General features: G+C 39.4%; 3 protein-coding genes, 2 long non-coding RNA genes and 1 pseudogene across 5 annotated transcripts; 4 read left to right on the top strand and 2 right to left on the bottom strand.

Annotated features, from left to right (window-relative positions):
* Positions 1-52,234: 52,234 nt before the first annotated feature.
* On the top strand, positions 52,235-175,531 carry PIGK (phosphatidylinositol glycan anchor biosynthesis class K). Its single transcript, XM_032301603.1, has 11 exons — positions 52,235-52,367; positions 55,658-55,711; positions 59,873-59,964; positions 90,096-90,231; positions 91,782-91,893; positions 94,754-94,850; positions 97,247-97,364; positions 98,261-98,371; positions 102,483-102,655; positions 129,144-129,228; positions 175,135-175,531. The coding sequence occupies exons 1-11, from the start codon at positions 52,275-52,277 to the stop codon at positions 175,249-175,251; spliced, it is 1,188 nt and encodes a 395-aa protein (XP_032157494.1). The 5' UTR covers positions 52,235-52,274; the 3' UTR covers positions 175,252-175,531.
* Positions 75,507-75,860, top strand: LOC116566931. Its single transcript, XR_004276051.1, has 2 exons — positions 75,507-75,552; positions 75,761-75,860. It is a non-coding gene; the product is annotated as an uncharacterized LOC116566931 (long non-coding RNA).
* A 26,175-nt stretch (positions 175,532-201,706) lies between the features above and the next one.
* ST6GALNAC5 (ST6 N-acetylgalactosaminide alpha-2,6-sialyltransferase 5) lies at positions 201,707-369,676 on the bottom strand. Its single transcript, XM_032302099.1, has 5 exons — positions 369,390-369,676; positions 368,337-368,570; positions 221,393-221,802; positions 215,191-215,298; positions 201,707-203,543 (listed from the first exon to the last, which is right to left on the bottom strand). The coding sequence occupies exons 1-5, from the start codon at positions 369,402-369,404 to the stop codon at positions 203,312-203,314; spliced, it is 999 nt and encodes a 332-aa protein (XP_032157990.1). The 5' UTR covers positions 369,405-369,676; the 3' UTR covers positions 201,707-203,311.
* On the top strand, positions 247,506-335,963 carry LOC116567296 (aspartate aminotransferase, cytoplasmic-like). Its single transcript, XM_032302289.1, is given in 6 exon segments — positions 247,506-247,573; positions 258,723-258,932; positions 259,102-259,179; positions 334,271-334,294; positions 334,296-334,606; positions 334,609-335,963. Coding segments are annotated over 6 exon segments (1,599 nt in total). The 3' UTR covers positions 335,517-335,963.
* Positions 368,438-439,816, top strand: LOC116567183. The gene is made up of 3 exons (XR_004276144.1): positions 368,438-368,538; positions 372,827-372,926; positions 439,000-439,816. It is a non-coding gene; the product is annotated as an uncharacterized LOC116567183 (long non-coding RNA).
* Positions 439,817-518,493: 78,677 nt separating this feature from the next.
* LOC116568358 lies at positions 518,494-518,618 on the bottom strand (annotated as a pseudogene).
* Between the last annotated feature and the right edge of the window lie 16,059 nt (positions 518,619-534,677).

Here is a 534,677-nt window from a genome sequence, read left to right on the forward strand (position 1 = left end):
AATTTTTTAGATCTTGGATATGTCTATCCTTCAGGAAAGTTTTGCTAGCTGCTTTCTAATTTTTTCCCTGTCAGTCACAAATCCTCACAGATTTCAGTGTAAGGCCTTGGAGGGAGGCTGAAATCTTGTTAATAGAAGGATTAGTAAGTAGGCAAGTAGTTAACTAACCCCCACAGGAATGGGAAGGGGGAGGAGAGAAGTGGGTGGTGGTGGTGGTGGAGAGCTGGAGACCGCTTAAATTGGATATGTGCTTGGTAGGAGGCGTGGGCGCCATCATTAATTGGATCGGAAGGGTGTGCAGTCAGTGGGCCGTGGGCTGTCAGGGAACCCAGGGACTGGATGGTGCACTAAGGCAGCCATGAATGTAAAGAATCTTCCTGTTAAACACGCCATTATCAAGGTATACCCATCCTCCGCCTAGCTCCCAAGATGACTCATTTCCCCCATTAAGATGTCTTTTCAATGTTTGAAAGATGGTCCCGGCCACCCTAAGAATATGACCTCTAACTGTATGCCAGGCCTGACATTGTGGGAGGGTGTGTGAGAGAGAAGGTGGCCCTGATGGCTACTGACACCTGCCCTGGAGAGAAGCAACACTGCAACTGTGTTCCAAAACCCATGTCTGAATGTCCCTTTCATGTTCATCTTTGCAGATCTTTCCTTGATTCTATTTCTTGTCACACAAGCAACTGCTATGGCAGCCTTAACTATAGCTACCATTTTGTTTTACCCAAGGGAGGGAACTCAAGAATTCATTGAGTCTTGTAAAGTAAATGAAGTTTTCTGAACACTTGTGAAACCATGCGTCATATGGTAGCCTTAAATGAGGCAGGTGTTCCATTCCAGTTCCCCAGAAATTGATTTCTGCCCTCGGAATATGCCACATAACTTATAATCCCAGCTTTTGACATTCTTTACCTTATTTGAAAGCAAGTTATGGCCGTAGTTAAGCATTGTTCCTTCTCTCTGCAACAGTACTTGAAAAGTACCAGGATCCATGGCATGGAGCCTAATTTGTGAGCAAGCACAGCTGAGGTTAAATGCCCAGGATTCAAGAGGCCACTTTCTGCAAGACCTTTCAAGGTCACCCTTTATAGAGAGAAATCTGACAGAGCGCAGCTCCATCTGTCTTGGAGAGGAATGTAACCTAAATGGATATGTAATTCTAAATGCACGTTAGTGTAGCCAGGCAAGAATGGCAACTTCCTTATACGAAGAACAGTGGATAAGAAAGCCTGCATTGCACAAAATAATCTAGAGAGTCTGAAAAAATATAGTGCAGGCATACCTCAGAGATATTGCAGGTTTGGTTCTAGGCCAACACAATAAAGTGAGTATTGCAATAAAGCAAGTCAAATGACTTTTTTCGTTTCCTGGTGTGCCTAAAAGTTTATGTTTATGCATATTGAAGTGTGCAACAGCATTATGTCTAAAAACTACCCTATATATTTTAATAAAGAAATACCTTGTTGCTAAAAATACTAACCATCTTCTGAGCTTTCAGTTAGTTGTAATCACAGGTCACAGATCACCATAACAAATATAATAGTGGCAAAATTTGAAATATTGCAAGAATTGCCCAAAAATGACAGAGACATGAAGTGAGCAAATGCTGTGGGAAAATGGCTCCAATAGACTTGCTCGACAACCAGGTTGTCACAAATATTCAATTTTTAAAGAGCACGATATATGCAAAGCACTAGAAAACAAGGTATGCCTGTAAAGCAGTAAAATGAGGTATGCCTGTAACTGGAGGCATGGCAAATTTTCAGGTAGCCTTATGCATGACAATCAGTGCTTTTGGGCATATTCAAGATGTATGAAAGGCAAGATATTCATAATTACTTTTGCAAAGGAAGTTGTGGCTAGGTAGAGAAAGGCTGTATGAGGGAAGGGCAATGCTTAAAATCCAGGCTGATGGTTTGGAAGAGGGGAAAGAGAAAGGACAAGGAACAGCAAACACACGCTGGCCATGGGAAAGCTTTCACATCATTGCCCGATGTGAAATTCTAAGGATAGCATATAAAAGGTCCTCACTGACTTGGGGATACAGCCTTGCAAGCGCTAACCAATCAAGATGATTAGTGCATGTCTGGTGTCACCAGATAGAATATCTTCTGCTCCCACAGTGGAAGAGTGTGCTAGATTTTGAGATATAGCAGGGAATAAGACAGACATGATTGCTGCTGTCAAGGAACTTCCATTCAACTGAAGAGTGTCTGTATGATGTACAGATGGAAAATAAGAAACTTTTGTATATCTCATATACAATATGTATATCTTGGGCCATTTGTAAATATTTCATTTACCCGGTTGGGGGGAGCCCTGAATGTGTAAGACCTACCATATCCCTGTATATTGTCCTAGTAAATGTGCCTCTTGTTTACATGTATTCGTGTTAGGTCTTTCTGAGGCTTTTACCTTTTTGTAAATGTGGAATATACACACTGGTCTGTGAAATCTGGGGTAAATGCAGGCTGAAATAATGGTATGTAACACAATTCTTTTGCGAAAGCAGAATTTCCCTATGCTCCATTTCTTTTCCCCACCTTGGCTGGTAACTGAGCCAGACGTTTGGATTCTGGATTTTAAAGATGGCTAAGAACTCCTAAATTACAGGAACTTAGAGGTAAGAGATTACAAACTTTTCCATAATGTCTGAAAGCATTAGGGAAATTTCCAAGTATGTAATGTATAGAAAGAAAGAATAGCTAAGATTTGGAAAAATCCTATTTATTTATCTATTCATCAAGCAATGCATTCATTCATTAAATAATTACAAAATAATCTTTTATATTCCAGACTTGTCACTGGAGCTGGGAATATAAAGAGCAAGACTCAAGAGGTTCATTGTCTGGTAGAGATAGATGAACTTGTGATAATTAAGTATAGATCAATATAAACATTTGTTTTAGCAATATGATAGAAGTAGATATGTGGAGGAAGATTGTTATGATGGGTACATGAAGGCACATGACTCATAGAAATATGTATATGGTAAAAAGCACTCAGAAGGTTTTAAAAATAGACTTTCTTTCGATATTTCTTCACTACCTTTTAAAAATGTTTTTCAGCTGTTTTTTCTTCCATTTTTTCCAGATACATAGATTTTCAGAAACATTGTCATAACTGTAATTACATACATTTTCAGACTTTGTATAGTGATCTTTTAAAATGGTTTTATAAGTGTTCATTGAGGAGCTTTGAAACAGCAACTTATGTTAATTATGTTGATAATTTATGATATTAAAAGAATGAATTACAAATCATACTACATTAAGAGTAAGAATGTTTATTCCTCAAAGAATAAACCATTAAGAAAACAAAAGGCACTTTATTGAATAGGAAGATATATTTATAATACATACATCCAATAAAGAACTCACATATATAAAGAACTTTTACAACTCAGTAAGAAAAAGACAATCCAGTAGAGAAATGGACAAAAGATTTGGGCAGACACTTCAAAAAGAGGCTCTCCAAATCCAACTTCAAATGATCAATAATATTTGAAAAGTAATGATTTCATTAGTCATCAAAAATCTGCAAATTAAACAATGTGATATCGTTATATACCGACAAGAATGGTTAAATTGAAAACAAACAAACAAACAAACAATAAATACCAATGGTAATGAGGCTGTGAGGTATTGAGAACTCACACTCCTGGGGAGATACAAACTGGTGCAACCACTTTGGAAAATTGTTTGGAAATAACTATTAGACCTGAATATACATATTTTTGTGTTCACCAAAAGTTATGTATTAGAATCTTCATAGGAACATTTTTCTTAATAGCCCCAAATTGGAAACTGCTCCAGTGTTCACCAACAGTAGAACACAAATTATGTTACATTCACAAAATGGAATACAATGAGCAATGAGAATCAACAGTCTACAGCAACATGTAACAGTATGGACAGGTCTCACAAACATAATATTGAGTAAGCACCAGACACAAAATGTACAAAGTATTTGGTTTCATTTCTATAAAGTAAAAAAAACAGACAAAACGTATCTAGGCATTGAAAGTCAGGACTGTGGTTCCCCATGCAGGAGTGAGTGATAGGGAGAACGCTCAAGGACGGCCTGGGGGATAGTGCTCATGTTCTGCTCCTTGATTTGGGAGCAGGTTATATGGGTATGCTCGTCTGTCCTGTATAAATAGACATGCACTTGTGTGTATGTATATTATCCTTCAGAAAAGAGATATATTAAAAAGTATGAGAAGGTGAAGTATGTGATTCAGATCCCAGATCATCTCATTCTTCAGTTCCATGCCTTACTAAATGTTCCCTGCTATTTTTTTACATGACAAGCAGATCAAAAGTAAATTTGCAATCCATGGCCCTTTGCTTGTGCTTTTAAGATTGCGTCCGGGTCCAGTTGCTGCTATAAACTCTCTGTTGTTTATAAGTGATCATTTGTAGCCTAGTCTCACTCATTGTGCAGTTCTGGGCTTCTCATAAGCAGGGGCAGTGGCCTAGAAATCTTTACTTTCACAGTGCCTTGGACAATGCCTGGCCTAAAATAGATACATATGAAAGCAGGAATGAACCATCTATATCCGTATCAATAGAATGCATAAGACTCAGCTGAAGAAATTTCAGAAGAATTCCTAGGAGGAAAAAGTAAACTTTCATATATATATGTATATATACATATATATATATGTACACACACACACGCATATATATACACATATACATATGTGTGTGTGTGTGTGTGTGTGTTTTTAAAACAAACATGTTGAAGCCTTTTAAAGTTCCATCATGATGACCTGAAGGAGTTAAAGCCACTCATAGGGATTCCTCATTTATCGTGTGGGAGTATCTTTAAGTGCAGAGAAAATCTAGCCTAAGTAATGTCTTTGTAATATCTAGAAATATAATGGTTTATAAATATACAATTAGGCTGCACACATTACAATGAAAATATTCTTTTATGACAATTAATTTGGTCAGTTATTTCTTGCATACCTACTATATGCCAGGCATTGCTGACCCTGCTGGGCTGCCAGGCACTTAGATGAATAAAACAAATGCGTGGAACATACATCTGCAAAGGGGAAACAATAAGCAACATAGGTTATAAATAAAATAGAAGGTGATAAATGCTATGGGAAAAGAAAAAATAGAAGGGAATAAGGAGAGCCAGGGGCTCGTTATAACTTTAAATAAAGAGTGACAAAGGTGTCATGGAGAAAGTGACATTCCAGCGAAGATTTGAGAAAGTGAGGGCATTAACCCAGCCAATTTCTGGGGGAGCAGCCAGTTCAAATGTCCTCGGGAGGGAGGATGCCTGACATGTTTGCAACAGCAAGAAGGCTGGTGTGGCTGGAGCAGAATGATGGAGGAGAAGAATGAGGCCAAATCCCATGGGACCTTGTAAACTGTGTTAAGTTCTTACACATTTACTCTGAATGAAACTGGAAATTTGTGGAAGGTTTTGAGCTCAGACTACTGTGATCTGACTTATATTTTATTTTATTTTTTTGAAGATTTTATTTATTTATTTGAGAGAGAGAGTGTGTGTGTACGTGTGCGTGGGGAGGGGCAGAGGGAGAGAGACAAGCAGGGGAGGGGCAGAGGGAGAGAGACTCCTCAAGCAGACTCTCCCCTACGAGTGGCTCAGTCTCATGACCCTGAGATCATGACCTGAGCCAAAAATCAAGAGTTGGACGCTTAGCTGACTGAGCCACCCAGGCACCCCCGACTTAGATTTTAAAAGGAGTATCTGTGTGGTGTTTAAGGAGGCGGTAAGAATAAAATGTGAGAACAGGTCATACAGTGGGAGGCTATGTGATTCAGATGAGAGCTGAAGTCAGTAAAGGCGATGAGGACTGGTTGGTTTCTAGATCTATTTTGAAGACAGAACAAGCAGGATTTCTTGACAGATTGGCTGTGGTGTGTGAGAGGAAAAAAAATATCAAGGATGACTGCATGATATCTGGCCTGATGATAGTAAGAGACTATTAACTAATTGGCCATAAGTAGTTTACTAATGTACAAAAGCAGATACATAGAAGGGAAGTCAGACCTGCTCTGAAGGGAGTGTGGCATGTGGTGAGTTCTCCCTGCTACTTACTGTCCACATGTCTGTTTTCATCCATTACCTTTGGTGTATGGCAGCCATCTTAGCTCCAAAGAAAACCTACACCTTAGGTTAACTTAAATGTTGCGCAAAGTTAACCTCTTGTGCAAGTAGAAGAGAGGAATTTCCAGTCACTTCAAGGACGTACTTGGAACTTAATGTTTTAGAATTTCAATGTTTATTCATCTGCATAAATATTTTACCTACCAATGGGAAATCTGTAATTCCATTAGATCTTGTCTTTATCAGTCAACATAATCTGACTACAATAAATATAAATAGGAGCGCCTGGGTAGCTCAGAGGGTTAAGCCTCTGCCTTCAGCTCAGGTCATGATCCCAGGGTCCTGGGGTCCTGGGATCAAGCCCCGCATCAGGCTCTCTGCTAGGGAGGGAGCCTGCTTCCCCCTCTCTCTGCCTGCCTGCTTGTGATCTCTCTCTCTCTCTGTCAAATAAATAAATAAAATCTCATATATATATGATATATATATATATCATATATATATTCCTTGAACTCCAAGGAACCTCTAAAAAAAGAAATCTTTTTTTTTTTTTTTTTTTTTTTTTTTTAGTATAGTTGACATGTGTTACATTTGATTCAGGTGTAGAACTTAGTGACTTAACAGGTTTATACATTATGTTATTTTCACCACAAGTGTAGCTACCCTGATTATATTCCTTAAGCTCTGCTTTTTATTCTCGTGATTTATTTATTTCATGACTGAAAGTTTGTATCTCCTAGTCCCTTTCACTCATTTTGCCCTTCCCTCTTCCCTCTGGCAACCATCAGTTTGTTTTCTGTATTTATACTTCTGATTCTGCTTTATTGTTTGATTATTCAATTTTTGGTTTTATTTTTAAAGATTCTACTTATGAATGAAATAATATGGTATCTGTCTCAGTCAGACTTATTTTTCTAAATTTAATTTCTAAATTTTTTAAAGTTTAATTTCTAAATTTAATTCCTAAATTTTCTAAATTTAATTTCTAAATTTAAAAAGCTATAGCTAGGGGCACCTGGGTAGCTCAGTGGGGTAAAGCCTCTGCCTTCAGCTCATGTCATGATCCCAGGGTCCTAGGATCGAGCCCCTCATCAGGCTCTCTGCTCAACAGGGAGCCTGCTTCCTCCTCTGTCTCTGCCTACTTGTGATCTCTCTCTCTCTCTGTCAAATAAATAAATAAATAAATAAATAAAATCTTTATTTTTAAAAAGCTATGGCTAAAATATATAAAGAAGCATTTTCATTTTGATTTAATATAAGTATTCTGGCATAGGCTTTGAAGAAAAAACTTTTTTAAGTTTCACAGAATCCCCAGAGAAAAAGAAACATATGACATCAGTTATTTTTTTGTTTGTTTTCACAGAATGCAAGTAACACATTTGAATTTTTATTATTCTTTTTTCATTATTGACAAATGGCAATTCTGTGAGCCTAGAGGCCTAAAATTTCTTAATCACACATATTCAGAACCAGTATGCCCTAGGAGTGTCTATATTGCTTATTTTTGTGTTTCTACTGTATGGCTCATGAGCAAACTATTAGTAATACATACATTAATCAGCTTAGGATGAGTAAGATCTAATCTTTCCATCCAAGGAATGAAATGTGTTGTTTCTCCACAGTCACAAGGCATTCATGTTGGTGTGCTAGAAATTTTTAAAACTTACCAGAATTTACCATCTGCTGTTTTTAAAAATCTGTTCCATTTACCCATCTTTCCTTTATTAACTGTTCTTCTGCAATAGAATTAATGAACACTCACATTGTTTTTTTAATTAGATGAAATCGTAAAACTAAACATTACCTGGGCAGTATGAGTTTAAAGAGGTCCTTTCCCCAAGTAAATCAACATTTTACATTGTGCAAAGGAAAACTAACACTACAGCACTTCTCCAATCATGCCCCTCTCTTGCACAAAACTTTTAGTGGCTACTATAGTCTGCACTGTCTGGCATAGTATACTAGCCATGCGTGGCTATTTACATTTGATACATTAATTATTTAGTAATAGCCTTAATACAATAAAATTAAAACTGTGGTTTCTCAGTTGGACTAGTCACATTTTAAGTACTAAATAGCCATGTGTGCAGATAGAGAAGATTGCTATCATTACAGGAAATACTATGGGAAAGTGCTGGTATAGAGAATAAACTGCTGGGGTTTTTAAGCATAGAATTCCATGTCCTTGCTAATTTCATTGTAGTTTACCTAACTAGTTATATCTTCCGCTCTAGTGATCATATTCAACCCATGCATCCTATACTTTTTTTATTTCTAAGCCTTTACTTATCTGATTCCTTCAGTTTATAATTAGCTTTCTCTGTTTTTCACTTAGTGAAGAATTCCCATATCTATAAGGATTCGCTTAATGCACCTTCTCCACAAAAGCCATCTGTATTCAGCCCTAATGGATTTAAGTAATTTCTTCTTTTGTGCTTTCTAAAGTGTTCTTGTATCTCCAACATACTTTGTAACCTATTTATGTTCATTTGTTTCTATCATCTGTTTCAGACTCCAAAATGTATCTTCATAGTACGCCTGTGTAGTTTACACTGTGCCATGTATATAATGAATATTCTAAAATGATGATTTAAGTAATTCATAGTAAATTTAAATGTTACTTCTGTTGTGTGAGCACTTGCAGGCCCCTTGTTTGATGCACTTTGAATTTGCAAATTTATTTGCTCTATTATTTTTTAGGATTATCATTTTCAAAACCCTTTGACACTGACTAGCCTAAATGGTGGGAGGGGGCAGGGGACTAATTAAAACAAGTTACAGAGTTCTCTTTCATGACTGTAATTTGGTACTTGAGCATTTCAATTGCCTTTGCTATTATCTCCCATGCCTGTAGCTAGAAAACAGGATGCAATTTAAATCAATCAAACAAATAAAAGAGAGTCTTCTAATCCCTGGTAATTGGTGCTAGGTGCTAGGTGTCTTTTTATTCAGCTGTCTCTGGTCATTTGTTTAGCAGAATCACAATCAACAGGACAGAAAGAGGTTGTTATGACCTTGTTCATACCTTTCTAAAAACCTGTTGGTCATTGCTACACTTCCGTATTTAAAACAAAACAAAGTGTCACATCAGTTAATCTGTTTTCAAATTATAAACTCTAAATGGATTCCCAGAGGTCATTGCTTCTCTTATCTCCAGAAAATACAGCAAAAGACCACAACATATTCTTTTTAAGGAAATTCTGAATTAGGTTTCTCTTGTCTTCCACAACATTCTCATTTGTAAGTTTCAGAAATTGGCAGGTGTTATTTGTGAAAATTTCATGCTAATGAAGTTTTGGAAACTCCAACATTGAAACTGCCTTTGTGAAGGGAGAAGAGGAAGTTTTTGTACATCTCTGTTATCCTGACTATCCCCTTTCAAAAAAGGATGTTTCCTAACATGGCGTGGTCGGTTCCATAGGGACAGTCATCCTGATATCTTTGGACTTGGTAGCTACTATTTAGTAAGAGTGGAAAGAGAAAGTCTTCTTATGTTCACTGTAAAGTTGATGTATTCATTAAAGGCTTTTTGAATTTATTGTAAATACCTTTCCACTCATCTATTTTACGGCTACACCAGTAATCCCTCAGCAGGGTCCCTTTCTACATCTAGGTACCTCCAGCCTTGGGCTTTCTCCTGTGCTCCACTTCTGCCATTAAAATGGGTTGCTAGATGTTCATTCCTTCATTCAGCTAACATTTATTGATCACGTACCATATGTCAAGCACTGTGCTAGGTGTTTAGGAAACAAAGACTCAGCTGGTGTGGCAAAATGCTCGTGGTCTCCACAGAAGAAAAGACGATGAAACCAAAGATGACAGTGTAGCAAGGGACAAGATAGCAGAGAGGAAAGAGTCCTGCTTTCTAGTCTTGTGTCCTTCCTACTCAGGTGTGTGAAATTCACAAGTTATTAACCAGTTTGAGCCTCAGTTTTCTCTTTTATAAAAATGGGAATATTGACCTTCACCTCATTGAGTTATTGTGAGGGTTAATTGAGCTGGTAAATGTAGAATTGAAACAACCTAATTCTCCGCCTCCAAATTCTAATCTGTTGCTTACTGAATTCCTCATTCTATTATTTAAGACCCTGATCCTAATTATCCACTGTTTTCTCTCCCACAATGTAAGTGCAAATTAAACTGATTTGCTTCCTGTTTCTTGGATACATTTAATGCCTGATGCCTCCTTGTCTTCACTCGGGCTCTTCTTTCTGCTTGGAATATCTCCAATCCTGCATGTCTAAATCCTTCTTGCTTCGAGGTGTCTCAAGGAAATACAATCTCTTTCATGAAGCTTTCCTAGGTTCCCGTAGCATGAAATCACTGCTTCCCATTAAATCAGGTAGCATTTTGTTCAAACTTTTTAAAATGATGTTTTTATAAGGCAAGACACATCAAGTACTAGGGTGAGAATGATAATTAATATCTGTGCACTTTAATGTTGTAACTGTGACAATAGTTTGTCATTCCAGTTTGTGGAAGAGCGGGTCGAACAATCTTATCTCTGAAATGAAAAGTAACTAATAGACTTTAGAACAGGAATGCCCAGGGGCGCCTGGATGGCTCAGTCAGTTAAGTGTGAGATTTCAGTTCAGGTCATGATCTCAGGGGCTCCTGGGATCCAGCTCGCATCAGGTTCCCTACCCAAGGTAGAGTCTCCCTGTCCCTCTTCCACTGCCCTCCCCCACGTCATATGTGGGCAGCTCTTTCTCTCAAATAAAATCCAAAAAAAAAAAAAAAAAGGGAGGAATGCCCACCTTTCCCCATATCCAACCCTCAGTTAGCCCTTACTCTGCCCATTTCACTGCTTTCACTTTCTTCTTACTGTCTTTAGGAAGCTGTTTCTGTATCTCAAAGTAAATTCGAGATAGTGATAATGAACCGAATATAAAAACCAGTTGATATAAATCCTTATGAATAACTGAGTTGTGATCATTTTTTAGGTTTAGTTGTTATCCTGGTTCTTGGCAAATATGGGTTTGTTGGCTAATTTTGCCTTGAACCAGCTCTCAAAAGTCTTGAATGCCTGCAAAGATGGGAATCTCTGAAGCTTCAAACTGTTTTAATTATTGAAGAAAGAATGGACTTCACTGGTAATTTAATTTGCTTCATATGCCATTAGACCACTCAACCAAGAAATATGTTGAATCTTCATAAGTAAGAAATATTTTCCATAGCAGCGGTTTGGTACACATTGTTCTAAAGTTTAGGAATACCTAATGAATTAGTCATTGACAAAGTAACTTCATTTTCTGTTTGTGCAAATATTAATAAAGTTCATAGATCTCTATCAAATCGCTAGACCCTCTGACAAGTGAATGTGAATTGATGGTGAACTAATCACTTTCATAGCAGTTGTCAGCAAGGCAAGGACCAGAAGACGCTGGAATCAAACCAGTGAACAGCCCTGGGCGGTTTTAGATGCTGCCAATTCTACCTTCTTTCCCATTACTATGAATATGTATGAATTATGAAGTACAAGGCGAATGTAGGTATATGTAAAAATGACTTCAAAGAACTCTGTGAGCAACTCTACGTTATTAATCCTAATTCATAGATATACTTTTGCACTCCACAAAAAGAAACCAATGAGCTTGTTCTGTTTGCTTCATTATACTGTTTCTGTCTTGGTTGTTGCTAGAAACTTTCAAGCATCTCTATACATTAAATTTCAAAATCTTGATCACTTTCTCTGACTCTGTCAGTTGCACAGCAGACTGCATACCATAAATATTCCCTCTTTTTGTTTTCCTGAGACTGCCACAGACTTACTTTCCAAGTCCTCTAGAATTTTTTTCTTTCTGTTAAAAGTAAATATTTTTGTGTGGAATATCTCTGCTACATCTCTTCCACATTCGTTAGGATTTGACTTACTATTTGTTGTTGTTGTTATTGTTATTGTTGTTTATCTGATCTCTTTATTTAACCAGAATTCTGAATTTAATCTCTGTGGAAGGCTTATATTATTCAACTGACCCGTGGATAATGCATAGTCTGCTGATGGCCACTGTCCACTGCTATCTATGAGGCATTTCATCTTGAAATAATTGAGCCATGAGAGTGTCAGTGACTAGTGATATAATTATATAACTTTGTTTTATATTTCAGTTATATTTACATCTAGCAGCTGAATCCTTACTTCCACCTCAGCCACATGGTATAGTTTCTAGCCTGGGTTCCCTCTCAAAAGACAGAAGGTAGATCTCCTGGATGGGTACAACTAATGCCACTGACAGAAGTGTTTATCCTTCTTTAGTGGCACTTACCACTTTTTCACTAGTGGTTAGGAGAACAGATGCTGTAAGTAATTTGTTGAGTGGTTTATGTAAACTAAGTGCATTTTCTTTTTTATGGCCTCTGACTTCCCATGATTGAAAATTTAAACTTGAGGACAGGGAGAAGGACTCTCATCTTTCTCCCATGATACTTTCCTTGTTGGAAAAGAAGAATTTAATCTGACAATTACATAACCTCTCTACTATTACAACAGTACATGGCAACATCAAGGGATCCTAAAGAGCCTGGGAAATCATTTCTACATGTGATTGTGAACCACATATGGAAAAGATTCTGCCAGTGTCTTCATTGAACTAGGCAATCTACTGCCCTGAATTATTCTGGAACCAATAAGTTCATAGCTGACTTGTAGTCATTTCCTTTTGTGTGATTTGAACTGTGAGTCACCTGTTCCTCTGAAATTATGGACACACTGGTGTATTTTTAACGTATGATGAGCCACTCATCTAGAATGAAACAGAACAAAAATGCAATATGCGATTGTCTGGAGAGTAATGGTGGGTAAATTCTTGAGTACAGATCTATGTCCTAGATCTTATAGGAGCTGATGAAGGGCTCAAGGGCTGAGGTTCTCAGCCCATCCTCCCCAGGGCTCCCTTCCCAATCCAAGAGAAGAAGAGACATGATTTCCTACAGTGAATCATTCTTTAGAGGCTCCCAAAGTCCTTGGTTTCTGTCTGCTTCTTTTCTGGATCTTGTTTTATTCATCTTTGTAGTTTCCAAATCAAGCGTAGTAGAATCTGTACACTTATCTTTGAATCCATGCATCCATTCATTCCTTTACTTAACAGATATTTGTCAAGTACTTATTATGTGCATTAGCCTATGCTAAGCATAGGAATGCAAGAGAATAAAGCAGACAGTTGCTTCCCGGAACTAGCTTAATTTAGTATGATGAGGGTGAGGGAAGTTAGGCTATACATGAAAAATTACACAGATAATTCCAACTTCAATAATTTTAAGTGCTCTGAAGGATTAGCGAGCCCTGACCAAACTCTGCTAATGAGCTAGCAATATGACGCTGGCCAAATTATTTAAAAACACACAAGGGGTGTTAGAGAGGAGAAGGGAGTTGGGGGAAATTGGAAGGGGAGGGGAACCATGAGAGACTATGGACTCTGAAAAACAATCTGAGGGGTTTGAAGTGGTGGGGGGTGGGTGGGAGGTTGGGGTACCAGGTGGTGGGTATTAGAGAGGGCACGGATTACATGAAGCACTGGGTGTGGTGAAAAAATAATGAATACTGTTTTTCTGAAAATAAATAAATTAATTTAATTTAAAAAAAACCTCTCAGTTCCAGTTTTCTCATTTGTAAGAGATTCATATGAGTTAATGTCTAAAATCCCTTTTAGGTCTGAACTTTATGATTCTGTGCTTGCTTAATGAAGAAGAAATATATTATGTACAAAAAGCAGCTGATCAAAATTACCCATTATATAATAATAAATGATTATTGGGAGTTTGATAAGTGTTCAAATTCTCTATTACTATAACGGGAACCGTACCACACAGAGAGAACCAAAATGGGGATTCTGCTAAACACAACAACAACAACACACAAAACAAAACACGGATTTAGAATTAGAGTAAAATAAATGAAATGTCTTGAATCCTGAATATTTGGCATCATTTTGAATGAGTAACAAGGCGGTGTAGTCAGAACAGAAATCTTTTCTGGCTCCAGAAGATTATAAATAGTGCATGCGTTTACAAAAGAGATAACATATTTTTGAGAATTAAGTTACCCAGTTGTCTAATGCTGCGTTTAAAAAGGCCTGTTTCTTGGCAGGAGACTTCTGGTTTGTTTTCCTGTGAAAGGGAAAAAGTTTACCAGTGAGACAGATAAGAGGAGATGGAACAGTCATCTCCTCCTCTCCCTGCAGAAGAAGGAAGGTAGGTGTTCAGTTCTTTCCTCAAAGCTGAGGGAAGGAAGCTCAAGGGAATCCCCGCTAAAGTTTGTGGCATAGCTAGTAGACAGACTGACATCTCAAAGTCTGACGGTTGTCTGCTGACTCATGGCTTGCTGACCTGCCCTGAGACTATTGAAAGAAGGAGAAAGGGGGAAGAGGTGGTGTAACTACAGTGAGCCAGGTGGCCTTGTAGCAGGAACTTATAGCAGTAATTAGTTCACTACTCCCAAAAGCTAGAGCAGGCCCATGAGTAGGTGGCCTCACCTGTGCCACAGAGCATCTGTGGAGTGGGCAGAGCTAGTTGGGGACTGCCTCGGCAGCAGGCAGAGGGGCACACACCCAGAAGGGATGTGGCTTGATGCTAAATAGGAATCCTCCAGAGAACAAGGTGCCACAAGGGTCCTGGGGAGCTTTAGGGATCTGAGTCCTTCATCAGAGGGGTCTACTGGGTCCCCAGTCATTCCAGACTGAGACAATAGATTGGAAGTCAGATCAGTGGTGATAACCACAGAAAGGGGACTACGACAACTCTGCCCCACCGAGGTGGAAGTCTTCCTGAAAGGAAGTAAGGGTTACATCTGAGAAAAAGGAAAACAAGCAAGTAGATTTGGGTCATCAAAGAAGGACACATTTGTTGTCATTTTCTTGCCTGAGATGAGGAGGCTTAGGGAGAAGGACTGACATCTGACCAAGCCAATAGGCTCCAGGTCATGAATTATACTGTCAACAGCTCTCTAGCAGCTCAAAGTCAAGCAGCAGCTGAACATAGCTTATCAGCCAGGGACCAGAGGAAGCAGAGGACCTGGTAGTGAAGACTCCAACCCTTCCTTGGCTCCTCCCTACTGAGACCACACCTCTCCTCAACACAGGAAGACCATTTTAGGAGAGAAGCAGGGGAGGATTCTGAAATGCTATGTATGTTCATCTGAGAGATACCGAAGGTGCCCCAGATTGGCTTAGTCAGTAGAACATGGGACTCTTGATCTCTGGGCTCTAAGTTCAAACCCCACATACAGCATAGAGATTTCTTAAAAAATAAAATCTTGAAGGAAAAAAAAAGATATGGAATACTTCCTGAATGGGTTTTTTGTTGTTTTAACTAATTTATTTATTTTTATTTCCTTTTCAGTGTTCTAGAATTCATTGTTTATGCACCACACCTAGTGCCCCATGCAGTACGTGCCCTCCTTAATACCCACCACCAGGCTCACCCATCCCCCCCTTCCAAAATCCTCAGTTTGTTTCTCAGAGTCCACAGTATCTCATGCTTCATCTCTCCCTCCAATTTCTCCCAATTCACTTTTCCTTTCCTTCTCCTAATGTCCTTCATGTTATTCCTTATGCTCCACCAATAAGCAGATACTTGACTCTCTCTGCTTGACTTATTTCACTCAGCATAATCTCTTCCAGTCCTGTCCATGTTGATACAAAGTTGGGTATTCATCCTTTCTGATGGAGTTGTATTCTCCATAGTATATATGGATCCTATCTTTTTCATCCATTCATCCATTGAAGAACATCTTGGTTCTTTCCACAGTTTGGCGACTGTGGCCATTGCTGCTAGGAACATTGGGGTATAGATGGCCCTTCTTTTCACTCCATCTGTATCTTTGGGGTAAATACCCAATAGTGTAATTGCAGGGTCATAGGGTAGCTCTATTTTTAATTTCTTAGGGAATCTCCACACTGTTTTCCAAAGTAGCTGCACCAACTTAAATTCCCACCAACAGTGTAAGAGTGTTCCTCTTTCTCCTCATCCTCTCCAACACATATTGTTTACTGTCTTGTTAATTTTGGCCATTCTAATTAGTATAAGGTTGTTCTCAATGTGGTTTTGATTTGAATCTCTCTGACAGCTAGTGATGATGAGCATTTTTTCATGTGTCTGATAGCCATTTGTATGTCTTCTTTAGAGAAGTGTCTGTTCATGTCTTCTGCCCATTTTTTGACGCGATTATCTTTTTTGTGTGTGTTGAGTTTGAGGAGTTCTTTATAGATCTTGGATATCAGCCCTTTGTCGGTACTGTCCTTTGCAAATATCTTCTCCTATTCCGTGGGTTGCCTCTTTGTTCTGCTGACTGTTTCCTTTGCTGTGCAGAAGCTTTTGATCTTGATGAAGTCCCAAAAGTTCATTTTTGCTTTTGTTTCCTTTGCCTTTGGAGACATATCTTGAAAGAGGTTGTTGTGGCTGATGTCAAAGAGGTTGCTGCCTATGTTCTCCTCTAGGATTCTGATGGATTCTTGCCTCACATTGAGGTCTTTTCTCCATTTCCAGTTTATCTTTGTGTATGGTGTAAGAGAATGGCCGAGCTTCATTCTTCTACACATAGCTGTTCAATTTTTCCAGCACTATTTATTGAATAATCTTTGACAAAGCAGGAAAAAATATACAGTGGAAAAAACACAGTCCCAAATGGGTTTTTAAAATGTTTGTGTGATACTAAGCTTTAAAATATGTTGGACTTTTATTCCTACTTATTGGTGGAGGAGGGGGCCAAGGGAAAACTAGAATAACTATAACAAAAATAAAGAATTCATTCTCACTTTGTATACTTGACTTTCAAGTCTGGATTCCTGACCCTCCTATACACTATTATTGAGTTAAATATGTAATTGGATCACCAGAAGTCTAAAAAATTAGGTTCTCTTATAAAAGTAATGTATTGTAGAAGTAATGTAATACAGAAAAACCCACTATGACCAAACCTTTTTTTTAAAACCTATTTTGATATGAAAATAGAGCAGCTTCATTTCCCAGCTCTGCCATTTATTAGGTGTGTGGTCTTGGGCACATTGCTTAAGCTCCCTGCCTCAGTTTCTCCATCTTTAGAAAGCATAAAATAATAACTATCTTGTTGAATTATTATAAGGTTTAGGAATAACACATGTAGAGTTCAAATACAGTCCTTGGCATAAAAGTGATGATAAACATTGAAGATTACCATTAGTATGATTACAGTATGTTAAGACCTTCTTATTATTTTTTTAGAACAGGGAAGTCAGAATCACTGGCCTTTGCTTAGTATTTACTTCAGATGAATAAAGCTTAGTAAATCTCTTAACCATAGCTAGTTCCTCAACTGCCTATTGTAGTCAGACTATGTTTACCAAAAACCACACTGGAAGTAAAAATCTATTTGTTGTTGACATTATTTTGTAGAGTCTTTAAAATAAGCTTCCTTAATGAATCAGGAAAAAAATGAGACCAAAATGTGGAAAGTAGCTTTAGAAGTCAATGAAACCTTTTAGACTTGTTTGTTAGACAATGGAATGGAGGGCTGAGACATTTTAATTTGGTCTTTAAAGGTAATCAAGTAGGTTGTTTTCGGCGCTGAGTTCTTCTTCTTCCAAACTGGTAGGAACCATTTTGTCCTGAAACATCAAAAAATTACTTTAATTGCTTCTAAAGAGCTAAATAGTCTCCTGTCATGAAGGAAGGGGCATGGAGAAAAACTCTTTATGAGAATAATAATAGATAAGAAGAAAACAGCATGTTTTACTTGTTCTATAAATACTTGAATAGCAAAAGATACTGAGCTTTTCTGTCTGTGGTAGTGTTTTTCTTTTTTATCCATAATATTTCTGTATGCTGAAAAGATGTTTAATAATGTACATTGAAAACAAATCAGGAACAAAAACATCTCTCAAGCTTCCTAATTCAAAATGACACAAAGTGTAATAACATGACTGTAACTGCTGAGATGAAAACAGAAAAGAGGTAGTGCATCCAGATATTTTCATGATCTAGGTACCTTTCATCATTTCAGATGTTTTTGCTTTTTGCAGAATTCCTTCCTTCTTATCTTTGACTAATCATAATTGATTCATGATTTATTATATTTGAACTCTGCATGTGTTATTTCTAAGCCTTCTAATAATCCAATAACCACAATTTCAATATTGCTCCAGTGTTTCAGGTACCTGTGATTAAAATTCCCTTCTACTCCACTTTAACATGATGCAACTACAGCAGTTGTACTATTCCTGGATGGTCCAAGACACTTGCAAAGTCAAATATTCTGTATCATTAGTCCCTCACCCTCACTGATCTATGAGCACGAACTACCTTCTACCAGTGGGCTCTGTCTCACTTCATCTTGGGAAGAGGATTTTATGAACCCTTTAAAGTAGATTGAAAAACAATCAGATGGAGTCCAGAATTAGTTGTTGATTCATATTATCCACATATTAATCATACGGATGTCTAATAGTAAAATTAGCCTGAGCTCAGAGGTGGCAGAACAACACATCCCAGTTTAACTCCTACTGCATTAATTACTCCTTTTTTGTCATTTCCATTGGTTCCTCTTTCTCTTTCTAACTCTTGATTGTAGAGGGTACAATCCTCAGAGGACTGTAGAAAGGACTCAGCCTTGGAAAATTTTTCTTTCTATGGACCCCTTATAATCTCAACCAGTCTTGTGGTTTTACATGCCATCTGTAAGATTGGTCTTCCCAAATTGATATCCCCAGCCTAAATCTTTCCTCAAACTATAAAAACTTGTGAAATTGCCTATTTGATGGTTCCACTCTACACTCTAACTGGCATCTCAAATTTAATATTCTAAAACCAACTTTCTGGTCATCTCCACTCTGCCAGCCCTCTCAAAGTCTTCTCAACCTCAGTTAATGGCCATTTAATCCTTCCAGTTGCTCAGGCCAGAAAGCTTGGGTCCTCCTTGACTCTTTCTTTCATCTCCCACATCCTGTTACTATAGTTTTACAACATATCAAGAACCCAACCACATCTCTCTACTTTCATGACAACCACCCTGGTCCAAGAACATCATTTCTCACCTTCATTATTGGCAGTAGGCTGCTGATGGTCTTCCTATTTCCATGCCATGGAGCCCACTTCTATTCTCAACACAGTAGCTAAAGTGATCCTGTTACAAACTAAATCCAGTCATGTCATTCTTTGTTCTAGTGGCTTCATCACACTCAGAGAAAAATCCCCAAATTTTATAGTGGCTACAACTGTTCTACTCAATCTGCCTTTACACACACACACACACACACACACACACACACACACCCCACCTCCAACCCTTCCCTCTGACTTCATGATCTCCTCCTACATTACCCAACCCCCTCTACTTGTTCATTTTGCCTCCTTAGGATTCCCAGATCCTGCCACACGCATTCTTTTCTCACAGGCTTTGATTTATGTTTCTTCTGATAGCTCTTCCTTCAAATATCCATCTGGATTGTTCCCTTATTTCCCTTATACTTTTGCTCCAGCATCCTAAACCTCTTCTTAGTCATGCCTTTCCTGACAGTCATTTTTTTAAAAAAATTATTCATTTGTCAGAGAGGGAGAGAGAGTGAGCACAAGCAGGGGGAGTAGCAGGCAGAGGGAGAAGCAGGCTCCCTGCTGAGCAGAGAGCATGATGTGGAACTCCATCCTGGGACCCTGGGATCATGACCTGAGCCGAAAACAGATGCTTAACTGACTAAGCCACCCAGGCACCCCTCTCAAATAAGTAAATAAATCTTTGGGGGAAAACAAAGAAAGAGAAATTAAGAAAACAATCCCATTTACAGTAGCATCAAAAACAATAAAATACTTAATAAGAAATTTAACCAAGGAGGTTAAAAACATACAAGTGGCCAACAGGTACATAAAAAGATGTTCAACATCACTCATCATCAAGGAAATCCAAATCAAAAGCACAATGAGATGGTACATCACACATGTCAGAACGGTTGTCATTACAAAGATAAGAGGTAACAAGTGTTGGCAAGGATGTGGAGAATGCTTGTGCATTGTTTGTAGGAATGTAAATTGGTACTGTCGCTATGGAAAAAATTATGGAGGTTCCCCAAAATATTAAAAATAGAGCTACTAGATGATACAGAAATCTCCCTTCCGAGTATAAATTGAAAGGAAATGAAATCAGGATCTTACAGAAATATCTGCATGTTCATTGTGGGATTACTCACAATATTCAACCTAAGTGTCCATCGACAGATGAATGGATAAAGCAAATATGGTGATTATTATTCAGCCATAAAACAAAGAAGGAAATCCTGCCACGTGTGACAACATGGATGAAGCTTAAGGGCATTATGCTAAGTGACGTAAGTCAGACAGAGAGAAGCAAATACCATACGATCTCACTTGCACATGGAATCTGAAAAAGCCAGATTGTGGAAACAGAGTAGATTGGTGGTTTCCAGGTGCTGGAAGACAAGATAAATGGGTAAAAGTGGTCAAAGTGTACAAACGTACAGTTCTAAGATGGGTAAGCTCTGGGATTTAATGTTCAGTGCAGTGACTAAATTAATAATAATACTGTGTTGTATATTTACAAGTTGCTTGAAAAGTTGCTAAGAGTAGATCTTAAATCCTCTTATCACACATATGAGAAGTAATACTGTAAGAGGATGGATGCACTAAAGCCTTATTGTGGTAATTACTTTCAAATACATGCATGTATCAAATCATCACAACCTACATGCTAAATACACATTGTATGTCAATTATACAATTACATCTCAATAAAGCTGAGTGAAAAGTTAAAGCCTCAACTAAAACTGTTGGCATTTTATTTCATTATAAACGGTTGAATTTTTTCTTAATATAGTAAACTCTAATTATTTTGAAAGTAAAAAATGTTATCTGTTAATATCTTTGCATTTTGATTTAGAAATTTCCTTAGAATAGATTTTTTTTCTCTACATTTTGCTACACAACTCAGTATTTTTAGATATAGCTAATGATGACGTATTTTCTTTCATTTAGGTAATGTGTTTTTTTTCCTTAGCATTTTCAACATTAAAAAAGAAGTATTTGAGTCATTTAAATGATTAACCACATATGTTCTATTTATCCTTAAGATATTTTAAGTCACGGTAGGAAAAAGCTCAAGTATTTCTAACCTTGATATCCCATTTTATCACTGAATTCTCTTGCCCTTTCATCCTACCCTTGCCTTTCTGCTTTAACCCCCACCCCAACCCCACACTCAGCCTCCTAAAATTGGATTGTACTTTATGTCTTAAGATCACTTCCCAGTGATATTTCTTTCTGGGGGGAGTAGGAGCAGAGGGAGAGGGAGAGAAAGAATATTAAGCAGTCTTCCCATCCAGCGCCTGAACCCAAAGTGGGTCTCCATCTCACAACCCTGAGATCACCACCTAAGCCAAAATCAGGACTGAATGCTTAACCGACTGAGCTACCCAGGTGCCCCTCCCCGTGGTATTTCTAAATGGAAAAGCAGTCTATGTGCACACAGTTTTTCATCCCCTCAGCTGCATGAGAATGGCCCTTATCACAGCTTCTTATCAAATGATAAAAAGCACTCAAAGCTCTTCCAGGATTTATCACCTTGTGCAGGAAATCTCTTTGCCTGTTTCAGACCCAAGGCCTACTCCTTCATTCTTCTTAAGCACGTGTGTCTTTGGCACCTGACCAGTCCCACTACCGTGTCTGTCCCCTGTGGGAAAGAAAAGAAGTCCTTCTGTTGTAGCACATGAGGGGTGCAGTAGGCCAATTGCTATGTGCTGGCTATGGCCTTGGGGGACCCCTACTCACTTCAAGAGATAATCTTGGCTGTCTCTTCCCCATGCGAGTAAAGCATTCTATCCAGTGCTTGACTATGTTGTGTTTTCCTTGGTGACTTTGATAGCAAGATGCATTGGGCAGAAGTGTTTGGACTTCCACTCCTCGTGATAGGCAACAGATGCCCCTTGCTCGACACCAAATCTTTAGAAAAATTACTGCTTGTTTGTGTGGCTTTATTTTGTTTTCATGGAAAGTATTGGTAAGCTTGAACTCTGTGTCCCAGGGCAGGAATCTGAGTGGAGACACAGGAAGGATATAGAGAGGGCCTGTACTCACATAAACCTTAAAATTGGGACATCAAGCCAAGTTTCCATAAATCCCCAAGGGAAAGAGAAAACCTCAAGTGATATTGGGTTACAACAATCTTACCGTAATCTCAAAAGATCAGTGAGAATATCCACTTACGGAGGGACTGCTGTAATATCTTCATAGTATGAGAGCTAGTTTTTGAAATCCAAAAAACAGGGAACTATTTTCTCAGCCAGCAGTCCCCGTTCCTAGCAGACTGTAATTTGTATACACACTTCCCAAAACTAAAAATACCCCCTAAGCATAATATAAAGCAAAAAAAGGGGAAAGCAATTCATAACGAACACGTGGAATAGAAACTAGCTAGCCACAATTTTACTTTTGAAAACCTACAATGAATGAGGTAAAAGCCATCAATTCGTTTCTTTATTTTTAATTCACAGAAACATATTATAAATTTTTGCATGAGAAGAGGGAGCATAGCTTATTGGTTAAGAGTGTGGTTCTAGAGTCTGAATGCCAGGGTTTGAATTCTGATTCTGATTTTTCCAGCAAGTTACTTAAAGTCTTTGGCAGGTTACTCAAGTTCTCAGGGTCTTAATTTCCATGTATAAACAATAGGGATTGAATTAATACTGCCTTAAAGGGTTTTTGTTGGTATTCAATGAGTTAATACATGTAAAGCATTTGGATCAGGCTCAGTAAATGCCAGCCAGCATTATTATTAGGAAGCGGCTTGAATGAGACTATTAGACATGCCAACACAGTAACAAAGTACACTTGTAGAATGTCTACAAAGATTTATACTGTTTTGCCCTTAATTAAGCTATTTTCAAAATATATAAAATAACGGACCCTTCTCCCCAAATTGAAGAGCGATTTGGGCAAGGGTTCTGGAGAAAGAGAAGAGCTCAGATAGCAAAGACATACAGGCCAGGAAGCAGACGACCACTAAGCCTGGTTAGGAGGGGCGATGTAGAGCTCATAAACTCATAGAGTCAATGATAAAATACCTCAAAAGGTGTAAAAATGAAAAGAAAATTCTGCTTTTCTGCCCTCTAGGCCAACATGTTATGCCATTGCCAAAGATTACTACTATTAATAGTGTCTTGTTTTTCCTTCCAGAAAGTATCCATAAATACCAAAGCATATATATTTTTTATTTTATGTAAACAACATGAAGTTTCTGTCTCTTTGTAACTCTAGTATGCAAGAACACCTGGATGGGATTCCAACGTGTTGGAGAGGAATTCATTCAGGATGGCTTGACTTAAAATACAGACTTCATGGGGTGGGAGGTTGGGGTACCAGGTGGTGGGTATTAGAGAGGGCACGGATTGCATGGAGCACTGGGTGTGGTGCAAAAATAATGAATACTGTTATTCTGAAAATAAATAAAAAATAAATTAAATAAATAAATATATATATAGACTTCATGACAGGGATGAAAATCACTTTGGAGAGTCTTGGGGTCATTCCAAGAAGCCAGGAAGTATCCTCTAAAGCAACAGGCACTGAAGTCCAGGAAGCTTGTGTGCTACCAACTGGGAAAGAAGTGCCATATAGGTTAAAAATTCAAGGACAAAAAAACCAAACTGGGGTTTCAGACATGGATCCCAAATGGAAATTCACAGAAGTAGGCACTCCAATTGCAGGTGTTGATTTCTGAAGAAGCACTTTATCATGTGATAGTTTTCTGCCGTATCCTTTAGGATAAGTAGCAGTAGGGATTTGTTTATTTAATGTCAGTTAATACATTTCTCAAGCCACCTGGGCAGGTTTGCGAATTCTACATGGATCCTTTCCTCCCGCACATATGGTATTTTGTGTTATACACAACAAATACGAATGTGTACTCTGTCCCAGGCATCATATTAAGTGATAAGGTTATCAAAATAACCAACACTTTGTTCTTGACCTCATAGAGTTCAAGTCAAATTAAGAAAAAAGTTTCCATCAGCGGTCTGCAGAGTATGTCAGGTATATTCCCCTTTGAGCCCAAAGCTCTTAACTTTGTAAGGAAGAGGGCATAGAGAGGGCATCTTTGGATACTATGGATATATTTTTATTTTTATTTTTATTTTTTTATTTTTTAAAGATTTTATTTATTTATTTGACAGACAGAGATCACAAGTAGGCAGAGAAGCAGGCAAAGAGAGAGAGGAGAAAGCACGCTCTCCAAGGAGTGGAGAGCCCGATGTGGGGCTCGATCCCAAGACCCTGGGATCATGACCCGAGTCGAAGGCAGAGGCTTTAACCCACTGAGCCACCCAGGCCCCCTATGGATATATTTTTAGAATAGATTTTTATTCATAAATATTCATTTATTCATTTCTGCAACAAATAATTACTTAGTACGAATATTTAGTTGATAGGCCCTAGTAGGTCATTGTAGGACTTTGGCTTTTACTCTGGTAAGAGATTAGAATTTTGTGAGCAGATGTATGACATCATTTGACCTACTTGATAACAGTATGGATCATAGAGTCTGGGGAGCAAGGGCAGAGAAACTAGGCAGGAGGCTATTACACTAATCTAGAGAGAGGTGGTGATGGCTTGGATCAGGGTGATGATGGCTTGGACCAGGGAATTGATGGTACAAGGGATACACATCGTTTGTATTCAGGATATATTCTGAAGACTGTTTTGGTGATAGATTAGAGGTGGGGTTTGAGCATATTGTCGATGGAGAGTTGGATTTAACAGGGGTTAGGCTTCAGGCAGGCATATATGCTGTACACTGGAATATGATGATGTGAACCTGAACACAGGATAATTGATTGTAATGACTGAATATGGAAGTTAAGTTGGATAAAGGGGGCTGTGAGCACCTGAGATGAGGTGAAGGAAAGGGGATAGAATCAACAAATCCTTGGTTTTGATATGGTCAGAGATCTTTGGAGACAGGGTGTTAAGAGACTGACCTAGAAATTAGGTGGAGGTAGAATATTGGATGCTGGAAATGTCAATGAAGGAAGGATTACATTTTTGGTAATAATGAGAGCTAAGATATGGCCCAGGAATGAGTCACTGATGGATGTAAGGTGATGGGCAAGGAGGAGAGCAAGTGAAGGAATTTAGATGCCGGAATATTGGAAAGGTTATCTACCTGGATTTTGAAGTGCCTAAGTATTAAGACAGTAGTAGCATTGAAAAGAGTGACAGTGAGCCAGGAATTAGAATCTGGTGGATGACTGCAACACAAAGACGTATTGGGGGGTACGGTCAAGTGATACGAGATTCAAAGGCAGAGACTTTCAGGGAGGAGGAAAAGAGACGGTCTGGAGGGGAAGCATGGAGAACACCTACCACATATCCCATTTTAGCTGCAGCCCCGTTATTTCCAGGAGTATGGAAGAAAGACAGCATATGAGAGGATCTCAGGAGAGAACCAGGTTTACAAGAACGTGAAGGAAATGTTGAGAGAAGTGATTGGGAAAATAAGAGAGTTTGCTGCTGCTGATCTGTGAGTTCCAGCAGGCCCAGGGCCCTCCTCCTTAGACCCTGAAAAAGCAGAGGCTGGGAGCATGCTGGTGTTGTTCCAGGAGCCCCTTCAGTGGGCATAAACTAGGCTTTGGCAGATCTTGAATTTGTATTAGCAGAATAGATAATATTGTGGATTTTTGAAGTGGAAATGCCTTTTGCATTTTAGAATGAATACTCTGTATTCTACTCCCGGGAAGTCCTAGATGTTGAAGCGGTCCACATACCCACTGCAGATTTTCTGTAATGGGCATCTGAAGGGATTCATCAGGTATAGAGAAGGGACCCATTTGGATTGATTAGCCCCCTAGGACTAAGACTATTAAGCAATTATCAGGGAACAGAGATTTCCAGAACACCTCAGTAAGTGCCCTGTTTGATAAGGAAATTAACACTAAGGTAAAAAAGAGTTGAGGTTCCTGAATATTTTGTGGTGCAACACGGACAGATTTCAGCAATTCTGCTGGGTAAAAAGGGCAGAGCCAAAGACCCCATTCATTGCCTAGTCTTTGTATGCTAACCCCCTTGATTTCTGCAGTCTGGCTGGGGTGCTTGAGAATGACAAGACTGCATACCTCTTAAATTTATCAAATCCAACGATGCTTGAACCTAAAGCAACACAGTGTTCTTTTCTTTTCTTTTTTTTTTAAGATTTTATTTATTTATTTGACAGACAGAGATCACAAGTAGGCAGAGAGGCAGGCAGAGAGAGAGAGAGGAGGAAGCAGGCTCTCCACGGAGCAGAGAGCCCGATGTGGGGCTCGATCCCAGGACCCCAGGATCACGACCTGAGCTGAAGGCAGAGGCTTTAACCCACTGAGCCACCCAGGCGCCCCTGTTCTTTTCTTTTTAATGGAGTTAGATTTTCTTTATAAACCTTTTTTTTTTTTTTTTTTTTGTACTGAAATAAATCATCACTACACTTCACTCACAATCCTCAGTTGGAATGATGTAATGGATTTTTAAAAGCACTTTCTTCCCTGATACAAAATTTGGGGGTAAAAATTGATCTTTATTGTCCAAGTAATTTCAAAAGCATTTAATTGACTTGTTTCTGGAAGATTCTATTGCTGCATTCTTAGAATAAAAATTAAGTGGTATTTGACATACTTAAACCGCACAGGGTAGGTACATTTGGCATCATTTATAGCTGTCATTAGGAAAGCCATAATGAAAATTGAATGGATGTGTCACTTATATACAACAGAATAAAAAACTTTATTTTTTCTGATACCCATATTTTCTTATATAATTCTCATGGCACTATTACATTATTGCTTATGTACAACTTTATTTTTAATTTTTAGCATTTTTGTAACCTTTTTGGTCTGTATCAAAAGTAGGATATTATATCTATTCAAGGAACAAAATAGTTGTTAGGACTGTATGTGCAGCAGGTGCAAATTTCAGAAACAAACTAATGTGTAAGAGATGACGACTCACTTTATTTTCCTATAACTAAATTTAATTTCCACTTCTAGCTCTTGATTCTATCTGATGGCAGAAAGCTTTCTCTCGTAATTTGAGGTTAACTCAGGCAAATGCAGTAATTTCTCAGTCATTTAGATTTTTAAAAATTTATTTATTTATTTATTTATTTGAGAGCCCGAGAGAGAGAGCATACAAGTGAGATTGAGGGAAGGAGCAGAGGGAAAGGAACAAGAAGACCCCATGCTGAGCACTGAGCCTGACCGTGGGCTTGAGCTCACAGCCCTGAGATCATGACCTGAGCCAAAATCAAGAGCTGGATGCTTAACCGACTGAGCCACCCAGGCACTCCCGTTTAGGTTTAAACATAGTTCAGTTTAGACCACTGTCCCTTCCATTTCCCGAGGATGGGATCTCATCTGAGCCTGGAGAGAGAGGAAGCAGGTGCTGGAAGGTCACATATGGTATTATGGCATTGAATAAGCAGAGAATACTGCTCTGGATTTCTGGAAGGTAGCTGCTAATTGCTCCTGCTGACATTCACGAGGCCCACGTCTGGTTCCCTGTGTGCGCTGTCCACACTGATGTCTGCAGGTGGGATCTCTTTAAGGACTGAAAGACCCTTTGGGCCTCTCACCGTTTGCTTTGTATACTTTATACTCTGAAGCCAGGAAAAGTTTGGCCATTGCCCCTCACTTATCCAGCGCTGATGAATGACCCGGAGCTGTGACTGGGTTTTTCAGTGCCTCTGCCTTCACCCTGTTTCGGCCCAAGACACTTCTTTGGGATCCTTTGTGTTTCACTTCCAGAGCTTTGCTGTGAAGCAGACACGAGTATCCTCTATGGAAACCCCTCCAACTTTACCTGGCCGGTCTGTTTCTGCCACCTTTCCCCAAGCCCAGCTGCAAGTATGAAGGAATTTAGGGAGGCAAAGGAATCCTTAAGTCCTTGCAAGAGGACCCACCAGTCTCCTTTCACTCTTGAAACTCTTCTCCCCAGTGGATCATGGCAGCTGGTTACCTCAGTACCTGTGCTAGGACTTAAGGATTCCTTTGCCTCCCTTCTTCCTGCCATGTCCATCCCCTTTGGATGACTCGGTTGCTCTTACTCTGTTTTGACTCTGTACTTTGGCTCTTACGATTGATCTTGCTTCCTAGGTGGGTGATTAGATTTGGGGTGTTCTAGCGGGCTCTGATTCTGAGTGTCTTTCAAGTACTTGTTCTTCAGTGTTTGGCGCCATCCCCGCATGCTGTCTGCCTGATGAAGATGTCTGACAGATGCAGATGCTGTCAGACCGATGAGCCTTGTCCTCACCTGACCCCTTCCTAACTGGAACAGGGTTTCAAAATAACACACCTTGTTGCCCGCAGTCTATCAAACATCATCCTTAGATTAATGGTTGTCTTAGCCTGGCCCTTCCTTCCTTCCTTGCTTCCTTCCTTCCTTCCTTCCTTCCTTCCTAGTACTTAGAGGTTCTTATAACCTATAGGAAAAGACTCAAACACGCTGAACCTTGGATTTAAGCTCCTCCATATTCGGTCCCAACCAACTTTCTAGCTTTCTTAATAATGACTACCATAGAAGAATCCTTAGTCAGCACCACAAAATCGGCCCAATTGTCATTTCTCCAACATTTTGCTTTTAGACATCTGCAATTTTGTTTGTCTTTTCGGATATCTCACGAGCATCCCCCCTCCATTCCACCTATATAAAACAGTCTTGTTTCCAATTTTAGCTTACATTCCTTCCCAAGACTTTCCTACCAGCTTCCTGCATCTCTCCCAGTGGAAACAAAAACAGTAACAGAAACTGAAACAATGAATCATTAAAATCCTAAAAGCAGAAATGTGAAATAGAAAGATATCCATAGATAACAACTGCTTGCAAGTAATTTCACCTGTTGTTGCAGCAATTGGATTAGCCAGGCCCTGGATGGGTTTCCGTGGAAAATGAGAGATGATTTTTCAATTGCTCTAGCAAAGGTTATAATGACTTCTGAATCCCCAAATCTAGCCATTCCTCCCAGACCTCTTCCTTCTTGATGGTTGTTGCATTGTTCTTCCCAATCTCCTACCCCGACCCTCATTTCCTCCCTATTGATCCTTCTTCTTCCTCACTGATTGCCCCTTTCAGGCTGGTTTTCCATCTTTCTCTGCCTAAACCCTGATTTGAAGGTGCTCCCTGGGTGATAGCACTATTCATTTCAAGGACCAGCTTATGACTCGTACATAATGAAGTCTATCCTTTCTCTTCTACTAGTAAGCACAGTTTAGATCTTTCTAGCTTGGCAGTTCTGTCAGTAATTCACTCTAAGTATCCTATGTTGAACTTACCCTTAGCCCCCAAAGCCCCAGGTTGACCCTCCTTTTGTATTTGCCATCTGTGATGGAAACAGCATCATCTTCTCAGTCACCCATTCTGAAAGAATCCTTAACATCCCTCTGCTCCTCTGCCATCAACACCAGTTCACTCCTTTCCTTGAAACCCTGTGGAGCATCTAATCCTTCTCTTATTACATCTCATTACCCTTGGCCAAATTTCACCGTGGCCTTAAAGGTCCTACACAAACTGGTCTCTCCCTAATTCCCAGCCTCATCTCGTGCCAATCTTCTCCTTTTGCCAAACTCTAATCACTTAGATTGTTTGCCTTGGCTGGCTTGGATTCTTCACATCTTCGTTTAAAGGCTATCTTCTTGGAGTCAAAATTGACCCGACTGAAGAAGTTTTCCTTCTATTTATTTTCTACTACCCATTATTCTATTTCGTTCGTTCCTTGTTTTTACTATGAACCACATATTGTGTGCTCTTCCACTGGCAAAAGAGCTTCATGAGAACAGTGTGCCGTGTCTGTTTTTTTCACTATTGTAGCTGCAGGTGCGTCATGTGGTAGGAACTCCATCCGTCTTTATTAAATTAAAATTGGTCATCAAGCTCTGTTGATGCTACTTTCAAAATGCCTCTTGAATACAACTTCCCTTCCCATTCTTACTGCTTTTTCTCTAGCTTGATTTTATTATTTGAAAAGCAGAGAAGGGTAGTGGTTAAAGATGCAGATTCAAGAGTAAGACTCTATGGGTTTGAGTCCTAGTCTCGACATTTAAGCAAATTATTGAACAACTATATACCTAAGTGTATACATCTGTATAATTAAGTTACTAATAGCATCTGCCTTATAAGACTGTTATAAGCATTAATACATATAAATAGGTTAGCAATTAGCATATGTGCATAATAAGCATTATGTGTTAGTATTACTACTTTTCTCATAAACTGTTACTGTAGCCTCCTGTGTCTAGTATCTTTACTGCTGTCTTTCTAAAACATAAATTTGATCATATGATTTTGCTACTTGGAAAATTTTAATGGCTGTAAACTGATCACAGGATGAAGTTAGCACTCAGCACGGAGTGCAAGTTTCTTCACGATACAGCACCATTTCCCACCACTCAGAAGCACACTCCTATGTTTCAGTTGCTTGGGCTACTCATCTTTCCTCAAAAGTTAAGACCATGCCTTTCTCTATTCTGCACCTTGGCTCATGTCCTTACTCAGCCTGGACTGCCCCTTGCCCCTTCCAGACAGCCCAATTCTTATCCTTCCTCCCATCTCTGAACACCCAGTTCTAATGCTGCCAGCTATAACCATAACCTTCTCTGGCTCTTCCTAATAATAATTGTAGCAATACCAGAAATGATGACAGCAGTCAAACTTGAATACCTACCACATGCCAGACACAGTGCTAACCACTTCACATTTATTATCTCATTCAATTTTTTTTTTTTAATGACTCTAGAAGACAGGGCTAATGTAGTCTCCATATACACATAGAAAAACTAGGGTTAACAAAGGTAGCAGAATTAACAGTTTCTCTGTACTCCAGTGGGACTTTAAAGATTTTTATTTATTTATTTATATGAGAGAAAGAAAGAGCACAAGTTGGGGGAAGGAGAGGGATAAGCTGACTCCATGCCTAGTATGGGGCCCAATGCAGGGCCTGATCGCAGGATCCTGAGATCACAACCTGAGCTGACACCTTGAGTCAGACTCTCAACAGACTGAACTACCTGGGCGCTCCCAGTAGGACATGAGATACTCCTCCATTATAGCTCCAGAATCCTGTCACACAATTATATATTCAAGTGGCTGCTCTCTGCCTCCTTTCCTGCAGAATGAGCCCCTTACAACTAAGAACTGTGTTATTCTACTTTTTATTCTCAGGGCTTACTCTTGTGCCTGGCCCATAGTAGTTAATCAGAAAGCACTTTCTTTCGGTAGAATTTTGTTCTTCTCGAAGGTGTCTAAAAGCAGTTTTAGACAATTTTCTCTATTTCTAAGGTTTTCTTTGAATCCTTGGGTCTGACTTAAACTGATCTCATTTGCTTTTTCTGAGATAAATAATTATAAATCTTTTTAAAAAAGGGGTGGAGAAAAAAAGGGAGTGCCACATAGGGACATTAAAATTTGTTTTATTTATTTGAAAATCAACTTAGATTTCAAATGATAAAAAACTCTAACTATAAAAAGAAATAAATGTAAACAGAGCATTCATATTCATTTTGTGGTACTAGCACAAAGGAATAAAAATGACTTTTATTTTGATTAAATTTGTTTAGAGACCTCTTTACCTAATGATGCCCTTAAGAACTAAAGTAATTTTTGTCTTTAAAGAGTAGGATTCAACTATAGAAATTTACTGACATAATAACCCTACATATCTTTCACTAATGGTTCTCTCTTCAAAAACAATTTATGTCTTGTTTACAAAGAAGCTTCTGAAGTCACATATGAAAAGATTAGGATTTTTCATCAGAACTAACATAAAATTAGAAATGCTGTGAAAGATCTCTTTACTTGAAAATTTTAGTTGTTTTCTTTTTTTTTTTTTTCTCCAGAATATGCCACTAAATAGAGAGAGATGTCTGGCCCCGTGGATTATAACTTAACTCTGTTTATTTTACTTTCCCCATGGATAGAAGCATTCGAAATACTTGTTTTAATTCTTCAAAGATTTTCTTGATGTTATGGAAAAAACAAGAGCACTGAAAATAAATTATCTTACTAATTAAGTGAAACTCAGGAAAGCACCAGAAGTTTGCAGTTACCAGCCAGACTACTGAAATAATTCTCCCCTGCCACTCCTCTACCCCCCACCAGCCCTGCAATTTGATTTTTTACTGGGGCTGACAGAGAAGAAACTTGAGAACTTGCTGGATCCCAGGAATAGGGCTGCCCATAGGGGAGCAGAAGAAGGACACGTTGATAACTAACATTAGCTGAGTACTCATTAGGTATCAGGTACTAAGCTTTACCATGTGCATATACGCAATATCTCATAAAGTAGGCATTATTATTACCTCCACTTTACAAATGAGATAACCAAAGCTTATAAGAATTATATAACTCATCCAAGGAGATACAGCTAGTGATGTCTAGCTGAGACCAAACCCCAAGCAGCTCCGACTACCATAATAGACTCAAGAGCCAAAAGGTAGGCTCTCGAGATTCTATGTCCAGCGTTAGCCTCTGCATTTAATGCTGTTAGGTTCAACCTAAGAATTTCAACGAATAGAAAGTTGATAAAGGCATTTCTAGGCAACACTGATCCCTGTTGGTCTTGGGGACCTTACAAGGGTTCCGTATGAAGTATGCTCCTTTCTTACACAATAAGCAAATGAAATGTATGGTTAGAAAGAGTAAGGTGTACATATAGAATCACATAATATTTTTATGACAACTGAAGAGGTCTTACTGCCAAAACCATTATAAAGATTCAGTCTTTATAATATTCTCAAAAATCCTTGGGGGAGGTAGTTCACAGCCTCCTTAAAAAACATTATAGTCAAGCTGGCTAATTGAACATAATAAGAAACAAAGCAAAAAAAGCATTATAGCCATGAATTTCTTTCTTATGTCTTATCTAAATCTATCAAATTGACATGTAAACCCTACTTTCTCTAAGTGTAAATGATGAACATTTTTTTCATCCACATACATTCAAGGAAACTATACAAAATGCTGATTATAACTCTGCAGGGCCATGAGAACACTTGGGCCAATTCAGGGTCATTACTGGGAAGAATTTTTAGGCTGGTGAAATATTGGTTGGGTCTGAAAGAATTTATCCGTTGTTGATGAATCTGTCCAGTGTTCATATATTAAAGGTCTAGGTAATGATTTTGCATTTACAGATCACCTATGTTCCTTAACTTTTCTCATTCTCTCTTTGGCTGACTGCCCCATATAATTGCTCTCCTTATTTGTAAATAAAATCTATCATCTTGCTATTTGTTACCTGCTATGGTTAAAAATATTTGCTAGTAGTTAAAACAACACTTAACGAAAGAAAAGTGTATATCATACATAGAATAATTTTTTAAAAATAGCCACTCTTTTTCACGAATAATGGACTAAGTTTGCTTTCTTTGACATACCATGTCACTTTCTTCTAGATTAATTCACTGAATTTGGCTTTCACCACTTGTCTTTTCTCATTTTGTAACAATAATGTGGTCTGTGCTTTTTATTGATGTCTTCTACTTTTTAAAAATAGACTATATTTCAGAGCAAAATTGAGTGGGAAGTACAGAGTTCCCATATAGCCTCTGTCCCTCATCCCCTTATGTACAGCCTTCCTCTCTACTGGCATTCCACACCACAGTGGTACATTTGTTACAATTGATGAACCTATATTAGCACATCCTTCTCACCCCAAGACCATAGTTTACATTAGGGGTTACTCTTGGTGTTGGGCAATGTACAGGTTTTGACATGTGTAATGATATGTAGCTACCACCAGAATCATATAGAATAGTTTTACTCTCCTAAAAATTCTGTGTTCTGTCCATTCATCCCTCTCTCTCCTTAATCCCTGGCAACTACTGATATTTTTATAGCCTCTGTAGTTCTTTTTCAGAATGTTTTATACTAGGAATCATACAGCGATTGTACATAGCCTTCTCAGATTGACTTCTTTTTTCACTTAGTAATACATATGTAAGGTTCCTCTATGTCTTTTCACATTTTGACAGCTCATTTATTTTTAGCACTGAATAATAATTTTATTGTCTGGCATTTATCCATTCACCTACTGAAGGACATCTTAGTTGTTTCCAAGTTTTGGCAGTAATGAATAAAACTGCTATAAATGTTCATGTACATACTTTTGTGTGAATATAATCCCTTAACCCATTTGGTAAATAAAAGGAGATCAATTGTTATGTTGTATGGTAGGAGTGTATTTAATTTTGTAAGAAATTGACAAACCGTCTTCCAATGTAACTGTAACATTTTGCATTCCCACCAGCAATGAATGAGAGTTCCTGTTGCTCCACATCCTTGTCAGCATTAGGTGTTGTCAGTGTTTGGATTTTGACCATCCTAATACACATGTAATGGTATCTCGTGACTTTTTTTTTTTAAAGATTTTTTATTTATTTGGGAGAGAGAGAGAGCATGAGCAGAGGGAAGAGGGGCAAAAGGAAAGGGAGAAGCAGACTCCCTGCTGAGCAGGGATTTCCCCCCCCCCTCCATTGTGGGGCTTAATCCCAGGACCCTGAGATCATGATGTGAGCCAAAGGCAGACACATAATCGAATGAGCCACTCAGGTGTCCCAGTATTCTTCATTATTTAAATGTCTTTGAAATCTTTTTTATTTTTTTAAGCACACATTTTAAAAAATTTTATTTATTTATTTTTTATAAACATATAATGTATTTTTATCCCCAGGGGTACAGGTCTGTGAATCGCCAGGTTTCCACACTTCACAGCACTTACCATAGCACATACCCTCCCTAATGTTCATAATCCCACCCCCCTCTCCTGACCCACCTCCCCCCAGTAACCCTCAGTTTGTTTTGTGAGATTAAGAGTCACTTATGGTTTGTCTCCCTCCCAATCCCATCTTGTTTCATTTATTCTTCTTCTACCCACCTAACCCCCCATGTTGCATCTCCACTTCGTCATATCAGGGAGATCATATGATGGTTATCTTTCTCCGACTGACTTATTTCACTAAGCATGATACCCACTAGTTCCATCCACATTGTCGCAAATGGTTAAGATTTCATTTCTTTTTGATGGCTGCATATTATTCCATTGTGTATATATACCACATCTTCTTTATCCACTCTTCTGTTAATGGACATCTAGGTTCTTTCCATACTTTGGCTATTGTAGACATTGCTGCTATAAACATTCGGGTGCACGTGCCCCTTCGGATCACTACGCTTGTATCTTTAGGGTAAATACCCAGTAGTGAAATTGCTGGGTTATAGGGTAGTTCTATTTTCAACTTTTTTGTTTTCCAGAGTGGTTGCACCAGCTTGCATTCCCACCAACAGTGTAGGAGGGTTCCCCTTTCTCCACATCCTCGCCAGCATCTGTCATTTCCTGACTTGTTACTTTAAGCCATTCTGACTGGTGTGAGGTGATATCTCATTGTGGTTTTGATTTGTATTTCCCTGATGCCAAGTGATGTGAAGCACTTTTTCATGTGTCTGTTGGCCATCTGGATGTCTTCTTTGCAGAAATGTCTGTTCATGTCTTCTGCCCATTTCTTGATTGGATTATTTGTTCTTTGGGTGTTGAGTTTGATAAGTTCTTTATAGATTTTGGACACTAGTCCTTTATCTGATATGTCGTTTGCAAATATCTTCTCCCATTCTGTCAGTTGTCTTTTGGTTTTGTTAACTGTTTTCTTTGCTGTGCAAAATCTTTTCATCTTGATGAAATCCCAATAGTTCATTTTTGCCCTTGCTTCCCTTGCCTTTGGCAATGTTCCTTGGAAGATGTTGCTGTGGCTGAGGTCGAAGAGGTTGCTGCCTGTGTTCTCCTCAAGGATTTTGATGGATTCTTTCTCACACTGAGGTCCTTCATCCATTTTGAGTCTATTTTCGTGTGTGGTGTAAGAAAGTGGTCCAATTTCATTTTTCTGCATGTGGCCGTCCAATTTTCCCAACACTATTTATTGAAGAGGCTGTCTTTTTTCCATTGGACATTCTTTCCTGCTTTGTCGAAGATTAGTTGACCATAGAGTTGAGGGTCTATTCTGGGCTATTCTGTTCCATTGATCTATGTGTCTGTTTTTGTGCCAGTACCATGCTGTCTTGATGATGACAGCTTTGTAATAGAGCTTGAGGTCTGGGATTGTGATGTCACCAACTTTGGCTTTCTTTTTCAATATTCCTTTGGCTATTCGAGGTCTTTTCTGGTTCCATATAAATTTTAGGATTATTTATTGCATTTCTTTGAAAAAAATGGGTGGGATTTTGATAGGGGTTGCATTAAATGTGTAGATTGCTTTAGATAGCATAGACATTTTCACAATATTTGTTCTTCCAATCCAGGAACATGGAACATTTTTCCATTTCTTTGTGTCTTCCCCAATTTCTTTCATGAGTACTTTATAGTTTTCTGAGTATAGATTCTTAGCCTATTTGATTAGGTTTATTCCTAGGTATCTAATAGTTTTGGGTGCAGTTGTAAATGGGATTGACTCCTTAATTTCTCTTTCTTCTGTCTTGTTGTTGGTGTAGAGAAATGCAACTGATTTCTGTGCATTGATTTTATATCCTGATACTTTACTGAATTCCTGTACAAGTTCTAGTGGTTTGGGAGTGGAGTCTTTTGGGTTTTTCACATATGGTATCATATCATCTGTGAAGAGTGATAGTATGACTTCTTCTTTGCTGATTTGGATGCCTTTAATTTCTTTTTGTTGTCTGATTGCTGAGGCTAGGACTTCTAGTACTATGTTGAATAGCAGTGATGATAATGGACATCCCTGCCGTGTTCCTGACCTTAGCGGAAAAGCTTTCAGTTTTTCTCCATTGAGAATGATATTTGCGGTGGGTTTTTCATAGATGGCTTTGATAACATTGAGGTATGTGCCCTCTGTCCCTACACTTTGAAGAGTTTGGATCAGGAGGGGATGCTGTACTTTGTCAAATGCTTTTTCAGTCTCTATTGAGAGTATCATATGGTTCTTGTTCTTTCTTTTATTAATGTGTTGTATCGCACTGATTGATTTGCGGATGTTGAACCAACCTTGCAGCCCTGGAATAAATCCCACTTGGTCGTGGTGAATAATCCTTTTAATGTACTGTTGAATCCTATTGGCTAGTATTTTGGTGAGAATTTTTGCATCCGTGTTCAAAAGGATATTGGTTTGTAATTCTCTTTTTTGATGGGATCTTTGTCTGGTTTTGGGATCAATGTGATGCTGGCCTCATAAAATGAGTTTGGAAGTTTTCCTTCCATTTCTATTTTTTGGAACAGTTTTAGGAGAATAGGAATTATTTCTTCTTTAAATGTTTGGTAGAATTCCCCTGGGAAGCCATCTGGACCTGGGCTTTTGTTTGTTTGGAGGTTTTTGATGACTGTTTCAATCTCCTTACTGTTATGGGTCTGTTCAGGTTTTCTATTTCTTCCTGGTTCAGTTGTCATAGTTTACATGTCTCTAGGAATGCATCCACTTCTTTCAGATTGTCAAATTTGTTGGCGTAGAGTTGCTCATAGTATGTTCTTATAATTGTTTGTATTTCTTTGGTGTTAGTTGTTATCTCTCCTCTTTCATTCATGATTTTATTTATTTGGGTCCTTTCTCTTTTCTTTTTGATAAGTCTGGCCAGGGGTTTATCAATTGTATTAATTCTTTCAAAGAACCAGCTCCTAGTTTCATTAATTTGTTCTATTGATTTTTTGGTTTCTATTTCATTGATTTCTGCTCTGATCATTATGATTTATCTTCTCCTGCTGGGTTTAGGCTTTCTTTCTTGTTCTTTCTCCAGCTCCTTTGGTGTAAGGTTAGGTTGTGTATTTGAGACCTTTTTTGTTTCTTGAGAAAGGCTTGTACCACTATATATTTTCCTCTCAGGCTGCCTTTGCTGTGTCCCACAGATTTTGAACCATTGTGTTTTCATTATCATTTGCTTCCATGAATTTTGAAAATTCTTCTTTAATTTACTGGTTGACCCATTCATTCCTTAGAAGGATGCTCTTTAGTGTCCATGTATTTGTTTTCTTTCCAAAGTTCCTCTTGTGATTGAGTTCTAGCTTCAGAGCGTTGTGGTCTGAAAATATGCAGGGAATGATCCCAATCTTTTGATACCAGTTAAGACCTGATTTAGGACCCAGGATGTGATCTATTCTGGAGAATGTTCCATGTGCACTAGAGAAGAATGTGTATCCTGTTGCTTTGGGATGAAATGTTCTGAATATATCTGTGATGTCCATCTGGTTCAGTGTGTCATTTGAGGCTTTTATTTCCTTGTTGATCTTTTGCTTGGATGATCTGTCCATTTCAGTGAGGGGAGTGTTAAAGTCCCCTACTATTATTGTATTGTATTGTATTGTATTGTATTGTATTGTCAATGTGTTTCTTTGATTTTGTTATTAATTGGTTTATATAATTGGCTGCTCCCACATTAGGGACATAGATATTTAAAATTGTTAGATCTTCTTGTTGGACAGACCCTTTGAGTATGATATAGTGTCTTCCTCATCTCTTATTATAGTCTTTGGCTTAAAATCTAATTGATCTGATATAAGGATTGCCACCCAAGCTTTCTTTTGAGGTTCATTAGCATGGTAAATTGTTTTCCACCCCCTCACTTTAAATCTGGTGGTGTATTCAGGTCTAAAATGTGTTTCTTGTAGGCAACATATTGATGGGTTTTGCTTTTTTATCCATTCTGATACCCCATGTCTTTTTATTGGGGCATTTAGCCCATTAACATTCAGGGTAACTATTAAGAGATATGAATTTAGTGCCATTGTATTGCCTGTAAGGTGACTGTTACTGTATATTGTCTCTGTTCCTTTCTGATCTACTACTTTTAGGCTCTCTCTTTGCTTAGAGGACCCCTTTCAATATTTCCTGTATAGACTGGTTTGGTGTTTGCAAATTCTTTCAGTTTTTGTTTGTCCTGGAAGATTTTTATTTCTCCTTCTATTTTCAATGAAAGCCTAGCTGGATATAGTATTCTTGGCTGCATGTTTTTCTCATTTAGTGCTCTGAATATATCGTGCCAGCTCTTTCTGGCCTGCCAGGTCTCTGTGGATAAGTCTTCTGCAAATCTAATATTTTTACCATTGTATGTTACAGACTTCTTTTCCCGGGCTGCTTTCAGGATTTTCTCTTTGTCGCCAAGATTTGTAAATTTTACTCTTAGGTGACAGGGTGTGTACCTATTCTTGTTGATTTTGAGGGGGTTCTTTGCCCCTCCTGGATTTTGATGCTTGTTCCCTTTGGTATATTAGGAAAATTCTCTCCAAGAATTCTCTCCAATATACCTTCTGCTCCCCTCTCTCTTTCTTCTTTTTCTGGAATCCCAATTATTCTAATGTTGTTTCATCATATGGTGTCACTTATCTCTCGAATTCTCCCCTCATGGTCCAGTAGTTGTATGCTCCTCTTTTGCTCAGCTTCTTTATTCTCTGTCATTTGGTCTTCTATATCACTAATTCTTTCTTCTGCATCATTTATCCTAGCAGTAAGAGCCTCTAATTTTTATTGCACCTCATTAATAGCTTTTTTTATTTCAACTTGGTTAGATTTTAGTTCTTTTATTTCTCCAGAAAGGGCTTTTATCTCTCCAGAGAGGGTTTCTCTAATATCTTCCATGCCTTTTTCAAGCCCGGCTAGAACCTTGAGGATCATCATTCTGAACTCTAGATCTGACATAATACCAATGTCTGTATTGATTAGGTCCCTAGCCTTCGGTACTGCTTCTTGTTCTTCTTTTTGTGGTGAGTTTTTCCACTTTGTCATTTTGTCCAGATAAGAGTATATGAAGGAGCAAATAAAATACTAAAAGGGGGGCAAAGACTCCAGGAAAATGCGCTTTAACCAAATCAGAAGAGACCCCAAATCGTGGAGGGGAGAACAGGGATAAAATAAGTTCAGAAAAGAGAAAAAAAAATTTTAAAAAGAAAACAAATAAAGAAAAAATATTAAAAAGTTTTTTAAAATATATATATATTAGATAAACTAGTTAAAAAACATTAAAAAAGAAAAGGGTAAAAGTTTTAAAAAATTAGCAGAAGAAAAAAAATAAAATTAAAAAAAAATTAAATTAACCGCAAGCCTAAAGAATCATGGGGAGAAAGCCATGAGTTCCGTGCTTTGCTTTCTCCTCCTCTGGAATTCCGCTGCTCTCCTTGATAGGTGAACTTGGTCTTGGCTGGATTTCTTGTTGATCTTCTGGGGGAGGGACCTGTTGTAGTGATTCCCAAGTGTCTTTGCCCGAGGCGGAATTGCACCACCCTTACCAGGGGCTGTTCAAAGTAATCTGCTCGGGTTTTCTTTCCGGAGCTTTTGTTCCCTGAATAATTTCCGTAGAGTTCTGGAGGAAGGGAATGAAAATGGCGACCTCCCAATCTCTGGCCCAGAGGAGCCGAGAGCTCGGGCCCCCCTCCTCAGTGCACCCTCAGAGAAAAGCGCCGAATCACTCCCACCTCCCTGGCCTCTGGCCGCTCTCCGAGGTCACCGAGCCTGCTGAAAGTGTCCATGGATAAAAGGACGAGACTGATGCAAAGCAAATGTCAAGCAAAGCTTTATTTCACGCCAAGCATCGAGAATCAAGCTGACCGGCCAGGGCCGTCTCTTGGAAAGAGGCGACCACTCCTAGTCTCACAGACTAACTTTTATAGAGTAAAGACCATGTGGTGGAGCCTGGCCAAACATAGGTGGCCAATTGAATTACAATTCACCCCATGATAGTCATTTAATTCAGCCTATGACCTTGGCTGGAATGGGCGCCTTTGTCTGGCATCTGATAGGCGGGGCTCACACTCCTTGGCTGGTAATATGTGCACTTTCCCTTGATTGGATGTTTCCACCTGGCCTGCCTCATCCTTGGTGGGTAGGGAGGTGATATGTGCGCTTTTACTGATTGGACGTTTCCACCTGGGCGGACACATCCTTGTATGTGGGCTCCGTTATCAGGGGCTGGTCAGTCATATTTCACCAGTTCTGTTTCTAAGCGCTTTTCTCTTGGCGGGAAGGGGCAGGTTCAATCTAAGTTTACTGCATAAACAACAAAATGGCTCTCTCTGGCTAAGTAGGCCCTTACACATGCGACAGGTTCAAGGTAACCCCGAGCTGAGAGCTCACTCCTCAGCTCTGTCTCTGTAACCGGCTTCCCCATTCTAATACCTGTGAGCTCTGTGATACTCAGACAACCCCGATCCTTCTGTGACCCTGTGGGACCTGGGGCCACGCTAATCCCATGTGAGCTTCACCCTGGTTTAGCCTCTGGAGCAATGTCCCTCTGTGGAGCAGACTTTTAAAAGTCCGATCTTGTGCTCTGTTGCTCCACCAGTTGCCGAGAGCCGGCCCCTCCCCCCACAGTCTATCTTTCCGTCGCTTTGGATTCACTTCTCCGCCGGTCCTACCTTTCCAGAAAGTGGTTGATTTTCTGTTTCTATAATTGCTGTTCTTCTTCTCTTCGATCTCCCATTGGATGTGTAGGTGTTTGCAATGGTTTGATAAGCTATCTAGCTGATCTCCTGCTACCCGTGTGGTCTTAGCCTGCTACTTCTCTGCCATCTTGACTTCCAACCCTGTCTTTGAAATCTTATTTATTTATATATTTATTCAAAGTACATTTATTGAACACTTTTCAACATGTCCTAGGTCATGGGAATACATGATGAATGAAGCATGGTTTTTGGCCTCAGAGAGCACAGTTGGTCCACCATGAGAGACAATCTAGCAATTGCTACCACAGAGATACATGTAGGGTGTTAATGTAGCAAAAGATGTATTTATGAGTCTTCTGCAATATAGAGGGTCAAATAAATAACTACAACAAAAGCAATAGTAATATCTAAGATTTATTTATTAAGTTTTTACACTGTAGCCAAGAGTTGTATTTATGTTATCTTATTTATTTATTTCTGAGAGAGAGCAAGCGTGAGTGAGAGCTCCTGAGTATGTGAGTGGGAGAGGGAGAAAGAGAATCCCAAGCCGCCTCCTGCTGAGCACAGAGCCCACAGCAGGGCTGGATCTCAGGACCCAGAGATCATGACCTGAGCCAAAATCAAGAGTCTGTTGCTCACCGACTGAGCCACCAGGGTGCCCCATATACATTATCATACTTAAAGTTCACAGTGACTCTGTGAGGTATGTCTACTTTAATCTCATTAAATTAAGGCTTTCTGTTCAATGAAGGACAAATGGACAAAGTTGAAAGACCAGTAATAGGTGGGGAGAGCATATCTAAAATGTCTAAAACCAATGAAAGATTAAATACCTGTACTTTGTAAGGAGCTCCTGCAAACAAATAAAAGGCAGAAAATCCACCTTTTAAGTGGGCAAAGAACATGAATAGGCAGTTTACAAAAGAGGAAATCCAAAAGGCTAATAAGTGTGTGAGGACATGTTCAAAAGTACTAGTACTCAGAGAAATGCATATTAAGAGTAGGCTATCACTTTCCCCCCCCAAAAAATGGGAAATATCATCAAATGTGAGGGGTATAGGAATTCTCATGCACTACTGGTGGTATTTTAGATGGAACATCTGTTTTGGAGAGAAATCTGGCCCCACTTCATCAAATTCAATCTGCAGATACTTTGTTCAAGTGATTCTGCTTCTTCTTCTTTGCCCACAGAATCTTAGCTCTTTCTCTGGAAGCGATGTTACCAGCCATTAGGGACAAGTAGTAGTTGATCTTTGCTAGTCTGTCTACCAATCCTGTATCTTTTTGTTGGGTCTGCAAAGGGGATGTGTCCACATCCTGGAAATATTTACTTAAGGGAAACCCTGCCAGGAAGCTACTAAGAATGCCTTCCTGATATACAAGGATATGCTATTTGGAGCTTCAGCAACCATCCTACGACTACAAGAAACAAATAAGAGTCCTGAAGACAGAGGATCAGGGGGACACTTGGTCTTTGAAGAAATCATTGAATTTGCAAACCAACCTTGAAACTATCTTTCAGTGGACTGTTTTTCTGGCCAGCTCATGAAGTATCTTTTTTGTTGCTTTTGAATAAAATTATCCTTACTGAAGCAATTCTCAAATATTCATTGAATGAATAAATGTTGATTGTAATAATCATCTGAAAACAAATTGTTCTTTGTTGGTCTCTCTTTCTACCAAAAAAAAAACCAAAACAAAACAAAAAACAAAACAAAACAAAAAACCACCAAAAACAAACCAGTAAAGAAATAGAGGAAATAATGAATGCAGGTAGCATAACACTAAAAAATATTGGCTATGAAGATAACTACACTGGATCCTGTTTAAGACTGCCATAACAGATTACTACAAACTAGGTGGCTTAAAACAACAGAAATTGACTCTCACAGTCCTGGAAGTTGAAAATTTGAAATCAGTGTTGGCAGGGCTATGCTCTCCCTGAAGTCTCTTGGGATGAGTCTTTCCTTGTCTCTTCCAGCTTCTGGTAGCTCCTAGCAATCCTCGGTGTCATGTGGGTTTGTCGTTTCATTAATCCACCATCTTATGTGACTCTCTTCTCTGTGTGAGTCTCTGCCTCTTCTTGTAAGGATACAATTATTGGATTTTTTATACATTATGCATTATGATCAATCATTTTGATCCTTACCTTGATTACATCTGCAAAGACCCTCTTTCCAAATAAGGTCACATTCTGAGGTTCCAAGCATTCATCAATTTTGGGAGGACACTATTAAACCCACTATAGATCCTAGATGTTTTATTTATTTCATTGATAGCAGGAATATCTGAACTCTAAATCTTGAATTTATATAACATTTTCATGAATATCTTTATTTATAGTCTCTCTTGTTTGCATTTTAGCTGATATAAATCTGTTGCAAACATATAATTTCTCATTATGTCATCATTATAAGTCCATTCTACACTATGATATATTTTTTGTTGAAAATAGTTACCTTTATGCTGATTCTCGTTTAAGGACATTACCACTCAAAATGTTACAGACATCTCAGTGTACTGAGAAGCAAGCAAGCAAACAAATAAAAATGATCACTTAAATAAAGTTGACAGCACTTTACTTATTTAGAAATTATCGTGGTATGGTATTTATTAATAGACTCTATTTTTCTTCATTTTGGTTTTTCTAGAGATGTTAATCCTTAACAACAAACATTATCACAGCACATTTATTACAGAGATGTATTCTCCCATCTCCCCTTCAAAGCTATCTCAAATTATAGTTTGGGAAATACTTATCTTGGAATTGTAACAGAAGATTCTAATTTTGAGAAATTTGAAATTCCAATTTTTAATATCAAGTTATTTCATTTATGAAACCCCTTTAAGAAAAATTCCTTTAGTGATATATTTTGTGTTGATTTCAAAATAACTTCTGTTCTTTGTTCCTTCACTTCTATTCCTTAATTTTGATCTGATAAAAATAGAACTTCAGCTAGCAAAGAAGCTGGGTCTTATTTCCCTCAAGGTCAATGTTAAGTGCATTTCATAAGCTCTCCTTGGTAGGTCGGCGACCAAAAGTAATAAATATAACAGTTTCCTAATGTAAGCTTTAGACAAGGAGGCTATTTAATCATTGTTTTATTTTACTTTTTTGTCTAGTGGCTTTAATTTATTAACTTAAATATTTTATTTGACTGAAGTATTTGAGAGAGAGAGAGAAATGTCTGATCGTTAAACTAAATTTGGCTAAATCAATCAGTGAGCAGAGCATTTCCAGCACTGAGCAGCTGTTGTTACCAGATATAAAGAGAGGGAGATATGTTAGTTATTCCTTTAAAAACCACTAAAAGTATTCATTTTTTATGAAAATATAAGTGACATTTGCTCTTCATAGAAAATTAGGAAAAGTGTATTTCCCATTTCTTTCTGGCAAATTCCCATTTATCCTTGAGTTCTAAGCCGTAGTTCCTCAGGAAAGCATCCCTTGACCAGGTGAGGCTACCCTCCTGTGTGATGATGTCACCAGTACTTCTCCTTTGTTGAACTTACCACGATATAATTAATTAATGATTTGTGTAATTGTCTGTTTAATGTCTGCCTTCCCTGCTATGTTTAAGTTCTATGGGAGTGGAGATTGTGTGCATCTTATTCACATCAGCGTCCTCAGTTCTTAGCATATTCCCCGGCACAGAGTAGATGCTCAATAAATAACCATTGAGTAAATGAACTGATAAATAGAAATAGAACATCCACAATCTCAATACCCAGGACTAGAAAATGATAACATTTTAGTAGGCTTCCGTCTTATTTTTGTCTTTTTTTAGATGGTTAAGAAATTATTCCATATATAATTTTCTATTATATGAATATTCCTAGAATATTATTTATTCTATTATATTAATTATAATATATTATAATATTATTCTATTATATGAATATTCTAGGAATATTCATATATATAATTTTCTATTATATGAATATTCTATACATTCTTTTCACCTAATATTATCTTGTTTTTAAAATTTTTTTTTAAATTTGACAGATAGAGATCACAGGTAGACAGAGAGGCAGGCAGAGAAGGGGAAGCAGGCTCCCCGCTAAGCAGAGAGCGTGACGTGGGGCTCAATCGCAGGACCCTGAGATCATGACTTGAGCCGAAGGCAGAGACTGAACCCACTGAGCCACCCAGGTGCCCCTCTAGTTTTTTTTTAATGTTTATTTTAAGATGCTGTATAAATCCGTGATATAACAGAGAAGTTCAACTAATACTGAAGAGTGGAAAGTAAAAGCCCTCCAAGACCCCAATCTTCCTTCTCAGATCTCCAGGGGATGACTAGTGTTGACAGCTTAACGGTCATAGTCCTCTTGCACCTGTAATGAATTACCACAAACTAAACAGCTTAAAAACAAACAAATTTACCATCTTTTAGTTATGGAAGTCAGAACCCAAAATGGGTTGGTAGAGCTGAGTTTCTTTTGGAGGTGTGGGGGAGAATTGATTTTCTTGCCTTTTACAGCTCCTGGAAGCTACTCACATCCTTAGCTGGTGGCTCTTTATCACTCTGACCCAGCTTCCATCACCACATCTTTTTTTCCTTAACACTCTTGCCTGCCTCTTATAAGTACCCCTATGATTACATTGGGCCCACTCAGAAAATTCAATATAATCTCCCTTACTAAAGAACTTAATCACATTTGCAAAGTCCCTTTTGTCCTGTTAGGTAACATATTCACAGGTTCTAAAGATTAAGATATGGACATCTTTGGGGAGTTATTATTCTGCCCTACCAAAGTACCTTTTTAGCAGTTTTCTGTAAATACACACCTTCCCTCCCTTCCACACCACTCCTATGTCTTCCTAAGAGAGGCCTTCCAGGATGTCCCACACTTTATTAAACAGGGCAGAGTTAAAATGTTTATTAAATCTTCCTGGGACTTCAGAGATATTCACAAGATGCTTATTGAATAGAAGCAATATAAAATAGAACAAAAATCAATTGAACAAAAGCAATTGCACTTACAGGAAATTTTCAGCTCATGGAGGGTTGAACTCTCAATTAGCTTTGTACCAACCAAACCGGTGGCTTCTTGACTGACAAGAATTGAATACGCTACTAATGTGATCTCAAGTTCTACATCACTAAAGCATGCAACATGATTTTCTGACAAGGTCATTGTGGCATTTTAATGACATCACAAAATTTCCAAAAATGCAACTTTGAAGGGCAATTGCTCTACTCTTGTATTGAAGCAATGTTATTATGAGTTAGTTCTGAAGCTAATGAGAAGGTCATGAGATAGAAATTGATTACAGCAGGACAACAAGCTATTATTAAATGGCTCACTGGAAGGAGGGAGGAATAGTATTTGAAGCCAAACTGAAATGGAATTGAAGGTGGTCCAATATCAAAATTAGTACTAGGAAATGATACAAATACACTGGAAAGACAGACTTTTTCCTCTATTTTAGTTGATTTTTTCCTATTTGTATTTTATTAAATATCTCATTTCCTTTTTGAATTTTGTTTTGCCCAAAGAAACATTTTGACTGTTAGATATGAATGAAATGTTGTATACATCAGATCCTTGTGGTGCAAACAGTTTTGCCTGAGGCAATTAAACTATACATATTAAAAACCACATTGCAAAATCCCTCTGCCCAGCCATGTTCTGATCCTGATTAAACATATCCTTTCCACTCGTTTCATTTTGTGACAACATTTATTTAGTAGCCACAAAAGTAATGATAATAAGTTTATGGAAGTTCATCTTTCAAATTGTTTTGGGTAAATATTTAAACCAGATCTGACTTGTCTAGGAATCCTAAACCTGGTTGACTTCCTGTGATCCTTATGTAAAAAAAAGGGGTGGGGCATTATAAAACATTTGGTTGTAGAAGTTGGATATTGAAAAGTCATCCTTGAAATTGTCCTTTCTCCTGCTTTCCAAATATAATTCATCACCACGTTCTGTTGGTTGTGATCTTAAAATTCTAATTGAATTTCCATCATGTCCATTTCCATCATTTCCACCCTTACCACACTGGTCCAAGCTACCATTCCCTGGACTAGAGCCATGGCCTCCCAAATGCTCTACCTGCAGCCATCCTCATTGAAACCAGCATGATTTTTGCCATTCTGAGGCTTTCCTTGACCTGATCCCCAAAGCTTTGAAGGGATGTGACACCTGCTTAGCAATGCAGTTTCATCTTGCAGCACTCTCTCTTTCATTCTTTGAACTACATGCATAAGGTCATTCAAAAACTTCCTCTAATAATCCAAGCTTCCTTTCTCCATAGGTTCTTTGTAAGAGCTGCTTCTTGTCTTGAAAGCTCTTCTCTTCATCTTTGCCTCATTAACTCATTAATTTCAGCTCAGTCCATTTCCTCAGGGAAGCCTACTCTGGTTTTTCTTACAGGGCTGTGTTCCCTACTAGGAATTCTCTTGTTAAATTTTTACATTTGTTTAAGTGCTTATACTGTTAATATCTGTCTCCCTTATACTGTAAGTTCCAATGAAAGCAGCAAACTGCTCAGTTTTTGCTCTCTCTCCTATTATTGTCCGTGACTAGCACAGTGCCTGGTATGTAACTGGTGCTTAATAAATATTCACTCAGTGAATGGATAACACAGCAGTGGTTTTGGTGCAGACAGGAGAAGAGAGAAAAAGGTGACACAGAAGAAGAAATGGTAGGGGCATATGCAATAAAAGAGCAAGAATAAACAGTGATCTAACACTAGAGTTGACAGAATCAATCTGAGTTATCACTTCATTGGAGAACAATAATAACAGCATGGATAGACTATGGTGAACTCCCTGTGAGGGTCATGCATAAAAACTTTTATTAGAGATGCCATGAATGTGTGTGATTTTGATCTGATAATCAAATGCTTGTTTTCTCTGTTAGTTAAGTCAATTATTCACTAAATGAGTAATTGAATTGACTACTAGTCTAAATGCAGACTCTGGTTAACAATTCTTTTTTTTTAAATTGAGATATAATTGACATGACATTGTTATAGCTTTAGGTTTTTTTCTTGTGATGAAAACTTTTAAGATCTACTCTCTTAGCAACTTTCAAACACACTACACTACAGTACACTACACTACAGTGTTGTGTTTTTTTTAATACAATGCTGATTTTATTCCAGCTAATTAAAGCAATGCAGTAGGGTTGACTCAAGGGGAAAAAACCAAGAAAGAATGACTTTTCGTGTTTTCTTTAATTATCAGTCACTGTACATTGTTCTCTTCCACACTTCCTCGCAGAAAATGTGGACTAATAAATCCTTTGCAAAGAAACATAGGAAAGAGAAAAAGGGAAAATGGAATTCATCTAGCACAATGTTGAAATGTTGAAACTCCCCCATCAACACAGTCCACTCTGGATTATTTTAATATCATGACCATCTTCCCTGATTTTCATGCAGAGTACACTGGTTGGGATAAGCAGACATGTCCTTTCCACACCCAGCGCTCAAGTCTCTAGGGCATCCTGGTTATTTATACTGATCACAGTTTGATGTTCTGCATTCTGAAGGCTGGCCACACTGAAGAGTTCAGAGTCCAAAGATACTGCCAAGTCCCTGTCTGGGAGCAACAGTGCCACATGCAGCACCAAGACTGCCATGCTCCCTCCATGGCTGGCCCTCAGGTCGTCAGGTCCCAAGTGGCTGTCTGCCCCAGGGCCAGTAGGACACACAGAGTGGTCCAAGGCCGGGCAAGTTACAGGAGGTGGTGGGATGGGGCTCCGAATTATTAACTAGAGTGAGCATGCTGAACATCGCATTCCCAGAATCTATTTATCTTATATAGTAAGTGGAAGTTAATACCTTCTGACTGCCTTTGTTCCTTTTGCCCACCCCTGCTCCCTGCCTCTGGCAACCCCCAATCTGTCTCTGTATTCATGGTTAACAATTTCTAACCAAATTTTAAATAATGCTATTTCACATGTTAACAGATAAAAAAAAATTATTTCCCTTGTTGAGTGGTGTTTAAAACTGTTTCTGTGTCCCACATTTGGGTACAAAGTCTTGCCATACTTGAAAATCAGTGTTCAACCAAAAAACAAAGAGAAATAGAAATCTACTTCTTTAGGGACGCCTGGGTGGCTCAGTCGGTTAGGCCGCTGCCTTCCGCTTGGGTCTTGATCCCGGGGTCCTGGAATCAAGTCCCTCATTGGGCCCCTTGTCCAGCAGGGAGCCTCTGCCTGCCACTCTGCCTGCTTGTGCTCTCTCTTTGACAAATAAATAAATAATTTTTTTTTTAAAAAAAAGAAAGAAATCTACTTCTTTAACATGACAATTAGTACTTATTCTAATCCAAGAGCTAATGATAGATTTAATGGAAAAATGCTAAAACCATCCCTCTTAAAACAAAAATGAAACAAGAAAATCTTGCTATCAACATTATTAGTTAGTATTCAGCTGTAATATAAATTATGAAAAAGGAATACCAGAAATAATATTGGAAAGGAAGAGACAAAAAAGTAATTTGAGGATAACATTATTAAAAAACTAGAAAAGCCAAAAGAGCTTGTCAAATAAAAGTTTTAAGTAATTTTCATTATTAATATAATTAAATACTTCTTATTAAAATAATGAAAGTACTTAGAAAATATGATCTGCCTATCAGCAATAACTGAACAGCATATATAATATTATAGATATTACCTATTTATAGGTTTATATATGAAATAAAAAATATATATATATATAATGAAAAAAATCTATTAAGAATTAGAACAAATGTTAACAATACAAAAAAACCCGACAAATGTTAGCGATGCTTAGGAAGTAGCTTAATTTAGATATCTCTGGCTTAAAGTTCTACTAAGAAATTAAAAAAGGAACCACAAATAAGTAAGAGAGTTCCATATTCCAGGATGAAGGACTAAATATGATAAAGAGGTCAGGCTTTTTCAGATTTATTAATAGATTCTGTATAATCCCATTAAAAATTCAAATAGTATTATTTTCTTATAACTTGGAAAAATTATTATAAAATTCATTTGGCAAATTACTGGGCAAAATCACAAAAATCAAAGAATTTTTGTGAAAAATTAAGTATACTAAAATGGTTAGCCCTAATGGCTAATTATTAAATTAATGGCTAAATATTAAAACTTATTAAAAACAACAGTGACTAAATAACATGGTACCGGCCCCAAAATAGACATAAATTTTAACTGAGGAGAATAGAAAGTCCAGAAGTACTTTATTTCTGATGACTGTTTAGTAAGAGAATAATTATGAGTCAATGGATAAGGTAAGCATTATATAGAAAATCCTGTTGGATAATGGAATACCAATTTTGATAAAAATAGTAGGTTGTTACAGGAATGGCTCCCTAGAATCATGTTTCCATTTCTACACCCTTGTTTTCTCTAGCTATGGACACACTACAGAGTTTTGGGTGGTTCATTATGCAGCAATAGATAATTCGCATAACATCTCATGATATATACAGAAATATATTCTGTATAATTGAACAGTTAAATTTAAAATCAGAGAAAATAAGCCTTGATCTGAGACCTGCATGAACGTGTGACATTTCAGGTGTAAGACTCTCTGATGGTATGCTTCCTTGGCTTTATAAGGGAAAACCCGAAATTTGACTACCTAACATTAAATACATCACAACATACAATAGTAAAAGAAACAAAATGGAAAGAGACACAAGAGACCAGGAAAAACAATAGCATAAAAAAATGGCAAGGCTTAATGCCAACTCCTTCATAAAGGTATTCGAATTCATATGGATAACAAAGCTATGAGCAGAGTATTTACATTAGAGTACTTAAGATTATAAACACAAGGAAACACATCAGATCTTGAGAGCAGTCAAGGAACTAGAAGTATAAAAACTTTGAGGTAATATTTTGTAGCAAGGAATTTAGAGGGGAAAAAAAACCAGTATAATTTGGTGTTAGATTGTATTTTTATGGCACTGTGAGTGTATACTTTGGAAAGCAATATTATTGATAGGCACTAACATTTTTGTACATTTTGACCTAAGATTCCTGTTCTAAGAAGTTATATAAAGAATATAATTCAACAAATGTAAAAGGCCAAATGCACAAAGGTATGCTTTACAATATTATTTTTATGGTAAAACTTGGAAACTTTGTATTGTCCAGTGGAGGGGTAATTACTTTGAGGCAAAAATAAGGGGTGGAATTTGAAGTTACCATTCAAGCGAAGTAGCATGAACATGCTTTTGTCATGCTAGATAAAAATGATTCAAAATTGAATCATTTATAATGGAACAAATACACGTGATCTTATCAAACCCTCAGACTCTCTTTGAAGTAAATTTTAGTTCCATAATTACAGAAGAAACAAAAATTTGAACAATTTCTCCATGTTCAAGCTTTTCATAATAGCCCGCAAGCCTGTTAATTGTAGCAACCACCCATTTTTCCATTTAATCCAATCAATCATCTTTTTGTGCCCAAAGGCTTGCACTTCCTACACCATCTCGCTTCACACACAGCTTCACATACTCAAAGAATTGGCAGCGCTATGCAGAATAGTAAATACCTTTTTAAAGTTTACGGGATCACAGGTTTTTCTCCCTCACCTTTCAAACAACTTTTTAAACGTTGTATCTATTTTACAATACAAAAACTGGATATTCAGCTAAAGATAAAGCATGAAAGTCTTCCAACTGCCCTGCCCCGGCCACCGGGGAAACCTCAACTCTGTGCCAGGGCTGTTTACTAAAGGCTGCCGAAGGGCGGACCTCAAGGAGGTGGGGCTAGCGTCGCAAAAAAAAAAAAAAAAAGCCACGCAAAAAGCCGCCGTGCTGCTTTACGGCACTCGCTCCGCCCCCGCAGGTGCGGGAAGCTGAAGCCGGGAAACATGGTGGCCTCCTGCTTTCTCAGCAGGGGTTTGACAGCCCTGGCAGGGTTGCTGCTTTTCTCCTTCGGCAGCTTGGCCGCTAGTCAGATCGAGGTAGGAGTCAGGCCCTCCGAGCGACAGAGCCCTGGGAGGTCAGCTCTGTCGTGGCTCCGATTCCCAGCAGCGAAGGGGAGCATCAGCGTCTTACTAAGGCTGACTGGGCTGTGTGTGGGAAGGGTGTCACCGGGAATGGGATAGGACACTGTCCACCTGTTTCGCCGTTTTAAAACGACGAATTTAAAGAATCAGATCTCAGGAGACGGGGGAGGATCTGATCCATTCCTCGAACGAGTGTGCAGTCCCCAGCAGTTGATACGTGAGCACGAAAGTGAAGCACCTACTTTCCTCCTGCTAAACTACACTGCTCCCCTTTGATAGGAGTCAGACCGGTACGGTGTTTCATTTTGAAGTCAAAAGACGTTCTGGCCTTGATAAAGCTTTTTTATTCTATCCAGTACTCGGACAGTACGTCAGGCCAGTTCTCCAGTCTAGATCTGTTTTGAGGCCTTCCTAACCTCTTGGCGAGGGGCCGGGGATGGTTAACCGACATTTGCAAATCGATGTCCGAAGTTTCATCTTCTGCCTAGCCCACCTCCTATAGGATTGCTGCTAAGTCAGAAACCGGTTTGTTTTAATAAACTCTTTTTATCCCGTGTGTTGATCATCACTACTTTCTGTGTTCTGAGCTTTTTAAAAATTGCTTTCACCTTTCCAGTTCCACCGGCTTAATGTGGGCTTTGCTCATTGCTTACCTAGACTATTGCAAGAACTATCTTGTTTCCCCCAGGTTTCCAAAGTCCCTCACTTAAATGCTAGATTAGTCTTCATAAAATGCAAACCCAGTCAGGTTATTCTTGATTTAATCCTTTCAGTGTTTTCCCATTGCATAGGGAGGAAAGTTTATTTAAACAACATAATCTGGTTTCTGCCCACTCTTTGATCTTCTTTTTGGAGTCTGTTCTTTCTACCACCTAAGTACCTTGAGTTTAGACCAATGAGTTCTAAACTTTTTGAATACATATCCTCCAGTTAGAAAAGATGGTGCATGCACCCTTTCGCTGTATCCATGAATTGCTGGTAATCTATATAGTCAATATTTATAAGGTATATTCTTATATAATAAAAATATGAATAGACATTCTGCTATTTTCTCCTTTATTTTAGTGGATTATCTTGTATACTTCGTTTTTGATACCATTATTTTTTTGTAGTTACGTTGTTTCTGTGCTTTTTCACATTAACCATGATTTTTTTTATACCTTTTATTTCTTATGTCTTCTTATTAAGATGTAATAAAAACATAACCTCTGTAGAGTCTTTCCTTATCCCTTGCTTTGCTTATACTCTTGTAATTTGTACACTTAGCCAGTGTAGCATTCATCTACTATAATCCATATATGCTTTGTAGTATCTGTTATTCCTGCATCTTTCACTTAAGAGTCCAGTAGCTCCCTAACTGGTTGGCTTCAAGTCTTTTTTCTTTCCAGTCTATTTTCTAAGCTGCAGCCAGAGTAACTTTTAAAAATGCAAATCAGATCCTGTCACCCATAAACACCTTAATGTTTTCTTAAGGATAGCGAACAGAATATTCATTATGACCCATGAGTAAGGCCCTACTCTTCTCTTTCTTGGACTTTTAGTTGTGCTAATCTTTTAGTTTCTCAAAGCTCCTTTTTCCGTTAGGGAGGATGTTCCTTCTGTCTGGAATTATCTTCCCTCTTCTCTTCATCTTTTGAATACTAAGCAAAGGTCACTTCTCTAGGAAGACTTCACTGGTGCCTTCCTTCTTCCCACAGCCAGAATCAGGTCAGGTCTATCTGGGAGTCTATTGTACTTTTTCATGATACTGTGTATCTTATCTCTATAGAATTTATAGTTTGCCCTCATCTGCTTAATGTGTGTCTATCAAGTTGGATAATATCCTCTTTGGAGGCAAGTACTATGACTATTTTTGCCCTTCATTGTATTCTCTTCACTCAGGACAGTGGCTGGCACATGGCACCCAATGAATGTGATGAATGAATTGATGTTACATTGCAGTGTAACATGTTTGCATGCTTCTTTATTGAACTGTGGGGTTCTTCAGATAAAGCAGCATGATTTTTGTATCACTGTACGGTACATGTAACTGGCACATAATAGGTGCTCCATTCATTATATGTAGAATGAATAAGTAACTTTGCAGTGCCTGTATTGTCTAAATAAAAAACAAAAAAATAAAAAAATCACAGAAGAGTTTTGCCATAACAAATTTTTCATCGAAGTCTTAATGATATAAAAATTTTCAGCTAGACAGGATACTTGAGATTATTGGGTCAGATCTTACTTTCAAGTCTAAAGAGCTAAGTGACTTATCCCAGTCTCACAGCTATGTGTGGGTTAGGATTTGGGCTAAATCTTCAAATTTTTAAACTAATGCTTTATCCCCTATAGCATACTGTTTTCTTTTGCATCTAGACAGCTGTTGAGAAAGGTTAAAAAATACATAGATATGTATATGAGGGAATTTTTTGTTTTATTGTCCTTAAAATTTTCTTGCCAGCTGAAAATTAAAACACCTAACATTTGTTATGCAATTACTGTGTTCCAGTCACCTTTTGTACCTTCTGTGTATCAGGTAATATATTACTATTTTATAGATGGAGAAATAGAGGCATAGAGAAGCTTTCCTAAGCTTTTACTGCTAGTATATAGTAGGGTCCAGATTTGAATCCAGGCAGTATGACTCCTCTCATAATTAATACTGTTTGGTAGCAGATCTGGGGTCACTAAGGTTTATATTCACTGTAATTTTAATGTATAATAAATATATTCATTAGGTGTTGATATTTTTGGATGTTACAATGGCAGATATGGTTCAGACTTTAACAGAGTAGGGAAATGGTACATGGAGGCATGGTAGAGAATGTGCTCAATCACATATATTGCTGTGTTCAATAAAGTTACTGGAAACATCCAGCACAGAGTAGGAAGTAGTGAATGAGACTTCAATAAGAAGGGTATTGTTATGTGTAGAATCAGGGCATGAAAATAAGTCAGTCGTTCACAATTTGAAGACTGAATGGAAAACTAGAAGCATATGAGGAAGAGCTGGTTGTGTTTGAGATAAACTGTTTAAAAACAAGTAGCTCTCCTCCATGTCCCCCAACAAAATTAAAATTTGTCCTTTATAAGGACAAAATTCGTCCTTTATAAGATCAAATACTAGAACTTTTATAAATTTGCATAATGATAACTTACTATCATTTTAACCAAAGACTCCATAAATCTTAACTGTTCTTTATTCAGTCTTTATTCTCAGAAATGTGGCTTTTCTAAAGTTTTTAATATTATTTGACTTGTAGGATCAAGCAGAACAGTTCTTTAGAAGTGGCCATACAAACAACTGGGCTGTTTTGGTAAGTATGTTTTGTTGTTGTTGTTGTTTTAAAGATTTTATTTATTTATTTGACAAAGAGAGAGACAGTGAGAAAGAGAGAGAGCACGTAAGCAGGGGGAGTGGCAGAGGGAGAAGCAGACTTCCTGCCAAGCAAGGAGCCTGAAGTGGGGCTCAATCCCAGGACCCTGGGATCATGACCTGAGTCGAAGGCAGAGGCTTAACAACTGAGCCACCCAGGTGCCATAGTAAGTATGTTTGATAAGGTATATGTTGTTGTTTACATTAGATATGTTTCTGAGAAATTGTGTGTCAATCAAATTTTTTTAAAAAAATTATTTTCTCCTATCTTATAAGAAATTCCTAAATTTGAATTGGCTACATTTTAAATTGACTGTATCAACTAATATTCTAGGGTTTCAGTGTATTGTCAAGTGGTAATATGTAAATAAATATAAGAATATATTAGGGATACTATTGTTAAAAGAAACATAAAATGTACAATTATTTTAATGATGGAAATTAGTAATTGTATTTCTTATCTATAATATTAGTTTGTAGATAAATCTCTATTTAGGCTATTAAAAAATTTTTTTTTTCTGCCCACAAAAATAAATGATCATCATAGAAAATCAAATTATATAGAAAAGTTTAGGAGGGGACAGATTAATTTTATATTAGATGACTCTCACCTCAGTTTAAAAGAAAAAGAAAATATCTTCAAGTCCCACACATGCCAGAATTAACGTTTCGATTCTTCTGGCCTTTGTTTTCATATACAAGCCTAAAGATAAATGATTTTATGTAATGAGGGTCATCTTATACCTGTTATTTTGCATTCCCATAGCAGTATATCTTGGAGATCTTCCCCTGTCAATATGGAGATGCATAATCATTTCCAAAGTCTTTATTACTTTATATTTTATGAATGTACCGTAATCTCTTGTTCATGGGCATTTAGATTCTAACCTTTTTGTTTTAAACAAGGCTATGTTGGACAGCCGTAAAAATACACCTTTGTGAACTTGACTGATTTAATCTTTAGGATAGATTCCTAAGCTATAAGGCTGGGAAGTTATGGAGCATAATTGCTTTCTAGAAATGCTATACCTCTTTTTTCTAATTGCAGAACAACTGTGTATTATTAACCTTTGCCATTTCTTTTTAACTGCTGGGTAACAAATTAAATTTTGTTTTAATTTGAATTGTTTTGATTTTTAGTAAGTTTTGCTAATTGGCCAATTTTTTTCTTCTGCCTTTTTTTTTTCTTGGCGTAAATTACCATCTTAATTTATCTGGATTTATAAATTTGTATTTTTAATTTCCTTACTAGAATACGCATCATCAGTTTGTTTTTCTCGCACTTGGAAAGTATTTGGATAATAGTTTCACTGCTGAGAATTTATTTAATGACATTCACATGATTAGAAGATATAATAAATTTGACTTCATGAAAAAATTGTAGAAAAGGGTTGACTGGAAGAAAGAATGAGGAAATGAGGCAGGAAAGGAAGCGAATTTTTGTGAAAAAGGAAGGTAGCTCATGGGTCATTTTGTTGTTCTTCCACAAAGAACACCTGTATGTTACCCTTCAAAAGAGATTTTATGAAGGAATCGAACAAAAGCAGCTCAAGATAAGGAGATAAGTTTTTGATGACCAGTTAAAAGAGAGGGACACTTAATCAGGAGACAGGCCATGATCCAGCAATTCTGGAGAATAACTTGCTCTTCAGAAACTAAGGGCTTTTCAATGACTAGTCTCTCTGTGGGAATTCTTAAGAAAGGGAGTAAATACCCATGTTCAGACAACTAATTGCCAAAGGGCTTATCCTTTACAATAAGAGCCTTTTAGCTTACACTGCACACGCATGAAGCTTTCCTTGTTTGGGAAACCTCTAACTGAGCCCCTCTTAAGCCTTAGTAACTTGTGTCTCAGATGAGGAATGAAATGAGGATGAGAAAGAATTATTACTGAGCATTTCACAACAACTGCAGTTTTGTATTGTGTGCAATATTTTACATATTAACTCAGACTTCGTAAAGTGACTTTACGAAGTGAATTAAAGTGAATTGTGCTTTCTTAAATGGAAAATCTTGAAATTTGACCAGGGCCAAGTTGAAAGTACTAAACATGCATTTTTTTTTCAATGTTATGTAATTCAGATTTTAAAAATATATGTTTCTCTACCAGTTTGAATTACTTTGTCGTGACTAAATGATCAGAGGTAAATGGAATACCCCTTTGCCATTGTACTGTGACTGAGAAACTTTCACCACCAGAGGGAGATAGAAGGAAAATTGGATTCCCTTTTAGTTTCAAGATCTGCTTTGAGTAAATCATTTTTGCTCCTGTTTAATAAAAAAAATTTATGATGATAACCCTTACTTATGGTTAAAAAAAAGTACAGTGAATACGGTATGAACTGAAAAATCCTTGTACCCTTCTTTGATTCTCATTTTTATTCTCTATGATCACTTATTATTTTCTTGTGCATCCTTTCAGAAATTTCCAGTGCATATAATTACATTTGTGTCTATCCCTCTCTCCTTTTAAAAAGACTAATGGATCATATCACAAGCTGTCTTACCACTGGCTTTTTTTTTTAATTTCATTTTGAGAATATGAATAATTTATATTAAGTTATTTCTTGGTCCCTACTCTCTTGCCACCTTCATTTCATGTTCAGTAAATTGCTGGTTAAAAGGCAGGCAGTTTTCTTAGGTTTATGCTGAAATACTATAATAGCAAGAAAAGCCTTTTGGATGTGGTAAATTGCACTGAATATACTGGTTTTTGTTATGATTAATTCAGATAGAAATTAAACTGGTTCTACTGAAGTTATGGAATCTGTAGATTTCTAGCTTTTTGATATCAATTTTTGCTAGTATAGGCAATGCTATAATGAAAATTCTTGATTACATATTTTTGTGTACTTATATTAGCTAAATCAAAAGATTAATATACATTCAAACATGATATATCTTTAAAATTACCACTTTAGAAGATTTATATTAGTTTACATTTCCAACAGCAGGATATGAGTTATTTATTTCCACACACAATTGTCAATACTATGAATTGTCATGGGCTTTTAAATATTCATCAATTCAATTTGTGTCTTTTAAATTATGGTAGAACTTGACCATCTTTAATAGCTTATTGTCCATTTTGAATACCTTTATTATGAAATGGTTGGTCTCATCTTTTTCCCATTTTTGAAAATTGGGTGATTCCTTTTTTTTTTATTGAGTTACAATTATTTCAAGTTTTTTTTTTTAATTTCATTTAGGACTTTATGGTATTTTTGACACATGGAATTTTACACTTTAATGTAGTCAAAAATTATAGTCTTTTCCTTTTTGGATTCCAGGTTGAAAATTCATTTTAATACAAAAAATCTTGTAGTTCCTTTCCATTTGCAGGGGCAGGAACATTTATGTGATTCTCAAAGCTGTCATTATACCCATGACCAGCAGAGGCATGTGGTAGGAGTCTGAGAGGGTGCTGGGGGGTTTAGGTATGCTTTTTGGAATGGATTTCCCATAGGGCTGATTTTTTGAGGCATAGCGTTAAGTTTACCCAATACCTTTGGTATCATTTTTAGGAATCAGTTTGTTGTTGTCTTTTTAAATGTAAAACTTTTTTGGATTGTTTCTAGTTTTCTATTTGGTTCAACAGCTTCTTTATAATATATTCTCTTATGTGCATGTAAAAGTGCTTTGTATGTTAATCTATCTATCTAGCATTTTTCATAACTGGAATTAGGAAGCAGTCCAGAGTGAAAGGAATATTATATAACCCAATATCGTTAATTTTCTATTCTATGAAGAGATTATGGGCATTGCCTTTGATTCTAAAGAATTTAATCTTTTAGACTTAGGAACATTATAGAATCACATAAATTGAGAGTAACTAAGTTGGTTCAGTATTTGATTAAATTCCCCAAAGATTTGGTTTCTCTTAAGCTGAATGGTCTTTTTATTTAATAGCAGTTATGAAAGACCTCTTTCTGGAGAGCTTGGTTTTATTGACAATTCTTTATATGTTTTCCTGTTTGTAAGCCTATATTATGATGTACTCTTTTTTTAAGGCATCTCTAAATCCTACTTCAAGAGAGATAATTCTATAACTTGGTGGCTTATTTTGATTCATAACAATAATATATTTGTTTTAATACTTTAGGTATGTACATCCCGGTTCTGGTTTAATTATCGACATGTTGCAAATACTCTCTCTGTTTACAGAAGTGTCAAGAGGCTAGGTATTCCTGACAGGTAAGAATTCTTAATAAAGCTTAACTCTGAGCTTCAGTGAAAATGAACCTTAGACAATTGTTATTATTTTTGCATTTTCGTATTGCTTTGGAAGAGTTGAAGAAGCCTGATTTGAAGGGTTTTTTATTGTTGTTAACACATACCATCATGTATAAAGTAGCTGTTACTTAAGACCATGATGGCAAATTATATAAAATTATATAAAACAACAGTCAATACCTTATAAGGTAAAAAGATTTGATAAAGTATAATTGTTTAGTGTCATTTATTTAATTATTAAATGCATTAGTCTGGGTTTTTAATTGTAGGCAATTTTGACTGATTCAAGTAGAAAGGTAATTTATTGAAAGCATATTGATTAGCTCTCCAAATTGCTGGGAAGGCTATATGTAGCCGGGAACATGTTAGACTAGGTAGCAAGAAAGACATCTGGAAATCGTGGCATAAAATCACCCAGTGACAATAAAGCTGCCACATGTTGCTGGTTAGACTCTGCTCCTGCATAGCTGCTACCATTATCTTGGGAAACTTAATGTTGCTGCTGCTGCCTGCCAAAATCCAGCCTTTGCTGGCCCAGGTTCTTACTGTCTCTAGCTCTTAATTTAGAGTCCTTGGTGGAAATGTCATATTGGCAGAGCATAGATTAAAGTGCCTGTGTTCATGCTAAAAGGGTGACAGGAAGAATGACTATGGCATTTTTAGCTTCTATAAATGGGGGTGGTTTCTGCCTTCTATGAAGACTCGTAAAGTGGGATATTTCCTAATTACATGAGGGAGTTCAGGTTCTAGGCAAAAAATCCCCACGCCTCCAGCCAGATACGTGTTCTCCACATTTGGTTTGTCAGATATGATAGAGCTGTTTTTGCTACTACCAACATAGTTATAGAAGAAACTGCACTCAGTTCAGTTATTTAGTTTTGATTTATTTAGTCCTGTGCTCCTCTCCTTCTTTGAGGCAGGGTGGAAAGAGCTTTGCAACCAGATCTGAGTTTGAAACCTGGGTTAGTGGTGATTTCATCATGCTAAGCCCGTTTCCTTGGCTGTTACGTGGTCATAATAGTATCCTCGTTGCAGGATTCAGATCCTTGCAATAGAAAGCAAGTAGAGATATGTGTAATGTGCTGCAGGAGCAGAAAGGAAGCAGTGAATGACGCAGAAAACAAAGATATATTACATTCTATGTAAATAGATCATTTTAGTCTGAGAAGCTGACAGGAACTCTAATTTAATTCCTGGATTTCATCTGGAAATTAAGGCAACTTGATAATATTACCATTTAAAAAAGTATATTAAATTAAGTCTGAGAAAGAATGGTTTGCTATATCAAGTTTACAGGTATTATTCTTGTAATTAGCCAATTATTATAATTTATCATTTGGTTCTCCTCTAATAGGGCTATGTGGTTAGTCCTTTGGCGTTTAACTGCTGTTGCTTCTGTACCCTATGTGTTCCTCCAGGGACTTACTCTGCATAGTTTGGCAATAGTTTTCACTTTAGTAAGTGAACCTTTCTTGGGTCTGTAGGTTATTATGATATGTTTAAACGGTCTAAGTAAGATTTAGAGGAAATTTTAAAAAATAGAATATAACCATAGGATGTATTTTTATATATTATAATTGGTAGGTTTGCCCCTAGGTTCTGAAGAATGTTCTTTAAAAACTTATTCCTGTTTCACATGATTGCCTGTCTACCTCTCTTTTGTGACGTCTTTTTTGGGGAATGAATTGGAGATTTAAGCCTTCTGTTTTTTTATAAACAGAGATTAATATACAAGATTCAATTTGGCTTTTAGCCTGTTTATGGTGAATATTCCTTTTACTGGTGACTTGTTTTACTTTACTCCTTCCTGGAATTAAGTATAAAGATATCTCTAACTAAATTCCTAGGAAGTAACAAATTATTATAAAATAAGAGTATGGAAACTTAAAATCATTAAGAATAGCTTTTAGTTTTAAAGCCTGAATTTCAAAATACAGTTTGAATTTATGTTTATACATTATGGAACATTTCTAAGTTAAAAATATTATAACTTTTGTTCATATTCTAGGTATGTGTGCTGAGAGAAATGATTATTACATTTAATAAAAATGATGAGTAGAGCTCTGTTTTGTTTTTATTTTTTAATTTGCTTGTTTTTCAAGGGAGCATTTTACCTTTGTCTTGAGATGCAAAGATTTGCATTTAATTTTCCCGTATACTTGATAAGAAATGAGTTCATGTCACAAATCATTTGTTGAAATACATGACACAAGTGATTGCCTTTTATTTTGGAAGTTCACATCAATTCCATAGGTCCTGTTTGAAATGTCACTACTCTTGTTCTGATTTCTCTCTGATTTTCTGTCTGTATTTCACACATTCTGACCATACTGAGCCATTCTTTGTGCCTGGAATGGTTGTCTGTATTTCTGGCTCACTTCTACCAAAACCTGGCTGTGATTCCAAATCTCTTGTGGTTAAAAATGCAGATTTCTTGGCTCCACCTCTGGTGATTTAATATTTAACTCTTAAGCAATGCCTAGACATTAGCCCTAGATGTGGTTCTGATGCACAATCAAGTTTAGGAAGCACAGCTTTAATTTATACCTGATCTTCCAAATTTACTTAATACTTCTTTAAAAACGCCCTTCCAGACCCCTTTCTTTGCTTCTGTGGTATCCTGCATATACTCTGATTATAACATGATTATATGAATTATAGTATGTCTCCCTCATTAGATTATAAACTCTTTGAAAGGAGTGGATTATATTTTATTTCATTTTGTACTTAGCATCTAGCACCTACACATAGTAGTTTCTCGGTAGGCACTGGATAAATAAGTGACTTGGAAATACTTTGTCAGGTAGGCAAAGCAAACACAAGTTTGTTCTTTAAAAATAAAAACACTTGGGTTGCCTGGATGGCTCAGTTTGTTAAGCATCTGCTTTCCACTGAGGTCATGATCTCAGGGTTTTGGGATTGAGCCCCACATTGGCTCCCTGCTCGGTGGGGAGACTGCTTCTCCCTTTCCCTCTGCTTCTGTCCATAGCTTGTACTCCTTTCTCAAATAAATAAATAAAATCTTTAAAAAATAATAAAAATAAAAACACTTCTCTTTCCTAAATTGTGTTAGTTTTTAGTAAATGTTCGTATGATATAAAAGACTATTAATAAATAGTTTGTCAGGACTTTATAATAGTATTTGAAAATGTTGACTCGGGGAAGGGATTTTAGTGGTTATGGGGGAAAATAAAGAGACATATTATTATTGTTTTTATACCTAAGTTACATGGAGGACAGGTGTCTCATACTTTGCCCATGCTTTCTGTAACCTTACCCACCCTCAGGTACTTCTTAAAAATTTGCCTGGTTTTAATTCTTTAAACATTTCACTTTTTCAGGAATTTTTCTGCCCTTAAATAATTGTTTTGAACTAAATCCCTGTTTTGCTATCTCCAGTATGCTTAAGATGCTGAAGATGAGGGAAACAAAAGGCATTAAGCAGAGGTTAGGCCCCAAAATTGGTATGTGAAACAAAAATTGAGCCAAAATTACTATTATTATTTTTTTAAAGATTTTACTTATTTATTTGACACAGAGAGAGATCACAAATAGGCAGAGAGGCAGGCAGAGAGAGAGGGCAGGAAGCAGGCTCTCTGCTCAGCAGAGAAAGGGCTCAATCCCAGGACCCTGGGATTATGACCTGAGCCAAAGGCAGAGGTTTAAAAGCCCTCTGAGCCATCCAGGGGCCCTGAGCCAAAATCTTTCTTGAGAGTTTCTCAAATAGCACATAAAATACAATGTAGTATTGTTTTCCATTAAGCCTGACGTTTCCTCTAGTGCTAGAGCAGATTACTGTTTTCTTTTTCTTTGGTGGAGAGCTTGATGAAGTGGTTTGCTTGGGACTAGGGAATATGTTATGTGAAAGTACATCTCCTCCAGAGTAGAATTAGATGTTGATGCTGTAAGAGGCATACAGGGATTAGTACTGACTGAGAGGATATAGAATCATAGTTCCCACCTCATGTTTACTTTGGAGAATAAATGCATTGAATTTTGGGGTGGGTGAAATCGACCCCCTACTGAGTGCATTAAGATTAACTTTATGGAGTTAAATGTGTACATAATTTTTCTTAAAATATGATTTAGCTGTATTACAAGTTGGGTGGATGTGAGTTTTTGTTATGATCCTGTTTGATAAACTATTTCTATAGTTAAACCTAACAGCAGTGTTTCTGACTCTATTTTTCCTCCTTACTCTATATTTTAATCATTATGTAAGATTAATATTCCTATTTTAAACCTTTTTCTTCATCTCCCCTTATTCATAAACTCTTAGTTGTTTTTTAAAGTAATCTCTATACCCAGCGTGAGGCTTGAGCTCCCAACTCCAAGATCAAGGGTTGCACACTACTGACTGAGCTAGCCAGGGGCCCCTTTTATCTCCTTTAAATTGTATTTCTCAAACTTCATTGAGCTAAAAGTGCTCTGCAGTTAATTTTATAAACTATTCCCTAACTCATACTTTAGGAATCCATTGGTGGGGTGATCTCACCAAGGAACTTTAAATTCATTAATTTCTATCAGATAATCTATAAAAGTCTTGCTTAAGATAAATAAATTTCAACTTTACTTATTCCCTACCTTTCCACTATTTAAGTTCCCTTGGGCTGGGCTTTTTTTGGGGGTCCCATGTCCCTTTTTACTTCTTTTTAAAATAATAAATATTAGAATTAAGAATGTGAATTCTTGTATCTGTAACCTAAGGGGAAAAAATCATGGATTGCCTCTTGTTTTTTTTTTTTTTTTAATTTTATTTATTTATTTGACAGACAGATCACAAGTAGGCAGAGACGCAGGCAGAGAGAAAGGAGGAAGCAGGCTCCCCACCGAGCAGAGAGCCCGATGCGGGACTCGATCCCAGGATCCTGGGATCATGACCCCAGCCGAAGGCAGAGGCTTTAACCCACTGAGCCACCCAGGTGCCCCTTGTTGTTGGTTTTAAAGTCCTGTTGGCAGTGTAACTTTTGACCATTGTTTTTTAAGCTGCCGTGGCTTAGATCTTGTACATCAGAGGGCATTTTCTAAAATGGAGCATTAATAAGATATTTCAGAGAATTTTTTTACTCACTAAAATAATGTGGAGAAGGGGATGATTTTTATGGTTCTTTGAAAATAGTTGTGGTTTTCCCTCTAGTAAGGTCAGACAAAATGGGCTCCTATTTCTGGCTTCCTTCTTCACACTCCTTACAACACATTCACCGTCCACAGTAATTCAGATACTATGTAGTGATTTTCTAATGGCTTATTTCATTACTCCTTGAGGCCTTTATGAGAGATTTTTTTTGTATTACATTTTGAAAATAGTTACTCAGTAAAAAAAATTAGGAAAGGAAAAAACATTACAGGTAATTGCAAATAATAAAAATAGATAAATCACTTATAAAACATGTACAGGGGTTAAAGCACAAAAGCAATAAAATCTATTTATAAAAATCAGTCAAGGGATTCACAAAATGAAAGAATGTAAAGTATGGGCTCATATATATAAAATGAGGGGAGAGGAAGTAAAAATTTAGTGCTTTTAGGATGGGTTCAAACTTAAGCAACTATCAACTTAATATAAACTACTATAGGCATAGGACGTTATTTAGAAACCTAATGGTGATCACAAATCAAGAACCTGTAATAGACATACAAAAAATAAAGAGAAAGAAATTCAAGAATATCACTAAAGAAAGCTATCAAACCATAGGGGAAGAGAAAAAGAAAAGAAAGGAACAGAGAAGAATTACCAAAACAACCATAAAACAAGGAACAAAATGCCAATAAGGATATACTTATCAACAATTATTTTTAATGTAAATGGATTAAATGCTCCAATCAAAAGACATAGGGTGACTGGATAAAAAACAAGACCCATTTATGTACTGTCGGCAGGTAACACACTTCAGACCTAAAGACAAATGCAGATTGAAAGTGATAGGATAGAGAAACATTTATCACACAAGTGGAAGTGAACAGAAAGCTGGGGTAGCCGTACTTTTATTGGACAAAATAGAGTTTAAAACAAAGACTGTAACAAGAGACAAAGAAGGACACTACCTAATGATAAGGAGAACAATTCCACAAGATACTACAGTTTTAAGTGTTTATGGACACAACATGGAGCACCAAAATACAGAAGGCGACTATTAACAGAGATAATGGAAGATATCGATAGTAGTCCAATAATAATAGGGGACCTTAACACCCTACTTAATCAGTGGATAGAGCACCCAGATGGAAAATCAACAGGGCAACAGTGGCTTTGAGTGACAGATTGGACCACATGGATCTAACATACATTCAGGACATTTCATCCCTAAACATCAGAATACACATTTTTTTCACATGCGCATGAAACATTCTCCACAATACATCATATATTAGGGCACAATACAGTCTCAGCAAATTCAAAAAGATTGAAATCATATCATGCATCTTTTCCATCCACAGTGGTTTTATATTCTAGTTTTATAACTAGAAATGAATCACAAAAAGAAGACAAATGGATGGAGGCTAAATAACTTGCTACATAACAAGGAATGGGCCAACCAAGAAATCAAAGATGAAATTAAAAAAATATGTGGAGACAAATGAAAATGAAAACACAATGGTTCAAAATCTTGAGGATGATACACAAGCTATTCTAAGAGGGAAGTTAGCAGTAATATAGGTCTACATCAACAAACAAGAAAAATCTCAAACAACCTAACATTATAACTAAAGGACCTAAAAAAAGGAGAAACAAATCCCCAAACCAGTAGAAGGAAGAAAATAATAAAGATTAGAGCAGAAATAAATGATGGAGACTAAAAACAAAACAAAACAACAATAGAACAGAAATGAAACCAGGACCTTTTTTTTTTTTTTTTTAAGATTTTATTAGGAGCTGGTTTTTGAAAAGTTCACAAAATTAATAAGTATTTAGCCAGACTTATAAAAAAAGGATTGGGGGGGTACTCATATAAAATCAGAAGTGAAGGAGGAAAAATAACCAGCATCACAGGGGTGCCTTGCTCTCTCTGTCATGTGACTCTTGGTCTTAGGGTTATGAGTTCAAACCCCACACTGGGTGTGGAGAGTACTTAAAAAAAATAAAAAAATAAGAAACAACACCACAGAAATACAAAGGATTATAAGAGAATATTATGAAAAGTTATATGGCAACAAATTGGACAACCTAAAAGAAATGGATAAATTCCTAGATGTATGTATCTGCCAAAATTGAATCAGGAAGAAATAAAAATATTGAACAGACAGATTACTAGCAGTGAAGTTAAATCAGTAATCAAAAAACTCCCAAGAAACAAAAGTCCAGGACCAGACAGCTGCACAGGTGAATTCTGCCAAACATTTAAAGAGGCACATGACTGGCTCAGTTGGAGTGTGCAACTCTTGATATTGGGGTTATGGGTTCAAGATCAAGTTGGGTGTAGATATTACTTAAAAATGAAGACTTTAGAAAAAATAAAGAGCTAATAAGTATTCTCCTCAAGTTTTTCCAAAAATTAGAAGGGAAAGGAAAGCTGCCAAATTCATTCTATGAGATCAACATTATCCTGATACCAAAACCAGTTAAAGATACTACGAAAAAAGAAAACCATAGGCAATATCTCTGATGAACATAGATGCAAAAATTCTCAACAAAATGTCAGCAAACTGAATTCGATAATTAAAAAGTCATTAACCATGATAACATTAAAAAGTCATTCACCATGATCAGGTAGGATTTATTCCAGGGATGCAAGGGTGGTTAAATATTCACAAATCAATCAACATGATACATCATATTAACAGGAGAAAAGATAAAAACTATATAGTCATCTCAGTAGATGCAGAAAAGCATTTGACAAAGTACCACAGCCGTTTATGATAAAAACTGTCAACAAAGCATGTTTAGAGGGAACATACCTCAACATAATAAAGGCCATGTATGAAAAACCAATGTCTAACATCATACTCATTGATGAAAAATCAAGCTTTTTCTCTAAGATCAGGAACAAGAAAATTATGTCCACTTTTAGCACTTTTATTCAACCTAGAACTGGAAGGAAGACCCAGGGATAGCAATCAGATAAGAAAAAGAAGTCAACGGCATCCAGATGGGTAAGGAAGAAGTAAGCCTTTAACTCTTTGCAGATGACATGATACTATACATACAAACCTGAAAGACTCCAACAAAAAACTGCTAACACTGGTAAATAAGTTTAGTAAAATTGCAGGATACAAAATCAGTATACAGAAATTTTGCAGTTCTATATACTAATAATGAAGTAGCAGAATGAGAAATTAGGAAAACAATCCCATTTGCGATTGCACCAGAAAGGATAAAATGCCTAGGAATAAACAATCAAGGAAGTGAAAGAAAGACCTGTGTTCTGAAAACTATAAAATATTGATGAAAGAAATTGAAGGTGAGATACAAATAGATAGTTCATGCTCATAGATTGGGAGAACTAGTATTGTTAAAATGTCCATACTTCCCAAAGCAATCTGCAGATAATGCAGCCTCTATCAAAATGCTGTTGGTGCATTTTTCACAGAAATTAAAAAAAATAATCCTAACATTTAATATGGAACAATTGAAGATTCTGAATAGCTAAAGCAATATTGAAAAAGAACAAAACTGGAGGTGTCACAATTCCAGATTTTGAGATATACTGCAAAGTTTTAGTAATGAAAACAGGATGGTACTGGCACAAAAATAGTCACATAGATCAGTGAAACAGCATTGGCAGCCCAGAACCAAACCCACAGTTATATGATCAACTAATCTGCGACAAAGGTGGCAAGAATATGCAATGGGAATAAGAGAATCTATTCAACAAATTGTATTGGGAAAACTGGACAGCTGCATGAAAAGGAATTAAATTGGACCACTTATGCCATACATAAAAATAAACTCAAAATGGTTTAGAGACCTAGACCTGAAACCATAAAGTTCCTAGAAGAAAACATAGGCAGTAATCTCTTTGACATCAACCATAGGACATTTTTGTATTTATACTTCCTTTGGCAAGGAAAACAAAAGCAAAATGAAACTGTTGAGACTACACCAAAATAAAAAGTTTTTGCACAGTGAGGGAAACCATCAACAAAACTACAAGGCAGCCTACTGAATGGGAGAAGATATTTGCAAATGATAAGGGGTTAATATAAAAAATATATAAAGAAAATACAAATCAACACATAAACACACAAAAATAATCCAATTTAAAAATGGGCGGAGGACATGAATGGACTTTTTTCCAAAGAAGACATATAGACAACCAACAGACACATGAAAAGAGGCTTGAATTCACTAATCATCAAGGAAATGCAAATCAAAACAGCAATGAGATCTCACTTCACAGTTTTAACAGTGGCTAAAATAAAAAAATGGGAAATAACAAGTGTGGAGAGGGACATGGAAAAAAGCTTCATGCACCCACTGGTGGGAATGCAACCTGGTGCAGCCACTATGGAAGATGGTATGGAGGTTCCTTGAAAAACTAAAAACAGAACTACCATATTTACCCAAAGAAAGCAAAAACACTAATTTGAAAAGATATATGCACCTTGAGGTTCATTGCAGCTTTATTTACAATAGTTAAGATATAGCAGCAGCCCATGTGTCTATCTATAGATGAATGAATTAAAAAATGGTAGATATATATAGGCAGTGGAATATTACTCAGCCATCAGAAAAGAATGAAATTTTGCTGTTTGCAAGAACGTGGAAAGATCTTGAAGATATATGTTAAGTGAAATGAGTCAGAGAAAGACAAATGCCATATGATTTCACTCATATGTGGAATTTAAGAAACAAATGAACCAATAAAAAAAGAGATAAAAACCCAGACTCTGGTTACCAGAGGGGAGGCAGGTGGGGGCAATGGGTAAAATAGGTGAAGGGTATTAAACAGCACACTTACTGTGATGAGCGCTAAGTAATGTATAGAATTGTTGAATCACTATATTGTGTAACTGAAACTAATATAACACTGTATGTTAATTATACTTGAATAAAAAAGAAGAGACAAGAAATAGTGACTCAGAATGGTTAAATGACTTGCTTAAGGTCCACTAAAATTACCATTATGTATTAGAACCAGAATTTGAATTCAGATCTTTCAACTTTATGGCTGGAGCATTTCCATTATATCACAACTAACTCTTCCCTAAGAAACTGCAAAAAGAATATTTATGTAACATTTACAATTAGAGAATTCTTTTAATAATAACAATTTTATTCTTATTCCAGTCCTATAGAGATTGGTATTATTATGCACACTGATCATTTAATACCTTATTAAATTAAAAGACCTATGTCTACATGTTGAATGTAGTACTGAGGTGTTATAAAAGTTTTAATTTAATAAATATAAGGAATGCCTCTCCTATTTCCTCATTTACTCATTTTTTGCACAGTTTCTAGTTGTCTTAGTTTTTATTATGTGATGTGTCACGTACTTTGTGCTTCTGTACATCGTCGTGCTTTGTAGCTATAATTCATGCTTCTGTACTTCAACAGCTTTGTAGCTGTTTATTCCCTGTCTCTGGTCTCTTTTTCCCTCCAACTCATCCTACACACAGCTGTTAGAATTCTTTCTCAGACACTGCTTTCATGTTTTCACTCCCACGATCAAGAACCTGCAGTGACTCTCTGTTGCCTTTCTGAAAAATCCAAAATGTTCATCCAGCCTTCAGTCTTACTGCTTTGTTAATTCCAATTTACTATGTTCATTTGTAGATTCATTATGGCACCTACTACATAATATTTAGTCACTCTCATTTTTCTCTATATGTATTTACATACATATTTTTGAGCATTTATTACATTTAAAACACTTTAAATCCTCTGTGCTCTCCTTTCCTACCCGTATGTCTTTCTTTCCTTTGTGTTACTGTGTAGAACATCGTAGAGTACTCTGTACAGGGAGGTCACTGAGTGCTTTAAAAAAAAAACACATTGCAATTAATTTATACAATTTTATAAATAAGTATATGTTCAAAATTTTATTCTTACTATTTTTATCCTATGATTTTGTCTAATTTTTATGTACAAAAGGACTAGAACTATAGTAATTGTGCTTTGTAAATAATTTGCAATATATTGTAGTTATTGTCAAGGTATAATACTAACTCATGACTTTGTTCTGCTTCTTGCCTCCTGTCACTTTCCAATGTTTTTTTCTTGTATACTCTGTAAAAATATAAATAATAGTGTTTGAATATAGATACTTATGAATCCTTAACAATCTGTCATTTTATTCTTACCTTTGGCAGCTGATCTGTCTGCCACTCCACAGGATGTTTGCGTGAAGTGTATAATATCTTGAAGAGAGGAACATTTAGAATAGCTAAGTTGAAATGTGCTCTAGGGAGGAGAATAGTGACCAGGGTAAAAAACATTTAGGCCACTGGCATCGTGCTCTTATCTTTAAATAGTTATAAACCATTTGACAGACTAAGAAGACTGTGAAGGATTTTATGGAGCAAAGGGGTAATTTCTTTATTGATTTGTAGACATAGGAAGATTTTGGGATGTCAAAGAAGCAAGAGGTGCTTATTTATTTTTAAAGATTTTATTTATTTATTTGAGAGAGAGACAGTGAGAGAGCATGAGCAAGGAGATGGTCAGAGGGAGAAGCAGACTCCCCATGGAGCTGGGAGCCCGATGTGGGACTTGATCCCGGGACTCCAGGATCATGACCTGAGCCGAAAGCAGTTGCTTAACCAGCTGAACCACCCAGGCGCCCGAGGTGCTTATTTCTTAATACCATAATGTTTTTATTACTGAAACTAGCTTCTTATCTGGTAACTTGATTTCCTTGACTTTGTTATTTTTTAGAATCGTCTTGGCTATTTTGGGGTCTTGTTTCTTCCATATTAAGTTTAGAATCAGCTTGCCAAATTCTTAAAAAACTCTGTTGGGATTTTGATTTGCATTGCAGTAAATTTTAGATGAACTTAGAATAGGCTTCTTTATGGCATTAAATCTTTATTTATATATAAGGTATATCTCCATGTAATTATGTGTTTAACAGCTTTCAACTAAGTTTTATCATTTTTAATTTTTCTCCATAAACATTTTTGGTAGAATTTTTAGTTGTCTTATTTTTTTGTTGTTGCTGTTGTAAATGTACCATTTTAAAAAGCACTTTTCTTCTGTTGCACATACAGTTGGCTTTTGTATATTGTTCTAGCAACCTGCTGAACTGTATTAATTTTAATAATTTAACTATAAATTCTTTTTTTCATAGCCATAAAATCTACAGTGACAGTTTTCTTTCAAATCTTTTTAGCATAAATTTTTTAAAAAGATTATTTATTTATTTTAGAGAGAGAGAGGGAGTAGAGGAAGAGGGAGAAACAGACTCCTTGCTAAGCAGGCAGCCCCACGTGGGGCTCAATCCCAGGATCCTGGGATCATGACCTGAGCTGAAGGTAGCTGCTTAACCAACTGAGCCATCCAGTTGTCCCAGCCATAAACTTCTTTTAAATCTTCAAAATCTGGGGCACCTCGGTGGCTCAGTAGTTAAGTTCCTTCTTTCGGCTCAGGTCATGATCTCAGGGTCCTGGGATTGAGCCCCACATTGGCTTGATCCTGCTTAGTGGGAAGCCTGCTGCTCCCTCTCACACTCCTCCCGCTTGTGTTCCCTCTCTCACTGTGTGTCTCTCTGTCACATAAATAAATAAAATCTTTTAAAAAATAAACAAGTAAATAAATTTTCAAAAGCTTTCATATTTGAAAATTTGAGGATAAAAATTAGTTTAAAGACCTCAAAATTAGTAATCCAGAGAAACCTTTATTTTGTCCATGAAAAAAATGTGTTCCTGAGAGGTAATGTGATGTTTAAGGTTAACAACTATTTGGTGGCAGACGTAACACTAGAATTCTGGTTATAGTGATTATATTATACTATGTTGTCCAATTCATCATTATTAATAAGTAAAATATTAAAAAGGATAAGTGAAAGCAATTAATTAAAAATAAAGATAAATGTTGATACGCTTTATGAAGCTGATTTTTGCATGATAATATACTTAGTTTACTAATGTAAACAATAATCTAATAACCTTACCAAAATTATAATAGCTCATCTTCAGAGTTTTGTCATTACAAGCTTTCTCTAGAGCTATTCATCTATTTCAATTTGAAGATAACTTAGAAAGTTATTTTTATTTTCACTTTGGTACCTCCAATAAAGTGAACCTACTGGTGTTGTACCTAGTATTTATATCAGAACATGCGATAACTTGATTTCCTGGGTATTTGTGATTACCTTGTTACATAGTCTTAGAGCACCTGGTGGCTCAGTTGGTTAAGTGTCTGGCTCTTAATTTTGGCTGGGGTCATGACCTCAGGGTCATGGGATCAAGCCCTAAATCAGGCTCCATGTTCAGCAGGGAGTCTGCTCGAGGTTGTTTTCCCATTCCTCTCTTTCCCTTTCTGTTCCTTTTCCTGCTCACGTGTTTTCTCGCTCTCACTCTCTTTCTCTAAAATTAATAAATAAACAAATTAAAAAAAAATAGTCTTATTGTATGTTTGTTTTATAGTCAGTTATGTCAGTTGAAATTCAGGTGCTTCCAAGGATCACGTAAATGTAAGGAAATCATAATTTATCTGGGAGGCAATTAGCAGAGTATTTGAGAGTACAGGCTGTTAGTAAAACACTCTTTGTAGATGATAGTAAATACAGAAGATCCCAAAGACTCCAACAAAACCCTGTTAGAGCTAATAAACAAATTCAGTAAAGATGCAGAATATAAAATCAGTGTACAAAAGTCTGTTGTTTCTGTATACTAATAGCAAACTATCAAAAGGGGAAATTAAGAAAATCCTGTTTACAGTTTTATCGAAAAATAATAAAGTACCTAGGAATTAATCAAGGAGGTAAAAGACCTATACATTGAAAACTATAAGGCATTAATGAAAAAAATTGAGGAACACAAATAATTGGAAAGATATTCTGTGCTAATGGATTAGAAGAATTAATATTGTTAAAATGACCGTACTACCCAAAGCAATCTACAAATTCAGTGCAGTCTGTATCAAAATTCCAGTGGCATTTTTCACAGATGAAAAAGCAGTCCTAAAATTTGTATGGAACCCCAAAAGACCCCAAATAGACAAAGCAATTCTGAGAAAGAAAAAAACAGTTGAGTCATCACACATCCTGATTTCAAACTATAGTACAAAGCTATAATACTCAAAAACGCTATGGTATTGGCATGGGAATATATGCAGCCCAATGGAACAAAATTGAGAGCACTGGAATAAATCTGTACATATGTGGTCAGTTAATTTACAACAAAGAAGTGAAGAATATAAAATGGTGAAAGGAAGTTCTCTTCAATACGTGATGTTAGGGAAACTGCAACGTGCAAAAGAACAAAACCGGACCACAACTTATATTGTACACAGTCATCAACTCCAGATGGATTAAAAACTTGAAGGTAAGACCTGAAACCATAAAACATTGAGAAGAAAACATTGGCAGTAAATTCTGACATCAGTCTTGGTGATGATTTTTTAAATTTGATAAGAGAAGCAGAAATCAATAAGTGGGATTATATAAAACTAAAAAGCTTCTGTACATCAAAGGAAACCATCAACAAAATGAAAATGCAACCTACCAAATGGAAGAAAATATCTATGAATCACATATCTAATAAGGGGTTATATGTATAAATATATAAAGAACCTCTATAACTCAATAATAAAAAAAAGAAATAATTCCAGTAGAAAACGGTCAGAGGATCTGAATAGACATTTTCCAGAGAAGATATGCTGATGGCAAATAAGTATATGAAAAGGTTCTTAATATTACTAGTCATCAGGGAAATGCAAATCAAAACTGTGCTATCACCTCCCACCTATTAGAATGGCTATTACCAAAAAGATAAGAAATAACAAGTGTTGGTAAAGATATGGAAAAAGAACTCTCATGCACTGTTCGTAGGAATGTAAATTAGTACCTCCACTATGGAAAAAGATAAAGTTTCTCAGAAAGTTAAAAGTAGTACTAACATATGATCCAGCAATTACATTTCTGGGTATTTATCCAAAAGAAAGGAAAACACTAATTCAAAAAGATACCTGCACCTTTGTGTTCATTGTAGTTTTATTTACAGTAGCTGAGACGTAGAAACAACCTAAGTGTCTATGGAAGAATGGATGGATAAAGAAGATGTGGTATGTATACACAATGGAGTATTATTTAGCTACAGAAGAAGGAAATTCTGCTATTTGTGACAACATAGATGGACCTCTGGAGGCATTACCCTAAATGACATAAATGAGAGGAAAACAAATACTGTATGATCTCACTTATATGTGGAATCTTAAAAAAATTGAGCTCATAGATACAAGGAACATATCAGTGGTTGCCAGAGGCAGGGGGTAGGAGGTGGGCAAAATGGGTAAAAGTGGTCAAAAGGTGCAATTTCCAGGGGCACCTAGTTAGCTTGTCAGTTAAGCCATCTGACTCTTTATCTCAGCTCAGGTCTTGATCTCAGAGTCATTCAGGCTCTGCATTGGGTTCCACGTTGAGCATGGAGCCTACTTAAAAAAAAAAAGTATAGGGACGCCTGGTGGCTCAGTTGGTTAAGCAGCTGCCTTCGGCTCGGGTCATGATCCCAGTGTCCTGGGATCGAGTCCCACATCAGGCTCCTTGCTCGGCGGGGAGCCTGCTTCTCCCTCTGTCTCTGCCTGCCATTCTGTCTGCCTGTGCTCGCTCTCTCCCCTTTCTCTCTCTGATAAATAAAATCTTTAAAAAAAAAAAAGTATAAACCTACAGTTATAAAATTGGTAAGTACTGGAGATGTAATGCACAGCGTGGTGAGGTTAAAAAAAAAAAAAAAGTACAAACTCTAGAGTCAGGCCAGACTACAAAGTCTGATCTAAGTTCAGAAGTAGGCAGGAATGATGACTTACATTGCTTTTGCTTCAGATAGCTACCAGACCAACAAAGAAGCAATGCAAAGTATATGTGAGATAAGAATATGAGTAAGTGGCTACAGCTTTCCTCTACTTGTTTGTTACCATGGCGATCCTGAATTTGGTAGTTCGTGCAGCCTGCGAAGTGTGAGAAACCAGCCAGGTCAGAGGAATCCAGAACCGTCACCAGCGGAAGGGCCATCTTGTCTGTCATTCAGAAGTTCTGCCTACTATCCAGGCAATTTCTTGCTGTGCCTGAAATTTCTGTTTACATCTTTTATTTCCTACTGTATCATCAGGCCTTACGCAAACCTGGGAAGGGCCTGTAAAAGTCCCTGGTAGTTTGTTGATCGTGGACAAACTATTTAATCTCTCTCAACCTTAGTGCCCTTTTTTATGAGATGGAAGAAGAAGACCTATATGGGGTAAATTTTGGTGGTTCATCAGTTCAGCTGGGAGTAATTCCCAGCTCCCTTGCATCATTCCACAATTTCATGAATCAGCCTGTCATTTTTTTCTGATTATTGCATTGGCCTAGCATCAACTGACTTGGCATTAATTTAATGATTCTGAATACTAGTTTTACTGTGACAGTCTTCATTAACATAAGAAAGGTCATAAAAGGGTACAGGTTTGTAATTTGAGCCATTTTGAGTTAGGAGTTGCCTATACAAACCAGGCAGGTGTAATATGCTTCTTAGTAAGAAAAGGAGAAAGAAGCAGATGCTTGTAGAAGAGCTGAGTCACTTGAGTGGCAAAACACTGGGATCTATAACATTTCACAGGTTTTTATTATTGCAGTCTCAAACTACTATCTGGTCTATGTAAGGCTTTTTTCTTGAATTTTCATTGAATTATATGCCATGCTAATAATTCGTCTTCCTTCTTTGAACTAGTTTTAGTGATTCATTACAAATAAGAGAGCCTAACTAGAGTACATATTAGGGTGTGGATAAAGGGTTTATAACAAAGCCCTTTTCTAATATAAAAAAAATTGACTTTTGTTCACTTTATAACTCTATTCTGTTGGATATAAAAAGGTAGGCAACATTGCTTTTGGTAAAATTGATTAGATAACTGTAAGTGGACTGGGACAAATAAGTCAATCAATGAATCAATCACAAGTACTTGAGAAGGCCATACCTTTGGGCTTTTCTGAGTGGGAGGAGTTTTCTAACTGGGTTTGTTCCTTGGAGGGACCCTGAAAAGTATGTCTATGGAGGTATTGCATAAGATGTTGACTGTAGCTGGGTGTGAGGTTTCTAAGCCAAAGTGGATATTCTGCCCACCCGTATAAGTCTCACTACCTCATCCTTGAGTTACTATCTGAGGCACCAAAAAGAATAGCTTGGGAGGATCACATACACATATACACTTGTGCCATGCTGTTAGCTACAGCCTCTTAGACTTGAAAGAGAAAGTCCTGGACAGTTACGTATATTGCCATAGATTGTCGTGAGGGTACTCTCATGGAAGAGGAATGTCTAGCAGTTTTAATATTTTGCTGCTGTCACAAATAGCCACAAATTTAATGGCTTAAAATAATGCACACTAGTTTTGGACATCAGAAGTCCAAAATGTGTCATCAGATCTGTGTTCCTTCTTAAAGCTCTAGGGGAAAATTTGTTTCCTTATATTTTCCAGCTTCTAGAGGGTGCTTGTTTTCCTTGGCTCATGGCCCTGTTCTCCATTTTGAAAGCCATCAGCATAATATCTTTAATGATGGTTCTGTTGTCTGTTTCTGCTATCACATTACCTTTGCTGACTCTGATCCTCTTGCCTCTCTCTTATAAGGACCCCAGTGATTACATGGGTTTACCCAGATACTTCAGGGTAACCTCCCCATCTCAAGATCCCTAACTTAATCACATCTGCAAAGTTGCTTTTATCTTTAAAGTTAATGTATTCACAGTTTCTGGGGATTAGGACATGGGTATCTTTTAAGGCCATCTTTTAAGTCTACCTGCTTTACTGGCAAATGTTTCCTGTTCTTTCTTCTTCTAACTGAATTTGATGCCAAGTGTGGTCATCTTGAATGTCCAATGGATCCTATCAAGAAGACAAGTGGTGTGATAGATAGGAGTGTTTGGAAAACTGGAAAAGTGAGGAATCATGAAACCCAAGAAGAGCTGGCCAAGAAAATAATGCCATGTAAGAGGTGCACTCAGTTCCTAATGAGTTAGATGAGTAGAATTAGGATTTTAATAGTTTGAAGAGTTCATGGGAAGCAAGGAAGTAGGAAAAGTGACTGGAGGATGTTGACTGAGAATGAAGGAGAAAGGGAACATAGACTGAGGGGACTTAGAACTGAGACAAATTTTTGATTTTGAGACAGAAGGAACTTATATAGGTTAGGGGAAGTTGCCAAAAGAAGGGAAACGTAGAAACTGGAAGAGAGGGAATAAAATTAATTTGGGGTTTTAATGTATCTTTATTGACCCTTCCATTTATTACACTGATGTTTTCTAAAGTAGATTGAAAAATTGGGGGGAACCAATAAAATGCCTGATGCATTTGAGGTTGTATGACTGAGGATGGGTACTAGGTTGGTCTGAGAAATAGGGAGGAAGGCAACTGGTGGGGGTTGGGGTGGAATATGCACTAATTTAATCTACTTCTTTTCTCCTTCTTACCTTTTTCCCTTTTCCAACCAATAAATATATGTTCAGAGTTTGTGATGTTTAGAATACACCTGCTAGTTTGTATGATTTAAACTGAAGTGGGGATAGAGGAAGAGAAAAGTGTAGAAGAGTAAACTGTGGCCTCCAAGAAAAAACGTAAGTGTTTGGGTGGTAGCAATGGGAGTGACCACAAAATAAGTCATACTAAACTTGATATTTCACCATGGAAAGTGGTGGTAATAATAAGTATTTCTAAGAAAGTCCTGAGTATTCTAATGGAGAATTGATTAAAAAAAAGTAATTCTCTGTCACATTATATCTGATTCTTTCTGAAGTGTTAAAAAGGTAAGTGAAATTAACATTTGTGGACATAATTTGATTTCTTTGGAGAAAAGATATCTCATATATTTTTATATTAGTTTCTAAGGATTTGACCTGAGCATAAGCAGGAGGTTACTCATTTCAGTAAAAAGTATCCTGACATTAAATCCTTAACGCCCACCTGTTATCTTTCATTTAACATTATATCCATGCCCAAGGCTTCCAATCTTGAAATTCAGTTGTTATTTTAGAAAGTAAAACCCTTATTAATCAGAACTTAATTTACCTAAAATGTCAGTTTTTCTCCTCTGTATTAGATGCAAAGGACAATCAAATAATACCTTAATAGGGATTTTGTTCTAACAAATATGTTTTAGGTTTTATCCTGGGCAAATAAAATCCAACTTAATTTCCTGCATTTCATTGAATTCTGTTTATAATGTTACATTTGATAAAATAGATATTCAAATGTTAGCTTTCGTATACAAATAAGATTTTTGTTTAGTAGACTGTTCTTAGGAAAGTAGTTTAGATATTGTCTTTTTTTTTTTTTTTTTTGGCACATTTCACTATTTATTTAGATGTTTAGCTTCCACACTGGGTTTTTACAAGCTGGTGAACCCTGACAAACTATTTCTCTCATGGACCTGTAACTACACATTACAAGATAACATAAGTATATGGTTGGACTAACATCAATACACATCACTGTTTTATCAATTATATAAAAAATTATCAAGTATCTAAATACTGAGTTACACAGCTCAAAAGCATACAAAAATTAAATGCTCAATTCTACTAGCCGAAACCTACTTCTTTTTTTTGCAAGGGAGGTTAGGAAGAGAAGGAAAAAAGGCATACTTTAATAAAAATACAACTGGTAAACAGTTTCAAATAGGTATGGAAAAATAATAAGAATTTTGTGATTAGGAATTATTATAGCTACAATAATAAATCATCTCTACCTTTAAAAAATGTTTACTAAATTAAAGAACATATTCTACATATTCTGCATAAGACAAAGATAGTATCATACTAGAAATATTGAATAACCTTCTCTTATTCCTTTTTTAGGTTTTCTCTGTTAAGTTGCACCCAAGAGTGCAACCATTAAATTAACTATAAGGCTTTTTTGCCTGGAGGCATTAAAGGTGTGCTTCTGTGCAATGCAGATTTTTAAGATAGAGGTTTTCCATAACAGTACAAACAGTACATAGCAGTACAAAGTCAGATCTGTAAAAAGGCATTAAATAATCACTGTACAACTTGATAAAAAATCAGTGGTTATGTTAACCTGATATATACTAGTATGAATGTGGGCAATGTAAACATAAAGTGAGCAAACAAATAACTGTATAGTCTTTGATTCCAGTGTTTGAAATAACTGAAGGAATGAACCATATAAGAGCTAGCATGTTCCTAGTTCCTAGGTTTTAGTTCTATAGGATACTAAAAATACACAAGTGTTATTTATATTGAATATTTTGGTACCTGATCTGTCTATATGTCTTATGTATTGATAAGATTCTGGCATGGGAATAGATTTAAAGACTTAAGACTCTGTACTGCATGATTTCAGGAAAGGTCGGCTGGTACAAATGTTAAGGAAATTTTAACTGCTGAACTGTTAAGTGTCCAGAAAGGTTGGCTGTAACCCAAACATAGAGATTCTGTGCAGCATGTAACCTGATAAAACTGCTTTTTTCAGTATTCCTATAGAAGTTTCATTAGACATATTCACCAAGCCAACTTCTTGGCTAATATGCACAGCAAATTATATTCCATCTGAAGTTCCACTTCCAAGACAGTAGCGTCAGGCACCCCAGTTTTATTGGCCATTGATGTCTCTGCAGCACAGACACATTCTATAGTGATACTTCTCTAAATACAAAAATTGCTTGATGTTAAAGCTCCATAGCTGCTTTTGTCTTATGATCTGTACGGGACCTTTATGTTTCATTCCTAAGCACATAAGCATTGGAGCTTTCCCATGGCCTGCAACCAGTGAACGAACAGCAGCACAACAACCAGGTTCTTCTCAAAACTTGATTTTTGCAAGACTTATCCAGTTATCAGTAATCTGGTTAGATGGTGGTACAGCTTCATCAAAAGGCCACTCAAGAACATGGATACCGGGGCGCCTGGGTGGCTCAGTGGGTTAAAGCCTCTGCCTTCGGCTCAGGTCATGATCCCAGGGTCCTGGGATCGAGCCTCATGTCGGCCTCTCTGCTCTGCAGGGAGCCTGCTTCCTCCTCCTCTCTCTCTCTGCCTGCCTCTCTGCCTACTTGTGATCTCTGTCTGTCAAATAAATAAATAAAATCTTTAAAAAAAAAAAAAAGAACATGGATACCTTCCTTTTCCATAAGAACAGTGTCATACATTGCTTTCTATACTCTTACTATAGTGGTAATGCCATACTTCTTATGTTTGGTTGGATTGTAGATAATAAGAAATATATTGTATAGCTAGCCGCCATGGGAGTTGAACAGTTCATTTAAGTCATGTTCATTTAGTTTAAAATATTTGTTAGAGTTATGAACTAATTTTAAAAATTGCATATAGAAATTATATAAAGAAACTTGAAACCTCCACTTGAAATTCTCAGTGCTGTGAGTATAGTTGGAGTAATGGGAAATGAAATGAACCTCCTAACAAGAGGCAGGAAATCTTCAATCCACTAATATCGAACAATGGAAAGGAAGAACACTGAGGATTACCCCATCTAGGTCAGAAGTGGAAAATGCTTTGCAGATTTCAATTCAACACTTCTGTGGTCAGGCTAACTGCTCTTCTGTGGCTTCTTAGAGTGCTAATGAATTTCTATAGTTCTCTTGCCCTCATAAAAGTCACACTGTGCTTGGCAGTAATTTTTTCTGTCCTTTGGAAACTTCATAAATGTGTGATGATAGAAAAGAATATACTTACTCATTGAAGATTGTAGCTTAATCCTACAGTGGGTACCGAGGTGGCAGTGACACAGGTGGTAGTGGCTACTGCTACAGGACAGGGCGTCCGTGGTGGCCAGGTGCAGGGGAGGCTGTGCAAGTCTCCTTGGGGCACTAGGCTTGTACTGGGTTTTGAGAAAGAGTTGAAATTAGAACTTTCCAGTGCCCAGGCTTTTTAAATCATATTTATTGTAATTTTAAAAAGATTTGGGGGAGATTTTTCCCAGTTTTTAAAGGTGAAAACAGACTTAAAATCCATAGGTCTATAATTAAATGATTCATTTAAAATTTTAAAAATGTTTGTAATGAAGTTTGAACATAAATTTCATAGAGCCATGGAAAATAGAAATACTAAGTTATGATTCTTATGAGGAAAAGTGATGTCCGTTTAATATTTGTTGATGTGAGTATAGAAATTACTAAAGGTTTATTGTTGTTATTGTTTGATTTTGCTCATTACTTGGGAGTGGAGTAAAAGCCAGGGTATTCCATTGTGCCAAAGAATGCAGCAATAGATGGAAAGTGTATGGGCTTGGAAATAAAATCTCAACTCCTCTGCTTACCAGCCTTGTAACTTTGGGCAAGTGGTGTGACCTCAGTGAATTTCCTTATCTTTAGAATGAAGACAGTCATAATCTTCAGGATTGTTGTGATTTAGTGAGGATGAAGTATCTGATAGGACTGCGGCACAGTGCCTGTTACAGTCTACTTGTTTCCACCATCCTGTCCCTACCCCATTACCTATAGCATATTGTGACTACATTTTAAATACTAGTAATCATCACTTCTGTGTTAGAACTGGAAGAAATTTTAAAAGTTCCTTACTCAGAATTCTACCTTCCCTTTTTGTTTTTAATTTGCTTGTCTACTAAAAATCCATGTTCAAATTTGTTTCTGGAAGTTCTACCATGCTGTTTGACATAGCTCTTCTGAATTTAAATCCGTTTTCTTTTTTACTCTCAAGAAATGAAGTACAGTGGTTCATTCTGTAATCTTAACCTTATTTCCATTTTTCTATAACTTATACTCTTATTTTTTGATAATTTTATTAAAATGTGAATATATTTGATAATTTGGATAAAATACTGTAGTAAGTGGTTGTACAATTTAATACGGAATCAAATTCATTTCATTGAACGCTATTGCTTCGCTTCTCGGCCTTTTGGCTAAGATCAAGTGAAGAAAACACATTGTTGAACTACATTCAATTGAGATTCATTATTATCTTCCAGTTAATTACTCTTTTTATATTTTTCTTCTTTAATTTTTGTCCAAGTTGATTCTTATGATGAAATCGAAGAGCAAAGTGGTAGCAAAATATTCTTCACTGGTGTTTGGTCTATCCTTTGGCAAACAGATTTTTTTAAAAAATGATAAAACTGATACCTCAGAAGCACAAGCTTCCAAATTCTCTCTCTCTCTTTTAAAATATTTTATTTATTTGAGAAAGAGAGAGAATAAAAGAGAGCAAGCATACGAGGAGGAAGGTCAGAGGGAGAAGCAGACCCCCTGCTGAGCAGGGAGCCTGATGTGGGACTGATCCTAGGACTCCAGGATCATGACCTGAGCTGAAGGCAGTCGCTCAACCAGCTGAGCCACCCAGGCGCCCAGCCTCCAACTTCTCTTGATGAAAAGAATATCTGACTCTTACTTAATGTCCAGAGAAAGTTAAGAGGACCTTTTGATTTTTTTTTTGTTATTTGAGAATGGAAGTATACCAGAGAAGACATATTGTGGGTATTTGCTAGTCAAAATATGCAATTCAGGTGTTGTGATCAGGTATTAGGAGAGGGCTTATAGCATTCTGAAAATTTTACATATAGACTGTTAAAATCTACTGGTGTTAAGCAAGACTCCAAGGTACTTGATGTGAAGTGGTTGAATTGGGAGACATGATTATGGGAATCATGGGAGACATGATTATATCAGTGCAGATCATTACAGAAAAATAAGAAAAGTAAAATTTCTATTAGGCATGAGAATATGGGGGTGCCTGGGTGGCTCAGTGGGTTAAAGCCTCTGCCTTCGGCTCAGGTCATGATCTTAGGGTCCTGGGATCGAGCCCCGCATTGGGTTTTCTGCTCAGTGGAGAGCCTGCTTCCTCCTCTCTCTCTCTCTGCCTGCCTCTCTCTGCCTACTTGTGATCTCTGTCTGTCAAATAAATAAATAAAATCTTTAAAAACAAAACAAAACATGAGAATATGTGAAAGACTGTACATATTGATTCCCATTATGATGGAGTATATGCAAAATATCAAGATTTTTAAAAATTTTATCCTATGTATTTTGACAAAAATACATTATGCTTGATCAGTGGCATTCATTAATGCAACATTCTTTATTTGACTATTGACTATTTCTTTTTTTTTTATTAAAGATTTTATTTATTTATTTGACAGAGAGAGATCAGAAGTAGGCAGACAGGCAGGTGGGGGAGGGGGGAAGCAGGCTCCCTACTGAGCAGAGAGCCCGAGCTCGATGGCAGGATCCTGAGATCATGACCTGAGCAGAAGGCAGAGGCTTAACTCACTGAGCCACCCAGGTGCCCTGGCTGTTGACCATTTCTGTGAGGCATCCATAATGGTTGAGAAGTACAGTAACTTATAATTTGGGTAATAAAATATACAGATTTGAATTCCAAGCCTTGAGGCTGGTGTGCCTGAGTAAGTCAGTAAACCAGTTAGTGGGAAGTTGAGCAAGGGAAAATGGGAAAAGATGAAAAACAAAAACAAAAACTTGCTATGGGAAAGGAGAAGGGTGTTGGTGAGGCATCTCTGCTGTTTGCCTCCTCCCCCATATAGGAAGAGTGGTTAAGATTGGGGAGTGTTTGGAAGCAGAGATGAAGCAGTGAAAGCTTAGATATAGGCTACAGATGTAGGTGCAGATGATTGAGAGTGACAATGTGAGGTTTGGTGGTAGAAAAGACCTGGTGAGGGAAGGGCCAGCAGCAGGATGTAATCCCATTGCCTTTTTGTAGAAAAGAGTCAGGGGCTTTTGGGAATTGATTGGAGACTGTAGAACATGAACCCCTGTACCTCTCCGAAGTTCTGTTCTCCAATTTTTGAATTCAAGTGGGTACTTAAAATTTCGAGTTACACTTTACTGTACTTAAAGGAGAAATTTTATGCTCTAATGCTATTCTTTAATTGAAAATTTGCTAAGGTCTCTAGATAGTTCCATTTAGAATTTCAAGGGCCTATTTTATATCAGTTATGTGCTATAAATATTGAACAGCAATAATGAGTTCATGCATTTACCTTAATCACCTGAGTTGATTAAATTATCAATATAAAACAAAACACATGATTATATCCTTCCAAATCCTAGTTCAAGTAACTTAAGGTAATACAGGATTGTTTTTCTTTTTCTTTCTTTCTTTCTTTCCTTTTTTTTTTTTTTTAAGATTTTATTTATTTATTTGACAGAGATCACAAGTAGGCAGAGAGGCAGGCAGAAGGGGGGGGGGGAAGCAGGCTCCCCACCAAGCAGACAGCCTGCTGCGGGTCTCGATCCCAAAACCCTGGGATAATGACCTGAACTGAAGGCAGAGGCTTTAACCCACTGAGCCACCCAGGCGCCCCAATACAGGATTGTTAAAAGCAAATAAATGATCATGTCAAACCAAGTGGGTTGGAATCCTGACTACTATTTACTAGCTTTGTGACCTGAGACATGTTACTTAACTTCTGTGTGCTTAAGTTTCATAACCTGTAAAATAGGGATATAATAATACACATCTTGGAAATAATGTATGAGATAATTATACTAGCTAGATCTACCCTCATGTGACATGTCTGCTGCTGTTGATTTCCTGTCTCTGCAATGCAGTTTTTGAGCTTTATTTTTGAGTGTAGTAATGCCACTTGTTTGACATTTGGCAAATTGAAAGTAATTCAGAAAATCCTAATGGTCTAGAACCTGTGGCTAACAGATTTGTTAGGATTAGTTTCACAGCACATTGGTGATGAGATTTATTAACTTGGATATTCCTCAAGACATGGAAGAAAAGGAGGAGAAAAGCCTAAAAGTAAATTATTCTGGCATCAAGCTAATGATTTTACAACAAAATTTGTTAAATTTGCTTGGTCCTATAGTCACTGCTTTGCTACAGAAGCAATAATCTACAGAGTATCTGAATAATTTATGTCAGGGGGTAGGGGGAAGCAGCACCTATGAGCAGAAACCCAAATATTTAAGAGACCATTAAAGATCCCTGTGATTCTCAGATCTGCTGCCTTAATTTCAGCTACTGTTCTACATTGGGATGTTGATATTACTGATGATAAAGCTGGTGATACTAGTTCTAGGAAATAAAGATGCTCTCAGGTTGAATTATCTGATTGGTAGCATGGCTATAGAGTGGATAGCAGTTTTAAGTGAACATTTAAAAAACATTTTTACCAACGCAGTAATTTATTTAAATTTAATTCAGTGAAAAATTTTTATTAAGGTAATACCAGCCTATTAATAAATGAAGAGTTATGCTTTTTGAAATGTCATGCTCTAATGGTGTAGGGAAGTGAAAGATACTTATCTATTTAAAATGGGTTTTTTTTTAACCCATTGGTTGCTGGTTCCTGATTGGGTCAAGGAAGAACTTTAGGGAGGTGAGTAAAAGAATGGCCTAGCAGCCTTGATGCAGGGTTTATCTGTTCCTTTAATGTTTGGCAAACATAATGGAATATATTTATTTTAGACCATTTCCCCCCCACATGTTTCTCAAATTGTGCTTCATGCCTTCTTTTTTGAGATGGTTTAAAATTTCATTTTTATTTTAATTGTACTTAAAATCTATATAAGCACAATAAGGGTATTCTTGATCATGGTATTAAACCAGATACCAAAGAGTAGTAAGGGAAGAGAATATACTTAATCTATAAGAGGAAAGAAGTTATGCTTCACTAATACTCATTATGTATATTTAAAGTAGCAAATACATATCACACACAAATTAGTTGATATACATAGATATGTCCTCATATTTTTTTAACTAATAGGAATGCATGATTTAAAATATGTGGAGTGGGCCTGGGGCGGTTAGTTGCTTAAGTGTCTGACTCTTGCATTTGGCTCAGGTCTGATTTCAAGGGCAGTGAGATCAAACCCCACCTCCTCCCGCTCAGCACTGGGCAGGGCCTGCTTAAGATTTGACCTCTCCCTCTTCCCCTTCCCCTGGCTTGTGCTTTCTTTCTAAAAAATAAAAATAAAATAAAATATGTGGAAACTCACATAAACAACCGACATATTGTTTGGATTCAAACCCAATTTGAACTTCATACAATTTCTGTGCTCACTTTTTCTTTTGGTTTTGTGTTGAGAGAAGGCCATATTGCCATATGCTTTGTCATGTGATGTAGGTTTTGCAGGGCCTTGAATAGAGTGTGAGAGTTGAGTCACCACACATGGTAGTATAGGATTGCCAGACTGTAAGAATATCGTTTTTATATCAATTGGATATATTTTGTCTTAATTTTACTAAGATACAAAGCAAGTTGCTGTCATTATTTATAGGAATGTAGTAGTATGTCTTCATGTAGATTTATTTTCTTTGGTTTTGATTCCAGCAGTGATTGATCTGATATCCACTCGGTAAAAACTTAGTAACTGCTGGGTTGCTAACTGGATATTCTAGTGAAAAGGACACTTCAAGGAGTCGACAAGTTAGATTTCATAATAACTGATGTTCAAAGAATGTTTACTGACAGAGTTTTAAATATAAGATCTGATCCCTGAAGTCAAGTAATATAACAGGAATTTCTGAATTGCATTTTATACAACATACTTTTGTGAACATTTTCTGTATTATCGAGTTATATTGTAGTGTAGATATCAAAATACAAAAAAATGAAGTGTAGTACCAGGCCTGATGTTATCTCTTTCTCCTGTTAAATACAGTAGTGGTCAGTTAGTTTTATCAAAATAATATCCTCCTTCAAATGGAGTTAATGTGTTTAGAGTGTTATTAGTTTGGTAGTTTTGTTAAAATGTGATTTATAATTTTGTATTTATTTGTAGTTTTATAAGAACCATAAGCCTAAGGAGTTAACTTTCATTTATATATGTAAGTTTCATTACACAAATAACTTAACACCCGGACGAAGTGAGAATTTTTTTTTTCCCCTCCAGGAAAGAGTTCTGAACATTTCTTAAGTTTTAGAAACAGTGGATAAGAATATGTAGTTGGACTTCTAAACCTTTGAAATTGTTTTTTTCCAGTCCTGTTTTTCTAATCGATTATCCACAAATAAAATGATTTTTTAGAAATGTTATGTTAACTGAGGGTTATAATACTTATATGGAGGCTCAAAATTATCTGCAGGAAAGATGTTGATTGAATTTATGATTTTTTTTAGATTTATTTATTTATTTAGAAAGACAGAGAGAGAGAAAGCAGGGAGAGGAATGGGAGTGGAGGAAGAAAGAAAGAATCTTAGGCAGACTCCCCGCTGAGCACGAGCCAGGAAGGAGCCAGGATGATGTGGGACTTGATCCCACAACCCTGAGATCATGACCTGAGCCGAAATCCAAGAGTTGGATCCTTAACCGACTGAGCCACCCAGGCATCCCTGAATTTATAATTTTAAGCTGAAATTATGCTTCTTTATAACATTGACATTGTATGGATATTGAATGATCATTTAATTTCATAGATTAAAATTAACTTAAATAAATGGCCTAAAGGAATACCTTTATAATTGAGATTTAGAGATAGTTCAGTCTTATTTAATAGTGGCTTATAACAAAAAAGGTGATTGGTAATAACTTAATGTAAGTTAGTCATATTAAGTTATGAAAAAAGAGAAGATGTATTTTCCATTTTAAGAGGAGCAACTTTCACCATTCTGTGAGCATGAATCAGTAACAGCTGAAGATCTGATCTTTGAATGCGGCAGGGTTGGAACCCTCTCAAAATAGAAATCTAGCCAATTTTCAAGAAAAATCACAATGTTTCAGTTTTGAACTTTAATGTATTTGGAACATATGTAGCAGAACACTTTCTTCTTGCTATCTCCTGCCAAACTAATTATGTATACCACATTAATTTTTCCCTTATGTTTGGGAAGCTCAAGTATATATGGTAGAATTGCCTGATTCATGTTCACCATTTTTAATGGTAAGATCAAGATCAGAAGTATTTAAGATAAATTTTATAATTTTCTCTAAAAGAAAATATATGCAAAAATGAAAATGTTTCATTCACCCCCCGATATTTATTGAATACTTACTATATGCCAGGCTCCTTTACTAAACCTGAGTGTAAGTGATACGGCAGTGAACAGAATAGAGAAAGACCCAGTCCTCAGAGAGCTTATATTCCAATAGGAGTGGTGGTGGGAGATGATGGGGATTTCAAATTCATAAATGACCTGTAGAAGATAAAACATGTAATGAGAATGGAGTAGCTCAACTGAGATTGGAATGATAGGAAGATTTGGGAGAAGTCTAAATTTCTTTGGTGAGTAGCCCCTAAACTGGGAAAGGCTTAGCATATTCTGGGAACAGAAAGGCCAGTATGGAAGGAGCACGGTGAACATGGGTGGTAGGAGTTGTAGTTAGAGAGGTTAGACAGAAGCCACATTAAGTAAGCCTTTTAGACCATGAGAGGAGTTTCAGTTTTTGTCTAATTATAATGGGGAGTCTTTGGAGGATTTTAAGTGAGAAAGTTTAATGATGTGACTTATTTCAGAAAGATCACTCTGGTAGTTCTAAGGAAAATGACCTGAGAGAGGGCAGGAGTGGAAGCAGGAAGCCAGGGAGGGAGATATTTCAGGATCTAGTCTCTTAGGGAGGTGGAGTGGAGAGAGTGAAGAGCAATTGGGCTGGGGGTGTGTTCCTGTAGCACCCCCTTTGCACTTGCATGTTTTCATACCCGGGATTCTGAAAGTTAATTTCTTTGGAATAATATCATAGGTTAATGTGGACTCTAAGTCTTAAGAGTGTCAAATACTACTAAAGTTAAAAAAAAAAAAAATGGGGAAGACAGTGTAACTCCTTCAGCTTCCCTTTGCTCTATGGCATAAAATACACTATGTTGGGAAGAAATTTAAGTTAGTAACTTCAAGTTCTTTGGATAAATTTATGCCAGATTGCTCTAATTTCTTTGCTTTAAAGCTTATACTACATCAGAATATGAAAACAATTAAAAAGCTCTTTTAAAATATCTACTCATATCTACTCAAAAATTATTTTATTTTTAATGAAAAGAAAATATAATTGCCTCATGATATTAATAAAATGTGTCTGCTTTTAACTTATTGGTTGAAATAGCATATTTACTGGAATTTTTTTTTCTAGTCACATTGTTCTGATGCTTGCAGACGATATGGCATGCAACCCTAGAAATCCCAAACCAGCTACAGTGTTTAGTCACAAGAATATGGAACTAAATGTGTATGGAGATGATGTGGAAGTGGATTATAGAAGTTATGAGGTAACATTGTTTGATTTAACAACATTTTTGAAATGTAGTTATCATTACTTTTAAACTCTAAAATAATGGTAGAATATTTTCTTTAAACTTTGTGCATAATTGTCACTGAATCCTTGATGTAATTCTGTCTCTGGAGTTCATATTAAGGAAATAATACAGGAGTAAAACTAATACAGCATGAACATTTCATATATGTATCTGGGATAGGATAACTTTATCTTGGCTCTTATGTTAGAATATTTTAGTGAGGGTTCATACTTTTTTTTTTCCAGTAAATACATTATCTTTCAGATTTGACCTAAAATTGCAAATTTTGTATATTTAGTATATATATTGAGGAAAAATTAAAAGAGTTAACAAAAAACTCACCCATATCTCCACTGCTTAGCGGTAATCACTTTTAATATGCTTCCAGTGTTTTTATGCATATGATTAAAAATTAAAGTATAAATTTGAAAAATGGCATTATATATTTTTCCTTTTGAAACTTCATTTTAAATTTAATAGATAGTGAAGATGTTTAAAATTTGAAATCTTCTTTGGTGAAGTCTTCCTCAATAATCCTTCGCCTTTTACCAAGCCTGTCTGTGTACGCAGACCTGTTTCGAAGCAATTTTAAAGTCATATCTATCGCCTCCTCCTGTAAGCATCTTGAGGACATGGCCTATATCTTATATATCTTATGCCTACCAAGTACCTATTGCATTTGAAGGCACTCAGAAATGTTTGTTCAGTAATTAAATGTGGATGAATGTTGGACTACTTGTTGATTTAGTCATCATAAAATATAAACCAAAAAGAAGTCCTATTAAAATACTTAGCATTTTGCTGTTTTCTGGGAAAAAATTAAACCAAGTATTAGGTACACATGCACAGAAACACATACAAATGCGCATATATTTATATACTCATGATCTAGGGAAAAGTTGAACAAGAAAGCTAGATAAATTTTCCGCTTTTTAAATTTAGATCTGCGTAATATAATTTTAAATATGATTTCAAAGAATCCAAAAGTTCAACAAATTCCAGGGTGGGAAATTTGGTTTAAAGTGTGATCAATCTTTCACATGTTGAAGATACCCTTAACAAAATTTAAGTAATAAAATACATTGAAAAATCAAAGATACACAATTTGGGGATTATTTGTGGAACTATCCTTATGGTTTTATTTTTATGATTTATTATGGACCTATCTTTCAACTGCAGTAGTTACAATATTGCTGAATTTATTTATGAGTTCCTTTATTTTGTATCTTCCCAAAGAATTACCTATGAAGACAATAATTTTTAAATTTTAGGCAATACTTTTTCTTAGCATTTGAAGTTTTAAATTTAATTAACTGATTTTTCCCAGGGTAGTTTTATTAGCAGTTATATTTAATGGAAGCAAGTTAACTTTGAGGCATATATTTAAATAAATATATTTTAATTGAGTTATATTTCACTTTATGCTGAATAATATATAGAAAGAAGAAGGAACATTTTTGGGAAGAAAAATTATCATGTTTCCCCTGATTCTGTTTCATCCCAATTTCTTCTTTTTTTTCCAGGTAACTGTGGAGAATTTTTTACGGGTATTAACTGGCAGGATCCCGCCTAGTACTCCTCGGTCAAAACGTCTTCTTTCTGATGATAGGAGCAATATTCTTATTTATATGACAGGTAATTTGAGAATTTAGGTATTTAGAAATAGAATATGTATCCATCTTCATGGAAAGATATTTAAACACCTTAAATGAATTTTGATTAAAATTGTTTTGTAGTTCTCTTTTCTCATATGACGGCTTGAAATAATTGGAGACAGCATAACATTTTATACTGTCCCTTGATGTATTCACTCTTTTATTTTTACTATTACCCTGGTACAGCTTATCACCTTTTATTTCATAACCCTGCTATAGCCTTGTTGCCTTCAGTTTTGTCTCCTTATAATCATCCTACTAAAGTAGATAGTAAAAATTATAAATCTGTCCTTCCTCTGCATAAAGCTTTACAATGATTTCCTGTTGATGGAGTCTTAAATTTTAGTATGTATAAGGATTATTTGAATGCAGATACTCAGGTCTTTAAAATTCTGATTTAGGTTTGGTCCAGGGTGGGGCTTATGAAACTGCACTTTAAATATGTTCCCCACATATAAGCTGTTATGGTCTTTTGTCTATACTTTGAGGACTACTGGAGATAAAGTCTTAATAATATTAGTTATTTTTATTATCTATTTATTTATAGATGTAATATATAATGTATAATAATATATGTTATATTTAGTGATCTTATTTATTTCATTTTAGTTCCTGTACTTTCTTTCATTTTCTTCTAGGACTGTTTCTGTTCTCCACAAACATTTGCTTAAGCTATTGCCCTTGTTTATTGATGTCTTCTCAGTTCACTTTGCCTACCTGATTATTCCTTATCTTTTTAGTCTTAGCTCTGGAGTCATCTCCTTTGCTGATTTTCCTCTGCAAGTCTATGGTGACCTGTATCTCTAGTTGCCTGGGACAGGGATAGTTTACACCTATTATTATCCTAATGTAATAGTGCCTCCTTTTTCCTTCAGAAGTGTCTTGCTATATATATTATAATTGCCGAGAGACACTGCTTATCTCCCTGGTTGGTTTAGGCTCTCCTCTCACTCCCATGTTAATCTGTAGTTTCTATATGAGCATTTAACTTACTACTTTCTTGTTTGGCTATTTATTGCCTTCTTTACATTTTGAACTCCCAAGATGTCATTGATAATGGGGTTTTCACCTTTTTATTTCCAGTGCTGTGTTTTATGGTAGTATTCGGTAAGTATGAATGTTGACCAAACTGTATTTAAAAATGCTTTTGGAGGGCATTCCATTCAACTGATGATAAAACATGTGCAGAATGGTTTTTAGATGTCACAAAGCAGGATGGTTACTGACTTCTACTTGGTGATTTACATTTCTTTGTCTATCGTGTTGCATTTACTTACAGCTTTTCAAATTCAATGAATTTATAAACTTTATAAATTAACTTAGCAGAGCTAAGTCAGGAAAATTTTCACTTTAGTTTATCTGACAGTTATAAGAAAATGCCAAGCTTTTGTGGCAAATATTATGAAGTACAGTCTTATAGTTTAGCTTTATCTGATGTACTAAACTAAACATACAATTTTTTTTTTTTTTCTAAATCTAAGGATCTTCTTTCAGGATAAGTCCAAGTGTGTAAGAAACTCCAATAGTCAAAGACAGAATTTGATAAACTATGGCCCATGGAAGGTTGTCTGTTTTAGAAATAAAGTTGTATTAGAACCAGCTGTATCCATTTGTTTTACATATTGTCTGTGGCTGTTTTTACACTACAGTGGCAAGATTCCAGTAGTTGCAACAGGGACCATGTGGCCCATAAGTCTAAAACATTTATTACCTGGCCCTTTATAGAAAATTTGCCAACCCATGTAAGAGAGTAGGAGGGCTGACAATTACAATAAGATGATAATGGCACTAGCCATTAATGAGGCTTACTGTACCTCAGGCAATCAATAAAAATCAATGTGTGTATGAATTTATTTCATCCTTACAGCAATCCAAAGACTTAGGTGCTGTTGTATATAGTTATGTGGGTTGTGCACTGCACCTAAGTGTTTGGCTAGGGGTTGAGTGGGAGCTGCAATCTAGTATATGTTTGCATATAGTAAAATGTGTGCCCTGCCATAGAGTTGTTCTAATGGAAGAAAGAAGTATCATATTTCCCCAAAGGGACATAACTACTAATCACTTTTGAGTTCACAGAACTGGATATATTCAGAGGGGCCACTGAAAAAGATTTTTCTACTTTGATGCCCTGTGGGAAGTACCTTTTTAAAAAATTCACACAAAGGAACTTTATACGCATGTTAATGACAGTGCTGATATATTTCTTATTTCACAGCTAGGGAAACTGGGGCTTAGAAAGATGAAGTTACTTGCCTAAGTTAACACAGTCATTAAGTGACAAAGCTAGCATTTGAATCCAGACAGACTGGCTATCTCTATGCATTCTAAATGTCACAGTCTTCTGGTCAGCTCTCATGGGACAGTTGTTGATAGTAGTAAAAACTTTAATTTAAATGTGAGAACAACACTTCAGTAGTATAGCATTCCAAGTATACTCTGAATAATACTAGCATACTATTGGGACCAAGTTAGTATTTGCAACTCCATTCTCACCAAAATGTTTGCCTGGTTTTGAGAAATTATTTATCTATAGAAACTCACTTCTGACATAATAATGGAGCCAGTGCAAAAATATAAATGTGCTTTTATAGAATGGAATGATAGAAGAATTTATGAAGGTATTATATCTGCTATTTTTTGCATAGTCGATCATTATTCTATTTTTAATTGGTTGTAATAGAAAATTATTTTTTGTTTTCATAGTACTTTTCATTTTAGAGTATAAAAATAACAAGTGATACTAAAATATTGCCATGAATGAAGTAAATGTTTATATCTGGATATATGTAGTTTGCATTTTAAAAATGCATATATTTGATCTTTTTAACTCTTCCTACAAGGACATGGTGGAAATGGTTTCTTGAAATTTCAAGATTCTGAAGAAATTACCAACATAGAACTTGCAGATGCTTTTGAGCAAATGTGGCAAAAAAGACGGTAATTAGCAAATGACTGCTTTTCTTCTTCTTCTTTTTTTTGTTTTTGAGATTTTATATATTTATTTGACAGAGAGAGAGAGAGAGACAGTGAGAAAGGGAATACAAGCAGAGGGAGTGGGAGAGAGAGAGAGGCAGGCTTTTCCTGCTGATCAGGGAGCCTGATGTGGGGCTCTATCCCAGAGCCCTGGGATCATGACCTGAGCCGAAGGCAGATGCTTAATGACTGAGCCACCCAGGTGCCCCATCAAATGACTACTTTTCGTAAGATAAATTAGTACCTGGTTTTTCCATGGTTAGTAGATTTGTAGGTCCTATTTCATGAGATTTTAATTTAATTTAATGTAACTTCTACTCTACTAGATCTATGTTTGTTATTTCTACTGAACTATTTTTAGAAGAAACCTCAGTGTTATTAAAGAGCATAAAAACAAGTTAACCTCTTAAGACTATCTCCCTGAAAAAAAAAAAAAAGACTATCTCCCTGTTATTTAGCAATGTTTTTGGAGGAAATTAGAGTACTACCCATCAAGCTTCCCTTTATGTAGGGGGATTGTGAACGTGTATTTATTTTCCTGCTTCAACCTGTTGTTACTTTTTGTACATTCTCTGACTCTCCACATGATAACAATACATTATTACTTCTTTGGAAAAAATGCTGAGATAATGATTAATATAATATTTTAGCCTAACTCACATTAAGGATGACATATTGTTAGTGATCCATGGTAAGCACCTCTCCAGTTGAAAGTTGTCATATGAATGTAAGTGAATATAAAGCAGTGGAAATGCTTTTAACTTGGTTACCTTCAATATCCACTTACAGGTTACCTTCTAAATACATGGTGCAGAAAGGAATATGATACATATTCTGCCTTCGCAGTGTTTAAAATCTAGTGGAAAAGAGAAATGTGTATACAACTCTGCTGCAATTAAATGTAAATATTGAATTATATGCATAAGCAGAATAAATAGAAATGTTGAAGGGAAGCTTTTGCTGGGTACTGGTTTTACCTTATTCATAGTTTACATTTACTGGATATATACGAGGTACTAGGCACTGTTTTCTATATATTGTCTTATTTAATATCAATAACAACCCCATGAGGTAGATACTGCTATTATTCCTATTTTCACACATGAGTAAATTGAGACATAAATAGATTAACTTGCCAGATTTTGCACAACTAGTAAGTCTAGCACTAAGACTCATTCCTAAGTGCTCCAGTCATTTTACTGTACTGCCCCTCAAAACTGTAGATGTTTCTGACCCTCAGGGGCATCCACAGATTTTTTTTCTCAGAACAAATACATCATATGACTTCTTCCTTTTATCATCTGCTTAGATATTTTGGCGCCAGATTGCTCACTTTCTTTTCTAGGTGCAATGTTAGCTGTTGACCTAGATCAGGTGTCTGAGAGAAACCTTTGAGAAATGTATCTGCTCCCTACTTTCACCAGCTAGGCAACTCATTCTAAAATACATAGCTGATTATGTTATTTTCACTTGAAAAAACCCTGTTTGGCTTCCTCAGACTTAACAGGGATGAGATCTGTACTTCATATTAGGTAGTACATAGGTTGACCCTACCATACCTTTTTGAAACTAATTTCCTCCATTTCCCCAAATCTACTGAAAATTCTCATTATATAGTACTATTCCCCTTTTCTAAAACAATTACACTTTTTCAAATTTAGTTCCCTTAGTAGAACCTTATTCCTTTCTTGGAATGTGCTGTTCCTTTCTTTGTTAGTTAAAATAACTTACCCTTCATTGCCCAGGCCAGGCATCACCTTTTTCTGACCTGCCTTTCTTTACAGTCCCCCCTCTTCCTTTCTCAGTGCTCTTAGAGCACTTTGACTTTATTAGACTCTAAGCTCTGTGAGGACAGGGGCTGCTGTATCCCCAGCTTAAGGGATACATGCTATAGGCTCTAGTAACTATTTGTGATTCTTACCACATTCCATTTGGTTAATGTTTATGTGTCTCTTTTCCAGTTAGATTTTAAGCTTTTTGAGTATGGTGACTAAGTCCTGTATGTTTTTTCCTGAATCTGACTCATTTTCTAGGACAGCCTGGGTGCCAAATAAATTTTTCTTGTATTGAATATTCATTTGGATTCTGAGTCATGTGGCCAAGATAAGGGAAGGGGAAATAACTGGGGCAGCCACTATGTGGTACAACCTGTTGAGGTTGTTTCCTTGGACAAGATTATAGCTTTAATATTTCTTATGTCAAATTTGTGTTGGAAATTCTGAAAACTTGCAAATTTTTAACTAATAAAATGACTAAGATATGACTTAAACATCTTATGTTATGCAAGTAATGTAAAAATATTAGTTAATGTTTGATTAACAGCATTAATCATGTTAAAGATAGTATCACTTTTCTTTCAGCTACAATGAGTTACTGTTTATTATTGATACTTGTCAAGGAGCATCCATGTATGAACGATTCTATTCTCCTAACATAATGGCTTTAGCTAGTAGCCAAGTGGGAGAAGATTCACTCTCGGTAGGTGCATATTTCCCATTTGTAAACTGCATTGTCTTTGGAATATGTAGCTATTTTGGAAATCACTTATGTGCTTTATGAATATATATATATATATATATACACATTATTCTTAGACATTTTAATACCTCAGAAGGTAATTTTGATTGCTTTTAAAACATTTTCTTATAATGATGTTGTTTGACATATACTTTTTTTTTCTGCTTTGCTTTTAAAAAAATTATAAAATAATTACAAAAATGTATAATTGACTATAATATTGTGTTAGTTTCAGCTGTACAACATAATGATTCAATATTTGTATATATTGCAAAATAATCATATTAAGTCTAGTTAACATTTATCATCAGACCAAAGAAAAAAAAAAGGCACCATACATAGTTAAAGAATTTTTCTTTCTTGTGATGAGAACTTTTAAGGTGTACTTCCTTAGTAACTTTTAAATGTGCAGTACTGTATTATTAACTATAGCCACCATGCTATACATTATATCCCATGTCTTATTTATTTTATAACTGGAGTTTGTCCCTTTGGCTCCCTTCACCCATTTGGTCTACCCTCTGCCTCTCATCTTTGGCAACCACCATTTGTTCTCTGTTATCTATAAGGTTGGTTTTTGTTCTTGTCATTGTTTTTAGATTACACATATAATGGAGATCATATGGTATTTGTCTTTCTCTGATGTATTTCATTTAGTATAATGACCTCAAGATCCATCCATGTTGCCACAAATGGCAAGATTTCTTTCTTTCCTTTCTTTTCTTTCTCTTTCTTTCTTTCTTTCTTTCTCTTTTCTTTTCTTTTCTTTTCTTTTCTTTTCCTTTCTTTTCTTTTCTTTTCTTTCTTTTCTTTCTGGCTGAATAATATGCCATTGTATATGCTTTGTTTTTTCATAGCATCAACCTGATCCTGCAATTGGAGTCCACCTTATGGATAGATACACATTTTATGTCTTGGAATTTTTGGAAGAAATTAATCCAGCTAGCCAAACGAATATGAATGACCTTGTAAGTATTTCCTTGATTTGATTAAAGCACATAGGTATGCTTAATTGATAAGTGAAGTCCTTTATTCCCTGTACTGTCAGGATCTTGTTTCTTATTTTGAACAGTAGCCTTTTAAACTGTTTTGAATCTCCCTCTATAGTATCTCTCTCTCTTTTTACTGTAGGAGGCCTAAAGTTTAGCCTGTTTAACTTGTTACTTTCATTCATTTGCTCATGCTCTTTTCTCTACCAGAAATGTACTTTTTTAGATTCATCCACTGAAATTCTACCTATACTTCTGGTGTCAAATCAGATCCTCTCTCCTCCAGGAATATTCCCATAGTTCTTCCCTGTTGGAATTTAAGTAAGATAAATAAGTTTTTCAGAGCTTTATTTCTCTTGTCTACCATTTATTGTAGTCTGCTTTTTTTGAACTTACTAAGTGTGAGTAATAGGGCATTCTTGGGAGAATTTTTTTTTTTTTGTCCATCCTTGTACAGTGTTTTTTTTTTTTTTTTTTTTTTTTTAAAGATTTTATCTATTTACTTGAGAGAGTGAGCAAAAGAGAAAACACAAGCAAAGGGAAGGGCAGAGGCAGAGGGAGAAGTAAGCTCCCTGCAGAGCTGGGAGCCTGATTCCGGGCTTGATCCCAGATCCTGGGATCATGACCTGAGCTGAAGGAAGACGCTTTACTGACTGAGCCACCCAGGTGCCCTAGTACAGTGTTTTGATGTGGTTTCTTGAACTTTAGTTCAGTTTTTTCCCCCTGGCTTTTCTGTGCTTCTTGTATCCTTAAATAAATCTACTTTGAAGTTGCTATTGAAAGTAGACATAATAAAAAAGCTTGAAATAGTGATTCTATATTGGATAATTACTGAGCATCTATGACTTACCCTGTTTCATTAATTTATACCCTGTTCTTTTATTTATAAACATTTTTTGAGTTTGGGCTAAGTGCCAGCCACTGGCTCTGTCCTAGTGAAGGAGACAGGTACTGTCTCTGCCTTGATGGAGCTTCAGAATGAAAGGGAGTCTAAGTAGACTGGGCTTGGAACTCACATATCAGCCAAGCAGCTTTGCATTGATCTCTTTTATCATATAGAAATGTTTTAGATAATTTTTTTAATTAAAGAAGTTCTGCAAAATTCTAAAAATCACTGTTATAAGCTGTTATATTTGATAACATAGGATTACTTGCTACATTTTGGAGATTATGTATTTGATGCCTGTTAAATCTTAATGTGAACTTGTTACAGTACTACTTTGTAAGAAAACTATAGTCACCTAAATTCTAGTTACTTTAGTTTTTAGATTTATTCCCATTTTTAATTATATAATACGTGACATACTGTCTCATTTTATTTAATACATTTTATTTAATACGTGACATACTGTCTCAAAAGTTTACAATATATGCACCTCACACTTCAAATGTCTAATGGATTTTTTTAAAAAAATAACTTCTTTGAAATCATATAGGAAAGACTGAAGAAACTTATTTTTTTATGTGTTTATTTTATCCCACAATTGCTGTACAGTTTTAATAAACATTCCTCACTGATATCTTGTTCCCTACTTCTGTTTTTTTAATTGAATGATGGTTATTTTAATCTTGTTCAGTAAGAATGATCCACTACTTTGAAGTTAAATATTCTATTGATTCAATATATCTTAAGATGTTGTGGAATAATACCTATTCTGTTGGATTATGTGTGTATAGGGAATTTGTTGGGTATCAGTTATATTCAGAGTACAATATTAGGAGCTTCGTGGGCAGCAACATTAGAAAAGGTGGTCCTTGCCCACTTAAAAACTTATCGTGTTATTGGTAACAGCTGAAAAGCACATTTATAGAGTATCACCTATTAAATGAAGTCTTTGGATCCTCCAGGTAATTTTATTTCTTTTGTGTAATGGTTGCTATGTACCTTTAAGATGCTTTTAGTATTGTACTGTAATTGTTTATATTTGTGACATTCCCTTGAGGCTTTGAGGTTCTTAAGTAAGAGGTAAATGGACCATCGTCTATGCTTCTCACTACCTAAAGAATTGAATTATAGTACCTGGTATATTTATAGTTCTCAGTGAATATTTGTAATGAATGGAAGGACGTGACAACCATGCACATTTGTATGGTTCCTTTAAATATAATGGGTTTGGTTTACAATTTTTCTTGAGAGAGGTAGATTTTTGGGTTTGAAAGAAGCAAAATATAGCATATTCTACGAAAATGGAATACGTGCAGAGGCATGGAAGTCGGAATCCTTGTCTTCAGTAGTAAGCATATAATCTGTCTAGAGTGAAGATTCTGTAAATAAAGGAGATTATTAGAAATTAATGTTGCTGAGGCTAAGGAAATCATATTGATAGGATAAAATATCTTGAAGGAAGAATAACTTCATAGAAAGTGGAAGTATACTCATTTTAGCAGCAGAGAAGATAATATTTTTTATCTTATTCTCAAGCTCATTTGCCTATGCTTTTCCTATTGGTACTTAAGAAAGCCCACCAAGTTGCTGGCTCATACAGGAGTGCCTTCAGTATACATAGGACTTCAATCTTTGTGTATTTTGTTTTATCTTTTACTATGTTTCTTCAACCTTCAATCTGTATTGTCCTTCCTGTTTGGCATTTCCCTTTCTAAAGTAAGTTTGGCATTTTACTCTCTCCCCATCCTTTTTGCCTTCACTGCCTCTTTATATTCTGATCTCTTCTTTGTATTTCCTTTTATTGTTTTCCTAAATCAGGAAGGTATTGTGATATTAGGCCAGTGACTTAATCTTTTTGAGCTTTAGTTTTAAGTAGAGATAATAATCTTAATATACCTCACAGTTACTAGTAGTTTAAATCAGAGTATCTATAAATTGCTTCACACAGTACTTGGATCACTAGTTTCATAAATTCTAGCTGCTCTGCCCTTCCCCACCCATCTCCCATCATATTGGTAATTATCTGTATATATCATCTTGTCTCCATAGGTGGGCAACTACTGTGGGCTGTAGGCCCTTACTGCAGTCTTGTCATGGTTTTCTTCGTATATTCTGTGCTTTTGCCAAACTAGGTTATTTGCTTTACACATCTTTGCAGCTGCTCCTTAAGAATGTTATTTCCCATCTGTAATCTCCCTTTTCCTTCAGAATGTAGCTTAAATCCCACTCTTTCTTTTTTCTTATCCTCAGACTATGAGAAGTTTATCCTTTCTTGAAGTAGGACCTGTCACCTTTTTTCCCCTACCTCTCTATGTTTATTCATCTCTGACTTGACTTAAGGCCTTGAAGATAAGACCATGTTCTGTCAACTTTTGTATCCTTTGTGGAAGTAACAGTATGAAATATACGTAGTAGATGTTTTATCTGCTTTGCTGAGTGAATGAGTACATGTTTATCCCTGGTGATTCACTGATGTGGAATATCCGGGATACGATTAACATAGACATTTTCATGAGACCTGTGTGAGATCTCTGTGAAGTTGTGGTTTTTCAGGCTATATTCTTTGAGGACTAGAGTGTCTGGAGGTGCTTTGGATTTATTTTCATTATGGCTAAACTAAGAAATTTGCCGCCCACTGAGATGAATGTAGTTGCAGAAAAAAAGCAACTCTTTTCATAGTATTACATATAAATTCTTGGTAAATTTAAAAGTTCAAAATTTATTTTGTAGCATATGATCCAAAAAAGTGCATGTTTTTTTCCTGTCCCTGGTCTGCTTCCCTTTTTGTCACCTGCTCTAATGTCTGTATAGCTTTCTTAGAATATCAAGTACTACTCTAGCAAAGAAACTTTAATCTTTAAAATCAGAAGCTTCTTTAGATTGGGAGAGCTTTAAAAATACTCTATAGTCAGGGTGCCTGGGTGCGTTAGTCAGTTGAGCATCTGATCCTAGTTTTGGCTTAGGTCAGGATCTTGGGGTCATGGGATTGTGTACCATCTTGGGCTCCATGCTTGGCGGGGAGTCTGCTTAGGATTCTCTGCCTCTCCCTCTGCCCCTTCCCCTACTCAGTCACTCACTCTCTCTCTCTTATAGATAAATAAATCATTAAAAAAATACACTACAGTATACTATACTGTGTTATTAAATCGATAAAAGTTGTATGTATATGTGTGTATTTATTATTGTTATATGTATGCTTTTCAGTTTCAGGTATGTCCTAGAAGTCTCTGTGTGTCTACCCCTGGACATCGCACTGACCTTTTTCAGAGGGATCCTAAAAATGTCCTGATAACTGATTTTTTTGGAAGTGTACGGAAAGTGGAAATTACAACAGAGACTATAAGTTTGCAACCAGATTTAGAAATCATGGAAAACAGGTATTTATCTTGAATTATTATTTTCTTAGAATGTTCTAGTTTCATGATTTATAAATTTTTATGTAACATGATGTTACATAATATTGAGATGAATGTTGGTGTTTCTTAATAAAACTACACATTTCTACCCAATCTTCATTTTATGTAGGCCCTACGCTTTTCAGGTTTATGGGCAAAAGCTATAAATATTAGGTGGAAGCTACGATCATGATTAGGATTATGTTGTAGTTCCAAAATACAATGTTCATAGTAGTGATTTGAGGCTTGCTCAAAAGGCCTAAAACTTCCTTGGTAACTGGCTGAGAGCCATACTTTTCATTAGTGGAGGTATGTATAATAGTTCAGAAGACCTTCGTGAAAGGGCAGATATGTGAATGTTTCAAACATTAGTACTCTAATGAGTATATATGCTTTATATTGCAGTAAAATGGGTTACCTGAAGTGACATTGAATCAGGAAGTTGGCAGCTGGGCGTTTAGAGTGTAATAAGGGCCCTAGGAATCCGGCAGATGTAAGACAGATAAACATAAAAAGGGAAGCAAGTGCCAAAAGTCATATTTCAAGTACATATTTCAGACTATAAAACAGTGCTTCCATGTTCAGAATTTCTGTGGGTTCCAGCAATCTGGTTACTTCTCTGACTGCCATATATTTTGGTTCCTACAGTCTGGGTCGTTTATGAGCTTGGGTCAGTGGTATCTCTGGCTTTTCTCTAGTTTTATATTCTGTTAATCTGGAACAATTTATCTGGAGCTATTGTAAATTTGGAGTGACCCTCTCATCAATAGGTGCCACTGTTTCTGGTTTATTTGGGGGCTCTTGGTAATTCATTAGGGAAAGGATGGGAGGTATACGCCCGATACTCCTCTCTTGGGGAGTAGATGGTGTGAGTGTGCAGTGAGTGTGCGTGCATGCACACATGTGTAGATGTGTGTACAGATGTGTATGAGAGAGTGCAAAGCCGGGAGAAAGGGAGATTGAGAAAAATTAATTGATTTGGGGTATGTGAATTTTGGAAATATGTGTAATGTTTCGTTTACATTTTTCTCCTGTAAACATTTTTAAAGGCAAATACTTTGTTAGGGTTCAGTAGTGTGTCATTTTATAGCCTCTTTCTTGAAACAGATGTTGTGTTTTACTAGCATTAAACTGTGGTGTTATTTGTGATTATCTAATGCTATCTATTGGAAATTCATACTCCTATGAACTTTTCTGGACTGGTAACTGGCAATATAAATTACTCACTGTTTTGAAAATTTCAAAGACTTGTGTAATTGAGCTTATAAATGTTTTAGAGATAAAAAACTAGCACAAAATGCATCTTTTTTGAAGATTTAAAGTTGATGTTATTATTAATCATTCTATTCTGGATATTCAAAGCCTTGGACCTTTTCTTTTCCATTTCCTATTGATATTGGCTTCAGGATTTTTATTTTTATTTTTTTTTTCTTGGCTTCAGAATTTTTAAAAGACATTTTTAGAAGACATCAGATGACATTCTACAGCAGTATCAGTTTTTTTTATTTTATTATATTTTATTTCTTAAGATTTTATTTATTTATTTGAGAGAGAGAGAAACAGAGCATGAACAGGAGGTAGGAGACAGAGGGAGAGGGAGAAGCAGACTCTCCATTGAGCTCGATCCCAGGACCCTGAGATCATGACCTGAGCTGAAGGCAGATGCTTAACCAACTGAGCCACCTAGGTGCCCTTATTTGTTATTTTAAATACTGAATTTCAGATTGCCCTTGTAAAATAGCTAAATCTAATTTAATATACTTAGCAACTAAAATTGAAATAATTTTTTACCAATTTTATTTTGTAATTTTCCTTGAATTTAAGCCTATGAGATTGTAAGATGCATCTTCTCTTAACCATATAAACATTGCATTAATTTACTTTAAAAGGCTGGGACCATCTTTTTTTTTTTTTTAAGATTTTATTTATTTATTTGACAGAGAGAGATCACAAGCAGGCAGAGAGGTAGGCAGAGAGAGAGAGGAGGAAGCAGGCTCGCCGCTAAGCAGAGAGCCCGATGTGGGGCTTGATCCCAGGACCCTGGGATCATGACCTGAGCTGAAGGCAGAGGCTTTAATCCACTGAGCCACCTAGGCACCCCTGGGACCATCTTTATACTTCTTCTGACTTATTTTCTCTTCTCTCCTTTTAACACAATATTAAATATGCAGTAAGTATACATAAAAATGATTTCAGTGGAATCTGATGGGTTTCATTATATATTCTGGAAGAGTGGAATTTTGTCTCATAAATTATCTGCATGTATTAGTTCCAGAGCAGAAACTGTTGGTGCTGAAAATTATCTTAATTTATCTTTAATCGAGGAGAAAATTTTGAGCATCAGAGCCAGACACCAGGCACAGTTGAATTATAGCACCCTCTAGTGTTTATAAATAAATTTTATTTAGAATATTGTGTACAGATGGTTTCGTGATCCCTGGTATAAGTTATCCAGTTAATTTAAGAGAATTAAGTTTCCAGCATGATTCAGGAATTTTTAAGTGGATGCTAGCAGTGTTGTATGTAGGTGGTATTTATATGCAAATAAAATGGCAATCAGATATTTGTTTAGAGAAAATTACATTCATGAGAGGCCAGATACCACAAAAATATTTTATTAAGAAAATTATGGTTTTGGGGTGCCTGGGTAGCTGAGTAGGTTAAGCCTTTGCCTTCGGCTCAGGTCATGATCTCAGGGTCTTGGGATCGAGTCCCACATTGGGTTCTCTGCTCAGCAGTGAGCCTGCTTCCCCCTCTCTCTGCCTGCCTCTCTGCCTGCTTCTCTGCCTGCTTGTGATCTCTCTTTCTGTCAAATTAAAAAAAAAAAATGAAAGAAAATTATGGGTTAGAATATATATATATTTTTCAGATCTTAGGTGAAAAATGTCAATACAGTCACTATTACTAAAATTGGCAGTTATGCTTTTAAAAATACTACCATTAAAAAAAAAATACTACCATTTACATGTTAGGAAAACAATGGAGTTGGTTCATTCAGACTGTTCATATTTCATATTTTGCATACAAAAGTATACTAGACTAAACTCAGATATGATGGGGAACCTTACTTAGTACATAAAATTGACATTATAATATGATATTGTTATGTGTCTTCTGAAACAGATATTGAGTAAGGTACAGTCATGAAGTTAATGACAACACTGTTTTGTTTCTGCAGGTGTCTTTGTAGTTGTGTGATTAATTTATTTGCAAGAACAGATGGCACAAAATAAGGATTGATTGCAGGAAGTTTCGCTTTTGTAACTTGATTCTACAGTGCTTCATTTGAGTATACATATATTGGCTTTTAATAAATAGGTAGACAATAGCCTGTGCTCCTGAAGGAGTTGGGCTTTTTAGAATCTAGTGATAAGTCCATATTAGCATCACTCAGATTACCAGATTTGTGCCCTTACTGTATGAAGGAAAGAGCCCCTAACTTGTGGATGTCAAAACACATTTTAGTGTTACAAAATGTAGAAATCTAAGTTTAGTAGGCATTGCCCAAGAAAAAAGGGAATCCAGGACAGTATTAACTTACCTAGTCTGACTTTTGCTTTAGGCTCTAAATTTGGGCACTTGATTCTATTTATGAATGTTTTGTTGCTGTAATTTTACTGTTATACTAGAATTTCTTTCTCTTTTGAGGCAGTCTTTAGCAACCGAATTTTTTTTTTAGTCTAGCAGGAAATTTGAGACTGGGCTTTTTTCCTACAGATTTCTTACAGACCTCCAACAGAGGGTTAGAGTATGGCCTCTTCAAGGTCAGTTTATGTTTTGAACACCAGAAGAGGCCTCTTTCAAGGGCTTGTTAATAAACAAGTCCCCACCACAGGTAGATCAAAGATCAGACAGTTGCTGCCACAGTCATAATATTTTGAGCTCTTTCTATGTGCTTCATGCTTTATATGACACATTAGCTAGAACTGAAACACATTAGCTAGTTGTAAATAATGGGATCTAGCCTGAGCTATGTTATTTCCTTAAGGATATTTGTTATACAGATAATTCTGTGTTTTATGGATCCCAGGGACTGACCCCAAGAAGGGCCTGGAAATAGGAACCAGATGTCAGTCAGAAGCAGAGGCAGCACTTTCTCCATCTCCCTGTTGTTTTAATCTTTTCTTCTGCTGCTGCTCTGGCCATTTGTGGGGCAGAATGTGTACACATCACTGCTCTAGAGATTTATATCTCTTCTGTTGATGATAAAGCACAGATAGACAATGAACTTGCTCATTCCCGATCCCAGGCTTCCTGGAGTCATCATCATTAGCCAGCTTGGGTCAGGTATCCACTTTTGGTCCAGCTGGGCAGTAGTGGGGTCGTATGACACAAAATCAGGGCTTCTGGGGAACCCACCTTATGTGTATAAGTCCCCCAAAAGGGTCTTGAGAGCTAGGCAGATAGCCTTTATATTAATCTCATTTTAATTCACATGATAACTTTATGAGGCAGATATAATTTCCTCATTTTTTAAATGAGTAAACTGTGGCTGAGGAAGGTTAGGAAACTTGCCTAAAGTCACACATCTAACAAACGGTGAAGCGATATGTATCTAGGAATGCCTCATACTTCTAAGAACTACATATTCTTATTTTATTCTCTTATAATTTACCTTGAGCTACTTGACTTGCTTTCTTTTTAAAGCATATAAAATATAAATGATAGCTCAATGAATTTTCACAAAACTCTACTTCTCATGTAACCACCAGAAAAAGAAATAGAATAATGCTGGAAGCTCCCAAACCCCTGTGCCCTTCCCAATCTCTGTCCTCTCACTCCCTATCAAAGTTAAACACTGTCCGAACTTTTATGGAATTTACTTTCTTGCTTTTCATTTTATATCACTTAAGTGTGTATCCCTAAACATTATGTTTTGATTCTTTTCCTAATACTGTGTTTTTGGAATTCATTTATATTGTGTGCAGTTGTAGTTTGTTCAACTGTTGAAAAAAAGTGTTTTGAATTTTTAAAAATTGAGGTATAATTTATTTACAGTAAAATCACCCTTTTTAGTATATAGTTCTGAGTTTTGGCAAATGTATACAGCTAGATAATCAATCGCCTTGCTCATCCATCACCACAAGAAATTTCCTTATGCCCTTTCTGCCCTTACTCATATCCCTGGAAACCACTGATCTCTTCTCTATTCCCATGGTTTTACCTCTTCCAAACTGTCATATAGATGGAATCATATTCCGTACCCTTTTGAGTCTGGCTTCTTGTATTAGCATAATAGATTTCAGGTTCATCCCTGTTGTCACATGTATCCGTAGTTTGTGTTCCTCTTTATTGCTATATGCTCTTCAGCAATAAAGAGGAACACAGACTACAGATAGATGGGATTCAGGTTAGCCATTCACCAGTGGAAAGACGTTTGTTTTCGCCCACCAGTTTTTGGCAATTATAAATAAAGCCACTATAAACAATTACATACAAACATAAGTTTTCATTTTACTTGAATGAAATACCCATCAGGAGGTTTGCTGGGTCATACGGTAGCACATGCTTAACTTTCTAAGAAACTTTCAAACTATTTTCCATTAGTCTCTGTACCATTTTGCATTCCTACAAATAATGTTCAACATTCTTAATTATACATGGTATTGTCTTTTTAATTTTAACTCTTCTAGTAGGTAGTAGAAATATCATTATGATTTTAATTTGCATGTCCCTAATGACTGAGGATGTTGAGCATCATTCCATGTGCTTATTAGTAATTCATTTTTTCACGAAGTGTCTGTTCAAGTCTGCTGAGTTTTGAAAAATTGGGTATTTGCTTTCTTCCTAATTATAAGATTTCTTTGCACATTTTGGATACAAGTTTTTTTGTCAGATACATGAATTGCAAATGTTTTTCTTAGTCTTTGTCTTTCCTTTTCTATCCTTTATATCTTTTGAAGAACAAGAGATTTAATGTTGATGAAATTCATTTATCAATATTTTCTTTTATGCTTAATGTCCTTCATGCAAGGATTCTTAATCTAATTCAAGGTCACAAAGACTTTATTTTATTTTCTTCTAGAAGTTTTATAGTATTATTATTATTTTATATTATTATTAGTAGTAGTATTAGCTTTTATGTTTAGGCTATGCTTTACTTTTAAGTTTCGAGTGGAGTGTTAAACAGGAGTTGAGTTCATTTTTTCCATACATATATCCAGTTATTCCAGCACCATGTATTGAAAAGATTGAATTCCTTACTGGATTATAGTGGCATCTTTGTAAAAAGTCACCTAATCACCATATATGTGAGTCTATTTCTAGGCTCTATTCTGTTGTATTGAACTACATATCTTTACACTAAGTTTTGACATCAGTTTATATACACCATACAACCAGTTTTTCAAGGTTCTTTTGACTATTCTAGACCCTTTGTGTTTCCATGTAAATTTTAGAACCAGTTTGTCAGTTTCTTATTTGTAAGTGAGTGGGGGAAGGACAGAAGGAGAGGGAGAGAAAGAATCTTAAGCAGGCCTTGCCCAGAGCAGAGCCCAATGTAGGGCTCAATCTCAACCTGAGCCAAAGTCAAGAGTTGGCTTTTTAAAAAAATATTTTATTTATTTATTTGATAGAGAGAGAGAGAGACTGCAAGTAGGCAGAGAGGCAGGCAAAGACGGGGAGGGGGTGGGTAGCAGGCTCCCTGCTGAGCAGAGAGCTGGATGTGGGCCTCCATCCCAGGACCCTGAGATCATGATCTAAGCCGAAGACGGAGCCTTAACCCACTGAGCCACCCAGGCGCCCAAGAGTTGGATGTTTAACCCACTGAGCCACCCAGGTTTGTCAGTTTCTTTAAAAAAAAAAAAAAAACTGCTAAGATTTTGTTTGGGATTGGATTGACACTACATTAATTTGATGAGTGTGGATACCTTAACAATATTGAATCCTCTGATCCCTAAACATACCTCTACATTTATTTAGAATTCCTATAGTTTCTGTCTGTATTATTTAACAGTTTCTGTGTAGATGTTTTCTACCACTTTCATTAAATTTATTCCTAGCTGTCTTTGTTTCTGATGCTGTTTTAAATGATATTTTAAAAATTTACTTTTCATTTGTTGCTTAACTACAGAAGGACAATTTTTATATTTAAAAATTTATTTATTTATTTGTTTGTTTATTTATTTATTTTTGAGAGAGAGTGAAAACACGAGCAGGGGAGAGGGGCAGAGGCAAAAGCAGATTCCCAGCTGAGTAGGGAGCCTGATGTGTGATCAATCTCAACCTGATCCAAAGGTAGACGCTTAACCAACTGGGCTACCCAGGCGCCCTAATTAAATTTTGTATTGACTGTATTCTGGAATCTCATTGAATTTGGGTGTTGATCAAATCAAACCCAGTCAAAATTCTAGCAGGCTTTTTTGTAGAGATTGACAAAATGATTCCAAAATTTATATGGAAATATAAAGGACCTATTTTAGTATTTCTTATATTACATGAATTCTAGTCTCTATTATGTTTACTAGGAAATCAAATGAAAATTTAAATATACATATTTAGTAGAGTCATCTGTTTTGGAGCTGGGCAAAATAGACTGAAGAATGTGAAACTTTGTGATCAAACAATTCACTGAATATTGCTCATAGAAATTATAAGATGATTATGAAACCTTATGAACCATAGGTTTATCAAAATGGTTCAAGCAGACAGGATTTCTTTCCGCCATTCTGCATACCAGTATATTTTTTCAAAGTGATTAACTTAGTCATTAATATGATTCTATATTATCGTAAGCATCTTATTGGCCCATTTATTTTATGTTGTTATTTATAGTTGTTAGTCACTACAGTCGTTCAGGAACTCATTAAATTAGAATTTCAGAGCATAAATTAGATGCGATTATTTGATTTATAAAGACAAAACTGGTAATTTAATTATTCTTCTTGTCAGTTTGCATACATTAAAGTTTTTATTGTTATAATTTTATTTTATTTTTTTAAAAGATTTTATTTATTTACTTGACAGACAGAGATCACAAGTAGTCAGAGAGGCAGGCAGAGAGAGAGGGGGAAGCAGGGTCCCCGCTGAGCAGGGAGCCCGACATGGGGCTCGATCCCAGGACCCCGAGATCATGACCTGAGCCAAAGGCAGAGGCTTAACCCACTGAGCCACCCAGGTGCCCCATTGTTATAGTTTTAAATAATATGTTGATCATTCCATGGATAGTTTTTTTTAAGCAATTTATTTGACTACCTACAATTAAACAAAAACATCCATTGAGTTGGTTTATGACTTTTAAGAAACCGGTGTATAGGTATATAGCAGAATATAGTATTGTATCTCTTTGTGTAAATAAAACTTCTCTGAATAGAAATGAATAAATACTATGTTTCCTAGGGATACTAATTTCCAGCTAATGTTTATTAATGTTTAAAACTGATCAAAACAAAGTTAATTTTAATTTAAACACTAAACATATAGGACCTAAAAAAGGTAAATTGAAAAAATTTTTAAATGCTATAGTATCATTTATAAAATAGAACATTAGGGGCTCCTGGGTGGCTCAGTCAGTTAAGTGTCTGCCTTCGGCTCCAGACATGATCTCAGGGTCCTGGGATTGAGCCCCACAAAGGGCTCTCTGCTCAGTGGGGAGCCTGCTTCTCCCTATACGCGTGTTCTCTACTCATGCTGCTCTCTATTTCTCTCACTCTCAAATAGATAAATAAATAAATAATCTAAAAAATAAAAATGAGATAAAATAAAATAGAACATTAGAACTTAATCTGTCAGGCTGGCTAGGGAATAAGGTTATGAATTACTTTGGGAAAATAGATTGTGGGATCTTAAAGGTTTAACTCTTTGATTCTATGTTCTGCGACTCTCTTGGTCTCCTTATGAATTGTAATATTGTTGCTGTATTCCACTAAATTAAGCTTTAGAGTCTTAAATGAGTTAAATCAACTTAATGTCTGTTGTCTGAATAGAGGATATTATAGCATAATAACCAATTCCAGTCAATTCATTGGAATCAGTCAGCTCCTGAATTTAGAACATTTGTCCTGTTTGTACTGTGGACAGACCACATGAGTTCTTTGATTCTCAATTTCCTTATCTGTTAATGGGAATAATAACTCCACTTTATAAGGTTATTAAGAGAGTTAATTTTTATTTTTCTTATAAAGTTCTTAGTTCTGTGCTCAAATATAATAAAGTGAGAGAACATATCACAAATATTGATAAGAATTATTGCTGGAATTCTATTTTTAATGTATTTTTTACCATTTGCAAAAATTATCTATTCTACTTTTATTAATCTAGTACTAGAAAGTACTTATTTTATAACTATGGGTTTCTTATTTGGAGTACTACAGAGAATTCGGAATTTGTTTTTTACCAGAAGATGGCAGTAGAATTATGTATAGAACAGTTTTATTTTTTTAATGCTGAAGATTGGGGTAGTTTTTAATCTTCAAATAAATTATGATATTGTTTCTTCATACCAGTGACAGGAGAAAAAGACTTGATATTGAATTTCAGGTTTAAAAAAGGATGATAAAAATTTTCTCTATATGTAAGTTGTCTTGGTTTAATAACATTGAATTTTTAAAAAATAGGTAAATAAAAGGTCTTTTTGAATTGCTACTGTTCTGGCATATTTCTAGTATATGATTAAATACTTTATCAAGAAATTCTTTAAGGGGCACCTGGGTAGCTCAGTGGGTTAAATATTCTGCCTTCAGCTCAGGTCATGATCCCAGGATCCTGGGATCAAGCCTACATTGGGCTCTCTGCTCAGCAGGGAGCCTGTTTCCTCCTCTCTCTGCCTGCTTGTGATCTCTGTCTGTCAAATAAATAAATAAAATCTTAAAAAAAAAGAAAAGAAATTCTTTAAGAAATTGAGGGGTCATAAAAATCTTAAGATGTATTTGAAGATCAGTTATGATTAATTAGTAATAGAGATAGAGCAGTTTTCATTTATAATTGATCAGTGGGAAAAACTGGATTCAATATTTTAAAAATTGTTTTATATATAACACTTTAGGGTGTGGCTAGTAGGTAAAAGCAAGAGGCAGAAGACATTTATATTAATAATATAAATCTGTGATCCCCATTTCAGAAATTGCCATTTTTATTGAAATCATGGTAAGCCTTGTTACCTGGTCTTCAAGTATTCTACAGGTGAAGTATTGCCAATTGTACCTTTTAATGCTAGAAGGAACCTTTAAGGCAAACTGATGTAGTAGAAAGAGTATGGAGGTGAATGGACTTGCATTCAAATTCTGATTTAGTTCTCTGCTTTTGTCTTCAGGCACATTATTTAATCTCTCTGAAACTCGGGTATTTTATCTCTGAAAAGGTGATCTACTCTGTTGCTCCAGAGTTTTTGTGAAAATTGGGGATAATGTGTATAAAAATGAGCATACTTTGTCAGTGCCTTTTTTAAGAGTATAGCATGTAAAACTCAGGGCAGCCATACTGATGTCTCTCTCCCAGTGCAGAAGGTAAAGTGGGATTGTTATCATCTTTATTTGCTGTACTATAGAGCACTGTTTGTGTGGCTTGGTTTGTATTTTTATCAGGCAGGCTACATATTGCTCATTGGCAGGAATTATTGTTAGCTTGGTCTTCCCATATTTGTGTAATTGGTTTTTTCAAAATATTTTATTTATTTATTTATTTATTTGACACAGAAAGAGAGAGAGAGGGAGAGGGAGCACAAGCAGGGGGAGAGCAGGCAGAGGGAGAAGGAGAAGCAGGTTCCCCACTGAACAAGGAGCCTGATGCGGGGCTGGATCCTAGGACCTGGGATTATGACCCCAGTTAAAGGCAGATGCTTAACCGACTGAGCCACCCAGGCACACCTGTAATTGATTAAAAAACAACAACAACTCTATTTCAGTACTTTATGCTTATTTCATTGTGTTTTTATCTTAACAATAATTATCTAGTAAATATTAGCTCATTGTTGTAGCCTATCAGTCTTTTAGAACACTCATTCTGATTTGATAATGTTAGTGTTAAACTGTATAGATTTTACTGTGTGGGGAAAATGACTGGTAAGAAACCAGGGCTGTGAGTTCTTTGCCAGCAATATTCTTCATAACTGATAGCAATATGGGGGCATGGCTGTTAAATTTATTAGAATATTATTATTTTCTCAGGGATAATTAATTGGTAATTAGAGATTTCATAATTATTTTTTAAAATAAAGCCAAAAATGTACCTAAATCATTTGTTTTTATTAAACTAATATAATAAATATTATTCAAAGTATATTTTTCTTTTTTCATTTTTTAGAGGGAGTGGATAGAGGGAAAGTGAAAGAGAGAATCTTAAGCAGGCTCCATGCCCAGTGTAGAGCCTGACATGGGACTCCATCTCACAACTCTTGAGATCATGACCTGAGTAGACACTTACTTAACTGACTAAGCCACCCAGGTGCCCCTAAACTATCTGTGTGCGTGTGTATATATGTATGTATGCATTTTCTGTATATTTAGTAGATAAATTCCTGTAAGGTAGCAGGTAATAAAAAATGCTGATTTCAAAATTAATTTCTCATAAAAATAAAAAATAGGAAATGGAAAACATTTGATTTTGTCTTGGTAGTATAAATAGTAATTAAATATTTATGTGAGAAAGGGAATGTATTATGTTTCTTCATGAAACAAACATTAATAATTTTCATTTGAGCTTCAGACAACATTAATCTATCTAACAGTGACCAGTTCTGTTATTTCTCCATTTTTGTTTGAGATTCAGGTATATAAACTTCTTGTCATACTCAGTGATAGTCTGGACTTTGTCCTTTCTTTGTCTATGAAATTGTCACATATTATTCTGAAAGCACTTATGCCAGAGAAAGCACACATATTGTTATAGAATTTTTTTTCAGTGAGATTGATCAACCTCATTCTAACTTCGATATTAAGTGTCTTTCTTTGTTCTTCTTCTATTGGGATCAGCTTCTAATGTTGACTGATGTTTTCTAGTATGATTTCTCAAAAGTGAAAAACAAATGAAAATTAATGAAATAGAAGAGTTCAAAGGATATGATCTCAAAATATGTGAATTTGTCACCTGATCGTGAGTGTGGATGCTGGCTGAGAATTACTTTTCTTCACACTGAGTAGTAGTGGACCTAGTTTAATGGGTATGAATAATAGTAAGAGATTCAGATACTTGGTAAGCAGTTTAAGCTGATTTGAATTAAAATTAGTATATCTAGTTTTTTCAAATGTTTATTCTTTTTTTTTTAAGATTTTATTTATTTATTTGACAGAGATCACAAGTAGTCAGAGAAGCAGACAGAGAGAGAGGAGGAAGCAGGCTCCCTGCTGAGCAGAGAGCCCAATGCAGGGGCTTGATTCCAGGACCCTGGGATCATGACCTGAGCCGAAGGCAGAGGCTTTAACCCACTGAGCCACCCAGGCGCCTCTAAATGTTTATTCTTATACCAAATATATGAATATTAAGTGTGTGTATATTGAGATAGTATTTTACCTTTCTGTTAGGTGACTTAAGGACTGCATGCTGTAGGATAGTCTTTTGCACTTTTGCTATAAGGTACTAAGATAGGTACTAATGAGCTTTATGGTGAGACAATTAAGAATATTAGCAATATGTGGCCTAGAAATACTCCCTCAGTTTCTGTTGCTTCCAATACAAGGAGTTGTTGACTGTTTTAATTGCTTTGCATAAACATGACGAGGACATTTAAATTTAGTATCAAATAATTGGGAGAGCTCTAATTTATGCTTTAAAAAATTTTTCATAGTGATTTCTTTTTAGTATGCTAAAACACTGTAATATGTCTTCTCAGTCATAGAAAAGAATTAAAATATATCTTGTATGACTTCAGTGTTATGGGTAGTTTTTTTTTTTTCTTTCTAACTTGTTGAAAATTAGGCATAATAAAACCTTGAATATCCAGAAATTAGGTAACTTCTAGTAATAAAGAGTACATGAAAGGTGCCAGAGTTGGCTTTGAATATGAGAAATCCCATTTTGCCTTAGATGTAAAAATACAACTTGACTTTAATGGCCTTTGGCATTCAGAGTTTGAAATTTCATCAGAAGGAAACATTTCTCAATAAAAGAATATCCTGTAATATTCAGAATTAGATACATTTCACTTTCCTCAGAATAAGAAATGAATATAAATGAGTTAGAAAGGTGGTTTGAAGTTAATAATAAAGAACAATCAATTGATTTCAGTTTCAGAATTGTTGCTGACTGCATTTTTCTGAAAAAACTGATGTTATAAAATACTGAGATGCTCAGTAAATTACAAAAAAACCTACAAAACTACAAAAAACACGCTTTTAAATACATAGGAAAGCTACAAGACTACAGAAAAAGTAGTTGCATGGAAACAACACAGTTTGTGTTGGAAGGCATTTCTGGCTTTTTCCAGATTGAGCTAGAACTGGTGGTATTTCCTTATTCTGTGGAGATGCTGCACAGGTTCAGTTTTGTATATACTGTTTCTAGGTAGTAGCAATTGGTGTTCCAAAAATGCAGCTTCCCTAGGAATTTGGCAACAAGCTCAGATTCTTTTCTCCCTTTTTTTCTAGGCCTACTTAGACTTACTATAAAAAGTATCAGTGAGTTGAATCCTTCTCCTAAAGCCAACCAGTGATGTGTCCAGGTACACCCTAATCCATGCATGCCTTTAAAGGAACCATGCTTTATCTTGCTGCAGGCCCTTTTATCTCTGAGACAGAAAGTATATAAAAGCCCATTGCTGAATAGTGGCTCCCACTAGGCAGCTCCACTTTCCTCAGTGATAGGAAAATCTTTTGAGGAGTATGTATAAGAAGCTAAAATCCAAGGGGTAAGTAAATGTGGAAGGTGAGGCTCCCCGAAATGATAATTCCTGATATTAGAAATCTTGAGTTTTGAATTAGAATGGCTTTCTGTGAGAGTAAGGACAAAAAGCAGTGGGTCTATTTGTGGGTAGTTAGGCTCAAAAAAATAACACAGCTTAAAATTGATTTCCCAGCTAAACTATGGTTAAAGAATGAACAAATAAGAACATTTTCAAACATATAGAAACTGAGAGTAATTTGAATCAATACACATAAACAATATCTAAAGCAGATGTGCTTCTTGAAGAAGGCCAAGGAGCTGGAGAAGTCTGAGTGGAAGGAAGAATGCTGAGCTTATTGATTAGTAAAAATGGTAGGAGATTTAACAAAAATTGAGTATGATTTATCATTATGATGACAATAAAGATGACAATTGGGTAAATAAGATAAATCAAAGCACTAATGTATTTAACAATAATAATACGTAAGGAGAGGAGAAAGTGATGGGTTTTAAAGTATTCTGAGGTTTTTTTCAAGGGGGAGAAGAGTAGTAAGTTTTAATAGCTTTAGATAGTAAGGTAGGTATGCATTTTACTTTGAGAATGACCACTAAATTAATAGAAATAGAGGAAATAAGATAGAGTACAGAAGAAGAAATGGAATTAAAAAAATCAATTAAGCTGCAAAGGAGTGGAAGGTGAAACAAGAGAAGACCAGAAAAATAGAAATTACAAAGTAAGAAAACAAATAATTACAGTTATGCTGCTTATAAGAATACATTTAAATAAATGAGTTTTAGTTAAAAACAGATCATAATATTAGGATAAAAACAACTCTAACTACAGGCAGAAAATATAATGACATTAAATATCTGAAAATAAAAGAATTACTGGGCAACTGCTAACAAAAAAAAAACCTTACATTTATGTAAATATCAGAAAAATAGACTTAAGGAAAAGGCATTTGCAAGCATAAAGAGGGTAACTAATGGTTAAAAGTTTAACTCATTAGGGAGAACATGTTAACTGCAATACCTAATAACAGAACTATAATATTTTTTAAATTTACATACTTAAGAATTTGATAAACTCACCATTGTAAAAGATTTTCAGTATCACATTATCAGAAACCTTTTTTCAGAAATTGATAAAAAAAATTTCCCCAAATGTTTTTAAATTAGAATATGAACAACATGATTAATAAGCTTGATCTGGTAGATTCAACAGTTAGAGAGTAAACATTCTTCTCAAGCCCAAATGTAATATTTTTAAAAATTGACCCATGGGGGCGCCTGGGTGGTTCAGTTGTTAAGTGTCTGCCTTTGGCTCTGGTCTTGATCCCAGGTTTCTGGGATGGAGCCCCGCATTGGGCTCCCTGCTTTGTGGGAAGCCTGCTTCTCCCTCTTCCACTGCCCCCTGCGTGTGTTCCCTCTCTCACTGTGTCTCTTTGTCAAATAGATAAATAAAATCTTAAAAAAAAAAAAATTGACCCATAGTTGGTCAAACAAGCATTCTTAAAAACTATAAAGTGTTAGAATCTTTTGAACTTTTTTCTTTCTGATCACCACATCATTGTTACAATCAATAGCAAAAAAATAATTGTTTAAAATATATATCTGTGGAAGTTCTAAAACACATTTTGAGTAATTTTTAGAATAAATAAAATGTCAGTGGAAATTTTAAAAACTCTTAGAAATGAGTAATAATGAAAATACTAAACATCAAAAGTAGTAGGATACAGTTTCTGATTCTGGATAGGATGAAGTAATTTGCAACAGCCTTATGTGATCCCACCAAGAACAACTAGAAAAGATAGACAAAATAACATTTTTAAAAGATTTTATTTTTAATTTGACAAAGAGAGCTAGTGAGAGAGGGAATACAAGCAGCGGAAGCAGGAGAAGGAGAAGCAGGCTTCCCGCCAAGCAGGGAGCCCGATGTGGGGCTTGATCCCAGGATGCACGTTAGGATCGTACCTGAGCCAAAGGCAGATGCTTAACAACTGAGCCACCCAGGTGCCCCCCAAAATAACATTTTTAAAGACATCAGAGAAGTACAGAAGCAATGAGGACCAAGAAGCTAAAAATCCAGATTTGGGAAAACTTCTCAGAGGTGACCTCAAAATCTGTAGCTACTTTTACACTGGGTTAATTTACTGATTTTGGGAATAGGTCAAAAGTTGAGAATCTGAGTTGGTCCAAGAAGTTGGGTCATTGCTTGTAGACAGAGAAATCAGTGGAATTTTTGGTGATTGTGTGAGGCTAGAGTAACACAGTTGTCGTTCAAGCACAAAACCAGTTTCCCTTTTAAGATATTTGCCTCAGTCACATGACCAGTTTCCCTTTCAAAATATTTGCCAAATTCTGAAACTGAAGGAAAGCTGTTGCTCAGCAGGAAACCTCTGAAAACCAGGGCTGAATTTACTAGTCTTGTAATTCGGAGGAAATAAAGGTCTTCAGGGTGAGAATTCCCTAAGAACATACCAGCTGAGGATTGCCAGTTATGGGGACGGTGCCTTTACACACAATTTGTAATTATTTTTCCTTTTGGGTATACTTACTGATTCTAGATGCAGCAAGAACAGAAATTGGCAAACTATAGTCCATTTGCCTTACCTGGCCTGCTGCCTGTTTTTGTAAATAAAGTTTTATCAGAAAATAGCCATATTTGTTCCTTCATTCGTTTAGATATTGTCTATAGCTGCTTTCATGCTTTAAATGGCAAAGTTGGGTAGTTGTGACAGAGATTGTATGGCCCAAAAGCTTAAAATATTCTCTGGCCCTTTACAGGAAAAAGTTGTTCACCTCTGCACTGGAGAAATCTGGCTGGGTTTGGCCTCTGATAAGGGTCGGTAATGGGGACAGTGAACAGTACAACTTTCGGCAGTTTGGTGAGCCTAGTGTGCCTAATTCTGAAGCTACACAGGACAACAGGACAAAAATCTAAACCAGAAACCTTTGAAAAGCATAGTGGCATTTTCTGCAATCCATCTGTATTGAGGTGACAAAGACCTGCAGGCTTCAGTTTGAACATTGAAGGTCCTTATCATAAGAATGGGGGCAAATTAAAGGTAAATGAGTCTTACTAAAATTGTAAGGCAGTCGGAATTCAGTTCAGTCTCTCTGGTTGAATGGAAGTGATCAGACCCTCACTCTCTAGCTGCCCAGCAGAGGAAAGTGTGGATCTTTACAGATGGGAAATAGGATTGTCAATAGGTTTTTAAGTTTTTATTTATCAATATATAATTTCCTATGCACAATCAATGAGAAATTACTGGATACATACAAGACAGTATATTATAACCATTTACCAAGAGTAAAACAAAAATAAAACATGATAGAGAAGTGGACCAAGAAGTGATCCAGAACTTGGAGTTAGTAGATAAGAATCTTGTAAGTTCATATTAAATAAACCACGTTTTTAATATGTTCAAGAAAAAAGGGAAAAATTCTTGAAAACAGATGAAAAGTTAGGGAAATACCAGAGAATATGAATATATCTAAAACAATGCAGTGAATATTCTAGATGTGAAAAAGGTAGTATCTGAACTAAAGAATTCAGTGAATGGCTTAATGTCAAATTGGATGCATCAGAAAATAGGATTAGTGTGCCTGAAGACAATTCAACAGAAAATATCCAAACTGAAGCAGAGAAAGAAGTAAACAGAAAAGATAGTCAGAAGCAGTAGATTCAGTATAATACATTATGTATAGTGTCTTAAACTGGAGGACAGATTGAAAATAGAAAAGATTCAATAGTTAGAGATAATGAGCAAAACTAATGAAATACATCAAAACACATTCAGCTAATTCTGCTAACCCTAAGCTGGATGAACCACAACTTGACACATCGTAGAATGCTGACAAATCATAGAGAAAAATCTTTAAAGTCCACCAGAGAAGAAAAGACATGTTACCTTTGATACTGACATAAACAGTAGAAACCAAAAACAATAGAATAACATGTTTAAAGTGCTAAAAGGAAGAAAACTTCTAATCTATAATTCCATACACAGCAAAAATATCTTCCAAAAATGAAGGTGAAATAAGATGCTTTCAGACAGATAAAACAGGATTTGTTGCCAGTGCACCTGAACTAAAATAAAAATACATGGAGTTCTTCATCCAGAAATGAAATGATTTTAAAGGGAAACACAGAAACTCAGTAAGGAGTGAAGAGAAATAGAATAGGTAAGTGTATCATTTATAATAATCACATATTGATGAGACAAAATAAAAAGATTTTGTTGGGGCGCCTGGGTGGCTCAGTGGTTTAAGCCGCTGCCTTCGGCTCAGGTCATGATCTCAGGGTCCTGGGATCGGGTCCCGCATCGGGCTCTCTGCTCGGCAGAGAGCCTGCTTCCCTCTCTCTCTCTCTGCCTGTCTCTCCATCTACTTGTGATTTCTCTCTGTCAAATAAATAAATAAAATCTTTAAAAAAAAAAAAAAAGATTTTGTTGAGTTAAAAAATATTTGTAGAATTAAAATATATAACAATAATGCAAAACAGATAAGTGGAAGTGTAAAATACTATTCTTACTGGAGAAATGGTAAATGTAAACAGTTTGATTAGACTAACAAGTTGAAGTTAGGTGTTCTGATATACAAGGTAACTGCTAAAATGATAAATATATGTATCATTACCACATTAAAAGAGGAAAAAAAGGACTAATAAGATATTTGGTTAATTCAAAAGAAGAAAGGAAGGAAAAGAACATCAAATAGATGGGAAATAGAAAATAGATAGTAGTTATATATCCAGCTATATCAGTTAAGAAATTAAATACAATTAGACCAAATACCTCATTTGAAAGAATAGGTGGTCATACTAAATTAAAAACAAAACCCCCAAATGAGAAGTTTTCAATAGAAGGGCACAAAAGTCACTTGGAATGTGGCTAAAGTAATATTTAGAGGGGATTTAGGGAAAAAGTCAGTAAAAGAAATGAGTTAACCCTTCAAGTAAAAAAACAAACTTACTCTTTTTTTCCGCCCAATTGTAAAACATATATACCCTCTCCCAACACACTGCCAGCAAACAGTAGGCTTAAATGGTTTTTCCTTCTGACATCTACCAAAGACATGTTGAGTTGACATTTATGAACAGAATAAAAAAAAAATCAAGCACGCTACCTCACTCATTCAGTGGAACTAGTTACTTTTAAAACCAAAACTAGATAAGAAGAGTATGAAAAAAGTATAGAGCCAGTCTCACCTATGATCACAAATGTATAAATCTTTAATAAAATTTAATTCCAGTACATTTTAAATAAAAATACTTCCTGACCAAATAGAAGTTCTTAAAATTGCAGTGATGGTTTAGGATTATCATTACACTAAATGAGAATTATTTTGTAATTGTTTCAGTAGATACACAGAAAACATTGGACTGAAATTAATCAATCAATAATGATGAAAAGCAAAATGGCTTAGAAATAAAAGGGAGCTGCCTTGACTTTATAACGGCCATGTATCTAAAGCCAACAACAAATATTATACTTAAGATTAATCTTTATTTATTTATTATTTTTAAAAAGATTTTATTTTATTTTGAGAGAGAGAGCGAGTGAGAGGGAGAAAGAGACTCCCTGCTGAGCAGGGAGCCTAACACGGTGCTCAGTCCCCGAACTCTGGGACCATGACCTGAGCAGAAGGCAAACGCTTAACCAGCTGAGCTACCTAGGTGGCCCAAGACTGAATTTTTAGAAGCATCTCCGTGCAATTCAGACAAGATAAGGATGCATGCTATAATTTCATCAACTCATCACTGTACAAGAAGTCCCAACTAATGCAAAGAAGACAAGGGGACAAGGGAAAAGTTAGGAGATACAAGTATCAGGAAGAGACAAAATTTCCCTGTTTTTTTTAACAGAACATGTAATAGAAAATCTAAGAGAATCTACCATTTCATAATTATTAAACTTAGTAAGAGTAGAAAAATAGGAATAGGGAAAGATGTCATGCTACCCAAAGCATAGCAAATTTTAAAAGATCGATAAAGTCTATTATCATATTAATAGTATATGATATTAATATACTATTAATATATTAATAATTAATAGTGTACGTGATTAATAGTATATTATATTAATTAATATTAAGGTAATTAATAGTGCATGATATTAATAATATAATATATGAATATCATATAATATATATGATATTATCATATCATATATAATTAAAGTCTAATTATAAAATTAAAATATATACAGTAAAAGTAAACAAAGTTAAGAGGAAGTGAGTAGAATTATTTGCAACACGTATGTCAAAGAATTCTGTCCAAATTATGTATATAAATCTGCACAATGATTTAAAAAAAAAAAAGACAAGCCAATAGAAAAATGACCTAAAGAAATATATTTGGAAAACAGGAAAGACTTTTTTTCAGTGACCATTTAGATATGTTTTTAAAAAATAAGTATAAATTAAAACAATGAGATACTGTTGTAGAAAATTCAGAGGTAATGATGGAGGGAAATGGAAATGTACACATTTCTGGGGCCAGCATAAATTGATCCAGTCCCTTTGGATAGCAATCTGGTTGTTTCTAGCAAAATTTAAAATGTGTGTAGTTATGACCTAGCAAATCCATCTTATAAATTATTACTCCAGAATAGGCACTGGCAAACTTTTCCTATAAAGGACCAGATATTAAATATCTTAACCTTTGTAGGTCATACAGTCTCGGTTGCAAATGCTCTGCTGTTAAAGTGCAAAAGCAGTCACAGATAATATAGTAACAGATGAATGTCTGGTTCAAATAACTATAGATGCTAATGACCAAATTTTATATGTTTCATTTGTCCTGAAATAGTTTTCTTTTTTAATTTATTTTTCAACCATTAAAATATGTACAAACCATTCTTAGGTTATAGCACATACAGAAACAGGTGACATCCCAAATTTGGCCCATGGACTGTAGTTTTCATGTGTTGTAGAACATCTCTTGCACATGTAGACAAAGCCTAGAAGGATGTTTATTGCAACATTATTTCTAATAATAATATGTAATTAAAAGCAAATGTCCATTAATATTGGAATATCTAAGTAAAATGGAGCATTTTTATATTATGCCATATACCTATTAACAGGAAAAAACTAGGTTGATAATCACATTGATGTGCTTGGATTTCAAAAACAATATTAAATGAAAAAAGCAAGTGGCACAGTTTTACATAGAATATAATTTATTAATGAGACTATAGATATTCTACATACTTTTCATGCATCACAGGTATTTATGTAATAGCAAAATAAAATGGCTAGAATAATACACATATAACTGTACTTATGTGTACCTAATGGAGTGCCTACTGCAGGGTAAGTGCTCACTAATTTTGACAGGCTCCTTCTGACCACCTTCACGCTGCTATTTTATAATTATTTTTGACTCTACAAAGGTAATTGCTTACGTGTATACAAGTTAGCTGGTTTTGTGAACTTTTGGAAAGCCTGCCTGCAGCTTCTACCAGACAAGAGGTTACTCCTGAAGTTCCAAACTAGAGCTTGGTTTTCAGGGGTTTTGTTAAAACTGCTTGATGGAGTTGCTCAGGAAGATACTCTTTTTTAACTGGTGTGTGCATTTTTATACCATACTGCAAGCTGCAGTAAACTAAGATGCATTTCAACAGTTGGACCATAAGTTAAGGGAGCTTAGTTCTCTTGGGAGTTAACTCTCTGGTTTTTGTACCTCAAATTATGTATCTTTCCCCCGGCTCATCTTCTTCCTTGTGCTTCTTCAAAGTAAGTGATAGTCAAGGTTATGTTTTATTATCTTCTTACACAAGTTTTTAGTTTGATAATTACAAGATTGATGATGCTGCAAGTTTGGGAGGGGAATCTCATTTCAAGGAAGATGATACATTAGATTGTTATCTCATGGTATAACCAGCATTCACCAAAATAATCTTCAATGACTCTTGGGAACTTTCTGGAGTTGTAATAGCATTTTGTGTTTGTCTCTATTAACCAATACATTTGAGTTTCTTTTCTCACTTCTTTAAACTTTTAGGAATGTCGTAGGGCCAAGATTTGTCAAGTGTATTTGTACAACAATATATGTTGTCAATTGTATAAATGCTTGGGCATATTTTAAAATACAGTTTTGGAGTGGAAATTTTTCCATCTTTTTTGGAAAAACAGATTTGTATTAAGAAATTGATTTTGTTTCTTTATATACTTCTAGTTTCAAGTAATGACTTCGAGTTATCATGTTCAAGAGACTACACAAACTTTGGCTAGCTTCCTGTTTTTGATACGTTTTGAGAATTTCTTCTTAGTGATTTTGAATTACTGTAGATGATGTGTCTTGAATTATTTATTAATCTCCTAAATTTTTAGTTTGTACTTGGCACAACACAGTGTCTCTGCTTTCTTCTTTTTTGTCGGGCGTATTTCCTATGTTTGGAAAGGTGCCTTGGTGTTCTGCTCACAATAAGCTTTGTTATGTTATATACAAATAATCTAATCTCAATAGAGCAATAAAGAATAAAAATCTTGCCTGTTTCTGAATCAAAGATGTATGGACACAGTAAGTAATTTTACAGTGTATTTCAGGAGTGCTTGGATAGCACAGAAAGATTTTTGAGGGCACAGTGACAGAATTAAAAAGAACATAAGAGATGAGGGGTTGTAAAGACCAACTTAATAGGTGTCAGAATTTTGCCAGGAGTATTTTATTTAGTTATGCAGAGAACTTGGATAATATTTGGTTTGAGATGGTAGCATCACTGTATTGGATCCAAAACCCTTTTATAGTATAAACAAATTCCACTTATTGTGGTTTTCTACAAAAACAGTTTAAAAAAAAATAGTCAAGTAAAAAAGGAATGCACAGATTTTCCACATAGAAGTTATTTAGATAGATTTTAGTGAAAGATCTTGGGAAAAGATAATAGAAAAATTACATCCTATTAGGAGGTACTCAAAATATTAAATAAAAGGAATTCTAGGATGGCTTTAAGAAAGAGAACCTTACCATATTGCAAGAGAAAAATTCCCAGTTTTCTTAGGATGAAATTAACATTTATAGTTTTCTCCCTTTCTGAATTACTGTAAGCATGAACTACTTGATCAGAGGCCTGGCCTCTGGATTTGGGCGATGGGGCTTAGAAAGTGTGGCTGACCTTAGGTGACAATTTGAGAAAAGCACTCATTCTGAGAGAATGGAAGATATCTTACAAGGGATGGGAATGGGGGTTCCTTTGGAGGCTTGGTGGTAAAAGAAAGAAAGAAAGAGCTGAAGAGAAGGGTCCAAAGGAAATAAGAGGTTTTTTTTAAAGATTTATGTATTTATTTATTTATTTGACAGACAGAGACCACAAGTAGGCAGAGAGGCAGGGGAGGGGAGCAGTGGGTGGGGTGGAAGCAGGCTCCCTGCTGAGCAGAGAGCTGGATGCAGGGATGCAGAGCTCCATCCCAGGACCCTGAGATCATGACCTGAGCCAAAGGCAGAGGCTTAACCCACTGAACCACCCAGGCATCCCGGAAATAAGATAAAGTTTTTAAAAAGACAAATTATTCCCACCACCACAACCACCACAAAAAGTACCATTTTTTAAGTAATCTACACTTCACTGTAGCCACAGAGGAGGGTGCTCTTGAACTGAGAAACCGAATAAGCCACCTGATCTCTCTTCTTATCACAAGGTAACTTGCAATTGCTGATTCTGGAGAAAACCAATACAAATAATCTTCAACAGAAAAAGAAGCCAGGATCTGCACAAAATTGCTATAAGAAAACAAAATTTAAATAATACCTTCTAAACATACACACACACACACACACACACACACACACACAGGGGGTTAAGGAGAGAGAGAGTATGACAGGAAAAATAAAAACAGAAAGGAAAAGCCATAAAGTGAGAAACCTGAAACACAACACTCAAACATGCATAACCTATATTAAACAAGCAATTGCATTATGAAAGGACACTATGAATTGGAGTTCCAAAACTCACAATTGAAATGGACAAACAACAGATGTATGAAACAGGAGCTGATTGAACTCTGGAAGGAAATCGACAGAAAAAGACAAAAATCATTTCAGAAATGAAAACTAAATTACAAGGTACCCAAGGGAAGATAGATATTACCAAAAGTTCAGTAAGAGACATAAAAAGAGAAATGAAAAAGAGTCAAGAAAATGAAACTGAAATAAGAGAGCTGAAAGGATCAAAGAGAGAATGATAGAGAAAATTCAATATATTTAGTTGAAGAACTGAAACTAGAAAAACAAATGGAAAATGAACAGACATAACATTTAAAATAATAAACTTTTCTGAAATAAAAGGGGATCTTCGTCTCCAGTTTGAAAAGGGTCCTGTGTGCCTGGGAGAATTGATCTAGAACAACTGACTTAGCTATATCCTATGTCTGAGTATTAGAAGTTAAAAGGTTAAAAGGGCACGCAGGCCTCCAAGCCGAAACATGAAAATAAGTTTAAAATTTTAAATACATTAAAAATGAAAATAACTAAAATTGAAAGAAAATCAGCTTTGATACCACACTTCTAGCACATATAAAGTAAGAAAATGATAGGCATTTTTAAGAAATTCAAAATGATAAATAATTGTAATTTATTATGAAAACACTACATAAGCAAAAAAACCCTAAGTCCATAGTGATAAGTGATATAAAGATTACTTGTGAATTATACTTAGAGTGGCTTTTTAAAAATGTCCTGTAGTTATTAAGAAAATTTTCAAACCTACCCTTGGTTGATGCTTGCTAATGTGTTCAGATGTAACTGTCATGATATCTGCAACTTACTTTTATATGTTTCAGAAAACAAATAAAACAACAACAACAAAAAATATAACAGTGTGTCTGGAATTTTTCATGCTAACCATTTGGCATTTTTAAAACGTCACTCAAGGGGCACCTTGGGTGTCTTAGTTAGGAATTAAGCTCAGGTCTAGGGGCGCCTGGGTGGCTCAGTGGGTTAATCCGCTGCGTTCGGCTCAGGTCATGATCTCGGGGTCCTGGGATCGAGTCCCGCATCGAGTTCTCTGCTCAGCAGGGACCCTGCTTCCTCCTGTCTCTGCCTGCCTCTCTGCCTACTTTGATCTCTGTCTGTCAAATAATAAATAAAACCTTAAAAAAAAAAAAAAGGACAAAATTTTGCCGATGATTTAAGAGCTTAAAGAACCTCTTAACTAGGTAAAAGAAAGCAGAATGGTGGTTGCCAGAGGTAAAGGTGGGGAGAAGAGGGGGTTACTGTTTAAAGGGTAGTTTCAGTATTAAAAGATGAAAAAAGCTCTGGAATAGACAGTGATGATTGTTCATAATAATTGGACTGGATATTAAAAATGGTTAAAATGGTAAATTTTATTTTACATGTATGTTATGGGTTGAACTGTGTCCCCTCCACAAATCATATGTTGAGAGAGTACCTCAGAATATGAGTTAGAATAGGGTATGTAAAGAGGTAATTAAGGTTAAGTGAGGTCACTGGCGTAGGCCTTAATCCCATGTGATAATATCCTTATCCTCCCTGCTTGAGCAGAGAGCCCGATGTGGGGCTTGATCCCAGGACCCTGGGATCATGACCTGAGCTGAAGGCAGAGGCTTTAACCCACTGAGCCATCCAGGTGCCCCTGTCCTTGTTTGTCTGCCTTTTTTCTGGAGAGTTTCCACATTTCTCATCAACCCATTCCTTAATTGCAGCCCTAGAGACTTAGGCCAGTCTTGTTTGGTTAGTTTTCTAGACAAATTAAGGCTTCTGTTTTTAAAATTTGACTTTTAAATCAATAAGTTCCTGTGTAATTTACAGAAAAAGATGGGTAAAAGAGGCTTGAATATGTTTAGGTGTATTGTTTTAAAATCTAATGGTTATTTCCTATTTCAAAAAAGGGTCAATAATTTTTTAAAAACTTTTTTTCTAATTCTCTTCATTTGGGGAGATTTTATTCTTAGACTGTGTACTGTGTACTCTGTGTACTTACTGTGTACTGTATTTTCTGTATTATGTCATTGCTGCATCTCATTGTAAATGTAGATATTAAAGAAAATATTTATCATATAACATCTCTCAGTTATTGTTGTCTTCATTTTCATATATTCATTTAGCAAACATTTATTGAGTATTATATAGTGAACATTGGTTATACAAGAAAGAATAAGACACGATTTCTATCTTCAGGGAGGTGAAAAATTTATCTAGACAGGTTTAAATCATTATGTTTGAAAGAGGAGTAAATAAAGAAGGAATTGGTGGTTGGTCCCAACAGGAAACAGAATGGGGAGCATCAGAGAGGCAAGGTGCTGCAAGGCCCACTGGCAGGCAGCTGGTGGTTGGATGTGGCTGAAGCAATAGACTGGTACATAGAGAAGGAATTGCTAGAGATGGAGGTTGAACGTGGTTGGAGCCAGGTTTTGAAGACCTTTAAATACTGTATTAAAAAGTACAGCCTATAAACAGGGAATTCTTAAATATTTTAAGACACAGATTAAAAGACAGGATCTGAGAATATTATATGATATTAGCTAATCTTATTCCATAGTAATTAGAGGCATTCTGAATGTACTTAGAGATATGTCATGTAAAAATTATCAATAGGTGGTTTTTCATAGATTTTGATAAATACTGATTATTTCAGAAACATTAAATATAGAATTTTTAATAGTTTTCATATCGGTCATATTTAAATATTTGCCCTATTTAAAAATACTATTTACCTGAGCCGCGTGTTTTTAAATTCTTTTCTTTTTTCAGATATGAGAAAGACTGGATGAATGAGGAACTAATGGAACCACTGAAATATGCTGAACAACTTCCTGTAGCTCAGATAATACACCAGGTTTGCTTCCCCCATTTTATTCTTTTGAAAGAAACAAGAGTTTTGATCTTTGAAAAGTAATTGCCTTTGTTAGGTTTTTCAAAATCAATGTGGTATAGCTGAAAGGCATTCCAGGCCATCCATGCCTTTTTAGACTCCACCTATCACAGTTGGAAGTCTCAAAGCACAGTAATAAGGCTACTTGCTGTGCATCATGGAATTCTTACTTATATAAAACACAGGGTAAGATCAGAATTATCTTTTGTTCATTACTTAACAACAAGACTTAATTTCAGAAAACTTCCATTTGAACCACTGTAGCACTTGTTAGTGACAAGGAAAAAAAGCTGAAAAATTGTCATTTCTTGTAATTTTTTTGAGTAGCTAAAATAAGAAAACAATCTTTCCTTACTTCTTTCACCCTACCCCATTATCAACTCTTGTAAAGTGTAATTCTAAATGTCATGTGGGCAGGGTTTTTTTTTTTTTTCATTTCCAGTTATAATGACTCTATCATCTGTTCTGCATAACTGTAATTTTAGAGAAGGAAATGTGGTAGATATTTAAACTAAGTCTAAACTAAGATTTTATATATATACATATATATTCCGGCTCTGCCCTGGCCAGAATCTGAGAATTTAAATGCTCTATTGACAAGAGTCATGGCCTTCAGAACTATCAGATTTTTCAGAATCTATAGATTATAGAAAATATTAAAAGCCCTTAAATATCAGAATATGTCAGAATTTTAGGTGATTGTTAATTATTATCATGACTCTTTCCAATGTCTTTGTCAACGAAAAAGATTTTCATTTAGCGGATTTGGTTAGAAGAAGTTCTGGTTTGAGAAACAGGTTTTTACTTTAAAATGTTGGCTATATAGATCTTTTCATTGACATTGAAATTTAATATTAAATTCTATGAGAAATAACAAAAAAAATATGACCAGAAATTTGCTGCTTTGGGAAGCCTATCTCTGTTTGATAATCAGGTCCAGTTTATATGTCAGGAATTCCCTAGTGTTGTCAGAGCTTAAATGACCTAACAGCCTGCAAATGTCACATTTAAAATTCTGTCTTCATGCCTGACTCTCAGCATAAATGAATTAAACAGCAGAGCAGGCAGCAAGTCAATATGTTCTTAACAGTAAGAGTGAGCAATGAAACAGTTTGTGGTTTGTTCGGAATAGGTAAATAGAATCTGCCCAGAGCAGTTCACCTGGAATAAAATCTGAAACAGGAAACAAGAATTAACCTTTAAGATGGTTGACCAGATGAAATGTCAGTCATATTTTTATAGCACGAATGAACCAGTAAACTATGCTTTATTTAACAGCTGCATTTCGCTATTATACACTGTGTGAATTCAGAGATGAAAATTTTTGACCCTGGTAAAAATTTATGTTATGATATTTTTGGCAATATAAGAAGCCATATTAACTTTAACAGTGAATTATAACATTATAATGAAAATTATATATTATGTGAAATTATAAAATTTCTATTTTTAAGAAATTTGCAGGATAAGGATTTATTTCCTTTTATTTTGATTGAATAAAATTAATTCTCTTTTCGAGGGGTAATCAGGAAAGGGAATTGTAAACCAGGCTCTTATTTATTCTTCTTGTTATTTCCTTTTCCTGACAGTACTACAATTTGGGGAATGTTATTATCATCTGTCCAAGTGGTCTCTAAGAAATATAGGAGTTACATTTCTAGAAGGTCACTTTTTTTTTTTTAAAAGATTTATTTAATTTGTTTGACAGAGATCACAAGTAGGCAGAGAGGCAGGCAGAGAGAGAGAGGGAGGAAGCGGGCTTCCCGCTGAGTAGAGAGCCCGATGCGGGGCTCAATCCCAGGACCCTGAGATCATGACCTGAGCCGAAGGCAGAGGCTTAACCCACTGAGCCACCCAGGCGCCCCTAGAAGTTCACTTTTAAGTGAATCATTTGAAAGCAGTCTTTTCCTCTAAGAAAATAGTAGTACATGTGCTAATTAAGTTCAGCCAATCCCTCAAAAACTTTTTAATTTATACTATATCCAAATTATAGCATAATTGTCATATATATGTAATTTCTACTTGTTGCCGTTTCTATACTGTAAGTAACTATTTTCCTCTACTCTTGATTCATGCTGACTTTGGAGCATGTATCATTTCTATTTGAAATAACATTATTTATTCATATGTCTTTCATCTCTTGTTTGATTGTCTTTCTGGACATTCTTGATTTCTTGTTATTCCTTTCAGCATCTTACCTTGTGCCACATATGCATATACCTGAATGTATGGATATGTATTTTTAATGGTACACTGAGAGTCTGCAGCAACTCTTTTCCCTACTACACAGACATCAGAACCCAGACCCTCTCACTAGTAGCACAGTTGAGAAGCTGCAGGAGAAGAGAATCAGAGACTGTAACATGAGGAATAACTTGAGAAATGGAAGAGAGAAGAATAGGTCTCTAATTTCTTATATATGTTACTTAAATAGCATTTTACAGTCAGGAGCTAAGCAAGATTCTCATGTTGCCATTTTATACTGCCAAACTATTTGCCATTTTTAGGGGTCCTTGCAATACAGTTAGGTAACAGGAGAGACTTAAGTTATAAACAATAGAATTAATAAAAGAATCTGGTAAGATAGCTAGATATAAGATAAATAAAACTGAAAGCTTCTCTGTATTTTCAGTAAGCACACAGATGGAAATGGGGAATTTTTTCTTTCACAACAATGACAAGAACTATGAAATACTTAGGAGTAAATTTAACAAGTAAACCATATGACTTATGTAATAAGAATTATAGAAACATACCATGTCTCATAAATAGACATACTAAATACTTGATGGGCAGCAGGGAACTTAGTATCATAAAAGTATAATTTCTTCCAAATCAGCAATTCTAATTAGAGTAGAAGCAAAAAAATCTTGTTAATGGTAGGAAAAAATTGACCACGTAGTTCATATGGAAGAAGAAATATCCAGTAGTAGCTAAAAAGGGAGATGCACCTGCTTTACCATGCATCGGAACACAGCCACTAGAATTAGATACATATGAGCAAAGGAAAAGACATATTTGTCTATTGGCACAAAGGAATGGACAAATGGATTAATGGAATATAATGGAAGAGTGGATTTCAGATTTTATTTCTTATAATTCACAATAAGAAATACATTTTACATGCATTATGATCTTTGATCTATGTGTTTATATGTTTGTGTTAAAAAACAGAAATCAAGGGGTGCCTGGGTGGCTCAGTCAGTTGAGCATCCAACTTCTGGTTTGGCTCAGATCATGATCTCAGGGTCAAGAGATCACCCCGTGTTGGGTTCTGTACTCTGCTTGGAGTCTACTTGAAATTCTTTCCCTCACTCCCTCCCTAAGGCCGTCTCACCACATGTGAGAATAAGAAATAAATAAATAAATGAAATCTTAAAAAAAAAAAGTTTCATGAAAGACTTACCCATGTTATATATAATATGTACTGTTTTTTTCCTTTATTTTATATTTTTTTAAATGCCCAAATAAAGCCTACTGAATTGATTTTAAAAGCAACAAGTAGTACTGACTTAGGCTTGAAAAACATGAGAATAGAGAATCCAGAGAAAAAATTCATTATATTTGATCACTTAATATATGAATAAGGTGATATATCATTTCAGTAGAAAAATGGTTAAGTTTTTATTTCATTCTGTATATGATACAGATTTTCCGTAAAGACTTAAAGTAAATAAATAAAAATTTTTGAAGAAAATTTCAGTAGCTGCATTTATAATCTGGAAGTAAGATAGAACGTTTTAATAAACACAAAAACCCAGAAGATATGTTTACTTCCAAAAATTGGAATATTTTATACAAAAGATACCACAACATTAAAACACTAATGTTTAATTTAAATCAAGACAAAATATTTACGAAGAAGACAATAGTTAATTAGTTAATATCTAAAATATACACAGAACTCTTGGAAGTTTATAAGGAGCAAAAAAAGTAACTCAGAAAAAAAAAGACCAAAGAGATGAAAAGCAGCTAAAGAAAAACAAACCTAAATTACCAATGAATGAAAGAAAAGAGTCTCAAACTCAGTAAGGGAGTACACATTATAAGTAATGCACATTATAATGGTGAAACTATTTTATGCCCTTCAAACTGGCAAAAATTAAAATTACACTTTGGAAGACAGTTTGGCAGTTCCTTAAAGGGTTTAAACATAGAGTTACCATATGACCTACTGATTCCACCTAGGTTTATAAAAACACACATCCACTTAAGAACTTGTACATGAATGATCATAGCAACATTATTTATAATGGCCAATAATTGGAAACAACCCAAATGTTCAACTGATAAATGGATAAATAAAACATAGTGTACCCATACAGAGGAATATTATTTAATGATAAAAGGAAATGAAGTACTGATACGTGCTACAATGTGGATGAACCTTGAAAATGTGAAGTAAATGAAGCCAGTCCCAGAACACCACATATTGTATGGTTCCATTTGTACAAAATATCAAGAATAGGCAAATCTATACAAAGAGAAAGTAGATTAGTGGTTGCCTTGCACTGGAAGAAGGTGGAGAAATGGGGATTGACTTCTGAATGAGTACGGGGTTTCTTTTCATGAAGTTACAAAGATGTACTAAACTTACTGGTGATCATTGCATAGCTCTGTGAATATACTAACACTATTGAATTGTACACTTTAAAAGGATGAATTTTATAGTATCTGAATTATATCTCAAAGATATTTTAAAAATTAAAATCATCCATTTTTGGCAGAGATGCTAGGAAAAAGGTACATGTGTGTCTTGTTGCTAGGTATCTGAATAATTTCTTCCTTTTTAGAAAGTCATCTTTAACATTGCTTCACATTTAATATATTCCATACACCCTTCAACCTAATGGTTTCACTCATGAGAATCTAGCCTGTACTGCTAGTATATGAATTAAAGTACAAATATACAAGAATCTCAGTACAGTAATATTTATAGCAGCCTTACTTGTGGCCACAGCATATTGGAAACAATGTGAAAGTTCCTTAGCGTAGTTGATGCAGTCATATGGGATTTTTAGAAGTCACAATTTGGTAGAGCAAATACATATATTTTTATATTTTCTTATAAATGGGGATGACTTTCTTATCAACTAACCTTTTTCCGTTCTTTCCTCTTGACGAATGATAGAAAGTTTAATCTAGGCACTCAACACCCTTGATTTTCTCCCTCTTCCAATCCTTCCTGTGATGATGGAATCACAGTTTAGGTAATAAGAGGTTAGTTGATATGGCTCACAACACTGGGAGATTCAGAGTGTACCAACTGTTATATAATGTTGTTTAGGTTCGGTGTCAGTCTCTTCTGGAACTCACGGAGATGGCTGGTGCGCACAGTACATCTGTTAATAATGAATATACTACCTCTGCGCATGGTTGCAGGGCTCTAGCAATGTTAGAGGACGAAATCAAGATTGACAAAGGCAAAGACCAGCTCCTTATTTGGTGTCATTCCTCCTCTGTCTTTTTTTTTTTTTTTAAAGATTTTATTTATTTATTTGACAGACAGAGATCACAAGTAGGCAGAGAGGCAGGCAGAGAGAAAGAGAGAGGAGGAAGCGGGCTCCCTGCTGAGCAGAGAGCCCGATGTGGGGCTCGATCCCAGGACCCTGAGATCATGAGATCATGACCTGAGCCGAAGGCAGAGGCTTAATCCACTGAGCCACCCAGGTGCCCCCCTCCTCTGTCTTTTTTATCCTTCTTGCTGACTTTCTCACTTTTCTTTCTTGCCCCTTTCCCCCATATTTTTTTCTCTTTGAGTCCTGTAAGCTAAAGTTATATAAATTCTTCCCAAATGTTTGTGAATTTTTCTAGTATTTTCACTGGGAAGTGCATTTAAATGCAGCGTCTGACACATAGTAGACATTGGACAAGTATGGTAACTATTGATTGTTGAACTTTAGGATCTTTGACAAGCAAGAAGCTAAGAGAGTTAAGGGATCTCCAAAGGTCACTAAGAGCTTGTTGACAAACCTATTTATGATTTTCAGGTTCCTTTCATAGCCAACAATGGTAGTATTACTCAAGCATTTTTGAGTACATATGCAAATTGTAGGATTTGTTATATTAACAATTTAGGCAATCTAGTGCCCTATTATGAAATTTAAAAAGTACAAATCTTAGAAAAGTATAAATTTCATTTACTGATACAAGGGACATTACTATATAGGAAATTACAGCTAATCATTTTAAGGATTTATGAAGTTTGTTAGGACTTAAAATACTATGAAGAAATAGAAAAACCATACAAAGAAAGTAGTTTGGCTAACCTTGCATGCTTCTATTGATAATTTCTCTTTAAAAAATGATTATTTGGGGAGCCTGGGTGGCTCAGTCGGTTAAGCATCTGTTTTTGGCTCAGGTCATGATCTCAGGGTCCTGGGACAGAGTCTTGAATTGGGCTGCCTGCTCCCTGTTTCTCCCTCTCCCTTTTCCTCTCTGCCCTGCTCAGTCTCTCTCTCTCTCTCTCTCACTTTTTTTTTTTTACTCTGTTTTTCTCAGTCTCTTTCAAATAAATAAATAAAATCTTAAAAGAAATAAAGGTATTATTTTTTCTCTTAATCTGCTTACTAGGAAAGCTGGTATGGAACTATGTTACTAAAACAAATACAGAAGGAAGTGGATTATTTTTCCATAGAAATGATTTTATATTTATATCACAGAATTTAATTTTAAAATTAAGCCACTTTAAACATGGCTTAAATTTAAGATTAAGGTTTGAAGTATGTGACTCTACTATGGTACTTTTACGGAAAGTTGGTATTTTTTCTTTGTAAAAAGAGTCGCATCCAGACATGTCAGAACATTTTCTTTTTTTTTAAGATTTTATTTATTTATTTCACAGACAGAGATCACAAGTAGGCGGGGCGGGGGGGAGCAGGCTCCCCACTGAGCAGAGGGCCTGATGTGGGGCTCCATCCCAGGACCCTGAGATCATGACCCGAGCCAAAGGCAGATGCCTTAACCCACTGAGCCACCCAGGTGCCCCAGAACATTTTCTTTAAGAATTAAAAGTAGGTTCATTTCATATCACTTTAATTTGTAAACATAAGTTGATTAGCATCATGTGGAGTTTATTGAGTGATAAAATAATAACAAGTAGAGATTTAAAAAACAGACACAAATCTTTTTCATAGGAGAAATTTGTTTATAGTTAGGAATGTATATTAGAATAGTCTCAAATACAGATGTTACTTAAGCTTTCTTTGATGTGAAATTTTTTAGAAATGTACTGAAAAATGAAAAGGTCAGTAATGAATGAATATGTGTAGTTATAACACTTTTTTAAAAAGTCTCATCTAGTTAGGCATGTATTTTATTTTTTAAAGCTTTGTGTGAAGAATCAATTTTAATTAGCCCTGGCAGATATTAAAATATCTAGGCCTGGAGGTGCCTGGGTGGCTCTGTTGGTTAAGCGTCCGACTCTTGATTTCAGCTCAGGTCGTAAGCTCAGGGTCATGAGATCGAGCCCTGTATTGTGCTCCATGCTGGGTCTGGAGCCTCTTGAGGTTCTCTCTTTCCCTCTGACCTGCCCCTTGCACTAAATGAATGAATGAATGAATGAATGAATGAATAAAATATCTAGGTCTGTGCTGTTCAGTTTTACAAAATGACACTAATACAAAAATGTAAGTAAGTCTTATGTGCAGAATTCATAGATCCCAATGACCTCTTCCTATTTAGTTCTCAGAACACTAACATCTAGGCTTATATGCTATCAAGTAGAAGGTTGGAGAATTCCTTCCTGAATATATTAGTCTAGTAGAAAAATAATTTACATAATTTACATTTTAACATTTGCAGGACCCCAGTTTAATACCCAAGTCCCACTGCTTTATCTCACTGGTAGGCCCAGTGGTTGATAAGTGCTGCTAATGCAAGATTGATGTTTTATCTTTTCATTCTAACTTTGAATATACAACTAAGAATCCGCAGATTGTTGAAGAATGTCCTTATTTTGAAAGGCAAAGATCAAAATAAGCAAATGGGACAGAAGAAGATTTAATAACACTATCACCACCTTAGAAGGAAATGAAAAGCTGTTTTAATTATGAAATAGGATGCTTACTCAGAAAATGAGGAAGAGCTCTTGGAAATTAAAACTATGAGAGTAAAAATAATTTCACTAGAAAGTTTTGGGGGCAAAATTGAGGAAACCTCTCAAAAGGTAAGAAAAAGGCAAAAGGGAAATTGGAGAAAAAGTATAAGAAAATTGGAGGAATAGCTCTTGGTAGATAGTTCTATATGAGTCTCACATTTCTATACATGTTGTGAGCAGAGACACTGATAGGCTTTTGTTCCGTATTCTCTTGTCAAAGGTGTTTGTATAGTGAACATACTTGGGAAAAGAGTTAGTGACTCTCTCAGGAGCAAAGGACAGATTTGTTTGCTCTGCAGTATGATAAAGATAGTATTTCCCTCTAGGGTAAAAATTGTACAGATTTGTTGCATCATCTTATAAAAAAGCTTAGGATTTTCTGATCTGGGGATTTCCTATTCTGTTACATAAATTTATTACTTGCACAGATAGCATCTGCCTAGGCCTGCCCCTGCATTGTCCCCACGGGACTTGGGAAGCAAAGAGAACTGGCACAAACATGAAGAAGCTCATGCTGCCTTGACTAATAAAGTCCCTTGTCTCTGACCCAGGAGTCTCATGTCTTCTGCCTGTATCCATAAAACATTCCAGGCTAACCTCTTACCCTAGAGTAGGGTCAAATTTCACACCTTTTACAGTTCGAGACAATAACTAGTGAAGTCCAACATCTGACTAATACAAGTACTAGAAAAGGGGGACAGAAAAAATGGAGGGGAGGATATATTTAAGAAATAATCAAGAAAACTGTTCCAGAACTCAGTGGCTTACTGAGTACTATGAAACAAATAGACCTCATACCAAGGAACATCATTTTGAAATTTTAAAACAATAAAAAGTAAGAAGGATACTCTGAAAACTTCCAGAAAGGGAGAGACAAAAGAAAAAAATGGCCACAATTTAAAAACAAAACAAAACAAGAATCAGTGTCACAACACTTAAAATGAGAAAGCAGTGGAATGATGTCTTCAAATAATGTGAGAAAATATTTTCAATTTAAGATTCTATTCATTGCTCAATTATACTTCACATATGGTATAGAAAGGTATTCAAAGTTGCTAAACAATTTTTTCCTCCTTTCTTAAGAAGTTACTGGGTGGTTTATTCAATGAACAAATAAACCAAAAAACCTGAAAACATAGATACAAGACACAAGAGATTGATCCATCACCATGAGATGCCAGTGAGACTCCCAGATTGATGGTGAAGGAGGTTTCAGGTGACAGCCATATAGAATAGAAGCTGTATTCTTTACCGACTATTCAATTATATGTCAGTAAAACTTTGGTGGAGGGTGGGAAGAGTATGAACTGGAGCAGGATCATGGACTTCTCCAAGATGATTGTTCCTGGGACCAGTGGAGTGATGATGTTATCTGATGTGTTTAACCACACTAAGAGAAGGTTTAGTAATATCTTTTTTTTTTTTAAAGATTTTATTTATTTATTTGACAGAGAGAAATCACAAGTAGTTGGAGAGGCAGGCAGAGAGAGAGAGAGAGGGAAGCAGGCTCCCTGCTGAGCAGAGAGCCCGACACGGGACTCGATCCCAGGACCCTGAGATCATGACCCGAGCCGAAGGCAGCGGCTTAACCCACTGAGCCACCCAGGTGCCCAGGTTTAGTAATATCTTAAGAGTAGATTTAGTAATAGCTACATAGAAAAGCCAACAAGGAGTTGAGGTAACTATTAATTTATGGGGAAAAAAGTTGTGTAAGAAAAGATGTAAAATCAGAGTGTATTTTGTGGCTCAACTCAAACAATAGTTATATGTTACAATAATGAAACAATTGATTGTTTTACCAAAAATTTTAACATAAATAAATAGAGAAGCTAGGGAAAGGAGAACTGGTTGGGGGAAGGAAGGAATAGGGAGCATGATCATGTCGAGGAACAAATTTACCATGCATCAGAAATCAGTAGATAGTGTCTTAAGGTCACAAAATAAGTCAAATAATGGTATAAGCCTATAATCTAGAAATATTGAAGTTAAATACCAGAAGAAACAGATAACTGAGATGGTTAACTCAAGACAGGAGAATTGGAAATGAAGTAGTAATGGAACTATTATTTTTTGTTATGAAGTTCATGTTACTAGTTAGCTTCTAAAACAATGTTCAAGCAATACTTTACTAAATATAAAAATTTGCTTAAAATAAAAATTAATGAAAAATGATAAAGAAAAACCCTTTGTTGTTTCTTTGAAAAGATAAAATTGATAACACACTTAGCCAGTCTGAAAATAGAAAAAAACTACCAAAATCAAGAATTAAGAGGGAGCATCACTACAACCCTTTTAGAAACCAAAAGGATTTTAAGCAAATTTTATGAAGATCTATATCCCAACAAATTAGATGATTTAGGTAAAGTGGACAGATTCCTAGAAAAATACAAATATTAAAAGTTACTCAAAAATAAACAGAAAAGCTAAATAGACCTTTTATCAAGTCAAGCAGTAAATTTGTAAATTAAAATCTTAGCACAGAGAGAAGTCTAGACAGTTATGGCATAAGTGGTGAATTCTATCAAATATTTAAGTAAAAAATAATACACAATCTCAGGAAGTTGAGAAGGAGGGAATGCTTCCCAACTTATTTTATGAGGTCACAATACCATGATGTTAAAGACATCAGAAGAGAAGAAAACCACAGATCAATATCCCTTATGAACACAGACACAAAAAGTATTAGCATAGGAACAAGAGACAACTTGTATAAGATCACACAGCTAGTCTGTGGTAAAGCCAAGAGTTGAACATGGACATTCTAGCACCAGAGTTTGTATTCTTATACATTTGACTACATTATGCAATGAAAGCAATGAAGATATGCTGTGAATTCAGTAAATACTGACTGAATTTAAACCTCCAATAAGTCTGTCTGTTCTTGGTCCTGACGATTATTGTCCCCATTTGTGAAATTTATCTTACTATCTCAGCCTGTTTCTTTATTAGACAAGCATATTTAAACATTTTGATTAGAGACCTTTCATTAGATGCTTTCCTGGGATTTAAGAATACGGGAGAAGTTCAATTCTGGGACTCAATAGCATGAAACAGTTTTATCTTCATTAATTCCAGACCCTCCACTAAGGCAAAAACTTCAACTTACTCAAATGTTATACATGATATAACAGAAATATTTGACTTAACAGAGATATTATCCACTTCCCCCCCACCGTGTTGTTATCCATATTCCAAGCTTTCTCTGAATCCCTCTATTTCAATTATAAATCTCCTTACAGTCCTTTAATATTTTTTAAGATTAGTGGATTACAAGATCTCTATTTTTTAATGCATCTTTGCACAGAGTACATGATGATGATGCAGTTTAACCTTCCTGTTCTCTTTCATTCAGACAAGCTGCTCATAAAAATTACTGTAGAGCCCTGTATCCATTAAAGAGGTATGCTTACTAGAGAGAGGTACTGGAGAGTGGCCTGTCAGGCCCTATTTTAAAACCAGATTATCTTGCAAATTGTTTCATCTGTGCCTTCTTGATTGCTTTTTTTTTTTTTAAGATTTTATTTATTTATTTGACAGACAGAGAGATCACAAGTAGGCAGAGAGGCAGTCAGAGAGAGAAAGGAAGAAGCAGGCTCCCTGCCAAGCAGAGAGCCCTATGCGGGGCTCGATCCCAGAACCCTGAGATCATGGCTTGAGCCGAAGGCAGAGGCTTTAACCCACTGAGCCACCCAGGTGCCCCTCTTGATTCCTTTTTTTTTTTTTTTTTTAAGATTTTATTTATTTATTTGACAGAGAGAGATCACAAGTAGACAGAGAGGCAGACAGAGAGAGAGAGAGAGAGAGGGAAGCAGGCTCCCTGCTGAGCACAGAGCCCGATGCGGGCCTCGATCCCAGGTCCCTGAGATCATGACCTGAGCCGAAGGCAGCGGCTTAACCCACTGAGCCACCCAGGCACCCCTCTTGATTCCTTTTTAATCCTAGATAAGTTTTTTCCAGTATAACTAGTCTGTATAGTGCCCTGGTATATCCATTGTTTTTCTTTGGGGGTACTCTTGGTATCTGAGTGAACAGTTCTTTCACAGTGCAGGACTCATCTGGGCATTACAGAGTATTTGGTATTCCTGGTGCCATTAGCACTTCTCAGTCAATTATGATACCAAACAACGCTCTCACCTTTTCTGAACTCCTTCCCTCCAGAAGGGTGAGACCTCAGCTTGAGGACCACTCCAGGTAATGATTTGCAATATATGTCCATAGGTCATTTTATTTGTCTAATCCAGTCTCTTAATCTTATAGTTATGATATTTAAATATATGTATAATTAGAATCTCTGCTCACTTATCTAAATTCTGAGATGTTGTCTTAGACTCTGTAATTCTAACTACTATCACTATAAGAAATGGATTCAGATCATTTTTCTGTTCTGTCCTTGTTTATGATAACTCTTCATCTTGTTTTACTGTAGCTATTTCCTATTCCAGTAATACCTACCTCATTATAGCTAAACTTTACCAAAGGTTGACTGAAATGTCTATCAAGTAGAAAATCTGACACCTTTTTAGAAATGTGCCTATTGAATTATCAATACCTGGAAACTCATCAAAAGGTTGCTGAATCCATATCACTCTCCCTGCCTAGGGACTGACTAAGATTGCTTTCATAGAGCCTTCCCTAATGATTACAAATTTAAAATGTAAGTCTAATGGAAAATAATATACTGTTCATTTATTTTCATTCAAATTATAAGGCAAGTAATAAAAATTAAACTACTTGAAGGTCATGTGCTGTTCTTTTAATATCAACTGGGATATGATTTTAAATTTATATAAATTAACCTTTGCTTTCATATTATAACTTATGAGAGTCACTTCCAAAATGTCACTTTTCAAGGGAGAAATGAAATGGTAAAGCTGTTTGAAAATAGTGATCAATATTTCAATACTGATAATTCATCAACTTTATATAAGTTTGAAAAATTTGGTTCGTCTATAAATTTGTCACCATAGTTTCTGATATATTAAATTTCTGTATTAGAAATGAAAAATGTGACAGGCGCCTGGTTGACTCGGTTGGAGGAGCATGCAACTCTTGATCTCAGCGTCATGAGTTCAAGCCCTACATTGGGCATAGTGATCACTTAAATTTATTTTTTATTTTTTTATTTTTTAAAAAAGATTTTATTTATTTATTTGACAGACAGATCACAAGTAGGCAGAGAGAGAGGAGGAAGCAGGCTCCCTGCTGAGCAGAGAGCCCGATGTGGGGCTCGATCCTAGGACGCTAGGATCATGACCTGAGCTGAAGGCAGAGGCTTTAACCCACTGAGCCACCCAGGTGCCCTCTAATAAAAATTTTAAAGAAAAAGTCTTTCCTGCAACTTCCTGTTTTCACCTCACTGCTAGAAGATCTTGGGAGACAACTTGGATCTTGTCTTCCTTGGCCAGTTGCAGCACCATTGTTAAGCAGGGCTTGGTCAGGCTGCTGGTTTAAAGGAAGGAGCCAAGCTCCCATTCTGATTTCCTCTCATTTAAAGTTAATGTTGGCCATAAGTCACGTCTGACTAGAGTCTTACTGAGGAGACTTATTTGGCCTTTATCTCTTTGTTTTCTGATTCCTTATAAAATGGAGATAAAAAGGCAAAGCGTAGCTTCGACCATTGGGAACTACAGAGCGCACTGGCTTGTCTCTAACACTCTGTTAGGTGCTATGAAAATATTCTCTTCTTACGAGTTACTCTCAGCAAAACGGAAAATCAGGTTAATTATTAGAACAACACCTACTATATGTGTGTTCCTGTGTTTTCCAGGGAGAAAAACATAACAGGGGAGTCATCCTTTGTCCCTCCCTCCCACCATCTTTCTTGAAAAAGGACGTCTGCTCATAAATTGCTGATGGGACTAAGTTAAAACAGTCTTTCTGAAAACTAGTTTGTTAGTGAGTGTGTATTTGTAAATAATAATTTTTATTATTTTATTCCAGAAGAAGGAATTAGATTAGGACAGGAAGATTTAAGTTTAAAACTGTTAACAGTTTGTTATAGCATTTCTTAGGAAACAGTGTAATGTAATAAAGTTAACTGGAACTGAATCCAAGTTTCACCATTTAATAACTGTCCCATCTTGGGCAAGTCTCTTTCTCAGTGTGTGTGAGCACATGGAAGTGGGGGAGAGCGGTAAGAGGATGGGAGAGAAGCTTAAGCAGGCTCCATGCTTAGCATGGAGCCTGACAAGGGGCTGGATCTCATGACTCTGAGATCATGACCTGAGTTGAAATCAAGAGTCAGACACTTAAACAGCTGAGCCACCGAGATACCCCTTGGGCAAGTCTTTTAATCATTCTCTCTCTTGCTCTCTTTTTTCTTTTTTTTCATGCAGATAGTTTTAAAAAATTTTTTAATTAAATTTAAAATTTTTTTTAATAAACGTACAATGTATTTTTATCCCCAGAGGTACAGGTCTGTGAATCACCAGGTTTACACATTTCACAGCACTACACTCCCCAATGTCCATATCCCCACCACCCTCTCCCAACCCCCTACCCCCCAGCAACACTCAGTCCGTTTTTTGAGATTGGGTCTTTTATGGTTTGTCTCCCTCCCAATCCCATCTTCTTTCATTTTTTCTTTTCCTACCCCCCAAACCCCCCATGTTGCATCTCTACTTCCTCATATCAGGTAGATCATATGATGGTTGTCTTTCTCCGATTGACTTATTTCGCTAAGCATAATACCCTCTAGTTCCATCCCTGTCATCGCAAATGACAAGATTTCATTTCTTTTGATGGCTGTATAGTATTCCATTGTATATATATACCACATCTTCTTTATCCATTCATCTGTTGATGGACATCTAGATTCTTTCCATAGTTTGGCTATTGTGGACATTGCTGCTATAAACATTCGGGTGCAGGTGCCCCTTTGGAGCACCACATTTGTATCTTTAGGGTATATACCCAGTAGTACAATTTCTAGGTCATGGGATAGCTCTATTTTTAGTTTTATGAGGAACCTCCACACTGTTTTCCAGAGTGGTTGCACCAGCTTGCATTCCCACCAAAAGTGTAGGAGGGTTCCCCTCTCTCAGCATCCTCACCAGCATCTGTCGTTTCTTGACTTGTTAATTTTAGCCATTCTGACTGGTGTGAGGTGATATCTCATTGTGGTTTTGATTTGTATTTCCCTGATACTCAGTGATGTGGAGCATTTTTTCATGTGTCTCTTGGCCATCTGGATGTCTTCTTTGCAGAAATGTCTGTTCATGTCTTCTGCCCATTTCTTGATTGGATTATTTGTTCTTTGGGTGTTGAGTTTGCTAAGCTCTTTATAGATTTTTGATACTAGCCCTTTATCTGATATGTCATTTGAAATATTTTCTCCCATTCTATCAGTTGTCTTTTGGTTTTGTTACCTGTTTCCTTTGCTGTGCAAAAGCTTTTCATCTTGATGAAATCCCAATAGTTCATTTTCGCCCTTGCTTCCCTTGCCTTTGGCGATGTTCCTAGGAAGAAGTTGCTGCGGCTGAGGTCGAAGAGGTTGCTGCCTGTGTTCTCCTCAAGGATTTTGATGGATTCCTTTCTCACATTAAGGTCCTTCATCCATTTTGAGTCTATTTTCATGTGTGGTGTAAGGAAATGGTCCAATTTCATTTTTCTGCATGTGGCTGTCCATTTTTCCCAGCACCATTTGTTGAAGAGGCTGTCTTTTTTCCATTGAACATTCCTTCCTGCTTTGTCCAAGATTAGTTGACCATAGAGTTGAGGGTCTATTTCTGGGCTCTCAATTCTGTTCCATTGATCTATGTGTCTGTTTTTGTGCCAGTACCATACTGTCTTGATGGTGACAGCTTTGTAATAGAGCTTGAAGTCTGAAATTGTGATGCCACCAACTTTGGCTTTCTTTTTCAATATTCCTTTGGCTATGTGAGGTCTTTTCTGATTCCATATAAATTTTAGGGTTATTTGTTCGATTTCTTTGAAAAAACTGGATGGGATTTTAATAGGGATTGCATTAAATGTGTAGATTGCTTTAGGAAGTATAGACATTTTCACAATATTTGTTCTTCCAATCCATAAGCATGGAACATTTTTCCATTTCTTTGTGTCTTCCTCAATTTCTTTCATGAGTACTTTAGTTTTCTGAGTATAGATTCTTTGTCTCTTTGGTTAGGTTTATTCCTAGGTATCTTATGGTTTTGGGTGCAGTTGTAAATGGGATTAACTCCTTAATTTCCCTTTTCTGTTTTGTTGTTAGTGTAAAGAAATGCAACTGATTTCCGTGCATTGACTTTATATCCTGACACTTTACTGAATTACTGTACAAGTTCTAGCAGTTTTGGAGTGGAGTCTTTTGGGTTTTCCACATATAGTATCATATCATCTGCAAAGAGTGATAGTTTGACTTCTTTGCCGATTTGGATGCCTTTAATTTCTTTTTGTTGTCTGATTGCCGAGGCTAGGACTTCTAGTACTATGTTGAATAGCAGTGGTGATAACGGACATCCCTGCCGTGTTCCTGACCTTAGCGGAAAAGCTTTCACCTTTTCTCCATTGAGAATGATATTTGCAGTGGGTTTTTCATAGATGGCTTTGATAATATTGAGATATGTGCCCTCTATCCGTACAGTTTGAAGAGTTTTAATCAGGAAGGGATCAAATGCTTTTTCGGCATCTATTGAGAATATCATATGGTTCTTGTTCTTTCTTTTATTAATGTATTGAATCACATTGATTGATTGGCGGATGTTGAACCAACCTTGCAATCCTGGAATAAATCCCACTTGGTCGTGGTGAATAATCCTTATAACGTACTATTGGATCCTATTCGCTAGTATTTTGGTGAGAATTTTTGCATCTGTGTTCATCAAGGATATTGGTCTGTAATTCTGTTTTTTTATGGGATCCTTGTCTGGTTTGGGGATCAGGGTGATGCTAGCCTCATAAAATGAGTTTGGAAGTTTTCCTTCCATTTCTATTTTTTGGAACCATTTCAGGAGAATAGGAATTAGTTCTTCTTTAAATGTTTGGTAGAATTCCCCTGGGAAGCCGTCTGGCCCTGTGCTTTTGTTTGTTTGGAGGTTTTTGATGACTGTTTCAATATCCTTACTGGTTATGGGTCTGTTCAGGTTTTCTATTTCTTCCTGGTTCAGTTGTGGTAGTTTATATGTCTCTAGGAATGCATTCATTTCTTCTAGATTGTCGAATTTGTTGACGTAGAGTTGCTCATAGTATGTTCTTATAATTGTTTGTATTTCTTTGGTGTTGGTTATGATCTCTCCTCTTTCATTCATGATTTTATTTATTTGGGTCCTTTCTCTTCTTTTCGATAAGTCTGGCCAGGGGTTTATCAATCTTATTAATTCTTTCAAAGAACCAGCTCCTAGTTTCATTGATTTGTTCTATTGGTTTTTTTTTTTAGTTTCTATTTCATTGATTCTGCTCTGATCTTTATGATTTCTCTTCTCCTGCTGGGTTTAGGCTTTCTTTGTTGTTCTTTCTCCAGCTCCTTTAGGTGTAGGCTTAGGTTGTGTACTTGAGACCTTTCTTGTTTCTTGAGAAAGGCTTGTACTGCTGTATATTTTCCTCTCAGGACTGCCTTTGTTGTGTCCCACAGATTTTGAACCATTGTGTTTTCATTATTATTTGTTTCCATGAATTTTTTTCAATTCTTCTTTAATTTCCTGGTTGACCCACTCATTTTTCAGAAGGATGCTGTTTAGTCTCCATGTATTTGGGTTCTTTCCCAATTTCCTCTTGTGATTGAGTTCTAGCTTCAGAGCATTGTGGTCTGAAAATATGCAGGGAATGATCCCAATCTTTTGATACTGGTTGAGACCTGATTTATGACCCAGGATGTGGTCTATTCTGGAGAATGTTCCATGTGGCACTAGAGAAGAATGTGTATTCTGTTATTTTGGGGTGGAATGTTCTGAATATATCTGTGATGTCCATTTGGTCCAGTGTGTCATTTAAGGCCTTTATTTCCTTGTTGATCTTTTGCTTGGATGATCTGTCCATTTCAGTGAGGGGAGTGTTAAAGTCCCCTACTATTATTGGATTATTGTCAATGTGTTTCTTTGATTTTGTTATTAATTGGTTTATATAGTTGGCTGCTCCCACGTTGGGGGCATAGATATTTACAATTGTTAGATCTTCTTGTTGGACAGAGCCTTTGAGTATGATATAGTGTCCTTCCTCATCTCTTATTATAGTCTTTGGCTTAAAATCTAATTGATCTGATATAAGGATTGCCACCCCAGCTTTCTTTTGATGTCCATTAGCATGGTAAATTGTTTTCCACCCCCTCACTTTAAATCTGGAGGTGTCTTCGGGCTTAAAATGAGTTTCTTGTAGGCAACGTATAGATGGGTTTTGTTTTTTTATCCATTCTGATACCCTGTGTCTTTTGATTGGGGCATTTAGCCCATTAACATTCAGTGTAACTATTGAGAGATATGAATTTAGTGCCATTGTATTGCCTGTAAGGTGACTGTTACTCTATATTGTCTCTGTTCCTTTCTGATCTACTACTTTTAGGCTCTCTCTTTGCTTAGAAGACCCCTTTCAGTATTTCCTGTAGAGCTGGTTTGGTGTTTGCCAGTTCTTTCAGTTTTTGTTTGTCCTGGAAGCTTTTTATCTCTCCTTCTATTTTCAATGAAAGCCTAGCTGGGTATAGTATTCTTGGCTGCGCTCTCTCTCTTTTCTAAGGATTTTATTTATTTATTTATTTGACAGAGACATAGAGCCACAGAGCACAAGCAGGGAGAATGGCAGAGGGAGAGAGAAGCAGGCTTCCCACTGAGCAGGGAGCCCTATGTGGGATTCGATCTCAGGACCCTGGGATGATGGCCTGAGCCAGAGGCAGACGCTTAATCTACTGAGCCACCCGGGCACCCTCTTTTAATTGTTCATTTGCAGATCATCCTTTTAAAATATGATAATGAGGATGACAGTGAGAACTATAATGTCTTCACAATGTCTTGATGAGGACAAGACAGCAGACCGCTTCATCTGGATAAAATGCTGCTGAATATATCTGGTTAGGTCCCTGTCCAATTTTCCATAGCATGTGTTACAAATACTTGCTGTAGTCTGTATGCCTCGACTTCACTTTAATGCTCAGCTTATGACTTAGTCTCCAAATTCTGAAGAAAAATGAGGTCATTAGGCAAAACACTGTCAGTATACCTTTCCTGTATCTTCAGACTCTCTTTAAGAGTCTTATCTTTTCTGTCCATCTCAAAGGAAGAAGTGTGTAAATTGTATCAGGGACACCTTGCATACATAATCAGGGACCTTGTTCCATCAGTTAATGCCTCTTCCTCTTGTCTTTACACTCTCACTGTTGACTTACCTGTCTTTAGTCTTTAAAACAGTCTTCTTCTGTTCTGCTTTCCATTAAGGCATGACTTTTTTCTCTTTTCTCTCTTGTTGATGTTTTAAAAATAATCTAGCTCTTTACAACAGAAAAACAATTGATCCAGTTAAAGAATAAACAAAGGCCTTCAATAGGCATTCCTCCAAAGAAGATATACAGATGGCCAATATCCACATGAAAAGGTGCTCAGCAATAATAATCAATGGGAAAATACAAGGCAGAACCACACTGAGATACCTCTTCATACCCACTAGGATGACTGTTATGAAGTAAAATAAAATAAATTACAGAAACTAATAAGCATTGGTGAGAGGTGTGGAGAAATTGGAATGCTTGTGCACTGCTGGTGGAAAGGTAAAATGGTGCATCCACTGTGGAAAACAGTATCATGGTTCCTCAAAAAATTTAAACAGAATTACCACATGAGCCAGCATTTCTATTTCTGAGTACATAACCAAAAGAATTAAAAGCAGGAGGGGCGCCTGGGTGGCTCAGTGAGTTAAGCCTCTGCCTTTGGCCCAGGTCATGATCTCAGGGTTCTGGAATCAAGCCCCACATGGGGCTCTCTGCTCTGCAGGGAGCCTGCTTCTCCACCCCCCACCCCCGTCTGCCTCTCTGCCTACTTGTGATCTCCCTCTCTGTCAAATAAATATATAAAATTAAAAAGAAAAGAATTAAAAGCAGGAAATGAACAGATATTTGAATCCCAAGCATTATAGCAGCATTACTCATAATAGCCAAAATGTTGGAACCCCCCCCAAATGTCCATCTGTGAAAAACAGAGAAACAAAATGTGGCATATATATACACTGGAATACTATTTAACCTTAAAGAGGAAGTAAATTCTGACACATGCTTGAGCTTTGAACACGTTAATGCTAAGGAGAAAAAAACCAGACACAAAAGTAGAAATGTTGTATGATTCCATTTATGTGAAGTACCTAAAAGAGTGAAATTCAGAAAAAGAAGATAGAATGCTGGTTGCTAGGAGCTGAGGGAGGAGGGATGGGAGTTACTGTTTAACTGGTAGAGAGTTTCAGTTTGAGAAGATGAAAAGTTCTGGAGATGGATGGTCGTGATGGTTGTACAACAGTGTGAATGCATTTACTGTCACTGAACTGTTCACCTAAAAATGGATAAATTGATAAATTTTATGTGTAGTTCACCACACACACAAAAATAGCTCTCTTCATTTCTTCATTCTTATTTCTTTTTCAGTTTACTTTATTCAGGCCTGTACTTCAACAGCTGCTCTGTAACTGTTCTTCCCCAAATTTACTACAATTCCTTAATTTCCACATCATCCTAATCTTTGACTTCTTTGTGTTATTTGCTTCTGTTAATTAATCTTTCTGAAATCTTTTCTCTTTCCTCTTGAACCATTACTGTATACTGGTTTTCCTCCATGTCTGATCACATCCTTCAAAAATCTTGTGCGGATCTCTTCCTAGACCTATCTCTAGGATTCTATCCCTTTTACTAATTCCTACTGGACATGTACTTCCTACTGTTTAACCTACCGTAATGGTTTTCAAATATCATTTATATGCCAGTAATTCACCACACATCCTCACCTCCTTCTTGAGTTGCAGAACAATATTTTATTTTCTGTATTATAGCTCCACCTAGATATCGAAGACATTGTCTACCAGAATTCACCCCTTTCCTGAAGGGAGGATGTTTGGTATGTTTGGCATCTCAATGCCACTGTATTCTCAGTAATGTTGCTTTAGAGTCTTGGGCCTTTTTTTTTTTTTTTTCCTCTGTCTCTCCTCCCCTCCCTCACTTTCTTCCTCCCTCCATCTTCTCTCTCCACTAATCTCTTCTCCCTCTCACAATATTCATATATATTGGTTTTTAACTCCTATTTAGTCTGCCCCTTAAATGTCTCTTAAATTCAACTGCTTTTCATATTTGTTGTGCATCTTCAAGTAGGGGAAAAACACATTTTTTGATTAATCATAATTATCAGGAAGTAATTGGTAACCATTGAAAAAGTTATCACTTCCATTTTGTGCATGGATGAACTGAGGTACAGGATAGTTTAAGTAACTTGCCTAAGGTCTTCCATCTTGTGAGTGACAGAGCCAGAATTTGGATGTAGGTCTGTTTGACTTCAAATGCTTACTCTTAACTACTGTGCTGTAGTACTGCCTGTGAACATTGCGAAGTTCTTACAAAGGAACATTGTCCCGGGAAATGTGATGAATGAGGTGTCAACAGATGTAATGCATATTATGGTTCGTTGAAACCATATTTTGGAAGATGTAAATACCAACAGTTAGTTCTATATTCAGTACATGTATAGCCATTTTTTTTTTTTTTTAGGAAAAAAAGGATATTAAAAAAAAATGTTACCTTCTTTACAGTTCTGTTCCTGATTTCCTTCTCCACCCCAGTTGTTCTTGGCTCGCTGATGAGGGCTTGAAACAAAATGTGTGTGAAAGGATGTGGCTACAAGAAGTGATAGGAGAAGGTGCTAACAGTAGCTTAATTTAAAATTTACCTATGGTTGACTTGCTTGAATTGAGAAAAGTCTCTCCTATGTAGCCTCCTGATCTGAGGGTCCATGTTTAGTTCTGATAGATGAGCAACGTTAAGAGTTTGATAGCCTTCTGTGACCTGTCCTGATCATCTAACAACCATTTATAACAGGATTTTTAAAAACATCTTTTTAAAAAAAACGATAAGAGGGACATTTGGAATATAATTCATTTACTGTTAGCCTGTACTAATACTTTATCTGTTCCCCACCACAGAGAGAGGCCTAACAGATAGTGGCTTGTCCAAAGGTGTAAGAAAGATGAGTGTCATAGGGCCTTGATGATTTCTAACTTTTATGACTGGACCTTGAGCACTTGAGAATTTTCTATACACAACTAAGATAAACAATCAGTGATTAAAAACAAATACACATTTATTTAATAAATTGAAGTAATTTAGAGTTTGTCACATTTAGAAAATAAATATCCTTAATGAAATTTAGGCATTTGACCCTTTGTATTACTTTAAATATTAAGAATTTGATAATAATTAACTTTACTCCCTTTGCAGTGCAGCTTCCTCATCTTAGTTACTAAGACAAAAAGCTTTCAGAAAGCATTTTGGTGTCTCTCCCTAGAAAATACAAAATTTTAATTCTTCTTTTAAAATATTTTGTATACATAGTGAAGACTTGTTTAAATATATGTTATAATGAATTTTCATTTTATTAGGATACTATGATATAATTGTAATGGTGGTTCTAAATTGAATTTTTGCTTTTTAAAATTCATTTTAATTTTGTAAATATGCCAAATAGAATATTTTCATTTTCTATATTCCATTATATCAAAATGTATCACATAGCTTCTGATGTCCTCTTAGATTTTTCTGACTATTTGTCTTAAGTTTTAAGTGTAATCCATAATTAGGGGCATTAAGTTTGCTTTGGTGGAGGATTGTTGGTGAATGAGTAAATGCTGACTTTATGGGGATTAAGGCAAAAAGTAGTAGATGTGAGGAGATGTACCCTTTTCCAGCTTCAGGAAATAGAAAAGCAATGTGCTCCTTGGCTAGTTACCTAGCTATGTATTTGTACCCAATTTTAAGAGAATCTGTACAAGGGAGAAAAAATATACAATGAGGAAAGTAGGACCAGATAACTCATGCCCTGTGCATCCTGTGCTTCTAAGAGGAAGGTTTTAAATTACAGTGTAATAAGGTAAGTTAACATTTTAATCTTTTAAAAAGTGAGGGAAATACATCGTTGCTTGTATCAGTTGGCTGTCATTGTTATATGCCTATCATAATGAACTTGACAGCAGTTAAACCCAGGGATCCACAAAAAGCAGAAATAACATGGGATAAAAATAACATGGGATAAAATAACATGGGATAACATGGGATAAAAAACCCAAAAGAATCCCTTCCCATATAGATCCAGAAACTGGCTGTTTGGATAGACATGCTGAGATTCAGTACCCTTCAGCTTTATGCTACATACTTGGCAGTAGTTAGATACTGACTAGCAACGGATCAAAATAGTTTAAGTAGGAGTTATTTAATCTGTCATCCAAATTGACCTGAAATCACCTTAATGTGCTTCCCAATGGGAGTTTAGATTATTCACTTTAAAACTGGTATATGCATGTCAGAAATGTCATTTTTTATATTAAAGGAATCAATATCTTTAGTTACAAATTTTTAACATTCAGAATTAACCTTCATTTCGTTGTACCAACCAAGTTTAGTGGGTAATTCATGTAGTATATTTTAATCATAATTTCTGATAACTTTTAGATAAGCACAGATTTCTTTGAAAGATTTTTTTTACTTTGATCTACATTCAGATATATTTATTATCAGTACCTGATCAAGGTATTTAACTGTCTGATTTTGCTTGTGTCTTTTTTTTTCACCAGTTCTATTTCCAAGGTTATTAATACTTTGTGAAAATAATATCCATGTTACCTAATTTTGATTGAGAGATTTTTAGTTTAAAATGTACCAGTAGACATCTTAATCTTGTGGAATATACATGTTTTCTTTTAGGTAGTGTTATTAATTCTATAACATTGCTAGAGATATGTAATAATTATAAATGAATATGTTAGGCACCAATTAAAACTTTTATTCTAGTAAATAACTGTTTACTATATCTAAAATTGTCAGTCTGTGATAAAGAAGATGTAACTGACATGTTAACAACTCATTTTTAAGAGTTTTCAGCCTCCTATTTTACTTGTTTACTTGGCACATCTCTGTTGGCTGTGTTTCTGTCAAAAATAAAATAAATTAGTAATTGTTAATAGACTATAAGCCTTAGCCTGCCGTTTTCAACTAGTATCGAAGTAGAAGAGGGCTGTGTGAGAGTTTTGTCATTGATTAAACCATATACAAGATCATTACTTGTATATGGTTTTCCACGGGCAAGATCATTACTAGTCGAGTATGGGAAAAACAATTTTAAGATTTGTTTTTGTTGTGCAAATATGTTAAACAATTTTATAATAACTACCATGACTAAAAGTGACTACTTTTGTTAAAAATACTTTCTCAAACTTTAGATAATTAAAAAAAAATTTTAAGATTTTATTTATTTATTTGAGAGAGAGAGAGAGCCAGAGTGAGAGAGCATGAGAGGGGAGAGAGACGCAGACTCCCCATGGAGCTGGGAGCCCCGTGTGGGACTTGGTCCCAGGGCTCCGGGATCATGACCTGAGCTCAAGGCAACCACTTAACCAACTGAGCCACCCTAGATAATTTATTTTAAAAGAAATTTAGCTTATAATCTTTTTAAGACTAAGCAAATGATATTGCAGAAAAATTAACAAATTAATTTTTGTCTCTGAAGAATGACTTCACTTAAACACAAAGAGGCTTCCTCATTTGTTCTTTAGACTATATATTTCAAAAGAGAAGTTGCCAATTTAACACTTAAAAGCATTTTGATGATTCTCTTGGGAGATTCACACTGAAGAAGTTATGAAAATTATGCCTAAAAACAAAGATTTGGATTTAATTTTTTCTTAAATAGTAAAGTCACAAAGTCCATTATAGTAATTTTTTTCTTAACCATTTACCCATTTAGAAATAGTTGTACAACTGAAGGCAAGCATTATTCATTATTGGCGTATTAGTGGGATTTTTGTTATTGTATTTGGGGAGTTTTTGGTACAACAAAATATAAATAAATGTACTTTTTGGATTTTCAGATGAAGTAAGTCGTAATAATTAATCCCACTGATAATTTTCACATCAGAGAAAATTTTCCTAGTGGTTTGAAATCATAAAATAATGTAAGGATACTGATTTCCCACTGCTTTTGTAGAATCTAGACTTTTAAAATTCCATCCAATAGTTACATCTCATAGATGATAACCCTCCAAAAGATTATGCAGTAAAGGACAAAATCAGACAGCTCTAAATCACTATACAACTTTAGGGAAGGGAAATCTTTCTTTTACTCTCAAGTTCTGTGGCTGGGCCTGAGAATTAAACAAAAATAAGACAGATAAACAGGAGAAAAACATACAGATTTTATTTAGTATTTTCATGTGCATGTGAGGTATTCATAAGGAAAAGGAATACCAAAGAAGCAGTGAGGACGTATATATTTTAATAAAGAAATAGTGCTTTTGTGGAGAAGGGATGAGACAGAGAAGCTTGGAATAGGGGCAGTACATTGTAGGAAAATGACTAGGAAATATCAGATGGAAACTGATGGAAGGTAAGGGCTATTTCAGTAGGCTAGTTTGTATAGATTGATTTTGGTGTTGACTGCCAGTACCAGTGATAAAATTGTTTTCTTCCTGGAACAGAGAAAGCACCTTTTCATGGGAAATTTTTTGATTGGCTTTTAGGTAGATCATTAGGAAGATCATGCATTGCTGTTTCCCAAGTGCTTTCAGTTAGAAATAATCAATATGCCAGGCTGATCTGGGGTGGTCTGTTCCGAACTCATTAACAGCCTTCCTCTAGCGCATGGGTTGGCCAACTGTAGCCCACAGATCAAATCTAGCCTGCCACCTGTTTTTGTAAATGAAGTTTTATTGGAATACACCTAAATCCATTTGCATACTATTGTCTACAGCAGAGAGGTGGGCAGAGAGAAAGGAAGGGAAGCAGGCCCCATACTGAGCAGAGAGCCTGATGTGGGACTCAATCCCAGGACCCTGAGATCATGACCTGAGCCGAAGGCAGCAGCTTAACCCACTGAGCCACCCAGGCGCCCCTTTGTGTGTGTGTGTGTGTGTGTGTGTGTGTGTGTGTGTTCATTCATTTATTCTACTAGAAATAATATGTACTATGGGGGAGAGTTGAGTACTTGGAACAGATTATATGGCTGGAAAAGCCTAAAATATTTATTATCTGGCCCTTTGCAGAGAAAGAAAGAGCCCTGCTCCAAAACCTTTTCTTCATCTCTAAAGCAGGGTAATAATACTATTTATCTTAAAGGCTATGCTTTTAAAATTCTTAAAATAATGCATGGCATATGATAAACATTTAAAAAGTGTTAGGCTTTATTACCTGCAATTTCTACTTGATTCTCTTGGGTTCTTCCCTAGGCATTCTAAAATATCCCTTTTGTTTTGCACTTTGACTGAAAATTCCCTTCATTCTAGACGGAAGCTCTCTTCCTTTCTATATGCATTAAGAATATAGAAATCTGTGTACACTTTACAGAAATACATGTCTTTTTTACTCTCTGCCTTAAAACTAGATAAGATGGCAGTGTATATCTTCCAGGGCACACACTGTCAAATTCATTGCCATAAAGTTATTTTTGTGTCATCTATCTTTTGAATGTCTGCATAATCTATAATCTTGTCCCCTCTTTGATTCTTCTCTTTTTTTCTTTTAGTTGGTTTTGCCAGAAGTTTTATCAATATTACTAACTTTCAAAGAAGCACTTTTTAGTATTGATGTTTTTCTGTATTTCTTTGTTTCACTTTTATTGAACTCCATTTTTTTTTTCTTTTTTCTGCTTACCATGGGTTTCATTTGCTCTTCTTTTTCTAGTTTCTTTGGGTAGAATCTTAGAGTACTGAGTGAAAAAATTGCTTTTTTTTTTTTAATACAAATATTTAACGCTACACATATCTCTGTAAGCATACTTTATTTGCCTCCCACACATTTTGAAATGTATTTTCATTTTCATTCAGTCAAAATAATTTCTAATTTCCCTTATGATTTATTTTTGGATTATGTAGAAATGTATTTAATTTCCAAGTATTTGGGGGATTTTCCAAATATATCTTTTGTTAATGATTTCTAGTTTAATTCCACCATGTAGAATACTTTGTATGATTTTAGTCCTTTAAAATTTATTGAGACTTCTGTTACAGATCCCAGTTTGGTCTATAATGGAGAATGTTCTATGTGTACTTATAAAGACTTTGTATCCTACTATTATTGGGTGGAGTGAAATAATATCAACTCTATCAGATTTGTTGATAATATTCAAGTTTTCTATATATATTTTTAAAGATTTTATTTATTTATTTGATGGAGAGAGAGACACAGTGAGAGAGGAAACAGAAGCAGGGTGAGTGGGAGAGGGAGAAGCAGGCCTCCCGCAAAGCAGGGAGCCCAATGTAGGGCTTGATCCCAGGATCCTGAGCCACCCAAGTACCCCAAGTTTTCTATATTCTTTCTGATTTTTTTAAACTTATTAGTTCTGGGACACCTGGGTGGCTCCGACTCTTGGTTTCAGCTCAGGTCATGATCTCAGAGCTGTGAGATGGACCCTGGTTAGGAATCTCTGTCCCGCTCCCTCTGCCAATGAATCCCATCAATCAATAAATAAATACTTGCTAATTCTGAGTGCACGCTGAAATGTACAATTATAATTTTTTCCTTTTCTGTCAGTTTTTGCTTTATGTATTTGAAGTTCTGTTGAAGAATAAACAGATTTAGAATTCATGTGTCTTTTTGATTAATCTATTTATCAGTGTGAGGTCATTTTTAATCCCTATAATATCCCTTGTTCTAAATTCTACTCTGTTCTAATGTTAATATAGCCTGCCCAGCTTTCTTTTCCATGGTATGTCTTTTTTCATTTGTTTACTTTTAATCTATCTGTGTCTTAAATTTAAAGTAAGTTTCTTATAGACAGAATATCATTGAATTTTATATAATTAGTCAATCTGCAATATTTTCCTTTTAATTGGAGTATTAAGATCCTTCCACTTAATGTACTTATCAGTATTTAAATTGCATTTAACACCGGTTTGGTTTAAATCTGCCATATTGCTGTTTGTTTTCTATTTGCTCCATCTGTTTTTAGTTCCTTTTTCCTGCTCTTCCTGCTTTCTTTTGGATTGAGTATTTTGTATGACTCCATTTTATTTCTATTTTTGGTTTGTTAGTGAATCTACTTTGTTGCCAGTGTTGCTCTAGGATGTATAATATATACATCTTTATTACAGTTCCTTTAAATAATATTATACTATGTATGTATAATATGAGAACTTTATAATGGTATATTCTTAATCCCTCCCTCCTGTCCTTTGTGCTGCTGTTTTTGTATGTTTTGATTCTACATGTTACGATCCCTATACTACATTATTGTCATTATTGGTTTAGTCAATTACCTTCTAAAGAAACATGAAAAAGAGGAAAAATATTTTTATATTTATCTACCTCTTTACCACTTCTATCTCTCCTCATTCAGTTGTGTAAGATTGCATTTCTGATATAATTTTCCTTCTGCCTGAAGAACTTCTCTTAACATTCCTCCTAGTCTGAATCTATGATAGATATACCTTACAGAGTGTATTTGGTATATACTGTTTTACAGTATAGGTCTGTTGAATTCTCAAAGCTTTCATTTTACTAAAAAATGCCTTATTTCACCTTCATCCTTGAAAGATTTTTTTTTCACTTGGTACATTTTCCCTAGAATTCTAGGTTAACAGATCTTTTCTTTTAGTGCTTTAAGTTGTCTTTCTACTATCTGGCCTCCTTCAATAATTCTTTGTTCCTTTGTACCTTTTTCTTAAAAGGCCAGGTGGTAGATACTTTAGGGTTGAAGGTTATCTGGCCTTTGTTGCAGCTACTCAACTTTGATGTAGCATAAAAGCAGCAGTAGAGGGGTGCCTGGGTGGCTCAGTCAGTTAAGAGGCTGCCTTCGGCTCAGGTCCTGGTCCTAGGGTCCTGGGATCGAGCCCTACATTGGGCTCCCTGCTCGGCAGGAAGCCTGCTTTTCCCTTTCCCACTCCCCCTGCTTGTGTTCCCTCTCTCACTGTGTCTTCTCTGTCAAATGAATAAATAAAAAATCTTAAAAAAAAAAAAAAGCAGCAATAGATAATATGAAAAAGTGAATGAGTATGGTTGTATTCTAGTAAAACTTTATTTATCAAAATCACATGACTGGCACATGTGCTGTGGTTTGCTGAACCCTGCTGTCTAAGAACAAATCTCTTTTCATCTGATTGCTTTTAAGATGTTCTCTTTATCATTGTTTTTTTTGGCATTTTGATTGTGATTATCCTTTTGCGTGGTCCATATCTGTTATGCCTGGTGTTGAGCTTTGTGGGTTTGGTGGTTTATAGTTTTTATGAAATTTGGAAACATTTCAGTCATATTTGTTTTAGATAGTTTTCTCCCTCCCCACTTGGGACTCCAGCTGCACAGATGTGATCTGGCTTGAGATGGTGCCACAGGCCACACTCTGTTTATTCTTTTTGCTGCTTTTTTTCTTTCTGTGCTTCATTATGAATAATTTTTGTTGTTCTTAATAGTTTCTTGCTAATTCTATAGTGTCTAATCTGTTAATTCCATTCAGTATATTTTTTCATTTTCTGTATCGTATTTTCATCTCTGGAAATCCTGTGTGGGCCTTATTGATGTATTCTCTTTCTCTCCTCACATGTTCATGGTTTTCTTTATATCCAGTTTATAATAGCTATCTGAAAAGAAAGCCCTGTCTACTAAATCCATCATTCTCAGGTATGAGTCTGTTTTAATTGATAGAGTTTTCTCCTGGCTCTGGGTCATATTTTTCTCCTTTCCATGAATTTTTGTTAATTGGATGCTAGATATTTTAAGTTTTGTTGTTGCTCTTGGATTTGGGATTTTTGTTCATTCATGTAGCAGTGTTAGATTTTGTTCTGGGATCAGTTTGATCCCTTTAAGAACTGCTTTTCAGTTGTTAGAGGCAGAACCAGAGCAGATCCTTCTCTGGAAGGTGGGATGGGGAGAGAGCCCCACTATTTCTGATTTATCCTGCCTTATTCTGCGTTAGACCCAATATGAGCTGTGATAGGTGCTCTGCATATTATGAATTTTAGGAGTGTTTGGCCTGTTGGTTTTGGTGTTTTGTGTTGTTTTCCTCTGTCAGCTTCTTTTTGTGCATGCAGAAATGAGCACTGTACAGAAGACTCCAGAAGACCCTTCACAAACCTCTGGAGCTCTGTCCTGCTCCCTCCTCTTCAGTAGTCTGCCCTGCAAATTCTAGCTGTTCAAACCTCCCTGTATGTCTCCTTAACTCAGCAAGACTGCCAGGTTTTGTTTGGGTCCCCCTCCTTGTGCTGAAGCTTGGGAGCTTTCGTCAGGCAATAGGCTTGGGCACTCAAAAGACTCATTTTATTTGTTTCCATTCTACCAGGGGTCAGAAAACTACTGCAAATTGTCCAGTACCTGAAAACCATTGTTTCCTACCTTCTGTATTATTTTCTGTTTGTCCAGAATGGGCTGGTAGTTCCTGTAGCATTAAACCTAACATCGGCAGAAACAGAACTCTGATTACCTCTTAACAGACACAGATAAATAACTGTTGATAAATGTACTTTTATTATTTATTTGTGGGAACAGTGGGTTCTGTCTCAAGAACTAAGAACTAAGGGGTGCCTGGGTGGCTCAGTGGGTTAAAGCTTTTGCCCTTGGCTCAGGTCATGATCCTAGGGTCGGGATCGAGCCCTACATCGGGCTCTCTGCTCAGCAGGGAGCCTGTTTCCCTTCCTCTCTCTCTGCCTGCCTCTCTGCCTACTTGAGATCTCTGTCAAATAAATAAATAAAATCTTAAAAAAAAACAAAACAAAAAGAACTAAGAACTAAAAAAACAGATTCATGTATTTCAAACTTCAAATTGTTTTCACACTTACTAAATAATGTTTTTAATTTCTCACTGGATACTTAAAATAGATTATATTGTTAATTGATTAATGCAATTCTTAATTTTTTCCTTAAGTCATAAAACCAAGAGTATAAACTAGCAAATTAGTACTTAATATTTGAATATTTGTATTTCTTATTTTCAGGAAGAAAATAATATGTAACTAAGACAAATTGGTTGCTCTATTTTATTTGAGGACTGTGAAACCTTGATAAGGTTCAGAAATGGATAAGGTATCACTAACAGATCACAGTGTGGTAGACTAACACCCATAAACTGACTGTTGTGTAAGATAGGACCCAATTACCATTGGTGCCTAGAGAAAAAGAAATTAATTCTTACTGGGGTATGAGAACAGGCTTCAGCTGGAGGTGAGATTTGAGCAGGGTTTTAGAGAATGAATAGATATGGAAGAATAGGAGCAATTAGAGTAGAATATTTCATTCTCTTCACTTATTTTTTTAAGCATATAACGTTAGTATCTTAATCAGTTATTCACCCAAGGAACAGTTGCCAGGACTAATGAATAGTTAGTTTCATTTTAAGTCTTCATTGTTAATTAGTTTTCTCTTGCTGTGTAACAAACAAACTTAGTGATTTAAGAGCATTAATAACAGTTCTTTGATTAAGGTGTCAACCAGGATAGCAGTGTCATCTGAGGCTTAGGGTCCTCTTCCAAGTTTACTAGTTATTGGCAGAATTCAGTTTCCCCCGGTTGTAGGGCTGACTGAGGCCCTGGGCTCTAAGAGGCTGCTTGCTTTCCTTGCCTGTCCTTCATGCTACAACATGGCCGTTTGATTTTTCATGAGCAGCAGGAGAGCATCTTGGCAGTGTCTAATATATTGATCTCTTTGACTTCTGTCTCTGATATATAGACTCTTTTAAAGGGCTCACCTTGGGGCTCCTTGGTGGCTCAGTCATTAAATGTCTGCCTTCAGCTCAGGTCATGATCCCAGCGTCCTGGGACTGAGCCCCATATCGGGCTCCTTGCTCACTGGGGAGCCTGCTTCTCTGTCTCCAGCTCCCTCGTGGTTCTGTTTCCACTCTTCCTATCTCTCTCTGTCATAAAAAAATCAACTCTTTAAAAAAATAATAAAAAAAACAAAGGGCTCACCTTATTAGGTCAGTCCCTCCCCCCAGGATAATCTCGTTTTTTATTCACTGAATATCAACTGATAAGGGACCCTAATAATATCTTCAGAATCCCTTCATCTTTGATACATAATGTAACCTAATCATAGGAGAGATTAGCCCATCAAATTTACAAGTTCTGTCCACACTCAGGGGGAAGGGATTTACACAGGGAATGTACATCAGGGAGAGGGAATCTGGGGGCTGACTTAGAATTCTGCTGACCACAGTTTGATTTATACTATTAATATAATTTGAAAAGTACAAATTATATTTTATAAAGAAGATAAAGAGAGACTGGAAATACTAATAAACCACCACATATCAAACAGTTGAAAACAAACAGCTCTTTTCTAAAGTTATTAGAATTGTAGTTTCAGTATACTGTATTTTTTTCTTTAAAATGTAATTTTTTAAAAAGATTTTATTTATTTATTTGACAGACAGAGATCACAAGTAGGCAGAGAGGCAGGCAGAGAGAGAGAGAGGGAAGCAGGCTCCCTGCCCAGGAGAGAGCCCGATGCGGGGCTTGATCCTAGGACACTGGGATCATGACCTGAGCCAAAGGCAGAGGCTTTAACTCACTGAACCACCCAGGCGCCCCTTTAAAATATAATTTAACTGAACTGATGTGATCATTATATTTTAAGAAAAGAATTTCATCAAAACTTTGGAAATTTTCTGTGGGCTTCCCAGTAAACACATATAATTTTGAAAATCTTCAGTTTCTTCTCTGTACATAACTTTAGTGCTTAGATCTCTGCTCTGTTAACTATTTTGCAGTTCTGTGGTAATGTTCTCCTAGCAACATGAAAGGGGAGGCTGAATATTGTGCACAATTGGCAATGCGGTGTTGCTTAGTTACCTATCTTTTTAATTTGAAATATTAGGCATTTCAATAATGGGTGGCCCTTAAGCTCTTAAGTGTTCGCTCACGACACATTGCAGTGTTTTATGTGTGCTTTTCACCTCTGTATTATAGCTGTTATTGTGAAAGGTTAAAAAAAATAGGACTGTATTTAATAGCAGTCCGTAAAGTACTTTAACTACATAAAATCAGTCATTTTACGAGAAGTTCTAATATGGACACAAATGAAATTATAAGCTACATTTTAATATGAACTTACCTCAAATGCAGCTTTACTACCAAATGCAGTAATTATACCAATCTGTCATTTGATTGCAAGGAAAATCATTGTAGAGTGTCTAAAATATTACCTATAGTTGTTTTAAAAATAGCAATCTTGTTATACTCCAGGGGTATCATTAAATACATACTGAAAAATCACCTTATTATGTTGTCATGCTATTCATGTTACTTTTTCTTAAAGTTAGGATATCAACTACTAAACAGTATTATTGCAGTGCATCTCCTAATTTGGAAAAGATGAGTTTATGAAGATTCTTCAAAGTGGATTCTTTCTTTCTTTTTCTTTTTTTTTTTTAAGATTTTATTTATTTATTTGATAGTGAGAGAGAAGGGAGAGAGGGAGAGCGAGCACAAGCAAGGGGAGTGGCAGGCGGGAGAGGGATAATCAGACTCCCTGCTGATCAGGGAAACCTGATGGGGGGCTCCAGCTTGATCCCAGGACCCTGAGATCATGACCTGAGTCAAAAGCAGATGCTTAACTGACTGAGCCACCCAGGCACACCTAAAGTGGATTCTTTCAAGAGAAGTTTTTCCTATATATTCCCTTCCCCCTGCACACACACAGAATTATTAAAGAAATACATATCCATTGTAGAAAATGTATTTCCAAATGTAGATACAAGTTTAGAGAAGAGATTAAGACTACCTAATTCTGTTTCTTCCAGAGAAATATTATTAAGACCTTAATATATTCCTTTTCTTTGAATATTGTTATAGATCATATTTCATACATAATTTGAATCTTTTATTTTATTATTACAGCATAAGCATGTTTCTAAATCATTAAAATTGTTTGAGAACATTTTTGATTACTGTGTATGTAGGTGTACCATATTTCCTGTATTATTATTTATATGGATTGTTTTCTGTTTTTTATTATGTAAATAACACTGAGAAGAAAATCTGTGTAAAACCTTTATTAGCATTTTTTAATTTCTTAATATAGATCCTAGCTCAGAGTGTAACAGTTCCTCTGAATGGAAAGATACAAATATTTTAAAGACCTCTAAATCTGTTAATTATTTTTCTGAAAAGTTGACCATCCTCATTAACATTTACTAGTTTAATTTTTAAAAGATGAAGAAATAGTTAATATATTATTTTTTTAATATTTTATTTATTTATTTGACAGAGAGAGATCACAAGTAGGCAGAGAGAGAGAGAGAGGGAAGCAGGCTTCCTGCCGAGCAGAGAGCCTGATGCGGGACTTGATCCCAGGACGCTGAGATCATGATCTGAGCCGAAGGCAGCAATTTAACCCACTGAGCCACCCAGACGCCCAATATATTGGTTTTTTTTTAAAGATTTTACTTATTTATTTGACAGACAAAGATCACAAGTGGGCAGAGAGGCAAGCAGAGAGAGAGAGAGAGAGGAGGAAGCAGGCTCCCTGCTGAGCAGAGAGTCCGATGTGGGGCTCGATCCCAGGACCCTGGGATCATGACCTGACCTGAAGGCAAAGGCTTTAACCCACCCAGGTGCCCCAATTTTTAATTTTTTATAATCAAGATGATTGAGTTTTTTCTATGCTAATTAGCCATTTGTAATTATTTTGTGGAAATTTTCATTTCCTTATTCCATTTATTAATAAATCTTTGTGTCTTACTGTTTTCAGGGAGATCTTCATGAACTAAACTTAACCCCTTTCTGTCATATTTTCCCATTTATTCACCTTTTGATTTGTACACGTTGCAAAATACAGAGCTTTCAGAAAAGTTCTTTTAAGAATTTCTTCACCTGGGGGCGCCTGGGTGGCTCAGTGGGTTAAGCCGCTGCCTTCGGCTCAGGTCATGATCTCGGGGTCCTGGGATCGAGTCCCGCATTGGGCTCTCTGCTCAGTGGGGAGCCTGCTTCCCTCTCTCTCTCTCTGCCTGCCTCTCCGACTACTTGTGATTTCTTTCTGTCAAATAAATAAATAAAATCTTTAAAAAAAAAAAAAAAAGAATTTCTTCACCTGGGGCACCTGGGTGGCTCAGTGGGTTAAGCTGCTGGCTTCGGCTCAGGTCATGATCTCAGGGTCCTGGGATCGAGTCCCGCATCGGGCTCTCTGCTCGGCGGGGAGCCTGTTTCCTCCTCTCTCTCTCTCTGCCTGCCTCTATGCCTACTTGTGATCTCTCTCTGTCAAATAAATAAATAAATAAATAAATCTTTAAAAAAAAAAAAGAATCTCTTCACCTTTTCTTTTTGATTTTCCTTTATTGCTTTTAGATTTATAAATCCCTTTAGTGTGCAAATTCTCCTACATTTTATCTGTTTTTTGCTCCATTCACCTGTGGGTGGGCACTGACTCAAGCTAGTAGAAGCTTCTTATCTCAAATCCCAACTCACAACTGGGCATTTACAGGATGAATCTTTCTAGCCCTTGATACTTGCTATGCCCAAAGAGCATCCATTCTTTAAACAGTGTTTCCCAGTTGCTACCGTCCTGGGGGCTCAGCAGCAGACTAACAGATGAAATCTCCACCATCATGGATCTTCCATCACCTTCCTTCTGCCTTTCAGCAGTGCCTAAAAGGCACTGCTCTGCTCTCCACCAACTGAAATATTGCACGTTTTTCAAGGGCCAGTTCTCCTAAGAAGTCCTTTCTGAGTCAGCTCGCAGGGCCTTTGATTCATGTGTTCTGCTCCTCACAATGAGTTTCCATTGCCACTGCTCTCCACTGGTACTTTTTAAAAAAAGATTTTATTTATTTCTTTGTCAGAGAAAGAGAGAGAGAGAGCAAGCATGGGGAGCGGCAGGCAGAGGGAGAAGCAGGCTTCCCACTGAGCAAAGAAGCCAGATACAGGACTTGATCCCAGGACTCTGGGCTCATGACCTGAGTCAAAGGCAGACACTTAACTGACTGAGCCACCCAGGTGCCTCTCTCCACTGGTTCTTTTAACATAGCTACCGTTAGGATGTGTCCTTAGGTACCACTTCACAAAGAAGATTTTTTTAAAAGATTCTACATCTAATATTTTTATATCTAATTCTAAACCATGTAAAGTGTATTTTGTTTTATAATGTTGGGCTAGAAACAGGATTGTTTTTACCAAATTTCAATCCAGAGCACCAGTAAGAATATTTTCTTGCCCACTGATCTGTGATAGCTCTTTTATTGTGTACTAAATTCTTGGCTACTGGGCTTGATTGCCTGCTTTCTATTCTGTTGCATTGATCTTTCTATTTTGCATGAGAACAAAATTATAGATTAGCTTTATCATATTTTTTTTATATTCAGGACTGTTTACTTGTTTTTATAGGGTAATTTGGATTGTTTACCTTAAATCTCATGTTATGGCTATTTATGTTATTTTGTTTTTTATTGCTGTTGTGAATGGAATTTTTTTTCTGTTCTTTTTTTTACTCATTTTTGGTAACATATTGAAAGACTTTTTTATATTTACCTCAAATCCGAGCTCTTTATTGTTCATAATTATGGATTGATTTTGTAGAGTTTGTTGATATCTAATCATAATATTTGCAAATGAAAATTTACTTCTCCTTACTAGAAGTTATGTCTAGATTGGCTGGAAATTCCAGAGCAATATTAAGTAATAATGTTGAGAGTGGATGTTCTTGTCACAGAAAAACTAAAATCATAGATAAGGAAAAACTGTGTTCAATTCTATATTTAACAAATTATAGTAAAAAATAAAGCATCTTTAATTATCTTAGATTAGATTAATTGCTTTGCAAATTTACCATGAGTGAGGTGCATCAAAATCCTGGGAGATAATCATTTCCCCAGCAGGGGGCAACAGCTGGGTAACACTAATTACTAACTAAAAAGGAAAGGAGCTAGACTTCTGGTCTAGATTGTGGGTGGGAGGAGGAAGGCTAGAGGAAGCTAGGTGAATTGATCTCTGGGTTCCCCTACTTCATTTCCTGGAGAGCAAGCGATTCCTGGCGTGGTGCCAAGTAGAGTCAGTCTTTTTCCAGGCAGACTATAAGAGAGAGCTGGAAGAGCATCCATATAGCTCCTTTACTGGGGAAGTTGTGCAAAGAACATTCATGAACTGTACCTCTAGAAGACCAATAGCAGGTATTTTTCCAGGATGGCTTCATGAGAGTCTGGCTCTGGATAACTGTTCAGGTGTGACAGATGCTAGTTGAAGTCCTTTGTGAAAATTAGATGAGTTAAGGGGGCTGGAATTCTTATTCTAGCAGGTCAGAGGAGGTTATTTTGTCAGACCTCCCTCACCTCAGCGAAGTTCATGGTGGACAAGAGGTTGATTAGTTGCCTTTAAGCTGTTCTTAATTATACCATTCCTGCAGAAATCTGAAGCCACATATATGTAGATGGGAACTTTATTTTCTTATGATAATAAAAGATCAGGGTGTTCCTTCTACATTAATTACATCAGTGGCTGTATTCCATAGCTTTTGATGCATAATAAACCACTCTAGGAGTGTCTGGGTAGCTCAGTCAGTTAAGCGTCTGCCTGTGGCTCAGGTCATGATCTCAGGGTCCTGGGATGGAGCCCAATGTCAGGCTTCCTGATCAATGGAGAGCCTGCCTCTCTCTCTTCCTCTGCCCCTCCCACCATTTGTGCTCTCTCACTCTATCTCAAATAGATAAAATCTTTAAAAAAAAAATCTAAAACATAGTGGCCTATAGTATCAACCATTTTCTTAGCTTATAATTCTGCAGGTTGACAGGTTAGGCCAAGTTTAACTAAGTAGTTCTGTTCTTGGCTGAGTTCCCTTGTGAGTTTGTGGTCAGTCCTGGGTTGGTTAGCCGGTCTGCTTCTGGGAATTGGCTGGTTCTTTTACGTGGATCCCGAGTTCTTTTCTATATGATGTCTTTTTCTACAGAAGTCTTGCCTAAATTTTTTTTCATCGTGGTAGCAGATTTCTGATAAAGCAGAAGCAAGCAAAGCCTTGGAATTAGGACACTTGCTTGTGTTGCATTTTGTCGACCAAAAAATGTCACAAGGCCAGCTGATTCAAGGAGCAAGGATATAAATTCCATTTCTTGGTGAGAGTTGCTGTAATGGCACATATTGCAAAGGGCATGGATACAAGGGAAGTACGGAGAATTGGGCCATTTTTTTGCCACCAATCTGCCACAATTAGGTGAATGAAGGACTCAAAGATGTGCTTAGGACACTATTTTCCTTGTCAATGTGGATTTTAATTTTGCTCCCTTTTCATCTCAACCTGTTGCCCTTGTATCTTGTATAATTTTCCTCTTTGTACCATTTTTTTTTTTAATTTTCGATTTCTTGGACATCTTTATTCAAGTCAAGCCAAGTAAAATTTTTCCAAAATTATCTTTTGGTTCTGTATTACATCTTATTCTGAGATATGTTCTCTGCATCTTCAGGATATTTCTTTCTCATGTGTGGGAGTATTTTTACTCATAGACTTCTCTGTGTTTTTTCCTTTTTCTTAGAACGCTGTTGGTATGTGCCAACAGAGGGTGTGGATGCTTCTCCCTCTCTACTTCAGTTTGAATGCCTTCTCAGGCCTGCATCTGAAGAATAATCTGTTACACATTTCCTGTGATTGGCAGGCAGTCATCAAATGTAGTTTTGCTAAACTAAACCAGGATCCTCTGCTACCATGCTCCTTGTGCCTGGTTTGGGGGCACTTTAAGAAAATGAAGTGTATGGAAAAATCTGTTTCTTAACATGTGCTCCTAAAAGGATTTTTCCCGTATTTTCCCTTCTCTTCAGAGCTTCTCATGTGGATATTGAAACTTCTTAGACACAGTGAACCATTGTCCGTTGCCCTCTACCTTCTGACTCGTTCTTTACTGGGAATTGTATTCAGAGGAATAAAGAGGTTTGCCGTTGGGATAGGAATGAGTTACAGTACTCTGGCTGCCTCATAAAGCCACCCTTCTACTTTGTAAACACTATTTCTCTTGAACAGCAGGCAGAAAAAAGGAGAGAGCTAATGTCTCTCTCTCAGTTGACAGATTTACTGTGTTTCACAGAGCAAAGCAATCCTTTGCATTGTGTCCACTAATCAGGAAAACCAGGCCACTATTAATTTGTTTGTAGACCTGGTTTCTAGGACTTTGAGATAGTGAAATAATCTGAGGTTTCTCATCAGAGGTTAAATTCATTTTAGTTAGGATGTGCTCTTGTCTTTCTATGTCTTTATATGTATTTTCCGGAGAGGATGGGAAAGGCTGCACTGGAGGATTCTACTTAGATGCCATGTTAAGCTAAGAGTCCAAGTTGTATTTAATTAATAATTTGCCATTTTTTGTTAATCAAAAAATCTAATGACTACGTAATAAAAAAATAGCATCTGCAAATAGCCATTTTGAAAGCTGAAATTTGCTTCTGTTAGCCTGTACAGTGTTATACTGTAAATAGATATAAATTCCATTATAATTTTGGAGTGACCACATTTCATAGTTCTCCATTATTACATTCAAAGGTCTAGCACTTTGTTCTTCTCTCTGGTCCTCTCCTGGGCATCAGTGGTCAAAATATGGGACACATTTTGTTGAAGGACAAGGAGACAATGCCTCCAGAATTCTCTGAGCCAGTCTTTGGAATAATAGATCAAAATAGCTGCCAGGACTAGTCTTGGGAGAAGTGATAGTGATTTCCAAAGAAGCTGTAGTTGCCTTCTTCCTGGCAACTGTTTCTGACTAAGTTTCAGATCTAATGGTACAACTGTGACCTCAGGGAATCCATCTCATTGGAAAGTAACCAGAGTTTCTACAGCTGCAGAATTAAGATTGCTATTAACTACATGATTATTATTTCAGTAATCTCTAATGAATCATAGAATTTCAGTGATGTTCACCTTTTTTTTTTTTTAAGCATGGGTTAGTTTAAATACTATCTGAAAGTTACAGTATTTTTAAACTCTTAAAAGTTCATATTGCCTGAGCTGTTTTAGCACTGAAATTCATTAAATTGGTTTATGGAATAATTGATTGTATTATATATTATAGCCTATTCTTGTATAGGTAAGAGTTTAATGCCAGATTTTGATAATATTTACTTAAATTTTTTAAGCATTAACCTGTGTGCGTGTGTGTTCTCAAATACCATCTAAATCAGAGATTCCTGGATATTGGGGAAAATGTGAATCTTGTTTCCCCCCATTAGGTCAATACTTTTTTTTTTTAATTTATTTCTTTTCAGTGTATCAGAATTCATTGTTTATGCACCACACCCAGTGCTCCATTCAATATGTGCCCTCCATAATACCCACCACCAGGCTCACCCAACTTCCACCCCCCGCCCCTTCAAAACCCTCAGATTTTTTTTCAGAGTCCATAGTCTGTCATGGTTCATCTCCTCCTCCAATTTCCCTCAACTCCCTTTTCCTCTCCATTTCCCCATGTCCTCCGTGTTATTTCTTATGCTCCACAAATTAGTGAAACCATATGATAATTGACTTTCTCTGCTTGACTTATTTAATTCAGCATAATCTCTTCCAGTCCCGTCCATGTTGATACAAAAGTTGGGGATTCATCCTTTCTGATGGAGGCATAATACTCCATAGTGTATATGGACCACATCTTCCTTATCCATTCATCTGTTGAAGGCATCTTAGTTCTTTCCACAGTTTGGCAACTGTGGCCATTGCTGCCATGAACATTGGGGTACAGATGGCCCTTCTTTTCACTACATCTGTATCTTTGGCGTAAATACCCAGTAGTGCATTTGCAGGGTCACAGGGAAGCTCTATTTTTAATTTATTAAGGAATCTCCACACCGTTCTCCAAAGTGGCTGCACCAACTTGCATTCCCACCATCAGTGTAAGAGGTTCCCTTTTCTCCATATCCTCTCCAACACATGTTGTTTCCTGTCTTGTTAATTTTGGCCATTCTAAGTGGTGTAAGGTGGTATCTCAATATGGTGTTGATTTGAATCTCCCTGATGGCTATTGATGATGAACATTTTTTCATGTGTCTGATAGCCATTTGTATGTCTTCATTGGAGAAGTGTCTGTTCATGTCTTCTGCCCATTTTTTGACATGATTATCTGTTTTGTGTGTGTTGAGTTTGAGTTCTTTATAGATCCTGGATATCAGCCTTTTGTCTGTACTGTCATTTGCAAATATCTTCTCCCATTCCGTGGGTTGCCTCTTTGTTTTTTTGACTGTTTCCTTTGCTGTGCAGAAGCTTTTGATCTTGATGAAGTCCCAAAAATTCATTTTTGCTTTTGTTTCCTTTGCCTTTGGAGACATATCTTGAAAGAAGTTGCTGTGGCTGATATCAAAGAGGTTACTGCCTATGTTCTCCTCTATGATTTTGATGGATTCCTATTTCACGTTGAGGTCTTTTATCCATTTCAAGTTTATCTTTGTGTATGGTGTAAGAGAATGGTCGAGTTTCATTCTTCTGCATATAGCTGTCCAATTTTCCCAGCACCATTTATTGAAGAGACTGTCAAAGAAGACACAAAAAGATGGAAGACCATTCCATGCTCATGGATCGGAAGAATAAACATCGTTAAAATGTCTATACTACCTAGAGCAATCTATACTTTTAATGCCATTCTGATCAAAATTCCACCAGTATTTTTTTTTAAAGATTTTATTTATTTATTTATTTGACAGAGAGAGAGATCTAAATAGGCAGAGAGGCAGAGGGAGAGAGGGGGAAGCAGGCTCCCTGCTAAGCAGAGAGCCAGATGCAGGGCTCGATCTCAGGACCCTGAGATCATGACCTGAGCTGAAAGTAGAGGCTTAACCCACTGAGCCACCCAGGCACCCCTCCACCAGTATTTTTCAAAGAGCTGGAGCAAACGATCCTAAAATTTGTATGGAATCAGAAGAGACCCCCAATTGCTAAGGAGATGCTGAAAAAGAAAAACAAAACTGGCGGCATCACGTTGCCTGATTTCAAGCTTTACTACAAAGCTGTGATCACCAAGACAGCATGGTACTGGCATAAAAACAGACACATAGACCAGTGGAACAGAGTGGAGAACCAGACATGGACCCTCAACTCTATGGTCAAATAATCTTCGACAAAGCAGGAAAAAATATATAGTAGGTCCATACTCGTAAACTGAATTTCCAGGGAACATCTTCAAACTCTTGTATAAAGATGTGCTTCCATTAATAACTAATAATGACAATCTTTTCCCCATTTATGGAAAAATAATTTTTGATTTAGCTTTTTCATCCCTTTGGCATTGGTTACAATTTGTCTGAATAACAGAAAATAAACGTGACAAAAACCAGGCACAGTGGTAACTAATGTTTAGTTCACTCACTTGTTTTTCATTGTCACATGCTTGTGATATCTACCTTCCCTATCTTTAATATAACTGAGCTTTATAGTAATCTAAATATTATAATCTGTATATTAATCTATAATCTTTATATTAATCTGTATTTTCTACTGGAATTAAATTAAGATTTTTCATAGTGTGTCACTAATCTTTTCCATCTGAAATGCCACTGGACTTACCATCTTGTAAGATACTAGAAGGAAAGAACCTCTGTCATCATCGTCATTTCACATGTGATCAGAGCCGTTTCAGAGTTTTGCATAGAAAGTAATATGAGGAAGAATTGCATTACGATATTTTTGGTGTTTGGGGAGTTTTCTGGAAGGAATGAGAATAGACAGACTTAGGGTGGCACATAACCACTGTAAACAATACTGTCAGTTGTATTTAAATTATGTGGTTGATTAAAAACTGCATTATGATATGGAAATAGGTGGATTTCTCTCCTATTAGTTTGACTAGTTAATTTTGAATTAAAATTTATACAAAAATCAGAATGTTGCAGATACTGCTCCTCATAATTAACAAACACAAAAGAAAATTATCTAAAAAGTATTTTGAATTTCAAATCATCACTTTTCTAGGTAGGAACAGGTAGTTATAGACTACACTTTCAGAAAACACATCATTGATGTAATTGTGCATTCATTTATTCCCAGAAGGTCTGTGTTACTATGCCCATTTTATAGATTCAGAAATTAAGAGTGACGAAGTGGCCTGACAGGTAACATGGGCTTTGACTGTTAAAACTAAACTTTGAAACCAAAGCAGTTGATTCTAAATCCAATGCTCTTTGAACCACACCACACCGAATCCTTGTTTTTAAATTATTTATTTAATTGTTTAAATTACAAAAGTAATGTGTGCTTGAAACAAACAATTCCTATATGGATACATATGAGGCTTTTATTATTATTACAAATATGTATATATATTATACAAATATATATTTGTATTTTAGGACAGTGTGTCTAGCAGCAATATGATTGATATATGGAAAAGAGAAGGCATCTTGGAGGAAGAGAAGCTAGTTAGGACACTATTTCAGTGACCCTGACAAGAAATGATAAGAACTAGAACTAAGATAGTGGCAGTGGCAATAGAAAACTTAGAAAGGACAGACATGATAGTTAGAAAACCTGCAAGAATTGGGAACTCATGAAGTGGGAAGGTCTGAGAATTGGGGGAGCTAGGAATGATTTCCAGCTTTATCACTTTGGTAATATGCCACTGATATGGATGCAGTGATGGAAAACAGGAAAGATGTCTGTTAATTGTACATAAACCTAGGATTTTAGCATATAGTTCCATGTTAGTGATACAAATTTGGGAGTCATAAGCTTTCTGACAGAGGTCAAAACCAGGGTACAGTTGTCACCCAGGGAGATTATATAAAGGGAAAGAATAAATGGGCGAGGGCAGAGCTCTAGATACCCCTAGCATTTAAGGAGCAAAGAAGACTGAAAACAAATGGTTAGAGAAATAGAGGAAAAATCTGGAGAGTGTACCACTGAAGCCAAGAGAGGAGAATTTCAGAAGAGAAGGAAGAAGTTACAGAAAGATAAACTAATTGAAAACCAGGCATTTCCATAGATAACTTCTCCATTTATAAAATTAAAAGAAAAATAGTTTCATTGTATCAAAATATTCCTTTGAATTCTTTTAGTGGGTTTTTAATGTTGTATACTTTAGACAACTATCAGCTATTTTAAAGTATAGATTATAAATAACTATAGAATGTGGCAGGATATTACTAGTATGGCCCTTACCAATGAATTCTGGTTGATTTGACTTGATTTGTTTTATATTTAAGCTTGCCTGCCTGCCTGCCTGCCTTCTTTCCTCTTGTAATGTGATGAGTTTAGGATTGAATAAAGAATGTTAGGTTGGGAAACCAAACTATAACATGCAGATGCCTCTAAGAGATTTATGAACCTTCCTTGGCTAGTTTACATGGTGACCAAAGAAAATTTTAGATTACGGTTTCTCTTCACTCAGCTCTACTCTAAAACATGATTCTAGGGACGCTTAGGTGGTGCAGTCAGTTAAGCAACCGACTCGGGTTCAGCTTGGGTCACGATCTCAGGTTGTGGGATCGAGCCCTTTCTTAAAGGGCTCCATGCTCAGCACCATGGAGTCTGCTTAGGTTTCTCTTTCTCCCTTTACCTCCCCCCACCAATATCACACACTCTCTCTCTCAAATAAATATATCTTTAAAAATATGTATGATTCTTGGGGGGTGCCTGGGTGGCTCAGTGGGTTAAAGCCTCTGCTTTCGGCTCAGGTCATGATCTCAGGGTCCTGAGATTGAGCCCCACATCTGGCTCTCTGCTCAGCAGGGAGCCTGCTTCCCCCTCTCTCCCTCTGCCTCTCTGCCTATTTACGATCTCTCTGTCAAATAAATAAATAAAATCTTTAAAAAAAATGTATGATTCTCATAGCATAACTGTCCTTACAATCTTGGCCAGTAGTTCAGGAAGTAAACCTCATAAAAAGATGATAGTTTCAGACCTCCCAATTTCAGGGACATAATGTAGCTGTTGCAGTGACAAATGGAGAGGACTGGTCTGCCTTTCCTTGCTGGACAAAGAAGTACACAAGACACTTGGCTGGGTGTTGAGAGGTAGGGAATAGACAAGGGAATATAAAATGGACTCAGCCAAACTTTTCCCCCTGGAATTTTGCAGGGAGATAACTGATAAACATAATTATATTACTAGATAAAAGAGTAGAAGGAGCTACACATTCAAAGAAAAGAATATATCAGGTGTGAAAACCTGAAGGAGTTGGCATTTCAGTTGGTGAGTTTCAGGTAGGCAGAGTGGAGAAGGAACATTGTGTCAAGGGCTTAACATGACCAAAGGTATGGACCCCCAAACAAGTATTTGTTGAATAGCAGAACAAATGGAATTGGATAACATTTGTTTTTCCACTGACTTAATGAGTATAGTATATGTATGTCTCCTGTGTGCCAGGCACCGTGGCAGGTGGATGCTGGGAATACAAGCAAGATGGCCCTCATAGAGCTACAGTCTAGTGGGAGAGACAGACAAAAACCAACAAACTAATGAGTATATAAATTCAAAGTGCAAAGGACTAGTAGGCTATGGAAGAGAGATGTTTGGCTGGGTAGTCAAGGAAGCCTCTTTGAAGAAACAAAATGGCATCTGAAACTGACCTTCATAAGAACCACGTTGAACTATTTACCCAGTTAGAAGCTTTTGTTGTTGCTGCTGTTCTAATACATTTAATTTGGTTAAATTACTCCCCCTTCAAATATAGGCTGTGAAATTTCTGTCTTCCATCAGTATTTGTTTGACCCAATATTGTTAAGTTCACCATGTCCTCTTTGTTTTGCAGAAACCAAAGCTGAAAGATTGGCATCCTCCTGGGGGTTTTATTCTGGGATTGTGGGCACTCATTATAATGGTTTTCTTCAAAACATATGGAATCAAGCATATGAAGTTCATTTTCTAGATGTGTGAAGAAGACGGCATAGAAGACTGCAACCTTGGATAAAATTTTACGTCATTATGCTTTTTAAAAAATACATTGTTCTTGTGTGAATTGGGCAAAAAGTATAGGGGAACTAAATTTGAATGAACTATTTTATAACTTAAAGAAAAACAACTGTTAATGCAGGTGCTTAGTAGCACTACTTATACTTTTTTTTGTTGTGCATGTTATTAAAAAGATTGGACAAAGATCAGAGTATATTTAATGGCTGTTTTTGAAAATAAAAAATTTCCCTATCTTACCCCCTTTTCATTTGGAAAAGAAGAAAATGTGAAGACATTTAAATTCTCATTAGCAGAGGTAATTTCTGTCAGGATTTTTGTGTGTGTTCTCCTAGTCTCTTTTTTCTGTGTCATATTTCTTTCCTAAAAAGAGATCGTATAGAATATTTCATTCTGTAATTTTACTTTTCATTTTACAATATGTTATCAACCCTTCCCCTCTTCTTGGACATTTTTCAGAACACACTGTGAATAGTTGCACAGTATGCATTTTATGAATGTATAGTAAGTTATTTAACACTCTTCTATTGTTGGAGCTACTTACCTTGTTCTCAGAATCTTCCTTTGGTTCATTCTTCAGTGTGTTAGTATTTTACTCTGAGCCACTCATAGAATTCTGCAGCTTTAATTATATGTAAATATTTTTAAAATGAGCTCCTTAACTGAAGTCTTCAGAACCTTATTTGCTGTCAGTTTTCTGGAAAATATAAGACCTTTGAGAATTTCATATTATTGCCTACACAAGAGAAACAGATCCCATCATTTTTTTTTTAAAGATTTTATTTATTTATTTGACAGAGAGAGATCACAAGTAGGCAGAGAGGCAGGCAGAGAGAGAGAGAGAGAGAGAGAGACGAGGAAGCAGGCTCTCCACCGAGCAGAGAGCCCGATGTGGGACTCAATCCCAGAACCCTGAGATCATGACCTGAGCGGAAGGCAGAGGCTTAACCCACTGAGCCACCCAGGTGCCCCCCATCATTTTTAATTTCTAAGCATTCTTTGATCCTCAAGAGTTGATTACATCCTCTACAGTTTCCATATTGAAAGAGACACGGTTTCTTTTTGTTTAAGGAAAGCCCTGTTCACTGGCTGGGTCTATACTTTTCCTGACATAATCTCATAGAGTGGATGACTGTCTGGGAAGTTCACATATAGGGCCCTACCTTCATGTTTGATGCATCACTTAAGGCAGGAAAGACCTTTCTGCTCTCTGACATCACTTTTTTTTTTTTTTAACCCAATTAGCCATCTTCCTATCTTTCTCTCATCACTGGCAGTAGTGTTGCGATTGTGTTTCGCCATCAGCCCCAGATACTGGTTTTTTTGTTTGTTTGTTTGTTTGTTTGTTTTTTGCATATAGAGTGAAAAAAAAACCATGAAAGTTGAGTATTATGTCCTACAAGATACCTTTTTGTATTTTTTTACCTTTTTATATTTTATGTTTTTTCTAAAAATTTATATGTTAATCTTTATTCATTACAAAGTTCTGATTTGTAATTATAGGTAACATTAAGAAGACAACTCTTCCTCCACAATAAAACCTCCTAAAATTAATATTCCATAGGATTTGTTTTCCTTTTAACACTTAAAATATTACCCTTTAATTACATGCAAAATGGTCATACTTTTCATAGGCAAAGAATTAACTATTAACTGTCAGGTTAGAACAAATGATATTAAGGCTTTTTGCCAGCTCTGAATCTTCATTTGAATTGATCTTTTTATTGGTGTCTAGATAAATTCAAATATTTTATCTGAATGAATGGAGAGGGATTCTTCTGTACAGAGGGAAAAACAAGCTTACTATTGACTAGCCAGATCATAGTAGCACTAAGAGACAGAAAAGGTTGACCATAGAACCCTGCAGACGCTTACACAAGGTCATGAACATTAGGGTGAGGCGGAGCTATTTAGCATCAAAAGGAAATATGATTGATCTTGAGCTGAAGTAATTTAGTCTGAATATAATGAAATGTACCCTGATGGCAAGGAGAGGCCGTAGAAGGTGCCCTTCTTAGTTAAAACCAAACTGGGAAAAGTAATCCTGGATATAATATACAGGATTAATTTTGTCGAGGCAGAGTTTCAAAGGGCAGTTATTTCTCTTTCCGTTTCATTATTGAATTTTTAGAATACAGTTAAAGCAGAAAGCTTAAACAATGTTAAATGTTCAGCTCATAACCATAATCTTTTTACATAAAGTATACTCTGCTTTCAGTAATAAGTAAATCCTCTGCATGTGGTAAGTGGGTAATATTGTAAGTGCAATTAAATAGTCCAGACTTTAAATTATACCATAAAAGCGCATCCTTAAATATATTCTGGAGTCACAAAATGCTGAACGACGGAAAGGGGTGTTCTTTTTGCCTTTTTCACAGTGTTGTTGTGAGGATCAGATGAGATAATGTTATGACTAAACACTTCAGAAATTGTAAATATGTGGTGGTGCTGTTTTCCTTATTTTGGCTTAGGAAGATATCAACAGGGAAGTTTAATGATGCCGCTGTCCCTTGTTCTGCTGCACGCACATACCTGTGTAAGCTACTTAGCTTGCTGTTTGTTCTCTGGTGTTCCTTTTCTCCCCCCGCCATGGTGTCCTTCAGGGAGACAAGGAATATAGTTAAATGGGTCCTGGCCGACCTGGCCTGACCTTTTAGGGGAGGGACGGGATATAATGATGCCATTCGGCAAAGGCAGCCTGCGGGAGAAAAAAGAAACCAAACGATGTGGATTTTAAAATTATGAAAGGCATTCATTTGCAGTTTATGAAAGGGAAATGTAGTTTGGATGCAAAGCTGATTAAATTGGATCAAGAAAAATTGGAATTAAGTACATAAAATAATGCATGCATTTATGGTTTCAATTTTTATATATCCTCAGCTAGTTGAAAATGATGATTCCCACAACAAGCATAACTCAGCTTGTTTCTGCTTACTGAGTATTTTCTACTATGGTATATGTTGATAGCATTTCTTCCATTATGTATGTTGTATAGCAGAGTTACAGTTACTGTGGGAATCATAATTTGAAATTTTGACTCGCGTGTTTCTGGAATCTTTACAACAAATGTTGCATTAACATAGAACTTTTTCCATTGATTTTTACCAAAATTAAATCCATCTGTAGCAGTTTCCATTTTAACTTGTGAAAGAAATATTTTACAAACATACCACAAGGTATGGCTATAAAATAATGAGATCAGTATCCATTTTGGCTTATGAAATCAGCCTCATTACCTCATTGTGGCATCTTTTACCCAAGGGCATTTACCACAAAGTTAGTTCTCCAGGATCGCTGTTCTCCCCATCTGCGCATGTCCTTGCTGTGTAAATATGAAAGTCTTTCCATTCATGGACAATAAACTGTGGTAATACCCAGTCTTTTTTTGCTCAGTGCAAATATGTTTATGTTTTGGGAAGGTGCTGTAAAATGTTTGGTTTCTTCTAACTGTGAAGACCCTTGAATATGGGATTGATGTAGTTGAAGTTGTGACCAAGACACCAGTTATTAAAAATTCACTTACTTCAAACAGAGCAAGGTCATAAAAAGGGGCTTACTGTTTGGGCTGCTTGCTGCCCCAGAGTCCTCAGAGGACTTCCACATTTGCCCGTGAAATACCCAGTCACAGGGTCTCCCGGGTGAGGCTCATGTGATGGGACTCATGTTCCTATGATCTGACCTTTTCCGACTGCGGAAGTGCCAGCCGCTGACTGCACCAGAGCTTCAGCGACAGCTGTTAGGACAAATGTGGAGCACTTTCCTAGGGGTCATTAAATCAGGTCATAAATGAAAAGCACCTCATAGAGCGCCTAACACAGGAAAATTTTACCCCTCTGTTCTTTGCTGGCCAGGACTCTCTACCTAGCCCTTGTTTTTAACCTCCACTCAGGCCGAGGGGTCACTCATTCTAAAGAACACTAGCCATGGTGCTCCCAGACTCCTATTCCCTTCTCTTCTCCGAGCCTCAGTGTTTCGTGTGTTTAACTCCCTCTGTGGTCTGTCCACTTTGTTAGAAATACATCTTTAACATGATTGAATGGACATGATTGAATGGACTTGAATGGACACCCTAGGACCCGGATGTCTGGATAGTAATCCAGTCCAAAGTTTCCTGATGTTCCTCCATCCCAGTGGTTACTGCCTTTCCAGGAGACCTCCTTCTCTACCTGCCTCCTCCACCCCATGCGAATTAGGAAATTTTAAGTTTCAAAAGATAGAAACCCAACAAGAACAAATCTACACAGAGAAGGGAATTTGATGGAAGGACCTTAGAATATCACATTGAGGGGGTCTGGCCTGGGCTTCAGCAGGGACTGGAATGGCACCTGATTTTACTCTCTGCATTTCTTCCTCCCTCCCAGAGACTGGCTTTCTCACATGGCTGGAAACACCAGAGCCTTATGTCCTGTGCTTCACCACAAGAGAGAGGAATATTACTCTCTTCCTTTATTTCTACTTAAAAGGCTTGTGGCAGAACAGACTAACCCTGCCGGCATCAAGGGTTCACTTGGCCAGCAGGTCAGGGTCCTGGAAGCACATCGGGACGTGTGGTGGCATACCCCCATCTGTTAGGGCCTCTCCGAGAGAAGGGAGAGCGCTCAGGAGCCGGGTGGCCACCCCTACCGCTGCTCCCGCTAGCTTGATCTTCATGCGTGGTCCGTGGAGCTTGCTTGGAAATGCAGAGCGTCAGGCCCCACTGCAGACCCACTGAGCCAGAATCTGCATTTTAGCAAGGTCCCCAAGGAGATTCTCCTGCACCTGGAAGGAGGAGAAGCACACTGACCGACTTGATCCTCCTAGACGAAACCACCCAACTTCATCCCGAGAGGAGACTGTGAACGATAGCAAATGCTTGTAAAACAAACAGCCACGGGAGCATATTTCATGGGTTGGCTTCTCAGCATTGTCACTGACTTTTATTCGGACCTTTTAAGACAGCACCGCTCTCACTCTCTGCTTTTTTTCTTCTGAGCCTTTTCCAGAATGTTTAATGGTTGAACAGGCATCTAATGAGCACTTACCGTATGTTGTCTATACGAAGTCTTTGACACTCCTCCCCTCAAGGAGTGGAGCCAAAAGCCCCTCCCCTGAATAGGAGCTGGCCTGACTTAACTCTAATAAACAGAATGTGGCAGAACGATACCAAATGACTTACAAAGCCAAATCATAAAAGGTGATCTAGCATCTGCCTGACTCCTTTTCCTCAGGGCTTTCGCGGTTGGAACCCAGCCACCATCGCCTGCGGTAGCCCAGGCCACAAGGAGGGGCCCGTGCATGTGTATTCGGCCAATAGCCCTGGTTGGGTCCCAGCTAGTGGCCAGCAGGAGGCTCTGGGGATACAGGGGACACAATCTGTAGAGGCTTCCTGACTGCAACCGCTGGAGAGACTGACCCCAAGTGAGAACCACCTAGTGGATCACCAGAACTGTGAGATAATAATTTGGGGGGAAAAACTATTTTGTTCCACGTTTAGTATGGTTTGTTGTACAGGGACTGTCGCTGAAACACTGTGTTAATGTGTTACCCACTCTGGCAGACACTTTGAGAGATGCAAAGAAACAGGGTGCTTTTTTTAAGAGTTACAAATTAATTCTTGAAAGACTCACATGAAGAGATGAAGTAACTACATAGCAGATGGCAAGTGCCCTTAAAGAGGTATAGAGTAGACATTTAAGAAAAACTTCCATTTGTAATTGATACATACATATGTTATGAATATTGTTTACTTCCAGGGGAAGGGGCAGAGAAGACTTCAAGATAGAAGTGAAATCTGACAAAGCAATTAGATTTCTCTGTTTCTTTCCCCCTCCATTTCCCACTACTGCTCTTCCAAAACTACAGATTTTCTTCAATCCTGTCCCCCTTCCTCAGACTTTCCGGTCACTGGAATATTTTGATTTGTACTCTGAAAAGGAAATTGAGGGAAGGTGACCAGCTTAAACTCCTTCTCTACTGCCTGCAAATGGACCTCAGCTTCCCCCCCATCCATCCCATTCCGCCGGCTCTTTGGGCTTGGAGACTGAGTCGCTGAGACGGAGTCTCCTGGGATAAGTGCTTCACTAACAAACGCTCCTCTCCTTACCCTGCAGTCAGTCTTCCTTTGCATGCACGTGATTTACCTCATGTTTCATAAGATATTCAAGATTTCTCATCTTAAAAACTCAAAATCCTATGTTTCCTTTTAAATGCAAATATAGAAATGCTATGGAATATAGAGTTCTTTTCTACTTCATTTCATAGCCTATTATTTTGAGTGAATGGGTGCCATTCACCGACTTGACTGCCCTGCCCTGCATTTGTTTGTGAACCTTTCCATGAACCTAGCTTCTGCTTCCACCACTGCCCTGAAACTCTTTTCTTTGCTGTTATCAATGATCTCTCAATTTGCCAAATCGGGTGGAATTTTTCTGCCTTTATCTTTCTTTTCTCTCCTTATTATATAACAGTTGTTGATTACTTCCACTTTTAAAAACATTTCCTCCTCTGCCTCCACGGTACTGCTCCTCCTGGTGCCCCCCCGCCCCCGCCGAGTTTTCTTCACTCCGCCTCTCCTTTTCGGTCTTTGACATCCCACAGCAGCCTTTCTGCAGAGTTCTGCCCTCAGACTCTTCAGACTCAGCACTGTCCCTGCATACTTTCATCCCCATCTGTGGTTTCCGCTGTTACCTCCACGTCGCTAGCAGCCAAATTTCTCCACCTTGGCATCTCCCTTGAGTTCCAGAAATGCCCTTTTGTACTGCAAATCCCCACAGGAATCTCAAATTCAGTAGAACCCAAACAGTTTATAATCTCTCATAATCACCTCACTACACAGCTCTTCTCCGTCTCTTTTTCTCAGTTTAGATTCGGAATCCTCTCGGAATAGGGGCAGGTTATAAGGGTATCTGTGTCCCATATAAGTGCTCATGAAAGCATGTACTGTGGTGGTGGCTCTTAGTAGTCAGGTGGGCAAAATGACATTTTCTGTGGATGTCGGTTAGCCTTTTATCCCAGTGCTTGCTCAGCGGGCCCATGATGGCTGGGGGTGGGGGTGGGGCAGTGGTTATGGTGGCCAGGAGGGAGACTATGGGCTCAACCGAATTGTGTCTAGTTTACCAATAGCAGAGATGTACATTAAACCCAAACACTAATTGGTGCTTCCATTCCCCAGGTAACAGGTAACAGGTTGATCATATTGACCACCACAGAGTGGGCAGACATTCATCCACACTGAAACAGACACATCTATTGAGTATGGATTTGCATTCTCTGCTCTTTTTTTTTTTTAAGATTTTATTTATTTATTTGACAGATAGAGATCACAAGTAGGCTGAGAGGCAGGCAGAGAGAGAGAGGAGGAAGCAGGCTCTCTGCTGAGCAGACAGCCCGATGTGGGGCTCGATCCCAGGACCTTGGGATCATGACCGGAGCCGAAGGCAGAGGCTTTAACCCACTGAACCATCCCGGTGCCTCACATTCTCTGCTCTTAAAGCTTCTGCCAGCATCACCATCAATAGATTCACAGAGATCGTTATCTAGCATCATCGTATCATTCTGCACAGTTCTGGGTCTGAGCAAGGAACTCATTTCACAGCAAAGAAGTGCATCCGTGGACATACGACCATGGGATTACCTGAATTTACACATAGCCCATAACCTGAGAGTGGCTGGTTTTGTCCCCACCCAGAGACAGCACTTCCAAAAGAAGGGGCTTCTGTTTGCCGGAATGCAATACAGGCTTTGAATCAGAGACCACGACATAGCATTATTTCACCCGTGGCCAGAATACACAGTTCTAGGAACAAGGAGTGGAAAGGGGAGCCTCTCTTCTCACTCTTACACCTAATAATCCATGCACGGAATCTCTGCTTCCTGTCCTGCCAACTTTGAGCCTTGCTAGTATGGAGCTTTTATCCCTGAAGGGAGGAATGCTTTCACCCAGGGGACACCACCGTGGTTCCATTAATTTTGAAGAGAAGACTGCCACCGGGCCATTCCGGGCCCTGTTATCACTGAACATGCCAAAAATAAAGAGTTTCTACACTGGCTGGAGTGATGGAGGCCAGTTACTAAAGGGAAATGGAGTAGCCGTTACACACTGAGGACAAGGGAGTCTATGTGGCAAACGGATCTCTTTGGGGGTGCTCCTTACTAGTTCCATAACCAATAGCAGACATTAATGGAAAACTATGACAATCCTATGGAAAACTATGACAATCCAAAACTACGACCAACAACAACAAAAACAAGGCAGGAGGACTGAGGACTCAGGTGTCTGAATGAAGGTGTGGGCCCCTCCATCAGGTAAAGAACCGACTGATTCAGCTTCTGGCTGAGAACAAAGGAAATAAATAGGTAGAGGAACATAGGAAGCCATAGATAGCAGCAATAGTCCATAGCCAGCTACTGAAAGGAGAATTTTGTAATAGCTTTATGGATCTCCTCTTTGCCCTTTATATGTTCATATGTGCACGCTATTTCTCTTTCCCCATTTTTATTTTATGCAAGTTAGTGGTGCTTAACCTTATATTTATTTAGGTATTTTTATTTAGGTATTTATTTAGGTATATTTATTTAGGTAGGAAAATATTCAGTGGGACTGAGGGAATTTAGGGGGTAATTAATAAAGCCAGTAGTGCATACAGTACCATTTCTGGATGTGCATCTCCTTATTTTGGTGAAAGGTGAGAATGTCTTCCCTTGGACAAGGAACAGCATCTTGTTAGATGGAAATATAGAGTTGCATCATTGTTGTACAGGTCTCAAGTGTGTGTTGAAAAGTGAATGCAGAAATTAAGTAGCCAAAGGGGTATACTGGTCCAATTATCAATTTGTTGTCTCTTAGCTCCAAATCCACTCATTATCACCGGTGATAATGTTGCTGAATGAAGCCTTAAGAATTTCTTTTGTAGGGATGCCTGGGTAGCTCAGTGGGTTAAAGCCTCTGCCTTCGGCTCAGGTCGTGATCCCAGGGTCCTGGGATCGAGTCCTGCATCGGGCTGTCTGCTCAGCAGGAATCCTGCTTCCTCCTCTCTCTCTGCCTACCTCTCTGCCTACTTGTGATCTCTGTCTGTCAAATAAATAAATAAAAATCTTTAAAAAAAAAAAAAGAATTTCTTTTGTAGTTAACTTGATGTTAGGCTTTGTCAATAGAGGGTGCTGGGGGAGGCGGCAGGAAGAAGGAGCCTCTCCTCCCATTTCTGGTATGGTCCTTCCTTGTCCCCCTGCCCGGCGTGTCTCTGCACGAGTGTATGTACGCGTGTTTTCTGCGGCGCCTCGTGGCTGCCCCACAGAGCACCTTCCTGTGGGCAGCTTTTTAGCAAAGGGTTGCTGGCAAAGCACCCTGTCCTGAGTTCCCAAGTGGCTGAGCTACCCCAGGCAACTGGGCCCCAGCAGCCTTGCAGCAGAGTACACAGGGGGGAACCTTCCCCCGGGCACGTCTGTGGGCATCTCCGTCTCGGGGTGCTGCTGGCCGGGCTCCTCCTGGACAACTTGCCCCATACCTTTCAGGTGGCTGATTTTCAGGAGTTCCTGGGTGTGGCTTCTTCCAGAGGATAGCTTTGCCTAGCACTCCAGAGGGCAGCTTTTCAGCAAGTTCCACCGAGATGACCTCTCAGTGAACCTTTTTGTCGTCCAATGAGCCCCACTGCACCCTCTCCAACAATGTCAGGACCTCAGCCCCTGAGGGGTGGCTTTTTCCTTGGGTCCTCTATCTCAGTCGGAGGGATGGTGAGAAGGCTGCCGTCAGAGGGCTGCCTCTGATGCCTGCTGTTCTTCTATTTGTAGAGTTCCCTTTCTCTCTCAGTAGTCAAGTCCCCCTCCCTCTAATTCCTTGTCCAAATTGCTATGGAATTTTTGTCTTCTCGTTGGACTTTGACTGACACATCTCCTCACAGGAACCTGATGGCATTAAATGGTGAAATTTCTTGACCACAGTCATTTAAATTGTTCAAATTATGCCTCTGGCTGGATTCAAGGGAAAGCCCTCTTCCCTCCCAGAGAGCTGGACAAAGGATTGGAGACCCCTCTTACCACCTCTGCCTAACTGGGAAGGCTTCCCTGGGAAACTTCTACGAAGGGTTAAGAGATGGAAGAAGTACTTCCTTCCAACACAGTCTGGCGGCTGGAGCCAGCCCAAGCGAGGCGCAGACTTATCATACGTGTGGAAACCATCCAATAAGGTCTCGTCGACTCTGTTTTAGGAACTCTGATTCTTTTGGCTCTAGGCAGCTTCTTGCTTTTTGTAATGAGTACATGGAAATGAAAAGATTCAGGCAACAAGATTTCTTGTAACCTTGCCATGAATGAAGATGGATCAAAGGGGAAAAAATATGTTAGAGGCACACTGGTGGAAGAAATACTCTCATTTGGTTAGTGAGGAAAGTGCTTACAGAGTAAGAAAGCTGAAGAGTGTAGTCGTTAAGAGCCCGAGTTTTGCACTTCTGTAGCTTGTCAGTCTGACAAATGCACATTATATAAGGAAAAGAATAATTAAAATTACAAATAAGAAAATACACTTATAAGCCAATAAAACTGAAGGTGGGAGAGAGAAATTGAGGCTGAAATAAGAGAAACTAAATAAAAAGAATAAAAACAATAAAACCAGAAGCTCAGTTACAAAGTATAACTGGGGGAAATGAGACAAAAGAATTAGAATTTTAGATGTTAGAATCAGAAGCTTAGAATTTGAAGGATGTGTTTCTGAATAAAGCAGAAGTAGGAAGAGGAAACAAAAATATTTTAAAGTGGCAACAATGAAGGGGAAATTTAAATGGAATATAAAGAGTAAGCGAGGTAGCTGAAACTATTTTAAAGGAAGATAAAAATAAAACCAAAACTAGTCAAAGGAGTCTAACATTCTCTAAGTGCTAAACATTTAGAAAATGAAACAACTAAAAATAAATATGGAAAACAAAGGATGAACAATTTAAAACGTGAGAAGAGTAACATTTTTTTAAAAAAAAAAAAAAAGCAAATTGCCTGCTTTTTAAGAGACACCTGGCTTTTGTTACTTTTATTCTCCAGATACTTAAGCATCCTCTAGTTCTTTTAGATCGTCTCTGTAACTTTAATGCCCAAGGTCACGTGTTTTACAGAGTACACCCTTGGGGCTCCTTTAGGACGAAAGTCAAAGGTCACCGAAAGTTCAACATGTTCAGCCTCCTTCTCCAACAGCTCTTGGTTCCCATGTCTACATGGCTTTTTAACTCGGTACCTTGAAGGGTTGGGCATGGAAATAGGCAGGAAAGCTACCAGCACCATCTGGCCAGCCCTGTGGTCAGGCTCAGCTCTACAAGCAGGGCCATGCACGTGCCCTTCACTAACTGTCCAGCAGTCCTTCTCCAAATATACTGCCTGCCTATGCAACTCGCGGGATGGAGATGATTATGAAGCCTCTTTGCTTCTCTTTTCATTGTGGCTGCAGCTCAATCATATGGTTTCGTAATATTTCTGGTCTTAGGGAAAAAGCTGATCAGTGGTTTTCAAACATTTTGACTACCACCCACAGTAAGAAAGTTCCTAGAGGAATTCCTAGAGGAATGTCACTCTGCCTGTTTTAAGGACTTGTCAATGGGCTGTAAGTAATATGGAAATGTATTTTTTCTTTTGCCTTTTTTCCCATATCACTACATATATATCTACATATATCTATACAACTAAAAAAGAAGGTAGACAAAATAAGTACCTTCTCTAACATCCTCCACTCTGTTCTTTTCAATCCTTTTATATTCTATATTATAGAATTATCTCGGGTGGGAGCCAGATCAATGTTTTTTAAAATATTGGGCTTCCATCTGCAGTAAGAAATACATTTTACACTGTGACCTAATGCGTGTGTGTGTGTGTATATCTACATAATTAGAAGTTTTACAGATGGTACAGACATTCTTCCTAAAATGGGCCTTTTAATTTTCTATCCTATTATATTATAGTTTTATTGATGGCTTCCCAGTAATATCTAGCTATACTTGCCTCAGCAGACTTCCTACCAAGAAGACATAATGAAAGCCTGGAAAACTACAGCCAAGAATAATAGCCAACAGGGTGGTGAATTATTACAAACATCTTTGTACTGAGAAGGCACTTCACCACTCCCTGGAGCTGCTCTGTGTCCTTACCTTGTGTCCTTATTCCTCTACATTTGCTGAGTATGAACACCATCGATGTGAATGGCAAGGTCTCTGTCTCCAAGGCACTTATAGTAGGGAACCAGAACACTGGTGAAGAGAGTTCCGGGAGAGGTTCCAGAAGGTGTCACTGAATTGAGAGTAATCGTTGGACACAATTTTTTGGAAAGTGACAGAAACCCCAACACAATTATGCTTAACATTCCATGTGTTTTTTCAAGTATTGATTTACCTCACTGAATGCCTGGGAGAGGTCTGTTTTTAGACTCAGCTCATTCCAGCACTAATGACATTCTAAGCTCCATCGGTCATATCCGCTTCTCCAGGAATGGCTCCATTCACAAGGTGATTCCTCTTGTGGTAGCAAATACGGCATTAGCAGTCTCAAACCCTAAAGCACCATGAGCTGGGGGAAGAGTCTGTAACGCTACATAGGGCTATGTTCCCATCCATGAACCAATTATTGTGTCTAGAAGACCGGATATGCCAGTAAGTTTAAACCAATCAGGACCTATCCCTGGAGCTTTACCTAGAGTTAATCCCTCATTAACTACATAGTGAAGAGTAGAGGGACTGAGGTCTGAAAGGTGGGAACATGGAAGCTGGGCTGTCAATGACAGTATGCAGCCCAGGGCTGGGTTGTGTGGGGAAGGGTTGTCAGTAGAGGAGAATACAGGCGAGGGGGAGCACTCAAGGTGCAGGAGCAGCCTGAGCAAACCTGGAGCCACCTGGAATAGCCTGGTGTAGTTGGACCTTCTGGACGTACGTGAAGGAGCCGGGACAGATGAGACCAAAGTTCATAAGGGAGGCAATGGGTTCTGAATCCAGGCTATGGCATGAAACGAAATTGAGCAGCTAGTCAGAATTCAGAGAAAGGTTCCAAGTGAAATTTGTACTTTATGAGACTCATTCTGCCTTGGGGAATGAAAATGAGTTGAAGAAAGGCAATCCTGGGAGGCCACGTTCGTCTAGGCAAGAGTTAGTTAATGGAACAGGGCAGCACTACCTGTGAGTGGGGAGGGAGGGCGCGAATTGATGCAAAGCTCTGTGCTCCTTTTCTCAGAACCCCGTGATATGATCTTTCAATTCGGTTGGCTCATGCAAAGGAGGGAGAGATCCTTTAATATTTAACTGACTTCAAACGAAGATCAAATAATTCCCGAAAGCTTTACTTTTCGAAAGGGAAGAAGCTACCTGTTGAGGGTGGGGGCGGGAAACTCGTCATACAAGTACATCCCATTCAAGAGTTAAATTACCTTGCAATAAATGAGATGGGATAAAGACATTTCTAAACTCACCAGACAGGACTCATCTCCTCCCTATCCCATAGAGCCGTGGGTTCAACAGAGTTCCCACAGAGTCTTGTTATCAACATTCCATGTATGCATTTTTATCCCCCACTAAATTATGAGGGGGAGGACAGAAACCTCTTCCTGTTGACTGAAACAATTATTCTTTTTCTCTCTCCCTCCCTTTCCCGAGCACCTCTACTTGGATCAAGGCATCATGACAGGCGCTAGAGACACAGAAGTGAATCCCAGCTGGACCTGAACTCAGCCTCTTTGGTTTCGGGGAGGGTTCTAGTGTGGGAAGTGAGACATTTCATGAATACTGGGAGAGACATCTATCAGAATAGAATGGGAGGAAGGGTCAGCTCCACGTGGTGAGATCAGGAAGTGCTTCATCAGAGGCAACCAGAAACAACTCAGAACATGAGACTTAAGGCTAGTGGCCCGAGAAGGTGGACAGGAGAAAGGAAGGGCATTGAGTGGGAAGCACTTTTCAGGAAGGCAGATTTTTGTTTTGTTTTGTTTAAGATTTTATTTATGTATTTGACAGAGAGAGAAAGAGAGAGAACATAAGCAAGGGGAGCAGCAGTCAGAGGAAGAGGGAGAAGCAGGCTCCCCATCTAGCAGGGAGCCCGACACAGGCCTCAATCCCAGGACCCTGGGATCACGACCAGAGCTGAAGGCAGATGCCTAACGGACTGAGCCATCCAGGCACCCTGTGGTAGGCAGATGTTTAACATGACTTTGACCTCACAGGTGTCTACAGATCTATGTAGCCATTTCTTTTAGGCACTTCTGGAGGACCCCTCCACCCATGCTGGGACTGAGTCATCCTGGACATGAGCCCTCCATATATTCTTACTTAATTCTTACCACAACACTGTACAATGGTAACAATTGGAGGGACCCCAGTTTTACAGAAAATAGAGGTCTAGCAAAGTGGTTGAGAGTCACCCAGTTGGGAAGCGGGGGAGTCCAGGGTTCTGACACTGGCTGGCTTATAGGCCTTTGCTTTGCTGGAGCACACAGTGACCACCCTGAGCTCTGTGAGCAATGACGTCCCTTTGCATCTGAATCAGATTACACAAGGAGGGCTCACTTTTCTGACCTCATTTCTTCATTTTATTTGCCAGAAACAGACCGACAGTTTTGATACCTGCTTAAAGAAGAAGCTCATTATAAGGGCGCCTGGGTGGCTCAGTGGGTTAAGCTTCTGCCTTCGGCTCATGTCATGATCTCAGGGTCCTGGAATCAAGCCCCGCATCGGGCTCTCCACTCAGCAGGGAGCCTGCTTCCCTCTCACCCTCTGCCTACTTGTGATCTTGCTCTCTGTCAAACAGATAAAATCTTTAAAAATAAATAAATAAAAAAATTAAAAATTAAAAAAAGAAGAAGCTCATTATAGACAGAATGAACAGCACACACACACACACACACACACACACACACACACATTCAGCAATAGTGATGGTTAATCTATGGACAAAGACATCTGGTTTTAAGGATACGGGTTTATTATTACTAAAATAAGCCAAATGAGATTTTTTTTCTCTCACCATAAGAACCACCTACAATTAAATGGAGAACAAGGAATAATCTTTTAGAAATTGAAACACTGATACTTATTTTGATGTTTTTCTTTAAAAAATAATTCTTAGCAGAAGAAAAGTTTTTAGCATTCCTAGAAACCCATGAAACATTGCTTAATTCCTATAACTTCCATGCTTAACAAGGTTAGTGATACACGGCTAACATCACCAAGTCCATGTCTTCATCTTGGAATTCAAGGTCGGCAACAATAATAAACCAAATGGACACTGAGGTAGCTATTTTAATGGCAGAAAAATACAGACTTTAGGGAAAAGGCTCTGGTAGGGATAACACTGGGTAATAGCAAACAATAACAAGTAATTTAACCAGGAAGATAAAATAATTACAAACTTGCCTGCATCTCACTATAGCTAACACAAAGTGTTTGTAGATTGCTGGGAGAAAACTCAATGTCATACTAAAGGGCTTCAAAACACTTCTCTATTATTATTTGAGCAGACTAAAATTAGTAACAATAGAAAAAACTTGAGCAACCCAATTGCCAAGCTTGATTTAATGGACAAATATAGAAATCCCACCAAAATTTTAAAAATACACATTCTTCTCAAGTACTCAGGAAACACTTACACAACTTGGCAAATGTAGTATATAAAACAAATATTGACTCTTTCAAAGAATTAGCATAATGACCACATTCTCTAACTATAACAATTAAGTTAGATATCACCACACAAAAATTAGTAAGGCCTTCTGTATTTGGAACTTAAAAAATTTTTTTTAAATTTTATTCATTTTATTTTACTTTACTATTTTATTTTGTTTTAGTTTTTTTTTTTTGCTTTGAAGGTGAAGATGCATCCACCTTAAACTTTTAAAAACTGAAGTACAATCGACATACGACATTGTATTAGTTTCAGGGGTACAACATTGTGATTCAGTAGTTATATACATTACAAAATGATCACCACGGTAAGTCTAGTTACCATCTATTACCATACAAAAAAAAAGTTTTTACAGTATTGTTGACTATAGTCCCCATGTTGTATATCCCCAGGTCATATGTGTAACTGGAAGATTGTATCTCTTACTCCCCTTCACCTATGTCATCCATCCCTCCGGATCTCTCCCATCTGGCAACTATCAGTTTGTTCTCTGTGTCTGAGTCTCTGTTTTGCTTGTTCACTTGTTTCACGTTTTAGATTCCACCTAGAAGTGACATCATATGGCATCTGTTATCTCTGACTTATTTCACTTATCATGATAACCTCTAGATCTATGTTGTCACAAATGGCAAGATTTCATTCTTTGTATGGCTGAGTTATATTCCTTTGTAGATATATGCCACATCTTCTTTACCCAAGGATGCTAAACGTCTTTCCATATTTTGGCCTTTGTAAATAATGCTGCAATGCATATGTATTTCTCAGTTCTTGTTTTTGTTTTCTTTGATAAATAGAGGTGGAATTGCTAGATCATATGATAGTTCTATTTTTAATTTTTAAAGGAATCTCCTTATTGTTTTCCATAAAGGCCACACCTATTTACATCCCGACCAACAGTGCATGGCGGTTCCCCTTTCCTCCACATCGTCATCAACACTTGTCATTTCTTGTCTTTTTAATAATGGCCATTCTGACAGGTATGAGGTGATATCTCATTGTGGTTTTGATTTGCATTTCCCTGATGATTAGTGTTGTTAAGCACCTTTTCTCGCGTCTGTTGTCCATCTATATGTCTTCTTTGGAAAAATGTCTATTCAGGTCTTCTGCCTGTTTTTTTTAATGATTGTATGTTCTTTTGGTGCTGAGTTGCGAGAGGTCTTTGTATATTTTGGTGTTGACCCCTTATTGGATAGATCATTTGCAAACACGTTCTCCCATTCAGTAAGTTCCCTTTCCATTTTATTGATGATTTCCTTTGCTCTGCAGAACTTTTTTCATTTGCTGTATTCCCATTAGTTTTTTCTTGCTTTTGTTGTTATCGCTGAAACCAGTGTGAAAGAGCTTACTGCCTATGTTTTCTTCAAGAAGTTTTATGGTTTTAGTTCTGATATTTAAGTCTTTAATCCATTTTAAGACTATTTTTTGTATAGAGTGTAAGAAAGTGATCCAGTTCACTCTTTTGCATGTAGTTGTCCTGTTTTAATAGCACCATTTATTAAAGGGACTGTCTTTTTTCCATTGGATGTTCTTGTCACCTTTGTCATAGATTAATTTTATAAGTGTGGTTTCTTTCAGGCTCTATTCTGTTCTGTTGTTCTCTGTGTCTGTTTTTGTGCCGGGCCAACCTGTCTTGATTGCTATCGTTTTATAGTAGAGTTTGAAATCTGGGAATGTGATCCTTCCAGGCTTGTTAATGTTTCTCAAGATTGCTTTGGCTAATCAGAGTCTCTTCTGGTTCCTTACAAGTTTTATGATTGTTTGTTCTAGTTCTGTGAAAAATGCCTTGGCGTTTGGTAGGGATTAAATTGAATACGTGGACTGCTTTGAGTAGTATGGACATTTTAACAATATTAAATCTTCTACTCCATAATCATGGTATGTCTTTCCATTTATTTGTGTTGTCTTTAACTCCTTTCATTAATGTTTTATAGTTTTCAGAGTACAGGTCTTTTACTTCCTTCGTTAAATTTATTCTAGGTACTTTATTCTTCCTGACACAATTGTAAATGGATTGTTTTCTCGATTTAAAAAATATGGATAAATGGGAAGAATGGATGGCTTTTTCTTATTTAACAGTACAATTTCTATTCTCAGTAAAAATAAATATAGAATAAATGATGAAAATAGAAAAAACCTCCAGCATTTGTCAAGTACCACAGTAACAACTATTGCAGCAGGAATCATCTATGGATACTAAAATTAGTACCTGTGTTGAGAAACAGGAAATTTACATATTTGAAAACATCTTTGCGCAAAATTCCTAATAATTATAAAGGGGGAAATAGTAGCTTTATAGTGGAGATATCACTTGCATGAGTGAGGGTTTTCCAGAGAAACAAAGCCAATAGGATACATCTATCTCTGTATTTCTGTATCTACCTATAGAGCGGTTAATTTTAAAGACTTGGCTCATGTGATTGTGGAGCCTAGCAAGTCTGAAATCTCGGGCAAGCTGGCAGGCTAGCAATTCAGACAGGAGTTGATGTTATAGCCCAGAATCAAATCTGCAGGACAGGTTAGCAATGGGAAACTCAGGCAAGGTTTCTACATTGCAGTCTTGGGGTGGGTGGGTGGGTGGGGGGAATCTTGCTTCTTTTTTCAGGAAATGTCAGTTTTTGCTCTTAAGGCCTTCAAGTGATTGGATGAGTATCCCACACTCTCCCAGATTACCCCACTATAGAGGGTAATCTGCTTTACTCAAAGTCTGCTTTGATTGTTAGTGTTATCAAATCTAAAATATTGTCCTCATAGCAATAGCTAGACTGGTACTTTTCCAAACAACTAGCCACAGTGACACATGAAATTAACCATGACACTACCTTAATATAATGATCAAATTTAGCATCACTGTTAATGAGATATATTGACATCCTGTACCTCCTGATACTATGCACTTAAAAAAATACATCACTTTAATGGTACTACATGGTCTTCATTAAACTTGACAGTTGTTGAGTTCATTTAGCTCTAATGCTGAATATAAGATCGATATACAAAATCAATTGTATTTTTGTATATACTAACACAAACAGGTAGAAAATTAAATTAAAAAAAAAAAAACACAAACCTATCAAACTCCCAGGAATAGATATAAGAAAAGATGTGGAAGATCTCTATATGGAAAACTTTGAATTGTATTCATGAATTGAAATACTTGATATTGTTAAAATGTCAGTTCTCCTCAAACTAATCCATAGAATCAATGCAATCACAATAGAAATCCTAGCAGGTTTTATTAAATATGGAAAGTGACACTCTGATTCTAAAATTCTATGTGCATATGGAAATACCAAATGCCAAAAATAATTAAAGCAATATTGAAGATGAATAAACTAGGTACTTTCTACTTCTAGATGTTGGGATTTATGAAATTATAATAATTAAGGTAATTTGGTAATGGTGCAAGTGATAAAAATGATATAGAATTCAAAGTTAAGAGACAATCCCACATACATACAGTAGCTTATTTATCGAGAAAAGGACACTTGAATTCAATGTAGAAAGGGTGGTATTTACAATAAATGATGCTGTATCACTGGATCCTCTTAAAGAAGGGGACAAACCTTGACCCCTACATCACAACATGTCCCAAAATTAATTTGGGATGGATCAAATACAAATACAAAAGGAAAAAAAATATGAAGCTTTTCTTAGAAAAAAAGATAAGAGATGGCCACAGGCTAGGTAAGAATTCTTAATAGGACACAAATTATATACATGAAATCCAGATAAATTATAGTTAAAATTATTAAAATTAAGAACTTTCAGTCATTCAATATACCATTAAGACAGTGAAAAGACAAGCCATACACTGCAATATATATAACAAAGGAGTTGAAACTAGATTATATAAAGAATTCCTGTAAAGGGGCGCCTGGGTGGCTCAGTGGGTTAAAGCCTCTGCCTTTGGCTCAGGTCGTGGTCCCAGGGTCCTGGGATCAAGCCCTGCATCAGGCTCTCTGCTCAGTGGGGAGCCTGCGTCCCCCACCCCCCGCCTGCTTCTCTGCCTGATTGTGATCTCTGTCAAATAAATAAAATAAAATCTTTAAAAAAACAACAAAAAAAGAAGTCCTGTAAAGAAGAAAAAGCATGACAACCCAACTAAAAGGATGGTCCAAAGCTCAGACTAGGCAGGTCACAAAAGGGGATGTGTAAATAGTCAACAAGCATATGAAAAGAAGCTCAACTTCATCATCAGGGAAAGGCAAATCTAAAACCACGGTAATTTACCACTATATAGCCAGCAAAAGGGACACATTTATAAGGACTGCTAATACCAAGCACTGGTAAATGTGTGGAGTAAATGGGGCACTCAGTTACTGCTGATGGGAGTGTAAAATGATGCAACTAATTTGGAAAACTGGCAATATCTAGTAAGGCCTAGCACAGGTGTACCTTTGACTCAGCAATTCCACTCCTTGCTACATACCCAATCGAAACAAGCTCTCTGTCCATCAAAATGCATATACAAGAATGATCATGACAACTGTATTCATGGTAGTCCTAAACTGGAACCAACCCAAAGACCACCCATATTAAGTTGCCAATTCTGATGCAAAATGATTCTATATAGTTATGAAAAAGAACCACTGCTATATGCATCAACAAAGGTGAATCTTACAAACATAATTTTGACTAAAAGAAGTCAGACCAAAAAAGTACATAACAAATAATTCTATTTATATGGAATTTAAAAATAGGCAAAATAAAATCTACATTGGTGGAAGTAAGAAAGTGCTCACCCTTGACAGGGAGATTGACTGCAAGGGATTATGAATGAGCCTTCTGGGGTGCTGGAAATGTACTCTGTTGTCCTCCTAATAGTGGTGACATGGGTGTACAGTTATATAAAACGCCATCAGTCTATATACATAAAGTCTGTGTACATTATTAGAAAAAAAACTTAACAAAAATTAGTCATTAAAAAAAAAAAGAATCAGCAAGACATTCTTCAACATCCAATAAGGTGAGAGGAAAATTGCCCTAGAAGATACCCAAACTTATTATAAAGCTATAATAATTAAGACTGCGATATTAGTACAAAGATAGACAATTTGGTTAAAATGAAACAATATAGAGGACAGAAATAAATCCTCACAAACCCAGAAATAAATCCTCACAAACCCGGAAATCTGATTGCTGATCACTGGAGAAGAATCAATCTCAGTAAATGGTGCTAAGACAGTTGGTTTTTATACAAAACAGACGTGCTTTCTACTTCACTTTATGCAAAAATATAAATCCTTTATGGCCACATGAGAGAAAAAAATTTGAAATTTTTAAGAGTAACATATAATTTTTAAGAGTTACATAAGAGTAACAAGAGTAATTATTGATCAGGAGCGGTGGAAGATTTATTAAAGAGGGTATAAGAAGCTCTAATCATATAAGAAGCTAGAAAACATGACTACGCTGAAATTAAAAGCTTCTGTTCATTGATATCACCATAGAGAAAAAAGAAAGACATGCCACAAATTGGAAGAAGATATTTGCAAACACAGACATTAATAAATACCATATAGAATATATTGAGAATTCCTTAAGAGAAAAAGGGAAAGTGAACTAACCCAGGAGGAAAGTAGAAAAAAATGGATAGACATTTTACAGACAAGGTAATACTAACTGAAGAGAAAACACGCTAAACCTGATGAGAAGTTAGGGACACACAAGTCAAGATCGCAATGAGATACAATTCACATGTACCAGAAGGACAACATTTTATAGTCTGAAAATACCAAGTCAAGAGTTAGCAAAGATGTGGACAACTAGGAGTTGGAAAATTAGGAGTATAAAGTGGAGTATAAACTAGATGTGGACAATTAGGAGTATAAAGTGTCTAGCCACTTTGGAAAACAACCTGGCAGTATCATGCACGTGGGTACAATTGTACTCTATAGTTCAGCAATTTTATCCCTAGGTATATTTCCTGCATAGAACTTCTTGCACACATGTACCAAAAGAATTTCCCAGGAATGGTCACAAAAACATTGTACATATTAGCAACCAACTAATAACCCTAATGTTCACTGAAAGAATGGATAAAAATAAGTTATGGTATAGTCACACACTGGCATTACACAATCATGAAAATAAACTAGAGTTATATGCAGAGAAAATGGATACATGTTGGGAAGAAAAACCAATTTTTGGAAGACTTTACAATGTTGTAACTTTTATTTATTACTATGTAAAACTAAATAATATATTGCTTATTGATATATCTGCATGTAATAAAACTAATATTTAGAAAATAAGAGAATGGTAAATTGAAAATCCAAGACAATAGAAGGAACACTCAGTGGGCTTCACAGATAATGGTAATTTTCTTACGTTCACTTCATAATTTACATATTTGTCACTTATTTAATATGTATCAAATATTACATACATTGTGAATATGATGTAATAGAGTATTTGAATATTCTAATAGAAATTACTACATATAAATTTCTGCCAGAAAGTACAGTGGTGACTGAAGGGGGAGACTCCAGCAACAGACCTGGTGGCTTCTAATCTAACTTTCCCACTGACTAGCTCCCTTACCTTGGGAAAGTTACTCATGTGCCCTGTACCTCAGTTTTCACATCTGTAGAAGGGGGAATGCTAAAATAACCCATTTATTAGGGTTATTGTGAGCATTAATTGCAGTTATACATGTAAACCTTTTAGAGGTTGCCTGGGACCTGGCAAGCCATGTGTCAACTCTCATCTTCATCACCCTGGGGGTCAGATGCACTTCTCTTGCTCTGTTTACTTTTCTGCACAACAGGATAATAAGATTATTGTGAAATAATATATCGAGAGCTCACAACATTGTGCAGACCACCCAGTAGATCTTTAGTGATAAAATATGATTTTAAAAATTTTAATTCACTCTCATGGAAAACAAAACCTACGTTTGGTTTTAAAATTAAAAGAACCAGTCTCATGGTAAAGAGGTTAAGATGCTAACACTTGAAATGATTTATGTACATAGCTGGAAATGTGGTTTCTTTTAAGTGTAGTTAGATGTGGCATTTTTACCAGATTTCTCCCAACATCCCAGCTGGGATCCTGTTTGAAATCTTACAATAAACTCTTTCCTAATATTTTATGAAATAACGTTTTGTGATTACAATAAAAATGTTGAAAATGTGGGAAGATCTATAATCCTGTCCATTCAGAAGGAAGCATTCTCTCAGTTTCGTGTAGTGTCCTAGCCCTTTTTTTCATGCTTTTCAAAATGAAACTGAGATCCTACAAATGGGTATGTGGAAGAACAGGCACTGAAAGAAAAGGGTTCCAGAGTGCTCACACGTTCAAGAAGATAGTGATTATGGCTCCTTGTGGAGGCCCCCACCAGCCGCTGACTCACCTTTACTGACTTGATTCCATCTTGTCCTCTCTTGTAACCAGGAGGTAATCGGACACCAGATGTGGGCCAGGTGGGGACCCTAGATGGTGACTGGGAGGCTACACCTGAGGGAACCCTCTCCCAAGAGTTCTCCTTTCCCCTCATGTTCTGGTAGGGATAAAAGCACTGGGGATCTGCTTCATGGAAACAAAAGGGGGTGTATTTTTTTTGTTTGTTTCATTTTGATTTTAAGATAAATGTATACTTCATTGTTATAGACCCTCAGAAATCACCAGTTGGAATTTGCAACAGATTTGGGAAGCTGTCAAGTTTAAGGCAGGCTAGAACTCATCTCATTTTAGCCTCCCTTTTGTAATTGAACCAGAGAAGTCAGAGCCGGGCCTGCTTCTACATATGTTATAGCATTTGTCAATATTAAATTTAATTTGTGCTAAGAGCAGCTTGCTAACAGCGAGAACACAAAGCTTGCCGAACTTCACTTTGTGTGTTCAGTACAGCCAACATTAACAAACCTAATGAATTCAGCTACATTATCCTATCCAAATCTAGGTCAGTTCTGTTGATTAAAAATGTTCTAGGTTTGAGGACTGACCCTGTAAAAACCCACTTAAAATTTAACTACTTCATCACCTGCTCTGTTTGCCGCACTTCTCAAATGGAAGACTATATACTGGTTACCAATCCAATGGGCCACCATTAAGAGGTCACCACCAACAACAGACATTTATTGAGCGCCTATTGTGTGCAAGGCACTGTACTAGGCATGGGGCTACAAAGACAAAGGAGAAACAGTCCCTGCTCTCCAAGAGCTTACAATCTGATTAGACTAATAGGACACACACATAAAGAGACAGGAACAATAATACAAGGTAGCATAGAATATTAGGGCACTGAGTAAAAACAAACAGGATCGCAGACTTTTTTTGCTTTTCTATGGCGGCTCAATACCCTGAGTAGGTGGGGATGCGTGAGCTGGAGTAGAGGGCTTGCTCATATTCGTTTTCAAATCTATAGACACTCTCTCACCTCTCTCCACTCTGAAGCATCTTCTGGCATATGCTAGAACCTAGGCAGTGAATTCACATCCCCCGCCCAATGCCTTAGTATTCTAGTTTTCTCTGAAACCCAGTTTGCCCAGGTCTTGTCCTCTGGTTTAGCACTGAAGATCTGTCCTGAAGCTCCTCCCCACCCCTACCAGCCCGAAGGAAACCAAGATGGTGCTTCTGAATGACCTAGTCCTGGAGCCAGATGTCTTCTGTGCCAGATGAGCACCTACTGTGCTCATTGCCTGGCAGGGCCCACCCCATGCCTGTTCCCTAGGTATGTCTCTAGTTGAACAACCTTAACAGCCTCCAAAGACTGCTGGTTGAAGAGCCCAGTGTAGACAGACGACAATCAGGAGAGAATGATGGCGGAAGGGTGGGACTGAGGTTCCAGAGAGAAGCAGGAAGGATGGAAGGAAGGATTGGCTCAGGGACGAAATATGTAGGAGTGTTACCCTCACCTTCTAACACTACAGAGAGAAGAGGAATCTCAGAGTAAGTCTGAACTAACAGTCTGAATCATCACCCCAGTGGAAATCAGGGTGTATTTCTGAAATGCGGTCACCCCTGCATAAGGACAACTATTTGGGTGGGTATTAAACCGGTACAGATATGTTCACATAAGACTGCATGGATCCTGACAAAATTCTAGTTTGTTCCATCCACTTTTACTTAACATTCATTTAGCCTCCCAATCAATAATTCTAACGTTTGAGGTGAATTCTTACTTCAAAATGAGATGATATCCCTCAATTTTAATGTGATTAAAATAGATCAGTAATGGAGAATACTTCAGGAGACAAAGGGAGTCTGTCCAGAGAGGTGTTGTTTGGCCTCTGAGGCACATACCAGCAATGGTGTCAGGATTCCGAGAGAACACCCGCGAATTTCTCTTTCAGGGACAGTATTTTGTGTTTTGCTTTCCTTTATTTTTTTTTCAAGATGAGCTCTCGCTCTGAAATCTTAGGACCTTGGAAGTTCCTGAATCACTCTGGTTTTATGTCTAGCCCTTAGGAGCACATCCCAGGGTTAGTGAAGCACAGGGACTTAGTTACCAAACACCCATTAACCATAATGGAAATCACGCAGCAAAGTCCCCATGCAGCACACTGAATATTTACCTCCTAATGTTCTTTTAATGTACGCTTTCTTGGGTGAATATTTACTGTAGAATATTAAATGTAAGATTCCTCTTTTTATGGGCCATTTGAAGTGATTGATTTTGTTTGTGAATTCCTGTATCTTTGCCCATAATGGCTATCTATTGTAATGGCCTCTGCCAAATGTTCTTGCATTGAAATAACAGACGCCATGCATCGGCCAGCTGTGGCTTTGTATTACTGGGGTCTTAAAAGCGAGGAGGTAGCTGATGACACAGCTGGGAAAGAAGACAAAGGTGTATAACATAACGAGTAGGACTAAGGCTCCCAACACAATTGGATATTGAAATCACTGAGGTCTGTAAACATGGTTCTGTCATCATCTTTTATATCAGAGTTGATGTTTAGTGGTTTTGAATGGTGTTGAGACCGAGAGTCAGGAAATGATAGTGGCAAGATAAGAATTCAATTGCCCATAGCCAGCTCCATCGGCACAATCTATCAGAATTCCAGGCATATTCTTGAAGTGCTATAATAAAAACCATTGCCCAAGTGATCAGTCTTACACCTATTTATACCATATTTGAAAAAATATGAATTCCCATACTCCCGTATCTTAGCTACATTTAGATGTAAGCTATTTCCCATTGAAGCCAGGGGTTTTCAGAATTTGGTTGCTTTACACTCTACTGAGTATTTGGGAAGAAGGAAGAAGTTACAAAAAAGATGCAGTTATCATACGGTCTTAAAACAAAAACAAAAACAAACAAAAAAACAAACCAAATCCTGAAACCTAAAGATAACCCAGGCATTTGAGATATTACAGATTAGGTAATACAGCTACATTTTTGCAGGTCCCAAGTATGCCTTTCCAAATTTCCATAAAAATAAAACTTGTTAAAGGAGCTACTTACATCTGAACAACATATTGTCTTCAAGTGATGGTAAAGGTGGCCTATAAATCCATCACATGAAATTCATACTCTTTCTTACGTTCACAAAGGGTCGTGTGTCCGGAGTCCATGCCACAAAAGAGATCGGGGCTGGAATGATATTCTACAGTCTCTTTAAAAACTACAAGAAAGTCTGAAGAACACATATATGTTTCCATTGTACTGGCTTTTAGCAGCTCAAGCTACACCACAATAATCCCAACTTTGTTTTGTTTCTGTCCTATAAATATCCGGACTGTGTTTACACCCCAACCACAGAACCCCATATGATAAGGAGTACTAGTTAGTGCAAGGGAATCGAATCTTAGTACTAAGTAAGGAAAGCGAAAGGAAGTGGCAATGTGAAAAACCTTCTTTAGTCACAGGTCAGGTCAGGTTCTGTGAAACAATGTCGGTCTCCACACATAATACTTGCTGGTGCCTTTGAATGTGGCATTGGAAAAGCGCATGCCTTCTAAGTCATGTGGAAAAAAAAAAAACCCCACTGGTATATTTTTAAAAAGACTAATTTTGAGGAATATCACTTGCTTAAATGAAGGTCCTTCATACTAATCTCTTGGCTCTGGATAAAATAAGTCCTTCATACTCCTCCAGACCAGGGAATGGCTGTGACTATCATGTGAGACTTGCAGTGAGTGAATCTGAATAGTTCACAGGATAAATGAGTCGTCTGTTAGGGAAGCTCCTTGTCTTCTCTTCTCACAGATTCAGAGAAGGACTGTTCCTTGCTCCTATAGCCAGGGAACACCACAGAGGTTCTCTCTCTCTTAGTTTTTTGCCCTCCCCGTTTTTGGGGTTCAAGAAACACCAGAAAAGCATGGGGGTAGACTGTAGCCAATGGGGACCAGTGAGGAAGTTGTGTTTTTAACCACAGAGGGAGATAAATAGTAGGGGAAGAAAAGACCCCCAAAAGTCAGGCTTTTGCTACTGAAGAAACCCTATCAATCCAAGTGTAAGGTTCTCAAGTGGGTCAAGGAGAGGCTTACAGAATTTTAGATTTGGAAGGAAACTTACACTGTCATGTGGTACAGGGACATCATCCTCACACGAGGAAACTAGGGTTTATGCCAAGTAACCTACACCAACTATTACTAAAGACAACTATCTTTAAGTTTCTTTTGTTAGTATCTTTTTGTTGTAACAACACAGTTTTTGGTTTTCGGTTTTGTCATTTGGAACATTTCTTTACATTAGAAAATGTCATAGCTCTTCTTGAAGCCCAAGGGTTCAAAAAACGCCAACGTGACATTTCCAAGCCAATCAACTGCTAACCATGAGTGTCGTGAACCCAGTCACTCACCAGCCCCATTCTAGGTCTCTTCCAACCATCATTCAGGGTTAAAGAGTTAAGAAGGATAAATTACCACATAATCATAATCTATAAAAATACTGGCCTAGAGTACACTAAAAAACTTTTAATAAATAAATATTGGGCATTTGCTTTATGAAAGTCAGTGGAGATGTGCTCTTCAGAAATCATGTCCACACTTTCAGATCGCTTTTTACAAATCACACATACAGAGCCCAACAGATGACAAAGATTATAGATCAGGTTAGGATACAACTTAATAGAAAAAGGTCTTTCGATGTGGCATTTCTACAAAGGAACACAACTAACATCGTTGAGTTGCTCGTGCTTCGGTTTTGAAGGCGATACTTAAAGAGATCCAGAATGTTCTTTAGATCACCGCAGCATCACTGACATGGGTGTTTAGCTCCTCAAGTAACCCTTTTTGCAAGGGAGGACGCTCGTGTGGACACAGTAATTCTGGAATTTTCTCCTTACACACCAACCGCAGTGCTTGGCGGTCCTGCCTCCGAGCCATCTGCACGTGTTGGTCATGGAGGAGTTTCTTGCTCCCGGTCCCGTCCCTCTCGTGTGTCTGCCGGCTCTGGAAGTTCAGCGCCCTGGCGTCTGATGCAGTAGGTACTTGGGGTTTTGGTCTGGCACCCTCACTGCTCAGAACACAGGTTTATTCTCCGGAGGCTTTAGAGCAAGTGATTCTGGTTTCCAGTCTGGCTGAAAAAAGTGAATGTTGAATGTCCGTGCCCAGTTCTTAAAGACGCGTTTCTCTGTGATGAAGCGGTGATGGCTGCCCTTCCGTCCTCGCTCGTGGGAGAGGTACATGGTGCATTCGTCAGGTCCAAATGGTTCATAATAGTGGTAAGGTACTGATGGGTGATTGGGATCCCTGTAGGAGGAAGATGAGATGACTGAGTAAAGGGGAAAAACCTCCGTGACTGAGGAAGCTGATGAGCACAACACCTATTTCCAAGTCAAGTCAGTTCCAACAGAGGGTTTTCCTGATGTGTACACAAGAAGCAAGTGGAAGGGTTTTGAGGTTGTGAAATAAATGTTTGAGCATCACTATCAAAGAGAGAGATTAAAAGTATACTATGGGACATGCGGGGCTTTGGGACGTAGAAAGCCCACGTTGCTAAGACCCCCACTGTAGTTTCTCCACTCTTGCCCTTGCAGTCAGTTCAGCATAAGCAGCTACAAAGATGTTTCCAAAACAAAAACACACCACATTTCCCTCCCATCCCCCCGCTCCACCAAATCCTCCAGAAGCTTCTAATTATAATAAAAGCGTGGCTTACAGGGTGTTACATGAGGTGGTTCTCTCCAGAGCTTTCTTCTAACCCAGCCTTGCCAAACATGCTCCAGCCATACTGGCCTTTCTGGTCATCAGCTCTGCCAAGCTTGACCTTCAGGCCTTGGCACGTGGAGACAGTCACCTGGTTGTAACACGTTTCTAACCAGTTCACTCCTTCTTACTGCCTGGTACTGACATCAACATGTCCTCTTCAGAGAGGATTTACCTCACACCTGTCCCTTTGCATGCATGCTTTCTCTTTCTCAGGTTTATTTTTCTCACAGCATTAATCCCTCTCCAGAATTGCTGCTGTTTGCTTCTTTATAATCTGTTCATGAGGGCAGGCCTTTGTCTTATTCTTAGTAGGTGCTCAATAAATACTTTTAAAATTTCTGCTGTTGACAGAAATTTATATGGCGTTGACAACTCAACAGCAAACCTCTAAAGACAATTTCTCCTCCAACATGGAAAGCTGATGATCCTAGTTTGATCCCACAGAACAAAGATAGTAAGCATGATGCCACCATTTTCTTCTTGTTCTAGGTAGACAATGGACCCAAATCCAGAGTATCTAAATCCAGAAATTCCAAATCCTTAAATCCTTACACTGTAGCTGGATAGCCCCAACATTTTTTTTTCTGTTTCTATATCCCTATTTCACCTCAAATGAGAAACCCTGGCTCGTTTCTTGAGGTTGGTGTGCAAAGGACTGACACGTTGAGGCAGTTGGGTGACCTGTGTTACTAAAATATCTAACCCCCAAAGAGCCCTGGTCTCACACTGGTTTCCATTCTAGTCCAATCCACACCACCTCTTCCATGTTGAAGTCTATGATGGAATTAGTCAAGGTACCCCAATAGGCAAACCTTCCTGTCTTAAGCTACGCTCACCAACTGGTTCTGACGTAGAGCTTCAGTGCTTCTCTTAAAAGGCTCAGGCAAATCACCTTTCCGTGCCCGGTGCCCTGGGGCCCCCACTTGGTGCACTCGGGCTCTACTCTAAGTACAGTACCTTTGTTTCCCAGAGATGTTCATCTTGCTAGACACCTATTTGTTTTCTTCAGACGAGATCAATACACAAATAGCTCCTAGAGTAGCAACTTTACCAAGGTCAGGGATCGAAGTCTTTTATCAAGAGGGGTGTCAAGTTTGTGGCTCTGACAACAATAAACCTTTTGAGCTGCCTCTCCTCTGAGGTTAAAGTTCTTCCAGGAAGAGAGATTTATTTTTGTCATGCAGCATTTAAACATTCCTCCTCCTGGGTTGGATGCTATGCCGAATTAATACTTTGCATCTGCATCAGGCTTGTCTCAGAAGTATCTCTGTGTTCCACAGTGACACATCAGATCCAGCCCTGTCTAGCTAATACAGATTTCACGTCTTTACTTACTCCAGAAATTGGAATCCCCTTGAAGTTTTAACAAAGGGTAATTTCCATACAGAAAATGCATTCTAGGAAGAATTCAAGCTGGAACTGAATACCATGGAGAAAAGAATAAACAAAAAAAGATAAAAATTTGTGAGACAAATGTCCCCAGATTCATATGGCACAATTTGGGGAACAGTGCCGAATTCACCGTGGCATGGTACACTTGGAGTTAAGCTTTTATTCCAATATAAATCAGGTTTTAAATCTGATTTATCTGCACTTTGAACATATTACTGGAATCAATCTGATTAAAGAAACAATTAAGCTTCTAAAAATACCATGAGATTGAGTTGGCACCTAGGAATACAGAGAAATTGGAAACCAGCTAACGGATGCTAGAAGATCAGTTTCCTTATTCAGGAAGACCATCTCTTGGAATGAAAACTTATCTGGCTCCCTATTGATCCCTTAAAGGGAGAATTAAATTTACACATTTAATTGTTATGATTTCCAAGGTGTCCAAATAAGTGGGATTGTTTCCACACTTTAAAATTCTGCCCAAATGGCCGAGGAGTGTTTTGTGGGCCTTGAGGGCAGAGCCGAAGAGCCTGTGGGAACAGCCCTCCCGCTGAAAAGCTGCCACCTGCTGTAATTCACCACTGCGTCCTTCCTAGAATAAGGTCCTCATTCCTTAGGTCTTTCCTCAAACCTGACTTTAAAGACTGAAGTAGCTTTTTCTCCTTCCTCCTGACCCAGCAGCAATATACATCAGCAGAATTTCCACATCAGGAGGCTACTGTTGTAAAGGAGAGTCTGGCACCCCAGTTCCTGTCTGGGGGGGCCAGGGAAAGCGGAGGGCATGGAGGTGTGAGGGCGGCGATCATCTCAGAGCCAGTTTCCCAAGGGGCCACAGCCTGTCTTCAGCACTCTAAGGGTCACCTCGGGAATAAATCCTGCAAAAACTGTGTGGCGGAGGGTTTTTGTTTCTTTAGGGAGGAAGCAGGGTGCGGCGAGGGGAGTCGTGAGAGAACGAACATTCAGTGCACACAGGGAGCTTTAAAGAAATACCACTGCCTGTGTCTCACCTCCACAGATTCGGGCTTAACTGATTTGGAGGGGGGTTCCAGGCACAGCTATTTTAAAAGTATGTGAAGTTCGAGTATCAGAATAAATAATGGTAGTACTGGATTATAAACCCCATAAAATGAAAGAAACACCCACGAGTCCATGATGATTTCAGTAAATAGCTGAATCTATAAATAAACAGGGAAGAAGAAACGGCATTTCCATATAGAAGAATTCCAATAAATCTAGAGAGAATGAGGGAATAGAGAAATCACCACTAAAACAGCCTTGCAGCTGTTGCAAGCAAGGTGCGCCGATGAATGAAACATTAGTGGGGAAAAATGATGAAGAGAAATAGGTTATTTAGATGAAGTATCTCCCCCAAGATATTTATAATGACAAAGGGAAAAATAATAACTTCGAGGTGAGTAAACCCAGCAAACACCACCTTAGCGAGGCAATTAAGGTTAACACTGCCACACTGAGACATCTGACATCACGTGTCTGTTGACATGTGGGATGCTGGGAAGGGCTTCCTGCTCCCGTGGTACCCTCCCCAGGAATGCACAGCCTCAACCCGATCATGAGAAAACATCACGCGAATCCAAAGTGAGCGACCTCCTGTGACAATGACCAGATTTCTTCAATGTCGTGAAAGAGAAGAGAGACTGAAGGATGGCCCCGGACAGGAGGAGACCGAGAGCCAAGATATGTAAATGCAAAGGGATCCTGGAGTTTAGGTCCTGGAGGAGATCAGAGACCTCAGCCGGAAAACTGGTGAAATCTGGGTAAAGTCTGTTGTTTAGGTAAGAGTTTCGCACTGGTGTTCATTTCTTAGTTTTGATCATTGGACTGTAATGATGCAAAGTGTTAACATTAGGGGAAGGGAGGTGAAGGGTATACAGGAACTCTCTGTGCTACTTATGCAACTTTTGGTAAGTGCAAAACTTTGTTAATGTTGAAAAGCGCCTTTTTTTTTTTTAAGATTTTATTTATTTGACAGAGAGAGATCACAAGTAGGCAGAAAGGCAGGCAGAGAGAGAGAGAAGGAAGCAGGCTCCCTGCTGAGCAGAGAGCCCAATGCGGGACTCGATCCCAGGACCCTGAGATCATGACCCGAGCTGAAGGCAGTGGCTTAACCCACTGAGCCACCCAGGTGCCCCTGAAAAGCGCCTTATGAGAGTCTAAATACACAGCTAGGTTGAGGACGGCTGATTTAGTGAGGTTCTTCCTAAGCTATGGTGCTTCACTTCCGTGATCCCTTCCACGTCCCCATCAGGCAAGGGAGGGAGCCTAAGGTCAGTGTCATTGCTCCGTCTGAGGGCTGAGGAGCCGGCGGGCGGGAGGGGTCCAGGTCCTGGCTGTAAGCACACAGCCTCACTCATGGACCATCTTGGGTGCCGGACTTTAGTTACTTTTACAGCACCGAACAGAGCGCTGGGCATTTGACACGACTGAATCCTCCCAATGCCCCCATGCCAGAGGTACCGTTCTGACCCCTATTTTAGAGATGACAAAAAAGATGTCAGAGATGACAGAAAAACTGAAGAAGTTTCAGGGCTCAGATGTGGACCAAAGTCTCTGTATCTCGGAAAACCTGCTCTACCAGGTGGGTTTCTGTACCAATGGCCCCTGTTGGAACCTGGTTTGAACAACTCTGTCCTCGCTGCGTTCTCCCGAGCACCTGCGGACAGGGGCGCCCCGGGCTTGGTGGACACTCTGTAGCTCATCAGCGTGAGCAGCAGAGCCCTTGTGCTCCCTGAATGTCGTCCTCGTGAATATTAATGGTGACGGGAGTCAGTCACGTTCCATTTGTGAATCTCTGGCAGCTCAGCTGTACAACCAGCAGAAGCGTCCTGATGTCAACAAGCCTGCGAGAATCCTTCCAGTTCTAGGTGTGATCTGGGTTGACCCTTATCCGTTATTTGGGGCTGAAGTATCCACAAGGCTACAGAGGTTCCAGGAAGGGAATGGTGGCTTTGCCTCTCTCTAGAGCTCTCAGACTCTCTAAACACCCTTTGTGCGAGCATGGTACCCGGCATCCAGTAGGTAGTCAGGAAATGCTAGTAGAATAGAGCTGAATGGACAGCTGTCAAGTGTCTAGAGTGTTCTGAAATTAGCTTGAATTGCGGGCCACTAGGGATACTAGTAGCATCCCCAAGGAAATGCTCCTAGAGCAGGCCTTCCCACACATCTGCTTCGGCCCGGTGGGACCTGCTGAGTCCCCTTGACTCTTTTACACCCTCTTTCAGAAGGAAAATGTCTATACCCCTTGGAAGCCAGTGGACTAATTCTGGTGATTCTGGGGCAGACAGAGCAGCAAGAGCCTGCCGCTGTCCACCCTTTCTGGGGCAGAGAGCCGGAATGAGTCATCCGGACTCCCACTCACCCTCCACAACTCCGGCACCTCTGGTGGTGTTACAACATCTCTTCATAGATCGATGGTACCCACAGGGAGGAAGGTGATGGAAACACCCCGGGGCTGCCAAGAATGGGTCAAATCAGGCAGGGCAAAGACAGAAGAAGGAAATCATGGCAAAGAAAACTGTCTGGGAAAAAACACACCACTATATTTGAAGTCTACTTCATAAAATGTGAACCTCCTGGGTGCATTACCATTCCCTACCTGTCTCTGTAAGCATCTGATTCTACGCAGTGGACTGTCGCCAACTAGAACTTTCCCTGTTACACCGGCAGCTTTATTAATGTTCGCTAGCTAATAATTCTAGTAGAATCAACTCTCTGATATTCATGATACCTTTGAGATGTCCTTCACATTATGGATGAGATATTAATTTAGTTCCATGACAGTGATCACTCTGAGTCATTACTCTGCTAATTAATACTCAAGAAACGACGGGTGACAGAGAGTTGTAAACTTGGTAATGTGTTAAGTATGACCAGAAATAAGATTATTAGGTAGAATTTAAACGCTTGGCCCATTATTATCGCAAATAATTTACAGTGGAAAATGAGATTAAAAATACTCACCGTAACTTAGTTTGGAAGGCAATGATAACAGATTTTTTTTCATTGCAATTTATAGACCATCTGGAGAGAATGGATTTGGCTTTCTATATGAGATGGCATGACTTAAGGGTCTACTGTCCACACAAGAATATATTTTGAGACTGTCTCTGGTGCAACGTGGCATTAATTTTCCCCAGCTTTCAGAATACCGATGAGCCTGGAGACCAGGGCTAGGGGCAGGATGGAGACTAATTGCCTGACGGCTGAGGCCCTCTGTGAAGACCCAGCGCTCACTCCAGCTGAGAACGACGAAACAGGTGGCCGCCACTGATGTCCTAGGACCCTTCAGATTTGAATTGGTCATTTGCTAATTATATTTTTCATTCACTGGACACTTCTGGGCTTGGGATAACTATAGAATCAGTTTCTTACACACTGCCAAGGTAACGAAGGTTTTCTTTATTCACTGAGTCAATCAATACTAAGTACATACTATGTGCCAGACACAGAAACAAGTCCTGAAGACGCAAGTCTGGACAGAGCACTGACCCCTCCTCTTGACGAGACTATAGGCAAATAAAGGATCCCAACAAACTGGGGCGGCAGGCGGGGGTGGGGGGGACAGGGGCGGGGTTGGCAGAGGGCCCAGTGGGGGCACAGGCAGGGTCTGACACGAGTGAGGAAAGCATGCAGGAGGAGGGCCTGCTGCATGTGAGACCGTGGAGGGAGGTCTTGGAGACCCTAGCTCTGTCACTTCCCTGCCCCATGACCCCGGATGGCTGTTTTAGGTCTTCAAGCTTGACATGTGAAATAATGAGAGTAATGTTTATCTCATGGCATTATCACAAGGCTTCCATGAAATGGCACATGTATTCATACTAAGCACAGGACCAGCGTGTGGTGTGTGCAGAAAAATAGCCATTAATATTATTTTAAAGAACCAGCAGTGATCGGCCAGATGAAGAAGGGGCTGGAAATTCCAAGCTGAGGGCCAAAGGCCAGATGTCTGCAGGGGGAGCTCCTTTCTAAGTTTTCCCTACGGCAAAAAGAAGTCTGTGTGGGAAGACGAGGGAAGACTAGAGCAGATGCAGAAGCCAGGTCCTGGAGGCTGTGTGCTAAGCAAGGGGGGTGGGAATTCTGTTCTAAAAGCTTTGGGGAGGGCGCCTGGGTGGCTCCGTCTATTAAGCGTCTGTCATTGGCTCAGCTCATGATCCCAGGGTTGTGGGTTCGAGCCCTGCACTGGGCTCCCTGCTCAGCGGAGAGCCTGCTTCTCCCTCTGCCTGCTACTCTGCCTACCTATGTTCTGTATTTCTCCGGATAAAATCCTTAATCATCTTTAATAAAATAAAATAAAAGCTTTGGGGAACTACTGAGGGGTTGAACGGAGTCAGACGTCGTCTCTCCAGCAGCACAGTGGTGTCTGGAGAGGAAGGAGAGAGAGCAGACTTGGGGAGAGCAGTCAGGAGCTACCTTGGCACCAAGCAACAGAGGGAAGGGTTACGTCCCCACAGACGACCTTCATTCTGTTAGATTTGTCCAGGTTTTGAGGAATGCGTCTGTCCATTTATAGATCTGCTGCTCCCGTCTGCGGTTTTAACTATGAATGTGGGACTATGAGGAGTCCACGTGCTTAGTAGTTTAGGGGCTACGAGAAGTTTTCTTGCCAAAGAATGACTCCTGGAAGCAGCTCAGGGCCTTTGGGTGGAGGGGTAGGGAGGCTAGAGCTCTGGGAGAGCTGGATGGAAACGGGGAGCTCTCGGCTTGCAGGGGCGAGCCCGTCCACCTTTATCCTGGGAACCGGTCCCTCAGGGATTGCTCAGCTCTTTGCTCCCCCGGGGAATAATTTAGTCCCCTACTCCCTCTCATCTTCTGTTCCCTCCTCCCTCATGCCATGCATGTGGCGGCTGACGTTCCCTTTGGGTCACTGTCATCTTAGGCTGACAGAGATGACCACAGAAGTAGCCCAGTGTTCCATCTCTCTATGCCTCTGCTTCCCCAGCAATAAGAAGGCAATGATTAGATTCTCCTGAAAGGCATGTGACCAGAGAGCAGCAGGACTGTAGCTCACACCGGAGGCTGTCAGAGTTCTTATCTGCCAGGCGACTCCTGTCAGAGAAGAGCCCGGATGTAACACAGAGAGAAGTGGGTCGGCTCTTGGCGGAGCAGGGATGGGTGGGCCCAGTCTTCCTTCTCTCTTGCCCCTGTTCCACCCAGTAGGGTCAGAGGAATACAAGGACCCCTCTGAGTCCGGCAGAAAGTCAGAGGCGGATGTTTGAGGAAAGCTGCGGGTCAGATGCGACTCATAGGCAGACAGTGTGGATTTTCTCCCACAGGTGCCTCGTGAGCTTTCTGACTCTTTTGACCGAATTGTGTCCAAGTGACCCTAAGGGGACTGAAGGCAGAGACTGTCTTATTCAACCCTAATTACGTCCTCAGTACCCAACATGAGTTGGTTGAGGGAATGAAGTCTCTGTGGTTAATTTAGCAAATAACTCCTTTTGAGGATACTAGTTGCGTCTTAAAGTCAGAAAAAGTTGCTTTACCCCAAATCAGCAGTTGGCTTCCTTTTTGCTTGCTGAAGTCTGGCCCCCTATGCCTAACTCTCTAGTCTAGCGAGACACTGGGAAGCCACAGAATGGGCGAGTTCACTCGAGCCGCCCCATGTGATGGCTTGTGGGAGCTGGAGGCCACGTGCAGCCCAGTCCCCGTGGGGCAGAAAAGTGGCATACAAGAGGCCACACAGGTCCTTCCCTTTCTAGCAGCCAGGCTCTCCTCACCCCCTGGGCATCATTTGATAACGCTCGCTGGACATCTCCTTAAAATGTGGGAATGGGCACCCACACTTGCATATTAGCGCGTCCCTTCACCTGATACATTTGTGCATGTCTAATATACACCACGCTTAATATACGCCAAGCCTTCCTCATCTAGTGTCTTATGAGATTATCATGGAAACCCTCACAGTAAGTACTGTTGTCATCACCATCTTAGGGATACGGAAGCTAAGTCACTATACTACAGAGATAGTCAGTCTGTGAGATAGTGAGTATGTAACTGGCCCAAGATCACTAAGGTCAGTAAAGTCAAGTAACTTTCTCCAAGTCACATAGCTTCTGAGCAGCAGAAGTGGTTATTTTCTCTTCTTCTTTTGGAAAAAGTTCAGGGCCCTTGGAGAATTTGTGTTCTGGTGGGCTCAAACAGCCTGAGCTCTGCTATCTCCCAGGAACTTCCATACCATTCCTGGGTCCTGGTGAGAGCTTACCTCCTTAAGTCCTGGAGCCCAGGACACACGAACCCTGCTTGGCCCTTAGAGTTCTCAACTTCCTCCAAAATAAAAACAAAAGGGGGAACGGCTAGATGAGCAGCAGGACTGAATTCCAAGTTGCTTTTTCATTCTCCAGTGATCCATACTGTCTGCGAGAGTCCTTTGACTCCAAGTGGCTGTGCTGTGTTCATTACGTCTTTCTGTGGATAAGGCTTACAGTGAATTTCTAGAAAGCAACAGCTGTGTCCTAGTCTTTGAACCTGCCAAAGTTCTTAGTAACTTTTGGGGCAACTCTCAAGTACTTAGGAAAACATTAATAATTATTTTATATATCTTACAATATCTTATTAACATATTAGTACTATTCCTAACACTAATCGTCTTTCCTGAGCACGAGCTGTGTGCAGGACACGGAGTCAGACATTCTACTACAATTTATGATCTCGTGCAATCCTCACCATGAACTGCTGGCTTTTTTGGCTGTTTTCTTATTACCATCCTGTACATGAGGGAAGCAAGACTCAGGGTCCTGGGGTTGATAACTGGGTGGTTCAGCTAACCTGTCGCGGAGATAAAAGGTTACAGGAAGTTGGGAGGCAGCGTGTGCCGCTTCTGGTTCTTCCCTTCTCGGCCTCCCTGAGCGGGAATTACTACTGAACAGGGCGCTCCCTCCAGCCTCACCATGTCTGCTGCCCGACACCCGGCATTCTTCTCCACTTGCTCTACCAGGACACAGAATACAGGGTCCTTCCAAAGAGCTCTTGGAGAAAGCGTGTTGTGAGAGCAACCGTCGAACCTTCGGGATGGGGGCTGGGGAAAAGAACGCCTGAGACAGTGACAGCATAAGGTGCACCAGCAGTCTCTTGACGGCCTTCTTAGGGCCATCCTGAAAGCTGCTTCCCTTCTACGGACAGTCGTGTTGAACTAACCCGGAGTAAGAGGAATGACAGGTTGACTTGCCTTTCATTTGTTTTCCATAATAAATGGAATATTTCCTTGAACACTAGAAGTCATTAACATTTCAATTTATTCATGCTCTTTCTCTCTGGCATCCTGAAGGCAATGTTACATAATTACACCTGCCGTATAGCTATCAACTGTGACGGCCCTTTGTGTGCCCATAAGCACCTGCTCCCACTGCCTTTGTTAGCCTGTTGGCTTGAGGAGGCAGTTGGCTGGTTTTTTTGTTTTGTTTTGTTTTTTTTACACTATCCTACCTTCTTTCTGCATGTGGGTTGCTAACTAGGGAAGCAAGTCCAGTGAGTTAAGTGACGAGGGACTGGGTGGGGGTCCAAGCTAACTCTTGCCATGTACGAGGCACAGATCCGAGCACTTTACATCTACTAACTTATTTCATCCACTGACGACCTCATGGCTGAGTCTCCAGGATCACCAAGTCCACTTCTAACGAGGAGGAAGCCGAGCTCCTGAGAGACCGAACAACTAGCTCAAGGTCACACTCAGTTAGGAAGTGGCCCGGCAGAGCCGACTGGAGCTGACCCCACAGCCTTCCTCACCACATCACATCCCTCCTAGGGACCAGGGAGTCTAGGCAACTATCAAAGGCCTCTCCTGCCCAGCTTTCTCCTCTGTGCCCTGACTTTCTCAGACAAACTGGTACGGCCGCTGTGCTGGGTCTCTGGGTTAAAGAGAGTGGGAGAAAAGTGGCAAAGTGGCAAATGAGCATGATTAAGTCCTCTGTCCTTGCATCCAACCTCCCAACTTCAGATTCCGTGTAAAAGGCCCGCGGCCTTCAAGAAGTCGTTAGGTTTCAAACACACGCAGGTATGAGCAGGCATATATTTTAATGAGCAAGTTCAAAATGCCCCCCACCCCGGGTTTTGCCATTTGAAGATCAGGATGGAGGCCATGAGCAGGTCATCAGGCACTCCCGAAAAGTAGGGCACTTTCTGAACGTACCGGCATCGCTACTCTCAATCACAGGTGGATTTTCAAACCAGTTTCCGCAAACCAGGCCCTGAGGTTTTCCCGGTGCGGCTGTGTGTGCGCACCCAGTGCTGGCTGGGCCCGTATGGGGGGAGGGGTAGCAGGGGAGATGTGCGTCTGTTCCCTTTAAAGTGGCACATCAAAATCATTATGTCTGTGCTTTTGGCCTTACAAGTACAAACCAAGGCTACTGATGTGGGGAGGAAAAGAGGCCCAGAGCAATATTTTAATTTTAGCAAACAGGCCTTACCGTCAAAGAAATTGCCCTCTTTAATTCATTAAAAATTACTGCATTCCTTTCAAATGAGAATAAAACTAATATTCCTTAATGCTTGCTCATCATTAATATTATGCCAATTATTGCATTACTTGTGGTTGATAAATATTCAGAGGCTACAAGGAGCCCACAAGACGGATTAGTTCTCCAGCAGTGCAAACAAAAACTTTCAATATTTTATATCACATAATTAAATGCTGTTTGTTGTTTCTAGAACCAGAACTTGGGACGTGTTAATTAATTGCTTCGAGAAGACAGTTAGACAGGTTTCATGGCTGATACTTGGAATCAGACCTTTGTAAGCCCTGCACGACACTGCTGAAGAATCACACTTGCAGAATAAATCCTACCTGCAGAAGTCTGGGGGCACCATGCCGTACACATTGATCCTGTCACAGAGCTCCAGCGCGATCGTCATCGTGAACCAGCCGGTGCTGAGCCAAGTGTTGGAGATCTTCCTGGAAGCAACAACAGAGAAGTCCACAAGCTGCTGAAGTCATCATTACAACCACGACCATCTTAAATCCTTTGGGGAGCAAGGCTGACTCTCTCTATTCAGTCGGTAAACAGCTGTAACTTTACCAGGTAGAAATCGCTCACCAATAGCATCGTATTCCACAGTAAGTGATAAATGACATCCATTTTCCGCCATGGTGGGTTATGACAGGAAAGGGTGCTCAAGCGACTTCTATATCATCAGAGATGATGAGAGTGTTTCAGGGTGTAAGTGTGTAGGACCACAACCCAAGCTCTTTAAGGTGACAGTCCCCACATGTCAACTCTTTATTAACTAGAATACTTGACTAATTAGAAATATTCCTTGTTCCCCAAGCAGGCTGAATAATGAAGAGGTTATTAAATATGTATAAACACACAGATGTGACTATGTATTGACTGATATCTATTGATTGATCAAACAATCTTGGGGTAAAAGCTTGCCTTCAGTTAGACGAATTAACATTGACATCTTGATTGAATGTCTTTTCTTTTAGGAAGAGTGCATTCATTTGGGAAAGGGCTAATTACTAGAGAAAAAGGACCACAGGAATGCTTATGCTTAATTGAGCATTTGCTTTATTTTACCTCAGAACATCCAGAGCCCTCTAAAACTTTTTTTTTTATTAGAAGACTGAATTGACAAAATTTAAGGAGTGAATGTGTGTGTGTTCCTAAATTCATTCATTTGCCCATTCAAACACCTATGCTGAGCTCCAGCCACGTGCCACGCCTAAGGATAACCGTGGAGACGTAACATCAAGGTCTAATTTGACCCTCTGAGAATGACTCCGTCTACCATTGCTTTGCTGCTGTGGATATTAATTTCAATTCTTAGGGGGTTGCGGCTTTTGCTTTTTTTTCCCCGGTGCTTATGGTATGCCTCATTAGCCGGTTTCAAACACCTTATTCCCAAGGTCAGACTGTCTGACTTTGCCCGGCCATAGCACCATATGTGATGTGAATACCAGAGTTGCTGAAAAGCTTTTCTGTTTGCACAGTGTAGCACCCCTCTTTGAGAAGGAAGAAGACTTTTTGCGAATCATTTTGCATTATTTCCATTTCACATATGGGCCCCCCCAATCCCACAAAAAAACCATAAAAGCAAAGCAGCATAATAAGGAGTCTTTTATCTTGTCAAATACCTGACAGGAATGGGTGATGCAGTCATGACTGAGTTTGTGGTTTCCACTTTGTAGTTCTTAATCCCTTTACTCATTTTAGCTTTCCATAACATTGTCCCTTGACCCAGTACTAGCCCAGGGAGTACATTTTTTGAAATTTATTTTTTATTTTTGTAAAGATTTTATTTATTTATTTGACAGAGAAAGAGAGACAGTGAGAGAGGGGAACACAAGCAGGGGAAGTGGGAGAAGGAGAAGCAGGCTTCCGGCTGAGCAGGGAGCCCGATGCGGGGCTCGATCCCAGGATCCTGGGATCATGACCTGAGCCAAAGGCAGACACTTAAGACGCCAAAGGCTCTGACTGAGCCACCCAGGTGCCAGGAAGTACATTTTCAAAGCTCCTAAGGAGAGGAACATCATGGGTTTGTACGTTGGCTGTTATACCACAGGCCAGCGGAATGACCTGAGGTGGGTTATCGCTCATCGTTCATGAGCCCGGACTGCCCATCTGTAACGCAGGCCTTGGCTTCCTGAGCTACTCCAGGGACTAAGTGAGAGAACACCATAAAAAGAGTCTAGTGTGTTGATACATCGAGACCCCTTCCTCCTCTCTTGGTTGCCAGATCGGAGCAAATGAAGCAAATAATTCAGCCATTACTTTCAGTGTGTGTGTTGTGTTTTTTTAGCATCCCTGAAGAAATTGCTATCCTTCCAACTCCACTGCTGGCTCTGGTGAGGGATCCACCATCAATCTTCAGGGCAGTAAGGACGAAATTCTGGAGCCTCCAGCCTACAGAGCTATTAACGATCCTCTTCTTTCTCCCCAAGGCTGTATATTCATAAGAACTCTGGGACTTAGGGAACCTGGTGGCTCAGTCAGTTGACCATCTGACTCTTGATTTTAGCTCAAGATTGTGATCTAAGGGCCGTGAGATCGAGCCCTGCGACGGGCTCTGTGTTGGCTGTGAGACACTTGAAATTCTCTCTCTCTCTCCCTCTCCCTTCCCACTCCTCTCTCTTAAAAAACCAACCAACCAACCAACCAACCAACCAACCAACCAACCAACCACTATGGGACTGAAGGAGGTGAGGCAGAGCAGAGCTAGGTGACTGAGGAAGGGAAAGGGGAAGGTCTCTTGCCTCAAGTTAGAATCTGTCTTCACCCGCCAGGCTGTGTGGTGCAACGGCCAAGTGTTCGAGACTCACACTGGGTCAGTGAATAACCGAGAAGCTGGGAGACCCAGGAAGAGACTGTGTCCCTGTGCTTTCAGGGTTGTCGGCAGCGCCAAGAGGGTTCTCCCCGTGGCAGAAACTCCCCGTTCTCTTGGCTTTCTTTTGTGAGATATAGTAGAGACTGTCAGGCACGGCCAGAAATACTAGAGGGTGTGGCTCTGCAGAAAGAGGTTTCGTGGGTAGCAATGGGGGAGAATGCGTAGTGAAGGACAAAAGAAGCCCCCGTGAAGAGTTCTTTCAAGTGTCACCTAGAATTCCCCAGACCCCAGAAAGAGTAGCCTTCTGGGATCACGTGCTATCCAGCTGCAACTGCCTTGTGCTGTCGTTCTGAAAAGATCTGAACTCTTTTTCCAGCAAAGGAATATCTACTGTTTTTACACTTAATCAGCTATAATGAAGGAATATGAAGAGCTGTCATGTGCTTATTAGGGAAAATGATCAGATATTCTTTTATATGATGAAGTAACACACGGAGCTGATAATTCTATAGTGCACACTAAATTACAATTAAAGGCCTTTCTGCTCCACCAGAATCTCATTTATAATCTCTATGGAAATATTCTTCCTGCAGTTATTTCATTTATGCTTCCTTTATCTAATTACTATAATATTGGTTCTGAATCATATTTTCCTAATACACCCTTATTCAATTAGAAAGTTATTTTCAAGTACAGTTACTTTCTAATATCCAAGAATACCACTTGGCCATCTCCGTCATTTGTCACACTTCTTAATTGCAGATTCTTCCTGGGCCATATTTCCCCCTCCACTTTTAAGTAGAGTGAAACTTCTATACATCAAAATCTATTGAATTATTCTGTCCCCCCCCCCCAAATTACAGCCTGAGTGAATATCCTGATCATGAGATGTACAAAATTAGAAATTCCACATTTTGGGTACTTGTAATATATCTTCCTGTTTGGCTGGGTTTCAAGGAAAGCATACAGAGAAGAAATATTCTTGGACCCCCTGAATGTTTTGTGTTTTAATGTTCAGAAACACATTTGTTCTAAGGGGCTATTTCTACCTTGGTTCTCTTAGCTTGGAGTATCCACGTAAGGAATATGAGCACATGAGAATACTGAGTCAATACAATATTAGCCTCTTTAAGACAGGTTCCTAAAGGTAAGAGGCATAGAGATTCCAGAAGCGACAATGTCGTTGGCACCCTACACATCCATAAGTGTGATTCCCCTGAAAAGGAACTGTATGGAACCTTGTAGATGGATGTCTGCACGTGAGAGGCCCAGTAGCCAGTACACAAAGACTTGGTTCCTTCTACCAGCTGGGTTCACCAGAGAGACCGACCCACAGAACAAAGTTTTCACTGGTCAGAATTTAATTAGCTTAGTGAAAAAGATATGTCTCCATGTGAGCGTGTTTCCTGAAGATCTAAGTGACCAAAGGGTGGAGTGATGGGTCTCCAAGTTACCAACTTAAAATAATCCCTTAAGAAGATGCAGGGCAATGTGTAGTTACCTTAAATAGCTTAGACTGCAGCCATGTTTCAGGAATTCTTAAATTAACAAAAATCATTAATCTACAAAGAGGGGAAGTGTTTTCTATTGAGGAGTGTTACTACTTATTTCGAATTTTCCAACCAGCAAAAATGAAACTGTAAATAACCCCTTTCATTCTTCTTCCCTTATAAAATGCTCTGCTAGTTAAATAACTCATTCATATGTGTGACAGTCCCTCCAATTTGTGGTTTTCACAGGGCAGTAAAATTGGATTTCGTGATGACCAGGATCCCCTATGTGATCTGCTGGCTGGGCTAACCACAGAGGCCGCTGGGCCTGTAGGGAAGGAGGCCACAGGGCCAGCAGCCAGCTCTCCCTTCTTTTGTCCATCACGTGCCATGCTTACCCTGGCCTGGACCTGCTCTTAAATGGTCCCAAGGTTTCCAGAATTTAAAAAGAATGGTCCTCCCCACAAAGAAGTTGGGGCAAAGCTTTGGTCTTTCTCTAAGACCCTGCTCTCTGATAGTAAGTTCCCCAACCTAGCCTAACCATGGATTTCATACTTTATGTTCTTCATTTCGTTTATCATGTCTTTTTAGTTTTAAGAAATTAACCCAGCAACAGTTTTTGTAAGGGAAGGAGGTAAATTATATCATTAAATATATATTAATTATAGAATTACATGTTTTAGAATTAAGGAAACAAATTTAATCATCAGACCAGTCCTATGAGCCTAGTTGTTATGCCCTTTTCTCTTCTGAGGTCACTGCAAGGTTAGATAACTTGTCCAGGGTCACGTAACTAGTGAAAGATAGAGTCAGAATTCCAGCCTCGAGCTGTGTATTTAGACAACACTGCACCACGCCTTTTGATACCTAGCTGTCCTTTCTTTTTCACCTAGATTGGGCCAGCTGGTGGCCCTTTATCTTGGCCTCCTCAAGGGCCACTCCACCCCCACCCCCGCCAGTAGCCCTCAGGATTGGAGCCTTAGAGGACTTTTCTCCAACCCCTTGTGTGTTCTCTCACCTCCGAGCCCTGGACCCACAGGGAGGTTTCCCTCCCCTTCCCAGCTTCTTCTTTACCTGGATAAATACTTATTGGCCCAAGTCTCAGCTTAACTATATCTTTTGGAGAAAGCCTCTTCCTCATTCCCTCATCCCCTAGATAAGTGCTTTTCAAAATATTTTGACCTATAACAAGAAATAACATTTCACATCACGACTGAGCTTATACACATATGTGTGTGTGTGTATGGTTTTCATTTCATTTTATTTTTAAAAATGTGTTAATTCAGGGACACCTGGCCAGCTAAGTTGGAAAACCATGTGATTTTTGATCTTGGGATTGTGTATTTGTGTCCCACACGGAATGCAGAGATGACTTAAATAAATAAAACTTTAAAAAAGTGAATAGGAGCACCTGGGTGGCTCAGTGGATTGAGAGACTGACTCTTGGATTCAGCTCAGGTCATGATCTCAGGGTCCTGGGATCCAGCCCCACATCCGACTCTCTGCTAAGCAGGGAGCCTGCTTCCCCCTCCCTCTCTGCCTGCCTATCTACTTGTGATCTCCGTCTGTCAAATAAATAAATAAATAAAATATTTTTAAAAATTGGGCGCCTGGGTGGCTCAGTGGGTTAAGCCGCAGCCTTCGGCTCAGGTCATGATCTCAGAGTCCTGGGATCGAGTCCCGCATCGGGCTCTCTGCTCAGCAGGGAGCCTGCTTCCCTCTCTCTCTCTCTGCCTGCCTCTCTGTCTACTTGTGATCTCTCTCTCTGTCAAATAAATAAATAAAATATTTAAAAAATATATATTTTAAAAAATCGATGTACTGAATGCATGTTTGCTTCGAAAGGCAAGAATAAACCCATACCCTCCCTGAGGTCGGTATTCACACAAGTAAAAGGAAATGCAATAAAACTATTATCTTGCACTTACTACCTGGGTAAGTGAGCAACTGTGTAGCCTGCTCCTCCCAAATAAGGACTTGGCCTTGAATTACCCATGCAGAGTCTCAGTGCTGCGCTAACTTGGTCTTAATGAGTCCGGTTGGAGCAGCTGGGCGCCCAGGGCCCCCTGGAGGCGAGCTCTACCAATGGCATGAGCAGCGGGCCCCCCACAAAAAGCCTCAGCCAAAGTTTTGCTTTGGGTGAGGCAGCCAGCAGCGCGGCCAGGGGACCGACGCGTCCTCGCCCTTCCTCCCCGGCGGCCCCGCCCCGCCCCGCCCCGCCCGGCCCTCTACCTGTCTTTGCCCGTCTCCCGCTTGAAGAGCTCGTCGAACTGCAGCATCTTGTGGCGCGTGATCATGAAGGCTTTCAGCCGCGGCAGCACCTGGCTCAGGAGCTGCAGGTTGTTGTAGACCTGGCCCTTGCCGTCCCTCCGCATGTAGCTGCTGGGGCCCCAGAAGATAAACACGGTGCCCTGGCTCACGTTGAGCAGGTCGTGGCGGTTGCGGAGGATCCTCTGGATGCTGGAATGCGCGATGACCCGCAGGCTGGTGCGGCTGCCCACGTCGCGCCCATAGCCACGCGTCGGGGCGTCATTCATGCGGATGACACACTCCGTCTGATCTATCTGGGGGCCTTGCCGGCTGCGCAGCAGGTGCCCCGAGCTGGTCACCAAGGCACAGTCCCCGCAGTGCATTTTCAGGGGCTAGAAGGCAGAGGGGGGAAGGACTCCATCAGCAGGCCACCCTCACTTGGCATCAGCGGGTCATTTCGCTGCCGCTAAAGGCTGCCGGGTCCCCCTCTACCCCTCCCATGCCAGCATCTATCCCTGCTGCTGGGGCCTCATCAGCCCTTCCTTTCATTCTCTCCCAAAGCAGATGACAAGACCGCAAGAGGGCTTGCACTGACCTGTCAAACCCTGGACTCTGGGCTTTACTGATATTAAATAACCAAATCCCCATATCAACCCTGCAAGGTCGCTGTGACTGCCATTTTACAGAGGGGCGATGGAAAGAAATCCACCCAAGGACGCATAACTAGCAAGTACTGAAGTCACGCCTTCAAACCCAGGTCTTCCTGAATCCAAAGTTACCCCCAAAATGAAGTAGAGACTACACTAGAATTTGCTCTGTCTGACATTAGCTTGGAAGTTCTTAAGTCACCTTATTGAAAGTTAAGTGCGTATCAATATTCTTGGCTGCTGTACAAATATGTTTATCCTGAATAAACATCGCCTAAGAATCACATGGCAGGGGGAGGGGGGAAGACATCCATGTGGTAATCCCTCAGATGCCATAATTTTGAAAGGACAACTAGGATAGTTTCTCTGTTTTAAAAGGACAGGGCGCAAGACTGAGTTGGTCCATCTTCAAAAATGTAAAAACAAAACAAAACAGAACAAAGCAAAAACAAACAAACAAAAAAAATCCTCATGCTCAGAGCACCGACCTCAGCCAGTGAACACGTGCCCTGTGGAAGCCCACCAGGGACAACTCCAATGACAAGGTTCATTTCAACACCATGAACCAATGATTTGCTTTCTGAACGCCTACGTTTCCACACATTATACATTTCCCTGTTCATGTTTAATGAGAAATATCTCTTAGATGCTGTTTGCAGATAATGTAATTAGGGCCTGAGGCCAAGGCCAGAAAGTGCACAAGAAAATGACAATCAAGAATGGTTTGAAGGAGAGCTGCATTGTTACACGTGCCCCAGAGCCTCTGCCCTTCTTCCCTGTGAGCACTGAACAGGACACGCTGGCTCCCTGCCTGGTTTTGGGAAGTCGGATCCTGCTTAGTCCTTCTATTTAGCCTGAGAGTTTCCTGAGCCACAGCTCTGCCTTCAGAACCAGGCAAGGGCACCTGAGGACAGCCACCTTCCCACACTGCGTGGTCGCCAAGGGCACCAGCTCTGGGGGGTTATACGACCCGTCCAGCCTTGTCTCCATTACCTATTAACTGTGGGACCTTGGCAAGCCACTGACCTGTGAGAATCTTGGGCTTCTCATCTTCAAATGAGGATAACAAATGCTCCATTCTATCTTGGTTGGATGAAAATGCACACAGTATTAGACCAGGCCATTTGAAATTGCCAGTATTTGAAAAATAGCAGTTGCAGGGGGTGGGGGGGGGTGAACCCAGTCCTTACATAGGAGCTGGCGCGGTGATCATTGGGTAATGAGACCGTTCTTGGGATTACCTGTCGGAGTGGAGTGATTGCAGACACTCACTAAGTCAGTGCTGATCACTTCGGGTTGATAATTGACGTAGAAGCTTATGAAGTGGAGATTCTACCGTTGCAAATTCCCATCATTCATTTGACACCCAATTACTCTCAGGTGACAAGCGCTATGATGGGCAGTGAGAATGCAAATGGAATGCAAAAACAGAAGCCCCTCGAAGTTTACACTTTAGTGAGGGACAGTGGGTCAGTCAGAACATGCAATAGAGTGTGAGAGGATGAGGTCTGTGCGAAAGTCTTAGTCAAGGGGGCTGTTTAGAGCACAGCAAGGCGGGGGTTGGAGGTGGGGCGGACAATGGAGAGAGAGACCACTTTTGCTAAAAGCGATGAGATGTCTCTATGGGCCAGACACTGTTCTGAGCTTTTTATGTAATTGCATCAATTCCTCAAATAATCCCATAAGAAGGGTATTATATTATCACCCCTATTTTACTAATGAGAATTTTAAGGGATAGGGAAAGTAAGGAGCTTGCTCAAGGCCATACAGTTAGGAAGTGGTAGAGCTGAGATTCAAACCCAGGAAAGCAGACTGCAGAGCCCATGGGATTAACCATCACAGCACCACGGTGCAGTAGAATAAATCGAACATGTGCCATGAGATGTCTTCTTAAGTCGTTGCCTTCTTTCCTTCTTCTCTCAACCCCCAAAGCTCAGTGATGCTGTTTCTTAACCAGTAGTGTTATCTCTTTTAGGGCACAGGGCCGGCTGGATGCGGTAAAGTGACCAAGGTCTTGTATCCAATATGTCCAATCCTTGGAGCCCAGTTAACAGTAGACCCCATCCATCTAGAGCCTTAAGTGAAGGAGAGTAGAAGGTACTTAAGACCAAATCTTCCTGGGATGCCTGGGTGGCTCAGTCAGTGAAGCGTCTGCCTTCGGCTCAGGTCATGATCCCAGGGTCGGGCTCCCTGCTCCTTGAGGAGCCGCTTTTCCCTCTGTCTGCCCCTCCACTTGCCTGTGTGTGTGCACTCTCCTTCTCTCTGACAAATAAATAATATCTTTTTTTTTTTTTTAAAGATTTTATTTATTTGTCAGAGAGAGAGAGAGGGAGAGAGCGAGCACAGGCAGACAGAATGGCAGGCAGAGGCAGAGGGAGAAGCAGGCTCCCCGCCAAGCAAGGAGCCCGATGTGGGACTCGATCCCAGGACGCTGGGATCATGACCTGAGCCGAAGGCAGCTGCTTAACCAACTGAGCCACCCAGGCGTCCCAAATAAATAATATCTTAAAAAAAAAAAAAAAAGATCTTTCTTTGAGGAATAGCTGCATTACAGATGTGTAGAAACTGGTCCCCATTCCTCTCCTCCTGGAACCCGGAGCCAGAAGCCCGTCTGAATCCCCTGAACGAACGGCTAGGGGTGAGGAGCAATTTCATGGGCCAAAGGAAGGGGGAAATACTTAGTTTTCTTTTTTCTGATTTTGCCTGAACACCCCACACAGAAAAGATGAAGAGGGAAAATCAAATGATCTGTTCAACCATGGAGTTCCTATCATGTCTCAGGCACTGAACTGGGTGATATAGATAAAAAAAGATCCTGACCTTCCTCTCAGGAGGGCACCCAATCTAAGTGAGTGTGCCCCCAGAGAAGCAATTACAGGACCGGGGAGTAAGTGCTAGAATCGATTAGGCACACGGGGCCATGAGACCAAAGGTGAGGGAACATTGGAGCTGGTCTGGAGGAGCTGGAGGGGTGGCGGACCAGGAAAGGACAGAGCAAAGGGAACCAACAGATGAGGTAACTCTGAAGAGGTGCTGGTCGATGGGGTCACAAGACATGAGAGGATAAGTGAAACCAGACTTGGCAAGTGTTCTCTGGATTTGGCGCTGCTGGCCACAAGACTCTCAGTTGAACCGAAGGGGCAGAGCCTGAGCCCGGTTGGCCGGGAGGGAAGTGGAAGTGGGAGCTTGGCGGTAAGGGCTGGTGGAGGGTCAATGGTGCAGCAAGAGGATCTGCAGGGCAGACTCAGGCACTCAGGGTGAACAACCCACGCAATTTGTTAGGGGTTGTTTGGGACATATTGGAAAGCCTGCATCCTAGGAAACCTCTACTCGTGGGGAAACCCACTAAAAAATGTCCTACAAGATTGACAGGGGTATCTGCAAATACCATGTTCCTCTGTGATGATTAGGGTCAGGAGACCCAGGTCTGAACTTTATGTCAGGTCCTTAGCGTTCTAACTTGTAAAACAAAGAGGAGATCAACTAGATACTTGTGGCCGCATGACATTTATTCGTTCATTCATTTAAAAGACACTTACTGAGCACTCAGGACACCGGTGAGGTACTGTGTAACTCAATACATTTGTTTAATAAGGTCACTTCGTAGGATTTCATTTCATTGGACCCTCAGGCCATTGGAACCTACTTTTTCTCATCAGACTCACCCTAAATTATCATCTTGAATTTTCTAGCATGACTGATAATTACAAGACATTGTGCTTATTTTTACTGGGGAAAACATTCTGAAGAGAAGTCTTTGCATCTCTCTCCCCCATAATTAATTATTCTGCTGTGATTCTCAGAGCATAGGCTGGTTGACAGGTGAACCCCGTGTCACCTATGGAAATTCTAGTGCCTTCTGTCTCCCGCCTCTGTGCATGTGAGGTGAGCAGAAGACCCTTCCAGGGAAGGCAAAGTTTCCTGAATGTGCCTTACTGATCCTCTGTGGTCACTGGCCACCACCCACATACGCTGGGTCCACCCAGTCCAGAAATTCCTCCCTCATGATTCCTGCCCATCTGCCTGGGCTCCGAGGGATTGATTACCTCGGGCGACAACACCCACTCTTTGCCTTGTGCAGATACCAAACAATGAGCAGAAGAGTGAAGTCTGAATTATGCCTTAAGTGTCTTCTGGTAAGTGGTGCCAATAAAATGACAATTGCGGTTCTAAACAGAATGTTACATTTCCCGCAGCTGAGAAGAGCGTGTACCAAAGGCTGAATCACTTCCAAAGGAGGAAATGAAGTCTGTTTTCTGCCTTCGGAAGGACAGATGATGTCTGGGGAGGCAGGATGACTAGAAATTATACAAATCCCATGACCCTGTTTCTCAGGATGCGTTATGGGTCCTCCGAGGGAGCCAAGCTCCTCCACATCCCAGGATGATTATAATCCTTGGTGTCTTAATGATAAGGGTGGAGATACACCTGCCTTGGTGAGTTAGGATTCCTGATGCCGTATTCACATGTTCCTCCGTTAAGCACTCAGATGCTGGGTTCATGAATCACCGAGCAGAGGACGGGAAAGTGAACTTGCAGCTCTGTTAGCACGTCTGGGAGCTAAAGTTCCATGGAGAAGGCAGGAGTGCAGGCAGCTCCCAGGGAACTCACTGGCTAGCCGGGCCTCCTCTCTGACTTCTTCCTCACAGTGCTCAGTCCCTTGAATCTGGGACATTTTCCTTAAAGCCCCATTTAGTGAGGTATCCCATCCTTTGGTAAGACACAGAGACGCCCATATTAGATTACTCTAATATGTATCTAATATTGATCATCTCTCTTGCTTCCTGACCCCATAAAAGGCACTCAATTAACACTGAATAATAGATGGGTAGATTGGTAAACGAGTGAATGAGACCCAACGGCCTGCCTTGTCTGTTCTCTGAGAAAGCCACCCTCTTGAGACATAAAGAGAAACACGATGTGGTGCCCTAACCAGGTGTTTGCCTAAAGACCCCAGCCCTGTGTGCTAGATGCCATGAGGAGAAGAAGGCGGGGCGTATAATGTAAAGCCTTTGTCTGCAGAGAAGGCGGCTGTGGCCCTTTGCCTCAGGACAGCCTCCCCGTCCAGGGAGCCATAATGGCCAGAGCTGAGGGCCCTGCTTGGAATTAATGGCTGGCTAGGAAAATGGCCCAGGACACGGTGAGGGCCATTAAGCCCAGCCAGTTATTAATCCCCAGTAAGAGCTTGATGCCAAGGTCATTAGAGCTGTTGTGAAGTAAAAAAATGCCCAGGAAAATCTACAATGCATGGAGGCCACTGGTGCTCAGAGTTGCAGCCTCGTCAGGCCCCCAATGTGTGCAGGAGAGGAGCCCATGGGAGACGGGCAGCCTGGCTCTCTGGGGGAAGCGTGCACCGCGCGGACGGACACAAACACGGAGCTTACCATTTTATTTTTGCCCTCACTTTTGCTCTTGGCTAATATGTAAGCATTTGTCATCATCCCGGTACCTAGGGCAGTGTCTGCAACTTAGTAGGGGCCCAGGAAGGTTTTAGCGTATTTTAGAAGGTGTGAGTGCGTCTCTCTCCTTCCACCTACTCCCCCCTCCATCAGAGAACAGCGGGGCATGACAACTTGCATCACAACTTACTCCTTTGGGCTCAGGCGACAGGAGCAACCCTTGCTTGAGGAGGCACGCTCAGGGAATCAAGGTCTGATTTCTGTCACAGCCCAGAGAGCAGGAGCAGAAGGAATTCTCCCTGTGACCCAGCTGATGTCTCCTGAGCCTTTCTTAAGAGAATAGACCAGGCCAAGTCAAATTAAACTTGACACCTAAAACGCTCAGTGATGTCCTTGCAAACATTTGCAGCATGGCAATCTCAGGCTTCACTTTTTAAAATTCTGATTTATTTGGCAGAGGGAAAGGTACCTCAGAGCATAATGTCCATTAGCTCAGTAATGAGACCAGTCTTGCTCTGGGAGCTGCTTGTTGGTCTGGAGCAAACATAAGATATATTAAATGGCTTCAGGTGTTTCAAGAATCTCTGCACTTTTCAATCTGATGTTTTCCTGTAATTACTGGGCTTTTATTAGCTGTCAATCTCGGTTCAGCCTGACACAGGTATAAGCCACTCTGATTATTTAATGTGATTCCCTAGAAAAATGTTACTCTTTCAAGCTGCTCTTCTCTCTCAGTGACAAGCCCACCCACCAGCCTTCACTGCCAAGAAGTCCTCCTCTCCGCCCCCCAACCCATTTTCCATGATTTCCATCTACTGGCTGCCTGAGGATGAGAGCTCCACAGGCAGGGGGCAGTACTGAGCAGTGTGTAAATTAGGGTCTTTGGAGTCCCAGGCTTGAACTGGCTTCTTCCTCTCCTTAGGTGGATAATTTTGGGCAAGGTGACTTAGTTTTTCTGAGTCCCCTGGTTTTTTTTTTTTCATCTGTAATATGAATGTGGTAACGCCAATCTCAAAGGGAAGGTTTGCCATCTCAATTAAAGGCATACCTTCCACCCAGTTTCTCAAGACAAAATTCAAAGCTCATTCTTGATACCTCTCTCTCTCCACCTGCTACAACTCTTCCAGCCTTATTGGATCTATCCCCGTCCACGTATCCTAAACCTATGCCTTCTCACCCAATAGCATCACTGGCAGAAATCTCATAGATTGTCTAGGCTGATAATTTTCAAGGTGTGGTTCCCAGACCCACCGTGACAACCAAGTTTAGGAACTTTCTAGAAATGAAAATTCTCAGACCCCATCCTAGACCTACAGACTCAGATGCTCTGAGGTGGAGCCCAGCCACCTGTGTTTTCACAAGTCCTCCAAGTGATTTCTGATGCATCCTCAAGGTTGAGAGCCCCTGGACCACTCCGGGATCCTCATTTTACAGAGGAAGGAGCCTAAAGTCAAGAGGTTCAATGATTTGCTCAAGGTCACACCCTACAAGAAGGACGGGGGATGAACCCCAGGTCTCCTCACTCCTACACATCTAAGAAAAGCCACCTATATCCATAGCCTGGTCAGAGTTGCTGGGGACACACTGAAAAAGAGTCCTGAGTTCCTGGTGCCCTGAAGCAGAAGTGGTTTTGTGGAGACAGATGAGAAAGGAGGATCATTCTTTAGCAGCACTGCCCACCTCTGCACCACCTACTGCCTGCCTGGAAGAAGCAGCCAGGAAGAGCCACAGAGCCGGCGAGCCCCGCCTGATAGGGAGAAAGCATGCGCAAGGCTGGTGGCCGCTCTCGCCCTAGGAGGTGGGACATGGGGGTTCTCTCCAGCCAGCGCAGTCCCCCAAAGGCGTGGCCAGACTCAGACACCCGCTGTGGATTGAACTGTGTTCTCCAACAGCCCCTCGCCACACACCCACAAAGTGACGTTGAAGTCCCACCTGTGGACGTGATCTTACTTGGAAAAAGCATTTTTGCCTGCGTAATTAAGAAAGTAAGTCAAGAGGAGGTTGCACTGGATTAGAACAGCCCTTGTGTACTTAGAAGAAGAGACCCAGAGCCACAATGACACCCAGGGAGAACACCCGTGAAGAAGGAGGCAGAGGTCGCAGCGAGGCACGGACTGGCCCCGGACGCTGAGGCAGCTGTAAGGTACAAGGTAGGATTCCTAGAGCTTTCGGGAAGAGCCCGGCTTGGCCAAAGCCTTGATCTCAGACTCCCAGCTGCCAGGACTGTGAGAGGATCAATTTCAGTTGTTCTAAGACAGCCAGGTTGTGGTAATTTGTTCTGGCAGCTCTGGAGACGAATACACTGCTCCCTACTCGGTCTTCACCCTCTGCCTCCCAACACCCCACCAGCACCCGCTGCTCCCCACTGGGTCTGGCAGCTTTCACCCTCACACTTCGTGCCCCACATGGCTGCAAGGCTGATAATTTTAATGCAGTGCACGCCATTCCCCTGCCCTACCTGAAGAGTAAAATCCAAATTCTTTGCCTGGTCGGGGCCTTGTCCGCCCTGTGGCCCTGAACTCGATTCACTTGCCATTTTCAGCTCCAGGGACTGCTGCTCTTCTTTCTGTCTCGGGGAGAGACTGAGAGATCGGGTGCTCCCTCTCGGCCTCCGGTCTTCGTCTCCCCAGTTATTCACATGCCCGGATCCTTCCCATCTCTCATGTCTCAGCTTGAAAGTCATCTCCTCCAGGAGGTCCTCCCTGACTGCCTTAATTGGACAGAGTCTCCCCCACTTATTATATAACAAGGATATTAACTGCTAATAACACGGACAAAACGTTCAGCTGATATGCCAGGCATGGTTCTCAACACAAGACGTTAATCTAACACCTGAGTTAATCCTGAAAACAGCCTTGACAGGCAAGTTCTACCACGGTTCTCGTTTTTACCAGCCAAGGAAGTTAAGCTACAAGTTTATCACGATCCTCTCATGCACGATCCTGTTGATTTCCTCTGACACCTACCACAGTCTCTAGTGATTTACATTTTTAATTGCCACTACAGCAAGAGTGCCACGAGAACAGAGATCACGATGCACGTCTGGCACACAGCAGGTCCTCAATAGATTGTTAAAGAAATACTTGACTGCCTTACTTTCTCAGCAAGCAGCAGAGGATTTTTCTCTGTCCAAAAAAGGTGTAGATGAGTCGCCAGAGCCACAAGCCTGTTTCCAGAGCCTCTTTCTTCTCTGAAGTGCCAGGACGAGGGCTGAGGGTACAGGATGGCTCACCTCCTAGCCTTTCAAATAGCTCCTGGCTGGGATTCCCCTCAAAGGTCACTCCTACGAAATTCCTTCCTCTAGGAGGCAAGCAGGTCTAAGGGCCACCTGTGCTCATTAAAACAAACAAAAAGCTGCATTTTTATGAGGGTAAGGCGACATATAATACTGCCAGACAAACCAGATTCCACGAAACTGGCTTCTTTGGCCCCTGCTACATTTGAAAGGGCTTTCACGTAAACACAGCATGGCCCAAATCTGATAACTGATAACAAAAGAATTAGGAGAATATGGGGGTTCCACATATAGCTGAATTGAGTGGAGGAGAAAAAAAGCTATGGTTTCAGTTGACCAGATGAGAAAACAATCTAATGGGACAGAACATTAAATCTGTAAATGAAGTAGGAAGAGTCACACTTGGGTTCAAGTCCCAGTTAAGTCATTTATTGATAGCTACTTCCCTAGTCAGCCTCAATGTTCTCATCTGCAAAATGGCATGGCAAGCACTTAGGAAGGTGTAACTAGTACGACTGTCATGGGTTAATTGTCACAGACCCAAAAAGGGCCCTCCTGAATAAGCCACTACCCGCCTCTCTTTCCATCCAGTCACCCCGGAACCTGTACACTCCACCTGCTGTATCTGCTGAATCTGATCTTTTCTACCCATCTGCACCTTGCTTCCCCCTGCCCCCACCCCTGCTTCAACCCACGTCTTCCCTGGATCACCACCAGGCCTCCCACATACACTTCTACTGTCCACATATGTCCGGGAGGACTTTCTGAAAAGCATAGCTCATTAGGACCTGCTTGTGCTTAGTATCTCTACACCCTAAAATCCCTGAGGATCCTCCTGTTGCTTTGAGGACAAAGTCCTTCCAGTGGCTTATGAGACCCTCATATCACTTTCCCCCCAAGTCCTTCTGTATCCCCCACCCTCTCGTAGCTCCCCATACTCCACTTGCATTGACTTTGACTTTGTAGCTCCAAGTGGCACTATTCAAAGGTTTTGCCTTGGGGCCTTTGCACATGCTTTCTCTGGAAGCCAAGCTGGCTCAATTATAAAGTGGAACATAATTTCTACCTCGCAGTGAGATTCTGTGGCTTAACTGAAATAATCACAGCATTCAAAGGCTCCCTCCCCTGCCTTCTCTCTCCCAACTTTTGAAACTCCTTCATCATTCACTCAAAGCATCACACCCTCAGAGAACCTTCCCTAAACTCCACCCTGTTTCTCCTTTTCTAGTTCTCACCATGTCGGCAATCTTTGAGTCAGGGTCTCTCTTCCCTCACAGAATGGCAAGGTTCTTAGGATCTGGGTTCATGCCTCTGTGGGGTTTAGCTCACTGTAATATCCCCGGGACCTAATATATAGTGGTTGCTTTCTAAGTATTTGCTGCACAAGGAGCTAAATTTAGTTCATGCAGGTGAGGAGAACATTCTAGAACCACGGCCCTCCCCTAGGCTTTCTCTCTGGTTTTCCTTTCCGTTTGGTATGCCCAAGTGTAGATCAAGAGACAAATCATCCCACATCGAATATTTAATTTGATGCAAATGCTTCATCTTCTCATAGAAGACTGAGTAGTACCAACTAAACTGATTACACTGTAACCTTACTTCTATCCACTTTATTATCTAAGCATAAGGGAGTTTTCAAAATAAGTCATTATTTGAGGCTTTGAACACTGACTACTGCCAAGTAGCAAATAACCAGATTGTGTCCGTGTTGACACGTTGGTTCTCGAGCTGATGGTTTGTTTATGGAACTGCCTACTTTAGGGGCTCTGAGAGTGGAAGGATAGTCATCAGCAGCCTGAACAACAGCTCAGCACCCCAGCTGGAAACACACGAGTAAACAAAATCATAATTTCTAACTTTGCCAAGCTCAGTAAACACCATCATGATGCGTTACTAGTAAGGCAGCCATTAGTTAAATAAGCACAGCACAAAGCTAAGAGGGTTATTGATGCTGGCACAGTATACTCGTTTGCTGACCACTGATGGACATTAGCTGTGATGTACACACTAGGGAGCTACTTTGCCACCTGCTTTCATTTGCTGAACATCATGCATCCTCTGGGCCACAGAATTACTTACTTTGTATTAGTGAAAGATCGCCTTTTCTTCTTTTCGCTCGCTCACTGTATAGTTATTCAGTACCTACTCCCTGTGTAATGGCAGCTTTTGGGCAGGCTGCCCGGGACACAACTGCCTTTGCTCCTCTGGCTATAGCTCGGTGCGCAGGGGCTATGAAAGGCAGGAAAGCTGTTCCTGGCGAGAGAGACAAAGGCACGCCCCTCCTCCAGCTTTGTCAAGAAACCGTGAGTGGGAGCGCCTGGGTGGCTCAGTGGGTTGAGCTTCTGCCTTTGGCTCGGGTCATGATCTCAGGGTCCTGGGATCGAGTCCCGCATCGGGCTCTCTGCTCAGGGGGGAGCCTGCTTCCTCCTCTCTCTCTCTCTGCCTGCCTCTCTGCCTACTTGTGATCGATCTCTCTCTGTCAAATAAATAAATAAATAAAATATTAAAAAAAAAAAAAAAAGGGAACCGTGAGTGGATGAAGTCAGACAGCATTGATAGCTTAAGAGCGTTTCAATTCTTTTTTTGAGAGACAGGTGCTTTTTTGGTAAAAACAAAGCAACACCAGACGGAACCAGGGAAGATATTTAGGCAGTCCTCTTCGTGTCTCCATGTATTATTATTAGATCCATATATATTAGATCTCTCTTTAGAGTACACTCCGGCATATCAGCAGATCTGTGACTCCCTGGGGACTCAGGATCCTGACTCATGGCTTCAGCCCTCTGCTCACTGGAGATGTCCCCTCTGTTCCAGCTCTTCCTCATCAGGTCCCGGAAATGCCATAATAACAACAGTGATGGTTACCAATGGTTATGAAGCAACTTTTAATATTATTATTATTAATATTATATTAATCTCAGTTAATTCTAAAGCAAGGTACATATTACCACCTTGGTTTACATTTGAGGTAAGAGAGGTTCAAAGTTGAGTTGCTCAAGGTCATAGTGTTTCTTTCTTTCTTTCTTTTAAAGATTTTAATTTTTTTTTTTACTTGACAGAGAGATAGAGAGAGAGAGCAGGTAGGCAGAGCAGCAAGCAGAGGGAGAGGGAGAAGCAGGCTCTCCACTGAGCAGAGACCCCGATGTGGGGCTTGATCCCAGGACCCTGGGATCATGACCTGAGCTGAAGGCAGCCACTTAACCAACTGAGACACCCAAGCACCCCAGGTAATAGTGCTTCTAAGGCACAGCCTGTATCTTGGGTCAATCTTAGTCCTAAGTGTGTGGGTGATCTGGCCACCATAACAGGCAAGACAGAGTTGAGTGGAAGACTGGCAAAGAAAAGAAAACTGAAGAGTCTCAAGAGGAGGGAAAAGAAAATCTACAGAGGGGAGGAACTAGTAGATAACAAGAAAGGCAGGAGAATGTAGAAAGCACTGGAAAACCAACATTAGAGGTGCTGAGATGATACAGTGACTATAAAACTTCTTAGGGGGACAGAAAGACTAAAGAGAAAATTTAGTAGAACAGCCTAGAATTCTGGAGGCATTCAGTGCAACAACAAATATTTCTAGCACTCAAAAGCCATCCGTACACAACGCACTGCATTATAATAAGTGACATTCATAAAGGGGACCCTAAGTCATCAAGAAGAGCTTAAATTAAGTTAAGCTTTGTTCACTTATGTAAGAAAGTATAAAATCAATTTGGAACCTTCAAGAATAATTTAGACAAATATGATTTGGTGCTAAAAGGGACTATACTTATATTATTTTATTTTAAGCCTCATTTGTTCATAAGACTCATTCCTCAACCAGACTTCAAAATGAGGTGCTAGACTGTTCTGAAGTTATTGCTGGCGGGTAAATTAGCTTTTCTTTCTGCATTCACGTGCGATAGACTTTCTGACACGAGTCATGTTTCCTTCTCCCGGGGCAGTCATAGATGGAAGCCTGCCCAGTCAGGGACCACATTCCTTGTCCCCATGCCTCTGGCGGTGGGGGAACATGCCTCCCAATGAACTCAGAGTGAGGGTCACTGGAGAACTTAAGAAGCAGGTGCCTTCCCCACTCTCTCTCTCTTCCCAATGTCTTGATATACACAGCACAGTGAACCTGGAAGTCCCTGGTCAAAGAGGGCAAAGCCAAAGAGTGAAAGGAGACCAAGTCCTTCAATCGCTGCTTAAATCAGAAATATCAGAAACTCCCACTTTCTTGACTATGTGAGCAAGAATAAAGAAAACTATACATTTTATAAAGTAGGGAGGATAACTATAATTACTCTATCAGACAGCCAGGAAATTTTCTTTTCCTTCCCTTCCCTTCTTTTTCTTCTTTCCTTCCTTCCTTCCTTCCTCTTCTTCCTTTGTTTTTTGTCTACTTATTTTACTAAGTGGCTAGAGCGCAGGAACCACAGTACAGCTCTGATCCTATCGCTCAAAGATCTTCCTCAACTCCCTATTACCTGTAGAGAGAAGTCTGCATTTCTCAAAGTGACCCTTCATATCTTATTTTTTACTGACCATTTGAAGAACTCCCCCAATCGGGACCATCACTCATTTATCCAAAAGTGTCATCTCCTTGTCTTTGTCCACAGAGTAGCGTCCTTTGGGAATGACTCCAGTCACTGAAAGCTAACTTACCACTCGTGGTCCCATGTCAAGGCCATTTGATTCACAAAGTGTCCTTCGTTCCAACTGCTTGAGTTCAAATCCCATCACTTACCAATTGCTGACTTTGGCAAATTTCTCAACTTCCTTGTACCTTAGTTTCCTCATCTATAGAATAATGGTACTGATAGAAACTACAGCAGAAGACTGTGAGGGCTCAGTGGGCTAGTCTGCTCAGGGTGCTTGGCTGCTCTTTGCCATCGATGCCATTGGTGACTGCAAATTACTTCCTCATCAGTCGTGACCAGTCATGTGTCGCCTTCTTGGGAGGCAGAGGAACTTTCCATTGTTGTGTCCCATACTGTCCTACAAAGTGGCTTAATTAAATATAGAAGATGCCTAATAAATGTTGGCTGAATGAATGGATATGTAAGTTTCTAAAGCGGCAAGAATTGGGTTTCATTTTTCCATTTACTCATGATTTGCTCAGAAGACTATGATGTTTTCCTCCAGCTTCAGTTCTACTCAGAGAATGGCAAGATCTTTTTTTTTTTTTTTTTAAAACACAGATCTCCCTTGACTTAGGAAAGGGTAATATAATGATAAACCCCCTGTAAGTTGAAAATACCACAAGCCAAAAATGCATTTAAAAAAAAAATACATTTAATACACCTAACCTATCAAACACTGTAACTTGGTCTAACCTGCCTTAACCATGCTCAGAACATTTACATTAGCCTGCAGTTGGGCAAAATCATCTCATACCAGGCCTGTTTTATTATGAAATGTCGACTATCTCACCTTATTTATTGAATCCTGTGCTGACAGTGAAAAACAATGGTTGTCTGGGTATAATATGGTTTAAGTGTCTTCTTGCAATCATGGGGGGAGGCTGGGAGCTGCCACTTCCCAGCACCCCCAGAGAACATCGTAACACATATGGCTGGCCTCGAAAGATGATCAAAATTTGATGATTGAAGTAAGGTCTCTAATGAATGCATATTGCTCTCACACCACTATAAAGTCAAAAAATTGTTAGTTGAACCATTATAAGTTGGGGTACCATCTGTATCCTGAAGTTCTGAGAGGCTCTGATAATTTTTCTGACTTTCCATGAAATATTCTGACCCACCATCTGATCACGAGGACCTGTTTTACTAGGAAGCTTTGTCTTGGCTTTCAAGGCATGAGAAGGAGAGAGATGCTCTGGCCAGGCTGAGCAGAGACAGACATGTTCACCTTCTGTGCTTATTCCTGGATGTGTCAGAGGTGTCTGAGATGCCCAGGATTTGTCTTGAAAGGCCACAGAAGGGTTAAATTATTTGAGACTGGAAGGATAAATATCGCTGGGAGCTGACAGCACAGGGGGCCAGAGCAGGGGTCGCTGAAGAAAGGCACTGGTAAATACAGCGCCAGACAGACCGTATTCCCCACTGCTCTGGCTCGGCTCATTTTCACTTGCACTCAGGGCTGATGGGATGTTTGCTTCAAAGATAAGACTCTGGAGGGAAGCCAGGACTATAAATCAGTCTCCAAACAAGGAGGAGAGGGTTCTTTAGAACAATATTGGTGTTTAAAAATATTAAAACAGTGAAACTCTCCCACTCAGTAAATGATATCTGGCATGAAATTAGTCCAATTCCTGATAGACTTTTCCCGCTGGATGGCACATAGGAGCTTCGCCCTCAAACCATCTACAGCTAAACTCTTCAATCTCCCCACATCTGCCACCTTTCCTGTCCTGTGATGAGGATCCCAGCCCTACTCCGCTGCCCAAACCCCAAGCCTGGGAGTCATACTAACCCTCTCTCTCTTTCTCTGCCTCGACCAATCATTACTCATTAAGTCTTATTATCCTTAGCCTCAAATTCTCCTAACTCTGCCCCTTCTCTCCATTCCTAGTGGGAATGCCCCTGTTCAGCCCTCCACCGTCTCTCACCTGAATTCCGACAATCTTATTATACCCAGCTTTATATGCCAAGGCCCCTTGCTAGCCCACAAACTCCTTGGGATGTTGTCTTACCCACAGAGCTTACTCCAGTATCCAACACACAGAAGATGCTCAATTAATGGTCACTCATTTCAAGCTTATGCTTCCAACCTTCGGAAGAGGCCAAGAGAAACTGAAGTAGACCTTCACTTCTGTCCCCAAGTGCAGGTCCTCTGAGAGCGGGTCAAAAGTGCCACACCCAAGTATAAAGGAATCTGAATACATTTCAATCCATCTTCAGTATAAAAGACAACACAAATTTTTGTTGTAAGTGATTGGAGGTCGAGGAATATATCTTTTGGGATTAGTTACAATATAGAACCATGAAAAGACCCTTAGCCGTTGTGTGGTAGGAGCTGGCCCTTTCTCATTCTTCTCCGTATCATGAACATTTTTTAGTTTCTGTTTTGGAATGGAGGTGAAGGGACTCTTAGCCAGCACCCCCCCTTCCTCTACCCCTTCCATCCCCTGGGGGAACATTGACATTGGAGCCAGCCGTTACCGGAACCACTGCACTGCTGCCTGGGACCTCTGCCTGCCTTGCTCTCCATCAGTTTAGGGGAAGCCTGTGGGGCAAGAGCCAGACTCCAGCAGTATGTTCTACAGCACAGCCTTGTACCAAACATATTACCATTCATTCATTCGTTCATTCAAAAAACAAAATACTATATATATATATTATATATATATATAAAAAAATATATATATATATTATATATATATTTAAATGTTAAAGGATTTTATTTATTAGAGGAAGAAAGAGCACAAGCAGGGGTTGGGGGGCAGAGGGAGATGCTAAGGATACAAGAGTGAGCTAACTAGACATGTCTCTGCCATCACGGCGGCTACCTACAAGCTGGGGAGGCAGACATCAAACTGATAAGTAAGTCAAATAGGCCCAGGGCGGACACCTGCTGTGCTGTGCCCTTTCTGCTGACTTTGGAGAGCCCTGGAAAGTATGTGGTTCCTTGGTACCTGGAACCAGGGCTGTATGTGTCCCACCCTGGAAAGCACTAATGTTAGCCCGCCCAAACCCTTCCAACGACACCTCTGCAAGCCAGTGCCAACACTGGAATTAGTCCCAGGTCCACGCAAAGGCATCCCGGCCAGGATGCATAGGTGTGCCTTTCAGAAAGCAGTTTTACATGCAATCTGCCATACTGTGCCCTCATCTGGAGACGACGGGGTGGGTGAGAAGGAGGAGGAAATTAACACGAGAGGAGCTGATCCAAAGTGCTCCCCCGGTCTGAGCATGAAAGCCCCCTCCGCTGGCTAAGAGGCCAGGAGCCTCTCCTTAATCACATTTCCCAGGGTGCTTTTTCCTGCGAAACTGGCAGCAAACAAGTCAAAGGTGGCATGACATTTACATGAAAGAAATAGTCTCTCCAGGAGGTGAAGGAACTTGACCAAGGTCGCACAGTGAGTCAGTGTCAATGCAGGGAAGAGAAATCGCGTTTAAACCTCCAGCCCAGTTTCCTTTCCATTATGCAACGCCGTCTATTAAGAGAAAATCTTAGGGAATAATATTCTTTCCTGAAAATAGTTTGAGCAGGTGCCCGCCTCCCTCTGGAAATGAGCTCATGAAAGGAGACTGAGCCCGTCTACCTGTATTTACATGTTTACTATTTACCAGACGCTGAGGCCAGTAAGGCAGCCCGGGCTCTGTAGTCAGAGAGGAGACCCCTGCCTTGAGTCAGGAGACAGGCATGAGGGAGGGGCCGGTGATCTTACACAGTGCACGGAGCTGGGAACTGGCTGACCTCTCTGTCTTCGGGCTTTTCCTATCGCTTACATTGCTTGCATCACGTCCTGCAACCGTCCCCCCCTTCCGCACCCTAGCGCATAACCAGCACACTCAAGCCGTCTCCCTCCTGGCTACCCAAGGATGTCACTGTGGCTGCAGAAGGACCCCGTGTTCCAGATCTTCTTAACCACATTTCCTGGTTAGAATCCATCTAGTCCATGACCTGTTTTCCTCAAGACTGTTCCAGGTGCCCAGAGAAAGCTGATTCTCACAAAGTAAATTATGTCGGGAGTACAAAAGTTCAGTTGTAATCTCTTTAATTCCTTAAGGCAAAGGAGTGAGTGTGCTGGATGGTCAGGCATTTTAGCATCCTTGGAGTGAGATCTGTGTGTGGGGACAAGGGGGAGATTTCAGAATCTTTGGCGGGGCTTTTTCAGTAAATCCTCAGTGCCTATAATGTTTATGCCAAGGACAAACAGAATCCACGAGGAGCTGGGGGCCAGAGGAAGGATTCAGAAGTAGAAAGGGCAGAGGGGCCGGGGAGATGACCTGCCGGTACAGAGTTTTGGGGTCTCACATGTCAAAGGCTTTTCTGAAATCCCCAAAATCCGACTCCGCCACTGAGATTTTCTTGGCCTTCCAGAGGGACACACTCTCCCCATCCACATTGGGGCACCTGTTATCTCACACCCTGAGGCCAGTTGAGGGCACAGGCTTCTCATCTAACCCCGGGGAGGATGCTACATCCTGCCCTTGACCTTCCATGCATCCCACAGAGTTCCATACCAGAGGTGAGACTCTGACAGCTTGGGGGCATCAACATGCATGGGTTCATTCATTCACTGAACAAGTATTTCTTGAGCTCCAACCCTTGCACATTAGAACTGTATCAGGCACCGTGAAGTCAATGGAAAGTGAAATAGCCATCGTTTCTGTCTTCATAAAACATATGGTTTAGCGGGGAAAACAGGGGTCAGATAATTGCACAAATACATAGTTATAACTGAAATAAATGCTATGAAAGAAAAGCACAGGCCGTTATGAGAATATTTTCTAGGGACACTAATCCAGGCTGGGCTTGGGGTGTCAGCTTCATGATGTGGTCCCCGCTTTCGGGAAGCTCCCAAGCTGCCAGGCCCACCAGAACCAAACAGTCCCTTCCTCTCTGCCTTGGGTCGGGCCGCAGCTGGATGCCTGGGCTCCCCTAGTCCTGGAACCCCAGACGGCGACCCCTTTACACAAATGGGCTGTAGTTCGGTCAGCGTTAACACAGGACGCCTGCCTAGGGGACCCAGATGACTCCTATCTTTAAAAAACTTCCCACCTGCTTCACAGCTCACGCTTTTCTGGTTGTCTCTGCCATGTCTCAATTCAGCCATACGCCCCTGCTCGGCCTCTTGCTTCTCTGCCTGTGCTGTGTGAACACGGCATAATAAAGCGCAGCGAGTACAGAAAGAACGCCAACCCTAAATTCTAACGTTGAAGGCTCCTGTCTCCTTCACTGCCATGAGTTCTGAGCCTGAGTCCCGGATTTCAGGTCCACTTTTGTGGAGCACCCCCCACCCCCAGCCGAGTGTCACCCCACAGTTCAGAACAGGCCCTGTGCTCCAATACTGAAAGCTGCTATGTCCGCAGGGGCCTCGGGTTACTTTTCTTTACTTATTTATTTATTTTTTTCCGGGTTACTTTTTATGCATCTCCCCAGGAGCCTGTGCCGGGTGGGCTTAAACAGCACGTGCCAGCGCCTAGGGCCGGCCTGATTCTAGGGGCTCTTGTCGAAGATCCTCTCCTGGATCAGATGCTAGCCAGTCTCCTCTGAGCCTCTTTCTCCACCAGGCCTGTCAACCTTGGCCTATAAAGATGAACAAACGCAGTTTCTAACAGCTCAAGCCTGCATCCCTGACATGGCCGGGTTCCCCTCCAAGTGCCTGTGAGATCTCAAGGCTGCCAAGAGCATTTGCTGTTTGCTCCAGCCAACCTTTGAAGACCCCTATCTCCCAGACGCTGTGGGAGGTGGGAGCCTAACCACTTCCCGCGCCAGTTAACAAGTGGATCCCGCACAGACTAGTTCCGTCTTCAGATTTTTGCAGTTTTCTACTTCCCTGCTTATACCGACCCCCACGCACAGCCATCCCGGAACCCTCAGGCTGCCTTTTACATGCCCAGTCATCTCTGTACGCATCGAAGCTGGGTTCCGCTCATGTTGGACACTTCCTTTGTTGTTTCCCTCTCCAGCTTCATCTTGGCACCCTGAAAGTAAGGATTGCCACAGCCTTAACTCTCGCTACATCAGGGAACTGGGCTGCGGTCACCTTGCATGGAGCTGTACCCACACGATGCAAGGCGCTTTTAGTTAATTACCCAGAAAAGTGAGTTCCAGCTACACACAGGAGAAGCTACCCCAGTACCCGTTGGCTGGGATTGCCGTAGTGAGATGCCACAGACTGGGGAACTGCCACAGCCGTAGTTCATGCCCTCACCATTTTGGAGACAGGAAGTCTAAGATAACATGTCTGTAGGTTTGGTTTCTTCTGAGGCCTTTCACCTTTGCTTGCAGATGGCCTCCTTCTCACTGTGTCCTCACGTGGTTGTCTCTTGTTCCGTGTAGTCTGGGTCCTAATCTCCTCTTCTTCTAAGAACATAGGTCGGATTGATTTAGGGCCCACCCTGAAGACCTCATTCTAATATAATTACCTCTTTAAATGCCCTATCTCCAGATAGTCCTTCTGAGGTCCTGGGGGTAAAGACTTCAACATGCAGATTTGGGGTGAGTTAGCCCAGAACACTCAATGTGCCCAGAAATATTGATTCAGAAAGAGTACAGATGTAGGAGGAAGAAAACCGGAAAGGCTGTGAGATACCTCTCTTCTAAATGGGGTAATCCATAGGACTGACATTACAGATACGAGAACAAGATAGGAGGTAAAATCCAACTACTTGGAAGAACATTTTCGTATCTTTATTTTCTCCTTCTTTTTTAGATTTTTTTTTAAGATTATTTATTTGAGAGAGGGATAGAGAGAGTTCATATGTGCACACGCATGTGCGCACACACACACACAATCACATGTGTGCATGTGCTGGAGAGGGGAAGGGGCAGAGGGAGAGAGAATCTCAAGCAGACTCCCCACTGAGCAGGGAGCCCTGATGTGGGGCTCCATCCCAAGACCCTGAGATCATGACCTGAGCCGAAACTAACAGTTGGATGCTCAACTAACTGGGGCACCCAGGCACCCCCCGGAGTCTGACTCTTTAAGCTGCAACAGAAAACAAACCCAGTTTTCATCACGATTCCTTTTACTGGTCCCCAGTGTGAGCACACTGAAGTTAAAGAGACAGAAGCATCCTTCCTTGAGTTTCCTGTAAACTAATGAACAAATCATGCAGCCAGCGTGGGTTGCTCAAAAGCTCTGAGTCCTGAGGTAGCTCTGTTTTCTGGATGTTGGCAGTCATTTGAAGAACATGAGGAATCTAATAGTGTTGCAAGTAAACACTGCCTTACACCGGCTTCCTTGGCCTGCACGCTTCAGGGGTACAAAGTCCACAGGGGAAGTCAACACTTTCTATAGAACACTTTCTCCGGTCTACAAGAATAAAGTTCTAGCTCAAGCCTGTGTCTGTGGGAGAGGGCCCCATGCTGTGTCTGTAAATCTCTCTTCCTGGGAGAGGTACAGTTACATTATATAGCAAAGCTTCTCTTCAGTGAGGTGTTTGCAACCACCCTAATTTTCTGTTTTTATGGAATTGATGGCAAGGGAAAGCTTTTATTAGAGTGATTAAAATACCACTCTCCTCGGAAGAACGCATGCTGGGTTTCTAGGAACTGGACATGTCCCAGATGGCACTAGATGTGCATCTTGTTGGCTAGAGAAAAAAATAAAATTTAAATAGGCAAAGAGGGGTGTAGCACTGGCTACTGACTGGCATGACCATGTCTGTGTAAGAAAGGCATTTCTGTTCTTATTAGGAGGTCTGATTACACAGTTCTCAAATTTCCCCTTAAGCCTCCTGAGACGAGTGTGAGGTGCAACCTTGTAAATTGTCAGCACATATAAAGCTAAGATTTAGAGAGTGGTTTCCACTGTGCATCCTATAAAATGTGTCCCAGGAGGAAGATTAGTATCAATCACAGGCTTATTGGAGACAGAGATGGGATCCAATGATAACCTGGCACTATCAAGTAGAGTAATGGTCTAAGAAGAAAAAGCAATCAGAGAGGAGAAAGGAATATCCCGAAAGAAAGACAGAAGGAGAAAATCAGGGGGCAATGTATCATATTGATGAACAGGGGCTGTTATCCAGGACAAAGGCTCATGTGAGCAATGCGGGTTCTCAGACAATGGATATCTCTGAAAGCTGAGCTTGGAGAGAGCAGGAGGAGATTTCCAGAGCACACCCAGCAGCCGGACTCTGGGCATGGTAGCACCGAAAGGGAATGAAGTCATTCCCACACGGGAGTCTTCCGCGTCCTACTTGAGAGTCATTGGCTTATTTCAGAGGCTTCTGAAAGGGTTCTTGGAAAAGAGCAAAGCAGCATTCGCCATATGCCCCGCCAATTGGGTTGCTGGATTCTGTGGACTTCTTTGAGCTACTACTAGTCCAGACATGAGTGCATGAGTGGGGGATGGAGACAAGTATGACTACTTTTGAAAAGGGAGGCTGGTCTGACAACTTTAAAAAAAAAGACCAATGGAAAGTTTTTCTTATCCTGGAATTTGCTGACACTCCTCTTATCAAGAGGCACAATCTAATTCTCTTTAATCAGCCCGAACTGTGGGCTGACCCGAGTGCCTTATCACCCGTGAATGGAATGCACTGGAAAGTGTCACTGTGGGACTCCGAAAGCTGGATTAGAAATGGTGATATGCCTTCGGCCTGGCTCTGTCTTGGGATGCTTAATGCTGGAACTCAAAAGCTCAGGCCACAGAAAAGGGCCATTTGTAGGTGCTCTGGCCAACAACTCTGTGTGAGGGCCCAGCCAACAGCTGGGATCCCAGCCCCAGCCTCTCTCTGACTGAAACCCTATGAGTCACATAAGCGACCTTGGGGGAGACCAGCCTCGTTTGATCTAGTCAACCCTCAAGACTGAGAGATAATACTAATAAGTGATTCTTGGGGTTTTACACCAACTTTTGAGTAGGTTGTTATAGATACGTTTCCTAAGAGGCATGGCGTCAACAGCATTGCCTACTGCCTCCCAAGCTAAAAGAGGAAGGAAGGAGGAAGAAGCCGTAAATACAGGGGAACTGCCTCATGAGCGCCAGACCACAGCCTGCGCTCCCTCTCAGAACCACATTTGAGACACACTGTATCCATTCAACAGGAGGATCCCCTCTAAAGCACGCCTGTCAACTTCAAATAGCTCATGAGGAGAATCTGCTGTTGAAAGAGCATCTCAGATTTATAGTTCAGACTTCAAAGGCCATTGCTCCATGTGATTAGTACAATTAAAGTTTTCCTCATCATCAAAATAATATGGATTCTTAGCTCCATTCTTTGCACTGTTTGGACTGTATCACGCAATCTGAGGGGTTTCCATGTAGAATACAATCTGATTTTTTGCTTCAGTGTTGTGTTGGAAACACAGTCTGATGTCTGTGGTCTGAGACTTTTTCATTTTCAGGCCAGTTTAAAGTAAAAGACAGGAAAGGACACACAAGCCCCTCCTACATTCCAGAACTGTGGGCAAAATATCAGTTTCTCCATGTGACAGGCACGTATTTTTAATCACGTCCCAGGACTGCAGGTACATCCAAGGTGGGTCTTTGTAGCAGAAGGAGCTAGCCTCCTACAGCACTGCAGTTGTGAAGGGGCAAGAACTTTCAGGAACCTCAGATGGTTGTAAACAAAGGATCCAGGCGTGCCTTCTCGAGCATGCAGATCTATTTACGAAGTCTGGCAGAAGTTGGAATTAACATGAAGTGGGAACATGTTCTCCGTTCTCTCCACCCCTTGGCTCTGAAGGTGCAGGCCCTCAGGGAGAACTCACAGGACTTTGTAAACCCACACCACAGTATGGTGAGTAAAGCATACGTGGTTGGGCCGTGCCTGGGACCCAAGGCACTTCTGCAGTGACAACAAAGCAGCTTGCCCCTACTGCTTGGAGGATGGCCTCTTTCTCCCTCCTCGAATTTTATCTAGAGAAGGGACAAGTCTTTCAATGTTCCACGCCACTGAGCCGTGGGGGACATTTAATACTTCTGCCCGGAACAAATTGCCTTTGGGAAGATCTGGGCATATTCTCCTGTGGCCCAGTCTTCAAAGAGTGTGATTGCTTGACAATGGGACAGTGTGAGCAGAGAGAGCATTGTTTTCCTTTCCAGAAGCTCAAGGGAGTTTGTGAGGTTTCACTGCTTTCCCAGGCTTCAAGGAACCAAAAGTTCCAGTAGGCAGGGCGAAGGGGCTCTGTGGGGCCCCCTCAAGTTCTTTTCTAGCTCCTGGGGAAACGTCATGTTCATCTGTTCTGTTATTTCCATGCTTGTTTTCAATTTGATGCGATGGGTAAAGTTTGCAGCCTGTTCTGCCTGCTCAGTGAGAAAGAAGACAATAGAGCATAATCATGGACCAATTGCAAGAATCACTTCCGTTTATCGAATGCTCACAAGTACCTGATGTGTCTTATCTAGCTCACTTGATCCTCAAAACGTTGGGCAGGTCCCTTAATTCTTCCTCATCACACATCGGAAAAGCGAGGCTTGAAAGGAATTAAATTACTTTCCCATAGCCGCTCAGCCAGAGGCAGAGGCTGGATCTGAGCCGAAGCCTGATTCCAGGAGCCCGAAAGCTGCAGCTCAGGACTTGGCCTCTCGGGCGTGATTCAGGTCTGGGGCTTTGGAGGCGGAGTCCCTGCTGGACTGTTTCCTCCTCACCATGTTCTGCACAAATGATTTTTCCTCTTGAAGACGCCATTCCTCCATCTGTGGAGTGAGCACAGTAACAGTTCTCTAGAAACCTATCGCTTGGGGTCGTTGGGAGGAATACAAACGTTTGTAGCTGCTTCTGCGCCCTCCGTGTACTCAGCAGCCCGCAGACCATCGCCGCTGGTAGGATTCTGAACCCTTAACGGTCGTTAGGATTCTTCACCGGGGATAAGAAGTCTAATGATCATCTGTTAAATGACTAGACCTGGCAGGACAGGATAGATGAGATACTGAGGCAAGAGAATGAGAGTGGCTCTTTCTGGAACTCTCCTTCTGCCCTTTGTGTTTCTTTTTCTTTTTTTTTTTTTTTTAATTTTTTATTTTTTATAAACATATATTTTTATCCCCAGGGGTACAGGTCTGTGAATTGCCAGGTTTACACACTTCAAAGCACTCACCAAAGCACACACCCTCCCCAATGTCCATAATCCCACCCCCTTCTCCCAACCCCCCTCCCCCCAGCAACCCTCAGTTTGTTTTGTGAGATTAAGAGTCACTTATGGTCTGTCTCCCTTCCAATTCCATCTTGTTTCATTGATTCTTCTTCTACCCACTTAAGCCCCCATGTTGCATCACCACTTCCTCATATCAGGGAGATCATATGATAGTTGTCGCCCTTTGTGTTTCTAATATTCTCCGCAGCCCTGGTGTGACAGACTCTTCTTCTTCTTCCAGCACTACATCACGGAAGAGAACACTAATTCAGAATGAAACCCAAACTGCCGAGGACTGAAAGGGGATCCTTGAAGGGGTGCCATACGGATTTCATTGGAAGGGGGTGGGGAGGTGGGTCACCAGGTTATGGTTAGAAGAGTGCTCAGGTAGAAACCGAATCAAATCTTTGGCTTTACAGCTGAGGAAACTGAGGCAGGACCGACCATAGCCCTTGTCCGTGGACGCACGGAGACTCAGGAATTCTTATTCCATACCCCGTGCTCTTTCGCTCTGCTTCTTTTCCACTCTACTTCTCTCGCCGTATTAGCTCCTCAATATAGCTCCCACATTTTGAACAAGCCTTGTTTTTAGTATTTAATACCAAATTCTTATCTCACATTTACCTCTTTTCATACTACTGAGATTTACAAATACTACGAAGTCCTGTGGAGGAACTTTCAGTAATAAGCAGTGAACGATCATTTTTCCTCCTCCTAGCTAAGGATACAAGACAAGGGTTGCAGCAATTCAATATCAGGAGCTTTCCAATTTAAAAATATAAAAGAAACACGCAAAACCCAGAATTTTAGCTTTCCTCGAAAATGTAGAACATCTGGGTCACCAGGTCCCTGTTCCCTTATAATCCCAGTCAAGGGGAGCGGAGCAGCAGCCCTGTGGTGTGGGGAGGGCATCCATCTGCCCTTGTGCCCTTGGCACTCGCGAGGCCAGTCTTGTATTTACAGCTCCTGCCTGGCTCCTTGAGACGTCTCTATTTGTACCCCCTAAACCCATACGACTAGATAGCTACTAGCTCTGTTGGCCAGTCAAGAGAGAATAAGACTCTCTGTCACTTGATATCTTGTGGAAACATCCGCTGTTCTACTTCATTGACGTTGTGATGCTGAAGGAAATAGAAACTGACGTCATGTACGTGGAGAGCAGCCCTCGGGACAAGCGCCGCCCCGGGTATTGCTTGGGTGGGAGCGCAGAGGTCTCCGCTCCGCTTGCTTTCTGCCTGTTCCTGGGTACAGTCTGCAACACACAAGCTAGGACAAGGCCTGCGAGTTCCCTGGATGCTCTCTAACTTACAAAAAGGCCCAGCCTCTCTCTTTTTTTTTGGATGCTGTACCCAGACTCGTAGTCCATAATGTCCCATTCATGTCATTGCCAATTTTCCTTCTTTACAGTTGCTCACGTAAGTCAGAAATAAGTCTTCACGATGACTCACATTATTTTTGAAACAATTCTGAGCTTATTACTTATATTCAATTAAAAAGGGTGTGGTACATAAACAATGAACCTTGAAACACTGAAAAAAAATTAAAAAAAAAAAAAGGAAACATGGAAGAAGTTGCTGAAACTCCCAATTTCAGTGCAATATTCCACCCCCCTTCTGTGCACGGAGGGCACTTCAAAGGCTTGGGAGTGGCATTGTCTTCTCCAATATGAAACTATTTGAAAAAGAAAATAGTATAATGAGGGCGCCTGGGTGGCTCAGTGAGTTAAGCCGCTGCCTTCGGCTCAGGTCATGATCTCAGGGTCCTGGGATGGAACCCCGCATCGCGCTCTCTGCTCAGCAGGGAGCCTGTTTCCTCCTCTCTCTCTCTCTGCCTGCCTCTCTGCCTACTTGTGATCTCTGTCAAATAAATAAATAAAATCTTTAAAAAAAAAAAAAGAAAATAGTATAATGAAAAGAGGGTGCATCCCAGTGAGTTTGAGTGGAAAGGCTGACATACAAGGGAGCCAAAGGGAATGTTTAAGTAACACTGGAACACAGATGGGACCAGAAGGCTGGCGGGAACCTCAGCCTCTTCCTCAACTAGGAGCAAGTGACCTTCAGAAAATCACTTAGCCTACAGAGCCTTTTTCCAGGGGGGCGGGGGATGTTTGAGTGAGGAGTTACCACTGTGTACTTTGAGACAGAGGCATTACCTATGCGGTAGCCATTCCAGAAATGCTTGGTGATGACTAAAAGTCAATCATCTTTCCTCCTGGAGAGGAGGAGAAGGAGGAGGACAAGGACTTGGCTGGGGTTGAGTCTGAACCCCTGCCTTCAGGGATGCTGGTCTCAGAAGACTGGCTCTGTGGAAACAGCCAGTTACAAGCTTACAAGTTCCTCTGTGAATAGGATGGAATCCTCTCCAGCCTACCTTTCCCCTTTCCCAAACCGTTTTCTAAGTTCCAACCATCTGCCCATTAAGTTCTGTCTTGCCTCTGGAGCTTTGCATATGCTGTGGCCTCTGGAGCTTTGCATATGCTGTTCCCTCTTTCTACAAAGTCCTTTCAGCTTGGTTCTTTGAAGCCTTACACCATTTCCTGTCCTTGAGGCTTTACACAATTCCCTCAGAAGAAACTCTGTTAGACCACACCTAAGACTGAAATAAGCACCCTTCTGTCCTCCCCAAGCACCCACTCTTCAACCACTTCAGTAGGGTCCATTCTGCATCATTTTGATGCTTGCTGCCGTCTCTCTTCTTAGACTGTGAGCTTCTGGAGGTGGTACATGGTGAGCTCTCCACACGTATTTGCTGGGTGAACAAGAGAATTGTTCTTGTGCATAGATGTGTGAGAACATTAGTACATTGAAATCCACTGACTGAGAAACTATTATGTAGAGAAACGTATGTTGCCCTAGAGACCTGGAGTCTAAACCCAGCTGTTATTAAGTAGCCACACATGAAGGAGGGTCGCTCAAATTTCTAAACCTTAGTTTTCTAAGCCGTGAAATCAAGATTGAAAAACTCCACAATTTCCACTTCACAAATCATTGTGAGGAACATGTGATAATTTCTGCACATGGCCATGTTTCTCAGAAAATTCCATCCCGGTTGTTTTCTGGTGGCTGACACGCAGGTCCCAGAGGCCTTCCCCACCTGAGGATGGAGGTCGGCGGTTTGGGGGCAGTGGCAGGGGCACACGTGAATCTGAGTGTGTGGCCCTGCTCTCTCCGTGGCCCGGCCAGTGGGTGTCCACCAGCTGGGCCAGTGGCGACTTCTGGAAGCAGCCCATCATCTAAGTCAAGAGCACATCCTATTTTTACAACATCTTCTGAGAGGGTAGTGGCTAGAGTCACAGAATTCATTGCTTGGATCATTCCGAGCCTTTTAGGAGGCTGGTAGTCTGCCTGCTTATATCCTTTATTCCTAACTTTCGGGAAAGCTACACTAAATCTGCCACTGCCTCCTGCTAATTGCCTGTAAATCACCCAAGTGTGAAGTTCCACAGGCCTTTCCATACGCATAGCGTTGAAGGGTCCCACACAATCAGAGGCCCTGGTGGGGAATCCTGTCATTCGGCCGATGGAACAGTAATAGATGTGGAAGTAAGTGATGCATAATGGATCATGGGATTTAAAATCCAGCCTCCACAGCCGAGCTGCCTGACAAGGTTAGCGGATTATATGGCACAGCCGCATCAATTATGAAATAGCAAACAGTCTCCCCTCCCCATGCATCTCAGAAGGTGGGAACCATTCTATCCTGGGTCCTTCTGTAAGAGCAGAATACTTACTTTTATTGATCAGCCTGGGGTCTAAGGAAATGGAAGGGATAGGGAAACACTTCGGTCCCAGGAATGACAGGCAATGATCCTTTACTTATGACTTTATCCACAATTTGGCTTGACAATTGATGGGAAATGAAGTGTGATCAATTTTAGCCGACTGTACATCGTTTCCCATTGACTGACCTGCCAAATCGTTGATTGAATAATTAGTTAAGGTTGGGGCTGAGCAGCCATGTTGCACAGCCCTCTCTAGGACAAGTCCTAATGGTGTCCCAGAAAGGCCAGCCTGCTGCCACAAGCTGGGACATTAATTGTTTATCCTTTCACTTAAGGTGGTGAGCCACCATGTCGATGTAAATAAATGTTAATAGCCCCTAAGGGATGAGTGGCAGCTGGGAAATGTGATGTAGCGTGAGGATTTTAGTGATGCTTCTCCTGGAGGAAGGAGATGCTTCCAAATGTAAATAGAACTCAGGGGAAGACAAGTCGTGACACCTCTCTGGTTAAAAGAGGAGGTTTCTCAGTGATAAGGCAAGCTGCTACAGCTTGATGAACAAGTTGCTGGTAAAGGCAGCAAATACCAGCCTTGTCCCCCCACCAAAAAAAATCCTAACCACCCAAAAGGCACTTTGCCTAGTAGTCACTGCTCGAGAAATATTAGCTTCTTTCCTCCTTGGCAATTCTAGTTTTGCAAAAGGTACTGAACGGTTTTTACCATCATCCACCTTCCAGGGGATGTAACTATGAGATTACATACAGAATCACAGGAGCCTAAGAAACAGGGACTCTGACTTCGTGCTGACACACGGACCCAGGCTTTGGGGTATAGATCTAGGTCTGAGCACTCCATCAAAGAGTACGTAAGAGTCCTTCGGCAACCTGTTGGCTAGTTTTGGTTGTTCATGAGGCACCTAAGGGATGTGGGGCTACCTTCACCTTATGTCCTGTTACACACTGCTCCCTTTGCCTGGGATACACTCCACATCAACCAGGACAACTGTCAATCTTTCATGACAATGAATGGTAATAGAAGGTCCCTTTAGGGGATTTTCTTGGACTTGACTGTCCCATCCCTAAGAGGTTTGAAGGGCCCTGGCCTCACTGATAACAGGCCAACTCTCCAGTATGTCTATGGAAACATCACATGAAACTGGTGCTGGTTTCCTGTTAGTGTCCACCGCTCCAACTGCGAGATTCTTGGGAAAGGGACCATTTTTTCTTCATTTTTATATCCTCCTCATTAGATCCCTTTATTAAAAACTCTTCCAATCAGGGCGCTTGGGTGGCACAGTGGGTTAAGCCTCTGCCTTCGGCTCAGGTGATGATCTCAGGGTCCTGGAAACAAGTCCTGTAACAGGCTGTCTGCTCAGCAGGGAGCCTGCTTCTCCGCCCCCCACCTGCCTCTCTGCCTACTTGTGATCTCTGTCAAATAAATAAATAAATAAATATAATAATTTATTTATTAATAAATAAATAATTCTAAATAAATACATAAATAATTTTATTATTTGGGGAAAAAAACACACACACACACAAAAAACCTCTTCTAATCAACCCATGGTCTTCTGGAACCTGAGATGAAAGGCCCTAGGCTAGACTTATAAAAGCCCTTCCAATTGCTCACAGTGTCCATGGGCTCCCCAATGAAGAGAAGGTCCCAGCTGGCTGGAGAGCAAGAGCAGCTTCATACTGATGTTCCTTTCTCATTCACAGAGCAGAGCTCATCTGGGTTTCCTGCAACTTCCACACCCATCGCAGTCAGGTTGCTGGGGTTCTGCAAAGTCCTTAGGCATCAATCAACGAAGTATGCTCCTGGCCACAGATAGATGGTCTATGTGTATCTAAGGCCCAAGAAACTACCAACCATCACTTCCACAGAGAAGGCCTTTCTCTCTCTTCTAGAGTCTTATACTTCTGCTGCCTAGGGATGATGCAATTCTCTCCAAATTTCCAAAAGCTCTTGGTCACTTTGATTAGCACAGTGTGGTTGTTAAAAGTTGTCAAATCACTAAGTTGCACATCCGCAAAGAATGTAATTGTCTGTCAACTCTACCAAAAAAACAAAAAGTCTCGGGCACCAGAATCACCAGGTCAGAGGTAAATCCCAGCCCACCACTTGCGAGCTATAAGATCTATGGCAAATACCTTAGCTTTTTTTGTGTCTCTCTTTTCTGATCTATAAAATAGTGATGGGGCACCTGGCTGGCTTAGTCGGTAGAACATGCATCTCTCACTCTCAAGGTTGTGAGTTCAAGACCCACATTTGGCTTAGAGCTTACTTTAAAAAAAAAAAATTGAATCACATACTTTAATTGAGCCAACTGTGTGATATGTGAATTGTATCTCAATAAAGATGTTATTAAAGAAATAAAATGGTGATGATAATACCACCTCTTTCAAATAATAATTGTGGGAATTAATGGTGATAATGTATTTAAAACTCTTGGAACAATATCTTGTATATGATAAGCCGTCCTTATACATAGTTACTATGTCACCATTCCCACTATATTACAAAATAATACAGTATAAAGTAACTATATACAAAAGAATTTTATTGTATGGTATACTACATATGCACAATATAAAAGGTGAAAATAGAAGACGCTTATATAGGAAATAAAAAGAAAACAGGTACAAGTCATCTGAGGTCCAACTATGTAAACTACACGTGGGAGGCTGCTCTCAGAAACAGTTATTCCCAAACCCGTTGGGCTTTAGAATCATTTGGGGTATCTGCTAAAAAACAAAAATATCTGGGCTGTATCCCTGGAGAATAATTCTCATGTTTTTTCTATCCCTCGACAGTGAAACTGTGTCCTGTGACTCCAGGAGCTGCCTCTACAATGACACTTTAATGTCCCTAAGACTCCACTCCTGTTTGGATGTTTGGGTGACCTTGTACAGAAGAGAGAAACCAAGACACATAAAACAAAAATGTTTCTCCATCCCTTAGTTCTGCTTGGGGAGTCAGTGGCTCCCACTGGAAAAGCTCTCATTGCTCTAAACACTGCTGAGCCAGTGAGGGTTTCTCATAATGTCCCATGCCAGCCATGTCTCACCCTTAAAAGAAGGCTAGAGCTGCGGTGCCTGGCTGGCTCAGTAGTGGAGCCTGTGACCGCTGATCTTGGGGTTGTGAGAGCCACATGGTGGGTGTAGATGTTGCTTAAAAAAAAAATACATATATATATATAAGTATGTATATATACATATATATATATATATATATATATATATATATATATATATATATATATAAAGCCAGAGCTTATTCCCAGCAAGGAGTTCCTTACCAGCCAGAAAGTGCTAGGGCGTTCTGTTCCCGGCTTCAAAGAGGCCAAGAGCAGTCACTTCAGAATTCAAGGAAAATGATCAAAGTTTCTTATCTGCACTGAACCATCAGGGGATGAAGAACTTTCTGCCTGTTGAGGGTCCTCAACAGCTGAACGACATGCAGATTTCTTGGGGCAACAGAGAGGCATCTCAACTTGCCCTTCAAACATCATTTTTAGGAGAACTGGTGAACTAAATCAACTTGTCTCCAGGTGGTAGTTGCTTTCAGAAATAGTCTGAGAATTTCCATCTCCAAACTAATTAGAGTGTTCTCTTTGACAAATTTAAGGAGAAACGGGCCAGGTGTTCGGTCCAGAATGCCCAGGTGTCCTGGAACCATGGTTCAGATGACTGACACCCATGGAGTCTCCTGGCTTCCTAGGGTGGAGACCATGGGCCCCACGATTTAAATGCAGTGACTGAGGCTGCAGGAGAGTGCTCCAGGGAAGGAGGGAGATGTCACCTGGAGCAGAGCTGCCTAGATCCACTGGTTGAGAAGCATTAACCCCAGTGGTTTCAGTTGTGTCTTGCATGATTATTGTTTACATCATAGATAAGCTCTCTAATCAATGAATAAATATCTATTGAGCACTGATTGTAGACCAAGCTCTATGCTTGTCCTTAGATAAAACAGATATAATGAAGCTCTGTGTCCATAGTACTGTCACTTCATGGATGGTCACTGGTAGAAATGCCCAAGGACTCTGCTTCAAGGACTCACAGAGCAAACATTTTGAGCTCTCGATGTGGCTATTGCCACAGGCTGACAACCCCTTCAATTCAATTTTTTCTAGCTCGTCTAGAAATTAGAAGGAATAGCAAATGGGAAAGGATCGAGGTCATCCTATTAAAAAAAAAAAAGTGATTTTAGTACTTTCCATAAAAGAGGAAATTGGCAATTTGTCCTAACAAAATACTCTAAGACTAGTGAGAAACTTGAAGGCACCTCAATTTCCACAGTGATAGAATTATTATTTTCTCAGGGGGGAAAAAGATCACCTAGAACAAGGTAGGAGGTGAGACTAAAGTGAGGAGAGAAATATAGCCATAGAAGGAAATAAATCTAGGCAGGCAGATCAGTTTCCGTCACATGGGGGAGGCTGGGAAGATGGTATTTCTCCCAATGCATTACAGTTCATGTTGCTCACAGAACTCAGTCTAAAAATTGGTCTTTTACCCTCATTCATTTCCTCTCTGGATCCCTTTCCTACCCCTGACTTCTTTATTCCCCTGCTTTCTCCCCAGCACATACCCCCTGCAATCCCCACCCCAGCTACCCAGAGGTAGCATCTGACCGTGTCCCTGGTATCTCATATTTATGACAAAGTCACATTGTTCCAGAAAATACAGATTGCATTGTTCCTCTACCTATGATCCAAAATTATTTGTCCCTTCTCTTACTACAGAAAACTCCATTCCCATCCATCAAAGTCGACTCCCAACCAAACTCCCACTGGGTCCAGCTGCTACTTTCATCTTAGCCCAAAACGGAAAACACGAGATTGAATAAAATTCACATTTTCATAGTGCGCTCTTCCAGAAAGTCTGTGGAAAACTAGCCAGGAGATGTTTTGGGGGGGTTTCCTCTAGCAACCCTAATGTCATTCCAGGCAAGGTGCTAGCATTTGAAGTGCTGGTTGTTGTTGTTGTTGAGAAAAGATTGATTTGGGATTGCTTCTATGGGGACTCCAAGCCACTGAAAAATTGCTCAAATAATGGGCAATAGCCCAAAAAGGAATCCCTGACTGGTTACGAATAAACAGCAAGCTTCAGTTCCATAAAGATCTTTGTCTTCACTTGAAATGGTGCTAGGATGGTTCAAAGACCACCTCCCCTGGAGCTTAATTTCTGGCACCGACAGCCATGGCAGTCAAAGGCACTTTTTGTAGTGATGGAAGTATAGATCATAACAGCATTAATTAAGATAACGGCCTTTAGCTAATATTCTTACCAAGTGCCTACTACATCTACCGTGCTGAGGCGTCCATATGCAATCTTTAACATTTCCAAATTTCACGGGTGAGATAGTATCATTATCCCGTTTTATAGACAAACAAACTGAGTCTCAAAGACGTTAACTCTTTTGCCTAAGGTCAATGCTAATAACAGATACATCTGACTCTGAAGTGCATGCTTTGAACCCTTCCGTAGGTAATCGTCTGCTTCCCTTCCTCTGTAATGTCTCAGTATACAGAAACATGAAGCTCGGCTGCTACCCAGAGAAAGTTCTTGTGTATACCGTGAGTTTTCTTTGGCAACATTACTTAGAACCGAGTGTCCCAGCACCTATGAACCACTGGCTGGACATTAAGCTGATATCACTTTTAGTCTATAAAAATCAACCTTTCCAACAAACTAGTGCTACTCTGAAAATACTGAGATCCATTCTACTCCCACAGGACCAAACACACACAATAGTAAAAAAGAAAGAAGTGCCCAAAGAAAATGTCAATCCTAGACATCCATCACTATTCAGCTGTATATGACCCTCCGGTGCCCTTTGAACTGTGAAGATCAGGGGCTCTCCCTTGGGCAGCAAGGGGGCCAAAAGTTTTAGCCACAAAACCTTGCAGAAAATGTGAAAGAGGTGAGAGACAAATCCGTGTGTCTTTTATCAAGATTACAAGTTGGAAGTTCTTATGTCCTACAGAGCTTTACATCTGCTTCCTGGCATTCAAATATTTGGAACTATGAATCAACCAAATTATTTTCCTATATTCAAACATTCATGAAAGCACAAAGGGTGGAAAATGGGAAATAAAGCATACTCCCCAGGTGTCCTCTTTTTCTTTTTCTCTCTCTTTTTTTAAAACACCATCCTGGATATGTGTGGGAGATCCAAACACATTTACTCTCTCTCCTGAAACTTTCCACCTGCAGTAGAATGCAAGTCCTGAGAGAACAGGAACCCGGACTATTTGCTGATGGCTGTGTACCCAAGGCCTAGAAGAGTCCCAGACACAGGTAGATGCACAATAAATATGTATGTATTATTTTTTAATTAAACTCTGTCCTCAACGTGGGGCTCAAACTCCTGATCTGGAGAATAAGAGTCACATGCTCTGCTGACTGAGCCAGCCAGATGTCCCCACAATAATGTTTATTAAATGAATGAATAAACACACACGGAGAGCACTTCAGAGCAGTTGGGACATGTAGTTCTGAGGCCTGCACGCAACGTCAGAGGTTATTATGTTCCACTCACTGCTCTAATGGCAAGAGGATGTTTTTGGATAACTCAGAGTTTGTCAGACTATTGAATCAAGCAAGTAAGTTGTGGTGGAATGATAATAGTAATGGTCTCAGCTCTTTGTCTGCCTTGCCAGATCCATACGCTTTGGTAGTGTCCTCAATACTGTCTCTGGGTGTGGCTAGGTGACGAGCTTTGGCCAGTGGGACAGGGAAAGTCATGCAAGAAAACACTTGAAAAGTGCTTGTGCATTGGAGCTGGGAACCTTGCCACCAAGTGAACAAGCCTGGACTCGCCTGCTGAGAGATCCTAGGCCCAGTCACCTCACTGCTCCCACCAAACAGCTGAACAACCACTACAAGGCTAACTGGGACCAGGGGACACCCAGCCGACCAGCCATATGACCATGAAAGCTTGAGCTAAACTGAGAGAGGTCAGGTAAGTCCTTCCCAGCTCAGAAGAACCACCCAGCTTAGTTGTGAGCTGAATGCATGAATATTATTTTAAGTTATGAATTTGGGGGGTGATTTGTTTTTCAGCAATATGTCACTGAAAAAATAAGTGTTTCCCAAATTACCTGATCACCCGGAGTGTTGGTTAAAAACCGTACATTCCTGGGCACCTGGGTGGCTCAGCTGGTTGGGTGACTGACTTCCTTTGACTCAGGTCATGATCCTGGAGTCCTGCGATTGAGTCCCGCATCAGACTCCCAGCTCCATGGGGAGTCTGCTTCTCCCTCTGACCTTCTTCCCTCTCATGTTCTCTCTCACTCAAATAAATAAAAATCTAAAAAACAAACAAATAAACAAGAAAACCTGTACATTCCTACATTGTGGTGGTTCCTCAAAAAAATTAAATAAAGAACTAACATATAACCCAGCAATTCCATGGCCAGATATATACCAAAAGAACAGAAAGCAGAGACTTGAACAGATATCTGTTGACCCATATTCCAATGTCAATGACAGCATTATTCTTTTTTTTTAAAATTTAATTTTATTTTTTCAGTGTTCCAAGATTCACTGATTATGTACCACACCCAGTGCTCCATGCAATACGTGTCCTCCTTAATACCCACCAGCAGGCTCACCCAAAACCCCACCCTTCTCCCCTCCAAAACCCTCAGTTTGTTTCTCAGAGTCCATAGTCTCTCACGGTTTGTCTCCCACTCCGATTCACTTCTCCTCTCCTTCACCCAATGTCCTCCACATTATTCCTCATGCTCCACAAATAAGCAAAACCGTTTGATAATTGACTCTCTCTGCTTGACTTATTTCACTCAGCATAATCTCTTCCAGTCCCGTCCATGTTGATACAAAGGTTGGGTATTCATCCTTTCTGATGGAGGCATAATATCCCATTGTATATATGGACCATATCTTCTTTATCCATTCATCCACTGAAGGGCATCTTGGTTCTTTCCACAGTTTGGCAACTATGGCCATTGGGCAGCATTATTCTTAATAGACAAAAGGTGGAAACACCCAAACGTCTACTGATAGATGAACGGATAAACAAAGTGATCTGTACATACAATGGATTATATTCAGCCTTAAAGAGGAAGGAAATTCTGTTGTGCTAAAACATGAATGAGCCTTGAGAACATGCTATGTGGAATAATCCAGATACAAAAGGACAAATATTGTATGATAATATGAATTCACTCATATTAGGTACCTGGGATAGTCAAATTCACAGAGATAGAAAGTAGGGTTGGGGAAAGGAGAAATGGGGAACTATGGTCTAATAGGTCCAGAGTTCCAATTTGGGATGATGATGGAGTTCTGGATAGGGATAGTAGTGTTGGTTGCGCAACAATGTGAATGTACTTAATGCCACTGAATGCTACACTAAAAAATGGTTAAAATGGTAAATTTTATGTTACGTAAATCTTACCAAAATAAAGGGAGAGAAACCCTATATATTCTTGAAGCCCACCTTGCACCTACCAGGCACCATATCCCTGGGGAAGGAATAGGTTTGTGCGAGATCACCCCATTTTCCAAATTGTTTTAGTGTATAATTCAAAACAGCATACTCACACTAGATCAGAATTAAAATTTAAGTCTCTTCCTCTTTATGAACCAGGGCAATATCTGAAAAAAGTGACAAGGCACTGGATTTGTTTGAAGGATTAAGTTCAGTATCTAAATCCCTCATCATTACGGAAAAGCACCAGATTTCAGATAAAACATACTACAAGGGAAATCCCTTCCAATTCTGGAGCCTAAGGCTGGCCAAGCTGCTTTCTTCCATTTGTTTAGGCATCAAGGGGAAATACCACATCAACTCCAAAAGGTAATTCTAACCTTTTTCTTTTCCTACAATATTGGAACAAAAATAAATTGACTCACTCAGTCTGAAAAGAGCCAGCTGTGTGAGTTTACTTCCCTTCCATAGTCAGTAGATCTAAATAATAATGAAAAAATGTTGCATGGAAATGATTCTAAAATAATTTCCATTCCAGGTATGAAAACAGCACCACTCTTTTAGAAGAGGCTGACTGTTATTTACGCAAGATAGAACTTTCGAATAGTATCCTCAGGTAGGTAATTCACAAGACAGAAACCGTTCCATATTCTGCAGTGTATAATTACAAAAGAGAGTTTCATCTTCAAACATTTCACACATATTAGTCACAGAACTTTTAATGCCTCTGGATTTTTGATGGATTACTCAATGATGGCTCAAAGTCTCTGGAGAATTTTTAAAACTCTAAACTTTAAAAATTTAAGTTCTCATCATGAGGAGAAAAGAAAAAAAGCCCAGTAGGCAAGTGGTATTGGTATGTAAAGGAAGCTGGATTTTCTTTTCTTGTGAATAATGCCCTTCAGTCTGCTCAGCACAGGGTATAATTCATCTCCTTGCCCATAGTCCTTGCAGATGATCATTGGATCGGAAATAAAAATACACTTTGTCCAATTACATCATGTAATTGTCCTCAACTTTTTTTTCCCCTTTAAAATGTCATTTAGAGAATGTCTCTATACTAGGTATAATCCAAAATTGTCCGTTTCAAATGTAACCTATATTACCGCTATCTGGTTTTATATCTTTCGTGCAAAATGAAAGAAAAGATTGAATCTTGACATGATATTCATTCTAGTATTCGGTGAGTGGTAATTTAGTTGCCTGGATCCTGTTTAAGAGGGATTAACTAACAAAAATCCTGACAAAGTTTCAATCCATATGGCAGGGGTTTCTATGACCTGGCACTGCTTGGCTGGGAACTTTGTACAGAAGATTTTTAGGTTGGGGTGCCTGGGTGGCTCATGGGTTAAGCCTCTACTTTCGGCAGAGGTCATGATCTCAGGGTCCTGGGATCAAGCCCCACATTGGGCTCTCTGCTCAGGAGGGAGCCTGCTTACCCCCACCCCACCTCTGCCTGCCTCTCTGCCTACTTGTGATCTCTCTCTCTGTCAAATAAAATAAATAAAATCTCAAAAAAAAAAAAAAATCTTCAGGTCATTTGGAGCCAAAGCTGCCTCATCTGTTGCCGCCATGGTCCATGCTTCATACAAAACCACTCCCTCTAGACCTCTTGCAACTTTGACAAGTGCCTTCTGCCTCTGTACCATCGTTTTTAATCATCTCTCCCTGAGTATTCTTCTCCCCTATTTTGAAGCCAAGAATCACTGCCTCCAGAAACCATACACACTGTGTGCCCCTCCCATGGGAAAACAAATCCTTTATCACTTAATTTCCCGAATTTCTATTCACTTAAAGGGTTGTTTTTCTCTTTTTGTTTCAAAAAGTCATCTATTGTGAGACAAACAAGACAATGGGTTTATTTTGTAAATTGTAATTTGGTGGGACCCCACCTGTCCCTGCGCTGCGCTGCTTCACCCAGAACCCTCTCTCTGCGAGTATGACAGCCAAGCAACCCTCTATCTTCTCCAGGGGCTCATGTGACATTCCTGAAACAGACCCTTCCGGGAACTCTTCTTGTTAGAATATAACACATCCTGGTACAAATCCTGGACGATTACTCTCCTAGACTCAGGTGCCGTTGTCTTCCCCATCACCTCTGAGATCTCACCAGCTCGAATGTGGTAATACGATTTCCACCTCACACCTCTGCAGGTTCTTTTCTCACTTGGAATTCTATGGAACGCTAACACTGGAGTAAGGTGGAAAGACAAAATGCACTGGCTGCCAATATTTTCCGACACAACTAACTCCCTGACGGTCCCATCCCGGCTCTCACGGTACCTGCTGAAGAAGTTCCACAGTCATTTCATAAATGTAAGCCTTCTGGCCTCAGCTCTGCAAAGAAGTACTACCGTGAGGATGCCGAACATATGTGCAGAATGGTTAAAATCTTGTTTCAAACCCGAAGCCATAGTTGTTAATGTACGTGCAAGCCACCAAATCTTGCTTTTCCTCCCATTTCACCTGCACATTATTGTATCTGCGGGCAGGGTAGGATTTCAACCACACAACAAAATTCAACAACGTAACTTGAAAATTTACCTTCAAAAAACTAGGCTGGTGTGAGCTGGTGAATATTTTCGAGGGCAAGAACAATACCTCATTCACGGGTGCCACCTGAAACTTTGTGCACTCTAGGGTGGCCCGGCTCAGCCTTAGGAGAGGTTCAGAGCCTGGTTCTGCCATGAATCAGCCGGGCAACTTCGTGCCAACTGCTTAGCCTCACTGATTTCCAAATCTCGTCTGTAAATGCGGAAGGGGTAATCCTGCTTGTCATCTTGTAATAAGGACATGTTTGTGAAAGCTCTTTGTGAAGGATAAAAGTGCTTGCACCACTGCAGCATCATCAAGCCACATTTGCTAAGAGGAGAACTTTTAAGGACAGTGAAATCTACTGATCTCTCAATTGTATTTATCCATTCATTTAATATATGCATATTCTGCTCTTCCTGGGCTCTGCCCTAGTTGCTGAGATGAAACAAGGCATGGTCCCCTGCCTCATGGGACAAGCTCAGAGATGATACAGAAATATGTTTAGTAAACACAAATATAAACGTCAAATAGTGGCAAGCTCTGCATACAGGGCTTTACAAAAGAGAAGGGGAGAACAGAGGAGAAACCGTAACTTGAAAAGCACAGGTGCCTTGGCTGTTGATAAGAATGGAGCCCATGGGTGCCTGGGTGGCTCAGTGGGTTAAAGCCTCTGCCTTCGGCTCAGGTCATGATCTCAGGGTCCTGGGATCGAGCCCCGTATCGGGCTCTCTGCTCAGCAGGGAGCCTGCTTCCCTCTCTCTCTCTGCCTGCCTCTCTATTTGTGATCTCTGTCAAATAAATAAATAAAATCTTGAAAAAAAAAAAAGGAAAGAAAAAGAATGGAGCCCATGTAAGTGTGAGGTAGGTTCTATGAATCTGCTCTTTCCCTGTTCTGTCCCAGTTACCCTGCCTCTCAGTGCCATGTTGAAGGGGATTCCTGGTATTTAAAGATATAGAAGTTCATTAACAGGCCCAAATGCAAGCTGACTAATCTGGTGATCAGTCAAAGAGGCACTGATCCGTACCAGTGGTGGGGGATTTACCAATTGGTGGGTTAATTCTGACCACAAGAGATTTTCTCCTTAAAGTTGAATTTAGAATCAATTTCCGTTTTGAGGTACACTAAAAGGTTTGGGGGCTGTGCTGGGATAGACAGGAAATGAGTCTCCGTAGGCTTCTACTCTGGGCAAAAGCCCACAGTTCTACAGGGACCCAGCCCACCTTTCTAATAATCTCTTCTGGAGCTTGAGCCCAAAGTCTGGCAAAAAATAAAACAGGACTTTCCTGCCTTTGGCCGGTTATTGTCCTGTGTATGTTTTTCTCTTGACATTGTAAGACACGACTGGTATAGCCAGCCTGGGACAGCATGGGGACACTTCCCAATTCTCTCCCATTGGTAGCCTATAAATAGCACCTCTGAGTCATTCCAGTTCCTCAAATTTCATGTACATATTACCAAAAATAGAGGTTCTAGGTGTGGGCTCATGGTTTTTAATACCTGTCATCTTCATTCTTTTTCTCTTTCATTGAAATGAAATTTAAGAAAAGGTGTACAGCTCATTTGACAGGAGGCCACAACACAAACAGCTCTGGGAAACTTTGGAAAATCTGTTCCCTACTGCGGGCCATGCCATTTTGAATTTAGTTGTGAAGGTTTTAGTTACAGAAAAATTTTCACCTTACTGAGTAAAACAAAGTCATTTTGTAAAGACAGCCAATGACCAAATTAATTCTTTTATGGAGCTGTCTGATTTGATTAAGTTGTTGTACCACATTTAAAACTCATTAACAGCAGCTATCAAGCTATTTTGTAAGTGATTTTTTTCTAATGTCTTCACGTTTACTGTCCCGGAAGCCTTTTGGTGTCAATCAAAGTAGATGACAATGCTAAATCACTAGCTTCATGACATAATTCAACAGTGGGTGAATTCAGCTGTCTCTATGAAATATGACCTTGCCAAGGTGGCTGATGTGCCTGTTGCCTTCTCTGATAAGAAAATATATTTATGAAAAAAAAAAAAAAGAAAATATATTTATAACGACATTGTGGTTGCATGTGTATTTCAAGGTGTATGTTATTTTATGACACATTAAAACCCTTAAGGGTCACATTATGACCCTTAAAAGAAATTTCTTCCAATTAGATGAAAAGAGGAAATCTTTTAAAAAAGAAATTCTTTTACTCTTTCTCTTTTCAACCAAAGTTTCCTCAAATAGATGATATGTCAGGAAACTCTAGAGAAGAGAAATTCACAATTAAAAACAGAAGGAATATGGCTTTACGAGAGAGTTTAATGAAAGAAAGAGGAGAGAGTTGGATAAATCTGCACAAAGGAGGTGAATAATGAGCATTTTCTAGAGCTAAAAGCTAAACGTAATACAGTGGAGAATTAATTGTTCAGATACATGGCATAGAGCCTGGCAGAGTCAGGCTTGGCAAATTTCTCTAACCGTAACAATTTCCTTAAACATAAATCTCAGAGATTTGCCATTGTAGGCTAAGTCATTATTTCTAGTAATACAAGAAAAGTATAAACAGGAATTAAACTTCCATATGATCAAAGGATACTGTAACAATAGTCCATATTTCTCACAAAATTCATTAGGGAAAGCTTCAGTGAAACATAACATTGAGACATAAGAGATAGTATTAGGACTGCTCAATCAATTAGGTTAATAGAGTGTTCATTTATTTAATAAACTTTGATGGAGCCCTTGCTATCTTCCAAGTTTTGTTTTCAGGGGAGGAATGACAAAGAAAAACTACAATACAATCCAGGCCTTTGACGCTCATAAAGTAGCTGAATAAACAGAAATTTAAAGATGTTATTTACTGTGAAGCTCAGAGATAGAGCGCCACAAAGTCACAGAGGTAGGAGTAAGCAATACCAGAGAGTTCTTGAAGGTGTCATGGTGGAGGTGATATTTGAGGCAATTCTTAAAGTAGGAGTTGGAACTCCTCGGGGAGAGAAAAATGTGCATGGGACCCAGAAAACATTTTAGGGAACTGTGAAAGGTTGAGGAGTCCAAGTTGTAAGGCAGTGGGTTGGGGAGAGAGATGAGGCTGGAAAGGTAAGTTGATTTCCATGCTAAGGACTTGGGTCTTTATTCTAGAGATAAGAGGATGTGAACTAGAAGGTAGCTTACATGCCAGTGAGTAACCAAAGAGGACGTGCCTTGTCTATAAAGACCATGAATTCAAATGTAAGGTACTTTGTCAGGTGGGTGCGTGCACGCACACAGACTCACACACAAGAAGGAACCATTTGTGTGCCCAGCAAACAAGGAAGAGATAGCTATTTATTTTATTATTTAAAAAAGAGGATAGTGGGACTAGAATTACATTTCAGGAAGGTAATTGGTTGCTGTGAAGAGAAAGTATTGGCAGGGGTACTACTGAGATGCAGGAAGAACATGGGAAGGCCTGTCAGTGCTCCAGGAGAAAGATGATGAGGCTCTGTGTCAGGATGGGAGCAGCAGGGACGGAAGTGGAGAGACTTATGACCACCCAGGTGTGGGGAATGGAGGAGAGGGTGTTGAGGACTAACTTTGGAATGTGCTTTCGGGAAACTGACTCCTACATAGGTTCTAGAAATTTCTGAGTTCTGCTTCATTCTAGCAAACACCAACGAAAAGTTTTGTAAGTTTACCTATTTCTCTGCTACAAAAGAAATCCCTTCCATATATTTGTCTATTTTTGTGAGGAAACAAAAATTATGGAGACCACACCATGTTACTAAGTTTGAGAATGCAGACAGAAGTACGAGTGTGTGTTGAAGGGAGGCGTATTGGGAGGGCTCAAGATAATGAGTTAGGTTTTCAGTATATGTATTAAAAATGTCTGTAAGGCATCCAAGTGAAACTGTCCCCTAGGTACCTAGATCTGTGGGCTTCAAGCTCCTGAGACAGCCGAGCGGGAGAACTAGTTTGGAGTCTCATTAGAGAAGATACAGAAACTGGCATCAAAGAACTGGAAAAGCCCACCTAGGAGAAAGAGTAGACCCAGCAGATAAGTGGGCTGAGGTAGGAAATCTAGGCATGAAAACGAGGGAGGGAAGAGGCAGACTGTTTATGGAGAATACATAAGTGGTTGGAATATTCAGGATAAAATGGTGATAAAAAGTTGATGATTTTCAGATAATGCTCAGTGGGCGTGAGATTCAACATTTCTCTGCCTTAGCTTTTAAATCTAGAGATTTGTTCCTTTGCTCATGATGAGACATAATTGCGTTGAACCCTAAAATTCATCTTTTAATTGACACCTGGCCTCAGATTTATATTTTCTTTAGAATAATCTTGTATTTGCTTTCTGCAAGTCAACAATCTTTGCAACATGTTGGCTACAGAATAAAGTCCCTTTCAAATATTGTTTAATCAATTGGTGGATCCGTGGAGAACTGTTTGTCTTCTGTCGGCCCCTCCAGACCCACCGTCCACTCTCCTCCCCTCTGCCGTGGGAGGCTGATCTTTACAGACGGATCGATGGGCTCTATTTGCCATCTGGCTTTAAATTGGGTTTGGCCAATGAGAGCAATGCAGGAGCTGGGAGAGTGAGAGGAGAGAGACTGGGATTCTTCCCCCTGCTTCCTTAAGTGGTCTGCCTCCCTCTACCAAAGACCACCGTTCCCTCCAGGAAGACCGCTCCAGATAATACCTTTTATGGCTCCCATAGCACTCCCACTCTTCAGGATACTGCACTATCCTTTGATGGCTTTCCCCAGACTCTAGTGGTCAGTTCACAGTCTGAGGGGGTTAAGTAATAATCCCTTCATTAAATCCTCAAACCTGAGTGGGCTCTCTGGTTCCTGCTGCTGGGAGAGGTTGGTTCATAAACAATTTGTCGATTGCTAGTGACCCTTTCCTGGAGTAAATGGGGATCGTGTGCGAGAAGGTTCGGTGGGAGAGGGTCAGGAAAGAATCTGGAAAGGCACAGGTTGCCTTCTTTTAGAGTCTGGCTGTCTGTATAGAGCCGGAAAGCCAGCCTCCTGGTTATTCCTCTGGGCACTTCTATGCAACCATTCTGAAAAAAGCAACAGGGACGGCAGAAGTCTGAGAAGGTCCACATTTCACCCTGACAGAACTGACAGATTGGAGGATGAAACCTCAGGTGTCTGGGTGTTCAGGTAACTGCTGTTGGAGTTTATGCTCCGCACCATCCATTCTGTGGTAGAGAAGTCTCATAAATCAGGTTGCCATACGATGAGCAATGGCTGCCGTTGCAAAGAAGATGTTCTAAAAGTATTTCTGGCTACTGCTCAAGAAACTCAGGTGGTAGGAGAAAGAATCTTCAAAAATATAAAAGAATATCTTTTGGGTGAAAGCTGGGGATGGAGTAGGAAGTCAGCATATACCCATGGCTGTGTCATGTCGCCTTCTATCTTCTCTCTCCAGAAACCACCCCAAAACAAATGAAAAATGGAAAGGCAAGACAAAAACAGCATTTTGAATAAAACTTCAAGAGCGATTCAAATATTTTAAGTATTTTCTAAAGGAACTGAGTCGTCTCACGAGGAAGTGGAGAGAGGCTGAAGAGAGATCTTAACATCTCAGTGGTTGGAGCCCAGGGTTGACAGATCTCAGGAAATGCTACAAAAAATTCACTTCTTGAAAGTGAGGGATGTACCTTAAGAGGCAGAAATTGGAACTTATTCTGGAGAAAGTGTGCATGGAAACCAGAGGTCACTTTCTACCCCCAAGAGAACCAAAGTGAGTTCAATGAAAAGGAGAAAGCAAGGCCAAATGAAGACTTGGATGGGTAAGGCACGCATTCGGAAGCCCTCTATCATGGTAGAAGCCCTGGGAGGAGGAGAATCTTGACACTGTGGAGCTGTGCTAGAAAGGAATGCCAACCGGACTCAGGAAAACGCTTAATGAATGCCTGGTCTAGGAGAAGGAAAATCATTCAATGATGCATAAAATAAAAGAATAAAACAATAAGAAAATGATCACATCGTCTATATATAGGTAATGAAAGACAAAAGGCAAGGAGCAAACTCTTTGAACATCCTTTTGCACTTCTTTTTCCAATTTATTTCCATAGCGCAGATGAAAATTGTGAACAATGTTTTGCCATGAATTTGGAGGGGAGAAACCCTCCAAAATAAAGGGGTCACCTGGATGAAAGACAATAGGTAACAATGTAGAAATGGCTGAATTCAAGGACTATAGGGTGAGAGAACTGGAGAAAAAAAGGTATAGACGGACAGAATTTAGGAAAAGTGTGGAAGGGGAAAACCAGAATTTTTTAAAAAGATTTTATTTATTCATTTGACAGAGCGAGAAAGACAGAGAAAGAGGACAAGCAGGGGAGCGGCAGAGGGAGAGTGAGAAGCAGACTCCCCACTGAGCAGGGAACTCACTGCGGGACTCCACTCCAGGGCCCTGGAATCATGACCTCAGCCAAAGGCAGTCACTTTATGGACTGAGCCACCCAGGCACCCTGGGGAAAAACTAGAATTTAGGAAATGACAGCAAAAAGGAGCCAGAGAGTGAACAGATTCTATGGAAAACACAGTACATTCACAGAAAATAGAAATGAGATACTTAATGCCATGAAATAGAAATAAAGAAAGACCCAGAATGATAGATGAGACAGAGCCCAGTAAAAAGTTACCAGGCTTAGAAGATAAACAAATCTTTTGTGACACAGGTGAAAAATCAAGCCAGTTTAATTAGGAGGGAAAAAACCTCAAGCTAGCTTCATGATTTTCTATAAGGCAGCCAAATACCAGATACAATACCTACAAAGAGTCTCAAGAAAAGGAAGTTTGAGGGAAGTACTTTAGCTACTTGCAAACTCTCCATTAAGTACAAAGGCTATACGCCATAATTTTAAGATGCAAAAACTGGAGAAATATTATTTTGCTGATTCCTTTTTGTGGAAGAATAAAGGAGAAAATTCAGTCAATGAAGAAGTTTGGGGAAGAGACTGGAGGAACCTGAATATACTTAGCAATACCACTAAAATTAGAAGAGATGTGGGTTAGAGTGGCTGATATAGTATTGTAGAATTAAAAGATTGGGAACGAATGAGGGAAAGCCATCAGAAGGAAGAATAAATGTGTTTGTTGTCTTGTGCAAGAACTGGATGTCAAAGGATTTCATTTAAAGTTGACAAATCAGGGGCACCTGGGTGGCTTAAGGGGTTAAGCCTCTGCCTTCGGCTCAAGTCATGATCTCAGGGTCCTGGCATTGAGCCCTGTGTCAGGCTCTCTGCTCAGCGGGGAGCCTCCATCCCCCTCTCTCTCTGCCTGCCTCTCTGCATGTTTGTGATCTCTCTCTCTGTCAAATAAATAAATAAAATCTTAAAAAAAAAATAAAGTTGACAACTCAAAGGACACTTGGGTGGCTCAGTTGATTAAGTAATTGCCTTCAGTTCAGGTCATGATCCCAGGGTCCTGGGATTGAGGCCTATGTGGGGCTCGCAGGGAGCCTGCTTCTCTAACTTCTTCTGTCCCCACTCCCCCGCTCATGCTGTCTCAAATAAATAAATAAATACAATCTTCAAAAAAAATAAAGTTGACAAATCAAGAAATAAAAACCCAAAAATACTTGACTATATGAAGGCAAATACCAAGAAAAATAATATGACTAAAATCAATTTTGTGGAGGAGAGATGAAGGGAAGGAGAGGAGGAAATGCTCTAAGTGTTTAACTCTTCACAGTTGTAAGAACAGACAATCACTAAACAGAAGACAAAGAGGAATTCATAATTAAAGATAACTGTCGAAAAACCATAAACTTTCCAAGAAGAGCACACCAAATAACTTCACCAGGTAAATGAAATTAAGAAAATTGATCAGAGAGTGAACATTTTAACTAATTAATTTTTAAAGTTTTATTTATTTAAGTAATCTCTACACTCAATGTGGGGCTAGAACTCATGACCCTGAGATCAAGAGTCACATACTCTTCTGACTGAGCCAGCCAGGTGCCCCTGTAAATACTTAAAAAAAAATTAACAACACTACATTATATAAAATAAAGTGATAGAATTAATACAAAATATATCTAACTTTGGCAAAATTACCTGCTAAATGAAAATGGATTTCAGATGTGTGTGCAGCACACAAGACATACATTTAAAATTAAGTGATTCAGAAAAGTAAAAAAGAAAGAAAAAAAACAGACAGAAGTCGATCAGGCAAATCCAGACTAAAAGAAAGAAGCAGGAGTCATGATCTCAGCAGAGCTTAATAGCACAGAATGTTTAGCTCAACATTTATATAGCACTTACCATATGCTAGGTATTTTTTAAAAAATTTTGTTTGCTTATTTGAGAGAGAGAGAGGGAGAGAGAGAGCATGAGCGGGGGAAGGGCAGAAAGAGAGAGAGAGAGAGAGAGAGAGAGAGAGAGAAGGAGACTCCCCGTTGAGTAGGAAGCTGGATGCTGGGCTTGATCCCAGGACCCTGAGATCATGACCTGAGCTGAAGGCAGATGCTTAACAACTGAGCCACCTAGCGCCCCAGTGGCAGGTATTGTTTAAAGTGTTGTGCATTTATTAACATATGCAATCCTCCCTCCAAAAGCAATGAGATAGTTACCATCGTTACCATCGTTATGTCCATGTTGTAGATGAAGAAACTGGGGCACAAAGCTAGTAAGTATGAAAGTCAGAATTTAAACCTAAGCCAATCTAGGATTTGTGATCTCAGGGACAATATTTCCTGTTTATCCAGGCAAAGATGCATTAAATGAGAAAAAAGAATACTGAGGGATATGATCCATGGTGTGGAATATAAGTTACAAACTGCACAGGCACCAAAAAAGGAGATGGGCAGAGTAAAACCTAACAGGGATATTTACAAAGAGAAATGAGCAGAAAAACTGTAGGAGAGGGGAATTCAGTTTTTAAGCAGCTATATTGAGAGAGAATTGGCATAACATACTTTTCGCCCACTGAAAGTGTGCGACTCAATAGCTTTTAGTATATTGACAGGAGCTGTGCATCCATCACCACAATCAATTCTAAAACATTTTCATGACCCCACAATGCAGCTCTGCTTCCATTAGCTATTACCACAGAGATCTACATATAATTTTTTCTTTTAAAAAATATTTTTTCAGTAAAAATTGGATGTATTTAAGGTATACAACATGATTTGATGCACATATACACAGCGAAATTATTATCATCAAGCTAATTAGCAAATCATCTCACATCGTTACCATTTTATGTTTGATGAGAGCACCTTAAACCCTACTCTCTTCTCATGCTTTCAGTATTGAACATAGTATTATTAACTACAGTCATAGTGTTGCATATTAGATCTTTACACTCACTCATCCTCTGTAACTACAACTTTGTACACTTTGACTGACATGTTCCCATTTTCCCTACTCTCACACCCTTGGTAACCATAATTCTACTCTCTGCTTCTGTGGGTCTGATTTTTTTTTTTTTTTTTTGATTCTACATCTAAATGATACCATGCAGTATTTGTCTTGTGTCTGGTTTATTTCACTTAGCACAATATCCTCCAGGTTCACCAATGTCTTTGCAAATGATAACACTTCCTTCTTTTTTTTTTAAGGCTAAGTAATATCTCATTGTATATCTTGAAAAAAAAAAAGCAAAAGAAAACATTTCACTTCTGAATCGTGATGCAAAAATTGTGAATAATTATTACCAAGTAATTTAAAAACCTTTTCATTTTGCAATATACACAAATGGAAAAGCTGCATTAAATATAAAGGCAAAGCTCCAGAAATTATTATAAAACACATGCCTAAGCAAATACTACCTAGATCAAGAAATCAAACATCACCAGCTCCTTAGAAACCTCACTAGTAACTCTGCCCAATCACCTTTCTCATTTAAAGGTAACCATGATCCTAATTTTAATGATAACTGTTTTCTTTATGTGTTTATCACCTATGTATGCATTCCTAAACACTGTAGTTTGCTTTTGCCCCATTTTGAACTTCATATATATAAAGTCACGCAGTATAAATTCTTTCATGACTGGCTTTTTTGAGGAGTGAAGAACTCAAAGTTGTGTTTGTGGGATTTGCTTCCCTTAGTGCAAATGTTTGTGATGTTTTGATTTCCATTAAATAGTTTGTGTATGAAGTACCCCAAATTGTCTATTATTCTGTTGATGAACTTGAAGATTATTTCCAGTTTTTGAATGTTATAAATAATGCTGCTCTAAATATTCTTGCCCTGAAGAACTGAAAATCATTATGACCATGTAGAATTTATCCCAGGAATGCAAAGATGGTTCAATATTGGCAACTATATAGATGTCATTATCATTTTAATGGGTCAAAAGGGAAAATAATATTAAAATCTCCAGATACAAAAATATTTGAAAGAGCCACATCCATTCTTGATAAACACTCAATAAAACAGTAATCAGTGGCTAGCTGCATTTAATAGGAGATAATGTAGTTTCCTCCGTCCCAAACCCAAACCCAAACCCAAAGCCAGTGTCATAACCTTTTTTTTTTTTTTTTTGAGAGCGAGAGCGAGAGTGAGAGAATCAGCGTGATAGAGGCAGTGGGAGAGGAAGAGAGAGAATGTTAAGCAGGATCCATGCCCAAGGACATGTGGGGCTCGATCTTAGTACCCTGAGACCATCACCTGAGCCAAAATCAAGAGTCAGGCACTTAACCAACTGAGCCACCAAGGTGCCCCATCAGTGTCATTCTTAATAAAGAAACAGTATTTCCATAGGTACAGGATACCAAGTATTAACATTACCATTTAATGATTTTCCAGATTTACAATCTCATAAAATTATCATGAGAAAAAAAATGAGAGGTATAAAAACTGGAAAGGAGAAGGAATGATAAGATTTTATATCTAAAAACCTATACTAGCAATAAAAAATGTAGTAATGTATCAGCTTATAAACCTAACACATAGATATCAATAGCTTTCATACAAAACTCCATTTACAACAGCAACAAAAATAGTAAAACACCTATGAATAAATTTACCAAGAAAACTTGCAGGCTTTTATTAAGGGGGAAAAAAACCTCTAAAGCAGGCATAAAGAATATAAAGGAACAAATGAAAAGGCATACTACATGTTTTGATATAAAGATTCAAAATCATAAAGGTGTCAATCTTTGTTAACTAATAATTTTAATTCAAATCTAATAAAAACACCAACATTATTTTTTTCTATGACCAGATAAGTTGATTTTCAATCTTATAAACTAGAATTTTCGGGAAAACAAGGAAGGATAACTAGTTTTAGTAGAAATTTAAACATTCAGTAAGTCTTTAGTAATTAAAGCTATTGCACAAGAATAAATGAATAAATCCCATCAGCACATAACACAGTGGGGAAGATTACTGGACAATCTCACTTGTGACCATAGTTGTAAAAATTCTGAATAAAATAGCAAACTGAATCCAGCAGCGTGCGCGCACATGCGCGCGCGCGCACACACACACACACACACACACACACACACACACACATCATGATCAGATGGGATTTAATTCAGAAATACAAAGTTGGTTTAATATTTTAAAAACTAATATAATTTATTTATTAACAGTATAAGAGAAAAATCATTGACATGATCACTTCAGTAGATCAACATTCATCCATGTCCCAAACATTTAGCAAATGAGATATAAGAGAACTTCCTTCTCTGATAGATGCTATCTACAAAAACAAAACAACTTTCAACAAATTTCATACCTCATATGAGGTAACCTTGCTAAGCTCTTTTTGAAAGGAAAAATGAGAATAGCTGTTATTTTAATTTTTTTAATAGCTGTTGCTATTTTAATTTGACATTGTACCAGAGGTTTTTCTTTTCTTTTCTTTTTTTTTAAAGTAGGCTCCACACCCGATGTGGTGCTTGAACTCACAACTCTGAGATCAAGAATTATGTGCTCTATAGACTGAGCGAGCCAGGAATCCCCACACTGTACCAGAGGTCTTAAACAGTGCAATAAAGAAAGAATAAGAAATAAAAGTGACTTGGAAGGAAATAAAATTGTCTTTGTTTATAGATCATTTGGTTGTTTACATAGCAAATCCAAAAGAATTCAGAGATGGATTATTAAATGAAATGAACAAACTCCAGCTACACACAACTGATTCTCAAAGATAGCAGTGAGTGAAAGCCACTCACTGGAATGGTGACTGTATTATTCCATTTATATGATGTTATATAATGTTCAAGAAACTGACACACCTGAATTATACGTGACATACATATAGATGACTAAATTATGAGTAAGATTAAGGAAGCAATTATTATAAAAGTCAGTAAACTCAGTAAAGTTACTCTTGAGGGGGAGCTTCTGTGTCTAATGGGGGGGGTGCAGTTAGCAGTATGACATAAGGTTCAGGAGCGGCCATTCAGACTTCTGGGTTTTATTCTAAGGGCAATCAACTCACTGAACAGTTTTGAGCTAGAAAATACCATTGCCCTCGTATTTTTGAAGAGGACAACTCTGAACAATTGTGGGTTGCAGAAGGACAGAATTGGAAGCAGGGAAACCAGTTGCGGTGGGGTACTGTTGTAGCTCAGGTGAGTGATGTCAGTGGCTCCGATTAGGGGACTGTATCAGTCTTCTATTGCTGCTGAAACAAATTACCATAAACATAGAGGCTTAAACAACACATTTTATTATTTTACCTTCTGTATGGCAGAAGTTCAATGCAGGGTTCATGGGCTATCATCAAGGTGTTGGCAGGGCTGTATTCATGCCTGGATGCTCTAAAAAGAATCCATTCCTTATCCTTTCCAGCTTCTAGAGACTACATCCATTCTTTGGCTCCTGGCTTCCAACTTCCACTTTCAAAAACAGCCCTGTGGCGTCTCTCTTATCATTCTTTCATAGTCACATCTCCCTTTGACTCTGACTTCAGCTGGAAAAGGTTCTTCCCTTTTAAGAATTCATAGGATTAAGTTGGGTTCACCTGGACAATGCAGAATCATCTCCCATCTCAAGGTCCACAGCCTTGATCACATCTGCAATGACCCCTTTGGTAAGGTAAGGTAAAGAATTCTAAAGTAATACATTCACAGGTTCTGGGAAGTAGGATATTTATTAGGACCTATTAGGACATCTTTGTTTTACTGGAACATCATTGTGGGTTTTTATTCTGCCTATCACAGAAGTAGATGGAGGGAAATGGAGAGAAAAGGACATACTCAAAGTAATCATCTGCCTTTGAGAGGCAGTCTTGATGACTCTGGTAACCTCTACTTACCTACTGAACTAGACTCCCAACCTACTCTCTGTAGGATGATGACTTAAATCAGGCCATTCTTTAATTAAGACACCCCACTCTTCAGTTAAGACTTGTCCTGAATTTGTTGCTTATTGCCACCTTGCTTAGTCCCACTCATCAGCTCTTCTCAAGGTCAAAGATATTTCAACCAACTAAAGTCTTTGGTTACACACAATTCCATGGGGTTTTTATAGGCAGAATTGTACCTGTTCTAATAGAAACGGTTGTAAATACACAGCAGTCCAATTGGCCAGAGCACTCACTGTGTGATCTTAGCCTATTATCAATTAAGCATTGGATGCTTACGTTAAATTTGATTTATTTTCTAGCTGGGAAGAAAATGTAGGGCTATTTGAGCCTTTAGCCACATAAAGAGTACAGTGGGCAATATCTCTCTCCTATCACAGTCCTATTGTTCCCTTAAAGCTATTTCCTTCAAACTCCTTGGTAAACATTAAGGAATTACAAATCTCTCTTCACTTTCAAATCAGTGGAATCCACTAATGAGTAGAAAGAGTCATATTTCTGTTTCTTTTAGACTAAAAAAAAAGAAGCTGATTAAAATGCAAGATGAATATATAGTATTTTGCTTTAAAAGATCAAATTAACACCATCTCTGTGTTATACTCTTTATTTTTTATACTTTCTTAAAATAAATATGTGTGTGTGTATGTGTGTGTGTGTGTGTGTGTGTGTGTGAGAGAGAGAGAGAGAGAGAGAGGAGAATTCTTTCAAAGATACAAGAATGTTTTACCCTAGCTATCAATTTCAATACTCAACACTCTCCTATGCCTTTAGATTCTGTAGTTGTTATTGATAATAAAAAAATACTTCATAAATTTGCCTTGAATTTCCCAGACCTCTACTCTAGGATCTGCATTGCATAAATAGGTCTGTGTTAAAATGAAAGCAGGCAACATTACCACACACAGCAATTGAGCTTCGGATCTATAATTACATCTCCTTCAAGTCCTCTTGACTTTCCACTGTAAGTCTCTAAACTTTCTGTGAGCTGCTTGACATTTGATCTGGGATCACCGGGCTGCCCATCCCAAGCTCTTCTCTTCACTCTATCTTTAAACTCCTTCCAGCAGTGATGTGACTAGAAATGAACACTGTGCTTTCAGACACAACCAGTAAGTAGCTCTGAATTTTTTATCATGTTTTCTTCAACCTTCTTCCTCAATTTTCTCTCTTAGTTCTTCCATCTGTCTCTCAGGCTACATGTGTTCAGCTGTTTCAGACTCTCAGAGAGAACCAAATAATGACTTTTAAACAAATCAGCCTACTCTCTATCTGATTAAATGGTTGTTCGCTATTTGTTTCATTTTGTACAGTTAGTTGCTTTCCATGGATTAACTAATTCATGCATCCAACAAAAATTTTACCCAGCACTTTCTGAGGACCAAATTTTGTTCTAAACACAGAGAGTCAATGGTTGGCAGGAATAAACTCTGTTCCTACACTTGCTGAGCTTTTGGTCTGGTGAATGAGGAGAACATTGTTAGTGAAATGACCCTGCAAAAATCTAAAATTATAACTACAAGAAAGTCCTTGAAAGTACAAATTACTATGGGAATGTATGATGGGACATTCATGGAAGACTTCTCTGAAGAAGTGATATTTGACATGGGATCTGAAAGATACACAAATATTACTAACGGAAGAGATAGTATAGGTACCTTGAAGGTAGGAAGAGCCAGAGAGTGGGAACAACGTATGCAAATACCCTCTGGTGGCAAGAGACCTGGAATGTTGGGGAAACTAAAATGAGGCCAGAAAGCAAGGACTTTAGGATGGCAGATGATGCTGGAGAAGTAGGCATGGGGCAGACAATGGAGGATTGTATAGGCTCTAAGAATTTTTCTTATCCCCAAACAAGGAAAACTACTGAAGGGCTTTTCCAAGGGAGTGTGACATCATTCAATTTTAGTGTGCCCCTGTTTTTATTTATTTATATCCTAGGGACATGTGTGTGTTATAAATAACAACCATAAACAGGATAACTCACAGAACTTCAAAAAGGTCTAAAGACCGTTTGAATTTGCAATACAATGCAGATTTTTTTTTAAAAAAGATTTTATTTATTTTATTTGACAGAAAGAGAGATCACAAGTAAGCAGAGAGGCAGGCAGAGAGAGTGGCGGAAGCAAGCTCCCCACTGAGCAGAGAGCCCGATGTGGGGCTCGATCCCAGGACCCTGAGATCAGGACCTGAGCCGAAGGCAGAGTCTTAACCCACTGAGCCACCCAGGTGCCCCCAATGCAGATATTTAAAATATACATATATTTATTTGAGAGAGAGAGTGAGCGAGCATGGGGGAAGAATAGAGGGAAAGGGGGAGAGAGCCCTCAAGCAGACTCCACACTGAGCACGTAGCCTGATGCAGGGCTCAATTTTATGACCTTGAGAGCATGACCCAAGCTGAAACCTAGAGTCAGACACTTAAGTGACTGAGCCACCCAGGTGCCCCACAATGCAGATTCTTAATTGAATTCATGATCTTGTCCCTTCAAAAGGGCTTTCAGGCAATGCCCAGGCAGCTACTTGCATAATCGTTGTATAGACACAACATGAGATAGATACATGGCCATAAAAGGGGTACATGGATAACCTTGCTTTCTCACCACTCCTTGAGCAGAATGAAGAGGTCTTACATAGCCTGTTGCGGAGTTGACCTCTATGAGGCTGTACAGCACCCAGGAGCTTCTATACTCATTTCAACTCGGGTGTCTTTCTTTTCTTATCAGTCTGTAAAGGAAGATGAACTGCTTTTGATGGAACACCACTTAGGATCTCAAGGGAGATGCAGGCTTTCAAAGGTGTCAGACTAGTCCCTTAGCACCCACTTTGTGCAGGACAACTTCTGAGTGCCCTGGGAGAGAAGACAGGTACAGTTGCTTTTGAAAAGATGGACCTGAATGGAGAATTTGGGACATAGAGAGGGACGAAGAATGTGACCATCCATAAAGCTATTCTGAGAAGTTTGATGAGCAGCCAGCTCTGAAGAGCGGTTCGTCCTCCAAAACTTGGCAGGAACGAGAGCCTCGAGTCCCGAGAGGCTGGCACTTGACTTTTCTAAGAAACTGACAATCACGCCCCTGTCCACTTGGTGCTTCAAAAAGCATCACCCACATTTGGGCAGGGCCCTAGTTTCCAAGTTGTATCTCTAAGCATCTTCCATTTCTAAGCAAATTAGGCTAAGTTTCCTTTTGTTCTACGGTGCCCATAGGCCAGGAGAGAAGCAAAAACAAGGACTACTTCCAGAAGAGTTAAAGAGTCCAATGTAAAAAAGAGAAAAATATAGATATAATTATGCCATCGTGACAGCTTTAAAAAAATACAAAGTAGACAATTGTATTTACATTAAAATACCAAGAAAATAAGAATAAATATATGCAGGCTTTAAATTTCTACATTAACTAACTATGGATTTCTCTACACATGCCCTCCAACACCTATAGAGATCAACCTATAACCCCTGTCTACAGCATCAGTAAGAGACAGAGAGTGTTACAAATCTCAGCTTACACAGAGATAGGGAAAGAAAAATCTGGAGTCTGCAGAGCCAATACGGCAATGTTGTTGGAGCTGAGTTGGCTGGAGAATGCTTGGGACAGAGGAGAGACCACATGGAGCACAGATAAAATGTCACGCTCTGAGAGGATAAATGCTGATAAAGGTCTATAACCTGCCGGATCAAGGCCCCACTACTGGGGACACAAAAGGAGAGACTACCAGTGCACAAGACCAGAGGTGGCAGCCTTGGAAAGGCACCTTCTTGGGAGACGGGAGGTGTCCTTGCAGCCTAGGTGGTGGAGTCAAAGAAGAAGTGTTTGAGATCCAAGGGTCCATCAGAAAAGAAGGCACCCCTCACTCCCCCAACCAAAGGTGCAATCTATTTTAAAATTTATTTATTGGGGGGGAGAGATATTATGTGCATGCATGCACAAGTGGGGAGAGGGGCAGATGGAAAGAGAGGGAGAGAATCTTAAGCAGACTTCCCGCTGAGCGTGGAACCCAACATGGGGCTTGATCTCACTACCCCGAGATCATGACCTGAACCAAAAACAAGAATTCGAGGCTTGCCTGACTAAACCACCCAGGGTCCCCAAGATCTGTTTTAAATAAAGTGCACTTAACTAAATCAACAGAACCCAGCCCTCTTGAACTAAGAAACCAAGTGAGCCTCCCCCAAACTTTACCACTGTATATATAGAATCACCTTCTATTACTGGTCCAGGAAAATAGGAGACAATTCAAAATCAGAACAGCAGACAACATCCCCCTGTTACTGTTGGACCTTGGAAAATGAGAATCAAATCTTTCAGTGGGTGAAAATTCTTCCCTGCAAAACTACAAAGTAGCAGAAAACTGTAGCACAACCCTCAAACTGAATTAAATGTCTGTAAAATCGCACTTACATATATTTTTAAAACACCTCTAATCAACAGTCAGTTAAATGTCAGACTCCTGATTTAATCCTGGTCATGATCTCAGGGTCGTTAGATTGAGCCCCAGGTTGGTTTCTGCACTGGGCATGGAGCCCGATTAGGATTCTCTCTCTCCCTCTTCCCCTCCCCACCTCTCTTTCTATCTAAAACAAAAACAAAAACAAACCCAAAACAAAACAAAACAAAAACCCCACACCTCTAATCAGAAATTCAAAAGTTCATGGGCGTCTGGGTGGCTCAGTGGGTTAAGCCTCTGCCTTCGGCTCAGGTCATGATCTCAGGGTCCTGGGATTGAGTTGTGCATCAGGCTCTCTGCTCAGCAGGGAGACTGCTTCCCACCCCCTCCCCTGCCTTCCTCTCTGCCTACTTGTGATCTCTGTCAAATAAATAAATAAAACCTTTAAAAAAAAGAAATTCAAATGTTCAGAACAGAAATAGAAAAATTTATCCATTCATTCATTCATTCGTGAGAGTGAGAGTGGGGGTAGAGGGTTGGGGAGGGCCAGAGGGGAAGGGAGAGAGAGATGCTTAAGCAGGCTCCATGCCCAGTGTGGAGCCTGATGTGGGGCTTGATCTCATGACCCTGAGTTCATGACCTGAGCTGAAATCAAGAGTCTGACACTTAACCAACTGAGAGACCCAAGCACCCCAAATTTTCAAAGATAATATGAAACAAGAATTAAGTGAACAGGGAATCATCGAGAACCCCAATACAATGGAGAGAAGTGGCTCTCGGCACTTTAGTCAAGCAATTGTATTTAGCATCAGCAGTGATGGAGCAAATGGAGATTCCGAGCCTCCTGGGAGTGATACAATAGGGACATACAATGTTGCCTATGTAGTCTTCTTTCCAAAAATATTTAGCCTGAGCCTAATCATGTAGAAATAATCAGACAAATCTAGAATATAGGACATTTTCAAAGGTAACTAATTTGGACTTTTCAAAAATATTAGTGATAGGAAAAAAGGGGTGTGTTTTTTTCCTGTAGAAGGAGACTAAAGAGACATAATAAATAAATGCAATGTTGGGTCCTTTATTCAATCCAGATTTAGAAAAAAAAAAGACAGGGACGCCTGGGTGACTCAGTCAGTTAAGTGGCTGCCTTCGGCTCAGGTCATGATCCTAGGGTCCTGAGATATGTTCCCCCTGCTTGTGCTCTCTCTCTATGTTAAATAAATAAATAAAATCTTAAAAAAAAAGACATTAGATACAAAGAATATTTTTGAAATAACAGGACATTTAAATATTGTCTGTATCTCAGACAAATTATGGTAACAGATGTTGAATTTATTACGTTGTTCCTAACAATATTGTGATATACAGGACAATGTCTTTTTGTCTTCTCAGATACCAGCTGACTGAAGTATTCAGGGGTGAAATGACCTGTCTAGTGCTAAGTTTCAAATGGACCAAAAAAATCTGTGTGTAGGGATGTAAGATGCATGCATGCATACATGGATAGAATTAAAGATAAATGTTTAAAAATGTTAATAATTAATGAATGTATATGTACTAGGTTAAATAGCTCTCCAAAATTCATGTCTATCCAGAAGCCAAGAGTGTGACCTTATTTGGAAATAGGGTCTTTGCAGGTATCATCAGCTAAATTAAAATGAAGCCATATTGGACGAGGATGGCCTCCTAATCCTATAAAACTGGTGTCCGTATCAAAAGGAGAAATTTGGATACAGACATGCATACAGGGCTGATACCATGTGGACCTTAAATCCAATATGATCGCTGACCTTGTAAGAGGAGGAGAAGGAGACACAGAGACACCCACAAGAAGAAGGCTGTGACAATGGAGACAGAGAGATACAAACCAAGGAATCCCAAGGACTCCAAACAATCACCAGAAGGTAGGAAGAGACAACAAAGAATCTTCCCTGGGGCCTTCAGAGGGAGCAGAGCTCCTCTGACCCCATGATTTCAGAGTCCTAGCCTCCAGTACTATGAAAGAATACATTTCTGTTGCATAAGTCATTCAACTTGTAGTAATTGTTATGGCAGTCCTGGGAGACTACATAGGTCAAGGTAAATGCGCAAATTGTTTTAACGAGGGGCTCCTGGTTGGCTTACTGAGTAGAGTATGCAACTCTTAATCTTGGGGTAGTAAATTTGAGTCCCACATTAGGTGTAGAGATTACTTAAAAAAAAATCTTTAAAAAAATTGTTTAATGAAAATACTTTCAGTCTTCCCATAAGTTTGAAATATTTCAAAATCTTAGGTTGGGAAAAAATAAAAACAAACTTTAAAAATTATATGCACAGAAAAAAAATCAAAGAAATAGCTATCTTCCTAAGAGTTATAAGGGGTTGCTGGCTCCCATGACCCCAGAAACCTTTCCCACCTCCATGTTAATTGGTGCACATAAGCACTGCTCCCCTCCCCAAACATATGCTCAATTCTGCACGTGACTTTGGTTGTTAGGTGGAATGGCCAGAGGTTCGGAACTGGGGAGGGAGTCAGGAGTTACATTCTACATGATGGAAGTGCACTTGGCCTTCAATAGAAATGAGTGAAAAGAAGGTTCTAAGAAGATAGATACAAAACAAAATCTCCATTCACAGGAGTGATAGACAGTATCACGTAACAGGGCAAAAGCACACAAATGCAAATATGAACAAAGTCAATAGTGGGCTTAGCTCGAGACAAAGAAACCAAGAAGGGAATGTGTTGGGGAGGAGGGAATAAGTCCGCTTTCTATAATCCAAGAAAGTCAGTTAGCTCGTGGACTTGCAACTGGTCTTCCTGAGTCAGAATTTAGGTTATGCAACTGACTGCCTTTGCGTCTCTAGAAAAACGGGGGTTGTAGTAGATTTCTTACAGGGTTTTTGTAAGCAAGGAATCTGCAAAATGCTTCGACTCATTCCTGCGCCATGGCATTGCCCGTGTTTAAGTGGTACCTGTTTCCTGAATCAGGGCCCACATTAGGCACATTGCTTCCCCCATTCGTCTCAGGCTGTGGTAGACACTGTGGCAGTGACTTTGACAGAGTTCATCTCTGAAATTTTGGAATTATCATGGCCGGTATTTCAAGGTCTGGGGGAAAACTTCCGCTAACAGTAGAATCACTGATAATTTTTCTTTTGTCCTTTGTAGTTTTTGTTATTTTCCAAACTTTCTACATTAACGCTGGGCTAATTTGTCAATCAGAAAACATTAAAGAATGGAAACAAAAAATAACTATGTCCTTCTTAATTTTCCATCTTCCCACTGGAAAATGGAGGTAATAGACCTTGTAGTAGAGTGGAAAGATGAATCCTTTTGTCCCAAAGGATAAGAGCACCAGCCAAGAAGCAGAAGCCCTCGGATGTCTCCACAGCCCCTACCCAGGCAGCTACTGAGGGGGCTGGCTGCTCAGGGAGACAGGGAAAGCTTTGTGGAAAACCAGGTAAACAAAAAAAACAGAAAAGACTCCAATTCTGATGAAAGCACACAAATGCAAGCAGGAAAGCCGAAGCATGCCAACCAGTATGCATGTTTACTTACTGTGGATTTATGGACTTCATTACAAAAACCCATTGATTAGCAATAATGTATTTCTGAACAAAATCCAATGTGTGTAAGAGTTGAAAATAAATTTGGTAAACACTTCAGCAGTCATTTCTTTGTCCCAGGTTTCCAGATTCTAGCTCCTTAGTACTTTTTCATAATTTGGTCCATTTTTGAAAGGACACAGTGACTAGGGAGTATGCTAGAAAAATATTATTAAAAATATAAATACATGGGAGCGCCTGGGTGGCTCAGTGGGCTAAAGCCTTTGCCTTCAGCTCGGGTCATGATCCCAGGGTCCTGGGTGGGATCGAGCTCCACATCGGGCTTTCTGCTCAGCAGGGAGCCTGCTTCCCCCTCTCTCTCAGCCTGCCTCTCTGCCTGCTTGTGATCTCTGTCAAATAAATAAATAAAATCTTAAAAAAAAGTAAGTATATATAGCATCGGACCTAATGACTACCATATTGACTGAATTTATCTGTGTCTTTAAGGTAAACGAATGAAACAAATCCTTTCTCTTAACACATAGCACTGATTCTTAAAGTAGGAGCGAGCCCTTTAAGAACCTCTAATTCAGCTTTATATGCAAAGTAAGCATTACAATACTCAGGAAAAAAGGACAGTTGTTAGGCCTTCAGATGAGGTCTCCAAAAGTCTGCTGTGCCACTCTGAAACTTACCCAAATCTATAACAAAAAAATAGCTAACACTTAGCTATTTCCTAGTTCCTTAGCTAGTTCCTATTGCTGGAACTGTGTTGGGGTGTTTGTTGTTGTTGTTGATTGTTTGAATCACAGCACTTGCTTTTATTTATTTATTTATTTATTTATTTATTTATTTTTCTTTAGGACACTTAATACAATTGTAATACCATTTTATTTACTAGTGTGGTCATTTTCCATTGTCCAACTTCCCATTGGACCGTAAGTTCTTTGAGGGCAAAAACCATAATGACTTTGCTCACTGCTATATCTTTAGTCCCTTCTACATAGCCTAGAGCTCATCAAGTATTCAATAAATTAACAAACACAGCTTTTGATTCTTCTTTCTATTTTAACACAATGGGGTGTTAAACACTTGAGGTGTTTCCTCAAGGCTAGGAAATGTCAGAGCCAAGACTCAGACCCAGCTTTGTTTGACCACAGAAGCCACGATTGTCTTACCAAGTTTCCGGGCTATGAAATTAGTATGAAGGAAACCCATTAATTAAGCAATTTTAAATTAATAGTACAAATTACATTCAATTCCTGCTCCCTCTCCCCAAAGCTAATAAAGTGTGAGTTTCAAGCCTGAGTTTTAATTTTCTGCAAGATGGTACTAATGCCACCACTGGGCCTTGACACTTTTATAATGTCTTATGGTATATGTTGCAGTGTTTACACATGTTCACCATCCCTAATCATCTCTATGACCGCATCTCACCCTCCTTCCCCAAATCAAAACCATGCACCACAATTTAAATCAATAGTGTGCTGGAGCCTGAACACATGGTCAAATTGTCAGGGAGTTTGTGAGCTGGATGTCAAATCACAGACATCATTACAAATAAACTTACAAGAGGATAAATTGTATGTAGAACAAAGGAAATTTCAATGGAGAAAGGATAATCTTTTAAGCAAATGCTGCTGGAACACTTGGGCACCCATGGGCAAAAAAAAAGAACCTTGACTTACAGCCTCACACCATATAAAATTAATTCAAAATGGATCATGGATTTAAATATAAGATGTAAAGCTTTAAAACTTTTCTAAGAGAACATAGGAGGAAATCTTCAGAATCTCAACCTATGTGAGTTCTCAGACACGATACTAAAGGCATGATCTATAAAAGAAAATATTGATAAACTGGGTTTCATCAAAATTTGATATTTTTGTGCTGTAAAAGAACCTTTTAAGAGAATGAAAAGACAAGTTACAGACTGGGAGGAAAAACTTGCAAACCATGTATCTGACAAAGTTCTTTTAGGTAGACCATGTATCATATAAGGGCTATTATGCCTCTCTTCCTTACTCTGCACTCAGTGATATCTCATTGGTAGCTGGAAACCAGCCATGTGGGAGGATTTATATCACAGAAATAAGCAAACATGACAAGTTGGAACTTGGTTTATTATACTGTTCATTGTTAAGAAAGTGATGGAGAAAATATTAATGTTATAGACTAAATTTTAAAAGTGTGCTTTGTCTGTAGCCATTATATCATGAATAGCATAAAAAATGAGTTGTCTTTTATCTGAAAACCAAGGTTTGAATCAGCCAAGAAGTCATATGTGCTACTGAGGAGTGAATAAAGTTCCAACATAGGTTTTTTGTTTTGTTTTGTTTTTATCTTACTCATTAAGTAACCAAAAATATCAACCCCATTCATGTTGGAAGCTACACTCATTCAACTAATTGCAAACTTATAGGTTGGCTACAGACACAAGTATTTGGTAAAAATCCATGAAAGTATACTGTGAAAACTGATTGGCCCTATAGAATTTACAGCAAAGAGTATTGTATATTTTATCCTTACTTGTAAGTTGTGCACTGTCTTTATATTAATAAAATTCATAATAATTTTAAGCATGTACAGATGCACACTTTTAAAAAAGAACTAGTGTATAAAGGTTTCCCAGCACAACACTGGTTTCATTCCAACCTTCTCTTTTTGTTCTTACTTCCATTGGGAGAAATCACCACTCCTCTTTAAAGTGGTGATATAGATTAATTGTGTTGCATTAGGCTTTTCTCTTTTGCAGATACTCTGTTTCTGGGAAGCTGATCTGACCCACTGTATGTTGATTTCTGCATCCAGAATCAATGACCTATTTCACTTGTAAATCCTGTGGACTCTACAGGAAAATGTTCTAGTTACATCCATGAAGAAATGCTCAGTGTGGGGTCAGTTCTACTTTGCTTTTAGTTTAGACACCAAGTTTAAAAGTTTTCTAATGGTTTCCCCATTTCTTTTGGTAAAACAAAGTCAGAAAGCAAGATGTCTTTATAGCAAGTGGTTCATGAGATTAGTCTTTTTTTTTTTTTTTTTTTTTTAAGATTTACCAAAGGTTTTATACTCCCTGTCCCTTTGTTGTAGCTATGTACTGGCCAGAGATCAGACTTTCCAACTGATTTGCCACTTGGGTCCTGGCGTAGCTAGATTTTTAGGTTCCATGCCTCTGTTTATTCTGGAAGGCTTTCCATCCAGTTCCAGTTCCCAGGACCTACCCTTCTTTTGAGTTTCAGTTCAGCTACCTTCTGACCCTTATCTTTCTCCCTTAATCCATTCAATATGAAAAACAAAAATACATCCCTTTCTCTGCGTTCCCCTGGAATGTAGCCAGATCCTTCTTCTGACATGAGTTCTATTTCTCCTTTATGTTGCTGTTGCTGTTATAATGTCAGACGTTACTATTATTTCTTTGAAGGCAGACCTCCTTTCTAGTTTATTTCTAAATTCTACCACAATGATTAGTTTAATGCCTGTACATAGCAAGGACTTTAAAAAAAAATGGTTCAATGGAATGAGTGGCTATGAAAGACCCCTGCCCTGGAGAGTCCCCTCCCTTAAGAGATAAATAGGATGGCTTTAGATGTCCTGACAGCAGCCCAGGGTGGCACATGTGCAATTATCAAGACAGAATGTTGTGTGTACATCCCAGATTATCACAAAAATGTCACAGGACTAATAAAAGATATGAATACCCAAATTAAGGCCCTACAAGATCCTTCTCTCTCTCAGTGAATGGTTAAGTTCCTGGTTTGAAGGAGGACTATGGGCGAATCTCCCTTTCGGGCTTCTCATTCTTATCGCCTTATTAACCTTAATATGTTGCTTTGTTCCATGTTTCTCTACTTGGTGCCGAGACTCCATTGCTACAATGACTACACCACGACAGACGATCCTTATCGCACGCGAGGACGCCTCTTCACTGTCAGCGCTGGATTCAGCTGCCTCCACCTTTCGTAACTCCCTTATACATTCCTACCCTGATCAATATCGACCCCAGTAGGTAGGGACAGCTCTACGCCCCTATTCAGCACGAAGAAGTTACAGAAGATGAGACCTTCCACCTTCAACCACCTTAAAGATTTAAAGGCTCAAAATTGTTCAGGGGGGAATGATGAGGGAGCAAGAGGCTGGCTGAAGACAAAGCAAAAGCTGGCGCCTTGCACCCCCCCCTTTCATCTGCTCCCCTCCATATGTGTAGCATTCCTCAGGCACTCCTGACTGCCATAAAACGATAAATAGTTAACTTGGTTTGCAAATGTCCTTGAGATTTATGGCAGGAGTGTGACATTCCACCAGGAGACTCCCAATTGTCTTTACTTGATAAGTAACCAGGCCTTCAATATCCTGGTTGTTCTTTTTTCGCATGCGTGGGCTAACCGGCCAGTTCTGCTTCTGTAAGATTGCTTTGTCTGCTTTTTCGCGCGGGGTCCCCTGACCCAATCCACTGACGCCAAGTATGCCTGTTCAAAGGATCAATCAATCAGCGCCGTCCCCACCCAAAACTTGTTTGTACCTGTCTATAAAAACCCCCGCTTTCCCCTCGGTCGGTGTGCTCGGTTAGCTGGAGCTGCCGACCACCCGCCGGTACCTGCGCCCCAATAAACCTCTTACTGTTTGCATCCAGTGGCAGTGTTGGATTCTTGGGTAAGGGGATCCGCGGGTCTTTCAGCTATATGTCACCAAATGAATGAGTCAGTTCATCTCTCTAAGCCTTAGTTTTCTTACCTATAAATTGGGAACAATAAAGGAATTATATCTTATGGAGTTCTTGTACAACACAGAGCTAGGTACATAAAATGACTAGCACAGTGCCTCGTTAATGGTGGCTACTCAATTAATGTTGTGTGTGTGTGAGTGTGTATGTGTAGCACATATGATATGCATAAGGTATAAACATATCGTATCCATAATTACCATTATTGGCACTGTCACCATATTACTATTATTATTACTATATTACTATTATATATTACCATACATATTACTATTCTTGGTACCACATTCAGGTTTCAGGGAGTGTGTCTATGAATTCTCTAGCACAGGACAGAATAAAAGCATGGGCCTCTGAGTCAGGAGTCTGAAGATACAAGCTTCGTGTCAATTCTGTCCATTGCTCATCATCTTGAGCTAGTCAACCTCTCTTGGCTTCAGTTCTCTTGTCTGCAAGATGTGCGTAAATGTGGGGAGGAGGCTGAGCCTCTGAAACTCTGAGGTCTGAAACTTCCCAGTGTTATGTGGTAAGTCCCCTTAGGCTGATCTGTGCTCCCAGTGACAGGCAGCTCTCAGCCTTCGATAACTTTCTCTATAAACTCATGAACTCTCCCCCAGCCATGGGCCAAGTATCCTTCGGCAAGGCTGTCTTAGGGATATATCAGTGGGTACAAAGAGACCCAGCCATTCCAGTTGCTGACTTTCCTGGCTGGAGGATTATTTATTTCCTTCTTCAGTCTGTGACCATAGTGAGTATCTGGAAGTTGTAAGAGAAAAAAGCCCAGTGCCCAAGAGTTTTAGAGGTGATGTGTCTAATGGTTTTTCTCTTGGCAAGTCACTGTGGAGGGGATTCCTTTTGAGGTGATCGGCCCAGTGACACTGCTCCAATCCATCCTCCCTGCAGACCCTGTGTGACACAGGGCTGCTGACCTCAATTACAGAAGCAGAAATGCAGAAGCCCACAATAGCAGGGTTTCACAGCTGGGAGAGCCCTGTAGTGTCCAAACATTCGATTTTACCACCAAGGTTGAAGTGCTAATTAGCGGAAGAGGTGGGTCTAGGCAGTGCACCTCCCCGAGTCTGGGCTTCCAGCTGCTGTCCCACTCCAAGTCCACCCCCTGCAGGCCAGCATCATGAGCCCCACACAGGCACCAACAGGCAGTGTTCAGAACACGGTCCTTTGCCCTACCCCCAGTTACCAGATAAAGTCTGATAGACATTTGGGGAGAGCTGTAGTTTGCTTAGGGAAAAACAAATCGTAATTCTTGACATCTATGAGAATAACAAATATTTTGTCTTTAATGTATGTGCCATCCCATCCTGGATATGATTATTTGGGAGCAGCAAGTAGGCAATGGGTACCTCAGAAGGCCTTCTTTTTATGGCTTAGCACAGACCCAGAAGCACACCTCGGGGCGTGGGTTACAAGAAACAGTGGTTACGGTTCCCACAGTGTATCTGTCCAGACTTGATGGCAGCTGCTAGACCATGAGCTCCTGGAGAGGAGCGCGGCCCAAGGAACAAGCTGGCGCAAGGCCTGGCACTTGGAAGACATTCAAAATGTTGGCGGGATGAGTCCAGAAAGTGTCACTCACGCTGAGGACCACAATGTCATTGAATATTCAGGAGAATATGAAATGGCTCAGGAGGAGCTACCCTTTAAGAAATGAAGATAAGGTTGATAACTGGGTGGCTTCAGATTAAGGAAGCTTAAGGTTCTTGATGTGTTTTTGGAGTAAGGAGATGAAACATGAACTTGATCATCCTCACTACAATGGGAGTAATTACACAGGAGGAAGGGAAGTAGAGTAAGAAGTATATTCTTATTTATATTCTTGTTTATTTCAGTCGTGTAAGCATATATTCTCATTTCAGTAGCATTCTCTCTCTCTCTCTCCTTACTCTTTAAGAAATGATGTGCAGGATGACATGGAGTCAGGTCACCTAATTGAAATAGGGCACCATTCTGGAATTTTATGCTCTTGTGCTTGGTTGAAAGGATAGTGCTCTCATTCAATCTCTCTTTCTTTCTCTCTCACTGGAAAGTTTTCTCTCTTTGGAGAGACATTAGTTCAGAGGAGAGAAAACAGGGAGCTGACTGCTAAGATGGGATGACCTTCGGGGAGTTGGCAAGTGTCCTGTGGCGGAGACCCCAAGTCCCACGTTGTGTCTTCTTCCTGGCCCCACGTGGCTCCACATCCCTTGCACTGGCTTGGGAATAATGTGGCTGACTACGGTCAGCGAAATGTGGGAGGAAGTATCACGAGGCACTTCCAAACCTGGCCCTTACAAACACTTGGAGCAAACTATTAGCTCTCTCTTTCCTTGACACAGAAACCTTGGAGGTTATAAGATGGAGGAGGAACATCTCATTCATTTTGGACTTTGAGTGAGTGCAGATAAGCCCTTAGTGTGTTAAACAGTTTCCTCTTTAGGGTTTATTTGTTGCCAAAGCATAGCCTACCCTTTCCTGAATTTTCCTCGGATCTATCAAGCCCATCTCATCTGAAGATGAAAAAGGAGTCCAGAAAGTAGAGCCTCTAATGAATTAACAACTTTGTATTTGTTAATTCAGGAGAAAGAGCCTCTCCTGCCCCTTCACAGCATGAATGCATCAGTCCAGGAGAGAGGGATCTCAGCGGAATTGACACACACACACCCCCAAATGTTCTCTTCTGCTTTAAATACTTTCCCCAAAGTCTTACTTTTCCCTAAATGTTCTTTTTTTTCATTTTGATGTGTACTAGAAAAAGCTTTTGAGATAAAAGATAAAACTGTAAAGGTGGATTTAACTTTCAGTATTGTTTTAGAACAATAAACTTTCAATAGTTTTGTAACTTTTTAAATAAACTTGATCTAATTTAAACTTAAACAGTCCGTCACTTTAAAAAACATTACTTATTTAGTTTAAAGAACTATCCAAATGAATTTCTAGGCCCAAGATGGAGCTGTTTCTGCCAACTGGTGCCATGCCAGCAAACGGGAACCTTGATAGGTTTCCTGACCCTGTAGTTGCTGCAATGACCAAAAACATGGTATATCCAGTCAGCTAATCCCAATCACCAAGCTAACTCTGGGCACTTTGTTTATTTCCTTTTTCCCAATCGACTTCCATTTTTCTCTTCCTGTTCCATATTCTTTACCCTCCAGAAACTTCCTTCCTTCCGCCCCATTTTGTAGTTCTCTGGACCCTTGAAAATGGACAGTGTTCACTTCCTGAAATAGTTAAATAATTTGCGTCACTGAAGTTGTCTTCTTTAATCATTTTAACTGAATTTAATGTCCACTTATTTTCTGCTCTGTGGTAGAGAACAATTTTTAAAAAGCTACAAGACATAGATAGCTCTTAGGCCAGAATTATTTATATTATGATCAACCTAGATATTATAAAATATGCGTCCTAAACTTCAGTTAATATGTAATTAAAAAAAAAAAGAAAATTCATTAATTCTGAACCTGGTTGCATTTTTGTTCTCAAAGTTAAATTGTTGCTAATAATAAATTCTTGTGCTGAATATGAATTGTAGCCCAGGCTGATTAGAATCATGGATGCCTGAGTAAATAAAAACTGTGTTTGAGTTTGGATAAGTGTTTTATAAACCTAGTATTTCACAAGAGGAAACGGACTCAGCTAATATTGCCACCTACTAAAATTGTATGATTCCTATGTACTTAAATTAATTTTGTCATCTGGTAGGACGCCAACCTATCCAATTGAAATAGATGCACCCATATGAACTAGAAGTTAAATTACATGCACAAAGAATGGATGTGTGCTTATCCTTAGGTACAGAGAATGCATCATTAAAATTAGATCCAAAAGCATAAATCCCAAATCATTAAAATTCCTAGGTGAAGTCACTTAAAGTGTTAAAAATAAACAACAGCAACTTTTTATCAGCTACCAACCATTCTGGCCTGCTCTTGCAAAAAAAGCTCATACGGCAATTTGGGTTGGAGGCATTTTTCTCCTTTAACTCTTCCGAATTCAGCTTTGTATTAGCATGTTCAATAAAGCAAGTAACACTTCCACTTGATTGCTTGAAACCATTCTTGACCCTCATTTCATTCTAGTTGGAGGTAATTACTTGCTTCTAATGCAAAGTGCTAAAGACAGCCTTAAATTCTGTTGAGTTATTATGTAGATTGGGAATCAGGCCTCCCCAATTCTGCTCTTAAAACAGCACCAGAACTCCAGTGTCTGCTTTGTCAACATCGGACGTCAACCTATTTTTCCGGACTGAAAAATTCTCACTTGAAATAAGACATGGGTCCTGGAAGGGCGAAAGCGATGGGTGAACTGCTTTGGGAGTGAGGTCAGGAATGAATAAATCAATAATGGTGGAGGGCTCTCAGGTACCCCAGGATAGGGAGTGGAGCTTTTACTCTCTTTTTTCATAGCTGGTGCCCTGAAAACACAAGCTTTTGTTCAGGCAATCTGAGCAGAAACTCTACAATTTAGCCACAGTCACTGGGTAATTTTGTTGTTTTTACCTGCGTCTAGATGGAAATGCTGAATATTAACTCATTTAAATTCAAATCAATCATTTCTCTGCACCAAGAACTCGTCTCTCGATTAATAGTATTTACGGTAAGATGGAGCACGGTTACTCTTAGCCTCATTCCTGGAATCGGTAAAAAAAACAACATGAGTAAAAGGCTATTTTTTTCTGTGAATACCTAAATGACTTCACAACCATCATTCCACTCAGAGGAAAAATTATTCTTCTATCACAGCGAGAGGGAGAGAGTGTAGGGCTTCTATTAGGACAAATGGAGGTCGGGAGGCAAAGTTCAGTTGTCAGGAAGGATGCCACAAGCCTGGGGAACTGGAGGGAAATTTCGTCATTAGTTCCTCCTAACCCACGGGGTTGATTGTTTTGCTCTCCCTCCTGCACGAGAAAGCAAAGCACAGGGTCATATGTGTTCCTGAAAAGAGTAAGTGGAGGATCTTCCAAAAAATTTAAAAGATGGCAAATATAATAATATGCGCTTAAATGTAAGGGATTGTGTATTAGCTAGTTTTTCATAGTGTAGAAAATTCAAGTCTACAGCATGTAGGAAAAAAACCTCACACTTGGAAAATGGGGGACAGAGGGCCTGATTTATGACCTCGGTTCATCCCGGGAGGGCAGGCCCCAGGCTCATTTTCTGCTACATTTCTACTACTTTCCATTTTCTAAAATTACGCTTCTGGTCTAATCAAAACACTATTTTGACACAGCCTTTTTAATCTTCCTTTTTTTCTCCCACAAAATCACCTCAGGCATCACAAATCCATTTTATTAGAAACCATAATCTTATACTTAAAGAACAACTCAGCGTTAACCCTGGGCCCTCTGGACACCTTTTATCAGGTTTAGATGAGTCCTCGAATGTTTAGGATGCCAGATGGGGCATGAAACAGCAAGGAGGGTCTCCCAGCCCTCCACTAGGTCCTGTCCACCCTAGAGCCATTTCCCCAGACCCTCAGGCACGGCCCTGCACTTTCATGGAGCCGGGACAGTGTCCACAGTCAGCCCTGATTTCCCGGGAAAGCCGCGCTGAGCTGGGCCCAAGCTGCCAAGCATCCCTCCAAAGCAGCAGCCACGCCGCCCGTCTTGAGCTTCCGGGCCCCTAACGTATCAAACGATGGTCGCCTGTTCGCCTACGTTGCTTTTACTCAATTTGCTAAGCTTCACATGTAAGAGAAAGGCCAGTCTCTCCTCAAGTGAATTCTGACCTGAAAAGCTAGAACCGCAGATCCAAAACAAATGCAGGGAAGGAAAACTGGTGGAGGGAATCCGAGAGCAGATTCTGTGTTAGAGCAATGTCATCGGGCTGGAGGTGATTAACGCCACCGCGTGTTAACCTCAAAGCCAGCCCTTAATGGGGGAAGCTGCTTTAGAGATAACGCACCAGCTTATTTTAACAAATGCGTCCTTTCAGAAAGGTTGTTCTTCAAACCGCAATTCACTCACTCATTCATTTGCATATATATATTTTTTTTAAGTTTTTTTTTTTTAAGATTTTATTTGTTTATTTGACAGAGAGAGACACAGAGAAAGGGGGAACACAAGCAGCTGGTCGGGGGCGGTGGGGTGGGGGAGAGAGAGAAGCAGGCTTCCTGTTGAGCAGGGAGCCAGATCCTAGGATCCTGGCATCCTGACCAGAGCCTGAGGCAGATACTTAAGGACAGGCGCCCCACCAATGAATATTTATTGACTAGGGACTGCATGTCAGGCTCTGTGCCAGGCACCAGGGGTACCATGATGAGCAAACGGACAAAAATCCGTGTCTTCATGTGGCTTACGTTCTTGGGAGGTGGGCAGGGTGTGCAGAATAAAAAATTAGGAAGATAAGAAAGGGAGACAGAGAGGGGGCAACTGAATTTTTCTTCCACTAGAGACCTCTTTCTATTTATCCCTCCTGAGCCTGTGATTACATGAGAAAATTCTCTACCAAACAAAACTCTCTTCCTCAAGCTGTGTCATAATGAATATTACATTTCTTAGCTCCAGATCATCTTGACCTATAAACTGTAGGCTGTGGAAGGGACACAATAGTCCTCTATTTTCTCTCTTTTAAAAAATGAAAGCAATTCCACAGGAATTTTTACCCGTGTTCTAGACAGAACCAGGACACGTTTACCTCTGGATTTCCGGCACTGTACATCAGGGGAAGCACTTCTGTGTCCTACTGGGATGAAAACTATTGCCTCGGGCAGCCTTGGGGTAAGAGAAACAGCCCCCCACCCCACCCCCTGGCTCACAGGCCTCCTCTCTTTTGATCTGTCTACGCTTGGACCTTCGTGCTGCTCAGTCCATGACTGCTAAATAAATCACCTGCTGGGACCCCACAACTCTCCTGCACCCGCACCCTTGCTGTGCAAATCACACCTTACTTTTCTTAGAGTGCAGGAGCCCAGGATCGTGCCTTCCAAAGAAATCCCACACGATTTCGTATGTGTACTGACCAAATTTTGGTTCCTAACTTACCGTCACATTTTAGAATTAGATGCAGTATCTTGTAACAATAATGAATTAGAAGCATGATTTTTACACTGAGACTCTGGGGAGAAAAGATTCCATTTAAAGTCTCATGTTACTTGGGTTTCTGTGGATAGATGGACCGAGGGGACCTCCTCACACTGTCAGAGAGAGCTGAGGGGGCATGAGCTGCCTCTGGAAATGCTTCCGGTCTGCACCCCCTCAGGTCAAAGGCAGTGCAGCAGACTCTCATCCTGCAGGGCCTGGAAGGGTGCTCTCACCCTGCAGAAGGGTGCGGGCAGACCGGGAACTCCCTCACGTCAGTGAGAAAGGAGGCTTCAGTGCATTGCCTCGCCCTTTCATTTTCAATCTCCCTCTTCTCTACGATTCTTTCTATATATGTCCCAGAGCAGACGGACCAGTATGTGTCGTCAAAGAACCAACATCAGCTACAGTCAGGTTCACAAGGCCTGGTGCCTGGGCCCTGTGACGGCAGCCGAGCCTAAGGCCTAGGACTGTGGGTTTGGAAGCCAGACTACAGAACCCCTTCTGTCACTGCAAATTGGGAAGTAATTTCACTTCTCTTTACCTCAGTTTCTCCATTTGGGAAATGGGAATAAGGGCACCTATCTCGGGTCTTTAGGAGGAGCAAACGAGTTATTACTTCTAAATATGCTTAGACCAGCACAGGGCAGATCAGTGTCTCCATAAACCGACATGGTGGCTAGAGGAAAGGAAGGGGCAGAGGCTAATCGCGAGAAACAGGTGGAACAGACTAGTGAAGCTCTCCACAAGCGACATTTCCCACTCTTAACATTGTTATCCCTTCAGGCCAAAAACAAGTGAGTTGTTCTTTATGGGACTTAGGATGGCTCACGTTAGCCTTTGAGAGGGGTAGCTCTTCAGACTGCTGCGTACCGGTGACAAATCCAGCACAAATCAGCTATTTGTGGATTTTGAATCAGGTTCTTTCTTCGGTGGGTTGGGGAGAAGTTCTCTGGAGGCCTGTGCGGGTTGAAGGGGGTTGGGGAGGGGACATTCCCAGAAGCTCTGCAGATGCCCTCATCAGTATCAGAACTCTCTTTCAGGAGTCTGGGTTGCTTTGACTCAGGCTGGGTGAGGGAAGTGTTCAAGAGAAAACCAGGGTGTCTGGGTGGCTCAGTCTGTTAAGTGGCTACCTTCAGCTCAGGTTGTGATCCTGGGCTCCCGGGATGGAGCCCCGAGTCGGGCTCCCTGTTCAGTGATGAGCCTGTTTCTCTCTTTCCCTCTGCCTGGCATTCTGCCTACTTGGGATTTCTCTCTCTGTCAGATAAATAAATAAAATCTTAAGGGGAAAAAAAAAAAGGGAAGTTAGATCCCCAAAGGATCTCAGATCGCACCAAGCTTGGTCTGTCATCATCCAGATGTGCTCCTGTGCCCAGAGCTCCAGAAGGACAGCACCGGGCCTGTTCTGGGCTCCTGAGCACTCCATGCCCAGCACAGTGCCTGGCACACACAGATGTCTCCACAGGCCAAAGGAAGGAATGCGCAGATGTGTGCACATCAGTCATTTCTCCAGATGCCCTCAATCTGTGGTACTGGAAGTACCAACTGCTCCAATCATTTTGGAAAGTACTCTGTTGGGTGCGGCTAGACTGATTTATCTACCATAGATGAACTTAAACCAGTCGAGAGAGAACACTGGCCTGTCATGTGACAGATACATGACTAGAGTGAATGGTAACGGGAAAATGAATGCTAAGTGAAGTCAACAATAGAAAGTATTAAAATAAAAAATAAAAACAATTTAAGAAATACTGTTTGCTAACATGGTGGCCTCAGAGGTTCAAATTGTTCTTATCATACAGGTTAGAAGAAAAGGTAAATTTTGGGCATCCCTTCACTGCATGCATATGGAGAGGGTAAGACTGGAAGCGTACGTGAGAAAATAAGCAATGAGCAGTCCTTTTGGAAGTCAAGCACGTGGTCAGAGGCTATGTGAACTGTTCTTCCAGAAGCTCAGGGCCAGGCCTCTCTGTACGTCCATCTTGCTCAGGCAGGCAGGGTCCCTTCTACCTCCCAGGCCAGTCCATCTTTTGCCCCACAGACTAGCATTCTCCAGAAATGACTCTGAATCCCCTGCTCCAGCCAGCACCTCTCAATCAGGGAGCCCTGGACAAATGCACTACTTTCCTGGGACCGCTGTAATAAATCACTGCAAACTCAGTGGCTTACAATTTTTTCTCTCACAGTTCTGGAGACCGCAAGCCTGAAATCAAGTTGTCGGCAGGCCTGCACTTCCTCTAAAGACTCTGAGGGGCAGGTCAGGTCATGCCTTGCTTCTCGCAGCTTCGGGGGACTCTAGAATTCCTGGCGTGGGGGTGCATCACTCCAGTCCCTGCCTGTCTTCACGTGGCCTCCTCGTCTGTCTCTTAGAAGGACGCCTGGCATTGGATTTGGGACTCACCCACGTCACCCAGAATGATCTCATCTCAAGATTCTTAGTTACATCTACAAGGAGCCCTTTCCCAAATAAAAAGTCACATTGACAGGTTCCAGGGATCAGGAAGTGGACACATCTCTTTGGGAGCCACTGTTCGATCGGCTACAGGAAGTGAGGACAGCAACCAGTTCTCAATGGGTGGGGTTCAAGCAGAACTGGTACATCCCCTCACAGGAAAAGTCAATGGTGACAGAGCTTATTATGTGGCACTAATGTAAACTCCTCAGCGTGGGAAATTATGTGCTACAAAGATAAATCCAGGTCCATTTTAGAAGAAGCTACCTACTAACATGCCTGAGTGTTGCAAGTTCCGTGTTCAATAGCCAAGCACACAGCGCTGGCTATTTAAGAAGGAACAAAGGTAGTATTGAAGAGGTCCGTGAGATAACAAAATGTCGACAACCCAGAGTTGTCGTTCCTGACATTTGGTCACCACAGCCACATCCTCCATATTTTGTCTCCAACGGCTATTTAACGGGAGTGGTGTCCAGTAAACCCAATGTTTATTTAATCCCCACAATTAAAATGCTAATTTTTGTGAAGCTCCAAACAGAAGTTCTCACTGATTCCATACGAGCACAACTAAGCCACAGCCATCCAGTGAGACCAGCGATGACTGTCAGTCTTCGAATTGCTGGGTTAGGCTTTTATTTTCGTTATGAACCCACACAGTTGGCAGACACGTGAGGACCCAGGAAAAGGCAAATCGCTGTTCTCCAGGCTTGTAACTAAGTTTGCTGTCCAAGGGCAAGGGGTTTGCCGTCTGCCCTGTGGGGTGTGTGTCACTTATCTTCAACACTGGGTTGGAGATGAAACGGTGAGAACAGGCAGTGTGAGGTTCCGCAGACCATTCCCAGCTGGGGCAAAAGAGCAGATTTTAGTTCCCAATTTACTACTCACCATGAGATTTGGGCAGCTTATTTTACTTCTCCAGACCCCACCTTCCATCATCCCAAGGAAGTCAGACTCCATCATTCCTAAGGTCCTTTCCATTTCATACATGCTAGGAATAGGTTTGCCATAAAGATGGAAACTAATGTGTGTGTTCACGGGTTGGGGTGAGTTAACATTTATTAATTTTTGGATAATGTAGAAGAACCACACTTGTGCTCCAGTAAGTCAGTCTTATTTACTTATGAAGGCTTCAGGGCCCAATAATCATAGCAACACTAAGAACAACTAGCATTTACTGAGCATTTATTTCAGGCCAGGTATGTGGCTGACCCATTACCCAAACTCAGAAATCTGTCATCGCTTATATCTGGTCACTGTAACCACATCCTCTGTATCTTGTCTCCAACTGCTACTTAAACTAGAACTGTGTCCAGGAATGATCATTTTAATTTAATACTCATAATTAAAATGCTAATTTTGTTAAATGCCTCAAATGCAAGTCTTTAGTGAAACTATACATACATAACTAAGCTACAACAACCCAGTGAAGCCAGCCTAGGTGTTGGTCTTAAGATGTCTAAGTTTCACATGCATTTGCATGTAAATAATTAAAGACTCATCACAGCTATACTATGAGGGAGATACTCTGATTATTCTCATCTTCCAGGTAAGATATTAAGGCCTGGAAAGGTTAATTAACTTATCCAAGGTCATTCAGCTAGTGGGTGGCAGTCATGACTCAAATCCTAGAGTCTTCGATTCACTGTAAGTTCCATGAAGGTAACCACCATATCTGTCTTATCTGCTTATCTCTCTGGTACCTAGCACTGTGCCTGGCACAGAGCAGGTGATCAGTAAATACCTGTGGGATGAATGTTTAATTCATAACCCTCTTTTAACCACTATATTGTATATATCACATAATCAACCCTCCCTCTGATCATGTAAGTGATAACAAGGGAGATCCCACTGGTGTGCCCATAAATAGATTAGCATCATTCCTTCTACCTTCAGTCCTGGAAAACCAACTGAAGCCAGGGCACGTTTTGTCGACCTTCTGCACAAAGGATGATGGAGTTATGGGGGTATTTGTGTCAGGGATGCTAAGATGGATAAGGCTGTTTCCCTTGGCCTTTGTTCTGAAAATGACATTCCCACTGACAGCGGGTCCCGATTTCACCACGGAAAAAAGGCCTGGCCGATCCGTTCGTGTGAGTGACCTCCTCTCGTGACAGCTATGATTCTCGTTCATCACACCTCTACCTTTTGACCACAAATAAAGTTGTTTCGCTTTTCTATCACCAGAACTGGCTCCTTGTTATTGTGTTTCCAGCCCTAACAGAAGAGAAATGAGAAGGGAGATGGCGTGAGTGTCCCCATGGCACTGAACCTGCTAACATTAACACAGAGCAGGGCCATCCATCCCATTAGACTTGACAGAGTGTCCCTGAGACAGCACAGATCCCGCAGTGGAAGCCATAAGCGCCCGGAGTGCAGCCACCTCCAGAACACAGGGGTGCAAAGGAGGCCTCCTGGAAAGGTTTACTGCAAATTGAAAACATTCAGCTCTGCGGAATCCAAGAGGGTTGATTGTTTAGTAAATATTTCATCGAGAACATTAGCGGTGGAATTTGGATGCTTAAGTAAAGCAGATAATTAAATGTAAATATTTAAAAATTAATAATGTTTGAAATGTTAAGCATAATGAGATAGGCGATATTTCAGCAATACAGGGGGTCCACTCCTCCTGAACACCTGCTAAGCACCTTCAGGGCTGTGTCACAGCGGACGTGGCCTGCGTCCAGTCCTCGTCGTTCCACTGTCAGCAGATGTCTTCTCTGCTAGACACCACCACGGCACAGGTTTCTTTACAAAGGAGCTACAGAGAGCAGTTATGGGCACGGGGGGGGGGCGGTGTAATGCGGTGGGGCAGGGGGATCTGTAAATACGTTGCCAGAAATCATACATCTGGTCAGAAGGAGCTGGAAACAAAACCAAGACGAGTCCGGGCTTGTCTAGTGAACCACGTAAGGGAATGGAGGTCCGGAGAGTGGCTCCGCTGAGTCTCGCTCTCGCTCTCTCATCTTCAAATATTTCCCTTCCTCCCCAGCATCTACTTCTCCTCAGTCTAAAAATGATAGGGTCAAGCTTGAAATCAGAAAACACGATGCCCCCAGCTTTGTTTCTCTTTTTGAACACTTCCTTAGCAATTCAGGGTCTTTTCTGGTTCCATACAAATTTTAGGACTGTTTATTCAAGGACTTCAAAGAATGCCGGTGGAATTTTGATCGGGATAGCATTGAAAGTATAGATTGCTCTGGACAGTATAGACATTTTACCAATGTTTACTCTTCCGATCCATGAGTATGGAATGGTTTTCCAACTTTTTGTGTCTTTAATTTCTTTCATGAGTGTTCTGTAACAATTATCCTATGGTTTCACTTACTTGTGGAGCATAAGGAATAAGATGGAGGACATTAGGAGAAGGAAAGGAAAAGTGAATTGGGGGGAATCCAAGGGTGAAGGGGAGATGAAGCATGAGAGACTGTGGACTCTGAGAAAGAAAGTGAGGGTTTTGTAAGGAAAGGGGCTGGGGGGTTGGGTAAGCCTGGTTGAGGGTATTAAGGAGGGCACGTATTGCATGGAGCACTGAGTGTGGTGCATAAACAATGAATCTTGGAACACTGAAAAAAATAAAATTAAATTAAGATGTTAAAAAAAATAAAGGAAAAAAAATGATATGGTCAGAAGTTCCTATTCATACCAAGAGAATTCTCTCAACACGTCCTCCAGTAAACATAGTGCCCCTCTCTCGAGGTTCTTTCCTTATCAGACCTTTTGAGAGAGCAAGCACATTCCCTCCTCCCTCCCTCTCGGCAGCCCCTTTCCTTGGTATTGCAGTCTGACTCTGCCCCCACCACAACACACAAACCCTGCTCTTATCAGTTACCAATGTTTTCTACTCTATACATCCAAGGATCTCTTAGGACCTCCTCACATTCTCTTACGTGACTACTTTTCTGAAATCCTCTTTTCCTCTGGTTTGAGATCTAACATTTTCTCCTAATGTTTCATCTACCTCTTTCAGTTCCTGGCCTGCCCTTTAATGGGAGCTTTACCCCTAAGTTCTTTTTTTTCCTCCACAAATGGCCTGGAAATAAAAATAAAGCAGAAGGGTGCCTGAGTGGTTCAGTCCATTGAGCAGCCAACTCTTGACTTTGGCTTAGGTCATGATCTTAGGTCCTGGGATTGAGTGTAGGACTCCACATTCAGTGGAAAATCTGCTTGGGGATTGATTCTCTCTGCCTCTGCCCCTACCCCAACTTATGCTCTCTTTCTCTCTCTCTCCTCTCTCTCTCAAATGAATACATAAATCTTTTTAAAAATGCAGTAAAGACAAGGCAGGAAATATAAATGCATGAAATGGATGGGAAATGAAGGAGTACAAGGCAATAGGGAGTGGTGGAGCCTATGGCAAATGGATGTTGAATATCTTAGTCCTAAAGGCATTCAAATTGGAATACAGTCAGTTTTGATCTCTTCAGGGGCCCTACTGAGAGCAATCAATTATACACATAAATATTATTGGTCATATAAGGTCAGAAGGAAATGAAAGCCTACTTCTTTTATGGGCTCCTCTAGTAATGGGGGCTGACATCGATATCAGGCACCAGTTCACACTGCTTTTATTTGGTTTTTCTCATCATCTTACCAATAACAGTAGCTAAGCACAATGTGCACTTACTAGCTAAACACAATCATTCCCTTTTCTTCCTTAAGTTTGCCTGCACTCTGTCTTAGAAATGCCTATTGGGTGTTTGCCTTAATTAGTGCATTTGCTCTTTCCTCTATAACTCTGCAGCCTCAACTCTTCCTTACACTATCTGGTATCAAACTATCAATCATTTCCATTTTTAAAAAATTATTGGGAATTTAACATGGTTTTAAACCATGAATGGAAAATGTTAGCACATCATATAGCAGGGGTTAATGTCCAATATATAAGGAACTCATACAATCCAATAACAACAACAACAACAAAACCCCCACACCATCCAATTAAAAAAATGAGCAGAGGAACTGAACAAACATTTTTCCAAAGAAGACATACAGGTGACCAACAGCTACATGAAAAGGTGCTCAACATCACTAATCATCAGGGAAATGCAAATCAAAACCACAAGATAGCACCCCACACCATCTGGAATGGCTTCCATCAAAAAAAGACAAGACGTAACAAGTGTTGGTGAAGATGTGGAGGAAAGGCTATCCTTTGTGTACTGTTGCTGAGAATGCAAACTGGAAATCAGTACAGAGATTTCCATAGTGCAGCCACTATGGAAATCAGTATAGAGATTCCTCAAAAAATTAAAAATAGAACTACCATATGACCCAGTAATCTTACTTCTGAGTCTATTGCCAAAAGAAATAAAAACAGGATATCAAAGAGTTATCTGTATTCCCACATTCAATGTAGCATTATTCGCAATAGCCAAGTTATTTAATTCAAGTGTTCATCAACAGATGAAAAAGAAGAAATTCTGCTATTTGTGACAATGGGGTCTTCGAACGCATTATTAAGTGAAAGAAACCAGAGGAACATAAATATTGCATGGTATCACTAATATAGAGAGTCTTAAAAAAAAAAAAGAAGAAAAGAAACAGGTCAAAAAGTGGTTGCCCCAAAGTGGGGGAGGGTTGTGGAAGATAGGGAGAGGTTGATAAAAGAGTATCAACTTTCATCTGTAAGATCAGTAAGGTTTACAATAATGTAAAATATAGTGACTGACACTATATTTTAGTGTTAATAACACCCTATTATATAGTTAAAACACCCTATTATATATCTGAAATTTGCTAAGAGAGTAGAACTTAAATGTTCTCCTCCCCCCCACACACACAACTGTAAATTTAACATGATTTTTAACTGTGCTGGTAATTTCTGAAATTATTGTTGTTTTTATTAATGTTCTGGTTATAAACTTCTGGGTTTTGAGTTCTCTGTCTTATCATTATTTCCCCCATAAATCCCATTATTTTTTTAAGTGTTTGATTTATAAAACTTTGGTTTTTCAGAAAAGCTTGCATTTTCAAACATCAAAAACAACAACCAAAAAGAAATGACAAGCAAAAACCAAAAACCACCTTCAAGGCCAGCTTAAGACCTCTGCTGTGATCTCATCGTTCATTTTGGCTTTGATTAACCCCTCCTATGGAGACTTATATTCTCCAGCCCAGACCATTCTCTGAAGAAGCAGGGATATTCAATTATCTGCCAAAAATCTCAACATGGCCTCTCCAATGAATGTACCCAAAATAAGCCTTTTATTTTATAGCTCTCTTTTCTATCTTACCAACATGCCCCCCCTCGTGCCCCCAACCCCGCCACAGGCTCTGCTTTCCTCTTCCTGTCCTAATTTGGATTGTGACCTCTGGGTCCATTTTGAGTCTTTATTCTCTCTCACCTTCTATCTCCAGTGGGTAGCAAAGTCCTATTGATTCTCACTCTGAAATAGCTTTACATCCGACTGTTCTGTATCTAATTCTGCTGTCACTCCCTCTTTGAGGACCTCATCTTTTGCCTGAAGGAATCCACCAATGTTGAATTGTTTCTCTGACTCCATCCCTTCTTTGCACACTGACATTTCAGACAAATGGAGGGACAGACAGTAAGGGGAACTGATGAGAGACGAAATAGGCTGTTAACTTTCCATTCTGGTCAGAATCAGCCTCAGCTCTTCATGGGCCTTACTTGAAGGAAATGAGTTATATAAATAAGTGTTACAGTTCAGGTAAATCAGAGAAGAAAAAAAAAATCCGATGATCCTGAGAACCATTTAAATTTGTTCCATCTGTTGGTTGTCAACAAGGGATGAGACTGATTTTCTGAGTAACTGGCACTGAGAAGGTGGTTGAGAGGTATTTGTTGAATGAAGGTTGGAACACTGGTTGGGGTCTTACGAATCTGAGAATTGTCTTCCCTTTTCTCCCATGCCACTCAGATATTGCATTCTTTAAATCCTTCCATCAATAAAGAGAAAGGAGAAGCTAGTTGATTTTCAGTCAGAGGATGCATATTCTCCTTCCTGGAAGAATACACATTGGATTGAGTTTGGGGGATTTCCTTTTTCTTGGGGATACCAGGGAACTGATGGTGGCATATGGGAATGACCTTGTAAACAAGGGGACACTTTTCTCTCTAGTCTTGTGTCTTGTCTTGTACTCAGACCTCTGCTTCTAATCAAAGAAAACTCTCTGAATGTGTTCAAGTGTTAGTTCATCATGCTTAATAAAAAGTTCAAAATCACTTATTTTTTTATTTATACTCTTCTACTTCTCTGATTTTTAAATCTCCATTTAAAATGGAGGATTTAAATTAAATTTAAATCCTCCATTTTAAATCTGCATTTAAAATGGTTATCTAGAATCCCTTTCTCTATTTCAAATTCCCTTATTTGCTAACTTCTAATCAGCTGACTGGTTATGAATTAGTTACTCAAATAGCATGTAAGGTTCTTCATAATAGGACCCTGCCTACGTGTCCCTTTTCAGCCTTCAATTCACTTGTGTAAGACTGGCTATAGCCTGCTTTGCCCTATGCTGCTTTCTGAAAGTACCCAATTTATGCTTTTTTCCTACTTTGGCTTAGTTTTTTCCTGCAATCTAGAATGTCTTCACCTTTGACTTCTCCCATTATCCTTCTTAGCCCAGATTAATTATTTCCTCTTTCACGAAGACCTTTTTGATCTCCTTTACTTTCTTTCCCCCTCCTTCCTTTTACAACTGGATAAGAGGCTTTTTTCTTCAAAATCCTAAATTATATAGGAAATCAAACAATAATTATATCAATAATGTATACCACATGGAGCTTCCAATACCTCATTTATTCTATCATGTTAGGCCATACTTCTTTATTATTTTATCTGTGCTAATTTCTTGATACTAACCATGTCTTAATTCTGCATCTAAGAGGACAACCAAATGGCATCTTTAATTCTTGGACATGGTTCCCTGTCTCCTTTGCCAGTTCCTCTATTACAGAACCATTATATTGGATCTTTCCAGTTTCATCCGGAATTCTTCTAGTTTCATGTGTTTCTTCTGTTGTCTATTTCCATGGCTTTTAACAGTATTTTCTTGCTTAACAACTTCCAAATGTGCATCTTCATTTTATATTTTTCATTTGGATTTCGAATTCATACAGCTAAGAGCCAACTCAGATATCTAAGACTCAACAAGTACAATTGAATTCTTGAGCTTCCCTATACCTAGAAAGGAGGAGAAGAAAAAAGAGGAAAATACCCTCTATTAAAAGGGGGGAGACTTTTCCAATGGTCCTAGAATCAGACATTCCTAAAAGGACCTTGGAATCATCTAGTTCATGTCCCCATTTACACATGAAAACTTTCATTTTCTCATACAAAATCCAATGTTTTTTTCGTCTACATAACCAAATAATCTCTGCTATGGGCCTGAGAAAAATCTTTAGTTTCTATAATTGATTATCAGGAGTGTAAAAATTAATACAATTTTAAAAGCTAAGTGATTATAAAACTGTAAATAAACCTCCCAGCTTTACAAATACTTTGTTTATTTACAAATACTATGTAATTACCATATAATAATGGTCTCTAAATTAAGGTTTAACCTCACAAAGGGAATTAATCCATAGAAAAGTTTCCTTCCTCTCAAATTCCAATAATACTTGCACAAAACATCTAAATGAAATTTGTCAGTGAACTTTTCTCCAAGGGGAAAAGCTCATTTACAAGATGAAAAATGCCATTATTTTTGGTGTATATCTTTTCCTTACTATGTTTTAAGGTATGAACAACCAAATAAACTGCAAGTTCTGTTCTTTAAGAAAAGATCCGTTGCTTCAAATAAAACACAATAAATCAGACATTTGCTTTAAAGAGCTGTGTACCAACAAAATAAACTGATAGATGGGGACACTATAGTACATATGACAAAGACATAATATCTTAATTCTATAATGAGCTTCAAATGTAAAAATACCAGAACCCCAGGAAAAGTAGTCAAAGAACTTATTTTAAAAAAAGTAATACAATGAGCAAATAAATACGTAAAAATTTTTCAACCCAACTAAAGTTGGGTTGCCTCTTATTTTTCTTTTGAAAAATTAAGAGTTTTTATCTCCACAGAGGATTATCTTTCTATTACACTAGAGAAAAGTTCTGTGTGCTTGGCTGGAAAGTCAGACAGGAGGAAACAATACCTTCTTCTTTCTGAAATCATGCCCCATAGGGTTAATGAGGTTAAGACTAGCAGAAAATTTAAAACTTGTTTTTCAGAGAACAGTTTCTCCTTAATCACTTATCCCTTCTTTTCAGATTCCACTAACAAACGCACTAGCTGTTTCTGCAAAAGCCTAGACTCAGCGTCAACAGATAGGGTTCCAGCCTATGCCCTGCATTCCTTAGCCTGAATGGTCTTAGACCACAGAATAACCTTAGACTACCTATTGGCCAAGCAAGAACTAGTCAGCCTAACCCAGTTTAAACCAGCTTGAGCAGATGCCTGGGTGGTTCGTTCTTTCCAGCGTCTGCCTCCGGATGGGGTCATGATCCGGGTTCTGGGATCGAGTCCCAAGGGCTGAGCTCCCTGCTCCATGGGGAGCCTGCTTCTCCCTCTGCTTCTGCTCCTCCCTTGCTTGTGCTCTTTCGCTCATTGTCAAATAAATGAATAAAATCTTAAGAAACACAAACCTTAAAAAACAGCTTGAGCTTGGCAACCAAGTCAATGTCTATGCAGATGAGCCAAAAAATGTTCAACAGTTACCTCTGCCTCATTATAATGTTAAAGTCTCCATCACAGGAAGAGCACAAGCTTCATTAACATAACATACCAAGCCTGTATAGGCACAACTGCACCCCCGCCTTTACCTGTGTTAACACAGCTCCCCTTCTAAACATTCTTCCTAAACCCCAAATAAAAAGAAATTGCTCACCCTACTCAGGAAGTCACGGCTTTGGAAATTACTCCCCATGACCCCCTTATTTGCTGCAAGTAAAGATTACTTTGTGCCAGAAGTCACCTAGTGTAATCTTTAACGGCAACTCACCAAGGGGAGGAGTCCCACTGGTCCCATTAAGTTTCCTGTACCAACAAATGACCACTCAGAGTCTCAACCATGTCCGGGGAGAAATTGGTACAGACCTTCAATGAGTTAACTTCAATTATACCTTAGATGTTCTACAGGCTCTAACACGGAATCTATACCTAGTAAGTATAAGCTCATGAGAGTAGAACTTAATTTTGTTCACAGCTGTATTCCTAGGATCTAGAAAGCTCATGAGAGTAGTACTTAATTTTGTTCAGGGCTATCTTCCTAGGGTCTGAACTTTTCAGGTACTTAATAATAATAATAATTCTTGAATTAAATTGCATCAAAATGATTTGAATTCCACCTCATTATAGGTCTTTTATACAAATCCCTAATGTTTTGCTATAAAATACTAGGGCCAAAGGTCTTTGGTTTTGTGCTAACTTTACAATTCAATTTTTTTGACATCTGGACCATTTCCCCTTTTCCAAAAAAAAAGGATTAGCTAAGGAATTTCAATCATAATAACCAACTAACAGAACACCAATTTTATTCCCAAATTATTACCATTACTTCTAGTTACTTAGCACTTCACAACATAATTAACTTACTAACCTACACCTTTATATATACATGTCCTTATTCAATTCAACACAAGTATATAATGCTGCACTCACTGAATATATTGCCACTAGTAATGATTTATGCCTAAATAATACTTCTGAATAGAGCTCACTGTTTTATGGGTCTTTGGTGGGATTTTTAAGAAACAAATTCTGCCCAAGAGAGGATGTTAAAAAAAGAAAAACCCATAATCTGATTTTTCCCCCATCCAGTCATTGTATTAGTTTCCTTTTATTAATATAAACAATAAAATCACTTTGATATACTGTTATTTGTTATTTATTTCCCACATCTTTCAAAAAAAAAAAAGATTTAGAGTAGTCCATTTTAACATGCTGTTAGTGTCTTCGATATTTGGCTCCCTGGAAACAGTTATAAAATTGAATATATACAGCTTCCTCAGCATAAAATCTTATACAACCAATTTTTCCTATGACCGATAAATAAAACATTTATTATATATGTACATACTTATTATACTGAAGTAATTTCTATTAAATCAGCAATTAAGCAAAGTAAAATCTGACTTACGAATCAATAGCAGCATGAAATGAAAGTAATTATAGTTTAATTTGTGAATACTGTATACAGCCTTAAAAATACTAAGTACAGATTCATGAAACGATTGATTAGCTCAAAATTTCCAAATTTTGACTGAAGACTCCACGGAGGCTTTCTAAAGGGGGCTGTCTTTCTTGCTTTCTTTCTTTTCTTTTTTTGCTGCCATCATTTTTTCAGAAGAACTGACTAGTAAAGGCTTCCCTTTTAGCCTGTTAATAACTACCAAAATATTCACAGTATTCCCTGGGCTTTCTCCACTTCTCACATCGTCAGGTTTTAGCATGCAGGCCTTATTCTCAACCCAATTACCTGGATATGAAGCAGGAACTTCGCAGCTGTCACAAAACACCTATACCATTTTAGAAAAGCATTGCTATCAATAACCAAAAACGGGGATTTTATCGCAGACAATATGTGAAATTGCACCTCACTGACAAAACCATTGCAGAACCCGGGTGATAATATTATTATAGTAATTACCATATGTCTTACATCAAATGCAACTCCAGTTTTATTATCATTCGGGTTTTCTAGAAGGAGATAGGAGGGAGCTGTCATAGTTAGACAGATAGTTTGTCCTCTATTCAACTGCCAGCTCTCCTCTGAAACATAGGGTTTCTATTCTGCTAAAGGAAATACAATTATAACTCCATTTGCATGGAGAACAAGAGAAGCCCTGGGTTAATTACAGGTAAGGTTCTATTTACATTCCCTGGGGCTAGCCACAGCCAGATTCCATTTCTCAGGTGGAAAAAAAGCTGCCCGGAGTTTGAGCTAAATCCACATTTTTTATTCCACTCTTGCAGTTCTGTGTGGCCGAAGGGAGCCTGTCAGTCAAAGATCTTTCGAACGTAACCTCAGAAACCTCCATTTTCCAGTCTGAATGTAGTTAAAGTAAGTTCAGAACCCAAAGCCTAAACAAAAGGAAAGAAAGATAGAGGTCTGAGGCCATCCATGTGAAGATCAGGGACAGAGAAGGAGGCAATGTATGTATCATTAGCATTATTGTAATCAACTGTTTAAAAATGTAAGACAAAGGAGTATTAACAGGTGAGAGCCTCAAAACCAATATACCGACAGGACCATTTATTTACAAAAGACTGCATACCTAAAAAATTTTTATCATTTGTAAGTAAGGCTTTTCTGGTTTTCAGGGATTTTTTTTTTTTTTTTTTTTTTAAATTTGGCTGAAGAAAGGATGGACAGCTGATGTCAGAAATGGGTCTCTGGGTTCCTTTCTCCTGATTTAGATTAAGCTTTCCAAAAATATATATACAGCAGGTCTTATGCCACTTCCATTCTTGGCAAGGTAGTTGCAGACTGTTTAGCTGTCTGGTTGCAATCTGATAATCTTCTAAACTCTGCATATTTTCGATGTCTAAAGCCAGCCTCTTCCCAGTCATTATCATACCTATAATACATAACAGATACCACATCTCTGTTATTTTGCTCATACTCACCACTTACCACTATCTGCTAGATCCTTTTTAAACATATTTGTTGAATTGTTTATTTTCAGCTTCACTCTCCCTCTTCTCCCCCATCACATGCACATAAGAACGCTAGCTTCCTGAAAGCATGGGTCCTTCTTTGGAGCCTAGAACAGCGCCAGACCCATAGTAGTACGTACTCATTTGTTAAATGAAAGGATAAAGTGCAACAATATTTTCAGATGATCTGAATGTTCACTCTGGCAGTAGCTCCTGCCAGAGCTCCATTCGTAGGTGATATAGATACAGAGGATGCTTTCTTTATAGACCATTTCTCCAGGAGCAAAAATGTAGGGTTCCATTTAAGAAATGAAATGGAAAACAATTCCAGCTTTATGGTGTTAGATTCTTCTGAAGAAAACACAAGTTACCTCAGAAGAGTTTTCATGCGTGCATGCACTGTTTCCAGAAGAACCAGCCAGAGAGAAAAATGAAGGGTGATTCTTGTGTTTTTTTTTTTTTTATATTTTATTTATTTATTTCACAGAGATCACGAGTAGGCAGAGAGGCAGGCAGAGAGAGAGGAGGAAGCAGGCTCCCTGCAGAGCAGAGATCCAGATGTGGGGCTCGATCCCAGGACCCTGGGATCATGACCTGAGCTGAAGGCAGAGGCTTTTACCCACTGAACCACCCAGGTGCACATGAAGGATGATTTTGACCTCATTCCACTCAATAAAGATGAAGCGGTGGGGACTGAAAATAGTGTCAACAGGAAAAAGAGTAAGTATCACCCCTTCTAGTTAGGAAGGTGTGCATGTCACCCACTGTAAGGACTATGTCCTACAAATAGAATTCCTTACTTTCAACCTGAAGACCTACATTTTTTTTTTGTTATGCTAAATTAAAAACAGATCAAAACAGAAGCCTCATTTGTCAGTCACGAGGCGGGAGAATAGTTCATAGGAGTGCAAGAGGGATGGCCTTGGTAACAGCCTGGGAAGCTGGGCTATGAGCTGCAAGCTGGGCTAGGACTTACTACCCAAGCTCAGGTTTCTCCTGTTAATGGACAAACCAAAATCCACTCACCTTCAACTCCAAGGGAGATTTCATACTGGGACAGATTTTGATTTTGGTAAGTCTTAATGCCTCTTAGAAACTCTACTCAGCAAGACTCTCATTTGTGCCTAATGAGCTTCCCTTATAATTCCCATCAGTGGTTGTATCCATTTAGCCCCTAATCAACCCTGCCCCACTTCCTCAAGGCAAGTGAAAAAACAAAAGTCCTAAAAATTGACTAATTACTCACGTGCACATCTATGAGTGTATTTACTTCCACATGGAGGAGCACTTCTTTCCTCCTAATCTGAAAAGAGTTGTTTTTCCCCCATCTGAGGCTGATTCTTCATGCTGTCCATACCAGTTACCTCTCACCAAACCCTGGACCTCACTTGTGCAGTAACCCCCTTCCTTTTCCACACTGACAACCTCTCTTCTAGTAACTCCTCACAGCAACAAACACGAAAGCCTCTTCTGTCTTAAGAAAACTCTTTCTTTGATTGAACGTTTCCTCTTTAGCTATGACCTAAATAAATATTTACCTCCACTTCCCATTCCTAAGCTATTTAGTGACTCATTGAAATCCAACTTCCATCCCATCTTACTAAAATCAAGTCGCTTCCTAATTTCTAAATCCAATTAATTCCGGTTTCCTTTTCCTTTTTTTTTTTTTTTTTTTGGTACTCTTTTTACCTTGAAACTCTTGACATCCCTGACATCACTCTCTCTTAAATCCCTTTTTACCTTCCTGACTTGGTTCCCCTTTTGCCAATTCTTCTGTATGGCCCTTAAATGTTGTTTCTCTCCTGAGCCTTGTCCATAGTCTTAACTTCTATAGATGATCAAGTGACTTAATCCATTTTAATAGTTCTTATTACCATCTGGAAGATGCTAGTGATTTGAAAGAAATATCTGGTCCACAGGCACCTGGGTGGCTCAGTCGGTTAAGTGTCTGCCTTGCTCTCAGTTCATGATCCCAGGGTCCTGGGATGGGCCCCTCAACGGGCTCTGTGCTCAGCGGGGAGTCTGTTTCTCCCCCAACTCTGCCCCCCCACCCCACTCTTGCTCTCTCCCTTTCTTTCTCTCTCTCAAAATAAATAAATAAAATATAAAAATAAATAAAAATAAAAACCAAAAAACCTATCTGGTCCATATCTCTCTTTGGAGCTCTAGACATATGTGTCTGATATTTTCTGAATCATGTCAAACCAAATTATGGGAAACTGAATTATCATTTATCAACCAAAAGTCTATTACATGTAAACCTTAAAATGCTATAAAATATTATAAATATAACTGACTTATTATTAAATACACACCTAAATCCCTCAGCCAGGCTTGAGAAGATGGCAGAATCTACTGAATCCAAGAAAAGGAATAAAGAATTTCAGTAATTTCAGTGCACATGTCTTTACTTAAAATGTGCTTAATGGTTACAATTTGGATAAGTCAAAGTACCAGTGTGTTACCTAACTATTGCTGAATAACAATATTACTACAAATTAGCAGATTAACATAACACATATTTCTTGCCCAGTTTTCAGGGGTCATGAGTCTGGGCATGACTTTGCGAGATCCTCTGCTTAGGGTCACAAGGCTGCAGTCAAGGTGTTGGCAGGGGTCGTGGTTTCTTTCGAGGCTTGACTGGGAGGGAATGCAGTTTTAAATTCAATCTGGCTGTTGGCAGAATTTAGTTCTTTGTAGTTTCTCGATAGTTGTTAGCAGAAGCTGCTCTCAGCTTCTAGAAGCTTTCAGCGGTTTCTTTCTATGTGGAATCCCTCAGCAGGAACACTTACTTCCTCAAAGCCATCAAGGGAAAGAGAAACTTCAGGAAGATGGGAGACACTATCTTATGTCATGTTATCACACACATAAAATCATAAGCATCCCATCACTTTCACCTTGTTACCCTGGTTAGAAACAAGTCACAGGCAGGAAACATGTGGGCTGCTCTAGAATCCAGGCAGATTCTCTGCTACAACCCATATATATTTTTTCCTCTATACACAGGTGTCATAAATACCTTGATTTTTGACTGACTTCCCAGTGTCTCCTCTGCAGTTAGTTAACAAGCACAGAGATTAAAGAGTGACTGCCAACAATGCTCTTTAGCGGGTCTGTTTGGCAAAGAATCTACTCTCTAACTTAGAAGCTTGAATTTTCATACTTTAGACTTCTTTCTAAGAACCCACACAAAGTAAAAAGGGCCTGCAATTATGTGAAAAGAAAAATCTTGTAGATTTGCCATTCACTTAGGCATCTCTTTCCCAAATAGCTTGCTAGAGAGAAAAGTAATTAATTCCTTTTGAATTTTACTCATTTCCCTCCATCTGTTCCGGGCAAAGAGGAGGGTGGGAAGAAGGGAATTGAGTTAATAAACTATCAAAATATTCCCCAGGTCAATCTACAATCACGCTCCTGCCCTAGAAAATAATGGGGTTATTTACAGCACTGCTATTTATTTTATTTATTTTTATTTAAATTTTGTTAGTTGACATACCGTGCAATTATGACTTCAGGAGTAGAATTCAGGGATTCACCACCTACATAGAACACCCAGTGTTCATCACAAGTGCCCTCTTAATACCCAACACCCATCTAGCCCATCCCCCACCCATTTCTCCTTCAGCAACCATCAGTTTGTTCTCCATCTCTAAGAGTTTTTTGGTTTTTTTTTTTTTAATTTGACAGACAGAGATCACAAGTAGGCAGAGAGGCAGGCAGAGAGAGAGGGGGAAGCAGACTCCCTGCTGAGCAGAGAGCCCAATGCACGGCTCCATCCCAGGACCCTGGGACCATGACCTGAGCCGAAAGAAGAGGCTTAACCCACTGAGCCACGAAGGCGCCCCAATCGTCTTTTTTATGACTTGTTTCCTTCTCTTCTTTTTTTTCTTTCCCCTTTCCCTTATGTTCATCTGTCTTCTGTATTAAATTCCACACATGAGTGCGATCATATAGTATTTGTCTTTCTCTGACTAACTTACTTCACTTAGCATAAGACACTCTAACTCCTCCACACTGTTGCAAATGACAAGAGTTCATTCTTTTTGATGGCTGAGTAATATTCCATCATGTATATATAACACATTTTCTTTATCTATTCATCAGTCGATGGACATTCAGGGTTCTCTCCATAGTTTGGCTATCGTTGATAATGCTACTATAAACATTGGAGAGCATGTACCCCTTTGAACCTGTATTTTTGGATACTTTTTGTAAATAACTAGTAGTGCAACTGTTGGATTGTAGAATAGTTCTATTTTTAACTTTTTTTGAGGGCCTTCATACTGTTCTCCAGAGTGGCTGCACCAATTCGCATTCCCACCAACAGTGCAAGAGGGTTCCCTTTTCTCTGCATCCTCGTCGGCAACTATTGTTTCTTGTACAACACTGCTATTTAAAAACATTACCCCTTTGATAGTTCTACTCACTGGGGTAGACGTGGTAGTGACCAGTAGATTTGTTTACTTACTTAACAAATACATAGAGTGTACATTACATGCCAGATACTGCCTATATGCATCTATTCTCATAGCAACGGCATGAGTTAGATAGTACTGATATCTCGATTTTACAAGATGATAAGACAAAAGAATTAAAGACAGATTTAGTAAGTTGCCAATGGCCACAAAGCCAGTAGGGGGACATGGTCCAGATCGACAGTGGAGCATTCTCCAACCCATGCTGTACGACTCTCCACTCACAATATTCGATAGCAATATAATCCAAGTCAGAGATACAAACGGCATCAGTAAATTTAAATTGCCTAGTAGTCACATACATTTTTTAAAAATGAGGTGAAATTAATTTTAATAACATTTTATTACCCCAAAATATAAAAAATTATTTCAACACATAATCAATATGAAATTATTAATGAGATATTTTGCATTCCTTTTTCTGTACCACATAGTCAAAATCTGGCATGTATTTTATAGTTTTCGTCCCTCTGAATTCACACTAGCACACCGCATGCGCTCACAGCCACATGTGGTAAGCGGCCACTCTAGTGGACTATATAGCCCTTTGTGTTTCTCTGCTATTCTGAGCTGCCAGTAGCAAAGTCCCAGACACAGTTTTTAATTTACTTTTTTAATATGAGGGGATGCTTGATTTGTTTATCCAAGCTGAAATTGAAAAACACATGAATTGGACAAAAAAGACAATTGAGTTATTTCATTAGATTTTTAACTCCTTGAAGGCAGGTTTTTTCCCTCTCATTTTCACCACTGTGGTCTCTGAGCCAAGAACAAGCACTCAGGATTAAACAAGCACTCAGCAAATATTTCGAAAGGAAGAAAGGAAGGCTTGAAGGAAGCCAGACTCTTTCATCATCAGTTGCATGTGTTACTCATTCAATACGTTAAGGTGGCAAGATTGGGTTCACTCAGTTGGATTCACCCAGTTATCACCCTGTGCGAGAGCGCACAGTAGGCACCAAGCCCTGAGGATATATGGAAGACAAGCCTGAATTCTGCCCTTAAGACACACACATAGAGATGGGTACTTTAAAAATGTAGTGTGGGTATGGACAAGAACAGCACCTGAAGGCTTGGGAGTGATTAACTGGCCCTGGACAGGGGTTGGGGGAGGGAGCAGGGATGGCAAAAGGCCATATCCTGAAGAACAAAGATGACAAATACTGAGGCTAGGCAAGAGTAGAGCTGCACATTTCCGAAATAAGGCACCTTTTCACTTACATCTATCCAGTTATGCACCTGATCCTTACTAGCTGGGGTAGACTCACCCAACTGATTTCGGTGAATGCCACGGAAACTACAAGCAAAACCCATTGTGGAAAACAACTCTAAAACCTAGGTAAGGCAATGGAACCGATGTGCTGCATTTATTGCTATGGAATTGGGGAAAATGCCTCTAAGGAATTACAGTATATTAAGGACTTGATGGGACACAGTTGATATGGCACAAACGATCACAAGCATTTCCTTTTATTAAAAGTCACACTTCGGAAGCATAATTTTGGCGCCACACACAATAATGAATATGGCTATAATACATCACATCATGTTAAAAATCAATGAAGGATGGAAATACAAGTACAATATTCAAAACATGTCCGATTAAGATAAAGTGTCGACCTTTATGTTCTATTCTCTGGTCTTGGTGTAGAAGAGAGAGAGACAGAAACAACAGAGTTGGTAGTAAAATGTGAGGCTATATTTCTCTCTGGTTGGTACTAGAAGTCCGACATTATAAACTGCTGAATAACAGCAAAGTAATACAAGGTCTGTGTGGGGGCTCCCTCCCAACTGTCTGTTCCCAGATTGTCTCCATCACCATTCGTTATCCTCCAATAAATCACATGTTGAAAAGATCACCACTTTCTACTTTGAACCCCAAATTAGGCCCTACAACATATGGTTAATCTTCTGGAAAGCAGCATTAATATTGGCGTACACAATTATACCAGAATCAGAAATAAATGACTTTAACAGATTTGCGAACAACATTTATGGATAAACTCATCAATCAAATTTAAATGCTTGAATGATGCAATAATGCCACTTATTAGACAAACTTAAAGAGATTGGATACATTTGATTGTTGCCAGGGGTAACAAAATATGATAGAGATCACGAGGGGACTCCACAGCTAAGGAACAGAAGAACTTACATTGCATTAAAACAAATGGGACAAATGCAAAAGAAAAAAAAAATCTCCAAGGTTTGTTTGAAACCATAAATTACTAAAACACACACATTTAGTGTATTATTGTCCTGATTATTTATTCATCTTTCTCCAGGGCTATTTTTTCTTTTTTTCTTAAATATTTATTTATTTATTTGAGAGAGAGAGTCAGAGTGTGTGTGTGTGTGTGTGTGTGTGTGTGTGTGTCTGTGTGAGATAGAAAGAGAGAGAGAGAGAGAGAAAATGCACACAGGCACACAGGTGGAAGAGCAAAGGGAGAGAATCTTCAAGCAGACTTCCTGCTGTGTGTGGAGTTCCACATGGGCTTGATCTCAGGACCCATGAGATCATGACCTCAGCTGAAACCAAGAGTCAGATGCTTAACCTATAGAGCCATCCAGGCACTGCAGGGCTATTTTTTCTTAATATGCATCCCATCTTTTTTTTTTTTTTTTTAAAGATTTTACAAAGGTTAAGTCTTTGCCCCTTTATCAAGGGTGATAAAAAAAGATTCTCCCATCATTTTGAATCTCTCCTGTTACTAAAATTTTGAAGAGACCAGCTACTTTAGTTTTTCTGTCTGCTTATCACCTCGCTATCTTCTAATCTAGCATTGTTTATGATGGTAAGAAACATAAAATATCAATATAACCAGGAGTAGGGAAAAAATCACTAGGAAACTACATTACAGTAAGATTAAAAAATGGTGCATTTCTAAAACACATTTTATATAATCATTAAAATATTTTACTTGAAATTTTTAATGAGGGAGAGTAAAAACAATACAATGTTAAAAAGGTAAAAGCTGGATATAAAATTATGTATTAGGTGTTATGTAAAGGTATTAAAGTTCATACATAGTTTAAAAACATCCCAAACAAGTCAAAAGACAAATGACAAATTGGGAAAATATTTGCAATACATGATAGACATGAAGTATGTATTTATAAGATAAGATGAAAGATTTATCTTTTGAAAGCAATTTTAGACATAACAAAAAAATCCCAATTTGGAAATGGGCAGGATAAAATGGCCAATAAATCTGTGAAAAGCTATTTAACTGCACCATTCATAAAAAAGCTACTAGTACAAATGATCTATAATTTCTACCTAATGAGTGGGGTAAATATTTCATTTTTTCCCTAGTAAGTTGGGAAAATATTAGTAATACTGATAAGGGTATGAGGAATCCACCTTTCTTACTCCTTACTAGTGAAAGTGTAAGTGCTTAGTATTCTTTTTTTTTTTCCCAGCAGTCTCGAAATAGACATAAAAATTCACCCAGTAATTCCTCTTCTAGAAATTTTTCTAGAGCTATTAAGTATAAGATACATGTACAAAGAGCTTCAGTGAAGCATTATTTCAGAGAACAGAAAGCCAGAAGCAACCTTCCTTCTCATAAATAAGGGACGGGTTGCATAATTTCTAAAACATCCATCCATCCACTTAAAAGAATAATCTGCATCCATTAAATTGATTTTTAAAAATATTTCCTGATATAGAAAGATCTCTCAAAAGTTCAATTGAATAAAAATTCCAGACGCAGGGTATAACAGAGAGAATGACCCTTATAAAAATTACAGTCATAATTATGTGTAGGTGTGAATAGAGAGATGGCTGGGTGATGGATTTGGATTTGTTTTCTCTATGCTTGCATTTTCTAAATCAGCATGCTGTTTTAATTTTAGAAAAGTATTTATTTGCCGTGATTATCACTTAATAGCAAAATCATGCAACTTGTTTCTCTTTTAGCACTTTTGGTATTTTGTTTTTTACTATTACTTTGCTTTAGTTCTGTAACAAGAAAAAAAAATAAGAAGAAAGAAAAGAAAAAAGAAAAGTCATGGAATTGCTGGTGCTCATTACCTCGATCCTACCAAGAAGATCTATTTGCTCAGTTTTCCCACCAACGTGGCAGGGGCATGGGAGGCATGGAGGTAACTGTTCCTTTCACAGGTCAGGTGTCAGTAGTCAGGGAGCCATGAAAGCCACCCATGGGTTTAAAGTACTGGTTTTAGTGTTGCTGGATTAAAATGTGTCAGTCCAGGTCCCAACCATCTCTTCCAGACAGTTCTGCCACGAGTTACCTCTTAAAATCCTATCTCTTTAAAGTTGACAAAAGCAAAACAAGCTCAGTTGTTGAAATGGCGATCTGTATCTTCCACAGGTTTATGGTGTGGAAGAAAGGTTTACATCCATTAATGGAACTCTTGGGAAAAAAAAATAACAATCTAGGTTTTTACTTATAGATTTGTTTTCAGAACACATAAGTAATGATGGAATGTAACACGCAGGACACACAGAACTCACTACTGCTTTTCTTCTCTAGGTTAGGTGGACTCCCAGTGATGATGGGGCTTACAGCTCCTGAATGCATTTTCGTGAAAGACTGCCATTTGAAATTTTAAAGCAAAGGACAGACTGTTCTTATTCTGAATTAATTTGAGTACAGTATTGACTGAAGGCAGAAAAATGGACTCTGCTGTGGTCTGTTCACCCCGTGATCTTCTAGTATAAGTTACTCTGATGGCAAAGATAAATAAGTCCTTGGCTTCGAATTGGCAAATTCAAATAGATTGCCGGAAACTTTAAGGAAATGAGGCCAGCTATAATTATTCTTTTTAGTTTAAAAAACAAAGAAACAAACAAAAAATCTAATTATTGCTCATGGGTCCGTACTGGTCAGGAATGTTTAGACACAAAAGGTTACATATTTCATAACCTTTAGGGTCTCTTGGAACCTCTTGATACTATTAGTTGAACTTGTCCTTGGTCTGAAACCCTGGATTTTTAAGCTAATTTGACTGCTGGTGTTCCAGTCCAGGGGTAGGGGTGGAGAGGGACTTTAGTATGTATGTGACAGCATATGAGTTTCTCACTAAAGAAACAGGTTTAAACTAGTTTTTCAGCAAAGATGACATTGCGGATAAAAGGGGACATGTTAAAATTCTCGTTATCAACATTTTAGGGAAAGGACAGTGTATTAAATATTTTGGTATCCAGCATAAAGTCCAATAAACTGGTAGAAATAAAGTTTGATTTTAGTTTTATGTGTGGATTCATCCAACTGCTCAACAAATATTTGTGTCCCTCCATAAAAGTAACTGTTTGGAATATTAAGATGTATGAGATGGAACTGCCATCAAGAAATGTGATTTGAATGAACCTTCCTAAATAGAAACATTGTCTCTAGATACTGAGGTAGTGGAGCACCTCTTCAATGTCTGCATTTCATTCCTCACAGCTGGAATTGGAGATGGAATGCAAAAGCAATGCCCCTGAGCAGACTCTCCTTTGTGGGCTTTGAAGATATAAATAGTATTTCTTTTATCTGGGAAAAAAAAAAAGCCTTTAATTCAACTCACCCACACTGTACACCTGCACACGCACACAAATGCACCGAGTTTAAGACAACCCGGCAGACAGACCCCTGGGTGGCTCAGTCAGTTAAGTGCCTGCCTTTGGTTCAGGTCATGATCCCAGGGTTCCTGGGATTGAGCTCTGCATCTGGCTCCCTGCTCAGTGGGGAGTCTGCTTCTCCCTCTGCTTTCTCTCTCTCTCTCTCTCATTTGCTCTTTCTCAAATAAATAAATAAAATCTTAAAAAACAAAAAACAAAAAACAGCAGGAATCTGTCTTTCTCACTCTTTGGCATCACAGAAGTGCTGATTTTCCCCCTACCTGGCTCTCATGCTCAATTTAGTACCATCATGCTGTGTTTATTTGACCATGTTTTCACCAGGATGTCATCTGGTACATTTTCAAAAGCCCAGGAGTACAATATGCAGTACCTTTTCATTGGAATGGAACATGAATATGTGAAGTGTAGAGCTGATGCATTATAGTTTCTGCGAATATCTGTATGGTGTTTACTAACTGGGATCTGGGCTGGTCATAGATTGGGATCACATTTTTCTAAGTACACTTCATTACGTCAATTTTTCTGTGGTAAATCTATGAAATCTAACCTCAGCGGGGCTCATGATGGAACTGGATGATCCCTTTGTTGGCAAACAAGTATCTTTTATATCCAAATTGACCATCCTTCCCTCCTCCCCCAACTTCCTGGAATCTGTTCTCAAACTTGGTAGTTTATTTTTTTTTATTTATTTTTTAAAAAGATTTTATTTATTTATTTGACAGATAAATCACAAGTAGGCAGAGAGGCAGGCAGAGAGGGGGAAGCAGAGAGCCTGATGTGGGGCTCGATCCTAGGACCCTGAGATCATGACCTGAGCCGAAGGCAGAGGCTTAACCCACTGAGCTACCCAGATGCCCCTAACTTGGTAGTTTTAAAAGTAGTATATAAATGATACTAACCTTTGAAGATTGACTTTTTTTTTTCCCACTAAGCATAATTCTCTATAGATATATACAAGTTGTATCAACAATTTGTTTCCTTTATTGCTCCATATAATTCCATGACATGGGTGTACCGCAGTTTAACAATTTGCTCATTGAAGGACACCTGGTTTGTTTCCAATACTTGGCTATTATGAAGAAAGCTGCTATGAACATTTCTGTACAGGTGTTTTGTGTGAACCTAAGTTTTCATTTCTCTAAGAAAAACTACCAAGAGCGTTACCGATGGAATCACCAGTTTTATGGGCAAATGCTATGGCAAATGAGCAAAATGGCTCTATCTTTTTATACTCCTACCAGCAATGTGTGAGTGATTGCTCCTCTGCATCTTGAACAGCATTTGGTTCTGTCACTAATTTTTATCAAGCCATTCTGATAGGTGTGCAGTGATACCCCATTGTGGTTTTAATTTGCATTTACTTAATGACTGATAATGTTGAACGTATTTTCATGTGCTTATTTGCCATATGCATGTCTTCTTCAGTGAAATGTCTGTTCGTATCTTTCCCATTTCCTAAGTGGATAGTTCTTTTTTCTTCAGTCCTGAGTTTTGAGAGTTCTTTGCAACATAATGATCCTTTGTTGGAAACATGGTTTGCAAATATTTTCTACCATATTGTATCTTATTTTTCCTTTCTCTTAAATGGGGTCTTTGCTGTGGAAAACTTTTAAATTTTGATGAAATGTAATTTATCAATTTTTCCTTTTATGGATTATGCTTTCACTGTCAAGTCTAAGAACTCTGCCCAGCCCCAGATCCTGAAGATTTCCTCCTAATGTCTTTTCTAGAATTTTTTATTTTTTACATTTTTCCTTAAAGTCTACAATGCATTTTGGGTTATTGATTTATAAGGTGTGGAGTTAAGTCAAAGTTCCCTTCTTTTGCCTAGGAATGTCCTATTTCTCTAGCATGATTTGTTCAAAATGCTATCCTCCCTCCATTAAATAGCTTTCAGACCTTTGCAGAACATCGGTTAGGCATATTTGTGTCGGTCTATTTCTGGGGTCTCTACTCTATTCCGATGAAATATGTGCCTATTCCCCCAGAAATACCACACTATCTTGATTACTGTAACTATCTAGTTAGTGACAATATCAGGTAGAGTGATAACTATCATTTCAGCTATTCTAGGGCCTGTGCCTTTCCATACACATTTTAGAATAAGCTCATCTATGGTTACAGAAAAACCTTGCTTGGATTTTGAAAAGAATTGCATTAACCTATAGATCAGTTTGGGGAAAACTCACATTTTTACTATGTTAAGTCTTCCAGTCCATAAACACAGTATGTCTCTCAATTTATTTAGGTCTTTTTAAAATTTCTTTTGTCAATAGTTTGTGGTTTTTGGTATACAGGTTCTGTACACGTTTTTGTTAAGTCAATATTAAGTATTTCACTTATTTTGGAGTGTCTGTAAATGGCTTTGGGTTTTTAATTTTTAGTTCCATGTGTTCATTGTGAATATAGAGAAATGCAACTGATTTGTGCATATAGATCTTTTTATCCTGTGATGATAGTGCAATCACTTACTGGTTCTAGGATTTTTTTTTTTTTGATAGATTCTTTGAAATTTCCTCTACAGATTATCCTGTCATTTGCAGAGAAATAGTTTTTAAACTGTTTTTTTCTTCCTTTTCAATACATATGATTTTAAAATTTCTTTTTCTTTCCTTGCTTCAGAGGATGCAACTTCCAGAACTATGGTTAAGAAGAGTGGTGACAAATATACTTTTCTTATTTCCCATCTTAGAGGGAAAGCATTCAGTTTTTCACTGTTATATAAGATATTAGCTGTTGTTTTTTTGTAGATATTCTTTATCAACTTGAGTAAGTTCCTCTGCATTCTTAGTTTTGCTGAGAATTTTGATTGTGAATGGGTATAGGGTTTTGTCAAATGGTTTTCTGTGTCAATTGATATGATCGTATGTTTTTCTCCTTTAGCCTACTGATAAGGCAGATTATATTGATTGTTTTTTAAATGGTGAATTAGTTTTACACATCCTGGTTTCCTTTTCTGATACTTTTAAATGACAAATTCAATTTCATTAATGGTTACGGACTATTCAAGTTGAGGCTTGGTAGTTTGTGGTTTTCAAAGGATTGCTGCATTTCTTCTAGGCTGTCAAATTTATAAGTGTAAAATTGCTCATGGTATTCCACTGTGATCATTTTAACAAATGCAGAATTTGTGATATCTCTGCTTTATCCTGGTATTGATGATTTGCGTCTTCTTTCTTTGTACTTTAGTCAGTCTTGCTAGAGGTTTATCAATTTTATTGATTTTTTTTTCTGAAGAACTAGCTTTTTGTTTTACCGATTTTCCCTTTTTACAATTTCCTCTTCTTTTTTATACTGAAAATCAGCAAGACAGGAAAAGAGCTCTTTTACTCTCTCATTTTCTTTCAGGTTCTTGTTATCTTCCTCTATCTGTTCTTCATTCTTTTTGTGTCCAAGAAAAAAAAATCCTTCTTCCAATTTTCAAAAGCTAAGCCATTTATCATAAATTTTGTTTCAGTTTCCTTCTCTGTGGTCATGCCAAATTTGGTAACTTTGCTTCTTTATAGTCCAGCTTCTCCTTGTCCATAAGTTTGTTCCTACCACCATTTCATCCTAAATAAAGTCCCTCAAGCATAACTGACACTAAACTATTGCTTCCCTTCATCATCAAACTTCTTAAGTCTGTAGTTACATCCATTGCCACTAGCACTTCATATTCTATTCATTCTGACTGTCCCCTATTCTGTGACTTTACCCTAATCATGTCTCAATTTATTTCTGATTCTGCTTGGTGGCTCCTACTTTTCCTGACACTAACCTCTCGATAAATGATGGTTTCCCCTGCTCTGCCTAATTCTGACCCTCTATTCCCTTCTCTGTCTTCTGTCTTCTTGTGACCTCTGCCTACTATCTGTTACCTATGTGACTATGGGTTTTGGTGTCAATCTACTATTTGTGTTTCTGCATTCAAACTCTTCAAGAGAGTATCTGACTAGTTGCCCAGTCACTCTCTAGTACAAACTGCTGGATTGGTCACCTTCATTTTGTAAGATTAGTCCATAGTTGACTTCGGGCTGCCCCTGTTTTCTGATCCAACTAGCTGTGGCTAGCTCAGCAGGGTAGAGTGTGTATGAAGCATGGTTATTATGCATAAAAAGCTTTCCAGAGGTGGTTGGGAGCAGGATCTCTGAAGCATTCAGAGTAAATTACGTTTTAACATTCCAGATTATGTATACTTATGGTGCTATTTTTTTAGGTTTTGGCCATTTTAGTAAAGGAGATCAGTAGACTATTCAATGACAGACATTATATCCAAACTGGCAGGTTTTAAAAAATAGACCTAAATATCAATATTTTTGTTTAAATCTCTTTATAGTTTCTATGGCACATGATTTTGAAATTCATCAATGATCAGTCATATGGCTCTTTCCCTTTCAGATGTGTAAAAATAAAGGAATCCTCATTAAAAATGGAGTTGGATAGTATTCCATTGTGTATATATACCACATCTTCTTGATCCATTCATCTGTTGATGGACATCTAGGTTCTTTCCATAGTTTGGCTATTGTGGACATTGCTGCTATAAACATTCGGGTGCACGTGCCCCTTTGGATCACTACGTTTGTATCTTTAGGGTAAATAACCAGTAGTGAAATTGCTCGGTCATAGGGCAGTTCTATTTTCAACATTTTGAGGAACCTCCATGCTGTTTTCCAGAGTGGCTGCACCAGCTTGCATTCCCACCAACAGTGTAGGAGGGTTCCCCTTTCTCCGCATCCTCGCCAGCATCTGTCATTTCCTGACTTGTTGATTTTAGCCATTCTGACTGGTGTGAGGTGATACCTCATTGTGGTTTTGATTTGTATTTCCCTGATGCTGAGTGATATGGAGCACTTTTTCATGTGTCTGTTGGCCATGTGGATGTCTTCTTTGCAGAAATGTCTGTTCATGTCCTCTGCCCATTTCTTGATTGGATTATTTGTTCTTTGGGTGTTGAGTTTGCTAAGTTCTTTATAGATTTTGGACACTAATCCTTTATCTGATATGTCGTTTGCAAATATCTTCTCCCATTCTGTCAGTTGTCTTTTGATTTTATTAACTGTTTCCTTTGCTGTGCAAAAGCTTTTGATCTTGATGAAATCCCAATAGTTCATTTTTGCCCTTGCTTCCCTTGCCTTTGGCGATGTTCCTAGGAAGATGTTGCTGCGGCTGAGGTCGAAGAGGTTGCTGCCTGTGTTCTTCCATCAAAAGAAATGAAATCTTGCCATTTGCGACAACATGGATGGAACTAGAGTGTATCATGCTTAGCGAAATAAGTCAAGCGGAGAAAGACAACTATCATATGATCTCCCTGATATGAGGAAGTGGTGATGCAACATGGGGGCTTAAGTGGGTAGAAGAATCAATGAAACAAGATGAAATTGGGAGGGAGACAAACCATAAGTGACTCTTAATCTCACAAAACAAACTGAGGGTTGCTGGGGGGAGGGGGTTTGGGAGAAGCGGGTGGGATTATGGACATTGGGGAGGGTATGTGCTTTGGTGAGTGCTGTGAAGTGTGTAAACCTGGTGATTCACAGACCTGTACCCCTGGGGATAAAAATATATGTTTATAAAAAATTTTTAAAAAAATGGAGTTGGAACACCCTGAAGGGAGAGCTCTCAGACCCCAATGCTAAGACCTCAAACAGTAGGAAGTTTACTTTACATACTACAGCAGGAGTAAGGAAGAATCTCTCCTTGCCCAGCAACAGCTCTGCCCATGAGAAACTGCCACACTCAGCCAATGAGAAACCATCACCAACCAGAACTCTTTAAAACAGTCCCTCCCAATTTCTTTCTTCCTCCGTTAAAGCAAGACTCTCTCCTCTGTTCTCTGGACTTGGATATGGTTTGCCATACTTTGATTGCCCCAAATTGTATTTCTCTATTCTTGAATAAACTCATTTTTTTTTTGTAAAATAGTTGGTGTTTTTGTTTTTAAGGTCAACAGATGTTAAAAAAAAATGAGATTAACTCACGAAAAGTCACTGAATTTACAATAGCTTAGATTTTTAAATTTCCAAGTTTTGTTATTTCTTTGTAGAAGGTAAGATTTAAAAATTCACCACTACTTCAAAAGACCGTAATATATAGAGAGCTGACCAGAGAAGCTATTCTAAGATAGTTGACTTTTCTTTCCCGTACATGACATGTATATACTTTCCTTTCTCTCCTTTTCTTTTTCTAATTTACATGTGAAATATAGTCATCACCAGAAAAATGAATACAGCATGTCAAAACAAGGTGAGGACATTATTTCTCAGCACTTATTTTTCCACAAATATTTCCATCTTCAAGCTTTAGCACAGCTTTCCACCTTATTTAACGCCATATTTACAGCGTTTTCTCTGATTTTTATTAGCAGTCTTTGGTGAAACTGGTTACAGCTATTTTCTATTATATCTTACACACTGCTAAAAAATTCATTCTTTAGTACTACAGTTCTCATTCTCACTCAAGCTTCAACTCCCTGATTACAAAGTTATTTTAGGGTAGAGATATTCTGAATTTGCCAAGATTATAATGAAAAAAGGTCAGAAGTTTATTTTATTTTATTATTTTTTTTAAAGAACTCTTGACTTCATCTCTGGGAATTCAGCTTAGGTTCAAACCACATTTACTCAGCACTTACAGTGTTAGACACCGGGGATGTTAAAATGAGTTAATACAAGTTCTAAAATCAAAGACCTTATAGCCTAGCAGAGGTGACAGTTGGATATAAGGTTCATTTACACCCAGTGCGACCATGGGTAAATTTCCTGTGGATAACAGAAGAAAGGCACCTTGTCTTTTTGAGAGAGAGCAAGGGTGCTAGAAAAAACTTTTCAGACAAGAAGATGGCTGAACCATGCCTTACAAAATGAATAGAAACTCCTTGAGGGAAAAAGGCAAGGGATTTGTGAGGTGTGGAAGCAGTGCAGGAGTGGGAATTGTATGAAAAAATGGGGCATTTGAAAAACTAAAAGCTGATTAGTGCCCCAGAATAACATGGCTGCCTGGAGTAGAGGAACTGAGAGGCAAGCATGGCAGATGGGATAGGTTGTCCAAGCTGTGCTTAGCAATTTTCACTCAATCCTCAGGGTGCCAAGGAAGCTCAGAAGCCATTTAAGCTGGGAGTGTTGGGGTCACATTTGTTCTTTAGAAAGATCTCTCAGTTGCAAAGATGCATTTAAAGGGGTAAAATCAGAGGCAAGCAAACCAGTTCAGAAAGTTCTGTACTTGTGATTAAAGAGAAAGATAATGAAGGTCTGAGAACTAAGACATTAGTAAAAGAAGCGGAGAGGTGCTTCCCTGAGGAAGTAAAAAAATAGAATTTTAATGCTATTTTTACGATCTTAAGTGATACTCTAGTAAACCCAACCTATAAATAAAAGAAATATGGAGAAGAAAACAAGAAGTGGGCAGAATGGAATCCATATGATCCTTCAGTTATGAGGGAGGCCACTTTACATCAGTAAAACTCATTTTAAATCTCTGCGTGTGTATAATGTGTGTACATAATAGATAACAGTCCACTTAATAGCCATCTGTACTGCTGTCCAGCTAAAGAGACTGTTCATTGTGGTCTAAAGTACCAAAATCTCACAAATGCTCAAGCAGCGAGAACGACAGGAGTGTCCAGTGCTCAGCATGGGAACTCATTCTTCTGGCTTTCCAATACTGATGTGATGGTGAAAGTGACCCCCACATTTAGAAACGTTTTATTGAGTTCTCTTCTTTTCCTCGTTTTCAAACTGTGTTGGAAGTCAGAGAACAAGTTTCAGCACGTGATCAACTTGCCATTGGGTGTCTTTTAGGAAAAAGACAATTTCTTGATTTCTTTAAAAATAATAACTTTTAGTACATTACTTAAATAATAAATCACTTACTAAAAATAAGAAAGGAAAAGTTTAAATTATAACTGCCTTAAGCAGGTGCAACAGGAGTGTGTGTGTGTGTGTGTGTGTGTAGGTTGACAGTTAAATTTTTCCAAATAATTTAATCACACTGTATATGTTTGTTAGTGATCCTAGCTCAATAATAGATCAGGAATAAATACAGGACATTTTGACTGTGCTATCTATATTTGGTCCAATTTTTCCTAGCTTGCTTTTTAGCAATGTTCAGTCAGTTTTTGTCCATCACAAATTTTACTCTGTTTTTTTAATTAATTTATTTATTTTCAGCATAACAGTATTCATTATTTTTTCACCACACCCAGTGCTCCATGCAATCCGTGCCCTCTATAATACCCACCACCTGGTACCCCAACCTCCTACCCCCCTGGCACTTCAAACCCCTCTGATTGTTTACTCTGTTTTTTAAATTCTTTTGACTTTATTTTGTGTTGGCTATTTATGCCAGTACTTTCATTATAAACTGAAGGGAAAAAATCCTCTTTGCTTTTGTATATAAGCAAAGAGAAATAGTAAAGCAGACACATAAGCTCTTGGCTTCAGGCAGAGTCAAATAATGAAGTCAAAATTTCCTTTTCTAAATCAAAACTTGTATAGTTGAATAAGGTAGGGCTCAGATCCTTGTCCAACTGACTTTCCACTCACCCTGAAGGAATTCCTAGGGAGATTCCACAATTAATCTAGGAGGAATTAATTGTGATGAAGTGTATCTGAGACTCTACTCAGGATTTGTATATTTTTTCAGTTTGTTCATTATACTTATTATATATTTAATTATATATTTATTATATATATTTATATATAATTTATGTATTATATATAATAAATATATAGTAACTATATATTTATATATTAGTATATATTTATTATATATTATATGTTTACCAACATACTTTGTTAATTCCTATACTAAAATTTTAGTAGCATCTAACACTAGAAAGATAATTTATAGGGAAACCATGATAACATTTTCATTTAACAAAACATAAGGAAAAACTCATTTGGATCATAAAGCTGCAGCCAAAGTAACATTAAGATACATACTAATTACAAGAACAATACCTAAAAAGAAAGAAAAAGTCTCAAATTTTGCATTGACAAACATAATCCTATTTTTTACAAAGCCAATGACACACCAGCTACATTTTAACTAGTTAAAAGAGAAATACAGAAAAGTTTATTCAAGCTTTGTGGTTTCTCCTTACTGAGCACTGAAGATTGCTTCAAAATCCCATCCTGTAATAACTTCATTTACTTTCCAGTGGATACCTAAATCTTGATGTTTAAAGAAGCTTTACTTTTCCCCTGAAAAAGAAAACTTAGACCGAGATCACAAGAGGAAGACAAAATTTCTGGATCATGAAGTTTCTACTAGTTTCAAACTCTAAGATCAATGTATGATATCTGAATAGGGCACAAAGAGGTGTTTTGTTTTGTTTTGTTTTTTCCCTTCTGAAAGGAACTAAAGTGAAAACAAAAAGATTCTTAGGATGCTGAACAAGGGATGGGTTGCTAGAGATTGTGCAAAGGAACTGTGTAAGGTGGCTGAGTCACTTCTTTCCTTGACATGTCATGTTTCCCAGCCTCCCACCTGCAACTTCTGTTTCAGAAACATTTCTGCAGAGCACAGGTATTGGAAATTTTGTTTTCAAATCCAAAATTTGGATTCTTTTCTTGGTTCAAAGGCAAAAGATAGCTTTCCTTCTAAAAACTATGAAAGCAGTCATTCCACAGGAGATAAATTCTCCATGAATGTTTCAGAGACTTTTTTTTTTTTTTAATGCTGGTAACTAGAGCAATCTTGTCTTTTTGTAGAAAGCACTTTTTCTCTTCACCTTCCAAATTCTCAAAAACACAAATGATCATTATTACCACCAAGATATTTTTATGAACATGTTAATATCCTAACAAAGATCCATACTAGTTGCAAGCCTTCCTTGATTGAGCCTATGTGCTTCCAGCATCTTCTAAAATCAAGTGTGGTTCTTTAATTAAAGATGAATGTAACTCAGTAGATATTCTCTTTATGCAAAGGGAATCCTAGAGCTAATGGGGTTAGCTTTATTAAAGCCTGGTTTTAATCATCTAGTGTTCCAGTGGGTGCTGAATTAGAATTAGGCTATTTTTTTTTTTGGCCTTGACTACTTTCTAAATGTGCTTATTTACCTAATGCATAATCAGAAGAACAAATTTTATGGTCACAGAGATTCTGAAAGGCATATATATCACTACCTGTATCTTTATGTCAACATAAATTTTACAGAATAACCTTTTTTATTTTTATAGATAGAGATGTCAATATTGATAATAAACATCCAGTTCAAGGAATAAATATGTCTTCAAGCTTGCATTGATAACAATCTATAAGAAAGTTGTCTTTAGAAGCATATGGTCCTCGGTGTTTTTGTGTTTTATTTATTTATTTATTTATTTGACAGAGGGAGAGAGAGACACACACACAGAGAGGGAACACAAGTAGGAGACGGAGAAGCAGGCTTCCCACAGAGCAGGGATCCCAATGTGGGGCTTGATCCCAGGACCCTGCAATCATGACCTAAGCTGAAGGCAGATGCTTAATGACTGAGCCACCCTGCACCCCAGTGTTTTGTGTTTTAAAGTTAATACTGAAACTTTCTTTAAAGTGTTTCACCAGCGATCAAACTGATTATTTAAAACCAAGATGTCCAAATTTCTTAGCGGTCAGTACAGGTAAAAGCCAAACCTCTGATCCATATCTAAATAAAAATGTTTGGTTAACTTCTTTGGACAATCAATTCAGACAACTAAAATGCTCTCTCCTGAAATTACTGTATTTACTTATTCCCCCCCCCAAAGATTAAAAAAATTATACATCTTTTACCACTGCAATTGTGACATCGCATATCACCACCCACATGCTCTAATTCCATGATTGCATGTATTTACACAAATTATATAATAAGATGCAATTACAATAATTACAGAGGAATAAGCAACAATTGAAAAAAATTACAAATTCCCACTAAAATAACACTAACATGATATGAAAATCATCAGACAAACCAATACAAGGAAAGAAACAGTTTTAAGATGAATAAAATAATATAGGGCCCAAAATCCAGCAAACACCTCAGTCTGAACAAACGGAAACATGTTATGCTGGGAAATTTGAGGCTTTTGGTTTAAAAGGCAAGCTCTTTTTCCTTTAATTTTGCTTCCCAGTCCTATAATGTGAATGTTTACCATCTTGACTTTCCTAAACACATGATGACTAGAGGACCTTTTTTTCTTGGTGATTTCTTGTCATTTCAAAGAAAAGAGGAAGAATCATTTCTGAAAAAATAAAACATGAACACACTACAGACAACTCTGTGGAATTTAGGTAGGAAAAAGCAAGTCCTGCTATGACTTTCTTGTCCTTTTCTCTATAAGCCATCTCCAAGTGTGCATCTCATTTTCAAGGAATTTATGGTCTGAGAATATTGTTTGTCCAGTTTCATTCTCCTTTTTGAAAAGAATATTCCTAAGACAAATAAGGCAACTGATACATTTGAGCGCTCTACAAATTGTCTTATAGTGCATTTTATTTGCCTCCCAACATCTCCTTTTGTTTTCTATTTCAGACAAACATCCTTAATATAAAAATTGGGAAGTTTGCCTCTTTTGTTTCTCTTGCAAAGATTTTAGTATATCTGAGACCATGTCTTGCCAGTGTATGACAAAGAAAAATCCATATTCTAACATACCAGAATTCTCTACAAAGGAGCTTATTCATAATTTCCTTATGTTCCAGACACTCATACTATATTTTATGTAATATTTCCAAACATCCCCACAAGATGATCTTTTCTATGAGTCAAATCCTCATTTTACAGATGAACAAACTGAGGCATTGAGAGCCTAAGTACGGAGATAGGTGTCAGAGATAGAAAATAGTACAGTCAAGACTTGAATTCTGGGCTTATCTTCAGCATTTTTATAAACACTTGTTGACTGCTGACATTGCACCAGGTATGAGGTTGTGAGGGTACAAAGATGAATACGACATGGTCACTGCCCTTGAGGCCCGTAATGTCTTGCAGGTTACACAGACACAAACACGAGCAATTTCAATATACAATGGAAAGTGCAGACAGATTGGCCTGGAGAGTTTTTACTATGAAACACGTTTCTTAAGGCAGTATTAGATGCCTCTTGTATTTTACTGTCTAGCAGCAATGGCTTTAATAAACATGGTAGTACAATTTAAAGTAAGGATACATCAAATTCTTTAAGAAATGAAACGAATATATAATTTCAGAAAACAAAACTTCCATGTCTGAGAACATCAGAGACTTACATAGAATTGTAAATGCATTGAATCACTGATTAAGTGATGAATGGAGTGATATCTTCATTCTTTCATTAAGAAATGATCATTAAGGGCTTACTCTGGGCCAGATACTGCAACAGGCCTTGAGGATGCAAGGAAGAGCCAGACAAGAACCCCCACCCGTTGTAGAACATACAGATACTCAAAGCAACCTGACAAAGTGTGTCAGGTGCCACATGAAGGGAAGGGGGAGGGCAAGTGGAAGTAAACAGGAAAAGCTCTAACCCAGATGTTCCAGAGGAAATGAAGTCTAAACTAAGATTACAGAGTAGCCAAGCAAAGAGGAGGGGTAAGATCCCAGTGGTCTGGGGGCAATCTGGTCTACTAGTGTAAAAGCCTTCAGAAGAAAGAGAGCATGGCAAAAAGGGAATCTGAGAGAAAATTATCTGCTTAGAGCCATGGTAGGAAGGGAAAATAATGAGAATAGGTAGTATCATCGGAAAGGAAATTTACTGCATTAAAATCAGATTTTAGGCTAATGGTGCATATGGGAAATGAACCCTTTCATAGACTCGGCAGGTGGTCTCACATGCTGGAAATATCTTGTGTTATCCTCATAAGAATATAATGCACTAAATTAATGTTTTTAGTGTTAACAAGATAGGTGAAAATAATTATAAAATAGGAGGGAGATCGGGACCGTTTTAGGATTAAAACTAAGGGGAACTAAGGATATCCACTTAGCTGCAATCCACTAAGTGAAGCCGAGCCAAAGGCTAAGTTCAAATATCTATTCTGTTTGTCCCAATTATGAGATCTCTCTTCCCAAGCTGAATAAGAGGCAAAACCTCACGTAAATGAAGCACATAGTAACCACGAATAGGGTAATGTGGGGTAGATCCACAGGGGGAGTCGGAAGACTTTGTGTTCAGGACAAAGTGAGAGATCGTGTGAGGAAGCACTTAGGTGGTACATGGAATAGGCCGCCCAGAGTCTGGCGATATAAGAAACTGTGTGGATGGACTTTCTCTTACCAGTGTAGTAGCAGCTAGTGAAAACCAACTAAATGTCTTGTTACCGTCATCCCACGGAAAGGACCCTTGTCTTAAACTAGGCAATTTTGTGGGCTGGTTTGGGCCTTAGCAAATCTGATAGACGGCTGCCTCAATTGTTATTTCTTTGGCTGCCACCAAAGATAGCTGGGCATCTTCAGAGACAATAGGAACAGGGGGCATCACAGAGACTAAAGTAGTAAGATCATGAGTAATAAGATCATCACTGAATCCAAGCCATAGTAAGGATTTTAGCTTAAGAACAACAGAAACCCAGCAACTAGACACGAGAGTTGAGTTTTAGAAAGATGCTTCTGGTGGTAACAAATTGAAGAGGGCAAAGGAATGGATGGCTATAGGAAGGCTAGTTAGGAAGATGTCAAAGGGGTCAATGGAGGAATGATGGTGGCCTCCTCCAAACAGGTAAGTGTTGGAGATGCACGAAGTGGGTGGCTTCAGGAGGTACATGGGAGGGAACTGGCTGGAAGGTCCCACTAGCATGGTAGATGGCAGAATCCAAGTATGATACCTAGACATAGGATTTTGTAAACTGGTTTAGCAATGATTAATAAAAAGTAGAAATAGTAAAGGGCCAATTTTGGGAGGCAGGAGAAGACCGAGATGATGAGATCTATTTTGAACATGTTGAATTAGGGTACCTGTGGGACATTCAAGGGGATGTGCCGAGTAAAGTAGTTGGATATGCAGACCTGCCACTTAGGAGAGAGAGCTGGGGTGAAGACACAGGTGTTTTGCATTAGTTATGCACATTTCTAAGCAAAGGGAGGCAAGTTCAAGTTCCAAACAGACACACCTTACTACTTAAGAGCACTTTCTGTTTATACTCCATCTTATCAATCAGAACTGTCTTCATTAAATTCTTGTCATGCCCGTACTCAACAGTCAAAAAATTATGGGAGAAATACTACATTTAATGATAGTATTCCTCTAAAATTCAACACTTTAAGTGGCATTAATTCTCCCTTCCCATCTTGTAAAGACTTTAAAGAATAATTATCTGATGAGGAAGTTCAAAAGTTCAGATATTATTTTAACTGCTTTTCTCCATTTAAATTCTTCCTTCACCTTTTGCAACTGTCATGAACAACGCTGCACTTTATTTCCTTCATGGAGGAAATGATTCCTGAGAAGTGCTGCCAACAAAAACCAGTGTGAGAAACCTTAATGAGAGTGGCTTTATTCTAGAAGCTCTCGGAAAGCCCACTTTGGTGGGGGTGCGTGTGTGTGTGTGTGTGTGTGTGTGTCACTTTTCTTGTCATATTCTCCGTCTCAAAAGGGCTTTTAACTCAGCTATATCATTGTGCCATAGAAAGGAATTTTGGCAGGCCATTTTTTTTTCACATCGGAAAAAAAATGTGAAAATTGGAATTTTTTTGTTGCTAGATAGTTTAAATATCATTTGCTGCTGTTCAGTTAAGAAAAAGAGAAAGAAAGGACTCATTGTGGCTTTTCCTCCCACAAAATGATGAATACATTTAAGACCAGAGCATTCTGCTTCCTTTCAAGCAGTTAAGTCATGCTAATTTTCTGTATGCTTATGAAAATGGTAGTTCTGCCACACTAGAGAAGGTACCTTTCTCAATCAACACCAGCTAAAACTCACTGGGCTCTAAGGAAGGATTGCAGCAAATGAAAGAGATGAATGTATCACTCACTCTCACCGAAGCTCCCTGATACGTCACACTAACTGAAACGTGCCCTAGCACATTTATTGGAAAGATTTTTCTTGATAATCCATACACGAAATTCAATCTGCAAAAGACCAATTTAGGAAAGTTAGGTTCTATTCAATGAAAATAACATTTCAATATAGAATAGTAGTTTTGGGGCTAGGTGAAGGTGAGAGTCTCCTCCAGTCGCCGTGTCTAGACCAGACCCAGTGGCTCCAGACGCAGGGTGAAAGCTCTCGCCTGTCTCAAGCTCTCCTGCCATAGCGCCTCCGTCACGCCGAGGTTCCGCAGGCCCAGCCGGTCCTGGTCTTTAAGCTCACTGCTGACTTCTGGGAGGATCCGGACCCCCGCAAGGTCAACCTGGGAGTGGGAGCTTATCGCACAGATGACTGCCAGCCCTGGGTTTTGCCAGTCGTGAGGAAGGTGGAGCAGAAGCTCGCTAATGACAGCAGTCTGAACCATGAGTACCTGCCCATCCTCAGCCTCACTGAGTTCCGGACCTGTGCTTCCCGCCTGGCCCTTGGGGATAACAGCCCAGCTATCCAGGAGAAGCGGGTTGGAGGTGTGCAGTCTCTAGGGGGGACGGGGCATTCCGAATTGGAGCCGAGTTCTTAGCCCGATGGGACAATGGAACCAACAACAAGGATATACCTGTCTATGTGTCCTCACCAACCTGGGAGAATCATAACGGTGTGTTTTCTGCTGCTGGATTTAAAGACATTCAGTCCTATCACTATTGGGATGCAGCGAAGAGAGGACTTGATCTCCAAGGTTTCCTGAATGATCTGGAGAGTGCCCCCGAGTTCTCCATCTTTGTCCTCCATGCCTGTGCTCACAACCCAACTGGGACTGACCCAACTCCAGAGCAGTGGAAGCAGATCGCGTCCGTCATGAAACGCCGGTTTCTTTTCCCCTTCTTTGATTCAGCCTATCAGGGCTTTGCATCTGGAGACCTAGAGAAAGATGCCTGGGCTATTCGCTATTTCGTGTCTGAAGGATTTGAGCTCTTCTGCGCTCAGTCCTTCTCCAAGAACTTTGGGCTCTACAATGAGCGAGTGGGCAATCTGACCGTGGTTGCAAAAGATCCTGATAGCATCCTGTGGGTCCTTTCCCAGATAGAGAAGATTGTGCGAATTACTTGGTCCAACCCTCCTGCTCAGGGCGCACGGATTGTGGCCTGTACCTTCTCTAATCCTGAGCTCTTTAAGGAATGGACAGGTAATGTGAAGACAATGGCTGACCGGATTCTGACCATGAGATCTGAACGCAGGGCACGCTTAGAAGCCCTCAAGACGCCTGGAACCTGGAACCACATCACTGAACAAATTGGAATGTTCAGCTTCACTGGCTTGAACCCCAAGCAGGTTGAATATCTGGTCAACGAAAAGCATATCTACCTGCTGCCAAGTGGTCAGATCAACATGTGTGGCTTAACCACGAAAAATCTAGATTATGTGGCTACCTCCATCCATGAAGCCGTCATCAAAATCCACTGAAGAAGCAGCACCCAAACCAGCACCACCAAAGCGGCACTCTGTCCCGTGTGTTCCCTGCCTGCGCCAGCCTCGCTCTGTGTGTTGTGGATAAGAGACTCCGGAGGACTGGAACCGGCTCTGGTGAGGTGGCCTCTGGTTAAGGCGGCCCCGCACAGGGCAACATCCCTTGTCAAGGAACGGGGGCCTGGGATCAGAGCCTCTTGGGAGGCCAGAGTAAATCAGGTTTTTATTTAAGAAGAATAAAAAGGTACTTTGATCATGAGAGGTAGTTATCTTGCTCCCTCACTAGAAGCCAGAATGTTACCTCTGTCGCTCCTGTGCTTCTGTGTATTGCTTGACTCTGCACAAAATCCTGCCCCAAAGATCAAGTTGTCTGAAGAGCCAACTGTGATTGTGAGTGTTGGCTGTGTCATTAAAACTTGTCATCTCCAAAAAAAAAAAAAAAAAGAATAGTAGTTTTGTATTTATAACCAGAAAAATTATTTTTATTCGTTATCAAAGCACAGAATGTTTAGTTTTTCACTGAACTCAAAGTGAGATCCCCTCCCCAATTCACAGTTTGAAGAACCATGACCCGACAGTTACTAATTACATTTCTTATTGAAAGATTGAGCATGATTCCTGATTTGGACATAATTACACTGTGGCGAAATATACTGTCCTCTACTCCATGTGCCCTCCCATCTACATATCCTATCTCCATTTAACTCTAGTTGGGATGGGAGGATGTCTGAGCAGCCTTCCCAATGTGGCAGAATGGCCATTACCACCGTTAACCTGACATTTAGGAGAACGGCTGGACAGTTTGGTTCCAAGATAATAAAAATGAAATGGCTAAGATGGAAAGGGTCTGTTTTTTTGCATGCTCAGGAAATGCCCCATAACTCTGATTCCTGTAAGTGATATCCCTCCACTGCATCCTTGGGCAAATTCTCTACCTCTGCATGAGAGAGAAACGTGATTTACAGCTTAACTCTACAGAAAATAAACAAAGCTTTTCAAAGTTGTTTTTTTTTCTCCCACTTTTAGCAAAGTATAACTTGCATAAAGAAAGATGCATAAAGAAAGATATTATGGCTCAATGAATTTTCACAAAGTAAACATACCCATGTCGACAGCCCCCAGACCAAGACACGGAACATAGTCAGCACCTCAACAGCCCTTCTTCCTCTGCTTTCATTCACAGCTCCCACCAAGACAAACACTAATCTGTGTTCTCACAACATGGATCAGTTGAGTCTATTTTTGAACTTTATTTAAAGAGATCATATAGTTTATATCTTTGTGATTGACTCTTTTCCTTCACCATTAGGCTTGTGAGATTCAACAACATTTTGTGCTGTTGTAGTTGGTTCATTCTTGCCGCCCTATGGCATTCCAGTTTGAATATACCACAATTTATCTGTTCAGATAAAGATGGATATTTGGGGCTATTATAACTAGTTTTGCTAGAACTTTCTTGTACATGTGTTTTAATGAACTCACTGATGCGTGTCACATAACTCAACAACTGTAAATTTAAATACCCTCCCTTTGCTTCTCCCACTGAGTCTAATATAGTCCTCCTTTCCCAGTCCTGAAAAGACCAAATTTCGTTAGGACCTCAAGGACATGTATGGTAGACTTTTGCTCTTTTTACCATCTGGCATTTTTTACCCTTGTTCTGGGAAAAGTACGACTCATGTATTCAGATGGAACTTCTCCCCCAAAACAGGCAAAGAGCGTGTGGCCTAGCTCTAAGCCAATAGAGAGTCACATTCCTGTTTTATTTTTATAACACCTTTTTGGAGATAACATTCATATATTTAATTCGTATACTGTACAATTCACTGGTCTAAAGTGCACATTCAGTGTACTTTTCAGAGATATGCAAAACCATCACCACAGTCAATTTTAAAACATATTTATCACCTCAGAAAGAATACCCTTTAGCTGGCACTCTCCCATCTACCTCCCTCTTAATCCCCAAACCTAAGATCTCACGAATCTACTCAGTTTCTATGGATTTTTCTATTCTGGACACTTCATAGAAGTGGAATTCTAGAATATGTGGTCCCTGGTGAGTGGCTTCTTTATCTTAGCATAATGGTTTCATGGTTTCACAGTTCAGCCATATTGAGGCAGGAATCAGTACTTCATTCTTTTTATAGGTGAATAATATTCACTTGTATGAATATGCCACATGTTGTTTATCCATTCATCAGCTGATTGACATTTTGATTGTTTCCATCTTTTGGCTGTTATGAATAATACTGCCATAGACATTTGTGCACAAGTGTTTTGGTAGCTAGACATTATCATTTATATTGGTAAATACCTTAGAGGGGAACCATGGGACATATGGCAACTCTGTATGTAACGATTTGAGGAGCTGCCAATTTTTCAAAATGGTAGCACTCTTTTACATTCCAACCAGCAGTGTGTGAGGGTTCTAATTTCTTTATATTCTTGCCAACACTTATTTTCTGTCTTTTAGAATATAGGTATCCCAGTGGGTGTAAAATGCTCTCTCATTGTGGTTTTGACTTACATTTTGCTGATGACTAATGAGGTTGGGATCTTTTCATGTGTTTGTTGTTCATTTGTATATCTTCTTTGGAGACATGTGTCATTTCCCTATTTTTAATTGGAATATTTTTCCTTTTTATTGAGATATAAGTGTTCTTTACATATTTTGGATGGAAGTCTCTTATCAGAAATATGAGTTGCAAATATCTCCTCCTATTTCATGGGATGTTGTTTTACTTTCTTGACAGTGTTCTTAGAAGCATACAAAATTTTAACTTCAATGAAGAACAACTTATTTTTTCTTTTGTTGCTTGTACTTTTGGTGTCATGCCTAAAAATTCATTGTCAAATCCAAGGTCATGCAGATTACTGTTTTCTTCTAAGAGTTTCATAGACTTACATTTACAGGCATTTTACATTTAGGTCTTTGATCCATTTTGAGTTAATTTTCTTATGTGGTGTGAGGTTAGTGTACAATTTCATTCCTTTAACATGTAAATATCCATCCAGTCATCCCAGCATTTTTTGTTGAAAAGAGTATTCTTTTTCCATTGAATGGTGTTGACATCCTTGTTAAAACCAGTTGGCCACTGACATATGGATTTAATTTTGTACTGCCAATTACATTTCACTAACACATAGGTATTAGTGAAATGCCAGTAACTCACTGTCTTGAATATTCTTACTTTATGGTAAGTTTTAAAATAGGAAAATTTTAGAACGTTAAAGCCTCTAACTTTTTCTTTTTTTTCAAAATTGTTTTTGGCTTTCTGGTTCCCTTGCAATTACATGAATTTTAGAATCATTGTGTCATTTTGTGTGGAGACACCACTGGGATTCCAATAGGTACTGAGTTGAATTGGAAGACTAATTTGGAGAGTACGGTCATCTTAACAATATAAAGTGTTTTGATCCATAAACATGTTTTCCACTTATTTAGGTCTTCTTTAACTTCCTTCAAAAATGTTTTATCATTCTCAGAATATAAGTTTTGCATTTTTTAAAGATTTTATTTATTTATTTGACAGAGATCACAAGTAGGCAGAGAGGCAGGGAGAGAGGGAGGAGGAAGCAGGCTCCCTGCTGAGAAGAGAGCCTGATGCGGGGCTTGATCTCAGGACCCTGGGATCATGACCTGAGCCAAAGGCAGAGGCGCCCTCAGCCACCCAGGCACCCCAAGTTTTGCATTTCTTTTGTTAAACTTATTCCTAAGTATTTGTCTAAAGATTATATTTATTTACTCATTTAGAGAGAGAATGTGAGTGGGGATACAGTGGAGGGAGAGGAAGAGAGAGAGAATATCAAGCAGATTCCTTGCTGAGTACAGCGTGGGACACAGGGCTCACTCTCAAAACCTGGAGATCATGACCTGAGCCAATGTCAAGAATCAGACGCTCAACACACTGAGCTGCCCAGGCTCCCCTATGCCTAAGCATTTTTTAATGCTATTATAAATGGAACTGTTTCCTTCATTTCGTTTTTATATTGTTCATTGCCAAGTATAAAGAAATAGAATTGATTTTGTATATTGATCTTGTATCTTGCAACCTTGCTGAACTCATTTATTAGTTCTAACAGTTTTTAGTGTATTCCCTAGGATTTTCTTTACATTATAGATCATGAGTCCCTAAAAAGAAAGAAAGAAAGAAAGAAAGAAAGAAAGAAAGAAAGAAAGAAAGAAAGAAAGAAAGGCAATCACAATCACAATAAAGAGAGAACCAGTTAATTTCAGTGTATCATCTTCTAACAATTTTTTGGAGATGAGAGAATAACACCCTCTGACCCTGAGAGAAAATCTATAAAGGAATTAAAAGGAGAAGTGATGTATTACCCTGTTTTCTCAATTTACTGTAAAATAGGACTGGGGGGGAAATCAAGCGTAACCTCTTGCAATTAGAAATAGATTACTCTATTTTAAATGGCCACCTAATAAACACATTGAAGAGAAATTAAAAATCAACTATATAATAAGGTAAGAAAGCGAAATTCAAATTAATGAAGACACTGAGGAAAAAAGAAAAAATAGTTAGATTTTATTTGCTGCACCAGGCAAAAGGTCAGGAAAACATTATCCAGTTCAGTAAACCAATGCAGTGGAGTTTCTCGCCAAGCAGCAAATCCATAGCCAGAACAAAACATTTCTCATTCAGTAGATCTTATATTCCCAAAGTACCCTTGTCTCTTGTTACTCGTTATTTCTCAGCAGTTTCTGAATGTACCATAATTTATCCTCATGTTTCCTAGATACAGTGTTTGATGACTGGTAATAAAAGCGCTAAAATGATACTACAGTAGACTAGGAGAATATATATCACCACAGGCTGGCCTGAGTTTTTCCACATAAAAACCTAGGTTTTAACCATACTCACAGTGGCGAATACTGCCCGACTGGATAGAGGTAAACCCAACCCTGGGCTGAGGCCATCTCAGCGCTGCTGGCTCACAGCAGGTGCTGCAAAAGGACATGGGTATGCCTTAGCAGCCAGAGCAACCAGGCTCCTTTCAACCCTAAGTGCAAGGAAGGTCCCAAACAATGGCCAGTATGAACCTTTTTCAGTCTACCAAAAGGACTTTAAGGACTAAGGAAGTAAAATATAGCAAATGAATACACAATTCTTTGTGTCCTTGAAATACTGTGTAGCTCTGCTTTTGATAGATATGCATAAAAATACCAAATATTTATTTCCTCAGAAGAAAATGTTGGAATTAATGAACTACAAGCACTTATTGCAACTATTCCAATTCCTCAACCTCCATGTTCTAAAGCAAAACATCTTCTCACTCAAGGCTACAGAGGAATCTCAGAAAATACTTACTTGAAAACCACACTGACATCTAATGAAGCTAATAATGCGCTGACTGTAAACATCATCATGTTCTTCCCTAAAACACTGATGTTCTGGACCAATATTAATCCGTAAATCTGTTCACAATTCATTATCTGAATTAATTATATATTCTGGTAATTCTCAACAAGCCAGTATTATTAAGCTACAGAAGACATTGACAACAGATGTATCTATATGTGACTTTTTTAAATCATTGAGGAAATAAGAAACATGTTTAAGAAAAATTATTCCTATTTTTAAGGCATAAAAATGAAATATTTGAAATGATTACTTTTATCAATTTGTTCAGCTTGGAAACTAAGCTGACCATTTTCTTACTTCCATTTTGTTTGACAGCATGATCAGCTGCTTTGATCAGGTAAAAATACAAATATTTCACTCCACCTTCTAGTAGATTTGATAAACATTTTCTTTTGCAAAAGTATGCTTTAATTCTGGGCTAATATGAAACATTTCTTCAAGTATGGAATATTTCTACTATATTATAATCTATATAACCTTTAATAATTGAAGTTAGAAATATACTTATTGTGAGGGAAACCCTAAGATATAATCATGTAACTTCACAACTCAAATTTCAATACTTACCCCCATCCCAACCCACAGTTATTACACATCTACTACTTACTAGCTTCATAACATTTTATCATTTATTTATTTTTAACTTTTTTGGATGATTGAAGTTTTTTTTTACATTGAGATAAATTGGATATAATATATATGTAATAATTTATGTAATTGATATATAATTGAGACCTATAATTGATATATAATACTGTGTAATTTTAAGGTATACCATCTGTTGATTTGATATACCTCCTTGATTTGATATATATCCTGCAATTATATATATATAATACATTGCATATATAATAATATATAATACAGCACATATAAATACTGCTAATATAATATAATATATACCACTCCTATAGTATAATACTATGCAATATATATAAATATATATATTTAACACCTCCACGTCACATAGTTATCATTTCTTTTTTGTAGTGAGAACATTTTATATCTACTCTCTTAGCAACTTTGAAGTATATAATATAGCATTGTTGACTATAATCCAAGTTTTGTGCACTAGATCATCAGAATCTATTCTCTTCTAACTGAAAGTTCATACCCTTTGATCAACTTCTCCCCAATTTCTTCACCCCACCCCAAGCCCCTGATAACCACAATTCTACTCTGTTTCTAAGAGTTTGGCTTTTTTGAGATTCTTTATCTAAGTGCTATCATACAGAACTTTCTCTGCTCGCCTTGTCTCACTGAGCATAATACCCTCAAGGTCCATCCATATTGTCACAAATGACAGGATTTCCATCTCTCTCATGACTGAGATTCCATTTTTGTGTGTATGTTGTATACATACACCACACACACATATACACAGCACATCTTCTTCATCCATTCATCCATTGACAGATACTTAAGTTGTTTCCATATCTTGGTTATTCATATCTTAAATAATGCTGCAATGAATATAGAAACAAATTTTTTTTTTATATCCTGTTGTTTTTTCCTTTGTATATAGGGATTTATATACCCATATATAAATGGATTACTGGATCATATGGTAATTCCATTTTTTAAAAAGATTTTACTTATTTATTTGACAGAGAGACAGAGTGCACATAAACAAGAGGAGCAGCAGGCAGAGGGAGAACTAGAAGCAGGTTCCTCACTGAGGGGAATGTGAGCCCCAATGTGGGGCTCCATCCCAGGACTCTGCGATCATGATCTGAACTGAAGGCATACTCTTAACCAACTAAATCATTCAGGTGCCCCTACTTTTTCTATTTTAGAACAGTGCTCAAGTGTTTCCCTTTCCTCCAAATCCCTACCAACACTTGTTATTCCTTCTTTTGATAAAAGCCATTATAACAAATGTCAGGTGGTATCTCATTGTGGTTTTGATTAGAATTTCCCTGATGATTAGTGATGTTGAGCATCTTCTCATGTGCCTGCTGGTCATTTGGATGTCTTCTTTGGAAAAATGTCTATGCAGTTTTTTTAATTGGACTGCTGTTTTTTGTTACTGAGTTATATATATATTTTAGATAGTAATCCCTTATCAGATACATGGTTTGAAAATATTTTCTCCCATTCCACAGGTTGCCTTTACATTTTGTTGGTTGTTTCTCTTGCAGTGCAGAAGCTTTTAGTGTGATAAAGTCCCACTTGATTTTTGCTTTTGTTGTGTGTGCTTCAAGAACTTGTTGTCAAGATGAATGTCAATAAGCTTTTTCTCTATGTTTTCTTTGGAGATTTATGGTGTTGTTGAAGTCTTTAATCCATTCTGAGTTATTTCTTTCTGAGTGGTGTAAGATAGAGGTCCAATTTCATTTTTCTGCATGTTGTTATGCAGTTTCCCCAACACCATGTATTGAAGGCGTTGTCCTTTCCCCACTGGATATTCCGGGTACCCTTGTCAAATATTAGCTGACTGTACATGTATGGGGGGCTATTTCTGGGCTCTCTATTCTGTTCTGTTGGTCTCTGTGTCTCTTTTTACGCCAGTACCATACCATTTTGATTACTAGAGCTTTGTAGTATAGTTTGAAATCAGGAAGTGTGATTGATGTCTCTGGTTTTCTCCTTTCTCAGGATTGTTTTGGCTATTCAGACCCATTTGTAGTTCCAAATTTAGGATTTTTTTTTTCTATTTCTGTGAAAAATGCATTGGAATTTTGATAGGGACTGTACTGAATCTCTAGATGGCTTTGGGTAGTGTGGACATCTTGGACACTATTAATTCTGACCTATGAATGCAGAATATGTTTCTATTTATTTATGTTTTCTTCAATTTCTTTCATCAAAGTCTTGTTAGTTTTCATTGTATGGATCTTTCACTTCCTCAGTTAAATTTATTACTGCCTATTTTATTGTTAATACTGTTGTGAATGGGATTGTTTTGTTTCTTTTTCAGATGTTTTGTTATTAGTGTGTAGAAACAATTGATTTCTGTTTTCTGTATGTTGATTTTATATCACACAACTTTACTTAATTTATAGGTAAGTTTTAACATTTTAAAGAGTTTGCATTAACTGTGGAGACATCACCACCTTCACTCATGAAGTGGCAATACTGAGAGATAACACTGTGGAAGGTAAGAGGTTTTTTTTTTTTCATCTTAAGTGTGGCCTCAATCACCAAGTGACAAGTCACAATGGAGTTCCTATAAAGTCCACAGGGAAGACTACTGGACACAGCGGGAGACAAAGTTTCCCTGCTTAAATTTCTCCCTTGCCTCTTGTGTGCTCCAAACATCTTTGTCACATGGTATCATTAACTACAGCTGGTTAATTTTTGTCATGACTCTGAACATAAAACTCCTTAGCATCCCAAATACTGCTGCCACAGGGGCACTGGCAAGGCAGGGGGTATACTCTGTGCCCTGGAATGGGCTGTTCAGCTTGACAGAAGGTCAGTTAACAAGAGACCTCATCCATGTAGCTCCAAAGTAGATTCAAAGCAAACTTTTAAAAGTTTCATGATGATTCAGTTTGTTTCGGCTTCCAGGAAGGTCATGCGGGAAACTTTGGGGATTTCACAGATTTTAGAAAGCCAAAAGGTACAACAAAATTACAGTTTCTGATACAAATGCTTTCCATGATAGCATTGTCTTGAACCTCTTTCAAAGATAAAGAAAAATTTAAAAGCCTCCCACCCATGACTGATTTGAAAATGTTTACATTTGTATGCCATAGCCATATTTCAGGGTTAAAGAAAATCTGAATATAACTAGCATCTTCCATGTTAATGGCCAACATTTCCTGAGTGCTTTTTATGTTCCAGGTATTGTATTAAAGGAGTAACATTTATTATCTTATTAAATCCTTCCAATAACCCAGGAGGTAAATACTGTTACTCCTTACACATTCTAGAGGGAATTGAGCCTCAAAAATAATTGATTACTCCAAATCACAACTAATGAACGGCAGATCTAGGACTGAAATCTGGTCTCTGTCTCCAAAGACGGTACCCTTAAGCATTATGCTATAATTTTCCTTTTCTGCCTTCTTTAACTCACCTCTTCTCTCCTTTTACCACTTTGCCACAGTGTGTCATTACGTGATTCCATCTTTCTCTGGTATGAGGGATGGAATCCAAGTTTGTCCATCCATCTGTCTCTCTGTCCATCCCTTCCTCTTTTCCTTCTTCATCAACCAACTTCTACTAAACACTCTTTGCCAAGCTATTCTCTGAGAGCTACGCCTTCAAAGCTCAGGCAATTCTTAAGGGCAGGACCTACTTTTTTTTTTTTCATTGTGCTATTCCTTCTGCTTGCCATGGCTACGGATATAAATTAAGCAGGGACGACATGAACGATATTTAGAACAAATCCCACTGTCTAGGAACCTCATGTACTTGGGGCTGCAACAATGAATCTGGATGCCCTAGCAAATGATAACTGCTGCTGAGAGTAAAAAAAGTTATGGTGGACGACAGACACATGTTGATTCATTTTCAGGAAAGTCTATTTAACAACTAGAGACACCCATTACCCCACTGAATGTTTGATCTTCCTCCCTATCTGCACAACTTAAAATGAGAGGTGCCAAAATTTAAATTAGAGGTTTAATTATGTGTGTTGGGGTTATCATGTGCACTTCATGCAGATCCATTTGTTTGTTGCTTTAAGGACTCCAGGTATGGGAAAGCAGACTTTTTTCTTTGCTCATAAATTTCCTCTGTATCAGCTACAAATGACCCTTCTACTTTAAAAAATATGCAATTGTGTGATTTTGCTTACGGGTCTTCTGTCCTCCCACCTGAGACATTGATTGTTTTATTAAAGAATGAGATTAATTTGGATGGAATATTTAAGACACATTCAGATGCTTCTAGAATTGAAGGGAAAATCTGAGACACTGCTTTGGCTCTATTCATAAAGATTTGTAACAGAAACCGCATTTGTCTTCACTGTTTAAAAGTGATGGTGACTCCCTTCCAGGGTAAATGGAAAATCACTGTGAATAAAGAAAACCAAAGTCCTAAACGTAACTCTCTCTATTTAAGATCTACCTTATGGTTTCGCTGCATAATGCAAAATGCAATCTTTTGAAACAACAGCAACAAACAAAAAAGCCCTAAATAACAACAGTAACAATAAATGAGACACGGTCTTTTTCTCCATCCTAGTCCATAGTAACACTCTCATGGGAGTATTTTCATTTGAGACTGTCATGTACAAGTTGCAGGAAGCATGAAATCAAGCTTCCTGCAAGCGTGAGCTTTGAGAGACCCGAGAAATTTTACAACCTTTTAACTACTTACTCAACAGTGTACAAAGCAGAACTATTCTTGGTCCATATAAACCAAATAAACTCTCGGTCGCACAGGCATTTTGACAGGACTTTCGGAAATAACACACCATGAGTCTTTTCTCTGACCATTGATAATCACTGTCCATGTCAGTCTTAAGCATGTAGGAGCTAGGAACAATATACCTACAATTATTGATACAACAGAGTTGAGAGTCCACAAATAAACCCTTATATTTGTGTTCAAATTATGTTTGACAAAGGTGTAAAGGCAATTGGATGGAAGAAAGAAGAATCTTTTCAAAATGATGCTGAGATAACTGGATAATATCCAAGAGATAATTAATTTGGACCCCTATGTCACGTCACATACACAACTAATTCAAACTGAATCATAAACATAAATATAAGAGCTAACACTATAAAGCTCTTAGAAGAAAACAGAGGAGCAAATCTTTAAGATCTTGGATTAGGTTACGGTTTTTTAAATATGGCACCAAAAATACACATGGTAAGAGAAAACAAGAGATAAACTAGTGTCATTAAAATTACAAACTACGTTTCATTAGGTTGATGTAAACAAAAACCACAACGAGACAAGGAGACAATACTTCCCACCCGCTAGCGTAAAATGAAAAAAAACAATGACAAACATTGGCAAGGATGTGAACACATTTAAACCCTCCTATGTTGTGGACACACTTGAACCCTCATATGTTGCTGGTTGAGATTGTAAAGCTATGCAGCCTCTTTGGGAAACAGTCTGGCAGTTCCTCAAAAGGTAAACCCTGGATTATCATATGATCTAGCAATTCTCCTTCTTGGGAATATTCCCAGGAAAAAAATGCAAGCATGTGTTCACACAAAATCTGTACTTGAATATTCATTATTAGTTATTTTTAATGGCCAAAAAGTGGGAAAACCCAATGTCAAACTGATGAATGGGTAAATAAAATGTGGTATGGCCCCATAAGGGAATATTAGTCAACAATAAAGTAGGAAGAAGTTTTAATACATGAATGAAGTTTTAACAACTGTATGTTAAGTGAAAGAAGCCAGTCACAAAGGACCAAATATTGAATGATTTAATTTATATGAAATGTCCAGAATAGGTAATCGTAGAGATAGGGTTTAGATTGGTGGTTGCCCTGGGATTAGAGGCAGAGAATGAGGAGTGATTGCTAATGAGCATGGAGTTTCTTTTAGGAGTGATGAAATATTCTAAAATTAGATTGCGGTAAAGACTGCACAGTCCCAATAGGCTAACAACCATTGAACTCTGTATTTTAAAAGGGTGAATTATATATGAATAAAACTGTTACTAAAAATCTAATCAGATCAAAAAACATTTATTGAGCATTTGCTTAAGTGCCTGCTTTTAAAAAATATATCAGGAGCTCCAAGTTAGAGTTCTAATGCATCCCCCAGTGTGCCTAGCTGAGAGTCCAGAAGATAAAATTTTGTCACACAAGAATTTTTTGACAGCCAGCCAAACTGAAAAGTATTTAAGAATGTCAGCTAGGCAAGAAACCAGAAATTTCATCTACCAATCTATTCTACTGAAAAAGTGACTTAAATGTATTTTCCACCCAAATGAGACAAAGAAAAATTAACACAATGATTTGTTTGGGGCAAAAATGACAGGAAGGTCTTTTCTTATCTGATTTAAATACAAAGTTAGAAATCCTATCATGGATTATATTTTCTTGTGGGTGTTTGGTTTAGGGGTAAGATTGGCTTTAACGTTCTTCAGTTGTTCCATTTAAGATTTTCACTCCACTCAAAGAACTAGATCCTATTTTTTCTTTAAACTCTAGGCTGTAGATGAAATCTCTTGTTGTGTTTGATGATCGTTTAAATCAATTATTGATACTGTTCTGTTCCAACACTTCCTAAAAATGGCTATTAAAAAAAAAAAATAAGGTGCCTGAATAGCTCAGCCGTTTAAACATCTGCCTATCGCTCGGGTCATGATCTCAGGGTCCTGGGATCCAGCCCTACATCAGGCTCTTTGCTTAGCAGGGTGTCTACTTCTTCCTCTGCTCCCTGCCCCACCGCCACTGCTTGCACCCTCGTTCTCTCAAATAAAATCTTTAAAAAATTTTTTGGTTGAGACATGCTGCTAAAATAATTACTGAACAAAATATTTTTGCCTTCCACAAATAGAAGTCTGCATAGTGGAGAGTTTAATTGTTTAAAATATATATGGTGAAATATTATATTTTTAAAACTTAGACTGGATGGCATGAGAATTTAGATTTTGCTATAGAAAGACTTGATATTATTTGCTGCCAATCTTTTTATATAATCCTCCACTCTTCCATTTGTTAGTATCTTTTAACTATGTTTAAATTGATACATACAATATAATTTCATCTATGTAAAAATAAGGTACTTAGAAAATAGCCTGTGAGAAAGCATATAAAATTTTTTTAAATGATTTTTTCCTACTCTTTTTTTTTTTAAAGATTTTATTTATTTATTTGACAGACAGAGATCACAAGTAGTCAGAGAGGCAGGCAGAGAGAGAGGGAAGCAGGCTCCCTGCTGAGCAGAGAGCCTGATGCGGGGCTCGATCCCAGGACCCTGGGATCATGACCCTAGCCGAAGGCAGAGGCTTTATTTAACCCACTGAGCCACCCAGGCGCTCCTAAAAATTTTTTTTTAAAGATAAGGGCCAAACTGTTTGAGAACAAGGAAATGAGAAACTTTTTTAAAAAAATATTTTTATCTTTTTATTTGAGAGAGAGAGAAAGCACAAGGTGGGGAGGGGCAGAGAGAGAGAGAGGAATAGATTCCCTGGTGTGCAAGAACATGCATGTCGGTCTTACCTGAAAATCTGTGATGCAGTTGCAGTAGATGAGCAGTTATGACAAATTTATAAGACCATGGCAAGAAGAATCTGAATGTTTTCTTATACGCTTTTTATTTTATTTCTTATAATTATTTATTTAGTATTTTATTTATTTATTTGACAGAGAGAGAGAGTGTGTGCACAAGCAAGGGGAGCAGCAGTCAAAAGGAGAGGCAGAGAGAGTGCTGACCAGGGATCCTGATGAGGGGGTTCTATCCCAGGACCCTGGGATCATGACCTGAGCCAAAGACAGATGCTTAATTGACTGAGCCACCTAGGTATCCCAAGAATATCAAAATTTTTACAATGTTAATGTTGTCTCTAGTTTACAAAATTTTTGGAAATTTTAATTTTATTCTTCTGATTTTCCCTATTTCTAAATTAACCATAACAATCTTCTATCAGTTAAAGAACAATATTTTTATACTTGCCACTGATACAAGTACTCAGATGAAATTCCTTGAAAAGTTGAATAAAACAATTTAAAATCTTTTTTATTTAGTGAAGTGATAATAAAGTAAGGGAAATACACAGAGGTTGAAAATGAAGTCAGAATACAATCTAGCATGTTGAGTGGGCACTGAAGACAGCTGCTGCTCCAAGGATAACTGCTGATCCTTTCACCTAGAGCCCTGAATTTCAACAGCCCTGTAGAGGAACAGGAGGCACAGCCCTGAGCCTGAAAAACAAAAGGAGATCCTGGAAGGCCAACATAGCTCAAGGAAAGAGTGAACTTGAAAAGAAAAATCTTGTAGTACAGGGGAGGCACCTGTTTATTCTATCCTTGGCCCTGGGTGAAGGTGGTAAAAAAATCTTCCTCAACTATTCATAAAAATCATGTAAATTTGTAGTTTATATTCACTCTATCAACATGTATGTAGAAGGTCAGGCTTATTTTAAAGTGGTAGCTCTTAGTTGGTAGGGCCCCTAGGAGTTTGGCAGAAGCAAATGCAAGCTTTCTTTAGAGGAACACATTTTCAACATAAGTCACTAAGGATTTCCGCACAGTCCAGATGAACATAGAGTCATGATAAACATATGTACCCACACAAACACAAACAAACAAACAAAATCAATTAATAAATAAAGTTCTTTGAATAAAATCAGAACAAAAATTCCTTAGACCCCTAATGATTTAAGATATTGGAGTTATCAGATACAGAAGATGAATGTAAGAAAGAATACACTATGAAAAAAGACAAGGATGATGTGGGGGGAAAATATAAAAATGACGGAAAAAAATTCTTGGTGGATGCATTAAATAACAGATTAGACATAGAAGAATACAGAATTAACAAATTGAAAGATCAGAAGAAATTATCCAGAATGCACTACAGTGAGACAAGTAAATAACATATAATGAAGAGACAGAATAAAGAGGAGACAATGTATTTAAAGAAATAATGGTCTAGATTGTCTAAAATGCAATGACAATTAGCCTGATGACAAAGAGCTCAATATCAACTCTGAGAGGGAAAGAAATCATAGAAATTAGGTCTTCAAAATATTGCAAGCAAAAATAATTGATGATCTAGAATTACATTCTCTTTCAAGAACATGGACAAAATAAAGATATGCTTAGATTAACTAAAACTGTATTTACTGCCAGCAGATCTTCATCAGTCAAACTTCTAAAAAAATTATTGCAAAAAGGATAATGGAAATCTAAGTTGCAAGAAGAAATGATGCAAAGAAATCTGTAATATGCAGGTAAATCTGTATAAACATTGACTAAAACAAAAACAACAGTAATGCTGGGGTGGGTGCCTGGGTGGCTCAGTCATTTGAGCATCCAGATTGTGATCTCAGGGACATGAGATCAAGCCCCGGGTTAGGTTTTGTGCTCAGTGCAGACTCTGCTTTACTCTCTCCCTGCCCCTCCTGTTTGTGCTCTCTCTCTCAAATAAATGAATAAATCTTGAAAAACAATAATAATGTTAATATCCAATTTGTTAGACTTTAAAAAGAGAACTAAACTACTTTAATAAAATGGTAGTGAGATTAGTGTTCAGGTTAACCAAGGTTCAAATATTCTAAGATCTTAGAATTGTCTGAAAAGAGGATAAAGATATTAACTAAGACTTTGGTCAGTATGCATGTTAAAATTTCAAGAATGACATTAAAAAAATAAATATCAAGAATATAACTTCCAAATGAGTACAGGGTAAAAAATGGAATAAGGAAATAAGGTGGGGACAGCGACAATCCCCCTTCTTACCCCTCAACTCCACCAATGCAGAGGAAGGGGGAAAAAAAAAGAGGGAAAATAAAGCATAGAAAAATAGACAAATACAAAGCCAATGCTTAAGGTTAATTATATATATATATATATATATATATATATATATATATAAAATATAAATATATATATAAATAATAGATAGCAAAAATCACAGTAAATGTAAATGAACTAAACTTAACTCTTAAAAGACAGTGATTGTAAATTTAGGTTAAAAAATAAATTCCAATTATTCTTAATATCAGTTGAATGTGGCCCCTGAAGTGGGCCCTGTGCTTTAGAGTTTTGCTACTCAAAATGTGGTTCCTGGAACAACAGTAGCAGCATCACAGGGTGACTGTTAGAAATGCAGGTTCGCAGCTCCCAAGTCAGACCTAAAGATTCAGAATCTGGATTTTAATAAGACCCTCAGCTGATTCCTATGCACATTAATGTTTGAGATGCACTGCTAAAAGGACACAGCATATCACAAACAATGCACAAATTATATTAAAGCCTATTTGGGCACCTCTTTCATTCTGTCATAGCATTATCCATAGTCATAAGTATCCAGTCTGTACTTAATACCATTCAGGTCCCAGAAAAAATGCTTCACCCACATTTCTTACCCTGTCTTTGAAACAAAAGGCCACTATTTTCAAATGCCATTTGTGGGCTGTACTACTGCTAAAATGGAACTTGTCACTGCTTCAGCTTGTATGTGGGGGAAGGAGAGTAAAATAAGAATTTGAGATTCTGATAAAATAGAACATATGAACAGAAACTTCATGGGGAGGGGAGAAACTGAAAAACAGAAAATCTTCGAGAAGATAGTCTGCTTACATTTTTTAAAAATTGGAGATAATGTGAGTGAGTAGAATTCTACTGAACATTACCCACATAAAATTCTGAAGCATGATATTATGCACATTTTATCTAATGAAGATGTAATTTTGATCAAACAATAACATGACCAAGAGAATGGTTCTGATCAAATCCGTTAACTCCAACAGGTCAAATAAACCTTTCAACTTGAAAATCTTTCCTAAATGAAGACATAATTACAATGAAAGCAATTAGGGTGTCTGTGGATCTCCATTTGCACTCTTGTTTCAGGCTCTGAAAATATTGTGGGCAGGTAATAATATACAAAAAATGTAAGAACACAGAGACATTGAAAATTTTAGAATGGGAAAAGATATGAAAGGCAAATGCTAACTAAAATAAATCATAATGGCTATTTTAATATCAGCAAATGGAAACAAAACAGACCAAAAAATCACATGCACTTAAAAAAAAAAAAAAACCACATAGCAGGCTCAAATTTAGGTTTAAAGAAAATGAAGAATGCAATGCAAAAAACTGGCAGACGTAAACCAAAATTATATCATTACACAAAGTGTTAGGAAGATGGAAACATTTCCACTTTCCTTCTATTTTTCAAAATGTTTACATTTTACATAAAGAAATATGATCAATGCAATTAATGTATTTTCCTATTTTTATTTATCTGTTTATTTATTTATAGAGGGGTGGCAATAGCTAGAAGTAAAGTGGTCTGCACAAGCATGCAGTGATGGGAATTGGAGACTCAGGTATTTCCACAGGGATGTAAAAAGGAAAAAAAAACAGGGAAGTACTTCAAAAAATGAATGAGAATGCCAATGTTCATTGCAGCTTTATTCCCAATGGCCAATAGATGAAAATAATCCAAGTGTCCATCGAAAGATAAATGGATAAACATATTGTGCTATATCCATTCAACAGAATATTATTCAACCATAAGAAGGAACAAAGTTCTTTTTTTGTTGTTTCAAGTTTTTTTCAAGTTCTAGTTAGTTAACATACAGTGTAATATTGGTTTCAAGAGCAGAATTTAGTGATTCATCACTTACATAAAACACCCAGTGCTCATCACAAGTGCCCCTCTTACTATCTATCACCTATTTAACCCATCCCGTCATGTCCCTTCGCTCCAGCAAACTGAGGGCTGCTAATAGTCTGTTATGATTTGTCTTGTGTGTGTGTGTGTGTGTGTGTGTGTGTGTGTTTTAAAGATTTATTTATTTATTTGAGAGAGAGAGAATACAGCAGAGGGAGAAGCAGGCTCCTTGCTGAGCAGGAAGCCTGATGTGGGACTTAATCCCAGGACCCCAGGATCAAGACCTGAACCAAAAGTAGACACCTAACCGACAGAGCCACCCAGGTGTCCCTCCCTCTGTTTTTTTTTTTTTTCTTCCTTCCCCTAAATTCATCTGTTTTGTTTCTTAAATTCTACATATGAATGAAATCATACGGTATTTGTCTTTCTCTGACTTGTTTCACTTAACTAGAATACACTCTAGCTCCAGCCACACCATTGCAAATGACAAGATTTCGTTCTTTTTATCGTTGAGTAATATTCCATGTGTGGGTACACACATACACACACACACACACACACACACACACATACATTTTCTTTATCCATTCCTCAGTTGATGGACATTTGGGTTCTTTCCATAATTTAGCTATTTTTTTAAAGATTTTTATTTTTAAGTAATCTCTACACCCAACATGGGGTTCGAAGGTATAATCCCTAGATCAAGTATTACATGCTCTCAACTGAACCAGCCAGGCCTCCCTATAATTTGGCTATTGCTAATAATGCTGCTATAAACATTGACATGCATGTGCTCCCTTTGAATCAGTATTTTTGTATCCTTTGGATAAATACCTGAATGCAATTGCTAGCTTGTCAGCTTGTTCTATTTTTAACTTTTTGAGGAACTGCAATAGGGCTGTCCCAGTTTGCATGCCCACCAACAGTGTAAGAGGGTTTCCCTTTCTCTGCATCCTCACCAACATGTGTTGTTTATTTTAGCTATTCTGACAGGTGTGAGGTGGTATCTCATTGTGGTTTTGATTCGTATTAAAAGGAACAAAGTTCTGATGCATTCAATGATTTGGGTGAACTTTGAAACATTATTCTAAATGAAATGAAATAAAATAACAAATGAAATAAAATGACAAATACTGAATTACTCCACTTCCATGAATTATCTAGAATTTGCCTAAATTCTTAAAGACAGAAACTAGAATAGATATTACCAGGGTCTGGAGGGAGGGAAAATGGGGAGTTATTGCTTAATAGTTACTGAATCTGTTTGGAGTGAAGAAGAATTTTGGGAAATAGGTAGTGTTGCCGGGAATGTAGTTAATGCCACTGAATCATACACTTATAAATGGTTAAAATGTTAAATTTTATGTTATATATATGTCACCACAATAAAAAATATTTTTTAAAATGTATGGGAAGGATTCAGTGGTGCCTCAATCAAGGGGATAAAAGAGACAATTTGGGCAAAAAAACAAGCACTGGTTTGATAAAGAGCTTGCTGGCAAAGACCTCATGTTCTCAGACTTGAGAAGCTACCAACCAAGATATATGAAATATATTTCCTGCCAGTTAGCCGTCAGAGTAGATGCAGGTCCTGATGTCTCTAATGACAGAATTATTCTACTTGTGGACTAGAAGAGTAACAGGAGACCTGAGATTATGCCTAAATGAAGAAATAACAGCTAGCACATATTTGAAAAATGTAAGAAATTAAGAGTAGCTCAAAGACATCTTTGAGTACAAAACAAACAAACAAACAAACAAACAAACAAAGACCAGTCAGGAAGAACAGGCATAGAATTCAGTAAGTTGGTTAAAATAAGATAAGGGAATTAAACGATGTTTAATAAAATGAAGATGAAAAATACAGGAAAACTTGCTAATTAAGAAGGTGATAATTACAATAATTTGTGCTATAAAATTTCTTTTTAAGAGAGACAGTTATGTCCAAGTAAACCTGTACTGTATATGGACAAGGATTAGATTTGTACTAGACATGGACAGAGAACCAAACCACAGAGTGAAGCCCAGGAAATAACGGCAAACTTGAGATACATATCTGGACAGGAACCACCCAGTGACCATGAAGACAACCATCATCTCTAACCCTGTCCTGGAAGCCTAAAGGAGTTTGCCACAGGCTATTCCCCTGAAATAACGATTGATAGGTTGGAAGGAACTTACAGAAAAGTGACAAGAAGGATTAAGGGGCTACTGGGAATGATTCCTAGAACTTAAAAAATTCTGGAACACATTCGTAGCTGAGCAAAGAGGCAGGAGATCAAAGCTAGGGAAGGAGGCATAGCCACAATTTAAAAGTACTTTAGGGCTGTAAACAACAGGGAAAGAATGGGGATGTCAAGCTAGTAGAGGCCTGTACACACCTTTAAGATTAATAAGTGGTGAATTTAGCACAATTATCAAGACATATTTCCTGAATATTCCAATTATAATTGGAATATGCTTTGGTTTTAAGCTATCAAACAAGGTAAGGATCTAACAGATAGTTCATGCCCTCCTTTATACCACTGATGACATCATATTGACAAAACAATACACAGACCCCACATAACCTACATAAAGGAATAAAAAAAAATGGGAAGGAATTACATTAAAACATCACATCTACACACATCTGATGTGTATGAAAAATTCTGAAAGGAAATACAAAAAATTACTAACAATAGTTGTGTCTTGGTGGTAGGTTTATAAATAATTGCTGTTTTCTTTTTACTTCTTGCCATTTTGAGAAGAAAATTAATACACATGCATTTACAACCGGGCAGGGGGTTAAGTTTGCTTTTCAGAAGACGACTCTGGCTCTCTTCTTCCTTATTTCTTTTTCAACATGCTATAGTGAGGATGAAGCAGAGAAAGGTTTTCCTAGATCGAAGGCTTCCCATGTACTCAAATATAGTCTATGGGCACAATTTGCAAGAAATGCTACTGAGTTTTGGTGTTCATAGATTGGCAGGATACCCTGAAAGATACATAAATTAAGATCTGGTCCCTTTCCATCCTTCACATCTTCTAGTAAGTGAGACACTTTCAGGATGCTCTGTGGGTCCAGTAAGAAGAACTCTTCACTTGGCAGAAGAGTCAGTATTGAGATTCATAACTCCCTCGAGGACATGAGCTTACTCATCTTAGAGGGATCCTATGGTGGTTAGTTCAGAAAAAATCCTGGTTGTTAATCTCCCCAACTCTTGTCCATCCTGGTTACATGAACTTATTTCGACAAAGTGATTCCTTTGTCCTCTGATGTTCTGTTCTGTTACCAAACAGCACATCAAACCACATTCAAATATAATAATGTCAAGTTAATTGTGACCTCATCGTAGATACTACAGAGCCCATGACAAGCCTCTATTACTAGAACCCAGTCAGCATTTCGTGTCTGTATGGGCAGAAAGAGGGCCCTCTGCTAACAGTGAAGAAACAACTGGTGTTATTTCTTGCTCTGGTCCTTACTCTTGGTCCTGGATCCTGTTATTTTATCTTTATACTTCACTACTGCAGCCCATTCAGTCAGGATACCATGTTCTCTAGGACAGCTCTCTCTTAACTTTAAATTTCTGAAATTGTGGGTTTTTTTTTTTTAAGATTTTTATTTATTTGTCAGGGAGAGACAGAGAGAGCACAAGAAGGGGAGAGGCAGACAGAGGAAGAAGTAGCCTCCCCGCTGAGCAAGGAGTCCGATGTGGGACTTATCCCAGGACCCTGGGATCATGACCTGAGCCGCAGGGAACCACTTAAACAACTGAGCCACCCAGGTGTCCTGAAAATCCTGAACTTTTGAGATAAGACTCATCATATTTCAAACTGAGCCCAAACCACACAGAATCATCAATAAAAATAATAAGCTTCTATACGGCAAAACTAAGAGGCAACCCACGGAATGGGAGAAGATATTCACAAACGACACTACAAAGGGCTGATATCTATATCTATAAAGATCTATATAGAACTCCTCAAACAACCCACACAAAACAGATGATTACATCCAAAAATGGTCAGAAGACATGAACAGACACTTTTCCAAAGAAGACATACACATGGCCAACAGATACATGAAAAAATGTTCATCATCACTAGCCATCAGGGAAATTCAAATCGAAACCACACTGAGATACCACTTTACACAAGTTAGGATGACTAAAATCAACAGGACAGGAAACAACATGCATTGGAGAGGATGTGGAGAAAGGGGAACCCTCTTACATGGTTGGTGGGAATGCAAGTTGGTACAGCCACTTTGGAAAGCAATGTGGAGATTCCTTAAGAAATTAAAAATAGAGCTAATCTATGACCCTGCAGTTGCACTACTGGGTATTTACCCCAAAGACAGAGATGTAGTGAAAAGAAAGGTCACCGGTACCCCAATGTTTATAGCAGCAATGTCCACAATTGCCAAACTGTGGAAAGAGCCAAGATGCCTTTCAACAAACAAATGGATAAAGAAGATATGGTCCATATATACAACAGAGTATTATGCCTCCATCAGAAAGGATGAATACCCAGCTTTTGTATCAACATGGACAGGACTGGAGGAGATTATGCTGAGTGAAATAAGTCAAGCAGAGAAAGTCAATTATCCTACAGTTTCACTTACTTATGAAACATAAGGAATAACATGGAGGACATTAGGAAAAGGAAAGGAAAAGTGAATTGGAGGAAATCAGAGGGGGAGATGAAGCACGAAAGGTATGGACTCTGAGAAACAAACTGAGGGGTTTGGAGGGGAGGGGGATGAGGGGTTATGTGAGCCTGTTGGTGGGTATTAAGGAGGGCACATATTGCATGGAGCACTGAGTGTGGTGCATAAACAGTGAATCTTGGAACACTGAAAAAAAAACAAAATTAAGATGTTAAATTAATAAATCAATTAACTAATTAAAAATCAAAATAATGGGCATATTTCTTCAAGAGATTTGTGATGGCTCGAGCATCGGAGTAAAGTTTTGCTCATCAGTCTGGCTGGGGCATTGGAAGTGAACACATACAAATTCCTACAATCCTCTTTCCCTTTTCCATGTTCTGGCTGAATGTCATCACTTCCTGCACTTTGTTCACAACTTGAAACAAGGGAAGTAAAAATGAAATGAACCAGCTTTATAATTTGCAGTATAGAGTGGAAACACTATGGGTAATGGGTAATGAGAGACAACTGGAAATCCCGGACAGCAGCCTGGCAGGTGTGACATGGCCAAGTCACCCCATATGGGCCCCATAAAAATAGAGTTTGTTCCAGTATCTACTTTTTTTTTTACTCCCAATCAATTTTTTTTAATGAATTAGGACTCAGACTCCCTCTTGACAAATTTTCCATTAATTTATGGCCCATTTCCTTCTGATGCAAGTGAAACAGAAACTTGCTGTTTCCTAGAAGTTGTTAACAACGAAGTGATTTAGAAGAAAGACAATTGTTCTCTCTGTAAGTCTGTGGGAAAGGAAGGAGGAAATCACTCTCTACCCCATACTTCCAACAGATCTATACCCAGTAAGATCTATCATGCAACAACTTGACAAGGTTATTCTAGAAGCAAGTCTCTCCAGAGTAGAACTGTTATATAAGAGTCTCTGGCAGTACACTCATCCCACACCCCACTGGCTGTGCTGCAGATGGAAACTTTAATTCCTGGGAGGCCAGTATGCATTACAGAATCTCCAGAAATGGCTTGCTTTGGCCTTAACCATTAACACCATTGTTTTGCTCCAATGTGTGGTATTAAGATACACAGTGAGGTTCAAAATTAGACAACGTTGGAGTGCCATCTGGGATCACTCTCCAACTCTCTTTGCTAACTCCTGAGAGGCAGTCTTGAACCACTAAGCTGCTGATTGAGAGCCGCATCCAGACAGTCTACACTGATGTGGTGGGGTGGGCAACCACACAAACATAAGGTGGGCAGAAACTTAGGGTCTCTTCCTCCTCTGGCCACCAGCATTATTCACTGAGATCACAGCAACGGTCTGCTAACTGGCCCTCTTCTACTCAACCAGAACTGTTCTGACCTGTGCCACACAGAAGCCATGTTAATCTATTCGAAGATACATTTGATTGGAGTCACTCCTACAATTTGACCCTTAAAGACTTACTCAAAATTTTTAGGATAAAATCTAACCTCCGTAGCATGGAAATATTGATACCCAAATCTGCACTGTAATTTTATGTCTGTTTATCTGCCTCTCAATAGACATAAGTTTTGTGGAGTCAGGGAATCACACCTTTTCAGTGTTGCCTCCTGGGTCTTGAACACAATGTCAGGTATATGGGTACACAATATTACTTGGTAAATAAAGTAATTAATGAATTTAACTCTTCTCCTCCACAGACTAGCTCAGGCCTAGACATCATGTGACTTGCCAAAGAGCTCACAATAAGTAAAAAGCTTGGATATGTCCCCTGCCTCCTGTGATACCATACTGTCCTTGGACATGGGCATTTCCACATCTCAGCACCTGGTCTACTACTCTGAAGGGTCAGCAGATGCTGCTCTGTATTTAAAGGGGAACTAAAAATTAAAGATATGAATATCACATATGTGAAGTCCTTCTGCCCCTACTTATCACTTCTGTCCATTCCTATGGTTAGTAAGTCTATTAGCCACACTTGTTCAAATCTCTTCCTATTATATACCGTTACAACAGGACACTTCTCATCTGACAGTCAACAAAAATTTATTGAGTTTTGATATATATGAGATACAGTTTTAGGTTCTGGAGATACCAGGATGGATTCAGTTATATTCTTTGGCTTAAAAAAGGTACAGTCTAGGGCATCTGGGTTGCTCAGTGGGTTAAAGCCTTTGCCTTCGGCTCAGGTCATGATCTCAAAGTCCTGGGATCGAGCCCCACGTTGGGCTCTCTGCTGGGCAGGGAGCCTGCTTCCACCTCTCTCTCTGCCTACTTGTGATCTCTGTCTGTCAAATAAATAAAATCTTTAAAAAACAAAAATGTACATTCTAGTCAGGGAGACAAGCATGTGGACAAATAACCACAATATTATTGTGTGATAAGAAGCATATACAAGATACAGAGAATATTTTAACACTTACTAACAAATAGCAATTACAGTATTTCCTCCACTGTGACTTTCCTGTGGTCAGGGGTAGGTCCTTCCTCTCATTTCCTCCCCTGTGTATAACACATCGTAGATACTCAGTCAATATGGGATTGACTGACCAACGCAAGGCTGGCATAAAAGAATGTGGGATCTAGGGGTACCTGGATGGCTCAATGGGTTAAAGCCTCTGCCTTCGGCTCAGGTCATGATCCCAGAGTCCTGGGATCAAGGTCTGCATCTGGCTCTCTGCTCAGCAGGGAACCTGCTTCCTCCCCTCTCTCTGCCTGCCTCTCCGCCTACTTAAGATCTGTGTCTGTCAAATAAATAAATAAAATCATTTAAAAAAAAAAAGAATGTGGGATCTACTCTGCAAAGAGGTTATATGTGGGAGGACTCTGGAAAGGAGATGCTTGAGCTGGATCTTAATGAATGATTAGTTCTCTACTTGGCAGAAAAAAAGAGAAAGGGCATTCCATGATGGAGGAAAAGCAGAGGGAAGCATGAGACAGCAAGATGTATTCCCTGGGTGTGCGGAGCTTGGGGAGAAGGGAAGTGAGGTTGGAGAACTAGGCCAGACAGACCCCTATTGGGCCTTGTGAGCCTGCCTGTGAAGTCTGAACTTGAACCTCTAGGCAATGGGAAGCCATTGGAGGCAAGCGAGAAACATGAGCAGATCTGTAAATTAGAAATGCAATAATGCAGTTCAGTCAGTGGAGAGGCCCCATATGTGCAATTAATTTCCGGAATATGCTTTCTTATTAAAAAAATGGTTTAACTCTGCATTTCAGTCTGCCCGAGTGTTCTCAGACTCTGTGAGCTTCCCAGAAACACTATGGACACCTTCTTGGCCATTAAGAGAGAATATAATAAAAAGTTCTATTTTCATACTGAGCTTCAACAACTATCAAGGTTAATTTTCCCTACTATGGGTAAAAGGGTTTCTTATCTGCCTAAAGTAATTCTACCTCAGAGTAGGTATTACATCTCAGAACTTAGGAGGAATCAATGGTTACTGGCAGAATGGCAGTGTTTCAAACACTTGCTTAACCTGATGATGTTTTCATGTGGAGAAGGTAATTCAGCTAAATGAGTGATCTGTTCATGACATTTTTCCACAAATAACATGGCAGTCCTTGTGGCTTGGTACTTTTTAAAGGCAAAATCCACTCTTATTTGCAAATTGTTCTAATACACGGGTACCATGCATTTTGTGAGAACTTTCAAGTACCCACTTGCTAAGCCAGTGGTTGGTGGAAGCTCTTTTGAATACCCAGAGGCATATTCTCATATTCATTTCAGAATAGTAAGATATTTAAATATTTATTTCTTTCCAATAACTGGATAGGCCTAGGCTCTTCATTTTAATAAATTCTGTTCAAATAATATTGAGTCACTGCTTAGAATATATTGGTACTGAAACTTCCCTATGGTAATGACATTCATGTCAGAAACCCACACTGTAGCCCCAGCTCTGCCACTCACTGGAGACTCTGAGCAAATCACACAAGCACTTGTGAACCCCTTTTGGGAATTTTCAAGTTTTTCTTCCAGCTCAAAACTCTGAGTATGTTTTAAGAGATCGGATTAGGACAAGTACATAGAAATGCAATAGTTACAGAACTACAACTGGTGGCAGGGGAAATGGTATGTGTGTCATAGTGCCAAATAGAAATTTTTCAGGTGGAATTAGTTTAGAAGAAATTAAAATTTCTCATTTATACTCATTTATTCAACAAATACTTACTGAAGACCCATTCTATATCAGACATTATATTAAAGGTTGAGAATACAATGACATGAATGAGGAAAAAAAAAAAAATCCCGGCCTCCAAGAGCTGACTGTAGAGCACGGAAGACAGGCAAGTTGAGACAAGAAACAACAATAAGCTGGAATAAGTATTACCATGGGATCCTGGCTATGAACTCAAAACATATAGCTTAGATCTAACCCAGGCTATAAATCAGGGAGGGCTTCCCTGCAGATATGTTGTCTAAACTGAAAGAATATGCAAGCCTGTGACTTTTATTTGGAAAACCATACTGAATAGGGCACCCAATAAACATGTTTATTTGTCCCAGGCCTAGACTAAGAGTTTATGAAGAAGAATCAGAGTGCCTCTCATAAATAACCCCACCTTCAAGTTTTTATCAGTCACTCGATCCTAAACTCACTCCTAATGGAATTCTTCTCTTGAATCAGGTTCACAGGGTATGGATAATAAGACCATTATTTAAGAACTAATAATTCCTGGTCTTTCTATACTTAAGATTCTTCACAGCTACTCAAGGAATATATAGTAGATGTACAGCAGGTTTCAATGATTTGTTGTTTAGTGATGGGTTTCAATTTTCAGTAGTTTCTCATCTCCAATCTTGCTTCATCTCAGCATTCATAGGATGGGAATTAGAGTGAGTTGTTACTTGACCCTACAGGCTATGAAAAGTCTCCTCTCTAACAGATGTCATGTTTCTATGACAGATATGATGGCAAATGCTTTGTCTTGTGGCCAAAACAAATTTCTCAAACCATGAGTTATGAGATTTGGTTTGGAAGACATGGTCACCATGTGACAGAAAGAGTTGAACAGGGCAATAGAGTTAGCTCCCTTCAAGATTCCAGAAGACCCTATGCTACCCTTAGGGAAGATCATAAAGAGACTGAATATTTTTAATTTAACCCAACTATCCTCTTTGAAGTTGCTTTGACATCCAAGTTTTTATTAAGTATTCATTTCATGTCATACACACACACACACACACACACACACACACACACAATAAAAAAGGGCTAAAAGGTGCAATTTTAGTTTGAAAGTTTTATAACTTCTCAATTAATAATAGTATTTAACTTATTTTATAGATGAGAAAGATCACAGAAATTGGCTCCTTTTTAATGTCAATGCCTTGATTGTTTCCTGGTTTCATATTATTATTCAGCACTTGCTTTATTACTTAACCTTTCTTGCTTGCTTCTTTGTCTTCTGTCTCCAATTAGATCAAAGATACTTTGATGGAAGACACTGTGTTCTTCCTCCAGAATACCCAATTTTGCAACTATTAGGCCTTCAGTGAATATTTACTTTGGGCTATGAGTAGTTCAAAAACCCAGAAACAAATTTACTATGGAACTGCACATTATGATGATTAAAAACATTTCAAATGATGATTCTCAAACTTTAATGTGCATAAGAGTTGTAAGGGAAGCCTGCTAAAATGTAAACTCCTAAATCTCATTCTCAAAGAGTCTTGCTTTAAATCATTTCTTCATCTTCCTTCCATTATTATTACTAGTAGTGTAGTAGTAGTAAACCAAATTAGGAAAGATGAGACATACCAGGGCCTTGGGACTGCACTGATGCTTCTTATAACGAAGGGAGTTTACATAGGGTGAGGTAGCTTTGTCTTTCTCCTCTCCCCATACACTCTGCTTTCTTCTTTCCTTCAATAAATACCTGCTGTGTGCTCATTAAGTGTCAAGTATTATTCTAGAGCCTGGAGTGAAACTGGTCAACAAGATGTACAAATACTTTGCTATCATTGCTCTTAGATTCTACCTGGGGGCGGGGGGAGGCAAACAATACCAAAGACAACTTTAAGATTCGCTCAGATATTGTTAAACTAGTATTAGGAAAATAAAACAGGATGATATAATAGAGTATGACTGTTAAGGAGAGAGCTATTTAAAAAGTATGATCTAGAAAATGACATGTGATCTGAGGACTGAATGACCAGAAGGAAGCAATCATGTACAAAATCTTGGGCAAGAGCTTTCCAGAGAGAGGGGACAGAAGTGCCAAGGTCCTGAGGCACAATGAGTTTTCAAGGCCCAGCAAGGAGGTCAGAATGCCCAGAAATGAAGAGGGAGCCAGCTCAGACCTATTTACCAAGTGTGGTCTGGACTTTGGCATGGGGGTATCTTGGCATTATTCCTTGGGAACCTGAAGAAACACTCCTGGCTCTTAGAATTAAGGAAGGTTATATATTATAACAAATATTACATGAACCCTTCTCCTGTTAAAAGCAATCACATTATCACAACTCCTCCGTCATGAAAAATCATTCATTTTATCATTCTTTTTGGTTGCCGATTTGTGTTAACAGGGCTTCATCATCTGCAATTGGCAGATTACATTTTAGTAATTACTACATTTTAGTACTTGAGCTCACTTTGATTTTGAGATCCAAATTATCAATCGTTGATTGGATGCCTCAAATATTATAAAACAGGGTCTAATAAATGGTACAAACTTATATTTGAGCATTTATATACTTTTTAAAAGGAAGAATAATTCTAAAGTAAGTTATACGTCATGTGCCTTTTTTCTGGTTTTGAACTATTTTTCAACTCTTACATTGACTTGTCCTATCACTCCAGCTGGACATCTGTGAATTAATAGCAAACATACTGTTACCTCCCAGCAGTTCCGTTTTGTCTGAATAACTGAGTGCTTAAGGAAAGAAAGAACCAAGGACAAGCATGTTATTAGTATGTGTAAAATCCGTTCCTGGGAGCTACTACTGAAGCAAGGAGATAGCAGCTCAGCTTCAGACCCCATTGATCACTGCTCCTTCATAAACCATCTTAGAAAAGGGCAGCCCAGGTGACAAGTGGGCCTCCTGTGATAAGGGCTCCTGTCCACTGGAAATGGGAATCCGCTCATAGTTTCATTTCACAAGGTCCACCAGACGGCAAATGACTTTATCTATCCAGACCAGATCCAGGCTGGAAACAGAATACACTCCATGCTCCCTTCCACTCTGCTGGGAGAATTGAAGCTTTTCTCTGAAGGTTGCTTGATTTAGTGTGTGTGTGTCTGTCTATATGCGTTTGTGCGCGCGCACGCACCCCCACATGCTTTAGTTTGGTTATACATTATGCTATAGTTCTAAATACAGAAGGTTTCTAAAGGCATGAAAATTGACTTTGCTTGTTGTCTGGCTGATCTGCTTAGAAATCAGTGGCTCCAAAACTGGGGACCAGAACACTAATGGCAGATACAGATACAGTACCGGCAGTGACAGATGCGAACAAGACTGAAACGAGTTGGTGAAACGTTGGTGGGAAGAGGTCTGGGGAAAAGGGTTGGAAATGAAGAGAAAGAATCTCTCTAACAGAAAATGAAATGTCTTCATTATCACAAGAAACTCCAAGTAGCCTTCACTTAGTCACACTGGAATTACAATTTCAGCTCACATCGTTTGTGAACGAGGAAGGAGAGAATATGACCATGGAAAGTGATATTTTAAGCTTCAACACACATTGCTCATCACCGGCTTGACTTGCAGCATGTCTTTCAACAAAAGCACACAGTGATTTAATCTCAACAGTAATTTAGTCTGCAGCCGTATGAGACAAGACTATCATTGCAGACAGGCTGTAATTTGAGAAATTCAGGTGTTGGGGATTAGGACCACCTGTTGAATTTAATCTTAGAGCTATAATGTTAATACCACCATGTAACTGAACATAAACACTACATATTTATCAGACTTTGGGACCACCAGCCATGAGATGTGAATATTTTCCTCAATGGTATCTGTAACTCTCTCCAGATTCTGTAAATCAATGGCAAATAAAGTCTGTTGGAATTCTGATTCAGTATGCAACAGCATATGGCTTGGTGGTCATCACATTCAGCACATCCTATAATTTTTCTAAGGCCTGATATGAGAGTGAAAAAAAAAAAAAAGCAATCAGGGTATCATCTGGCAACATAATAAGAACAGAAAATCCTGATTTCTTAACTTCTCCTGTGTTAATCTGGGAAAAAAAAAAAAAAATCCTAGCAATACTCTAACAAATTTCTACCTCTGCTTAAGCAAGTCTATTGGAAGATCTTAAATAAACTGAAGTAAATAACAACTTAACACTACATGAACCTTCCTATAACCCTCAAAAATAAAACTTCATCCAATTTCCAGCCAGCAGTCAAGTGACGACATTTTGAGAAGTTTTCATGTGGTTCACTGGGACAACTGGAATAATGCCTAGAGAGAAGGCATAGATTTTAAGATTTGTATTTGTTAAAAAAAAAAAAAAAAAAAAAAAAAAAAAAGATTTGCATTTGTTCTTTTGCTTGGGGTGGGGTAAAATCTTGAATCCTTGGAGCATGGAATTTGAGGACCCTATTGGTTTTCTATGGAAGAATTCCACTGGTATTCATTGGATGCAAAGACCTTACTGGTCACGTTTATAATTCTCTTTTAAGAATTTTTAAGAACTTTCGCACATTTATCATCCATATAACACATCACAGTTTATAAAACCCTTTACTCTAGATTAGCCCAATTTCTCATAAAGAGTTTCAACATTCCTTTCAAAAAAGGGCTGTTTTTCATTTTAATGAATAATACTCCAATCTACTGAAAATGGAATCCAATATATTTACATGAATAAACACCATTTTTGAAAACAAACATGAGGGTATCATATTTTGCCTTATGCTATCAATATTCTTAGCTGCTGTCCATCCAGCAGAACACAGGAAGAAAAGTATTAGGAATACCATCCCAAAGGCAGATCAAAGCTTTCAGCAAATTTACCTTTTGACACCCCATTAATCAAAGCTTCACAAGTGCTATACAGCCATTTCCACTAAACAACACCATGAAAATACACCAAGTTCAATATATTCATCCTATACCAGTTACACATAAACATCACATCCATCCAGTCAGAAGCCAATGTCTAAAGTTTTCTAGAACTCCAGCCCTTATAGGTTGCTTAGACATACAAAGAGTGTAATCAATCAACATCTTAAAGAGAAAAGTGAAGCTGTTATTGAAAAACTGAAGACCCTCTCTACTTTTGATTTCAAGATTTTATTACTAGCCCTCTCCCCAGTCCCCAAATCACCTCCTAAAGAAATCCCTTCCTCTTTTCTGCTTCCCCAAATTCTCCCCAGGGCAAAGTCTACCTTTTCAGAGAGAATTTCCTTAAACCTTCCTGGACAGTAATGGTTCTCATTTCTGTACCCCAACAGTACTGTTTTATACCTAGCATTTCTTATACATTATACCTATTGGTCTATCTATCTATCCATCCACATTTCATGATATGTTGGTTTTTTTCCCACAAGCATTCAAAGATCCCTAGCAGCTGCATAGAATGTTTACCCCCCAAAATCCTCTTTGCAATATGCATTGCACAAATGAGTGGAAATATTTTGACTGTCACTTAAAAAAAGTTTGACTTTTTCATAACGGTTAAGACCAGTCTTTTCACGGAAAAGGACCACCTGCTAAATAATACTTTAGTTCACGAATATAAAATCGAGTAATATAAAAAGCGGAATAGCTGGGTGGTTTCAAGAAATCCTCCAGCCTTTTTAGAGCTGATACAGAGTGGAATTGTGTTTTAATAAAAACATATTAGCAGTTTCAAATAATGGGGAATATATATTTAAACTATATTAAAATATCTTTTCAGAATCAGGGAACTTGATTAGAATTCTCCCAGAGGCTTCGCGCACTAAAACCAGAGATTTATCACTTGGGGGGGAAGGAGGCTCAATTTAAAAAAAAAAAAATCATCTTATTAATTATTAGCCAAGCCATGCTGCGGCTTCCCGGAAGGCAGAGAAAAACAGGTCCTCAACGATGAGTTTTCAAGCCAATGGAAGCTGAGTTTGTGCCTCCAGCCTTCCGCGCCTGCCTGGGACCGCTCCCCAAGGCGGTGGTAATTCTGCCCAGAGCAAGCCGGAGCGCCGAGATCAGAGAGGAATCTCGGAGCAGCCGCCGCGGACTGGCTGCCACTCACCCTCCAGTTCCCCGCGGGCCACGCTCCGGCGTTACGCGCGCGATCCCGGCTCTCCTCCCACCCCCGCGCGACTGGGCGGCCAAACCCGACGCTTCAGGCACCCGGCACCCACCCGCGGTTGCAGTTCTGGGGACCAGAAGGTTCTACTTCCAGGCCAGTTCCTGTAAGGAAATTGGGCTTTGGGTCCACTCGTCTCACCCCTCTTCCCAGAAAAACTTTACCTCCGACTCCAAACAGGAATTCACACCGAGAAGGAACTATCCCACCCCACCCCAGCGGGTCCGCTCCCCCTTGCATCCTCCAAATGGCACCTACTCACGGCGCCTCCCAGCCCCGGGAAAGGGGGCAGGCTCAGGTGTGCGGGATCCCCAGGCTGGGTGGCGTGCGCGCCTGCGAGCGAGCTGTCACCTTGTGGTCCCTCACGCCGAGGTATCCGTCCAGCGGCTGCGGTCCCGCGGGGGCCCGGGGCCTCGAGGGGGGGCTGCTCTCCGCCGACGGCTGCGCGCTGCCGGTCGCCGCCGCCTGCTGCGGCGGCTGCTGCTGCTGCGGGGGCCGCTCCTTCTGGCCGCCGAGGCTGCTGTACACGAGCAACAAGCTGGTGCACATGGTGGTGAGCGCTAAACACACAGCCAGACCATGGCGCTGCGGGCGGGCAGGAGAGAGCACAGGAGAGCCGCTGAGAGCCAGCCCCGGAGGAGCGCGCCGGCGGGGACACGCGCGAGACGGTCAGACGCGCGGGGGAGGTCCGAGGCTGGAGGGAGGTGGCCCGGGTCCCAGTCCCCCGCGCGCGGCCGGGGCAGGGGAGGCACCGTCCCCGCGCGTACGGCAGGGGATGCTCCCGAGCGTTGCTGCTCTCGGCCGACGCCACCTCCCAGATCTCTCGGCAGAGGGCAGGTGGTGCGCGGCGCCCGGCTAGGGGAGGGAAAGCGCGCCGGCTGCCGGGGCAGAGGTGGGCTCGGACTTCTCGGAGGGACCTCCCTCCCCCAGCTCGGCGGCTGGAACCTCTAGCCCTCGCACCCGGTCCTCTCTGGACCCGCGCGGCTATACCTCCGCGATTCTTGCAAGTTTGAAATCCGACAAGAAAACCAACAAAGTCTGCAAAGGTCCCCCCCTTCCCCGCCCCTCTTAGTTTTTGCCAGGCTGTTGCTTTTGGGCATCCCCCTGGCCCCGAGCCACGCGCCCACCTCTCCACCGCTTCTCCAGTTCTCCGTGGGTCCCCAGACCTCTCGCCTGAGATCCAGAAGCCGAGGCAACCCGAGTTCCCACCTCGGCTCTGGGATTCCGAGCCAGGCAGAACCGGAGAACAGGAAGGGGACACGGAGCAGGTGGAAAGTTGTCCTTTTGTAACTAGCGACCTGGCGGCGCAGGGTTAGGCGCCCCTGGAGCTCTCCCGTGCGCCCTGAGGACGCCGCGTCCGGGGGTCCCCGCCTCTGCTCAGAGGAGTTGCCACAAATGACTCACCATCAGGGTCTTCATTTTGGGCACCTCTTTTGTGAGGAATCCTCAGGCACACGCGTCCGGAGCCACTTTTTCTTGGAGGGTTTCCATGGTGGGTGATGAGGGGGCGGGCGGTTCTGATTTTCGCCGGCCGGCGGCGGCGCCTGAGTGGGTAGGAGAGCCGCGGGACCCAGGAAGCGCGGCTGTTGCGGAGATTAGAGACAGAATTAAAACTGAACCGGACCCTCGTAGTCTCTCAGTGATCTACACAACTGCCGCCTGCCGCCGCCTGCTGGGTCCTAAAGACCTCTGCATCGCCCCTTCCCGCCCCCAAGTAATAATCTTTTCAGCCTAGTGGAATTTCTGGGGCGAGAGAGTTAACCGTGCTAGTGTACCCACCTATTGGTCCGAGGGCTTATTTATCTTTTATGAAGTCATCAAGTAAAAAGGAAGGAGAACCCACTTGGATTCAGAACATGATAGCTATTTGAAAATTTTCAAACTAAATTCTTTTTGTAATTTTGATAAAAACAAGTCAGCTGTCCAAATGTCACTTGCTCTATTTATAGTTTTTGCATTTATGCTCCTAGCATGGGGAAATCTGACAGGAAATAATTTTTCCAAAAAATTATTTATTATTTCGGCTGTCCGATTGTAGGCTTTCTAACATCCCCCTGTATTTTACTTTTTAAAGCCGGCTACTGTCATGCAACCTTTATATCTAAATTTTCATCTAAATTATTTAATTCATTTCCTTATTTTAAATATTACAGTTTATATTTCTCACAGAACTTTGAGGTTTCTAATCGTCATTTAAATGATTTTAAGTGTTAGAAACATTCAGCACATCATAGCCACATGATTAACTGGACCTGTAGATTCTTCCTAATTGTGAGGAAAGATTTCTGGCTGCTTGAGATAAAACTGCTTACTGTTTATTTTTTAAGACTCCTAAGGACTTTGTTGTTCTCCTTGTATTGGTCTACTGCACTGACAGTACATAATTTCACACTTAGAATATAGATTAAAATTTTTAAAAATTATTGTCTTATGTTGTGAAGTTCACATCAATAGCTTGTTTTAAGGACATTCTCCCCTCCCCCTCCCCGGGCTGAATTACAAATGGAATTTGTTAAATGTCTAATTTAGTCAAAAAAACATATTTCTTGTGAAATTGCTCAGCGAGAATAGTTGTCTTACTGTTTTACTTAACACCTCACCTGTAGCAGCGTAATGTTAAAGATTACATTAAGATGGAAATGATCAGCAGGCCAACTGAACCATAGGCACAATAAGAGCTTTCTCAAGGCCAAAAAAGGCATTACAATCATTTTTTAATCTTCAGTAATCCATTGCTCCACTGATGATACAACAGGAACTATTTTTAACTTATGAGGCATCCTTCCATACTTAGTATTAAGAAAGTTAAAATTATTGGTACCACAGTGACTATCCATGCAATGTGTTTGGGGGAAGGCAAGACACACATAAGATTTTGCCTTTTAAGGGAAAACAAAAAATTCAAAACACGATCCAATATTGCCAGCCTTGAAGCTATTTATTCAACTTGTGCTCTAGGCATGAATAGTACCAGTTGTTAGGGCAGGAAAAGCAGCAGCCAGAAGAGAATCTTATCGGGTCTTGGCAATTCTTTATTGTATGGTTGCACTTGACACTCAAATTAGGGAAACAAAGAACCAACTTGATGAATCATTGCAAACAGATTATCTGTGTTTCTCCAGGGCTCCTTGTGAGATGCTCCTAGTCAGAGCGCCTACGTTTTTCAGGATCGTTCCCCTCCCATCTACCAAGTTGCCCAGTGACCGATGAAACACTTCTAATATATTTTGCTATGTCAAACAGAGCCATCATATTTATGATTTAAGCTCATGGCAGTACGTTGGACATCTGTTACATGGTATGTCTGACCACATTCATTACGCTTATGCTATTGGGTTTTTTTTTTTTTTTTCTTCCTCTTGGGATAGCAGTTAGCTAGTTGCTAAATCTACTTATGAGATGGCTGGAATAAATTTAAAAATGTAATTCTGAACTTGATTTAAATAATTTCAAGGTCTCTGGCTTTCAAATACTTGATTAGATTGATGTGATGGTTTTAGGCAGTCTGGTCTCAGAGCCAAATGGACAAGGTGGGGTGGGCGAAGGGCATATGAATCAAGTAAGAGAAGTTAAAATCCTTGTGCTGTTCAATTTAGTGATCATTTAATTATCACCTGCTATCTGGTGGTTCTTTAGGGAATGCAGAGATGAAGAAGACACAAATCCTCTCTTCTGGGAGCTCACAACCTAGTGTGCACGTGTGCGTGTGCACACACACACTTGTGCATGGAAAGTATGTGACACAAGTCTGCAAGTAGGCAATAAAAGACGGTACTAGAGCTACAACATATATTTATCAAGTGCCTACCATGTTGATCCCCTACTCTTGTGATCACCTACTATGTGCCAGATGTTGGGATACCTGGGTGAACAGACCTACCTGTGCCAGATGGTGGGGATACCTGGATGAACAGATTCTGTGCTGCCCCGAAGGAACCCAGTCTATTCCCAGATAAATGCTAAGAACCTTTATGTTATAAAGAACTAAGAAACAATTAAAATACTTGATTTGCTTTTCAACATCTGAGTGCTTACTTATTTAAGATCCAGGGGGGTTGATATTTTAAAGTTACCCAGCTGTGTTTGTGTAACTTCATGCATACTTTTCAAGTTAATAATTTGAATATCCAAAAAGAGAAGAAAATAGTCAGCCCGTGCAGACACTTGCTTGACCTGGAGACAAGAAGACAAGCCAATAAAGCTATTTTAGTTCATCTAACTTGTCCAGTTCAATACAAAGTGAGTTAGGGAATCACAATTTGCTTCTCAAAATCCAGGTAGCTGAGAGAGATTTCTCACCACTTAAAATTTTGCCACAAATCTGCCTCCGGTGCCATCACATCCAATCAAATAGATTCCTACTTTCTGAAAAAAGAAAAGAAAGGAAAGGAATAGAAATGGAATGTTCCACAATGTAGGTTATGTAATACACTGAAGGCGAGAATTTATGAAACAAGACATGTCATGGGGTGAGGAGGAGGAGTAGAATCTGAAGCTCAGAGGGAACGGCAGCCTGTGCACTTGGCCACGAAAGCTCCACGAAGCTACCCGAGGAGGCAGAAGGACAAACTACCAGAAGCGCCACAAGCCCTGCCCGTGAATCCTAAGTGACCTCTCAGTTCAGAAACAACTATTTCAAACATTTCAAAGATGGATGAATAGCAGAAAGCAAAATAATGTAAATTGAATTTGAGATACAACTCTCCACTTCATGATCGTAGAGAAACGTTCTGCTAAATTCTGCAAAAACAAAGAGCTTAAGGATGGCAGAAAGTCCTAGAACAAATTTGGTATTTGTCCATTTGAGTTCCACAGTTTACTTAGTTCTGTTCACTTCACAGGCTATGCCTAGTGGGCTAGTTGATTGGAGAACAAGTCCTCAGAGTCAAGTACCCAGGACCCAGATTCTGACTGTGCCATTTAGCAGCTCTGTGATCTTGGGTAAGTTACTTAATTTCTTCCTCTGTAAAATGGCAATCAGAAGAGTACCTACCTCAAAGCACTGTTAAATGAAATACTACAAACATCAAGAGGAGTACTCATAGACTGTTAAATATTGTTAATAATACTTTATGATTATGATTATTAAACTGGGTTTGAAGGCAAAAGACCAGGGTTTGACCTATGTAACCAAGAGCTGCATGACCTTGAACAAGGGACTTCAAAAAGAGTAAGCAGACTTAGACCTTATCTGTAAAATGGAGATAACAGAGCCTATCCCACAAACTGTTAGAAGGCTTGTTAAGACACTGTATATGTAGCTACTTTGTAAACTGGGAAACTCTACATCAATTAAGATAATAGTTATTCATTCATCTATCACTAATCAATTGAGAATCTACTATGTGTCAGGCACCATTCTAGTCCCTGGGGTTTTGACCAAAAGATACAAGGACTGTCTCTGCCCCATCAGGCTTATATTCAAGCTAGGGCAATAAACCAATAAAATAGAATGTCAGGCACTAGGGGGGAAAATCAGAGAAAAGCAGTTAGAGACTGGGGTGGGAGTGTATATGCTGTTTTAGTTAGGATGCTCGTATTTGAGCAGAGATTTGAGTAAAGTCAGGGAAGGACCCATGAGACTATCTGGAGGAAGACTAGGCCAGGCAGAGGGAACAGCATGTACAAAGGCCATGAGGTAGGAGCTTGACTGGTATATTGAAGAGACAGCAAGGAGGTTGGTGTGGCTGGAGAAGGGAGCAAGAGAGAGAGAGAGAGAGTAGTAGGAGAGGACAGAGAGGTAGTTCAGGGCAGATTGTCTTGGGCTTCATAGGCTGTGAAAAGGACAGGGTGAAGGAAACCTGCTGGAGGGTTTAAAGCAGAGGAAGGCCGTGGATCCTTAATGTTTTGGAAAGGTCACCTGGCTGGTGTGCCGAGACTAGTTCTGGGGGAGCAAGACTAGACGCCCTATGATCCCTTAGGAAGCTCTTGTATTCTAGATGGAAAGCCGTCATCGTGCTCTTAGGAATGACTGATTTTAGGATTTGCCGACTAGTGGGTATGAAATATGAGAAAAGGAAAGGAAGCAGGCCAGGACAAGGCAGCGGGAGAATGGAGCTGCTCTTTCCAAGATAGGAAGCACTGAGGAAAGGGCAGTTTGGGGTGGCTGAGGATGGAGAATTTGGATTTAGATGTCCTTATATGCATGGGAGTTCAGCCATGATGCTGTGTTCAGAGGCATGAACTCAGCATCACAGCTCATGAAAGAGTGAGGTCACCTAGGACTAAGCTAGGACACAGAAGAATAAAGGTCAGAGGCCTGAGCCCTGGGAGCTCCAAATTTCAGATGCCAGGAATAGAGGCATCATTACAATAATAATACTGAAGAACAATAAATGACTATCTGAACTTGATTTGATTTAGGTGGCTGATTATTTTCAGTTTGAATGGATATTCCATTCCAAGACAGTCATCTATGTACTCAGAGCAGTTTTCAAATTTTGTGATCATATCAAGCATATTCATTTACATGTTTATTGTTTCTCCTTTCTTTGACATCATAAATTTTATAGAACTGGAACTAGGTCCTATTACTGTGTATATACTATGAGCCTGGCACATAACTGAGGGTAATAATATGAATCACTAGCATTTATTTAACCCTTACCATGTGCAAGTACTAAGTCTAAGAATTTTGCATATATGCACACCTTCAGTCCCCACAACAACCCCATGAGGTAGGTACTATTACCATCCCCATTTCACAGATGAGTGAACCGAGACACTGAGAGTCGTTTGTGCCAAATCACCCAGATCCTGAGTGGTAGCATTGTGCTAAACAAACATTTGTTAAAACAAATATTTGTTAAAGAATGAAGGAAGAGAAGCTTTGTAAGACTTCCATAACCAAGTTCCTCTACTGAACCCTAAATTTGTATGATTTGTAAGAATAGAGTTTACACCCAATCTGTAGGTAACTTAACCAAAGGCAGTTCTTTGTTTTGTGATCTATTTTTGGGGGTACTTTTATTTTTCCCAAGATCTATTTTACATACATTATAATACACTAAATCTGAGTGTATAGTTTGATGAGTTTTGACAGAATTTTGCACCTGTTAACCACCATCACCATTAGATATAGATCATTTCCATCATTTCAGAGAATACCCTCGTGCCTCCTTTCAGTTATACTAACCCCACCCCATTAGCAAACGGGCAAGCCTTGTTCTGATTTTTATCACTATGGGTGAACTTCGCCTATTCTAAAACTTAATATAAAGGAAAACAAACTGCATATACCTTTTATTTATTTATTTATTTATTTAATTTTTTAAAGATTTTATTTATTTACTTGACAGAGATCACAAGTAGGAAGAGAGAGAGAGGAGGAAGCAGGATCCCTGCTGAGCAGAGAGCCAGATGTGGGGCTCCATCCCAGGACCCTGGGATCATGACCTGAGCCGAAGGCAGAGGCTTTAACCCAATGAGCCACCCAGGCACCCCCAACATATGCCTTTTAGTGTGACCTCTGGCACTTAGCATAATATTTTTAGGGTTATCCATGTTGTTGAGTGCCTTCTTAGTCCAACCCGTCTTATTACTGATAACGATCTTATGGTGTGAAAACAGCACAGTTGTTTTTATCTATTCTTCTATTAATGAACATTTGGTTTGTTTCCAATTTGGGGCTATTGGGAAGGAATATACTAAGAACGTTCTTGTCTTCTTATAGATACACAGTTTCATTTTTCTTGTGTGAATACCTGGATACATGATGGTTGGGTCATGTGATAGGAGAATGATTAACATGAGGAGAAATTGTCGAACTGTTTCCACAGTGGTTGTGCCACTTTGTATTCTCACCAGCAGTGAATGAGAGCTCTGTTTGTTCGACATCAACATCCATTTGTCAGCACCTGGTGTGATCTGTCCCTTTGCTTTCGGAGAGTTTTGGAGATAAAGAAATCCTTGCGTAGGACCCAGGATCCTTCCTTACTCTGTGTCCACTATTCCCTTTTAATCTCATCTCCCAACTTTCTACACAAGAACACTTCAAACTAACCAAAAAAAACGTGTTCCTTGAATTTACAATATTTATGGTCAGTGAGCTGAGCCTTTGAACAAGCTGCTCTATATTGGGTTTCCTTTTCACATCTCTGCCTGTGCCCTGTCCGCCAACATCCCCCACTATCTGAGCCTGCAGTGGGACTGTGAGGCTCCACCTTTAGCTCAGTTAAAAGCACAAGCTTGGAACCTCACAGGCCAGATTTGGTTCAGCCTCTGACTCTTAACTTACCTGTGACCAAAAGCAAGCCGTAGTCATTCTTCTCAGTCTCATCATTTGTAGTAGGCCAAAAGTAGAACCTTTCTAGCGCAGAGAGTGGTTGTGTAGACAAAAATATACTAACATACATAGTGTTCATCACCTTTCTGATGGATGATGGATGAAGCAAAAAATGTGTTTTTCATAGAGGACTGCCTGTTTGGTATAAACAGAGGGACCTCCATTCTCGAATGTTTATTGACATTATAATAAAAATAATAATTAAGATGTATTGTGTACCTGCCATCAAGCATTATTAATTATAGGCATTGGCTTATCTAATCTGTAATGATGTCATCTCCATTTTACCAGCAAAGAAACTGAGATATAGAGATGTGAGATCACTTGCCCAAGGTCACATGGCCAGAAAATGACGGGTCATCTGCCACTTTGTTGCAAACTGGGGATACTGTATACTAGGAACCCACAAGGTGTTTATGGAAGCAGGGAGTTTTCAGAACCACGGTGGTTCTGTACAGTTGTAGAGGTTATGCAGTGCAAAAGGATGCACAAAGGCATCACACATTGTGGACACTGCAGATTTGTGTATTATTTTGTCAATTTCCTTGAAAATGACCATCGAGCATCTTGCTCTACAGACACCGGAGTATTACAACAGTTTTCCATTAGATAGAACAAGAGTGTGGTAAGTAACAGAAGCCTTTGAAAATTTACCCAATAGTGCTATTTGGGCTGAGAGGGGTCTGGTCAGAATTACTTTCCAGTACCTGTCTCTGCAGATGGTGAGAAGGGTGGATTTGTTGGGGAGAAAGACTAGAGCCAGAGAGGGCAGCCAGGATAATGTGGAAATCCGGGTGAGAGATAAAAGCTTCAGCCAGAGCAGGGTGGGTCAGATGGATTCAAGAAATTCTTAGGCAGGTATTATGTTATAATGGCTAAAGTGGATCAAATCCTAACTATGCAGAAGAGGATTTATAAATACAAAGCCGTGCTTTTTCCATGCAAAATAATGTGTAGGATTCTGGCCACATTTCAAAATGTACTAGTATAATAATACAAGATGGCTTACATCTTGTCTTAGTTTGGGTTCTCTCAGAAGCGTACCCAGGGATCAGGACCCATGTGTAAGTGTTTCTTTGGCAGGTGAAGAAAACCCCATGAGGTGGGGAGGGGAGGGGGAAGTAGGGAAGTGGCACAGGAAGAGAAGGCAGCCAATACATGGCCCATCATCAAACAAGTCAATACTGTAGACCACTGGGGCTCAGGCCTGCTGGGGAAATTCTGGCAGTTAGTAAAGAACTCGGGCCTTGGTTTTTCCACCTGAAGGCCAAGGCAGTGGTGCTGTTCGTTTGGTTAAGGGCCTCACTGGTCACAGAGTGGGGTGTATGGATGCGTTGGTCCAGGCTGCCTTCCGCACAGGTGGCAAGGGATGCAGGCTCTGGAGGTAGGTAGCACCCCTCAGGCAGAGACGTGCAGGTGCTGGAGCTTTAAGTCCCCAGTTTGCACCTAAGTGGCAAAGGCAGGGGATATGGGCAAGCCAGCCACAAGCATCTGCCTCACACAGAAATTGCTCTTCAGAGTTTTCAAAGGAATAAAATTCCTTATGCCATTTGAACCTCCCAATAACCTTGTGAGATAGACAAATGCGCGGTTTTCCAGCTAAGGCTGGGAAACTCTTATTCATGGTCAATTCCTCCTGCCTCCCCAGAGGCGATTTCACATAGAAACATCTCTTTTCAGGGTCCCTCCTTTTCTCTTTACTTCTGATCTGTTTAGATGTCTGTCTCCTGATGGAGATGGTGAGCAGTTGAATTAAGAAATTTTGTACGGTTCACCTTCCTTTTTCCCAGATACTGAGGAACAGTATCTAAGCTTATGCTTGGTAAAAGTGATTGGGTAGATGGATGAATGATTATTCTCATCACCGTTTGAATTCTGTTAAATTGGGACAGAGAGAGCAAAGGCAACTTACCCAAAGTCACTCAGCCACTTGGTAGAACTCAGCTCTTCCACTCGGCTCTGGAAGAATCTTACTGCCACCCCACGGCTCAGTGAGGGTGGACATGGTGAAACTTTGTTGGGGATTCATAAACCCCGCTGACCCATGAAGTTTGGAGTATTCAGTTTAGGCCAGTAATCATGAAGAAAGACCGAAAACTTCAGTAAGAGGGAGCTTTTCATGTTAGGAGGTGATTTTTGTTTTATTATTTATAATATCTCAAAGTAAAATGGGGAAAGATAAATAGAGGCTAACACTGTGACCCCATAAAAGGAAATACATCTTTTTCTCCACGTATAAAGGATAAAGGGCTATCCCTACAGGTCCTGAGATTGCAATCCAAGAGTCCAGGGGGGATGTGTGCTGCAAAGTTCCGTGCTCCCGGCTAATCAGGGAGGTCAAGGGTGACACTGGGCCTACTTGGAAGGCAGGATTTTTTATTCTTTTAATGCAGCACACAACCTAAAGGGTAGCAGCTGCAAGAGGGGAAACCAGTTAAGAAGTTTTCAAAATGAATTTATAAGTGCGTTCTTGAGGGTCCTTGCAATATTTCTGCTAATGCAAAAGGCATGATTGATCTAGATGCATCTTTCTGCTTCTCTTCCCATGCTAATTTATATCGTTCTGTGTCTTCTCCCCTTTGTTTGGAAACGATGCATATGCCATTCAAAATAGCTGATTTTATGTAAGCAGCTTTGGAATGTTAAACTTTTAGAAAGTCAATATCATAAAAAAAAAAAGTCAACTTGAATCTCCTTATCTTTGCTGAAAGCTAAATTTGTGATTTTCAGATTATCTGGGGACTTCACCTACACTTCACCCTGTGTAAAATTAAGGGTAGCGGCTCTGCTACCACCTAGATTCATGTTTGAATCACAGCTCTGCCCTTTATGGACTAGGGCTGTGAGCAAGACACAGAAACTCTGTAAGCCCCGTTTGTCTCATCCACACAAGGGGACAGTAATACTGCCTTACTCAGAGGGGCCATTTCAAGGATTTATTATTATTTTTTTAAGATTTGATTTATTTATTTGTCAGAGAAAGAGAGAGACAGAGAGAGAGTGAGCACAGCAGGGGGAGCAGCAGGCAGAGGGGTGGGAGAAGCAATCTCCCCACTGAGCAGGGAACCTGATGTGGGGCTCCATCCCAGGACGGCGGGATCATGACCTGAGCTGAAGGCCGATGCTTAACCAACTGAGCCACCCAGGCGTCCCAATTTTGAGGATTTAAATGAGACAATGATAACAGAACCTAACACTCACCCAGCATTTTCTGTCTACTTAATCCCCCTAACGACCTTCAGTTACATACTCTTGTTATGTCCTTTTACTGAGACATGGAATACACACAACATCTTGCCTACGATCCAGTTCCCCAGGGGCAGTGTCAGTATTTGGACCCTCACGTACAATGAAATTTTTAAAAACCCAGAGCTCTGTTGTTCATCATTGTTGTTAAAATAATCTCTTACCTGGAGGCTAACTGTATGAATTAAAACCGGAGCTGTCCCGGTTGACATGAAGGTGGGGAACCCAGATCTCTCCCTCCCTGAGGCAGCCATGGAGGCACCTCCTCAGAAAACAAGCCTAACTAGGAAGCCACTGGCTTTCCTAACGCTGGTAGAGAAAAACAAACATGAATAAAAAATGAAGACAAGCTGACGGATACCTACACATGTTCTGTTAGTCTTGCCTTATATGGCCCCATTGGATACTTCAGGAGTAACTACCACTCCTGTTGTTTCTCAAATAATAAACCGCCGCTCGTCCTACGGTGACAGACGAGAGCTGGGACAAAAGGTCTTTTGGCCTGCTTTTATGAAATCCTAACGAGGGTATGTCATTGGCACAACCAGATAATTTTGCATTGAAATTTGCGCTTAAATGACGACCTAAATGTTTAAAAAGATTTTATTTATTTACTTTTTTATTTGACAGAGAGAGGGAGAGAGAGAAAATGAGCGAGTGCACAAGCAGAGGGAGCCACAGGCAGAGGGAGAGGAAGAAGCAGGCTCCCTGCTGAGTAGAGAACCTGATGCGAGGCTCAATCCCAGGACCCTGGGTCGGTGATCTGAGGTGAAGGCAGATGCTTAACAGACTGAGTCACCCAGGGGCCCCAACCACCTTGCTTGTTGGGCTGAAGGTTCTGAAGTAGAAAGCCAGTTATCCATGATTCTTCCTCCTCTTCTTTCTTCTCAGTCATTTCACTTGGCTCCTGCAGGAGCCCCCTGTCCGTCCATTCCCTGTGTACAGGCATGACCATTTCTTTGTTGCTCCATATCAGTCCAGACACTGGTGTCTGTTCCCACATTCCCACGTATGTTCTGGAATGTTTCTATCCTGTTTGTCTATAGAGACCGGTGTTGTTTGAGTCTATTTTCAGAACCTCCCTTCCATCCCCTATCAACGAGGGCTAATTCTTCATGTGAATTTATTTCCCTTTTCAAGTCTGATAGAAGGCTGAGATTTCCTTCCCACACAATGTCTCCGAAGGGACTGGGCTACGACAGGGCCTAACTTGCAAGATCATTACGAGGCTTAACCTTTGTAACGTATTTGACAACTGGCACAGGCCCCGGCACACAGGAGGCATCGGGGACATGTGATTTCTCTTCCTCTTTTAAAAACACGGTAGCTGGAATTATATACCGTGAGATCATTTACAATTTATGCATTGTTATACATCAGTGCTTAAATATATGGAGATCACTTCTTTCTGTTGTAAGTTATCATCAAATAGAATTTATGAACCCTCAGATTCATGGGGTTGGGACAAATGGTATAAAATTGAGGCAATAAAGCTCCATTCTGCACTTTTGCTCAGAACTACTTTCACACACATTTTTGTACCTAATAATAATATTTCATAGTTGTAAAACTTTTTTTTTCCAACTTGGACATTTGCTACTGTGGTTGGCATTGTTTCATGCTTGCATTAACTGGTCATATGTACCAGTGAGCTGAGTCTTAATATTCCATATATAAAATTTGGTGCCTGGATTTATATATGCCATAAGTGGAAAGGCTAATTGAAAAGTGGTAAGATTGGAATCTAAGTGACTGGATATGCAGTGGCTTCTAGGACTAATTAATTAATTAACTGCTTCACTTATCAAGCATTTATTGAGAACCTACACTGTGACATGCAGCATGCTAGATACTGATAATACGGAGATGGAAATTTTTCAGGAAGCTTGTAGGCTGCCAGTAGAAACACTTAAATAAAGGACTGCAGTGTGGTGGATGGAAAGCACCGTAATAGCAGCATGTCTGTGAAATTGCAGTAGCAAAGGAGGAAGAACAACCAACTGACCAAGTTTTAAAATGTGGATTTTAATATTTAGGTATAATGAGGTCAGCCAATCAGGAAATGATGGCCATTGCAAGATGCTTTGTTATACTCTGAGATCCCAAAGAAGAGGGTATGCCATATCACAGAAGGCCTTAAGGAAAGAACTAGAGTTGTTCAGAAGGTGGGGATAGGTGGGGATGGGGGTGATAGCCCTCTTTGGCAAGGGTTGAGCAAGGCAGGGCACACAAGTTTAGGATTGGCTAGTTGAGCAAATTCAATGGACTCTGGGGCAGAAAGGCTCTCCCTTGTTATCTGGTCCCTGATGCTGGGGTGATTCAGGCAGATAGATGGTTGCTAATAAAGAAGGCCGTGGGGGTATGGACTCTGGATTGCCTTTTACTTGCAAAAGGCATGTTCCCAGGCTAGTTGTTCACTCTCTAGGAATTAGCTAATCCTTATAGGGGAAGTCTTCCAGGGTAAGCAAGTCCTCAGATGTCAAAGCATCAGAACATAAAGAAAAAACTTGGATGATACAACTATGTGGGGCCGGGGCAGCTAGGAAAACAGGCCTAAACCTAGAGGAGAAGAACTTTCTGGGCAGAAGGTTCTGCTTATGCAAATTCCCAGGGACATGGTTAGGATGTTTTTTAGTTCAGAATGTTTGGAGTCTGAGTGAGGACGCAGGATGAGCAATGGGGTTGAGGGGATGATGTAGGCGGGAGCCAGTTCGTGAAGTCGGCCTGGCTATTGAATTTGGACTTTTTTTTTCAGAGTAGTGAGGAATAACGGACAGGTTTTATGTAGGAAGGGGGCAGTAATTTCAGTTTACTTTTGTTTGGTAAAAAATCTATGCTACTAAATTTCTGCTACTTAAAAATTAATGAGGTTTCACATCTCATCTTTGTAAGATAAACAGCCGTGGTATGTTTAGTACTTTCAGTGGTGACGTAAAGAATGTTTACTCTTTCTTTCCTATGGATTCTAACTCCTTGGTCTTCTCTTTCCAGCACCTTCCAAGCAGGCAGGTAGTACAGCAGAGAGTGTAGAATGATAAGGCAGTAATTGAGGGACCAGTGTCTTGGTTAGTTTGTTGGTTGACTCACCTTACTTCTCCAAAGAGAGGCCTAGTGGTTAAGATCAACCAGACAGTGGATGTAAGGGCGCCTGGGTGGCTCAGTTGGTTAAGCAACTGCCTTTGGCTCAGGTCATGATCCTGGAGTCCCAGGATCAAGTCCCACATCAGGCTCCCTATTCAGTGGAAACTCTGCTTCTCCCTCTGAACATACCCCTCTCATGCTGTCTTGCTCTCTCTCTCATTCTCTCTCTCTCCCAAGTAAATAAATAAAATCTTAAAAAAAAAAAAAAAAAAAAAAAAAGATCATCCAGACAGTGGGGGGATGTGAATCCTATCTCTCTATTATGCGACTTTGAGCAAATTAACTTATGCTTTGGTTTTCTTATATGTAAAATGGGAAAAAATAAGAATAGTTATATCATAGGATTGAAAAGCTTTGGTTTCCTAGGCCATCATGACTCTGCCAGCAAACCTGTGTCTTATGTAGGGTTATAATGGTCCATGCAACATTGAATGAATGGGTGCACACCACAACAGAATAAACGGCAATGGGATGACTCTTGTGGAGATTACTGGTACTGTCATATTCCTCAATCCTCAGAAGCAGCAACTCCCATATGGTGAAGGAGTGGAATATTGAAGACTACTATTCTTAGTTGAAGCCAAATCCCAAAAATTTAGTGTGCTATCCTATAGGTTGCATTAAGTCAGAGATCAATATATGGGCTGTTTTCCTCCTACTACTTACAGTGACCAAGATACAGACATTTCACAACCATCAGCTAGTGTGGAGTCAGGCCTTGTATGGTTACATCTCGTGCCTCCTAGCCACATTTATGCTTCCTGCCCTTATGATTCTGGGTTCTATTTCTAACCAGGAGATACAATTGTTCCCATGAAATGGAAACTGCCAGTACTGCCTTGCCTTTTCAGGTTTTTCATGCCTTGAGGCAACTACCCCAAATGGTATTGTATTTCAGTTGGGCTGGTTGACCCAGGATAGCCAGGCAAAGGGGGGGTTCCTACATAGAGTAGGGAGGAATAGGGACAGAAACAATAGATGCCCCATGGGATTTTTTTTTTAATGAGTTTATTTATTTGAGAGAGAAAGAGATAGCAAAAGAGAGAGAGAGCATGAGTGGAGAGAGAGAGAAAAACGGGCCCGCCACCAAGCAGGGAGCCTGGTCAGGGCTTGATCCCAGGGCCCTGGGATCATGACCTAAGCTGACGGCAGATGCTTAACCAACTGAACCATCCATGCACCCTTGCCCCATGGAATCTTAATGGAAGACTGTCACAACCCCATATAAGCAGGTCTGCTAAGGGCTCAAATCTCTCAAGAAGAAAGTCTGTGTCAATGAACTTGGAAAAGAACCCCAATATACAAGTTGGTGGTTCAAGGAAAAGGAAGGCAGAATATGTACCTTTGAGATGTATTTCCTTCCTTGCTACTCTATAGAGATGACAGATAGATGTATGAATGTATGTATGTATGTATGCATGGATACATAGATAGATAAATGAATACATGCATATGTATATACATACATATATGTGTATATGCACACATATATACATATATATGTATGTGTGTACATAGTAAAATCTCACTTTTACTTAAAAGTTGGAGCCTAAAACTTATAAAAAATGTTTATTTGAGGTTGATGAAAAGCAGTATCTAGAGTTGGTCTTTCAGTCACCAGGTAAAAGGAAAGGAAAATGCTCAGTTATTTGTTGTGCAGGAAATAGTGCAACTATGACAAAGGGAATATGTCCTACACACCAAGATAAGAAAGTCCCAAATGATTATAAGGCAGTTACTCTCTAACCTAAACTTTTTACTAGCCCATCTCAAGAAGACAAGAATTTTAGCTCAGCCTAAGTTTGGAATAAGAGCTGAGTGGAGGACAGGGGTCAATACAATCACATTACGTTGCATTGTCTTTTTTGCAGGGGGGAAGGTATGAATATATTTTTGGTTTGATATGGTTTCATTATTTCACCTGATAAATGTATTGCTTGAATTAAGTCTTTAAGATTATAGAGGCAAGTTCTGTTAGTTTTGTTGCTGCCCATAATCCATTTTCCTCAGGGTTTTTTGTTTGTTTTGTTTTGTTTTTATGGGGAAATTACCTCTCTTTCATTCATGTCATTAAATGGCACTCTTCGTCAAAGGGCCCTACCCTTCTTTGCCAGTAACTGAGTTCATGACCAGGTACACAAATCCTTAGCCAATAGGAGTTTCCCTCCCAGGACATGAGAGCTTGAGCAGAGTGATGCAAAGATGGAAACAAAATTTGATTGAAACAGACTCATCCTCATGGTAGGAGCATTATATGGTTCCTTCCCCCAGAATCTCTGGAGCCGTCTTGGTTCTTGCCCCTTCTATATCTGATTCTTTTAACATTCCTCCCATCTTGTGCACCATCCTTAATTCTTCCAACAAATTCATTTTGTCTTGTGTTAGTTAGACACTTGGAATCTAATAACCCTAAGCCAGAATGGGAAACCTTTTAAAGAAGTACGAAGGGGAAAGACATAAAGAAGACATAAGGAAGATGTGAGCAAAGTAATGGTGGTCTCCAATAGCATGATGAGTCTGGATAACCTCAAGTAGCTCAGAACAGTTAGTACAAAATTAATCCTAAAGGGGCTTTTATCTTTACCTGGTGGTTCCCAATATGTGGGCCATAGATCTCCAGGGTACGTGTAATCTAAAACCCAGGCAGTAAGAATTCATATGTAACCAAACCTCAACTGTAGATTAAATGAATATTGATGGAATTACTCTTATGATACTCTGTGAAAAATTTTAAAATAAGAGAGGTCTTCACATTGACGTGGTGGGGAATAACTGGTATTCAACCAATAGTTCTCACCTGTAGAGTGGTTAACACACTCACTTATCATGTGCAATTTGATACTGATATCAGTTAAAATGTCAAGATTTATAAGTAAATTGCTTCTTTTATAAGTTAGAGTAGATTTAAGGCTGTACTTTCTGTAAATCCATCTTGTCTACCTGTATTCTCATTTGTTTTCTTGAGTGGGAGAGAACGTAGTGGAATTTTCACTGCTGCTCAAGAGTTGTATACAAATCATCATGGATTGTCTCAGTCACAGAGAATCATGAGCCACGGTCCTGATGTGACATTGATGACTATAGAAGTGATGCATTGCTGTGGTGTTGGGGACTTGTAGTTCTATCATTCCTTCTTCATTTTACCCATTAGCATATTTATTATTTATTTCTAAAAAAATCAAAGTTAACACAAAAGTTAATAGAAAAGAACAAAAAAATTCCTGTGTTTTCTCCACTTAGACTTCCCAAATATTAATATTTTACCACATTTACTCTATCTCCATATATATATATATATATATATATGTATTTTTTTTTTTTTTTCCTGTGGTATTCTTACAAAGAATGCATGCTTGGGTCTGGTCTTAAGGAAACTGGATAGATCCAGACTATGTACTTATTTGTCCTGTCTCTTTAGTCTCCTTCAATTTGGAATAGTTCTTTATCCATGGTAATTTTAAATAATTTGGGCCTATCATGCTATAGGACAGCGTTGCTCAATACATGAACCATATATATATATGTGTGTGTGTGTGTGTGTGTGTACATAGTGTATATATATGTATATACGTATCTATCTGTATATATTTTTAAGTAAACTCTGTGCCCAATGTGGGGCAAAACTCACAATCCCGATATCAAGAGATGCATGCTCAGGCCACCTGGGTGGCTCAGTCAATTAAGTGTCTGACTCTTGGTTTCAGCTGCAGTCATGATCTCAGGGTCATGGGTTTGAGACCCGTATTGGGCTCCTCACTCAGCATGGAGTTCCCTTGATATCCTCTCTCCCCACTCCCTCTCCTTCTCCCCCTGCTTGCTCATGCTCTCTCTAGAGAAAGAAAGAAAGGAAGAAAAGAAAGAAAGGAAAGAAGGAAAGAAAGAAAGAAAGGAAGGAATGAAGAAAGAAAGAAAGAAAGAAAGAAAATCTTGGGGGTGGGTGAAGAAGAGGCACATGCTCTACAAACTGAGCCAGCCAGGTGTCCCTAAACCATGCCTATATTTTATACTTTCCTAGTAGCCACATAAGAAAAAGTGAAAATAATCAGGTGAAATTAATAGTAAAATATACTTATTTAATCCATTGTATTCAAAATGTTATCATTTAAAAATGTAATCAGTATAAAAATTATATATTTACATTCTTTTTTCATACAAAGATTTTGCAATCCAGTGTATGTACAACATACCTCAATTAGAACCAGTCACATTCTGAGGGCTCAGTAGCCACATATGGCCAAGTGGCTATCGTACTGGACAGTGCAGTGTTAACATGCCCCATTCTGGGTCCATTTAGTGTTTCCTCATGGCCAGGCTCCATCATGCACTCTTTGCAGGAATAAAGCTGTGCTCTTGGTAGCTTATCACGTCAGAATCACACATTGTTGAACTGACTCATTATTGTTGATGTCATCCTTAGCCATTTTGTCATGATCGTGGCTTCTAGGTTTCTCTACTACAAAGTTATCCTTTTTCCTTTGACAATTGGTAGGCATTTATCTTGTTCCTCATCAAACCATCATCCACTGGCCCTACTTTCAAGACAACTCTGCCCAAGTCAATTGCCAATATATTGATTGCCAGCAGGTGTTTTCTATTTCCATCATTCATCTATCTTTATTAGTTGGATTTCTATTATAAAAGAGGGCTTGTTGGAGCGCCTGGGTGGCTCAGTGGGTTGGGGCCTCTGCCTTCGGCTCAGGTCATGATCCCAGGGTCCTGGGATCGAGCCCCACATTGGGCTCTTTGCTCAGCAGAAAGCCTGCTTTCTCCTCTCTCTCTCTCTGCCTGCCTCTCTGCCTACTTGTGATCTCTCTCTGTCAAATAAATAAAATCTTTAAAAAAAAAATAAGAAAGCTTATTTTTCTTCTCCACTGGTTTGTTGGAGGCCGTGGCACAGTTGGAGTCGTGGATCAAACCAGGCCCTGACTTGTGTCTCCTTTAAAGTCCAGACGCCTTGATAAGGGGTTAAGGACAGAAAAGTTGAGTAACACTGAGAAAGGGTCTGTGCTATGTGTCGTGTGCTCGCCTACGTGACTTCCCACACGCTCTCCCTACAGAAGGGAACAATGTGGTCAGGGTCATGAATTCTTAGTTGGTCCTTGTTGTTCCTATACCTCCCATAACCCACTCCCTGGTTGATTGTCTTGCATCAATAGTAGCTAATGGCATTAGCCGAGACTACGTGGCATCACGAGGTTTGCTTGTAGTTAATGTAAACTTGTTATAGATACTTGCGGTCATATGACTAGATACTGATGTATTACTCCTCCTATTGTGGTCTGCCTTATAAATGCTTGTAAGATGTGGAATAAAATCAGCACTGTTGGACATCCTCCTCAGTGCTCCTCCTGCTCCCATATCTTTGTCTCTTAATTTCTTTTCACCATCCTCTTACCCTCACGTTCCTGGTCGGTTTGTCACACTGGCCGCAACATTGGTTCATATATATTGGTGCGGACTCAGGGATTTTTATTTTATCCAATAACAGATTTTCATGAGTATTTATTTTGATGTTTATAATGTCTGAGATTTAACCAGTAGATGTCTCTTCTAGTTGGCATCTCTGTTGCCTTGACATATCTTTGTCATTTTTTTGAGCATTCCTTAAATTTTAGCCAAATAAGGTATTCCAGGTTTGGCTCATATTTTCCCTGATTCACCCTTGGAATTAGTTGCTTTGTCAAGGAGACTTGGTTCCTTCTAATGTAGAATGGTATTTAGAGACCAAGATTCTTGTATGTGTTGTGCTTATTTATACTGGGTCAGTGCACAGAACTAAGATATAAACAGCTCTCTTATAAATTATATATGTATATCTACATGTACATGATATTTATACACCTGTTAAAAAAACATGAGTTCACACTGATACCTCCAATTCCAATCCAGCATCATAGAGATCTTTCTACTCTTTCCCTCTTCTATATTTTTTTTCCTCTTCTATGTTTTTAATCCTTTTTCTGACATTGAGGAATGTGGTTTCCATAATTTTGAATGTATGGGTTTATTCAGTCCTGCTGCAGGTTACCATTATTTAGATCATGCTGTCTCTTTGGTCCTGACCCTCACTGTTACCTCCTTGTCCTTGTTTCTTCCTTCTTGGTTCCACTGTCACCTCTTCCGTACCACTGCCTCCTCAGTTCCCCAACCTGCAGTCACCTCCTTGACCCTGCTGCTTTTCAGCCCCAAGCCTTTGTAACCTGCTTCATGCTGCTTCTCCGAGGGAAAGGGAAAGAAGGAAAGGAGAGGGAATATGAAGAAGAAATGCTTCTTATGTTAAGTTAAGAAATCAAGCATAGACTTAGGCTTTTGTGATAATGGCAAATTACATGTTTTGAAAAACTCTCCCACTGATAAACACCTAGGTGGTTGATAAATTAAAATCAAACAACAAAGAAGAGCTTTAAATACATTACTGAATATGCAAGAAAGTAAGAGAAATTTTCAAAAGCCAATAACTCCCCAAAACATAATAAATAAAAGGAAAGTAAAAATCATAGTCTTGTGGAACTGAAACCAGAGGGATAAGCGGAGATAAGGAAGAGGGATAAGGAAGCTGGGCTGGTCTGGGCTCCGGAAGGGAGAGAAATGCAGTTCCCAGGAAAACAGAGCTTTAAAGATTGGTGTCACAGAGATGAGGAATAGTAGGCCTCCTGGCCTGTGCAGTGTGGGCAGAGAACAGGTCAATCCCACATGCATCTGGGACACTGTAAAGAACCACACCCTCACTGAAAAGTGGGGCTAAAAATTGACAGTGAAACTGGCCTATCTCTGCCAAGCAGTAAACAAAAGTATCTCCTGAGAATTTGCTACCATAGATCTACTCCTGTGTAGAGTCTAGGGTTTAAATTTATACTACCTCTGTGGCCAGGCAAATATCAAGCCAAGACATTAAATTAAACTGGTTCTGGCATCTGAAGCTTTTGCAAATTTGAAGACAGAGAAAGCCATTTTAAACTTAGTCTCCTAAAATTCCCCAAGATTAAGTTCAAGCAAATATAAGTTCACAATTAAAAAAAAAAAAAAAAGTAACACTTACCAAAGATATGAGAAAATGAGCCACATGTTTAAAAATCAGCAGAAACAACCAATCAGAGATTTGGGCTCAGGAAGCTGCAGAGATTTGGATTATCTGATATAGAACAGAACATACCTATGTGTGAAGAATGAAAGAAATGAAAGGGAAAAAAAAAAGCAAAACCAACCGAAAATATTTAGGAAATATTTAAGAAAAAATATAAATCGATGAAATTACAAATAGCTCAAAAGAATCCAGAACTCTCCTACACCACTGGCGAGAGTGTGGATTGGTACAAATACTTGGGAAAGCGGGTTGTGTCTATTTAGCACCAATGTCTAGCCAACGCTTTGACCTGGCACTCAAAGTACAAACTCAGTGCAAGTGTGGGTTCACGTGCAGCACAGACATGTCCTGGAATGTCCATAGCCCTTACCTGGAAACTGCTCACACGGCTGTCAACAGCACACTAGGATGGTAAAGAGTTTATGGCATATTAATACCATAGAAAACCATCGGGCAGTGAGAGTGAATGGGCTACAGCCAACTCAACAATACGTGTGAATCTCACAAAGATCACCCTATGTAAAAGAAGTCAGATGAAAGAGAACACTTAAGATTCCATTTAAATAATGTTCAAAAACAGACAAAACTAAGTTATGTGTCGAAGCCAAGATAATAATGACTTTGGGAAGGCGTTAGTGACTGGAAGGAAGCATGATTTGGCTTTGAAGGCATTGGTTAATGGTTTTGGATCTGGGTGCTGGTTACACAAACGTGTTCTGTTTATGAAACTTTATGTGTTGTATATTTAGGATATGTAACTGTACTCTCATGAATGAACGTATGTTGTACTTTAAAGATTTATTTATTTATTTTAGAGGGAGAGACAGCGAGAGAGAGAACAGGGAGGGGCAAAGGGAGAGGGAGAAAGAGTTTTAAACAGACTCCATGCTGAGCTCAGAGCACTCAGATGCTTGTCTCGCTCTCACGGTGCCTTGTATGTTGTTCTTTAACACAAAAAGTGGAGTATAGAAGTAATTCTACCTTGGGGCTTCTGGGTGGCTCAGTTGGTTAAACATCCTACTCTTTGTTTCAGGTCAGGTCATGATCTCACAGTCTTGAGATCAAGTCCCACTTTGGGTTCCACAGTGGGTATAGAACCTGCTTAAGATTTTCTCTCCCTCTCCCCCTCCCCTACCACTCTCACTCTCTCTCAAAAAAAAAAAATTGAAATACATTTATTTAAAAAAATAATTCCTCCTTAAGAGGTACTGAGTAAGGCACTGATGTTCATTCATTCAATGGGTATGTAATTCATTCTTTTAGTTACTGGGAAATTAGCAGTAAACAAGAAAGATCTTGCCCTCAGAAACCTTGTATTCCCTAGTGAAGAGAGAAGAATAAAGGAAGAGAGAAAAATAAAGAAACAAACAAATATATTTAAAGTCATAGGAAGTGATAAGTGCATTGAAGAAGAAATTAAGAAAATGCAGTGAAGAGTGGGAAAGGATAGATAGCATTGACTGGGGGTCATCAGATTTCTCCATGAGGGGAGGCAACAGAGCAGAAGCTGGAAGAAGTGAGAGCAAACCACGGGAATATCTGGGATGATCCAAAGACCCTCGAGTACGAAGAACTTGGGGTTCTGCTGGAAGAATTAAAAACTCTCCTTAAAGATTGGTAACAACAGAAAGAAAGAAAGAAAGAAAGAAAGAAAGAAAGAAAGAAAGAAAGAAAGAAAAAGAAAGAGAGTGTTGGAAGCTACGGCATGGTTGGAGTAGTGGATCAAACACTCTCTTTCTTTCTTTCTTTCTTTCAAGGACAGGAAAGTTGAGTAACACTGAGAAAGGATCTGTGCTATGTGCCATGCGTTCGCCTGCGTGACTTCCACACACTCTCCCTACAGGAGGGAACAATGTGGTCAGGATCATGAATTCTTAGTTGGTCCTTGTGTTCCTGTACCTCCCATAACCCACTCCCTGGTTGGTGTACGTGTAGTTAATGTAAACTTGTTATAGATACTTGCGGTCATCTGACTAGGTACTGATGTATTACTCCTCCTATTGTGATCTGCCTTATAAATGATTGTAAGATGTGGAATAAAATTGGCACTGTTGGACATCCTCCTCAGTGTCCCTCCTGCCCCCATCTCTTTGTCTCTTAATTTCTTTTCACCATCCTCTTACCCTCATGTTTCCTGGTCGATTTGTTGCTCTGGCCGCGACAAAAGAGAAAGGAAGGAAGGAAGGAAGGAAGGAAGGAAAGAAAGAAAGAAAGAAAGAAAGAAAAAGAAAGAAAGAAAGAAAGAAAGAAAGAAAGGCAGTCTAGAGCTATTTTTTTTCTAATGAAATGAGATATCTAAGCTAATAACCCAAGGTCTCCTTCACAAATATTTGTGATGGTATTTGCTTTGCTTCTCTACAAAATGTGGGGAGGAGAGTTGGTCAGCAATGGGTGTGTTCTTGCCTCTGAATGACGTTAGTCCTGTGTTTTGCAGTGGAATGCCACCAAAAGCCACTGCCCCAGGCGATGAGAAGATACTGAAGGGAGCTAAGGAGAGGAGTGACCTGATGAGATTTGTGTTTTGGAGGGATTATTCTGGCCACAGTGTGGAGGATCCAGAGGAAAGAGAAACATATAGCCAAGGGGTGTGTGGGATACAGAGGGTGCAGGGAGGAGGGCCTTTGTAGACTTTAGGGCACAGAGGGAAAACAGTCAACAGCACGGGTGAGTAAAATGACCCTGCCAGTGTAGCTTATTGTAGATTCTAGGGGCCCGTGTGATGCCTATGGAAGGGTTAAGCTGTTACAGACATCTTTTCCTTGGGATCTGAGCTGTTAAGGTGGGGTGCTGATGAACTAAGTTCCCAACTTAGTTTTCATTTGCTTGTGTGTGTTTTCACTTAACGTGAGGAAATACTGATGAAAGGCATGTGGGTTGTTTTTTGTAAAACTTTTATTTGAATCTCTCTTGAGATCCAAACCGATTTAGTAATTCATTTCCAAATTCTTAAGATTTATTTATTTATTTGACAGAGAGAGAGAGATCACAAGTAGGCAGAGAGGCAGGCAGAGAGAGAGGGGAGAAGCAGGCTCCCTGCTGAGCAGAGAGTCCCATTCAGGGCTCAATCCCAGGACCCTGAGACCATGACCTGAGCTGAAAGTGGAGGCTTAACCCTCTGAGTCACCCAGGTGCCCCTCATTTTCAAATTCTTACAAATATTGCATAAAATGCTGGTTGGCACCTTTTTAAAAACTGAATCCCCTGCATCAAGCAAGCAACTATGTTGCTGAATTATTTAGATAACCCACTAAGTAAACAGACCAGTCTTCACTGGACATTGCTTCTCTTATTTTTCTGAAAACAACCTGCACCTAGAAGAAACATGGCCCTCCCCTTTTCCTGTTCTCATAGTGTTCCACCACCCCTACCCTTCCCCCAGTAGGTTCATGTGGAGCCAAAGGGAGGATAAACCCCACCTTCCCCATCATCTCCACCATGACTGGCCTTTAATCTGTACTAATGTGGTGGGAAAGGAATGTCCGTTACTCTTCAGTGTGAGTGATTTTGACTTCCCTGTGCGGAGTGATTTTGGCTTCTCTCTGCTGAGTAAGTCCAGTCCACCTGGGACATAAGAAATTTTCATTTTTATGTGGACACCAGCCCTAGACCTCCCCACACATCCCCCATGGACCCTCACAGGTGCTCTGTAGTCACTGCATGCGTGCAGAGGAAGCACTTCTTTGGCCCACCAGTTTAATTAAGAAGACTTGCTAAGTGCCTACACATGTATTTATTGGGCTTTTAAAGAAACTGACTCATCCAGATTACCTTGGATAACTGGATTTTTTAAAAAGTTTAATTCATTTCTTTTTTATTTTTTATTATTATTTATTTATTTGACAAAAAGAGAGAGAGATAGAGATCACAAGTAGGCAGAGAGGCAGACAAAGAGAGAGGGGGAAGCAGGCTCCCCACTGAGCAGAGAGTCCCAGGACCCTGAGATCATGACCTGAGCTGAAGGTGGAGGCTTAATCCACTGAGCCACCCAGGTGCCCCAATAACTGGATTTTTTGCAAGGATGCGCAGAACAATGTATTATTGAATTTTCAGTCTGTGAAAGAGATGACTACCTACCTCCCGGTGGTTTTTCCTCTCTTTGCTGTGGTTATAGAGCACCCCCTCAACTCAACCCCACCAACTTTAGCAAGCACATAGCTGTGGGCAACCTAAGCTTTCTCTGGTTGGAGGACTATTTCCTGCCCCTGTGAAGGATAATTCCTTCACTTGAACACTCTGCTAAGGCATCTCCTCTTCTGCAAAACTTTTCCTGAGCCCTTGTGTCTAGCCAACCCAGGTATCTCACATCTGTGCTCCCACAGCACCCTGCTTACTTTCTGTCTGCAATACGATTTATTGCACTATTTCCCAACATCATGCACATTGACACATTTCTCTTAATCAATTGTAACTTTCTTGAGGGTGAAAATTGGGCATCTCTTAATCTCTCTGGTTTGCAGTAAATGTTTAAAGGACTGAACTAAATTGGGAAGAATGTGGTACCTAAATTTGACACTGCATTTTCATTTGTCTTTAAATTCAGCATAAATTCTACACCAGATAATTGCCTGAAGCCCTTTGAATTCTTTCATATTTTCCCAACAGTAACACTTCACAATAGTAGGAAAACAAGTTAGGTTGGATCCTGTCTTTCGGTAATTATAAGGACTAAGTGAACAAGAAGTCACTCAAGGTTTAGGTTAGAAGTTATGCAATTGTCAAACAAGTCTGGACAATTGTTCTGGTCTCCTGGGCATCAGCTCTACAGCTTGGACTTGGAGCTGTACTTGGAGTGGTATTCAGTGACTTTAAGTTTGTGTGGTAGGGTAGAAGCTGAGCTGCGAGAGCAGAGAGATCCCAAAACATATGAGCACAAATGAGGTAGAAGTTTATCTTTCATCTAACAGGCCAGAGTTGGATGAATAGATGGGCCAGAGTGAGTAGGCACTTCTGCTCCAAAGACCCACATTCCTGTTCAGCTCTTTTGTCTCTTGAGTTTGTTTTTTCCATCTCATCTTTCACCATGTGGGGTCTGGAAGCAGTCAGTTTTTTCAGTCTTGCAAGATCCCATAATTTCAGGACTCTCTACTTTCTTTCTGCTTGAAATTGCCCATTTTCCCCCCGAAATACTGTCTTAACAGTATTGCCAAACACAGCCAATAATAACAAACATAGAATTATATTGCAATTTTCCTACCCCTCCTTCTAAAGATGCCTGCTCAGTAGACACATTATCTGCCCCCCTCCGCCATGTTACCTCAGAAGATGGTTTTCCCAAATACATGACATAGATCTCCATCTCCTTGACTTCAGATAGCACTTTTCTCAACACCTCAATGCCAGATGTTTTTTGGTTTGTTTTTACTTTATTTGGTGACAGTTCATTAGTTTTGTTCCCAATCTGTATATTAGTCAGGGTACGGTAACAGATTGTATTTTTGCCCCCAATTATTTGCGAGCCCTCCCTCTGAAGGGATTATAGTTCTCTGCTTCACTATAGTAAGTCTTAGCTATGTGACTTGCTGTGAGCAAAGAAATGGGGACAGAAATGCTGTGTGCTGCTTCTGAGCGCGAAGTGTAAAAGCCATCATGTGGTTCCGCCAACTTTCTTGCTCTGCCGTGAGAAAAACAGCACTCTAGATAGGGGCTGCTACTTCACCCTGAGTAAAGAAGACTCACAAATCAGAGACACAGCCCTTCTACAACCACATCTAATGTCAGAACACGATTAGGTAGTGTTCTAAGCTGTTGATATTTTGAGGTTGTTTGTTTTCACAGCATAACTTAGTGAAAGCTAACTGTTTATAGCTAGGCTATAATGCAGTAATAAATAAATCCCCAAATCTTAGTGACTTACCATAAAAGAGTTTAATGCTCTCATAATTTGGGTGGGGTGGGGTAACTTCATTTTCTTTAGGACGCAGCCTCTACTCAGGCATCACTTGGCAAATTGTCATGGGCAACCATGGCTTTGAACTTATCTGACCAATTTCTCTTTGTACCACCATAACCAAATCCACTGGGATGGAGCCTCATGCTGGTCTGAATTTTTATTTTTATTTTCTTGTACTTCAAATCCTCTTAGCTTGTTTATATCATTCGACTCTTGCCATTTTGAGATTTGTTTTTATCTTGCAAGTACGATGTTTTTATTCATTAAAGAAGGATTAATTTGGTTGCTCCAAAATGAATTCCATTCTATTTTCCAAATTCAATATTCTTTTGAATTTATTCCAGAAACTGCAAAAGGTTGCTGGCGTCACAATGTAGAGAGCTATTTGGGCCTCTACAATCTTGGCGGGAGGGGGAAAGGTTTAGACTCAGTAGTCTACCTCTGACCCTCAGTCTCAAACCTCACGTAGAATTTCTAAATGCACCAAAGTGACCTGCTTCTTTCTCTCTTATCTAAAGATGGTGATTAAAATTACTCAGTGCTGAAGCTCTAAAAGCCTTTGAACAGATTTTAGCTGCTCAGTCTAACTTTGATTAGGATATGTTCATTTAGGTGTTCCCACTCTTTTAAAAACTCTTCAGTAAATTTCCCAGCCTCTTGTCTAATACAACTGACCGATTGCCTTTCCAACTCCCAGCCCTAAAGGAGTCTAAAATCATTCTCTGACATTCTCATTGACTAATTGGACTTTGATTGGTGTCAGCTTCTGCCAGCTGTGATAAAACTGTTTTCGGTAGGCCTTGACGTTCTAGAGGTGACATTAGGTCACTTCCTCACACTTATAAACAGCAAAGTTTTAGAACTAAGAGGAGAGTTGATGCCTCGGATAGCTTTTTATTCAACAAACCTAAATTAAGAACTGACTCTGTGCCAGGTGCTTTTGAATTGGGGTAAAAACGTACTCTTGCTTCCAAATTCCCACTGAAAAGAGCAAATTAACATAACTGGAAAAGATGGTAAGTCCAGACTAAAGGAAAGGCTGTCCAGCTTTGAATGGCTGGGTGGGGAGGAAGATCCCACGTGTGGATAGAGAGGAGGAGATGAAGTAGAAGTCTACAGCAATCCCTGACTTCCCTAGCAAGGGTAGGTGACAGGACAGGTGAATGAGTGAGTGTGTGTGTGTGTGTGTGCAAGAGGCAGACAGAGAGAGAGAGAGAGAGAGAGACAAAGAGACAGAGAAAGAGAGAGATCTACATCAAACCCTTACAACATGGCCAGGAGGTGAGTATCAGCCTCTCTGTCTAGAGATGAGGAAACCAGTGCCCTCACAGTACTCACTCAGTTTGTAACTGGATCAGATGATACGTCATGCAGGCTCTAATAAAGGTCATTGTGCCAATTAGAGACGGGGTGCCAGAGCCCCAGCTGACTTCCTGGCTGCCATGAAACACATGGAAGAGAACCACTAGCACAGGGCTGAGGCTCCCAGACGTGCCAAACCTGGGGCTTCAGCTTCCTCCAGTTCCCCCGGGAGCCAGCCAGATTCCTCATCTCAACAAGGAGAACTGCAGTAAATCTAAATGCTCTCCTTTTCTATTTGAGCCTGAAATAGTTGACAAGGGGCCATCTTCTCGTGTGGCAGAATCTGCCCCACCTCTCAAGGCTGGACAGAGAAAACTTGCTGGGTGTGTGAGAAGAAGGGACACCAGCTCGGAGACAGTGGGCGTGCTAATGAACCAGGGCAAATGCTGCCCTTTGACTTAAAGGAGGAAGAATCTTTCGGGATGAAAAAGCAGGCAGTCCTGAAAAGGGAAGAGTCTGAAAGTAAAAAAAACTATTTTTTGGAGGTGAAAAACATCAACTCTGAATTCACGCGGTGGAGGAAACAGCGAATTGACCACAGGAGAGAACGGGATTAATGAATGAGTAGTAAACTTAATAAATTGGCCCAAGACACTAACAGAAAGGGATAAAGGAATAAAAACGGTGAGAGAAGAGACACACGTCATGATCTAGGCGAGCTGGTGTCGTATAATTAAAATACTTTTAGGAGAGGATACAATCAGTGGAGGGAAGTAACAATCAAAGAAATAGTCAAAGAAAAAGATTTTAAGTGGCGAAAAAACCCTGAATCTCAGAGTTGAAATAACTAAAATGACTGGATATATCAGGGCAAAGTTTTTTTAGTGGAATGATTTCTCAATGCAATGAAACACTCATTATAAAGGAAAGTAATTCGACACCAGAATTCTCTTAAAATGGACACCGGCAGAAAACAAAGGACAATGGACATTGCCCACATAATTTCGAGGGGCAAAATATTGTGTTTCCAGAATTCTAGCCACAGCCCCATTTGTCTTCATATGGGAAGATAGAGGAAAACAATCTCCAAGTGCAAGACTTCAGAAAGCATATTCTAACTGTACATTTCCTGGAAAAAAATATCGAATAAGTGCTCTAGTGAACCAAGAAATTAATCACAATAAAACATTTAGAAATCAGAAAGATTTATAAAAGAAAATGTAGTGGAAGATGGAACCAATGAAATAGCATTAAATTTAGATTACTGTTGCTAATATAGTTAGGAAACTTACCGCAAATGTCAAAAATAAAGGGAAAGAGAAGAACTGTAATGTCAAAGTGTATTAAGAAGATTGAGATCTAAAGCCCCGGATTATTTTAACAAGACCAATGGTGAAGAGCAGGGCAGAATTGCACATTTTACAAGAAATTGCATTTTATACTGTTACCTGTGTGATGTTGATAGAAATAATCTTCATATATGTTTTTCAACCTTTTAAAGATGGACACCGGAATAGTAGGTAAAACTCCTTTTGTTTTTAACAGTTGAAATCCTCCCGTCTCCCACACCCCTACCCATGCACCTGCATATGACAGAGGTGAAGACTACCACTGTGGAGGCAGAGCCAGAACCCCAGAGCTCTAAGACTAGGGCTGCACTTCCACCCACAGGAGGGCCTGAGGCCATGCTCACAGAACAGGCCTGGAAAACCACAGCAGTAGCAGAATAAGGTGAATAACACATCACAGCTTTCGCCAAGGTGCTCGGGATGGGATGGGTTACAGGCGAGCCACAAGAGAATGATCTCTGACTGTGGGTGGCTGGGTGGGCCTGGGGCTAAGGTTGGACTTGCAGCTGCCTCATCCTGGGCTCCTTGAAGGGTGGCATGGTCAGATGGTGAGCTCCGGAGCCCCCACAGGCTGGCAGGGTGTCGTCTGTCTTTGCATTCTACTTACTACACCATGTAGAGCAAGGGCAAGGAGGTTCTTGTCATACCTGGATATCCCTTTTGGTAGCTAGGGTTAACAAGATAATGTTGGGGGGTTACTGTGGTAACTCCAGGATCCCTGGATGCCTGTTTTCGCACATATCTGAAGCTTCTGTCCATTTGTGGCAGAGTGCCTTTCTAGTGGCAACTTAGCGGCCTTCAGGATTGCCTCTCCAAGAATATACGCTCGTCCTGAAAGTTAGAGCATTGTCATATATACATCCATCATATATATATATACTATTTTGAAATACTTATTATGAAAAAAATTCAATGGATTCAAAAATCCATTCATATCATCACAATATATTTGAATATTACATCAGCACATAAAAGAAAAAAGGAAGAGCTGTTAGTTTCTTTAAACATAATTTAAACATTTTTGTAGAATTGTAAATATGCCTAAATTTTTTTTTTTTTTTATCACCAGCTTGTGCAAAGAAAGTTTCTCATTGATTTGGGCCTATAAAGAACTTGAAAATATCACGACAGATTCTTTATCAGGAATTTTGTGTAGTTATTTCAAGCATGAAATCTGATCTAAATGAAAGAGTGGATGCACATTCAGGTTTTTGTTAAACACCTTGAGAGTTTTTTATTTGGAGGCTTTACATATACCCAATATTCATTGTGTTCCTCGGTTTTACTTTTTTACTTTTTAATCGTAATTTCATAATATAAAGAAAATATATTTTGCACCAAGTCTTATAGATGCCCTTATATTTCCCCCAGTTTACTGACTGCAGCACAGGCATTATTTTCCGTGTGTGTATGCCATTATGTGAGAGGATGGGCAGCACGGTATTCAGAAAATAAACATGCAGAGAAAGTTTAATTTATAACCAAAACAAAAAGGGAATAAAGGAAACCCATTTGAACATTAACCAACAGGTATCAAATGAGGAGGAGGAGTTATAAAAAGATATGTGTGGTTTATTTGCACTTTTGCAAAATAAAAATATTAAAACTCCTCTTAGCGGAAATCTGTGGCTGTCTTGCCAGCTTATTGTGATTCTTCTTCTGGTTACCGCCCCTCTTCATCATCCTGATAGGATGAAGGCAGCCATGTTTATGGAATGTAAGCATGTCCCATCTATGACTGATTGGATCAGAGTCAGCTCTTTTATTTATTTACTTATTTGACAGAGAGAGAGAGAGAGAGATCACAAGTAGGCAGAGAGAGAGAGGGAGAAGCAGGCTCCCCAGTGAAGAGAAAGGCCGATGAGGGACTCGATCGCAGGACTATGGGGTCATGACCTGAGCCGAAGGCAGAGGCTTAACCCACTGAACCACCCAGGCGCCCCAGAGTGGGTTCTTTGAAGAATCCTTATTCCCTTCCCTGGGGAGATTTGGGATTATAATCTAGAATGTCCAGTCTCAGTCTGGCTGCTCATGTGAATAGAGAAGATGTAAATATCACAGGATGTTGGTCCTTGCCATTTTCTGCCATAGCATGAGGAAACACAGATGAAAGATGGAGAGAACAGATTTTCTTAATTCCCTGCAGTTTTGGTCTGTTTCTAAGACCTTCTTGTGAATTCGGGGAGACATCCTACTCTCCTTATTGTAAATCTTCCCCTTTTGCATTAATTTCTTTAATTAGATTTCTTTTGCCCACTGAATATATTATATTTTAATTCAAATGAAAAGATGAAAGACAGGAACATCTACATTAAAATATTAGCATAGTTTAACTCTGGATGGTAGACTATGGGTGAATTTTATTTTTTACTTTGTTTTTAGCAAAACTTTTCCAAAAAGCTTGTATTATTCCTTGTGACAAGAAAAAAATTAACTAATGTATTTATTTAGGGGATAAGAAGCTGGGTAATTATGTTTGAGTCTAGTTTTTATATTTAAGCTCCTAATTTTAAGCCTTATTATACATGGCATAAAATGGAAGGCTTGACAAATAATTCTGAAAAGACTGGTCTTTATTATTTTAACTATAAAACTAAAATTAAAATCCAGCAATATAGTCTTTAAATAATATAAAATTAATTATATTTTTCATTTGCTTACTAAGGGAGGAATATACAAACATTTTCTTGGAGTGTAAGTTGTACTCCATTTAGAGAAATATTTTATGAAGAGAAAGATATCTGTCCTCAGTTTCCTTTAGGCAAAGTGAGCCATCAGAAAATGAACAGATTCTCAATCTTGACCCTTCCTTGCAATGTCTGTAAACATCAACAAAGTGAGATTTCAATGATGTTTAACCAGTGTTACTATCCTAGGGGGATGGGGAAGATAAGAAAGCCTAGTTGATTTGGGGAGCTGCCTAGTGATTTGCGGATTAATAGGGAAGTGTGTTTTCAATGAAGCACACGAAGCAAAAAGGGTACAATCTCTAACCTCAGACCGTTTTCAAAATGCCGGGAAAATCTGAGCCATTGAGAAACCCTAGATTTAAATGTTAGACTCTAAGGAGGCAAGAGTGAGAACTTCCTTCTCAAATTGTCTCTTTCTAAAAGAAAATAAAAATACCCAACACATTAATAATTTGGCAAAGCTGGCCGTCTGACTCGAAAAGCTTAAATGCTGACATAATTCAGCCTGAAGACTGTGTACTTTTGTGCTCAGCACAGACGGGTTTACCTGCATGAATTTCGGTTCTTATTTAAAGTTGTCGTCTTCAAGATGAGAAATGGAAAGGTGACATTTCCTGCTGCATTTTCCCTTGGCAAGTCTTGAGCAGAATAATCCCTAGTGTGATTTGCTGGGTGACAATACAATGCAGTAAATGGCACCTGTACTTTGGGTGAAAAAGGAAAAGACTTTGCCCTACTAGAGAGAAGACATGTTTGCTTAAAATAAAAAGCTATTGGATAAGACAGTGTTCAATGTGTGGATAACTCTGTCTTCTTCCTCAATACTTAACTCCAAACATTGCTTACATCAGGTTGTTGAGTCTGTCATAGACTTTGGCCAGTTCTAAATGTGGACTTTGGATTCAGGCGACCTGGTTTGTTTCGAATCCCTAGTGGTGAGACTTTTGAAAGGTAACTTAATTTTGTTGATTATTATTTTTCTTCTTTGTAGAAGGGGCTAATAATACTCACCTCCCAGTGGTGGCAATTAAGTCTGATGAAAGTATCTGTCCTGTTCTCTGACATAATCCACACTCCTGCAGAATATTTGTTCTTTGTCTATAATATATCTAGAAGCTTAATTTCAGCTCTAACCTTGTCTGTCTTGAAAAACTTCCACTACGCAGCCTTCTTATCCTTTATGAGTATATTTTGTTCATTGCACATGCATTCACGTTTCTTCTAGATCACTTATATATTTGCTATTGGAAAATTTTCTAGACTATTCTTCTAGGGACTGAGATTCCATTAGCTGTTGGGATCTGGGCACTATCAAGTCAGTATCTTATAATTATGATTCACTTCTGAGACTTGAAACTATCACAAAGTAGGGATTAGTTGTCTTTGCCTCTTTTGGTTATTGTGAGAACTAAAGGAGACAACGTCTCAAGACTTAACATGATGCCTAAACATAGCTATGTGAGTGAAGATGTTGATTGTTCTGGAAGTCCTAAATGTGCCTGCCAAAAACAATAACTTCGATGAGTAATTATGTTGCAGATTTTTTTTTCCAATCAAAGATTAAAGGATAGCTCTAGACTGCAAATAGGATTTGATTCCTTTGCCCACATGCTTTCTGGAATACCAGGATAAGAAGGATTCTGAAGCTGCCTCTTAGTTCAGTGGGAAAGAATGCTGTAAATGAGTAGAGATTTCAACTCTGAGAGAAGGGGCAAATTGTGGATGATATTTGCTCGTATTTCTTCTTTTAGGTCAGTTTTTTTGTTTTTTGTTTTTCAATAGCTGCTTGAAGCTATCGAAGCAAAGTGGAGCAAAAGATTCCTTGATTCATTTATCTTACCCAGTCCCACCTTCTAGTGTAAAAAAAGACTCTATGGTTTAAAAAAAAAAAAAATTGGAGAAGAACAGAATGATGAACACTAAACTCAAACTCTTCCATGACAAAATTATAGGCCCCTCAAAAACTCATTACTAAGTTTAAAATTATTAACTCACAAAAATGAAGTAAAAATAATAAAGCTAATAAAGTAATTGTAATTCAAAAGCATAGCATTTGTTGAAAACCCTGATAATTCTAGACAACGCTAATGGTATTCTCTTTGTTCCCCTAAAGAGTGCAGATGTTAACCACGTGTATGCCCATGCAATAGGTCTCCAATGTTGCCAAGCCTCGAAGACTGGTCAGACTTAGAGAAACCTAAATTAGAAGCTTCTATAATTTCTGGTTACACACTAATTTTAGTTTAATGTGACAGCGATTACTAATGGCCCCTAATGTCCCAAAAGGACACTGAGTATATTAGTTGTATATATTCATAAGGCTTGTGGATGTTGAATGAAATGCTAAATGTAACAATGAGCGCACTGGCTGGCACATAGCATAAGCACAAAAAAATGTTAGTTATTATTAGTTCATGCAATTTTAGGAATTCTGGCGAGATGCTGCTATCTCCCTAAATTCTTTTCTATCTTCTTTGTGAGCCTCACTACACCACTTGAATGCACTTTCTTTCATTTAAGGTTTTGATCTATGTTTTTTAAAAAGGCATATTGCTTTGGGAAATCTGACATTTCAGTCCTTTATAGGTTTAGCATATTTATAAGTGTCTATAATGAATTACACACCATGCAATGCCCTGTATGGGAGAGGGGAGTCACTAAGATGAATGTCATGGTTCCTAACTTCATGGAACTATCACTCTTTTTTTTTTTTTAAGATTTTATTTATTTATTTGACAGAGATCACAAGTAGGCAGAGAGGCAGGCAGAGAGAGAGAGGAGGGAAGCAGGCTCTCTGCTGAGCAGAGAGCCTGATGTGGGGCTTGATCCCAGGACCCTGAGACCGTGATCTGACCCGAAGGCAGAGGCTTTAACCCACTGAGCCACCCAGGAGCCCCTGGAACTCTTTCTGGGATGTGTGTGGCTGCCTGGATTACTCTAATAACTTTGATGAACTGTCCCAGCCCACCTTTCCAAATGAATTTCCTATCATAGTGTGTTTTGCTGTGTCGACATTGAACCACCATATTTCCTAAGCAATCCTTATGCTTTCCAAACCTTGCCTCTTGTCACATTCTATCTCTTCTAACTTGGAAAGATTACTGTTCTCACTTTTAGAAGAAATAGGTCAACTGTAGCCTCACCTGTGAAATCTCCTTTATTATCACAGTCTGAAAGTGAGAATCCCTTCTTTAAATAGCTGTAGCGGCATATATTTTTGGTGGATGAATCGATGTGTGGATGAGTAAATAAGTTTGTATGTTACTATAGTCCTGGCGCATGGAAATCATGTCTTAGGCATGCCGAGGAAGTCTGCAGGGAAAGGTGGCAAGAGATTCTGAAGGCCAGCTTTGGAAGTCTGGCACTTAACACATACATACAGCAAGACATACTATATACTGGTGTATAAGGACACTGCGCTGGAATCAAATCCCAGCTTGGGGGCACCTGGGTGGCTCAGTCGTTAAGCATCTGCCTTCAGCTCAGGTCATGATTCCAGGGTCCTGGGATTGAGCCCCGTCTCGAGCCTGGCAGGAAGCCTGCTTTTCCCTCTCCCACTCTCCCTCCTCATGTTCCCTCTCTCGCTGTGTCTCTGTCAAATAAATAAATAAAATCTTTTTTTTTTTAAAAAAACCAGTTCTGTCACTGTATGTATGACCTTAAGCAAGTTCCTCATCTGTAAAATGGAGATGACAATTATACCTTCATCACAGAGGCACGAAAATTAAATGAGATAGTGACTGTTTAGCTCTTGAGAGGATAAGAACTTGGCATATAGTAGGAATTCAATAAATGTTCATTATTCTTATCATTTGCTATTTGATGAGTTTCTCCTCCTCCATGTACCTGCAAGGCTAGACTTGGTGGTCTTGAATCCAGATCTTTAGATCCATCTTTCTTAATAGATACATTTTTAAATTGCTTATGCAAATATAAGACTGGAGATCATGAGGAGACTATTAGAATTATCAGGAAATGTAGTTTGTGGAGCTTATATTATGTTTCAGATGAGGTAGTTCTTCAACTGGAGTAGTTCCTGCTCCATTCTCTTTCAAGTTCATACCTACTGCACTTGATGGCCGTCTCTTTCTGTTAGCCGGTAATAGCTGAAACCAATTAAAATGCAATTAATAAGTGATAACTCTGGTGTAGAATGATGTTGGCTTGTGGCAGAGGTGGTTCGGAGACAGCTGCCCAGCAGTCCTGTCAGGCTGGCAGAATAAGCTGGAAGCCCATTTAAATGCTCTTTGAAAAATAACTGAAATACTTTGCTCTGAGTGTCACCAACAAAGCGCCACACATCCCCGAGAGCAACCTGATGTGATGCTGTTTACATCACATTTCCCCAGTGAAGGACAAATGCATCATTTATGTGATATGCGTGTGTGTATGTGTTAAGTAATGTATGCCACCCACTGGAACAGGATATTTGGGTCATGTAATTTGGAAAGAGAAGTAAGGATGAGAAGATTAGGGTCTTATCTGCAACACTACAAAGGATTGGAGCACAGCATTCGAGGTCAGTTGGAGTTTCTTTCAAATCACTTTCATGAGCTGCTTAAGCCTGCTGTAGCCTGGCAGGTTGGAAGGTGGCTGGGTAGATCCCTCACCAGGTAGACTCCAGAGACGTGTGAGTGAAGGACAAGACCTGGCAGGAGGACCCGTCCCTGGGGTGAGGACCTGGCGAAAGGAATGGCGTGTATGAAAGGAGGAGAGCCGTGGCGGGAGGCTAGTCTGGGCTTTTCAGGAGAGCGTGGTTTATACCTCTATTCAGGCATCTTCTCTACTTAGAACCCACTTCACTCTCAGCGTCCCCGTTTATGCAATAAATTATATACCGACTGGAGTTTAAACTGCAATGCTCAATTTCACTCTAATAAGCCAGGAAAAAGTAGCGTGGACCCAAATCTGTCCCTGGCTGCTGAAATTCCAATTTGTCTAATAGGGATTTAGAAGGAAAGGCAAGAGGCTGCATGCTGAAAGGCCCAAGCGCATTCACTTGGTTACTTAGGTAATAAAGGTGACACATCTGGGGCTAGCAAGATAATCAAATGTATTAGTACCTAATGCAAATTTGGTCCTCTGGAGGCTTGACGGGCTGTTCGCCTGGGATCTCCTACTGCTCACCTTGTGGCAGAAATGATGCCTCCCTTCTCAACATAGTTGAAGTGAGAAAACACAGGCAAATGGCATGGCTGCTTATAAGATGAAGATTCTATTCAAGGAGGGGGCCTAGAGGGAGATATGGTTCAAGAGCTCATTCTAGTCCAGAGACTGGAACTCCTTGCCTTGGAAACAGTGCCTCCTCGGAAAGTAGAGCTGACCCTAGCTATCATCTTCTGGGGTCCCTGCATGTCCATGCAGGAGAGGCCAGCTGCCTCTCCTACGTGGAGCAGAGCTTAGCTGTGTCGCACTGTGGCGGCTCAGACACTAACGATGGAGTGAGTCCAAAAAGGTGAGCATGGCTCCTGTGCAAGAGGGTGATTGATGCATCCCATTTTTTTGAAGCCAAGTGGTATAACATTTATTCAACATTGTAATGGAGGCTCTAGCCATTGAAGTAAGGTCAGAAAAAGAAATAAAAGTTGTCATGATTAGAAAGAAATAAGCAAAACTAATTATTCAGAGATGACATAGAAATTGTCCAAGTAGAGTATGCATGTGCACACATACACACACATCATGAGAATTTAACAAGATTATTATATATAAGATCAACTGTATAGCCACGTGGTAGCAACCAATAGTTATAAAGTGTTATTTAATTTCTATAAAATACATCTAAAATATGATATCAAGGAAGAAGTGTAACAAAAGACATCAACCTTTTATGTGGAAAAACACACGGTTACTGAAAGACATTAAAGAAGACCTAAATAAATGGAGACGTGACATGTTTCTAGATAAGTTGATCAAGTTTTCCATAACTGATCTATTAAAATAGCAATTGAATTCTTGATGAAACTTGATAGATAGCATCTAAGTGTATATGAAAGAGGAAAGGGCAAACAAAAGCCAAGAACAGCTTGAAGGAAGAAAGATGTAGGGGAACTTGACCTACCAGCTATAAGGATTTATTACCAAGCTTTCTGTTAGTTTGGTGGATGGCTACACAAAGATCACCTAAACAGAATGAAGAGCCTGGAACAGAGCCTTCCCATGTAGAAGCCTGACTTCACAGAGCTCACATCGCAGACCCAGTGGGGAAGACGGGAGTGTGCAGATGAACAGTGTTGGGACAATTCCTTATCCCTATGGAAACGAGTCCATTTGGGTCTCTGCTGCATATTCCAAACAAATCTAGTTCGGGTGAATTAAAAGTTTAAAAGTGAAAAAAGTTTAAAGCTTCTAAAAGAGAATATAGGATAAAATCTTTACCCCAGGGAAGTATGTTTAAACAGTCCACACAAGATAGAAGCTATAAAGGAAAGGAAATAAATTTGGTTATATTAACACAACATTTTATGTATATCAGTAGACAGACAGATAAAAAGAAAACCTAAAAGAAAATGGGCAAAAGACATAAAAATGACATTCTACAGGAACAAGTACGCTTGATGCTAGTAAATATATGAAAATATTTCACCTGATTAGTAACCAGAGAAACCCCAATTAAAACTACACCAAATTTGGGGCGCCTGGGTGGCTCAGTTGGTTGGACGACTGCCTTCAGCTCAGGTCATGATCCTGGAGTCCCGGGATCAAGTCCCACATCGGGCTCCCAGCTCCATGGGGAGTCCGCTTCTCCCTCTGACCTCCTCGCTCATGTTCTCTCTCACTATCTCTCTCTCAAATAAATAAATAAAATCTTAAAAAAAAAAAAACTACACCAAATTTGTATCTTACGCCCATTAGACTGACAAAGTTAGACTGTATTAGACCTGATGAGAATGTGAGAGTGTAATCAGTACAACCACTTTGGAATATTATTTGACATTCTTTTTAAAACTTGAACAAAATGTATCTCATTAACTAGCAGTCTTATTCTTAGGGGTATACATATGTAGAGAAAGGCTTGCTCATGTGCATAAGGTATAAAAATATTTGTACTGTGTTTACACAAATGTCTGTTCAAATGTCCACGGACAGGAGAAAGCATCAATAATTTGTACACCATGTAGAAGTGCAGATGATTGAATGCAGCTTTATGCTTCAACATGATGAGAACCGAAATCATTACATGGAGTTAAGAAAGTAAATCACAAAAGGACACACAGAGTGGGATTCTACTTAGTAAATTTCAGACATACAAAAGTGAGTAGCATATACTTTTGGGTTACCTGCATACAGAATAAAACTATTTTAAAAAGATGTAATTGTTGGTGGGGAGGGAGGAAATAAGAAAAACTAATGGGGAAAGATATCAGGGGCTTTGCCAGAATTAGTAATTTGCTATTTCTTAGGCTGGCTTGGGTCTATTGATACTCACTTAATCATTCTTTATACCTTAGCTATTCACTAGACATACTTTTTGAATGTATGAAATATCTCATGAAAAATAAATTTTTAAAAAGCTTCCAGCTGGCCACAGACTCCCATCAACTGATGCAGGCACTCCAATTATTTCCTTATTTACAGCTGGATTTTATACTTTTAACTTTGGCTCATCCCTGAACAAATTTACTGAACATGGTCTAGTGATCAGATTAGCAGCCTTCTATAATGTTTTAGCTAATCCCAACCTCAGCATATGCATAATACAATTTTAATGACCCAGAACAACATATTTAGTCATCTAGTAGAGGCAGTTTCCCCATTAGCAATTGCATCCGAAATCCCCCAGTATGTAATTTCTATTAGTGACTTTATTATGAAGTTCCATTGCTGCCTGCTGGGGGCTATACCAGGAACCAGATTTGATGATCCCAACAAATGTTACTTCCTCCGCGAAGCCTTTCTCAGTTCCTGAAGGCAGTTTGTTGTTCTGTTCATCTCAATAGCATTTTCTTGTTTGCAAAATGGAGAGTCCTGACTCGCACCTTATAGGTTGCCATGAGGAATAAACGAAAAAATGCATTTAGAGCTCACAGTAAGCACTCAGCAAATATTAGCCATTCTTGTGTTTATGTTTGTATTTGTATTTGTATTTGTATTCTCGTTCTCATTATTGTTCTTATGCCTTTATTAGAACGTGTGGCACAGGATGGACATGCATTAATGCTAATTATGGGTAGCTGCCTCTCCCTCTGTAGTCTGTAAACCCACTGAGGGTGTGAAGTCTGTCTTCTCACCTATGTATCTCTAGTACCTAGTATTGTTTTGAGTGTGTAGTAGGCACTCAATATCTATTTCTTGAATTCAGGTAAAATGGAATTGTTTTTATGGTTTCAAATTCTTCTTTTAAAATTTAGGATTTCCAGACCTATTCCAGATTCCAGGTCCTTGAAAGGTCCCAAGATTTGTTTCTCAACTCCATGCCCAGGGAACTGCCAGTAGTATTTGGATTTGTCCCTTGCTGACTTTAATCAAAGTTTCAGTGAGAAGATGGCAGGGCTTTCATGAACACAACCTGAGGAAAATGAGAATTGTCCAACCTTGGGTGGGCAGTTCACTATTCTGGTAAGAAAAATGTTCTTAAACTGTCATTTATTACTACTGGCTTGGTCAGAAAATGTAGGACCCACACATGAACTAAACCTTCTTTTCCTAAGTCAACTTGTTTTTCAGAAGGAAAATCACTTTGCATTATTGATCATAACACTATAGTATTATTTATATTTATAATATTGGAATTTACTGCTGAATGTCATCCAGTGAACATTCGGAGCTGGGGCCCGATTCACTGAAGCTAGACTGCTATTCCACATGGATCTCAGGCACGAGCAATAGCTGATAGGGTGCATGGCAAGGAGAGGGCCAGAGGATATAGACATTGAAGACATTCAGTGAGTCCATTCCTCCAAAGATCTTGCATCCTAATCTTGATCTGTGACGAATTCTAGTTGTATAGTCATATGCTAAATATATCCAAGAATTTCTCTGTTCGAAAGGCAAAAAAAATGATGATATGTAATATAGATTAGTATGAAATTTTATTGGGAATTTTATTAGTTTAATTAATAAGCATATAAAATGTATTTGGTTGGAGGGTTTATAAAGATAGAATTTTGTGGTTACATATACTTGGAAATAATTTGTGTTATAGTATTAGAAGTAGAATATACTAAATCAGTGGATTTGAGGAATAGATTTTTAGATAGTGAGCTATTTTAAAGCACTATCAGGATGGAGAGAGTAGGAGGCTGGAAGGATCTATGTTTTGTGACCATAGCAATGTTGAGAAACAGGGACAGCAATCAGAGTCTCTCTAAGTGGGGCAGAAATCGTGGCTAAGAAAGGACAGTAAGCGTCAGTCTTGGTGGTCCAGGTTCCAAGATACCAGGATGAGCAAAACTCCATGCAAAGGAAGTAAGCAGGCATCAAGGCAGGGCAGAACTTGGTCTCAGAAGCAGGACCTTGGCATAGGACTTGGTGTGAAGGAATGACTGAACTACTGGTAACATGCAGGATCAAACGGGGAGGGGTTTTCATGGTGCATAAAAGAGATGCATCACCCCGCCTCCCCCGAGCCCAGGATGCTTTGCTCTTCCAGTCATTTTACCCATTGGAGTGGCTCTGATATAGGTGACTAAACTGAGGTTTAGAAACTTGTGTTGCCTCTCTGAAACTTCCACATTAGTGATGGGGGCAGAGGGAACCCTAGAAGCAGCAGATAGGGGAGCCCACATATTAGCAAGTGTGCAACTTTGGAGTCAGGCAATGAATTAAGTCCAACCTCTGCCACTCACAGGATCTGAGTTCTTGTGTAAGTTACTTAATATTTCTGAATCTGTTTCTTATTTTTTTATAAAATGCAATGGAAACAGGTTCTTCTTAAGCATACGTTTATTGGGTTTTGCTTTGTATTTTAATTAAGAACTAGAGACTACGTCTATCAAATACCTGGTACATTGCAGGTCCTTTGAATTCTCCTTTACTAATAAACATTTATTGAGTGTAACTCTGGTCAGACCCTAGGCAAGAATGTGGGAAAGAAAGATGAATGAACGGTATTTTATTTATTTATTTTCTTTAAGGAACTCGCTATCTGCTTGAGAAGACAGGTGAACCAGTGTGGTAACTGTTTCACAAGAAGGAGTGGAAGAAACTGCTAGATGCCTTCTAATATATAGCCGTTCCTCCTTCTTACCAAAAAAAAAAAAAAAAGAACCTCAAGTCTTTGATGGGGACATTGCCCTTCAACTAAAATACTCTTTCACAAACTCCATTTATTGGTCAGTGTGCTCTTGCAATTAAGTTCCAGCCGATGGGAGATAATAAGTTCTGTGTGTGATGTCTGGAAAGTTTCCTGGAGGTAGAGGGACATTTATTTATTGCCTCCTTTTCTTTTTCTGCTATCTGGAATGTGGGAGCTGGAGCTGGAATGACCAGCTTGGACCTGAAGTGGATGGAAGTCATATAAGGACAGAACAGTGTGGCAGCAAAGCACCGGCACACCTTGGTAATAGTGAGGCCAGCTTCCAACTTTCGGTGTCTTGCCTTCTAATTTCATTTACATGAGAGAAGAGTTGAATATATCTTTTGTTTAAGCCTCTCTTCTTTTGAGTTTGCAGTAACTTGCAGCCTCACTTAATTGACTTAAAGTGGTAGGATACAGTGAGGGACACTAAGAAGGGACTGGAGACATTTTTTCCTGTGTGTTGTGGGGAGAACCAGGAAAGGTTTCTTAGAGGCGGCGATGGTTAGCAGGTTGAGGAGGATGAGCAGGGGGCCTGCCACTTGATATGCTGCCCAGACATTAAAAGTTTGGTTCTTTGTCTATTTATATATATTGTTGGCATAACCTAGACTAGTTTATTTTAAAAAGTGTTTGAGAGTTCTTATGTAAACTGATCTACCATTTCTAAATAGAAGAAGTGTGGGAATTTTCATTGAGAGGCTGAAACAACTGAACTGTTATTTTTTTTATTTATTCTATGTGTGTGTGCGTGTGTGCGTGCGTGTGTGTGAGCATATTATGATGGTTTGGAAATGCTAATAATTGCTTCCTCCTCCTGTTTCCTCTTATTCCATGACCTTTCTCCCATGTTTTGACCAACTAAATTGGTTTGTGTTCACTGCCTCAGAAGAAGAAAGTAGCTACACAGAGCAAAGAAAAGGGAATTGTTTTGCTGACTTCTGAACTTCAAAAATACAGGCTCTGAGAGGACTCTCAGACTGTCCAATGAAGACAAAAATTTTGTTCCTGGAGATAGGAGATAGACAAGAAACACAAGTAAATCCCTAGGAGGTTCTGTATGCTCTGCTGTCTGAGCCCAGCCTCAGATCAGGGGAGTGGGGCCACTGGAAAATGCTAGCTTTGTGGGATTTGAAAACAGAGGGTCTGTTAGACCTTGGGTAGGGTCCTGGGTAGTTAACAAGGCTCCAGAAGAGAAGTGACTGTGTTATGTCTAGGCAGAATGGACCTTAGATACTCAGCATTCTCCTAAATTTTAATATGGCATGGGAACTGCAAAATGATTCCTGTGTATCCAGGAGTGGCCAGAACTAGCAGAGAGAGCATCTCTAGATCCATAGGTGTCTGGGGGAATAGGAGGAATAACTCAGAGGCAACCAGAGGGCATATTTCTCTGCGTCTTACCATGGAAAGATGGCTGTGAGGATGTGGCATCCACCCTCCAACACCTTGATACTATGTAAGGTCCAATACCATAAGGGTGAGGATGACCCCATCTTCGAAAAATGGAGCTGAGGGGTGCCTGGGTAGCTCAGTTGGTTAAGCATCCAACTTTCGATTTCAGCTCAGGTCATGATCTCGGGTCGTGAGACCGAGCCCTGCATCAGGCTCCATGATGAGTGTGGAATCTGCTTAAGATTCTTACTCTCCCTCTCCCTCTGCTCCTTCCCACTGGCTTGTACTCTTTCAAAGTAAAAAGGAAAGAAAGAATGAAAGAACAAAAGAAAGAAAGAAAAGGAAAAAGAAAAAAGAAAAATGGAGCTGAGTCCCACATGGCTAATCTGGTGAAGAGCAGCTCAGTTCAGTTATAGAAAAACAAAGAAAGTGATTGTTCTTGCAGACCTGAGTATAAGGATAGAGATTAGAACCTGCTGCATATTCATTTGGTCAACAATAATTTACTGCCTACCAATGAAGGGATTGGCACTATACTTGGCATTTGGGACACTGCAGTGAACAAAACAAATGAAATTTCTGCCCTGGTATAGCTTATTTATGGTTAGGGAGATGGACAATTTATAAGACAAATAAATGTTTTTATATTATTCAGACAGGTAGTCATAAGGACTAGGTAGAAAAATAAAGCAGAGTCAGGAATAATTTACCTATACTAGAAGGTTCATATTCATACATTAATGATGAGTCTGAATAGAACTTCTTCCTCTTATTACCAGTCTCGTTGTGTGTCATATTGATCTTGTGTAACTGATGAGAACACACCATCATTGATCACTCTTGAGGTGGGGACGCCAGAAATGATGATGAAGCAGGTAAATTGTCTATGATACCTTCTAAAGATCAAGGCCGATGTTGAACGTGAGTGCTAGATATTGGCTAAACCCGAGGGCTAAAACTGAACTCAGTGCAAGCCTGGTGCATTAACTCTTCATTCACCCCGCAGGGTAAATAGCTGTATTCCATTTCCCCGATGAAAGCGCTGACTTTCAGAAAGGTTAGTCAGTTGGCTAAGGTTATGCCAGGAGGCAGACCCAGGACTATAAATTCATGGCCTTCACTCTACGCTAAACTGGGGAAAACACTCCACCAGGATCCATGCGCTGCACTCCTGGACTCTTTTTAGCTTTGCAGGCAGTTTTGAGGGTTTCAAACGGAAAGAGGAATTTGGAGGGTTTCAAATAGGCCTGAGAAATCTTCCGCCATCCCCTGCCAACCTTCCCTTGGCTAGAGAAGTCTCAGAAAGTCCGAGCACTGCCATTCAGGATGGAGGGTAGAATGAGGTAGGAAGGGCAGGAATGTTTTGCAGAGAGACTCAGAAGCGTAGATTATTCTGCAGCAAACCTCTGTGGATTACATTCAGCTGTCATCAATCTGCAGAACATGGCAGAGACATATGTCGTGGTACTAAGCCAGAAGATTAGAAGGTTTGAAGGGACCTTGGGGATCATCCAGTCCAATCACCGCCCTAATCTGTGAATTTCCTCAGTAGGGTTTCTGATTTGGAGACACCTCATCTTTCGTTCTCCTCCCATCTCTTGCTTTATTTATTTTTTTTTTTTTAAAGAAAAGTTCTAACCTGATGGAACAAATGTCTGTGCTCAAAGAGGTCTTTCTATTGTAGAGGTGAATAAAGGGTAATGACCAGCTACAAGGAATGAGTAGCCTGGGGTTGTTTGAAAGGGACATCTAAGGACAAAACTCAAGGGTCTCTGTCCAAATTCCAGTGTACCCACTGATAATGGCAGAAGAAGAAAATTGGAGCTGATTTTATCATAGTGGGGGCCCTGGACCTCAATTTCATGGCCTTCCTCAATATAGATATCAATAATTTGGCAAAGTTATTGGCCAGTTGATTCACAGAAGAAGTATTAATAAAAGAATTCAACCCGAACAATGTGCTATTTTATGGCTAGTACATGTAGGCTCACCTGTATGAATTTACTGTGCTTATTTAATGTCCTCTTTAAGATGAAAAATGATGCCAGCTCAGTGTTAATAGCATCTTTTGACACTGAGAAAGTATTCCCGTGGATTGAATGGCAGTCGCTTCTTCCTTGGACAGAGATTGAAAACTTTATCTTGAATGTCTTGCATGGGGGAATGGCATCCTGTGTAAACAAATGTTTGCCTGAGGGTGCATGTTGGTAGAACAGTCCATTGCTGCTGGAACCTTGAGTTTGCAGGCTCACTGGTCAAGGATGTCCTCCTTCAGAGAGCCTCTGTCAGTTGCCATTAAGCCAGTATAAAAGAAGCTGCTAACTAACTCATATTTCAATTTTTAGGTTAGCTCTTGAGATTATTCTCTATCAGATGGCACATTTTGCTTTTTCGTTTTTCTGTATCTTACTACCTCTTTGAGTCTTAAAATCCTATCATCATGAATAATAATGGATTTGTAGAGATACTCTGGCTATGAAATTATTCAGAGTTTCCTTTGAGATCCTGAGAGCGGTGGGGGAAATACTTGAGGGAACATGGGGAGCACAAGATACTGATCTTTCCTGGGGCTTTGATTCTCTGCCTATCAACTCAGAGAGAGTCTGAAGGTATCTTCTAGCTCTAATATCTCAAAAGTCTATAATTTCTTTCCTGCCTTTAGGAACAAATTCTTAGAAAAGTCTTCCTATTCAGGCACATGACATTTTATTTCTCATTATTTTCTGTATAAGATAGTGTAAGCTGGGTAAGGTGTTTGGCAGAAAAATAACATTGGATTAGGACTCCAGAAGCAGATTGTAGCTTTGGCCAATGAAAGTCGTATGTCCTGGAATAAATCACTTAAGTTCTCTAAATTTTGGTTCATTCATCTATAAAATGAGAGCACTGGGTCTGACTCTATGTTTTGCTTTGTTTTGTTTTTCAGTCCTAAGAACTTAAGCCTTGTAGACCATTTTTGTAATACATAACAAATTACAAAAACAAAAGATAACATATAATTGTCATTTTAACTTCTTTCTAAGGAGATCACATTCCTTTAAATGAAGAAAGGGTTAATGCATTGGGTTTTTATCTGGGGGCCTGGGGGTAGAATACTGACTAAACCAGCGCTTTTCACACTGGTATCCAGGAACTCTTGAGAAGTTATACATGTATTTTAAGAGGTCTGTAAGTTCCTATGTCACTGGTATAGAGACCCCAAACCAAGTACTATTTGGAATTGGGAATGGGCAGGTGGAAAGTGGACGTGGATGGGAGGTTGGAGGGTAGGAGGGTGTGTGGGTCAGGGTTTTGGCAGTGAACAGAAAGGCATTTAAAATGAGTAATTTCAGGGTGCCTGGGTGGCTCAGTGGGTTAAGCCGCTGCCTTCGGCTCAGGCCATGATCTCAGGGTCCTGGGATCGAGTCCCGCATCGGCCTCTCTGCTCAGCAGGGAGCCTGCTTCCCTCTCTCTCTCTCTGCCTGCCTCTCTGTCTACTGTGATCTCTCTCTGTCAAATAAATAAATAAAATCTTAAAAAAAAAAAAAAACAATTTAAAAAAAAAAAAAACAATTTAAAAAAATGAGTAATTTGAGGAGAGTCTACTGAAAAGAGTATTTCCAGCAGAGCTTAGGAGCCAGGAAATGCATAAAGTGAAAAACAGTGTCCAGATACTGTTAACACTCTTGGGTCAGCAACGGTGGAGATATGAGTAATTCCCAGAACAGAAACAGAGAAGAAGCTGTGACCTTCAGCTGAGGTACAGGGCCAGCCCACAAGTGGGGGCTGCGAAAATATCTCAGCTTCCCCCTCCCTTCCACCTTCGTTTGCCTGCAAGGCTCTGCTACACTGCATTCGACCAGGGCAAAGGAGCCCACTGGTTGTAGCCAGATAGGTCTGTCTCCAGGATGACCAGGCAGGGTGATAGACCTATAGAAGCAACACCCGTGGACAGAGAAAAAGAACCTTCAGATCGTTTAAATGAATGGCCCAAATGTTCAGTACCTTCAGTCTGTGCTGAAGGCAGGTTTTCCTTAACATGATTCTATTTCATAAAGTTCTGCAAAGGAACATGGCTATGCATTTCTTCTCTCCTTCCAATACTTGATGCAACACAAGGCACACATGAGAGCCTCAGTGAAGACGTGTTGATTTGATTAGATGGATGCTGATACCCTACATTTGCAGGTAACATCTAGAGGAATTTGATCTAGAGGAGTTTCTCAAAACTCATCCTTACCCCTACAAATTAAGAAAAAGAAGAAAAATTAAAATATTCTAGATTTGGGGTTCCCGAGGAAATGAAGTAAAAAGAAAGAGGGATGCCAAGATTTTATTAACCATTATTAATGATGCCATTTTGTTTTGCAATGTCATTTCATGGTTGCTCTCTTATTCTGGTCTTTAAAACAACCTTTGAGTTTCTTTTGGTTTGGGGGTCTCGGTGGGAGGGAACTTTCTTGGTTTTGGTTTTTTTTTTTTTTTTAACCCCCAATTTCTAGATGAGGAAAATGAAGCTCAAGGAGTCTGAGCAACTTCCCCCAGGTTACCTCCCAGCGTTGATGCCTCTGTTGATTCCACCACACTGCTCATTATTTTAAAAAGACTTAATGCAAGATCCCCTGAGGGGAGATGTTAGCCTACTAATTTATTCTTCTCCTACCTTTTCTTTTTGTAAGTGGAAAATATGACAATTTTATTTGCAACCTAATGGACTATTTTTTGTGGGGGGGAATTGAATTTTAAATGATATCATCAATCACCTAGCCAGATGATGTATGGCTTCAGGAAACAAAATTAAAAGAGTTAAAGCAGTTAAGCATATATTTTGTTTCTGTTTTGCATTTTTAACGGAACCAGCATACAGTATATTCACCAACGCCTGTTTGTTATTTGCAAAATACTATATTTAACTCGTTCTTTAATTGAGCAGGATTTCACATCAGATTCAGATTCTGCAGATGGATTGTTTAGAAATAAAATGTCACATTTCTTGTTCACACATCTAATTTCTTTTTGACCTCAGAGAATTCCTCAAATCTAATGAACCTGCCAGGTAGAGGAGCAAGCAGAATCCGGCTGCTATCAGGCAGTTTTCTTTCTCTTTATGTATTTTTATGATATCTGTTTTGCAATTACCAAATGGTGGTCTCAGGGATATCCATCTGTCATGCCTAATTAGGGACTATTAGGGATGATTTTATGATCTCATTTATATAAGAATCAATGCATATAAAAATATTTATACACCTCCACCCCCCCCCACATTGCCTATTCAAAATGATGACATATGAATTGAAACCGAGAAGGAAGGAGAACTATAACTTTCTACCTTAAGCATTTTTTTCCGTATATATTTGTTTTATAACCTAGTAAATGTGATCAAATACTTTAACAATTACACAGGCAAATGAAAGATGAACCAACAATAGAGATTACCTTAAAATTTAGCATTGATTCAGACCACAAATACTGGAATATATTAATTACGATACACCATCTATAGTGGACTATTAAAATGCTGTCACCTCAGGGTCCCAGATGACTAGGTTGTACATGAGAATACCAAGTCAGGCTGCTGCTGCTGCCACCACAGGTTTTGGGGACTTTGGAAGACACTCATACTTTCCTGAACCCAGATAGGGTTAACATAGTTCTATCAAGTTGTTTTCTTCAATCCAGTTGTTTTGGCCCATCTTCATAGGAAATTATTTTGATAAAAATTAGAATTTTCAATATTCTACAAATGGTGCAGGCAGAACTTTCAGTTCTTTCTCTTTTCAGGCAAATGGAACACAAGAGCAAGTTAGGAAGAGAATTGGACAAAAAACAAGTAGTTAATTCCTCACATTTAGGAAGGATGTTGTTATGCATGACATCTAATTTCGCCAAGAGCATTATTCAAGCTCCCTTCTGGTTTTCTCTTTGGTGTATGCCTTTGTAAGCAACACTACTTATATTTTAACAATATTTATACTTCTATTTTTTGATGTATGAAAAAAATTGTTTTTACAATACGAACTACATTTCTAACTTAACTGATGTGTTACGTTTGAGCATCCATGAAAATTTTAAGCCAGGAGTACTGAATGACAACACGTAACTTACATTTTGTGTGTGTGAAAAAATCTAATTCTCTAAGAAACACTGTTTTTTGGGTGCCTTGATGGCTCAGTGGTCTAAGCCTCTGCCTTCGGCTTGGGTCATGATCTCAGGGTCCTGGGATTGAGTCCCGCATTGGGCTCTCTGCTCAGCGGGGAGCCTGCTTCCTCTCCCCCCCTCCGCCTGCCTCTCTGCCTACTTGAGATCTCTGTCCAATAAATAAATAAAATCTTTTTAAAAAATGTTATTTTTTTCTAAGATGATGTACTGAGAATGGAAGTCCAGTAACTTCTATTTAGTAATGATAGTTTTGTGTTACTGATGATTTTAAAAATTATTAATATGCAGTCTAGCTGTTCAAAATGCAGACAAAAATGTGTGTGTGTGTTTTGGTAGGTCTATTTGAGTTAGGGTGTGTGTGAGTGTGTGTGTGTGTGTGTGTGTGTGTGTGTGTGTGCATGTTTGCAGTCATAAAAATTGGGACTGACAAAGCATAGCAAAAGTGATCCTCTTACCTTCACCATTTGGGTGTTTCTCAGGCAACTGAGACCAGCATTAACAGCCAAGAAGGCAAGAATTTGCATGAGGGTACAGAACTCAGGACTAGTTCTGTCATGGCCCTTGTCAAATTAGTCCCTTGGGGTTCCATCATTTATTTAACAAGTATTTATTTAGAACCTAATATGTGTCAGCAGAAGCAGGCACTGGGGATACAGCTGACAACAAAGTTAGGACTTCAGTGTTTTAGGTAATGTTTTCTCCCCAAGTTGCTGACTGTGAGCTGGAGATTTATTAAGTTGTGTTCTTGGCTTCAACATGTGGGGGAGGGAGGGCAGGAAGAAGGATTGGACAGGCAGAGAATGAGCTACACTATAATCTCAGTAGATTATAATCATGTTGTGCTCTTTAGAGAAGAAGTAATCCTTCTTTTCTGGAACTCTGTGATCCTGAGTTTCCTGTCCTTCTTTTTTCAGGCCCTGGGCTAATCAGCCACGTTCTTATCACTGCCCATAAGTCCATTATTACCTTGGGTCACTTTTCTTTTGACCTAAACTTGGTGACCCTGTAAACTCTGGGGATGGCCCTCTCAAAGCTCTGCCCATTGGGAGGCTTTCCAGTCATCATTGTCTATCAAGGACACCTCTGAACAAAGTGGTATTGTTGCCACCATTCTTTTTCGCCTTTCAGTCCCATACCAAACTGAGTGAACCAAGCTTTGGGGTCTTCTCATCCATTAATGGGTCATGAGGAATCTCCCAGACGGCCCTACCTATTGCAGTGCAGGTGAGGGAGAAGTGCTGATGCAGAAACAGTGGTGGAGGACATGGGTCCTACCTCCTCTTGCAGCTTGTTTATGCACTCCACAATTATTTGTGATCAATCCTGGCTGCACCACTTCTGATTTAAAATGAGCTTCTGCTGGGCCCTTTCAGTGTTATGACTTCTTGAGTCTCCCAGAGCTCAGGTCATGGTGGACAGTTATAGCAGCATGGTCATTTGATGCCCCATGGTCTATCTTTTCCCCAAAGCCCTAGGGCAAGACAACAAATAGGTATTGTTGTCTGTTCAAGTCAGTGCAACTATTTCTGATCCTCTTTTCTGATAGGGATGGAAAAGAATTCATTTGCCAGATCAGTATCTGCCTGGCATGTTCTGCTTTAGCATAGATGACACATCTAACATAGCATCTGCCATTGGGACTTCTACTTTTTGAGTTTGCAGGAGCATACTGTCATCCTCCAGTATCCATCTGTTTCTTTATAGGGGCCAGACTTAAGAATCAAATGCTATTCTGATGAGAGTCACCAAACCCTTCTTCCTTTAGGTGTAAGAGTGGCACTGATTTCTGCCCTCCACTCTAAAGGTAACATTATTTTTCATTTCTTTTCTTAGCTTGGAGTGTGGAGCAGTTTCATGACCTGGGCTTCCCCACTATGATCCCTCTTGCCCCACAGGCCAAGCACTCTCTGTGTCAGTCATGCTAACTACTAGGTGTAGTCAGACTGTTAGTCCAGGGCTACATTTTTTACCTGGGCCTTCCATATCCTCATACTGATGGTGGACCATGATGCCAACTTCAGGTGTCAATGTCAATTCATACTCTGTGTCTGAGAGTCCTATCACTGTTTGGGTAATCTCCTTTCTTCAGTGTACAGCTACTCAAGGAAATGGCAATAGGTCACTTTGGGAGAATGGTGATTAATATGTCAGTATTTACTGGGAAGTGTTTTTAACTACAGAAGGATGCCCAGTGGGGCAGAGAAAGTGGTTGACCTGGGGATACAGTCTCAGTGGAGGCTGAGCTGATCCTAAGGGGCGTTCCAAAGCTGGGATAAGCCTTCAAGTTGTCGTGGCTTGGGGTGAGTGAGATGGGGCTTTGTCTCCCACATGGGTCACTCATTGGATGCTTGATGCCTCAAGAAATGTCTGTGATTTAGGACAAGGTGGATCTCTGCAATCAAGGCTATTCCTGTTGAAGTCGACCTTTAAGAGATTTCTGTTGCAAGCACTCTCTGCTCTATTCTTCCTGAAGAGGAATGTGGATGGTGGCATTTCAACATCAAACTACAGTCATCGTAAATGACAGGCAGTCTACCCTAGGGCTTGGTATGTCCAAGTACAGTACTGTATGCGTTATGGACATTATTTCATCTAATTTTCTCAACAATCTTGTGGAATAAGTACCATTAGTTCCCCCATTTTAAAAGTGAGAAAACGGGTGCCTGGGTGGCTCAGTGGGTTAAAGCCTCTGCCTTCGGCTCAAGTCATGATCCCAGGGTCCTGGGATCGAACCCTGCATCAGGTTCTCTGCTCAGCAGGGAGCACCCCCCCCCTGCCTACTTGTGATCTCTGTCTGTCAAATAAATAAATAAAATCTTTAAAAAATAAAAATAAAAATGAGAAAACTGAGACCTGTAGAGGTTAAGGGACTTTTCTGAGGTGACAGCTAGTAAGCAAAGGAACAAGAATTTGAACTTAATCAGTCACACCAAGGGACCCACACATTCTGAGCTAAAGACATCCACACATCAAAAATGTAGCCCAGCCATAAGCCATTCTTCATAGCCAGAATGAAGATGGTGGTAGATCCCTTGTTGCCTTCCGCCCTCTTTTCTGGGTGTTCTTTGTTCATATTCAGGAATGCTGATTGTCTCTACCATGCACTTGTGCAAATTAGAAAAAGTAACTCCCTATAACTTTGGTGGGTGTCATTGTTCCTTGGGCACACGGGTTGCCCAGCAAAGAGCACCTTTTGGTGAAGAATCACGCCTTCTTTTCTCTAGGCACCTCAGACCTGCTCCAGGATGCAAAGCTTGTCAAGCCAAACTCAGGCTGGATTTCAGCCCCCCACATTCCCCCCTGGATCAGCACCAGTGTGCACAGCACTTAGTCATATAAATGGCTTCAAGTGCCGCTGTCAAATACAGGTGGCTCTTAAATCTCGATCTCCAGCCCATAGCCACGGCTTGAGTTTATATGTGTTTAATCAGTAGGTCACTAGATATCCCTATTGGCAATTCCTCCAAAAACTTAAAACTGACACATTTAAAACTTAAAATATTTCAAGGCAGAATTCCTCATCTTCCTCCTCCATCTCCACAAAAGTCTGTTATTCCTTCTGTATTTTCTAACTCTGCCACAGGCACTGCACCTTCTCAGTTGCCCAGGTTAGAGACAGGAACTCAGTGTTCATTATGCACCTTGTATGTGCCTGGCCCGGTGCTGATGAATAAGGCAAATAACCTCTTTGAGTTTACAACCTAGTGAGAGAGACAGACACAAGCTGGTAAACAGGTAAAATAATTCCCCATTGAGGCTGGTATTATGAAAAACAGAAGGGTGATGTGACAGAAAGTGAGGAACGGCTTTATTTTTAATAAAGTGGTTGGAATGACTTCTTTGAAGAAATGACATTTTAACTGAAACATCAAGAGAGAGAAAAGAAGCAAGGGCAGATGTTTCAAGTTTGATGAGTCACGTGTAACGCTTTACTCTGCTGCATCCCACACAAGCCAGGTCTGTGGCTTTTATTTCCTAAAGAGTTCATAAACTAACCTCCTTCTTTCCAGTTTCCCTGAATGCTCTTGCATTTGGGACATCATGTTTTTTCCCCCTAATTACTTCACATGCATTCTAGCCACTGCATGCCATTGTCGTGGTCTCTCCAGTCCAGCCTCCATAAAAAGGCACAAATTTGATCGTATCATTGCCTTCCTTAATATCTGACTGGGGTTCCTCTTCTTCAGTAGAAAACTTGTTTCCTGGCATGGAATACTAGATATTCCTACCTTAGCTCTTGCCAGGTCTCTGGGCTCCCTCCCATAATTCTCTGTGTACATTCCTCCTTTCAGCCATATTGAATTGCTTGCAGCTCCTTTACTGAACCATGTACTCACCTGCCTCTATTTTACGTAGAGTTGTTTTCCTGGAATACCCCTCCACCTCCCCTGATGCATATCAACACACCTGGCGCTGTGCAGATTGTGATTGATTCACTTCCTCACAGCCTTTCCTTGAGAATTGTCAGCTGGATCCTCATGATGGCATCTTCCTTTATCACGCGTACTATCTTCTGTAAAATGTGGGTTGGTGGTTTCATCTATTTACTTCTCTCTTGCCCACATCTCAGTTTATTTATTTTTATTTAAAGAATTTCTTAAAAGACTTTATTTGAGAAAGGGGGAGCATGAGCAGGGGGAGGGGCAGCAGGAGAGGGAGCAGCAGACTCCTCGCTGAGCCCAGAGCCCTAAGTCAGCCTGACTTGAGTGGAAGTCAGCTGTTCAACTGCCTGAGCCAAGAGCCACCAGCCCCCCACCCCACTAACTCCCCACCGCATCTCAGTTTAAAATGCTCTTGTTCAGGTTACTGAGTCCTCTTCCAAACATATTCTTTCCAGTTTTTGTGGTATATATTTCATCTCTTGCCAGAAATTGCATCCAACAGCTAAATCTTGTTCATCTAACACCCTATGTGGAACTAGGTGACTTGATGTGATCCTCTCAGTCAGAATATTTTTTTTTTAACCAGGAAAAAGGATTTAAAATGCCATGTAGACCCCCTCAAGTTCTATTTCCTAGAACTTTAAACTCTCCAGGGATAAACTCCAAGTTTCTTTTGATTGCATCATTGGCTTTCAGTATCTCTTCATTTAGTCAAATATCATATACTGAACATCTTAGTGGTTCTGAGCATAGCTATGAATTCAAACATATATTGATCTAATTCCACTCCACCACTTACCAACTCTTGGGCAAGTTACTTAATCTCTGAGCACCAGTGTCTTTATCTCAAGAGTGGAAATAAAAAGTCATTTTTATGTTACAATGATAATAATAAAATTAAAGTTTATCCACTTACTAAGTACCTACTTTGTGCCAACCTATAATAAATGTGTGATATATCTTGTCACTAATTGTCGGTTATCCTGCAAATGGGTATTATTATCCCCTGTTTTATAGATGAGGAGGCTGAAGCTCAAAGATTAAGAGACTTTTCTAAGATCGCTCAGCTAAAAAGTGGTGGCTGCCTAGGTCTGTGTTACTCCAAATCATGAACTCTTTGCTGGCCCTTCAGCAACTGTAAGAGAATTTATCTCATCATTTAATACATGCCTACCTTATTTGACCTTAATAGGGATGCTGCTTCCAAATTTTCACTCCATAAACAGTCTTATATACTTATTACATTTCTAGTGGTATTATTTTCCTTTTACTTTAATTTTGTTAGATTTGTTGAATTTGCCAATAGCCCAGGTCATTTTTTGGAAAGCTTTATTATTTTATCTGGCCACAGTAGTACCTAGTTATTGAAAAATTTTTTTTTCATAAAGCTAGGGATAAAAATGAACACTTCAATTCCTATCTTCTAGGTTATTATTAAGGTGGGATTTTTATTTCTTTCTCTACATTTGTAATACTTTTAAAATATTAAAATATTGTTTAAGAGCAATATTTTTTTGATTACTCAACTCCTGGATTATTTATCTTGCCCAGGATCACATCTTTCCTACAACACACAGCAACATAGATGGCATTCTGTAAGTCCTTTCATCATTTTTTTAGTCTTTTCATCTTAATTTAAATATCCGCTTAATTTGATTTGATTGCATTTTCAAAATTGATAATTGGTCACCACCTAAAGAGACAGTCAAGTAGAATTCTTACCTGGAAGGCAAATACTGTCATTTCCTTGAAACCGTTGGAGCTTTTGGAGTTATTCTCTCCTCCTAAAAATGCCTGCTTTATATAACCATGGTTATATAAAGATTGGTGGTTATAGATAAAAAATATAAGCTTTCTTGTTAGTCTTCTCAATCTTCATGATCTCTTCGACCATCTTCTAAAATATTAGTACTAACTTAAATGAATTGGCACCAACTAAATTGCCAAACTATTGATTTTGGAAAAAACTGCTACACATAGACCTGAGTTGCATACGTCCTTAATATGTAAGGGACCCACATAAATCTTTAAGAAAGAACACTACCTAATAGAAAAATGGGTATATAAACATATTTTATCAGAGAAGAGATATACACGACAAATATAATATTTTAATTGACTTCCATTAGTATCAAATAAATATAAATTGAAATTACATAATTACTTTTTGGATTATGAAAGATTTTAAAATTTGCTAATACTTAAAGCTGATGACTATGATGAGATGAACTCGGGCTGGCAATAGAAAGCATTTGGAAATACATAACCTTACTCTTCATATACTTTAATGCAAAAATCCATCCCCTAGAATCTCATTTAAGAAAATAATGGCATATACAGACAAAAATTTAGCAGCAAAATTTTATTATAGTGTTGTATAATAAAAGGAAAATAGCTTCAATTAGAACTAATGTTAAGGAAAATACATATGTTTTTATAATGAAATACTATATTAATATAAAATACTGAAAGTAAATGTCTGATCAAAAATAAAAAGAGGTCAACACCCAAAGAACAAATGATCCAATCAAGAAATGGACAGAGGACATGAACAGACATTTCTGCAAAGAAGACATCCAGATGGCCAACAGACACATGAAAAAGTGCTCCATATCACTCGGCATCAGGGAAATACAAATCAAAACCACGATGAGATACCACCTCACACCAGTCAAAATGGCTAAAATTAACAAGTCAGGAAATGACAGATGCTGGCGAGGATGCGGAGAAAGGGGAATCCTCCTACACTGTTGGTGGGAAGGCAAGCTGGTGCAACCACTCTGGAAAACAGTATGGAGTTTCCTCAAAAGTTGAAAATAGAGCTACCCTATGACCCAGCAATCGCACTACTGGGTATTTACCCTAAAGATACAAACGTATCTTTACCGAAGGGGCAGGTGCACTCGAATGTTTATAGCAGCAATGTCCACAATAGCCAAATTATGGAAAGAACCTAGTTGTCCATCAATAGATGAATGGATAAAGAAGATGTGGTATGGAATGGAATGGAATGGAATACTATGGAATACTATGAGGCCATCAAAAGAAATGAAATCTTGCCATTTGCGATGATATGGAAGGAACTAGAGGATATTATACTTAGCGAAATAAGTCAACTGGAGAAAGACAACTATCATATGATCTCCCTGATATGAGGAAGTGGAGACGCAAGGGGATGGGTGTTGGGGGTAGGAAAAAAATACATGAAACAAGATGGGATCGGGAGGGAGACAAACCATAAGAGACCTTAATCTCACAAAACTGAGGGTTGCCGGGGGGCAGGGGGTATGGAGAGGGTGGTTGGGTTATGGACATTGGGGACGGTATGTGCTATGGTGAGTGCTGTGAAGTGTGTAAATCTAGAGATTCACAGACCGGTACCCCTGGGGCTAATAATGCATGTTTATTAAAAAATAAAAAAATTATAAAAAAATAAAAATAAATCAAAAGAGGTTATTTCTTTTTTTTTTTTTTAAGATTTTTTTTTTATTTATCTGACAGAGATCACAAGTAGGCAGAGAGGCAAGCAGAGGGAGAGGAGGAAGCAGGCTCCCTGCAGAGCAGAGAGCCCGATGTGGGGCTCGATCCCAGGACCCTGGGATCATGACCTGAGCTGAAGGCAGAGGCTTAACCCACTGAGCCACCCAGGCGCCCCAAAAGAGGTTATTCCTGAGTGGCATGATTATTTGTTGATTTTGATTGTTGTCTTTCTACTTCTTACATTAGCTTTCTTTCAAATCCTCAACAGCAAAACAATAAATGTTTTTTATAAAGCAATACACCAGAGCCTTGTCCATACTCTTTATCACCTCTTACAAGTTATTTTGGTCATGTTGAATATCTTGGAAAAACTGTGTTAATTTTGTTTCCTTTCCATCCTTATTTGAGATGAGGAACTGGAGTAACTGGTCATCAACAAGCTATGACATTTATAGTCCTCCGTCTGCTCTTGAAATAGTCCCCAAATCCCAGTCTGCCTTTGTTATCGCCCTCAGGACTGGGGTCCTCTTGAGACCCTAAGGAAGTAGGCACCCACACCCCTCTGTGAGGTAGGAGGGATAGACCATGTTTTTACGTAGAGGCTACCAACTCCCAGCTACAAATCAAAGTAATTGGCTGGAGTTGGTCAGAAATAGTGGAGGGCACATTTCTCAGAGATAAGAAAATGATGAGTTGGTTCTGTCCGCGCTCATCTTCCTACGCTTTCATTCTTTGTCTCTAACATTGCGCCCTTGATGACTTATGGGTTTCTGAGATGGAAAGAGTTGAAGAAAGGCTTTATTTTATCTGGTTCAGATCAGAACACTGTATTTATTATAGAAATATTTAAGAAACATTAATAATCAAGATGAATTGTGGTTTTTTTTTTTTTAAGATTTTATTTATTTATTTGAGAGAGAGCATGAAGGCGAGAAGGTCAGAGAGAGAAGCAGACACCCCATGGAGTTGGGAGCCCGATGCGGGACTCGATCCGGTGACTCCGGGACCGTGTCCTGAGCCGAAGGCAGTTGCTTAACCAACTGAGCCACCCAGGCACCCTGAATTGTGTTTTTGAGCGGTTGTTCTCACAAGACACCTAACAAAACACTGAATTCCCAAGACTGCCAACCCAAAACCAAACCAAAATGCAGGCATGCTGACAGTGTGGTGTTGTGCAAACTGAGTGTATAAATATTTCCCTTTATCATTTCATATTTTATATTGATGGTGGGCAGCAAACTGCCCTTTGTGCATTCTTCCAACCTAGATGATAATGATTTTAAAAAAACCTCCAACACCCAGTAGTATTTTTTACAAAATGCTCTCCCATACACTGTCTCATTTAAGAGAGGAAATCAGTATGGTGTAGTGGGAAGAATTCAGCTTTGTATTCAGACTGCCCTGGATTTCAGTCCCTCCTCTGCCACTTACTGCTCATGAAATTTGGAAATACTACCTACTTTGCAGTTTTGAATGAACATTATTAATCACATATGTGACTACCTGGTTTGTTCATTGTTTTATTTACTACTCAGAGGGCATGATGCATGTTCAATTTCAGTGATTGAAGAAGTATAAACAATAGGCAGTATATAGGGAACCAGATCAGGCATTGTTCCTCTTTACATAAAACTTATAATCTAGTGAGTTTAGACACATGTTAATCGAATGAGAACAAATAGATTAATAGTTGTCCCTGTGATAAACACTAGACAGGATAGTTTCATGATCCTGGTCAAGTAGAAAGTTGTGCTTAGGCTGAGATGTGAAGAATGTGGAAGAGTTCCCTAGGGAAAGGGGAGAGATAAGCGTTCTAGAAGAGAACTTGGCATGGGCAGTGACTGGGGATTATGGCAAGTGAGCAGGACAGAGAACAAAGGACAGGATGACAGGTATGCCTAGAAAGATGGGCAAGCACCAGGCTGTGCAGGAACTTTTGGATGAGTTCATGAGTTTATCTTAATCCACAATATTTCATGTTGAAAACTGTGACAAAATCATAAAAACCAGACTAGAAAGGACCCAGAGAACATGCGGTTATATTAGTCAAAAGACTAAATTAGTAGTTTAGAAGAGAGATCATAGTAGCTTCAACTAGAATGGCAATGGTGGAAAAAGAAAAATGTGGATGAAATCCAGAGACATGTAAAAGGCAGAATAGAACTTGGTTATGGAGTGAGTATGTGTATTGAGAGGAATATCTACAAAGCTTATTAAATCTCCAGGAGCTCCGGGTGGCTCAGTCAGTTGGACAGCTGACTCTTGATTTTGGCTGGGGTCATGGGATTGAGCCCTATGCCAAGCTTCATGCTCGGCATAGAGTCTGCTTATCCCTCTCCATTACCCTGTTTGCGCTTTCTCTCTCTCTCTCTATCTATCTCTCTAAAATGAACAAATAGATAAAATCTACAAAAAAGCCACACAAAGCCTACTAAATTTCTGGATTGCATAACCCAAATCCATAAAAGCAAGGATGAATGGCTAATACTGGGAGTTTTCTATTTGGACATGTTGCATCTGGGGTACCTTTTGGTATTCTAAAGGAGAGTTAAGTAGGATGTTGGACATAGTCAACTTTTGAAAATGGCATGTATTATTAATCATGTTCTATAAACATGTTACAATCACAATAATACAAGAACTCTCTATACCCTGTCCCATAGGTCACTATTTCCTACACTGGACAGGGTCCTTAGTTGTGGACAACTGAATGCACTCTAGCTTCTTGTAGCTGAACAGTATTTATTAAAGAAGCCTGCTAACTAAGAAAAAAATCTCTAAGACATCCAGAGGATTAGCCTTGGATACTACATAGTGATGAACAACAAAACCTGCGGGTGACACATTCAGGACAAATTCCCCAAAACACCTCTGGACTGTTGAGTATATATTAAGCTTAGGAATGGGACCCTAGAACCCAGGCAGCACAAGGAGAATAGAAATTTTGTCAACTGCTTGTCAGAAAAACTGAAATCCCAATGAGTGTCGGTAGGCTACTGCCCATTGCTCACTTCTGCATCTGAAACGTGGGAGACTTTATATGATGGGTGTAAATGAGATCATATGCCAGCATCGTCACCGCAAAGGAATCTGATTGGACTCTGGTTCAGGAAAGCAAGTTACAAGAAGGCTGGATGGGTTTTGAGTGAGCCAACCTGCACTATGTTTCAGACCACCTTTTGGACCCTTTTCCATTCAAACACATTTCTCTTCCCAGCATTAAACTTACAAACAACAAGTTTCTGCCTAACATAGCATAGCCATCCCTCACATAAGCAAACCATGTTCACTCTCCCTTCAAGAGATGGAAAGGGGTGATAGGGCAGAGGCAGCTTTTTGCCTGTGAAATATCCATTGTTTACTTGTTCTTTTCTAGGCCTGATTTTTGTCTGGGCTGGTAATAGACTTGGCTAAAAAACAAACAAACGAACAAACACCAAAATACATTTCTCATGCCCTCTTGCACAGAGGACTGGCCATGTGACATAGTTCTGAGTAGTGAAATGTAGGTAGAAGTTGCTGTGTAGAATTCTGGGAAAGTTTTTTTTTTTTTTTAAGGGGTGGGGACAGATGATGACATGTTCCATTTTTGCCTTAGTGCTTCCTTTTCTTTCCTACATGAAGTGTGGTATGTGCTGACAGATGCTTTAGTGGCCATCTTGTCACCACCCCCATAAGAGAGAAGCCCAGATAAACACAGAAGCTTCAGCCCTGATACACGAAATGCCTTTGCTCCCCGCTCTGGGTTGCCCTTCCAGGCTTACTGTCACACGAGAGGAGAGTCAGTTTCCAGCTTTTTATAAGCCATTGTCTCTGGGGGGATTCTAATATAATTCAAGCGACTAATATACTTATTAGATCATAGCTTTAAATATCTCTTCAACATATAGGTCTATTCTGACCCCATAATTTAAAATAAGCCTCCCCTGTTCATCTCTCTTGCTGTGCCATGTTATTTTCCTTCCATGGCTTTTATCTCTGATTCTATCTACATGCAAGCTTATTTCTTTACTATATGTTGTTCATTTGATCTTGACTCCATGAGGGCAAGGCCTTTATCTACATGGTTGGTACTTACTACTGAGTTCAGATCCTTATACACAGTAAATGTTTAATAAATATTGGTTGAATGCTAAATGAATTAATCTATCAGACTCTGCCAACAGAAGACATGTTTGAGCAGTTCAATCTTGTGCATGTTCCTTACCACTGAGAGTCAAATAGAGTTAATGAGATTTTATTGTGATAGAGGACCTTAGTTATCAATAGCCAAATACAAAGCTGGAAATGATCAGAGAGATTAAATGAGTTTTTCAAAGGTCATAGCACTCCCTTCCTCAAATTCTAAAAAATTCTAGGATTAGATAACTAACTTGTCAAGCAACTTTTATTCATGTAGTCATTTTAATAAACATTTATTAAGCGTTTGCTATGTGCCAGGCACTTTGCTAGAGAGAGGTATTAGAGATAAAAGACATACCTTGCCCCAGAAGAGTACATACACAGATGTGGAGAAAGTGTTTCTGCAGAAGTAGGTGTAGAATCCTCTGGAACCACAAAACTGGGGCACCTAACCCAGCTGAGGAGTATAAGAGAAGACTTCAAGGAAAAGATGTCTTGTGTGTGATGTCTTGAAATATTTATAAATAAGCATTCTACAGGCTGACGGGCATTTCGGCCAGAAGAACAGTATATACAAAGACATGGCAATTGAAACATTAAAACCAGAGCAAAATGGAACACTTAGGGAAGACACCATCAACCCCCAACTTTCCCCTGGGACTCAGCTCAGCCATCACTAGAGAACCGCACTAGAGAACCCCCTTGACTTGGTTTGTCAGGTCTTTCCCCATGGTAGAATGTACCACACTGTATTATGATCACTCATTTGCTTCTCTGTTTCCCACACAAGACTGCACAAAGAAATCTGTACTGATTATGTGCTAAATGGATATTTGAGTTTGGGCAAGGACCAGATTGTGAAAAGCATGAGCAGGTGAATTATGTGGCTGGAATTTTGTTTTTGATAGATTACCATGGTCTGAGGAATTGTGGGCCGGTCTGTTTCAGAGGGGCTGAAAATGAAGGCAGGGTGACTGACAGAAGGATATTGAGATGAGAAACTATTTTTCATATCCACTTTATGCTTAAGGTAAAATCTCTTCTGGTGACTATGTTAAAAATAATTTTCATTAAAAAAAACTGAGGTGGGCACACATGACCCAGCTTGTGTCATACATCTTATAGAATGTCAACATGAGTCCTCACAAGTCCTTCCTTACTGAGATTTTTTATAAGAAAACTGCACTGTCCTGTCGTTCCCCTCTGATGCCCAGTCTAACCCCTCACTTTTTTCCTCTTTATCAGCAAACTTCTCGAAAAAAACTCATCTGCTTTTTAAACTCAACTGCTTCTCAAAAATGGCAAACTGTGCTTTCACTAGTTGCCTAAAAATTCTCACATTGTCTGAGTTGTTCATTCTGTTGATAGCTTTTGGGCTTCTAAAATATGTCTTTTCTCTTCTTGCCCCAGCCTTGTCCCCACTTATTAAATGATGTACTGCACCGAACTGCTCTTTAAACGTTAAAATTCCATTCTCTTCTCTTCTTGGTCTACACAGAACATTGTCATTGTCATTCACCTCCCAATCTTCTAGTATTACCAGTACATCTAACTTTTACATCAATATTCCCTAGTCTCTGCTTCTTTCAAATGAATGTTTCATAGATACCTCAAACCCAGTATATCCTGATGTGAATGCCTCATCTCCCTCGTCCCCATAAAGCCTTCTCTTCTGTACCCTTTATCTCAGATAATGAAATCATTGTATACTCAATCAGCCAAGGCGTAAACCTCAGAATCATTCTTTGCTCCTCTTTTGCTGTTTCATACACGCCCCCAAATCCAGTTAATCACCAAATCTGATTAATTTTGTCTGTAGAATAACTTTCATCTTGTGGTTGTAATGATCAGAATTGTCCAAAAATGACACTGAAAGCTCATTGTTTGGGCAATGAGCTAGCTGGAACTAGAGATTCTTCTTTCAGAAAGAGGGGCTACACCCAAGACCCATTCCCCATAAATCAAAAGGTTTTCTCCTTCTAGCAAGACCAACTGCATGATCTCATGGGCCTGAGCTCTCTAGGTTTTGAAGAGCTAGCCTTTCTGGTCAGTTCCCAACTGTGGGCACCTCAGATTTGGTCTCATACTGGGCAGCCTGCAAAAGGAAGTCTATTTTCTCAAGCTTGTCCTAGAAAGACAGAGACCCATGGCTGAGTAGGGGACATCTTTCCACTGGAACATAGATCCAAAATGTATGTCCAGCTGAGCATAAACCCCAGCGTGCCCTTCTGTGGAATCATGTTTAAGATCTAGAGACCTTCATCCTTTCTTGCCTTCTTGATCTAGCTTGTAAGCTCTTCCTCAGTGAAGTCTGTTGCTAAACCCTTGCCATATACCTTTATAAAATATATCCCAAACAATTGTAAAGAACAGGAAAGAAGCCACAAGGGACCCAGGTGGCCTGTCACAGTACCTCTCCATCCTAAAGCAGTATCTTTTGTTAAATCCTCATTACCTCTCCACTGGAATACGGCCTGCTCACTGAACTCCTGCCTCAGGTCTTGCTCCTTTCCATTCTAACCTTCACATCAGGTCTCAGGGTAAATTTAAAATGAAAATCGGATCACCTACTCCCCCTTTTAAATCTTTCAGTAGCAACATAGGGCCTATAATAGTGTTTTTCTTTCAAAGGAAAAAAATGCTTTCAGACTCCCAGTGTTGACTTAAATTATTTATTATAATATTAACAGAACCTATAGATAAATAGGCCTAGTATAGTATAACAATTTCTTTTTCTCATAGAAAATATGCAATTCGAAATCCAAAAATAAATATAAAATTGAATATAAATAAAACTATACAGCCAATACAATTCTAATTAATAGCATTAATTTAATGTGAAAGATTAATATTAAAAATGTAAAGCTAAATATTTCTACATTTCTGTGTTCTTTCTTTAATCTGTTTCTGTATCTTAAATTTAAACATACTAAGGAGGACAGCTTTGTTTATTCAAGGATGCTGTCAATAATGGTATTAAGTAACATGACAGTATTGCTTACTGTTTTAGGATATTCAGACAACCTATCTATTCTAATTTTGTCCTGTGCAATAATCATCAAATGCCAACTTTAATGAATGGTCCCTTGATCCTCTGAGGCTGAATTAGTAACTTAAAAGTAAGGTGATCATTATGCCATATCTAAATCTGTTCTAAATGATTACTTAATCCAATTATTATTGGACTTGTGGATGGGAAAATAATGTTTGAGGTTATTTTTTATTTCTTATAGTTGTTGAGAAATATTCATGGCCAAGCACAGAACCAGTGGAAAGATGTGGGAAATGACTCATTCAAACCATTCTGAAATGACTTGACCATAAATCAAAGCTTCTATCATTGTTTCCATGTTTTCTTAAATTTAGAAGTCTATTCAGTCTAAACAAAAGCACCTTTGTACAGTGCCCCCATGATGTTGTATGGTCTTTATTTGGTATAAATAAAACATTTTATTTAATCAATCTCTCTCAGATCACTTGTTATAAACCAGAAACACCCAAAGGCACATCATTCCCCCCATGCAATGTTGTTTTTATGATCTCACATTAAAGCCTACTTACTGTTTAACTCAAATAAAAGTCATATTCTGGGGTGTGTTTTATTTCAATTATCAATGAGAGAGAAACATTTTTTCATAATAATTAATAAAAATAATTCAACAGAAACACAGTGAAGTGTTTTGTTTAGCCTGCACAGAATTATTTTTTACAATCAGACTTAAGTACTTTTTAAAATGAGACAAGTGATCGGGACCTCTGGGCTGGTGGACACGTAGAGGTGCTGGGAGAGTGGCACCCTAGTGGGCACGGAAGCTGCGTGTCCTTTCCAAACCTCACCCTGTGTGTGGCTTCTATCTGGCTCATCCTGTGCTATGCCATTTTATAGTCAACCGGTGATCTCGGCCCAGCAGAATGGTGGCAGAAGAAGGAGGGCTGTTCTGCCATCAACAAGGTAGTGATCAGAGAATACACCATCAACATTCACAAGTGCATCCATGGAGTGGGTTTCAAGAAGTGTGCCCCTTAGGCACTCAAGGAGATCCAGAAATCTGTCATGGAGTGAGATGGGAACTCCAGATGGACACACCAACACCAGGCTCAACGGAGCTGTCTGGACGAGAAGAAAAAGGAGTGTTCCATACCATATCGGTGTGCTGTTGCTCAGAACATGTAGGAGGATGAAGATTTACCAAACGAACTCTGTATATTGGTTGGTTATGTCGGTAACTGTCACCACTGTCAGAAATCTACAGACAGTTAATATGGATAAGAACTAACCACTTATTGTCAAATAAAGGCATAAAACTGCAAAAGACAAGAACAAAACAAAATACAAGTTTTTGAAAAGACTGCGACTTGTACTGGTATGTTCAATTGCATTAAGTAAAAGTAAAAAAATAAACGGGGCATGTGAGCTAATATATCACAGGCTCTACCACTCTTGAGTGTTTTGTAGCCACTGTGATCATTTATCTGCAAAATGGACTCTACTGAGTATTCAACTCCTACAGTGGATGTAAGGTGACAGTGTAACCATGGGCAACAACTATGGTGGTCATCAAGATGACCCAGAATATATCTGTATTCATATTAGGGCTTTTGTGTGTTTTTTCTTTTTCTTTGCTTTGTTTGGATTCTCACCCAAATGGAAAAGAAAAAGCTTTTCTGGGAGAAAGTTTGCATCTGAAGAGTGTGCCCTCATTTCTTCCATCTTAAGCCTATAGACTCCTCTGAGAAAAATTGGCCTAGAGGATAAAATCAGATTTCTTAATTGGGTGTTTATTCCATTTTAGTGCCATCTTAGGTGTTCAACAGACCTTCCCTCCTCTCTTATCATACACTCTATATTCCTGCCACATCAGTTTCTTGGTTTGTTTGCATTTCTGTTCTTGACATTGTATTTTCAAAAACTGGAGGCATAGAATAATACTTTTCTTCAAAGAGGATTTTTATTGGCCTTTGCTAGGGACTTGAGGCAATACTAATCTTGGAAAACATTCATCAGAATTTTAGCTTTGAGGTTCCCTAGACCTAGTAGCCATAAACCTAGGCTGCAAGTCCAGCAAGGTTGGCTTATTTCTGGATCACTCTTGAGACAAATCCTTTAGGGTCCCACCTTAATGCGGAAAGATTGTTTCACTCCCCAGATGGGGCAGGTCAAAGGTTTTATTTTTTCACTCTCTCCCTTCAAGGCTTCCAGAACCACAACTAGGTTCTGCAGCTGTTCATTCCAAATAGGCAAGTGTGCTTGGGTCAACAGCAATTTTGGATGCTGGGCTTCCTTTTTTGGATCCTGAGCGACTCCTATGGTCTTGTTAGCTCTTAAGTGCTTTTAAGAAGATGCTTTTATATTTCCTCCTTTCTTTTTGTTATCTGCAGCAAGAGGGTTAATTAAAATCACTTAGATTGCCATCATTAGAAGAAATCTCACTACAAAACCTCCCTGAGCCATGAATTCGGTCATCTCCAGCACATAGTACAGTGCAAGGCACAAAGTTGATGCTCAGTAAATATTTGCTGTTGAAAGAATCTGTAGCAACACCCAACCTAAAGAAAGGTATTAAGGGAAAAATGAAACAACCCACATAAAAACACAAATTCAAGGTACCATTGGACGGCTCTAGCTTGAGAGATGTCATGGCCTGTCCAAGGTCCTAAAGCCAAGCGTGGGAAGAATCAGAATTCCTGATTCCCACTCCAGGGTTCTAGGAGAAACGATGTTCCAGTGAATAACTGCCTTGTGGTATTAGAAAGGCAAATCTTCCTGGGAGCGATGGAGCTCATTGGTAATGGCCTCCTGTCAGGACAAAACTGTTTCAGTGCCACATGACCGCTTCCCAGAATCTCTCTGGGTGCACGTACACTGACTGTCACATCTCAGCCTGGAGATACTGCATGGCACGCACCATCCACTGGAACAACACACCAAATAAGTGGAATGTGTGCAGCACTGTTTCAAAGAACAAAAAGGACAAAAGGCTGGGAGAGAGGCAATCTTTCGCTGGCCACTGTCTCTGCCTTTCAGTGGAGCCTGGATCTGCGTTGGATCTGACTGGGGCTCCATCGTGGAATGTGATAACAGGTTTGTTGTTGTAGCTTGACACTTTCATCTGTTAATCTTGTGCTTTACTCATGAAGCGTGGCTTAGCTCAGATCCGCTCAGTTCCACTTGCCTCAAAACAGTCTTTCCTGAGGGCATGCCATGTGCTCTGTGCTGGGGGTTCAGGGGTCAGGAGTATGGGCAAGACACACACAAACTTCTTTCTAAGAGACTGCAGCAGGTGTAGACAGACACAGGAACATAATGATTACATCCCAAAGCACTTCACTATTGGTGTCCCCAAAGAATTACTTCTTTGGGGTTAGAGTGTGGGGCTATTTCTACAGATGGTTTTCTTCAACAGTTTAGGTCACAGCTTACATGTTAGATCTTCAGTCCACTTAAATTCAGCACCAGAGCAAACACTGATTTCTGTATTAGGCTTCAATTGAACTCAAACAACGCTGACTACAGACTCAATATTTCTAAGAGCACATGTGTGCCCTTTAGCTGTGAGTCCGTTCTATTTCTCTGGACCTGATTTCTCCAACTGCCGGAAGGAAAGAGTGTTCTTAGTTGAAAATTCAGCCCTAAAGAGAAGCTGGAGACTATGCAAATCTTTTGAGAAATCTGTTTCTCACCAAATTATTCGTTCACTTTTACAAATTCAAATGCTGGGATAAGTTTCAGGGAAGGAAAAAAAAAAAAAAAGGAAGAAATCTGATCAGATAAGCTTCCATGCTTTCCAGCTTTTGGGCACTAATTCACTCTGAACTGTGATCCAGCTTTCACCATCTAATATTTCCACCCATCTCTAAAGGGTATAAAGAGTAGACAGTTTCTTGATTTACTGGTCAGGAAATAATGGGGAAGTGTGTGTGTGTGTGTGTGTGTGTGTGTGTGCCCATGTTGTGAGGGTTATGGGAAAGACAGTGGGAGTAAAACCTACCTTGAACAAAAATAATGCATATCCAAAGTGAATCTGGCATTTGACACTGAGCAGGATGAATTTTCTGCACAGTGTTTGATATAAATGGGAAAATGGAGGAAGGGGAACAGTGCTGTGTCAGCATACGGATTGCAAATGCAATAAAAATGGTATCTGAAACTAAGGAGGGGAAATGGGGTACAGTTTAAAACACTCTGAGTGGAAAAAGGGAAAGCAGAGGTGGTTGTCTACGTGGAGAAAAATAAAGCTGAGTCAGAAAAGGAAGCAAGAGAGGAAGGAACAGAGGAAGGGGAAGCGGGGGTGGGCAGAGAGAGAGAGAGATAGAGACTGAGAGACAGAGACAGAGACAGAGGGGGGATAGAAAGAGAAGGACAGACAGAGAGAATCAAAGAAAAAGACTTGCTTTGCCCTGTTTAGTACTTACCCAGTCTTAACAAGAACTCTGCAAAGTCGATGTTATCCCTATTCTCCAGATGAGGACACTGAGGCTTTGGGGGTATGGCTAACTTGCCCAAGGTCACACAGCTGGATGGATGGAGTTGGAATTTAAAATTAAATCCACCTAACTCTGAGGCCTGTGTCCTTCCACTTCCCGGTAGGGGCCCTTATACGTGTTCTGGGGAGTAATCCTGTGCTCACAGTGGGGCAGGGGATTAGAATTCTGAACAAAGTGCTTTCTAATCATTTTACTGTCAGAGGGCCTCCACTTTACTTAGTACCAAACTCCAATTTTTCCAGTGTGAAAGGAGGCCTTTGCAAAGTAGAAAAAGTGCTTTCATTCCGGAGAGAACCCTAGGAATAAGAAAAAAGGAATCCGTAAAGAAAAGCAGTGGGGGAGATAGCTAATACCACTAGTTTCATTCTCATAAGAGAAAAAAGAGACATTTTAGAAAAGATCTATTGTGTGAACTTGAAAACAAGAAGTAAGGTCAGAAGTGCTATGGTGGCAGGTCCGCGGAGGAAGTAGCCACTAGAATAATAGCCTTGATTGCAAGCCAGTGTTAATTAGGCTTGTGGGTTCTAAATGAGCAAAGAAGATTGAGCTCTAACCATCAGTTCCCACATGGATTTTTTTTTTTTTGGTAGCACAAAAAATTATTTAATTTTCCTTTCACACTGTCCTTTTGAATCCTTGCATTAATAAAATCACTTTTAGTGGAAATATCAGCAGCAAGAAATATGAAATACTAACAGCAAGCATTTTTAAAATGCCCACAAGAAGCAGCTAGGAAATTGACACCCGATTGCCAGACATGTTTTACAGCTTTGCTCTTTACCACAGATCCGAGATGATTTTTCTTATGGAGAATTTTCAAGTTTCCAGATGCATCAGGCTGCAGAGAGCAAGATCTAGTGCGAGGCAAGTGCCTGCTCCATTCCTGCTTGAATCAATGAGAAGAAGCATGGAAGCAAGGGGTCTTGTACCAGAGAGGAGAAAGCGTGCATCATTCAGGGAGAGAGAGTAAGAAAGGACTGCTTACCCTTGGTTTACTCCCTCTGTAGTCTGTGCTTCCAGTTCCTGATATTCATTAACATTTTTTTGCTTAATGTCTGTCTTCCTAAATAAACAGAGAAGCTCCATGAGGCTGGGGCTCTATCAGTTAAACCTCGTGGAAGACACAGTAGTAGGGGTTAAAAATCTGGCTCTGGCACTAGGATTACTGTTGTTCCCACCCCAGCCCCACTACCTGTTAGCTTTGTAGCCTTGGGAATGTTCTGTTTTCTCAGCCACATTACAGGAGCGATTGCGCAGAAAAACAACATGATTTAATATTTGTTATAATAGTGGCTGGTACCTATATAAACCAAATAACACTTTTGCTGCTATAATTATTCTTTATAGCTGTATACCCAGTGCCTAGCTAGTATGGTGTTGTTCCTGCAAAATAGTGGGTTTTGGGTTTGTCTTTTTTTTTTTTAATGAATGGGTAAGTAAGTGAAACAAAAATTTTATTTCTTTTTCCTCTTGGAAGGAAATCGTTTTCTTCTTAAGTGATTAGAAAACCCGAATTTGCCAGACTACCTTAATTTTGTTCCACATGCTGATAGAAAGTCAAAATCAAGACAAATGCCTGGGGCATCTGGATGGCTCAGTGGGTTAAGCCTTTGCCTTTGGCTCAGGTCATGATCTCAGGGTCCTGGGATCAAGCCTCACATCAGGCTCTCTGCTCAACCGGGAGCCGGCTCCCCGCCTCTTTCTCTCTGCCTGCCTCTCTGCCTACTTGTGAGCTCTCTCTGTGTCAAATAAATAAGTGAAAAAAAAAAAAAAAGGCAAATGCCCAACGTGGTACACTGATACATTTTGTTCAGGTACCCATACTCCTAATGATTCTAATAATACATGTAACTTCTGTTTCATAATTATTTACAGGGCAATTATGTCTGTGAAAAGGCAATTGACAGCCAACCCTTGAATATATTCTAGCTCTTAGTGAACATGCTTTACCTTAACTTCCAAATGGGATCAACGTTTTCCCACTGGTAATTCTGTAGAATAAAGAGCTCCCCTGTTTAGAGCTACCTTTGAAGCCAATTCATTATTCTTTCTGTGAATTTTAATGTCCTTATCTTTTTTTCTCTCTCCCTCTTTCCTTAAAGTTATATTCTAAAACATCTGTTGTGGAGGTTATAGCCAATCAAGGAATGAATAATTTCTCTCTGATGGCAGTGCAAGCTGATGGAGACCACTGTTTGCTCATGGATGTGACACCACATTTAACAAATCCTATAATATGAGATGAGGCTAATGAATATGAAACATTCTAGTATTTCAGGCTGGGCTCTTACAGCCCCAGAGAGCCTGAGTAATTGTTGTTGGGTGCTTTTGTATTCGATGGCCGTTCTTTTAAGAGTGTCTCTTTTCCTGCACTGAGACATCTAGAAGAGATGGGACGAGGTTGTTTAGGGGTGCTGCCTGGTGTTCATAATCTCTCTGAGCTCCAAACAACGTAAACCTTCTTAGTGACCAGTGGCACCAGTATCACCTCCGTGGCATTTATTTTGGGACCATGACTTCTTGCTTTTTTGAAAGAGTGTGGTCTAATAGCCTAGGACAGGAATTACTCTGAAGAGTAAGGCCTAAGAATGATGAAAAATCAGGACTAGCCTGCAGTGTGGGGGCCCAGGCACAACCTCCCATTGCTCAGGGAAGACAGCAAGGTTCATTTCAATATCAATTATTTTCAGTTTCGTATTTGGCTTCCTTTTTTATTTGTCTTACATGACTGAAGTTAAGCTTTGAGTGTGTCTTTTATTGATTTTTATGAGTTAAATTTTTTATTTTGAAATAATTGTAGACTCACATGTAGTGGTAAAAAAAATAATGCAGAGGCATCCCATGCTGTGTCCTCTACCCAGTTTCTCCTAAGGAGCGTCTTTGAAAACTGTAGCACGCTCTCATAAGCAGGATGTTGCTATCGATACAGTCAAGACCCAGGTCCATGGCAAGGGTCCCACACACCCGCTTCCTCCACCCTCCTTTATCCTTAACCCCTGACAATCACTAATGCATTTTTCATTTCCATAATTTTGCAACTTCAGGAACATTGCATAACTAGATTCATACAGGATATCCATTATTTTAATCTTTAGGAGAAAGAAAGCTGTAGCCAGGGATGGGCTAGAAGTTAAAAATCAAGGCGCTTGCCTGGTACCACTACTAAGTAGCGCTGTGATTTCAGCAAAGTCATCTAATGGCATCTTCAGAGGGAGTTAGATCTGATGATCTCCTAGGTTCCTTGCAATTCAAAATTGTTCTGATTCCATGACCAATATGCTATCACAGATAAACTGAAACAACAGGGGGGCAGGACTGAAGCTTCAGGAATGAAGGAGGGTCACTGTCCAGGTATCTGAGGATATTTCAAACAATGTTCTCATCCTCTCTACTAGAGGGTCACTTTTGGATACCCCCTGCCATGTGAAATCTCTCTCCATTTTCAGTTATAGGAGACAGTAGAATATTCAGGAATTTCTCTCCCTGCCCTTTCATTAAGTGGGGTTATAAGGGCCTCTCTCAAATGCACCAACAGAGGAAAAGCATCCTACCTATATTCAAAACTTCATCTTCTCTCACTCCCCATGAATGCTAAGACAAGACACTTGGGTGGTCTGCATCCAGGGACACTTCCGGTCATGAGGAGTCCCTGTGGACTGCAGGGTGCAGCGGGTGGGTGGGCAGGCTGTTAGGAGCCAGTAGCTCCACTGGCAAAGCAAGGTGGTTCAGGGCGAGTGTCACGTGTCTGACACGCACACTCGCACAAGGACCTAGGTGTAGAAGTGGTGTGTGCACCGTCACTACCCCGAAAGTCTTCATAATTTTATCTTCCACTTATATTTGATAAGTAGAGTTTCATGGATAATGGCATAGTTGTATGTGTTCACGGCTGTGGCTTGCCACCCCACTGGCACAGAGTCTTTACATGCCCTGCCAGCCCAGAATTCTGGGGGATACACGATGTGTGGGTGTCAGGGAGACCCAAAGCCAGTACCAGGTAACTGGGGTACATCTACGACTGAGTAAATGGGCTGCTGAGCCCCAAGAGACCATGCATTCTATTCAAGTCAGAACCTGCTTTGAGTGCTACAAGAAGGCAATACTTTCTAAAACACATGAATGGCCAAGGAACCTTCTCAAGTCTTTTCTCACTTGCGTTACTTCTCTAAACTTAAGCTGAAAATGATGACATAAAGAGAGGGTTCTCGTGATTCCCACTCCCGTTCAGTCCTTCCTTACTCCTCACCAAGTCAAAGGTGAAATGTGCATGTACTAAGGAGTGAAGTAAAAATAGTTGTGTTGAGGCGCCTGGGTGGCTCAGTAGGTTAAGCCTCTGCCTTCAGTTTAGGTCATGATCCCAGGGTCATGGGATCGAACCCTACATCGGCTCTCTGCTCAGCAGGGGGCCTGCTTCCCGCCCCCTCCCCCACCGCCTACCTCTCTGCCTACTTGTGATCTGTCAAATAAATAAATAAAATCTTTAAAAAAAAAACAGTTGTTTTAGTTTTACGCACTGTTCTCACAGCTCTGGGAAGAACAAAATGCATATATGGATACACCATGAAATATGAATGGTGTAATTTTGGTGATTCTGTGTATCAGTTAAATGCTCTGATACTTGCATTTAAAACAGGCGTTGCCCAATATATATCACTATAAATAGTAAAATTCATCATCATAATGTCAAATTTTAATTTTTTTTTACTTGAAACCACATTCAATAAAAAAGAAACTCCATGATGAACCAAGAGACAGATCACAGAAGAAAGAAGAAATAGTTTATGCTAGTATCTTCAGTGACACTCTCCCCTGTTCTGTATAAGAGGTCCCACGCTTTCATCTTGCACTGGGCTCCCAAGTGATACAGCAGCCTTGGGTGGTCTGACGGTCGGGGGATGCCAAGCACACACAAATAGGGAGAAGCTTCCTTAGATGCATTCATTGATTTTTTTTTTTTTCAGTTTGAAGAAAAAAAACCAACTTACCTAACTCTATCAAAGTATTTTTATTTTGTCTGGGAAGGACACAAAGTACTCAACAGAACTGAAGGAACACCTGAGACAACAGGCTCAGAAAAAGCAGAAATCAGGAAAGTTCAGAGATGCAGCTGTGGGAAGCAGAGGTCAGTCCTGTGGGTATTGTGGTTAAAGTGAATCTCTTCCAGCTGGTTGTCTCTGCCTGTGCAGGTCCACTCAGCAGCCTCAGTCTGAAGGGGTATTTCAATTCATCCACCATGGCTTGCCATGTGGTTAGAAGAGGGCAGATCTCCTTGACTGACAGTACCCCAAGACTGCACACAGTAGGAAAGTCACTCCCCAGATAGAAATTGGGGTGCTGATCAGCAGTAAGGGAAAATGCCAGATGAGTTGCAAATTCAACAAATCTTTATTGCACAAAAGAGATCTTCTGAAAATGTAATATCTATACCACCAAAGTATTTGTGCACACCAAAATCCTGATTTTAATAATCGGGTTGATTCCATCAGTCCACATATCTATGGACGACAAAACTTGGAGAGATTACTTTCATTTATTCTTTCATGATTCATGCAGGAACTCATATTGAGAGCCCACTACAAGCTGCATTATGTCAAATACTATTGGTCAATATCAGTGATGCAGCCGTGGGAATGATAGACATGATCCCTACCTTCAGGGAGTTTGTAACTTAGAAAGACTAGGATGACAGCTACAAGATTGTCAGAGATTATGAGATCCTAATGAATACATGTTTTATCACACACCAACACCTGCAAGTGTACACACAAAGGACGTGCCGTTGGATTGTGACATTGATGTCCAAGTCCTGCTGTCTGAATAGATAAAAAAAAAAACTGTAGTGGTGTTTACAAAAGCATGGTCTTTTTCATTTTTCAAATATCACTGGCTTAGGCTACACCTGTCTGGTATGGCTAATTCTTTTGAAGGTTCTGTGGATCCTTTTCCATAGTCTGCATGGTGGTTGAGAGAATGGGCTCTTGACACCCAGCTGTCTGTATACAAACCTGATACCACCATTCATAGCTATGTAAGCCTGAGCACGTTCCATAACCTTCATTCCTTTCTGTAAAATGAAGATAATCCCCTACTACCCAGGCTGGTACTTAATCAGTGCTTGTCTATTACTACTACTACCACTATTGAGTTGATGTCATCATTTCACCTTTATTGGCCACATTCACTAAATGCTAAGGAGCTCTCATCCCTTCCCCTTTCTCTCCATTGTCTAAATTTAGTGTTTGTTCTTAGAATTTTCTGCAACGATGGAAATGTTCTGTATCTGCATTGTCCAAAGAGTAACCATTAGTCACACATGGCTCTTGATCCCCCTAAATGTGGTTAGTGTGACTGAGGAATCGAATTTTTCATTTTATATCCTCTTTATTAGTTGAAATTTAAATTTCAATTGCCACAAGTGGCTAATAACTAACATATTGGACCGTGCATGTCTAGAAAAAGGAGCTTTGATTGAATAAGGACAACAAAGAATCTTTGATTCACATGCAAGGGGATCTCTCTGATAGGAACATAGCCCAGTTAGAGGAGAAAAGACGGTTTAAAGGTTATCTTCTCCCCCTCTTCATCTTGCTTCTCTTCTTCTCTCTTTTGCTCTTTTCCCTTCCATCTCATATAGCAATGACTTGAAGGGATCCCTCGTTTATCAACTTTTTCATCTTTCGAGGAGTCAAAGGTGGGCCCCAAAGTGAAGGTGATAGGAGGCCAGCCCCTAGACTTGACCTTAGCCTGAAAGGATAAATGATTCTTGCTGGTCTCACACATACCAGCTCAGTTCACTGGTATAAAAGACCGGAAAAAAAATTGGAGCAAAAGTCTAGCTGGTGACAAGGATTTTGCATTTTTCTAAGCTCTTTGTTGGACCTCTCTATTCATTAGAAACTTAGTTGGGGGCCAGGATCCAGGGACTTCAGTTCTTTGCTATGAAAGTTTAGAAAGGGCTATCAGACTTTAAAAGTCCCTAGTTATAGCCACGTTCTTAATTCCCTTTAGGTGTAATCTTTAGAAATAATATTACCAAGTTTTCTTCTTGCAGAAGACTTTGCAAAACACTGGCCACCTGATTCTTATTAAGATGGTACATGAAGATGCTTGGCGCGAAATAAAACTTTGCTCGACTTTCAAAAAAAAAAGATGGTACATGAAAATAATGCTGAGAAATGTGCCCTTTTGTCCTCAGCATTTCCTCGAAGGTGACTGATATATTCCTTAGACTCTTGGAGGCATCCACAGTCTTGAAAAGAATGAGAATTATTGCAGCAGAAATGCAAAGAGGAAAAAGAGCCAGGTGAAAGGGTTTTGACTTCTGTTATAGACTATTAGAGCCCACAGCAGGAAGAAGTTTTGAAAGGCAAAACTTTTGAGTTAGAGAAGATTCATCAAGAGAAGGTAGTTTCTGAAAAATCATGAGGACAGCCCTCAAGCATACAGGACATAAAGATTCTGCCAGAATATCATACTGGGAAGGGAAACAAAAAGATTCAAATGATCTTGCCTCCAGTGACTTGAAATGATCATTGAGACCTGGAGGGAGTAAAAAGTGGGATGGGGCATGGGCTCAGAGAAGGAGCTGAGAAAGGAGCCCCATATAAGGGAACCACAGGGAAGGGAAAGGAAACAGCAACAAAAGATCACTCTCCCCCAGTACAGTGGGGCCCCGTGGAAACTAGACCAACCCCGCAGACCATATCTCAACACTCCAGGAGGTACTGACCAACATCTAGCCAGGAATCCACATTGACTCTTTATGTTGTCCCTGATGCCTGGTGGGACCCTTTTAGTAGTGCGTCTTCTAGCGCACTCTTTATTGGGTTGTTCACCAGAAGAAGTCAGGCTTTGCTGAGCCCCACCGCCCAGCTGAACCATCCCAACTAGACATGACTCCATTTTTTAACTCCTCTGGAACCCTCATAACCACCTTAACTAGGTGATGAAAATGTCTCATGTTGACAGGCATGTGGGTAGTGTGTAGGGAAACATGGATGGATTGCATGGTAGAGAAATCCACTCCAGTGATACAGAGAATAATTCACAGTCTTACTTTTCTTAGAGCCAAAGGTCTGTATTTTTATAATATGGATGCTTTAGGTCCTCCCATCTATGTTTTGTCTTCCCAGTTTTGCTAAAATGTAGGAAATACTGTATTGATTTTTTTTTTTCTTTCTAAGGAAAGGTAACTTTCTGATTTTTTTTTTCCTTTTGGGCAGAAATATGGCCCCATGTATTAGCCATTCATCTCTGGTTGAGAGCACATTCAATTCAATTCAATCAGTTTCACCAAGAATGTATTGAGTGCCAATTCTAAATCAGGCACCATGCTACTTCCTGGTGATACAAAATTGAATGAGACATGATTACTTGCATTCATGGTCTGGAGAGAGCTTAGTTCTGTGTAACCTTAAAGATCATGTTGTTCATTAATACATTCTTGTTGTCACTGTGGGGCAATTGGTAGACATGAAAACATTTCAGTAAATGAGTCTGGCTTTTTTTTTCCTTGGCTGCAAAGTACTACTTGACCTATTCAAAAGTGACTAATGTGGCCCTTTAAAAGATGTTGAAGAAGGTCTTTGGTGGTTCCGCCTATTCCAGCTTCTCTTTTTGCCAGTTCTTACCTTCATCACTCAAACTTCTCGGCTGTGAAACCCTTTCCCACTCCCATGACTACCTCATGTCCCACCTGCCTGGCACTGGGTCAGACTCCTGTGTGTTCCCAAAGCCGAATTCCTATTGTCTTGGTTGTTCCCATTTAGCTCTTGGAGACAGCTGCTTGAGGGTGGTTGAGTGGGTAGCTGGAGGCTGTCCAGCTCCATTTGGCTTGTGCTAATAATTTAGAAGGTTTTGTTTTATTTGTTTCCCATTCTGGATTTTTTAAATGGAAATTTGCTGAGTGGGGTGGAAAGGTAGCAGGTGGGTGAGGCTGGAAGAATGGGGCTGGGTGCATCATTCCTGCCACCTGTTAGGCTGAGAAATTCATTTTTTTATTTTTTGTGCTTTGTCTCCACCATCTGCCAACCTATGTGAGTCAGGTCTCTTTGGTTACAAGTAAGTTACAAAAACTAACTTGACCTCATTTAAGTGAAATGGATGTTTATTTTGAAGACATAGGGATCTTTCACAGGACCCAAGAACAGGTGGACCTCGGGAGGGATTTTTGTTGTTGTTGTTGTTGTTGTTTTTTAAATTAAATTTATTTATTTTCAGAATAACAGTATTCATTATTTTTTTCACCACACCCAGTGCTCCATGCAATTCATGCCCTCTATAATACCCACCACCTGGTACCCCAACTCCCACCCCCCCCCCGCCACTTCAAACCCCTCAGATTGTTTTTCAGTGTCCATAGTCTCTCATGATTCACCTCCCCATGAATCTCACGATTCACAATGATTTCCCCCAATTCCCTTCTCCTCTCTAACTCCCCATGTCCTCCATGCTATTTGTTATGCTCCACAAATAAGTGAAACCCTATGATAATTGACTCTCTCTGCTTGACTTATTTCACTCAGCATAATCTCTTCCAGTCCCGTCCACAAATTTGGGTATTCATCCTTTCTGATGGAGGCATAATACTCCATAGTGTATATGGGCCACATTTTCCTTATCCATTCGTTCAGAAGGGATTTTGAATGAGCACCTGGAAAGTCTGGATCTCTCCCTTTTTTATCCCTTATCTTTATTTCTCATGATTCACTGGCTTTCCCTCTCTTTTTCTCTTTTTCTATCCATGTTTCTGTCTTTGTCTATAGACTCTCTTTCTAGGTTTCTTGTCTAACATGTGGAATATGGCCACCTGAGAGCATCCAAATTCAGATGTTACGTTTCCATTCAGATGCAAAGACTGACCAATACTTCTCAGTCTCAGTTCCACATCCACATCCAATTAGTAATGTTGGTCTGGTGCTTATCCCAGGTTAAATTAACCAGGAGGAGAGGTGTGGGGACACATAGTATGAACTTGCTGGAAAGACGAACTTCTGTGGACCAAGAGACAATCCCTAAATAAGGGAAGATAATTGAGAATAATAGAAGATTTACTAGATAAAATTATCCCTAGAGATGTGCTATAGCATATGCCTTTCCCCCTTCTAGATCCCTCTAGTTCATTGTTTATGTACCTTTGCCACAGGAAGATATAATCATTGTAATTCTTCAAGGCTACCCACCTGTATTCAACCAGATTCATACGGTGGCAGGTAATAAAATTGCAGTGGTTGTGGATCTCCACATATTAACATCTTGGTATCTAAGTTCTCAAGTAGTTGGTTTGTCATTCAAGAGGTTGTGAGTGTCTCTGCTCAATTAACTATTGAATATCCAGTGATAACAATAAAGGAGCAATAGCTCCTTGGATTTCTGGGTCCTCGTTTCTCCTCCTACTCATCAAGAAAGGGAAATAGTGATATTTGGAAAGTAAGGGCACTTGAGTTCGAGCCCTGACTCTGCTGATCATCTGTAGACTAATGTGATCATAACATCATTTTCCTCATCTCCATGTAGTACAATGATGTCTGCTTCATAAATTAATTCAGGGACTTGCTAGATACCTATTACAAGCCAGGCATTGTGCTGGGTTGGTGATACAAAGGCTCTGCTCTCACAGATTTTACAGTATAATTTGAAGACCTACATTAAGAAGAAAAAATATTTTAATTATCATAAAATACATATTTTATAATTATTACAAAGTATTTTAGACATTAAGGGAGCTATAAAGAATAATAGAGTGAATATTTGTATATGCATGATCTACTTGAGACATAAAATATTCTCATGACTGCTGAAGTTCATAAACACATGTCCCTCCTTTTCCTTTGAAGAAACCTCTTCACTTAATTCAACATTTATCATTACCATGCATTTCTTTACACATTTATGTTATAGATTGAATTGTATCCCCCCAATATGTTTAAGTCCTAACCCCTAGTACATGTGCATGTGACTCTATTTGGAAATAGGCATTTATAAATTGTCAGGTTAAAGAAAGATTATTAGAGGGGTGCCGTGTGGCTCAGTTGGGTGAGTGGTTGACTCTTGATTTCAGCTCAAGTCATGATCTCAAGGTCCATGCTCAGTGTGAAGTCTCCTTAAGATTCTATCCCTCTCCTTTGCCCCTGCCTCCTCTCTTTCAGAAAGAAAAAGAAAGAAAAGAAAAGATTATTAGGGTAGGTCCTAATCTACTATCACTGTGTCCTTATAAAAAGGGGAAATTAGGATACAGAGATATACACACACTGGGAGAAGCCATGGGCAGGACACAGAGTTAGACACACATGTGGGGAGAAGCCATGGGCAGGACACAGAGATAGACACACATGTGGGGAGAACCATGGGCAGGACACAGAGATAGATACACACATGGGGAGAAGCCATGGGCAAGACAAGAGATAGACACATACATGGGGAGAAGCCATGGGCAGATGCAGGCAGAGATCAGGATGACACATCTATGAGTCAAGAAACGCTACAGGTTGCCAGCAAACTGCCAGAAGCTAGTCTACATGGATGGCACAGATTCTCTTACAGCCTTCAGATGCTAACCCTGATGATCCCTTGATCTCAGATTGAGATCTCCAGAACCATAAGACATTGATAGCCTCCCAAACCCTAAGACACATTTCTATTGTTTCAGCCATCCAGGTTGCGGTACTGTTACTGTATGATTACATATTGTATGTAAAGTGTGTAACAATGTATTGTTACAGCATGGTATTGTTACAGCAGCCCCAGCAAACTAATACAACTTACTCCATCTATGTGTTCCTCAAACAAGTTATAACTGTGTGGAGGTATTTTTAAACTTGACATAAACTACACCATGCTGCAGGTAGTCTTGTATAACTCAAATTTTTATCTTAGAATTATGCTTATGACATTCATCTGCTGGTATGTAGAGCTTTAATATCTTTATTTTTATTGTTGCATAGTGATCCATTTTATAAATACACTTTAGTTAAGACAGTTTAATTATCCATTTTCCTGATGATGTACATGACAGACAATACTGCTTTGTACATTCTCATCAATATGTCCCTGAATGCATTGAAATAGTTTCTCTGTGGTTTATACTTAGGAGTTGAATTTCTATGCTGTTATGTATTGTGCAAATTTTCACTCCGACCGGTGGTATTCAGTTTATGTTGTTCCTGTTGATACACAACCTCACTAACATACAACGTCATCTGACTTACAAATTGTTTCCAATTAGTCAATATGCGTAGAGCAGATATTTAAAACTATGGAGGGTTTTATGAGCAGGTCAATACAGGGTCCTATGGGGATGCACGACGGGTTGAAATTAACTAGGGTGGTGTGGTAGATAAGTTCCCTTGAGGGGGTACCACACCAGCTGAGACTTGAGGTGGAAATGGGTATCAGCCAGCTGGTGGGAGTGGGGGTAAAGACAGCAGCTTTATCAAGAGTGTAAAAGTGAACGTAATTACAGCTTTGTTGAGCAGGAGGACAGAGAGCACAGCCACTAATGTTAATATAGAACCTAGATGGTGATTAAGGTAAGTCCTCTTCCTGGAGGGGAAGCAATGATCAAAATATCTTTTTTTTTTTTTAACAGACTCTTTTTTAATAGCCTTTTTCTTTTAAATTTCTTCTCAGTGTTCCAGAAGTCATTGTTTATGCACCACACCCAGTGCTCCATGTAATACGTGCCCTCCTTAATACCTACCACCAGGCTCACCCAACCTCCCACAGCCTCCCCTCCAAAACCTTCAGATTGTTTCTCAGAGTCCACAGTCTCTCATATTTCATCTCCCCCTCCAATTTCTCCCAATTCCCTTCTCCTCTCCAGCTCCCCATGTCCTCTATGTTATTCCTTATGCTCCACAAATAAGTGAAACCATATGATAATTGACTCTCTCTGTTTGACTTATTTCACTCATCATAATCTCTACCAGTCCCATCCATGTTATACAAAAGTTGGGTATTCATTCTTTCTGATGGAGGCATAATACTCCATAGTATATATGGACCACATCTTCCTTATCCATTCGTCCATTGAAGGGCGTCTTGGTTCTTTCCAATTTGGCAACTGTGGCCATTGCTGCTATCAACAATGGGGTACAGATGGCCCTTTTAAAAAAAAATTTTTTTTATTTGTTATAAACATATATTTTTATCCCCAGGGGTACAGGTCTGTGAATTGCCAGGTTTACACACTTCACAGCACTCACCAAAGCACATACCCTCCCCAATGTCTATAACCTCACCCCCCTCTCCCAGCCCCCCTCCCCCCAGCAACCCTCAGTTTGTTTTGTGAGATTAAGAGTCACTTATGGTTTGTCTCCCTCCCAATCCCATCTTGTTTCATTGTTTCTTCTCTTACCCACTTAAGCCCCCATGTTGCATCACCACTTCCTCATATCAGGGAGATCATATGATAGTTGTCTTTCTCTGCTTGACTTATTTCGCTAAGCATGATATGCTCTAGTTCCATCCATGTTGTCGCAAATGGCAAGATTTCATTGCTTTTGATGGCTGCATAGTATTCCATTGTGTATATATACCACATCTTCTTTATCCATTCATCTGTTGATGGACATCTAGGTTCTTTCCATAGTTTGGCTATTGTGGACATTGCTGCTATAAACATTCGGGTGCACGTGCCCCTTTGGATCACTATGTTTGTATCTTTAGGGTAAATACCCAGTAGTGCAATTGCTGGGTCAAGATGGCAGAGAAGTAGCAGGCTGAGACTACTTCAGCTAGCAGGAGATCAGCTAGATAGCTTATCTAAGGATTGTAAGCACCTGCAAATCCATCAGCAGATCGAAGAGAAGAAGAACAGCAATTCTGGAAACAGAAAACAACCACTTTCTGAAAGGTAGGACTGGCAGAGAAGTGAATCCAAAGCGACGGGAAGATAGACCCCGGGGGAAGGGGCCGGCTCCCGGCAAGCAACGGAGCAATGGAGCACAAAATCAGGACTTTTAAAAGTCTGTTCTGCTGAGGGACATTGCTCCAGAGGCTAAACTGGGGCGAAGCCCATGCGGGGTCAGCGTGGTCTCAGGTCCCGCAGGGTCACAGAAGGATCGGGGGTGTCTGAGTGTCGCAGAGCTTGCGGGTATTGGAACGGGAAATCCAGATGGCCCTTCTTTTCACTACATCTGTATCGTTGGGGTAAATGCCCAGTAGTGCAATTGCAGGGTCATAGGCTAGCTCTATTTTTTTTTTTTAATGCTTTAACTTGATTCTTTTATTTATTTTATTTTACAAGTACTTTACATTTTATTTTATTTTATTTTTTAATTTCTTTTCAGTGTAACAGTATTCATTGTTTTTGCACCACACCCAGTGCTCCATGCAATACGTGCCCTCCTCAACCCACCACCTGGCTCCCCCAACCTCCCACCCCCCACCTTTTCAAAAACCTCAGGTTGTTTTTCAGAGTCCATAGTCTTTCATGGTTCACCTCCCCCTCCAATTTCCCCAAATTCCCTTCTCCTCTCCAGCTCCCCATGTCTTCTGTGTTATTACTTATGCTCCACAAATAAGTGAAACCATATTATAATTGACTCTCTCTGCTTGACTTATTTCACTCAGCATAATCTCTACAGTCCCATCCATGTTGCTACAAAAGTTGGGTGCTCATCCTTTTTGATGGAGGCATAATACTCCATAGTATATTTGGACCACATCTTCCTTATCCATTCGTCTATTGAAGGACATCTTGAATCTTTCCACAGTTTGGCGACTGTGGCCATTGCTGCTATAAACATTGGGGTACAGATGACCCTTCTTTTCACTACATCTGTATCTTTGGGGTAAATACCCAGTTGTGCAATGGCAGGGTCATAGGGAAGCTCTATTTTTAATTTCTTGAGGAATCTCCACACTGTTCTCCAAAGTGGCTGCACCAACTTGCATTCCCACCAACAGTGTAAGAGGGTTCCCCTTTCTCAAACATCTTTTTGAACTCAATAGTGACACCTGTTGAGTGCCAAGGCTGGGACATATGCCTTGAAGGCTGGATGAAGAGGTATTCTTTTCTCAATATAGATTTAGATCAGAGTTCAAAAGCTGGAAGCAGTAGGCTGACTTAGATTCTCAAATGTATTTTGTTTGTATGTCACAGTAATTTTTTATAATTTTTTCATAATTTTTACACTTAATGCCTCTAGTGTTTGGGACACCTAATTTTATGTCAGCTTGACTGGCCGTGGTGTGTACAGAGTAAACATTATTTCTGAGTGTGTCTGTAAGGGTGCTTCTGGATGAGATTAGCATTTGAATCAGACTAAATAAAGTAGATTGCCTCCCTCCTTGTCAGTGGGCATCATCTAGTCTGTTGAGGATCTGAAGAGAATAAAAGGAGAAGGAAGGGAGAACTGTCCTTGCTTTGCTTCCTGCCTCCCTGTGTGAGTTGAGCCATCTCATCTCATCCCCTTCAGCTTTTGTACTGGGATTTAAACCATTGGCAACCCCCATGCTCAGGTCTTTGGACTTGGACTAAATTTATACCACCAACTCTCCTGGGCTTCCGTCTTGCAGAAGACAGATTGCGGAACTTCTCAGCCTCCAAAAATGCGTGAGCCAATTCCTCATAATAAATTTACATTCTGTATATACACAAACTTTCATATGGAAAAAAAATATATATATATCCATATCTTACTGGTTCTGTTTCTCTAACTAACTAATTCAGGGTCCTATGGAGACCCTAATACACTAATACAGTGTCGAATAGCATTAAATGAATTAAGTTACCAACATTCCTTGCTGTCCTATACCCCCTTATCTCCCTGGTCTCTGAGGTTAAGTTTAAGTTTGAGACCCCAAACTAAGACTGTAGTGATATGTGTAGGGAGTGGGAAGGGACAAATTGCACACTCTGGACATAGGCTACCTAATTGTAGATGCTCTAGTTGAAGTCTACAACTCTGGTGGTAAGCTACCACCAAGAAACCTTAACTGGAGTATCTAGGACCACTTTGGGACTGGACTCCATTACTGGACTCCATTACTCCTCTGGCAAGTTGAGGAGCTTGGAAGGCTGACAGTAACACAGCCCACCTGGTTTTCACAGATGGCCACTTCTCAAGACTGCAGAAATCTGTGGAATATGGTGTATGGGGGGCTGGTCTGGGAGTGGGGAGGGTTGCGTTTTCCCCGAGAAGAGAGAGATTTCTACTGAGAGACTTTAGAAAGGGTTTTTGGTAGATGAACTAGCTACCATGCTGGCAGGGAGCCCTGGTAAATAGTGGGGGAACTACCCATGAGGGATACCCTACCTTTCCGGCTCAGGAAAGTCCAATTCGGTAGAACCTCCTGTACATTTCTAGGCTTATAGCTCCTTCCCAAAATTGCCCCCATCCTTCCTTGAAATTTCCTTTCTGTGTGAGGTGCATCTGGTGTATTGGTTGTGGGGAGACTGAGAGGTCAGATAGCAGGGAGAAGGGAGCCTACTTTGTTTATTAGGCTCTTGCAGAAAAGGATACCAGGCCCATTCACTGGGCTGCACCTCAGACTTAAAATATCATTGATGATTCAGGAGAGATGCCCGTGGGGAATCCTGGAAGGTCAAGAAACCAACAGGATGTTAGAGAAATAAGTCTGAAAGGACAATAAGCCCCCATGCTATAGGTTGGTCTCACATTGGTTCTCAACAATGGCTACAAATTAGAATCGTCTGAGAAATTTAAAAAATCATAATGCCATGCTGCAACACAGACCAATTATAAATTAGCATCTCTGGGGAGGGAAGAGCTAGGCATCAGCATTAAACAACAACAACAACAACAACAAAACTTCATAGATGATACCCAGGTTCAGCCAGGATAGAGAACATTGTGTTAGAGGATACAGCCTTCTGGAAGGCTTTGGAGGGCCATGGCATACCTGTCTTACAGTTCATCTCAATGATAAAATAGAGCATATTTGAGTAGACATTCATCTCAGGACTTCCACATGGCTGTTAAGATGATTTATTAGTGGAAACAAAACAAAAATGGGTGGCATTGGAGTGGGAAAGAGAGATGCACTATTAGAAATGAAATGCTTTTATTTTTTTTTTCTTCGCTCATGAAAACTTGGCAAAATATTATGAACTTTGCCAAAAGAGGTTAGATTCCGTCATATTTTATCTCTTGTGGCAATTGTAATTCCTAGCACCAGAATGCCCTCCTGCACCACCTTCTGGTTCGTAGATCCCAAAGAGGTTGGGTATTCCCTCTCAGAAATTCATTCTTCCTTGAACTTACAACATGTTCCCACTCTGAGGGCATTTAGAAGGAATTGCTTAGAAAAAGCCCTGCAGGGAGCCCATCATAATGATGCAGTTTTAAAGAACACCCCAGACCACTGGTGGGGAATCACTAACCACCCTCCTGTGTTTTGTTTTCCTTCCCCATCTCCAAGCTTTTTGCAATCCTTTGGTTTGGTTTCCAAGGCAGAATTTACAATATGTTGCTGACTGAAGAACAACTGCATTTTATCCAACAGTCTTGTTGGGTTTCAATTTCTCACCAGGAGAACCAAGAACTATTTTCCCATGGTCTCCCCCAATGGGTTCATCTTTATTTTGTTTCATGGCCTCCCTTAAAATGGAATGGAGAGGGGAGTGCAGGAAGCATGTGTGCCCTTGGCAAGCGGGCTGCAGGGCAGATGTTTTTCTTCCTTTTTTCTAAATGGGGAAGCAGAAAATTTCATGTTTGTGTGCATGTGTGTGTGTGTGTGTGTGTGTGTGTGTGTGTACTGAGTCCTCTGCAGTGTAACAATAGGAAAGAAAATGGATCTTCTATGGCTTCAAATAAAAGCCAAATGGGAGTCTGGGCTTATCATTCAGACGGTGTCTGCTTGGGTTTCATGACCCTAACATTGCGCCAGCATCTCCATTTCTGATCTGTTCAGCCAATCATTTCACCTGGCAAGCGGTTGTTTCATGTGGATAAGGGCCTCCGTGTGGAATTTAGAGGCTATAATTGAAAGCCCTGGAAATTTGCTTTCAAAGCCTCGTTTTTAACCAGAGGATGCCAATTGCCTTTTACGACTCGATCGCACTGCCTTTATGTGAATCCAGTTGAGTGGGTTTTCTTTAAAAAGCAGACATCGTGTTCTTCCCCCATCTGTTTGCAAATGTTTTATTCAATATTTGTTTCTCATCAAAATTCGGGTATCACTTTCCACATCTTCACATACCTGAGGCGAGCTTGCCTTCCAATTCAGTGCTCCTGATTGGCTGTCCTTCTCCTCTTGCACTACCATTGTTCATTTCTTCTTTTCCATATCAGGCCTGAAAAAGACTCCACAGGTGTTATCATATTTAGCATATTTTTTTTCTTGCAGCTCAGAATGAAGATAGTGGTTCTGCAGGGTCTGATAGGAGTCTATGGGCTAAATCGATAATGAGCCTGTCGAGACCCATAGGCCCGCAATTGTTCTAGCCAGCCCAAAGGAGGGGAGCAAAGTGCTGTCTGCAGCCCCAGCAGTGAGCCAGATGCAGAGAGCAGAGGCAGTCCAGGATTAACGAAATCGCACCGACTCGGCTTGCACCCAGAGCTAAAGCAGCTTTGGGAAAGGCATATGGCAAAAAATAAGCCAAAGTTAATCGCAAAGTCAGGCGTCCAATAAAGCAGCATCTGCTTGAGAAGAAAAGCACATCAGCCCCTGCACAGTGACTTCTCTCTTGCTCCTGTCAAGCAGGGGGACGTGCAGAGTGGGATTATCAGGGTGACAAACCACAGTTCCGAGGCTCCCAGGGTGGCAGCCGAGCTCAGGCCCACGAGCACCTGGGGCTCAGAGAGCCACTGAGCACCTGCCCAAGGCAGCCAGCTGTGGCTCAGATGATCAGAGGCGGAGGTTAGGACAGCTCTGGGGCTCACCCCCCTCCTTTTCCTTCCCACTCATAAAACAGCCACCACCATGTCTGTTGTTTCCCACCAATTCTGCCTGCCTTGCTGGTTATCAGCAATCGTCTGTGCACTCAAGTGCATGACCTCATTTAAAGAGCTTTGGCAGAATGTCAGCATCGTGTTTTTCCCTCCGCCTTTAATGATGGCGTCCCTTTTGGCCACTTGATTCTGAGTCTGTCATAATTGTCACAAAGAGCTTCTGTGTCCGGGATTTGTAACCCTCCCCCTCTCCTCCCAAAGAGACAAGAAGAGGCCAGAGGGTTGCCGACCATCATAGGCTTGCTGCCATGCCTAGAATTTGTTTTCTCAGTTATTATAGAAAATGGCCATGGTTTCAGCTCTGGGCTGCTCTCCTGCTTGAAATTCGATTACATTTTCTGAGGGGTTCTCTATGGGTTATGAGGGTGGGATGTAAATAAGTGTCATTTAAGAAAATAGCTTTCCCAGTCACCTAATTTTGAGAAAACTGGGTTTTACAAAGTCTTATTGTACAAAGTTTCTTTATTTTAGGGAGCCTTGATATTTTTAAGATGTGATATGCTTTATGAATGTGGATAGTGTGGAGTCGGCAAAATTTCCCAATATCTTTGGTATTAGAACTCTCTTTGGAAGAGTATTTGTTATGGGTTGAATTGTGTCATCCCCCTTCCCCCACAAATTCCCATATTGGAATCTTGTCAGTGTCAGCTGCTATAACAAAAAAGCTATAGAGTGGGTGTCTTAAACAAGATTTATTTCTTACAGTTCCAGAGGTTGGAAATCCATTGGTCGATTCAATGTCAGTGTGAGCCCCTTCCTGGTGTATATATGGCCATCTTCTTGCTGTGTCCTCACATGGTAGAAGGGGCAAGAGAGCCCCCTGGGGTTTCTTCTATAAGGGCACTAATTTTATTCATGAAGATTCTGACCTCCTGACCTAATCACCTCTCAAAACCCTCACCTCCAGATACCATCACCTTGGAGATAGGTTTTCAACCTTTGAAGCTGGGAGAGTAGAAGCATTCAGTCTCTAGCAAGCCCCGATTCTCATTAGCTCAGAATGTGACCTTATTTGCAACTAAGGTCATTACAGATGTTTAAAATGAGGACATAATGGAATAGTCTGGGCCCCTAATCCAATGTGACTGCCGTCCTTATAAAAGGGGCAGATTTGAACATGAAGACTGACACACACCCAGGCAGAACTCCACTGGCCAAGGAACCACCAGAAGCTAGGACCGGGGTCTGTGACGCAGCCTCGCATAGTGCCTTCGGAGGGAAGGTGGCTCTGAGGACAACTTGATCGCAGACTTCTAGCCTCCAGAATTGTTAAGAGAATAAATATCTGTTGCTTAAGCCACTCGGTTTGTGGTACGGTGTTTCAACAGCCCCAGAAAACTAACATAGTATTCAGGGGAAGACTGTTTTGAATCACTTACTTTGAGAACTGCTGCTTAACAGACTTCTCAGAATAGTAATTATAGTCATCTATGAACATATTTGCAGAAGTTTAAGATTTTAAGAATAGTAAGTCTCAATCTAAGACTTTCTGTATATTTGTGGGTTGAGTTAATTCTGATTAAATTGATTTTATTTCACATTTAAAAGAAAAATCTTGGCTCAACCACATGAGATATTTTTGTAAAGCAAATGGACATGCTGCCCTCTTAGAGCCCCAAATTCTCAAATTATAAAACTAGTTTCATTACTTAAGCCGATGGTAATCTTTCTGCTTTGCCCAAATAACTGCTGCAGTCTTTAATTAGATGGGTTGGCAGAAGTGTCCCAGGAGTTACACTAGCTGTCTTAATTGTATTCCTTTATCCCACTGACTTGAATGAAAATGGGATGCGCTACAATCCGGGGCAGCACGGGGCTGGGGTGGAGCTAAGAGAAAATTCCTAAGGTTGACTAGGGGGGCCCAAGTTGGGGGGTTTTATGGATGGGAAAAAATTAGAATTAATTTGGAGACTGACCTCAGTTTGTCAACTTTTTCTTTTGGCCACCAAGGACATTAAGACAACACCAAAGGACAAAATGAACAAGAACCAACAAACACGATGTGCCAATGACATCATTTACACTTTTTATTTTGTCAAGCAAGAATATTAAAACAAGAACCAATTAAATATACCCCAAAAACCACCCCAAATCAACCTCTGCAACAACCATGTACTCATGACCCTGCTTATAAAAGTGAAGACTATTTCTTAAACTAAGAAGGTCGAAAGAGTAAGATACCATGATGATGCCAGTGAGTTATGTGTTTTGAGTGCTATGTGCTGGGCACATTCTTAAATGTTTTATATGCATGAATTCAATCCTCACCAAAAACCTGGAACGCCTTTCACTTAAAAGAGGGGAAACTAAGGTACCAGGGTAGGTAGTGAGGCTGTGAGTTGAAGTCACAGATCTGACTCTGGAGTGTGCGATGCTATGATCTTGAACATCCTGTGATTCTGAATCTCTGACAAGATGGCCCTTTCCAAAAGAGAAACCTCAGCCCACTGAGCATGTGTGGATGTTTTTATTTTAAATTTCTCCATGTTGCTGCAGACCTGTGACAACATCGTCACAGAGCAGCCTGGACCAGCGTTTGAGAAGCCGGGCTGCAGCTGAAGGCTTGGTGCCAGCAAGGGACAAGAATAGAAATGGCTGGTGCTGTTTGTGGAGGGAATTCCGAAGGTAGACAGTGGAAATGGCTCATTTCATTTTCATCAGTCATCTACGTAGCGTGGGAGGGCTTGAGCAGCTATATAAAAGTGACTACAAATCAATCCTTTCTGTTGACATTTTGAAAAGACTTCAGGGTGGCTGAAAGTCAATGTATCAAATGTTATTAAAGGTTTCAAATGACCAAGCCAAAACTAACATTCTTTAAATTTAACCTCAAAATCTGGGCTTTGATTCAGCCCTAGGTTTGGTGTAGGGGTGTGTGTGTGTGTGTGTGTGTGTGTGTGTGTTTGTGTGTGAGTGTGTGATACGATTTGGATTCCATAGCTGAGAAGCATGTGGAAACAGACCACATAAGCCACTCAAAAGGGAACAGCATCAAGTACATCCCTGATCTTCTGTACTTGGAAATTACACACAAATGTAGCCTTTGCAAGCAAAAACCTTCCTGGTATATAGTGATTTAGTGAAAAGAGCACTGCTTTGGGAACAGATATACAGGGGTTCAAATCCTGACACTTCTTCTACCTTGCTGAATGGCCTTGGAAAACGAGTCTATTTCATTTGTGAAATGGGAACAATAAAACCTTACCTTACAGGTTTCAAATGAGGATTAGGCTAATTTGTGTCCAATGCTTTGCATTATTACTGACCGAAAGAGAATTCTAATTGTCGAACAGGTATATATACAGTGTTCATATTACCAGATCCTGTTCTAAATAACTTCCATTTGTAATAATGACGAGGGTAGATATTATCATTCTTTTCATTTTACAGTTAAGAACAACGAGATATAGAGAGTAACTTGCCAAGCCAAGGTCACAGAGCTGATAAGGGTCAAAGGAGAGATCCAAACCCAGGCAGGCATCCTTGCACCAGAGACCATCACTGCTCTGAATCACTGTTCTGTAATGTCCTGATAACGAAAGAAATACTTCCAGTCTTAAGGACTTATCAGGTCACCATAATTGAAAGATTTGCTTTACCAGAACTTTAGAAACAAAGGAAATAGTTGGATCTGGACAGATTGTATATGGATTTAATTAGCTGTGCATATGCATTGCTAAATTCATAGAAATTTTACAGGGTGGATTTTCTTGTTAACCACCACTTTTTTCACACTAGCGGTTGGCACTAGTGTGTACGCATCAGCTTCCCAGATGGCTCCTATTCCTCTCCTGTCTCTTCCCATTTACCCGCCAGGGTCCCTTCTGGCCTGACTCCCTCCCCACCCCTCAAGGTTCTGTCCTGGCTGTCACTAGATGCAGGAGTTCTCAAACGCTCTCCTGGGCTCCCTGCCTTTGGTAATGTTTTCAGTGTGGGCTGCCACTCTCCCAACATCTTCCCTGACTCCTGGCTACTTCCTCTCCAGATAGCCTTTCCTGCCCTTGCCAGGCTCCCACTCCTAACCAGTCCCCTCCCTGTCAACAGGACTTTGCCTCTTTGTTCTCAGAAAGGACAGAGGCCAGTGCACATGAACTCCCAAGCCCGCCTCCCTGCCACCATTTCTGCCTGTGCACAGCTCCATGCAAATAGAGATTCTCCCTCCTCTCTGGAGCTTTGTTGCCCTTGTGCTTCTGGTCTTATTGTTTTGTTCATGGGGTCTTGCTTTGTCCATGGTTCTCCCTCTTTCTCTCCTACATCTTCGTTTCTGTCAAGTTTTCCCCATCTTAAAACAAATCCTGTCTCAGCCCTACAATGCCGTCAGGCTCCTGCCCTTTCTCCTTTCCTTCGTTCACACACATCTTGAAAGAGAGTTGTGCTTGCTTTCTCTCCTTTCTCTTGTGCAATCCAATTCTCAACTCCTGCAGTCTCTTTGGCTTCTTTCCACAACACTTGACTGAATTGCTCTCACGATGGTCATCAATGGTCTGTTAATTGTTGAATCTAATAGCATCTTCTCAGTCATCACACTTGACCTCTCAGCCAGACCCTGCATGGTCTGGCCCAGGGCCAACTCTCTTGCCTCATTTTTCTATTACAGCCCCCTTACTTACCAGACCACAGCTACACAGGCCTACCCACTGTTCCACAAACAAGCCAACAGTGCTGTTTCATGGCCTTTGTATGTGCTGGTGTCTTTGCCTCTAGAACATTATTCTCTCAGAAATCTCCATGGCTCTCTTTCTCTTCATCTGGGTCTCTGTGTAAATGTCACTTTTTAAAGAAGGACTCCGTGACCCAGTTATCTAAAATGGCACCCATCAGAAAGGATGAATACCTACCATTTGCATCGACATGAGTGGAACTGGAAGGGATTATGCTAAGTGAAGTAAGTCAAGCAGAGAAAGACAATTATCATATGCTTTCGCTCCCAGGTAGAACATAAGGAATAGCACAGAAGAGCACAGGGGAAGGAGGGAAATCTGAATGGGAAGAAGTCGGAGAGGGAGACAAACCATGAGAGACTCCGGGTGCAGGGAAACAAACGAAGGGTTGCAGAAGGGAGGCGGTGGGGTAGCCGGGTAACAGGTATGAAGGGAGGCACATGTGGTGATGAGCACTGGGTGTTACGTGCAACCAACGAATTGTTGAACACTACATTGATGTGCTATATGCTGGCTAACTGAACATAATGATAAAATAAATAAATAAAATGGCACCCATCTCTTCTCCCATTACTCTCAATCCCCTTGCCTGTTTTAGATTTTTTTGTAACATCTTATTACCGCCTACTGTTCCTTCTCTGTGTCCCTCAGAAGATAATTTTGGGAGGCCAGAGACAATTCTTTTTTCTTTTTCTTTTTGCAGATGTAGTTGCAGCACCTGTTGTAGGGCCTGACACATAGATGTTCTATCAATGTTGAGACAGACGAACAAAACTTGAATGTTGCTCACCTCTTAGCTTCCGTGACACTGCACTTTCTGGTTCTCCCTTTGCCTCCTGACCGTGCCCTCTCTCACTTACACTTGACAGTCTTCATCCACCTTGGATGTTAGGGTTTTGTTCTTGATCCTTTTCCCCCCTGATCTGTGTCTTGCTCTTGGGTGATCTTATTAGTTTTGATGACTTGGTCTTCATTTATGTGGTGATGTCTCCTAGGTCTTTTCTCTTGGACATTTCTACTCAGAGGCAGATCCATATTTCCAACAGCCTACTATATGCCTCTACTCAGAAATACTCAAACTTAATATGCTCAAAGGAAGGGCTCATTATTCTCCCTTCAGGTTTCCTCCATATTTCTTATTCTCTGTCTCAACCAATGGCCACCTAGCCAGTTGCCCAAGCTAAAAACTTTCTGTCTTCCCCTTTCATGCCCAAGTCCTTGTGAGTCTACTTCCAAAGATGCTCACTTCTATTTCTTCTGCCATGCTTAAGTCCAGGTCCCCATCATTTCTTGCCTGGACTATTCCATTAGTGCCTTATATGGTTTCCCTGCCTCCAGCCATTTCTACTTCCAACCCAGTATATCTACATAAACTGTTACCAGAATTCTCCTTCTAAAATGAACATTTGGGGATGCTTAGGTGGTTCAGTCAGCTAAGTGCCTGCCTTCAGCTCAGGTCATGATCCCAAGGTCCTGGGATCAAGTCCCACATCAGTCTCCCTGCTTTCTCCTCTGTCTGCTCCTCCCCCTGCTTGTGCTCACTTTATCTCTCTCCAACAAACAAATAAATAAAATCTTTTTTAAAAAAATACAATGAAAATCTAATCATCGTTTCCTCCTGTGGGACTTTTAGTGGATATCTATTGCTTCAGAACTGAAACTCACACTCCCTTGTGTGACTCTCAGACCCTCATGTTTGGGCCTAAGATACTTTGAATCAGTTCTGAGATCAAGAACTCAGACCCAGACTCACTATGTAGTTGGTGAGCTACGCTAAGGTAAGAAGACCAAGGACTTCTCACTGTGAGATGGGGAGAGGGTGGAATAGCTAACCCAGGAAGTGTATTTATGCAATGCCAACTGGCTAAATGTCCTTTCCTTCAAAGATGTGGAACTTTTCCTGAGTAAGATCAATGAATGTCTTTGTGAAGTGTGCTTTCTTCATAGATAACAGTGGCAATATTTACCATTTATTACATACTAGCATTATTCTAACTATGTATTTTAAATAATTTTATCATAAAATATTAGGTAGATACTAGAATTCTCCCCATTTTACAAATGAAGAAACTGAGATACAGAGAGAACTCCAACGTTCTTATAGATAAAGGTGGAACAGGGATTCAAATTTAGGTAACATGACTTTAATGTTAGTGAAGAGCTCGGGGGGAACTATAGAGCTTATTGAGAAGGAGTTGAAATTGGATTTGGGGGAGCCATGGTCCTCTTTCCTTCTCTAGGACTCTCAGTGACTGGGCTGAGGAGAATGCCATGAGTAATGAAGGCAGGAAAGAACAGGAAGAAATTTTATGGGGAAGAGTTTAGTTTTTTTGAACAATAGTTTGGATGGCTGAACAGAGATATGAAGGGGTAGTAGAGACACTAAAGGGTGGGAGGAGGCAGGAGGCAGGGAGAAAGGAGAGAGACTGAGCCAGAGATAGAGACAGATGACTGAGAGTGCTTTGTGGACTCCCTCCCTGTGAGGCACCCAGAGCCTGAAAAATCCTTGTGTGGCACTAAGATATGATTCAGTTAACGAAAACATGGCCTTACATTTCTCCAGTCCTGGCTTCTGCTACCCCTGCAATGAGCCAGAGGCCACTGCATCTTTCAGAGTGTTTGGTCAGGTGGAAGTGGGTGGATAGAGTATAGAAGGGCAGATTTTATCCCCCTGGTGCATTTTGAAAGAGAAGGGACTGAGAAGAATTCGGGTTTTTTTTTTTTAAAGATTTTATTCATATATTTGTCAGAGAATGAGATCACAAGTAGGCAGAGAGGCAGGCAGAGAGAGAGGGGGAAGCAGGTTCCCCGCTGAGCAGAGAGCCCGATGCGGGGCTCGATTCCAGGACCCTGAGATCATGACCTGAGCCTAAGGCACAAGTGTAACCCACTGAACCACCCAGGCACCCTGAGAATTGATTTTTTGAATCAATTAAACTTGGATACTAGAGAGAGGCAGTGATCAATCAAGGAGACATCTTGGATGTTCCCAGATTCTATAGTCAACAGTACCATACTAATTGTTGTCTCAGGTTGCTGTTCAAGAGCCTGCCATAAGAAGATGCACATGCTTCAAACACATTAAAAGGCTCACTGCTGACCCAACAATCAGGATATCTGGGAGAAGCATCTGTCCATGTGCTGCTCTTTCTCTCTCGAATGACCTTCATTCCCCCCAACCCTTGTCCTGCTCTTATCACTTCCTCTGGTTCCTTTCCCTCTTGATGGAGATCTTGAAGGTATCAAAGGATGGGAGGTATATTCTGTGACCATATAAAACATATTCAAGTATGGTTTTCTCACTGAACTGTGAGCTTCTTTAAAAGCATGCTTTGAATTTTATTCTTGATATTCCCAACAAGAAGCACAGAGCACATGGTAGGTGCTTAATAAATGTTTGATGAATACATAAATGAATGAATACCTGTAAAACATTTAATGGTGCCGCAGCTGTTGCTGTTGCCACTCCTCATGCATCTTGGTGGATTTTTCTTTTTTCTTTTTTTTTTTTTGCACACTGCTCCCACTAAGAAGTAAACAATCCCCTGTCCCCTTGGGGGATTCCAAGAGTGTCATTTGTTACATGGCACTCCTTATGGCATGCAAATAATCCTTTATCCAGTGTCCTTTCTGTTTCTTTATTCAAAAAAATGAACTAGCTTTGCATTAGAATTCTCTAATTGCAAATCCACACCAAAAAGACTTTACTTCTTGATAACGATGTTGGAAAATTCCACCGAGGGATTTACTTTATGCTGGCTACTATGCTGCACACTTTTAACACATGTTCTCACTTAACCCTGAGAGGAATCTCCATGCGAAAAAGCATTATTTTTCCATTTAAAAGCAGAGATACTGAGGCTAGGAGAGGCTGAGTGACTTGCTCAAGACCGTCTTACTACTTTTTTTTTTTTTTAAGATTTTATTTATTTATTTGACAGACAGAGATCACAAGTAGACAGAGAGGCGGACACAGAGAGAGGAGGAAGCAGGCTCCCCGCTGAGCAGAGAGCCCTATGCGGGACTTGATCCCAGGACCCTGGGATCATGAACTGAGCCAAAGGCAGAGGCTTTAACCCACTGAGCCACCCAGGTGCCCCTCATCTTACTACTTAATGGAGAAGTTAAAATTCTAAACTAGATTCATCTGAATCCCAAAATCCATGTATGGAGGAGCCATGATGAGATTCCTGCTCAGCAGGCCTTTCTGACTGCTTCATGGTGGGTGGCTCTGGGCAACAGGGTCAGCTGTAGAGGCAAGCGTGAGCACACAACTGTGATTCCTGGGACTGGGGCCGAGGACTTGAGCAAGGATGACTGTGACAATTGTGATAGATTAGATGTAGGAGGTTAGGAGCAGGAAGACTTGCTGGTGACATTCAAGGTCTTGGTTGGTTGCCTGGGCATCATTCACAGAGGGGCATGTTAGGTGGAAAACCTGAACTGGTGAGAAGAGAGTAAGTTCAACTGGGAGTGTTGAGTATTACGTACTTGGGAGTATTTAAGTGCAGTTTCTGGTAGACATTTGTGGATATGAGTCTGAAATTCAGAGAGAATAACCTGAATCTTTTGTATCATTTGTGCTGGATGGTCATTCCGTTGCAAGTTCTTCTCAGTTACAGAAAGTTTTTCCCTTACTGGTCAGAGGAAATCAAGGGAGCATCTGTTAGTGACTCAGAACCTCTTAGGGAAACCTTTTCCATATTATTCTGTTAAATGCTTGGGTGAGATTTTTCCCTTTTTCACATTTTCCCATGGTCTAACATCCTTCTGCATCCTTAAATTTATGGTATCGAATATTGCTCATTGTCAGGACACAAGCAGCTGATTGTGTCACCCTCTATGTCTGCGGTTTGAAACTTATCTTGGTTGTCAGGTGAACCATCCTCCTCTTTGAGTTATCACCAGTGTCTTTTTGGAAATACATGTTATAGTGACATCTATTTTTCTTCGACACCATCATCTAATTTGAACACATTACTATTTTTCCCTTGGACTAGGCATTTGGCCCTTCAGTATAGCCTTGTTTATAATGCTGGGCACAAATGAAAATACCATGATTAAATAAATCCTAGGAGTCCCAGTGCAGACTATCTCACCAAGGAGACTGCAAAATGCTCTAAGATAAAAGGGAATACAGGATGGTCTCAAGTGATAAAAAGCATTATCTTATTGGACAAAAGAAAGAGGATACATAAGCCAAAATGGGATCTCCTATTCTTAAAATGGGTGCCCAATATAGCTTGCTTGATGTAGTAGATGCTACAGTGAGTTTTGTGTTTGTGGATGTCGCCCCCCCCCCCCCGCAACCCATCAAATTATAAAGAGCTAATTCCTACTAGAGAAAGTGAAAATTTCATGACTCTTCTTTTAGACCCTTGAGTTTTCCGTGTGGGCCCATGCCCCAGATACTGGCAATGAGTGATAACCACTTGAGGCTTGCAGCTGGATGCTGAAGGGACTTCACGGACTCCACTCTGAGGAGAAGGGTAGCAGCAACATCCAGGTTTCAGAGACTGCAAAGTGTCATTCTGGGGTCAGAAGACTGTACCCACTGTCTATGGGTTAGTAGTACATGTTGTGGCATCTGTCTCCGGCTCCCGTGGCGGCGGTGCCTTCATCAGTGAGCTCTGTGGTATGTGATTTTGGACATTGCTTTTATTTGCAAAGCTTCCGTGTCTGGCTCTCCTAGAGATTTCATCAGCTATCCAATATACCTTCATTAAATCTACTTTTTGCTCACATTAGCCAGGGCTGTTGTCTGTTGCTTGCAACTGATTGATGCCTCCCATTCCATATGATATACTAAATTTTAAGAATTCCCAACACTTGTCCTTTTACAGCTTCTTCCATGGAATGTCTTGAAAATGAATTTCACTTTGCCTTGCATTATAATTACTTGGGTTATTTTTTTTTTCTTTTAAGAAATCAGATTTTTGAGAGTAGATATTGTGTCTTATCACCTGTGCATCCCAAATGCCTTTGCTCATAGTGAAGATTGTTTATAAAATTGACTAAAGTAGCTGTAAATAAACCAGACCTTTTTGGCTGCAAGGAGATAGCATGAGCTCACCCCACATGTAAGAATGGAGTGTGGAACACTGAAAAATAGTGGTGAGAATGGTTCAAGGGTGGCCTCTCATAGTCAGGATTTAGGTGGTGAGAGGCCCCCTCTGAAGCTTTGCCTGTTAATAGGCTCAGGCCACTGGTTGGTAATAGCCAGAATAATGGCAGTAATCCCTTCTCTAAGTATTTCCATCAGAGTCTACTCACTGAGCAGTAATAGTCTGCATCTCAAAGCCTACTGGGTCTTCTGGTGAGTTATTGCAGTGGACCTAATGCTATTCTTCTTTTCAACAGAGTGGATAGAAGCTCCTATCCCCGTTAGAGGCAAAAAAAAAAAAAAAAAAAAAAAAAAAAAAAAGTCTGTACTGTCAGCAGCATGCTCTCTAGATTGTTGTCTTTATTTCTCAGGATCTCACTTTTGTTCTATGGATGGAAAAGAAAATACTATATGAAGTTTGCATTTATTTCTCATACATACACAGCTACCAGCCTCATATTTTCATAATGTTCATTGGACACATGCATAATATGGAACTTGAAGTCACATTTTGCTACTATTTGGAATGAGTCTAGTATACAAAATTCTGCTAAGTTGGGCTCATCCCACCTGAAATTGGTCATAGATCTAGCTCATCTGAGCGTGGACACGAGTTGAACTCCTTTCCCTTTTACCCCACTTTTTTGGAGCTCATTATTGCTGCTATTACATATTTGTTTGTAATTTCAGTTTGGTATTGATTCCTTCCTTATGGAATGGACTTACAGAGGCATGAGAATTCCTTTCCTTCCCCTCCTCTTACCTGTACTGTATAGTGTGACTTACCAAGACTATCATGCAACATACTTGTCCTTTACACAAAAGAAAATAAGTAAATAACCTTTTCTGTTTTGTTCCTAAGGCAGCAAAATCACTTAATACACATTTTTAAAGCTTTCTGATTGTTTTTATTGAAGTATAGTTGACACACAATGTTACATTAGTTTGGGGTGTACAACAAAGTGGTTCCACAAGTCTATACATTGTGCTCTGCTCACCACAAGTGTGGCTGCCATCCGTCACTATACTGTGCTATTACAGAACCATTGACTATATTCTCTGTGCTGTGTCTTTCACCCCTGTGACATAGTAATTCCATAACTGGAAACCTGTACCTCCCACTCTCCTTCACCATTCTGTCCACCCCCCCCCCCCAACATTTACCCTCCAGCAACCATCAGTTTGTTCTTCGTATTTATGAATCCATTTCTGCTTTTTGATTGTTTGTTGGTTTGTTTTGGATTCTGCATACAGGTGAAATCCTGTAATATTTGTGCTTTTCAGACTTATTTCACTTAGCATAATACCCTCTAGATCCATCCGTGTTGTCACAAATGGCAAGAACTCATTCTTTTCATGGCTCTGTAGTAGTCTACTGTGTATGTACCTGTGTGCATGATCACATCTTCTTTATCATTCACCTACTGATAAACACTTGGAAATATCATTTCTTTTGATAGAGAGAAGTCTTTCAAAGGATTCTAAGAATAGAATAACTTCTAAGCCCCACATTCACATTTATGTAAAAAAATAAAAACTGTAAAAACGATTCTAGGGGTGCCTGGGTGGCTCAGTCGGTTAAGCATCTGCCTTCTGCTCAGGTCACAATCCCAGGGTCCTGGGATCGAGCCCTGTATTGGTCTCTCTGCTGATGGGCAACCTGCTTCTCCCTCTCCACTGCTTGTCCTCTCTCACGTGTGCTCTCTCTCTCTCTAATAAATAAATAAAATCTTAAAAAACAAAACAAAACCCAAAAAAACTATTCTAGTTCCTCTCTTTCATAGCCCAATTGTTAAGTGTGAATTTGCCATTTTCCAGCCAGGGTCTTCAGTACAGGGCTTAAGAATATAGTATAGTGCAGTAATTAAAAGTATAGCCTCTGATATCAGACTGCTGGGGACCAAATCCCAGCTCTTCCACTTACTGGCTTTGCACTACTAAGACAATAACAACTTGATTCCTCATTTGTAAAAGAATCTAGTAACCTATCTCAGTGTTGTTGTGAGAGCTAATTTTAATATGTAGAGACTTAGAGCATGGTTCCTAATAACACCTCCTTAAATGTGTGCTACCGTTATTTCATTCTCCTTTTATTTATATCATTTAAAATTGCAAAGAGGGGCACTCAGTCCTCTGGCTGAGTGGCTCAGTTAAGTGTCTGCTTTCAGCTCAGGTCATGATCTCAGGCTCCTGGGATCGAGCCCCGTGTAGGGTTCCCTGCTCAGAGGGGAGCTTGCTTCTCCCTATCCCTCTGACTCTTCCTTTGTTCACACTCTCTCCCTCCCTCTTGCTCTCTCTCTCAATAAATAAATAAAATCTTTTTAAAAAACTACAAATATAAGGCTATTCTTTAGGTCTTCTAAAAATATATCTATTGGAATTTAAAAGGAACCAAAACACTAACATTGAACCATTAAGCATCTGAGCATATAACAGATCCAGGAAAAGTTAAGTCATACATTACTTTTAAAATGCATAAATTCATCAATTATTTTCATCACCTCCCATGCCATTAAAACATTAGCTCATAAACTAATATGTTTTGTCAACTTAGGTGTTCGTTTTCTGTAGATCATAAACCTATGACTCAAAATGGACTCATGACATTTTAGATTTGGGAGAGGTCTTTGATGTGCAACATTCTCATTTTCTACCTAAGAAGAAAACACCATTGTACAAGGTCTCACAATACTTGAAGATTTCAAGCCCAAGATGGCAGGTATTTTAAGTAGCAGGAGGACTAACTGGAAAAGAGTTTGCTCTTCTCTGATTGTAAGATTCTATTAATATAGAGGACATACCCAAGGACAAAAATCTAGTCTGCAAGGAAACAGTATGTAGAAACAGACAATATTAGACTGTTGTTCAAAATAATTCCTATAAAATTCATATATATGGGAATAAATGAGCACACAAAACTGAATTTCATAGGTAACAAGTGCTTTGAGTTAAGAGTTTATAATGATATATGATTATTATAAACCTCAAAGTGTTTGTTTTCTATGAAATTCAGTTAATAATATATAATTATTATAAATACTTGGGTGTTGATTAATCTTGTCATTCAGGTCTCAGGTCAAGTGTCAACTCAATAGAGAAGTCTTCCCTAATCATTCTAGCTAAAGAACCCCTCCCCCAACTACTCTCTCCTTTATCCTTCTTTATTTTCTTCATAGTTTATATCAGAAATTATATGACTCACACTTTTTTTAAAGTCTGCTCCATGTCCAGCATGGAGCCCAGTGTGGGACTTGAACTCACATCCCTGAGAATAAGACCTGAGTTGAAATCAAGAGCTGGATGCTTAACCCATTGAGCTGCGAGGTGCCCTGACTTCCTTATTTTTTATTGTCTTGGTCTCTCACACTAGAATGTAAATTCCACAAGGGTATATGATATTCTCTTTAATATTATATTTCTGTGTACTAGAACTGTGTGGGACATATAAGTCCCTCCATAAAAACACATTTGTTTGATTGAATGATAAAATCAAGTCCCTGATGAGGAAATTTAGTTTTATTCTGAGTGCATAATAAGGGCAGTCAAAGAATTTTGCAGCAGAGTAAGATGCCCAGATTTACATGTTAGAGAAATACTCTGGCAGTATTGTGTGCTTACCATTAGCAACCAGGAAATTAAGTTTACTTTTGGACTTAAATTGAGAATACTAGCAAATGTCATTTGAGGCAAAGAAAGCCATGAGACTTGAAGAAATTAGAGATCAGAAGAAGAATAAAAAGAAAGAGAGAGAGAGAGAGACAGAGAGAGAGAGAGAGAGAGAGAGAAACATCACAGGAAAAGATTTGTGAAAACAAATGCCTGGGAAAATGAATTCCAGACAACCAAACAGGTACATCTCAATGAGAGGCAGTGAAGCTTACATAGATTAAAAGAATTCCCCAGCAGGAGCTTGGGGTTATGAAATGTTCTACCTCTAGAGATTAATTTCAGCCCCTGTGATTTTATTTTCAGAGCTGCTTTACTGTCATTTCCCTCCTAAAGTTTTTTTGCAATTTTGTGCTGATACATGGATTCAATGGTCCAGGAAGTTGCCTGTATCTTGGGGCTCTAGTTAGCCTCATAGGTCACATGTAAGCACCAAGCAGCTGCTGGTAAGATTGGGGGTGGGCGTGGGGAGTGACGCCTATGATCTGAACTGACTTCTGTGTATTTCAATACAGCAGTGGTGGCTGTCGACCACAGCAAAGAGAAACAAGGCCTCTTAGAATGCTGGATTCAATTTGAGAATTGCAGGTGGGGAAAAGAAGAGGTCACATAATTAACTCTGAGCTAATAGAAAGAGAACAGTGTCATGAATCATGCCAAACAGTAGATCATTTTAAAATTGCATATAAAACTGCCTTTGGAATGCACTGTCTGACTTTTGGCAAAGGATTTACATCTTATTTGCTTTGCTTAAGCTAATAGTTAAATTAGTTTGTCTTCTGTCTGTATGGAAAGTTGTTTGGCAGCAAGCGAATCGGATGGCAGGAGAGTAGAAGAAAAGGAAGGTGTAGGAGGAGAAAGGCAGTCTGGAAGCAGGCTGGCTAGCTGAGAAGATCAGGCTGGTGCAGAGATTTGCCATGTGAACCTACATGGCACAAAACCCGTAGGGGCACAGTGAGGAACGAACCGCGTAATCAACTGATACAATCCAAAGCGCCAAGCCAGCTAAAATCAGCCTTGTTTTTAAAAATGTGTTGAATAAATGAAAATAATTTTTCTCTGATTTTGAAGCAATGATTCCTTAGTTCATTGGAAATCTTCAAATGGCTTATTTGGTGCTGTTTACTTTTTATTCGGCGCTGTCTTGGTACAAAGGCACAGAGAAACTCTTCTTTCTTTTTTCATAGACCAACCCCTGGAAGAGTAGAAAGAAAATTTAGGTCATAAACCCAGCTGCTGCAACCAGAGCTTAATAATACATCCGTTTGAACTCAGGTGCCAATGCTATTTTTGAGAAGCAATATGTGATTGACTTTTAGGTATATGTTTTTAAGAGACTGGAGAATTAGTTGCATTCGTCTGGGGTTTCCAGCTCTTCAATGTCTGGCTGCTTTTACCATGTGTCCGTAAAACATGCACGCCCTGCTGATCACTGATGGAGCTGGAAGCCCAATCTTGGTATGCTCTGCTAATTCTTAGGGTCAGGGTTACTCTGACCTGGCCCAACCCCAGGAGGGTATGATGGCCAACTCTCGGGACAGCCTGGGGCAGCAGGACACTCAATCAGCCTACACTGCTGCTCTCCTACCAATTAGGACCCACTCGAGGATGTGATCCAGATCTCAGAGGCTCCGTGGCCATCAGAACGATACATCGGCAGGTCACTGCACACCCTGCCTGGAGCGGCAAGACATTTGAAGCCTTAATTTCTTCACTGGCAGGGATTCTGCATTCTCTTTTCCACTGGATCTCAGCAGGACCAAGACATTAAAGCTTGCTCGAGTTTTTCTCCAGATGGTGTGAATCTGTAACTCTATGTAAATAGACTAATCTGGAAAAGAATCTGTTTTGCATCCCCATCATCAGACTACATAGGCATCTGTTCTGAGATTCTCTGTTTCTACTATCTCACATACACCTACACATAAGTATACAAACTCTCTGTGTCATGGCTGTCGAGCATGATACAAATAGGGCAAAGGCACACAAGGAGCAGTTCTGACCAGACACCACCCTAGGGATCTCTATGCTATTCCTGAAACTGTGACCTAGCTCCCATAGCAATAGAAATTCTAAGGAAGTCAGTTAAAAACACTTACTGTCATCAATTATTCTCATTTGTTGCTTTCCAACCACTAACACAGTACAGAAAGAAAACCAAAGCCCAGGCTGCTCTGTGACATTTGCTAATGTACTCTTATGGCAAAGGAAAGTGGTGGTGTCCCCCATTGTTAATAAAACCTGGGCTGTGTATATATTGGTAATTGTATCTGCCTGCATGTAATAGAAATTTGACCTCAGTAGTTTAGTAGAATATGTTTTAATTTCCGTAAAGTACTGAAGTTTAGAGGTAGATACCCAAGTGATTTTGGGTAACTGATGATGTCATCAAGGACCCAAGTCTCACCTACTTTGCGGCTCTGACATTCTATCGTTAGCTTTTACTCTTTCGCCCACGAGACAGCCTTTTCTCCTCTGGACATCACATCCTGTTCCAGGAAAGAACCGGGGGTAGGGTCCGATAAAGGAGGGCAGGTAAAGGGCAAAATAGATATGCTAGATGATTCTGCCCCTTTTCATCAGGAAAATAATAATTTTCCTCAAATCTTAACTGAGTAGATTTCTACCTCCACGTTTTTGGTCAGAACAGGACCAAACAGCCACCTTAGCAGCAAGGGGAATGGGAAAACTTGTATTTTTTTCTGTTCTAAACGAATTCAGAATCCTATTGGTAAGAAATACAGGGAAGAATTAATTGGTAAGGATATTGGATGGACAACTTGTGTTTGCCTCAAACTATAGCATGTGGAATACAGTTGTTTATTGTTTTTAAGATTATGTATGTGTTTATTTATTTGACAGAGATTGAGAGAGAGAGAAAGCGAGAGCACAAGCCCAGAGGAGCAGCAGGCAGAGGGCAAGGGAGAAGCAGGTTCCCTGCTGAGCAGAGAGCCCGATGGGGGGCTCAATCCCAGGACACTGGGATCATGACCTGAGCTGAAGGCAGATGCTTAGCTGACTGAGCTACCTAGGTGCCTCTGGAATACAGTTTTTTTCCCAAATTTGTTAGAATTTGTTGATACTTGAAATGATTCATGAGAGGTTGCTCCGAGCTTCTAATATATGAAGCATATAGATGACCAGATTCCAACAAACTTTTGTTGGGGCAGCGATGGTGTGGCAATTAGACCTAGATCTCAAGGACCTTACTCATTTTTCTTCCTTATTAGGCTGCCAGCTCTGGTGAGTGGGGGAACAGAGTGCAGGAGTTCAGAGTATATGCTTTTCTTCTTCACTATTCCCACCCCCCCAAGCATCTAGTGCATCATATATATTAAATGCTTAGAAATGCAAGTTTAATGATGAATGAATGCATGAAGTAGAGTCAGTAGATCCAGAATCTGGCACCATCACCAGTGGGCTATCAGCTCTTGAGCACATCACTTGACCTATCCATGTCTGCTTTCCCCCATCTCTGATAGGAGATGTCACATGTGCAAATGTGCCTCATGGGGCTGGGGAGAAGATCAAATAAGATAACACATGACAAATATTGCTTAAGCAACGTAGGTATCCAGAATCCGCAAGGTGCTTTCAGTTCTAATGTCTCTCTTTCCTACTTTTCTTCATTGCCCAGACCCATCCCGGGCCTGTGGTAGAGTGACAGCAGGCACCACTCATCCACTTTTAATAGATTAAGAAACTAAGGCTAGGATGGCTTGTAATTTGTCTATGCCTAAATAAATTAGAAGGGGTAAAGCTTGATGTTTGGGGTTTTGAAAAAAAAAAAAAAAACAGTGTTCAATAGACTTCCTTATTCACAACCTGGTTTTTTCCAAAAAGGATTTAATTTGGTTACTCTGAGAAACACATACATTCAGTAGCTTACAGATAGCTCAGTACATAAGGTATCAGTTAGCCTACTGAGGAAAAGACTGAGAGCCCTCACAAAGAGTTTCAAGAATGTAAGGGACCTAAGGATATAGAACAAAAGGAGTTGAACGAAGCTCAGTAAAATTAGGCTAAGTATTGTTAAATATCAAGGAGTTTAAAGCTCTAAAATGGGTTAATAAAGTTATTTCTCTAAGGGTTTTTAAAAATACGATAGATTCTTAGCTGTGGGAGGTAGTTTAAGTGCAAAACACTCAGAACAGACCATGTGGTCTGCCTTCTTAAGTGTGCCTTTGAGCCTTCTAATCTCTAAACTCTTAGAATTCATTATCACTTCTGCTTATTTACTTCAAAATAACAACTGACACTTTGCAATTTACAAAATGCTTTCACACATAGCCTCTCATTTAATTCTCACAACAACCTTCTAATATATTATGCACGTTTTCCAGAAGGAAGTAACAAAACTGAAATTTGAACCAATTTCTTCTTGCTCTATCTGTGATGCTCTTTTGTGAACATCTCATCTACCTCTCTTCTCCATGTGGTAGTAGTGTGGCTGGAGAATGATGAATTCACTGACTTCTGCTTCAGTCCTGGCTTCTCTTACAGTCCTCATCTTGGTCGATGGAACCAGTTGCCTGGGTCAGAGACTCAAGACTGGAAATAGACTATCTACTTTCTTTCTCTACCACTTCTGTTCAATCAAGTCCTGTCGATTTTAGCTCCTAAACATATCTCAAAACTGACCTTTTCCCCACCCCACCCAGTGCCTTTTTATTTCTAACTCTTCACCACCATTTATCTGAATCATGAAAACATTTTTTCTTCTTAGATTTTTCTCCTTTCAAGCATTGCTTCCTTAACTCCAACCTGGGCCAGAGTGGAGAGCCTTATATAGGAAAGTAAGGTGGGGAGATTCCCATGGAAATCCCTGGCCGAGAGCCCTTCAAAAGCCTCCCATTTCCTACTGCAGTGCTTCCTGGATTTTACCATTTTCATAGCCCTTCATACTGTTGCTGTAGTCTTAACCACTGAAACTGATATTCAACGTACTGTTGAAAAGAATACATTGCTACCCATAATATTCAATAAAGCAGTGGCCATATGACTAACCCATACTGTGTGCTCTTTCCAACCTTCCATAGAGTTATGAGGGAAATTTTGGTTGGTCAAGCTCTGCAACATTTCTGCTAGAACACTGGGCCTGAATTCACTGGGTCTAGGTAGGTTGGCTCACCAGAACAATAACTATATCAGTACATCCAAGGCAATATTATCCATAAAATCATGAATTTGATATGCCAGCTATGCTTTCTCCCAACATACATTAAAATGCAGATAGAACCAGTAAAATAAAATTTTAAAAGTTTGTGTATTACCTAAAAGCATCTCATAATACCAGTGGTAAACTTAATGTATTTTTGGAAGCTTCTTGATATGAAATAAATGACTTTTTATGATTTAGCCTCTATTTCACTTTGTAGCCTTATTGTAAGGTTATTGTAAGGTGGCCATATAATTTATCACCCAAACCAGGATGCTTTTGAGTGTGAAGTGATATTCACACTTAACTTAGTTGGAACTCCAGGTATAAAATTATACCATCTCAAGAAAATCTGGGCCTGCGGCCACTCTATTCATTTGCTCATTCCCTAATTTCCACTTCATACTTTGAGTGATACTCAAGTATTTTCAGGGTTTTATACTCACAATATGATTTCAATCCTCAGGTTTTTGTGCTTTAGCCTGGAAAAGCTTTCTTACATTTCTTCTGATGCCTAAGTTCTAGGCATTGGCTTCTCCAGGGAATCTTTCTAGCTCCAGATTGGACCAAATGACTGTTGCCTGTATTCCCTAAAAATTCTAAACATATCTTTATCTCACTTGCACATTAAGGAGCTGTCCAGAGCAGGTCCCAAGTCTTATTGATTTTGTTCCCTGCAGCACATACACACAGGGTCGAGGCCTACATAGGTGACACATTTGACTCCCTGTTCACCAACCCATTGTAGAGATCTGTGCTGTTCTCTGTAGGTAACACCAAAGTTAATGCTAGCCCTTCTGATGATGCTGGCACAGCCGAAAGTATCGCTCTGGAGACAACTGCTTGTTCCCCCTCTCTTTTCAGTGCTTACCTGGGCTTAGGTACAGAACAAGAGTGTCTCCGTGCTTAAGACGTGGCTTAGGACTTAGGCAGAACTGGTTTCGCACTCTTGCTCTGCACTTACTACCTCTGTGACCTTAGGCAAATTCCTCAACCTTCCCAGACCTCAGTTTCCTTGTCTGTAAAATCTGAATGGTAACAAAACCCTCTTCACAGGAATGTTATGATGATACAGGGCCAGGATGCATCTACAGGGAGGACTATGGTGTCTGGGCATGTGGCGTACAGTACGTGCTCAATAAAAGTTTCAGAAAAGAGCCTTGGGTGGATGTGGTGAGATTATAAAGAAAGTATTATCTTTCTTCTGCTGGTTCATTAGGGAAGGTTGGATTTTCAAAGTCACTTGCTTTTAATAAAATTCCAGGGATAAAGTAAAATTCAAGGCTCTGAAGAAGCATAGAATGAGCACTGAGAATGAAGCTCTTACTTTAGGTGGCATATATTTCCTGATGTATAAAAATGAAGGCTTTGAAAACATTAATGTTCTTCTCCCACAATATGGCACTGAGATTATCAGCTGCCACACTTCTATTTGGAACTTTTGATGCCACATCTTCTGTGTACTAGAAAAAGTAGATTTTAAGTCCCTATTTTAAGCCCCATGAACAACCTGGCTAATTAATCAATCACACAATAATTATTAATTGGTTAACCAGACTTATTGTATACCCATTACACCACATGTGCTTGTCTGTGTTCCCACTGGGTGTTAGACATTGCAACATGTCCCGAGGGTAAAATGATGATAAAGTAAGGATCCGACCCTTGGGGGTAAGTGAGTCAAATTTCCATCAAGGAAGCAGGTGAGTCCTGATGGAGCTGTGCCCAGGTACTAAGGGAGCGTGGAGGGGTGGTACCTAATGTCCCCTAACAGTGGGAATGGCCAGTCAGTTAAAGCTTCTGTTCTGTTTCTTGAAGTTTTTCTTCAGTGGGGATAACTTGACATGCATGATCTAATTATGCAATGATGAGTAAGAGATTTCTTCACCGGGTCCTTTAACCTCACGTTTTAAAGAGGCTGGGTAATTCCCCTGTGTGCCTTTGGGGATTTAGGCCAGTCTCGGTGCAACACACTACCTTCCACTCCTCAATCCTCAGTGCTGGGAACAGAGATAATTGGGTATAGCAGGCAGGGGGGTAATTTAATTAGGTGATTTCTGCAACGCTAGGAAAAAAACACAGGTAGGAACCAATGGAGTAGAAGAAATCTGAGCTTAAGGGGCAACAAGAGGGAGAAAGATAAGTTCTGATCAAGATTTTAGCCTAGCTGACCTGATGATGGTGAATAGTATTAAGAATTAGGGAATCACAGAGGAAGAGGAGAAAGCTACCATGGGAGTCTTAACCTATTTTGTTATGACAGGATTTTTAATAAGGACTAATCTTTCTGTCTGCAAATGGCAATTGCCTTCCTGCCCAATGTTTTCACATTTTTTTTAGGTTCCAAACAAAATGAGGACTGTCACACATGTCCTAGTACTACCCCAACCCACTTGGTACAGAGAAAATTTAAACAGTGATTAGGAAGTTAGTACAATTCCAGTCCGTGTGTGGCTTCGGTCGAGCTCTGTCAGTTGCAGTCCGTATGTGGCTTCGGTCGAGCTCTGTCAGTTGTTAGCTAGTGATTCCTAACAATTCATCTGTCATTTTTTAATGTCTCTATAGACACATGTTTGATAAATGACAGAGATTAAAACTGTGGTGGCTGCTAACTAATGTTTGGCATGCTTTCCTTGACCAGCTTGGTGAGATGTGCATCCCTGAAATGTTCTTTGAACAATCCCAGTGTTGGTGACTTAAAATAATCCTTGTCACACTGGCATTCAGTGCAAAGATCATGTCTAATAAAATGGTTCCAGTTTGGAATAATTAGTAAAAATGTCTGAACTGTGGGCTCCTTTAAAACAACTACAGACATCACTCTGTGGTGTCAGAATTATTTCAGCTAACTTGCTGCTGGACAGCTGTCCTGCCCTAACACAGAGATAAAATTTTACTTAAAACTATTAAATCTAAGTATCAGAATAAGCATTTAGGTGATCACAACATTTGTGTGAAAGTAGGTGCTTCCAAAGTGTGTTTAAAAGCTCTGTCCTAGGACATAGCCAAAATCCTCTTCAAAATCTTGTTTTTATACAAAATCTTGTTTTTGCCCATTGTCCTGGAAGTATACCACTTTCATCTCTATTAGAGAAAAATTAAATTGCAGCATTTTCCATTTAATTTTGTTGACTTCATTTTCAACAAATACTAATTGAGAATCTGCTTTACCTTCAGCACTCTCCTAGGTCTGAAGAGATACAGCATGAACTGTATGACCCAAGTCCCTGATCTCATGGAGCTTTCATTCATTCTGGTGTGTGCAGATAGTGAGACAGAGAATTTATTGTTACAGCACATTTTTATATCAGTAGCTCTTACAAACACACCAAGTAGGGAGTTGCAATAGAGAGTACCTAGGGGAGTAGGAGCTACTTTTGATAGAGTATTGGGGAACATAGCTCTGAGTTTGTTTTTGATCTAAGATCTCATGATGACAGGAAGACAGTCAAGCTAATATGTGGGAGGAAGAGGACTCCAGGCAGAGGGGAGAGCATGTGCAAAGACCTTGAGACATGATTGAGAATGATGTGTTCAAGGAATAGAAAGAAAGTCTGTGTGGCTAGAATATATTAAATGAGAGAGGGAGGAGGAGATGAGGTCAGCAGGAGATAAAGCCTTCCCTAATGCTTTACCATGGAAAGGCAGAAGCGGGTGATGTGATTTACTGTAAGCATTGAGATCACCATGGCTGCAATGTGGAGCATGCGATCTGGGGGAACAAAAGGGAAGGAGAGAAACAAGTAGGAGGTGATGCATTAGTCTGCATGAGACTAACAGAAGCTTTTGACTTTGGAAATGGTGATGAGTGGCTGGGTTGGGATTTACATTGACAGTCAGGTCTGCAGTACTGGCCGACCAGCTGAATGAAGGATATATTGGAAAGAGAATAATCAGAGATGGCAATTTTGGAGTTTTAGTTTAAAAAACTCCCTGGATGGTGGTGCCATTTACTGAGTTGGGAAACACTGGGAGAAGTGCGGGAGATAAAAATCAAGAGATTAAAGACACATTAAGTTTAGAGGTAGTTTTTTTGGACATCTAAATAGGTAATCATAAATGTATGTCTGTAGCTCATAGAAGGGTCAGGACTGGAGATGCAGATTGAGAAATAATGGGAGAGTGAAGATGGGGGACTAGTAGACTCATCATTCCTGTAAGGTCAGAGGAGAGTTAGACTGGAAAGTCCTGAATAAGAGAGCTGGAAAGGTAGAAGTATACTGAAGGTAGGATGAATTGAGAGGTTGTGTTAATTATGGGTGAAAATGATGCCTAAGTTAAGACCATGGGAGGGAGATGTTCAGGTAGAGGGTAGAGGATAATATGTCAGGGAGTAGTGGTTGGTCCTCCCTGGGGATGTCAAAATCACTTAGAATGACTACAAGAATAGAGGTGGAGATAAAGTCAGAGGCTCAGATTCTATAGCTGCCGTAATTGAGAAGCAGCGATCTTGATGTTGACAGATGGCAGTAACCAAGAAGGATGGTGGGCACCAAATTTTGATGACTCACATGCTAAAAGGTCTGGCAGAAGGGAAGTTAATGGGTTTGGGAGCAATAGGGTGGAGCAAGCAGGACACACCCTACCCATACACCTGATATCTAGGTCACGGGGAGATTGGCAGGGTTGGAAAATCAACTTGGGGGGTGTTGATAGGAAAGCAGTATCTTCAAGGGAAATCCTATTTTCAGTCACAGCATCAGAATCCTCTGGGGGAACTTTTTAAAACATAGACTTCTGGGTGCCATCCCCAGAGTTCGTGTTTCTGTCGTTCTGGGCCATGGCCTGAGAGTCTACATTTGTAACAAGTTCCCAGGTGAGGCTGATGCTGCTGGTCCACAGACCACACCGTGAGCCCCACTGAGTTAGAGGCAGAGAGCAAAGCGCAGTTTCAGAGAAAAGGTTGAGGCTATGGCGAGATCACCGATAACAGAAAGAAGCCCAGAAGATGACATGGAAGCTTTGGGAGAAGAGACAGGATATGATGATAAGTTAAAATAATCAGCTTTGCTCTCTGGTGGTGCCTGAAGAAACCAGAGACATGAGCTCTTTTGGATTAGTCCTTGCTGTCCGTGGGAGGGCAGTGATCATGCCCTCCCAAGAAGGCTTCTTGGTTGGGGTCACCAGGCAGCTCCATACTTGTATCACTTAGGATGGTGTGGAGATCGAGACGATCTCCATCTCCATCTCTTGGTCTAAGTCTACAGGTATATTGGTTTCATTTCCAGAAGGGCTCTCTCTTTATGCCCGTGCATTGGCAGTCAGCAGCCCCAAGCTTACATCTAACCACTCAGAAAACCCAGTGAGAAGATATCTTCTCTTTCCCAATAGTTCCTCATAAACTGGGGCAGCGTACCAATCCAGGTACTGATCCTGGTGGCCGGTGGGACAGATGCTCTGATTTGACGTCATATCATGTGCTCCCTTCTGAAAAAGGAGGGGGTGCATGGAGTTCTCCACCAGCTCCATCTGACCCACATACACCAAAAGTGGAGGAACCTGGTTTCCCAAAATAAAGTGAAGATATGTGGTTATGATTTTAAAAGATAGTAAGAAGTGTTTTTTGAATGTGTACTCTTCATAAGTCATAGTGCTGAGTTGTACATGCTTCATCTCATTTAATTGTCACAAAGCTTGGTGAGAACAATACTACTATGATTTCCATATTACTGAAGTGCTGAGAGGTTAAGTCAGGCCTTGGGTTCACATGGCTGGTGAGGAGCAGGGCAGAAGCCGGAGTGAATGCTGGCAAGGCGCAAGGACAAAGAGCCATGTGAGGACAACGGTGTCAGAGAGAAGGACTGACTGAACAGCCAGGGGAGAGCCTCCTAGAGGTGCATGGAAGCAGTGGGGACCACAGGCTGCAGGTGAATGTGGGTGGGGCTCATCCCCAGGGTAGGGGGTACAGCATCGACAATGACAGGGCAGTGCTAGAGAGCAAGGTAGGCCGAGATGGGAAGAGAATGTCAAAACAAAGTGCCACCAGACTCGGAAAGCCAAGTAAGTGACGAAGGACTTAATGAGGCCTCACAGCACTAAGCTGTTGCTGTCACGATCACTTACTCCCTCCGCAAACAAGTGAAAGCTGACGTAGCACAAATGTCGAAGGAAAAAGAATCCGAGTCACGTGGCTTACTGGTACCTCATTGACATGTTTGTACAGAGAACCATACATTTCCCATCTGGTTTTCAATTTACTTCATGAATCTGGATCTTTTGTTTACAAATCCCACCCCCTTCCCCCCGAAGGCAGAGTTGTGCGTGATTATACTGAACTTGAGTCGAAAACATGATTATGATTCCAACTTCAGCCGTAAGAATATTCGTTTTGTTATCACATACAACACTTTTAAGTAACATTATGGGAACGAGAAACTACAGGGAAATTTCAGCAATCGTGAAGCTCACAAAACACGCACTGTTTTCTTTGCCGGTGTCCAGATGGAAACACTTTTGGGGAACAATGAGCAGGACCACAGTGCGTTGGGTGCGATTAAGCGGACATGGAGAACTTCCAGCTTCCCTTGGGAGGAGCCCCTTCTCGCCTCTGTGCAGATTTCTCTCTCCTTTTTTGCCCCTAATTGATCATAACAGCTGCAACAAAACCCCCTTCACCTATAAAACAAAAAAAACCCCACCCACTTCACCTTAATAAAAACAAATAAGAGAGACTCCTGCTATATATTCCAACCTTACTTGCACAAATGCTGATTATTGATCTGAAAACATGCTAAGCCTTAGCCTGGTAATGTTTAGCTTCATTTTCCCACTTCAGGCTTCACCTCGCCTCCAGTGGAATTGCCCGAGCAGAACGATATGATAGCAGACAGGTCAGAAAATCTATCTTGGGTCAACAATTTGTCATAATGAAAATTGCAGAGGCCCAAATGTGTTCACTGAACAGTTAGCTAACTTGTGCTTTTCTCCCCGATCTATCACATGCTTCTGGTTTGCGGACGCCCATCGATAAATCCAATTTCTTCAGAAGAGCTGATAATTAAGGTACTGAACGATTGATTTGGCATCACCACATAACCCAAGCTGATTGGGCTGTCCCTGCTGCAAAAGGGAAAGTGAGAGTAGTTGCCGCCAAATACCATGTAGTCCTCAAGAACCGTTTAGGAAGGCAAAAACTCAAAAGCCTCTAATGCTTCTTTCCAGAAGAGCTGTTTTGCCAGCACCTCATGGTGACGTGAGAAGAGGCTATCTTAAAAGTGATCGTAGGGCCGCGGCTAGCTTTCCTTTCGTTGCCTGACTTCCATCCTCTTCAAACCACAAAGTCTACAGGTTGGTGAGGTCATCTTGCCAAGGGCCAGAATCTCAGAGCTGTTTCGATGGGAGCATCAAGCTGTGTGTTCTGCTTTTTATTTTCTTGCGAACAATACACACTGTAATCTTCCATTCTGTTCGATAGCAGCTCATGGAGTAGCCACACGTCCCGAGCTCTCGGCTGGGGTCTACAGGTGTGTGTGATTTGTATGCACCTTGTTTCTGTTTGTGTTTGAAAGTGCCACAGGGTTGTTTCCTGGGGTAAGCATTTCTCTGTCAGCTCGATTTCTGCTCAGTTCCGTGGCTGTCGTGGTGTGTTATTGTGTCTTCCACGCTCTTGAACAAACCACAGACCGAGGGGTGGGACTTCCCAGCTGAGATTCCAGGTGCCATGACCCCGAAGCGGGGAGGTGTCACTGGGCTCAGTGGAGCCGGGCTCTCCCCACTTTACACAGCTTGGCAGACTCAGTGACAGTACCAGGAGGTAAGAGCTTGCCTGGTCTTCCTATGCAAACACACAGTAGTTGAAAAATACTTAGAAATTATCACTAAAAGAAAAAAAAAAGGATAAAAACTGTTGATAATCACCTAGAGATGATCACTCTTGTTATTTTTGCTACTTTAATATTTACTTTGTACACACACATAGACACATACACATACACTCACTCTTACGGAAAATGGAGCTGTGCTATCATGGGGACGAATTTTTTTTTTTCCCATTAAGAAAATACTGTGAATGTGGATTCTTTTCTTCTCCATTTTTAAAAATAAAGTGCCTATTACGTGCAGGCACTGTTCTGGGCATGGAGGTTTGTGAACAAAAGAAGCAGATTCTAGATTTCATGGAAGACTCTTTAGTGGGGGTGGCAAGAGAATGAAAAATAAAGAAACAAACAAGAAAATTTGATGAAAACATTAACAGGAGCTTGAGGGATGCTTTTGTTTGGATGGGCAGAGGAGGCTTCCTTCAGAAAATAACGTTAAACAGTCACTCCCACGACAAAAGGAACTGGCCATGGGATTTCAGGAAGGGCATAGAAAGACCAGCTAGTGCAAGGGCTCAAGGACAGACCCGGCTGGGCAGATTGTAGGAAGGAAGAGAAGGTCCTTGTGGCTGAAGTAGGTGAGGGAGGGAAGACCAGTATGAGATGAGTGGGCAGAGGGAGGCAGGGACCAGCTCCTCTCTGCACAGTTTTCTTCTGTGTGTGATCAAAATCACTGAAGGGTTTTAAACGGGGCAATGGATTTGTATTTAAAAAACAAACAAACAAACAAAACAAAACAAAACTCTAGCTTCTGTGTGGGAATGGATTGCAGGGGGAAAAGTGTACCTAGGGATGTCACTAAAGAGGTCCTTAAAGTAGTCCTGGAGAAAGATGACAGCGGCTGACCCAGGGAGTTCAAGCCATTACCCTAGAAGGTTTATGTATACCATGTAGGGGGTATTAACTTATTCTAAAGGTTACTCAGGTATGGGCAGAATCTAGCAGTATGTTCTTGGGAAGAAGAAAACCCATGAGAATCTTTGGATATTTTAATCTGAGACAAGAGAACTCTTGAGCATTGAGAACCACTGATAGGGTTGACATTGGAAAGGGAAGAGAGATGAAAAAGACAATGTCAGCAGAAAACAAGGAAGAGAAAGAAAGGAGCATGCCAAGAGGAGAAATTATAAAAACAGATGGTCATGAGTGCTAATGCTATTAAAAATTTCTACTCTTTGGCACCTTTGTACCAAATCATTTACCTCCTCCAGCATTGAGTCATTGGTAAAATTAGCTAATTGTTAGGAATTTGCAAAGAAGGGTGGAATCCAGTGGGTTGATCACAACTTTAAGTATTCTATTGTCTGAACTGTGGTGGAAACGTATTAAAATCTGAAAATAAGCAGTACAGGAATAGATATGCAGAGCAACATGATGTCATCTCAAAATCACTTCCTTGATAATTAAACATAAAGGGCTTGGTCTGTGTTCTCTTTTACGTACTTGATTCCCAATCGAAGCCAATTATAAGTTGAGGACCTGACTTCCCTGGTTTCCAGTAGTGGATTTTCACACCCTGTCTTCTAATGACTCCCTTTATTTGTTCTCGTGTTGGCTAGTAACCCTCTCCACAGTGTATGACAGAGAGAGAGAGATGAAGAGAAGGAGAGAGAGAGAGAGAGAGAGAGGAGAATGACATATTTAGAATCTAAGTGACTGCCTCTTCACACAAACAAATGTCTTCTAAGTGGGAACTGTGTGGAAATCTTATTTTGCCTAAAATATCTGGGCAGGAATTGGAGAAGTCCTATATCCTAGAATGATTGTTTCATGTAAGGAAGAGCAGAAGTTGCAGAAAAAGCAGGCACTTTGGTGCCAGGGGCATACTGATTTGAATCCTGGTTCTGACATTGTTCTGTGACTTTGTCGATGCAGGTGAGCTCTCTGGTGGCCTTGGTTTTGTCATCTGCACAATGGAGGCCAAATCACCTCTCCCGCAGAGCCGTGGGGAAGAATAGCTATGATCGATGTGAAAAATGCTTTACACCCAGCGTCATTTTCTTCTCTTCATTGCTTTCTTTCCGTTGGGCCATTTATGCAGTCCAGTACTCCCTCCCCGGAGCCTATTTCTACCTATGCTTAGCCCAAAGCACTTCACTGGCTCTCCGTCGGTTGTCACCTGTCTTCCTGTCCCCTAAATCCTGCTGCCACTTTCAGTGGATGAAGCTTTGCTATTTCAAGCTGTCAGCTCATTGGGCCACAGTCTGGATCTGTCAGCTTGGTTATAGGCCATGTAGTATGTAAATAATGACTCCTCTTCAAATATTTTTAATCCTTCATCTTGATGGATGCTTTTGTGTCCCCTGTTTGTCCTTTAAGGAAGAAGGAAAGTAATAGCTCCTGTAGGTGACAGGGTAATTACACACCAAGAGCTGCATTAGCACCAAGAACTGTGCCGAGGTGTCTTGGTAAAGGACAGATTTGTTCAAAATCCCACCCCTCTTCCTGATGGTTCGAAGAGAAGGTAGGTGCACTTTTAATTATGCTTAAACACTGGATCATCAGGGATGTGAAAAGCTATTACTGACTCACTCAGGTTCAGAATTGCCTAGCAGTGGAGTCAGGAGAACATGGCTTGGCTTCAGCACTAGGTTGACAAAAGCCAGTTTGATTGGCATTTGGAGCTGAATTCATGCACTGTGTGCCCAGAAAATCACACAACCAGAGAAGATTGGACTCGTGGTCTTGGTTCTGCGTGCGTCCTTGTTCCTTCTTGGCATAACCTGACTTCAGTGAAATGATTCTTAGCCTTAGTTGCAAGAAGTAGGTTGTCTGTAAAACACCCCACAGAAGGGATCGTGCAGGTTAATTGGACGAAGCAGTGTAACGTAATAGCTAACATTTCCTGAGCACTTACCATGTGACGAGCATTTTACACGCATCAATCCTCCCAGCAACCGTGACGTAGGCAGTCTTGGTTTCCCCATCTTACAGACGAGCGAATCAGTGAGCGAATGATTAAATAGCTTCTCCAAGGTTACATGGAACTGGAATCTAGGCAGCCCATGGCTAAAATCTCTGCCACTAGCCACAACGCTATGTCACCTGGTGTAGACTTAGGGTTGAAGCCCAATAGCTTCAGATTCAGGAGATCTGGGCTAGAGTGTCATCATGCTTGCTGTGTGCCTACAGGAAAACCCCTTACACTCTCTGGTGTTTCGTGAAAAGGGTGACAGTACTGCCTTCCTAACCTCAGAGGACAAATAACCCTAGACTTCATTAAGAATATATTATGTTTCAGGTGTCTTATATGCATTCTGCCTATTTCTTTAATGAACCCAAAAGGTACAAACAATTATCTCCAGTTTCTGACTGACATTTTTAAGTAGTGTGCCCGAGACCTGTTGGATCCAAATCTGTCAGGACTCAACGTTTAAACTCTTTCTAAGGTGTGTGAATGTAAAGTATGAACCCTAATCCAAGACCTTGCTTCATATGTCTTGCTTGGCCAGCCCACAGCCGTACTCTGTCTCCCTGACCCATGACTGATTGATGGTTGCTCATCTCGCCTCCTCTTTTGTACCATTTCTCAGTTACTTACCACGTGTTAGGAATTGTACAATGTGCTTACCCAACTTTCAATTATCCAAATATGTCTATAAAGTAGGAGCGCACTTTTCTTGGTTGTTCTCTTATGAATATAGAAAGGAATAAAGGAAGGAACAATGAGAACAGGAAACAACATTTTATTGAACACGTATTATGTGCCAGGCTGTGTCCTTAGAAAGTTATGCAGGTACTACTATTCTTCCCTTTTTAACAGATGAGAAAACTAAGGTATAGGGAGATTATACCAAGCCTGTCCGGCATTCTGACTCCAGATCCAGTAGTCTCAGATCCTTCTCCCAGGACCTGTCCAGGTAGATAATTTAATGCTCTTCCCCGTTGAGCAAATGGACACTGAGAGCAGTGAACTTAGGACACACACCTGTTATGTGTCAGAGCTGTGACTCGAACTGAGTCTCCCTGACTTGTAAAGGTCATTGTTGTTGTCCCACATTGCTTCACTTGTCTCTCAGTCACTGAGGTCTGCATCATTTCCAGAACTTTAGTTTGAAAGGCGCTCTGTGAGCCTTGAAACCACATTTATTTATTTTTTTAAATTTTATTTATTTATTTATTTTCAGAAAAACAGTATTCATTATTTTCTCACCACACCCAGTGCTCCATGCAATCTGTGCCCTCTATAATACCCACCACCTGGTACCCCAACCTCCCACCCCCCCGCCACTTCAAACCCCTCAGATTGTTTTTCAGAGTCCATAGTCTCTCATGATTCGCCTCCCCTTCCAATTTACCCCAACTCCCTTCTCCTCTCTAACACCCCTTGTCCTCCATGATATTTGTTGAAACCACATTTAAATAAAACCTCTGAAGGAGCCTCTAAGAGCCAGATGACTTTCCTTTGCCTTTGGTACCCCCACCAGCTCGGTAATTTAGGAGGTGAACACAGCTGTGGGATAGAGTAGGCTGGTGAGCATCAGACTGAGACTAAGCGGTATGATGCAGGACCCCTATCCGACTGGTATAAATGGTCCCCTAGACCTGTGCTTATGCCTTAAAGGAGGCATGATCCCCAGTGCATGTGTGAGACATACTTAATACATCCCCAACCCCAGAGGTTTTCCCGTGGCTTAGGAAGAGTCACCTCATCTTACGATGTCTCGAACAAAATACCTTCCTAAATTGGTCATCCACCCCCAAAACATAGGGATATAGATGATCTTCTTTAGCTCACAGTCCTCTTGCTGATTTGGGCAGGGCTCAGCTGGGTGGTCTGCCGGGCTGAGTAACACTTGCTTATTTCTTGTTGGCTGCTTCAAATATCTGGGGTCTCAGCTGGGAGGTCTGGAAGCCCCAGGGCCCATTCTCCAAAATGTTGCCTCTTGTCGTCCAAATGCCCAGCTCAAGATAATTGTGTACAGGGAGATGAAAAGGCTCCTTGCACGAGAGTGTAGCCAGCAGGGCCCCAGGAGGCCGAAGCTGAAAACTTGCACAGTGTCATTTCTGATACATTCCATTCATGCAAACAAGCCTTAAAGTCAACTACAAGTAGTGTTCACAGGGCAAGGAAGAGAGTCTACTTCTTGGTAGAAAGAGCTTCAGAATTGTGCAACCATATTTGCAGTCCGTCACATTTTCCTTATTTGGTTCCTTCCTCAGAAATTTCCATATTCTTTTCTGTCCATCAGTCACCCCATAGCTGATCTATTTCAAGGACTCAGGCTTCGATGAACTGCTCTCAGTTATATATCGACCATTTCTGTTTTCTTCTGGCTAGGGTCAATCTTTTAAATCATAATTACGCATTATCTTTTATAGTTCTTTAAAGGGAATTGTTTTGGTGGACGTGGATAGTGCTACTCCTGCTTTCTTCTTGCTGGCATTTGCCTGACAGAATTTTGCCCTCTTTGTTTTCAGTATTCTATGTTATTTTATTCATGATATCTCTTATAAACAGCACATTCCAGTAGTTTCAATATCTTTTTTTAGGAAAATATGATGCATTTAGATTTATTATAACTCTTTTACCTTTACCTACATTGCTTTTCTTTGTTCCCTTTGCTTGGTTGCTCAGGAGTTTTGAGATCATGCTTCTTATGTCTTTCCTTCTAGGCTCTCCTTCCTCTCTATGGCTTTGTTATATTTTTTCAATGTATTTAATCGCTTTACACCTGCCTACTCTAACCAAGACATGGGACATGCTTTCGTAATGCCTTTATCTTCTCCTGTGTTTTATTGAAATAACTTGAGATTTTGGTTCTAGACAGTTATTTGTCCCGGCAAGCCCGTATTCTTCTTAGAAACTGAGTCTTCCAATTTATCTGAATTTTCACCATACATTCATACGCAATATTAAGGAAAAATTGATAAATGTAGACCAAAAAATGTTGTAGACATAAGTACACTGCTCAAAGTTCAAATGCATATGATTGGGAAATTTGTTATTTTGATGTAATTTTTCTTTTTGTATCTTTAATTGATTTTATCAAGGTATAGTTCACAAATAAAATTCACCAATGTAGTACAATTCAGTGTTTTGACAAATGTAATTGTTTAGCCACAACCAAAATCAAGACATAAAACATTTCCATCACATCTGAAATTTTCCTAGAAATGTCTTACGGTCAGTTCTCCCCCACTGAACCTCCATCTCCCTGTGGTAACCTTATCAGAAACCAAATGATCATCTATGCATGCATCTAATTCTGTACTTTTATTCTGTTCCACTGACCAGTTTATCTGGTTTCCCTCTGATACTACACCATCTTGTTTACTATAGTTTCATACTAAGTCTTAGAGTCAAGTAATATTAATGTTCTCACTTTGTGCCTGCCCCCTGAACTCACTGTTTCATTAGCTTAGTAGTCAATAATGACTGGATAGAGATTTAATTAAACGCTTGGAACCGAAAATATTCCATTCTTTGCTGAAGTATATTCTGGCAGAAGGGATTCTTGGGTATGTCTTCTTGTGTGTCTAAAACTATATTTCTTTATATGTTGGCTAGGCAAACAAACCCATGTTCAAAATAGATAGAACTTAAAGACATTGCTTTATTGTTTTTCAGAATCTACTGTTTCGTATAAGATTTCTAATATCAAGTCATTGATAGTTCGTTTTCATCTCTTGAGGAGAATTTAGGATCTTCTGTGTTCTCTGGAACTCAGATATGCTCCAAAACTCAGTTGCTTTGGTGGGAGGAAGAGATAGGAAGCTATTTTAAAAATCTAGACTTCTGGGAAAAAGAACTGTGAAAAATGGGTTTCCCCCTACAGAGCTTTATGAGCTCCTACTCACATGTAGGAGTGATGCCTGTCTGATGCCTCGGGCCTGCCTTTGTCCCCAGTATTCCTGTCTGTGTCCTCCTTCTTACTTTGAAATTCCTCATCCCGTCTGTCAATGGGTCTTGCCTTTTATAGGCTATTTTGAGTCCTGAGGACCAGGCTTGGGCTACTTGTTCAGCTGACAGTCATTTTTGCTTTACATAGAAACACGTCTGAAAGTTTTATTCCCCTTATAAAAAAAATCAAAGCTCAGATAATTATCTGCTTTACCTTATAGATTTTTTTTTTTCCGTTCAGTATTCAAATGTTTGGAAATTATAACAACTTTGCAGCCAGATCTAAAAGAAAAATGTTTCAGCTTGAACCCCACGTTGTGATCTGAGGATCACATATATTTACTAGTAAATGGTATTGTCTATGAAAATTAACTTGAGGTTTCAATAGGCAAAAAAATGATATTAGAGGTGATAACGTATTAAAGGGAGCATCGCATGCCCATTTTCATTTCATGACTCTTTCTTAAATTATGTAATGCCATCAAAATTGAAGCCAGCCTATGGAAGACCACAGCTATGGATTAAAAGTGATTGAAACAGCTATGCCTTTGTGTGTGTGTGTTTAACCTAGAATGTCTGCTATCAAACAGCATAAGAAAGGGCTATTTCCTCCCCAAACATTTAGCAGAAAAGGGTGGGGGGAAGAAGATATTGGGGTGTCTGGGTGGCACAGTCTGTTAAGTGCCTGACTCTTGGTTTCGGCTCAGGTCATGATCTTAGGGTCATGACATCAAGCCCCATGTCCGGCTCTGAGCTCAAGCAGGGAGTCTGCTTATGAGTCTCCCTCTCCCTCTTTCCCTCCGCCCCTCTCCTGCCCATGCATGTGCATGCACCCTCTCTTTCCCTGCCTCAAATAAATTAATAAAAAAAAAAAAAGCTATAAACTAGTATAGATGCTTTGTGTAAAAATGCTGCTTCTGAATGCAAGTTTAAATACCCTTCTGCTCTAGCATATTCTGACTGAAGTTTGATGGATACATGGAAAGTAAGAAGAAGGTACCTCCTCTTGGCATTTTAACACGTGTACAAGGAAGCATTCCTTTAAATACTTCAGTCAGCAGTATTTGTTGGTGTTCTCTATGGTTGCAGTGCAAACTATTCTCAGTGCCAAGTATGTGTCTTCATGGCTGAAATTAGTTTACTAGGGGTTCTGTTTTTTTGGGGTTTCTGTTTCCTCGCCCTGGACAAGTTGCAGGTTCAACTGCATGCTCTTGAAGAGGAGAAAATACAAAAGGAGTTTAAAGGTATCAAATAAAAGAAGAAAGGGTGAGAGAATATACATTTAAGAGTTAACTTCAGAAAACAGGATAAAATCACCTCCAAATTTCTGATGTTAATTTTGGTGTTTTCTCTACATCTCCCTAGAGGTATGCAGATTCCCCAATGGGCTGTTGGGGTGGGCCTAGGAATAGCTGGGCATGTCACCAGGTCACGTCCCCCAGGATATTGTAATGGGGCTCCTGTGCTCTAGGCTTTAATGTTTCTGTGCTTCCAAATGCAGACAGCAGAAAGTGACAATGGTTGGATGTTCATTTCAAACAGCCCTTCCCCGCATTGAAAGACTGGCAGAAAAAGAGCTCTTTTCTGAAAAGAAATGCTTTAAAAAGTAAAAGATAAAACAGAAACATGACATGCAGAAGGTAGTATAGGGAGAAGGTTAAGGTCTAAGATTTAGACAGAAAAACAAACATGTTATTCAATATACAAAGTCTGCTTGGGAATAAAGATCTTAAAAATACTGAGATACACTTGGGCAGGGCAAGAATCCTGTGCAACATGGACTCCTTATAACAAATACCCTGGTATAGCCATTATAAGCTCCTGTCACAAAAGAAACAGCAGGGGGTGGGGAAGGAGAGGCTGCAAGGCCGTGGCTGTATCAAATCCAAATTGTGGCAATCCAGTCTAGTCCGCGAAGAAACTTCGGATAAGCAAAAATCAGGGATGTTTTAATTTTTCAAAAAGGGAGAAAAGCAAAGAGTCAAGAATTTCTATCTTGGGAGAAAGAATTTAGAATAGCAGAAATGATTAATCCCACAAATGCCAGATAGTTACATTCAAATTGGCATTTTGGTACATTGCCGGTGACAACTGCAAACGAGTGTGATTCTCTTGAAAGCAATATGGCAAGACGAAGCAAGAGCTGTAGAGATAGTCATAGCCCTTAACCCAGGAATCTGACCCGGGGGAATGTGTCCTCAAGCAATAATTCCACAGAAGCAAAACATCTACATGCAAGGAAATATTCATTGTAGCAGCTTTATAATAACAGCTGCAAAAATGTCTCTGAGAAACAATATATATATAGAACAGTTGTGAAATTGTTTAGTAAATTATGGAACATTAAGCTTATGGAATATTACTCAGCCATTAAAATTGTAATTATGAAGACCATGAGTAACCAGAAGTTGTTAATATGATGTTAAGAGGAAAAAGTGAAATTATAACACTATTTATATCACTATTGCATCTGTTTAAAAATATGTAGGTGAGTGGAAAGAAAGTGCGCAAAACAATAAGGTTATGTTGTTTTGGTGGAATTATGATTTATTTTCTGTTTCAAAAGCCTGTTTAATAAAGGATAAATGTATTTTAATAAAATGTGGTGGGGAAAGAACTGGTCAAGGAGGATAAAAATATTAAGTAATGGAATGCTGGCAAAGAAGATATAGAAAGCAATGCTGTCTGATGCTTGTGGAAATCTTGTTGCTCCAATGGCGCTGTTCTAAGCCTTGGTGTTGAGTGTATAGTTTTCTTTCCATGATTATCAGTTACAGACACGGAGTGTAAGCAGAAATGACCAAAGCACTGACTTACTGGAAACAGATTTGCTGACTCTGTATTCTACATCCCCGATAACTACTGCCTTGTCCACTTCCGCCACAGCTTAGCCCCATGCGTTTAGTAGATACAGGTGAATGTGCAATGTATACATCTTTGAATCTGTATGTGGTTATTTATTTGCTTTCCCTTTTAAAAGTTATGGATGGCTTTATACATACAGAAAAATGTATGAAACCCATTAAGTGCGGCTTACTAGATAGTTACAAAGAGAACCCTTCTACAACAACCATCCAGAATGGGGACTACAGTGTCACCACTACCTTAGAAGCTCCCAGTCATGGCTTCTTCTCTCATCCACCAGATGAAATCACAGTCAGGAAGCATAACCCTGATTTGGGGGGAGGGGGGGATAATCATCCCTTGGTTTTGCTTGCTTTTTCTATGGGTCTTAGGTGCACAGATTATAATAGTCCTAATTCTTGGTTCATGGCACACTGTTATAACTGGCCTATGCATAGGCTGCTATTTTCATTCTCCTTCATAATGACATGATGGAGCATATGAATTCATCAACTAATTCAAGAACTAGGACATTATCACTAACTCACAGCTTCCTAAGTGCTCTTCAACTATCCCATTCCACTGCCGCCTCCTCAGAGGTATCCAGGATCCTGAATTTTGTGTTATCCTTCCCTTGCTCTTTTTAGAAATAGTTTTAACACCTGCAGATGTGTCTTCAGACAATCTGTGTTTAATTTTATCTGGCTCTGAATTTACATGAATGGAATTCTACCACAGTCATCTTCAGTGACTTGATTCTTTCACTACAATGATGTTTCTAAGATTCATCTCTGTTGATGTGTCTACCTCAAGTTTGTTTTTCTCACCTTTAAGTAGCATTTGATTGTATGTATATATCACAATTTACGTTTCAATTTAAGGTTGACGGGCATTTGTGCTTCCAGTGCTTAAAATTATAAACAGTGCTGCTGTGAACAATTTTGAACACAACTCTCGAAGCACACATAGAAGACTATCTCTAGGTTATATTCCAGAGTTTCATCCAAGGTACATTTCAGTAGGGTATTGAAATCAATAGTCTACCAAAACTGAAGGCAAGCATAAATGCCATCCTAATATAATAAATTCTATTCTATAAGCATAAAATTTGAAATTTTGTACCAAATCGTAATTATAATTTAAATATTAAAATTTTTAGTGACTGAGGGGTTTTTTTATTAAAGATTTTATTTATTTATTTGACAAAGATCACAAGTAGGCAGAGAGACAGGCAGAGAGAGAGGAGGAAGCAGGTTCCCTGCTGAGCAGAGAGCCTGATGCGGGGCTCAATCCCAGGACCCTGGGATCATGACCTGAGCCAAAGGCAGAGGCTTTAACCCACTGAGCCACCCAGGCACCCCTAGTGACTGAGTTTTAAACCTTTAGAGTGGCACATGGGTTTCCTCAGTACCGTTGACCGCTATCAGTTCTGTTGGTGACACTGTGACCACCGTATTGCATTTTTATAGCAGACACTTTGAATTAGGGTCAGGTGAGAAACAGGTATCATTTCTCCCACTCAGCTTAGTATAGAGCTTTTTGATGGAAGTGTTGGCACCAGTCATAACGCATTCCTTCTTTGTAATGGTAATGGGCTATCAAAATCATAACTTCGCTTCAACTCAAGAACCTGAGAATTTGGTCTATGGTGATGACGCAATTTTACTGAAGAAAACTGAGGGTTTGGCTATTGTTTAAAGAAGACCACATCTGACTATTTTCTGAAGTAAACTTAAGGTTGATGCCCACACATAGGTTTTTAATTTTGGATAGTTTTGCTTTTAATATTTCCTACAACCATCAAATTGAGAAAAAAATTTAAGTATTGGATTTAGAAATGGGACAGTACAACAATATGGTAAACTTTCAAGTTAAAAAAAGAGTCATATAAAAATCTCCATCTACATCTCAGCTTTCACTGAATGCACAATAATTTTAGATTGTTCTTTTGAGAAGAATGATGGCAGAATTTTTTCAGCAGGTATTAGGTATACTTGAATTTTCAAGGCAAATGAGTTTGATTGCTTCTTCAACAGCTTACTGCAAATGAATCATTTCATTGTGTGCTAACAGACCCTACTTTATTGATATTGTTCACTCCAATATACGGTACTAAAATTTTTGTTGTTTCTTTTATTAACACGTAGTAGTTGTTTTTCTAGGTTTTTTTTTTAACATTTTGTGTAAGTATAATACAAAGATGCTCCAAAATCTCTTGTATGTAATTATGTTGGCTTTCGTGGGAAAAGAATAGTGAAAGTGGCCCAACATCAATCTATCTGTGATCATTAATTCTGTAACGTTATGTTGAAAATTGAATACATCACTGGAGGGTATGAACAAAATGTCATAGGTATATGATTTCTGAACATATCTTGCCATATGGTTTCATCATTAGTGACAATTGTACCACGCTTATGTTCATTGATTTTTCCTGGAGCTCAGCCATATGAGTAGCAAAATTCATGCAGTGGACATATACAGAACATTGCATCCAACAACTGTCAGGAATACATTCTGTTTATTTTTAAAAAAATTTTTTAAAGATTTTATTTATTATTTATTTGACAGACAGAGATCACAAGTAGGCAGAGAGGCAGGCGGAGAGAGAGGAAGGGAAGCAGGCTCACTGTCGAGCAGAGATCCCAATGGGCTCGATCCCAGGACCCTGAGATCATGACCTGAGCCAAAAGCAGAGGCTTTAACCCACTGAGCCACCCAGGCACACCAGGATTACATTCTGTTTACAACATATGCAAAATTTGAACGTTATCTGAGTCATAAAACAGATCTCAGCAAGTATTCAAGAACTGGAGTCATACATCCTCCGATCACAATGCATTTAACCTAGTAATCAATCAATAATTTTAAAATTATATATTTGGAAATTCTAAAAAATACATTTTTTGGAAAGATTTTATTTATTTATTTGACAGATAAAGATCACAAGTAGGCAGAAAGGGAGGCAGAGAGAGAGAGGAGGAAACAGGCTTCCCACTGAGCTGAGCAGAGAGCCGGATGCGGGGCTCGATTCCAGAACTCTGAGATCATGACCTGAGCCGAAGGCAGAGGCTTAAGCCACTGAGCCACCCAGGCACCCCATACATTTTTTAATTTTAGGAAACCAGTGGATCAAAAAAGAAATCACATGGGAAATTGGAAAACATTTGAACTGACAAAAATGATAATGGCACTTATCAAATATGGTGGGATTCAACAAAACCTAGAGGGAAAATTGTAGCCTATAGTATAAAAATGCTGGTATTTAAAAAGAAAGAAAACTAAAAAAAAAAAAAAAATCAATAAAGTAATTATCCAAATTCGATTTAGAAAACAACAGGGAAATAAACCCAAAGAACAAAAGAAGAAAAGTAAATGTAAGAGTAGTAATTAATGAATGTAATTAAAACTTTAAATATGAAGAACTAAAAAGACAAACTGTTTTTTAAAGAGACTAATCGGGGCACCCAGCTGGCTCAGTCAGAAGAGCATGTGACTCTTGATCTTGGGGTTGTAAGTTCAAGCCACATGGTGAGTATAGAGATCACTTAAAAAATAAAATCTTAAAAACAAAAAGGACTAATTTAATTAAGAAACCTGTGCACAAGAGTGAAGTAGCAAAAAAGAAATAGCACAAACTATACAAAGAAGTGTAGTGTAGAAGTGTAGAAGCTACAGACATTAAAATGTAATAAAATATTAACTATAGACAGTTTTATGGAAATTAAAAAATATAGATTAAGTAGGTTATCTTTTGTTAAAATACAAAGTACAGTATAAAAAATAAATAGACTGTGTTCTGTAACAGGCTATATTCACCACTGCAACTCAAAAAGAAATAGGAAATCTTATCGAGCAATAAACATTAAAGAAATTGTATTAGTAGTCAAAATTCTTCCTGCATTGCAACTCAAGGACCAGATGGCCTCACTGGCAAATTTTACCAAGAATTTAAGACAAAAGTGACTTCTAATCTTCAAAAAATGATTCAAGAGTTGTGAGAAGGAAGGAATGTTCCCAAACTGACCTTACGAGACTAACTTAATCTTGATACTAAGAGTTAGACAAGATTATTCGAGAAAGGAAAAAGGTTGTGTATAAACATAGAAGTAATAACTCTAAACAAAATACTAGGTTGAATCCAGGAGTAATATATAGAGCATCATAATACATTATGGCCATTTTGGGTTTAGTTTAAGAATTAAAGATTGGTTAAATATTAGAAAAGTTAATGAATGTAATTTATCACATCAAACAGATGAAAAGGAAAAAATCTCCATAGATGCAGAAAAATTCTTTGACAAAACAACATCTATTTATAACTAAAACTCTAGGCAAACTAGAAAAGTTTCTTAACCCATAAAGTTATTTACAACAGTTTTTATTAAACCTCATGTTCAAAGTGAAATATTGAAGTCTTTACCTTTGAAATCAGTGAAAGAAAACAGGTTCTCATCGTTCCTTCTTTTAGTATTTGTTGGCGATCCCAACCAACACAATAAGGCAAGAAAAAGAAATAAAAAGATTATAAAGAATCAGTTACCATTTTTCAACTAGGGTGATGAGCATTATTAGAATTCATATTATTTTACATTGAGTCTGTAATTTTTACCAGTTGTTAAAACTTCTTATTTTTACTAAGAAAGAAAAAGAAATGATGCCAAATAAAATCTGACACTACCTTCACAATAGCCCTGCATACTGCATGAATTAATCTGTATTTATACTGAGGGTTTGGTCACTTTCTCCAGTCTTTCCAGGATTTAAGGAAGATCTTCCCTCAGTTTTGCTTGATTGATGTATGGTAGATAATTGTTTTGTTTTTGCTTGATGTATGGTAGATAATTGCTTGATGTATGGTACATACATACTGCTTGATGTATGGTAGATAATTATTTTGTACTTGTCGTGGTAACAACCTGTCACATACCTTTATCTACTTACGGGAATTTTTCTTGCTTTTCTTTCTGAATAGCTCTCAGTTATTGTTTTGTAAGTAAATATATTTTGATTATTCCTCCCGTAATGAATATTTACTACATTATTATCTAGTTTATGCTCTGTTGCTCTATTTCTGTGCCTTTTGTGCATTCAGTAACTTTTCTTTCCAAAACTTAATAATAATGTAATTGTTTTAAAGATGTTTTAACTGACAGTCACATTCAACACATGTATTTCTAACTACATGCACAATTCAATTGAAGTCATAACATCAGCTATGACCAAGTTCACTCATGCACAGGCAATGGTGACTACTGCCTAAAAAACAGTGATTATAAATTAGATTATAAGATTCCTTTCAATTTCAGAGGTGTTAAAATGTATAAAAAGATGTACTTTGGAGTTGCTTAAATATAAGACAGTTTAGCAGGTTTTCAGGATACAAGCTCAGTATAGAAGATTGCATTTCTTTACCAACAATAGACAGAACACCTAATTAGTTGGGTTGGAGCCATACTTAAGGTAATATAAGATGGAAGAAAAAGCACTATGAGAAAACTTCTCCCCACCTTCCTGCTCCTCTTCTACCCTACGTTCCTCCCTGCCTCTTTCCCACCCAGCATTCATACTGGGAGCCAACTACCTTCCATTTCTCCAGAGGTTTCCTACATTGCGTTTGTAACGTTCTGGCATTGTGAATCTTTTGGGTTCTGGACTGCTACAGGATTGGACTTGGATAACGGAATCACATCTGGATAAGATTTCCATCTAACATTCAGTTTAGACTTTTCTAAACCTTTTTGAACCTCTCATATTTAATGTGTGCATTTTTATTTCTTTTAAGAAACAAGGGTACGAGAGGGGTTTAAGTCATTCAATGTTTCTACAGAGCAGGGAAAAACTCACCATATGATCCCTTTCTCTTGCCATTTGAATCTTCATATGTATATATCAAAATAAGCACTTTTAGTCAAACCCATTCATATAAAATAGTTAACTTGAATAAATGAGCACAGACTTTGTTATTGGAACTCTCAAAGTTCTGATAAAAGGTTTTGAATGTACTCAGTAGTTAGAGTGATGGATCTTGTAGGTATTTTCTTTGGCCGTATAAATTCTTCGTGACATTTCAAATCTAAAGAGAATTTGAGCAGAAAAGACACCCATTTCTTTAACTACTTTATACTCAATCTTTTCAGCAAACTCTCAAGAGTTGATCAGCCAGTTTCATCATGCACTAAGTAGATAATTTTATCTTGCACTGCATAGGTAACCACTTTATGGTTGGCAAACCTTTTACAACTTCTATTTTTGGTAGTTGACTATTTTCTAAACTACGGCACCACCAAAAGATCACCTGCTTAATAAGATAGGCAAGGAAGCTATTTGCAGACATGTGGATGCTTATTTTTTCACTCTCTTTCCAATTATTTCTGCAGCCATTGTAGTCATTCTCCCTGGGTGACACCTTTGACTTCATCAGGTAATGTGCTGCTTCTTGTTAATCACACAATATGGCTTTCTTATCGACCCTACCTATGCTGTACTCTTTCTTTTTCCATCTTGACCATTGTGTTGTGAGTCAACGAGCAAAATAAGATACACTTACTGTATTGCTTTGGAAGAAAGTGATTGTCAAAATAATACCATCCTACTCCATATATCTCTTCCCCAAGTGACACAGCTGACTGCTTTATTGACAACAACAAATGTTCACTTTTGGGAATGTTGCAAAGCCAATATAACCAGGGAGAAGAAAAAGAAATGTCATTCGGTTTTCGTTGTCAGCAATCAAATTATATCTAAAGTCTTACTGCAAAATTTATATTACTGATATGTGAAAGACACCTGAACACTTTGATAGAGTTTTTGGGATGGACACAACCACGTTAAATATATTAAGTCTACTTTTGTCTTTATAGGAAAGTTACTGGGACTAATAAACTATAAACCACTCTCAAGTCAATTTTACAGTTATTTCCTTTGGTCTATTTTGTGAGCTAGCTTATTGTGGAGGAGAACTGACAGTGGAATAATTCTGTCCTGGGTATCTATTTTGCCCTGTAACCCTTAGCAAGTTGTTTCCTGGAACTGTCTGCCTAGGAAAGTGGCAGAATTCTCAAGTTATTTAACATTGGCTACTTCATAAAGATATCCAAGTTCTTCTCACTATTTATAGCAGGACTCCCTCTACTATAATGTCAAGTAGATATTAAGAATGTGAGCTCTGGGGGCACCTGGGTGGCTCAGTGGGTTAAAGCCTCTGCCTTCAGCTCAGGTCACGGTCTCAGGGTCCTGGGATAGAACCCCGCATTGGGCTCTCTGCTCGGCAGGGAGCCTGCTTCCTCCTCTCTCTCTCTGCCTGCCTCTCTGCCTATTTGTGATCTCTGTCAAATAAATAAATAAAATCTTTAAGAAAAAATATATCCAAGTTCTTCTCACTATTTATAGCAGGACTCCCTCTACTATAATGTCAAGTAGATATTAAGAATGTGAGCTCTGGGGGCGCCTGGGTGGCTCAGTGGGTTAAGCCGCTGCCTTCGGCTCAGGTCATGCTCTCAGGGTCCTGGGATCGAGTCCCACATTGGGCTCTCTGCTCTGCGGGGAGCCTGCTTCCTCCTCTCTCTCTCTCTCTGCCTAGTTGTCTGCCTACTTGTGATCTCTGTCTGTCAAATAAATAAAATCTTTAAAAAAAAAAAAAAGAATGTGAGCTCTGAGCTCAGTTCTTGGTTATTAACTTTGTACAATTTACTTACCTCTCTTGAGTCTCAGTTTCCTTATCTGTAAAGTGGGAATAGTATGTATATTTACCTCCTAGGGATTAAATGAGAAAATGTATGTAACCATGTAGTACAGAGACAGAATGAGAGAAGACATTCAACAAATGCTAGCTTACTATTGTTACTAACAGCAGGGCAAATGAGCAGAGGAAGTGGTTGTGTGTGTCATAGTGGTTAGGATATAAGGGATATAACTTGATCAATACCACACCTGGTACCATGAACCATGTTACTAAAAAGGCTTCTATAGTTCTTATCAAAAAAATAAAAGTTACTCTAAATCATAGAAGATTCCCAAAAGAACATAGAGCTGGTATGACTTGGACAAAATTACAATGCTAACCCATTGACTGTAAAAATCATTTTTAGCTTCAGAAGGAAATAAAAGTTAATGCAATGAATGGAAATGAAATAAAATAACCTTGAAAGTGATGATGATTAACTGATGAATAGACGATTAGAAAACTCTTTAAAAATAAAACGTGACCTAGATCAAAGCTTTGGGCTAATATTTGAGTACTTAAGTAATACTAGATGTCTTACAAAAGAAATTTCAATCTAACACTGGAACCCCAAAGCAAGCAAAGAAACAAAGAAACAAAGCCAAACAAATTAGGAGATACTCAACTACAATGCAGCAAGTTAAAATCTCTTACCATTTCCCTGACCATCTTCATCCAATATAACTTCCCAAAGTAACACAGTTCACTGCATCAGACAGAATAGGTAGGCTCAGACCCGAGGATGTGACATATCCAGAAATGTCAAGCAATAAAGGGAGGGCATTTGCTTTATTACCACGAGCATTGCAGACGGGGTTAACAATCTCATCACCTCTGATCAAGGTATCTTTCATTTGATGAAAAAGCCCTACAAATTTAACATGATAAAAGATAAATCAGAGCTTTTGAAAAAACCATTAAGTCTTAAGTGTTAATTTCCTTAGTGAAATCTTCACTCTCGATCACCTTGTTATATATGAATCATGGCATTAAAGTGTGAAAGCACTGCTCACAGACATTGAGGGCTCAGCTTTATGTCTCCCAGCCCAGGTCAGGTCCTCAAACTTCTAGTAAAATCTACCAATTTGCCAGAGCCTATTTAGGAGATCTAAAAAAGGGAAAGGAAGGTTGGGGAGGGGGATATCTGAACAAATAAAAAAATGAAGACCTATTTCACAGAGATCTCATTGACTTTTAGAAATACTTTGAACAACAGCCATGGCCACTGGGGTGCTGTAATGACATGCCCCATTATAAAATGTAACACTAAGTAAACGTAGGAGTGGAAATTTAACAATTGAACATTTAATGGCTGCAATTATGGCAAAAGAATAATGAACCTATTAGACAGGAGAACTGGCAATTACTCTACAGCTTATTGGAATACAGCTGTGAAAAAGTAATACAGCAGCATACTTAAGAATGGTTATTAAAAGAGGATAATGCATTCTGTTTACACTGACAGAAGCAATTTTTCTTTTGAAATGAAATGGGGCTTTTTGGCGATCAGACATATGAACTCAGATATGATGAATCCTACTATTTAAAGGTAATGCATTTTCAGATATGCTTTTCTGGCTATAAATGATGCCTCTACTAAGATCATAAGGGTGAGAGTTTTTTGGTGGAAGAAATAGAAGAAGATGTCAAAATGGACTTATAAACACTAAATAAATCACCTGGAGAAAAGTGGGCTAAATTTTAAATGATCCAAATAGCCGCAATAAATGAAACAAGTACAAGTTCAAAGATGAGGGTTGTCAAGAGAAGGTGTTTGGAACAATTACATGATCTATGAAATCATCATTTTGGTCTCCAGGAGTGATGGATGGGTCCCATTAAATTTTCAAATGTATACACTTCTAAGTACAATTTATATGGCTCTCTCCATTTTCAGATAGACCCTTCCAAACGACGTTATCAGAGCCATGGGGCTCAGCCAAACAGCAGGCTAGCTGAAAACAGTAATCTAGACAAAGGGTCAGGCACTGAAGTGCAGTTGAAGTGTAGGAAAAAACGTCCTACCTAAGTGCATTTGACAGAACTGAGAGAGGGCTCGGTGCCTTCAAGATCTAGACACCTGCCGTAGACGGTTTTAAAGAAGATACATTCTTGTAACAAGGTGTCATTTATGGCCATTTTCAAGGTATATTGGAGGAATACAAGACAGAAGTCTCACTTTACAAAATGCTGGATATTCAGAGATCTTTGGAGGAAGTCCTCTGATCTATCCGTCAGTTAGATGGCAGGGCCATATTTAAGCCATCTAACACAGACAGAGAAGCTTCCATTTTGTCTTTCACTGAGGAAGACTAATAATGTTTATGATAAACATAATAATGTTTATGATAATGAGAACGATTGCCTACTTTCCTCTCTGTGGGGAAAGTCTGCTTGAAATTCAAGCTCAGATCCCTTTTCCTGTTACTCTCCATAATTGTATAGGACAGGATTAAAGCAAGGTGACCAGGTCTTGAACCTCAGCATCCCTGGCAAACTGTGGTGCACAGATGCCCCACCCACTTCAGTCTGCACTTTGCAACAATCTGGTCACACCCTTGGAGCGTCAAGTCAGTTGTGCTCAGTATGCCTTACATAACACGCTAATGTTTCTAATGGTGTATTGTGTCTGCTCTAGGGCCATTTTGATGTCCGACACATGTAAAAAGAACAAAGTAAATTATCTTTTGACCCGGAAGGAAGTTGCTTAGGTCAGGGAATGAATGTGAAAGCTAAAGAACAAGATTTTTTTTTTTACAGTTCCAGGGTCACTAACCTGTTTTTAGGATCTAATGGAATCTGTAGACAATCACTCCAGAAAAATCAATATGCATACTAGTTTTGCACAGAATTTCAAGGCTAAAAACCTAGTGGGAAGTTTACAGCATTAAAAAAAAAGAAGTGGCCATAGTCAACCTCCTCAGATAAAGCTTTATGCAACTGCCAGCTCTCAAACGTTTGATTTAACAAGGCCAGTGACAGTGGTGAAATTAAGTCCATGTAATTTTATTATTTTTTAATTTTTAAAAAAATATTTGTTATTTGTTTATCTGACAGATCACAAGTAAGCAGAGAGGCAGGAAGAGAAAGAGAAGGAAGCAGGCTCCCCACCAAGCCCTATGCGGGGCTCTATCCCAGGACCCCGGGATCATGACCAGAGCCGAAGGCAGAGGTTTTAACCCACTGAGCCACCCAGGCACCCCAAGTCCATGTAATTTTTAAAAATGGTTGTAGCTAAGTGGTTTTCTCAGCCGTCTTACCAAGTCAGATTCTAACTGGTTTGGATTTCACCTTCCTTTCCTTTCCATGTTCACTCTGGTAGAGGAGCGATAGAGAACAGACATCTAGGATATGGACGAGAGGATTTTAGATGGCCAGTTCCTGAGTAATGAACATTAACTGTCAGCTTTGAGAGAAGAAAGAGATGGAAGATTAGAAGATGGTTTTGTTCCTATCTTCCCACTAACTCTGTCCTCACCTCTGAACCAAACTTCTCCCTATCCAAGTTCAAGATGATGGGAAGAATAAGACCCCCTTTCTTCATAGGGGCCAATAAAAATGGGCTAAAAAGGTCCAGCCCTTTGTAGAGTTTCTGTAATGCCTTTCAGTCCTCACCTGCTCTGCTCAGTTCAGTAGCTGCCCTCATCTGCGCGTGTCCCTTGGCTCTTCATTCTGGTTTCTCCTTGGACTTTGCGTCTGGTCTCAAAATCAAAATCACTCTTATCCTGTTTACTTTCTTACTTGGTTTACTTGGATTTTTGTTCCCTTGAGACAGTTGTTAGTGTTTCCTTGAGTGAGCTCCCTTTTGGATAAGCAGCTGCCCAACTAATCTTGACCTCCCTGACTCTGAACCCCAGAGAGAGGGCTGGAGAATGGTCTGGATCTTGCACTTCTTGAAACCGCTCTGCTATCCCTGAGTACACACTAGGGAAGAAAAGGAAAGACTGATTATTAAGGTGGGGTGTGAGGTAGAAGGGAAAGAGTGGGTACTTGGTTGGCATCTGTGCCCAAAAGGTCCTCAACTTGAAAATCCTGGCTTCTCTACTCCAATCCCACAGATAGGTTAGAAAGAGGGCACCTTTTAAAAAAAGAAAAACAAAAAACTTGTTTATTTATTTGAGAGGGGGAGGGATGCAGGGCAAGGGATGGGGGAAAGGAAGAGACTCTCAAGAAGACTGTACGCTGAGCATGGAGCCCAATGCCAGCTCGAGCCCAGGACCCTGGGATCCTGACCTGAGCTGAAATCACGAGTTGGACATTTAACTGACTGAGCCACCCAGGCACCCCCAAGAGGGCATCCTTTTTACAATTTTAGGCTTGGGCACCATTTCAGATCACAGGGTATATTTTGCAATGAAATAATTCTTTAAAAATATTTTTAGTATGAATTATGCAATTATATCTCTTCATGTGTATTAAAATTGTCACTTTATTAAATGAAAATGTTTAATCTGTAATCCTGATTTGTTATTCTTTTATTTTTATATAGTCGGAGTCTCAAAATAAAATAAAATAAAATAAAAAACAGAGTAAATATCCCCCTATCTATTTCTGAAATATCCCACTCTTCTAATTCTGATAGCCCTGGGGAAAGGAAAGAGAATAAAAGGAGAGGGAAAGAAAAATGGGAAAAAAGGAAAAAAGAGAAAGTACAGGGCTTTAGTCCGTACAGAGATTTAGTCTGCCTTTTCTCATAATCCCTTTGTCATCCTTTATCTCTCCCCATGAAAATGGAAATGTTCCCGTCCCTGGTGCTCTCTGTTGCCTGATTGTGTACTGATGAACCTATGCAAATTAAAATGTGCAGAGGGCGAGGTGTGGCTTCCTAGAGAATATCCTAGAGGGTTTATTAGATGTTAAAATACGAAGTGCCAAAATTCCCCAATTCTGTGATCTCACATGGTAGTGTCACCATAAACGTTAGTTATAATAAATTCAAAGTGAGTGAGTTTTGGTGCATTTTCAAGTTCCTCTCCAAATATCCACAGGTAATCAATTAATAGCTCTATTTACTGATATTCTCATGGATCGTTTGGGTACTGAATAAGTCACTCATGACTTATCTAGTCAACCGTGTACACTGTATACACAAGAGAAATGTTTGACTATTTCAAAGACCTGAACTTGACTCTTTCAAAGACCCGGTTCCACCTTCAACTAGCTGTAATCTTCAGCTAGCCACTGGAGTCTTCTGAGCCCCGTTTCCTTCTCTGAAAATAAAGGCATTGACCTATGACAGCATGCGAGATGTTTTCCAGACCTGAATGCTTGTGGTTCTGTGATTTTTATTGTGCACTATGATGCTGTTTATGCACAAGGGCACAAAAACTCAATCCTAGGTATTTTGTTGTCTGAGTACACTAGATCAGTATTTCTAAAGCAAATTAATATTTCTATCCATGCATACAACCGGAGCCCTTGTTTTTTTGAATACACCAACAGCTTATTTTCACTTGGCATGTCAATGCAGAGGTAATAGGAACTTGGTCTGAGGGACAATTGAAGAAGTAAGGCTTGTGATTACTCGGGAACTTATGCAAATTTCTCAACGGAACACAGTCCCTTTGTAGATTGCCATGATGAGATTTTTAAAAAGTCTGACGCCAGCCCTAGCCTACCTCTGGAGATTATGATTACATGTTTAGACACATTTTATCATATCTCAGTGGGAGCTGGTTGAACGCACCAACCAACTGTGCTTCCTTACGCTAGAATTTTTGGTCACGCCGTGCTGACACAACCTGTTTGCTTTAGGACGTGCGTTTAGCTGATTAGAAAATACAGAAATAAAGCTGGAGTCTGACAAACAAGGAGCTCAGAAAGGTGATTAATAAGAAAGAGGAAATTATGCGGCAGGAACATATCTTTATGAATGTGTACTCCCCGTAGCTAATATCTGAGGCAAATATTTTGAATTTTGAATTGGCTCGTAAATGCAGCTATCAACAGAGCAAGAGTAGCATAATTCTTAAAGAATGCATATATTGCTTAAAGAATAAACAGCTCTTTCTCACAGAGTAGGGAAGCTTGGTTGATTATTGACAGAAAAACTAAACAACAACAACAACAACAACAACAACAACAAAAACCGTAAGGGGAAATATTCAGAAGAAACCATTCCAACCCATGCCAGTCTAGGTAAATTGCATTTTACAGAAAAGAGTAGCACGGTAACCTGCTTTGAGGGCATGCAACATCATCTTTTCAATATTTTCTTTGCTGGTGTTAATGTTCATTGTGAAGACAGTAGCTGTTTACATCCAAAGTACCCTTTCTTGGCTGTCTTCATCTTCAGCAGACTTTGAGAAAAGATCCGATTGCTTTTACAAATACCATACAAAAATTCCTGCTCTAGGAAGAGCTCTTCCCTCTCAAATCTAACAAATTGATGCAAGGCCTTTATTTTTTTCTCATTTACTCTCCCTATAGCATATCACTGCATATATCACTGCTGGTGTATTAATAATATTTAATGATAATTATGTTAGCAACATTAATAAAGCACTTTAATTCTCTTTCCCAATTAAATCAATTCCCTTGAGTGAAAAAGAAATCATCAGTAATTCCACATTGACTCACAAAATTTTCCAATTATTTTAATGTTGAATTTTCAGACTTCCACAGAGATGTGGTAAATAAACAAGGCCTTTGCATGTGATAATTCAAACCCTTTCATTTCAGCTTCCTACATGTGGCATTGGAAGAGCAAGCTGGTGAGGTGTCTGAAAGGGGTGGGGATTTGCACCTTCATTTGCCAATTTCAACAAGAAGCGCTTCAGTAATACACCAGGGGGGCTGGGATTGTATCTTTTCCCTTGCTCTTCTCTAACATTTAATGAATCATGTTTCTCTTTTACTGTTTTCCTTTGTTTTAATATGTAACACAGGCTTTGGTGTTTATAAGGAGACCGTTCATTGAATAAAGCCTTAAATCTAGTTGGATTAATGCAGTCAATGTAGCAATCCTATATGGCTCTTAGCCAAGCTATGTCTTGGGGACCCTAATATTTCCAACTTGCAAGTCAGGGATCCCAGAATCCCTTGCTTTTAGCCTACTGGGTGGAATAGAGTGTGTATGTGTGTGTGTGGAGAAGACCTAACCTCTTATCTGCCTCAGATTAGAAAGCACGCAGATTTCTGTTAATTTTATGCCAGCAAGAATTGGTCATATGGCCCCACCTAGTTATATGAGGGCAGAGAAAAGCAGTGAATCACAATGATATTTTGGGAGTACCAGCAGTCTCCGTTATATCTTTAAAAAATACATGATTATTTCTATTGGGAAGGGGGGAAAGCAAAATTCAAGGTGTAGCTAAACAAAACAAAGAAATTGTCCTTTCTGCCAAGAGCATAGAGGGCTTTTTGGATAAATAAAATCTAGACACTCAATATCCAATAATTCTGGCATTAATAATTCTGGTATTTCCACTTTGGAAAATACTTTTACTTTTACAATACTGTATACTCAGAAACACTGATAGTTTCTTTTTTTCTTTTTTTTAAATTTAATTTTATTTTATTTGTGTGTGGTGTGTGTTCCAAAATTCATTGTTTGTGCTGACAGTTTCTGACGTATAACAGTTGCTCAATAAATATTTTTTGGATCCATGAATGCCTATGAATTCCACTCAAGCTTTTAATGGCCTTGCGTCCCATCACTGGCTAGCTAATGAGGCCACTGGTAAATATAACTCTGGCTACAAACTCCTTAGCCACAGTTTACAAAGACCATCAGGCAGCAAATGAAAAGAGTTGCCCTCTTTCTTCTTTGGCTCTGCCCAGCCAGCTGGTGAACGTGGTCTGGACATCTGGACGTTTTCTCTAGGGAGACTTCTTGGCCTGCTCTGTATGTCTTCTCTAGGGAGAAGAAAAAGACATACAGTTGTAGCCTTCCTTTTCCTTTTTCTTTTCCCCTTAGCTATTAGGTTTTCTGATCTAGTGTACAGTAAATTCTAATGGCTGTTATAGATAAACCCCACTGAAATTTATTCCTTACTCAGTGCGGGTCCTCCCGGTCAGGAAGACTGTCTTGCAAGTTGTGTTCTGATGACTAAGGCTCCTTCCATCTTGAGGATCCACCGCTCACCGCTTCCGTCTCTCAGGTGTTGCTGGAGGGTCTCCTCCATCCAAATTAGCTGCAAGGAGAATGCACCGCAGATCGTACCTGGTAGGTTTTTATGGCAGGTTTAGTTTGTTGGTCTTTTTGGTGGTGTTGTTGACTGGACATGTAAGGCTTGCTCATGATTGGCACCTGTATCCCACAGACTGAAACTCAGCCCTATGACCTATGATGAAAGGGGCCTGGGAAATGTCTCTAAGTTATCATTCTGAGGGAGAAAAACAGGCAGTCTCTGTCACAATAGTCAGCACAGATTAAACAGACACAGTGTTCACAAGTTAGATATGAATTCCCAGGAAACATGAGATACTTATGTTAACAGGACTTACAAATTTGACTCCGACGACACACAGATATATATTTTATCTATTAGCTAGTCACTCTTTTTCACAAACTGCCATCCACAGGGTAATGGAAAAAGAAAAAAGACTAGATTTTAGCTTAATCCCATGCTACACTACCACCGAAGGCTCCTTATCTCATGTTCTTATTATCAGTATTCGTTTGGTTACTTGAGAAAGCTTAGTAAGGGAGCAAATCATAAAAAGAGATTCATAAACACACTAAGGATGTTTGCTTAAAACATATGCATGCACATTGTCTAGCCTAGGTCATAACATAAATGCAGACTTTCATTTGTGTGGGGATGTTTTTAGGTAAAGCACACCTTAACTTCCTTACGGAAACTACCACTGCTATGTGTTTTCTGTAATTCTCAGTTTCAATTTTCTTAAAAAGGAGCACATTTCCAACTCCTTCTGTTTTTTCACTTGTCTCTCCCATAACTAATTTGATCATCATTTTTTAAAATGACCAAGACTTACCAAGATTTTCTGAGACATTTATATTTATTTCTCTTTCTTACCGTGAAACACATCAAACAAATCAAAACGTGTATCTATAGTTTAAAAATAGACCTACTACTCAGCTTTAGAAATAGAACATTATTGTGTATTTGGTGAAGCCCTACTGTGTTCCCCTCCCTGACACACTACTCACTCTTCCTTTCCTTCTGAGGCAAACACTATCTTGAATTCTAACCGTTTCCTTTGTTTCTCACATAGTTTTGCTAGATGTGTGTATACTCTTGGAAATACATGTTGTTTGACTTTGCTATTTTTTGTACTTTAGATGCATGTAGCATGTAATAATACAGAATACCAATAACTTATTTCTTTTTCAATCAAAGTTAATTCTTTTGAAAACCACCCATGTTAATGTATATTTTCATAGTTCACTCATTCTTTAAATTGAGGTAACAGTCGACATATAACATTGTGTATGGTTAAGGTATTCAACATACTGATTTCACACATTTACACTGCAGTGTGATCGCCATGGTAGTGCTAGCTGTCACCTCTATTGTGTCACCTAGTTATCATTCCTTTACTGTTGGAAACAGTCAAGATCGAGTCTATTAGTAGATTTAATGCTTATAATACAGTTGTGTTGTCTATAATCACTATACTGAGTGTTAGGTCTCCAGGACTCACTTATCCACTTGTTGCAAACACACATCCTTAACCCACATCTCTCCCATTTCCCCTCCCCCCAGCCCCTGGTAACAACCATTTGCTCTGCTTTTATGAGTTTGGTGTTTTTGTTTGTTTGTTTGTTTTTTAGATTCTACCTATAAGAGAACTCCTACAGTATTTGTCTTTCTGTGTCTGAATTATCTCACTTAACACACCCACGCACTCAGCGGCTGTATATGGCACCATAGTTTGGTTATGTCAGTTTACCCATTCTGGTGTTGTTAGAGAGCGGGTTGTTTCTAGGTTTTGCCACTGTGAAAATTCTTCTACATGTCTCCACATACACATTTACAAAATTTCCTTGGCTCTATCTAGGCATGGAGATGCTAGTATAGGTAATGGACATGTTTCAAAATCATTATAAAATGCCAACCAGTTTTCCAAAGAGACTGTGGCAATGTGTACTCCTACGAGCAATCTACAGGAGTTCTCTTGTTCCATATGAAAATCAATACCCAACGCTTGATATTTTCCTGCTGTTTCTTTGGACACTAATCAATGGTGGGATAAATGTAGTAAACATCTTTTGTCAGCTTTTGGATTCTTATGCCTCTCTTTATTATGTCTTTTAGTGAATAGGAGGTTTGTTTGTTTTTTGTTTGTTTGTTTTTAAGATTTATTTACTTATTTGAGAGAGAGAGCAAGCGCGTGAGCATGAGCACGAGTGGGGGAAGGGGCAGAGGGAGAGGGGGAGAAGCAGATTCCCCTGAACGCAGAGGTCGATGCGGGGCTCAGTCTCACAACCCTGAGATCATGACCTGAGCCGAAATCAAGAGTCTGTTGCTTAACAGACTGAGCCACCCAGGTGCCCCATAGTGAACAGAAGTTTTAAAAATTCCACATAATTAAATGTATTGTGTTTTATAAGTGGATGTCTTTTGTCTTATTTAAGAAATGTTAAACTATCCATAGGTCATAAAGGAATTCTTCTATTTTCTATTTTAAAAGTTTTATAATTTTTCTTTCACAGGTAAATATTTAAACTCTATGGAATTGATTTTTTTTGTGTGTGTGAGGGTCCAATTTCATTTTTTGTTCAGTGATGAATCAATTGTTCTAATGCCTTTTATTAAACAATCTGTCGTTGCCCCTGCCCTAAACTAATCTGCAATGCCAATTTTCTCATATACCATGTTTCTGCATTAAATAGATTTATTTCTAGACTTTTGCTGTTCTCTTGGGCTATTTATCCCTAAGACAATACAAAACTGATAATTGCTATAGCTTTAGAATTTTTTTTTTTACTACCTTGTAGGGAAACATTTCCTAATTTCCCTTGTGGAAAACAGGCAACTTTATGATATTGATTTCTTTCATCCATGATCATGGTACGGTTTTCATTTATTTACATATTTTAATACCTTTCAATAAGAGTTTGTAATTTTATCCTCAAAAGTCTTTTGTATCTTTATTACTGAATAGTTTATATATTTTTTGATATTATGAAAGTACATTTCATGTTATATTTCTAGTTATATTTTGCTGCTATGTAGAAATGGTAAACACAGTAACTCAGTAGGACTTTTTAAACATCTATATACATTGTAAAATATATTTGTCAAATAATGACAATTTTGTCTCCTACTTTGTTGAAATTCATCAAATGCTTTTACTATAGTATTGAGATGATCATATAATGTTTTCTCTTATCTGTTAATGTAATGAATTACATTTATTGGCTTTCCAATTTTAAGCCAATCTTGAATTTCTGGGATAAATACAATTTGGTCATAAAAATGTTCTCTAACTACATCTACATTTGGCTGGCTAAATAGCACTTCTTCCTTAATGTCTATAAGAGACACTGAGCTGTAACTTTTCCCTTCTCTGTGATCATTGACAGATCTCATAGCCACATTGTGTCAGCCTCAACAAATACAAAAGGGAATGTCTTTCCTTCTCTACTCTGAGAATAGTTTGTGTAAGATTAGAATAATTTATCTCCTGAATATTTGATAGAATGTCAGTAAAACCAACAAAAATAAATAAATTCTGGTTTGGTTTCTCAGGTTTTGTGACTCTTCAGTTTTCTTCCTTATTTGTGAATCAACTTTGAAAAGTTAGAGTTGTTTAGGCATTTGCCTATCTCATCTCAGTCTCCAAGTTTTTTCTGGTATGAAGTTGATCTTAATACAGACTTTTTATTTCTTCATTTCCACTCAATGTGTAGTAACTGCCACCCTGTTTCCTTCTTAGAATCACTCATTTGTTATCTTTGTTCTCTGATTATTCTTCCCATTGTTTTGCCTGTTTTGAAGTAACTTATCTTTCTTAAAGAACTGACATTTGATTTGCTCTCTTCTTATGTTCCACAAGTAAGCTTTTTCCTCCTCCACATCATTGATTTCTACTTTTATCACTGTTGTTTCTCTCTGTCCAATATTTTAAGGTTTTCTTGTATTCTGTGTCTAACTAAATATGTTGAATACTTAATTCACGAATTTTCAGCTTTCTTACCTTTTTTTAAAGACTTGTTTATTATTTTAGAGAGGGGGAGGTGAAGAGGGAGAATCCTTTATTTTTTTAATTATTTTTATTATGTTATGTTAGTCACCATACAATAATGTCATTAGTTTTTCATGTAGTGTTCCATGATTCATTGTTTACGTTTAACACCAAGTGCTCCATGCAGTCTGTGCCCTCCTTAATACCCATCACTGGGCAGACCCATCCTCCTACCCCCTGCCCTCTAAAACCCTCAGTTTGTTTATCAGAGTCCACAGTCTCTCACGGTTCGTCTCCGCCTCTGATTCCCACCCCCTTCATTTTCCCCTTCCTTCTCCTAATGCCCTCCATGCTATTTCTTATGTTCCACAAGTAAGGGAAACCATATGGTAATTGACTTTGAGAGAGGAAGAACCTAAAGCAGGCTTCATGTTCAGTGCAGAGCCTGATGCAGGGCTCAGTCTCACCAACCCGAGATCATGACCTGACCTGAAATCAAGAGTTGGCTGCTTAACCAACTGAGCCACCCAGGTGTCCCATCAGCTGTTCTTACTAATGGAAGCATTTTAGGCTATAAATTCTCCTCTAAGTAACACATTAGCTGCATACCACAAGTTTTGATGAATACTCTTTCAACTACTGTTCTGTTACAAATATTTCCTAATATCCATTGCTTCTTTTTCCAAAAGAAACCAGGAGTTTCTTACTGATTTTAAATTTCCAAACACTTAGCGTTTTTAAGTTCTTCTGTTATTAGTCTCTAACTATATGCACTGTGATCAGAAAATAAGCTCTGCTTGACACTAATCCTTTGAAATGTATTGAGGTTCTCTTTATGGCCTTGCACATCATTAATTTTTATGAATATGCCACATGTACTGGAGAAGAATGTGTGTTCTGGAGTTTTGGGATATAATGTTCCTACTAGTCCTAAATAATTCATTGTGCCGTTTAAATTTCATCTATCCTTACTCAATTTTGGCTGCTTATTCTATCAATTATTGAATACCTATATTAAATACCCCCATTTTTATAGTGGATTGTTAATATCCAGTTTTAGGATAATGATAGATTTTCAAATAAACCCTTGAGTAAGCAGATGCATACATGAGTCTGGAGTTCAGAGAAGTCCAAGGTGGAAATGCAAATCTGGGTATTTTGCATGGAGGTAATCTTTCTGGGAAGACTAGATGAGATCACACAAAGAATGGAAATGAGAAAGAAGATTAGAAGTCTGAGGTTTGGGCCCTGGGGCACTCTAGTGTTTACAGGCTGTAGAGATGGGGGGGTGGAATAGACAGAGTGACTGAAAAAAAAAAGGGTATTCTCTATAGTGACAGAGAAACATATGGTGAACTAGGAGATGAAGACGTTTGCAAAGTGTTTAATGTTTGATAATTAATAATCCATCATGTTTGGCCTGTAAGAAAGTTGAATTTCCTATCTCACTCTTCCCTCCTATACACACACACACACACACACACACACACACGCACACAGGTTGTTTCTGTTCTGGAGGAAGATGGCTGCTGTAGATAGTCCTTCATGGGGAGATTAAAATTAATAGTTAAATGAAGGAGTCATCCTGTTGGAAGCTTTGGGAATATCATCATAACAAGCCCTCATTTCTAACCATCAGGACTGTCCCTAGAAGAGTAAAGGACTTCAGATAACTAAATCAGAACAAGGAGGATAAGGGAAATACTGTTCTGAGACCTGGGTCAGAGAGGCCCCTTGCCTGTATCCTGCACTTTGACAGACACTTAACTCTGGCCCTTCTCGGTCCATGCCCCCTGACTGGGGTAGAGTGCCAGGGGCAAAGTAACAAGCCCACTAGGAACCTGTGCCTTTCCCCATTCCAACTTCAAGGCCACATCCTTGGTACCAATGATTCATGGCTCAAGTCCATCACTAAGGCATATGGAGAATTATTCCTGGAATCTGTCCTCCTAGGAGTGGACCACACCTCAGATGACATCCTTCTAGGCCCTGGGTGAGCTAATGTGTGGTTGTGGGGGGCCGGGGGCTGTAACGTAGCTAAGCAAGTGGACGGACGTTTCTAGATAGATTTGAACATCCTACAGTGTGGGATGTAATCAGGTGTGGGAAGAGTGGCAGTGGATTTCCTCAAACCACCAGATTTCAGCCTGAAACTTGGAAGATTCCAGGAACTCTTAAACTCAAAACTTATCTTCCAGCTTGTTATGAAGACATATTTGTCAGGGAAGAAATGTAGAACAGTCTTCATTTAATATTTAATTAGATAGTTTTATAAATTACAAATATTTAAACATACTGTATATCTTGCTGTGGGCACTATGCATGCTAAGAAGAGAGTGTAGGAAGTAGAACCTATTAAGGTTGGTGTAGGTAAAAAGTTATGCCATAAAATAACACATGTACTGTAAAATAAAAGTCATGAAAAATGCTCTCAGGGTCCCTTTTAGTATGACAAGGCACCTTTCTGCAGCCCTTCCCAACACAACCTCCAAGCAACACCCTAACTGCCAAATCCCAATCACACTAGGCTCCCCATCTCTCTACAATTCTCTTCCCAATTAAAATCTCTTCCCTCGAAAGGCTGTGTGCCTTTCCACCCTCCTGTATTTCTCTTGTCCTCTTCCTGAGCTGAGCTGTGCCGTCTTACCAGCTCCCTTTGCTCTGCATATAGTAAAACTCTACTTGTCTTTCCAGTCCTCGCGCAAAGCCCAACCATGGTGATTTCTAATCATCCATTTACGCTTCTGTGGCTCCCGGTAGCATTTGAGCCCCTAAGGTCAGGAAGAATATCTGATTCATCCTTGTTTCTCTAGGCCTCCGCCAGAATCCTACACATGCAAGGCATTCACTGAGTGTCTTTGGGATAAATGAATAAATTCCCCGAGCCTTATAGCATACATATCTAGCATGACGGGTTTAATCCTGGATGATATACTGAATATATCAGCAGGAGGGCTGTTTCCCCTCTGTACAGTTTTTCTTACCAACTGATTTAAAATTCTAAAAAGGATACTGTAGTTATCTTTCTATGAATCTTTTGGAGTAACTAGCATAGTTGTGAGATCGCAGTTGGTTCCTGGTAATACCTTGTTAAGTTCATTAGACAGAAAAAGATGTGAAGAAAATGATTTAGGATAAAAGCGGAGATAGGTACCTCTAAAATGATAGTAAAGAATGCCTCATGTCCACACATGTGTTTTGGTAAGGGGGAGAGGGAAGGAGAGAAAAAAATTGGAGAAGATTAGAAATTATCCCCAGATCCTACAGTGAGAATTTCAATTCTATTTTTTCCTTCCCTATCACTGTCCTTATTTTTAGGATTCACAGTGATTTTTTAAAAAATCTTATTTACTTATTTATTTTTTAAAATTTTATTTTTTTATTTGACAGGCAGAGATCACAAGTAGGCAGAGAGAGGAAGGGAAGCAGGCTCCCTGCTGAGCAGAGAGACCAATGCGACATGGGGCTCAATCCCAGGACTCCTGGGATCATGACCTGAGCCAAAGGCAGAGGCTTTAACCCACTGAGCCACCCAGATGCCCCTAGGATTCACCGTGATTTTTGAGGAGATTCCCTACTGTCACTGCACCCTTTCCTTATAGTGCAGGTTCTCATATTGCTTGACATATTGCATATTTCTATCTAGTAGATACAACTTGCAAACACCTTCCGAAGCATCATTCCAAATCTTGAAAAAAATAATGCTAGCAGTTTTGACTTTGTATCATCCCCTAGACCAATAACGGAGCTTTCAAACCCCTTCTATTAATTCACATCGGTCTCTGGAATACTTTTTTTCTGAAATTAGCACAGCAGTGAATTAATTTCATCACGACTTTAATTAAGATTTTTTTAAAAAACCATAATCACAGATAATGCAGTTAAGATGGCTAAAAAGAGTCAGTATCAAGCCAAAAGCTACACTATGATTAGGCAATATATCAGGACAACACCTTTTCTCACAATTCAAGTCAAATAAAAATGAGGAATAGAGAGTGAGGTGGCTGCCGAGACTGGAAATCTATAGTCATGCCCTTATTTGCATGGGGGAGGGGAGGGCGGGGCGGAGCAGGAGGCAAGCCAGAAACAGAGGGAGTAAAAAGTAGATCTGGTAGCGAGAGCAAGCAATTGGACTTGCATGCATTTTTTTTTTTAACAGTTTACTTTTGGTGGTTCAAAAAATAGTCCAAAATCATCTTTATATACATTCCTCTTATTCTCCTTCTGTTGTCTAGTGAAGTAAATACACACACACGCATACGCTACAATTATGATATACCAAACTTTTCATTTGCTTCCTAGTCTTTCGTTTTGTTTTGTTTTTGCTTTTTAAACTTTTATTTTAATTTTAGTTAGTTCACACTCAGTGTAATACTAGTTTCAGGTGTACAATATAGTGGTTCAACACTTCCACATACCACGTGGTGTTCACCGTGACAAGGGCACTCAAAAATATGGAATGCTTCATGAGTTCGAATGTCATCCTGGCGCTCGGGGCGGGGTGAGGGGTGGGGGTATGCTTATCGTCTCTGTATTATTCCAATTTTAGTATATGTGCCGCTAAAGCGAGCACTTGGATATGTTTTTTAAGAGAGAACTGGGGGCAAATTCCACTTACTAAAACCTTGGGCAACTCAAGTTCTCTGAGTCTTCATTTCTTCATGTTTTATTAAATTATCCTACAAAACTAGGACTAATGAGCAATATTTAGTATAGCAGTAGATTTTATTAGGTTGCAGCAAACAGGGTCAATCTTGAAAGAAATTAAATACGGAAACAGAAAATTCTACTCCTATGACTTAAAAAAATGACGCTATCACCAAACTCACAAACACAGTAATAATTATGCACACACACATAACCAGAGTGGGACCAACAGGACCTGTAAAAGAAAAAAAAAAACACACCAGCTTTCAACTATCACACACACAAACTTTACACAGAAATGACATATGAGTTAAGTCTTGGAGGACAAATTTAAATTCCCAGGAAAAAGACTTTTGGCAACTGACAGATTAAGTGTTCTTATTACTCCAGAGGGCTATGTAGGTAGAACTATTAGAGAAGAAGACTTTAGGTCACTGGCAGGCATGTCTAACCAGCAGAACAGACAAGAATGAAATAAGCCTTTTCTGAGGCTAGTGAACTCCTCATGCTGTATTCAAGCGAAAACTCAACTGAAGGTTGGATAATGTAATGGGTAATCACACATCCTGGAGACAGATTGCCTGGGTTGAAATCCCAGGTCCGCCTCTTTTATAAGCTGTGTCTTTTTGTGCCTCAGTGTAAAACGAATATAAAAGCAATGCCTGCTCCATATGGGTGTTATGCAGATCAAATAATTAACATATGTAAAACACATTAGTGCCATGTAAGCTTTAGACATCATTAATTATAGTATTTCTTGAAGGGATTATTGTAGAGGAACTCATGCCGTGGTTGGATTGGGTGAGGTAATCAAAGAGGGATCTGCCTCTTCTGAGATCCTATCATCCTGTGTTTCTATATTCCCCGATGTCCAGGGATTGAAATTGCTGATCAACTGAGCACGAGCTGAAGCATCTTTGAAAAACAAAACAAAACTATAACAATAAAAACCCATGTTTCTCTTAAAAAGATCTTCATCATCCTTTTTAAGATAACAATGAATAGCCTGTGTGAACAACTATTCATATAATTATTTCATAACTCCCAAAAGAAAATAGCTCCCCTCATACCAGTCCTTGAGCACCTAGGAGCAGCACGGATAGGCAGAAAGGAGTGGGGGATGGGAATCAAAATTAAATTCCTTTCAGAAGAAACCAGTCTATAAATGATTTTAGAGTGTGATGTAGACAAAATGAAAGATGGTTGTTTGGGGCCATGAAGAATACGTTCCCTTGCTGTGAAGGGTAAGCTTCAGTGGGGGTCAGGGGGCAGTGCTACGGGGGTCCACACCTTGAGGGAATGCACCGATTCCTATTGCAAACAGCCTCTTCACTGTTCTCCCCTACCTCAGTCTCCCTGTCCCCCATCCAACGTATGCTCCTGTCTCAGTGTTCCTTCTAAAACGCTAATTGACCCCTGCCTCACACCTTACAGGGGCTTTCCATCCAGCCACAGGATGACGTGCGAATTCCTGGTCTCATGACTCATCATCAACCATAGCAAAGTTCCAGCTGTTTCCCACGCATGAGGTTTGTTTACATGCAGCTTCCTGAGCTCCCCCCCAGAGGTATCAAAATCAGAGTCTCCGCAGCTGGACCCCGAAGTGAAGCAACTCAACCTAACTCTCTATCCCCATTCGGACTGGCTGCCATGACAAAAGTGTCTTTTTTTCATTGCATTTTAAGTGGAATAATGTTCGGCAGCCCTCACATCTACCTTCCCTCTCAATGGCAGCAGCAGCAGCAGCAGCAGCAGCAGCAGCAAGCACTTAACAGAGCTCTGATTGAGGCAAATAGCCAAAGACAGCTTAGCCCTTTTCTCTGGCACTGTGTCTTCCAGCTGAACCGGAGATATAACTCACGGTAGCAAACCTGAAACTGCTACTCTTGACAGATTAATTCCATAACAAAAATCAATCATGGCACTTGTTGCCGGCATACATAATATTTTGAGTTTCCTGTCAAGCACCACCGAGAAGCAGACCTCCTTGACCTTGACTACATTAAACGAATGCACCGATACAGTAATGTAATCAGCTGATCACCGCATGCACCATCATCCCAGGTCTGCATAACAGTGATCAGCATTGAGCTCTTGTTTCCTGTGGCGCCTCCTAACCCAACCAAATTGCCATCCTTACTAGCGAATGTCTCTTCTAGACAAAAATAGTAGTTGCAGCAACTCCCAAAAGTCTTATTTTTCGACTGGTCACCTCAGGCGATATGTCAGCTGATTTGCCTGCTAGCTTTTCCCTGAGCAAATATCAGCCAGCCAAACCGGGGATGGAGGGCGGGGGATGTGGAGGAGCACACACAATAAATCCCACTCTGGCCACAGATAGAATACCCTCCTGTTCAGAAAAACCCTTGTTCACTCCTCAGGCCAAAGAGGCTAGACAGGAAAGGAAGCAAGAACAGGTGGCTGGGTGAGTTCCTCACCTGCATAATGAGCAAATTGAAAGTGTTGGAGCCATGGGCATGCAAGGTGGATGGAATGGAGAGAAGAAAAGGAACTTCTTCTTTTTAACATTAGAGGGACTAGGTTACACCTGACAATGTGCATTGCATTTGGGGCAGAACCATCTGGAAAAGGGCGATTGACAATCCCGCTGGGTTGCTCAGCATGGCATGGATCAGAATGGGGGAAGATCTTCACAGCTGATGTCACCCGACAGGCAGAGCTTCTGAGTAGCCTAGGGTGAATTTCCCAGAAACCAGGACCACTCTTGCTAGAAACAAGTATTTTCCCAGAAACCAGGACCACTGTTGCTGATTTGCCCCAGGTGGTTACTTACAGCTAAGACAAGTGATACTTGGGCTCCTGGGGAAGTGGGGATGATGTGACCACCATCCCCAGCATCCGATGCCTATAGAGAAGCTTTGTGCATCATGTCTAACCAGAAGCATGCTTGCATGAGTATTTCTCTCATTCAAAGATGCTTTAGATACCTTTGAAGATAAATGGAGATATTTCATCCTCAAAGCTCTCAATTTACCTTTTTTAATAAAATGATCCTGTGGCAAAAGGGAAGAGCTAATTAAGCATTTCATTATCTGACTGGTATAATGAACCACAAAGTGGCAGTGAAAAAAAATCAGCATTGGGAAACATCTGTCCCACTCTAATGCTGAGAATGTCACAGCCTAGGACAGCATCTGCAGATGGAGGTTTTTAAAAATTGAAATAGAAGAATCTTCAAATAGCATGTTATAGAAATACCTCCAGGGAATAAACTCCAGGTAAAGTTTGCTCTTCAAACCTGCACATAGAATTTACTGTTCTTAGAAATGATAGTGTATCTGTACAAAGGAAATCATGCTCAAGTTGGCAGTGATTTAATGAATACAAGGAAATTATGCTAGAATTTACTGTGTATTGTCTCTTTCATGCTCAAGGCTTTCCAAAGTGTCTTACTAACAAGCAATTAAAATGCCGAAAGACCAGGGATGGTGGGCAATGGTAAAATGTCTACTCTTATCCTAGTAGCTTACAAATTGCCTAGAATAGCTCCTTGGTTGCTGAGAAATGTTGATTGTGGATGTCACAGCTGTCCTTGCAATTGTTTAAATAGGCGATGAGATCTGGGGTTCTCCCTAGGTAGTGGAATTTAAGGGAGAACTCCATTTGTAGCCTCTTCTATTAATACTGTAGTAAATCAATATGCACACAGGGCTAGGCATTTATCCTGAAAATGTGCTGCCCAAAATCACATCACTCAAAAGTATCTAAGCAAATAAAAGCACTTGGCTTAATAATTTCTAATGTAAAATTAATAGATCACTAGTGTTGAAATTTAGAAAATATACAGATAAGCAAAAAGAAGAAATAAGAACGATTTATAATCTCACCCCAGGGAGAGTTAATCGGCACAATGCCTGGTACATAGTAAGTGCTTCAGAAATACTTCTTAAATAAATATTTCCTTCTAGTCCTTTAAAATGCAAACGTATACACTGTTTAAATAAAAGTTGGATCATATCGTATTTACTTTTCTGAAACCTAATTGTAAAAATTTTAGCATTAGATCATATATAGTTTTCCAAGTCATTAAATATTCTAACAGTTTAAACGACTGGTTAGTATTACATTTGGGGAAAGATTTGGGGTAAAAATTAGGCAACATTTAATAACATATTCTCATTCTTTCATCCATTCAATAAATAATTTTTTGAGCCTCTGGTCTAGACATATGAATTCAACAGGGAACAGATAAAATTCTTGCCTTCAAGGAACTTAAACTGTAGTTGAGGAAGACAGGCCTTCAAACTAAATGTTTGAAGATGGTAAGAGCCATGGAAGAGAATAAAGCTGGATAAATTGGATAGAGAATATCTGGAAAGTAGTGGAAAAGTAGTAATTTTTTTTTTTAAGAGTAGTAATTTTAAAAGGTGAAATTTAATTAAAGTCTTAAAGAAGGAAAAGGATTTGGTCACAGAAATATCTGAAGGAAAGTGCTTCTGGCAGAGGAAACAGCCAATGCAAAGGCCGTACAGTTGGAATTTGATTGACATGCTCAAGGATCAGCAAGGTGGTTAGAGCAGGAACAGTAGAAAGAGTAGAGGACATGGTTGGAGAAGCACAGAGGAAAGAACAGGAGTTTTGGCTTCTTCTCTAAGGGAAACTGGGAGCCCCTGCAGTGTTTTGAGCAGAGAAATGACACAATGTGCCTTCTATTTTTATAGGATCTGCCTGAATGCTGTGTCAAGAATAGAATGTACGGGAAAATGTGTGAGAGGCTACTGCAGTGAAGCAAGCAACAGTGGTGATGGCTCAAACCAGAATAGGACTGTGAAGGTGGTAAGAAGTTTATTTCCAGATGGATTTTGTAGGTAGTGCCAATAGTATATATTGATGGTGGGATGTTGTGTGCAAGAGAAAGAGAAGCATGGAAAGTAAGTCAAGGCATCTGGCTCAGCAGCTGGAAAGGGTAGAGTTGCTTTGTATGAAGATGGGAAGACTATAGGCAGAGCAGGTTTCAGGAGGCAGAGATCAGGATTCAGTTGGGGGCATGTTAAATTTGAGATGTTTATTAAACACCCAAATGGGGATGTTGAGGACATAGTTGGATTTAAGAGCCCAGAATTCCGGGGGAGTCCAAGAAACAAGAGTCTGGCTAGAGATAAATTCGGGGGGTCATGGACATAAAATTAACTTTGAAGTCAAGGAACTGGTAAGATCATGTATGTGTAAGTGTGGGACAAAAGGGAATCCAAAGTGCCAAGGCATTCCAACATTGCCATGTCCACCATGGGAAGATGAAGACCTAATGAAAAAGACTTAATGGGAGCCCCCAGTGAGTGGGGAGGAAAATCAAGTGTGTGGGTCCTGGAAGCCATAAAGAAGGTGCATGAAGGAGAAAGGTATGATGATGTCAACTGCTGCTAATGGGATCACTGGTTGTGTGAGATAGGAAATGGCACCCTCTACATGGAGAAGTGCTTGTACAGAGCCGCAGTTCAGCAAGTACAAGGTGGACTAAACTCACATCCACCCGTCCCCTTTTCCAGGAGCCTTGTGCAGGCACAAGTTGCATAACTGTCATAGTAACCCTCACTGCTGATGGGAAAGATAAGGACCAAAGAATTAATCACTGAATTTAGCAACATTGATGCCACAAATGTCCTTGGCGGGAGGAATTTTGGAGGAGTGGTGGTCACAAAAACATCAATGTTAAGAGTTTAAGAGAGAATGAGAACAGAGGCATTGGGGACAGTGAATACAGATAGCTCTACACGGGGGAGATTTGCTACAAAGAGAAGGCAAGCAGTGGCTGGTGGGGGATAATGGGTAGAGTACTGGAAGAAACAGCTACTGGGAGCAAGGCACAGCATCGTTCTCCTGCCTTGACCACTGTGGTGGTCTTCTCACTGTTTGCTTACATACACTCTTGCATCCTACATTCTTCTCTCCAAATATCCCTAGCGTGATCCTTTTAAATTATCAATTAAATAATGTCATAATCCCTTCCCATCACACTTCAAATGAAATCCCGTCTTGACCATGACCTGTAAGATCTTGCCTGCCTAACTCTGCCCCCTCATATCTTACCCCTTGTCCCCTCAAATACGCAGCTCCAGCCATGCTGGCCTGTTTCTCCCTCCAACATGCAGAGCATTCTCCCAGCTCAGGCTCTGCACTTGCTGTTCCTTCTACCTGAAACTCTCGGCCCCATATTTTCAGAGGCCTCACTTCCACATCTCACTCAGGTCTCCACCCAAACACTGCTTCGCCCTGACACAAATGGTCTCCCTATCACAAGCTGTGACAGTGCTATTGGATTTTTCATAGTGCTAATCACTACCTGACTTCGTGTAATTCCTTATTACTGTTTGTCTTCCCTCAAACATGCAAGTTCCATGTAGACAGAGATGTTGTCTCATTTTAATTCATATCTTTACCCCCAGCCAGTACAATGACGTCTGGCACGTAGCAGATGCTTAATAAGTATATGTTATGTACATGAGTAATTGAAAAAAACACTACTATTGACACTACGAACGCTTTAATGATTTTTAACATATTGACATTAAAGGTCATGGGTTGGAGTTCTGTTGGCCTTGACAGATGAGCAGCGAGGAGTTCCAGGGGATACCCTTCCTTCCAGCATACATGGGCATGTGCCTTGAAGATAGGCAAAGGACTTGGTTCAACCTAATTGTATTGTTTAGGATTTTAATGTAATGGGAAAGTTTGGTAGAAAATAAAGTCAGAGGTGTCCTCTGTTGTAGTGGAGAGGACACCGGATATGCATCACAAGGGCTGGATTTAAGTCTGCACTCTATGTGCCTGTGCTGTGTGCTTTCTGCAAGTCACTGTATCTCTCTGTGCCTTTGATCCCTACATTTAAATTTGTGAGAAATAATACCTCCTGCACTTCCCTCACCTCCTTGCTTGAGGGCCAAATGAGATATTTGGGATAGTGCTAAACAAATGCGCATAAATATTTTCTCTGGATGAAAAGAAAGTGTTTGAAGTGAATCTAGGCAGGGTGGCGGGGAGAAGGCAGAGTTCTGCTGCGGCATATGCACCATCTGGCACTTTAAAATGTGTCCCTCAGGAAGAAAAATGAGACTGTTGTTGAGACTGCAGTCAAGAATCATTCCAAAAGTGATATTTTCCAACTCTAATAAGTCTGTGATCAAACAATCAGTTTCTGGGGTAAAGGCCGCTCCTTTCCACCAACTGACCTGGAAGCATGTACCGTGTATTTAATGTCAGGAGTGTGCCAGCATAAGCAGTTTCTGCTGCTAAAGAATGGAAAATAAAATCTTGTGGCATGAGAGACTAGACACCCGCATCTAGCTGGAAACTGGAAGAGAAGCATGCCTCCACAGACCTCTGGATGTGCTGCCTGGCAAATGCCAGCCTGTCCCTGGAGTGACCAGAGGTGATATTTGAAATGCAGCATCTGTGTACAGCATAGTTGCAAAGAAAGAGATGCTGCCTGAAGGGATGTGAAAGCCAGGACTGGCGGGGGGAGTCGGCATAGCTCAGGGGTCTCGCGGCTGTTCCCTCTGCCTCCCCACAGCAGCATTTTCTTCCTACTCTTCTTACCTGCTCCTGTTCCCACTTTACCATCACCTTCCGCCACTTACTCATGGTCTGTGCCTGACCCACTGGGGTCACCCTGAACCTGGATCATTCCATGCCATGGCCCAAAAAACTAAAACAGCCTCTTAGTTTCCCAGGTCCAGATATTTCTAGAAAACTCCTTTTGGCCCAGCTCACCTAAACATTTTGAGTCTGGCCACATAAATCTTGAGTCCCTGCTCTCTTTATTTTGGACTGCCCTTGAGAAGGGTGCTCATCCCGGACTAGAGCTGTGTCAGGCGGGGTAGAACGTGGCTCTGCTCATTGGCAGAGACTGCGGGCTTGGACGGATGCCCTGAGAAATGATTAGGTGGCCCAGACATTTTAAGTGATACCTTGTTTAGGCGAGGGCCTATGTGTGTGGGTTGCCCCCACAGTCTATTCTAGAACCTATGTTTATTCAAAGAGCAGAAAGCTGTTAACTCAAAGAGACAGGTTCAATAGGTTACCAAATCTACTTGAAATCTTTCTTCTTGTCTATCAATCTAAAATATTTTATGTCAGGCTTATTAATTTTCAAGGATAACAAACTGGTTTCTAATGTGCCAGAAAAGGGCCTGGATATTAAGTCCCATTAATTTAAGAACTGTTTGACTACACACACTTTTCTCATATTAGGCTTGGGCTGTCCACACTGTGCAGCAAAACTGGGGATCCTACCATGCTCTACCCTTTCTATGATGCCCACCCACCCAACTCTGATTCACTTCTCCAAGAGACTCTTCCTCATTCCTAGCAGTGAGAAATGGACATCACACTATGACCTCCTATTCCCAGGAACTTGCTTTTGACTCTGTAGATGACCACCATTTGGCAAACAATATAACCGGGGAAATGCTGTAACACTTCCACCTGCCAGACTGAAAATAGAGGCTGCCTTGGACAGATGGAGGAGATAAGGACTCTCTGCTCTGACCATCAATGCCCCTGATACCATCCTTCTATAAAAATGAATTTTTGTGTCATTGTCATAGAGATGGAAGCTGGAAATGCTCTCCTCTTGGCTCTTAGCTACCAGCACTGCCTGAGTGTGCAGCTGGTCCAGGGCTTAGACAATTATGTGGCCTCTTGAGAAATTTTCTCAGAACAAGGGTGGAGCTGGGAACTCCACATCCCAGAATCTGAAGTGCAGTGAAGCTCTAATGCCCCAACACTTCCACATACCATTAACAGCCAGAGAATTGTCTTTGGGGATTTTCTTGAAGAGGGGGCTTCTAGAGACTCCTTGGTCATGTCCTGTAATCAGCCCCGTTGCCACTTATTAAAAAAAAAAGAAAAAGAAAAAGAAAAAAGAATGAGAAACCTTGGTTTTGCTCAATTCATGGGGCTGATGGTATAAGTTTATTGTAACTCCCATTTATTCCTAGATTTCTGCACTGGTTAAGGGAGGCATTCACACAGATAGACTTCTAGATGGCAGATCGCCTCTCTATGGTTGAGACAACCACCAATGAAAGATGGAGTTTCGCACCTTGCCTTGGCGGTTTAACTACCCCTAAAGTGTGTCTTAGAAAGCCTGAAAGTAGAGTTTTTAAATAATGACCTTTCTGACCAGGAAGTTTAAATGAAGATGAGAATGATGATGATGTTGATGATGATGATAACATCAGTAAGCCCTATAGATACCTGGGACTAGAGTCACATATATAGTAAATGGCCCCAATTTTAGAGAGGTTTCCATGACCATCAAGGAAAAACATGCAGGTGTTTGAGAATTTTACATGGACATAGATGACTCACTCTCAATTTTCCAGCCCAGATTTCTTTCTAACTTTTAAAATGGGGAATATTGACTTAGACTCTAGATATTTAGGGACTAAAAGGATTCCACCTCTCTTTGCATCTTGAACCACTCTCTATTTGTCTACAGTATGCACTGGGGGGGGTTGGAAGAGAGATTCAATGCAGGAATTGCCTTAGAGGGCTCACTTGTGCCTGTATTTAGACTGCAAATGAGATACTGACCAAAGAAGGCATACATCTTTGCAGGAAGGATGGCTTTGGGGGTTCTGAAATCACATAACCGCATACAGTTGGGCAGTTTGGCACAGCAGAAGGGTCTTGGTTTAAATAGAGCATGGAAATATTAAATACATGCCAAAGTCATAGGGCTGGTAAGGGACAAAACTCCTAGAACAGTGCCTGAAAAACAATAGGTTATCAGTAGATAGTTATTGGATGAATGAGACACAGAGTCCAAATTCAACTTTCTATTCCAAAGGCACTGCAGTTTCCATTTGGACGGTCTGCTTCCATCTTCGACATCTTTCACTAATTAGCCCTGAGGAAAAAAGACTTTCTTAATTTTACTCGTTATCTCTGCAACAGAGACATCATGTTTCAATAGTAAAGAATCATATCAAAGCAATGCTACTATGAAGATAGTAGGAACTCAGTCATTCTGACCATCCTCCTTGTGGGCCTGGAATGTCCTTTGTGTTTGACAGTGGAATAGCGAATGAGTCTAAAATTAGTTTCAATGAATATTGGAAGGAAAGAATCCCACTTGAGATGATTGTGTTGCCTTGAATATGATAGGCAGACCAAGGTGTCAGTCTCCCCCGCTGAGGAGAGCAGCAGATCAGATGGGGCTACACGATGACTCTGACCTGAGTGCGACCATTCCTGAGATTCATCAGGTAATCTAATTCAGGACTGTTTCATGTTTTAGAGGCCAGTTAAAAATGGCCACTGTGGAATATCACTGTAATGCAACCTATCATAGTTTAGAACTCAGCATACACTTAAATAACCTATCCAAGGATATTATCCTAATCAAGTAGCATAAAAGAGCTTCTCCCTTAGTAAGGCATACCCAGAGTATGGGTAGAGACAGTGCTCAATGAGCATTCCACTTAGTATTTAACAGGTGAGAAAAGGCTTAATAAGGTGTCTCTTAGATTTTAAAATCTGAGAAATTTTCTCTCTCTCTTCCTCTCTCCTCTACCCCTTCATCTTCTTCCCCCTCTTCTTTTCTTTCTTAAACTCCCAGGATCAGTGAAATTTGTAAACTCCACCGAATTTCTTACCCACTACAACTGTGTTAGTAAAGCACTCTGTAATGTAGTTCTTGGTGCAAGAAATGGAGCCATTTAGCCCAGTTTAAACCCTATAAAATAACTGCCCACCACCACCAATTTGCTCTACCAGTGATCTCTCTTCTCATCAGTTGGTCTCACGCAACAAGAGGGTAAGTTTTAATTACTTTTCTCATGAGTGCAAGCAAATGTTTTGCTGCCTACTTGTCTCCTGGCCTGTCTGTGAATGTTGGGAACAGAGGTGGGGAAAATGGGCAGAAGGAATATGGCAGAGCCAGGGCAGAGGGTGCCCAAAACATGGCTGGAACCTATGTTTCTGTATCCCTGGCCAGAACAGATTTATTAAACCATGTAGGTAAGCAAAAGGCCATTGCACCTCCAAGGGGACCTATTTATCCTTGAGGGTGAGGGAAAGGCTCACTTGTGTTCCACTTTTGTATTATTGTATCTTCCTTTTGGTATGGGATCACATAATCAACAATAGACAGCACGGCGGGGGGTGGGGGGAGACAGAAGCAAGCGATGTACCCCATCCAGACCATGCTCGTGTCAACGAAAGGACTCACAGAGACCCAGTGGTCTGGCCTGGACTAGAGTGAGGAGAATTTCAACTTCTTGGCTGCCACCATCTCTCTTTTTCAAAGTGGAGTAATTGGTCACTGAAAATGTTAACTGATCTTCAAAGTCTTTCTAGCTCTGCATAAACTTACTGATGCTCAAGTATGATTTCAATTCTGTTCACCTAGTGCCCTTCACCAGCACATAACCTCTGATTTTTCCCTTGGTATATATTTATTGCCTTAAGTGTTTCCTTACCTGCCCCCCAAGTTGAAGCAATTTAAAATGGAATAAAATTCAACACATATCACATTTGAGTGGTGTCTCTGTCATACAGAAATACTCTGTTCCCTGAGAGGAACAGAATGCAAAATAATTCCTCAATTAGTTTAGGAGTTGTGAACAGGGTGAAGAAAGATAAAGGATCAGAAGTGTTGTGAAAACTTATTTTAGTTTAAGCAGAAAAGAATTTTTTCTCAGGAAGGACTTATTTCATAAGATTATCACTTAACAGCTTAGTATGTTATAAAATGTAGACTCCAAAATGATGATTCTATAATAGCCACCTTTAGCCTTTGTAAGTGAACTTGGCTAGGTGAAAACTAGACTTCCCGTGGAAACAAACACAAGTAGCCCCAGTAACCCCGCAGCTTGTGGATGATGTGTTTCCAACCATGTCCCACATTGGTTAAGGCCAACTGAGCAGCTCAAACAACAAATTCTGTAGCCCAGAGATCACATGTACGGCTTTAAGTTCAGTGACTAGAACACTGATCTAGCAAATCTTACACATCTGGAGAAAATTACCTGCAGTTGCATGAAAAGCATGATGAATTTCAAGAAGTACTCTTTGTTTTAGAATTTGATGACTAACACTGTATTTAACCTTGAGATACTGATATTGTAGAAGACTTGGTGTGGTCCAGCATTGGCATATATAATTATAAAGCTGCTTTGTCAGAGAGAGATTTATGTGCAAACTATTATGTTATTATTACTATTATTACTACTATCATTATCGTTATTATTATTTTAAAGGTATTTCTTTTTTAAGATTTTATTTATTTATTTGAGAGAGAAGGAGAGTACAAGTGGAGGGTGGGGGAGGGAGAAAGAGACTCCCTCCTGAGCTGGGAACCAGACTCAGGACTCAATTCCAGGACCCCAGGATCATGAGCTGAGCTGAAGACAGATGTTTAACTGACTGAGCCCCCCCAGCCGCCCCTATATTATGATGATAATGATGATGATGTTATTCTGATATTAAGATTGAAAGAAAATATGTAGGTGGGTAAGCAAATCAGGTTTTGTGTTTTGATTGGAAAAGATTGAAAGACATTTTCTAAGGCAAAGTATTTTTTGAAGTCCCTTTTGTTTGAATGAATTGTCCTCCTATACTTTTAAAGCTATTCTGGAGTGCAGATTTTAAGTTTAGGAAAACTTTTTAGTGGCGTGATTTCTACTTGATAAGACTGACTTATGCAATCATCTTCTTTTTCCCTTTGCGTTTTGCTTGTGAGACACACGTGTAGCCTTTCAGCTTAGGTTTTACAAACTTTGAAAATAAAGCCTTGTCTTGGAAACACAGGAAAGCGGGCCACCTGCAGCTTGGAGCCAGTGGTTCTCTGGCCTTGCTCAGCATGGCAGGTCCAGTTTAAACTCACATTTGAAGCCAATGTCGGGAGAGCTCTTGCATAGTATGGAGACTATCAAATAAGGTATTAAAGCTGGAAATGACTTCGTTGAAGCTGCAGGTGGAGCTTGCAATGACAGCTTGGAGTTTTAGGCTGTTAATATCTCTAGATGCTTATTTCTCCTCATCTTCTCCCTCCTGTAAATGAACAACGTAAAAACAGGCAAAGCATCTCCTACCCACATGAAATTCCCCTTTCAATTTCCCCAGGTCCTTTGAAGATACCTTTTCTCTCTCATGCTAGCTCTTCTCAGGTCCTCAATATCGGACTAAGGAAATCAAAAAGAAGATTTGAGGTGTTCAGGGTCATTTCCAAGGAGAAATGTGAATGCTCGGCAGGGTAAAGGAGACCAGAAGAGAAAGTGTAGACCCAAGGAGACAACGGAAAACAAAATTAAGCAGAGACTGGCTTGAGGATCAAGGAAGTGGAGCATTAGTCATGAAAATGAGAGAAAAGAACAAAATTCTTCTATTAGAGATGGTCTCCAGATGTTTAGGCCATGTGTTTGGAGAAAAATGCATTACATCATCATTACTCCCCAGAACTGTTAGCAGAAACCTTTAGGGAATTAAACATTGCTTTTACATAATTGTCATTTACTTAATCTTTTGTGGTTTTCGTGGTGGTAAAATATATCTAATATAAAATTTGACATTTTAATCATTCTTAAGGTATAATTCAATTCAATGGCATTAATTATGTTAAAAATATCTTATAACCAACACCACTATTTCCAAAACATTGTATTATCCTAAACAGAATCTCTGTAACCATTAAGTGATAAATCACCATCCTCCTTTCTGGCCCAGTAATTCCCTGGTAATCTTTAATCTATTTCTGGTCTGCATGAATTTGTCTATCTAAATATTTCACATAAGTGAGATTATACAATATCTGTTTATGGGACTTTTGGAATGAGGAGTTCTTTAAGGGCAAGAACTACTTCTGCTTTCCCAGCACCAGCATGATGTCTCGACACATAACACAATGAATATATGTTGAGTTCATTAGGTAACTCAACTGCAATTGAGTCTGGCTTATTTCATGTGCCATAATGTTTTCAAGGTCACTTATATGATAACATGTATCAGAACCTCATTCTTTTTTATGGTTGAATAATATTCCATTGAATGTGTATACCACATTTTGAATATCCATTCATCTGTAATGAACACTTGGGTTGTTTCCACCCCTTGGCTCTTGTTAATAACACCGCATTCAACTAGTCTTTTAAAATTTACAATAGCCATTTGTTGAAGAATAGTCCTTCCTTGCAAGGTTAATTCTTTAAGGAACAGTTTTAAAATATCTTTATTTGGGAAAGGAATTTCCAGTTCCATCCTAGCTGCTTAGTATGGTGGGCACCACATTCTTGCTTTGAGTACTGAGTCAGCAGAATCACTTCTGAACTTGTTCTGGTCCCACCAAGGTACACTGAGGGTTATCAGAGTAACATTATTGCCTCGGGACCCTGAATGAACCTGGATGATAAACAGTGCTCGGCATCAAATCCAAAAATAGAAGAGAAGTGAGATCCAAGAGAAGAACGAGTGGCTGAATCAGCCACCTAGAGACTTAACAACTATGTGGTCTTTAAGCTTAGGCTAATGAGACAGGGGACAAGAGACAGACCCACTCTAAGTACTTAAAGCAAAAAGGGATTTAAGACGGGGAGTTGGTTGCTTCTATTCTTAGAAGGACTGGTGGAGTGGGTATGAAGACAGCATGAGAAGCCTCTCAATGACTTCACTGACCCCTAAGAGAGTTACCATTTGAAACCATCACTGGAGCTAAGAATTCAAGAACACACCTTTGCGTGTCCAGTGGTCCAGGGTTCTGGAATGGGAAATCACTACAGTTGGTGCTGCTTCTGCCCCAGCCACATTCACAATTGCCTTGCAGTCCCTATAAAGTTGGAAAATGGACTCTGGATAATACCTATAGAATTACCTCACATTGTACAGCCTTGCTTAACAACAGAAGCGAAAAGGCGATCTGTCTCACTTTCACCTACGCTCAATTTGCTCTTATCTTGGGAGCCTTTGCTTTCCAACTTGGTGGAATAAACTCGGATAACATGGCCCTTCGCCTCACAAAGTAGTCTCATGGGGGAAAAAGATAATTTAGGCTGAATCAAAGGTCTTGCATTCCCTGATGCCATTTTCTTTCTTTTTTTGGGTAGGATCAAAATAGAGATAGATTGTCTAGGGCTATTCACCGAACCCTGAAGTTTGTGAAAAATGGAAATGAAATTGAAAATTAGAAAGAGATCTATCTCATCACTTCATAAATATTTTTTTAATTACAAACTTACAGATGGTGATGAAAAATAACATTTCCATAGTAACGAATTAAGACAAGGACCCAGGTCTGTGCAAGCAGAGAAGAACTCGCGACTTCAGAAAGAAGTTTCTTCTGGGGTCAAGTGTGGAGACTAGGGCACCCTAGTCAGAGCTCAGCAAACTCTGGTATAAGCCTTGCTGTTTCCGAGGAAGAGGTTCTACGTTGGAGGCTCGGAACGCGCTGTGCCACTTTCTAACAGGGTGAAAATGGCCACGTTTTCTTCAAGTGTCAGATGGGCTTTAAAGTACCCATTCTCCCTAATTTTCTTAAAGGACATTGAAAAGACCGGATGAAGTAAGAGCTTTGAGAGTGTTTTGCAAGAACAATTGAGACCTATCCATATGAAAGATCTTGTTATGATTGTTTTTATCATTCTTTCGAGATACATAAAGTGCCTTATACCGCAGAATGCTCTATGAAGGAAGATTTTCAAAAAATTGCAGTTGAGTTAGCTAATGAACTCAACATATATTCATTGTGTTGTGTGTCGAGACATCATGCGGGTGCTGGGAAAGCAGAGGTAGTTCTTGCCTTTAAAGAACTCCTCGTTCCAAAAGTCCCATAAACAGTATGCCTGCTAGATACATAAACATCATGTCAAGGCCAAGGCCAAGTGCTAAGAGCAGTAATTGAGGAGTACACTGGGTACTGTGGGAGCACAGCAACAGGCATCTCATTTGGCCGAGGGGAGCCAAGAAAGGCTTGCTAGAGGAGGTGAGACAGAGAGAGCGAGGGACAGCACCAGCAGGAAGGTGCCCTTTG

The sequence above is a fragment of the Mustela erminea genome, chromosome 10 (assembly GCF_009829155.1).
Source record: "Mustela erminea isolate mMusErm1 chromosome 10, mMusErm1.Pri, whole genome shotgun sequence".
Taxonomy (NCBI): Eukaryota; Metazoa; Chordata; class Mammalia; order Carnivora; family Mustelidae; genus Mustela; species Mustela erminea.

What these genes read in the sequence shown, in the direction of transcription:
- PIGK (XM_032301603.1), top strand. Translation starts at nt 52,275, where the DNA reads ATGGTGGCCTCCTGCTTTCTCAGCAGGGGTTTGACAGCCCTGGCAGGG. An exon ending in TGGGAGAAGATTCACTCTCG is followed by an intron (nt 97,365 to 98,260) that starts GTAGGTGCATAT and finishes GTTTTTTCATAG; the next exon opens with CATCAACCTGATCCTGCAAT. An exon ending in TTAGAAATCATGGAAAACAG is followed by an intron (nt 102,656 to 129,143) that starts GTATTTATCTTG and finishes TTCTTTTTTCAG; the next exon opens with ATATGAGAAAGACTGGATGA.
- ST6GALNAC5 (XM_032302099.1), bottom strand. An exon ending in TCGGCGTGAGGGACCACAAG is followed by an intron (nt 221,803 to 368,336) that starts GTGACAGCTCGC and finishes TCTGCCTTCTAG; the next exon opens with CCCCTGAAAATGCACTGCGG. An exon ending in CGGGAGACGGGCAAAGACAG is followed by an intron (nt 215,299 to 221,392) that starts GTAGAGGGCCGG and finishes TGTTGCTTCCAG; the next exon opens with GAAGATCTCCAACACTTGGC.